Here is a 576,716-nt window from a genome sequence, read left to right on the forward strand (position 1 = left end):
GTGATTAATCACTATGTTTAAATTATGTTTGATTTGTAGCAATGAGAATACATAATGCATATCAGGTATTTACATTCCAAATCATAACTGTAGCAAAATTACAGTTATGAAGTAGCCACCAAAATTATTTTTTGGTTTGGGGTCCCGCAACATGAGGAATTGTATTGCGGGGTCACAGCATTAGAAAGGTTGAGAACCACTGGACTAGATAATGTGGGGGCTATGATTGAACCAATACTGCCACCAGATAACTCAAAATGCATGTCCATCTTGTAGATCCCCATCATAGAAGAGGAGTAGAGCATTTATTATATCTATAATTTTATCACCATGCATGTTACAGACTGCTTTTATATACGTACATCTTATGCTCTATCTGCATGTATGGCCTTATTATGTTCATAAATCTAGTGTCATCATGTTTCCTATTTTACAGATTTCCTTCAAATTAGTCAAGAAGGTTAACCAATATCACTTTGATAGTTAAGGACCAGGGTTAAGGTATTCAATTGAATTGAATTCCTAATCCATTTATCCCTCCCATTTAGCATTTTAAGGTGTTAAAAGTAATGCATGCAGCCATTCGGAAAAGGAAACTACCAGGCTTACAAAAACTTTGGAAGTTAGCGTGAGGCCATTTCTGTTTTACTATGCACACAGATAAGCAGTCAGTGGCCCATTAAAATCTAGCACTTGTCCATCGAGGGGGGCAGCAGGATCTCCCTTCTTTGTCAGATGTTTTTCTTTTGATTTTGAATGATTAGGGAAAAGAAAATGCTGAGTTGAGACATTATCTTTTAATGTCTGTGGTTGGAAATAATGGGATGGACACATGTAAAAGCATATTTTACCAAGATATTGGTTGCTTACAAAACAGCATCAGGGTTTGTTTGTCCTCCTGTAAACTGACATAGATTTGGATTAGGATAAAGTAAAATTTCCTTAGCCTGTCAAACCTCCAGGGCCCCAATCAGTCTTTCCAGCATCTTCTGCATCCTTTCTTCCAAAAGTGGCACCCACTTCTATGCCAACCACACCAGGCTGCTGCCAGTCCCTGGAAAAGGTAATCTGAGTGGTGGGTTGGTTTTCTCTTCCCATCACCACTTTTTAATGATAGATTATTACTTTTTGCTGCCGCCATTAATACTATGGCGATAACAAGTTAAAATATTTTATAAACTTTCCAGAGGATTATGTTATTTTCAAAATATGGCACTGAGAGGAAATTTTCTTTTTCTTTTTTTTAAAATTTTCCTCTGATCAAATTTTTTTCTTACTAAATGAACAATGTCACATCCATTTACTTGTAAACATAATTTGAGAAACTGCTATTTAGAGTAATTAATTTGTTTTCATGAGCCAAAATTATTCTTCCCTCACCTTTATTTTCTTTTCTTTTAAGAAAAAAAATTTTCAAGGATGCCAGACTCATAATTTAAGTAAGAGTCAAAATACGGAGTTTATTTTTATTTCTGTATTTATTTGGGTTTGGGAAATGAATAAACTAGTCCAGAGTTTATAAATAAAACACACCGTTGAGTCTGTAATGTATAATATCAATGCTCCAAACAACATTTATATTACATTAGTACCTTTATGAATTATCAATGTATCTGACTAATTTATTAGTTGAAGGAACATAAAATAATCAAAAGACTGCATCTGAGCTTCTGCAGTGCAATATTTCAGTGCACTAGACACAGTTTACTGTTTAAAACTGACAAGTGTTAAATGCTAGATTTAGAAAGGTAGATTAATATATATTTATGTCAACCCCCCCCCCCCAAACCGTGATTTTTCCTGTTTTTCTGTTTGTTTCTAGTTGGTAGCCAAGTCTCACTAGACCAGAAAGACAACTAGAGGTGGTAGGAGAGTGAGAGCAAGGCAGGGGGACAGGCCTGAAGATCTGCCCCGAGGACTCAGCCTCTCAGCCGCTGCGCTGCTCCTCTTCCCTGTCAGGCCTGCTCTCCCCCAGAGGGTGGTCTTCCTTAACTCATTCTTCCTAATACCTTCCACTTTTAATAGTTTTCTTCCAAAAGGCAAAACAGATTGACAATAGAAACTGTACAGTATATGTATGTACTGTAGATATACATACTCTGTGTGTGTGTGTGTGTGTGTGTGTGTGTATATATATATATAATGTATGTGTTTGTAGCAGTATTACATAGGTTAATGAATTAGTAATTGGTGAAGTATCTTTGTGAACTCATATGTACTAACAAATAGTAATTACTTTTTGTGCTGATAACTGTTAGATATATAGTCAACCTCAGAACTGCTCCTCCTGACATCCTCCACAACCTTATCTCCTGACCAAACTAATGATCAGGCTTGCTTCCCTAGGTAATTCTAAAGGGCTTTGATTTAAAAAAATATGTAAACAAAATTAGATTAACTATAGCCTTGGTTCTTATCATTGGTCCTATACATAGTTTATTTTTTAACTAACTACTTAGTTTTTTAAATTAATTTTATTGGGGTGACACTAGTTAAAATAATTATACAGGTTTCAGGTGACCAATTCTACAGCACATCTCTGCATTTTTTAATTAATAAAATAAACACAGGAAACCCATCATCCAATATATTGACAAAATTATCAAGTGTGACCTTCTCCATTCTATAAATCTACCTCTTCTCTTGGAGGTAATTACTATCCTGAATCTTGTATTTATACTTCATGATCTTGCCTTTTTTAAAATAAAATTTTATCTTACATATATATCCTTAAAAAACATAGTTTTTTAAATAACAAAACTGTGGACAAGGGACAAGGCCCACCGGGTGTGAGGATGTCGGAGACACAGAGACCCGACTCTGGGGACCAGGTTCAGTGATGCAGATCTGCTTTATTCAGGAAGTAAGCTAGCTTATATACACAGGTTCAGCCTATAGGGTGTTACAGCATGTTCTTCATAATCAGTGGCTGAAAAGGTCAGGGAGCTGCCTGGTTAGTGCTGAGTCACTTCCTTATAGTGGGCGAGCTCCCTCCTGGGTGTGCCTAGCAGGGCTTCTGACACTGGAATGTTCTCACAGCATTGCATCAGCCACAGCTGCTAGGAATGCGCTCTGCACTCTACCTACATTTCCCCCTTCTCTTTTAATTAGGGCCAATTGGACTTGATGAATGACAACTTGCTGTTGTAGCTTCTGAATGCTACACATTATGCAATGGAACCCTAGTGAAACTAAAACAACTATAATTAAACAATGAGGCAAGCTTCTGTAATGTTTGACTAGTTAAAAAATAGAACAGGGGTCTTAAACAGGGGATTCCTCCTAGGGGTCGGGATGTCATTTCCCTCCCATTGTGTTACAGAGACCTTCCAGGTGCTGTTAAACACAGTTCCATTTTGATTGTAAAAAATGGATGTAGGTCCATGTACACCCCCTTCCCACAAAGGTCCCAGTGTCCAAACACGGAATGGATGGCTTGCTGCGGGCTGCGTACTGCATATAGTTGCATTCCGTCTCTCAGCTTCTGATGCCAAACTCTGAGGTTGATGGTCTGCGCATCCAGGCCAGAGGCAATGCAGCAGTCTATCCAGAGAATTCCTTCTCTCGGGAGTGTTCTTAGGTGTTTATCATACAGGAACGGGCAAAGAGGTGACCCTGGGAAGGCAAGGTTAGCGGTGCGGGCCCAGCTGTTTGTAGTTAGGGGGAGGAGGGCTTGTAGGCCAAGTACTGAGCCTTGGTTGGTAGTAAACTTAAGTAGCATTGGGTCACTGAGGTTACCCCATATAGTGCCGTTCCACTGTTGGGATTCCCAGCCACTATTGTCACAATGGAGACTAAGGGAGAAGTTACTGGAATATACTGCTGAAAATTGTGAGCTATTAACTTCAACAGGCATAATTATGCCAGGGCAAGGTCTTCTTTTGGAGCTCTGGGGACCTCCTCCTCTCAGGTATAGTCAGTGTTGAGGAGGCCAGGGCTGTGGCTTTGGACAGGTGAAGACGGAACCACTTAGTGGGTGCCCAAGAAACCCTGTCAAGCAGGCTGGGGGTTCCTGGGATCCAAACTGGCTGAAAAACACAAGCATAACATCTCCCTTGTGTTAGAAGAGGATATGATCCCCACCACTGTGCCATGGCTGGGTCCTTCCAGCGTCATTTCAGAGAGAGAGGAAGAGGAGAGTGAGAGCAAGAGATACAGAAAAATAGACAAGAGAGACAGACAGACAAACGAGGGGGGAACACGTGTTGGAGTTAAAGCTGGAGAAGAAAATGGCATCTGAGAGGCTGGGGTGGGGCATTGAGCCCTGGCAGGGAATGCGGAAGTAGCAACTTTAGCTTCTTTGGGTGGCGGAGCTGATGGCAAGGTTTCTAATGTATCTAGTTTCGTTTCTGCATGCTCAGCCGTGATTTTGTCAAACTCAGAGGCTAAACTACTTTCCTCCTCAGTGGAGGGGGGAGGTAGGAAGGCAGGGGATCCCCAGAGAGAAGGGTAGCCTGTAATATTTTTGGCACCAGTGGAGGGTCCCCAGCAGGAGCACCGGTCAGGCAGGCATGTATTGCTAATAAGGCAGGAATGAGATTGAGAAAGAAGGTTTGTCCTTCATGTACTTTGGCCGAACGGACACACCAGAAAGCTCGGGCCCAAGTATCAGAGTCCCAAAGAGGCGCATGCCGGAGCCAAGGGTTGAAACCTGAGAAGATTTCCCAGTAGGTACAAAGATTCTTTTCACTAACTTTAACTTGCCTACTCTGCAATAGGGCATAGAGGACTCGAGCTTGTGGGGCTGGGGAGTGAGGAAGGTTTCCCATTGCAGATGGTCACTTATCCGTCTTTTGAGTGCTGGCTGGGTCCCTGTTCGAGGCACCAGAATGTGGACAAGGCCCACCAGGGGTGAGGACGATGGAGACACAGAGACCCGACTCAGGGGACCAGGTTCAGTGACACAGATTCGCTTTATTCAGGAAGTAAGCTAGCTTACATACACAGGTTCAGCCTATAGGGTTTTACAGCATGTTCTTCAAAGCCAATGGCTGAAAAGGTCAGGGAGCTGCCTGGTTAGCGCTGGGTCACTTCATTATAGCAGGCGAGCTCCCTCCTGGGTGTGCCTAGGAGGGTTTTTGACGCTGGAGTGTTCTCACAGCATTGCATCAGCCACAGCTGCTAGGAATGCACTCTGCGCTCTACCTACACAAAACATCATGCTTATCTTTATAACAAAAAATCATGCTTATTATGGTGCATTAACCTCATACTTTCATTTTTCACTCATATATTTCTAAGATTAATTTAAATTGTAGCTAGCTATGGTTTATTTGCTGACTTCTGCATAATATTCAATTGTGTGACTCTACTATAGGTTTTTTTTTCTATTCATTTTCCTGTGAACAGACATTTATGTCATTTCTACATTTTTTTCTTACAGTGAATATTCTTGTATATGTCTCTTTAAGTACCTGAGCAAAAGTATAATTACTGGGTTTGGGGTACATCTTTGTTTAATATTACAAGACAATATTTAAGTTTTTTGAAGTTATTATACCAATCTATACTCCCATAAACAATACAAAGGGTATTTTGAGCTATACCCTGTCAATATTTGATAATGTTAGATTTCTTAGTTTTTGCCAAATGCTTGGATGTGAAGTGATATGTACTGCTCACAAAAATTAGGGGATATTTATAGCTTCATATTCATGTGTTTTCTTTTTTGTGAAATATTTGCTCATGTCTTTTCCCTATTTTCTATAAGATTTTCTTTTTTTTTTTTTGTATTTTTTTCTGAAGCTGGAAACGGGGAGAGACAGTCAGACAGACTCCCGCATGCGCCCGACCGGGATCCACCCAGCACGCCCACCAGGGGTGACGCTCTCCCACCAGGGGGCGATGCTCTGCCCTTCTGGGGCATCGCTCTGTTGCGACCAGAGCCACTCTAGCACCTGGGGCAGAGGCCAAGGAGCCATCCCCAGTGCCCAGGCCATCTTTGCTCCAATGGAGCCTCGACTGCGGGAGGGGAAGAGAGAGACAGAGAGGAAGGAGGGGGGCGTGGAGAAGCATATGGGCACTTCTCCTGTGTGCTCTGGCCAGGAATCGAACCCGGGTCCCCTGCACACCAGGCCGATGCTCTACCGCTGAGCCAACTGGCCAGAGCCAAGATTTTCTTACTGATATGCAGGAGTTCTTGATAATTTTTTTTTAAGTGAAAAGAGAGGAGACAGAGAGACAGATTCCTTCAAGTGCTCTGCTGGGATCAACCCTGCAAGACCCCTATCAGGCAATGCTCTACCCATCTGAGGATGTTGCTTGGAAACTAAGCTATTTTTAGCAGCTGAGGTGGAGGCTCCACTGAGCCAACATCAGCTCCTGGCCATCTCACTGAAACCAATCTAGCTATGTCTGTGGGAGGAGAAGAGGGAGAGAAGGGTGAGTGGGAGGGGTGTAGAAGAAGATGGTCGCTTCTCCTATGTGCTCTGACTGGGAAGCAAACCCAGCACACCCACATGCCAAGCTGATGCTCTATCACTGAGCCAACTGGCCAGGACCTTGATAGATTCTTGATATTAATCATTTGTTGATTATATAGATTGTAGATATTTTCTCTCTTGTCTTTTTTCTTAAGGTATCTTTGCTTGATCAGATATTTTTAAATAACTTACATACAGTGGTGGGATTCATCTGGTTCACTCTGTTTTGGCAGAACCGATATCTAATTTTTTGTGGAGTTCTGTGAACTGGTTGTTAAAATGACACTTGTAATCACGGTTCTCTCAAAGGCGTGTGCCTGGGCAGCTGCCCAATGTGGAAATCACAAATTTACATTCTTTACTCTTTTTAACATTCATCTGTGCAACAGCATATTCTAAACACCTGTAGTAATGTTCATTCTGTCCATAGGTGAAATAATTTGATAGAACTGTACTTGTAATATTTTTTATTCATTTCCTAAAATTCATTATACCTTTGATGAAATACTACATTTTAATTCCTTCACACTTGTTACTTCAGTAAACAAACATATAATATAAAGAGAAAAAGTGCCAAACAACCAGGGGTTGACAAACTGTCATTGGAAATACCTTAAATAAGTTTGTTTTTTTTTGTCAGGTATTATTTAATATTTTTTATTAATATTTTAAAAGTTTCTTATAACATAATCTTGTTTTATATACCTCTTCTATTATACTCATTTTGGTATTAATTGCATGAAATAATAAATGACCTTTTGGCATATCATTTTTTTTATACTTAAAACAGTCCTTAAGGCAGAGAACTGGTTGTTAAACTATTTGAATTCCACCACTGCTTATATAAAACCTATTCATGTTTACCTGATATTATTCAATGCTGTTGTTAATGGTGTGTTCTTCTTTATTGTTGTTTTTAAATAACTTAGATGTTTTCAGTTGATGCCAGAAAAGTATTCAAAAAAATTTAATACTCATTAGTCTTAAAAACATAGAGACTGAAAAATAAGTTCAGATTTCATTGTGATAAAGAAGATCTCTAAGCAACAGTGACTTTATCCCCAATAGTGAAGCACTCCAGCAGCATTTTCCATTTCCCAAACAATGTTTGAAGATGCTATTTGATATTGTACAAAAAAGATTTTGGGACCAAATAACATCTTGAAAACACTGCTCTAAGAAGCAGCCCCTTTAATGTCTGTTCAAGAGAAGCATGCCCTTTCTTATTCAATCCAATGCCATATACTATGCCATATACTATGATAATTCAATCCAGTGCCATATACTATGATAAAGAAGTGAAACAGACTCTCACAAAAAAGACACACAATTAATATTTTAGAATAAATAAAATGGACATCTTAACTTTTCAAAGTAAACAAACTGAAAAATAATTAGAAGTGATAAAATTAGTTATGGTGGCCAGTTGCAAAATAAATATACAAACACCATCAATTTCTTATGAATCAGGGAAATCAGTTGGTTTATTTTAAGAAATGTGGTTAGAGGAATAGCACCTCTAGCAACTGTTTGTTTGGATGTCAATAAACCAGTGGCTCAGAATTCCATGAAATGTAGTGGATAGTATTGAAATGGAATAATGCAACACATTCTGGATCTTTCCTGGGGTCATGTAGAAACTATTTCTTGAGACTCAGTCTCTTATTTAGTGTTTCAATTATGGATGTGAGATTCTGGAGTCAGGAGACCTGGGTTCTGATTCTGGTTGTACCACTTACTGGCTGGGGGTTTTAAGATGAGTTACCATCTGTAAGCCAGAGTCTACTCATCTATGAAAGGGAATACCGGCACTATCCTGACAGGGTTATGCTGAACAGTCTCCAAGAATGTTTTGTAAAAATTTGCATATCATGAGTTGGAATTACAAAGACTGAAAGTCCAATCACAACACCAATCACAGACAATAAACGCAATTTGAGGGGAGGTGACCCTGAGCGTATTCTTCATGGTGGGGGAACTTCAGAACCTCAAAATTTCCCTTTAGCTTTGAGGTCCCTACCCTTTCATCCTCAAGACTGATATGTTGTGTGGGATTGAGGGTGGTGTTTTGACAATACTTGGGTAAGAGGGTCTGGTGTTGGAAGTAAATCATTGACTCCCAAGTTCTGGAGGTAGGCACCTTCTGAGAACACATTGATAGGGTAGCGGGACTCAAGCCTCTTTGTCTGACCAAGTCACACTTTGGTGTATCACAGCCACAGGTTAAAATGCTATGCATATATATATGAATGATTTGGCTGGACCAGGAGGTATTTGTGTCTTTTGTGTCTTATGCCCACTATCTAATTTTTGAATTTGCTGAAAGCTAAAGAGCCTGAAAGAACTGCTTTCAATGATTAGTTTGTCTCAGTGACTTCAGTCCTTCACAAGTAGAGGTTTCACTTCCCAGAAAATAATGTGGCACCTCCTTAGTCCCTTTTAACTTGTTACCATTTGCCTCCTTAGAAGTGTATTCTCTTCATGGGTATAGATGGTGAGGTGCCGATGGTGGTCAGGAACAGGGCAAACAGCACTCTGGCTGCTGTGCATGATGGCAGTCACACAACAGGAGGTCATTGCTCCATTGTCTAGCTTTGCCACCAGGGTCAGGCTGTGGGACTGAGGAAGACACCTTCCTGGGCTCATCCACAGTGGCCCAGCATGGTTTGGCCAGTGCCTATGCTTCTCAGTCCAGTTCTACTGGCTTTCATGTTAATGGTCAGGCCACTGGTCTTAGTTTTCAGAGTTGTTATTTTTATCTCTTCACTATCCAAAAAGTTTTTTTTTTAATGCAAATCTGATTATGTTACTCTTTGCTTTAAACAGTTTACATATACCCCATCGTTCTAAAGAGCCACTCTATTCTTTCACAGGGTTTACAAGGCTCTGTATTACTGGATTCTTTAATTCTAACAAACCTCGTTTTCCTCTATGCCCCACCACATAGTCTACAATCTAGCCAGACTGAATTTCTTTGTTTAAAAAGTATCTCCTCCATCTCTTAGAACATACCGTTTCCTTATCACTTCTGCTATTTCTTGCACCTTATTTTTCTAAATAATTCTCACTCAATTTCTGGATTTCCTCTTGCACTGAAATCTCTGCTTGCACTGCAATATCATATTGGCTTTAATTGAGGTGACATGCCCCTCCTGTGGGCCCCTGGCACCTGTTCGACCCCTATCATAAAACTTACCTATATTTGTCTCAGATGGCTTAAGTTCTCCACTAGAAGATAAAATCCTTAGAGGTAAAGACCTTATCTATCTTGCTTTCCAAGGTATTCCCAATGTCTAGTGTGGTGCCTATCATGGTATAGAGTGAAATATACAGTTTGATGACTAATGAAATGCTACTTTTTCTTTTTCTCTGTCCTCTGAGACTTAAAGTTCTTATCATTTTAAACCATGAAAAGCATGTCTATTGGAGGGGGAGGGTAGTGCAGTGTTAAAGAGTTCAGAATTCGAGCTTATAAACCTGTGTTTGAAAGGCTGTGCTGACATTTACAAGCTGTATGAGTGAGGAAGATAATAACTTCTCTGTGCCTCAGTTTATACATCTATTAAGTGGAACAAGCACATACCTCACAGGGTTTTAATGAGGATTAAATAAGTTGACCTTTGTAAAACATTTAGAAATTACATGGCACATAGTACACACATTTTTTGAGTGTTTAATTAACAACCAATAGATTCCTCCAATAGGCTTTTAAATTGAGAGCTATAAAGTAATTAAAACATTTTTTCAACTGACTTTCAAGTCCATTAGCATACCTTAAAGCATGGCTGCCAAAGCTATTACTTTTTTAAATATTGTGGTGTTTTATTCCATTGGCAATAGGAACGAGTAGCTCATAGCGCTATTTTTACTCATCATAATCAAGTGTAATATTTATGGAACATCCTTATGTTCTTCAGAAACTTACTTTATGAACTAAGCCTCTTTTAATATCTGCCAGACACCGTCATGTGAAGCTAGTGGTTGTGGTCCTTCTTTTCTCTCAGTGCTCCCTTCACTGCGAAAGTATGACTATTGCTTTGGATTATATTTTATTACCATATTTTTGGTTGATTCTTTGTGGTAACCTAATTGGGTGTACTAAGAGATGACACTGCAGAATAGTTACTTGCAGAGGACTTTAGCAGCAACTTTGCTTGTAAACATGAATTATCAGTGGCTCCCTCTCTTAGATAGGCTCACACTCTGCTGGTGTCCATTGTAGCATGGGCCAGAGCAGAGATCAAGTACTACTGGTACCATCAGGGTTCTAAGCATTCTTCACCTTTCCTACTTCTCTAAATATTAAAGTTCTCTAGAATATGTGAAGCCCTAGCACTATTCAGGGACTGTGAGTTTAAACTAAAAAAAAATCAGGAGACTCAGGAAGAATAGAGAAAATGTTTTATAGAAATCTGCATGTTTGAGATAAAGAACAGGTAAGTTTTAGAATCATGTTGAGCATTTTCATAAATCTTATTTCAATTCATTAAAAACACTGGGAAAGGATGTAAACTGGACATTGTAAAAGTACTCTAAAACTCATTAAATTGATTCATCATTATTTATTGAAGGTTTAGTTGTGATGTGTTGTAGGACTTCACAACAAAGTGTCAGTAATGGAGAATCTTGGGATCTGAGTTGACCCATTCATGAAGGTATGGTTTAAGTTTGATTTTGGAGGAATCAACTCAAATGCAGAATTTAGCTGTAGTGAGGGGAAATGGGAAGTCCAAGGCATAGGGCACAAAGAATTAGGAGGTTCAGGTTTGATTTGGCACATCTCTTAGACAAACTAGCTTCTTCATGAAGCAGGGAATACAGGTTAACATGGAGCCCACTCAGGAATAAGGCAGGACAGGTGTCTATATTATGAGATCTTTTTCAGGCTATCTCTAGTCTTATTTGGGAATATTTGGGTTTTGGGGGAAAAATCTTGCCATGTGGGTTTTATATGTCATTTTTATGCAATGAGAACAGTGATATGTTGCTGAAAATGTTTGGGCTTCAACATGCCCGAACATGAAGTAACTGCATTTAAACCCTTATTATGTCACTTACTGGTTTGGACAAATACAACAACACTCTGAACTTCCCTCTGTCATCTGTGAAACAGGGTTGTAAGAATTTAGTAAGATTATGCATGTAAAGTACCCAGCTCAAATCAAATTGTGATTGTTGTTTTGGGTTCAATTTTCCAAAGACAATTATACCAGTTGTGAGCATCCAGCATAGGTATTAAAGACAAATTATCTCAGTGACTTTCCTCCTCTTGTGATGAGATGTTACTGCGTGTTGCTGATGAAAATTACTCTGATATGTCTTTTTGCATTGTCCGGCGCACAGTCAATGAGTGTCGGGTTCACTTTCCTTACCCTTTGTAATGAAATTGACAAAGGAATTTAAATTGGGATCAAAAGATAGAGAGCATTGATACAATTTATTGGCTTCTATACCAGTCTTTGGGCAGTAGTTTCAGCTTTGAGTCTCTCTACTCTAGGATCTGGCAGCCTAATATACTTGGCTTAGAAAGATGCTTCAATACATCTGGAATGTTAGAACTCACTTCTACTATTACTAATTTCTCTCTGTATTGATTATTTCTAGTGGGTGGGTACAAGGCATTTTCACTGGTAAGTATCAACTGCAGTGTGAGGTCTGAAGCCACCAGTTCTAGAAACCTAGAACAGGCATTTCTGAACTGTCACTATAAGCACAGAAAACAGGAGTGGATCTGGGATTTTTATTTCTAGGACATTGGGTAGGCCTGGAGGAATTAGCCACATTTTCCAGGATATCTTGAGAAAATCATTGGAAGTCTCATTTCAATTTAGCTGACTTTAGTTGAGAATGGAAAGTCTCATTTCAGTTTAATATCTTAGAGGTCTATATCTTTACCTATATTTTATGATGTTTACAAGGGAATGTCCAAATTATGTTCCAGCAGTTTCTAAAATAAGCTCAAATATAATATTTAACAGATAATAGGAAATATATAATTAGCCTGACCAATTACTTATGGGCTTTAAAAATACTCAGTATATTCAACCTGCAATGAAAACTGAAAGATAAAAAAATGCAGGTTTTGGAGAGGGTTTAAAAGAAACTGGATCAAATGTCTAGGCATAGGATAAAAATTAGATGGGGATAGAGAGAATAAGAATGGCAGAGAAGATGGCAGATGGAGAAAGAGAGATAGGCAGGAGAGGAGGCTCTAGGGTGGAAGAGTTAACATATGTTTCTCTGGGATGCGGGAAGGGCCATGGAGTGGATGATGATGGGAAGAACCTTTGATTGGATCAGCTCTACCTTTTCAGTAAAGTGACAATATCACCAGGCCAGTGTGGTTGTGGGGTAAGTCTTTAATACATCTGCAGTGTGGAGGGTATAGATGATGTTAGATATCATGTCTGTAGTGAGTCCAACTGGCAAGATACTGTGGCTTTTTCTGATGTTAAGTAGCCTGGGGTTGAAACAGAAAATGATGGAACTGAGTGCCTTGTCCACTAGAATATCAATCTCACAAGTTAGAACTGGTTTTCCCAAGGAAAAAAAATCTTTCTTTTGCTACATTTGATGTTCTTTTATCATTTACCAAATCATCAGAATCCTTTTTGGAGATAAAAACCATGATGACGTGCAGTAATTGATCACTGATATCTTTTTCTTTTTGTAAGGAATTCCTCAGTATAAACTTTTTCATAAAAATAAATTTATTAATCATATTTTAAGTGTTAATGGTTGCCTAGTATATGGAACATGCCTATTCATTTTTTGTATCATTATTGTCTTATAAGACAACCTTTTCAATATATCATATGTTATTGTGATATTTCAATACATTATTTAAAAAATTCCTTCATCTTTCAGTATAATGATATTGAATAATATAGAACCTTTGGACAACATGGGGCACTGTCAATGCAATGAGGTTTTAGAACTTTGGAGACTATCAAATGACTGTATGTTAAATTCTTGGTATTGTGTTTAGTTGTAGTAGGCAAAATGTATTTTTTTTATTTCAAACAGTGATATATCCAAAGATCTGAGGTGCATTTATCTTCTTTTTCTTCTTGTACAGGCCAAAGATAATATTTTGATGAGCTTGGAAGTTTTTCGAGAAAGAGTTGGTATTAAGTATTGACCTTTCTAATATTTTGAGTTCTATTGAATTTTCTTCATTACTTTATAAAGGTTCAACACATTATAATCTTTGATACAATGCCATCAGTCATGCTGAGGAAATAACTAGCAGAGACAGGCAGAATGCTCCATTAAAATATGTAGGTTGGGGGATATTTAGGGCAATGAAAACATTTTGCATGATACTATAATGGTGAATACATGTCATTATTTTGTTAAAACTCATAGAATGTACAGTACAATGGGGGAATCCTAATGTAAACTGAGGACTTCAATTAATAGTATTGTAACAATATGGGCTCATCAATTGTAACAAATGTAACACACTAATGTGAAGTGTTAATAATAGGGGAAATTTGTCTGTGTGGAGGTGGGAGGAGTGAGGGGGTATATGGGAAACCTCTGTACTTCCTGCTCAGTTTTTCTGGAAACCTATATGGCTCTAAAAGTTTCCATTAATTAAAACACTTTGTAAGTTTACAAAGAGGAGATAAATATTTATAGCTAAAAGAAACAATCAGCATTATAAAGATTGCTATATCAAGCAAACAGAAAGGAACAGAATATGTGTAATTTAAAGGTTTATAAGTTATAAATAAGGCATTTTAATTACCTGGTTACATATGCATTTCAAACAACATGCATATAAAGGTAAATTCATATATACATCTGAACTACTATTAACTGTATACACAGAGGCGCAGGTGAGCTTGAGGACTCTTGCACTGGACCCCAGCCATGCTCACTAGTTACATTTCTAGCAATAGCATCCAATTGTGTTTTGTGGGAAGATAAGGCTGCCATCAAATTCAAGGATTCAAAATGTCTCCAAAGCTTTTTTATTTTTCCTTAACCTCATATGTGATTATGTACTGGCTTATCATAGATATCTTTGAGACTATATTTGATCCTTTTCTGAATAAGTAACACATTTCAAATACTTACACATGCTAGTCTTAGTTTTATGACTTAAAACTATTTCTTTAAAATATTCCCAGAGGTAATCCATTGTTCTAGAATTCTGGCAAATAAGCTTGTTTCACTTTATTTGAATCCCTTCTAATTTTAAAAATTAAAAAGACCTATCTCAATTCATATCTTTCCCATGATCATAGCATTATACGTTATTTTTTTTTTATTTCTTAGAAAGAGAATAGTGATATCACATGTTATTCTAAGGAGGAATATGAGACTACCTAAATCGTGTGCATTCAGGGATTCCACTAAAGATTGTTGCCAATTAACTGATAGCTGTCTGAGATTTTGCTGTTAAATACTTATTTCTTTAAAATAAATAATGTGACCACTGTTAAAATTTGATTACCCATGGAGAGACATACAGAATGAAAAGATTGAGAGTGGAGAAAATCAACTTCCTCAAACTTTGCATCTGTGCCTGGAAGAGCTAGAAATTTGTGAATGGTTTCTATCCATAGATACCCAAGAACATAAGCTGATCTACCGCAACCAGACACCGAGAGTGGTGGCTTTAGAAGCGTAGTAGCCCAGTGCTCAGCAGCTACCTTACAGTGATCCCAGATATACTAATTGGGTTGTAATTAGTTGCTTGGTGCAGTGACTGACTTTAAAATATTTTCTCTGAATTTGGAATACTTCCCCTAAAATGGTACCATTCTGGGAGGTCACATTTTATGATGTAAGAACATAAATAGGAGAGAAAGATAGATCTGAATTCCAATTCTGGACCTGCCAGTAAAATTTCTGTGACTTTAAACAAATGTCTTATTTTATCTTTTGCCTCAATCTACTTCTCTGGAAAACAGGGAGAATATACTCACAGGTTTATTTTGACTTATGAAGCAATAAAATCACAGTACAAGTTCAGTGCCTGGTACGCGGTTGGCACCCAATACATGGTAACCAACATTGTGGCCTCAAATGAAGTTTATCTGCCCCTTTTCTTGCTTTCATGATCTTCTAATTCATCCTCAGTGGCTAATTCACTGTAGGAAAAGCCAAGTTTAATCAACTAACAGAGACTTCCTCACTCTTTCTTTCTCATCATCTGGAATCTTGGAACAATAAAACTGGAAAGAACTTTTAGAGAACCTATTTCCAAAGCTTTATAATGCATACTAAAACACCTGACACCAAAGGGTTTGATCTGACTAGCTGAAGGGCCTACTCAGCTCCACTCCCTTATACATACATAGTAAGACCAAACGTGACCTTGCTATTTCTTCAATGAAGAAATAGCATGGTAATGCAGCAAACATAAAGGCACATAGTTATTTTTAATACCACCTCTGAAAAGATCAAGTATTCTTTTCAATTCTTGTTCATATATTATAAGTTGTACAGAATTATAACAATAGAATAAGTATTGTTCTAAATCTTGTTTTTTACTCTTACTACAAGCCTATTATTTTTACATACTGTTATATAATCTTTAATCTTTAATATTATATTTTTAAATGCTATGTTATATTTAACCAAGTGGAAGTATTATTTGAAAACTTTTGGCTATAATTGGAATTTCCAGTGTTATTTACTAAGCAATGAACATCAATGCAAATAGCCTTTTTCTTATTATTTCATTAGGATACATTGTGAAATTTGGGATTCCTAGGTCAAAGGAAAAAAATTTAATTTGTCTTAATTGTATTGTCAACTAACTTGGAAAAACATTGTGCTAATTTACAATATGTAGCAGCAATGTGCATTAGATTCACTGTGGCCACACCAGTACTGAGTATTGTTTTTAAGATATTGTTTGCTAATTTAGTGAGTGTAAAGTGGTACCTCATTGTTTTAATGTAAATTTGATTATTGGCATGGTTGAACATTTCTCCTTATGTTGACTTACATGTCAGGTTTTATCTTGAGTCAATTGATGCTCCTAGCCTTTGTTTATCTATAAAGATGTTAAAACAGTCACTTTCTAAGAAATGTTTCCTACAGTGTGTTTTTTTTAAGCGAGAAAGAGAGAGAGAGAGAGAGACAGAGACAGAGACAGGAAAGGAAAGATATGAAAAGCATCAAAGCATCAACTCATTGTTGTGGCACCTTAGTTGTTCATTGATTGCTTTCTCTTATGTGCCTTGACCCAGAAGCAACAGCAGAGCAAGTGACCTTGGCCTCAAGCCAGTGATCCCTTGCTCAAGCCAGTGACCTTGGGCTTCAAGCCAGTGACCTTTTGAGCTCAAGCCAGTGACCATGGGGTCATGTCTATGATCCCATGCTCAAGCCAGCAACTGTGAACTCAAGCCAGAAACCTCGGGATTTTGAACATGGGTCTCCAGCGTCCCAGGTTGATGTTCTATCCAGGCCTTGCTACAATGGTTTAAATGATTTTTAAATTTCTATTTTAAATGGAAATTCAGATAATGTGTTATAGAATTGTGCACCAAAAACTTTCATAATTTTGTTAACCAGTGTCACTCCAATAAATTTAATAAAAATAAAATATATATAAAAAAGAGAAAATACAAAACGCAAAAAAGAAAAATCCTCATTTCTGATAAAGAATGCATTGTGAAGTTCTAAGACTCTCATAATCATCTGCCAGTGTTGTCAAATAAATCAATAAAAAAAAGATACCAGAAAACCCCTTTATATGTCAAAAGTATGCCCATGCACTCTGTTCCAGCTTCTAAATGCCTGATATACAGAGACACATGAGGTAAAATTACTTTCCACTTTACTTTGCACTCAGTTTTCATGTCATGAAAAACAATGATATAACCAAAGAAACTTTCACAGATTTTGTGAAGAATTTAAGGAGTAATTTTAAAAATAAATATTAAAGGAGTACTCTAGTGTCTAAATATTTATATTATTTATATTAAAGGTATAGGAATATTATTTATATAACAATATTGTTAACTTGGGAAAAAATAAAGATCTATCTCTCTTCTCTTGGTTGCATTTCGAATTAAAAAAATTTTTTTTAATTGACCTTGAAGCAAACTCATACTTTAATAAGCAAAGGCCAGGACCTGAAGCTCCCCCAAGATTCTCCCAGCTTCACCAGATTATGGAGTCTGTGATGCAATTGCAACATGTTCAGTCAGTAAGCACTGAATATGTGCTGCTGATTTGCCTGGTACTGTGCTCTACACAGCGAGAGGTGCCAGTGAGTGAACACATGGTCCCTGTCTGAAAGGAAATGAAGCATCCTGGCCTTAGAGTCACATGTTGCTTCTCTGGAGTTCCTGGGTCAAGAGGACTCTCCAAAGCCTCACAGTATCCTGGTGCGGATATTCACAAGAAGTAATTACAATTCTTAAATATCTTTCAGTTGTCTGTTTTCTAGTCCCAGTCCATTTTTATTGGCTCCCATTCCAGGAGACATAAAGCTATATCATTCATACTTTTCTACCTGGATTTCACTTTCAAGTTGATTGATCTACCTAGAACCACAACCCAGCTTTTCTCAGTGAAGTACAGGGCAGCAAATATTTTGCACATTTCTTTCTTTCTTTTTAAATATATATATCTCTATATTTTTTCATCCCCCCCTTTCTTCCTAGCTCCTACCCTTTGGCAATCATCAGCTTGTTCTCTATATAACTATGGGTCTGTTTCTGTTTTGTTTATTCATTTATTTTCTTTAGATTCCACATGTAAGTGAGATTATACAGTATTCGTGTTTCCCTGTTCTATTTCACAGAGCATAATGTCCTCAAGGTCTATCTATGTTGTCTCAAATGTGCAAGATTTTATTCTTTTTTTTACTGCTGAATAATATTCAATTATATATTCACCTGTTGATGATGGGACATCTAGGTTACATCCATGTCTTGGTTATTACAATCAATGCTGCATTGAACATAAGGGTGCATATATCTGTTTGAATTAGTGTTTTTGTATTTTCTTCAGCTGAATACCCAGAAGTGCAATTGTTAGATTGTATGTCAATTTTATTTTTAAAAGTCTGTTTGTTTGTTTTTTTGGTATTAAATTGTATGTATTTCTTTTATATTTTGGATATTAACCACTTAATCATTGGTGAACATCTTATATCTTTCAGTAGGTTGTCTTGTGATTTTGTTGATGTTACTTTCACTGTTAAAAATTTTTAGTTTGATGCAGTCCTATTTATTTATATTTTCTTTTGTTTTTCTTGCTCAAGGAGACATACAAAAAGATATTGCTAGGAACAATGTCAGAGTTTACTCCTTATGTTTTCTTCTGGGAGTTTTAGGGATCAGGTCTAGCATTTAAGTCTTTAATATATTTCAAGTTTATTTTTGTATATGGTATAAGGAAGTGGTCCAATTTCAATATTTTTGGATATATCGGTCCAATTTTGCTAACATCACTTATTAAAGAGAATGTCTTTACCTGTTGTGTGTCCTTGTCTCCTTTTCCTCTCTGTAATAAATTGACCATATAAGCAAAGATTTATTGCTGGGCTCTCTATTCTATTCCATTTATATATCTATATATCTATAGCTACAAAATATATGATATAGATCTATATGTAAGTACCATACTGTTTTGATGTACCATACAGTTTTGATTATTGTAACTTTGTGGTATAGTTTATATCAGGGAACATAATACCTCTCACTTCTTTGTTCTTTCTTGAGATTGTCAAATTTGTTGGCATATAATTGTTCATAGTGTTCTATTGTTGAGGTGCTTATGTATTTATGTGTCAGTTTTAACCTCTCTTTAATTTATTATTTTATTTGTTTGAGCTCTATTTTTTCCTTGATGAGATTGGCTAAAGGTTTATGTATTTGTCTTTTGAAAGATTCAGCTCTTAGTTTTATTGTTGTTTTTTTAAAAATTTTATTTTGTTTATTTCTACTCTGATTTTAATTATTTCCTCCTTCTCTATAATTTGATTTTGATTGTTCTTTTTCTAGTTTCTTTAGGTTCCGAGTTAGATTGTTTGAGATTTTTCTTGTTTTTTGAACTATGCCTGTCTAGTCATGACCTTTCCTCTTAAAATTGCTTTTGCTGCATCTTATAAATTTTGAAAAGTTGTGTTTTTATTTTCATTTGTTTCAAGATAGTTTTTGATTTCTTGTTTAATTTTTTCTTTGATCCATTGGTAGCATGGTTTTTAGTCTTCATATATTTGCATTTTTTTGTTTTCTTCCCGTAGTTAATTTAGAATTTCATATCATTGTAGTTTGAAAAGACATTTGATATAATTTCAATCATTTTGGACTTATTGAAGCTTGTTTTGTGGCCTACTATGTGGTTTATCCCAGGAAGTGTGCCATATGCACTTAAAAAAATGCATTTTTTGAATATTTTGGGTGAAATGTTTTAAAAATGTCTATTGAGTTGGTCTTATCTAGTGTGACACTTAAGACAATTATTTTGTTATTAATTTTCTGTCTGGGTGATCTATTCAGTGAGTGGAATATTTAATTCTTTATACTATTATTGTATTACTGTGAATTTCTCCCTTTATGTTCATTAAAAATTGCTTTATATATAATATTTAGGTGTTCTTATATTGGGTTCATACATATTTATAATTGTTATGTCTTCTTCTTAGATTGAGCCTTTATAGTTATATAATGTCCTTTGTCTTTTTATACTTTTTTTTTTGTTTCAAGTCTATTTTGTCTGATATAACTATTGCTACTCTAATTTTCATTCCTCTTTATCTTTAATTTTTGTATTTTAAGTACAGTATGTCTTGGTACGGGTCTCATTCCTTGTATTTTAAGTACAGTATGTCTTGGTACGGATTCCTCTTGTATTGGAACTCTTAATGCTTTCTAGAATCTGGGTGTCTGTTTTTAGTTACTATGACTTCAAATAAACTTTCGGGTTCTTTCTCTCTTTATTTTCCTTCTGGATCCCTATAATGCAAATATTTGGGCACTTGATATTATCCCAGAGGTTCCTTAACTATTTTCCTTTTTTCAAAAATATTTTTATTTCTTTCTGCTCTTGTGATCTGTTGATTTCCAGGAGTCTGCCTTTTAGGTAGCTGATCCATTCTGTTAGCTAATCTGCTGTTGATTCCTTCTAATGTGTTTTTCATTTCAGTTACTGTATTTGTCAGGTCTGTTTGGTTCTTTCTTTTACTTTCTGACTCTGTTGAAATTCTCTCTAAATTCCTCTATTCAACTCCAAGTTTGTTGAGGATCCTTAGGACCCTTTCTGTAAATTCTTTATTAGGTAAATTACTTATTTTTATTTCCTCTACCACCCCCACCCCAGGCCTTTTGTTGTTGTTGTTCTTTTATTTGAGATATTCTGTCTTTTAATTTTGTTTGACTTTCTATGTTCGATTATCTGAATTAGACAAAATTGCTACCTCTTCCAGTCTTGGGATAGTGGCCTTATGTAGAGCAGGCTCTGTGCAGACTGTGTGCCTGTTGGCTTTGGCAGGCCAGTAGGAGCCCAGCAGGTGCTTAAGGCATCCGGGCACTGGCCTACTGGACAGGAGCAGATTCATGGTTGGCGGCCAGGTGAGTGCAGTAATGCCCTGTGGATCCTGCCTGCTCTCTTTGTTCAGGCTGCAAAGGGCTTGTGCAACGTGTCCAGGGACCCACAGTAGAGACTTTGCAGCAGGCCAAAGCACCTGGATAGAGGCCCTGCCCACCCTCAGGAGGCGGAGGGCCATGGAAACAATGGAGCTCATGGCCTCTTGGACCCCAGAGATTTTCCCACAGTCCCTGGAGGGCTCCTACAGCCCCTCAGTCTGTCGTTTACAGCCTCTCTGCTTTATTGTATTGAAAGTGGTCCCAAAGGGAAGAAACCTGTTCTCAGGCGTTATGCGCAGGGTAGTTTGGGGAAGCGATTACAGCAGAGCAGGCACTTAAGGCACCTGGGGCACTGGCCTGCCGGGCCTGAACAGCTGTGGGCAGGGAGGCCAGGTGTGTGTGATGAGGCCAGGTGAGGGCATAAGGCTCCATCTGCCAGGTTTAGGCTTCCGGGATGGAGCACTCTTCAGGGAGAAACCTGTTGGGTCTGGTGATGCACTGCTGTTCTTGCTTGCTCCTCTTGTTTGGAAGCAAAAGGCTCTGGGCAATGCAGGTAAACAGAAGATTTGCAGTTGAGCTCCTACCTGCTCTGAGAGGAGAGGAAGTAAACAGTGGTGCTCAGGGCTCCTCTGTCCGGAAGAGTTCTCAGAGCTCTTGGTAGGCTTCTTCGGCCTTCCAGTCTTCTCTATATTGTCTGTTTCTCTTGTTTGTTGTTAGAAGCTGTTCATTTAGTGCTTGGTTGTCTCACAGGAGTAACTGCTGCCTATACACCTGTGTATTTGCTTTTGCTTACAGAAGGGGGCGATTTCAATTTCCTTTTATGCTACCGCCATGTTGTAACCTCCCTGCACTCCCAACTTCATATGTCTGTTTTCTGGATGATTTTTTTTATTCTGATGTTAAGGAGTTAAGAAGTAGATGATTAAAAAACAAAACAAAACACAAACTGTAGGGCCCTGACCGATTGGCTCAGTGGTATAGCATCAGCTCGGCTTGTGGATGTCCCAGGTTCAATTCCTGCTCAGGGTACACAGAAGAAGCATTCATCTGCTTCTCCACCATCCTTTCCCTTCTTGCTTCTCTTTCTTTCCTCTTTTCCTCTCCTGCAGTCATGGCTCGATTAGAGTGAGTTGGCTCTGGGTGCCGAGGATGGTCCCATGGCCTCTGCCTCACTAAAAAATGGCTCCGGTTACAGAGCAAGGGCCCCAGATGGGCAGAGCATCGCCCCCTAGTGGGCTTGCTGGTGGATCCTGGTTCAGGTGCATGTGGGAGCCTTTCTCGGCCTCCCTTCTCCTCATTAAATAATAATACAAGCTTTTATTTTCTTGCCAACATATGACAAGATTTTATTTAAGTTGGCCTTTAGAAATGTAAAATTAAAAGTCATTGGTTTGTAAGGTACTATTATTGACCATCTCGTCCAATTCATCTATTTTTTCTACCACATTCCCTAAAGGTATTTTTCAGTCTCTGCTTGAACATTGCAATGACAGGGAATATACTAGTTCAGAGGCAGCCCCATATTAGAACTCTGAATGTCAAAAATTTCTTTCCCATATAGAGCTAAAAGCTGTCTTTTGTATCTTTTAGTCATTAGTTTTGGTTCTACACTGGAGATTTGTGGAACAAGTTTAATCTCTCTTCTATAAGACAGTCTTTCAAATATTGGAAGCCAGCTCAAGAACAAAAAACTATCATGCAAAGCTCAAAAGAAACGCTATAATTATGGCACAGAAATAGTGCTTCTTGAGGAGCATTGAAGTGGGTAGAGATCAAATCAATTTTGGGAATCAAGAGTTTGTGGCAATTAAGATGGACTTAGATGAGTGGATAAAATCTTAACAGGGAGATTAAGAGAGGTGAATTTCCCAAGTGGAGTGGACTGCAGAGGCAAAAACACAAAGAAACCCACAAAGTATGTCACAGGAACAGTTCAGTTTGGCTGGTGCATAGGCGAAAGGTAAACTTTTAAAAAGGAAGATGAGAAAGGTATGACACGACTTGTGTGCAAGTTATTGAAGGTTTTAGAAATAGAAGGTGTCATGTTTAGAGCTTTGGGAAAGTTAATTGAGCACAAAACTAATAGGGCTGATGGAAATGTGGAAAAATTGTATGTGAGATCAGTTAGTATTTTCTTACAAAAAGTATAGCCAGGAGCAATGAGGGCCTGCATGTGTGACAGAGTTTGGAATGAAAGGAGGTAGGTGTGGTTTAGAATGTATATAACTTTGAAACAAAAATAATGGGATGGGGAAAGCAGGAAAGGAAACAATGGAAAGGAAAGAACAAAAGATGACTCTAAGTTTTCATTTGATAAGAATGGTGGTGCCAGAAAAATGTAGAAGCAGCAAAATGAGTAATTCATTATAGGGGAAAGACATTGAATTGTGTTTGAACCAGTAACAAGGAGTTCTGTGGGCTATGTCTAGTAAGCATTTGAAAATGCCACTATGGACCTCTCTTTGGCTCTCTAAAAGGCCCAGAATCAGATCTTTGACTATTCAGGAGTTTCATGGATACCATCAGTCAAGCAGGCAAGGGTGGGAGCAGAGAAGAAACAAAGCAAGATGGAAGATTGAGGAAGGTAGCTTCAGTGTTGTGCAGAGTCAGCTGGTGCAGTAGGGCTTGAGAGCTGAGAAACACGCATGAACATTGAACAAAACATCCATGTTGGAGAGAATTTCAGTCCAGGCAGATTTACAAAGTCAGGGAGATTTGAGCAGGTTTAGGTCAGCAGGACCAGAGCCTGGGTTTGTGGCTCAGTTTCCTTATTTGTGAGACAAGTTTAGTTATATACCTGCCTCATTCATTTATTGTGAAAATAAAAGAAAAATGTATGTAAAAGTTTATTACAATATTTAAAAGAGGTAAGAATTTCATAAATACTTATTATATGATATCAGTTGGGAGATAAACTCACTTTTATACTATGTAAAATTTAAAAATATCATTCAAAATATTTCATCACTTTCAGTGTTAAAACTGCAACCTTCCCAAGCCATAATAACGAGTAAGACAAACATTAGACCAGGAGTAAGACCATCAAATCCTAGCATCAGCTGCCTGTAACCAACTCTGTAACATTACTAAAGTTCCTCGTTCCCTCTTGGCATCTCTATTTTTTTTATGAAGGGGATAGGACTTCGTGGTTTCCAGAATATCTTCTATTTGTAAATGCAGATTTTATGAGATCAATGAAGAAGACTGAAGTTTCTTGTGGCATTACTTTTCTTTGTGCTCTGGAAGCAAGAAGAAGCTGGAGCATGAGTTCTGAGTGTAAGACAGTGCCTACCCTGGAGGGAAGCGGGGCTTGGGATGGAGATGTTTGGTCCTATCAGGAATCTTACTTTCTTGGTCATTCCCCCTCTTCCCTATTCTGTCTCCTCACTACCCACCACCTTGAAAGGATCAGAACTAGTTTCACTATGGACTGCAATCCTGTTTAGATAGGTCACTCTAGGAAAATCCAGACTCTGAGGTGTCTCTCATCCCAAATTTTTCATTTCCCCCATTTGTCTGTACATCTTTTCTGACCATGTCTGTCATCTACCCCTGATTTCTGAAGCCCATCCACTGGAACTCACAGTCAGTTATTAACAACCTCTTTCACCTTTGTTATTTGATTGAACTTGGCTTTCCACAGGACACTGCTTCTTTATTAACCCTCTCAAGTTTTGGCTATTTTTTCCCCCAGTAACTGTTTACCATCTAGCACAGAGGTAAGGAGAAGATTTTCACTGCTTCTCCATGCTCCTTCTAGCCCAGGGGTCGAGAACCTATGGCTCGCGATCCAGATGTGGCTCTTTTGATGGCTGCATCTGGCTTGAGAACAAATCTTTAATAAAAAAAATAACGTTAAAAATATAAAACATTCTCATGTATTACAATCCATTCATTTCCTACCGCTCATGTTCATGGTTGTGGGTGGCTGGAGCCAATCACAGCTGTCTTCCGGGACAACACCAAATTTTTATTGGATAATGCGTAATGTACACGGGTCGTTGTATGGCTCTCATGGAATTACATTTTAAAATATGTGGCATTCATGGTTCTCAGCCAAAAAGGTTCCCGACCCTTGTTCTAGCCCATCCTTCCTCCCTCCTTCTCAGAGTCCTTCAGTTTTAAATCCCATTTCATCAAACCATCCCACACTCCTTGCCACTGTCATCTGCAAACCCTCAAGTAATTTCTTACTCACTGGAAGTGTTTAAATCTCGACTTACTGTCACTATTTTCAACACTACTTCTGTCATAACTGTTGGTCATATCAGTATCCTTGTAATGATCCTTTAAATATCCCAGTGTTTCAGTTGTTCCTTATGCTTCTTCTCTCCAATGATTTTGTCTTCCTCCACATCTCATCACTTGCATACATGGTTATGCCTGCTTCTTGCATTTGCCGACATCTGGCACACCTCCATAATATCAATTTTAAGACTTCCACTTTTCAAATATCAGCACTTATTTTTCTATGTTACCCAACTCCGGCAATTCATTGATTTAATGAGGACCCATTTCCATTGTTCCTTCTAATCCCCCCACACACACACACAATTTCTCCCTCTTCTCAGATTCCTGCTTGCTTTCTTACCCATAGTAATTTCCCATAATAATCATTAGGGTCTCTCCCTTGCATATTTCCTGAACTCCCTTCCTACTCTCTCACTCTGTATACTTGCCTGCAAGACCTTAACTCCAGTTATGTCCAAAAAGCTACCTACCCCATTCTTATATCTGCAAAACTAAATGGGCTGAAGAGGAATGAACAGTTAGTGACCACTAATATCAAATGTGATCCCAGGCCTAATTTTATTTCTTTCCCTTTATCTTCAAACCTCCAAGACATCATTCTACATTTTCACACTTAGCAGTGACTTTTCTAAATATACTGGGAAAATGGCAGCATGCAGAAGAGAATATCCACATGCTCCCTCTACCCTTATTCCCACCTACCTAATACTTGTGCTTAATATACTCAGCCTTCTAGCTTATTACTAAAAGTGAACTATTTGTCAATCTGTAACCACCCTCTCCACCTGCCTACTAGATTCCATCCTCTCTTTCCAACTCAAGTCTTTGCTCAAATGCTACTATCAGTGAGTTCTTCATTGACAAGCCTCTTTAAAATCTCAGCCACCTTGATATTCTTTATTCCCCTGCCAGGATTCATTTATCTTTTCCATATTATCTGCCACAATCTCACATAGTATACATTGTGATTATTTATTATACATATTGCCTAACTCCCCTCTATAATGCAACTCCATGGGCTCTGTGAATTTTGTCTGTTTTATTCACTGATGCATTCCCATTGTCTAAAATAGTTCCCATAACATAGTAACTGCTTAATAAATATTGTTGTATGAAAGGATGAATAAATTGAGTTTGTTTGAAGCAATGAGTTAGATACAGCCATGGTATAAACACATGGAAAATTTTAATAGAAAATTAAAAAGAGATTTTAAAGCATCTATAGATTTTGGTTTTATTTTACACAAAGCTGAGGTCACAAGAATGAATAAGTATGCAAAGAAAACAGATTAGAGCAAGTAGACGCATTTGTCAGGATGCTTACATAAAATTATGAAAACATCTGTGTCTAAAAGAAAAACTGTTCCCATTATGCTACTGTATTTTAAATGTTGTAGATTTTTTTTTTATTAAATCCTATTAGTAACAGAAGCATGGTGATTACTTTTGGACATTGAAAAACAGAAATAAAATACAATTTTAAACAGAAAGATACAACTACTTCAGGTAGCATAAGTTAAAACAAATTAATAACAAGTTTCACAGAACCAGTCAACCTCAAATCTTACAAAGTTATTTTTGGTGATGCTCTTTACAGTATAATGGTCATTTGAATCTTGACCTTTTTGAGATTAGAATGTTATTACATTAAACATATATTTAATTGCTAAAGTATTTGAATGTGTACATAGTGTATTGTAACACCTGTAGATGTGTGTGTGTATACATATGTGTGTACGTCACATATTTTAAATAAATTTCAATTATATTTTATCTCAGAGCCACTGAACCTACATATCTAGGCTCAAATTACCATAGATTCAACTGTTGTTTTGCCTTTCAGTTTAAAGTACCGATCTAATCTTTTTAGTGACATTTGGTGTAAGGTTTTTACCACACCAGTGCATTTTGTTCTTTAACATATTGCCCATTTAAAAATGCTACTTAAAAAGAAAATTTTATAGATAGCGCGACTCTGACTTGACCCCCTTGCGTACTGTCTGGGGAGTGGTGTGATGATGATAAAGCCAGACGTCTCTGTAAGAGATTCCATCACATGTGCTGAGTGACACATGGGCCAGTCCTGAGTGACATTGCCATGACTGGCCCTTCGTCAGCCAGTCTCTACTTATCTACCTTCATCATCTTAGGGAGGCATATATTTTGGGTGAGAAACAGCATCTTCTTATTTCTAACTAAACTTACATGGGGAAGCTCATGATGGAGCAAGATCTGCCTAACTGCTCTTGCACTGACTCCTTCCTTCACTGTCTTGATTCCATTTCAGTCATTAGCTTGTTTTTGAATGAGAGAAAAATCCTCAGGGTTCTTGAAGCTCCGTGCTGGCTCCTGTGAACATCCTAGGATGTAACCACATTTCATAGCTCTAAACATTTATATTTTATACTGTAAACAATAAAACAAAACAACATTTTGGTTTTCTAAAATCCAGTATGATCAGTATATTTGCTTGTGTTATGAAAATACACATTTATTTTAAATTTTAAATAAAAGAATTACTAATGATATATGTGATAAACTATAAAGTGTTTCTAGTCTAGTTTATTATTATTTTTTCCTTAATATAAAAGATCAGAAGTTCATAATATAAAACAGAATAGATTGGAATTGGAATGTCTAAAAAATTTTACAAACTATAGAAGCTATAGATTCTTGGTGACTTACATCAATCCATAAAACACAACTTTATTCAATGTTAATCAAAGCTTGTTTGCTTTTTGTTGTTAGTAAATGAAAATATCAGCTGATGTTTTTGAATACTTTGTGAAACTTAGTGGTGTTAGTATTCTGATATTTTGAGTTGGCACCACAATTTTAACTAAGTTAGGTGAATTTCTTTTAATATATTTTTATTTTAATGTTCTATTAAAATTTTTAAATTATTGTGCTAACATGGTTTCAAGTATCCTACTCAATATAACACCCTAAACACCCCATTATGTGCCCCTCACTTTACCCCTTTTGCCCCTCTCCCCTACCTCCTTCTCCTCTTTCTCTCTGGGACATGCTGCCCTCTTATCTGGATCTATGTGTTATGTATATATAATTAGCCCAATCCCTTCACCTTCCTTGATCCTTGATCTCATCCCCTCATCCCACTTCCCTCTGACAGCTGTCCTTCTGCTCCCTGTGACCCCGCCTCTGTCTCTATTCCATTCTTCAGTTCACTTTGTTCATTAGATTCCACATGTAAGTGAAATCATATGGTACTTGTCTTTCTCTGTCTGGTTTATTTCACTTAGCATAATAATCTCCAGGTTCATACATGCCATTGCAAAGGGTAAGATTTTTTTCTTTTTCATGGTTGCTTAGTATTCCATTAGGTATATGTACCACAGTTTCTTATCAACTCATCCACTGTCAGACACTTGGGCTGTTTCCAGATCATGGCTATTGTAACAATGCTGCAGTAAACATAGGGGGTGCGTATCTTCTTTTGAATCAGTGATTTAGGATTCTTATGATATTTTCCTAAAAGTAGGATAGCTGGGTCATAAGTTAGTTCCATTTTAATTTTATGAAAAAATGCCATACTGTTTTCCACAGTGGCTGCACAAGTCTATATTCCACTAGCAGTGCTGGAGGGTTCCCTTTTCTTCACACACTTGCCAGCACTTGTTTATTGATTTGTTTATGACAGCCATTCTGACAGGTGTGAGGTGGTTTTAATTTGTAATTCTCTGATGATTAGTGATGTTGAACATTTTTTTAAAATTTTTTAAATTTACTTATTTTGAGAGGAGAGAGAGAGAGACAGAGACAGAGAGAGAGAGAGAGAGAGAGAGAGAGAAAGGGGGGAGGAGCAGGAAGCTTCAACTCCCATATGTGCCTTAGGCCAGGCAAGTGTAGGGTATTAACCAGCGACCTCAGCATTCCAGGTCGATGCTTTATCCACTGCGCCACCACAGGTCAGGCTGAACATTTTTTTATGTGCCTGTTGACCATATGTATGTCCCCTTTGGAGAAGTGTCTATTAAGGTCCTTTGCCCATTTTTAAATTGGATTGTTTACCTTCTTGGTGTTGAGTTTTAGAAGTTCTTTATAAATTTTGGTTATTAACCCCTCAGACATATCAGCAAATATGTTCTCCCATTGAGTGGATTGTCTTTTTATTTTGTTAATGGTGTCTTTTGCTGTGCAAAGCCTTTTAGTTTGATGTAGTCCCATTTGTTTATTTTGTCCTTCATTTCACTTGCCTGTGGAGATATATTAAGCAAAATTATTGCTACAAGAGATATCAGAGACTTTACTGCCTATGTTTCCTTCCAAGATTTTTATGGTTTTGCAACTTACATTTATTATCCATTTTGAGGTGTGGGTCTTTTGTTTTGTTTTGTTTTGTTTTTGTGAATGGTGTAAGTTGGTGGTCTAGTTTCATTTTTTTGCAGGTAGCTGTCCAATTTTCCCAACACCATTTGTTAAAGAGACTGCTTTACTCCTTGTATGCTCTTACCTCTTTTGTCAAATATCAATTATCCATAAAGGTGTGAGTTTTGTTCTGTTCCATTGATCTATATGCCTGTTTTTATGCCAGCACCAAGCTGTTTTGAGTACAATGACCTTGTAGTATTATAACTTGGTATCAGGAAGTGTGATACCTCCCACTTTATTCTTCTTTTTCAAGATTACTGAGGCTATTCATGTTCTTTTTTGGTTCCATATAAAATTTTGGAATATTTGTTCTATATCTTTGAAGTATGTCATTAATATTTTAATTGGTATTGCATTGAATTTATACATTTCTTTGGGTAACATAGACATTTTAATGATGTTTATTCTTCCTAACCATGAACACAGTATATGCTTCCACTTGTTTGTATCTTCCTTGATTTCTTTTATCAATGTTTTATAATTTTCTGAGTACAAGTCTTTAACCTCCTTGGTTAAATTTACACCTAGCTACTTTATTTTTTGTTGTTGCAATAGCAAAGGGGATTGTTTCCTTAATTTCACTTTCTGACAGTTCATTGTTGGTGTCTAAAAATGCCTCTGATTTTTGTGTATTAATTTTATACCCTGCCACTTTGCTGAATTCATTTATCAGGTCCAGTAGTTTTTTGACTGAGACTTTAGGGTTTTCTATATACATTATCATATCATCTGCAAATAATGATACTTTTACTTCTTCTTTTCCAGTTTGGATGTCTTTTATTTCTTCTTCTTGTCTGGTTGCTGTAGCTAGGACTTCCAGTGCTATGTTGAATAAGAGTGGTGAAGGGGGCACCCCTGCCTTGTTCCTGATATTAAGGGGATTGCTTTTAATTTTTGCCTATTAATTATGATGTTGGCTGTGTGTTTGTCATAGATGGCCTTTATCATGTTGAGGTATGTTCCCTGTATTCTCACTTTGCTGAGAGTTTTGATCATAAATGGGTGCTGGATTTTATCAAATGCTTTTTCTGCATCTATTGAAATTATCATGTGGTTTTTCTCCTTCCTTTTGTTTATGTGATGAATCACATTGATTGATTTACGAATATTGTACCATCTTTGCCTCCCCAGAATAAATCCCACTTGATCATGATGTATGATTTTTTTATGTATTGCTGAATCTGGTTTGCTAATATTTTGTTGAAGATTTTAGCATCTAAATTCATCAGAGATATTGGCCTATAATTTTCCTTTTTTTGTGCGTTGTCTTTGCCTGGTTTTGGAATCAGAATCATGCTCACCTTATTATAAAAGGAGCTTGGAAGTCTTCCTTCCTCTTGAATTTTTTGAAATAGCTTGAGAAGGATAGGAGTTAGCTCTTCTTTGAATATTTGGTAGAATTCACCAGTGAACCCATCTGGCCGAGGGCTTTTGTTTGTTGGGAGTTTTTTAATAACTATTTCAATTTCATTGTTGTAATCGATCTGTTAAGGTTTTCTGATTATTCCAGATTGATTTTTGAAAGATTATATGTTCTATGGAATTTTTCCATTTAACCTACATTGTTTAGTTTTTTGGTATACAGTTCTTCATAGTATTTTCTTACAATATTTTGTATTTCTGTTTTGTCAGTTGTTATTTCTCTACTCTCATTTCTAATTTTATTTATTTAAGTCCTCTCTCTTTTTTCTAGGTGAGTCTGGTTATAGGTTCATTGATCTTGTTTACCCTTTCAAAGAACCAGCTCTTGGTTTTCTTGATCCTCTGTATTGTTTCTTTAGCCTCTATGTCATTTATTTCTGCTCTGATCTTTATTATTTCCTTCCTTCTACTACCTCTGGGTTTTACTTGCTGTTCTCTTTTAGTTCTTTTAGGTGCAGGGTTAGGTTGTTTATTTGAGTTTTCTCTAGCTTCTTAAGGTATGCCTGTAGTGCTATGAACTTCCCTCTCAAGACTGCTTTTGCTGTGTCCCATAAATTTTGAGTTGTTGTATGCTCATTATCATTCATTTCTAGAAATTTTTTTTATTTCTCTTTAATCTCATTGTTAACCCATTTGTTATTTAATATCATGCTCTTTAGTTTCCATGTGTTTGAGTATTTTTCAGTTTTTCTCTTGTGGTTGATTTCTAGTTTCATGATATTGTGATCAGAGAAAGTGCTTGATATGATATTAATCTTCTTTAATTTGTTGAGATTGCTTTTGTGCCCTAACATGTGGTCTATCCTAGAGAATGCACCATGAGCACTTGAAGGAAATGTATATTCTGCTGTTTTAGCGTGAAAGGTTCTAAAAATATCTATTAAATCTAGTTGATTAGTGTATCATTTAAGTCTGCTGTTTCTTTGTTAATTTTTTTCTTGAGTATCTATCTAGTGATGTTAGTGGGGTATTGAAATTCCCTACTATTATAGTATTGCTATTGATCTCACCCTTTATATCCATCAAAATCTGCTTTATATATTTAGGTGCTCCTATATTAGGTGCGTAGATATTTATAATGGTTATATCTTCCTGTTGGATTGCTCCCTTTATCATTATTTAGTGACCTTCTTTATCTTTTACTATAGCCTTTGTTTTAAAGTTCATTTTGTCTGATATAAGTATTGCTACCCCAGCTTTTTTTTATGTCCATTTGCTTGAAATATTTTTTTCCATCCTTTTACCTTTAGTCTATGTGTATCTTTTGTTTTGAGATGTGTCTCTTGTATACAGCATATGTATGGGTCCAGTTTTCTTATGCACGTAGCTACCTTATGTCTTTTGATTGGATCATTTAATCCATTTACATTTAAGGTTATTATTGATATGTAGTTGTTTATTGCCATTTTATTCTTTAAATCTATATTCCTCTTTTACTATATTTTTTAACACCTTTGATCTGTTTACAACAAGCCCCTTAATATTTCTTGCAGCAATGGTTTGGTTATAATGAATTCCTTGAGTTTTTTTTTTTTTTTTTGTCTGGAAGCTTTTTATTTCTCCTTCAATTTTAAATGATAGCCTTGCCGGATAAAGTAGTCTTGGTTGTAGGCTCTTGTTCTGCATTACTTTGAATATTTCTTGCCATTCCCTTCTGGCCTCAAGTGTATCTGTTGAGAAGTTGGATGTCATTCTTACGGGGGCTCCTTTGTAGGTGATAGCCTTTTTTTCTCTAGTTGCTTTTAATATTTTCTCTTTATCTCTTAGCTTTGGTATTTTAATTATGATGTGTCTTGGTGTAGAATTCTTTGGGTTTCTCTTTAATGGAATTCTCTGTGCTTCTAGAACTTTTTCCTGCATCAATTTAGGGAAATTTTCAGATATGATTTGTTTGAACAAGGTCTCTATCCCTTGTTCTTTCTCTTCTTTTTCAGGAACCCCTATGATACAGATGTTATTTCTCTTCATGTTGTCACTGAGCTCTCTTAGAGTTTCCTAGAGTTTCCTCAGACTTCTTGAGTCTCTTTTCTTTTTGCTGCCTTGCTTCTGTGCCTTTGTTTATTTTGTCCTCTAACTTGCTGATTCAATCCTCAGCTTCATCTATTCTGCTTTTAATTTCTTCTATTGTGGTCTTAATTTCTGATATTGTATTTGTCAGTTCTGACTGGTACTTCTTTATTATTTCAATGTTATTTTTGATGCTTGTTATCTCTTTATTGATGTGCTCACTGTGTCCATCCATCATTGTTCTAAGATCTTTCAGCATTCTAATAATCATTATTTTAAACTCTGCATCCAGTACTTTGCTTATTTCCATCTCACTTGGTTCATTTTCTGGGGGTTTCTCTTGTTAATTCATTTGGATAGCACTTCTCTGTCTTCCCATTGTGTTTTGGTTGCCCTGGACCTCCTGGGACAGGGCCTGGCACAGATCAGTGTGGTCACTGCCTATTACTGGTTCTGATCCACATTTTCGGAGCTACAGGTTATCCAGATCTTGTGGCTGGGTCCAGGTGTTATTGTAAATATCAGCTGCACTCCTAGGCTTGCTTTTATCCATTCTAAGCCTGGGAAAAGTTCCTTTAAAAGTTCAAGTTCCCCTAAAATCCACTTTGTGTTGCCTCTTAGTGCTGGCTACTTGTTGGGCTTAGTAGTATAATTCAGTGATTAGGTATAGTATTAGATGTGGCTTACTCCCTAACCTCTGGTGTCATTTTATCCAGACATTTTATTTTTTTATTTTATTTTCTTTTAAATTTTTATTTGTTCTTTTTCAGCACTCAGTAGGGTATAGTCACAGTTGTCCAGTGGGTGTGGCCCCTGTGCTCCTGTTGTGTGGTCTGTCTACCAGGCCACTGCTGCTGTTGCTGCCCAGGGCTTTTGGGCTCAGGTGCTACTGGTGCCAGCCCACCTCTGTGACCGCCACTGTCCTGGTTGGGCTTCCATGTGTCTGCATGCCCATTTGGACTGCTTTTGTGGCTGCCCCAGCCTCTGCTGCCTCTGAGAGCTGGTGTGTGCCTCAGTTGACTCAGACCTCAGCAGCCGCCTGGGGGAGGCACTGCATGCACCCATTTGGATCACCATTGAGGTCGTCTGTGCTTTTGCTGCCACTGAAGGTGTGCCTGCCCACACCCTGAGCAGGTTTGTGCACTTGCCTGTATCCCTGCAGCAGCCGTGGGACTTCTGCCCTTGCTGGTGGGCTTGCGGGTGCCCACACATCCCCCCTACACTGACGTTTGGGCCTCCGCCCTCGCCAAAGGCAGGCCAGTCAGTGAGCAGGACTGTGTGTGAGCCTGTATTTCAACAGCAGCAGTGGCAATTCTTGGCTCTGGGGCTGGATTGCGCGTGCTCGCTTGAACTTCTGTGCTGTGCCCTGCTGCCTCTGGCCTACCTGCCCTGGTTGAGTAGTCAGCAGTGTGTGGGGGTGGGGGTGTAGTTTAGACTTTTGCCCTTCTTATTTATGTCCCTATCATGGCGCCTGGCTCTAAGCGCCTTTGTTCTATCTTGGGTAGGGGAACCTCTGGTAGATGGGATATTTTCTTTCCTTTGCTGGTGATGCTGTTCCCAGGAAAACTGTTTACTTTAAATTTGAGGATTGACTCAGTCCAGGGGTTAGGGTGTCTGTCCTCCTGGAGCTCTGGGAAAGTGGCTGTGAGAGAGGCTCTTCGTGCAGTTTTTTTTAAAATACAGAACCTGGGTCTGAGAGTTCTGCCTCCTTCTCTCAAACTGTGTTTAGGCTTTTTTCTCAGCCAAATATAGTCCATAAACCTTTTCTAGGCTCCAGGGCTCTAGACTGTGATTCCGGTTTTGGGAATAAGGACCTACAACTCATTGGCCAGCCCTCCCTGTCTCAAGAGACCCTCCTGCTGGCTGCTTTCTCCTGGGAACAGGGCCGCCCATTCTGCATTTCCGCCTTTCCTACCAGTCTCAGTGTGGGTTCTTTGGTGGTCCTTGGCTATAGAATTCTCTTAGTTTAGTTCAAAGTTTGTCTTTCATGATGAGAGTTCTCGTATTTAAGTTGTAATCCACATTGGTTCTGGGAAGTGGGAATTGGAGCATCTGCCTACTCTGTGGCTATCTTGGAACCCCTCTCTGCTCTGGTCTTTATTATTTCCTTCTACTTCCTCTGAGCTTTATTTGTTGTTATTTTTTAATATAATGTTTTTAAACTTTAATGTTTAGAGGAATCCCTTGGGTATCTTGTTAAATTAAATATTCTGATTCTTTTTAAAAATTTTTAATTTTCTTTATTTTTTATTTAAAAAATTAAATTTAATGTGATGATATTGATCAATATGAGTACATAGGTTTCAGGTAAACATTTCTATAGTATTTGATCTGTAGACTTCTATAGTATTTGTTGTGTGCCCATCACCCAAAATCAAATCATTTTCTGTCACCGTATTTTGTACCTTTTTACTCTCCTCCTCCCTCAATCCCCTTCTCCTAGTAACAAGATTCTGGTTGTGTAGGTCTTGCAGTGGGGCCTGAGATTGTAAAAAGACTCTCCTGTAAGAAGAATGGATCAAACTTTGAGGAGTAAGGATTTAGGGAACAATTAGAATAATCTCATTTGGGTTATTCATTTTTATCATCATTTTATTAAATTAAGTTTTTTAAAGTTATTTAACAACTAATGTTATATTTCCCTGTGAAAAATGGTTTATTTCAACCAAATTATTGTTCTCTACAATGCCTCTTCATTCAGTATAACTTTTCAGTTAAATAACTTGCTTCATTCTTTTTACATCAGTTGCAGCACAATGTAAAGTAAGATTGTCATCTTTATGAGTTGATTTCATCAATTTTTCAGTGGAAAACAAGTTTAATTTCTTCAGCTAAAAACAAAAGTGGCATTGTTATTCTGACTGAGACTGTGAAGACCTGGCATAACACTTGAGTGGGCAGATCTATTAAATTTTTACATGTGAAATCCCTTTGATGGGATATCAGTGGGAAATGATTAATTAAGAAAAATTAAAAGCAATCAAAATTGAAGATTAAGATATGCAGTTGTATTTGGAAGTGCTGTGGTTGAACAGAAATATTATTTCTTGACATTATTTGTCTGTTACAAAGTTAAGGACTATTTTTAGTTGGGGAAATGTCATGGTGTTGTTTGTATCATGCTTAAAGAACGGTGTCTAATCTTGGTGGCATGCTTATTAGATTTTGTTTTTCTATGCACAATGCACTAAAGACCCAACTCAGAGGTCTCTAAAGGGAGTTACCTATCCACATAAATTACAAAATGGTGATACAGATTTACTTGAAGAAAAACCTGATGCTGTAAATGCCTGGATATGAGAAGAAAGATTTTAAGCTTATTTTATAAAAGGGTGTATTCTATGTGCACTATAGATCTTCAAAGTTATCAAATCCACATAACTTTTATCTTCTCTTGAGATTGATTTTGGTCTGATAGAAAATGTATTGGGCTACAAGATATTGTTAATTAGAACAAGAAGGTAGAGAATGTTACTGAAATGAACACCAGCTAGTAGAAGGGATGGAAAGTACTGAATGAAATAAGAATATATATAGTCAGCAAGGACTGAGATGTGAACAGTGTCAGAGTCAAAACACATAAAAAAATAAGCTGTTTTGCACACATTGAGGAGGAGGGCTTGTGAGAAACACTAGTGAATACAGTTTATTTACTTACATTTATAATTCCTTAGAACTCTAAATACATACCTACTCCAGTTAACTTATTTTGACATCCCAGAGTAACTTCTCAGAGTTATCCCAGTTGAATAGAACATGGGTTAGTTCATCTACCAAAGCTGATATGAAGTACTCATGGGGAGTATGCAACTTGACTTCATGTAGAGTCTTCTTATCTTATATGCCCCCCCTCAGAGCTTATTAAAATAGCCATTCTAGCATTTTCCTCCTCATTTTGCTCCTATGTTCTATTTTCTTATTTTTCTGTATTCTAAACATTGGTGTTTTCTTTGCTTGATACTCTGTTCTACATACAGGTTACTTATGAACATGATTTCAGTCGATGCAAACATGCAGAGGTGGTTTGGTTTCAGGGAACGTTTTCTAGAGTTGACTTTGGCACTTCAACTCTTTTCATTCTCATAGTTACATTCATTTCCTCACAGTAACATTTATATGACTTCTCAGGCATCTTTGTGCTTAGTTGGATTTATTGGGTTTGAGCGTAAGAAAAAAAACTCTTATGTATGTATACCATGATATTAATTATATTGGGGAGGAAAAATAATAGTGGGAAGAAAGGCATGAACATCTACTGACTGTCTACTTTATTTTAGTAACTCAAAATACATCATATATACTTTTCTTCATAACAACTTTTCAGATAATAATAAAAAAAGATCAGAAATTTAAAAACTTTCCCCACACTGTCCAGTCAGAAGCTAACCAAGATGAATCCAGGTCTGTCTGGCTCCCAGAGTGGCAGAATTTTAAATTAATTCAATATGTAACATCATACCACAATTTAGTTAACTTTAAAGTATATAAATTTAATTTCAAAATAAAAGAATTTTAAAAATGAACAAACTAAAAAGTACATATAGTTTTACAAAGCAATTGCCCAGTTACAGTATATGACAGAATATCAGGGGAAAAACATGATAGTTATTGTAGAAACTGAGTCAATAGAAAACCCAAATCTATACTGATATAGTTATAAACTCAGATATAATATCATATCAATATAAAGTATATGTATTTTTATTTTCAAGGAATAATGCTTTTTTTGATTTTTAGCTAAACAAATACACAAGCATTGAAATCTTTTGTTATATAATGGTTATAAAGAATAAAAACAATAACTGAATAGTGTGTCAGGTCTGGTGCATGCCCTGGCAACAAATGTGTATGTAGGGGTTTTACAAGTTGGTGAAAATTATACACATTTTTTAAAGTAAGTGATATCGCCAAAATTTAAACCTCAGTGTCTTAAAATTCATATTAACCATAGATTTTTTTTAAAGTACGTATTTTTACAAAGCACAAAATAGAGGTAAAAGATTTAAACTTTAGTTTTTGCATATTCACAGAAATTTTTTTAAAGTTTGACTAAAACTTATTCTTAGTGGTTCAATTCTAAGTTGATTCTAGGCTCAAAGTCTGAGAAAGTGCAAGTTTGAACTAGAGGTAAAAGAGAAAGAACATTGGGTTGAAATGAACTGAGATGTCAGCTCTCATTTAATCCTCAGCCTGTCAAGATTTTTTAGAAGGCTATTTTTGCTTTGGGGGCATTATGGAGGTTTAGGTTCATGGCCTGTTTTCATACTACTATTCTTTCTTAGAGAGAAAGAGACAGACAGACAGACAGAGAGGGACAGAAAAGGACAGACAGAAAGGAGAGAGATGAGAATCATCATCATACTTATGGACTATTCAGGGGTCTCAAACTCAACTCAGCATGTGGACCGTAGAACAAGATCACAGCCGTTTGGCGGGCCGCACTAGGTCTACAAAAGGCAACTGTTACGCAACACTTTCCTCACTGCAGTTGAAAACAAAAAAAAATCAGTACAACAAGCACAATTTTACATGCAGTTTACTCAGTGTCACAAAACGACCAGAAACTATAGTTCGCATCACAACTGCTGTTAACTAAGCTAATATCCAGCTAAGATGCTAGAGAAATGAAAAATACAAGTAGGCCCCTAGGCTTACTTAATTTTATCCAAAATATTTTTAACTTCGTGGATTAGTCTGCGGGCCACACAAAATTGTTCGGCGGGCCGCGAGTTTGAGACCCCTGGACTACATAGATGAACTGGTCTGGTTGCACGTGGTGGAATAATATGCAGCAATGAGGCATATAAGTGAAGGAGCTGGCATCCTCTAGTACACTTACCTATGCCATTTTGGACTGTAAAAAGCTCAAGTGTTCTGTTTGTGTTAGGCTAGGGCAGTGGTTCTCAAATGTTTTTAAGTCGGGGCACATTTAAAATCCTACAAATAATTATAGGCACACTATATACAGATTTCTGAGAAATATGTTATAATAATTAAGTCAAATATTAAAGAGAAAAAATATAAAGTCCAAGCATGCTTTTATAATTAAACAAAATCAATATGACAAAATTAAATTTATTCTGACATTAAAAAACATTTTTGTTACATTTTTTCAGTTATGCTTTTTAAAATTCTTAAAAAAAGAGGTTAAAAAATTAAAAAACAACAAAAAATTTATCTTTTTATATATATAGATACATTCCTAGTAAGATTTAGTAAATTTGGCAGGTCCCAGGGTGAATGTGTAAAATTTTTTTCATTCTTGTGTTTTGAGAAACATGAGCTTATATGTCCTAGCGATTTCTTCAATGTTTGGGCATATATTTGAAAGGCAAACTCTCATTTCCTCATCAATACATTGAAGAATTCCTCTCTTTTTACCCTTAATTGTGTGTGAGTGCAGGATACCCCCACCATACATATCATCTTAACTTTACACCAAACAAAGGATAGAAGAAACTTGCCTCGTCTCTCCAGGGAACATGGGGGATAGTATAAACAATCCAGCACCACAGCTTAACAGTCTTTTGTAAACTAATCAGGCAAGTGAGGTGGGGGTTGAGCAGACTGTCACCTTACAGCCAATTCCCCATACCTCTGTTCCCCCAAAATCTAAACTCCAAAAACCCTATTGGTTTTTTGGTCCCCAACAGGCACATATTTCTCTGGGATACCATAGGGTGTACTTGGAAATCTTCTAAGGCGCACCAGTGCACCCTGGCACACACTTGGAGAATCACTGGGCTAGGGTGTATTTCAACTTATACCAAAATTTGGGTTATGTCACTTTTGTAGGAACAGAACTGTTCATAACCTGAGGACCCCCTGTAATATTCTCTTCATGGATAAGAACCTTATAACAATATACTTTTATTTTTCTTACGTTGACTTTATGTATTTTTTACAAATATTTTACTTCTACCCATGTTATATACCGGATAATATATTGGTGCTTTATATAGTCAACTGTCTTTTACAGAACTTTTAAAAAATTAGAAGAACTGACCTTTTAAAGAAAGTTGGCGTTTAATATATTGAAATGCTAATCTTTAAAAAATATTTATTTTGGTAGATCCTAATTTTTTCTTTTTTTTTTTTAATTTAGTGAGAAGAGGAAAGGCAGAGAAAGATTTCCTCATACACCCCAACTGGGACCCACTGGCAAATCACTTACCGGATGCTGCTCTGCCCATCTTGGGCTGCTGCTCCATTGCTTGGCAACTGAAATATTTCAGCACCTAAGGTAAAGTTATGGAGCTGTCCTCACTGCCTGGGGCCAACTTGCTCAAACCATTCAAGCCATGACTGCTGGAGGGAAGTCAGAGAGAGAAGGGGGAAGGGAAAGGATGAGAAGCACATAGTCATTTCTTCTGTGTGCCCTGATCGGGACTCAAACCTGGGACTTCCACACACCAGGCCAATGCTCTACTGCTGAGCCAAACAGCCAGGGCCGCTATTTTTGTTTTTTGTATTTTTCCGAAGTGAAAAGTGGGGGGTGGCAGACAGACAGACTCCCGCATGCTCCTGACAGGATTCCACCTGCATAACCACAAGGAGTTGATGCTTGGCCCATCTGGGGCATTGCTCCACTGCAACCGGTGCCATACCAGTACCTGAGGTGGAGGCCATGGAGCCATCCCCAGTGCCGGGGCCAACTTTGCTCCAATAGAGCCTTGGCTGTGGGAGAGGAAGTGAGAGATAGAGAGAAAGGAGAGGGGGAAGGATGGAGAAGCAGATGGGTGCTTCTCCTGTGTGCCCTGGCCAGGAATCGAACCCAGGACTTGCACATGCCAGGCCAATGCTCTACTGCTGAGCCAACCAGCTAGGGCCCCTAATTTTTATCTGATATTATTTTCCTTCAATCCAAATAATTATTTTTGTTACTTATTGTAGTGCAGGCATGCTAGTTTCAAATTCTCTCAGGTTTTGATTGTCTGGAAGTATCTTTATTTCATTTCTATTTTTGTAAGTATTTTGGCTGAACATAGAAATTTAGCTTGACACATTTTCTTTTAGCACATTAAAGATGTTACTCCTAAGTCTTCTTCCTCACAATGTTTCTTGTTAAAAATTGGAACATATTCTTATCTTTGTTCTCTTCTATGCAGTGTTTAGATTTTCTCTGCTTGCTTTTAAAATTTTGTCTTTATCACTGGATTTCAAGAATTTAATTACAATGCCATTTTGTTGGTTTCTTTGTATTATTCTGATTGGAGTTTGATGAGCTTATATGAGCTTATTGTATCTGTGTTTTTAATTTTCACCAAATTTGGAAAATTTTTAGCAAATTTCTTGAGATATTTTTCTGCTTTCTTCTTTATGTATCTCTAATTACATGTATTTTAGAGTATTTGATATTGTCATACAGATCATTGAGAGTATTGTTTTAAGTTCCTGGGAATTTTTTCTAGCATATTATTGCTCTGTGCTTCATTCAAATTTGATTATTTATAATAATATGTTTTCAAATTTGCTGATCTTTTTTCTGCATTTCTATGTACCCCTCTACTAAATTTTAATTTTAGAACTTGTATTTTTCAGTTCTTAAAGTTCAACAATAGTTTTATTCCTTTCCTCATTATGCTCAGATATTTTTTTAAAATGTTAAGAATATTTATAACAGCTCTTTTTAAATTCTTGATGACTATCATCTCTGTCATTTATGGGCCTGCTTCTATTGACTGATTTGACTTCTAGCTATGGGTTAAAATATACTGCTTCTTCATATGTCTTGAGCACTATTTTTCTTTAGCAATTGTCTTGTTTTGGCAGGTAATTCATTTAATGGCAGTATAAGTTAACTCTTTTGTGAATCTAGAAAAGCCTTTATTCTAGGACTATTTCTAATGTGTGACCCTTCTCTACTGAACACTTATAGTGCATGCCTCAGGTGTTCAATGTGTTTTTTCCATTTGATTTATGGAAATTCAAATATCTCTCTGCTCTGCATGAGCTCTGGAAATTGTTTAGCTTCCTGAGTGTTATTGTTTGGTATTACAGAGTTTTATCCTGCACATGGTGCAGTTTTGTATTCATACAAGGACACAAAGACCCCTATTCAGACTTCTGGAGCTCTTTTTACATATAGGACGCTTCTCTCTGTTACCCTTTTATTCCAAGTCCAAATTCTTGAACCTACTGTGCTCAGCTTGTGTTCTTCCTTCCTCCAGACATGGTCTGTAAACTTTAAGCAGACAGCCGAGGCAATGGTAGAGATCACATTTGTTTCCCTTCTCTTAAGGATCACAATCTTATACTGCCTGTTTTGAATGTCTGAAAAGAGGTGGGTTTTTTTTTCTGAAATATTATTTCAAATTGTCTAGTCTTTTAGCATTTGTGAAAGAACAAATCAGGAGCAGAGTTTTCTCCAGCTGGTCTAGCTTTATAACAATTCTTCAAAAAAAAAATCATATTAGTACTTAACTTAGAGCCTTTGCACTTGTAATTAGAAAAGCCTTCCTACTAGGCTCTACAAGCTGCCTCCTTCTCCTTCTTTATCTACCAGAAGAAACCTTTCTTGACCATGTTATTTAAAGTCACTATTTATTATATTTTTTCTTTCTTTTATAGAATTTATTACATTGTGTGATTGTCTCAAAATTTTCTTACATATATAATGTCTCCCCTCTCCCTGCTGTATAAGTTCTATAAGGAGAGAAACCTATTGATTATATTGTCATATTTTTTGGCCTCCTGAATATGTTCTTGGCACATAGGAGGGAGCCAGCAAACATTTCTTGAAAGTGAGATTGAATAAAGATAGTATCTAGACATATACTCTGAAATTTTAAGGTAGAGAGGTGCTAAGCAACACAGTACTGAAGGCCAATACATTAGAGTAGGTTATGCTTATGTGTTTCCAAAGAATTTTTTTCTTCATACGTAGTGAAGAGAACTGAATACATTATCTTTACAAGAAAAAAAATATGACTCCAAACCAGGGGTAGTCAACCTTTATATACCTACTGCTCACTTTTGTATCTCTGTTAATAATAAAATTTTATAACCACCCATCAGTTCCACAGTAATGATGATTTATAAAGTAGAGAAATAACTTTACTTTATAAAATTTACAAAGCAGAGTTATAGTGAGTTAAAGCATATAATAATTACTTACCAAGTACTTTATGTCGGATTTTTGCTAAGTTTGGCAGAATAAATCTTTATAAAACAACTTACTATAGTTAAATCTATCTTTTTGTTTATACTTTGATTGCTCCACTACTGCTCACCATGAAAGCTGGAATGCCCACTAGTGGGCGGTAGGGACCAGGTTGACTACCACTGCTCTAAATTCTAGATTTTTAGCTATGTTTGCTATTAATCTCTACTTCTTCATATATAATCTAAATATACTGTATTGGTTGCATTATATATATAATTTGTGATAGTTCATTTGCAATAGAATTGCATAACTATTTTTTCAACATTAACCTATTTTAGCGAAATATATTGGTTTGATAGTATCTTAGTTTGGGCTGGTATAACAAAAATAACATAGACTGGGTGACTTTAACAGCAAAAATCTACATTTTATAGTTTTATGGTCTAGGAAGTCCAAGATCAAGATCAGGGTACTGGGAGATCTAATGTCTTATGAAGAGACACTATGATTTATGGACAGCCATGTTCTTATTTTTTTGCATTATTTTATGTGGGGTCAGATGATGTTTCTCATGTCTCTTCTTCGTTTAAAAAAATATTTTTTTAAGTGAGAGGATGGGAGATATTGAGGCAGACTCCTCCATGTGGCCTGATTAGGATCCACCCAACAACCCCGTCTGAGGCTGATGCTTGGGTATCGAGCTATTTTTAGTGCCTGAGGCTGAAGTGCTTGGACCAGCTGAGCTATCCTCAGTGCCTGGGGCCACACTCGAACCAATCAAGCCACTGGCTATGGGAGGTGAAGGGAGAGTAAAGAGGAAGAGAAGCAGAGGGTCATTTTTCCTGTGTGTCCTGACCGGGAATTAAACCCAAGATGTCCATATGCCAGGCTGATGCTCTATCCACTGAGCCTCTGGCCAGGGCCCTCATGTCTCTTCTTGTAAGGATATTAATACTGTCCATGAGGCCTCTATCCTCATGACCTAAATATCTTCCCAAGGCCTCACCTCCAATATTATCACAATAGGGATTAGTCTTCAATACATAACTTATTTTGGGTGGGGGGAGGGGATGACATAAACATTCAGTCCATAGCTGATGGAGAATACAATATATTGTGTACTGATACATATAAATGTTATATACTACTTTTAAATTTGGTTGACAATGAAGGGGATGGCCTCCTTCAGTATGAAATAACTATATCCATGTTACTGATTTTAATTCTGAAGTTGAGAGAAGAACAGCTGATCTAAACAGTTATGTTGTACTTAGTTTTGTATCTCTTAGGTACATGGCTTTTCTTAATAAATCGTCCACTTTACTAGTGTGGGTCTGCATTTTTCTGCATAAAAAGAAAAGAATATCCCTGTACAAGATGTTGGGATTTGATATTCTCTTAGTATTATTGGCTTACATGATGGCAAGCTAATTCTTTTCCCAGTTGGGGATTGGTATTTGGAAGCATATCAAACTTTGTGACAGCTTTTGGGCCCATACTTTGTTATAAGGACCCTCTTAGAATCTGTAGAATAGCTTTTTTGGTGTGATTTCTTTTTTTGTGCCCTGCTTTGTTATTAAGGTTATGTTTTGGATTATTTTTCTTCATCAATTAACTTTTAGTATTTCATTTAGAATCATGAATATATTTTGATACAAACTAAGACATTTCTTTAATTTTAAAAGTTATGCCTTATAATATTAATATCACTTTAATCATAAAACAACTTTATGCTATAATTCAGTATATAATTACAAACTTAAACATCAATTTAATTTACACAGTCAGGTAAACAATGATATAATTAATGGCATATATAATTTTTTTGGAAATATTACAAATATTCTAGGGAGTGTGATTTCCCTACTTAGATTATGCCAATTTAGCATGAATATTTAAAGGTAAAAAAAAAATTCCCATGATGTGGTGATGCAGGTATTTATTCAATATACCTTGCTTATAATTTTTCAGAGATGAAAGAGAAGGATCAATTTTATCTCTTCAAAATTTTCTGAGCATTATGACTTTCAAGCTCTTATATGGGTAGTGCCAAGGTGGTAATGGAGGCCACTAGTGGCTCTTAGGTGGAGTTGGGGGTGGCTTTCAGGGTCTCGTGTTATCATGGTTGAAGAGTAACTTATGTTCAAGTCTCTAATTTACTTGGCCTCACTAAGCTGTTATCATTATTCAGAATACCTGCTCTTAAGCCCACTTTTCCCAGAGTCCTAAGATATCTGATAGTAAATTAATAGCCTCAGCTTGACAGATAAGTGCTGAAAATGATTTTGTTGCCCTAAATATGGTGTCTGTTGTTGTAGCCTTTTTGCTTATTAAAGGTACCATGGGTCCCTGTCACTCCTCCCCACTCCTCACTTGACTTTCCTAATGGAGTACGATTTAGTTTGGTTGTTGAGTATTCATTGTTTGGACTAGCTCCTATTTTATTTTGAAAGAGAGAGAGAGAGAAAGAGAAATCATGCTTTACCTTCTTTTGAAGGAAAATTGAAATAAAGGGATAATACAATAAGACTATAATACCCAATTATCCTCTCCAGGTATCTGTGTATTTTTAGGATTTCTATTTTAAATTCTCTGTCATTTAACTCCAAGGTTTCCAATATCTTAAATTTTTTCTCCATAGATTTTTCCTCATCTCTCTGTGTTACCTCTCTTTCTTTTGTATCCATGATAATCGATTTTCTCTTCTTTAATGGCATCTGAGGGTGGTTTTCTTGATAGTATTAATGAGATTTTAAAAGGAATAAAAGGATAAAAAAATAAAAATAAAAATAAAAAATTGCGTGTTTTTTTTTTAAATTAATCATTAAATAAAGAAAAATAAAATAAGATAAAAATTTGAGGAAAAAAAAGGAATAATTCTTTCCCCTCCTTTTTTCCTCTCCTCTCCTCTCCCCTCTTTTTTGAGAAAATCTTGTGATGAACTGTGAATTATATTGTACTAGATAGAACAAACAATACCTGTGGCGGAGGGCCTGAATTGGGGAGAAGTAATATAGGGGTAAAGGAAAAAGACAAAAAAGAAAAAAAATAAAAGAAAAGAAAAAAATATTTATATATAAAAAAGGGGGGGGAGCAGTATAGACCCACAAAAAGCAAATTAGGAAAAAATTTGGGTCAAGAATAAAATGATTTGCTTTTAGGTGTTGGCTGACTCACAGTTATGATGAGAGGAATAAGAGGGAAACAGGAAAAAGGGGTGGAAAATTAAAAAATTACTATTGTATTTAGTGGAACAAGAACTAGATAAAATGGAGAGCCAGGGATGGGAGCACTGCTAATGTGTTAAAAAGGTGAAGTAAAAACCATCCAAAATGTCACAAACTTAAGTTTGAGTCCCAGATAAGATAATTTGTTCGTTATTGAGGTTTGAATGAGAGAAGACGTAAAGGAGAGAGGAAGAGGCTAATATAGAGGGAGAAAAGAGAGAGAGAGAGAGAGAGAGAGAGAGAGAGAGAGAGAGAAAAGATGGAACCACTTAAAGAAGAAAAAAGAAAAAGGAGGAGAGAGAAAGAGAGAGAGTTAGGGGTTTTGGAATGCAACCCTCATAGAGAGGAAGGAGAAGGAAAGAAAAGATAATGGGAGATGTAACACTTATGGGTAGTGTAGTTCAAAGAGAGGCGAGAGTAAGACTGGAAGAGAATTAAATGACCAAATTGGAATAAAAAAAAGAAATCAAGTATAAAGAAAAGAGACACAGACGAACAAATATAATAAAATGGGATAGGTTATAAAGTCTGCAGATTATTCTTGATTTTGAGAGGTTGTCGTCTTGCTTTTTCTTTTCTGTCTTTCTGGTCGGTGACTTTGTACCCCGGGTTCTGCCCCTGTGGCACGCTCTTCGGGTGTGTTGTGAAGCATCTGAAGACTCCAAGGATAGGTTTTTCTGTTTCTGGTTGAAGAACTTGTTGAGTTTATGGGGAGATTTTCGGTATCGCTTCCTACCGCGCCATCACTGTGACGTCATCCCTGAATACAATTTAGCATTCTATATAGACAGCATAGGCACAGTCTGTGGTCTGATCCATTGATGGAGAAGATGGTGGTGGCCTTTCCAGCTGCAACTTGGCCCTCCAGAAACCTTCAGCTTGAGCTCTCCTGGCTCTCTGGAAAAGAGGTTCAAACCTTCCAAGAAGGCAGAACAGGCTCTCTCCACACCAGTTCCTCATGTGATCTTATTTCCTCTAGCTCCTCTCTCCAGGTATCTGTGCCCTTCCTCATAGCTGCCTTTGATGAAGATTTGTTGAACAGATGAGTGCTTAGTGAACAAATCAATATATTACAGTATTTAAAAAATTCTTATATAAAGAAGATATGTTTTCAGATAGCCAAACCTCCCAAATTAAGAAAAATTGGACACCTAAATCTGTTCTATCATTAAGATATGCTCTAGTAAATATTTATCAGATAATGAAAACTGCTTTTTAGGACTAATGCAGTTCACCTAAACCCATCCCTGATGGCTCCACTTCGTGTTCAGTAGTCATCATCATAAGGGGAGTAGGCATGCTTTTGCTGAGGGACCTCTGTGTATCCATATACAAAGCTGTAGCATTTGTTATTTCATTCTGTAATTTGTGAACTAAAGCAGGTCAATCTGCTGTTAACATATTGCAAATAGTTTATTCAACAGTTTTTATGTTGAAACGTTTGGATAGAAATTGCTGATAATAAGGCAATTGTTCATAAGCATTACCATACTGTCTGACCTTTTTCCAAGTTATCCTACTTCAGACACCCATTTTCTTGCAAAGTTTTAAATTCCCCATTTGCTTTTTATACTTGATTTCTATTTTTCTCCACGAGTTTAAGATGCTTTTCTAAGAGGGAAAAGTTTATCAATAAGTTCTTCAGCACTGCTAAAATTATCAGTGAACATCTTGTCAGACAGTGATGTGTGAATCAGCTTTGTATGCCTTTATCCGAGGCCAGGTTTGTTGATGGAAGGAAACACTTTCCCATTTTTAAACCTGAATCCCACCCTGTGTGGAACACAATTTAGTGTAGTGCTGAGACTGTGGGAAGAATCAATATTTTAATTTTATAGCTTTCTTATTTGTTTGTATTTTTTCCTAAACTTGATATTTACAACAGTGACTACTATTTGCTCTAAATAGTCACTGGATGCCTTCAGTGACCCTTTATTTCTTTTATTCAGGAAGAATTACCCCTTAGTTCTAGGAATCTGTGAGTTAGGAGTAACACTTTCTTTATCTTCCTTCATGTCCTTTGTTGAGGTCCAGCATGCATCAGCTGTTATAGTGATTCCAGACTAATTTATTTCTCCACTAATGCCATCTATGAAGGAGGAAATAAACCAGGTTTGCATAAATGTAGGGTTCTAATGTGGCCACGAACATTAAATCGCTAATGCGACCTTCTCATTAGATTTTGCTTTCATTTAGTTGTTCTCGAACAATTAGCTTTTGTACTACCTAATCTTATTTATAGTATATACGTTCCCTGATGGGAGAAGAAGTTGCTGCTGGGAAAGCTTCATCTCAAACTTTTAATTTAGGTACTAAATTCAGATACACTACTCAGTTGGATTTTCTTCTTGGGAAATTGCTAAGCTTAATTCTCTTGATCTTGTGATTCTCTGGGCAGCATGAGCCTCTTAAGAAGAGAACTACTGAAATCTATGGGTGCTTTTAGAGATCCCAGGGAGAGAAATGCAACAGAGACCTGCTCTCTGCAAATGGCATTAAAAGTTTTCAAATTTTCAAAACATTCTCAGGAAAAAATAGCCTCACGTTTTATTATTTATTTATTTAGATTTTATTTATTGATTTTTGGAGAGAGGGGAAACAGAAAGAAAGATAGGGGGAGTGAAAAAGAGGAGGGAGAAGCATTTACTCATAGTAATTGCTTTCTGTATGTGCCTTGAATGGGCAAGCCTAAGGATTCGAACCAGTGACCTCAGCATTCCATGTAAATGCTTTATATACTGTGTCACCACAGGTCAGGCCTTTATTATTATAATTTAAAGCCATATATTCATTGGTTCTTATTCTTATGTACTGAACTGTCAGAAGTTTCTGTTGTTTTGACTTTTTTGACTTGCTTTTCCACAATAAAAACTGAGACTTGACGACCTTGATAGAGTTTTCAAAATCTGTAGTGTTTATTGCATCGATAGTCACATATTTCCCAGGTACCATATCAGATTCTCTCCAAATAAGACATAGTCTTTGCTTGCAAAGTGTTTACTATAATGTAAAGTCATACAATGCAGTAAGTACATATTTGTTCATTTGTCCAAGAAATCTGTACTGGACACCTAATATTTTCCAGAATCTGGATAGTCATAATGTAAGAACAGACAAAGTTTTTCCATTTTATTGTGTGGAGGATTGGGGTGGGAAAGTACAGATAGTAACAAAAAAACAAGTAAATAAGATAATCACAGATGATGATAAGTGTAGAGGTGTCATTTCTTGTGGGACCTGAAGGATGAGGAAGAGCTCATGATGGCAAAGCAGCCTAAGCAGAGAGAAGAACAAATGCCAAAGCCTAAGGCAGGAACAAGCTTGATCTTCTGAGGAACAAGAATGTCAGTGTGGCTGGAATACAGTGAATGAATGAGAGAGGTATAGGAGATAAGGTTGGTTTGAAGAGCGGGTCACATTATGGAGACCCAATTGGATTTTATTTTAAAGGCAGTGGGAAGTCATTGAAACATTTTCAGAAGGATAGTATCTTATTAGACTTTAAAAAGGATGTCTCTCTCTAGCTGCTGTATGGAGACTAGATTATAAAGGTAAGTGTAGAAAAAGTAAAACACATTATGGGTCTATTTCAGTGTCCTACTGTCTTAGTATCTACCTAACAGATGATGGTGGCCAGGACTAAAATGGAATCAGTAGTGATGGAGAGCAATAGATAAATTTGAGATTTGATATATTTTGATGATAGATTGGCCTTAGGGGATAAGAGAAATAGAGAAGTAAAGGATAAATTGATTTTTGGCTTGAAAAACAATGTCATTTGCTAAAAAAAATAAGAGATAATGGAAATATATAAACTGAAAGATCATAAGCAAGTCAATAGAAAGCAAACTTGTAATAAGTCAGGGAGTCATGATTGTTATTTTTGTATGTGTATGTGTTTCTGTATATGTCATATTGAATAAATATAATTATGTACAAAATTCTGTGTTAAGTGCCATATACAAGAATAGAACAGATGTATTTTGGACCAATCAATTACTTTTTAATTTTTTAAGAAATGTTTATTTTATTGATTTTAGAGAGAGAAAGGGAGGGAATGGGAGGGAGAGAGACAGGAACATAGATTTGCTTCTCCTGTATGTGCCCTGACCAGGAATCGAATCAGCAACCTCTGTGCTTCAGGATGATGCTCCAATCAACTGAGCTGTCCAGCTAGGGTAGTCAATTATTTTATATTGGGGCACTATTAAGTTCTAAACATTTTAAATCCATCATACTTTTATTCTTGCTCTTCAGGCAGAAAAATAGTGACATCTCAAAAGCACTTAAAGTATGATGTGATGATGCTGTAATGGAGGCGTATGTAAAGAATTGTGGGAACAAAGAGGAAGATGCAGTCACTGCTGAGGGCAAGGCAAAGGCGCCTTGGAACAGTAAGCATTCTGCCATTCCTACTGCAGAATGACTGGGGAAAGGCAGAGAGCCCAATGATCTTGTCCCGCTACTATGTTCCAGAAGAGTCTGAGGGTGATTGTGGGGAGCCCAAGTTCTTATGACACTGTCCCTGCCTCAGAGGCAACATCTCAAAGTTGGCCTCTCAAAGTGAGAGAGGACCTTTGCCAAGTAGAGTTGACAAAAAAAAAAAAAAAGCTTTCTAGGGAGGAGAAAAAACACAATGTCCATGGACATAGGGGAGAAATGACAAGAAACGGAGGTGGACAAGTTGAGTGGGAGCAGCTGGTGAAAACCGTGGGTGCTGATCCCAAGAGTCCTACTCTTGGCATCAAGGAGCTTCCTGTCCAGGAGAGTTGGACCACTCATTGCATGCAGCCAGACATGCCTGCCTCACATCTGACATGATAGATTGAGAGCATAATAAATTCTCAGTGAAGACTTGATGGGGAAGAGACTAATGTCTTTGCTGGGTTGTTATAGTAAGAGTGCTGGGATTGATGTGTCATATCATTCAAGAAGAAATCAGCAGCATCCTGGTAAAGCCAGGAGTGAATGACAGGGCCTAGCTGGGAGGTTCCTATGTTAACTTTTAGGATTGATTCTTTACTAAAGTTCTATTTTTTTTATTTCAACCTTTAAGGAATAAACTCACCTCTATTTCCTCTTTAAAGCTACTATCTTCTATTTTATGCCTTGGATTTCTTCTACTAGTGAAATGGCTTCCAAGTGCAGAACAATCTGCAGCTCTCAGCTTCTAGAACCCACCTGGGCATTAAAATGATTGGGAGAGAGTTTGACCCGAGTGACCAGATTTGAATTTTGACTCTGTTAACTTGTACAGGTTTCTTAAACATTAACCTTCAGTTTTCCTTTTTACTTTATAAAATGAAGATAATACTTATACTTACCTCCTAGGGTTGTTATAAAAACAAATGAAATAATGTACATGAATATAACATGATGCCTGAAGGACAACTCTAAGATCTCAACAATGGGTAGCTAGACCTCAGCAATTGAAATCAGCTCTTCTGTAGTTACTCTATAAATATTGGCTGCTATATCATTAATGCTCAAAATGATTAACAAAACCAACAATGACAAATCTTGAGTAAATTATGTAATGTGTGTTTCCAATGGCCATACCAACATAGAAGCAAGGATGGAGTCATGTTCAAATGAATAAGTTTCTCTGGGTCTACTTCCTTTTACCCTATGAAAACAATATAGGGTGGAAACCCATTCTTCCCACCTGGCTTAAGAGCACACAAACTAGCTCTTGTGTTCTAGCTTAGTTGCCTGCTCACTATGGTTATAGCTCCTCTTGCTGCTTCCCTTATAGCTGCTACCATCATTGCTCTCGATGTCTAGATCTTGTTGAAGCCTGCCATCCTTCCCAATCTAGGTAATCTGGGAGGGTCTGGCTCCCAGTTTATTCCTGGTTCCATTTTGAGCTCAGCCTTGGATCCAAATGGAGAAACAAGGCCTTCCCCCATTGTTGGGAGGCTCTGTGACATAACCTACTTTGTAGTGCTGTCTCGTGCTATTAATGTGTCATTGTGAGCTTGTGTCACACATATTTCAATGTTTACCAGATATATTTTTGCATCTAATTCTTCCCAAAATTCAGCCAAGATTCTTTGGGCATTAATTTGGAAAACATTGAGTGTGAAGGACATCATCATGGTCTTTTATTTTTTACTTTTATTATTTATTTATTATTTTGAAATTAAATATAATGGGGTGACATTGATCAATAAGGCTACATAAGTTTCCAGTGAACATTTCTATACCATTTGAACTGTTGATTGCATTGTGTGCCCATTACCCAAAGTCAAGTCATTTTCTGTCACCATATATTTGTTTTTTAAAGCAGGCTTGTTAATCTTGACTTTCTTGCTGAAATAGTTATTGAGAGCTACTTTGGACTTTTACTTTTATTCTAAAAAAAGCATAAAACAAAAAAAAAATAATCTCCTGTCCTTTCAATTATTCTTAGAAGAACATATGCTAACTGCATCTCCCTGGGAAGGTTTATTTATTTTTTATTTCTATGAAAATCTGGCTGAGCATTGGCTTGCCAGATATCAACAATGTAAGAAAAGAAGACTCTTTTCCCATCAACAAGAAAAAAAAATCTATAAGAAAACTCTGCAAGTACAGATATATGAAAAATACAAATATAAATGTTTTGTATATAACCCCAAATTTTAATTTTCTTAAAATATCAGTTAATCTTATTTTGAAGATTAGGGAAGAAATAGGAAAAAATTTAATATTTAAAAAAATGATCAGGGAAAATTGCTCTGGGGAAAAAAGAAAGATAATAAAGGTAAGATAGAAAAGCATATGCATTGAAAAAAAGAATTTTTTTGAGTACCTTTCATCTGATTAAAAGAACCCATGCCCTCTGGCTTCTCCTCTGCTTTTATTTAATAATAGTTCTTACTCTTAATTTAAGTATTATCATCTTTCATATCAAATGATAAATAGTTACAGAATCTAAATCCAGAACTATGACAGTTCCATTTTTAAAGGTTTAGAAGACATAACTTCATGATAAGGTAAAAGTAACATTAATTTTGTCTAATGGCTACTTAAAGCATAATAAATAATAAATTGTGGTAAAACTCACAAATAAATATGTTTGTCACCTCTACATTAGCAAGTAATTTGGCACCAGATGGGATTCCCTAAATAAATATTCTGGTTTACTGACTCAAAAGAATATTTGTGTTATTTCAAATAATAAACTATATAAAGTGGCCCTGTCTAGTTTGCTCAGTGGTAGAGCGTAGCCCTGGTGTGTGGATGTCCCAGGTTCAATTCACTGTCAGGGCACATAGGAGAAGAAACGATCTGCTTCTCCACCTCTCCCCTGCTCCTATTTCTCTCTCTCTCTCTCTCTCTCTCTCTCTCTCTCTCTCCCTCCCTCTCCCTCTCCATCCCTCCCTCCAGCAGCCATTGCTCAAATAATTTGAGCACATCATCCCAGATGCTGAGGATGGCTTCATGGAGCCTCCACCTCAGATGCTGAAAATAGCTTGGTTGCCAGCATGGCCCCATATGAGCAAAGAGTCAGCCTCAGGTGGGGGTTGCCAGGTGAATTCTGGTTGGGACGTTTGTAAGAATCTGTCTATCTCCCTTCCTCTCACTTGGAAAAGAAAAAAAAAACGTGTAGAAATAAAGCAAAAAGATAGGCAGAAGGAAATCTTTATTTTATGAAGACAAAGTGAAAAGTATATTACCAAGGTTGAATTTGGGGAAGAAATCTCAAGAAAGTACTGTGTAGAGTCCACACTGTTTCAGGAAGTGTAGGTGAGCCAGGAAGCAAAAATTTGAGGACACCAATGAGAAAATATGATGGATTCATTTACATTCTGTAAGTTTAGGATGGAAGTTAGAAATAATAGATAAGGGCAAAGCTTGAGGGCAGGGCCAGGGTTGTTCCACTCATCTCTGTTGTTCTTTCAAAGGTGGACCCATAACCTTGGTCCAACAACTAGCCTCACAAGCCCATGCAGTTCTCAACAGGCCCAGACTAGTCTCCCCTTAGGAATTAGGAGATGAATGAAGTTGGGTGGGGAGAAAAACTGTATTTTTATTTATGTACAAAAACCTGTTTAGCTTTACTATCTAATACTGCTATGTTCCTTTTACCTTCAAGTTGCAGAGATGGAAGTGGGTATTAATAATATCCACTTATGTTTCCTTTTGCTCTTTTCATGTGTGAATACTTCTGTTAAAACCCAGTTTTGAAAATTTTGCCGTTTTAATTACAGTAAACATTGCTATATCTTTGATTCTTTTTTTTTAATTGCTGTCATCTCTAACTTTTCTGACTTACACATTTTTCAGGAAGCCTTCTTGACCATGACTGGAGTAGTTCTTTTCTGTAGTATTAAAGTATGTCTAATTATATCTGTTAAGATATATATATATATGTTATATATATATATATCTAATTATAACTGATTATAATACCTTTTACAGTATTTTCTGGAGTCAATAAATTATTCCTACAGAGGTCAGACAGGTAACACAAATGCCCTAAGCTTCTGGGTGTAAGAATTAAGCTGCTTGTATTGCAAAAAAAGCTAAATTTATACCCTGGTTAGAGCATTAAACCCCATGGACACAGGAAGCATTCGTTTTTAGTTTACTATTGTAAACTAAAGTAAAGGCCCTGGTGCTTAGTGAGCAATCATTGAGAACCGTTGAATAATTGAATACATGAGTTGATGCAGTCTGGGCTTTCCTCTTATCACTTTGTGAAAGTGTTTCCTTTTTAGATAGTCAGTGACCCTCAGAGTAGCAAACTCCAACATTATAATATCAGACCATTACACTGTACATCTTAAACATACAACAGTGTGTATATATGTCAATTATATCTCAAAATTGGAATTAAAAGAATGCAAAATCCAACACTATTTTGTCAGACCTTTTTACTCGCCTTGTTAAAAGTTACATAATTTTACCATATAATCTTATAAGAGAGTTATCTTTTCTTGACTACCTGTTGCCGGTCTTCTTCCTACTTCTCTGGCTGCAACTATTAGGTCTCATTTTTCTATGCGCCCATCCATGCTTTTGTACCGAATGATGACATCTTTCTTCTTCTTGTTTATTCCCTTCTTTACATTATTGATTCCCATATTATGTATACTAATTACTCTTACATTAGTGTTCTGCTCATAACTTTCACTTGAATACTAAAACAAAAATTTTGAAAGAAAAATTGCCTATGGGCATTTCCACATGGTTGTTCCCACAGATGTCTTTTTTTTTTAATTATTTTTATTTATTTATTCATTTTAGAGGAGAGAGAGAGATTGAGAGAGAGAGAGAGAGAAAGGGGGAGGAGCAGGAAGCTTCAACTCCCATATGTGCCTTGAACGGGCAAGCCCAGGGTTTTGAACCGACAACCTCAGCATTCCAGGTCAACGCTTTATCCACCATGCCACCACAGGTCAGGCCCCACAGATGTCTTATACTCTTGTTTACCCCACACTCTCTGTCACTATGAAACTTTCTATGTTCCTTTCATAACCCACCACTGCATATATTTATGGGGTCCTCATAAATAATTGATACTGTGTTAAGCACTCTGAATAAAGAGTGACCACAGTAGACATACTATTTTGACAGAGACAGGTATTGGATGTATACTATTCAAAATAAGTATATCATTTCAGTTGTGGTAAGAACTATGAAGCTAACGTTGATTGTGTGATGAGAAAATGTACACTGGTAATATAATCCAATCCAGAGGCCAGAGAAAGCCTTCCTGAGTAAGTAACACTTAGACTGAGGAAATAGTATGAAGAGGTAATGAGAAATTGTTCCAAGAAAAAGGTTTAGTGGGTGTAAGACCCTGGCCTGGGCAAAAAAAAGGGTGCATTTCAAAATCAGGAACATCATGGAGGAGGCTGGTGATGTTGGCAGAAGATTTTAGGCCACACTTAGGTATTTATAATTTATTTTGTAGCAACATAAGTCACTAAAGAGTTTGCAGTGAAGCCTAACCAGGTGGTGGTGCAGTGGATAGACCATCAGATTGGGATGCAGAGGACGCAGGTTAGAAAACTTGAGGTTGCTGGCTCTGTACGGGTTCACCAGCTTGAATGTGGGGTTGCTGGCTTGAATGTGGGATCATAGACATGACCCCATGGTCGCTGGCTTGAGCCCAAAGGTCACTAGCTTGAAGCCCAAGGTCATTGGCTTGAGCCCAAAGTCACTGGATTGAGCAACAGGTCACTTGCTCTGCTGTAGCCCTCCAGTCAAGGCACATATGAGATAGCAATCAATGAGCAACTAAGGTGCTGCAACAAAGAATTGATACTTCTCATCTCTCTCCCTTCTTTTCTGTCTGTCCCTCTTACTGTCTCTCTCTGTCTCTGTCACACACACAAAAAGTTTTCAGTGGAAAAGTGACATAATCAATTTTGTATCCACAAAGATGGCACTGCCATCTACCCAGTCACCCAGACCAGTAGCATGGAAGTCCCCCTGCACTCCGCCCTTTTCTTGAACTCACACATCTGACCCATCAGCCAACTCACATCAGTCCAAGTGCTCAGGCCCCTTCCCTGCTCACATGTTGTATTCTGACCCCAGTCCCCTTCTGTTCTTTCTCCACTTGGGTCATCTCTATCTGTCCTTTGTGAGTTTGAACACCACCTCCAGAAAGTCTTCTCAAAGACTTCCTGTCCCTCTTTGACCTTGTCTTCATCTACAAATCATCTGGTTGACATTCCCTTAGTGGTCTGTATGCAGCTCACCTAAGTAGTTAAAATATTGTATTGAATTGTGGGTTTGCTTTCCTTCCTTTGCCTCTAGACTATTAGCTTTTTGAGGTCACGGAATTCTTTCATTTCTATATCTCCAGGGACTAGCACAGTACAATGGTAACTGACAGATAAATAAGTGTTAAAGGAGTATATCAATAAGCAAGATTCATCTATTATTTTAGCAGTATTGGGATATTTTTTCGAATAAAAATTAATTATGATTGTTTACTGGGTATATATAAGTATATTTAATCTACATTGGAATTCTGTGGATATACCTAAAATACAGTTTTATGGAAAGAGTCTGGACTGTACGGTCAGAGAGAGCTTGGTTTACACTTTGGCTTCTGTCACTTTCTAACCATGTCATTTGGGGGAAGTTATTTTATTTCTCTAGGTTTCAGGGTTTTTTTTATCTGCAAAATGGAGCTAATAGTGCTAAAATAGTTTTGTGTATTAAGTATAATAACTGAATCAACACAGTGCCTGATGTATGGTAGGTTTTCACTGAATGATAATTCTCTCCCTTTTCTCTTCCCTTTCTTCCCCTTACCCACACTCTCACATTGTGTACTTATTCCTGAAAATGAGCGCTCAAGGAAGCTCAGCCACAGTGTTTATGGCAATTGATAAGTCCTTTTGAGAAAGATTGTACAAAGTGATAGGGAACTGTATATCTCTGACATTTGAATGCAAAAAGGGGCCCTGGCCGATTGGCTCAGTGGTAGAGAGTTTGCCTGGCATGTGGGAGTCCTGGGTTTGATTCCCAGTCAGGGCACATGGGAGAAGTGACCATCTGCTTCTCCATTCTTCCCTCTCCCCCTTCTCTTTTCCTGCATCCATGATTCAAATTCATTGGACCCAGGCACTGAGGATGACACTGTAGACCCTCTGCCTCAGATGATAAAAAATAGCTCAGCTGAGAACATGGCCTTACATGGGCAGAGGATTGGCCCCAGATGGGGTCTCCCAGGTGGGTTCTGGTTGGGGTGCATGTAGGAGTCTGTCTCTCTCCCTCTCCTCATCTTACTTGGAAAAGAAGAAAAAAAAAGAATGCAGGAAGGAGCCCGACTATGTGAGGGTAGGAAGTGCATTCAGAAAGACTGGTGTTTAGTCAGTGTCTTTACATGTTAAAATTTATACTTCACAGAAAATAATTTATATTAAATTATTTAATGCAATTTACTTTTTCTACTATTAATGTTATTCTGTGTTTTTTCACTTAGGTCAGAACTTCTGTATTTAGTAGGGTCCAAGATATCATATGATGTAAAATTTATTGTTAACTAAGTGACATATATATATAAGCATATTACTGATAAAGAAAACCACCTGTCAAAGGTGGTTTTAAGTATGTGTACACATAAGGTGACCAACTTTTTTACAATAAAAAGGAGGAAAAAAATAAATTGAAGAAAACAATATTGTAAATAAAAGAAACATTTTATTCATTACAACAATAATACACTATAATATGATAAATGCATAATAAAAACACTTGTAATATTTCATATTGTAATTATGCTTATATGCCTATTAATTTTTAATAATAATTGCAAGAAAAAAGGTACTCATTTAGATACAAATATGTCACATCACACTCAATGGACCGACTCTGCGTTGATAGAATATAGGCATTTACAGATTAGTCTTCCAATATCAAAAAGGAGGACATGTAGGACAGTTTTTGAGGGAGGACTGAACTTACAAAAGAAGGACTGTCCTCCCTAAAGGAGGACAATTGGTCACCTTCGATGTAGGCATTTTATATATATATTTATATTTTTAAATGAAATTGTTTAAAGTAGCACTCTACTATTGATAATTTACTGTTCTTTATTTTAGGACCTGTTTCTTATTTTGTATTGCTTACAAGTCCAATAGAAAAAAAAAGCACTAAGTAATATAATTAGGAGAATTAAATAGGTTTATAAATTTAAAAAGTTAAATTAATAATTAGTGTTTTAAACTGTGGACCATACTCAGCAAACTGTCATACCTTATACTTTATTTTCAAGAACAAAGTTACACTGACATCTTTTTTTTTTTAATAATTTTATTTTTTTAATGGGGCGACATCAATAAATCAGGATACATATATTCAAAGATAACATGTCCAGGTTATCTTGTTGTTCAATTATGTTGCATATCCATCACCCAAAGTCAGATTGTCCTCTGTCACCTTCTATCTAGTTTTCTTTGTGCCCCTCCCCCTCCCTCTTTCCCTCTCCCTCTCCCCCCTCCCCCTGTAACCACCACACTCTTATCAATGTCTCTTAGTCTCACTTTTATGTCCCAATTATGTATGGAATAATGCAGTTCCTGTTTTTTTCTGATTTACTTATTTCACTTCGTATAATGTTATCAAGATCCCACCATTTTGCTGTAAATGATTCGATGTCATCATTTCTTATGGCTGAGTAGTATTCCATAGTGTATATGTGCCACTTCTTCTTTATCCAGTCATCTATTGACGGGCTTTTGGTTGTTTCCATGTCCTGGCCACTGTGAACAATGCTGCAATGAACATGGGGCTGCATGTGTCTTTACGTATCAATGTTTCTGAGTTTTGGGGGTATATACCCAGTAGAGGGATTGCTGGGTCATAAGGTAGTTCTATTTGCAGTTTTTTGAGGAACCACCATACTTTCTTCCATAATGGTTGTACTACTTAACATTCCCACCAACAATGTATGAGGGTTCCTTTTTCTCCACAGCCTCTCCAACAATTGCTATTACCAGTCTTGTTAATAATAGCTAATCTAACAGGTGTGAGTGGTATCTCATTGCAGCTTTGATTTGCATTTCTCTAATAGCTAGAGAAGATGAGCATCTTTTCATATATCTGTTGGCCATTTGTATTTCTTCCTGGGAGAAGTGTCTGTTCATATCCTCTTCCCATTTTTTTATTGGATTGTTTGTTTGTTTGTTGTTGAGTTTTATGAATTCTTTGTATATTTTGGATATTAGGCCCTTATCTGAGCTGTTGTTTGAAAATATCATTTCCCATTTAGTTGGCTTTCTGTTTATTTTGTTATCAGTTTCTCTTGCTGAGCAAAAACTTCTTAGTCTGATGTAGTCCCATTCATTAATTTTTGCCTTCACTTCTCTTGCCTTTGGAGTCAAATTCATAAAATGCTCTTTAAAACCCAGGTCCATGAGTTTAGTACCTATGTCTTCTTCTATGTACTTTATTGTTTCAGGTCTTATGTTTAGATCTTTGATCCATTTTGAGTTAATTTTAGTACAGGGGGACAAACTGTAGTCCAGTTTCATTCTTTTGCATGTGGCTTTCCAGTTTTCCCAGCACCATTTATTGAAGAGGCTTTCTTTTCTCCATTGTGTGTTCTTGGCCCCTTTATCAAAAATTATTTGACTATATATATGTGGTTTTATTTCTGGGTTTTCTATTCTGTTCCATTGGTCTGAGTGTCTATTTCTCTGCCAATACCATGCTGTTTTGATTGTCATGGCCCTATAATATAGTTTGAAGTCAGGTATTGTAATGCCCCCAGCTTCATTCTTTTTCTTTAGGATTGCTTTGGCTATTCGGGGTTTTTTATAGTTCCATATAAATCTGATGATTTTTTGCTCCATTTCTTTAAAAAATGTCATTGGAATTTTGATGGGAATTGCATTAAATTTATATATTGCTTTGGGTAATATGGCCATCTTGATTATAACTATTCTTCCTAACCAAGAACAAGGAATATTCTTCCATCTCATTATATCTTTTTCGATTTCCCTTAACAATGGTTTATAGTTTTCATTATATAAGTCCTTTACATTCTTTGTTATGTTTATTCCTAAGTATTTTATTTTTTTTTGTTTCAATTGTGAGGGGATTATTCTTTTGAGTTCGTTCTCAAATGTTTCATTGTTGGCATATAGAAAGGCTATTGACTTCTGTATGTTAATTTTGTATCCTGTGACCTTACTGTATTGGCTTATTGTTTCTAGTAGTCTTTTTGTGAATTCTTTGGGGTTTTCGATGTATAGGATCATATCATCTGCAAAAAGTGATACCTTTACTTCTTATTTTCTGATATGGATGCCTTTTATTTCTTTGTCTTGTCTGATTGCTCTGGCTAGAACCTCTAGTACCACATTAAATAAGAGTGGAGAGAGTGGACAACCCTGTCTTGTTCCTGATTTAAGGGGGAAAGCCTTCAGTTTTGTGCCATTTAATATGATGTTAGCTGATGGTTTATCATATATGGCCTTTATCATGTTGAGATATTTTCCTTCTATACCCATTTTGTTGATAGTCTTAAACATAAAATTGTGTTGTATTTTATCGAAAGCCTTTTCTGCATCTATTGATAAGATCATGTGGTTTTCGTTCTTTGTTTTGTTGATATGGTGTATTACATTAACTGTTTTATGTATGTTGAACCATCCTTGAGATTCTGCGATGAATCCCACTTGATCATGATGTATTATTTTTTTAATATGTAGTTGTATTTGATTTGCTAGTATTTTGTTTAGTATTTTAGCATATTCCTTAGAGATATTGGTCTTTAGTATCATTTTTTGTGTGTGCCATCCTTGCCCGGTTTTGGTATGAGAGTTATGTTGGTCTCATAAAATGGGTTTGGAAGTATTGCTTCTTTTTCAATTTTTTGGAAGACTTTCAGTAGAATAGGAACCAAGTCTTCTTTGAATGTTTGATAAAATTCTCTGGTATAGCCATCTAGGCCTGGACTTTTATTTTTGGGGATATTTTTAATGGTTTTTTCTATTTCTTCTCTACTAATAGGTCTGCTTAGGCTTTCTGCTTATTCTTGACTCAGTCTAGGAAGGTTGTATTGTTCTAGGAATGTATATATTTCTTCTAGATTGTTGAATTTAGTGGCATAAAGTTTTTCATAGTAACTACAATAATTCTTTGTATATCTACAGTGTCAGTGGTGATTTCTCCTCTTTCATTTTGGATTTTGTTTATATGAGTTCTTTTCTTTTTTCCTTGGTAAGTCTTGCCAAGGGTTTGTCAATTTTGTTGATCTTTTCAAAGAACCAGCTCCTTGTTCTATTAATTTTTTCTATAGTTTTCCTGTTCTCTATTTCATTTATTTCTGCTCTGATTTTTATTATCTCCTTTCTTCGGCTAGTTTTGGGTTGTCTTTGTTCTTCTATTTCTAGATCCTTAAGGTGTGAAGTTAAGTGGTTCACTTGGGCTCTCTCTTGTTTGTTCATACATGCTTGAAGTGATATGAAGTTCCTTCTTATCACTGCTTTTGCTGCATCCCATAGCTTCTGATATGTTGTATGGTCATTTTCATTTGTCTGTATATATCTTTTGAGCTCTGCACTTATTTCTTCTTTGACCCATTCATTTTTTAAAGTATGTTGTTTAGTTTGCACATTTTTGTGGGATTTTTTCCCTCTTTTTTGCAATTAAATTCTAGTTTCAAGGCTTTATGATCAGAAAATATGCTTGGTGCAACTTCGACTTTTCTGAATTTGCTGATGTTGTTTTTGTGGCCCAACATATGGTCATTTCTTGAGAATGATCCATGTACACTGGAGAAAAATGTATACTCAGTCACTTTGGAGTGAAATATCCTGTAGATGTCTATCATATCCAGGTGCTCTAGTGTTTTGTTTAAGGCCACTATATCTTTGTTGATTCTCTGTTTGGATGACTGATCTAGAGCCGTCAGCAGTGTATTGAGGTCTCCAAGTATGATTGCATTTTTGTCAGTTTTTGTTTTAAGGTCAATAAGTAGCTGTCTTATATATTTTGGTGTTCCTTGGTTTGGTGCATATATATTAAGAATTGTTATGTCTTCTTGATTCAGTGTCCCCTTAGCCATTATGAAATGGCCATTTTTGTCTCTGAGTACTTTTGCTGTCTTGTAGTCAGCATTATCAGATATGAGTATTGCTATGCCTGGTTTTTTTGGATGTTATTTGCTTGGAGTATTGTTTTCCAGCCTTTCACTTTGAATTTGTTTTTATCCTTGTTACTTAGATGAGTTTCTTGTAGACAGCATACAGTTGGATTTTCTTTTTTAATCCATTCTGCTACTCTGTGCCTTTTTATTGGTGAGTTTAATCCATTTACATTTAGTGTAATTATTGACACTTGTGAGTTCCCTATTGCCATTTTATATCTTGCTTTCTGTTAGTTTTGTGTCTTGTTTGATCCTTCTCTTTCGTTTTTCTATCTTTTGTTTTTATTTGGTTGTATTCCATACATCTTTCCTCTGTTGCTATCTTTTTTAAATCATGTGCTTCTGTGGTGGTTTTTTCAATGGTGGTTACCTTTAAGTAATGAAAAGGGTTCCTACCCTGTTCATTGTAGTGCACTATTTTGTGAGTACTTTTGCACTCCATCGTCCTTTGCTACTCTTAATCTCCATCCTCTCCCCCCCTTTCTTTTTGTTGTTGTCAGAGTTTAAATTTGTTTTTTTTTGTGTGTGTTCTTCTTGGAGCTTTTACTTGTGGTTTTGTTTGGTTTTTTTTTGTTCTTTGTATCTGATTGGAGAACCCCCTTTAGTAATTCCTGGAGAGGGGTGGTTTTCTGATGATAAATTCCCTCATCTTTTCTGTATCTGTGAATGTTTTTATTTCTCCTTCATATTTGAAGGATAGCTTTGATGGGTATAGTATTTGTGGCTGAAAGTTCCTCTCTTTCAGGATTTTAAATATTGGGGTCCACTCTCTTCTAGCTTGTAGAGTTTCTGTTGAGAAATCTGATGATAATCTAATGGGCCTTCCTTTATATGTTTTATTCTTCTTTTCCCTGGCTGCCTTGAGAATTTTTTCTTTGCCGTTGGTTTGTGCCAATTTCATTATGATGTGCCTTGGAGTAGGTTTGTTGGGGTTAAGAAAACTCGAGTTCTGTTTGCTTCTTGAATTTGAGGCTTTAGTTCTTTCCACAGGCTTGGGAAGTTCTCATCTATTATTTGTTTGAGTATGTTCTCCATTCCATTTTCTCTCTCTTCTCCCTCTGATATACCTATTATTCTTATGTTATTCTTTTTGATGGAGTCAGATAATTCCTGTAGGGCTATCTCATTTTTTTAAATTTTTGAGTCTCTTTCTTCTTCTCTCTGTTGTGCCTCAAGTTGCTTGTCTTCTATTTCACTAATCCTACCTTCTATCTGGCCTGTTCTATTAGCTAAGCTTGTTACCTCATTTTTCAACTCATGAATTGAGTTTTTCATCTCTGTTTGATTTGTTTTTATAGTTTCAATTTCCTTGTAAGTATATTCTTTGTGTTCATTGAGTTGTTTTCTGAGCTCCCTAAATTGCCTTTCTGTGTTTTCTTGTACATCTCTGAGTATTTTTAAGATTTCTATTTTAAATTCTCTGTCGTTTAACTCCAAGGTTTCCAATATATTAAATTTTTTCTCCATAGATTTTTCCTCATCTATCTGTGTTACCTCTCTTTCTTTTGTATTCATGATATTCTATTTTCTCTTCCTTAATGGCATCTGAGGGTGGTTTTGTTGATAGTATTAATGAGATTTAATGAAGAATAAAAAGTTAAAAAAATTAAAAATCAAAAAGAGGTTTTTTTTAAAAAACCTCTTTAATTATTTAATTAATAATTAAATAAAGAAAAATAAAATAAAAATTAAAAAAAAAGAAAATTATTCCCCCCCCTCCTTTTTTCCTCTCCTGTCCTCTCCCCTCTTTCTTGAGAAAATCTTGTGGTGAACTGTGAATTATATTGTACTAAATAGAACAAACAATGCCTGTAATGGAGGGCCTGAATTGGGGAGAAGTAATAAAAGGGCAAAAAAAAAAAGAAGAAAAAAAAAAGGGGGTATGGACCCACAAAAAGCAAATAAGGAAAAAATTTGGGTCAAGAATAAAATGATTTGCTTTTAGGTGTTGGTTGACTAAGAGTTATGATGAGAGGAATAAGAGGAAAACATGAAAATGAGGGGACAAATTAAAAAATTACTATTGTATTTAGTGGAACAAGAACTAGATAAAATGGAGAGCCAGGGATGGGAGCACTGCTAGTGAGTTAAAAAGGTGAAGTAAAAACCTCCCAAAATTCCACAAACATACAAACATAAGTTTGAGACCCAGATAGGATAATTTGTTCATTATTGAGGTTTGAATGAGAGGAGACATAAAGGAGAAAGGAAGAAACTAATATAGAGGGAGAAAAGAAAGAGAGAGAGAGAGAAAAAAAAGAGAGTACCACTAAAAGAAGAAAAAAAAAAGAGGAGAGAGAGAGAAAAAGTTAAGGGTTTTGGAGTGCAACCCTCATAGAGAGAAAGGAAGAGGAAAGAAAAGATAATGGGAGATGTAACACTTATGGGTAGTTTAGTTCAAGGAGAGGAGAGAGTATGACTGGCAGAGAGTTAATCGACCAAATTGGAGGAGAAAAAAAAATCAAGAATGAAGATAAGAGAAACAAACGAACAAATATAATAAAATGGGATAGGTTATAAAGTCTGCGGATTATTCTTGATTTTGAGAAGTTATCTTCTTGCTTTTTCTTTTCTCTCCCTCTTCCTGGTCAGTGACTCTGTACCCCGGGTTCTGCCCCTTTGGCACGCTCAGATAGAGGTTTGCAGTTGATAAGTCTCTATGGTGATGTCATGTATTGTGCTTTAATCTCATTGGCAGTCGAGGCTCATTAGCATTTATAGCAGGGGTCCCCAAACTTTTTACACAGGGGGCCAGTTCACTGTCCCTCAGACCATTGGAAGGCCAGACTATAAAAAAAACTATGAACAAGTCCCTATGCACACTGCACATATCTTATTTTAAAGTAAAAAAAAACAAAACAGGAACAAATACAATATTTAAAGTAAAGAACAAGTAAATTTAAATCAATAAACTGACCAGTATTTCAATGGGAACTATGGGCCTGCTTTTGGCTAATGAGATGGTCAATGTACGGTTCCATATTTGTCACTGCTAGATGTAACAAGTGATGTGATGTGCTTCCAGAGCTGTGAGGCATGCATCCCACGTCACTGGAAGTAGTACTGTATGTGAGTGATGCCATGCTTTGCGTCTCTCACTGACCACCAATGAAAGAGGTACCCCTTCCGGAAGTGCGGCAGGGGCCGGATAAATGGCCTCAGGTGGCCCACGGGCCATAGTTTGGGGACCCCTGATTTATAGGCTCTGACAGTGAGAGAGTCTGTGTTTTTGGAACCTCTCTCCTAGTCTTTCCTTCCTCAATTAATAGCCTAATAATCCAGTTATGGGGTTGCTGCTGCCTCTGCCTGGATAGTAAGAGGCTCAAAGAGCTGGCAACTCCCCACTCTATTCCCACTCAGCACAGGGCTCTGGGTAAGGCTCAGTCAGTCAGAGCTGCTAGCATAATCAGGTGGGGCTTCTGCCCACTCAAAGACCTCTGGCTCTGCCACTCTGTCCGGTAACACGGGCGGGCACCCACTCCTGGCGTGCTTGGAGGAAACTCTCGCTCACTATCTGTGCGCAGACCAGGATATCAGGCCGGCAGTCTCACACTTTGAGTGAAACCCCCGCCCGCACAGAAAAGTTCCAATGTTGGAATTGGCTCTCACTCCCTCCCCGTGTGTGGCTTTTTCAGGGCACTGGGGCAGTCCGGAGATTCTGCTTTCAGCCCACACAAAGGCCTCTGACTCTGCCTCTCTATGGGATAACATGGGCGCCCACTCCCGGGGCTTTTAAAGGAATCTCTCGCCCACTATCTGCCTGTGTAGACCAGGAGATCGGGGAAAATGGCTGTCCCACTTGTCTTTCTTTGTGTGGGTTTGGCACGAGTGCTAGCTTGTATTGACTGGGTTGCCACAGGCACAGTTTTCCTCGGCTTGCATCTCCGTGCCATAGCCTGGTTCGGCCGTTTGTGCCGCGGCCTGGATCTATTTGCCCCCTTTGCCCGCCTCAGTTTCTATACTCTCAGTTCCCAGTGAAAGCAGCCCTATTTAGGTTAGTGAGGAAGGCGAAGCATTTCTTACTCCCTATTTCCTTTGGGGTTTGATTATATATTTAACCAATTCTTCGCTCGACCATACCTTCGGGTGTATTGTGAAACATCTGGAGGCTCCAAGGATAGGCTTTTCTGTTTCTGGTTGAAGATCTTGTTAAGTTTTGGGGGAGATTTATTGATATCGCTTCCTACGCGCCATTACTCTGACGTCATCTCCACACTGACATCTTTTAAAGTTCATGAAGATGTGCTCATTTAAAAGGTTTGGGCTGGCATTTTGTGTTAAAATACATTCTCTGAATCTTGGGAATTGGATAGTTATTGGCTCCCAAATTACCTTTATTATAGAGCAAAAGAAATAGACAAAAAGTTAGGTCTTGGCAAAGTAGCAGACCTAGAAGAGTACCCATTTTGATGAAAGGAAACACTGTCTAGAAACTCTTTCACAGACATGCCCAGAAATAATGTTATTTTGTTTGCTGGTTTTGTTTTATTTGCCAGAATCTTTATTTTACTTAAAAATTTTTTTAAGACTTTATTTATTTATTTTAGAAAGGAAAGATAGATAGAGGGAGAAGAAGTGGAGGAGCAGGAAGCATCAACACCGATATGTATTTTGACCTGGCAAACCCAGAGTTTAGAACTGGCGACCTCACTGTTCTTGGTCAAGGCTTTGTCAACTGGGCCACCACAAGTTAGGCCAAAAGTAATGTTTAACCAAAATATCTGGACACCCCATGTCCAAGTCAAGTTGAGATATAAAGCTAACTGCCACATCAAGCTATAAGTTAGGCAGAGGGCCAGCATCAAACCCCACACTCAAACATCAGAACTTGGGGCCCAGGGTCTAGGTCTGAGAAGTAACCAAAGTAATTTTCTGTTTAAACTGAAAGTCTAGTTTGGTCTCAAATTAAGGGCAGACTGAATAATAAAACTATCGTAGCTGCTGGAAGAAGGAAAAGGTTTCAAGGTTGGATACATCTCAGTTAGCATGTCTCTGAATGATTCTGACTTATAAGGGAGAGGCTGAACAAGGAGGACTTGGGCATAGTTGATGTTAGCATTGACTTTCACTATGACTCACACAGTCAAGTTGAAACATGTATTCGAAGTGTCTCTCTGAAAACTGTGAATAGAGATTGAGAGTTTCCCTGGGCAGGAGTATTAGATTTCAGAGTGTCAGTGTTCTCTTGCATTCTGGACTCCTGTGCCAGACAGCCTGTGCAATGGTGTTTTTACCTAGAGTGGAGCAACTTTACACTTGGAGTTGGCAGGAAATGTGAAAAACTGGACTATCTTGAGGTAAGAATTCAAAATGAGTGAGGAGGCTGAAGACAAGGACAGCACAGATGGATAAAAAAATAACCATGTTGGCTGTGAGTATCTGGAAAGCTGTGGCCAAAGAAAGAAGCTGGTGAGTCTGGAAAGAAGAACTACTCGATTAAAAGGAGGAAAGAACCTGACCAGGTGTAGCACAGTAGATAGAGCATTGACTTGGGACTCTGAGGACCCAGGTTTAAAATCCTGAAATAACTGGCTCGAGTGTGGCCTCACCTGGCTTGAGCACAGGCTCACCAGCTTGAGTGTGGGGTTGCTGGCTTGAGCATGGGATCATAGATGTGATCCTATGGTTGCTTACTTGACCCCAAAGGTCGCTAGCTTGAAGCCCAATATCACTGGCTTAGGCCAAGGTTGCTGGTGCTGGAAAAGGATCACTGGCTCAGCTGAAGCGCTCCAGTCAAGGCACATATGAGAAGCAATCAATGAATAACTAAAGTGCCACAACTACGAATTGATACTGTTCATCTCTTTTCCTGTCTGCCTCTCACTAAAAAAGAATAAAGAAGGGGGAAAAGTATCATTGAGTAGGAGTTGAGTGACAATGAAATCTGAATTCAGAGCTGAATATTATATAGTAGTTTGAGGCTTTACAAAAAACAGTGTTATCTGAAGAGCGGTGTTCAAGAATTAGCCAAAATCACTTGGAAATAAAACCTGGACGTATAACCAGGTTTTTTAGCATTAAATGCATGACTATTATGTCAGAATGCACCACACAGCATGAATGTTTTAATAACTATCTAATCTGGTAAATATCAAACCTATAGTTCAAGATAAAAAACCAAAAACAATAAATTTTGTACATGAGAGTACAGTTGTTGTGTACTCTTTCTGGTTGACTAAAGCATGAGTGATATTGTTTCAACAATACATTTTCTAATGTAGTGAATTTTCTGACATAGAAATATGAAGTGCATATTTGTTTACAGTACATGAAATGTATTCTCTGGTTCAGTGGAATCAAATACATTCCTCTATGTATTAAGGCATTTCTTTGTCAAACTTATTTGTAACTACTACCATTTAGGTGCTGCTTATAGAGAAATAAAGATGAAATATATGCTCTCCAGACAAGTAAATGCTAAATAGCTTAGAGGTATGATAGAGGAATATCATGGAAGCTCATAAGGGAACACACAATGCAGATTGAAAAGGATGAAAAAGTCCATCTCAGTAATGATTTATTGGGAGTCAATAACCTCTGTGTGGAGTTTTGAGGCACAAAACAACTAGTCAGGAGAACACCTGAGAGCGAATAAAATGGACAAAATCATGAAACCCTATACAATAAGCTACATTTGACATATTACAAATAATTAACTACAGAATATGGGGTATAGATGTTAGACAGTTGGAAAAGGGAGGAGGTTCAGAGAAAAGTTTGAGAGGCATCTAGCAATTAGGACATGAAAGGTCATGTTTATCCTGATGTCAGTAATCATCTGAAATCTTTGAAGAGTGTTAACATGCAGATAATATTTTCAGGTTTGTCTTTTAAAGATATCATGAGAGTAGAGAAGAACATGGTAAGGAGATTAGCCTGGGGGCAAGATAAATTGCAACCGAAACAGAATGTATGAGCTTTTGAGCTATGGTGACAGCAGTGGAAATTAAGTAGAAGCAGCATATTCCAAAGATATTAAGGAGACAGATTTGGTAAGACTGTTAACAATTGGATGCATTGGGTAAGTGAGAGGCATGAGGGTAAGGAATGACTCCTACATTTTCTGTCAGAAAGAATGGATGAAAGGTGGTGTCATTTACTGAGAAAGTGAACTAAGGAAACCTGATATGGAAGGGATAGATAATGAGGTTTAATTTTTAACATGTTGTGTAGAATGTAGGTATAATATCTAAGAAGGGATATTCAGTAGGGCTTTAGGCATATGGGATGGTGGTCAGGAGCAAGGTGGGGGTGGAATTTAGATTTGGTAGCAGTCAGCACTTGAAATAATGTGAAATCAGTGCTATGGATTGAAATGTGTCCTTGAAAAATTCATATGTTGAAACCCTAGCCTCTAATGTGACTGTCTTTGGAGATAGTTCTTTTAAGGAGATAATTAGGTCAAATGATATCATAAAGATGGAGCCCTAATCCAATTAAGACTGGTGTCCTTATAAGAAGAGGAAGAGATACTGGGAGTTCATGTGCAGAGGAAAGGCCACGCAAGAACACAGTGAGAAGGCAGCCATGTACAAGTCAGAAAGAAAATCATCACCAGAAACCAGCACTGTCAGCACAGAACCTTGGTTTAGACTTCTGGTCTCTGGAACTGTGAGAAAATACATTCTTGTTGATTAAGCCACCTAGTCTGTGACATACTATTATCATAGCCCTAGCAGATTAATATAGTCAGGAAGACTACAGGGTTACAAGAAAAGACAACTAAAGACAGAACTATGGGGAATTAACATCATTTAAAGAAGAAGCCCTATTCTTGAAAAAGAGGTCTAGTGAAAAGAATAAGGACAGAGGGAGATACTGAATATGGAAAGTGAAGGAATAATAATTTGAAATTGAGGACCCCTGGAATTGAGAAATTGGATTTAGGAGGAGAGAGAGATGGAATTAAAAAGTAGTTATAGAGTTAGATAGATTATAAAGTATAGAGACAGGAAGTTAACTTTACTGTCTTTGAGTAGGGCTAGTTCCTGAAAAAGGCACTGGGAGGAAGAACGTAGGGCAGGGAACTTAAAATGCTAAGGGAACAATACACTTATTGTGGGATTCTGCTTCTTGTTAAGATAAGGTAATATAGACTGGATTTAACCTCTTGCTTAAAAAAATTTAAATCTTAACAAAATATAAGATGTAGCCTGATGAGGCAGTGGTGTAGTGGATACAGTGTCAACCTGGGTTGCTGATGACCCTGGTTCAAAACCCCGAGGTTGACTGGCTTGAGCATGGACTTTTCTGGCTTTAATGCAGGGTCACCAGCTTGAGCGTGGGATCATAGATATGATCCCATGGTTGCTGGCTTGAACTCAAAGGTCATTGGCTTGAAGTCCAAGGTCGCTGGCTTAAACCTAAGGTTGCTGGCTGGAGCAAGGAGTCACTGGCTCTGCTGGAGCTCCCCAGTTAAGGTACATTTCAGAAGCAATCAATGAACAACTGAAGTGCTGCAACTATGAGTTGCTGCTTCTCATCTCTCTCTCACCTGTGTGTCTGTCTGTCTGTCTTTGTCTCCACCCCTTTTTCCCTTTGCTAATAAACATATGAGACATATGGTTTTTACTCACTGGATATCAGGTAAAGAAGGACAGTATGTAATTTCTTTTTTGAGAGAGGGGAAAAATGAGGTGATTACTATGATTGCCCTGACTAGCTGTGTGGAGAGTTTCCAGTCACAGTGGAGGGAAGAGGAACTCATGATGCTAAACAAAGTTGTTGAATTGAAGAAACAAAACTAGGACTTCATGGAGGCCAAAATAACTAGAGTTTGTGTGGTAGACTACTAGAAGAGGGAGTGCAGGTGAAGGGGGGGGGGGAGATGGAAAGAGAGAGAGAGAGAGAGAGAGAGAGAGAGAGAGAGAAAGAGAATGAATGATAGGTGAAACAGCTCTGGAGATCTTCAGACTTTCTTTAATTCAATGGAGTACTGTCCATTGTATGCATGGGAGGGAACTCTCCAAGGCTGAGGAAAGAACTACTTAAAGGCAACAGAGGTAACAATTATTGGAATCCACCCAGAAAGAGTAGAAGGCCTCTTCTCTCTAGCCTTCATGGAAAAACTTATAACTGATGGGGCATTAGATAAAGTTATAATAAGAATATTACTAAAGTAGTGAGGCAAAATTTTCTGTAGGCTAAAGGCTACTCTGGTCTTGCTTACAAAATCAAGTTTCAAAAGGGTCAGATTGTTTCTAATGAATTTAGCTATGGCTTAGAAAAAGTCCAAGACTATTTACAGGGATGAACTATCTAGCACCCATGGATATTTATAAGAATACAAAATATTCTGTATACAACAAAGTAAAATTTATAGTGTCTGGTATTTAATTTAAAAATTGCCAGTTGTGCAAAGAGGCAGTCAAATATGACATATAAAAACAGGAATAGTCTATCAATAGAAGCAGGCCCAGAAATGACACAGATGATAGATTCACTAGACAAAAACAATAAAACAGTTATTATAAATATATTCTATATGTTCAGGAGTGCAGAGAAAGAATTGAACTTATAAAGAGACTCAAATCAAACTTTGGAAAGGAACAATACTTTCTGAAATGAAAACAACACTGGATGGGATAAGTAGCAGATTAGAAACTGCAGAAGAAAAGAGTAGTAAACTTGAATAGAAGGCGAATTAAACTATGATGATATACAGAAATAAATATGACTGAAAAATAAATTATCAAGGAGTAGTGGAACAATGTAAAGCTGCCAAGCATATGTGAAACTGACATTTCCGAACTAATGTCAGAAAAATATTATTTACAGAAATAATGGTTGGAATTTTTAAAACCCTAGGGGAGGCCCTGGCTGGTTGGCTCAGTGGTAGAGCGTCAGCCTGGTGTGCGGGAGTCCCGGGTTTGATTCCCGGCCAGGACACACAGGAGAAATGCCCATCTGATTCTCCACCCCTCCCCCTCTCCTTCCTCTCTGTCTCTCTCTTCCCCTCCCGCAGCCAAGGCTCCATTGGAGCAAGGTTGGCCCGGGCGCTGAGGATGGCTCTGTGGCCTGTGCCTCAGGTGCTAGAATGGCTCTGGTTGCAACAGAGCAATGCCCCAGATGGGCGGAGCATCGCCCCCTGGTGGGCGTGCCGGGTGGATCCCAGTCGGGTGCATGCGGTAGTCTGTCTGACTGCCTCCCCATTTCCGGCTTTGGAAAAATACAAAAAAAAACCCAAAAATCTTGGGAGAAAATATAAACCCAGAACTAGATGCTTGGAGAAAACTTCATAAAAGCACATCATAATAAAATTACTTAAAAATAGTGTTAAAGAAAAATCTTTATGGGCTGAAAAAAGAAAAAAAAAAAGAGAACATAGTAGGTACACAGGAACAAAGATAAAGAAAGAAAGCTGACTTGTTGAAAACAATGCAGTCGGGCATTCCACCACAAACCAGTGAAGCAGCATATTTAAACTATCGGAAAAAAAAATGTCGCTAAATTTTTTTTTTTTTAGTGTTAAAGTAATATAAAACCTTTTTCAGGCACATGAAGGCTAAGAGAAATAATGACCAGCTGACCTGCATGACAAGAAATGCTAATGGTCCTTCCATTTTAAGGCAGATGATACCAGACAGAAATCTCAACTTACACAGAAGAATAAAGGGCACCAAAAATGATAAATATGTGACTTAATGTAGATCTTATTTAAAATACCTCTTTAAAAGTTAATTGACTATTGAAAGCAAAATAGTGATAAAATAGTGTGAGGTTTATCAAGTATTTAAAAGTATGATGTTTGAAACAATAGCACAATGGTTGTGAAGACAGAAATACATGCATATTATTGTAAGATTATTCTACCATATAAAATTTTATAATATAAATTGAAAATAGACAGTAATTAGTTAAGAATGCATATTAGAGCCCTCGCTGGATAGCTCAGTTGGTTAGAGTGTTGTCCTTATATGCTAAGGTAGTGAGTTCAGTTCTTGATCAGAGCTCATACAAGAATTAACCAATGAATGCATAAATAACTGGAACAAAAAATTGATGTATTTTCTCTCTCTCCCACCCTTTCTCTTCCTAAAATCATTAATAAAAAATTAAAAAGAATGTACACTAAAAACCAAAAGCAATTGCCACACACACACACACACACACACACACACACACACACACTTATAGCTAATAAACCAAAAGAAATAAAGTATTATTCAGAAAAAATACTGCATTAATCCAAAATAATGCAGGAAAAAAAGTGAACAAAAAACAGATTAGACAGAAAGCCTACAGCTAGAAGGTAGATTTTATAAAACCACATCAGTAATCACATTAAATGTCAATTATTTAAGCACACACAACTAAAAGGTAGAGATTCTCAGACAGAATAAAAAAGAAAGACCCAACTATATACCATCTATATGAAACCCACCTTAAATATAAAGACATTAAGAATAAAAAGGTGAAAAATGATATACTATGCTAAGAGTAATAAAAAAAAAGCTGAGAGGAATTTAAAATGATACAAGCACTTTGAAAAACAGTGACAGTTTTTTAAAAAGCTAAATATACACTTACCATATGATCCAACATTCAAATTCGAGGTATTTATGCAAGAAAATAAAAGCATGTGTCTATAAAAAGACTTTTTCATGAATATTTATAGCAGCTATATTTGCAATAGTCAAGAACTTAAAAAAACCCAAATGTCCATCAACAGGTTAAAAAAATAAGTAAATTGTGCTTTATTCATAAAATGAAATACTCAGCAATAAAAGAAATGAAGCATTGAAACCCAGAACAGCATAATTGAATCTTATAATAATTATTCTGAGTGAAAAAAGCCAGACATAAAAAGTATATCTCATATAAAATTTGAAAATGTAAAGTTAACTATAATGAAGTAAAAGAGGTCACTGGTTGCCTGGGGATACAAAGGGGAAGAGAAGAATTACCAAGAGGTACAATGAAACTTTGGGGGGTGCTAGATATGTCCATTATCTTGATTGTGTTCATAGTTTCACATATGTTTACATATGCCAAAAGCTATGAAATTGTACACTTTAAATATGTATAATTTATTGTGGCAAATGGTCAAGAAAGTTGACTATGCATATGGAACTATTTCCAGGAAAAGTTGAGAACCCAACTGTGGTTAAAGAGTATGAATTTAGTTGTGCACAAATTTATACAATTGTGTGATTATTTTTTCATCAGTGTTAGAAGTTGAATTAGGAGAAATCTGATGAAAGCTAAATGAAATGAATGCAAACCATTTATCAGATATAGAATTCAGAAATATGGTTATAAGGATGCTTAAGGAAGTTAGTAAGAACTACAACAGCATAGAAAAAGGACTTAGAAACTATAAAAGAGAAACAAATAAAGAATACAATATCTGAAATGAAGACTAAACTAGAAATAATAAAAAAAATAGGTTGGATGAAGCACCATATCAAATCAGGGCTTTGGAAGACATAGTATTAGAAAACACCCAATGAGAGCAACAAAAATAAATTAAAAAAAATTAGAATAGTTTAAGGGACCTTTAGAACAGCATGAAGCATAAAAACATCTACATCATAAGGGTACCAGGAGGAGAAAAGAGAGAGCAAGGGGTGGAGAGCCTATTTGAGGAAATTATGACTGTAAACTTTCTTAACCTGGTGAAGGAGAAAGACATGTAAGTTCAGGAAGCACAGAAAGTTCCAAACAAGATGAACTCACAGAAGTCCACAAGATATACAATAATTAAAATGGTAAAGGTTAAAGATAAAAAGAGAATCTTAAAAGCCACACAAGAAAGTTAGTTACCTACAAGGGAGCTCCCAATAAGACTGTGGGCTGATTTTTCTAAAAAAACATTTGGGGGCCTGACCTGTGGTGGCGCAGTGGATAAAGCATCGACCTGGAAATGCTGAGGTTGCTGGTTCCAAACCCTGGGCTTGCCTGGTCAAGGCACATATGGGAGTTGATGCTTCTAGCTCCTCCCCCCTTCTCTCTCTCTGTCTCTCCTCTCTTTCTCTCTCTCTCTCTGTCTCTCCCTCTCCTCTCTAAAATGAATAAATAAAAAAAATAAAAAAAACCCCAAAACATTTGGGGCCAGCAGAGATTGGCACAGAATTTTTGTTTGTTTGTTTATTTGTTTTGTTTCTGTGTTTTGTTTTGTTTTTTAATTTTGTGAGAGGCAGGGAGAGAAGCAGGAACATTGAGCTGTTCCTATGTGTGACCTGACCAGGGATTGAACTGGCAACTTTTGCCCTTCAGAATGATGCTCCAACCAATTGAACATCCAGTCAGGGCTTTATTATTTTTTTTTTAATTTATTACTTGATTTTTAGAGAGACAGAGAGAGGAGAGAGGGAAGGGAGGTATTCAATTCTTGTTCCACTCAGTCATGCATTCATTGGTTGCTTCCCCTGTGTGCTCTGACCAGGGATCAAACCTGCAATTCTGTCATTTTGGGATGATGCTCTAACCAACTGAGCTAACTGGCTAGGGCCTGGCATAAAATATTGAAAGTGGTGAAAAGCAAGGACCTACAACCAAGATTTTACCCAGGAACACTGTTATTTAAAATTAAATGAGGAAAAAAAAAGAACTTCCTAGACAAAGAAAAACTAAAGGAGTTCATTATCGCCAAATCAGTATTATAAGAAACGTTAAAGGGTCTCCTTGAAAGAGAAGAAGAAAAAGAGGGGGGAGAGGAAAGGAGGATGAGGCTTATCTGATATCAAACTATACTACAAGCCCATAGTAATCAAAACAACATCATACTAGCATAAAAGCAGACTTATAGATCAATGAAACAGAATAGAAAGCTGGAGATAAACCCATTCCTTATGGTCAATTAATAATTGACAAAGGAAGCAAGAAGTTACAATGGGATAAAGGTAATCTATTCAATAAATGTTGCCAGGAAAATTGCACAGATATATGGCAGAAAACGAAATCAGGCTACCTTCTTACACGATACACAAAAAAACCCAAAATGGATTAAAGATTAAATTTTAGACTCCAAATCATAAAAATTCTAGAAGAAAACATTGGCAGTAAAATATCAGATATTTCTTGTAGCAATATTTTTTTTTTCTGATGTGTCCTTGGGCAAGGGCAACAAAAGAAAAAATAAAGAACTGTGGCTACATCAAACAAAAAAGTTTTTTGCATGGCAAAGGAAACTATCGATCAAATGAAAAGTCACCCCACTGAATGGGACAACATATTTGCCAATGATACATTTGATAAGGGCTTAATATTTATAAAGAACTTATACAACTCAACACCAAAAAAGCAATCCAGTTAAAAAATGGATAAAGAACCTGAAGAGACAGTTCTCCAGAGAGGATGTACAGACGGTTGCAATGCCTATGATCAATAACTCAATCAACAACGAGTGTTGGCGAGGGTGTGGAGAAAATGGAACCTTGGTGCAATGTTGGTGGGAATGCAGATTGGTGCAACCAACCACTGTGGAAAACAGTATGGTGTTACCTCAAAAACTTAAAAACGAAATTGCCTTATGACCAGCAGCTCCACTTTTGGTAATACATATGATAAAACCCAGAACACTAAATTTAAGGAATATATGCACCCCTTGTGTTCATTGCAATATTATTTACAGTAGCCAAGATTTGGAAGCAGCCTAAGTCCCATCAACACATGAATGGACAAAAAAGCAGTGATACGTTTACACAGTAGCATACAACTTGGCAGTAAAAAAAGAAGAAAAAAAGAGAGAAAATGTCATCTTTTTTTTTTTTCCAAAGTGAGAAGAGGGGGGAAACGGGGTGTGGAGGCAGACAGACAGACTCCCATGTGCGCCGGACTAGGATCCACCGGGGCATGCCCACCAGGGGCGATGATCGGCCCATTTGGGGCATTGTTCCACTGCAACTGCAGCCATTCTAGTGCCTGAGGTGGAGGCCATGGAGCCATCCTCAGCACCCAGGCAAACTTTGCTCCAATAGAGCCTTGGCTACGGGAGGGGAAGAGAGAGATAGAGAGAAAGGAGAAGGGGAAGGGTGGAGAAGCAGATGGGTGCTTCTCCTATGTACCCTGGCTGGGAATCAAACCAGGGACTTCCACATGCTGGCTGACACTCTACTGCTGAGCCAAATGGCCGGGGCCAAAAAATCTTCTCTTTTTGTGACATCAGGGATGGACCTGGAGAGTAGTTTGCTAAGTGAAATAAACCAGAGAAAGATAAATATCATATGATTTCACTTATATAGTGTGTGGAATCTATGAACCAAATAAACTAACAAAATAGAAACAGACTCATAGATACAGAGTCTGACAGCTGTCAGAGAGAAAGGTGTTGGGGGCTGGGTGAAAAAGATGAAGAGATTAAGCCAAAAAAACCATCATTCATTGACACAGAGAACAGTATGGTGGTTAGCAGAGGGAAAGGAGGGATGGGGGAGGTAGAAGAGGGCAAAGAGGGGTTACACGGTGATGAACGAGACTTGACTTGGGGTGTGGAACACATATTACAATATACAGGTGATGGATTATAGAATTGTATACCTGAAACCTAAATAATTTTATTGTCACCCCAATAAATTCAGTAAAAATTAAAAACTTTCAGAAAAAGATAAAGAACTTGGGTTATAGGAACAGGGAATGTCAGATCTTCAAGGAAACAACAGTTATTTTTTAGGAATCTCTTAGGTTGAAGACAGTTTTGTGGGGTGTATTAACTAACTCACAAGGACTGAAAATAACTCACTAAATGTGATCATGAAAGAGTTAATGTGTCAAATTTTCTACTAGTTCGCAGGCACTTGACAGAATCTCACTTAATGTACTTTAAACTATCTTGATAACATGCTGTACTTAATAAATGTTTTTAATACAATATTTGCTTTACTAGCTCATTTCATATTTCCCTTGCACTTTTTAATAAATGTGTTATAAATGAGCTGAAAAGCACTGAATAGCAATGGACAGAGAATTGTACACTTCGTACCTTCCTGGACTTGCAGCATTAGAACATAAGCTGTCAAGTAAAGATTGGGAAAAAAGATACTATTTAATTGTTCTTCATTTTGTTGTTAGCATTGTCCATGTATATAGCACCTTGCAATCTTAGTATATAGTGTTCTGCAAGGGTGGATATACTATGGCTCTGCCTGCTCCCAGCACTGCTATGATCAACTATAAGTCAAAAATACCAGATGGTGACTGTAATGAAACAGCCATGTAACACAGAAAGATTAATCCTGATTTTTTTAATATGATGTTAAGCTTTTGCAAACCTATTTCAGGTTAAGCTCAGGTGATTGATTTATGGTATCAGACATATAAAAAATACATAGAACATTGTGATGTTGAAATTGTGGGTCTAGATTTGTCAATACTTACTGTTCTGAGAAAATCATAGTGTGACCCCAAGTCATCCTTGTAATGTGTTAATATCTATTTGCATAACTAAAAAATAAGTTAACTATCCAGGGCATTTTGAACCACAATGAATGCTTTTTATTACTCCATTAATGAAGCAGAGTCAGGCTCCCTTCCCTTGTCCTATTCATACCTCATTCATAACATTACTGCACTCATTGGAATTATTTGTTTATCTTTGGCCCTTCTGTGAGCTCTTTGAGAGCAGGAGCTGTGTTTTTCTTCTTTGTGTCTCCAGCAACAAAGCACAATGCATTTGTTCAATTAATGAATAAATGAGGTTGAAATCATGGACCAAGCAATTATAATTATCCTCAAGGTCTTCACTATTAACTCGTATCATTAGTGATAACTCTAAAGAATATTTTAAAACTGCAATTTTGTTTGTATAAGAGGGACTAGTTTTCTGTTTATTTTTGTTGAACAGTGTTAAGCAGGTGGTACTCTTAAAGGCCTATGGACATGCATTTGATTACCTGGTTTCCTGGGCTAAGAGAAAATTAATAACTGGATTTTCTTTATTGTCTTTTTCCTAACAAATAGAATTGAATTTTGTGTACCAGAAGATAATTTCCCCCCTCAAAAACAAATCCCTTGCAATTTAAAGTCATTTCCAGATGAGTAGTGTGTTGTATGAGGAATACCTAGACAGCCCATCCTGCTTTCCTTGAGGCCTGTGGAAGGCCACGTGCTTGTCTGTCTGGTTCTGCAAAGACATATTCCTACTTGTCACCTATCTTCTTGCCAAAATCCTGAATGTGTTTGTTCTGTTTTCCTTCCATTGCACTCACATATTAAATAACCCCTGATTCCCTGAATTGATTTATGTATCTGCCTTTTCAGTATCTACCCCTAAACCTCTTAATATCACTGGAGAAAATAAATGTGGTAGAGTAATTCACACACTTACAGCCTCCACTTCTCCTATGCCTTTGACACCACCACGTAGCACACCTATCTTTCCCCAGTCAGTTCTTACTTTCATTCTCCACAAATGTTAATTCAAGTTTCAGCATTGTTTTAAAGTTTTGACCCCACCAAACCCTGTTTTCTCTCTTCCTTGCTATCTCTCATATCAGCAGATATGGTTCTTGTTTTTTCGAAAGATTAGAAAGAAGTTATTGAGCCTGACCAGGTGGTGGCACAGTGGATAAAGCATCTGACTGGTATGTGGAAGACCCAGGTTCGAATCCCTGAGGTCGCCAACTTGAGCATGGGCTCATCTGGTTTGAGCAAGGCTCACCAGCTTGAGCCCAAGGTCACTGGCTTGAGCAAGGGGTCACACACTATGCTGTAGCCCCCCCCCCCCAGTCAAGGCACATATGAGAAAGCAGTCAATAAACAACTAAGGTGCTGCAATGAAGAATTGATGCTCCTCCTCTTTCCCTTCCTGTCTGTCTGTCCCTCTCTCTGTTTCTCTCTTTCTCTGTCACAAGAAAAGAAAAGAAAAAAAGAAGTTATTGAGCAGGAATGCCCTCATCTCTCCCCACTCCCCCTCCTGTTACTATATAATATCTTCCCTCTTTCCCTAGGCTGGTCCTTGTGTCTTTCCTGGCCTAACCAGGAGGATCTTCTCTATATTCCTTCACTGCTATCTCCTTCCTATCAGCATTTACACAGGCTGGAATCTCTCATATATCAAAAACCTTCCCATTCTCCCAAGCATATGCTGTTCTTATCATAGCTAAACATCTTTTATGTTCTATCTGTGACTGTTATCTTTTATATCTTTATCTTTCTTTCACTCTTTAATATGCTGAATTGGTTTCCAGCTTAATTAATTCTGTTACTGAAACTCCTTCAGATAATCAGCTTTTTTTGTTGTTGTTTTTTTCTTTTTTTGTTAGGGAGAGAGAAGGACAGACAGGGACAGACAGGCAGAGAGAGAGTTGGGAAACATCAACTCAGTTGCAACACCTTAGTTGTTTATTGACTACTTTTGCATATGTGCCTTGACTGGGCGGCTCCTGCTGAGCCAATGACCCCTTGCTCCAGCCAGTGACCTTGGGTTTAAGCCAGAGACATTTGGGCTCGATCCAGCAACCATGGGATCATACTATGATCCCACTCTCAAGCCAACGACCTTGCGATCAAGCTGATGAGCTCAGAATTTCGAACCTGGGTCCTCGTTGTCCCATATTGATGCTCTATCCCAGGCATGGCCAACATTTTTTGCCCCTGGGCCAGATTAGAAAGAAAATTTTTTTTATGGCCGGACGAAATATTAAAATTAAAAAATGTTAAATACAAAAATGATTTGTTTAAGTAAACAAAATTTTATTATGTAATTTGTTTATGAATAAATGTGAGTGAAAAAATTTTAATATGCAATATTATTTTAAAAAATATATATTTTAATAAAAATATAATTATATACCGTATAAATATACAAACTGTATTGCAATCAATTGAAACAATATTTAATTAATAGAATAAGCTTGAAGGGGTTATATTGCAAATAAAACAATTATTTTGTTTTACAAACAGCCTGGACACGTTTTCAGTTATCAACTGCAGCTGTTGTCTATGCTACAATGCCACTTGATTCAGCACACTTGACCACAAAAATAACGAATTGTTTGACCTTGCGTGCGCACTGGCAAACTCCGCCTAAAATAATGTGGGTTTCACTTTGCCGCTAAATGTCAAACAGTTCATATTGAGTCAGATGAGTACAAAAGTTGTAAATCTTTATAATGGAATTTTTTTAAAAAATAAAGAAGTATCGCGGATCCAATTGACCAATTATTGGAAGTTAACCCTAAATTAGTCACATGCGAAATTCTTTTCCGCATATCACTATCTTCTTAAATATCCCAATTTCCAATAATCAAAGACGCTTCTGCTTTGGAGTAGCTGAGATTTTAAAGTAGCAGAGAATATTAAAAATTTAATCGCAGGCCGCATAAACTAATTAACGTGGGCTGGATCCAGCCCGCGGGCCATTATGTTGGCCATGCCTGTTCTATCCACTGCACCACAACCTGGTCAGGGTAATCACACTTCTTTATAGAAAATTTCTGTGGATACCTTTCAGGATTTATCTTACTAATTTCCTAGTGATATTTGGAATTGTAGATCACTTCTTGATTCTTCAGAACTTTTCTCTTGGCTTTTTGGACAGCTATCTCTCTGGACTTCCCTTTAATCTTTGGATTTTCCCTCTCAGTCTGGTTTGCAACCACCTCTTTCTCTGCCTTTCCCTCAACTATTGGGTTTTTAAAAGATCAGTCCAAGGCCCTGTCTTCTGGTCATGTTCACATGTTCCCTGGATGATCTCATTCACTCTTTGGCCTTGAATTACAATCTATTTGATTATAACTCTCAAATCTATATCCCAGGTCATTTTTCTGAATTCTTCTTGGTACCCAACTATCTTTTGGAGACCTCTACTTCAGTTTCTCATATAAACATCAAATTCTGTATGTCTCCAAAAAAGTCACTAGTTTTTCCACCCAGTGTGTCCCTTTTCCTGTGAGTGGCAGGAAAAGCAGTGAGTGGCAGCACTTAGTTGCTTAGCCTTGTATGTTTTTCTAAAACATCTCTCTCTATTCCCATGCCCATATTCAGTTAATCACCCAATGCTGTTACTATTGTCTCTAAATATCTCTAAATCATTCAAATTCTCTCCAGGCACATGATCCCTTTCCTACTTCAATCATCACTCTCTCACTGGGAATACTAATTAATCCATGTGGGTTCCCACCTCCTGACTGCTTTGCTTTAATCCTGTCTCAACACTGCAGCCAGAGTGATCTTACGCAAAGATCTAACCATGTAACGTTCACACTTAAAACTCTTTAGTGACTTCACATTAGTCTCAGAATAAGGCACAAGCTCCTTAACACGGCTTACAAATCTTTCATTACTTGTCCCTGCTTATCACCCCAATCTCATCTTTCACCAATCTGAGCTCTCTCTCTAGGCTCCAGCCTTTCAGAACTACTTCCAGCTTCTCCACATGCCAGGCTCCATCTCTGTTCCGGGACTTCACATATGCTGTTTCCTATGCCAGGAATATTTTTACCAACCCCTGTATTTGAACTCTTAGTTTTCAGTTGAAGGACTATTTACTCAAAGTCTTTCCTAATAACTTGAGTCAGTTTCAGATGTTACTCCTAATGTTTCTGTAATATTCTGTACCATCATATATTGTAGCATCTGCCAGAATTTATGTATATTTTTTATATACTCTTCACTTTATAAGGGGTGAGCCATGTCTGTTTTATAGCTATATTTGTAGCAACTGAGATATATTGGTGCTTAATTAAAGTTAACTGAATGAATGAATGTTTGGGTGAATAAGTGAATTAAACTTCTCTTTTCCATTTATATTTCCTGGTTTCATTCATTACTTTATTATGGTATTTACATGTCAGCTTGAATGACTTACCTCCTTTTTTTAAAATACTAAATTTATTGGGATGAAACTGGTTAATAAAATTATACAGGTTTCAGGTGCACAGTGCTACAATACTACAATACATGTTCTGTACACTGTGTATGTTATACCCCCACTCTGGAGTCAAATCTTGGTTCATTACCACTTATCCTTCCTATACCTTCCCTCACCACCCTCCCCACCCCGGGGCAGTCACCACACTATTGTTCATGTCCAGATCTACATAAGATTGGCTTGAGCCTAGCTACTTCTAGAAATTCAAAGCTCACCAGGAAAGTTCATCACAGTTCTGGTAGGCTTTTTCTCTCAAGAATACTGAATCCTCAGAGGCTCCAGTGACTATTATTTCTTTTCTGCATCAAGTCAGCCCAGATATGAAATGCAGGTCCTCTCACAATTTTCAAAGAGCCTGACATATAATAATTGTGAATGTGGGAAATGTACTGAAACAGGGGTGGGAGGGTGTGGATGGGCACTGAGGATTTGATACTATAGCAGTTCAGAAACATCAAGTGGGACCTACAGCCACCAGGGGTCTCTAACTTGTCCATTTCTGTGATTTTTTTTCTACCACCGTTATATGCACATTTTCGCTTATGGTTCTTTCTTAACTCTCTGGCAAAACTCAAATTCTTCTTCATCTTGTGGAAAATAATTTAGCTTTCCGATTCATGCCTTCAGCTCTCACTTTTTACCTCAAATAGCTTATTGAAATATCTTACCAATTAATGGTAGTTTCTCTCTTAAAATAATGCTTTTTAAAGCTCATTATGATTATTTTATTTATTCCTTCACTCAGCAAATATTTTCAGGTGTGTGATGTGATAGGCAGCATGTTAGAGATGGCAAACACACAAGTTAAGAGGACGGGGTCCTTTGTCTTGAAGAACTTGGTCTGGTGGGGGAGATAGATGTGCCTTGAAAAGGTATGTTTACAGATCTGAGAGCACAGGGTATGGGGACGCAAGTCTGGGGTGTAGACTGACATCAGATTGAGGGAGTTTAGGACTGACTGCACTAGAAAAAGAAGGTAGTATGTTTAAAATTATTTTTTAAAAATTTTACTTATAAAGGCAGGAAGTAGTTGTGGTGGTGGTTGAATGGAAGAAGACTGTGGATGATAACCAGCTTACTTGTTTTGTGGCCAGGTTAGAGATTTGCCAAAGAAAGCAGGTAGATAGCTGTGGATGCTGGGGTTTAAGTATATTTTTTGAGGTGGGGGTGGGGGAGTGGTTGACCTTTTAGAAGGAATTAATAATATGGTACAACAGAAATTCTACAGTGTAGATATGTCAGTTATAATCCTACCTTCCCTACTAACTAAAAGGTGATCATGTTGCAAGCTGTGTAACTTCTGGGACTCTATTTCTTTGATTTTTTAAATAAAGGGAAAGACACTTATACTTCTTTACAAGTTATTGTGAAGAACACGTGAAGTAATGTATGTATGATTTAAAGAACTATAAAGAGTACATGAATGTAAGCTATTTAGCAATAATTGCTGGTTTTGCTAGGATAAAAACTAAATATTCAGAAATTAAAAGCTGTAGGATTCATGAATAAAAAGTCCCAAGCCTTCAAAAGACGGCATGACTATGGGTAGAGTGATTCAGAAAGAAGATAAATAAATACAAAATCTTATATAGCCAAGTTCATTTTATTTTATATTTCCATGTACTTGTCAACATTTCTACACTGATGATGTAACAGAAAGAAGAGTCATAGTAAACCTGAGTCTGGTTTTTTCAACTTGAGCAGATTGAAGGTGATGAGTCTAGGATTTTTAATATTGATGGTGATTCCAAATTTTGTCCATTTAATCTCATGGTGCATTCTGTGTTTGAGAGTCTCTCTTTTCATGTGTGTTTAAAAACAAAAGGATGCTTTCAAACTGTGAGTCAATTTACAAAACTGCAAACTGTAACATCTCTGAAGGCCACACAGGAACAAAAAGGCAAACCAAGATCTATAGAAATGATTCTAAGCCATTAGCTGGCTCTGGGCTGAAATTGTTTCAGGAAATATTGCTGGAGGTACAATGTAACTTTAAAACACAAATGTCTTAAGGATAAAAAAAATGAAAAATAAAAAAAGTGTCCTGTTTGATTTAGATTGGTATATAATTCTCAAACAAAAATGTTTAGAATAATACATTGGACTTAGAAATAATTTGTGGTAAGATTCCTTCCTTAAACATAGAATAAACTATTATTTGCAATTTAACCTTTTGGGTAATAAAAAGATTAGTGTACAACAAGAAATCTAAGTTATCTCTTATCTTTTTAAAATTAAAAACTTGTAACAAAGTATTTTTAATGAGAAAAATAATAATAAATATAATTTAAATATTATTTCTTTAATGAAATGTTTTATGAAAGTCTTTTTACACTTACAAACAATTTGGGGAACAAGGGGCTTAAAACTGTGATTTATTTTGTGTCTTTTAATATGTATTAATTAAAATTCATTTATTTACCAAGTCAAAGCTTAAAATGTAATAGTTCAGTTCCAGGACAAAAATAAATGGATAAAATCAATAATGAACTTGATTCAGTCTTTTCTTTGGTACCAATTTTAAAAATAGAATATGAGACCACTCTCCTGTTTTTATTTAAAATGACTAAAGGAGGCTAAGTAAAAACTACACCTTCACTTCTACCTGAAAAACAAATATTCAATAAAATTTCAAAACTATTACAGAATAAAGCAGTAACACCTAGCATTATGTCCCTAGAATTTGATAAATTATTTGACTGATTTTAAATAATAATATGAATATTATTGAAAATTTTACTTGATCATATAAAAGTTTAGTTTCTACTATCATGTAAAGGGAAATTGAAATGTGAACTGATATATTATTTTGAATAGGTTGAATAATAACCGATCATCTGTTAGGCCAATTCCATTCAAGGTTAGTAAAATTATGAAATTATTAAGTTCTATGAATGTGGCTTTGGTTATTTGATTTAATATTGACTTGACTAAAAGTAAACAAACTGATTTGTAGAAGTTTCTCTCTTCAAAGAGATTATTCCTTGAAAAATTAAAACTTTTATATTTAAATATTTTACTTTCAACCTTTAGAAAAGAGAGAGTATACTCAAATAAGAATGACACAACAACCCTAAAGCAATAAGTATTCTCATATAAACACAGTATTCTCATGAGGTTATGAAAGGAAAGATGTCTTAAAAATTATGGTGATTTAATTTTATTTTGCCCTAGAATGACATTCTCTTGAGTATTTGTGAAAATGAAGATGAATATGCAGGGATACATTCGGTTGATTTTGTGCCAGATGGCCAGTTGCAGAGGCTGAACTAAGCTGAACTGATTGATTCATTTTTGCCATATTGTATTCTGGTGTTTACCACAGTTCACATCGTTCAAGTAGTAACATATTTGGTAGTTGTATTTTTTTTTAACCATTTCTTAAAAACTTTCTTGGAGTGATCTCTGCTTTAAAATACATTATTTTTGTTGTTATATCAAATGGTCAGTTTCACTGAACAGTTTCTTAAGTTTTACTTTAATAGAAAAAAAAATGTTTTCAATGTACTATTTTGTGCTCATAAGATAAATTATTCATATTGAGTGATAAATATTTAAAGTAAATAAAAATAATCACTTGTTTAAATTTTGAGGAAAAATTTATAGTGAATAATAATTATGATTCAAATTAATAAAGTTCATAACAACTTTAAAGGAAAATAGGAGACACATTTTCTTCCTTCAAGTGCTTGCATACTAATTGGGTGAAGACTGTTGATGCAATAAGTACGTATATGTACATATTAGACATAATTACCTAACAATCTATAGAAAAGCTAAGTGATTAAAAAGTGAAAATACAAACAACCAGGGTCCAGAGTAGGCTATTCTAGCAACAACACCTTAGTAGCCTCATGAGATATTTTGACATTTCCTCCATCATTGTGATGTTTCTCTGTTTATTCATCAATACTCATCTGAAGGGAAAGAGACATATAGAGAAATGTGATATATGCAAAATTAAGGTCTCTCCATATAGGTTGCTTCTGGATCTAGTTTGAGAAGGCATGGGATATGAGCTATTTTATAGTGACTGATGACTTAAAAGGCAAACAGTGGCAAAAGTAGTTAACAAAATCCTAAAGAAAAAAAAATCACTAAAGGACTATTGACCTGTGATGCGTGGTGAATGCAATGTATATTTCATTCGTAGGCATTAAACTCAATAGAGTAATTGTATTTTCACAACTTCAGTGTCTCCCATTTTTAATATACATCACACGGGTCACCATACAATAAGACAGGTGTTTAAATAATTTAATATTTAGCAGTCTTTTATTTTTTCAAATAATAAGATGTTCTTGTTACTAACCAAAGACAAACCTGAAAAAAAAAAATTACTAATCACAACCCAAAACAAATCACAATTTTAAATATTTTTAATTACAATGAAGAACTTTGAAACCTTTATTGGCAGAAAATTTCACAATATAAGAAAAAAATATAACCTGAAAAACACTTAAAAATTATCTCTGGGCACGAGATATTAAGCTTTGAATGATTAGTTATCCTTCCTTCACAGAAATTTTAGAACAAATCATAGAAAAATGAAAGGGGTTTTCTCAAGGTGCATAGGCCAAATTGTAATCTGTTTTAGTTGTCATTTATATGTTTATCAGGATTATGTAATATCTTCTGTGAATGATGAGTGTGAAAAATATGAAATAAAGAAACTGATTTATTGTGAAGAGAGTTAAAAATAGCATTGCCTAGAAATGAAATTTGGCCTTTATTATTTGAGTTGGGAAAGAAAAACTTGCTAAATTATTCTGAGAAATTAGTTCTTTTTTTTTTTTTCATATTCTGAAACTTGAGACTGGCTGAATATATAAATCTCTACTCTGCCAAAAATTCCCATGACATCTACGTTACCTTTAGTGATTTGGTGAGTCAAGCAGAGCAGGCAGCCCTGCAGACTATGGGATTGAAAGAGATTAAAGCGGTGAACCTACAGTACTTTATTGACCTAGGTCCCCACATTAACCTGACTGATCCTGTAATTACTATGAATAGAACAGGGCTTACAGTTCTCCTTAATAACACCCCATGCTTTTTTTATTCTGTAAAGAGATTTTCTATTCATGTTCTTTACTCCTTTTCAGATTTCCAGATTTGTAGCAAGAGAGAATGTGTGTGGCTTTGCTGACACACCAGGAGAGAAAGGTACCTAATGTTCATGGGCAGTGAGTGACATAGTTCAACATATCCTCCTTCTTTTTTTTAACTTAACTTGAATGTTTTGTCTCATATTTTCAATTATCCAAATTTCCTCCTTCACTTTAAAAACTGAGTACAAAAATTGCCTAATTATGAAGGAAGATTTGGCTTTAAATTTAGAGAATGGTTAAAATACTGCATTTCATAGCCTTCCTCTAATTTTCACTTTTAGAGTACATATATTGGAAATCATATTGAAAACTGTTACCTATTTTAACCTATTCAGAATGATATATAGTCAGAATGATCATGTATATTACTGATACACAATGGTATAATTAATAATCAGTATTTTCTTTTAATTTGAAAAACAGCTGCAGCTAGCTGATAAGATAAATTATGAGAAGAAAGTGCTACCTGACTATTAATAATTATGACTTGGGGTATCAAAAATAGTAATGTAATCATTTTTTGCTCTTAAAAATACATTAAAGTCTATAGTAATTGACTGAGTTAGGAATTAAAAGGTAAATAGCAGTCAATATTAGGAGTTGGTGATTCAGATTATCATGAAGTCTTTAAAAATATTATTAAAAAATTCCACTTCTCCATTTATAGTTTTTAACTTTTATTGCAATTGTGCAAAATTTCAAAGGCACATCTTTATAGTTCAGAAATGATAAATGTCCTTGTGAGTAAGAAAGTGAGTGAGTGAATGTGAGTCAAAACAAAATGGCTACATGAGTTTAAGTAAAAGAAATTAACATATTAGAAAACCAGCTTTTAAGGATTACCTTCAACACCTGAAGTAAAAAATATTTTGTAAGGTTCCTATGTATATTATATTTGTCAAAATAATAATCTTTCTTGTGTCAGCATGAGTTATTCTTTTCCAGAATAATAAATAAAATAAGCCCATTAAGAGAATACATTTTGTTACTTACATTTATGAACAAATATTTAAAAATCAAGTATGTCCAAGAAAAAAAAATGTGAGCTAAAAAATAGAGTAATGCTTTGACAGTTATGGGATATTGGATGGATGATATAATTTTATTTCTTTTTCAAGTTCCTGTTTAGAGCAATTAATACAACTAGAATATGGCATTTAATATCAGAACTTTGTTTTAAAATCTTTTATCATAATTTCCTCATCCTCTCAAATAGAGGGATTATTATAAGTCAATTTGATTAGTCTGTCAAAAGACTCTTTCTTTGTTGCATTTTACTAAGTGTATGAATAATCTAAATCATGCTTTTAAGGAGTAAGAATTTGAAATTAAGCAGGTTAATAGTTTGCCAAACAAATTCAGTTTGCTGGTATTCATTGTGAGAACTATATTGCTTTAAAAGTGTCGTGTGCATAGAATCTATTTAACAGTGTAATTCTTGGATACTATATTGGTATTCGAGGTTTTGGTACTGAGGGAATATAACTAATAATATTATGGAAATATTTTAGGCCAAAAAATACAAGTTAGTAACTTTAAAAAGGTGTATATATGTATTTTATACTTTGCAGTAGCATGTATTTGGTAAGAGATGTACAGTGAAATCCTATCTTTTTGGTAGCTATTTTTGCCATTAGAATGAAAAAGCATTTGGAAACAGTAGGATAGTTTTCATCTGTAAGATTAAAAAGAATCTGAACAGAAAAATGGATTTATATCATCTTCTTTTTTGGTACTAAACCTAGGGAAATACATAGCAGTTGATTTATTATAAGGGGGTTGAATTTTCTCTCCTGGTGGGCTTTTCAAACCTTTAGTTGCTGTTCTTGTCCTTGCTGTGTGAATATCATTTTTATATCACTTTTTGTTGAAAGGAATTTCCCATGAAAGCCTATAAAAGTAGCCTAGAATGTTATTATTCTCTTTCCATGGAAATTTTGATGGTTTTGGGTCAGTGTTACACTTCTGTTCACTGATTTAATTTTCACCAGTCTCTATAATAAGGAAATTGTTCATGAATAGGAATGTACATTATATCCTTAGAACCAGAGAGGTTTTCCTCTGTAAAACACAAAAGGACCAAAATGACAATAATAGGAAACTATGCTATTAGGAAAGGGTATGAGAGTTTGGTAAATTTTTAGAGTTATAGTAGATGAAAATGCAAACATTTTCCTCCCCATCTTGGAAAAATTTAGTTGAAAGAGAAGGTACAGGAGGAAAACTGTTTTTATTTAAACTTCCTAAATCCTTATTTCAGACTATTTAATATCTTTTAAAAATAATTTAAATTATCTCTGTCCAAATCTATATGTCTAACTAATAAAAGATAGAATGTGATTAGGGCCTATAAGTAGAACATTAGAATAAGCAAAGAATATATTTTTAAATGCAAGTACTATTGTGTTTTACTGCAAGAAATGTAAGGTTGTCAATAATAAATCATATTTTGTATAATCACTCACAAAGTCAATTATAATAACGTTGGGTTGGAATATACCCTGTGAGTCCTAATCAGCTTAACTCAGACCATAGAAGTGATATAAACCACAGGAGGATATTTTACAATTTTGTCTTAGAAAAAAATTGCAGCTTTTAAATGCTTACTTCTTTGCAGCTATAAGTAAACAAATATTTATTTTGATTTAGTAATCTAATATAAAACACAGTATATTTCCCCTTAAAATGAGGAAACTTTGTACTATTATAATCTTGTGCTATTATAAATTGGCTTATATTTTCCTATTGCCAAAAATCATACTAAAATTATTTAGTTTATAACATTGCACTCTTAGTGGTAACTTAAGCAACCTGACATTAAAGACTGTAAGAAAAAGCTCTCAGCTGAGCAATTTTCTTTCCAAATATAAACTAAACCTGTGAGACTCATAAGTTTATATTCAAAGAGCTAAGTCTTATAAATGATTTATATTTTTATTAAAATTTATTAAATAAGAATTTTTGAAATTTTCCATGTAAGTATACTGTACATCTTTTATTATACACTAGAAGTTTAGAGTTGATTATATAGAAATTATGAGAATGCATACAAATGCCTACAGAGAGTTTGTTTCTTCTTTTTTTATTGCTATGATTGTTTTCTTTTCTTTTTTTTTTTTTTTTTTTTTTTTTTTTTTTAGAAAACATGAGTTATACAGGTAGCACTAGGTAACTTTTGCATATCTTACCTTTTATTCATTAAAACAGGTCTGCTAGGACAGGGAAGCATTTAAAAACATTTTTCTTCTTTAATGAAAAATCTTATGATTTCCGTTTAAAAAAAGAATATTAAATCAGATTAAAAGGCAAAGCATAATACTGTCTGAATATTCTGAATAATGCAAGAAAAATAAAAGTTGGATTAAAAATGAGGATACATAACAACAATGATAAAAAAAAAGTTAACCTAATACAAGAAAGCCCTTCTTAAACATTAGTGTGGATTGTTGCTTTGCATTACTTATGGAGAATTAATGGTGGGCTTTGCTGCATTCCAGATAATTCTCCTTTTGGTTTGATCAGCGTGTAAAGAGCACAGATAATACATATGTTCTTGGGCAATATTCTTGGCTGTAGGGATATAAGCAGAGCCCTCATTTCATTGTATATTTCTTTTATGCTCATCAAGTCCGGGTATGCTAGGATTCTGAAAAACAAAGTAGATGGTTATTTTTTTTCCCCAGAGGTCAGTTGCATTCCTATATCATTGCAAAACTTTAGTTATACCAAATTTTCTCATCAGTATGTGTGTAATTATGTGTATATGTATATGTATGTGCATATACACATAATTGTGACACACCTATGTGTGTCTAAATTAGCCATAGGTTTCCAAGGAAGAGGACCTTTCTCTAAGAAAGGTTACAATACATGTATCATGTATGTTACATACTAATAATTCAAGTCCATTATTAGTAGCATAGTATATGAAATTAAAGCTATGATAATGAATTTTAAAAGATTACAAATAGTTACAACTTAGTACCTGGTCCTGGTCATGTACTTTTCACATGTTTACTCCTAAATGGTAGCTATGATTAACATCATTTTCTAAGGGAAATTGAGGCTCAGAGAGGTTAAGTGATGTGCCTAATGTAATGCCACTAGTAAATGTGAGTGTTTATCCCTGTCCGTATGAATCCACTTTGCCTCGTTAGTCTCTAGTATTTGTATAAAGATTTAAAGTTCACAAAGCATCCCGACATAAAGGATTCCAAGCTCACAAATTCTAATAAAAAAAATCTAAAATGCTTAAAAAGCAAATGAATTTGATCACATTTGGGGTATTTCCACACTTGATAGGTTGACAAGGATAAGTGCATATTATTTAACATTTTATGGAAAGGCTTTAAACAGGCTGTGAGACCCACATCTCTTATCTAATAAAAGTGGCCTATTGGGCATAAGTGTTTTAAATGTGGTCTTCTATTGGCAAATCAGAGCCAAACACTAAACACTGTATGATTGAATGGGATGAGAAAGGAGATAATAAGGATTCCTTTTGATTTCTTACTCTAAAAAAATGACAAAACTCCATTGTACATATAAATTGCCAGGCAGATTGAAAACAGGTAGATATCTTGTTTACAGTTTTTGGAATTTCTTTAATTTTTATTGAATACTATTTTTTCCTGCATTTTTTCTAATCAATGAAATATTTTGATATTAGTTTATTTAATACTATTCTAAAATTACAGATGTATTTAAAACATTTAAATGTGCTTTCTGGATTTTTTTTATTATAGCAAATAATTATTTAGTTTTTGCTCTTCTGCTAGGCATTTCAAAGATATAAGGCTGATATAATACATATAGTATATATTTAAAAATGCTGGGAGAAGAATTTATTGTTCAGCCTTGGGTGCTATAAAATATCTTATTTCTAATCTGGGTATTGTATCAGCTGCCAGGAGGTGGGATGCTGGGGGAAAAGAATTTAATCACAAGTGTTTAGGCACTCCAACTTTTCATTATAAGTCACTGAGTAAAATGGCTGAGGGATCTAGACCCAAACTATAATAATCCAAATTATTTTAAATGAATTGTAGGTTTTTAAACTTTCAGTGATAGTAGCAAATAATTGTGTTTTCCTAGTGAATCATTCAAATTAGTAATAGAAAAATGAACACACCCAGTAAAGAGGCTGGGGATAGTCCTTTATAAAAGTTAATCACTGATGGCCTGACATAACATTACTTTAGTAGTAGTTTTCTATCAAAAATGTTTTACCTAAATCTAATTAAAAATAATTAAAAGACATTTAAAGGACTGCTGACAAGGATTCTTCAAAAATTCCAATGTGTGAAAGACAAGTGCTGAAGAACTGTTCTAGATTAAAAGTGACTGAGGAGAGATATAAATGAAATAATATAGTCCACAATTCTTGATTGGATTCCACCCCACCCCCAACCAAAATAGTTATAAAGAACATTATCAAGAGAACTAGAGAAATTTTACATATGGATTTGATAATTGATAATGCTACTGTAACAATGTTACATTGATTGGGTATGATGATGGCATTGTAGTTTATGCAGCAGAATGCCCTTGCTCTTGGAGGCATATACTGAAATATTTTGGAGAGAAATGTCATGATGTAGCTTAAATTCAAATGGATCATAATAATATATGATTTAGATTGAAACATGATTTATTTCCAACAGTCAACAAGTTTTGGCCAAAAGAAAGCAAATGTGGCATAAATGTTAACAATTGTTGAATTAAGTGGATTTATTATACTATTTTAAGTTTTCTATAGCTATGAAAATTCTCAAATAAGTTGGAAAAAATTACACTTTTGTCTTATTTTAGTGAGCTATAATAATAATTTAGTTGAAACCAGTACAGTATATTTAATGTACACCTAATTCCTATTATTAAAGCCAAATAAAACCTTATTTTCAGTCACAGGGATTATACTCAAATTATCCAAATAATTGTTTCATGGATTCTTGTCACTTTTACAGAAAGTAGTTCTGATGGTTTGTTCATCAGAAAACCATTTTAAAGTGTATTTTGTGTCTTCAATCATAGGCATAGCCTTTACTGTATTAATTGAGATGTATTCTATTATTATAGAACTCAAAGACTCCAACACCTTGATTAGTTTTGCAATGGTACATTTGCTCTTACTTTTTATATTGTGCAAACTAACGTTTTTTGTTGTTGAAGTGTCTTTATTCTACAGATTGAAATGTAATATCTTCCAATTAATATAGGATGTCTTTAGCAATGATCAATATTTAAAACAATCCAATATGATTTTTATATTCTTAGTATCTGAAAGGCCTTGTTTTAAATCATGGTTGGTAAGTTCACATTTACTTGAGAGTGAATTCTTTGCCCTATATACCAGTAAAATGCAAGCTGTAATGAATAGGCCATAAGTGCCAATCTACAGAACTGCAAAAGGTGCCCTTGTTGTATGTATCAGGTTGGGGATTTGTTATGTGGTGATCACCCTTTCTGATTTGAAGATTGCATGACAAGGAACTATTAAAGTAAAGGGCAAAGAATTCAATTTCTTGATGTCGCTTTTCTTGGACAGACTTTAAAAATAGGTCATTTAATGTTATCTGGATTTGTGTATTGCAGCAGCACCTGCTAATACTGCTATGCTTAAGAGTCTATCAGTGTTTTCATTTTCAGGGTTTGTAGACTGTATCTTGAATTGCTAAACCCAAAGAAGCTTCTGTTCAAACGGTAGTGAGCGAGGTCTGCGGAAGGTGCATGTTTTTATAGTGTACTGCAATTAAAACTGAGTGTTTGCTTTAATATATGCTAAGAGGCAAAAAATGAAAACATCAAATTAACAAAGTTGCCCTAACATTAGATAACTACATTTTGGTTCTTTTGATAAAATTCTATGAATTCCACAATTAGATATCTGTTTAAAGATCCATTTAAATGGTAATTATAAGTTTCTGAAATTTGTGTGTGTGTTATATTTTAATCATGAACATATTAAAGTGTTACCTTGTAGCTATTGTTAAATTTCATCTTTTAAATGTGTCTTAGTAAAGCTCTTAAGAATGGGCAATTATACTTTATTACCATGTACTATTCCGCTAATATAAAGATAATACCACTAATACTTTATATATGTGTGTATTTTATACATACACATAGATACACACACAGAGAGTTCTTATACTACGATTTCATTTAAGAAATAACTTCTCTGATGTCTAGATATCAGCTCCTAAGTGACATAAAAAATGATTGTTTTCTATATAAATACTAAAACCAAATAACTGTCTTTAACACTTGATACCACCAATGTCTCAAAGTTAAAATGAAGGGATTTATTTTAATATAGCTCCATTTTAGAAGTTTATGTATAAGAGCAGAAATACATTTGCAAAGCTTATATTTTGTGGATTTGTGATTTTTTTAAAAAAATTAAAAAACAAAGTAAAAAGGTAATCATTCTATATTGTAAAGCAAAAATACTGTGCTGCCATTAGAGTGTAATTAAATACAATAAAACCTACTCACTGGCTTGTCTGCTAGTGAGTATTACAGCATATAAATTAGGAGGCAAAGGGTTACATTTCCCTTAAGTAAAATACTGATTATTAACAATAGTTCTTAGCTCTTAGCTTTGCATGAAGAAATATTCCATGTCCAAATAAGACATTAAATATTAGAATAAAAATAGTAAATTATTATTATTTTGGTGATGTTAAACCTATATTTGCAAATATGTTCAATTAATGCTATATTATAAATGATTTCTAAGTTTATAATATGAAGCCTGTGCATTAAGAGATCCTGTCTTTTAAGGAAAAAAAATTTTCAGATATTGTAGTATCAAAGAATCTTGCCATACCCAGCCTCACCAAGGTTAGATTAAAAATTAATTTGAAAGAAGTCTCAGTGATGATTTTCCTACTATCTCTGTTCTTCAGTTTTCTTTTCTTTTTAAGGACTTTGATACTAGATCACATGCTGCAATATTTAAGCTTGATGGGATAGGTTCAGGAGAGAAGCTTAAGATGGCTTAACTAGCATTTCTGCTTACATTTTAAAGACATGGATCAGTGTCACCTGAGGCATCCTTGTGGTCTATCCTGACACAACTAAAAATATTAGAAATACAGATAAAACTTTGGGACAGAAGCCATGCTTTGCACGTTAGGCTAGTTTATATTTTGGCCAAGTTGCTTATTTTATACAAAGGTTTCTACAAGCATTGATTTTTTTCCTGTTGACATTAAATGAGAAAGCAAAAAAAAAAAATTTTTTTTTCCAGTAAGCCCACAGTTTTCTACATAAATGGGTTCAGACTTAGTTTTAATGGGAGTGAAACATAGTCAATAGAGGCAAATTAAAACCATATAATTTTGTAATCTTAGTTTAGCTATAATTGCAGCAATAAAACAGTGGAAAGAATAATTGTGGAACATATGTTTGTGAGTGACATTATCTAGGTGACTTCCCCTTTACGGCAATGTGCTGTCCTATTTGTTTCCCCCTCCCTATGTATTGGAATGACAAACCTGCAAGCCTGGAGTTAATGCTGATTGCAGCAGCTGCTTACACATGGAGTCTCCATAGCAACTGTGAAGGTTGCCATGCAACCATATTCTTTTAGGGACAGTGAAAATGCCCAAAGGCTTACTAAAAATACATGGGGAAAAAATCTGAAATTTTCTTACTACTTTTAGTGGTTATAAAGAACTATGATACAAGTTGAAAGCACAGGTCAAGCAAATAAAAACCCAGCCCTGACCTTTCAAAAATTGCTTGCTGTTGCCTGAAATCTCAAGCTTTATTCACAGAGATGACTTTTGATCGATTGTAAAATTGGTAGCTTATGCTAGGCAGCCCTTGAAGATGGGAAGATTCAGTCTTGTGCTATTGGTATTCCTTGGGAGGTTAAAGGTCAGGAGAAAGTCATCAATGCAATATTGATTGGTGGGGCTGAAAAATGCCCGTGTTTACACCTTCGCGCTGCTTAGGGTTGCACACCAAGCCGTAAGTAGACTCGTGCAGCCTCTGAGCGTGCTCTGGAACAAACCATTCCATCAGCAAATGTGACATCACTTCAGTCAGCTCAGCTGTTTCTGCAGCTTTCTATAAATAGCTAGATAAAAAATTGAAGACTACTTGCAAAGCATTTAGCCAACCAATCTGCTTATCCGAATCAGTTAAGATGGGTTACGATTCTGGTTTTTAAAATCTTGTCACTATTTATGTCTTGCATTGTAATTTGTTATTTTAATACCAGAATCTTTTCTGGTATTCATATAAAATATGTATACATATATATATATATGCCTTTATTATATCATGGCTTTTAAAAGGTGACTCTTAAAAAATTGAATAGACATTGGTCAGCATCTAATGTGATAGGCTGTGTCCTAATATCTGATCTTACATACTCAAAAACGTATAGATTTGTTATTTAATTTACAATTTTAGGAACAAAAATTTAGTGAACAAAAAATATATCAGACAAGATGTTTATCATCAAATTATAATATTGTACGACCTTAAAATCAGCTGAGTTCGTAAAAAAAGAGGTGAATATTTGAAAAATAAAGAATTTATGTGCATTTTCTTTAAGCATATTTCACATTAATCAGTCCTATTCCAACATTTTATTGTGCAATTTTCTCAAAGTTAGTAACATTGTTATATTTTCAAATGAATCAGTTTCTGTATAAATACTCTGAAATTGCAAGTACTATTTACATTAGACTAATATTAAAAATTGCAGCATTTACATTTAAGTCATTTTTCAGTTTTCCATAGATTTTTGGACCAGTAAAAACAATAACAAGTTATCTAGGTCATAGTCTTAAAGAATTTCACTACTTCAAGTAGGCAATATTGACTTACTTCTTGGAAACCTTATAGGTAGCCTGCATCCACAGTACCAAAATATGTGGTTAGTTCATTCCATCTAGTTAGAGGATCAAAAGAACACTTTGTTTCCAAGACTTTGCATATTCAGACTGAGCTAAGAGTGAATATGTATGTATACCTAAAAGACAGATAAACTTCTATCAGTTTGAAGCATTCTTATGAACAATGAATACCCATCTAGTAAGAAAAGCTCAATCTACCCACCAGCTCATTTTACTGCTTTTAGTTTTTTCTTTGGCTTTGCTATCAGCAGTTTTTAAAATAACTTTATCACATCCTCTAGGAAAACTTAGAGTAGAAAATGTAAATTTTATCCAAACCTATTCTTTTCTTACAATAATGAACACATATCCTAGACTATTAACATGTTTTTCCTGTTTCTTGTCTCTCTTTAATTGACAATTAATACTCTATAGCAAATGTCATTAAATTAAATTAATAACAATTGAGAGCTAGATTTTTTAATAAAGATTTACTTTATTATATAAGTTGATAATACCAAGAACCAGACATAAAATTAATCTATAATATAGTGATCTGAAATGATAATTGTTTTTGAAAGATCATGATATATATAATTAAATATGTAAACACTTCAATAACAAGTATTTTTGAAATCATTCTATCTGAGCACAGCTTATACTTTTAAAATTTAAAAGTATTTAAACTGATATTATTTAAGTAAACTCAAACATGTATAAGCAAACTATGCAGTAAGTTATATAAATGATCTGTAGAGCAAAGCTGTAGACATACTCCATACTACTATTTCTTAAGCTGCATATCTTGTGATATAAATGGTAGTATGATATAGTATGCAAGCTTGAAATAAAGGAAATAAGTATTGTCACATCACTATCACCCCTTCCATTCTAGTATTTGAAAGCATGAGAGAAGAACATGCTAGTTTTAAGATTATTTATTTTTTTCTTACAGCTATTTGCTATATTCAAGTTATACTTTTTTATTTTCTTTTATTCTCATTTGGGTTTAAGCTTGAAATTTTTTTCAAAAAATTTAAAAGCAGTTTTGAATTTGCATTCAATTGCCTTGTTTATGTTCTCAAATAAATTTAAGAATATAGGTGGACCACTTTTACTTGATTTGATAGATAAGCTTCTTTCTAAATGTCTGCAAATCCCCATAATATTCTGGCATTTTAAGGTTATTATAATTTAAAATGGGTTTTCAAGGAGCCATCCTAAAATAGTGAGAAAAGTTGTATAAAGATTTATTTGAAAATTGAGTAGAATTAGAAAGTATAACTTTGGTGAGAACTCTATTTATCTAAAAATACTAATACTTGTTCATCTATGCCTATGTAAAATTAGGGCCAAGATTACACTTAATTTCTGAGCATTGGATCTGTAATGTCTCCAAAAAATTTCAAGTGAGCATGTTATAGTTTAGAATTATAACATTAATTGCAAAAAGTTAACTGTTTATTAAAATGTAATAAAATACATTTAAAAAATAATTATGGATTCAGTTTAGGTTAGTATCTCAGGGCATTATCAACATTTAAAAATATCAAAATTGAAAATATCTTTTTAGTTGTTCCATATGACAGTGAACCATTAAATCTCATGAGTAATGTAAAAAAAAAGCTGGATTGTGCATAGATTGCTCTTTACCCAGGATGCACTGTGTCTGCAAGATTCTGAATAGAGACACACCTGCTAGCTAGCTGATAACACTCTGAGGTCATTTCATTGAAGAAACTGTCAGCCAGGAGGTACTTAAAATAAAGCCACAGACAAAATCGTGACCTGCACTGTTGAGACTAAAAAGGTGTAAAAGCAGAAAGGGAATGTAGATAAATGCACATTCCTTTGTACCATAACAAAACTTTTACATGTAAATGCAACTGAATAGGAAAGAATGGGGAAGAATGTTTCCCTCTACAGTGGAAACAAATTAGATTGTTCAGCTGCACATTTGGCTCTCAGCCAAAAGAGTCGTGTGCCATGCTTGTTTGCCTACCAGTGCTGCTTAGATTGGCAAATGCCCATGCCGTTTGAAGAGGGCAGGCGGATGACTGGATGACTGCCAGGAAGTGTGTGGGACTGATGCCACTGCTGGACTCCACAGCCTGGTAGGAATGAGGAGTACAAAGGCATTCAATAATCTGAATGTCCCTTTGCTTCAAGAGAGTGGTGCCAGGCAGCATTTAATGAGAGATTGCTTTGTTACAAAGTCCTCAACATCAAGTGGGCTGGTGAGCTCATTAACCTGACTGCAGCAAATAAAAAAGGCACACTCAGAAGACTCCCATGATAGCCTACTCAATGGTGTAAGAGCCCTTTTGCTTCCTTTATGGTGATCCATTAGCAAGCAGCAGTGTAAACACCATAAAGCAGGCCAGGTTTCTGATTGTTCAACTAAAGTCTGTTTCCCCTTGGGGATTATACCACCAGTTGATATAGGATTTTTCCTCTTAAAATTTCTATCTACTATACAATGACCTTCTTGGCAATGAAGGATTTGGGGGGTTGCTTTTAAGAGCAGAGCTCCAGTTAAGGAAACATGAATAGTTCAGGTGTCTGCAAGAAGGTAATGATGTAGGACACAGAGAGAAACAAACTACAAAGTCAAGTGATCCCGAGGGGAAAGCTTACTGTGCACTTCTGAAGCCCAAAATGGTGAGCACATTACATTGCTTCCCTATGTTCCCATTTATTTTTAGCTTTCATGGGGCTTTACATTTATACAGGAGGTAGGCCACCCCTGCAGTTAGGAGACAGTTAGTTCACTGAGCATCTGTCTCTGAGTGCTACTCTGCTCTCTGGGGATTGCATTACTCAGCAAAGCCTCTCCAGCTAAGATTCATTTCTCCTCCATCTGAAACATGTTGGATGGGTGGTTGAGCAAAAATCAACTTAGAGCATCTAAGCAGAATGCTGTAGAAAAAAAATAATTTTTCCCCCAAAATGGTAAAGCTAGAAAGGCAAAGTAGAACCCAAATGAAAACACCAAACATTTCAACTTTACATCTTTAGAAATCTAAAGGCCATCTGTTACTTTGTTATGTGTTCAATTACTAATCTGGGATGTCAGACTAGAGGGACTGTATGTCTTTAGGGATTGGCTAGAGGAAAGGGAAATAAAAGGTCTGCTGCTTTCAGGTCACCAGTTCAAATCCAGGACTAGTTGCTGGTGAGTGCTGGCCGTTGTCTTTTAGCTGATATTTGATGGTTAAGATAAAATGAGTTCACTGTCTTGGTCTTGTTTTCAGGTGACATATGTGTACAGTAATCAAAATTACTACCTATATTTACAACATAATATGTACATAGAAGCCGTTATTTTTATATTCTTTGTAATCATTTTGGAAAAAGGGTCCAGTCTGTGATGGAATCATGTGTGAGACTGTTCTGGCACTTTGTTATTTTTTAAAAAATAGAATATATCAGATTAACCTGTGCATATATCAGAGTGAAATATGACTTAATGACTAGAGAATTGACTGAGAAGTAAAGAAATACTGAGAATGCTTTATATGTTAATAGCATTGAACTCCTTCATCTGACCATATAAAACAAAAGCAGCTGTGTCCCTCAGCTTCCCAATTTGTATAAACAATACATTTTAAAGGTTATAGTTTTAAGTTGATCTACATATCTATTTTTCTCTGTATATGTAGTATACACATGTAGGACAGATAGATACACCTACATATCTATGCATAGATACATGGATAGAAATGTCAAGTGAAAAATATTGATCACTAGTTTGAACTGGTGTCTTGTTCAACTTAAAATGGAAAGTGCAGAAGGAGAAAAGTACCCTTCACTGGCATATAGGAAATAGATTTTTGAAGGTATGGTTAGATCACTAAAATATAAGAAAGGCTGAATAAATATTTTAGAGGTATTTTACTGGATGGTGAGCTTCTGGAAGGGAGACACCATCATTAATTTTTGTCTTGTTTATTTTTGTTTCTCCTCACAGTGTTTTACATAAATAAATTAAACTTTTCTTTAATTTATTACAGAGAGATTTCTAAGCAGGGAGATAGAATTACATAGTAGAAAAAACAAGGGTTTGGAAGTAAGTCAACCCTGAATTATAAATCCAGCTTCTCCACTCATGAACAATGTATTCTTGGACAGGTTACTCAACTTCTCTAAGCCTCAGTTATCCTCACTTATAAAATAGACAAAAAGACCTCCCTCTTATAAAAGATTAAAGGGACTCAAATCTGAAAAGTAACTTAAGCATTGTTGTCTTATAGTAGGTAGTATCATTATGGTTATTTCACTAACATTGCTACTTTGAGCTCTGGTTCCTTTCTTTATCCTGTATTTATTGAATAGCTACCATCCCATGCTCATTTTATTAAGTGATCTCTATATGATGTTTTTCCTGCAGCTATCACCAGTGGTAACAGAGTCTTTTAGAACTGTAAAAATTATTCCCTATTTTCCACAAAGACTAACCATAACACTTAATGTAGTCTGACAAGTTGGTGGAGCAGTGGATAGAGCATCGAACTGAGATGTAGAGAACCCAGGTTGGAAACCCCAAGGTTGCCAGCTTGAGCGTGGGTTCATCTGGCTTGAGCATGGGATCATAGACATGACTCCATGCTCACTGGCTTGAGACCACAGGTTACTGGCTTAAAGTCCAAGGTCGCTGGCTTGAGCCAAGGTCACTGGCTTTAGTCCAAGGTCACTGGCTTGAGCCCAAGGTCGCTGGCTTGAGCAAGGTGTCACTTGCTCTGCTGTAACCCCCAGTCAAGGCACATATGAGAAAGCAAGCAATGAACAACCAAGGAGCCTCAGTGAAGAATTGATGCTTCTCATCTCTCTCTCTTCCTGTCCGTTTGTCCCTATCTGTCCCTCTCTCTATCTCTCTCTGTCTCTGTCACAAAAAAATTAAAAAAGATTTAATGTAGACAGCATATTGATCAACTCCCCCCTGGCAATGGTAAATAACTGAAAATTGAAGAAAAAAGTAAATCCTCTTTTAGACTCCATAGTATACTCTATAGAGGGAGCTCAATATCAATATTCCTTTTATTTTTTGAGCAGTTCAAAATAATAATTGATCTATTTGGTACTGTGAACTACAAAAGTTGGCCAAACGCTGATGTTCCACTAGGAGGCAGTACAGTCTTGTGAGAAGGCCCAGAAGTTTGAGGTCAGTGAAGACCTGGGTTCAAATCAACCTTGTCATTGACTAGCTGTGTATGACTTGACATTGGTCTTTCTACTCTCTTTTGGGTCTTTTTTTTTCATCCAGGGAGTAGGCATATGGCTTTCTTTGAAGTGTTACTGTGGGAATGTTTTAAATAGCACTGTGCAATGCAAAGCACACACAAGGCATTTTGTAATTGCTTGTTGCTTGCCTCCTAATGCAAGAGCTGCTCATGACTGGTGTTGGAACTAAAGAGCTGCTAAGCAGATCTGAAAGTAGGTAATGAAATGATGGTAGAACATGTGATTCAGCAGACTTCTGGGAATATTAGAGGGCTATGGATTGAAATAGTATGGAGTGGGGAAAAGAATTTCATTGTCTTTCTGTCTAGAGTTTGTTCATTTACTGAAAATGAACAAAGCTAATGTTTGCTTAGAACCCAAAGTTCTCAAGATCCCAGGCTCCATGAGTTTATCTATATTTTTCACTCAAATCATTCTGTTTTATAATCTCACTTTTTGTGCTTTTTTTTTTTTTTATCTAAAGCCTTTATATCTTAAACCTCCTCACAACATGAATTTCACAAGACCACATGTTACCGTATTTGCAAATGTGTTTGCTTATTGTAATGCTATTAGCTTGAGGAGCAGACTTTGTAACAAAAGTTACCAGGAGTGACACTGTGCAGCTTTTTTTTTTTTAATGAAGACCAACTTGGAGGTGTCACTTTTGTGGTTATAAGAATACAAAACCTTTCTTTTCTAGCTTACCTTACTGGTGCCTTCAAATATTTTGTGCACCAGAAATGTTCTCCTAAATGCACTATGTTAGTTACTATATTTCTACTAACATTACCCAAAATGTTGCCAATCATAAAAAAAACTCATACGATCGTATCATTACCAACCATCCATCCAAATATATGTAAGCTCAATTTAGTGTCCCAATTTGTAAGGCCATGAGATGTTATGCTATTTGTCTTTAAATCTATTTTCTAAATTTAACCTATGTGCATATTCACTCATGTATAATACAACCATTGACTTTCTGGATAAAGCTGTTTTGTGTGCAAAAGAATCTTTCAGCCAATAAGAACTAGTGTGACATTCTGTGCTAGACTTGCTCTCTCAGTCAGTCAGTGATATTGTACCATACTGCAAATACTGTCAATTTCAGTGTCTCCTTTTACATTATTATATAACTCCTGTGAATAATTTTGAATCAAGTTGGCTTCTAGAAAAGTGATTTTCTTTTTGTATCCACCCCACAAAAATTGAGGAAAGAATCTATATATTGCCAAATATAAAGATTAATTTTTGCTAGTGGCTGAAGAAGCTTAATGGAAAGGAGAGCCAAATAGAGAGGCAATTAGGGACTGGTGCGTTGACTTCATAAAGACCATCAAAAACATCAGCACAGCATGGAAGCACTGACCAACCATTATATGTATGGACGGTAGTTGCAAGCACATATGCCTGGAGGGATGCCATGATTTCAGAAAATTTGCAAAGAATGAAAGAATGACTCTATTCCCCTGTCTCTCTAGGATACTGAAAGCATGTATCTCTCTGTAATGATAGTTCAGTTATTGCTGATTCAGTCCCATATCTAAATATTCATCTAGTATGCTCAATAGGATACCCTTCATATGCCAAGTTCTTAGCCTAATGGACTTCCCTAATCCATAAAAAAAAAAATTCTTTTGCAGATCAATACTACCCACCACTTTCAATTTTCTGATGATGGACTTTGGACTAGGCATAGTTTTTCTTGTTTACCTCTCCAGATTTAGCTCTCAATTTTTTTTTTCAGAGCGTGAGAGACAGGTAGAAAGAGAGCTGAGAAGCATCAACTCGTAGTTGTGGTTCTTTAGTTGTTTATTCATTGCTTCTCATATGTGCCTTGACTTGGGGTGTTGCCCTAGCTGAGCCAGCCAACCCTTGCTCAAACCAGTGACCTTGGGCTCAAGCAACTACCTTAGGCTTCAAGCCAGCAATTTTGGGGCTCAAGCTGGCAACACCACGCTCAAATTGGTGAACCTGTGCTCAAGCCAGATAAGGCCATGCTCAATCTGGCAACCTTGGGTCCTTAGCATCCTAGATTTATGCTCTATTCACTGCACCACCACCTTGTCAGGCTTAGCTCCCAGGTTTTATCCTCACATTGTATCCTTTTGAGTGTGCCATTCCTTTTATTTAGAATGTTCTTGTCCTCTAACCTGTTTTCCTAGGGAAACATAATCCTTTGGCTCTACACCCTAGTATCTCTCTTCAAGGGAGACTTCACTGATCATTCATGAGGGCCTCCATGCAATATGCCTCCGGACAGTTAACCTTTTCTCCATGTGGTTGTCACAGTTTACAATTCTTACTTACTTATGGCACTATGTTATGATATAATCACATGAGAGAGGAGATTATGTGAATACCTTTATTTACAATCTACCCTAACACCTAACGTGGTATGCTTGGCAAACTGTAGATGTCCAATTATTTTTTGTTGAAACACTGAATGGACTCAAAGTCAATTTTCAGTTTCATTTTCCACCACCCTCCCATTTCCCTATGCTCTTTATTTTCCAGTTATCTTAATGTCAATATGATATTCCTCAAACATGTAATGTGCTTTCACATTTATCTGCTGACGTTTATCATCTCCCTTCTGTCTGAAATGCATTTGATGCATATTGAAAATATGCTCATAGCTTAAAGGCCTTGTTCTCAGATATTCATTTCCTAGTCCCCCCACTAGTCATTTGTTCTTTTGGAGCACTTTTACAGAGTTTAATTGTATCTTGAACACTTTTTTCTTTTTTCTTCTCTTACTTTAACCATTTCCATATTCATTGTCATAGTCAGTTTGAGCTACTCTAACTGAAAGTCATGGACTGAGTGGCTTCAATAACAACCATTTATTTCTGATGTTTCTGGAGGCTGAAAGTCTGAGATCAGGGTGCCAGTGTGGTCCAGCTCTTGGTGAGGGCCCTCTTTCTGGTTCATAGATGGCTGCTTTTTCACTGTACCTTTACATGACAGGAACAGAGAACTACAGGGACAGAGAACTCCTGTCTTGTTCTCTTCTTACAAGTATACTAATCTCATCACGGGGGCTGTTCCCTCATGACCTCAAGTAAACATAGTCTCCTCCCAAAGGCCCCACCTGCTAAAACCTTTCATTTGAGGGGTTAAAGTTTCAACATACCAACTTGTGGGGGACACAAACATGCAGTCTTTAATACTCTTACAGGTCCAAAATGATGCCAATATTCTTTGTTCTTCAACTGATTTTCCTAACACTTAGCCACCGACTGTGAACACAGATTACATGCAGTTTAGAAATGTTTCTTGTTTTTTGAATTAACTTGAAATGTTACAAAAAGTTTTATTTTCCAGCTCATCAGGAAGCTGGTCCTTGATAGGGAAGAGTCAGAGTATGAGACAAGGCTACATTTGTGGAGGGTTGCATTTCATAGAAGACCATGTGTGGCAGGGTGGAAGAAGAGAGAGCGGAGTCTGCAGGGAGAGGGTGTGCTTGTGAGGGCAGGGCTTATTTCTGAACAGCCTGAGGCGAGCTTTGGAGGTGGGGCTGCTGATGCACTCAGCATGTTTGGTTGGCATAGCTCAGTGCTTTCCTCTTCAGGAAAATCTACAATAAAAGTCTACATTATTCTTCGAGTTTTAGAATCGAATGGCTGGGATTTGAGGAGCAGGTGATGATGAGAAGATTCAGACCCCTAGAAAATTGGTCTTTTGTACATTATGTAATATTAAATGCTGAAAAGGAAAGAGGTGACATAGAGGTTAGGAAGGCACAGACAGGCATCACAGATGTAAGGAAGGAAAGCCTTTTAACCCTTTTTGTTAAGGAATTCTTTTTTTCCCCCTCACATCATTTTTCTATTTTATATTTCTACAATGGTCCCCAAATTATTAACTCATTAAAAAAACCTACCATAACATTTGAATCAGTCACTGGTGCATTAAAGGTCATTTATGGTTTATGTGAAATGACCAATCAAGCCCTGATTGGCTAAGGAGAAAGTATACTAATTTAGGGTTAAGGATGTATTTAGGTCAACAGATGTGAGGTGAACTCTCACAGTTTATGAAATCTAGTACTTTATTAGAGAATAAGAATAAATTGCTGATGTCTGTTGGATAGGGACATGGAAATAAAGGGAACTGACTTATTTATTCATATGTTGTAAAGTGACTGTAGCATGGTACTGCTCACATACCTCAGCACAGGACTCCAGTGTTAAAAGGCCAGAGAAATAATTTAACCCTTAATGCAGTTTGGATTTGTCAAAGTCAGTCCTGTTAACAGAGATCCTGAGGAAAGAAAATATTAACACTTTTTATGTAACCTATTTTCCAACAACCTCATTAGAAAAATTATTTTTTTATTTATAATAGGGGTTTATTATTATTCAACTATTGACTTTAATATGAAGAATTACTTGACCAATATTAGGAAACATTAAAAAGTCTTTTAATGGAAGCGTTTAGTAAATTACTTTTTGTTCTTTTAAGGAAATACCTTAGAGAAGCAAATCTATACCATCTTCTCTTGACCTCACAGGCAAATTCACCTCAGCTCTGTCCCCAGAGTTACATTTGGGAACTGAAAATGGGACAATAAGCAATGTCATACTTTTAGCCTCTATGACTATAGTTTTGTGTGCATTTTTTTTAATGCTGGTATTATGGCTATAACAGTTGAAAAATGTGTATCTTTATATACTTTCTGAGAAATATCAATTATTTAATACATATATGTTAAATTCAGTTATTCAAGTTATCTCAGGCTTTTCTTTTGCAGACTAACTAATCTGAAATTTCTAAACCTTTTTTATATAATTATATTTCAATGACTTTCTCTAACAATAATCATTCACTATAAATCTGTATGTACTATATATATGTGTATATATATAAATATATTTATATAATTTATATAAATATATTACATATATATTACATATATGTGTGTATATATATATGTTTATATATATATATATATATACTTACTGAGAACATTCTCAATGGGAATATATAGTAAATAAACAGAGAAGTTTCCTGCTTCCCTGCGATGGCTTTCCAATGGGGCCCTTACACTGTCCCAAGTCCCTGGGGGTACTAAAGAATGTATATGACATTTTTGTCCCTCCCCATGAAATTTTACTATAGCAGGAAGGGAAGGAAAACATAAAATCCATTTTTATTAATCTTATGTAGCAGGTCCTGTGCAATGTGCACAAAAGTAATGTCATTTAACTCTCAAATACCTCTTGTAGTATGTATTATTTTTTTCATTTTTATAGTGGAAGGTGAGGTTCAGTAAAATTAAGCAACTTCCCAAAGATAACACAGGTTGGTGGAGTCAGGGCTGGAATGAAGTGTTTTGGGACATCAAGGCCCTGACAATTTTTATAAAATTATGTATAAAAATCAATGCAAGACACCATTGTAATTGCTGCCTCATAGAGCTGTACTACAGCAGCGCCTTTCACACTTCAGTGTGCCCATGAATCAGCAGGATTTTAAAAAAAATTCTGGATTGTTGAGTAGATTATGGACCTCCACAATGTGAGACTAAGGATTATGAAATTAATTCTAAATGTAAAAGGAATCTCTTGTAGATTGTTGAATGGTATAGTGCTAAGAACAAGGTATTGCTTTAAGAACTTTAACTTGGCAATATTGGTAGGTAGGAGGCAAGAAAAAAGCAATGAATTATGATATTTTAAAATGATTGAGATATTAAAGGATAGAAACAAATTTGAATAGTAACAGGAAAAACCCAAAGGAATCAAGCAATATAAATATTGATTATACTTTGCAGCCACTTAATTTAATAAGAAAAAGTATGGAGTCAATAATGAATTTGAATTTACCGTCTATGTTTTTAGCAGAGTGGTGCTACCATTGACTAATTTAGGGCACAGAGAGATTAATTGGTTAGAGAAACAAATAATATTCCCACTATATTAAGTGTTCCCCTGCCTCTCATTACAGGGTCCATTCTTACAAAGACTGTCTTTGGTGCCCACCTCCAGTAAGTAAATGTTTGGCTTGATTCTAGACTGAGCTTTTATGGTAAATGTAGCAAAATAACATTTGGTGATAAATATTATTATGATGGAATGTGATGTCTATGCTAGATAGAAAAAGACATGAAACTAGAGGCTGTAAAGAATGAGAGACTGAGTAAAAAATAAAGGATCTAAATTTACTTTGTCTTAGTGAATTGAGCAGATGAAGAGGAAGTAGGAGATTGAGAAAATCAGAAGGTACAGGTTATGAACACAGTAGAATATTGCAGTAAAATACTTCATAGCTGTGCCAGACACAGCGATAAGAAAATCCAAAGTTACTATGGAAGTATATGGCTGAAGCGGGATGGTAGAAGGCTATGAACAAGGTGATGGGACTTGGAGAATTCTGATACAACTTCCTGTTTCATGTGCATGTGTTTATTTGTTTGTTTACTTAATTTTTTAGTAAGGTTTGGAGTTGAAGAAATGGCAAAAGAGGGTTTGAAGAATAACTTTATATTGGAAAGAAATCTAGTAAATAAGTGGAGACTGAGGTGGAGATGGATAGAAAGGTAGAAGATTTCACTGAGGTCAGAAAGTGAAAAATATTTGTTGTAAATAGCAGGAGTTTAGAAGCATATCCACAGGCACCAGCACAGGTGGAATAAGAGTGGGAAGAACTAGAGGAGACCTTGTACCCTACACCCTGGCACTTGGGCCCTCCCCAAAGTTGAAGCTTTTAAATCACCATGTGACAGAAACTATTATTATACTTTATCTCATTGATTTGAATAACGATCTTAGGTGGCAGAGGCCATGATTTCTGTTCTGTAAATGAGTAAAACAAAGAAGGTGAGCCAGATTTTCAGAGATGTCACGCAATTTTGAAGCTGTAAGACTGGATGTGTATCTACATTACTGCTGGAGTTGACTAGGATAATAACAAGAATTAGAGAGAATCCAACCTAGACCATTCAGCTAGTGAGTAGGAGAACTTATTATACGTGGCTCAGTATGACATGTCACTTTTGTGGTCTGTGTAGGAAATAAAAATCTGAAATTTATGAAGTAAAAGAAAAAAATGCAACAGTGAAATAAATATTGAAGTATGTCTGTAATCAGAATATTGTCATTAGAATAATTTGGAAGATTTATGAATCCTGTTATTTCAAAGATAATGGTGTGTAGGCATGGTCTACCAGGAGTCAGTAAATGTTTTCTGTACAGGGCCAGTTGTAAATAAATGCTTTGCAAGCCATATGGTTAGTAACAACAGCTTGACTCTGCTGTTTTGATGTAAAGGTAGCCAAAGACAATACAGAAATGAAAGAAAGTGACTGTATTACAATAAAATTTTATTTACTTACAAAAGAAAGATAAAGACTGGTTTCGGCCTGCAGTCTGCTGTTTGCCAACCCTTGATTTAGGCATTTCTCTTTCTAATGAATGGCCTTTTTAAATTATCTGGATATGAAGGGCCTCCACCTTTACTAGGTGTAATAAGGGAACTAACTGCTCAATGATTTCTGCATTATCCTAATCATTCAATTTATAATTTGCTAATACCATACATTAAATTCTACCACAGTTGTTACTTGCTTACTTCTAACTCATGCCCACAACTGGTTCTGTGGCACTGGGTTTGCCTTTTGAGGTTGACCTTCTCTCTCTTTTTTTTTTTTTGCCTTTTTTCTTTCATTTCTAATCTCTACAAATGTTGAGATCATTTGAAAATGATAATACTGTCTGTCCAAGTATTAGATAGTATGCACAACATGGTGCCATGAATTTAATGAACACATGTTTATTATCTGATATTTTAGAGAACTGTGAAAATATAGAAAATTAAAAGTTTCCTGAAAGATATTAGAAATATATTTCTTTTTTTTTTTTTTTCTGTATTTTTCTGAAGCCGGAAATGGGAGAGACAGTCAGACTCCCACATGCGCCCGACCGGGATCCACCCACGACGCTCTGCCCACCAGGGGGCGATGCTCTGCCCCTCCGGGGCATCACTCTGTTGCGACCAGAGCCACTCTAGCGCCTGGGGCAGAGGCCGAGGAGCCATCCCCAGCGCCCGGGCCATCTTTGCTCCAATGGAGCCTCGGCTGCGGGAGGGGAAGAGAGAGACAGAGAGGAAGGAGAGGGGGAGGGGTGAAGAAGCAGATGGGCGCTTCTCCTGTGTGCCCTGGCCGGGAATAGAACCCGAGATAGGAATGGGTGTAGAAATTACTAATATTTTCATAAACAATTTCTTTCCGATAGACGTAAATCATGTTTTCTCACAATCAAGGGTCGTGTTGATAGGATACAACAGCACATATTTAAGTGGCACTGTTCTCTGGAGAATGTGTAGCTTAATAGAATGTCTCAGATAACAACAAAGATTTACAATTTGAAGAAACTTTTTGGACAGTCCCATTATACACAATCTTAACAACATATGCCACTATAGTGGTATTAAATACCAATCTGGCATTAAACAAAATAGGCCACCAAGGCATGCTCACCAACTGAGAAATAGTTACAATAATTATGAATAACTTTTGTCAATTGTTCTCAGTTACTTAAAGTGAGCTTTGTGCCTTTGTGATACTCATAATTTTTCTTTTGCTTTTTTCCCCTATGGTGTAAAGTAATATATTGCAATGTGTATTTGAATTCCCTTTGCTACATAATGTTCATTAAGTGTAACATTTTGTTTTAATGTTCTTCTACAATTTCAGATTATGTAAATCTAGAATTAGAGCTATCATTTATTTTATTTTTTTAACTTTTTTTGTGTGTATTTCACATCATTGTTTTGATACCACCTCTAGTGTTTTTATTGTTATGTTACCATCTCATTTACCTCCTCTGTATTTCAGAACAAAGCTCCCCTCTCACCGTGAGAGGTGAGTAGCTGGTTAGAGGAACTGAGAATGATTATTTTGATTAGCTATCATAGAAACATCTACTAAGAGATATGGGGCAGGTAGATGGAAGTTATAGCTGATGTAAGGGTGGAAAAAATGGGTAGGAATAGATAATCAACCACAATGATTTATCTTCATATCTGTTACTTCATGGTATTTTGAAACCTGAGATGTGCTGTGACTAGTATATCTAATTTATTTTAGGTCGATTTGAATTATGCATATTTATGATGATGTTCTTGTTCTGTGAAGCATGCAAAAAAAATTTAGGGTGAATTTTAATTTCTCTGTAGGTTTTATTTACTTGGGGAAATGAAGTTACTTAGCTCAGGCTAATACAATTAAAGTCCAGGGTCCAATATCCCAGCATGAGTCATATAACTTTTCTTTGTTCTGTGGACACCAAGTGCATTTGTCATCCACCAAAATATATCACAAAAGTCCATCAGTGGATAAATCAGGTGCAGACATAAAGATGAGCCTATGCATGTCCATTTCAGTGGGAAACAGCAGAACTTTCATGTTTTACAGGCAGTAAGTCATTAAAGTGATCTGATTACAAAATACCTGGAACATAATAATATATCAAGACAAATAGTTTGGAAAGTGAATTTCCTATTCATTTTCTTCATTATCCTAACAAAGCAATTACTAAATAGGTATTGAATCAGATCAAACTTCTGGCTAACAGTTGAATTGAAGGAAACTTTCTAGATATGTGTTGCTATGTGTACATCTTACAGTCTTACAGACTTACAGCCTGGTTGTTTTTATTATGTTCCTCTTAAATATAAATTCTTTTTCTCATTCTGATCCCTAGCTCCACCCTCAACTTGGCTCTTAGACCTCCTTCCATTATTCTCCATCCTATTTGCAGTGCAACTGATACTCATACCATTTATTTTCTTTTGGAGGCATTCTCTTTGCTTTTCTATACAATTTAAGCTTTGGATGTCATATTCTATATTTGTTATATTTTTTTCTTCTTTTTACTTCTCCTGTGACTGGTAGTGAGCTTAAAAACATATCCAGTTGGTATAAGTTTTTATTATGTGTTTTCTGTAAATGAGACTCTGGAAATGTGCCACAAGAAAGTAAAATATATAAATAATTCCTTACATATATCCCAGATAGTACAATGTATATATAAAAAAATGCCTGTGTAATCTCTGCAAGCCTTTTTAAAACTCTTAATATTTCCTAGACACAGATCGAGGTTCTGTGACTTAAATTGTTGCATTGATTTGAAAACTGTGTATTGAAATGGGGTTTCCAATTTTGCTATAAATATTTATGAGTGCCTAAGCAGTGACTTTGTCCATTTCATTTTTCTCACCTGTAAATTGTGGGAAATGGGCTAAATTGTAGATTTTTTTACCTTATTTTAGTAAGAAAAACATATAAAGCTAAAGTATGATTTGGGATTGCAATATATAAAATATAAAAACAAAGCATCCCCTGATGAGGAGGGAAGAAAACTCACCCAGAACCCCATTGGTCCAGCCCCCTTGTTCTATCTGTCAGGGCTCTTGAGGCATTCCCTCAGACACAGCTTAAATCCCAAAGGATTATATGATTGTCAAAGTCTTTGCTGAATTTGGGTTTCTAAACATCAGATGTATTCCACCTGTCTTGGCCCCTAAAATAGAAAGTGCTTAATATGCATTGAGTAGGATTAAATGGAACTCAATAAAGCTAGCACCATCCAGTATCTCCAGTGCTTCTCTGAACCAGCTTCTATAAGAACAGAATGAAATGTTCTTTACTTTTTATGTCCACCTAGCTTCTAGAGGTTTGCAAGACTAAAAACTCAATTGCTTACGTGGTCTCATTTACATGGTTTTAAAGGAGTACATATTTGAGTCCCAGATGTTAAGTGGTTTATTGTTTATTTAGCCTTATTTATACACAAATATTTGTTCAACAGTACTTAAGAAAAGTAAACAAATGTAAGTATTAATAAAATGTGGAATTAAAAGTTAACATTTTTAAAGAATGGTCAGTGGCTTATGTAAATCAACAATGGCTCATTGGATGAACATTTTAAATTTATTTTATCAAATAATGTTTTATAAAAAATTAAATAATACCTAGGAATAAACAAAGAATGTAAAGAACCTATATAATGAAAACTACAAAGCATTGTTAAGGGAAATCGAAAAAGATACAATGAGATAGAAAAATATTTCTTGTTCATGGATAGGAATAATAAGTATAATCAAAATGGCCATATTACCCAAAGCAATCTATAAATTTAGTGCAATTCCCATCAAAATATCTATGACATTCTTTAAATAAATGGAACAAAAAATCATCAGATTTATATGGAACTATAAAAAACCCCTATTAGCCAAAGCAATCCTAAGGGAAATGAATGAAGCTGGGGGCATTACAATACCTGACTTCAAACTATACTATAGGGCCACGACAATCAAAACAGCATGGTATTGGCAGAAAAATAGACACTCAGACCAGTGGAATAAAAAGGAAAGTCCAGAAATAAAACCACATATATATGGTCAAATAATCTTTGATAAAGGGGCCAACAACACACATGGAGAAAAGAAAGCCTCTTCAACAAATGGTGCTGGGAAAACTGGAAAGCCACATGCAAAAGAATGAAACTGGACTACAGTTTGTCCCCCTGTACTAAAATTAACTCAAAATGGATCAAAGATCTAAACATAAGACCTGAAACAATAAAGTACATAGAAGAAGACATAGGTACTAAACTCATGGACCTGGGTTTTAAAGAGCATTTTATGAATTTGACTCCAAAGGCAAGAGATAAATGAATGGGACTACATCAGACTAAAAAGTTTCTGCTCAGCAAGAGAAACTGACAACAAAATAAACAGACAACCAACTAAATGGGAAATGATATTTTCAAACAACAGCTCAGATAAGGGCCTAATATCCAAAATTTACAAAGAACTCATAAAACTCAACAACAAACAAACAAACAATCCAATAAAACAATGGGAAGAGGACATGAACAGACACTTCTCCCAGGAAGAAATACAAATGGCCAACAGATATATGAAAAGATGCTCATCTTCATTAGTTATTAGAGAAATGCAAATCAAAACTACAATGAAATACCACCTCACACCTGTTAGATTAGCTATTATCAACAAGACAGGTAATAGCAAATGCTGGAGAGGCTGTGGAGAAAAAGAAACCCTCATCCACAGTTGGTGGGACTGTAAAGTAGTACAACCATTATGGAAGAAAGTATGGCGGTTCCTCAAAAAACTGAAAATAGAACTACCTTATGACCCAGCAATCCCTCTACTGGGTATATACCCCTAAAACTCAGATATATTGATACGTAAAGACACATGTAGCCCCATGTTTATTGCAGCATTGTTCACAGTGGCCAAGACATGGAAACAACCAAAAAGCCCTTCAATAGAAGACTGGATAAAGAAGATGTGGCACATATACACTATGGAATACTACTCAGCCATAAGAAATGATGACATCGGATCATTTACAACTAAATGGTGGGATCTTGATAACATTATACAGAATGAAATAAGTAAGTCAGAAAAAAACAGGAACTACATGATTCCATACATTGGTGGGACATAAAAATGAGACTAAGAGACATGGACAAGAGTGTGGTGGTTACCAGGGGTTGGGGGGAGAGGGGGTGTGGGAGGGAAAGAGGGAGAGGGGAAGGGGAGAGGGAGGGGCACAAAGAAAACTAGATGGAGGGTGATGGAGGACAATCTGACTTTGGGTGATGGGTATGCAACATAATTGAATGACAAGAAAACCTGGACATGTTTTCTTTAAATATATGTACCCTGATTTATTGATGTCACCCCATTCACATTAATAATTTATTTATAAAAAATAAATAAATAAATAAATAAATAAATAATATTTTAAGAATTATATAAGATTTCCAGAGATAAAATAGGTGCCTAAATTCTTTTTTCCCCACTCTGGGTTAAGTAAGACTTTAGTAGGTTAAATTTTTAGCAATGTAGAATAATTAAAGACCATATTTACTATATAGGAATGGAAAATTATAAGTAGAATACTGGTTTGGGGGGAATGTATTTATTTGTAGAAAAAAAATTTTTCACATTATTTTGAGTTTATAGCTGCTGGAATGCTATATTTTAAGAGAGTCTTATAAAGATTTAAAAGGTTATTACATTTTTTTGAAGTTTAAGTGCAAATATGCCTTTCTCTTCTCTTACTTCTATAGGAACAAATGGGTAATCAAACAAATGCATAAAAGTGTTTTAGTCTTTGCAACTAGCGTGGGCAATTAAATTTTACAATTAATCACCATGACTCATTTTAAGGTAAGTAATTTTAACCTCAGTTCCCATTAATATTCAGAGCTCCTAACCAATTATAAATCTGACTGGGTTTAATTTCATTTCCATTATTTCTCTTGTACACCCTCTGAAGTAGTGTCCAAATAAAAAGAGAGCAGTCTTAATAAAGTCTGTGAAAGAGAAAGAAATAAGTGATAGAGTAACTAGGGAAGGAATGATTCTTTGGGCTCAAAAGTAAAGTAGCTGAGATTGAATTGATCTTCACCTATAGTTAATTTGACTGGCTTATCCCTAAATGGATTTTTATTGATTTTTTTTTACCATGATATTCCCAGTGTATATAATCATTTCTAGGTCTTATGTCTCAGAATGGAATGCCATGTATTAATTCTAGAGTTAAAAACCTAAGAAATCTGGACTCTTCCTATTGTGGAAATCTTTTCCAAGCATTTGTTTTCCTTGACAACTAGCTATGATGGTGTGTGTCATGTAAGAATTCAGTAGTCACCATAAATATTAGGATGGTCTCCTTTTTTTTTTACAGTGGTCAGAAAAGACATTATTATTAGGACATTAGAGTGACTTCCACTGTTGTACTATTGTGAATATGTAAATATTTATTTTTAGTGATAGCATATGCTTTGAATCAATGACATAGTATCCACTTGTTTTTTGCTTTCATTTAGTCTTCACAATCTAAAAATAGAAGAGACAAAATAATGGCTGTTTGTTTTATAGCTTTGAGTATGAAGTTGATGATTTTGTCTTGAATGGTCCTGCATTTGAAATTTTGTTTTGTCTTCTTGTGCTTTAATATTAGTGCATAGAAGTGCCAAATACAGTAGAGGCGGTAATGAGGAGGTCTTTACAAACTTGAACATGAGGAAATATTAATTGACCTTTGAGAGAGCGTTCCTTCTGCTGAGAGAAGAGCTGACTTTTTAAAAATTCTATTTGAATTTATGTAATAACTCATACAAAGACCCGTATTTTTTGGAAACCATTGGTACACCTATACAAGATGCTCCTCTGAATTCAGGTGTATTCTGGAACCCGTGAACGCATGAAAAGAAGCAGACCCAAGTTAGGGAATGAGTTACCCAGACTGGTGTGGAGAAGCACCATATTTTGCATAGTAAGAAGAGGTTAATATGTATGCATATTAGCTTTACTGAATCTCTTGTTCTCTCTACATTTCCTCATTTCCAATACTGGAATCACTGCTGTTTGCTACCTACTTCTGAGTCTGTTAAAGTAATGATACTAAATAATATTAGAATGTCCATTAATTTATAATTTTTTAAAATAAAATAAGAAAGCACACATTTAGGTCTTGCTGAGATTATAGAGGGTGTGGGTAAATACCTATAAAAACATGAAATAGAGCAATATTTTGTTACAACTTAAATGGCCAAAAATTCATATTTGACCACCTCTAGGAGGATGTGGCTGAAATGATTATCCTAGAGTACAGGTAGGTATAAGAGTGGTTCTGGAAATGTGCTAGCCCTAGGAAAATGATCAGATATATGATATAAACCTTAATTATTTAAGTCCTATATTCCTTAATACAATGAGGTATGAGGTATAATGAGTGTTGAGTTCTTAACATATTTTTCCCTGTTAAATTCTCAGTAGCCAAAAAATGCCTGGCACATAGTATGTGCTTTGTAAATATTGGCTAAATTGTATATGTTTAATCTGTAACCCTGTTCCAAGTACAAGTGAGAAATTTAAATTTACTTATTGCTGGCAGTTGGATGGGGGACAAACTTTAATCATGAGACTCTTCCTGCAACTTTTCTACTTTTCCTACTTTTCTAGGCAGCATAGTTAGAAACGTAGGATCTTTCAGTACTAAGTGACCATCACTGGTATTTTTTGGAATCTTTATCTCTGTTTATTCTTAGATGGGTTTTCTTAGAAGCTTAAGTTTCAGCTTTATGGTAGATAAAAATCAAAATCATGGTTTCTATGAGATTAGAGTTGACCTTAACTTTAATACATCAAAGCTTTGGCCTCAGTGTTGATTATTGCCTGCTTATAGATATAAACCATTACCTATTATTAAACTAGTATACTTTTCTTGAAACAACATGATTGAATATAAAAATTTAAGAATCTTAAATAAATCTTATATATCTTCATTCTAATCCATCTCAAAATATAGATAATCAGTACCTTATAATTTTGAAATATTTAGGGTCATAAATTTGTTTAATGAATTAGACATCAATCATTGATATGTGTAATAAATTACCTTGGTGAGTATGGTGTACTCAGAGTTACTTGCCTTTTAGAGAGCTTTATATTGATATCTTAAGATACTATAGCTGTACCCATGTGCTTATTCATTCATTAAATATCTATCTAGAAAGGGATTTTTAGGAAGCAAACACTCTGCTAGGAGCTGGTTCTTCAAAGTCTAATAAAATACATTCTCTGCCCTGAAAAGATCTAGGTGAAGGAGTAGAGAGAGGACATTAGAATAGATGAATATTGTCATAAAAATATAACAAATGTCATAGAAGCACAGAAGAAGGGCAATAAAATAAGTCAGGGAATGGATATTTAGGAGGACTTCTTAAGTGAGCATAGTTTAGAGAAAGAATGGGAAAAGACAAATGGAGATTTGAAAGAGAATGATATTTTACAGCAAAGATTTACAGAGGATAAGGCTAACCAGATTAGTGGAAGATAGTCCATTTTGGATCTAAGATTATACTAAGACATGGTATTCTGAATGATATAGAGTGCTCCTACAGTGTTTTAAGAAAGGAAATATCATGATCAGACTTGTAGTTTTAAAAAATCACTTTGAAATCACATTGTGAAAGTCAGACTACTGGGAGGGGACTGAAGATGGCTGCCATGCTAAAGAAAATAAGGAGTAAGAAGAGAAAAAGGAGAAGGAGAAAAGTTTTGGAGGCTGAATGAAACATGAAAACTGAAAAAATTTTTAAAAGTCCATGTACAGATACAAAACTTTCATTTCTTGGGATTTTTTTTTTTTTTACCTTAAACAAATAGCCAGATACTTCTCCAGAAAAATGGATTTAGTTAGTAGCAACAAAAAAGTGCAATTTGAGACATGTGGTCTAATAGAAAATCATTTGCAAGTCCTGAGAAACAAAGGAGAGAAAAATCTTTTATAGAGAAAAGGAATTTAGGAGAGCCATCATAAACAAAGAGTTCTTCCTGTTGGGGCCCCTGCGGTCACCCGTCAACAATCAACGTAGAGTGTGAGAGCACCCACTTCTGGCCTTCCATCTTTATTTCAAATGAGGTTTCCATTTATCAATCTTTACAGCTTAAAAGAGGTTTCAAGTTTAGGGTGTGTAAAGAGTTAGAGGGAAGAGTTTATGATAAATTCAAAGTTTCTGGGATATAGGAGAGGAGATAAAAACTATGAATTTAATATATTTTTAAATAATTCTGTATTTACTGAATGTAGAGAGGAAGGGAGAGATAAGAAGAAGGAAAAGGAGAAGAAGAATAAGGAGGAGGAGAAGGAAGAGGAAGAAGAGAGGAACATGATCTGTTATTCCACTTATTTATGCATTCCTTGATTGATTCTTGTAGTATGTACCCTGACCAGGGATCAAACCTGCAACCATGGCATATCAGGTCAATGCTCTAACCAACTGAGCTATCTGGGTCAGGGCTTGAATTTGATATATTCAATTTAAGATGCCTGTGAGATAGTAAGGTGACCAATTTTTTTACAATGAAAAGGAAGACAAAAATAAATTGAAGAAAACAATATCATAAAGAAAAGAAACATTTTATTCATTATAACAATAATACACTATAATATGATAAATACATAATAAAAACATTTGTAATATTTTATATTGTAATTATGCTTACATGCCTATTAATTTTTAATAATAATTGTAAGAAAAAGTACTCATTTAGATAAAAATACGTCACATCACATGCAATGGATCGATTCTGAATCTATCGAATACGGACATTTACAGATTAGTCTTTCAATATCAAAAAGAAGGACATATAGGAAGACACTTTTCGAGAGAGGACAGAACTTACAAAAGAAGGACTGTCCTCCCTAAAGGAGGACAACTGATCACCTTAGAGAGAGTAAGATGACAATATCCAGTAGATAATTAGATGTATATATCAGGTGATCAGGTATCTAAGCATGCTAAGTTGGAAATAAAGATTTTGGAGTCATGAATTTTTTTTTAAACTAATGTGAGAGAGTACACTTACTGATAGAAGGATAGTACTAAAAATGAATTTATTAGGAGAAGCCACATTTCAGAGGAGTGTAGGGTTAGACCCTGCAAAAGAGAACAGAAAGTAGTGGCTATTGATGTAATAGGAAAACCAGGGTAGAAGATGTCACAGAAATCTAGGAGGCAAAAAATTTTATGAAGGAGCATGTGATCAGTATGCACAATGCCGCCAGAAATGTCAGGAATTGTAAAAAAATGTCCATGGGATTTGGTAAACTGGGAATTGTTGGTGACCTTGAACAATTTCAGTGAGGTCATAGGTACTCAATTAAGTTTATAATGAGGTATGGGATGAATGAAGGGGGAGTAAGTAAACAGTGTTAATATAGCCTTACTGATATTGTACTATGAGTGCCATTGACATTTTAAAAAATATCACTTATATATGGGAGTTCAGAGGAGGGACTAGTGAGCATAATTAGTAATTAGATGTTACTAGAAGAACAAGAAAGGTTTCAGAGAAATGGCAGTATTTGATTTGAGCTTTGAAATAGAGGAGTATGATTTATAGAAAGTAAAATAAAGGGGATGTTACAAGTGTAAATAATAACATACATGTAATACTGAAAACATAATCTCAAATTTTGGCATGCTTCCCAACCACCTGAGGGCTTGTTAAAATACATCCAGCATTTTTGATTCAGCAGGACTAGGGTGAGTCCCTCAAAATTTCCTTTCTAACAAGTTCCCAAGGTGATGCTGATATTGCTGGTCTGCAGAACACACTTTGAGAACCACTAACTGAGGGAATTGTTTGAGTGGAAAGGAGTTTTATGTAAAAAGAATAGTTGAAGAGTCTACCAAAAGTTTGGGCTCAGATGAGAGAAGAGCTTGATTATCTATCTAAAGACCATTTTTATTCCTTAGAAAGTGGAAATAGTTTTTAAACAATAACATGATTTGTATTTCACTTTTAGAGATTTCATTTATTAGTTCTAGGAAGGATTCATTCTTTCATAAATGTGTGAATTTATATGGTGTTCGATAAGGAGAACTTTTAGGAGGTTAATACAGTAGTTTTTCTCTAAGTCAATGGTGATGAAAACCATAGTTGTGACAATGTCTCATCTTATTGAAAAAATAAGATGAGTTCAAAAATTATTTTAAAGAAAGAAGGGATGAATCAAAGATGATTGTCACATTTAACAACTGAGCAAATGGTTATGCCATTAAGAGAAATGTGGACATCACAAGGAGGAGCTGACTTCTCAAGAGAATTTATTCTTTATTATATCCATAGAATTTCTTTCTTTCTTTTTTCTTTTTTTGTATTTTTCTGAAGCTGGAAACGGGGAGACAGACAGACTCCCGCATGCGCCCGACCGGGATCCACCTGGCACGCCCACCAGGGGGCGACGCTCTGCCCACCAGGGGGCGATGCTCTGCTCATCCGGGGCATCGCTCTGTTGCGACCAGAGCCACTCTGGCGCCTAAGGCAGAGGCCATAGAGCCATCCCCAGTGCCTGGGCCATCTTGCTCCAATGGAGCCTCGGCTGCGGGAGGGGAAGAGAGAGACAGAGAAGAAGGAGAGGGGGAGGGGTGGAGAAGCATATGGGCGCTTCTCCTATGTGCCCTGGCTGTTAATCGAACCAGGGACTTCTGCACGCCAAGCCGACGCTCTACCACTGAGCCAACCGGCCAGGGCCTATATCCATAGAATTTCACTGCTGAATTGCTAGATTTGAAGTACTTGTGGACATCCAGGTTAAAGTGTCCCCAAGATAGTAGAAGAGAAGGGAGAAATCAGGCCTTGTTCTTAGATGAATCCATAGGGATGGCAACACTCACCATGAACTTGAAGAGTTTGAATCATTGTGAGTTGTGGAGTTGTACAACAAAGCTTAAGATGAGATTTCAGGTATAATGCAGTTCCAGGTGTTGACAAACTCTAGGAGTAGCCCATGGGACAATGTGACTGAAATGGAGTAAGACAAAAAGACATTTAAAGTGAGGCAGTCAAGTAAGGAATACAACCTAGGTTTTACATAATCTGCATAGATACTTCCTTGCCATGGAAGAATGCTGAAGAGCAAGAGTGAGTGAATTGTTCAAGTTTTGGGGGAACTCTGGATGTTGACCAGGGAAATTGCCTATGAAAGCAACATGACAGAAGAGAGTATTATAAATTTATAGGAATGCAAACATCAAATGAGATACATTTTTTAAGAAGGCAGGGCTGGAGGCAACAAGAACAATTCTGACTATTCTTTCCCAGGCTATCCCTCATTCCTCAAATGCTCTGGAACACAGGGATAAAAAAGAAAATCATCCTTTATTTAAAGGGTCACTTGGAGAGCAAGATTGAGTGTCTGTGTGGATGACTATCCTAGTTATGCTAGGAAAAGAGAATTTTGTGGAAAGGCCATGGCTGGAGGTGTAGTGGGAGATTCTTTGGGACAGAGCTTCAGTGAAAGAATAGGCAAATAGGGCATGAATAAGAAGATAAATTAAGGAGGATAAATCTAGCATTTAAAGGAATGACTATAAAGGAGAGATGAGTGGAGTAGTACAATTTTTGAGGGATGACCTATTCTAACCTTTCCCAGTGATTGAGATGTGAGCATTCATTTAAACTCTTCTGTCTAAATTGTTTCTTTTTTCTGGCTCTAGAGTGGAATTTGTTTCAAATGCTCTTGTGTTTTCAAATGACACAAGGTTGTACCATATTTTAAAAGAATGCACATTTAAATTTTTAAGATTTTGATTTTTGCATAATTGCAAAATCTATGAGCATATAGTAGATTCCTTTATAATTCAAGACATTTAAATATGATCGTAGCGACATGAAATTCTCCTATAACTTGGGTGCTTACTATTTTTATTATTATTTAAAAACAGTCAGTTGGGGAGACTCCAAGATGGCAGCACAGGAGGCAGATGCTCAGACTGCCACCTCCCACAACCAAACTGGATTACAAATTAATTTAAGAACAATCATCATGAAAAACCAATTTTGGACTAAAAGAACAGGACTCAAAAACCAAGGAGCACAGAAGAATCCACACCAAGCCTGGTAGGGAGTATAGGGGTGCAGTGGGGGTGTCCCTGCTCCCAGGAGTTAGGGGAGGCTGAGACTGAAGGTCCAGAAGGAGAAAGACCCTGAGAGGCAAGGGTCCTTAGTCCCATGACTGGAGCCCCAGCCTAGAAACCCAGGGACTGGAGGGGACAGCCTGACAGCATTGAGTGGGGAGAAGAGTGAGACTTCTGTCTCTGGGAAGTGGCTGGCAAAAGAAAGTGCAGGCTTAAAGGGCCAGCACAGAAAATATTGCTCATAGACACTTGCCTGGGGCTCCAGGGGTGAGGAGGGCTGAGAAGACTGGTCTTGTATGAGGAGAGTGGGGAGATCGAGGCATGGGAAGACAGGGAGAAGAAAACCTGAGCCGAGTCATTCTCCAGTGCCAAGGTGGCCATAGCTGAGGAAGGGGTCACTCCCTCCATCCTGTAGAAGCCTAGCATAGAACCAGTTGACACATCTCCAAAAAGCTTTCCAGCTCCAATTAGCATGAAAGGTTATCCAGAAAAGAGAAAGTAAAAGGTATGGGCAGTGACTCAGGCTTCTGGGGAGACCTGAGCTACACCTCCCCCTTCATATGGAGAACACATCCACCCTCAGAGGCACTGGGCAGACCACACCCTCAGGCTCTCAGATGTCACACCTGCCACATTCTTGGATGGAGTTTCAACTGGGGCCCAAAAAAACAAGATATGCCACTTCCCCCTCCTAAACACAGAACCTCCCTACTGGGATCAGCAAACACAGAAGCTCCCTGCTGGACTCAGCAAACAAACAGCAAGGAAATTAAGACTTTTAAGTGGCTGTACTAGTTAAGGAGAATTAAAATCTGAGCAACCAGCACAGGCTGAGGGATAAGTCCTGGAGGAGAAGCCGCATTCCATAAACCAACCTCAGACCCACAACTCTAACAAACATGCAAACTACTCACAGAAAGAATGGGAAGACAAAAGAATCTAAACCATATGAATCAAGAAAACCCCCAGAAAAAGAACTGAATGAAATGGAAGTAACCAAATTACTGGATGTAGAGTTTAAAGTAATGATTGTTAGTATGCTTAAGAATCTCAGAGCTACATGGATGGACTTAATAAGAACCTAAATAAAGAAATTTCAAGCATCAAAAAGGACACTGAAATCATAAAACAAACCAATCAGAAATGGCAATTACAATATCAGAAATGAAGAAGACTATACTAGAAGGAATCAACAGCAGGCTGGATGAAGCAGAGAATTGAATCAGCAAATTAGAGGACAAGATAAATAAAAACACAGAAACTGAGCAGCAAAAAGAAAAGAAGCTCAAAAAGTCTGAGGAAACTATAAGAGAACTCTGTGACAATATGAAGGAAAATAACATTCACATCATAGGGGTTCCTGAAGGAGAAGAGAAATAACAAGAGATAGAGAACCTGTTTGAAGAAATTGTAGATTAAAATTTTCCTAAATTGATGAAGGAAAAAGTCACACAAGTTCAAGAAGCACAGAGAGTTCCAATAAAGAGAAACCCAATGAGGTTTCATAATTAAAATACAAAATCAAGAATCATAATTAAAATACAAAATTTAAGAGAAAGAAAAATACCAAAAGCAGCAAGAGAAAAGAAGTCAATTAAATACAGAGAAGCCCCCATAGGGATGAACTCTGACTTTTCAACAGAAACACTTGAAGCAAGAAGGGAATGGCAAGAAATAGTCAAAGTAATGCAAAACAAGAACCTACAACCAAGACTTCTTTATCCAGAAAGATTATCACTTTAAATAGAAGGAGAAATGAAAAGCTTCCCAGACAAAAAACAAACAAATAAACAAACAAACAAAAATCTCAAGGAATTCATTATAACCAAACCAGTACTGCAGGAAATGTTAAGGGACTTACTGTAAAAAGAGCAAAGAAATATTGAAGAAATTGAGAAAAAAAGAATTATAGATCTAAAGAATAAAATGGCAATAAACAACTACATATCAATAATAACCTTAAATGTAAATGGACTAAATGCTCCAACCAAAAGACATAGGATAGCTTCATGGATAAGAAAACAGGACACATACATATGCTGTCTACAAAAGATCCACTTTAGAACAAAATATACACATGGACTGAGAGTTAAGGGGTGGAAAAAAATATTTCACACAAATGGAAAGGAAAAAAAGCTGGGGTAGCAGTACTAATATCTGACAAAATAAACTTTAAAACAAAGGTTATAGTAAGAGATAAAGAAGTTCACTACATAATGATAAAAGGAGCATTACAATAGGCAGATATAACTATTATTAATATATATGTGCCTAATATAAGATTTTGAAGGACAAAAAGGGTGAGATCAACAACAATACTATACTAGTAAGGGATTTTAATACCCACTAACATCAATGGATAAAACCTCCAGACAGAAAATTAACAAAGAAACAACAGCCTTAAATGACATACTAGATCAACTGGATTTAATAGATATCTTTAGAACCATTTACCCTAAATCAGCAGAATATACATTCCTTTCAAGTGCTCATGGTACATTCTCTAGGAGAAACCACATGTTAAGATACAAAACAAGTGTCAATAAATTTAAGAAGATTTAAATCATATCTAGCATCTTCTCTGAACACAATAGCATGAAACTAGAAATTAACTACAATTGAAAAACTGAAAAAACATTCAAACACTTGGAGACTAAATAACATGCTATTAAATAACAAATGGGTTAACAATGAGATCAAGGAAGAAATAAAAAACTGCTGTGAAACAAATGAAAACAAACATACCTAAACTCAAAATTTATGGGACACAGCAAAAGCAGTCCTGAGAAGGATGTTCATAGCAATACAGGCATACCTTAAGAAGCAAGAAAAAGCTCAAATTAACAACTTAACCCTGCACCTAAAAGAACTAGAAAAAGAACAGCATGTAAAGCCCAAAGGAAGTAGAAGGAAGGAAATAATAAAGATCAGAGTGGAAATAAATGACATAGAGGCAAAAAAATATATAGAAGACCAATAAAACCAAGAGCTGGTTCTTTGAAAAGGCAAACAAAATTGATGAATCTTTAACCAGCTTCACTAAGAAAAAAAGAGAGAGGGCTCAAATACATAAAATTAGAAATGAGAATGGAGAAATAACAACTGATACAGCAAAAATTCAAAGGATTGTAAAAAAAATGCTATGAAGAACTGTATGCCTCAAAATGGGACAACCTAGATGAAATGGATAAATTCTTTGAAAAATATAATCATTCAAAAATCAATATGGAAGAATCAGAAAACCTAAACAGACCAATTACACAAAAAGTGATTTAACAGTTATCAAACAACTCCCAAAAAACAAAAGTCTTTGGCCTGATGTCTTCGAAGGTGAATTTTAGCAAATATTCAAAGAACTAACTCCTATCCTTCTCAAACTATTTCAAAAATTCAAGAGGAGGTTAAACTTACAAACTCCTTTTATGAAGCAAATACAATCCTCATTCCAAAACCAGGTAAAGACACTACAAAGAAAGAAAACTATAGGCCAATTTTCCTGATGAACTTATATGCTAAAATTCTCAATAAAATATTAGCAAATCGGATCCAGCAATGTAGGAAAAAAATCATACATAATGATCAAGTGGGATTTATTCTGGGGAGGCAAGGATGGCACAATGTTTGCAAATCAATCAACATGATTTATCACATAAACAAAAGGAAAGGTAAAAACCACATGATAATATCAGAAAATGCAGAAAAAGTATTTGATAAAATTCAGCACCCATTCATGATCAAAACTCTCAGCAAAGTGTGGATACAGGGAACATACATCAACATGATCAAGGCCATCTATGACAAACCCACAGCCAACATCATACTCAATGGGCAAAAATGAAAAGCAATCCCCTTAAGATCAGGAACAATGCAAGGATGCCCCCTTTCACCGCTCATATTCAACATAGTTCTGGAAGTCCTAGGCACAGCAATCAGACAAGAAGAAGAAATAAAAGGCATCCAAATTGGAAAAGAAGTAAAATTTTTATTATTTGCAGATGAATTGATACTATACATAGAAAACCCTAAAGTCTTATTCAAAAAACTGCTGGACCTGATAAATCAATTCAGGAAGGTGTCAGGATATAAAATTAATATTCAGAAATCAATGGCATTTATAGACACCAACAATGAACTGTCTGAAAGAGAAATTAAGGAAACAATCCCCTTCACTATTGTAACAACAAAAAAATAAAGTACCTAGAAGTAAATTTAACCAAAGAGGTTAAAGATCTGTTCTCAGAAAACTATAAAACATTGATAAAAGAAATCAAGAAAGATACAAACAAGTGGAAGCACATATCAATTTTTATGGATAGGAAGAATAAATATCATTAAAATGTCTACATTATCCAAAGCAATATATAAGTTCAATGCAATTCCTATTAAATTACCAATGTCATACTTCAAAGATATAGAACAAATATTCCAAAAATTTATATGGATCCAAAAAAGAACACAAATAGCCTCAGCAATCTTGAAAAGGAAGAATAAAGTGGGAGGTATCACACTTCCTGATATCAAGTTATACTACAAGGCCATTGTACTCAAAACAGCCTGGTGCTGGCATAAGAACAGGCATATAGATCAATGAAAGAGAACAGAGAACCCAGAATTAAACCCACACCTTTATGGCCAATTGATATTTGACAAAGGAGGTAAGAGCATACAATGGAGTAAAGACAGCCTCTTTAACAAATGGTGCTGGGAAAATTGGACAAAAATATGCAAAAAAAATGAAACTAGACCACCAGCTTACACCATTCATAAAAATAAACTCAAAATGGATAAAAAACTTGAATGTAAGTTGTGACTAGACCACCAACTTACACTATTCACAAAAATAAACTCAAAATGGATAAAAGACTTGAATGTAAGTTATAAAACCATGATCATCTTGAAAGAAAACATAGGCAATAAGCTCTCTGACATCTCTCGCAGCAATATATTTGCTGATTTATCTCTACAGGCAAGTGAAATAAAGTACAGGATGAACAAATGGGACTATATTAAACTAAAAAGCTATTGCACAGCTAAAGACAACATGAACAAAATAAAAAGACAACCCACACAATAGGAGAACATATTCGCCAACACATCCGATAAGGGGTTAACAACTAAAATGTATAAAGAACTTGTAAAACTCAACACCAGGAAAGTAAACAATCCAATCAAAAATTGGGCAAAAGAACTGAATAGACACTTCTCCAAAGAGGACATACAGATGGCTAATGGGCATATGAAAAAATGTTCAACATCACTAATCATTAGAGAAATGCAAATTAAAACCACAATGAGATACCACCTCACACCTGTCAGAATGGCACTCATTAACAAAACAACATATAACAAGTGCTGATGAGGGTGTGGAGAAAAGGGAACCCTCCTGTACTGCTGGTGGGAATGCAGACTGGTGCAGCCACTGTGGAAAACAGTATGGAGATTCCTCAAAAAGTTAAAAATCGAATTGCCCTTTGACCCAGCTATTCCACTTTTAGGAATGTATCCTAAGAATACCAAATCACTGATGCAAAAGAAGAACTGCACCCCCATGTTTATTGCAGCATTGTGTACAATAGTCAAGATCTGGAAACAGCCCAAGTGTCCATTATTAGACCAGTGGATTAAAAAGCTGTGGTATATATACAGAATGGAATACTACACGGTCATGAAAGAAGGAAATCTTACCCTTTGCGACAACTCGGATAGACCTGGAATCTATTACGCTAAGAAAAATAAGCCAGACAGAAAAAAAATATATCATATGACTTCACTCATATGAGGAATCCAATGAACAATGTAAACTGAGGAATGGAAGAGAGGTGGAGAAGGGGTCAAAGAGTCCAGAGAGAAAGTGGGTAGAGAGAAAGGGGATGAGAGGAGGGGATCAAAGAAAGGAAAGACATTAGTGAAAGTATATAAACATAACACAGAGAGATAGAGGGCAGAATAGTAAATCATGGAGGGAAGGGGAAGGAGAAAGGTGGTGTGGGGAGGGGGTAAAAGGGGTATCAAGGAGAGCAAGGGGGGAGGGAGGGAGATATATTCGAGGGTATACTTGTAACTATGTAAAAACAAAACAAAACAAAAAAACAGTCAGTTGGAAAAATCCTATTGGTTGACTGGCTGCACCAAAATATTTATAGAAAAAATATATCACCAACTGAAGTTATTTTATATAATTCATTGGAATGGTAGTACATGATTTAAATAGATATTATTTTCCCCTTAGTTTATCATCAATATTACTGTATGGACATTACTCTGTGTTTTAATCTCATCTCTCATACTTTTTTTTTTTTTTAGAATAGTTACAACCACAAGTTGGGTTTACAAAACTCCACTGGTTTTAAAGGTCAACATGCAAATGAACTAATTAGGTCAATGCAAATCACTATAGCACTTTCTGTTACAAACCTCACACCTTTTAAATTCTTTCTGAATTAAGTAATGAGCCATATTGTTAACAGAGCTAGCATAACATGAGAAAGATATTAAATACTTAAGATTCCTAGATAAACAGAAAACTCATTTGCAGATATTTTACAATGATAAAATAATGCATAAAATTGGAAGTATAAGACTTACACAGTACAGTATTTACAAAATGAAATGTAACCTTAGCACTGAGGAGAAGAGGAAGAAAATAACATGAAATTGAAAGAAATCAAGGAAATGGAACCAACTCTCCATTTATCTAAAAAAGAATTTCTTTCAGCTCTCAAAAAACTAATTTATTAAAACAGCAAATGAAGACAATAAACTAAACCAACGCCAAACAAGATAAAAATTTCAATTCTAAATCTCTATTTTTTAGAAATGTTGGGGTTTCATTGCATTAATTACTTTTGCTATTAGTAATTTTGCATTCCATAAAGTAGAATATATATGTATATATTGTATAATTGTATAATATATACATATATATATACATGTATGTATGCATATAGATACAGCTGAGCTATATATTAGCTTGAGGACAGATAATATAAAAAACAACACTTTAACCCTTTTGGCTGTAGTGTGGGTTACTGTTATAATCTGAGTCAGGAATTTCTAAATTAGTTAAATTCTTAGAATATTACCAAGGATGGATATTAAATTTAACTTTGTAACTTATGGGTCAATTAAAAATTAATTTTAGTATTTATCTACAAAATAAGATTTTTTTATGTTGAGAAAGTGATTGCAGTAAATAAGATACAAATACTAATTTCTATCTATTTCTGGTAGTTTAGGTAGGCTATTGAATAAATTTTATTGTTTTAGAACTAGTAGTAGGAAATCCCTTTTCTTTTACTGCTGTGAGCATTTCAAAGACACTAGATAACTCAATTCTGAAAATAATAAATACTTAAATTTAAATTTAGAACTACGAATGAATTGATCTCTAAATATATAATAAACCTAACATAATTTTCTTCATAATATCAACCAGAGTTCTCTATAAAAGTTTCATTTCTTTTGATATCTTGAGTATTTATATTTTTAAAATAAAGTGAAATTTTAAAAAGAATAACAAATGAGAGAGTAACTTGTAATATATTAATTCATGCGGCAGCAGCTGCCTCTTTTGCTATTAGAGTGTGCTTGTTCCCAGTTTGGGTGAGAGCGCTCATGTGAGCACACTTCTCTTATAAGAGGGACAGCTGCTGCTGCATGTATTAATACATTTCAAATGGCTCCAGAGTAAACAAAATGCTATAAATTATTTGAGGCCTTCTGCTGACGTCACTGACCCTGAGACTACAGGGGAGTAGTCGAGCCTCTTTTCCTTCTATGTGACATCATGGCAATAACACAGATAGGAAATGGATTTCATTGCCTTGTTGCTATTGTTTTAATTACCGTAACCTGAACAGGTTATCCAGGACAATCATTCACCTTCTTCTTAGTTGATTCACAGAAAGGATATACCTGTCTGAATTTAAAAAGTTCAGTTTGTAGATTCTAGTCTTTTCTTTTTTTCATTTATTGATACATTTCCTGGTCTTTGCTATGCGCTGGTACCAATCAGAGCTGACTTATCCTCTCAGGAACTGTGATATGGAAGGGAGAAAAATGGAAGCAATGGCGAAGTAACTGCCCCTTGGGAAGGCTTTAGGTTAAGACCCTCAACGTAAAGCTCAAGAATGCAGACTAGCTAATAAAGGCAAATATATCCTGTTGCTATGATTTCATCATCTTGCTTGTTTGTAAAGGTATGCTCTAAACTAAAGCATGGTAGATTTTTAACTATATTACTAACTTATATTTACCTTCTTTACTGTATAAAATATCCATTTTTGACAACTATATAAAATATATATTATGCAAGCATTTCATAATATTTATATTTAGAGATAAAAATCTTATTTAAGCCTTGTAAAAGAATATTTCCCATTTATGTATATAACTTTATATTGGGAACAAAGAAACATTTCTCAGACGCTTTGCATTTTTATTCTCTATTTTGATGAGGTGAAACCTCTTTTTTTCCCCTTTTATTAAATTTATTGGAGTGACACTGGTTAACAAAATTACACTTTCAGGTGCACAATTCTACAGCACATCATCTGTACACTTATGTGTTCACCACCGCAAGGCAAGTCCTTGTCTTTGTCTATCACCATTTATGCCCTCATACCCTCTCTCAAACCCCAAACCCCTTCCCCTAGCAATCACCAAACTGTTTTCCATGTCCATGAGTTTTTTCTCTTTTTGTTTTAGTTTTTTTGCACAATCCCTCTACCCTGCTTACCGAGACCCCCACCCATGAGAGTTGTAAAACCTCTTTTTTGCAGTCCTTTTCCTATAGAAATTTCAATCCATTTACTTAATAAAATAAGTAAATGTATGGTTCTGCAAAAGTAAACAATATGTTTGTTAACCTTAAGGTGTTTATAGACTAGATAAAGAAGACTGTTTATATGTGACCTCTTTCAGTTAATCAGGATTGGGAGTTCTAATTGGCTTAGAGGAAATTTTGTATCCTGGTAACCTCAGGATGCTCTAGATACACTAAAGCTTTCAGTTCAAGGAGAAACCATTATTAAAGATGAAAAGGAGTATCTGATTTGAAATAATTTTTAGACCTCTCTACCATCTGAAGATTTTTCTTTTCTTTCTTTCATTTTATTTTTTTGAAAAAGCAATGAATAAATTAGGAACAATATCTTTGTTCTAAGAGCCTAATTCTGAACACATCCTAATAGAATGTCAAAGATTGTGTGTAAGGCATTGTAATGCAGATCTTCAAATCTATATCTCACATAGGGTAGACGTGAGACTCAGCTGCTCCAGAGTAGTGCAGACCTATACCTTTAAAGCCAGGGAACTAAATAAATTGCTACCCTGATTTCCTCCAGGAAATATTTGAACTCTTCCTAAATTGCAAACGTCTTTAAGATTTTAGCATATTATCATTCAAATGTTGTAAAAGACCAGTTTAAATGTTTATATTAATTACATGTAGAGACACATTTCCTTATTCATACTGAGTTGAGGACAGATAACAAAAAGAATCATTTCTGATGCTCTGGATGAGACCTGTCTCCTAATCAGAAATAGACTTGAAACATCATTTCTTCCAATGTCCTTATTTTTCGTATGAGGAAAACAAGGGCCAGGAAGGTGAAACAATTTGATCAAAGATCAAGCTTTCCTTATTGAATATTCTATTTAATTGTAGTTTTCCTTATACTCAGAGTACTTTTTTATGAAAAAATTTTAAAAAGGTCTGATGAGCTTTATCTAATGTTAATTTAAAAAAAAGACTATCATTTTGTGTGCTGGTTGTTTTTAGTTTTGTTTTTTCATCATTACTATGCAAGGGAACCTTTAAAAAGGGAGACCACATCTACATAAATAAACAAACAGCTCTAACCCTAAAGGAGAATGCACATTATTACAAAGATATATTTAATATGTACCAATTTATTAACAAAATATTTGGCTACTAAATAATTCATGTCCAAAACCAATGATGAAATGTAACCCTCTCTCATATAAAATAAGACTGATTCACAATATTATATATTCAAATGATTTTCAGAGTGATTATATTAGAAAATAGAAAAAAAGGGCAATTATTTTCAAATCTCCATAAGTGGCCTCTCTTTTTTTTAAACTGATTATTAAATTAAAATGTTTCTCAAGAAGAAAAGTATCTGATTTGTTATAAAAACATATCCATTTATCATTTTTACTTTCTAAATGCCACATGTATCTATCTGGCAATTTTAATGGCAGGTGAAATGGAGAAAGGAACAGTGTGAAAGCAACCTATAGAACTTAGTTAGGGAAGAGCCATCTCAGTGGTCCAGGTTGTCCAAGGATCTTGGGGTGCATATGCTTCAGTGTTTAGATTGTTTTAACAAGGTGGAAGCAGAGTTCCTGGCTTCTGTTGGTGCTTAGGATAGGATAGAAAAATCTGTCCCACTAAAGATGTGGGTATTAGAAAAGAGGATTAGAAAGGATTTCACGACAAGGGTGATGTAGGGGAGGGGAGTGTCACCCTGCACAGAAAAAAAAAATCAACAAAGGGAAAGGGAGAGCCTGCCAGCTGCCCATTCCAGTTGTGAGCCTCCCCAGCTGTTCCCTGAAGGCTCCAATGAGAATTTCTAGACACTGTTTTGCTTTCATTCAAGGCCACTGGTCCCCAAGTGCTTGTTTCCCCTAAAGAGGGATAATATTTGGAATACATACATTTGGGCAAGAAGACATGCCATGTACTTTACGTGGGACTATAAATTCATCAAAGTGTTTGGGAGATTTAAATGATCAGAAAACTATTGATGTACACTCTTGGAAACTCTGTATGTTTGGAAAGTTATCTGAGTCCAAATAATTTCTCATGACTGTGCACAGTACAGCTTTACAAGAAATATGCAGATATTCTGTTTGAAATGGAACATTCTCATTGATAATCCATTTGTCTTGTCACTCAGTAGCAATGTTGATTTGTTAGTAGCTAGCCCCAAGTACAATTAACCTTACTATGTCTAATAATTTCTAGACAAAAGCATTTGGTGAATATACCCATAAAATAAACAGATAGGAGAAAAACTCCCCATAAAAGAATGGAAGGATTATAAAGTTAATTTATAAGCATAAATGTATATAAACAACTCCTCTGGGACCACCTACACGTTAGTAGTCCTTTTCTTCGTTCTGAGATTATTATTAATTCAGTTACTACAGAAACCAATATTATAAAGCGCTAAGTACATTAGAAATCGAATACTATTTACCATTATTTTTTATACCTTATGTTTAAAGTTGTTTCTATTACAGATTTTAAACTTCAAAATTGATATCTCTAGTTGTGATATAATATTTCCTCAAATAATTGCTCTTGATTAAGGAGTGATAAATATGTATTAATGTTGGTGAAGTTTTCCATTTTCTTCTTGGTAATTTAACTGTATAAAAACATCATTGTGCTTATTTGGATTAGAGGAACAAAAGCAGCTGAGACCAAAGAAGAAAGTAATATCTTGAAACAGAAAGCACCTACCTTTAAAGCAAATTTAAAAATGTTTCCCTTTTCAAGCATTTAGGTCATTTTAATCTGCTCTTTGGTGCCTTGCATTTCTCTTTATAGTTCTAACAGATATTTATAAAATTTCAAACAGAGAAGTTTTTCTAAATTGCCTAGTGAAGGTTTGAAGGTCCAAGGTTTTCATTTGGTAATTCTCATTTCATAGTTGGGAAGACTGCAGCACCCAAAAGTTAAGTGAGTTCATCTAAGACATTCAATTACTAAACATGGTACAGGAGGCCAAGTCTTTTACCTCTCTGCAGAGGTAATCTATCCTGAACCATCCTCAAGGGATTCTTTTCCTTGCTCTAGGAAGAATTGCATATATACTCTTACTGAAGTCACCTAACTGTGACTTCGTGTTGGCTTCAACTTTGGAGAATGGTGAGTAGGCTTAGAAAGTTACCCTATTATTTCTCTAACAAGCCTCATAGGTGGATTTGATGAGGAGCAGCATGGTATAGTAGAAGGACCATAGGATTCTGAGTGAGGCAGAACTGAGTTGGTTAGAATCCTGGTTGTTCTCTATGACTTGCGTCATTGAGGAAAAACCTACTGAAATCCATTGATTGTTTTCCCCATAGCCATGTCTTACTCATATCATAATGGTATATAGTTCACCTGCTATGTGAATGTTTAGTTGAAATGTTTCTTTTCTTCTCTTTTGAGCTCCTCAGTCCAACCTTAGGTATTACCTAAACGGGGAGTCATTTGGAGGTCACAAGTAAAAACATTTTACCCAAATCCCAGGGTAAATGCAATACTCTGGCCTATTTTTTTTTTTTTTTCCCGAAGCTGGAAACGAGGAGAGACAGTCAGACAGACTCCCGCATGCGCCCGACCGGGATCCACCCGGCACGCCCACCAGGGGGCAACGCTCTGCCCCTCCGGGCGTTGCTCTGTCGAGACCAGAGCCACTCTAGTGCCTGGGGCAGAGGCCAAGGAGCCATCCCCAGCGCCTGGGCCATTTTTGCTCCAATGGAGCCTCGCTGTGGGAGGGGAAGAGAGACAGAGAGGAAGGAGAGGGGGAGGGGTGGAGAAGCAGATAGGTGCTTCTCCTGTGTTCCCTGGCGGGGAATCGAACCAGGGACCCCTTGCACGCCACGCCGAGGCTCCACCACTGAGCCAACTGGCCAGGGCTAACTCTGGCCTAATTTTAAGCTTACCCAGCTAGCCTATCTGGCCTTATGAACAACACTTAAATCCCTTCCTGATGCATTAAAAATTGACATTTGGTGGTTAAAACAAAGTTTCAAGCTACCTTTCTGCTTGGACTATTTCAAGAGGACCTGTTTACAGTGCCTTAAATAGAGCAGACCAAACCCCAAACAGTAGATTATCTGCTCCATGACGTGAAGAGTAGACGGTGATACTCAGGAGAGAATTCCGAAGACAGCTTTGAGTGGTCTATAGCCATGCTAGCCTACTCTGATTGATTCACGGTTTGTCATTGTTTTTTCAAGTATATGTAGATACTGATGTGCTTAGTAAAATATAATTTATTTTAAAATACTCTAATTTTATATAGCATTTTGTCTTTGTTTTATCTTAATGCATACTAGAAGGAAAATCACCACCACATGGTGAGTGATCCATGAAACTGTTATTGTTTTGTTTATATGGTTTTGTTTTAGTTTCTTTTTATTGAAAAGGTGTGGGTTCCACTGGTGCAACAGAGAAAAGTTGGGCCTAGGAGTTAAGAGATGCTGGTTTGAGCCCTGAACCTGCCACTTATAAACCACATGACCCTCATCAACTTTCCTCCCCTTCTTGTAGTTTTTTTCTCATTAGAAGGGATAACTAAATAAAAACTTTTTATTCATTTAATTAATATCTCTAGTATATGAGGTTATTTTATAGTCTACAAGTAAATTATCAAAATGGTTTTACCCAACTATAGAAAAAAGCTTTATTTGGAACTGAAAAATTGAACAAGTTAGGTGGCTTTGAAAAATTATATGTGCATTATTCTTTAACATTTCAAAGACATTTTTAGCATGAACTAGGCAGTTAGCTTCAAAGAGTGAATTGTTACTTTAAGAAAATTCTAGTATTTTGAACATAATTATAAAATAATATTTTCAATTCTAATAGATTTTTAATGCCTGAATCAAACTTTTCCCTAGTCTTACACAGGAATTTCTTGTTATTTTCCATATGAACATGCCATACATAAATAGGCCAGACATTGTCAATGACATATCTAAACATAAATATCACTTATTTACATGTGTATGTATGCAGTAACTATGACTTTCTAATGTCTCCTTTTAAAAGTTTTCAAGGCTGAATATAAACAATGTAATCTAATAATTTCTGGTTAGAATTCATTGTGCTGGGGCAATTGGGGTAGAAATTTGAGAAAGTACTAGTCCTTTGGCATCCAGATACTGATGTCTTAAATATTGCAAATGCTCCCAGCACTTTACTGACTATATTAACTCAATTAGAACTCATGGCAACCCACATGAGGTAAGTACTACTCTTATCCCCCATCTTACAGATGAGAAAAATTGAACACAGAGAGATTAGTAACTTGGCTAAACACAGAGAGCTTCTAAGTGGTATAGTCAGGGTTTCCTCAATTTGCATGCTGAGTCTATCCTCTTAACTGCAATGTTCTTACTTATTGAATACTTATAATTGGCCAGATCCTGGGGGCTCTAGATTCATTACTGATAAAAAGCCACCACCTCTAAAGTAACCCAACTGATAAATGAAAGACCTGAGAGTCAATCAATTTCAACTTTCAATTAAGTCTCTCCGTGTGTGTTTAGTAATGGCTTTATTGAGATATCCTTCACATACCATAAAATCCACCCTTTTACAAATCTACAATTCAGTAGCTTTTTAGGATATTCACAGCTGTTCAACCATTACGCCATAGTAATTTTATAATATCTTTTATCATTCCCTAAAGAAATGTACCATTAGCCGTCACTCCTATTCTCCCTCTGTCTGTCCCCTGGAAACCACTAATCTACTTTCTGTCTGTATAGATTTGCTTATTATGAAAGTCTGGACATTTCATAGAAATAAGATTATAAAATACATGTTTTTTTTTGTGTGTGTGTGTATGTGTGACTGGCTGTATTCATTTTAGCATAACATATTGAAGGTTCATCCATATTTTAGCATGTATTAGTACTTCATTCCTTTTTATTATTGAATAATATTCCATTATATGGGTATAAAATGTGTTCATTCATTCACAACTTGATGGACACTTTGGATTGTTTCCACTTTCTGTCTTGAATAATGCTGCTTAAGCATTTTTGTGTGGACACATGTTTTCATTTCTCTTGGATATATACAGGGATGGATGAAAGTAGGTTTACAGTAGTTTGTATGGAAAATAATACAATAATTAAAAATAATAATTCAAGAATAAACTGTGTTTCGCATACTCACAACTGTAAACCTACTTTTGCCCACCCTGTATATAGGAATAGAATTTCTGTGTCATATGGTAGCTCTATGTTTAATTTCTTAAGAAATTTTCAAAAAGTGCGCAGGAGCTGCACCATGTTATATTCTCACCAGTAGTGTATAAGGATTGCAGTTTCTCTACATTCTTGTCAACATTTGTCATTATTTGTCTTTTTGATTATAGCCAAACTAGTGAGGGAATATTGCACTGTGGCGTTGTTGTGCATTTCCCTAATGACAAATGGTGTGGAGGACCTTTTCATGTGCTTATTGGCACATTATGTATCTTCTTGGGAGAAGTGTCTATTCAATCTCTAACCCATGTTTTAACTCAGTTGTTTACATTTTTATTGTTGAATCTTAGGAGTTCTTTATATATTCTGGTTAGAAGGCCATTATCAGATGTATAATTTGTAAATATTTTTTCCATTCTATGGGTTGCCTTTTTATTTTCTTAATGGTGTCCTTTGACAATCAAGGGTTTTTAATTTGATACAGTCCAATTTATCTATTTTTTGTTTGTTTGTGCTTTTGTTGTCATATCCAAGGAACCATTGCCTCACTGAAGGTCACAAAAATTACCTGTGTTTCTAAGAGCTTTATAGTTTTAACTCTTATTTTTAAAATTTGTGGTTTTTAAAAACAGTATTACGCTTTAAAACTTTCAAAAGAAGCACAGTCCTTTAAGACACTTCTATTCCCAATAATCAAGGATCAGGATATTTCTAACAATTATTTTGTTCTTTATTAGGCTTGCAGTACCTTTCTAGGTTATTTAAATGTATTTTTGAGTGGAGCTTTAAAGTTTGGTGTTGTAAGCATTGTTGCATCACTTTTTCTCTAAAAGGTAAGAAGGACAAATTTGAATCAAGGCCTAAACATCTGTTTGGTTGATAAGTTTTCCCATTGTAAGGTTCTCTTGGTTCTGCATTTCTGTTTACTCTTAAACGTTGAGTGAGGTAAACACTAGCACCTGTGCCCCTGATGCCTGGTGCTTGCCATCGACATACCTCATGATGCCTGGCTTATCAAGTGCAACTAGGGTCTCTGTGGTGTACATTAGAATACCTGTCACTGTGAATTGAAGCAGATAGAAAGGTTAACAAATTAGAGCACTAAAGATTTTCTCATATTTAAATGAAATCTTTTTGAGCATGTCATTCAGAGCTGTCCTTACCAATGATTAGTTCTATGAAAGTGTGAATATTTTAAAAGGTGTTTTTTAAGGAGTCAGAGTGATCCTGTTGATTATCTATGCAATCTCAGCCTTATTTTTTCTTTGTCAGCCTATTTTAGTCACATCTTTGAGTGTCCATTTCGTATGTGAAATTGGGAAATGGCATGGGAACTGATTGCGTACTTTGAGCACTAGTTCAGACCAAATGACTGGTAGGTATTTGGTATCCAAAATTTCCATCTATATAACATGATAATTCCTTTCTATATTTAATGACATTATATAGATAATGTATAAGTTAAATATAACTTTAATTCTAATGATATTCTTAAAGAATAGCTTTCTTCTTTAAGAAAATCTTGATATCATAGTATTATTCCATTTCTTTATGCACTAAACTCAGAAATTTCTATAAGATAGAGAGATTTATTTTTATAGTTTTTAAATGACAATACTTTGACTAAAAGTCAAAGTCTGTACCTCTAAATCAGAATACATTTAAAATCCGGAAAATAGTATTAAATTTGGATTTTTATAAAAATCAGAAATACCTCAAAATATGACAACTCGTGAATGAATGTTGTTTTATGTTCTTTCTTACAGATTATATAGCCAAAGATATGTTTAATATTTTGTTTAGCCCTAAAGAACTTTTAAAATAGTAGCCTTTTACTTTTCTAAAGTAAGCATTTTGTAGCATAATAGACGTATATGTCAGGGAATTATATCTATTAAGCCAATTATATTCCTAATCTACATAAAGTATGTATTTTTAGAAAAGTAATTTTGAAAATTTAACATATTGGGTCTGAAAATCAATGATTCATCTTAATTTCTAGAATTACTTTGGAATTCCTTAATAATTATGACTTTCTTCAGTGAAATACATAAATTAATGATAAACATAATATCAAATCAAGTACTGTTCCTCTTCATGTCATTTCAGAATAAAGATTTCTATTTTTTTTCCTATAAAGTCAGAAAATTCAAATGAAGTACATACAACTTGGTTGCCTCATAATTTGCAATGGAAAGCAGGATTATCTCAATATATTTTTAAACAGGGTGGTAGCAGACATATGAATTCCAGTCTAGAAACCTGCTGTATGTTCCACTATATTCAATCCAGAATGTATAAAAATAAGCCTTTTTCATGCACGTGTGCGCATACACACACACACTCGCACAATGGTAATTGCAATGTACATAAAACCTGTCAAAGCTCCAATTTCCAATATTCCAATGAATATCAAAAGAGTCCAGTATTTCTGACTTTGACAAATTGCAGATGAGGTTTTATTCATTAAGTGGAGCTGCTAATGTTTATTTAAATGCAATTTACTGTTGCATTATTGATTAGCTACTGCAAAATTATCTTACAAGGAGCACGTGTGGCAAGAAGATTTCAGGTTGAGAGCGGATTTATCTAGGGAAGGCCTGTAGGCTTGATTTAGGCCCCAGGACATGAGAGTTTTAATTTATCTGGAAAGAAAGGCCTGGTGGAAGGTTTGCTTTGTTTGCATTTAGACAGCAGATGAAAGGGGTTTTGATGTTGAGCTGGGAGAAAATGGCTGCCACTCTTGTTATTCACGCAGAGAATTCAGCAAAGGAAAAAAATCTATTACTAGGCAAGATAAAACAAGCCTTTTCTTACCCTCAAATCATTTTTTTGAATCAAATATGTGGCTCTTGTTATCTTCCAAAGAAGAAATAAAAATTTTTAAATGTCTGTTATCTAAAGTCTTAAATTTTTTTTCCATGTTGCATTTATTACTACACCTTCACTTCCTATTGTGGTTCTATATACTTTGGTGGTACGGTCGTTGTGTCCGAAGCCTTTTAAAATGGGAATACAACTTAATTATAGAATTAGCACCAGACTTAAAAATTTTCATAAGAAATGAATAAACAAACTTTTCATAGGCTCCCTTTGAAAAGATGTAGTAGAACCAGTATTTAGTCAGAAAGCCTGTTAGACATACAAATAATATATTATTGATTCTGCAAGGTAGACACATTTGTCCTAAGAAGTAAAGCTTTTTCATGCTGATTTATTTTAGCTTAATCGCTATGAATATATTAATGGGTAAGACAAAGCCATAAGGATTATAGTAGTAATCTTCATGTAACTAATAATAATGGGTTTGTATGCATGCATACGAAACGATCACAATTGGATCAAAAAGTTAGTTAAAATGAAAAAAATGAGTACTGAGAAAATTCATAAAGTTTATAGAGGAAAATGTTCATCTCATAGTTTGTGTATATTAAGAAAACAACATAAGCATTTTGTATTTCTTGTTTAGACAACTGATGATTTATTCCCAGTAATCAGTGGATTTCATTTATTCCACCCTCTATATACCTAGGGTGGAGCGCAAGTTTACAAAGACAATTTGGAGAGTCAAAACTTTTTTTTCTTATCACTTAAAGCTGAAAAGTACATATGAGAGCTGATGCTTAAAACTCATAACTCCTATATGCTGGAGGTTAGTTATCAGTTTGGTATTCCTAAGAAACCCATGAAAATTATTTTGAATATATGTCATCTAACCACAAGAATTTAGAAAATGTCTCAACTGATCAGTAAAATGTATGAGTTGGATTTCAATATGCAGTGATATGATACCTAAATCTAGACTCTGAAATGTTATCATTCAGAAGTTATTTCAGCTGGCTTATTATTTTGCAAAAATCAATTTTATAGGCAACGTTCTACACTGAAAAAGAAGCAGAAAAAAACTTTCTCTGTTTGATTTGGGGCCACAAATGAGAGTGACAGCAACAAGAATTATGTTTTCCTTTGGGGTTTATAGCACTGGCGACACAATGCTGATGACTGAGTATCAATTCTGACAACCTGAAGGTTAATTACTTACCCCATATTTCAGGGCTGCCAGAACAGGATTCTGCTATGCATTTATTTACCAAAGTCTGAAATGCTCACTGTGTTTTGTAGCTTTAATTCAGTAATGTAACACTAATGACTTCATATTTTTTTTCCTATGCATTTCTTAGTTTTGATTTCCTTTTTAGTTAATTTTCTCTTCTGTTGTTTTTCCAGGAGGCTCTTGCTATTTTTTTTTCTTCATCTCTAGTTCTTGGTAAATAACATAACACTTGAGAATAACACTTTGCTCAGAATAAGAGAAATTAAAAAATAAAACAAGCTAGATGTTATATGGTTCACTTCCAGATACGGTAGTCTGTAGCTCCATTGAAAGTGTTTAAAAATTGTGATTTGTCTTTTCAAGATAAAACTTGCTACAGATTTGGTCTACTCAGTTATTAAACCATTGGGAACAAGAAATCAAGCAAGAGAATTTTAAAAGAGAGACTTATTTAATAGACTATGAATTAAATATATTACATTAGTTTTATATAAAAAAAGAGAAATGTGGTGGTGGCCATGACTATACTTTTTGGATTGATATTTAATGTTTTAAGCTCTCTGAAATTTTATATACCAGTGTGCTCTAAATGAAAAAAAAAGAAAAGAAAAAAATAGTAGGAAAGATTCCTGAAGAAAAGAAGGAAGTAAACTAAATTCAGCAGCTCTTAAGAAGCATTAGTTAATGTACTCGTAGCTTAGTATAAATAAAAGGATGCTAAATAAAGACAAGCAAGTAAACCTATTAGGAAATAAAATCTATTTGCTCATTCATTCATTCAACACATATTTACCACTGCGTACCTACCATGAGTCAGGACTATTTTTCTTACAGGTCTCTACAAAAATAAACCTTCTATTCTAGGTGAGGCAATTTATCGTGAGTAGATGTCAGGTACTGGGTTGTGAATAGATAATTTGTGTAAATCCTTTCTGAACCGTCTATGATTATTTCCCCTTTGTTTCTCTTGACTTTATTTTGGCAAAAGCTCAACCACATTTGCCATATCTTCCTCTTCATTTGGACTAGGATCTCATATCTTTTAGATTGACTGATTGACTTTTATATTATTAGCATTTGAAGAAGCATTCAGAAGTATTTTATTTTATTTTTGCCTCATGAATCAAGATTTAAGATGGACATTGGGAATGAGTAAACAAATTCACATTCAATGCAGTCATCTTGTGGTCCCTGAAAAAAATAGGCTCTGAATCCAAGGTATTTACTGGGAAAGTTATGTCTTTTGAAAAAAAGTAATAAGGGTGTTTAATAAAAGGAAAAATTTACCCTTTCCTAGCCAAATAGAATTTTTATAAATATGTGATTTTTTCTTTTTTGAGAGAGAGAAAGAGAAAGGAGAGAAGAGAAGCATCAGATCGTAGCTGTGGCACTTTAGTTGTTTGTTGATTGCTTCTCATATGTGCCTTGACTGGGGGTGGGCGGTGGCTCCAGGCTCCAGCAGAGTTAGTGACCCCTTGCTCAAGCCAGTGCTCTTGGGTCACAAGCCAGTGACCATGAGATTATGTCAATGTTCCCATGCTCAAGCCAGTGACTCTGTGTGCAAGCTAGTGAGCCTGTGCCAAACTAGATGAGCCTGTATTCAAACCAGCAACCTCAGGGTTTTGAATCTGGGTCATCAGCATTCCAGTTTGATGCTGTATCTACTGTGCCACACCAGTCAGGCTAGATAGACTACATGATTTTGAAAACTGAAATATTGGTGAGATGAAGCCTAGTTTTTTGTCTTAACTCTATCCTATATTCCTTTACTTAAGGAATTACTCAGCTATATCTAGTTTCTCAGTATTTTAGATAAAATTTTTTGGAGAGTTACCTATAAGAGATGAAGAAATTTGGATTTTATGGGATGATAACATTGTGAGTAATTTATTTCATCTATTATTATTTTTTATTTTTTCTATATTTCTATTCATTTTATTTATATAGTTTCCATGTAGTTTATATCATACAAAAAGATTAAAATCAACTTTTTTATAATTCTCCATTGAAGTATCTCTTTGGTTTCTTTTTCTTTTTTCTTTTTTTTTACAGAAACAAAGAGAGATTCAGAGAGAGGGACAGATAGGGACAGACAGACAGGAACAGAGAGAGATGAGAAGCATCAATCATCAGTTTTTCATTGTGACTCCTTAGTTGTTCATTGATTGCTTTCTCATATGTGCCTTGACCATGTGGCTGCAGCAGACCAAGTAACCCCTTGCTCAATCGAGCCAGCGACCTTGGGTCCAAGCTGGTGAGTTTTGCTTAAACCAGATGAGCCTGCGCTCAAGCTGGTGACCTCAGGGTCCTGAACCTGGATCCTCCGCATCCCAGTCCGATGCTCTATCCACTGCGCCACCGCCTGGTCATCTTTGGTTTCTATAGTCAGGCCCATTGCTATCTTTGCAGGGTACAAATGGATGCCTACATAAAATATGAAATTTATAAATCAAGTGAACAAACTTTATATAAAACTTTCTATCTTATTTCCTGAGCAAATAACCTTCCTAGGAACATGGAAAACTGGGTTAAAATGTAGAATTCCCAGACTCCCTCACTGTATGCACTGAAACATGGAGAGACTGGCCCTCAGTCCCGACAGCTTGACCCCTTTTTGTTCTGATTGCATTCCCCATGCACGGATGTGTATACACCCAAGGCTGAACTTCCAAGCTCTGCCAATGCTCACTCTCTTGGCTCCCCACCAGCAGGGACTGCTTGACCATTCCTCAGGCTTATAAGTGGCATGTTTTCCTTGGTTTAGACAAACACCAGCATAGGCCATGGAAGCAGGTTTGGGGATATTGTAGACTTCCAATTCTTCAAACATGATTCAGGAGTAGAGTACATTCTTGAGGTTGGTATATTTCTTTGGTCTCATGAACTCATCTCCCCCTCTTTCAGAGTAGTGCCTTGTAAAGCCTTGATCAGATAGAATGATTACACTTGGCAGCATCATTTTCAGATTCCTAATTTTCCTACTGCTGAATGACATTATTTTCCCATTTTTAGTTATTTGATATTATAATTTGTATTGCGATGAACATTCCTGAACATGTGTCTTGATGCTCATGTGCAAGCATTTATACCTAAGAATAGAATTGCTGAGTCTTAAGGTATGAACATCTTTGATTTTATCTTGTAGTGCAAAATTATTTCCCAAAGTGGATGTACCAATTAACACCCCTACAAGTAATGCTCCTATTATGATGCAGCCTCACAAATACTCGTCAGGCTTTAATTTTGCCAAACTGATGGATGTGAAATAGAATCCGGTAATGTTTTTTTTTTCTTTTTTCTTTCCTTAATTACTAATGAGATTAAGCACTTTTCTTATGTTTATTGGCATTTTCCTGTTCTGTGAAGTTTCTGCTCATATTTTATGACTTATTTTCTATCAGGCCGTTTTGAGTTTTTTACATTGATTTATAAGAGAATTTTTGGTGTCAGCATATAATGAGCTGGTTGTATACATATGTATACAAGATTAGAGGCTCAGTTCCTATCTCTGCCTAAAATGGTGGCCTCGCCTAAGAGGCTGAAAAAGGGCATTAAAGTATGTGCATTGCTGGTATGTGTGCCCAGTATCTTAAGGAAAGCAAGAACTATGTGTGTGCACAAATTAAGAGAGAATGCAAGAATGTGGGATAGGAAACCAGGGATGAGGCAGGCCTGCTGAAGTAGTTCATGTTTATAAAACTATATACCTACATGCAATTTGAGTAACAATGTCTTTTTAAATTTATCCAAAGGTGCTGTATGGACTGCTAGGGGCAAACTGAGATTGATTATATATTTTATCTTACATTGTGGATGATGTGATGACTTTTTTTTACATTGTCTTAAAGACATAATTTCTCAATTTTAATGCCAAATTAATCAGTTATTTTGTTTATGCCTTGGGTTTTTTTTCTCTTGTTTAAGGAATTCTTTTAGTGATAGGTCATAAAGTTCTTTTTTTTTGACAGAGATGAAGAGTCAGAGAGAGGGGCAGACAGGGACAGATAGATAGGAAGGGAGAGAGATGAGAAGCATCAATCCTTCGTTGTGGCTCCATAGATGTTCACTGATTGCTTTCTCATATGTGCTTTCACCAGGGGGCCACAGTAGAGTGAGAGACCCCTTGCCCAAGCCAGCAACCTTGGGCTTTAAGCTAGCAATCTTATGGGCTCAAGCCAGCAACCATGGGGTCATGTCTATGATCCCATACTCAAACCAGTGACCCATACTCAGACTGGTGAACTCGTGCTCAAGCTGGTGACCTTGGAGTTTTGCACCTGGGTCCTCTGCATCCCAGTTGGATGCTCTATCCACTGCACCACTGCCTAGTCAGGCTCATAAAGTTATTTTTTCTTATATTGTTTTCTAAAAGTTCCATTGCTTTGTTTATTTAAATCTTTAATGTGTCTGGAATTGAAAATAGATTTTTGTGTAAGATAAGTGTTAAAGTTATATTTTAATTTAAAAAGTCAACAAAAATACTGAAAATACTGTTGAACTTACAAAGCAATTTAGAGAGAATCTTTAGATTATTGACTTTCAAAAAATGAACATGGTGTATATTTCTCTATTTAAGTCTTTTTTAATGTTTATCAAAATGTTTTTTAAAATACTCTAATAGTTTATTGCACAGATTTTTTAAAATGTCTTTATTGATACTTTATAATTTTGATACTAATGTAAATGATGCATGTAAAAATTACATTTATTAACTATATATATATGATTCTGCCATATGAAAATGCTATTGACCTTTGTGTAGTGACTTTTTTTTTAATCCAAGAAGGTTGAATTGATTACACTGGGGAACAAAGTTTTTTTTCATTTTCTGTTGCATGAGGTTTTAGAATTGTTTCTGTATATTTCTGCATCTCTAATTCCAAATCTGAAATCCGTTTTTTGGTGCATGCTCTAGTTTTAATGCAATTTTAATTTTTTTTGTTTGTCTTATTTTTTTATTTTTATTTTTATTTTTTCTGAAGTTGGAAGCAGAGAGACAGTCAGACAGACTCCCACATGTGCCCGACGGGGATCCACCCGGCACGCCCACCAGGGAGCAATGCTCTGCCCCTCCGGAGCGTAGCTCCATTGCGACCAGAGCCACTCCAGTGCCTGGGGCAGAGGCCAAGGAGCCATCCCCAGCGCCCGGGCCATCTTTGCTCCAATGGAGCCTCACTGCGGGAGGGGAAGAGAGAGACAGAGAGGAAGGAGAGGGGGAGGGGTGGAGAAGCTGATGGGCGCTTCTCCTATGTGCCCTGGCCGGGAATCGAACCCGGGACTTCTACACGCCAGGCCGACGCTCTACCACTGAGCCAACCGGCCAGGGCCTTAATTTTTTTTGTTATAGTTAATGGCATGCACTGGTTTTTAAATTAGAGTTAAAGGGCAACAACTCTTGGATTGAACATAACCACAAGGCAATTAATGTTTTACAAACATCACTTTTACATAATTGTAGTTGTTTTTAAATGTAAAAAATTATTATCTGATAAAAACACCCTCTTATTTTGTTTTAATATTGAATCACGGCTTCTTCGAATAGACGTAAATGTAAGAATAGTCCTAACACTTTCTGTTATATATGTGGCTGTTACACACTTTAACATCAAAGGTGCAATATTTCATCATTTGTGACACGTACATATATTGCCTATTTTCAAGTTCCCCTTGGCGATCAAGACCAGAATTGGGATCCTCATATTGTGTGTCATAATTGTGAGAAAATGCTTCATGACTGGACAAAAGGAAAACGCAAAGGAATGCCTTTTGGAATTCCCATGGTTTGGCATGAACCTAAGGACCACAGCAGTGACTGTTATTTTTGTCTGATCCATACAAAGGGCATCAGCAAGAAAAAAACAGCATATTATTGCATATCCTAATTAATATTCCTTCAGCAATATGACCTATCCCACATTCTGAGACACTCCCAGTTCCAGTTTTCAATAGTTTTATTTCTTCTAAGGATGAAGAAAGTGAACATGGTGATCAAGTGTATTTTGATAAGATGCAGGAGGAAATAGTTGTAGAATCTGAAGGGTCTTCTTCTGATGCCAAGCAGTCATTAATGCCTCAGCAGTTTAGCCAACCCCGAATTGAATGACTTAGTAAGAATGACATAAAAATCATCCTCGACTTTCTGAAATATGAGGAGTATAACTGGATCATTTGTGTGGATCTTATAATGGTAAATTTCCTGCTAGGACAACAGAGAGGTTTCACGGAGTATCCTTGCTTTCGGCTTTTGTGGGACAGCCGAGCTTGGGAGAAACACTGGACAAAGAAGAAGTGGCTGAAACGTGAAGCTCTGGAAGTATGGATGCAGAATATTGTGAATGAACCTGTAGTTAATTGAGATAGGATCATTTTTCCCCCACTTCACATCAAAGTTGGCTTAATGAAGCAGTTTGTTCAGGCTTTGAATAGAGAAAGTAAATGCTTTCGACCTATTATTTCTGGTTTTCCTGCCTTGTCTTTCAAGAAGATAAAAGCAGGTGTATTCGATGGACCTCAAATTTGAACCTTCATACATGACGAAGAATTTGCCAGGAAGATGCATAAGGAGGAGAAAGCAGCATGGCAGTCTTTTGTGGCAGTTACAAAGAACTTCCTTGGCAACAAAAAAGCAGAAAACTATGAACTTCTGGTTCAAAGGATGCTGTTGGCTTTCCATGACATTGAATGTAGCATGAACATTAAGATTCACTTCCTGAAGAGTCACCTTGATAAGTGTCCCGAAAATCTTGGAGCTGTTAGTGATGATCAGACTACTGCTGGAGCATCAAACAAGATTGTCCTCAACAAGTACACAAATGCAAGAGCTATAAACGCAAATTTTTGCCTGAATAGAATTTAAATAAATTTTGCGCAAATTTTATGATTAGAATAAGTGTTTTAATATATTCTATTTTGAAATTGTAGACAAATTCTGATGCAATCATATCTTTTAGTGTATTAATGTATTTATTGCATTATATAAATTATTATATTTTCAAAAAGATGATGCCCAAGAAGACATTCTACTTCATTATGTTAAACTAAATTTTTAAAATTTTTACAATAAGATGAAAACCTAAAATCTTGAATTGCAAAAAACTGTAGCTGACAGAGAAAAACTAATGTCAGATTTGAGATCAGCACACTCGAATTAGGTAAGAACAAGTGTTTTTGTGGATGCATCAAAAATTTTCTTCCCCAGTGTTATGCTTTCTAGTGAAGAACATAATCAGTATGTAACAACAAAAAGAACAGTCTTGGTTCTTACTTTCTGTTTCTTATATATTTTATTTCTTTTCTTGTCTTACTACATGCACTGTTTAGGAGTGCCAACATATTGTTGGATAGAAGTGGTAGAAGTAGGCATTTTTTTTTACCTGATTCTCATCTTCATCACTAAATTTTTACTACCAAGTATAATATTTGGTGCAAGTTTTGTGTAGATAATGTTTATCAAGCTAAGGAAGTTTTCTTTTATTCTGAAGTTTCTTTTGGAAGAATTTTTATTATGAAATGGGTGTTAAATTTTATCAAATGCTTTTTATTCATCTATTGAGGTAAGCATATAAATTATCTCCATTAAGCCATTACTATAATACATTACATCAATTGACATATCTCTGCTTTTATATTTGCTTTTTATTTTGTTATTTTTGCCCTTATCTTCATATTTCCTTTCTTCTTCATTTTTAGGTTTTATTTTACTTTTTTTTATAACTTAACTGAAATGTTTAGCTCATTAATTTTTACTTTTTTCTACAAATATTTGAAGCTATAGATAGATATGCTTTAATGTACCACTTTAACAGTATCCCACAGATTTTAATAAGATTTTTATTATTGTTTACATTAATTCATAAATTATTTATATTATTCATTCACAAATTAGAAGTGTTTCATTAATTTTCAAGCTCTTTTTATTTATTTATTTATTTATTTATTATTTTAATAATTTTATTTTTAATAGGGCGACATCAATAAATCAGGATACATATATTCAAAGATAACAACTCCAGGTTATCTTGTCCTTCACTTATGTTGCATACCCATCACCCAAAATCAGATTGTCCTCTGTCAACTTCTATCTAGTTTTCTTTGTGCCCCTCCCCCTCCCCCTTTCCCTCTCCCTCTCCTCCCTCCCCCCGTAACCACCACACTCTTATTAATGTCTCTTAGTTTCACTTTTAATGTCCCACCTACATATGGAATAATGCAGTTCCTGGTTTTTTCTGATTTACTTATTTCACTTCGTATAATGTTATCAAGATCCCACCATTTTGCTGTAAATGATCCGATGTCATCATTTCTTATGGCTGAGTAGTATTCCATAGTGTATATGTACCACATCTTCTTTATCCAGTCATCTATTGACGGGCTTTTTGGTTGTTTCCATGTCCTGGCCACTGTGAACAATGCTGCAATGAACATGGGGCTGCATGTGTCTTTATGTATCAATGTTTCTGAGTTTTTGGGGTATATACCCAGTAGAGGGATTGCTGGGTCATAAGGTAGTTCTATTTTCAGTTTTTTGAGGAACCACCATACTTTCTTCCATAATGGTTGTACTACTTTACATTCCCACCAACAGTGTATGAGGGTTCCTTTTTCTCCACAGCCTCTCCAACATTTGTTATTACCTGTCTTGTTGATAGTAGCTAATCTAACAGGTGTGAGGTGGTATCTCATTGCAGTTTTGATTTGCATTTCTCTAATAACTAACGAAGATGAGCAACTTTTCATATATCTGTTGGCCATTTGTATTTCTTCCTGGGAGAAGTGTCTGTTCATGTCCTCTTCCCATTTTTTTATTGGATTGTTTGTTTGTTTGTTGTTGAGTTTTATGAGTTCTTTGTATATTTTGGATATTAGGCCCTTATCTGAGCTGTTGTTTGAAAATATCATTTCCCATTTAGTTGGCTTTCTGTTTATTTTGTTATCAGTTTCTCTTGCTGAGCAAAAACTTCTTAGTCTGATGTAGTCCCATTCATTAATTTTTGCCTTCACTTCTCTTGCCATTGGAGTCAAATTCATAAAATGCTCTTTAAAACCCAGGTCCATGAGTTTAGTACCTATGTCTTCTTCTATGCACTTAATTGTTTCAGGTCTTATGTTTAGATCTTCGATCCATTTTGAGTTAATTTTAGTACAGGAGGACAGACTGTAGTCCAGTTTCGTTCTTTTGCATGTGGCTTTCCAGTTTTCCCAGCACCATTTATTGAAGAGGCTTTCTTTTCTCCACTGTGTGTTCTTGGCCTCTTTATCAAAAATTATTTGACTATATATATGTGGTTTTATTTCTGGATTTTTTATTCTGTTCCATTGGTCTGAGTGTCTATTTTTCTGCCAATACCATGCTGTTTTGATTGTCGTGGCCCTATAATATAGTTTGAAGTGAGGTATTGTAATGCCCCCAGCTTCATTCTTTTTCTTTAGGATTGCTTTGGCTATTCGGGGTTTTTTATAGTTCCATATAAATCTGATGATTTTTTGTTCCATTTCTTTAAAAAATGTCATTGGAATTTTGATGGGAATTGCATTAAATTTGTATATTGCTTTGGGTAATATGGCCATCTTGATTATATTTATTCTTCCTAACCAAGAACAAGGTATATTCTTCCATCTCATTATATCTTTTTCGATTTCCCTTAACAATGGTTTATAGTTTTCATTATATAATTCTTTTACATTCTTTGTTATGTTTATTCCTAAGTATTTTATTTTTTTTGTTGCAATCGAGAAGGGGATTGTTCTTTTGAGTTCGTTCTCAAATGTTTCATTGTTGGCATATAGAAAGGCTATTGACTTCTGTATGTTAATTTTGTATCCTGCGACCTTACTGTATTGGCTTATTTATTCTAGTAGTCTTTTTGTGAATTCTTTGGGGTTTTCGATGTATAGGATCATATCTTCTGCAAAAAGTGATACCTTTACTTCTTCTTTTCCGATATGGATGCCTTTTATTTCTTTGTCTTGTCTGATTGCTCTGGCTAGAACCTCTAGTACCACATTAAATAAGAGTGGAGAGAGTGGACAACCCTGTCTTGTTCCTGATTTAAGGGGGAAAGCCTTCAGTTTAGTGCCATTTAATATGATGTTAGCTGATGGTTTATCATATATGGCCTTTATCATGTTGAGATATTTTCCTTCTATACCTATTTTGTTGAGAGTCTTAAACATAAAATTGTGTTGTATTTTATCGAAAGCCTTTTCTGCATCTATTAATAAGATCATGTAGTTTTTGTTCTTTGTTTTGTTGATAGGATGTATTACGTTAACCGTTTTACATATGTTGAACCATCCTTGAGATTCTGGGATGAATCCCACTTGGTCATGATGTATTATCTTTTTAATATGTTGTTGTATTCGATTTGCTAGTATTTTGTTTAGTATTTTAGCATCTGTTTTCATTAGAGATATTGGTCTGTAGTTTTCTTTTTTTGTGCAGTCCTTACCTGGTTTTGGTATGAGGGTTATGTTGACCTCATAAAATGTGTTTGGAAGTATTGCTTCTTCTTCAATTTTTTGGAAGACTTTCAGTAGAATAGGAACCAAGTCTTCTTTGAATGTTTGATAAAATTCTCTGGTATAGCCATCAGGGCCTGGACTTTTATTTTTGGGGAGGTTTTTAATGGTTTTTTCTATTTCTTCTCTACTAATAGGCCTGTTTAGGCTTTCTGCTTCTTCTTGACTCAGTCTAGGAAGGTTATATTGTTCTAGGAATTTATCCATTTCTTCTAGGTTGTTGAATTTAGTGGCATAAAGTTTTTCATAGTATTCTACAATAATTCTTTGTATATCTACGGTGTCTGTGGTGATTTCTCCTCTTTCATTTTGGATTTTGTTTATATGAGTTCTTTCTCTTTTTTCCTTGGTAAGTCTTGCCAAGGGTTTGTCAATTTTGTTGATCTTTTCAAAGAACTAGCTCCTTGTTCTATTAATTTTTTCTATAGTTTTTCTGTTCTCTATTTCATTTATTTCTGCTCTGATTTTTATTATCTCCTTTCTTCGGCTGGTTTTGGGTTGTCTTTGTTCTTCTATTTCTAGTTCCTTAAGGTGTGAAGTTAAGTGGTTCACTTGGGCTCTCTCTTGTTTGTTCATATATACCTGAAGTGATATGAACTTCCCTCTTATCACTGCTTTTGCTGCATCCCATAGATTCTGATATGTTGTATTCTCATTTTCATTTGTCTGTATATACCTTTTGAGCTCTGCACTTATTTCTTCTTTGACCCATTCATTTTTTAAAGGTATGTTGTTTAGTTTCCACATTTTTATGGGATTTTTTCCCTCTTTTTTGCAGTTGAATACTAGTTTCAAGGTTTTATGATCAGAAAATATGCTTGGTACAACTTCAATTTTTCTGAATTGCTGATGTTGTTTTTGTGGCCCAGCATATGGTCAATTCTTGAGAATGATCCATGTACACTGGAGAAAAATGTATACTCAGTCACTTTGGGATGAAATGTCCTGTAGATGTCTATCATATCCAGGTGCTCTAGTGTTTTGTTTAAGGCCACTATGTCTTTGTTGATTCTCTGTTTGGATGACCGATCTAGAGCCGACAGCGGTGTATTGAGGTCTCCAATTATGATTGTATTTTTGTCAGTTTTTGTTTTAAGGTCAATAAGTAGCTGTCTTATATATTTTGGTGCTCCTTGGTTTGGTGCATATATATTAAGAATTCTTATGTCTTCTTGATTCAGTGTCCCCTTAGCCATTATGAAATGGCCATTTTTGTCTCTGAGTACTTTTGCTGTCTTGTAGTCAGCATTATCAGATATGAGTATTGCTACGCCTGCTTTTTTTTGGATGTTATTTGCTTGGAGTATTGTTTTCCAGCCTTTCACTTTGAATTTGTTTTTATCCTTGTTACTTAGATGAGTTTCTTGTAGGCAGCATACAGTTGGATTTTCTTTTTTAATCCATTCTGCTACTCTGTGCCTTTTTATTGGTGAGTTTAATCCATTTACATTTAGTGTAAGTATTGACACTTGTGAGTTCCCTATTGCCATTTTTTATCTTTCTTTCTGTTAGTTTTGTGTCTTGTTTGATCCTTCTCTTTTGTTTTTCTATCTTTTGTTTTTATTTGGTTGTATTCCATACATCTTTCCTCTGTTGCTATCTTTTTTATTTCATGTGCTTCTGTGGTGGTTTTTTCAATAGTGGTTACCTTTAAGTAATGAAAAAGGTTCCTACTCTGTTCATTGTAGTGAACTATTTTGTGAGTACTTTTGCACTCCATCGTCCTTTGCTACTGTTAATCTCCATCTTCTCCCCCCCTTTCTTTTTGTTGTTGTCACAGTTTAAATTTGGTTTTATTGTGTTCTTCTTGGAGCTTTTACTTGTGGCTCTGGTTTTTTTTGTTCTTTGTATCTGATTGGAGAACCCCCTTTAGTAATTCCTGGAGTGGGGGATTTCTGATGATAAATTCCTTCATCTTTTCTGTATCTGTGAATGTTTTTATTTTTCCTTCATATTTATAGGATAGCTTTGATGAGTATAATATTCATGGCTGGAAGTTCCTCTCTTTCAGGACTTTAAATATTGAGGTCCACTCTCTTCTAGCTTGTAGAGTTTCTGCTGAGAAATCTGATGATAATCTAATGGGCCTTCCTTTATACGTTGTATTCTTCTTTTCCCTGGCTGCCTTGAGAATTTTTTCTTTGCTGTTGGTTTGTGCCAATGTCATTATGATATGCCTTGGAGTAGGTTTGTTGGAGTTAAGAAAACTCGGAGTTCTGTTTGCTTCTTGAATTTGAGGCTTTAGTTCTTTCCACAGGCTTGGGAAGTTCTCATCTATTATTTGTTTGAATATGTTCTCCATTCCATTTTCTCTCTCTTCTCCCTCTGATATACCTATTATTCTTATGTTATTCTTTTTGATGGAGTCAGATAATTCCTGTAGGGCTATCTCATTTTTTTAAATTTTTGAGTCTCTTTTTTCTTCTCTCTGTTGTGCCTCAAGTTGCTTGTCTTCTATTTCACTAACTCTCTCTTCTATCTGGCCTGTTCTATTAGCTAAGCTTGTTACCTCATTTTTCAGCTCGTGAATTGAGTTTTTCATCTCTGTTTGATTTGTTTTTATAGTTTCAATTTCCTTGGAAATATATTCTTTGTGTTCATTGAGTTGTTTTTTGAGCTCCCTAAACTGCCTTTTTGTGTTTTCTTGTATATCTTGGAGGATTTTTAAGATTTCTATCTTAAATTCTCTGTCATTTAGCTCCAAGGTTTCCAATATATTAAATTTTTTCTCCATAGATTTTTTCTCATCTAGCTGTGTTACCTCTCTTTCTTTTGTATCCATGATATTCGATTTTCTCTTCCTTAATGGCATCTGAGAGTGGTTTTGTTGATAGTATTAATGAGATTTAATAAAGAATAAAAAGTTAAAAAAATAAAAAATTGAAAAGAGTTTTTTTAAAAAAATTAATAATGAAATAAAGAAAAATAAAATAAAAATTTTTTAAAAAAGGAAATTATTCCCCCCCCCCCTGTTTTTTTCTCTCCTCTCCCCTCTTTCTTGAGAAAATCTTGTGGTGAACTGTGAATTATATTGTACTAAATAGAACAAACAATGCCTGTAATGGAGGGCCTGAATTGGGGAGAAGTAATAAAGGGGCAAAAAAAGGGGGGGGGCGTATGGACCCACAAAAAGCAAATAAGAAAAAAAATTTGGTCAAGAATAAAATGATTTTCTTTTAGGTGTTGCTTGACTAAGAGTTTTGATGAGAGGAATAAGAGGGAAACAGGAAAATGGGGGGACAAGTTAAAAAATTACTATTGTATTTATTGGAACAAGAACTAGATAAAATGGAGAGCCAGGGATGGGAGCACTGCTAGTGTGTTAAAAAGGTGAAGTAAAAACCCCCCAAAATGCCACAAACATAAGTTTGAGTCTCAGATAAGATATTGTTTGTTATTGAGGTTTGAATTAGAGGAGACGTAAAGGAGAAAGGAAGAAACTAATATAGAGGGAGAAAAGAAAGAGAGAGAGAGAGAAAAAAGAGGGAACCATTAAAAGAAGAAAACAGAAAAAAGAGGAGAGAGAGAGAGAGAGAGTTAAGGGTTTTGGAGTGCAACCCTCATAGAGAGAAAGGAAGAGGAAAGAAAAGATAATGGGAGATGTAACACTTATGGGTAGTGTAGTTCAAGGAGAGGAGAGAGCAAGACCGGCAGAGAGTTAAATGACCAAATTGGAGGAGGAATAAAAAATATCAAGAAAGAAGATAAGAGAAACAAATGAACAAATATAATAAAATGGGATAGGCTATAAAGTCTGCGGATTATTCTTGATTTTGAGAGGTTATCTTCTTGCTTTTTCTTTTTTCTCCCTCTTCCTGGTCGTTGACTCTGTACCTCGGGTTCTGCCCCTTTGGCATGCTCAGGTAGAGGTGTACAGTTGATAAGTCTCTATGGCGATGTCATGTATTGTGCTTCAGTCTCGTTGGCAGTCAAGGCTCATTAGCATTTATAGGCTCCACCAGTGAGAGAGTCCGTGTTCCTGGAGCCTTTCTCCTCATCTTTCCTTCCTCAATTAGTAGCCTGATAATCCAGCTATGGGGTTGCTGCTGCCTCTGCCTGGATAGTAAGAGGCTCAAAGAGCTGGCAACTCCCCACTCTATTCCCACTCGGCACAGGGCTCTGGGTAAGGCTCAGTCAGTCAGAGCTGCTAGCATAATCAGGCAGGGCTTCCACCCAATCAAAGACCTCTGGCTTTGCCACTCTGTGGATAACACGGGCACGCACTGCTGAGGCACTTGGAGGAATCTCTCGCTCACTATCTGCGCACACAGATCAGGATATCAGGCCAATAGTCTCACACTCTGAGTGAAACCCCCACCCTCATGGAAAAGTTCCAGTGTTGGAATTGGCTCTCGCTCCATCCTGGGCGCGGCTTTTTCAAGGTGGCCCGAGATTCTGCTTTTTGGCCCACACAAAGGCCCCTGACTCTGCCCCTCTGTGGGATAACACGGGCGGGCACTGCCAAGGCACTCGGAGGAATCTCTCACTCACTATCTGTGCGAGCAGACCAGGATATCAGGCCAGCAGTCTCACCTGAGTGAAACCCCCGCCCGCATGGAAAAGTTCCGGCATTGGAATTGGCTCTCCCTCCATCCCTTGCGTGGCTTTCCCAGGGTGCTGGGGTGGCCCGGAGATTTCGCTTTCGGCCCACACAGAGGCCTCTGACTCTGCTCCTCTGTGGGGTAACACGTGCACCCACTCCTGAGGTGCTGGGAGGAATCTCTCACTCACTCTCCATGTGCAGCGACCAGGATATCAGACCAACCACCTCACCCTCTGAGTGAATCCCCCTCCTGCACAGAAAAGTTCCAGCGTTGGAATTAGTTCTCGCTCCCTCTCCGTGCGCAGCTTTCCCAGGGCGCTGGGGCGGCCCGGAGATTCCGCTTTCGGCCCACACAAAGGCCTCTGACTCTGCCTCTCTATGGGACAACACAGGCACCCACTCCCGGGGCTTTGGAAGGAATCTCTCGCCCACTATCTGCGCGTGCCGACCAGGAGATCGGGGAAAATGGCTGCCCCGCTTGTCTTTCTTTGTCTAGGTTTGGAGCGAGTGTTAGCTTGTATTGCCCGGGTTGCCACAGGGACAGTTTTTCCTCGGCCTGGATCTCTGTGCCACAGCCTGGTTCGGCCATTTGTGCCAGGGCCTGGATCTATTCACCCCCTTTGCTTGCCTCAGTTTCTATATTCTCAGTTCCCAGTGAAAGCTGCCCTGTTTAGGTTAGTGAGGAAGGCGTAGCATTTCTTACTCCCTATTTCCTTCGGGATTTGATTATATATTTAGCCAATTTTTCGCTTGACCATACCTTCGGGTGTATTGCGAAACATCTGGAGGCTCCAAGGATAGGTTTTTCTGTTTTTGGTTGAAGATCGTGTTGAGTTTGGGGGGAGATTTATCGGTATTGCTTCCTACCGCGGCATTACTCTGACGTCATCTCCAAGCTCTTTTTATAAAAGTGTTTTACAGTTATTTTTGGTTATTGATTTGTAACTTCCTTGCTCTGTAGTGGGAGAATGTGGTTTATATATTAATTTTTTGAAATATTTAAAGATTTGTTTTATGGACCAGCTTTTATAAATGTGTTGTATATCATTAAACTGTATGTTCTCTAGTTTTAGAATACTTGTTCTCTATATAGCCATTATTATTATTATTATTATTTTATTTTTATTTTTTTAGTGAGAGGAGGGGAGGCGCTTGTGCCTGGATCCACCCAGCAATCCCACTAGGGGGTGATGTTCTGCCCATCTGGGGCCCTTGCTATGTTGACACTGGAGCCATTTTTTTAACACCTGAGGCAAAGGCCATGGAGCCATCCTCAGTGCCTGGAGCCCTTTTGCTCTAATTGAGCCATGGCTTCAGGAAGGGAGGAGAAGAGAGAGAGAGAAAGGGGAGAGAGAGAGAGAGAGAGAGAGAGAGAGAGAAGTGAGAGAGGGAGGGGTGGAGAAGCAGTTGTGGAACACGGGACTTCCACACATTGGGCCGATGCTTTATCACTGAACCTGTTTCTATATGACCATTAGATAAAACATGCTAATTATTTCATTCAGAGTTTTTATATACTTTTTAGTATCTTCTCCTCTTATAAACTTGCTACTTATAAAGTTGTAGTAAAACTTTTCAGTATAATGGTGGGCTCCTCTACTTACTGAAATTATTACCATTTTTATTTTATGGTATTATTTTAAGGTTATGATAGTAGTTTATATAAGTTTTGAAGTATTACATGTTCTTATGATTTAAAATTCACTGATTTTTTAAAATATCTGGTAGCCTTACGTGCTTATTTTGAGAAGTATTATTTTATCAATAATTTACTTTCAACCTTTCTGTATCTTGATGTTTTAGATGTACATCTTGAAAATAATGTGTGGCTGAATTTTTAAAACTTAATCTTATTATCTTTGTTCTTCCTCCAAGATATTTAGTCTGTTTTCTTGGATTAATGTTTATTTGGATTTATTTTTATCATTTTTTGCTTTCCACTCGATCTTTATGTTCTTTCTTCCTCTTATTTTGGCTTCTTTTAAATTAATTACTCTTTTCTCATCCAAAATTTTTTCTGTTATTAATTCTAAATTATACAATTTATTGGTATTTTTAAGAGACTCCCCTAGAAATTTTATATTTATTTTTCAAATCAAAATTATAAAATTTCTGGCTCTTTTAGTATTGTATATCACTTTTCTAACTTACATACTGTTATAGGTTTTAATTTCATAACTTTTAATTATATTATTTTATTTTATACAGTTAATGTCGGTTTAAATATTTTTACAAACTCACCACTTTTTTAGTTCTTTATTTTCTGTGCATTTCACACTGCCCCTGGGTCCTTTTCCATCAATAGATGGGAAATATATCTTTTATAATTTATATTAGCAAGGGTTTGTTCATTAAAAACTTTTTTAGGGATATCTTTTTCTGTTTACAAATGCTTATTTGACCCTATATTTGAAATATGTATATGTATGTGTATTTGAAATAAATATATATATTTATTTTCAACAGAGAGTCTATTCAAAGTCCAGTACAGACTGACCAAACTGCCTTCCACAATGTGAACAGAAAGCCTGTGGAAAAGGCAGAGTTCTTATAAAGTAGCTTTAATTCAGTTCTCTCCAATGAGCCATCAGGTGGTCAGTAGAATATACCCCATTCCATGTTACAATACTGTGTGTAATTGTTGGTATCAAAATATACATCTGTGTCACTATAAAAAAACAACAAAAACAACAGTGTATTTGCTACCCCTCATGTTTTACAAAAGAAGTATAAAAAAATTACAAATATTTATGCCCTTGTTCCACTCCAACATGCACTCTCGGGGGCCCAGGCCTAGAGAAGAGGGGCCAGCCAACACGAAGTCTATTCATAGGGAAGCCCCTTGGACCTGGGAGTGCAGGACTTTACAAGGTACAGGAGACAGTTCAGACACGAGGGATGTTGTTCCACCTTCAGGGGTCCCAGCATTAGAGGCAAACAAAAACCAGAAAACTTTGGTCCAGAATTTTCAGAAAAATGGAAAAAAGAAATCCTGAAAGCTTAGGAGACATTTTCTTCCCGAAGGACAGTTTAGGTATAAGGAATGAAGAGGTCTCAGGCCTGGGGCTTTCTAGGAAGAACCCAGGCTCCTCAGTGGTCTCACTGCATCTGCCCTGAAAACTAGATCCTGCCCTGCAACTTAATTACAAGGAATAAGATAAAAAGTACAGTCTACAAGGTCATGCAAGGAAGAAATTTAGATTACACTGATGCCATTTTTTATCATCTTGTCATATAAAAGTTTACTCAAAACTATTTCTTTAGGTATAAATAAAGATTAGAATATTTGCTCAACTGGGAATATTGCTAGGCACAGATGTCTGCTACAGGATCAAAGCACAATACAAACACTTACAATGAAACAAAGCTCCAAGCTCAAGATGCTCAAGGAGGCACCCTCAGGGGTCTTGGCCCAGGAGAGGCACCTCAAGCCAGGGCTAGGGAGAATCACACACTTGATTACACAGAAGATTGAGATGTCAGCAGACCCTGCACCTGGCAACCTCATGTTGTGCCAGGCACATGATTCCTGCGGGAGGCTGTTCCCTTAGTCCCCAAACCCCTGTACATTTGCTAGCGCAGAAAGGCCTGCCAGAACAGTGGGTTTTAAGGCACAGCAAGCTGAGTGGAGGTTTGGGAATGCCCACCCTGCAGGCTGCAGAGAACATAGGCAGAGGACCAGGGAAGAGCAGGCATACTGTCCACGTGTCACCGAGAGCCTGAGACTGGCACCCCATCTCCCCAAGGTGAGCAAGGTGAATTAGATTTAATTTTTTAAAATACGGGTAAACTAATTTCTCTTCAAAGAAAAAAAACTCTGAACTTTTTTTTTTTTTTTTTTTTTGTATTTCTCTGAAGCTGGAAACGGGAAGAGATAGACAGGCTCCCGCATGTGCCCGACCGGGATCCACCCGGCACTCCCACCAGGGGGCGACGCTCTGCCCACCAGGGGGCGATGCTCTGCCCCTCCGGGGCGTCGCTCTGCTACGACCAGAGCCACTCTAGCACCTGGGGCACAGGCCAAAGAGCCATCCCCAGTGCCCAGGCCATCTTTGCTCCAATGGAGCCTCGCTGCGGGAGGGGAAGAGAGAGACAGAGAGGAAGGAGAGGGGAGGGGTAGAGAAGCAGATGGGCGCCTCTCCTGTGTGCCCTGGCCGGGAATCGAACCCGGGACTCCTGCACACCAGGCCAACGCTCTACCACTGAGCCAACCGGCCAGGGCTTCTCTGAACTTTTAAGGTCACTTCAAGCTGTTTTTAGAGTGGCTGCTTTCTGGAATGATGAAAGACGTCATTAGGACCACCATAAATTTTATTTTGAAATATATTTTGACAGGTGCAAAATTGACAGTGTATAGTAATTCTGTCATAGCACGTTGATTGAAGTTATCATTTGTATTAATTTTCTTTTTTTTTTTTTTTTTTTTTTTTGGTATTTTTCCAAAGCTGGAAACGAGGAGGCAGTCAGACAGACTCCCGCATGCGCCCGACCAGGATCCACCCGGCATGCCCACCAGGGGGCGATGCTCTGCTCATCTTGGGGCGTCACTCTGCTGCAATCAGAGCCATTCTAGCGCCTGAGGCAGAGGCCACAGAGCCATCCTCAGCGCCAGGGCAAATTTTGCTCAATGGAGCCTTGGCTGCGGGACAGGAAGAGAGAGACAGAGAGGAAGGAGAGGGGGAGGGGTGGAGAAGCAGATGGGCGCCTCTCCTGTGTGCCCTGGCCGGGAATCGAACCCGGGACTCCTGCACGCCAGGTCAATGCTCTACCACTGAGCCAACCGCCAGGGCCTGTATTAGTTTTCTATTGCTGCTTAACAAATTATCAAAAAACAAAGCAGTTTACAGAACAACTATTTGTTAGTTCCAGTTCTGTAGTTCAGAAGTCTGGCATGGGATGGCTGGTTGCTTTAATCAGAATGTGTAAAGCCTGAAATTAAGGTGTTGAATAATATCACTTTTCTTCTGGATGCTCTGGGGAAAGTTCTTCCAAGCTCATTCTTAGCAGAATTTAGTTCCTTGTGGTTATAGGACTGATGACCTCTGTTTCCTTCCAGGCTCTTTGCTTTTAGTGCTTAAAGGCTGCCCATGGTCCTTTCCATGTGGCCTTTTTCACCTTTAAATCAGTGAAGTCTATGGAATCTCATGCTTTAAATCTTTGACTTCCCCTGTCTTTGATCTCTAGACCAGAGTTAAAGGGTCCATTCATAAGGTAAGATAGACCTGGGTAACCTCCCTATATTAAGGGCAACTAATTTGGAATCTTAATTACATTTGCAGAAATGTAATTTATACTTCATAGCAGTGTTTGATTGATTAATTGGGAGAAGGTGTATGTCTAACAGAAGCAGGGACTATTAAAATTCAGGCTACCACATTATTACACAGACTACTAGTTTCCATTATTATTGTTAGAAGTCAGTTTTTGGTCTAATTTTTGTTCCTCTGAAAGGGATCTCTATCTTCATTCTCTATTGTTAAGATCTTATCTTTGCTTTGGTATTTTCTTTGTCTACATATGTATTTCTTATAGGTACAATTTGGAATTTGTTGTATTTTCTAGATCTGTAACTTAATAATGTCTTTCCATATATTAAAAATGCTCTGCTGTTATCTGGTCAAATATTATGTCTACTTCATTCCCTTTGTTATGTCCTTCTGGTTGTCTTTAAGACCTGTTCTCTTTATCCTTCCTATCTCTTATTCTCTTTTATATTTTCTATCTCATCATTTCCCTGTGAATACATTCTAGGTAGTATTTTCTGTTCTATATTCCAATACATATTTCACTCTTTGCCTATGTCTAATTTGTTGTTATACCTCTCCATTGAGTTTCTAATTTTAATGAACAAACTTTAATTTCTAGTTCAGTTGTTTCTTTTTATGTCTGATAACTCCAAACTAATGTATTTATACTTATAACTTTGCATTCTTTCTCTCTCTCTTTTTCTTTCTCTATCTTCTTTTTTTCTAGCCTTCTCCTTTGATGCCTTTTTCTTTATGTATTTCTAATTATAATTTTTAAAACAAAATGCTCATATTTTTAGAGATTGAGAATTCTTTGAAAGCTGGATAGACGTTCCATTCCTTCAGAGAAAGTTTACTTTTTCTTTTATGAGATATTTATGGATACTATCAACTCAGTATTGCTTTAAATGTAATCCTTAACTTGATGGTTGTTTTGTTTTGTTTTAACTCCCTAGTTATTCACAATTATCATTGCAGGACCAAGATGGTTGGCTAGTGGTTACAAATTCTTGAGGAAAATATTTCTTTTCTATACATAGAGCTGAGTTTCAGTTGTTAAGACATAATTACCTAGTGGGTGATAGTGAAATATTTCTAGGTTACCTTTATCTTGAGATTAAAACCTTTGGACGCCAACTTTATAAAGTAGGTGGAAGTGCTCTTGTTAGAATTCTTTATCTATTTATTTTATTTATTATGATTGATTTATTATACCTTATTTTCTTGCTAGCTCATCAATGCATGTAACACGTTTTAAAGATGTTTTATTTATATTTTTGTTGTTTCCAGTGGATAGGTTAAACAAAAACATTTAATCTGTAATATGCTAGAAACAAAAGTTATTCAAAATGTATGTGTGGGATATGTAAGTGTGTGTGTGTGTGTGTACTAGTAAAAAACTGAATAAAAATTTTAATGAGCTTTTACTATGTTCTAAGCACTAAAGATATGATGATGCTTAAGTAAAATAGATATGATTTTATAATTTTTGTTCTTATAGATTCACTAACTTAAAGACCTGTCCAGCAAGAAAAGACCAACTAACCAAACAAATAAGTCAATTTCCGCTCCCTACTTCTACTGGTTATTCTGATAAAGCTTCTATATCTCTTTTTGCATTACATTTACTCTTTTTTATTTTTTCTTCTATCATATGTATAGTTCTATATATTTTCAGAACTTGGAGCAAATAATGTCTCATTTTTTACCTACTCACTTCCCCAAAACAGGATAAAGTGAATTTCATGGGGACTCTGGAAATATAAAAGAAGTCCAGGACATAGTAGGTTTTGGTAGAGGGAGACTGAGTTAACCGAAGGGAGGCCCTTTTCATCCTGAGCTATTTCCTGATCTGATGCAGGGCTGGTATTCAGAAGGTATACACTGTATTCTTTCATAGCTGGTGTCCTGATTTTGGAGTGTCTGTTCTGATGGAGTAGGTGCTTGTGCTACTTTAGCTGTTGAGTATTTTGAATATCATCCTTGACAGATTATGTGAATCTGTGATCTTTTATAATGCCACCTTATATCGTACCCAGAGCCCCAAACCAGCAGGAGAGAACACAACTTACTCTTTCTTGTCCAAGAGTGGAGCCTGTTAGCATAGTCAACATTTGAGTTAATCATAGCAGCTTCTCTTCCCCTTTGGTAAAGAACAGGATTTATGTACAGGACTGCAACAGATTATGCTCAGCATCTATCCAGCTTGCTGTAGAAAACAGGGCAGAGAGCCTTATTTATGAGGTGCCCTTGTGTAAAGCCAGCTTCCCTCCAGGTTTCCAAATCTGATTTAGACTTAGTGTCAGTCTGGTCCTCTGTGTTTTAATTTTCTCTTGGGACTGACCCCAATGTTCCCAGGCCACACATCTTTAGGACCCTTTTGATTCACTACTCTCTTATTTTGGTTCTTCATGGTGACAATCACTCCCTTAGTTGTTGCTCTTCACACTTCAGAGAGTCAAAAAAATTCTGTACGTATCCTCCTATTTGAGCTTCTAGGCTCTGTTTTCATAAACAGGTGTTTGCTACACTCCCCAACTCTGTTTTAATATCTATGCTTTTATTCAGGTCATTTTTTTTCACTCTGCTCTCAGTTTAACTGCTGTGTTTATTTCTCTGTTTGTTCATATACCATGGATTAAAGAGGAAAAGTCTCCCTAAATTAACAGTATGTCTAGTTTAAAAAGCAAGTGGACAAAATTTTTTAATCAAAAATTTTATCTTTTAACTTTCTAGTCCAATGTTCTATGTACAGCATCAGTGGGCTAATGCTTCATTTATCTAAACTTCTCAAAGTTTCTAATTCTTTGATCACTGTAAGAAACAAAGGGCACAGTTTAAAAAATTCTTCCTGGACAAAGTCAAGCTTTCAGGCTGAACATTTACTATCTGTTGGTGTTTTAAACTGTCATTAAGCACACTTAAGTTGCTCATATGATTAAGAAATAAATTCAGGCATCAAGGAAAGCAATTTTTCCCAATTATGTATTTAGTAAGTGTTCATTCCTACTGATGGATATAAACTTGCATTGCTATGATTTTTTATTCTTAGGTAGTTCAGGAATGCTTTGTCTTTTTATTTTCCCTTTGAGGTATTAAAAACCAATTTTTGAAAGAAAAAACCTTTTGCAAAGTTGTAAAGAACAATGTATGAAAAGCATTCGGAATACCTCAGTGTGAGTCATGTGGAGGGAAATGTAATACACTGTCATCACATGGTGTTTGTGAAGCTGATGGAACTAATGGGTTGTATATTCCAGGAAAGCCTTCTCATATAACCCTGTATCTAAACCAGGACTTCTGTCTGTACCATCTTCATCACGTAGCTACTGACCAAGCACAGGGTTGACTGGACTGCTACTCTTAATGATGCTGCAGATTTTTAGTATTCTCCCCTATGCTAAGTCAAAATCTACCTCCTTGTAATTGTTATTTGACTAATTTTCTTCCTTCTGTTACAAAATTTGTTGAACACCAACCATATTCTAGCTTGTAGGTTCAGACATATGGATACAAAAATGAATAAAATTCAGCCTCTTTCTGGAAAATCTCACAGTCTAGGTGGAGAGACAGATATATAAACAAATAATTAGAGTAGAGAAAAAGGTGCTAATAGAGTTACTCACAATAGCATTATCTGACTAGAGTTCTTTGAGCTGTTCATCATGTGAGGTGGTTTCAAAGCTCTTTATCAACATAATAAAAGACTCTTCATGTAAAGGTTGGAGAGATCTTACAAATTACCTTCTTATGTGAGGTGACTGTTCTGAGGCATTCAGTTATAGTACATATGGCAATAATTAGGGCTCAGCTACAAGGTGGTTTTATATAGAAATAAGTTGTAAAGGATCAGTCAATCCTGGATCATCCATGCACAGACCAGACTATGTATTTCAGTGTATAAATGTAAATTGTAAACAGTAATGTGATTCATTTGTTCTCAGAAATAAGTTAATAATGATGTTTTCTACTCAATAGGAGGAATCTCTGAATTTTAATTTGTATGTATAGTAATTCATGCATTACTCATGTTCAGTGTTTTAAATTTTCAAAATGCTTTTGGTTACATTGATTCCTTTTAACTATAGTTACTTCTATTTATGCTTTGATCTATGATTTCTAGTTCAGAAGTTTACAGAGATTTATATTGTCTGTTTTATTAAATCAATCTGGAATAATCATACATAGTCCATTATTCCTTTCATGTTAAGTAGGTAGAGGTGACTTTAGTATTTGGGACCTAAACTCTGTGACTTTTAAAATGCTACTTGATTTATGGTTTAGTGTGTCTTATCTAGAAACAAAAGGAAAACAGAAAGTGCTTCCAAATTGGATAGATGATTCTCTTTTCACAGAGAGTTTTGCTTTTACAATGTTCTTAACTTGGGCTTTTTGGAAAATTCTAGGAATTTTATGTGAAGTCCTGTGTTTATGTGCATGTTTTGTGCATTTTCCTAGGAATATTGTCCAGAGAATTAATCAAACACTCAAGAGGCTTGTACCTGTAATGTTTGCAAATCCCTGTGGTAGATCCTTCTTGCTAGAAATTCATCCAATCGTCCCAAATGACAGTGTTCCTAAAGCCATGAATATATTTTGTACTTTATGTCCTTCATAATGCCTTGTCATTCTTGCCATAACTAACATTATATATGACTTTAAAAATAGATTCTCCCCAAAGATATTAGGTAATAAAAGTTGTGTTTGCATATCACTTTATTGTCTCAAAATACTTTTAAATGTAATCCATCATTTAATTCTCAAAATTTTATGAAAAAAATATTACCCCCAGTTTTACAGAAAAACAAATGGAAATGTGAATATACAAAGCTCAGAACTCACAGAACATGAACCCAGATCAGCAATTCAGATATAAATACTCTTTTTATATCAAACATTCATCAAAATATTGCTTTGGATTAGTTCCTGTATTCTTTATTTATACTGAGAGGGCCTAGGCTTTCGACTTATTCTGTATAAATAAAGGGAATTGTCTGCACGATGAACAATGAACTCCAGGAACCCACACATCCTCTTGGGCCTCAGTTTTCTTACATGTAAAAAGAGGTAAGAAACCCAAGCCACACTGAGATACCTTCCAGCTCCTACATTCCATGTATCTTTGTCAAAGTTTGGTCCAAAGCTTCCTCTGAGGAGAGCAGTTCCATTCATTATATCTGTGTGCCAGGTGAGTTGGCCTGTTCCCCACCTCTGTAGTTCCTCCACCCGCCCCAGTGTCCAGGCTGTGCGCTGGTGATTCTTAAAGGAAGAATCCTGTTGTGAGGATTCCCACTTCAGTTAATCTTATAGAAACAGTTTGCTATGGCTGGCTTTCATTTGTCCTGTTTTCACCCAGTTCTCGCATAGAGGAATTGTGTTAATCATTGCTTTAGTTCTCTTAAGTTGGCTATGTTCTAAGATATTTTAGTTTTCTTGTTATCATGTGATGCAGAGTAGATAAATTAGTGCAGAGTATGATGCATGGGTAACTTTAAGCTTTAGAACAAAAAAAAATTTTTCTATTGAAGAAACAATATCAGGAATTAACTTGATTAAAGTTTCAGGGCCATAGAAGGCTTGAGTCTGAATATTATTATTGCCAGGTCTGTTATGAAAGCTGCATATCCTGTTGAGAAGATTATTGAGCTGAACATTCCTGGTTTAGTATTGTTATTGGATAAGTCACTCATCTGAGCCTTAGCCTTGCCATTTATCAACAAGAAGTTGAACCAGATGATCTCAAAGACCCATGCCACTGGGAAGTTGCCTGCTTTTTGAACAGTTAAATTCATGAGCAATAACAAGCAATTTCCTCTATTCTTATATTTTGTAGCATAATTAAACCTCCTGATGTAGTCACCTGTGAGCTTTCAATATGACCTAGAGTTTTCTTCGATATTTAAATGCTATCAATTGTGTATAAGTGTTCCTCCTCACCTTTTCCCAACCTGACCTCCAAAAGTTTTTTTCTAGATTTGTTTGACTCTTTTGATTCTTCTATTTATTTTACCTTTTAAATTGGGTGCATAAATGGAAATGGAAGCCACAGTACAAGCCCCAAACACAGGAGGTCAATATCAGTAGTACATAGATAGGCTGGTAGTTCTCAGGTGCCAGATTGGGTATTTTCTTGATGTAGATTTCTTCATGGATTAAGTTCAGCACTCTACACCACCTGCTGCAATACCCACTCCAGAGCTGAAATTACAGGCTGGATTTTTATTATGATGGGATCACTCACTATTGAAATAGGATTTTGCTGTACCATTTGCAGCTTACCATCTGATAAATGCTAGATTATAAATCAGAATAATAAACACGAAGGTGTAGTAGTAGGCCAAAAAGCTTCCCATTGTCTAATGTTACATCTGTCTTTTTAGGAGTATTCTCAAAGGAAAACAAAATTTGAATGTGTGCCTCTATACTAACAGTTTCTGGAAATAGCACTGCCTATCCATTTTCTTTTTAAATAAAGGCTTTCTGTAAAAGGTTCACATAACCAGTTATTTGGCTTGAAATGGCCTCCCCATGAAAATGCCTGTTTTAATGTCAAGTCAGGGAATAGCAAAGCTTTGCTGGAGTTCCAGTGTCTAGTAGATATATTATAAATTTAATTTCATGGCAAAGTGAAGTCTATTACAGAAAATCAGAAAGAACTACCTTCTCAGCAAGGCCATCTCTCTTTTTTTTTATTGTCCTTTTTGTATAGCTTTTTCAAGCTTTGTCTGCACCTGCTAATAAAAAGCGGCTCTTTGTTTGAGGATAATACTGACAAATTAACGAGCAAATATTTTTTCGGTGGTGGGTGGGGGCAGAAGTTCTGGATAGGCCATAGCTGCTACCTTTTTTTTTTTTATTGTACTGTAACTGAGGAGCTCAGTCTTGTTAACAATTTTCATTCCACTCAATTTGAATAGTCTCAGTTTTCTGGTTGTCTTATATACTTGTCAATGAAGCTGGGGCATTTTTATACATTTTGCTGCTATAAGTGTAAGCCAAGGAGGGGGTGGATAATGAGGTAGATGTCAGAACCATGGTGCCCTGTTAGAATCTCGAATGTTCTTAAAGACAGGTAAAAAAACTTCCAAGCCATACCGAAAATGTTGACTGATTTTTTTTATGTGGTATAGCACATTAATTAAGGTTTCCTGGATACTCTGATAAAGAGGCAATGACTTTTAAATGGCTAACTTGGCCAGAAGTATTTTTTTTAATCATCTGTTAAGAGACTAAAGGAAATAAATCATTTTCACAATAATGTTCCACTCATTTAATTAAATTTGGGTAAAATACATATAGAAAATTTACCATTTTAATCATTTTTAGTGTACAGTTCAGTGGCATTAGTACATTCACATTGTTGTACAACCATCACCACCATCCATCTCCAAAACTTATCCTCTCAAACTGACACTCTGTATCCAGAACCCATTCTGTATCCAGAACATACAAGTGTTTATATTTTGTTTCAGTATTTTCCAAGCAACCATTTAACATGTCATTACTCAGAAATTGATAGAATTAATCCTTTTTTATTAGTTTTAATTTATTGTGTTAACATGGGTTCAAGTGTTCCACTGAATATAACACCCTCATCCCCTACCCTCTTGCCCCTATTTATACCACCTGAGCCCCTCTCCCCTTCACTCTCTCCCCCCTACCCTCTGGGATTTGCTGTCCTGTTATCTACATCTCTGTGTTATGTATATATAATTTCACTAATCCCTTCACCTTCTCTGAGCCCATCCCCTTATCCCCTTCCCTCTGACAGCTCTACCTCTGCTCCCTGTGACCCTACCTCCACCTCTATTCTGTACCTAAGTTCATCATGTTTATTAGATTCCACATATAAGTGAGATCATATGATATTGTCTTTGTCTGCCTGCTTTATTTCACTTAGCATAATATTTTCCAGGTCCATCCATGCCATCGCAAAAGGTAAGATTTCCTTCTTTCTCAGGGCTGTGTAGTATTCCATTGTGTGTATGTACCACTGCTTTTTAATCCACTCGCCCACTGATGGACACTTGGGCTGTTTCCAGATCTTCGCTATTGTAAACAATGCTGCAATAAACATGGGGGTGCATATTGCATATCTTCTTTTGAATCAGTGATTTGGTATTCTTAGTATATATTCCTAAAAGTGAGATAGATAGGTCAAAAGGCATTTTTAATTTGAGGAAACTCCATACTGTTCCCCACAGTGGCTGCAAAAGTTTGCATTCCCACCAGCAGTGCAGGAGGGTTCCTTTTTCTCCACACCCTTGCCAGCACTTACTGTGTGTTGATTTGTTCATGAGCGCCATTCTGACAGGTGTGAGGTGGTATCTCATTGTGGTTTTAATTTGCATTTTTCTAATGATTAGTGACTGAACATTTTTTCATATGCTTATTGGCGGTCTGTATGTCCTCTTTGGAGAAGAGTCTATTCAGTTCCTTTGTCTATTTTTTAATTGGATTGTTTACTGTCTTGATGTTGAGTTTTAGAAGTTCTTTATAAATTTTGGTTATTAACCCTTTATCAGATGTATTAGAGACTATGTTCTTCTATTGTGTGGGTTGTCTTTTTATTTTGCTCATGGTATCTTTTGCTGTGCAAGCTTTTTAGTGTGGTATAGTCGCATTTGTTTATTTTGTCCTTTATTTCACTTGCCCATGGAGATAAATCAGCAAAAATATTGTTACAAGAGATATCGGAGAGTTTACTGCCTATGTTTTCTTCCAAGATGCTTATGGTTTCACAATTTACATTTAAGTCTTCTACCCATTTTGAGTTTATTTTTGTGAATAGTGTAAGTTGGTGGTCTAGATTAATTTTTTGCATTTACCTGTCCAATTTTCCCAACACCATTTATTAAAGAAACAGTCTTTACTCCATTGTATGTTCTTACTTCCTTTGTCAAATGTCAATTGACTATAAAGGTATGGGTTTATTTCTGGGTTCTCTGTTCCGTTGCATTGATCTGTATTCCTGTTCTTATGCCAGTGCCAAGTTGTGTTGATTACAATGGCCTTGTAGTATAACCTGATATCAGGGAGTGTGATACCTCCCACTTTGTTCTTCCATTTAGAGATTCCTGAGGCTATTTGTGTTCTTTTTTAGTTCCATATAAATTTTTGGAATATTTGTTTTGTATCTTTGAAGTATACCATTGGTATTTTAATAGAAATTGCACTGAATTTATATTGCTTTGGGTAGTATAGCTATTTTAATGATGTTTATTCTTTCTATCCATGAACACAGTATATGCTTCCACTTGTTTGTATCTTCCTTGATTCCTTTTTTCAATGTCTTATAATTTTCTGAATACAAGTCATTTCCCTCCTTGGTTAAATTTACTCCCCCTAGGTACTTTATTTTTTTGTTGTTTTTGCAATAGTGAAGGGGATTGTTTCCTTAATTTCTCTTGCAGACAGTTAATTGTTGCTGTATAAAAATGCCACTGCTTTCTGAATATTAATTTTGTATCCTGCCACCTTGCCAAATTTATTTATCAGGTCTATCAGTTCTTTTGACTGAAAATTTAGGGTTTTCTATGTATAGTATCATGTCATTAGTAAATAATAATAGTTTTACTTCTTTTTCAATTTGGATGCCTTTTATTTTTTCTTCTTGTTTTATTGCTGTGGCTAGTACTTCCAGAACTGCACTGCTCACAAAAATTATGGGATCAAGGAATGTGAAGATATTCCAGTACTTTTAGCCTTTTGTATAGTGCATTTTCACCAATAAAATAAAAATTGGTGTTACATCTCATTTGCATAATTAAACAACTTTCTTTGACTTGTCATTTGCTTTTCTGATATTCTTGTTTAATATAAAAAAATCAAATGCTTATTTTTTTGATCACTTCATATTCATTTTGAAATATCTCCTAATTTTTGTGAGCAGTATATGCTGAGTCAGAGTGGTGAAAGGGAGCACTCTTGCCTTGTTTCTACTCTTAAGGGGATTGCTTTTAACTTTTGCCCATTGAGTATGATGTTGGCTGTGGGTTTGTCATAGGTGGCCTTTATTATGTTGAGGTATGTTCCTTATATTCCCACTTTTGCTGAGAGTTTTGATAATAAATGTTGCTGAATTTTATCCAATGCTTTTTCTGCATCTATTGATGTAATCATGTGATTTTTATAGTTCCTTTTGTTTATGTGATGAATCACATTGATTGATTTGCAAATATTGTACCAGCCTTGCCTCCTGAAATAAATCCCACTTGATCATGATGTATGATATTTTTGATGTATTGCTGGATTCAGTTTGCTAATATTTTGTTGAAAATTTTAGCATCTATGTTCATCAGGGATATTGGCCTATAGTTGTTGTTTTTCTTTTTGTAGTGTCTTTACCTGGTTTTGGAATAAGAATAATGTTTGCCTCATAAAAGGAGGTTGGAAGTCTTCCCTCCTCTGTAATTCTTTGAAATAGCTTGAGAACAGGTGTTAGTTAGTTCCTCTTTGAATGTTTGGTAAAATTCACTTATGAAGCCATCAGGTCCAGGACTATTGTTTGCTGAGGGTTTTCATAACTGTTTCACTTTCATTTTTTGTAATTGGCCTGTTTAGGTTTTCTGATTCTTGCAGATTGAGTTTTGGAAGATTGTATATTTCTAGAAATTTATCCATTTTGCCTAGATTGTCCAATTTTTTGGCCTATAAATCTTCATAGTATTCTCTTACAATCCTTTGTATTATTGAGGTGTCAGTTGTTATTTCTCCATTTTCATATCTAATTTTGTTTATTTGAATCCTCTCTCTTTTTTTCTTAATGAGTCTGGTTAAAGGTTCATCATTCTTGTTTACCTTTTCAAAGAACCAGCTTTTGGTTTTATTGATCTTTTGTATTGTTCTTTTAGCCTTTATGTCATTTAATTCTGCTCTGATCTTTATTATTTCATTCCATGTACTTCCTCTGGGCTTTATATGTTGTTCTTTTTCTAGTTCTTTTAGATGCAGGGTTATTTATTTGAGCTTTTTCTTTCTTGTTTTATTTTTAAATTTTTTATTAATTTTAATGGGGTGACATTGACAAATCAGGGTACATATGCTCAGAGAAAACATCTCTGGTTATTTTGACATTTGATTATGCTGCATTCTCATCACCCAAAGTCCAATTGTCTTCCGTCACCTTCAAACTGGTTTTCTTTGTGCCCCTACCTTCCCCAAACCCTCCCTCTCCTCCCCCCTCCCCGTAACCCACACACACTTATCCACGTCTCTGAGTCTCATTTTTATGTCACACCTATGTATGGAATCATATAGTTCTTAGTTTTTTCTGATTTACTTATTTTGCTCAGTAGAATGTTATCAAGGTCCATCCATGTTGTTGTAAAGGATCCGATGTCATCATTTCTTATGGCTGAGTAGTATTCCATAGTATATATGTACCAAAGCTTTTTAATCCACTCGTCCACTGACGGACACTTGGGCTGTTTCCAGATCCTCGCTATTGTGAACAATGCTGCCATAAACATGGGGGTGCATTTCTTCTTTTCAAACAGTGCTATGGTGTTTTGGGGGTATATTCCTAAAAGTGGTATAGCTGGGTCAAAAGGCAGTTCGATTTTTAATTTCTTGAGGAATCTCCATACTGTTTTCCATAGTGGCTGCACTAGTCTGCATTCCCACCAGCAGTGCAGAAGGGTTCCCTTTTCTCCACATAGTCGCCAGCACTTATTCTGTGTTGTTTTGTTGATGAGCGCCATTGTGACTGGTGTGAGGTGATATCTCATTGTGGTTTTAATTTGCATTTCTCTAATGATTAGTGATGTTGAGCATTTTTTCATGTGCCTATTGGCCATCTCTGTGTCCTCTTTGGAGAAGGGTCTATTAATTTCCTTCACCCATTTTTTGATTGGATTGTTTGTATCCTGGTATTGAGTTTTACAAGTTCTTTATAAATTTGGGTTATTAACCTCTTATCAGATGTATTGTCAAATATATTTTTCCATTGTGTAGTTTGTCTTTTTATTCTGTTCTTATTGTCTTTAGCTGTGCAGAAGCTTTTTAGTTTGATATAGTCCCATTTCTTTATCATTTTATTTCACTTGCCCGTGGAGATAAATTGGCAAGTATATTGCTGCGAGAGATGTCAGAGAGCTTACTGCCTATGTTTTCTTCTAAGATGCTTATGGTTTTATGACTTACATTTAAGTCTTTTATTCATTTTGAGTTTATTTTTGTGAATGGTGTAAATTGGTCGTCTAGTTTAATTTTTTTGCACGTAGGTGTCCAATATTCCCAACACCATTTGTTGAAGAGGCTGTCCTTACTCCAATGTATGCTCTTACCTCCTTTGTCAAATATCAGTTATCCATAAAAGTGTGGGTTTATTTCTTTGTTCTCAGTTCTGTTCCATTGATCTATATGCCTGTTCTTATGCCAGTACCAGGCTGTTTTGAGTACAATGGCCTTGTAGTATAACTCGATATCTGGAAGTGTGATACCTCCCACTTTATTCTTCCTTTTCCAGATGGCTGAGGCTATTCGTGTTCTCTTTTGGTTCCATATAAATTTTTGGAATATGTCTTCAATATCTTTGAAGTAAGTCATTGGTATTTTAATCAGTATTGCATTGAATTTATAAATTGCTTTGGGTAATATAGATTTCAATGATGTTTATTCTTCCTAACCATGAGCACGGTATATGCTTCCACTTGTTTGTATCTTCCCTGATTTTTTTTTATCAGTGTTTTATAATTTTTGGAGTACAAGTATTTAATCTCCCTGGTTAAATGTACTCCTAGGTACTTTATTTTTTTGGTTGTAATAGTGAAGGGAATTGTTTCCTTAATTTCTCTTTCTGACTATTCATTGTTGGTGTATAAAAATGCCTCTGATTTCTGAGTATTAATTTTATATCCTGCCACCTTGCTGAATTCATTTATCAGGTCCAGTAGCTTTTTGACTGAGACTTTAGGGTTTTCTATATACAATATCATATCATCTGCAAATAATGATAGTTTTACAGCTTCTTTTCCAATTTGTATGCCTTTTATTTTTTTTTCTTGTCTGATTGCTGTGGCTAGGATTTCGAGAACTATGTTGAATAAGAGTGGTGAATGGGGGCACCCCTGCCTTGTTCCTGATCTTAGGGGATTGCTTTTAATTTTTGCCCATTGAGTATGATGTTGGCCATGGGTTTGTGATAGATGGCCTTTATCATGTTGAGGTGTGTTCCCTGTATTCCCACTTTGCTGAGAGTTTTGATCATGAATGGGTGCTGGATTTTATCAAATGTCTTTTCTGCATCTATTGAAATTAATGTGGTTTTTTCCTTCCTTTTGTTTATATGATGAATCACATTGATTGATTTGCGAATATTGTACAAGCCTTGCCTCCCAAAAATAAATCCTACTTGATCATGGTGTATGATTTTTTTCATATATTGCTGGATTTGGTTTGTTAATATTTTGTTGAGGATTTTAGCATCTAAATGCATCAGGGATATTGGCCTATAATTTTCTTTGTTTTCTCTTTGCCTGTTTTGGAATCAGAATTATACTTGCCTCATAAAAGGAGCTTGGAAGTCTTCCTTCCTCTTGAATTTTTTGAAATAGCTTGAGAAGGATAGGAGTTAGTTCTTCTTTGAATATTTGGTAGGATTCACTTGTGAAGCAATCAGGCCCAGGACTTTTCTTTTTTGAGAGTTTTTTGATAACTGTTTCAATCTCATTTGTTGTAATTAGTCTGTTTAGGTTTTCTGATTCTTCCAGATTAATTTTTAGAAGATTATATGTTTCAATGAATTTGTTCATTTCATCTAGGTTGTCTAGTTTTTTGACGCACAGTTCTTCATAGTATTTTCTAACAATATTTGGTATTTCTGTTGTGTCAGTTGTTATTTCTCCATTCTCATTCCTAATTTTATTTATTTGAGTCCTCTCTCTTTTTTTCTTGGTGAGTCTGGTTAAAGGTTCATCGATCTTGTTTACCTTTTCAAAGAACCAGCTCCTGGTTTCATTGATCCTCTGTATTGTTTTTTTAGCCTCTATGTCATTTATTTCTGCTCTGATCTTTACTATTTCCTTCCTTCTCCCAGCTCTGGGCTTTACTTTCTGTTCTTTTTCTAGTTCTTATAGATGTAGGGTCAAGTTGTTCATTTAAGCTTTTTCTAGCACCTTGAGGTATGCCTGTGATGTTATGAACTTCCCTCTCAGGACTGCTTTTGCTGTGTCCCTTAAATTTTGAATTGATGTATACTCATTATTGTCTGTTTCTAGGAATTTTTAAATTTCTTCTTTGATCTCATTGTTAACTCATTTGTTATTTAATAATATGCTATTTAGTTTCCAAATGTTTAATTATTTTTCTGTTTTTCTGTTGTGGTTGATTTCTAGTTTTATGCCATTGTGATCAGAAAAAGTGCTCGATATGATTTTAATCTTAAATTTGTTGAGACCTCTTTTGTGCCCTAACATGTGGTCTGTCTTGGAGAATGTACCATAAGCACTTGAAAAAAATGTATATTCTGCTACTTTAGGGTGAAGGGTTCTGAAGATATCTATTAAATCGTGTTGATCTAGTATGTCCTTTAAGTCTGCTGTTTCTTTGTTAATTTTCTTTCTTGAGGATCTATCTAGTGATGTTAGTGGGACATTGAAATCCCCTACTATTATAGTATTGCTGTTAATCTCGCCCTTTAAATCCATCAAAGACTGCTTTATATTTTTAGGTGCTCATATATTAGGTGCGTAGATATTTATAATGGTTATATCTTCCTGTTGGATTGCTCCCTTTATCATTATATAGTGACCTTCTTTATCTATTACTATAGTCTTTGTTTTAATGTCCATTTTGTTTGATATAAGTATTGCTACCCCAGCTTTTTTTTTCATTTCCATGTGCGTGAAATATTATTTTTTCATCCTTTTATCTTCAGTCTATGTGCATCTTTTGTTTTAAGGTGTGTCTCTTGTAGACAGCATATGCATGTGTCCATGTATGTGTCCTGTTTTCTTATCCATGCAGCTACCCTATGTCTTTTGATTGGATCATTTAATTCATTTACATTTAAAGTTATTATTGATATGTAATTGTTTATTGCCATTTTATTCTTTAAAACTGTATTTCTCTTTTGCTGAATTCTTTTTCACCTTTGATCTGTTTACAACAGGCCCCTTAGCATTACTTGCAGCCTTGGTTTGGTTGTAGTGAATTCCTTGAGTTTTTTTTTTTTTGTCTGGAAAGCTTTTTATCTCTCCTTCAATTTTAAATGATAGCCTTGCTAGATAAAGTAGTCTTGGTTGTAGGCTCTTGTTCTACATTACTTTGAATATTTCTTGCCATTCCCTTCTGGCCTCAAGTGTTCCTGTTGAGAAGTCGGAAGTCATACTTATGGGGGCTCCTGTGTAGATGATAGTCTTTTTTTCTCTAGCAGCTTTTAATATTTTCTCTTTATCACTTAGCTTTGGTATTTTAATTATGATGTGTCTTGGTGTAGATTTCTTTGGGTTTCTCTTTAATGGAGTTCTTTGTGCTTCTAGAACTTGTCAGATGTTTTCCTGCCTTAATTGAGGGAAGTTTTCAGCTATGATATGTTTGAACAAAGTCTCTATCCCTTGTTCTTTCTCTTCTTCTTCAGGAACCCCTATGATCCAGATGTCATTTCTCTTCATGTAGTCACAGAGCTCTCTTATAGTTTCCTCAGACTTTTTGAGTCTCTTTTTTTCTTCTGCTCTGCTTCCGTGCCTCTGTGCTTCTAGAACTTGTCAGATGTTTTCCTGCCTTAATTGAGGGAAGTTTTCAGCTATGATATGTTTGAACAAAGTCTCTATCCCTTGTTCTTTCTCTTCTTCTTCAGGAACCCCTATGATCCAGATGTCATTTCTCTTCATGTAGTCACAGAGCTCTCTTATAGTTTCCTCAGACTTTTTGAGTCTCTTTTTTTCTTCTGCTCTGCTTCCGTGCCTTTATTTATCTTGTCCTCTAACTTGCTGATTCAATTCTCAGCTTCATTAATCCTGCTTTTAATTCCTTCCATTGTGTCCTTGATTTCTGATATTGTATTTGTCATTTCTGAGTGATTCTTTTTTATTATTTTAATGTTTTTTTTTATATTTGCTATCTCTTTATTTAGGTGTTTGTAATGACCATCTATTGTTGTTCTAATATCTTTCAGCATCCCAACAATCGTTATTTTAAACTCTGCATCTGGTAATTTGGTTATATCTGACTCATTCAGATTCTTTTCTGGGGATTTCTCTTGATTCATTTGTGTTGCATTTCTCTGCCTTCCCATTCTGTCTGTGTAAAAGAAGATTTTGGCCACTGGAATCCACTGGTTTTGCCTCTCTGTTCTCTAGTTGTGGTCTGCCTGCAGGCCCATCACTCTGCTGCTGCTGCCTAGGGCTTTCGGGTATTGGCGTTGCCATTGCCTGTCCACTGGGGTTGTTGCTGTGGTCTCTGCCTCTTCTTCACAGGAGTGGCTATGATCACATGCTCAGGTGTACAACCCTTGGCCTTCGCCCTGCCCCTGCGAGTGGCGTTATGCTCAGCCCTGATGGCAGGGGGAGCACCTTTGCTCAGCTGTGGGCCTTCTCCTGATTCTGGGCTTTGACCCCACCCTTGCAGGAGGAGCCTGCTCATGGGAGAGCTGCAAGCCTAGGCTACACAGGCCGGGCAGGACTGCATGCCCATGCTCAGTAGTGGGACTCCGTCTGTTCTGGGTTTTCAGCTTCATCCTCGTGGGAGGATCCGGCTCCCAAGTCAGACCACAAGCCTCAGTTCTGCCGGCAGGAAAGGGCTGTGCTCCTGCGCCCTTGCTCAGGGCGAGTCTCCACCCTTTTCAGGGCTCCTGCCCTTCCCCTTCAGGCTGGATTACAGATGGCCCGCAGCTGGGCTTGACCATTTTTGCATGCCCCCTCCTCCCCAGCCGGGTAAGACTGAGCTCACACCTGGGCCTCAGTGTTGGCCAGCAGGCTTCTGCCCTTGCCAACAGAACCGCAGATCCACATCCCACCGCTGCCTGCCCTCGTGCGAGTCCTCAGCCATGTGAGTGGGGGCACTGCAGCTCAGACCCTAAGACTCACTACTGTAGTCCTGAAGTCTCCCTCCTTCTAAGCGACTCTGCTCTGAGTGCCATGGGAGAGCTTGTTTGGCTGGTGTCCTGCTTCCCTTTGCTGGTATTGCTGTTTTCAGAATAAATATTCACTTCAGATTTGGGGAGTGACTCATCCCAGAGGTAAGGGTGGCTGTCTCTCAAAGTGTTTCTCCCTGTGCCTCCTAGATCACACTCTCTTCCTGCTGCTCCAGTTCTATCCTCTCTCCCTGTCCCCCCAGAGCCCCAGGTGAGTGGTTGTGAGTGAGGTGTTCTGCACGGTCCCTTTAAGAAGAATCTTGGGTCTGAGAAATCAGTCTCTTTCTCACAAACAGTATCCTGACTTGTTTCCAGCTAAATACTGTCCATATGCCTCTTCTAGGCTCTGGGGCTGCAGGCTGGAGCTTTGTTCCTGGGACTCAGGATCCTCCTCTCTCTGCCAAACTCACTTACTGCCACACAAGTCTCTCCCGGCTGCTGTTCACTCCAGGGATCTGGGCAGCCCTCTGCGTTTCCGCTTTCCTTACCAGTCTCAGTGTGGCTTCTTCAGTGTTCCTTGGTTGAAGAGTCCTCTTAGTTTAGTCCAAAGTTGGTTTTTCCAGATGATGGTTCTTAAAATTAGTTTGTAATCCACTTTAGTTCTGGGAGGTGGAAGTTGGTACATCCGCCTACTCCATTGTCATCTTGTCTCTCCCCTCTTGCTTCTTAATGCATGCCTATAATACTGTGAACTTCCCTCTCAGGAAATTTTGAGTTGTTGTATGTTGATTTTCATTTGTTTCAAGGATATTTTTTATTTCTAGCATGATGTAGTTGTAACCCATTTGTTATTTAATAACATGGTATTTACCTTCCAAGTGTTTGAATGTTTTTCGGTTTTTTTATTATATTTGATTTCTAGTTTTATGCCATTGTGATCAGAGAAGATGCTTGATATGATTTCAATCTTCTTAAGTTTATTGAGACTTGTTTTGTGTCCTCACATGTGGTCTCTCCTAGAGAATGTACCATGAACACTTGAAAAGAATGTATATTCTGCTGCTTTTGGGTGAAAAGTTCTGAAGATATCAATTAAATCCAGTTAATCTAGTATTTCATTTAAGGCCACTGTTTCTTTGTTAATTTTTTGTCTGGAGGATCTATCTATTGATGTTAGTTGGGTATTAAAATCTCCTACTATTTTGGTAGTGCTATTGATCTCACCCTTTATGCCCATCAAAATATGCTTTATATATTTAGGTGCTCCTATATTAGGCACATAAGTATTTGCAATGGTCATATCCTCCTGTTGGATTGCTCCCTTTATCATTATGTAGTGACCTTTTTTATTCCTTACTATAGCCTTTGTTTAAAGTCTGTTTTATCAGATATAAGTATTGCTACCCCAGCTTTTATTAATATTTTAATTTTCATTTGCATGAAATACTTTTTTCCATTCCTTCACTTTCAGTCTATGTGTATCTTTTGTTCTGAGTTGGGTCTCTTGTAGACAGCATATATATGGATCTTGTTTTCTTATCCATGCAGCTACCCTATATCTTTTGATTGGATCATTTAATCCATTTACATTTATGGTTATTATTGATATGTAGTTGTTTATTGCCATTTTATTCTTTAAATCTACAATCCTCTTTTTCTCAACTTTTTTTTCCTTTGCTCTTTTTACAGCAGGTCCCTTAACATTTCTTGCAGTACTGGTTTGGCTGTAATGAATTCCTTGAGTTTTGTTTTTTATTTTTTTTTGTCTGGGAAACTTTTTATTTCTCCTTCAATTTTAAATAATAGCCTTGCTGGATAAAGTAGTCTTGGTTTTAGGTTCTGGTAGATAATTAACTGCTTTTCTTTTGTTTTGCATCACTTAAATATTTTCTGCCAATCTCTTCTGGCCTCAAGTGTTCCTCTTGAGAAGTCAGATGTCATCCTTATGGGGGCTCCTCTGTAGATAATTACCTGCTTTTCTCTTGCAGCTTTTAGTATTCTTTCTTTGTCTCTTAACTTTGACACTACTTATGATGTGTGTTGTTGTGGCCTCCTTGGGTTCCTCTTTAATGGGATTCTTGAATTTATTTGACTTCTTCCTTCATCAACTTAGGGAAATTTTCAGGTATGATTTCTTCAAAGACGTTCTCTATCCCTTGTTCGTTCTCTTCCTCAGGAACCCCTATAATGTGGATGTTGTTTCTCTTTATGTTGTCACAGAGGTCTCTTAGAATTTCTTCAGTCTTTTTGCACCTCTTTTTGTTTTGCTGCTCTGCTTCTGTGTTTCTGTTTATTTTTTGTTCTAAGTTACTGATTCAATACTCTGCTTCATCCAGCCTGTTGTTGATTCCTTCCAGTGCAGCCTTCATTTCTGATATTGTATTTGTCATTTCTGACTGGTTTTTTTTTTTTTATAATTTCAATGTCTTTTTTGATGCTTACTATCTCTTTATTTAGGTTCTTATTTTGACCATTCATTGTTGTTCTAAGGTCCTTGAGCATCCTAAAAATTATTATTTTAAACTCTGCATCTGGTAGTTTGGTCACTTCCATTTCATTTACTTCTTTTTCTGGGGATTTTTCTTGTTGATTTGTTCAAGTTGTATTTCTTTGTCTGCCCATTTTGTCTGTGTATTAGATACTGCTGTCTGACTTTGAAATTATGTGGTGTCTTTATGAGGTAGATGGGCTCAGTGGTACTGACCTCCAGGCCACCTGTTTTTCTTGCTCTAGAAATGCTCCTTGAGGGTACTATTTTCCCTTCTGTTGTATATACATATTGAATGCAGTTGGTCCTTCCATGGGTATGGTTATCCCTTTAAGCTGACTGGCTCTAAGCTTCAACCTTGATCATGTGTAATAGACACTGTGCAATGTCTGTCCTGTTGGGTGTATTTATTCTACATAGTGTCTTTTGCCTGCTGGACTCCTTTGGGTATGCTGCTTGGGTAGCTAGCTAAGTCTAGGGTTGGTGCTGTCTGCCACCCATACCAGTTGTGTTGGTTCTAGATCTTCTTGGGTTGGCATCAGCTCTTGTTTTAACCTGCTGTGGGCTACATATCTGTGGCTACTGCTCTTTTTGTTGTTTGTGTCTGCATTTTCTGTGCTTGGGTAGTATGGGAGGAGCCAACCTGTATATAAAGATCAGCTTCCTCCTACTTAGAGATGATTGCAGCTCCATAAAAGCCCCAAACTCCAAAAGATTTTCCTCCACTTTTCAGCTGCTCCACCTCCTCTTGTAGCTGCCTGGTCTTCTCACAGAGTCTTCTGTAGAAAGACTGTAGTGTGGGCCCAGACTGGCATCACCCAACCAACCCCCCTCCCACACAGGTTACAAGCTTATTGGGTTAGGGCATATGAGGTTGGAAATACAATGTTAATGGGATCCACTACTTAAGGTGTCTCTTGGTCAGAAGCTCAGTATGGGGAATGTGGCCCTTATTCCAGAGCCTAATCCCTCAGCCACTGCTGGATACTCAAATTTTATTTCTTCCCAACAAGGTGAGCAGCAGGTTCAGATCAAGTGGGGCTGGCAGTCCCTTCTGCAGAAGTTAAAGCTGGTGAGACTGTGGTCTCAGGGAGGAAAACTGAGAGAGTCCTCACCTGAGGCTGACTGTGTTCCCCCCCAAAATGGCTAAGCCCCCCGACCAGAACCAACAATAGGCTTACAGGGACCCACACTTTAAATGTTAATGCTCCCAGCCTCTCTCCCTTCCCCCTGTGGAATCTAGACCAGCAGGGTATGATATTCAGCACCCAAGTCAGCTGACTGTGAAGCTTCACCCTATCCAATGCACATAAGCAGCTGTGCCAGTGCTGATCACAGAGAGTGGAACTCGCCTCAGCTGGGCCAGGTGTGAGGAGCTCTTCCTTAGGATACCACTATAGCAAGGGTTGTTAGGTCCCGAACCAATGCTCTCTGCAGCTGGGCACTGGGTTTCCCAGCCCTGGGCCTCCCTGGCAGGAACCTGGAACAGACCAATGGGAGACACTGCCTTTGACTGGCCCTCAGCAACCTGCTTGGAGCTACAAGCAATCCAGAGTTTGTAGCTGCATCTGCTAGGCCTGGTGCACATGGAAACACCAAATCATATTCCTAGGCTGGCTATTACCCACTCTTGGCCTTTGGGAAGGTCCACTTAAAAAGGCCAAGGTTCCGTGAGTCCCACTTCCTGCAGCCTCTGTCTGGGCTCAGCCACTAAAAAACCTCAGGTAAAGTCTAGAGCCTGCAGCAATTCAGGGATTAGGATGGGTGGTGGGTGTGGCTTTGCCCCAGGCCCCTGGTGTCAGTCTGTCCAGACTTTTTTCACTGAGCTCAGTAGGATATGGCCCCAGGAGTCTGGTGGATGTGGCCTCTGAGACCCAGATGTGTGGTCTGCCTGCAGTCTGGACAGTTTCTACTGAGTCTCCTGTAAAGCTGAATCACTAGTTTTAGACTCAGGAGTATGTGGGGAAAAGCTCTGGCCTCAAAACCAGAAAACTGAGTCACTGATGCACCCTCTGCTTCCTAGCTTCTTACACAGACCCAGTCTTTATGACTGGAGCAGGAAAGACTCCTGAGGGCAGAGCAGTTGCTTTTCCCCAGGCCAATGTCACTCAGAGGGGACTGCTGCACCAGAGAAAGATGGCAACTGCAGTATTGGAGAATGACTCAGCACAAGGGTTCCAGTGGCCACCCCCCACAGTGTCTCTCCCTGGGCTGCCAACTTTACAGTCTCCTCATGCAACAATAGTCCTCTCAATTCTCCCTCCGCTGGAGCCCTGGGGAAGTGTCTGCGAATGAGATTTTCTATACTGGACCTTTAATACAGAGCCTGTGTCTCTGAGAGCTCCATCTCTTTCTTGCAGACAGAAACTCTGGCTCTTTTCACCACCAAATGCTGTGTGGGTGCCTCTTCTAGGTTCTGGGGCTCTAGGTTGGAGCTCCTGACCTGTGGCTGAGCACCCACATCTCTCAAGGCAACCCTCCCAACAGTGAGAATTTCTCCGGACCCTCAACTGCTGCTTGCTCCTGGGAGTAGGGCAGCCCTTTCTGTGTCTCTGCCCTTCCTACAGGTCTTAGTGTGGCTTCTTCTGTGATCCTTAATTATATAATCCTCTTCATTTAGTCCAAAGTTGGTTTTTCAAGATAATCGTTCTTAAATTAATTTGTTTTCCAATTTGGTCTTGGGAGGTGGCAGTTGGAATGTCTGCCTACTCCTTCACCATCTTGGAATCTTCAGTCAAATGAATCTTCTAATAAAAAAGAGAAGAGAAGCAGTTTAGCCTTACAATGTTAATTTGTGGGTCATCTAATATATAGAATTTAATTCTCAAACTTGCATCATTAGGACCACAAACTAACCAGTTGATATAATGTGCCATAAACTGAAAATTTTGCTGATGCCAGATAATGACTGTGAGACTGCAGAGTTTAGTTTTATAAAAATAGAGAAACCGAGACCCAGAGAGCGAGAGTAACTGACCACCACTTGATAGTTGAACAGCGTGACTAAAGACCATATCTTTAACTGGAATGTAGGTCTAAAAAAATAGTGGATACAATTTACTAACAGTGTGTTAGAGACAGAACCTAGATGATTATAAACATTGGCAGGGTCTTGACAAAGTACTCATTAGTGAAACCTGGCCCACCTGTGATTTTATATATATGTGTAGAGATATAATGAGACCTTTGAGGGGACATTGTCCTGGGTGAAATGTATTCATATATGTGGTTTTGTGTTGGGAATAAATGCTATAGGATACCCACTATCCAAAAATCTGCCCTTAAAAGCCTTGCAGAGAATGGAGGTGGGTTCATGAACATTATGTCCTAGCAACAATAGCACAAGTAGCTGACACAATTAGCAAATATTTCTAACTATAGTACTTTGGAGCTGAGAGAAAATGTGATAATCATCTAGAGAAATTTCTCCAGCCAAGTATTGAGGATGTTAATATGTTATCTGAAAAACTGGGAGAAATTATGGGATAAAGTTAATATGTTTTGTTTGTTTTTGAACTACTGAGCTTCTCAGTATCTTTAACCTTAGTATGTATTTAAACATTTATAACAGGTTTATAATAAAAACATTTTTCTAAACTTATATGGCCATAAAACCTGCTTTCTTTGGGAGGATCTTTAGGAATTAATCTTCCAAGAAACACTTTGGGAAACCCTAGTTTATTCCAGTTGGTGCATCCTAACAGGAGCCATGATGAACTTATATATCAGGCAATGTGTCACTTAGTTTTATGTCTATAACTACTTAAAAACACAAATATGTTTAATCTAAAATAGGTAGAAATCATTGCTTACCTTGAGATAAAAATAAATATATTAACAGCAATTGAAATGTCCTTACTTATTAGAATTTGACAGTTTTAGAATTTGGCTTAAGTTCATAGTTCAATTAATTAGTTGGTAGGCTGATTTGGGCTCCTTATTGTAACAAAACTTCAAGGGACTTAAAAAGTAAGTATGTATTACTCTCTACATAATAAAAAAGTAGGCTGTAGACAGGCTCAGTTCTTCATTGAAGTCAGTGAAGACTCAAGCTCTTGCCATCCCTCAGGTCCACAATTCTCAGTGTGACACTGATGTTGCTACTCACAGTGGTCAATGTGGCTGCAGCAGCTCCAAGCATCAAATCCTAACAGTCATGACAAATATAGAGCTGAGCTTCTTTCAAAACTCTGCATTCTCTTTTTTATTCTCCTTACCCAATAGACTTTCCTATAGGTTCTTTGAGCCAGAATGGGTCACACACCAAGAGAGAGGCTGAGAAATTGAGTATCTAGCCTTTTAGTCTCCATTATAGGGCTATCTCTATCAGGGGAAAAAAGAGAAGGAAGGCTATTATGTTCTGCATGTGCATTTATGTTTAATTATTATTTTGCTGTGACAATGCACTGAGTTTCTATTGCCTAAAAATTCTTTGTTCAGTAATTTAAAATGAAATTAAATGGTGAACTACTTTAGAGCAACTCTGGGAATATAGATTTATTGCAGAAAATGTGAGTATTATAGAAGGAAAGATTCTTTTGATATGTCTGAATCCTTTAATTATCATTAGTTTCTTTTTCTTCTTCACTAGTTTGTTTTAAATTAAAGGCTTTCTAGCATGATTATAGACCCTAATTTCTAAGAAAGCTATTGTTTATGGGAAAAAAGTGAGGCTCCATCAAGTGATGGCTTTGCAAATGCTCTTTCTTCCCTTGCAAATGTCCTGTTCTAGTTTGCATTCCTTGTGTTCCTTCCTTTTTATATTCTTAGCTTGGCTCCTGAATTCTGTTTTACTCATGATTGTCCCAAAGTCCTGCCATCTTCTGTTCTTCCCAATAAATAACAGGAGATAAAGTGGGATAGTGAAGACTGGTCATAGGTTCCAGCAGAGAACAGACTATTTTTTGTTTGTTTGCTAGCTTTTCTTGAACCCACCTTGGAATATGTAGATAGAAAAGTTGGACATTGTAGGAAAAAAACTAGCTCTCTGGTCTCCCATTTTCAGCCTTAACCCTTTGAGTAGTATGAATGTTTATGTACATCCTCGTGCCTCCTGACCATTTAAAATATGATCAATTTATTTTAAAAATGTGTAAAGCAACATTAATAAAAGGCAAATGTATGTTCTTGTTTCCATAAATTGGTTATCATACAAACATAATTTTAGGTTAATAAAACTGTAACTAGAACTAATTTCATTTTTTTAATTTATTTTTTTATTAGAGTCAGAGAGAGGGACAGATAGGGACAGACAGACAGGAATGGAGAGAGATGAGATGCATCAATTCTTTGTTGCAGCACATTAGTTGTTCATTGATTGCTTTCTCATATGTGCCTTGACCAGGGGGCTACAGCAGACTGAGTGAGCCCTTGCTTGAGCCAGCAACTTTGGGCTCAAGCTGGTGACCTTTGCTCAAACCAGATGAGCCCATGCTCAAGCTGGCAACCTTGGAGTCTCGAACCTGGGTCCTCTGCATCCCAGTCCAATGCTCTATCCACTGTGCCACCACCTGGTCAGGCAGAAACTAATTTTATTTTTTTAAAAAAACTCACTCCCAGGAGTCCGTGAGCATGAAAAAACTCACTACTCGAAGGGGTAAATACTTTTCCTCATATGTCCTGGCAGTTAGGCCAGAGTAGAAAAGGCAGTATAGCAGGAAGACATGGTTAAGTGTAATCAGAGTACGATCAAGTTAGTTTACATCTTAATAAGATGTACAAGCCATACATATGGTGTGTGTGAAATTGCCACAGTGTAAGTGCCAGGAGAGCCAAAGATATTTGAGGTATCATTTTGAGGAGTTCTGATGGTCCCTGAAGACCTGTGACTCATTTTCAAGTATCTTCATGAGGATACACCCAAATTACTCTTAGAAAAGTAATTCTGACATTACAGAAAGTAAACTTAGGATGGAGAAGTCTGGTAGGGTTTAGGGCACTGGGCTAAGGGGAGTGATGGGGGCTAGGAAAAGAACAATGGTAATATTGATTCCATCATTTAAATTTTTTTTTATTCATTCAACAACTATTTATTCAAGACCTAGCAACTCTTCTAGATCCTGGGAATTTAACAGTGAACAAAACAAAGTTCTAGGAATCCAAGATGGTGGCAGAGTAGGTAGAAGTTATACTCACCTCCTCTCAGGACCAAACTGGAGTTAAAATTGAATTATAGGATGGTCATCCTGAATAAACAACTAAGGATTAGCTGAAGAGAAGCCTTATAGGCAAGGATTTACAGAAGAAACCACACTGAGACTGGTAGGAAGGACAGAAATATAAAAAACAAAACAAAACAACAACAAAAAAGGTGGCCCTGCTCCCATGGGAGGTGGCTGAGATTCCAGAGAAATATCTCAGTTATGGGGGCTCTTTCAAAGAAGGCTGGGATCTAAACCCTAAGCTGAGCTCCATAGCCCAGAACACCAGAGTTGGGAAGAAACACTCATATAACATTAGGCTATGAAGAACAGCAGGGTTTCTGTCTGTCAGGGGAAGACAGGAGTCTGATACAGATATAAGTGCCATCTTAAAGGGATAATGCATAAAATTTTCATTGCAGCCACCCACCCTGGGCTCTGGTGGAGGGAGATCAGAGTGGACTAGAGTTGCATGAGGAGAATCTGGGGTTTGTGGTTCTGGGGAGAGAGCTGAAGGATCAGCCACAAGGATCCCTGTGTTGTATCACTTTCCCACACCACAGATGACATCTTTCTTGGGTGGAGCATTTCCCTCCATGCAGCATAAGCCTGGGATAAAGCAATAGGCCAACTCTCTGAACATACCTTTTACCCCACCATGTGGAGCTTACACCCTGCCTGCTAAGGAGTCAATGGCCTCAACTGCCTTGGCCAAACTGCAGAGTGCTAGGCAAACTCAGATGGTACCAGTGACTAAATTGAGTAGCTTTGGAGTGAGAGCTACTCGCCCTACTTTCCTGTGAAACTGACAGACACATTTCCTTCATGGGTGTTTTACTAACAACATCTTCCATTCGTGTGTGTGTGTGTGTGTGTGTGTGTGTGTGTGTGTGTATGACAAAGACAGCAACAGATAGAGGGACAGATAGGGAGAGACAGACAGGAATGGAGATAGATGAGAAGTATCAGTTCTTTGTTGTAGTACCTTAATTGTTTATTGGTTGCTTTCTCATATGTGCCTTGATGGGGGGGAAGCTGACTGAGTGACCCCTTGCTCAAGTCAGCAACCTTGGGTTCAAGCCGGTGAGCTGTGCTCAAACCAGATGAGACCGCACTTAAACCAGTGACCTCAGGGTTTTGAACCTGGGTCTTCTGCATCCCAATTCAATGCTCTATTCAGTGCGCCACTGTCTGGTCAGGCAAAACCCTCCAGTCTTACAATGTACCACTTGTCCAACTCTTAATGGCCCCCCTGCCAAGGTAAGGGCAAAATTCAGGACAGATTGAGTTGTATGGCTCTAGCTATGGACCACACCTTCTGCCTTCCCCAAAGTCTGACCAGCATATCCCCTGCATGGGACAACAATTTATCCCCACCTAGTGTGACTTACTGTCAACCTACCTCATACAACTTGAGTACTGCAAGAGACTCTTTCAGTGGCTGAGCCTAACAAGTAGCCAGCAGAAAGAGGCAGATCTCAGAGTGCCTTAGGGCTTTTGCTGAGCAGCCCCCGGGACCAGGTGCTAGTAAAAGATGGCCATGGTGTATAGCTTGGTTCTTCCCACATGCACCAAAGCCCAGAAGAAGTAGCCACAAACTTTGGATAACTTCTAACTCTAAGCAGGTTGCTGAGGGCAAGGTACAGACAGTATCTGACATTGGCCAGCACCAGAGTCTGTCCCAAGATGCTCAGAACCAAAACACTCAGTGGCCAGATTCAGACATCAGAGGATCCAATAAGCTTCCATGTGGCATATCCAAAGAAAGATCTCAGCAGACACCAAACACTGCTGAGGAAAATTCTGCTTCATGTGTTCAGTACCTGCACAGCAGCTCACACACAGTGGGTACGGTTGAGCCTCATACTCAGTCAGCCTGAGGGTCAGTCCCACACATGAATGGACCAATCGCAATCAAGACTCAATTACAATAGGAGGGTCCAAGTAACCCAGATCTGCTAATCAAGGAAACTGCAACACTACACCTGACAGGACATAAGATCACCACACATAGACTGTGAGTTATAGCAGATCTATCTAATACATAGAAACAAACATAAAGAGAAGCCCAAATGAGGAGAAAAATATACAGACTCTAAATGAAACAATAGGAGATTTCTCCAGAAAAAAGAGCTAATTAAAATGTAGGCAACAATTAATCAGTTATAGAGTTTAAAGTACTGCTTATAATGATGCTCACAGAAATAAAAAAAAGACATAGAAACCATAAAAAAAAGGACCAGTCAAAAATGAAGAATACAATATATAAAATGAAATTAGAGATTTGAAAGACAAAGTAGAAAAAAACCACCCAATTAGAGCAGCAAAATGAAAAAAGAATTTAAAAGAATGGGTATAGTTTAAAGGATTTTCGGGACAACAAGAAGCATGACAACATCTGCATCAAAGGGGTATCAATTGGAGAATAGACAGAGTAAAGGATCAAAGATCTATTTGAAAAAACCATGGCTGAAAACTTCTCTAACCTGGTGAAGAAAAATGACACACAAGTCCAGGACACAAAAAGTCTCAATCAAAATGAATCCCAAAAGATCTACTCTAAACACATTAATTAAAATGACAAGGGTTACAATGAACAACTAAGGTGACACAACAAAGAATTTATGCTTCTCATCTCTTTCCCTTCCTGCTTGTCTGTTCCTATCTGTACCTCTCTCTCTCTCTCTCTCTCTCTCTCTTGCAAAAATAAATAAATAAATGCAAAGGTTAAAGACAAAGAAATTCTTAAAGCAGCACAAAAAAAGAGACAAGATGGCGATGAAGTAGGCGGACGAACCAACTTCCACCACCAAGAACCAAAGTGGATTACAAACTAATTTTAAGAACCATCATCTGGAAAAACCAACTTTGAACTAAACTAAGAGAACTCTTCAACCAAGGAACAATGAAGAAGCCACACTGACACTGGTAGAGAAAGCAGGAACACAGAGAGGGCTGCCCAGCTCCCCGGAGTGAATGGTAGCTGGGAGAGACTCGTGTGGCAGGAAGTGAGTTTAGCAGAGAGAGAAGGGTCCTGAGTCCCAGGAACAAAGCCCCAGCCTGCAGGCCCAGAGCCTAGAAGAGGCATATGGACAGTATTTAGCTGGAAACAAGTCAGGATACTGTTTGTGAGAAAGAGACTGATTTCTCAGACCCAGGATTCTTCATAAAGGAACCACACAGAACAACTCTCTCACAACCACTCACTTGGGGCTCCAGGGAATGGGGAGAGAGGAGAGGACCAGAGTAGTGGGAAGAGAGTGTAATCTAGGAGGCACAGGGAGAAACACTTTGAGAGACAGCCACCCTAACCTCTGGGGTGAGTCACTCCCCAAACTGAAGCAATATTTCCCCTGGAACCAGCAATACCAGCAAAGGGAAGCAGGACACCAGCCAAACAAGCTCTCCCGTGGCACTCAGAGCAGAGTCGCATAGAAGGAGGGAGCTTTTGGGACTACAGTAGTGAGTGTTACAGTCTGAGCTGCAGCACCCCCACTCACACGGCTGAGGGCTCACCGGAGGGTGGGCAGCAGCGGGACATGGAAGTGCAGTTCTGTTGGCAAGGGCAGAAGCCAGCTGGCCACAACTGAGGCCCAGGTGTGAGCTCAGTCTTCCCTGGCTGGGGAGGAGGGGTTGTGCAAAAGTGGTCAAGCCCAGCTACGGGCTGTCTGTAATCCAGCCTGCAGGGGAAGGGAAGGAGCCCTGGAAGGGTTGGAGACCTACCCTTGAGCAAGGGTGCAGGAGCACAGCCTTGTCCCACATGTGGAACCAAGGCTTGTAGCTTGACTTGGGAGCCAGCTTCTCCTGTGGGGGTGGAGCCAAAAGCCCAAAACAGGAGGAGTCCCACTACTGAGCATGGGCATGCAGTCCCACCTGGCCTGTGGAGCCAAGGCTTGCAGTCCTCCCACGAGCTGGCTCCTCCTGCAAGGGCAGGGCAAAAGCCCGGAACTAGCCAGAGACCAGCAGTTGAGCAAAGATGATCACCCCTGCCCTCAGGACCAAGCATTATGCCACCCGTGGGGTCGGGATGAAGACCAAGGCCACCAGGGCTTGTACACCCAAGCACGTGATCACAACCACTCCCGTGAAGGAGAGGCTGAGACCACAGCAACAGCCCCAGTGGACAGGAAATGACAATGCCCATACCCGAAGGCTCTAGGTGGCAGCAGCAGAGGGAGTGGCAGCCTGAAGACAGACCACACCTAGGGAACACTCAGAGGCCACACTCAGTGGACTCCAGTGGCCAAACCTTCTTTTACACAAACAGAATGAGAAGGCAGAAAAATGCAACATAAATGAATCAAGAGAAATCCTCAGAAAAGGATCTGAATGAGTCAGATATAACAAAATTACCAGATGCAGATTTAAGATAACGATTGTTAGGATACCCAAAGATATTAGAACAATAATAGATGGTCATTACGAACACCTAAATAAAGAGATAGCAAATATAAAAAAGGACATTGAAATAATAAAATAGAATCAGTCAGAAATGACAAATACAATATCAGAAATCAAGAACACAATGGAAGGAATTAAAAGCAGGATGGATGAAGCTGAGAATCAAATCAGTGAGTTAGAGGACAGCATAAATAAAGGCACAGAAGCAGAGCAGAAAAAAGAAAAGACTCAAAAAGTCTGAGGAAACTCTACGAGAGCTCTGTGACTACATGAAGAGAAATGACATCTGGATCATAGGGGTTCCTGAAGAAGAAGAGAAAGAACAAGGGATAGAGACTTTGTTCAATCATATCATAGCTGAAATCTTCCCCCAATTAAGGCAGAAAAACATCTCACAAGTTCAAGAAGCACAGAAAACTTCATTAAAGAGAAACCCAAAGAAATCTACACCAAGACACATCATAATTAAAATACCAAAGCTAAGTGATAAAGAGAAAATATTAAAAGCTGCTACAGAAAAAAAGACTATTACCTACAAAGGAGCCCCCATAAGTATGACTTCTGACTTCTCAACAGAAACACTTGAGGCCAGAAGGGAATGGCAAGAAATATTCAAAGTAATGTAGAACAAGAGCCTACAACCAAGACTACTTTATCTAGCAAGGCTATCGTTTAAAATTGAAGGAGAAATAAAAAGCTTTCCAGACAAAAAAAAACTCAAGGAATTCACTACAACCAAACCAAGGCTGCAAGAAATGCTAAGGGGCCTGTTGTAAACAGATCCAAGGTGAAAAAGAATTTAGCAAAAGAGAAATACAGTTTTAAAGAATAAAATGGCAATAAACAATTACATATCAATAATAACTTTAAATGTAAATGAATTAAATGATTCGATCAAAAGACATAGGGTACCTGCGTGGATAAGAAAACAGAACACATGCATATGCTGTCTACAAGAGACACACCTTAAAACAAAAGATACACATAGACTGAAGATAAAAGGATGGAAAATAATATTTCACACACATGGAAATGAAAAAAAAGCTGGGGTAGCAATACTTATATCAGACAAAATGGACATTAAAACAAAGACTATAGTAATAGATAAAGAAGGTTACTACATAATGATAAAAGGAGCAATCCAACAGGAAGATATAACCATTATAAATATCTATGCACCTAATATAGGAACACCTATATATATAAAGCAGACTTTGATGGATTTATAGGGTGAGATCAACAGCAATAATATAATAGTAGGGGATTTCAATGCCCCACTAACATCACTAGATAGATCCTCAAGAAAGAAAATTAACAAAGAACAGAATTAACAGCAGACTTAAAGGACATACTAGATCAACTCGATTTAATAGATATCTTCAGAACCTTTCACCTTAAAGCAGCAGAATATACATTCTTTTCAAGTGCTCATGGTACATTCTCCAGGACAGACCACATGTTAGGGCACAAAAGAGGTCTCAACAAATTTAAGAAGATTGAAATCATATCAAGCACTTTCTCTGATCACAATGGCATAAAACTAGAAATCAACCACAACAGAAAAATTGAAAAATACTCAAACACTCGGCAACTAAATAGCATGTTATTAAATAACAAATGAGTTAACAATGAGATCAAAGAAGAAATTAAAATATTCCTAGAAACGAATGATAATGAGTATATATCAATTCTAAATTTATGGTTCACAACAAAAGCAGCCCTGAGAGGGAAGTTCATAGCATTACAGGCATGCCTCAAGAAGCTAGAAAAAGCTCAAATAAATAACTTGACCCTACATCTAAATGAACTAGAAAAAGAACAGCAAGTAAAGCCCAGTGCTGGGAGAAGGAAGGAAATAATAATGATCAGAGCAGAAATAAATGACATAGAGGCTAAAGAAACAATACAGAGGATCAATGAAACCAGGAGCTTGTTCTTTGAAAAGGTAAACAAGATCGATGAACCTTTAACCAGACTCACCAAGAAAAAAAGAGAGAGGACTCAAATAAATAAAATTAGAAATGAGAATGGAGAAATAACAACTAACACAACAGAAATACCAAATATTGTAAGAAAATACTATGAAGAACTGTGCGCCAAAAAACTAGACAACCTAGATGAAATGGAAAAATTCCTTGAAACATATAATCTTCTAAAAATTAATCTGGAAGAATCAGAAAACCTAAACAGATCAATTACAACAAAAGAGATTGAAACAGTTATCAAAAAACTCTCAAAAAAGAAAAGTCCTGGGTTGGCTCAGCGGTAGAGCGTCGGCCTAGCGTGCGGAGGACCCGGGTTTGATTCCCGGCCAGGGCAAATAGGAGAAGCGCCCATTTGCTTCTCCACCCCTCCGCCGCGCTTTCCTCTCTGTCTCTCTCTTCCCCTCCCGCAGCCAAGGCTCCATTGGAGCAAAAATGGCCCGGGCGCTGGGGATGGCTCTGTGGCCTCTGCCTCAGGCACTAGAGTGGCTCTGGTCGCAACATGGCGACGCCCAGGATGGGCAGAGCATCGCCCCCTGGTGGGCAGAGCGTCGCCCCTGGTGGGCGTGCCGGGTGGATCCCGGTCGGGCGCATGCGGGAGTCTGTCTGACTGTCTCTCCCTGTTTCCAGCTTCAGAAAAATGCAAAAAAAAAAAAAATACAAAAAAGAAAAGTCCTGGGCCTGATGGCTTCACAAGTGAATTCTACCGAATATTCAAAGAAGAACTAACTCCTGTCCTTCTCAAGCTATTTCAAAAAGTTTAAGAGGAAGGAAGACTTACAAGCTCCTTTATGAAGCGAGTATAATTCTGATTCCAAAACCAGGCAAAGACAGCACAAAGAATGAAAATTATATGCCAATATCCCTGATGAATTTAGATGCTAAAATCCTCAACCAAATATTAGCAAACCAGATCCAGCAATATATGAAAAAAATCATACACCATGATCAAGTGGGATTTATTCTTGGGAGGCAAGGCTGGTACAATATTCGCAAATCAATCAATGTGATTCATCACATAAACAAAAGGAAGGAGAAAAACCACATGATAATTTCAGTAGATGCAGAAAAGACATTTGATAAAATCCAGCACCCATTCATGATTAAAACTCTCAGCAAAGTGAGAATACAGGGAACATACCTCAACATAATAAAGGCCATCTATGACAAACCCACAGGCAACATCATATTCAATGGGCAAAAATTAAAAGCAATCCCCTAAGATCAGGAACAAGGCAGGGGTGCCCACTCCACCACTGTTATTCAGCATAGTTCTGGAAGTCCTAGCCACAGCAATCAGACAAGAAAAAGAAATAAAAGGCATCCAAATTGGAAAAGAAGCTGTAAAACTATCATTATTTGTAGATGATATGATATTGTATATAGAAAACCCTAAAGTCTCAGTCAAAAAATGACTAGACCTGATAAATGAATTCAGCAAGGTGGCAGGATATAAAATCAATACTCAGAAATCAGAGGCATTTTTATACACTAACAATGAACTGTCAGAAAGTGAAATTAAGGAAGCAATCTCCTTTACCATTGCAACCAAAAAAAATAAAGTACCTAGGAGTACATTTAACCAGGGAGATTAAAGACTTGTACTCGCAAAATTATAAAACACTGATACAAAATATCAGGGAAGATACAAACAAGTGGAAGCATATACCCTGCTCATGGTTAGGAAGAATAAACATCATTAAAATGTCTATATTACCAAAAGCAATTTATAAATTCAATGCAATACCAATTAAAATACCAATGACTTACTTTAAAGATATTGAAGACATATTCCAAAAATTTATATGGAACCAAAAGAGAACACAAATAGCCTCAGCAATCTTGAAAAGGAAGAATAAAGTGGGAGGTATCACACTTCCAGATATGAAGTTATACTACAAGGCCATTGTACTCAAAACAGCCTGGTACTGGCATAAGAACAGGCATATAGATCAATGGAACAGAACTGAGGACCCAGAAATATAAACCCACACTTTTATGGACAACTGGTATTTGACAAAGAGGTAAGAGCATACATTGGAGTAAGGACAGCCTCTTCAACAAATGGTGTTAGGAATATTGGACACATATATGCAAAAAATTAAACTAGACGACCAATTTACACCATTCACAAAAATAAACTCAAAATGGATAAAAGACTTAAATGTAAGCCGTAAAACCATAAGCATCTTAGAAGAAAACATAGGCAGTAAGCTCTCTGACATCTCTTGCAGCAATATATTTGCCAATTTATCTCCACAAGCAAGTGAAATAATAGACAGGATAAACAAACGGCATTATATCAAACTAGAAAGCTTCTGCACAGTTAAAGACAATAAGAACAGAATAAAAAAACAAACTAGACAATGGAAGAATAATTTTGACAATACGTCTGATAGGGGTTAATAACCAAAATTTATAAGGAACTTGTAAAACTCAATACCAGGAAGACAAACAATCCAATCAAAAAATGGGCAAAAGAAATGAATAGACACTTTTCCAAAGAGGACATACAGATGTCCAATAGGCATATGAAAAAATGCTCAACATCATTAATCATTAGAGAAATGCAAATCAATACCACAATGAGATATCACCTCATACCAGTCAGAATGGCACTCATCAACGAAACAACACAGAATAAGTGCTGGCAAGGATGTGGAGAAAAGGGAACCCTCCTGCACTGCTGGTGGGAATGCAGACTGGGGCAACTACTGTGGAAAACAGTATGGAGATTCCTCAAGAAATTAAAAATCAGACTGCCTTTTGACCCAGCTATCCCACTTTTAGGAATATACCCCAAGAACACCATAGCACTGTTTGAAAAGAAGAAATGCACCTCCATGTTTATGGCAGCATTGTTCACAATAATGAAAATCTAGTAACAGCCCAAATATCCGTTAGTGGACGAGTGGATTAAAAGGCTTTGGTACATATATACTATGGAATGCTACTCAGCCATAAGAAATGATGACATCGGATCATTTACAATAACATGGATGAACCTTGATAACATTATACTGAGCGAAATAAGTAAATCAGAAAAAACTAAGAACTATATGATTCCATACATAGGTGTGACATAAAAATGAGACTCAGAGACATAGACAAGAGTGTGGGGGTTATGGGGAGGAGGGGTGGAGTGGCCGGGGCTTGGGGGAGGGGATGGGCACAAAGAAAACCAGTTAGAAGGTGACGGAAGACAATTGGACTTTGGGTGATGAGAATGCAGCATAATCAAATGTCAAAATAACTTAGAGATGTTTTCTCTGAACATATGTACCCTGATTTATCAATGTCACCACATTAAAATTAATTAAATAAAAAAGCAGCACAAAAGACAGTTACCTAAAAGGTAGGTCTTATAAGACTGTCAGCTTATTTCTTAACAGAAACATTGCAAGGGTAAACAGATTGTCATTGAATATTCACAGTGATAAAAATTAGAGACCTTTAACTAAGTCTACTTTACCCAGTGAGGCTATCATGACAAGAAATTATAAAGGGCCTGCTTTAAAAAGAAAAAACAAGGAAGTACAAACAAACAGAGGAACATAGTAAAAAGAATGAAATGGCAATAAATATGTACTTATCAATAACCACTTTAAATGTAAATAGTATTGCCTGACCAGGTGGCGCGGTGGCTAAAGCGTTGGACTGGGATTCAGAGGACCCAGGTTTGAGACCGTGAGATCGCCAGCTTGAGTGCGGGCTCATCTGGTTTGAGCAAAGCTCACCAGCTTGGTTGGGCCCAAAGTTGTTGACTTGAGCAAGGGGTTACTCAGTCTGCTGAAGGCCCGTAGTAAAGGCACATATGAGAAAGCAATGAATGAACAACTAAAGTGCCACAATGAAAAACTTATGATTGATGCTTCTCATCTCTCTCCATTCCTGTCTTTCTGTCCCTATCTATCCCTCTCTCTGACTCTCTCTGTCTCTGTAAAAAAAAAAAAAAAAAAAAGTAAATAACTTAAGTGCTCCAATCAAAAGACAAAGAGTAGTTGAATAAATAAGAAAATAAGATAAATATATATGCTATCTACAAGAGACCCATTACAGAACACTAAAAGTAAAGGAATGGAGAAAGATATATTATGCAAATGTAAATAATTTTTTAAAAAAGCTGGTGTAGAATACATATATCTGACAAAATAGACTTTAAAATAAGAGACAAAGAAGAAAATTACATAATGGTAAATAGAGCAATCTAACAACAGGATATATAACACTTGTAAACACTTATGCACCCAACATTAGAGCACCTGAACACATAAAGCAAATCTTAATGGATGTAAAGAGAGAGATCAACAGTAATACAGTCATAGAAGGGGGTTTTAAAACCCATTGCCAGGCCCTGGCCAGTTGGCTCAGTGGTAGAGCATCGGCCTGGCATGCAGAAGTCCAGGGTTCGATTCCTGGCCAGGGCACACAGGAGAAGCGCCCATCTGCTTCTCCACCGCTCCCCCTCTCCTTCCTCTCTGTCTCTCTCTTCCCCTCCTGCAGCGAGGCTCCATTGGAGCAAAAGATGGCCCGGGCACTGGGGATGGCTCCTTGGCCTGTGCCCCAGGTGCTAGAGTGGCTCTGGTCGCAACAGAGCGATGCCCCGGAGGGGCAGAGCATCGCCCCCTGGTGGGCAGAGCGTCGCCCCTGGTGGGCGTGCTGGGTGGATCCTGGTCGGGCGCATGCGGGAGTCTGTCTGACTGTCTCCCCCCGTTTCCAGCTTCAGAAATATCCAAAAACAAAAACAAAAACAACCCATTGCCATCAATTGATAGATCTTCCAGACAGAAAATCAATAGTATCTTTCAATAACACACTAGTTTAGATGGATTTAATAGATATCTTCAGAGCATTTCACCCCAAAGCAAAAGAGTATACATTCCTTCAAATGCACATGGAACGTTTTCTAGGGAAGACCACATGTTAGGATACAAAACAAGTCTCAAAATATTTAAAAAGTTTAAAATCATATCAAATATTTTCTCTATTCATAATAGCATAAAACTATAAATCAATCACAAGAAAAAAAATTGAAAAACAAAGTATGGAAGATAAATAGCATGTTACTAAACAATGAATGAGTTAACAATGTGATCAAGGAACAAATCAACAGTTATCTAGAAACAAATGAAAATGAGAATACAACAATCTGTGAGACACAACAAAAGCAGTCTAAAGAAGGAATCATAGTATTATAAGTCTATCTCGAGAAACAAGAAAAATCTCAAATAAACAATCCTTAAATATTAAAAAAACAATAAACAAAGCTCAACTTTAATAGAAGGAAGGAAATAGTAAGATCAGAGCAGAAATAAGTGAAATAAAGTCTTAAAGAGCAATTCAAAAGACCTATGAGAACAAGAACTAGCTCTGTGAAAGGTAGACAAGACTGACAAACTTTTATAAAATCTCATTAAGAAAAAAAGTGAGAGGATCTAAATAAATAAAATTAAAAATAAAAGAAGAAAAGTCACAACCGACACCAAAGAAATACAAAGGATTACAGGAAAATATTACAACTAAATACTAATAAATTGGAAAATCTAGATGAGGTGGATAAATTCTTAGAAACATACAATTTTCCAAAAGTGAATCAGGAAGAATTAGAAATTCTAATTAAACAAATTACACTAATGAAATTGAAGCACTAATTAAAAAACTCCCAAGAAACAAAAGTCCTAGACCAGGTGGTTTCACAGGAGAATTTACCATATATTCAAAGAATTAACACTTATCTTTCTCAAACCATTCCAAAAAAATTCAAGAGGGTGGAAACACCCAAGCTCATTTTACAAGGCCAGCATTATTCTAATTCCAAAACCAGATAAAGACACTACAAAGAAAAAATGTTATAGGCCATAATCTCTGATGAATATAAATGCTAAAAATCCACAACAAAATACTAACAAATCAGTTCCAGCAATTCATTAAAAAGATCATACACCATGATCAAGTGGGATTTATTTTGGGGATGCAAGGTTGGCACAATATAAACAAATCAGTAAACAGGATACATCACATAAACAAAAAGAATGATAAAAACCATATGACCATATTAAAAGATGCAGAAAAAGCATTTGATAAAATTCAGTACCTATTTATGGTTAAAAAATATTTTCAGCCAAGTAGGAATAGAGGGAACATCCTCAGTGTAATAAAGGCCATATATGACAAGCACACAGTCAACATTATACTCAATGGACAAAAAAATTAAAATGTTTCCTTAAGATCGGGAATAAGACAGGAACATCTGCTTTCACCACTCCTATGCAACATAGTACTGAAATTCCTAGCCGCAGCATTCAGACACAAAGAAGAAATAAAAGGCATCCAAATTGAAAAGGAAGAACTAAAACTGTTCTATTTGCAGATGACATGATACTGTATATAGAGATCCCTAAAAATTTCATAAAAAAACTACTAGAATTGATAAATGAATTTAGTAAAGTAGCAAGATACAAAATACATATCCAGAAATCCCTAGCATTTTTATACACCAATAATGAACTCTCAGAGAGGGAAACTAAGAAAACAGTCCCATTCACACTTCCTAAAAAACAAAACAAAAACCTAGGAATACATTTAACCTAACATGTTAAAGACCTATACTCAGAAAATTATAATATACTAAAGAAAGAAATTAAAGAAGGTACAAATAAGTGAAAGCATACTCAGTGTTCATGAATAGGAAGACTTAACATCATTAAAATGTCATACTGTTCAAAGAAATCTATAGATTCAATATAATTCTTAACAAGATACCAATGGTGTGTTTTACAAAACTTGAACAAATATTTCAAAAATTCATGTGGAAGCACAAGAGACCCCAAATATCCACAACAATTTTGAAAAAGAAAAACAAAGTTGGAGGGATCATGCCACCTGATATCAAACTATACTTCAAGGCCATATTAATCAAAATAATATAATACTGTCATAAAAACAGACATATAGTTCAATGGAATAGAATAGAGATCCCAGAAATAAACCCATATCTTCATGGTCAATTAATATTCAACGAAGAAGGCAAGAACATACAATGGGGGTAAAAGATAGTCTACTCAAATGTTGGGAAAATTGGACAGATATGTGCAAAAAAAAAAAATGAAACTAGACCACTTTTTAAGCCATACACAAGAATAAACTCAAAGTGGGTTAAAGACAAATGTTATACATGAAACTATAAAAATCCTTGAAGAAAACATAGGCAGTAAAATCTTGGTCATTTCTCATAGCAATATTTTATCTGATATATATCTTTTGGCAAGAAAAAAAAGGAAAAAATAAACACATGGATGTACATCAAACTAAAATTATTTTGCACAGCTAAGGAAACCATCAACAAAATGAAAAGACAATTCACTGACTGGGAGAATGTATTCACGAATGATACATTTGATAAGGGGTTAATATCCAAAATTTATAAAGAACTTATACAACTCAACATCAAAAAAGCAAACAGTCCAATCAAAAAATGGGCAAAGAATCTAAATAGACACTTCTCCAAAGAGGGCATACAGGTGGCTAATAGACATATGAAAAGATGCTCAATGTCACTAATCACTAGAGAAATGCAAATTAAAACCACAATGAGATATCTCCTCACACCTGTCCAAAAGACTATCATCAATAAATCAAGTGACAAGTGTTGTCAAAGATATGAAGAAAAGGGAACGCTCATGCCCTGTTTTTGGGAATGCAGACTGGTGTGGCCACTATGGAAAGAAGTAAAGAGTTAGCTCAAAACTTAAAAATGGAACTGCCTTATAACCCAATGTTGGCACTCCTGTGAATTTATCCAAAAAACCCTGAAATACTAGTTTGAAAAATATATGCACCCCTATGTTCATTGCAGCATTATTTACAATAGCCAAGATTTGGAAGAGGCCAAGTGCCCATCAGTAGATGAGTGGATAAAAATGCTGTGATATATTTATACAACTGAATACTACTCAGCTGTAAAAAAGGAAATCTTACCCTTTGTGACAGCACAAATGGACCAGGAGAGCATGCTTAGTGAGATAAGCCAGTCAGAGAAAGACAAGTACCATATTTCACTCATATGTTGAATTTAATAAACAAAATAAAAAATATAGGAACAAAAAAAATAAAGAAAGACTTAGAGAACAGACTGACAGCTTTCAGAGGGGAGAGTATGTGAGGTTAGGTGGAAAAGTTGAAGGGCTTAAGCCAAAAAAAAAAAAAGAACTAAAACAACTCATACACACAGACAACAGTGCGGTGATTGCTAGAGGGAGAGGGAGTGGAGGGAACTAGAAGAGGGTAAAGGGGGGATAAATGGTAATAATCAGAACCGTAACTTAGAGTGATGAACACACAATATGATATACAGATGATGTATTATACAATTGTACACCTGAAGCCTTTATAATTTTATTAACCCATTATCACCCCAATAAATTCAACAGAAAAGAAAAAAAACACATTCCTTGCCCTTTGGGAGCTTGCATTTTAATTGATGGAGTTAAAGAAATAGAAATAGTAACTATACTGTCAGGCTATGATAAATGTCAGTAAAATAATAAAGCAGGATAAGGGTGGGTATAGAAATATTGTGGCTGAAGTAGGGTGGCAGTTTGTTATTTTATAAAAGAAGACAGGAATGGCTTATAGATAAGGTGACATTTTAGTGGAGACTCAAAATAATTAGTCAAGGTGTCTAGAGAGAATGTGCCATATTAAGGGAAATAAAAGGTAAAAGCCATGATGAGACAGGAACACGCTTGGCAATTCTGAGGTATAGAAAATAGGGTACTAGAGCCAGAGAAAAGAATGATGTAGAAGGTGGTAGCAGAGGGCAGATTACATTCTCCTTTGTTGGTTGGCTATTGTAAGAACTTTGGCTTTAAGTCAGAGTGGAAACAAAAACCATTGCAGATATTTGACCAGAGAAGTCTTAAAACTTTCCTGGATGCATAATATAAATAGACTAGATTGTAGAAGCAGGGAAATTAGGAGGTCAGTGTAATCCCTGTGAAAGATGGTGGTGCCTTGAATCAGGTGGTCAGATTCTAGATCTGGTGCAATGGGATTGGATGTAAAGCAGACATACTGTTTTATTTAGTTGTGAAAAAAAAAGAAGGAAAGAAAGAAGGAAGGAAGAAGGAAGGAAGGAGGAAGAAAGGAAGGAAGGAGGAAGGAAGGAAGGAAGGAAGGAAGGAAGGAAAAGGAAGGAAGGAAAAGGAAGGAAGGAAGGAAGGAAGGAAGGAAGGAAGGAAGGAAGGAAGGAAGGAAGGAAGGAAGGAAGGAAGGAAGGAAGGAAGAAGGAAGGAAGGAAGGAAGGAAGGAAGGAAGGAAGGAAGGAAGGAAGGAAAAGGAAGGAAGAGAGGAAGGAAGGAAGAAAAGAAAAGGTAGGGTAGCTGTGCATGGTTTTTGGCCTGAGAAGTTAGAATTTCCATGAACAATGAAATTTCCTAATGGAAACCTGTGGAAGACCAAGTCTGTAGAAAAATCAAGAACTGCTTTAGATGTGGTAAGTTTGAGATGCCTATTAAATGGCTAAATGGAGATGTTAAATAAGCAGTCGGATCTAGAAGTCTGGAGGTGAGGGAGAGGTGAGGTTTGGGCTGGAAATGCAAATTTAGAAGTCTTTTGCATATAGATAATATTTTAAAACAGACTAGATGGTGTCACCTGGGCAGAGAAGCCGAAACGTTTCTAGGACACAGAGTCAGAGAAGTCAAACCTTTAGAAGTTGGAAAATAAGTAGCAGTGAGTACTGGAGATTGGGCATGGTATCTCAGAAACCAAGTGCTGGCAGTGTTTGGATGCATGATCATCTGTGACAGAGTTACAGATGGGTTAAGAAAGATTAGAAGTGAAAATTGGGCATTAGATTTAGCATCAGAGAGGTGACCTCAATGAGAACCATTTTGGTGTCATCTTTATTATATGCGGCTTAAGTGTCTGTTTGTCGCCGATAGCTTATTGGTTGCTTGCGTAACTGTACTAGCCAATGGGGTGAAGTTGCCATGGCATTCAAATAGTCCCACCTTCTGGCATGCCACCTCACAAATTGAGGTTAAAGATTGGAGCAATTATTATGCTGTTAAGAAATCTTAACACCAGAAGGGGTCTTTTCAATGGTACAAGATTAGAGGTTCTCCAATTGAAAAATAATGTCATAATAGCTAAGTCTTTGAGGAGCTAATGGCTCCTCTAAAGGTGAAATACATGTCATTCCAAGAATTGATTTGGCTCCATCTCAAACAGGGTTGCTGTTTCAATTGAGACGTAGACAATTTCCTGTAAAACTTGCCTTTGCTATGACCATCGATAAGTCTCAGGGCCAAACGCTTAAGCGTGTTGGCATTTTTTTACCTGAGCCTGCATTTGGACATGGTCAACTTTATGTTGCCTGTTCAAGAGTTTGTGAAAGAATGGACATAAAATTAAAAATAATTGATGGTCCTCTGCAAGGCGAGCTTAAAAATGATGGAAAGATCTACACAAGAAATGTTGTGTACAAAGAGATCTTTGACATGTGAATTAACATTTTATTATTTAAATCACCTTTATTTACTGAGCTAGCGGTGGCTCTTAAAAAATGTAACGCCAGTGGTTTCCTTCATTGCACTCTACTTTAAGCAATTAAGCAAGTAGAAGGGGGAAACCCCATGGGGCACTAAGCAAAGGGGCATCCTTGCCGCCTGCCCTGGGTAATTCAGTTTGAATTAGCAGACACCTTTGCACAAATCATTTTAATTACAATTTATTACACCTAGAACAGCGGTCATTTCGTATGACCGCCTGGCTTTCTAATAGTAGATAAGCGCATTAGTGTCATTTATTCAAGAGAAATTTGAAGGTTGATAGTAAAGTTGTCAATTAAAGATGACATTTGAGGATGTTTATTGTAAAGAGAGCAGAGACATGGTTTGCCAGCTGGAAGTTCAAGGGTGAGGATTTTTGTTATTTGTCTTTTTTTTTTTTTTTTTTTTTTTTTTAAAGACTGGGAATATTCATTATGGTATATCCAGTGGGGAGACAAAAGAGTGTAGTGAGATTCAGCAGTCATTTGAAAATAGATTCAATAAGATTTGGTGACTTCTTTTCATATAGAAGAGGATGTAGAAGTAATTGAAGAGTATGCCAGTATTTCTAATTTAGGAAACATATGAATAGTACCAATTTAAACTTGATATATTGAGAGAAGAATTTTTCTGATTTTTTGACAAAAATTTCTGATGGTAAGATTCAATGGGAGTTAAAGATGAAAACAATAATGAGTGGTGATAATATATTTATAGTTAACACTTACTGAGTAATTTCAGAGTGGCTTAGATCCACTATCTAACAGTGCAGTATGTGCTATCATTAACTCTGTTTTAGAGATGAGGAGACTAAAACCAGAAGGGTGAAACAACTTGCCAAAGGTGTCATAGCTTGTTAATGTCAAATCTTGGTGTACTTAAAGGAAGTGCAGTTTATGCAAGAAATTCTGTTAAGTAAAACATTTGAGATGGACAGAATTTTACTGGTTACAAAAGCAAACCCAGAACTTGGACTTTAATAGTTAGTCTAATTTTCTTCTCTCACGCTTACATCTTCATCAGACAAATGGTAATATACAAATAACTGGCACTGGTGTCATCCTAGTTCATTCACTGTCTGGTTCTAGTTTTATTTCATTTCAGCTCTTATTGGGACTGAACAAGAGATCCCTGGAATGACTTCCAGTTTATGTTGTCTTTCTGATATTTCCCTCCATGTTGCTATTGAAAAGGTATATTTGTTTCTAACTAGAACAGAAAAATAAAGTACTAATTTGAGCCTGCATTTTAAAGTACACTTGAATGTACACACGCACATATACACATGTCAACAACAACAAAAAAACCCTTCCAAATCTGCTAGAATTTTTTATGAGTTTTTTTTTTGAACCAAACTGTTGACAGCTGCCAGGAAGCAAAGTCTCAACAGATTGAGAAAGTGCTCTGAAAAATGGTGGTTTCATGACTTATTTTATATATATTAGAATCAAAGCGGCCTGACCAGGAGGTGGCGCAGTGCATAGAGCATTGGACTGGGATGCAGAAGACCTAGTTCGAGACCCTGAGGTTGTCAGCTTGAGTACAGGCTCATCTGGTTTGAGCAAAAGCTCACCAGCTTGGACCCAAGGTTGCTGGCTTAAGCAAGGGGTTACTCGGCCTCCTGAAGGCCTGCGGTCAAGGCACATATGAGAAAGCAATCAATGAACAACTAAGGTGTTGCAACAAAAAAGTGATGATTGATGCTTCTCATCTCTCTCCGTTCTGTCTGTCCCTATCTATCCCTCTCTCTGACTCTGAAAAAAAAAAAAAAAGAATCAAAGGGAAAGACGTAAGGGGGTTACATGAAATTGATTGGTGATAGATTAGGGAGGTGGGAGAAAATGGGGGGAGGGATCTCTGAGAGGGGGGTCTCTGGGAGGGGGGATCTCTGGGATTGAACAAAAGTGAAAATGTATACACTAAAACCTCTCTTACAGATGGAGACACAAGACAAGTTAATTAACATGATAATAACAACAATAATAGGGTTTATTGGTTCCTGCTTTGGTGGGATGCCTGCCCTGAGGGGGCAGAAAAAAAAGATTACCCCTAATTTCAAAGGCATATTATTAGGTACATTATTGTAGATGCAAAAGGCAATAGACAGGCTTCAAAGCAAACACTGACCCTGTTCAGATAGAGAATAGCTCCTCTGACATGACTACCCACCATAAACTGCTTTTAGTTAAAATGTTTTAATTTCAGATCATCCTGTGTGTTTACTTTAGGTCCCAGAATCTGTAAGGACATCATGCAGGCTTTCCATGAGTTTGTCAGGCTCAGCATATGGCCCCTTTTCGTCCACACACACATACACAGACTTTCCACACTCTGGAACCCTTTATGAATCATTACTGAAAATATTTTCCAGGGTGTTTAGACATCTAATTCTTTCCCAGTTCTCTCAGTGTTTAGGCTTGCCAGCTTCCCACTGCCCTCAATTTTCTCACCTCATCTCCTTCCAGAAAGGATGTGAACCCAAGTACTTTGTGGGTATTTTCATACATATTTCCCATCCCTGCTTGTACCCCTCAGCTCTGTTGCTGTTTTTAGTTACTGCACACACATGTCGACATTGAAAATTGGATAATTAGGTAGTTCTTATACTTCTCATGCATGTTTTACATGTAGATTTCTTCCCATACCTGAGTCTTTTCACCTCAGGGATGTGAGCTTGTGCAAGAACTGACAGTCGTGGTTTTAATTCTAATTCCAACACTTACTGTCTATGTGACCTTGGCCAAGTTATTTAACATTTCCTGAGTGGAAGAATAATTATGCTATTATTTTTTTTTACATGCTGAAAACTTTTGAATTAAAGTTTAAGGATAATCCACTATATTTTATCAGTTAATTATTTTTTACAGTTATTTTTAATGTGTTAATAGTATCTAAATGCACCGTAAACAGATGTGAAGGGTTCTACTCCCGTACAGCTGTCATTTCTAAGTGATAAGGCATCTGGGATGACATCTGCATGGCAGGATTTTTTTGAAGGAGAATAATAAACAGCTCTCAGTGCAAATCTAGTAGAATACGTATTTTTTTCCTCCTGCATCCATTGTGTATTTTGCTCAAGTTAACTCTTGAGACTAATTAACTTCTTAATGGACCTTTGGAATTTCCACTGCATTTAAATATTTGAAAAGGGAAGAAGGAAGAGAGCCAAGTGGGAAGTCGTGATTGGTATAACAAGGTGATCATTCCATTTGGGGGGGATGCAATTATATGGGCTCAAATAAGAGAGAAGGTGTCAGGAAATGCTAAAAGACACCTACGTTCACAGGCACATATATTCGTACTTGTTTGTAACTGTCTCATGAATATCAAAGAACATCTCCACTCTTGCAGCCTCATCTGTCCCCCAAGATACATGTTCTTTTTGTGATTCTGTTCTGCATCAAGATACTCTTGCTGTTCATTTTGATAAGATCCCATTTGTATAAAAGTTTAGCCCTTGGGGAAGGGAGGTAAGGAAAAAAGCACAGGGTATGATTTGCTTCATGTACTACTACCTCTAACAATGTCTTGGTCCACAGAAAAGAACAACCTTGACCATCTCCCATTCAATAGAAAAGAAGCCATATGCTTGAATCTTCTTGGAGGCCAGAGTGGCATAGAATAATAGCCACAGTCCTTTTGATTTTAATTTTATTTCTTTTGTAGCATCTAGTACTTTTAATCATGCTTCCTTTTGAAAGTATTTTCTCTTCAGTGATTTCCACTTTGGATCCTGCTCTTCTACTTAACTGTACATTATGAGTTATCCCCAAAGTGCTATGTCCCCTGGCCCTCTGCCTTCTTTATTTTTTATGTTCTCTCTGATGACCCTTTCAGTCTTCACTAAGATGAGCTATATATCCAGTCTAAATCTCTCAGTTCACTAAGATTTATTTACCTATAAAGAAATAAATAGTCAAAAGCTTAATATTTAAAACTTAAAATTCATCATTTTGCTCCAGAATCCTGCTTTTTCTATAATCCTTTTTGTGAATATCTCACATCAGCTACCCTGTTATTTTTTAGATTCTGCCTTCTTGATCTCTTTCCCCACCCCCAACACCCTATTTCATGCCCACAGACACTGCCTTAGATCTGGCTCTAATAATTAAGTTCTTGCCTTGGCCATACCAATATCATCCTCTGATTCATTTGTTATATTGCCACAGGAGCAGTCTTTCTAACATGCAAAACAGGATCATGTTACTCTCTGCTTAAATCCTTCATTTGATTATTAGACTATTCAGAAAAAAAAAATCAAGACATTTTGGCTTAGCACACTAGAAAATGATCTGTCTTCTGTCTACAGCCCTTTTCTTGTTTCCTTCCACCTACCCGCACCCTCCCTTCTTCCAACCTTGCCTATTTACAGGCTGTTTTCTGAATGTATCATGACACATTCTCATCTAGAAATGCTTACCCCGTCCTTCTCTACTTAACACCGGGTTATATGTAAAATTCCAGCTTGTGTCATCTGCTTTTGAAAGCTTATACTGGTTAAAAGAGTCTCTCAAAATTGGGTAGCAAATTTAGCAAAGAAGGTAAGCTTGGAAGCAGGTTCTATAATTCATCAGACCATAATAAGCACCTATTATAAAGTTCATAAATTGAGTGATATATGCTTCATGCCACCTATCAATTGACAGGCAGAGAAGGAAATTGAGAAGAGGCACTGAAGCCCAGTTGAAGAGCATGGTCTTTGGGGCAGAGAACTTAAGCTCAATAATTGCCTGTACCTCTCCTACCTGTGTGAACTTGTAAAAATCATTGAAACTCTCAGATATATTTTTTTACCTGTTTACATCAGAATAAAAATATCTACTGAGAGGGCTACTGTGGAGATTAAATGAAATGAGATTATATGTCTACCTCATAGTAAGTGCTCGCCTCGTGGTGGTGAGAGGAGGATGTTGAGGGAGACAGACGGGAGTGCCCTGGGAGGAGTTTTGCCAGAATATGCGGAAGGTGCTAATGAAAGTACCTCATTTCTGAGGTCTCAGGGAAGCTTTTGGTTACTTTAATCTCTTCATTGATAAAAATGGAGATAATAAAAAGCTAATAGAGTCGTGAGGATTAAATTAAACAATGTGTGTGAAAACGCCTTCAAAGAACCTAGAGCATTTTGTATCCTTAGTGAATATTAATTAAAATCGGAGTTTATATATTGATTTTTTCCCCCTCTTATGTTGTTAAAATAGATAACTTGCTAGGATTCTTATTGTTAATCAACTATGGTATAAGGTATCCTTTAAAATATTTATCACTCAAAATTTAGTTAGTATCCAGAAACCTTTGCCGGATATGAAATCATATGTTTCCATGTTCATAATAATTCAGTATCTACATATCTTACCCATCTCACAACCAGAGTTGTGAATTCTCTCATACAGCCAACACTTACTGGGAGCCGAAGCATCCAGCAGGTGCTGGTTGTTTGTCAGATGACAGAGGTGTCATCACAGAGAGGGATGTCTACAGAGCCTGGAAGATTAACATGTCTCTCTTTGAATCCATCACTGTGCTCTCTCACAAGAGAAACTCTGTATAAGCTCTTTAACCAAACTTTGAGAGAAGTTCCAAGTACTCTTGCATTGATGAAGTATGAATGAGCCTGTAAACTGAATAACATTACCCCAGAGATCCTGGGGAGTAACGCATAGTATCTGCGTCTCCATGTGGCACTGCAGAAATAGAGCCATCACAGAGAAAAGGCTGCCGTGGCACTCTTAGATCCCTACACATTAAAGGGATTTAACACATGAGTCTAGTCAGCCAAGGCTTGATGATGAAGAGCTCTGAATACTGTTGAGGGCTTGGGTTGTATTCATTCTCTACATGATAGGGATGTTAGGCTAGAAAAGGGCAGACTCTGGTGTTTGAGAGACCTATGGTCATGATCAGGATAGCATGGTAGAGTATGAAGTAGGGAGACTTCTTAAGAGATATGTAACCTAGATTTCACCTGGACCTTTATGCTTTAGAGTTGAACTGAAATTACCTTGTTACAAAACCCACTCCTATTTTACCACTGGTGGAAATTTAAATCCTGCCCCAAGACTTCAGGGTGGCGGGGGTTGGAGGGGAGTCTTATGTACTCCTGGACTCTTTTACCTATTTAGATTTCATGACCAATTTTTTTTTCAGGCAACTGCTTACAAGTGTTATGAGCTTAATTTGAGTTTTTTAAAAAAGGTGCAATCACTTAGTGTCTGAATTTTTTTTTTAATTTTAATTTTTTTGTGACAGAAATAGAGAGAGACAGAGAGAGGGACAAACAGGGACAAACAGACAAGAAGGGAGAGAAATGAGGAGCATCAAGTCTTCATTGCGGCACCTTAGTTGTTTAATGATTGCTACAGGAGAGCAAGCTACAGCAGAGCGAGTGATCCATTGCTCAAACCAGTGACCTTGGGCTCAAGCCAGCAACCTTGGGCTTCAAGCCAGCCACCTTTGGGATCAAATCCAGCGAACTTGGGCTTCAAGCTAGCGACCACGGAGTCATGTCATGCTCAAGTTGACAACCTTGGGGTTTCGAATCTGGGTCCTCTGCATCCCAGTCTGATGCTCTATTCCCTACGACACTACCTGGTCAGGTTAGTACCTAAATTTTAATCACTTTAACTACTCCTCTTTTCTCTCTTATTCCCCATCACTGCCCCTCAATCCTGATGTCCTAATTGTCCGATAAGTGATGCAACAATTTCTCACTCTATTATTAAAATTAAGTTAGTTCCCTTGACTTATATTCCTATCAACAAATATTTCTTGAGCTGCTCTCAGTGTTTTGTGCCTTATGATCTGTGCTGGGCAGAGGATGGTTTTACAGAGGCAGATTTAACAGCAGGTGCACAGGGTGTGTGCCCTGGGCCCCAACTTCTGAAGGGCCCCACAAAACCTCAACTTTACACTTTTTTCTAATGTAAGAGGCCCAATATTTTCTTCTGTGCCTGGGGCCTCAACAGACCTTAATCTACCTCTGAGAGAATAAAAACACCTGTCTCTGCCCTTCTGGAGTATACAGTCTGTGAAAAGAGAATTTAATCAAATAATCCCACAGATACATGGATTATTGTAAATGAAAAGCACAGCTAAGAGAAGAAGCACTGTGCTATGAAAGGGGTTGGAGGCTGTTCCCCTGGGGACATTTGGCCTGAAATCTGGGGGTGAGTAGGGCACAAAGTTGGGGTTTACAGGGTAGGAAGTATGTTTCCAGTGGGTGTAACAGCCACATCCAAGCCCTGTGGTGGAAGGATCTTACTGAAAGTGAAGAACAGAAGGCAGAACCAGCATCTATACTCAAATTGCCAAACCCCCCAATCAAGTTGTTTAGTAAAAAGGGTCTTGGTGTGCCCAGTTTTGCAGCTCTTAATGAAAGGATTAGCATTAATCTCTTGTTGCAAAGATTCCCTAGGCTTCTTAGAAGATATGGCTCATGGTCTACTTACAAATGTTGACCTGGCTAAGATACTCAAAAACATTTTTCAACTAATAAGCACTCTTTATGTCCTGAGCCATTTATTCTGGGTGCTGGGGTGTGGGAGTAAACTAAACGGGTAAAAATCCCTGCCTTCATGGAATTTACATTTTCCTCAGAAAGAAAGTAGACAAGGTAAATAGTAGAATGTACAATTTGCTAGGAGAAGAAAAGTGGAAGGAAAAGTATATGAAGATTCAAGATAAGGGTTACATATTACAAAGCATAGCCAGAAGAGGATTCTCTACAGAGGTAACTTTTGAGTAAAGACTTGGAAGAAATGTTTGCCCTGGCTGGCCACGTGGCCACCTGAGGAGAAAGACTTTAGTCAGAAGGAAGGAAGCGGGTGCCCAGACTTGGGGCAGGAGGGTAGCTGGGGTGTTTGAGGAGAAGAAAGAAACAAAAAGGAGCTGGGATGTGTTGGGGACACAAGTGAGGGAGGTAGCAGCCATCCACAGTGCCTGGTTTGTTGTGTTAGAAACTTGGCTCACCTCTGAGAGAGTTGGGGAGCTGCCAGGTCATTCAAGGCTGAGAAAAGACTTGATCTGAGTTACATTGCCAGAGGATTGCTTTTTTTGTCTCCTTCTACAAGGCCGCAACTCTACCATGTGTAACTGAGAGGTCTCTCCAAGTATACTCCAGTGGGACCTTCTATCTTCTTCTGACTGAGAACAATCAGATCCATTTTATTAAATAATCAAAAAGGGGGCTCCTGGTTGTCTTTAAAGTGTGGCAGGAAGAAGATGGCCTCTTAGAACCTCTTGAGGCAGAAGGGGTTGGGTGATTGTTGTTAAGGTAAACATTATTATTTCTCAGGGATTAACGCCAACAACACTCACTGAGACAGTTAGTGAGTGAATGAATAAATGAATGAGTAGAAAGAATGAATGAAGTTAAAGCATATGCACTGAGCAGCTTTGCTCAAAGCTAAATGATTTGCCCAAACCTGCAGTGAGGAAGATGGACAAGAAGGAACTAAGTCTCAGGTTCTTTCTCAATGACCAATCATTTCCCATCTTTGCATCTGGGCATCTTTTAATCTAGGAATATTTGCCTTGTTGTTCCTGTGATTGGCCTGGAGCAGTGAATCCTCAACACAAATTCCAGAAGTCCTCAACACTGATAGTTCCCTACTGAGCTTCCAGTTTAACTTAAAACAATCCTTTCTTTGCTTCTAAAATGGTGAAAGGGGAAATACATCCTGAGATAGTTATTATGATGGTAAAAATGCAGAAAGTCATTTAACAGAGAAAAAGGCCTGGCTCAGAGATCAGAGTCTAAGGCACAATGTGTGGGTTTACAGAGGGGCTAAAGTAAAAGACACCCTTATATTTGTGTCTGATGAATCTTGAATCATTTTAGTACAACCTACCACAGTGAACCTTCCTCTTGTGCTCTGACTCTGTCCAGTATTGAGCCTTAAAGTTTTTCATTTTTATTTTATAATATTTTGGATATACCTGAAAGCAGGGAATTTATTTGAACATGGAAGTTAGGTTGAATTTTCAACATTAGGAACCATCTCTTGAATTATGTATTATATAATGAAGTGCACTTTTGGTGTAATTAAAGTTCCTTAATTCACAGATATATGTCACTTTTCACGTCATTGAACACTCAAGGGTCTCTAAATGAACTCAAACTAGAAGGTTGTGATTTTTTTTAAAAACTGCATTTTTCAGTGGCCTTTGGGGAATGCTACTCTGAGAAGGTGTTTGAAGTACTCCGGAAAAATGTTAAAGCCTACCTATTGTTGATAAAGGAATTTCAGAAATCATACTAGGTATATCATGGGGCTAAAAAATGGAAAATCAGTACATTAAATCTATGCTTAATAAAAATTACCTGCTAATTCAGTTCATAAAACTCTTGACCTTCATTTTAGGAGAGATAACATTTTTAATTGCAGAAAGTGAATTAGTCAAAGTTTTAATACTTCATTAGTCACATAAAACATTGGTAGATACTTTCACTATCAAAATGTGTGATTTAACATCACAATTAAATGTTTATTTTTAGCTATATGGTCCATAAATCAGGTTTTTGTCCATTTAATTAATGATTGAGTGTTCTTATAGAAGCATATTTGATTTTAAAGTCATTGTGAATAATAAGGTAGTTTCATGATAAAAAATGAAGGTGCAGTATGAAGATAAGAAAAAGTAATTTATCCCAAACAGATAATTATACTTTTAAGCACAGTAATCCTTAAAAAGTGACCACTGTGGGGTCTGATAAAGATTTGGATTACCAAAATTCCAATGGATTCTTATTCAACTCTAATTTTTAAATTAGAGAGTACTGAAAAACTCTCTTGATAGTATTATCAGGTGTCAAAATAATATTATTATTTTGGCTTCCACTGAGTTCTTTTAGTGTATAGGAGTGTAGAAAAGGTTTTAAAGTATACTTTTATTCTAAAAAAAGTCCTTTTGGGAGTTCTTAAAATTATATATTTACTCATCCCAGATTTACTGAACCCCTAATACATGTCAGATGTTGACAGATGCTAGGGTCATCAGGTAAACATGACTCAGTCATTGCCCTTCAGTGAGCTCACCATCTATTGGGGAAATGGACAAAAGAAAAGTAAAAAAGGAGACATTAGGGAGGAAAGGCCAGCTCTGCCTGTGATAATGTAGGAATTCATACTCTAGAAAAAGCTTACAGATGCCTTAAGTTGATTCTTTAAGGACATATAAGAATTAACCAGGCAGTCCAGGCCAAGAAGGATCTGGGAGAGAAGAGCCTTTTGAAACAGGGCATTGGGGGTTTTTTTGTTTGTTTTGTTTTGTTTTTATTATTTTTTTAATTCTGTTTTTTTAGAGAGGAGAGAGGGAGAGAGACAGAGAGAAAGAAAGCGGGAGGAGCTGGAAGCATCAACTCCCATATGTGCCTTGAACAGGCAAGCCCAGGGTTTTGAACCGGTGACCTCAGCATTTCCAGGTTGACACTTTATCTACTGCACCACCACAGGTCAGGCCAGGGCATTGGGTTTTATACCTAGAAAAGGTTTCAAAAACATCAGATCTGTGTTCTCTAATACATAGATGAGGAAATTGTCAGAGGGAGGCAGAGTGTTTTGCTAAACTTCCTTTCTCCTGTTTCTACTGAACAACTCCTGTTCATTCTTTTAGACTCAATTGAAAGCTCACTTTGCTACAGGGACCATTTATAATTACCTCTAAGCTAAATACTGCCCCCCCCCCCCCCCCCCCGCGCACTTGTAGGGGCTGTAACACCTTTGTCCTTCTCCATCATAAGCACACATCTCCTTCACTGTACTTGGTTTTTGGTATGTCAGTCTTTCTTTTACTCTGAAAATTCTGTGAAGGCAGAAATATTGTTCAGCATTATCACTCCAGGGCTTAACCAATATTTGCCGAATTAATTCAAATCACACACCAGTCTCATTAGCTGAACCTTCATGCTCAAAATTCCTTAAGCACCCTTTTTCAACCTGTTGCTGAAATAAAACATTTGAAAAGTTGGACTTAGTCACCATCGGGCATAGTTGTGTTTTTAAATATAGTGTGAAGTAGCTATTATCATAATTTCATTAAATGTTGGGAGTAACATACATCATTTACATGTGATTCTGTGTAAGGCAATTTCTATTAACTGAATGCTAAATTTAATATTGAAGTCAGAATACTAGTGGTAAAAGAAGACTAGCTTTATAATAGATCATGCAGGTCCCTTTCCATCTCCAAGGTCCATACTCCATTGCACACTGAGTCTTAACTGTTGTGAATCAGTCCTTTTCCAATAACCCATGCGGGAGGAAAAATGAAGCAAAAAACAGAAAGAAAATAAATTCAGGATTCCTGGAGTTATGTAAATTGGAAAACTTATCTAGGACCATTTGAGGACTCATTTCTATACAAATTAAATAAAGTTCCTAAAAAATGTTTTAGACAATTAATAAAAAGTTTTATTGAAAATAAAAACAATCAGTAGTTTTTAAAATATTCTATAATAGAAATTTAATGTCATAGATAGACATTAAATAAAGTCCAAGGCACAGTCTTAAATGATGATGGTCCTGCAACAATTTTTAAATGGACAAGCTTATCTTCCTTCTTTGTCCTTGAAAGAAGAATGTTCTCTGATGCTCTATCCTTAAGCCTTCTTGAAGAAGTTTTTATTTCTGTTGGAATAATTGTTAAAAAGTATCTCTGGGCCCAATCTTCAAATTTTTCCTGGATTCCTCCCTTATACCTCAAATGCAGCAAGTTCAGAACTGAATTAAAATGCTTAATGCTTTTTTGTTAGACAGATAGTCTCCCTTGCTAACAATGTCTCCTATTGACATCTCTGTTTTGTAAACGGGATAGTTATTTTCATAATTGCCTAACTTTAAATTAATTCTAAAACATTGTCTATTTCCTCATCTCACCATATTATCAAGCTTTGTTGATTCTCCTCCTCAAATATCTCTTGATCAGTCCCTTCCTGGAAGCTTCAGCCATTATTTAAAGATTCTTGCTACCAGCACCCTGGGCTGTTGTTCAAATTTCTTACCGGGTTCCTTCTGATCCTGAACAGAAGTGCCAAATTAGTCTTCCAAAAGTGAAGTTCTGATCATGTCACTCTTTCTTTTGTACAACCTTCTACTTGCTTCTCCTTGCCTGGTGGACATAATAAAATCTCCTCAACAGCATCTTTGTAACTGTGACTGACTGACCACAATCTACTTCACAACAGCATCTGCCACTCTGCTCACATAGCTCACCAGCCAAACTAGCTTATTCACTGTTCTCAAACACACCATGACCATGGCACTAAGCTAACTTAGCTTGTTCTACTCTCTGGCCCATCATAATCCTATGCTGTTCAATTATTGTTTCCTCTAAGATGTTTTTCTTGGATGTCCTTCCTCCCATGATTAGTGCTATGAAGTGTTCAGTGCCTGCAACACTGAGTTGTTTTACAGAAATTATCTCAATTCTCACAATAATACTGTAATATAGTTATGACTTTGCTAATTTCTCTGTTGATTTAGTCTATTGGGAAACATTTTGTCTATCGGAAAACCTAACATAAAAGGCCTTCACAATGTTAGTTATTGGGAATGGAAGACCTTTGCAGTAATGGTATTTTTCCTAAATTGAAACTTAGAACGGTTGAATAAATTGGCCAAAATCAGCATTCCCCTAACTTCTTGACCTACTCTGCACCTGATTCTGATACCTTTTAAGATGTGTGTGTATTGTAAGAAGTGGATGGGAGCTGAGAGGTAGTTGGAATGGTCGGGGCAGAGTTTGTTTAAAAACTTCCCAGATGTTTCTGACATCTTATTGTCCTAGTTCACAAACACTATATTAAAAGAGCTAGAGAAAAGCTCCCACATCACTCTCTTGTAATTGGTTTATATATTCAGCTCATATTACCCTGACTATAGTTTTTTGCTTCTTTAAAGAGTAGGAAAGTCATACTGATTGAATACCAATATTTTGCTAGGCATTTATAAGCCTTATCTCCCCATTCTCATAACCGGCACCTCAAAAAGGCACTTTTATCCTGATTTAACACATAAAGAGCCAGCAACCCAGCTGGTAAGGGGCAGAGATGGAATGTGAACCCCATGTGTGTGTTCTCAGCATTCTCTTTCTACTGTAACACACAGCCTCCCTGTCTATATTAAAATACAGACTTCTTAAAGAGACACTGTTCTTTTCTCTTGTCCCCTTTAGCACTTAACACAATGCCTTACACAGACCATGCTCTCTACATATATTTGTCTAAAGAATGAAGAACCAGAGCAAACTAGGAAACATTTCTTTGTTCAGGGAAATCAAATGAGCATCAACGTATCAAGCCCTTGAAGAATAAATAAGCCATTGGAAATTATAATGTCAGATACATTATTACATTTCACAGTTTTTCACAATTTTCACATTTCTATTGATCCATGAAATAATTTAATTATATAGATTATTGCATTATGATATAGTTTGGTATTGCCATTTTCCCAGCATGTTGTTGGACGGAGATAAATTCTTTCCCAGAAAGGAAATGTATTACAGAAGAGTCTAAAATAAAGATGAAAGGACTTCCATTCAGCACTGCCATCCCCAGGGTAGTACAGATTAGTTCCCTCCAGCATCTTTTAATGATGTTTTCCAGACCTGTATTCCAAGTGAAGGAGCTTCAATCATTTCTCAAGGAGCATTATGGAGAAATTGAGATATTTTAATGGAAAACTGTTTCAGCTATTTTTTTTTTCTTTTTGAGAGGGAGAACATATCTTGACAGTTGTCCTCATTGGAACTCGGAAGGAAATCATAACCTTAAAAATGCTTTTTTAAAATATATTTTATATTCACCTTTTTGTAAATATAAATAGTAGAATTCATTTTTTTCTATTCATTCTAAGTAATTTTTTATCTTTACTGACATTTGGTCTCTTTAAGACACATACAGTTGTTATATCTCTTTACAATAAAAATATACTGATTTGTATAGTTTTATATATTTTAAAGTATTTTCATATTTAATTTTATCGTCATTTGAAGTTCATAGGGATGCTTGTCAGAGTTTTTGGTTTCAATCACAGAAACATGATCAGGTAATTTCAGCTAATGGGGTTGGTATGGATCAGTAGGGAAATGGCAAAAAAAATCTTGACAATCTTCTTGGCAGACATCAGAGAACTTAGATTCCAAAATTTATGTTGTTAATTTAATGTACTTTTGAGAATATATTTAAAGCAGGGTTTTTCTTTCTTGTTGATAGTTGTGATGGGTGTAGATAGACATCTATTTACACTTGTCTCAGGGTCTCTCTTCCACTGGATTGACTCTTTTCTGCTTTGAACTTCATAGTTCCTGTTGAACCATGATTTCTACCAATATGTATGTTTTGCTCATTACCTTCTCCCTGTGTTTCTTTTGAATTCAGTTGATCCTGTTACTTGTGTATTTCTCTGTGTCCATGAATGTTGGATCAATGCATTTATGTTGATTTTATGTCAGGCATGAATTCCTAACACAGAGACCCCAGGATAAAGAATTCATTTCCAGCTCCTTGTGCAGATGGGGTCCGTGGGTGTGTCAAGCACACAGCATTGCACTCTCCTCCTCCATTAGAACCTGGCATTATTTTGATATGACAAATATGGAAATGAAATCTCAGAAAAGTTGCATGATTAGTTTATATCCATGCAGCTACTGGAGGCAGGCTCAGAGTCAGAGCACAGTGTTACTGAATATTACATCCAGCAGTCATACAATTGCCTCACTGAGCAACACTTTCTTAATGCAAATTTTACTTGGTTTAACTTGATATTATAAGTGCTTCTAATAATTTATTCATCTTTATGATCTCCAGTTTTTTATTTGTAAAATAAGAGCCTCCTAGAATATTTGTGAGAGTAAATGAGATGAGATCTATAAAGTTGTTAGCACAATGCTATGAGGTTAATGATTTATAGCTACTGCTATTAGGCTCTGTAGTATCTCAAGTATTTGAGTATTTGCATATTGTAATTTACTTTCTTTTTGTCAAAATAGTCTACCATTCTCTCTTATTTATTTTTCTCAATTCTTTATTCTTTTTAAAAAGATTTTTATTTATTGATTTTTAGGGAGGGGAGAGAGAGAAAAGATAGGAGGAGAGAGCAGGAAGCATCAACTGGTAGTTACTTCTCATATGTACGTTGATAAGGCAAGTTAGGAATTTCATACTGGAAACCTCAGCATTCCAGGTCAGTGCTTTATCCACTGCACCACCATAGGTCAGACACAATTATTTTTTCTTTAAAAAATGTTCTTCTATTTCTAAATATTCTTTCAGATTATTCAGCAGTGATGATAAGATGAAGTTGAGGATGATCATGATAGCTAAGATTTATTGGACAGTAATCTATAAAGCACTTTGCTTATTTCAGTGAATTTATATAATAATTCTTTATAGTACATTTTTTCTTTCTAATTGAATTTGTTGGGGTGATACTGGTTAACAAAATTATACAGGTTTCAGGTGCATAATTTTAATACATATCTGTAAAGCCAGCTGGCACGGCCAGGGCCACCATCAAAGCAGCCCGGCCCATGCAGGTTCGCATTGGATTCGGACAGTCGGTAAAGAAACAACGGAGCCACAAACTGGTGGACCATAGTCTTTAATCCTAGCTTGCACCCAGCGGGCAAGTAAAAACACACACTGGGCTCCAAAACCCAATCACATTCAGTGCTCACAAAGCCACTGACTTATCCGAGTTTCCTAGTATCAAAGGTTTCTAGCTCACCAGACTTATTCTCCTCAGTTCCCCATCTCCTTCCTTGTCCCAGATACAAACTCTGCAAAAACTGGCATCTCACTCAGCACTCCGCTATCTTGGCTGCTTTTCCTGGCCTCCTCCATGTGGCCTCCTTCTGCTGCTGGCTCTACTCTCTCTGCTCTCTCATGCTAATCATTCAGGAACCAAGAGAGCACAAGCTCCCTTTCTGCCCCTATTTTATAGTGTAGATTCAAAAACCTTTAATCCAATATACAAAACAGGGAAGTCTCTAATACAAAGTCACTTCTCTGAGGCATGATTGGATTGTACCGCCCTACATCAAAAAGGGTGGGAAAGGCTTAATCCCAAAACCAAGCCCCAGGCTACAAGGATTCTGCCTGCCTTTAGCCCACCCCCAACACACATTAATATCACCTGGGTGACGGCCTCCTCGTGTCATCTTTAACAAAGTGAGCATAATACATTTTATCTGCCCAACAATATCTTTTCTACATTGTATTATGTCTTCACACCCTCCCACCCCCAGGTCAAGTCTTTGTCCATTTCCCTAATTTACAGATGAAGAATCTGAGGCCCAGAAAAGTTAAGTCACAAGACATTGTAAGACTCAGGTCTGTCTGACTTCAGACCCATAGGTTTTAACCGGAGCATTTGCAGAGATGTTATCTTTCTTCATTTTTTTTATAATGGAATTTATTCATTAGTAGTCAAAGGGTTATAATCTCCCAATCATTACTCTAGCTACAGTGATTATTCTAAGAGGTATCTATTGACCTGTGTCTGGCCAAGTGATCATTCTCTTATTTTATTTATTTATTTATTATTATGTTTTAACACAGACCTGGGAGGCAAAACTTCTTATGTCTCTGGATGCTAATAGTGAACCAAAATCTGTACATGGCTATGTTTCCAGTATTGAGGACAAGCTATTCTGAACTGACAGCTGAGGAAGTGGAGCAAAGTGAGTCCAAATGGGTTCCCATACTTGGTTTCTGTTGCTCCCAAGATAACTGCCCTCTCTTATAACTATTTAGGGTAGGATTAAATTTAGTTAGATATAACTGTAAAGCCAGGAGCCGCGGCCAGGGCCACCATCAGAGCAGCCCAGCCAGTGCAGGTTCACATTGGATTCGGACAGTCGGCAAAGAAACAGTGGAGCCAAAAACTGGTGGGCCATAGCCTTTAATCCTACCTTGCACCCGGCGGGCAAGTAAAAACATACACTGGGCTCCAAAACCCAGTCACACTCAGTGCTCACAAAGCCACTGACTTATCCGAGTTTCCTAGAATCAAAGGTTTCTAGCTCACCAGCCTTCTTCTCCTCAGTTCCCCATCTCCTTCCTTATCCCAGATACAAACTCTACACAGACTGGCATCTCACTCAGCACTCTGCCATCTTGGCTGCTTCTCCTGGCCTCCTCCACGTGGCCTCCTTTAGCTGCTGGCTCTACTCTCTCCGCTCTCTCATGCTAACCTCAGGAACCAAGGGCCCGAGTCCCGTTCTGCCTCCCTTTTATAGTGTAGAAATCCAAACCCTTAATCCAATATACATAATAGGGAAGTCTCTAATACAAAGTCACTTCTCTGAGGCATGATAGGATTGTACCACCTCACACCAAAAAGGGTGGGACAGGCTTAATCCCAAAACCAAGGCTACAAGGATTCTGCTTGCCCCTAGCCCACCCCAACACACATTAATATCACCTGGGCGACTGCCTCCTCGTGTTATCTTTAACAAAGTGAGCTTAATACATTTTATCTGCCCAACAATAACAATCACCATTTTTAAAAGCTAGTTCAACTGAGCAAAAAGACATTGCAATTAGTGATATAAAAAAATTGTGAAAATTTTTAAAAGTGTACTTTAGGAAATGATTATTAAATAATGGTGAATTTTAGTAATTAAAATGTTATAATTGAATGGCCAGTGGCCACCACTGTCATGGCCATGCGATTCTCATTGGATTTGGGCAGACGGTAAAGAAACTGTGGAGCCAAAAAATGCTGGGCCATTCCCTTTTAGTAAAGTCCGAAACAGTGGACGAACAAACAGGCAGGGAAGACCGCTTCCCTCCCATTCAAAGCTCCCAAAGCCCTGACACGTTCTCCGGTTCCATAACCTGGAAAATCTTCACTGGTTTCTCCTGGAATCAAAGGCCCCCACCAGCCTCAACAGAACTCCCTAAGCCCTTCACCTCTGGTTCTACATCTGCACTCCTTCTTCTCTTTCTGGAAAACTCAGGCTGAGGGAAAAAATCCCTTCTCCAGTAAACATTAGAAATACAATGACCCCCCACACCAAGCAGGAAGGTAATCCACAATTTGCAATCTGCTGCCCTGAGGGCAACCACTAATGCCTTTCACAGGCTACATATACCTGGAGCTGCCCAGGCCAATGAAAAATATAAGCGAGCAAACCTAAAAAAACACATTTTACAAGCTTATTTGCCCAACAATGATTTTGTAACTGAATGTGATTAATTCCATAACAAGGTTATAAATTTATTTTAAGTTGATTATGCTGATGCAAAACATTATTTATTTATGTTCATTTACTTACTCATTTTCCAGCTATTATTTATATGCCATGGCATATTTTGGCTGCCTCACTAACGGGAATATAAAAACCTATATGGCATGGTCACTGCCTTCTTGGAGTCCTGTTGGGCAGATAAAATATATTATGCTCACTTTGTTAAAGATGGTGCTACCCACATGGAAGCCTGTCATCCAGGTGATATTAATGTGTGTTGGGGATGGGCTGTGGGCAGGCAGGATCCTTGTAGCCTGGGGCTTGGTTTTGGGATTAAGCCTTTCCCACCCTTTTTGATGTGGGGTGATACAATCCCATCATGCTTCAGATAGTTGACTTTATATTAGAGACTTCCTATTTTATATAGTGGATTAAAGGTTTTGATTTCTACACTATAAAATGGAGGCAGGATGGGAGCTTGCTCTCTTAGTTCCTGAGATTAGCATTAGAAGAGACAGCAGAGAGCAGAGAGCAAAGAAAGGCCACATGGAGGAGGCTAGGAGAAGCAGCCAAGATGGCGGAGTGTTGAGTGAGAGGCCAGTTTGTGCAGAGTTTGTGCAGGGAGAAGGAAGGAGATGGGGAACATAGGTGAGTAAATCTGGTGAGTTAGAAACCTTTGATTCTAGGAAACTCAGATAAAGTCAGTAGCTTTGTGAGCACTGAATGTGAGTGGGTTTTGGAGCCCAGTGTGTGTTTTTACTTGCCCACTGGGTGCAAGCTAGGATTAAAGATGATGGTCCATCAGTTTTTGGCTCTGTTGTTTCTTTACCAACTGTTCAAATACAATGTGAACCTGCATGTGAATGGCCACGATGGTGGCTCCTGGCTTTACAAGCCCACTATCTAATGAAGGTGTTGGGCAGATAAAATGTATTATGCTCACTTTGTTAAAGACGGCCCTGCCCACGTGAGGCCGTTGCCCAGGTGATATTAATGTGTGTTGGGGATCGTTGAAGCCTGGGGCTTGGTTTTGGGATTAAGCCTTTCCCACCCTTTTTGATGTGGGGTGGTACAATCCCATCATGACTCAGAAGTGACTTTGTATTAGAGACTTCCCTATTTTGTATATTGGATTAAAGGTTGTAAAGCTACACTATAAAATGGGGGCAGAATAGGAGTTGGCTCTCTTGGTTCCTGAGATTATCATTAGAGGAGAGAGCAGAGCAGAGAGCAGAAGGAGGCCACGTGGAGTAGGCCAGGAGAAGCAGCCAAGATGGCGGAGTGTTGAGTGAGAGGCCAGTTTGTGCAGTTTGACGCTGGAGAAGGAAGGAGATGGGGAACAGAGGTGAATAAGTCTGGTGAGCTAGAAACCTTTGATTCTAGGAAGCTCGGATAAGCCAGTAGCTTTGTGAGCACTGAATGTGACTGGGTTTTGGAGCCCAGTGTATGTTTTTACTTGCCCGCTGGGTGCAAGCTAGGATTAAAGACTATGGCCCACCAGTTTGTGGCTCCGTTGTTTCTTTACCGACTGTCCGAATCCAATGCGAACCTGCATGAGCCAGGCGGCTGTGATAGTGGCCCTGGCCGTGGCTTCTGGCTTTACAGAAGGAAACAAATAATTGCAGTGTAACCTACTAGTTCTATAGAAGATAATACTGTGGGAACAACAACAAGAACCAAGTGATTCTATTGCAAATGAAAACACTATGTCAAGGAAAATCTTTGTAAGACATAAAAAATAAAAATTATAAATACAAAGAGGGTAATAAATTTGACTCTATAAAAATAACAAATAGTATATACACTCATGTATAGATAGGATTATTTGCATGAACATCAAATATGTACCCGAATGTTGTTAGTTGCCAGTTCTAAGGAGTGGTTAGTGATATAGGCAGAATGAAAAAATCTTAATTTCTACCTTAGACACAGCTACTGCATATTTTGCCCATTTTTTGAAAATGAGTATGATTCACTCACATATTGAAATACCATAAGAAATATATTTTAAATAAAAATTATTCAAAGAGGAGGCAAAATGTGATTTTCTATGAAGATGGTATTAGCAAAAAACAAAATCATTAAATAAAAAGTGGAGCTGGTCTTGCAAAGTGAATAAGAAGTTGTCTTAAGGATAAGTGAAGAGACTGTGTTGGGGCCTGGGGAGCGGCCAATGGAAGGGAGACAAAAACAGCAAGGAAACAATAGAGACTAGAAGAAAACAATCACTTTAGGTCCCAGTGCTTTGAAATTCCAGAGTGCTATTGATGGTTGAAGCCTTTATCACTTGCAAATCTCTTATGATTTGGATATATGTATTTTTTCCTAAGATCTTTCCATTTAAGACTGTTTTTATTATTTAAGCAGAAATCATCATCATCATCATCATCATCACATCATCAAATCCCCCATAGAAATTCTTCTACTTTGATTTTCTACACTACAAAATAAGATCTTTAGAATTACAGAAAGAGCCAGTTTATGAGCTCATCTAAACATTCCCTTCTTCCCTGTTCTATACCATAAGCCTGATTATTTAGTATTATTTATTTCTAAATGACTTAAATGGTCCTTTCTCTCAAACAACCAGACAATAGATCTAATTTTTTGAAAATGTTTGTGATGTCCAGCTGTTGGTCAAATAAGTGTGTAAAATATGATTTTTATATTTGCTTGCTTATAGTTTGCATTGGGGGCTGGGCAGCACCAAATATATGTGGTCTGTGAAATTGCAAATTACCTTCCTGCTTGGGAAGGGCCAGTATTTTGCTAATGCTTGCTAGAGGAGAGGTTTTCCTGCTAGAGAGTTTTGCAGAGAAAGAAGAGAAGGAGAAGAGGCAGAAAGAAGCCATGTTTGCAGAGTGAGAGCAGAGAGATGCAGAGTACTGAAGAAGAAGCCAGTTTATGCAGAGAGAGGAGAAGCCATGTTGGCAGAGAAAGAGAAGGTGTGCAGATGGGGAACCAGAGCTGAGGGGCTTTGCAAGCTCCGCTAAGACTGGTGGGGTCTTTGATTCTAGGAAAAACCAAATATTTTTCTGGTTGTGAAACCGGAGAGTATGTTCCATAGTATGGCCGGTAGTTGCGGCCTTCGTGGCCATTCACATGCAGGTTCTCATTGGATTTGGGAAGATGGTAAAGAAACAGTGGAGCCAAAAAATGGTGGGTTATTTTTTTATTAAAGTCTTGCACAGGTCGATGAGCAAACATCCAGGGAAAACACTTCTCTTTCTATTCAGGGCTCCCAAAGCCACTGACATATTCTCCAGTACCACAACTGGTAGAATCTTCTCTGGTTTCTCCTAGAATCAAAGGCCCCACCAGTCTCAGTGGAGCTCACAAAGCCCCTCAGCTCTGGTTCCCCATCTGCACACCTTCTCTCACTCTGTAAACATGGCTTCTTCTTCAGCACTCTGCATTCTCTCCTCTCTCACTCTGCAAATGTGGTTTCTTTCACTCTTCTTTCTCTCCCTTTTCAAAACTTTCTGGCAAGAAAACCTCTCCTCCAGCAAACATTGGCAAAACAATGATCCTTCCTAAGCAGGAAGATCATTTGCAATTTCAGACCACATATAGCTGGTGCTACCCAGCCCCCAATGCAAACTATGAGTGAGCAAACATAAAAATCATATTTTACAAACTTATTTGACCAACGATGTGTCAGGGCTTTGGGCGCTCTGGATGAGTGAAAGGGAAGTGTTTTCCTATGTGTTTGTTCATCTGCTGGTGCGAGACTTTAATAAAGGAATGGCCCACCCTTTTTTGGCTCCACTGTTTCTTTACCGTCTACCTGAATCCAATGAGAACCTGCATGTGAATGGCCTCCAGGGTTGCAAGTACTGGCCTTACACCAGCTAAAACACACTGGTCACTAGTGACAACCCCTGACTTCATTATATCTTTCTCCATATTGTTTGTAACTGCTCTAATCATTATTTTTCTATGTCCTTTGAATATTTTTGAATAGATATTTTATTTCCTTCTGGTGTCATCATTTCTTGATTTAACTAATGAAATATTTTTTGCTAATTGAATTGGTACTATATCATGTAAACCATGATACAGTTCTCCAGAAACATTCAATGCAAACTTAATTAATTTCATTGTGCACAACAACATCAGAAAAAAATGTTTGATTTGAAAGTGAGATTTTCAATACCTAGCATTTTTCCTAGTAATACTTTGCTTTGGATGGGGTGGTTATTGAGAAGGGAAGCATTCTCTGCCTTCTGACACTTGCTTTAAAATTCATGGCCATTTCTCATATTTTAAAAAGCATTTTGTGGACTCTATAAGGGAAAAAAGGTGGGAATGGGAGGCAGTCTCAATAGATTCTGCATTAATTCATTAAATACTAAAATGCCATTTCTATTTTACATAATTTAACATGCCAAACTATAAAAAAGGTGAAGCCAGCAACCCCTAGGCATGCGTTTTAAAACATCCTCATTTAGATGCTAATTTTGGTTCTAAGTGTATGATTGGTTTTTTTTTTTTTTTTTTTTTAAAGCCATTAACAACAGCCAGATTACTTAAAAGGGATTATTAGGCAAATATGAGAGGGTGTTCTGATACCAAGTGGCCCCTTTTATAGCCAAATACAACTACCCTAAGTACAAAGGGATAAAAGCATTTGTTTTAAAATAAAAGAGAAAAATCATACAATAGATTTGAAAACAAGGAAAACTAGATATTAATCACCCAAAACATAAATCATGCAGCTAAAAACTCGGGTTACCTTTCCTTAGTGCTAGAGAAACATGCGTTGCTGTAACATCTAAAGCCTTTAGAAATACGAGGCACATGGTGGCTGTGTGTAGTGATGAAGTGAGCCAAGAAGCATCTGATTAATAACTATTTCATACCCTGCCTTTTGTATAATAAAGTCCACTATGACAGAAAAAGTGAAACAAGGAAAATAACAAAGGGGAGAATGTGGCTCCTTCAGCTGAGAATGAACTCAAGACTGGTAAAAATGATACTAATAATGATACAGAAATGAATCCTGTCAGACCAACAAAATCTCAGTGAAAGGAGGTTTGACTGGCAGAGCTACAGTAACATTTCACCTGTAAGCTTATAGACAATTAGTCTTTTCCACTTCATAAATTGGCTCTCCTGCTTTCAGTCTCCTACAGCTAGCTCAAAGTTCTTCTTCAAGAGGTTGCCAGATTAATTTTCTTAAATGGCTTCTTTTTGTGTTATTACTGATTGTTTAATTGTTTTGTTTGGTTTTTACCACTTGCAAGAATATAAAAAGTAAAAGGCCAGAAATTGTTTCTTACTCATTTTCTCCTGGATCTTTCAGAGGAATGTACCAGTTGTTGCTTATTAAGTTCTTGCTGGCTGGCTGAATGGCTAGATGGATGGACAATTAAAAATTTTTCCTCATTGCCTACTAAATTTTAAAGTAATATTCATTCTGACATCCAAAATCCCTTTTTTCTTTCCAGTGTTCTTCTCTGTTTCTTCATTTTTCTCTAGCCAGAGTAGATGACTCACTATTTCCTAAACCCACCACTCCTTTCCCTATTCATCTGTGTGTCTTGGCCCATGCTGTGAACTCCATCTGGAATGTCCTTTCTCTTCTTCTGGGCTTTTGCCTCTCAAAATCCTACCAGCTTTCTAGTTCCATCATTAACATCAGTTTCTCCATTAAATCTTTCTCTTGATTGTCATTTTTTTTCAACTTCCATGATGCCTGTAATATTCTGTCTTGTATTATAATCTTTTCTTTAAAGTCCCAGGCTGCTTCTTTATCTCTTTGTTCTATTCTTATTGTTATTCTTTCTTTTTTGTTGTTGTTTTATTTTTGCTGTTTGACCAAAAGGTCAATAAGGGCAGGAAATGGAATATTATTTATCTTGCTACCTTTTTCATTCTTGTTTCCAAACTGCAGATTTTAACACATTAGTGGGTTTTAAAATTAAGTTAGTGATTATTTTTATTAAATAGGTCATTATAATAAATGATCAATTAAAATAGGTAGAAAATATTAGGATATACCACACACATTAAGGTTAAATATTACTTTATAAAATATTAAGTTACATAAATATATTCATAAGTGTATACTGTGTCATAATATTAAATGTTTCTTACAATCAAAATTTCCAAATCATTGTCCTACTGCATTCAGCTCAGTTATTTGTACATAATAGACAATCAATAAATATTTTTAATGAAAGACTAGAGTTCCATGAATTTCCTCATTTGCTTTTAAAGATGTAAGTTTTAACATTAGCAATGCAGTTGGATAACAGGAGAGGAAAATTTCTGCTAAAGTGAAAAGTATTATTACTTTTTAGAGGCACTTTAATGCTTAGCTTTTGAGATGTTTTAAAAAATATAAATAGGGTGGTCCATTTCTATTCATCCCTAATGCTTTTTGTTTCTTAATTCTAGTCTCATAAAAAGGCTCTAAATTAATGTAGATTTCAATTAAAAGAGGCCAGAGTGTTATTTATAATTAACCATCCTAATAGTGTGAGATTGTTTATTAGCCAAATGAAACAGAAATGGTGGCTTTTACAATAAATTTAGGGTTGGAGCTTGTTGCAGAGTGTTTGACTTTCTGTTATGCCAACACAGCTGGAGGCAGATGGTGCAAGTGGTTCCCAGCAGCCTGCCCATGAATAATGGTAGGCAAGGGGAGCTCAGCCCGGTGGGAGGGCTCTGGCTCTGCCACTTTTAGGAGAGACTTGGAAAATACCTCTTTGTGTTCAGAGTATTGTTACCTCTGAACAGGCTGGAAACCCCCTGCTAAAGAGCAGGAAATAGGGAGCAATGCAGTTTGAAATTAAAGTGATTATACTTCTCACACAAACATCCATACCCCTTAGCAGACTAGAGGGCTGTGAAGTCTGCCTTTGCTCTGGTCAGGTTCACCGGAAGCCCTAAGGCTCTTGATAGCTCTATTCCTACTATTAGTGGTGACCGGCTGCCAGCAGTGCATAGTGATTAAGAAGACAAGGATGACAATATTGTGGTTTAATGTTAATAAATTTTTCCAAGTTGGTAAGAGAGTTGACAACACTGCACGTACATTCATGGTGCTATGTCTGCTATGATTGCCCACACTTGTTTTGTAAACTTTTGTGTCTGCTGTTCCCACTTATCACTGTATTTCCTCCCTTCCTCTCAACAGTCCCTGCTCATTGGTGCAATGGGATCAGCAGGGTTCTGGTCTGAGTAACCCTCTGGTTGTCTACAACTCTGGCTCACACTGCCATATCGCTGTCACAGGCACCAGCACCCTGCTTTTTGCATGCGTCCTGTAAAGCTGGTGGAGAAAGGAAACTTCTCCTGGACCCCTCCTAAGTCCCTGGCTGGGCCTGAAAATTAAACCGACAAAGATGGATTGACAGGAGAAAAGCACTCAAACTTACTTCATATAAATTTTACATGGCAAGGGAACTTTTATAATGGAATAAATACCCAAAGAAATGGTTAAGCCTCAATATTCTTTTGCACTAGGTTTGAAAAAGAGTGGAAAGAGGCCCTGGCCGGTTGGCTCAGTGGTAGAGCATCCGCCTGGTGTGCAGGAGTCCCGGGTTTGATTCCCGGCCGGGGCACACAGGAGAGATGCCCATCTGCTTCTCCACCCCTCCTCCTCTCCTTCCTCTCTGTCTCTCTCTTTCCCTCCCGCAGCCAAGGCTCCATTGGAGCAAAGATGGCCCGGGCGCTAAGGATGGCTCTATGGCCTCTGCCTCAGGCGCTAGAATGGCTCTGGATGCAACAGAGCAAAGGCCCAGATGGGCGGAGCATCACCCCCTGGTGGGCATGCCAGGTGGATACTGGTCGGGCGCATGCAGGAGTCTGTCTGACTGCCTCCCCGTTTCCAGCTTCAGAAAAAATACAAAAAAAAAAAGAGTGGAAAGACATGGGAAAACATGATAGGACAAAGGGTATGGGCTAGAGGTAGTGAACTGGGGGAAACTTGGCAGGGCCGGTTTGTTCGGATTCCTCCCAGCATCTATCTGTCTGGGAGAGGGGGTGATGATTCTTGCTCCAGATACAGGACAGGGCGGTTCACAGCAGGGTCTATGACCAGCTTCAGGGGTGGAGGGGAAGATTAGAGAGTCTGGCCTGCACCTGCCATTTCTCAGTTCCTTCACCTTTAAATAGTCAATATTCCAAGACACCATGTTTTGGGGGAGTGTGCCCTAAACCCCATCACTGACATGATGAGAAGATAGGGCTATCCTGGCCTCTAGGAAATTTTAAAGAGGTTTAAATTATTTAGCTTGAAGGTAATTGTTTATATATATTAATTAAAGGCTAGAATTCAATACGAGTTATTTTTCAGAAAATAATATTCTATCTTCCAGTCACAAGAGAATAAAAATAATTTTGTTAAAATGTTAGCATTGTTTTGCCTTAGTCCTATTCTGAGGTATTTGTTTGGGATGAATGGAGAGTTTCTTTGGCATAGAGACATCCCTAAATGTCAGCTTGTGGCCTAGTGCCAATTTTTAAGGTAGAGCTGTTTTGTTCAATAGAGTAGTCTCTAATCACATATAGCAATTTTAATCCTAATTTAAAGAATGGTAAAAAATAAACTCAATTACTTAAGTGAACTATGTGAAGTGATCAATAGCCACATGTCCTCAGTGTCTACCTTATTGGGACAGAGCAGAGGCAGAATATTCCTATTACTGCAGAGAGTTCATGAATAGCACTGTTTAAGAGTCTTCTATCCTTAGTCTCACACTACAGGACTCCAGGATATTATATAGAATTCCAATGGCCATTTTGAAGAGTTGTATATTAGCTGAAGCTTTTTAATGTCTGTTTAACATTAACATATTTTTCATTTTTTTCTTCCTTTTTTTTAAGGAATTAGAAATACCCAAGTACATTTTGTTGAGATTATGAGTGAGTAGGGTAGAAATTGTTGTGTCTGTTGATTTCTGTGATGGAAATGCTGTCACTATGGTTGACTTTAGGTGCCAATGTGACATCATCCAGCTCCCAGAACCCTGAATCTTAATCATCAGCTTAAGCACTGGTAGAGAAAACCAAGTCGATCAGAGTGGCCCAGGACCTCACACAAGGAGTTTGGCAATGATAGTGATATGAGTCAGCAGGTTAGCATGATGCATAGCTGGGGTGACATTTCACCACGGTGCCCATGAAAGTAAAGAGAAAGCACTCGGGCTAGGCAGAGAGTGTTTGTGGTCTTAGGAAGGAACACTTTGAATTTAAGGATGTTTGGCGGAGAAAATCAGGAGCCAGTTTCTAGAAAGGATTAGGTCTTGGTCTAGAGACTAAAGATTTAAAAAAACAAGCAAACAAACAAACAAAGCAAAAAACCTCCTTCATTTATTAAGATAGAGATCTGATAGCAGAAACCCTTGCTATTTTTTCTTACTTGAGAGAGAAGGCAGATAAAAGAATAGTCACATTTTCTCTTTCTGTGAATTCATAGGAACTTCTTATATGGAAATGTGAGCTTTGTCTGACAGAGATTTAGACTATGGAAGTAAAGAAAGAAATTCACAGCTCCTTTAGCTGCTGTAACCATTTCCAGAATAAAATCTGATATATTTATATGTGTACATATAGATATAAAGACATATATATGTATGTACATATGTATATAGTTCATTACATGTAGATATCTGACAAAGCACCATTTGCTATATTGTAATCCCCTCTATGTTCATTGTCTAGTACCATGCAAGTTGCAAAGTGAATGGAAATTAGTTGTTTATGGGTACTCACCAGACACTGAAGTACACAGTTGGGTGTAGCAGCTGTTATTTTCTGGCAAAGATCAAACCATTTGGAATGCTACAGAATGAGAAGCTTTCCGTTACCTGGTGGCACTTACTCCAAGGGAGCAGAGACCTTTTGCACTGGCTTTCATCTGCAACTCCAGGAATTCATTCATTTTTTTCTTACTCAGCAATGTCTAGTTTCTACTCACAACAAGGAAAATCTATTGATAGACCGATTGTATTGCTCCTACAGTGTCTTGGGAGGCAAGTGTTTATGTAATATGGTAGCAAGACGATGGGCAGAAGTAGCTCCTTTTTAAGATTTTTCTGTAGTCTTCTGTTTAACCTGAACTGAGTCATTGTTATATAGAAAAAAATATTAGCCCATACAAGAGGAATTAGCATTTTATTCTGGGTATCTGGGAATGTGGTCACACTCCAGGGATTGCAAAAGAAAGGTAAAATTGAAAGGGAAAGCACAACTGTTTCAATTACTTTGGATCCCGCAGTGTCAAAGTTACGATACTCTTTGTTGCTCAATAGGTAGAATTGATTTTAAGCTTTTTAAACTCAAGTTCTCCTTATAAAACAGAAACAGAAAATTGCTTCTTTGTGGGACACAGAAGACTTGATAAAAGATGGTGTAGTTTCATATGAGTTTCTACTTGTCACCCTTTTACAATAGCTGTGTGTCTACCTCCACATCTTCACCTATACCAGAGCTTTTGAGACACCGGGGCCCCACCTACAAGATAATCTTAAAGGATAACATCTCATGGATTTCCATGGGTCTGTTATCTTTGGATTACTTTATTTATTCACACACACAATCACACCCACCCAATTGCCCTTGAATCAGGTGATAGTTGAATTCTGCTCTTGATTTAGTCATGAGAGTTAATGAACTCCCAGAAAATCAGTACCTAACTTTATTGTCTTTTCAAGAGTATCAGCAAAGCTGATTTCTGAATTTATTCCATTAACTATTTTGCAGAAGCTGAAGAGCTTGTCCCACCTTCTGGGTAGTCAAAAGGATGTTTGTATTTGCTCAAACTACTATGATATACTTCCTTATTTATTTAATTTTTCTCAACACAGCCACCAAAATGGAGGAAAGAACAGAAAAGCTGTCCTGTTCAGAAAATAGCACTTCATTGTCTACCACAGAACAGCTATTCCAAGAAACCCTAAAATGTAACTCAGTTCAATTACTTTTTTCTGAGTACCTACAGAGTAACCCAGTATTACACGAGATTATCAAATACCCAATGTCTAGGGCAGGGGTCCCCAATCTACGGCCCACGGGCCGCATGTGGCCCCCTGAGGCCATTTATCCTGCCCCCGCCACACTTCTGGAAGGGGCACCTCTTTCACTGGTGGTCAGTGAGAGGAGCATAGTTCCCATTGAAATACTGGTCAGTTTGTTGATTTAAATTTACTTGTTCTTTATTTTAAATATTGTATTTGTTCCCATTTTGTTTTTTTACTTTAAAATAAGATATGTGCAGTGTGCATAGGGATTTGTTCATAGTTTTTTTTATAGTCCGGTCCTCCAACGGTCTGAGGGACAGTGAACTGGCCCCCTGTGTAAAAAGTTTGGGGACCCCTGGTCTAGGGAATGTGACAAACCATTTTTGCCCTGTTTTGAGCTATTTCAGTACTTAAAGTATAAACAGGACACTCAAAAATTAATCTTTCTCTTACAAAATGTTATCATTTCTCTAGCTATATGTGGTAGTTAGATCTCTCTTCATCTGATTTATAGGTGGCTCCTTTAATGGAAATTTTGTTAGCTGCTAATTGGCAACTTTAAAAAAAGTATTCAAGGATGTTCACTTTTTCTGTATTCTTTTTTATTCTGTTTAATAACTTGAGTAGCGACTTTCAGAAATTTTTAAAGATTTTTAAGTGGCCTCATGTAATGTTATATGCAAAAAAAATCAATCAATCTATTGTCTTCATACAATATACACTAAAAATTGATAAAAATTCTTAGTTATTTGAATTCAGATGTGAATTTCACAAAGGATTTTTATTTTGTTTCTTTTTCCTTTTTTTCATTTAATTTCAGAACTTAATATTTTGGTTAAAGACCTTAACATTTTTATTTCTCTATGTAAATAATTAATTAAAAAGTATAAACAGACATAGCACTCTTGTATAAAATGTCATTCTAAATTAAAAAGGATCAGCAAAGTCAATTTTAATATAATCACTTAAATAATTGTTTTAAATCCATTAAAATTATTTCTACTCATAACAATAATAGAAGGTAGTAAAGCAAAATACATTCAATTAAGTTAATTTTTAGACAAAATCAAAAGATTGTATACTTCTGACATCCATCTTGTTTGACCCAAATAGTAAAAAAATGGGGAAAGGCCTCTAGATGGTCTTCTTTTGTTATAAAAAGAAGGTTTTGATTTGCCGTGGGGTCTAAACATAATGGGCCATATTCATACCCTATAGGCTCTTTCCCATAGCTGTATGATGGAGAGCATAAATTTGATCCTTTCAAAAAGATCCATGGCCCTGGTTGGTTGGCTCAGCAGTAGAGCATCAGCCTGGTGTGTGGAAATCCCAGGTTCAATTCCCGGCCAGAGCACATAGGAGAAGCACCCATCTGCTTCTCTACCCTTCCCCCTCTCCTTTCTCTCTATAGCTCTCTTCCCCTCCTGTAGCCAAGGCTCCATTGGAGCAAAGTTGTCCCAGACACTTAGGATGGCTCCATGGACTCTGCTTCAGGGGTTAGAATGGCTCTAGTTGCAATGCAGCAATGTCCCAGATGGGCAGAGCATCACCCCCTGGTGGGTATGCCAAGTGGATCCCTGTTGGGCACATGCAGGAGTCCGTATCTATGCCTCCTAGCTTCTCACTTCAGAAAAAAAAAAAATAGATCCATAGGAAATTTAGATTTTTTTAGTTCAAGAGCACCATGAGTTTATTTTGTTGTTTTATGTTGCATTAGTAATGTTTTGACTTTTATTTTTAGTTTGTAGTTTAGCTAAGTAAGAAAAAAGAAGGTGCCAATTTAATAAAACTTTATTTTAGTGAGTAAAACACCCCTAAATCACTTGTTTTTACAGTTTTAGGTTCTCAGTTTTTTAGAATATTTTCAAAAGATAAATAAGAGTTCACTAATAAAGTCTTTAGATTCCAAATTGTATAACTTGGAGTCAAACTGTATATATATATTGTGATCATTTAAAAAATATACATTGCTAGTCAGAATTACTCAACAGAAAACTTTTTTTCCTGTTGAAAATAACTACTTTTTAAAATATTTACATTGGACTTCCCGCATTTCATGTGAGAGAAATTAATGTCAATTGGTGAAATTTAAGAAAGTTACAAGAAAGACATGGGACTTGATATTGGCCCTCTAGGATATGCAAAACTTTGAGAAATGGACTCAATGAAGATAGTATTAAATTGTGAAGCACATTAAATGATACTTATGACATATGATTAGGTATTAATTTCAGGGCACTTAAAATAAATGCAAAACCTTGGTGGAAAAAGATATTTTGTGTTGTATAGGAGTGGAATGGGTATAATTCAACAATAGTAACTTTAAACATTTGTTTATTAGATGCCCTCTAAAAAACTGAGCACTTTTAATGCAGTATCTCATTTAATCCTTAAACTAAAATGAAAGTCTTAAAAAAGTCCAGAAATGCATAACTATTTAGCTGGACATCAGGACCTGCCTATATCCACTGTGTTCCAGAAGTATTTTACTTAGACTCACTCTTTTTTTTTTTTTTTTGTATTTTTCTGAAGCTAGAAACCGGGAGAGACAGTCAGACAGACTCCCGCATGCGCCCGACCGGGATCCACCCGGCACGCCCACCAGGGGGCATGCTCTGCCCACCAGGGGGCGATGCTCTGCCCCTCCGGGGCGTTGCTTTGCCGCGACCGGAGCCACTCTAGCGCCTGGGGCAGAGGCCAAGGAGCCATCCCCAGCGCCCGGGCCATCTTTGCTCCAATGGAGCCTCGGCTGTGGGAGGGGAAGAGAGAGACAGAGAGGAAGGAGAGGGGGAGGGGTGGAGAAGCAGATGGGCGCTTCTCCTGTGTGCCCTGGCTGGGAATCGAACCCGGGACTTTTACACGCCAGGCTGACGTTCTACCACTGAGCCAACCAGCCAGGGCAAATAGACTCACTCTTTATCAAATGACTTATATGGCCTCATATTATTTTTTTTAAGATATTTATTTATTCATTTGAGAGAGAAGAGAGACAAGGGGAAGGAGCAGAAATATCAACTCTCATATGTGCCTTGACCAGGCAAGCCCAGGGTTTTGAACCAGCGACCTCAGTGTTCCAGGTTGACACTTAATCCACTGTGCCACCACAGGTCAGGGCCTCATATCATCTTAAACTGAATTTGTGAATTGAAGAAGGAACGCTGGATGTTCAGACATCTGGTTAGACCCCACATCCTGGTTGGACCTGCTTCTAGCTAGCTATATTACAGCAACAATGTTAACTTCTTTCTTTCATCCCAGATTGAGATAAAAAGAGCCTATGAAAGTCCTAGGATGTGCCTTGGGGAGTTTCTCCAGGTTTTGCCCTCTATACTCCATTTTAGAAATGCCCCTTCTGGCCAGGTAGCTATCCCGTTTGTCTCCACAGGGATTTTTCTCTTTGTTTAACCCATTCCAATTGATAATATTCCCTCTAAACTTTTGGTGACCTTTATTTTCAAAACTCTGCCTCCCCCACTCTGTCCTGCTTCTGCTCCTGCTTCTAAGCACCTGGGACACCAGATTTCTCAACACCCATGTGCCTGGGATGTGTAATCAGACAGATGGGCATCAACCCGAGGAATGAAAAAGAGGCCATAAAATGAGAGCTGTGTTAGTGGAAAAACTACTGTTTCATATTGGTTGGAAATCATGAAATCATGATAGGTGAAAAGGCTTAGTGTGAAATAAAACCCCCAAACAGACAAAAGCCGTCACATGGAATCCTTGAAGGCTCATTTAGCTAAAAATGTCAGACTAGGTTTGTTTGTTTGTTTTTGGTAAGGAATGGGAAAGTATTTAATGTATTTAATCAACAAAGTAACATACTCTAGATTTTTCATTATGAAGGTTAATTTAGTGGTTACAAATAAAACAGATTGGCTAGTGAAGACGTTTATACATTAGTTAATGGAACTGAGTCTGGAGTTATGGAATTAGGAAGGCAAAGAGAAAGAAATATGAGAAAACAATTTTGGAAGTGAAATCAATAGGTTATTATGACTGATTAAAAGTGGAACCAAGGAAGGGGTAGCAATGATGTAATCACATCTCCAAGAAATGCTGGATAACAATAGATACCTTTGAGACTCAGTGGATGAGAGTGTCAATGATAAATATAAGAGTCAAGAGAAGGAAGTGTTTTTACACCCATGGGAGGTGATGTGGAGTGGTAGAAACTACAATTTTTGGAGTTAGAAGCTGTAAGTGGTATACCATCTTGGACAAAGTATCCTCTGTGAATTTATTTTTCTCAGATAAAACTTTTCTTACAGCCTGTACTGTGGTGGTGCAGTGGATAAGGTGTCCACTTGGAATGCTGAGATCACTGGTTTGAAACCCTGGGTTTGCCTGGTCAAGGCACATATGGGAGTTGATGCTTCCTGCTCTTCCCCTGCTCCCCTCTCTCTCTCCTCTCTAAAATGAATAAATAAAATCTAAAAAATATTTTAAAAAACCCCAAAAAACAAAACTTATCTTGCAGACTAGTTAAATGAATTATGTGTAATATTTATGGAAGTTTCTAATCCAAAGTTGGTGCTTAATACAAGTTTGTTTAGAATTGAGGCTGTGTTGAAAGGGGACTTAATCCTAGTTAACCCTAGCTCAGTCACCCTTCCAGTGTTTAAAGATATTCCCGTTTTTTTTTTTTCTTTCTTTCTTTTTTTTTTTTTTTTACAGAAACAGAGAGGGAGTCAAAGAGAGGGATAGATAGGGACAGACAGACAGGAACGAACAGAGATGAGTAGCATCAATCATTAGTTTTTCATTGTGACACCTTAGTTGTTCATTGATTGCTTTCTCATATGTGCCTTGACCATGGGCATTCAGCAGACCGAGTAACCCCTTGCTCAAGCCAGCAACCTTGGGTTCAAGCTGGTGAGCTTTGCTCAAACCAGATGAGCCTGCGCTCAAGCTGGCGACCTTGAGATCTCGAACCTGGGTCCTTCACATCCCAGTCTGACGCTCTATACACTGCGCCACCGCCTGGTCAGGCAAGATGTTCCCATTTTTCACCAAGGTCATTGTGCTCATACCTGGACCCCTCCAGATACAAGGAGCCCCTCCCTTTCTAAGATAATTCATTTTGTCTATAGACAGTCCTAAATTTAAGAAATCTTTAGTACACTGTGCAAAGTGTCTTCCTAAAGCCTCTATTTTCACAAGAACTTCTTCAGCATTTTTTGGTCCCCATGAAATTAGTATTGGATTGATTGTGGGCAGAAAAGGAATTTGTGTTTTAAAGGTTTTTCTAAGTGATTCTGATGAGGAGATTCTTTGATAAACATTACCTAAAACTTCACTCAGTTATTTTGATCACTAAGTACTATAGAGAATAAAACAATTATGCTTTAAGAAAACGCTGTTATGTTTCTAATTGCTGTCTTCTCCAAGTATAATAGGAAATTATATGGGTAAAAGTGCTTTAGAAAATTAAAGAAGCATGTAAACTAACTTTAAACCTAATCTTGAGAGAAAAGAATGTTTTCTTAAGACAGTGATGAAACTACAAATAGTAATTTTTATCATAAGAGCTAATATTATCAGATTTCTATACGCTCTTCCTATTGCATGCCTTATTCTATCTAATATTTATATTTTATTTTCCCATTGTACAATTGAAGCTTAGAAAGGTTAAGTAACTTTCCCAGAGTTATAAAGTGGCATGGCCAATTTGTTTCTTTCTTTTCATTAACAGAGAGGCAGGGAGGCAGGCAGGCAGACAGACAGACTCCCAAATGCACCCGGACGGGGATCCACTCAGCAAGCCCCATACAGGACAATGCTCTGCCCATCTAGGACCACTGTTTTGTTCCTTGGTGACTGAGCTATTTTAGCACCTGAGACAAGACCATGGGGCCATCCTCAGTGCCCTGGGCCAACTTACTCAAACCTTTCGAGCCATGACTACTGGAGAGGGAGAGAGAGAGAGAGAGAGAGAGAGAGAGAGAGAGAGAGAAGGGGGAGGGGTAGAGAAGCAGATGGTTGCTTCTCCTGTGTTTCCTGACCAGGAAATGAACCTGGGACTTCTACATTCCTGGCTGACATTCTACCACTGAGCCAAGCAGCCATGGCTGACACAGCCAATTTTAAACACCACATTTTATTTCCCTATATAAAACTTAAAAATATATATTTTCTTTTTTTAGCCAAAAAAAATGACTTCAAGGAAATTTATGGATGTGGTACCACAAGAGAGACATATCCACATTTAAAAGTAAGCACAAATATTTTATCTACTAATGTATTTTTTGTTCATTATACATCTATTAATTTGCATGTTATTGTTATCATGTTATCAGAAGTGCTTAAATAGCAACAAAATAATTGACTCCAAATAAGTAGTTATATGTGTTTGTTTTGTTTTTTCTGGAAAGTTTTCTATGACTTTAGTTCCATAGAGAAGTCTGTATGGTAAGCCAGGTATTGAAAATTCAGAGGGAATGTGAATATAGATTGAGAAAAGGGAAGAGTAGGGCATTAAGAACTCATTTTCTCTGTTACACAATTTTGTTCAGAGATTACTGTGATTGTTCTTTACATATGAGGTCTGAACCAATGCATCTGAATCTACCAAGAGTTGTTCTACATAGTGAAAATTTTATAATATATGAGTACTGGTAGTTATCTACTTATAATGGTTCTTTCTTCTCCTCCTCCTCCTAACCTCCTCCTCCTCTTCCCACCCTCCTCCTCCTCCTTCTTTTCTTCTTCTCCCTCTTCCTTTCCTTTTCCTTCCTTCCTTCCTCCCTTCCTTCCTCCCTCCCTCCCTCCCTCCCTCCCTCCCTCCCTCCCTCCCTCCCTCCTTCCCTCCCTCCCTCCCTCCCTCCCTCCCTCCTTTCTTTCTTTCTTTCTTTCTTTCTTTCTTTCTTTCTTTCTTTCTTTCTTTCTTTCTTTCTTTCTTTCTTTCTTCTTTCTTTCTAAGACTCATACAATTTAATGACCTGAGTTCTAATTTTTTCAAGACTAAAATAGTTCTTTTTTGGTAGTTCTTATCCTGGAAAAAAAAAAAAAAAAAAAAGGGAACACATAGACCTGGCTTTTCTTAACCAATGTTTCTCAGCCTTAGATGAAATATAACATCATTTGAAGAAGCCCAACTACTATTGATGCTCAGATTTTACTGTAGACCTATTATAATTATAGGATCTTTGGTGTAGAATCAGGGTGTGATGTATTGTAAAGTTTCCAAGTGATTCTAATGTGCACCAGAGTTGAGAACTGTAATTTAAGTTCATGTTTGGAATCAAGCACAAAATTGGAGCCTATACTCAGTCATTTGTGAAAAAACAAGAATAAGAACAGAAACAAAATTGAACTCTTAATATCTGTAATGATGAAGAGAACTATTGGCTATTGAAAGCTAAACTGAAATCTTTGTGTGGATCAATCTAAATTTATAAAACATATGAAAAGAAATTTTTTTTAGGAGAAATAGAAATGATTATTAGAGAAATTAAAATGATACTCAGATAAGCTTTATACTCTAAGGATAAAATTATAATTATTCAAATACCACCTGGGTAAAATCTAACTTTTTAATACCTTCAAAATAAAATATCAGAGTTAATTATAATCCTTAAAATTAAAATTTAATTCTTAAAAAGTCAAAATTGTATTTAATGTTACAATTTTTATCAATCCTCTACTTCCAAACAGAACAATTGCTTTTTATGTTTGCAAATTTCCTAGAAACTTTTACTGTGGATATTTTTACTGAAATAACAACATGGTTATTGCCCAAAGCCACATATCCTGAGAAACTGGAAAATTGAAGTGCAAACAAATAAAAAAGACATTATATTTTCGACTAATTCCTTCAGTTCATATTTTCTTTGACATGTAGAGTACTGGTCTCAACATATAATTTATTTAGCCTTAATTAAAAGGAGAATGTTTTGATTTTTCAAATACTTGATTCTTTGATAAATAATAGATTGCCTGTAGAAGTTGTTTTAGAGTCTTAGTTGAATGTTATTATATCTTTTTCACATGTCACCAAGGTTTACTTGAACAGAATATAAGTGTATGAGCTCTCAGGAAACAAAGCCTAAATCATCTTAACATGCCAGTGGTATACCTAATGACCACTGAATAGACACACAGCCTGGGGTTGCTTTGATTATAGGGGTTCCAAGGAGTACCCATGATTGACCCCCACAAGGCTAAGGGCCATCTCACTGCTGCAGGCATTTATTGTGATATACTTTGTAAGTGGTCTCAACAGGACACTGTGAAACTAAAAATTGTGTTACTTAGACATTCTTTTACCAGTAGTGATTTCTCGTTTTAGTGTTGTTATAAAAACCCTTTACTGTTCCTATTGTCTTTTTCTCACTTAAATTCTTACCTTGTGATTTACTTATTCCTCATTCTTTTTCAAGGAAACATGGTTGATGCAATTTATTTCCTAATTGTGAAACTGTTCTCTTTTTCGCATAGTTCTTTCCTTTTTCCTTTGCATTCCTTTCCTTCCTTCCTTCCTTCCTTCCTTCCTTCCTTCCTTCCTTCCTTCCTTCCTTCCTTCCTTCCTTCCTTCCTTCCTTCCTTCCTTCATTTACTTCTCCCTTCTACCTTCCCTTTCTCTCCTTTAATAATCACAATAGCTAACCATAATCAAAATATAACTTAGTCAAGAAGTATCTATTTAATGCCATAAGTCCACAGTAATAACAATTATCAGGAGTTGTTTTAAAGGACATAAATTGAGCTATTAGTTCAGAGTATTTGAGCTTCTTACTTTTATTCTGGTATCTGGCTTTTATATTTTTTTGCATCATTTTACAAGGTTTTTATAAAGTCATCCCTTTGTGGACATGTAGCACTTTGTTGCATCTTTTGGAATTTTTATTGATTTGCAGTTCCTTTATCTTGGGACACATCCTCAGTTACCTTGAATGATATATTTGGTGTGTGTTAGCATTCCTTTTATTGTTTGCTATATATGTTCTCTTTGACATTTTGATTTTTCAGTCTTCATTTGAAGGTTTTATTTTGAGTTCTCAATGCAAAAGTTTCCAACACTTATGCCTGAATACTTTTCAGTGAGGTTCAGTTTTTAAAATAAAATGATTTATAATTGGATTGTCCTTCCCTTAATTGATAATATTTGATAGTGTTTCCAAAGCATGTGACTGGCAGTGTATTTCTCTTTATATGTCTGATGATCCAGATTTGCTCCTTTCTCTAATACAGTAAACTGCCCATCTTAGCTTTGAATCTGTTCGTAAAGTCAGATGTATTTTCTATTTCACGGGTTTGTTTTAATTTAAATGGTATAATGTACGATGATATTTTGTTAACTGTAAAGCATTGTGCAAAAAGAAAAGGATTATTATAACCTGATTTTTATCTTAACTGACGTATATCTTAAAGTTAAGATTTAAAAAAATACCAGTTTAGTAATTATAGCATTCAATGAAACAAAAGAAAAGAAAGAAAACGGTCTCTAAAGAGTCAAAATAGGAGACCAGTAAATAGTACAGTGTGAGACACTATTGAGGAAAGACAAAGGCAGGGGTCCCCAAACTACGGCTCACGGCTGCATGCGGCCCCCTGAGGCCATTTATCCAGCCCCTGCCGCACTTCCGGAAGGGGCACCTCTTTCACTGGTGGTCAGTGAGAGGAGCACAGGATGCATCTGTGTCCTGTGCTCCTGGAGTACTGTATGTGGCGGTGTCGCTCACATACAGTTTCTGCTTCCCGTGACGCAGGAGGCACACATCACAGCTCCGGAAGCATATCATATCACTTGTTACGGCTAGCAGTGACAAATATGGAACCAGACATTAACCATCTCATTAGCCAAAAGCAGGCCTATAGTTCCCATTGAAATACTGGTTAGTTTGTTGATTTAAATTTACTTGTTCTTTATTTTAAATATTGTATTTTTTCCCATTTTGTTTTTTTACTTTAAAATAAGATATGTGCAGTGTGCATAGGGATTTGTTCATAGTTTTTTTATAGTCTGGCCCTCCTATGGTCTGATGGATAGTGAACTGGCCCCCTGTGTAAAAAGTTTGGGGACTCCTGGACAAAGGAATTTGAAAGTTATTCAGCGGTATAGTCTGTGATGATAAAAAATTCATCATAAAAACTGGAGAAGAAAGTAATATGTGTTGTTCAAAGGAATATTTCTTAACTAGAGAGAGAGAGATAATAGAGGATATGGAGATAGATGGAACAGAAATAAATAGAGGAGTTAGTAACAAATTGATGCTACCCCTAGACACGTATATCCATGAAAACAAATAACCTTATTCTGAAATGAAAGCTTTTACCTGAACTCTAATTTTATCTTATTAAAGTTATATCTTTAGCACATTTTTGGAGATATAGTGGGCTGGCTGGATTTTAGACTACCACAATAAATTGAATATTGCAATAAAGCAAATTATACAAATTTTTAGGTTTCCCAGTGCATATAAAAGTGATGTTTATACTGTAATCTACTAAATGTGCAATAGTATTATATCAAACAAATAAAATAAACATACCTTAATTAAAAATATTTTATTTATAAAAGATTCTCACCATTATCTGAGCCTGCAGTGAGTTGTAATCTTCTTGCTGGTGAAGGGTCCTACCTTGATGCTGATGGTTGCTGACTGACTGATCAAAGTGATGGCTGCTAAAGGTTGGGGTGGCACTCTAATAATAAGACAATAAAGTTTGCTGCATTGATTCACTCTGCCTTTCAGGGCATATTTTTCTGTAGCTTGTGATTCTACTTTATAGCATTTTACCTTCAATATACCATCTTTCAAAATTGGAGTCAGTCTCTCAAATTCTGTCACTGCTTTATCAACTAAGTTTATATAATATTCTAAATCATTTGTTGTCATTTCAACAATCTTCACAGCATCTTCACCAGGAATAGATTCCATTGCAAGGAACCACTTCCTTTGCTCATCTGTAAGAAAAATTTTTATCTGTAAAGGTTTGATCATGGGATTGTAGCAATTCAGTCACATCTTTAGGCTCCACTTCTAACTCTAGTTCTCTGGCTGTTTCCACCACATCTGAAGTTACTTCCTCAACTGAAGTCTTGAGACTTTCAGTGATGCCTACGGTTGGATTCAACTTCTTCTAAACTCCTGTTAACATCGGTATGTTGACATCTTCCATGAATCATAAATGTTCATAAAGTCATCTAGAGTAATAATTATTTCCAGAGGTTTTCAATTGGCTTTTCTCAGACCCATCAGAGGAATTATAATCTATAGCAGCTATAGCCTTATAAAATTCATTTTTTTAAATAATGAGACTTGAAAGTTGAAATTACTCCTTGATCCAAAGGCTATGGAATGGATGTTGTGTTAGCAGTCATGAAACAAACATTAATCTTATTGTCCATCTCCATCAGAGCTCTTGGGTGTCCAGGTCCATTGTCAATGGGCAGTAATATTGTTAAAGGATTTTTTTTCCTGCACAGTAAGTCTCAACAGAGGACTTAAAATATCAATGAATCATGTTTTAAACATATGTACTTTCATCCAGGCTTTGCTGTTCCATTTATAGAGCACAAGCAGAGGTGATTTAGCATAATTCTTAAGAACCCTAAGATTTTTAGAATGGCAAATGAGCACAGGTTTCAACTTACAGTCACCAGCTGCATTAGCACCTAACAAGACAGTCAACCTGTCCTTTGAAGCTTTGAAGTGTGGTATTGGTTTCTTCTTTCTAGCTATAAAAGTCCTCATCTTCTTCAAATATAACACTGTTTCATCTACATTGAAAATTTATTGTTTTGTGTAATTACCTTCATTATTTTAGGTAGATATTCTGGAAAACCTGCTACACCTTCTATATTAGCACTTGCTGCTTCACCTTGCACTGTTATGTTATAGGAACAACTTTTTCTTTAAACCTTGTGAACACACATCTGCTATTTTCAAACAATTCTTCTGCAGCTTCAGCAACTCTCTCAGCCTTCATAGAATTAAAGAGAGTTAGAGCCTTTCTCTAAATTAGTATTTAGCTTAAGGGAATGTTGTGGCTGGTTTAATTTTTTATCCAGACCACTAAAAATTTCTTAATACCAGCTATAAAGCTATTTTGTCAAAGTTTTCATTTCTTCTTTCAAGTCTATCAGTTTATGCTTTGTACCATTTAGGGCTCTGTTAGGTGAGTCATATTTACAATTGCTATATCTTCTTGATGCGTTGGCCACTTTATCATTATATAATGTCATTCTGTGTTTCATAAAATTTTTGTTGTAAAGTCTCTTTTATCTGATATTAGTTTGCCCATTCCAAGTTTTCTTGGAACTATTTGCATAAATTGTCATTTTCTGTCTTTTTATTTCAACCTATTTGTGTTTTGGGGATCTAACCTAAATTTCTTGTGGACAACATATAGTTGGATCAATTTTTAAACCTATTCTCCCAATCTTTGCCTTTCTAATGGGAAATTTTAATCCATTTACACTTAGAGTTGTTATTAATAAGGAAAAACTTATACCATTGTGGTATCTGTTTTGCCTATGTCATTTTTTGTTGTTAATTCCTCACTTCCTCTAGCACTGCCTTCTTTTGTGATTAATTGAATTTTTTCTAGTGCTTCAGTTTAATTCTCTTTAGATTAATTTATAAAAAAATCTGACTTGAGTTAAAGCCTCATTGAAATTAGGTTTGAGTATACAAAATGTTTGCTAATACAGCTCTAACTTCCTTTTTTGTTGTTATTATAACAGATTATGTCATTGTACATTATTTGTCATTGTAGATTTGTAATTATTTTATGTAGTTGTATTTAAAATCATGTAGGAAAAAATGAAGTACAAACTAAAAAATAAAACAATATTGATTTTATGTTTCCCTATATAGTTACCTTTATGATCTTTATTTCTTTTAATGAATTCAGTTTGTCTAATGTCTTTTTATTTCAACCCAAAAGAAGCACATTAGCATTTCTCTGGAAAAGTCTATTGGTGGTGAACTCTTCCAGTTTTTGTTTACTTGGGGATAGCTTAATTCTTTATTTTTTTGAAGGATAGTTTTGCTAGATATAGAATTATTGTTTAATAGTCTTTTTCTTTTCCTTTCAGGACTTTAAATATATCATCATACTGTCTCCTAGCCTCCATGGTTTTTGATTAGAAGTCAGCTGTTAATCTAATTGAGGGTCCCTTGTACATAATGCATCTTTTCTCTCTTGCTGCTTTCCAGATTCTTTCTTTGTGTTTGGCTTTGATTGATTATAGTTCATCTTGGTGTGGATGCTTTTGAGTTTCTCCTACTTGGATTCATTGACCTTATTGAATATGTAGATTTATATATTTCATCATATTTGGGAAGTTTTCAGAAATTATTCTTCAAGTAATTTTTCCTTTTGTCTTGCCCTAATATTTACAATATGCCTATGATGATATGCTTTATGAGGTCCTACCTGTCTCTTAGGTTCTGTTTATTTTTTCTCATTCTTTTATCTTTCTGTTTCTCAGACTGACTTCAAATTTACTGATTACTTCCTTTACCTGCTAAAATCTGAAGTTGAACCTTTTTAGTAAAATATTTATTTCAGTTATTGTACTTTTCAGCTTTAGGATTTCTGGTTTGATTATTTCTTATAATTTATATCTATTATATTCTTCATTTGGTGAGATAGCGTTCACCTGGTTGTCTTTAGTTCTTTGTACATCATTTCTTCTAGCTCTTGAGTACACTTAAAATACTTGATTTAAAGTTTTTATTTATTAAGTCCAAAATCTGGGCTTCCTCAGGGGCAATTTCTATTTAATTTTTTCCTGTTTATGGGACATATTTTATTTGTATGCATTGTAATATTTTGTCAAAAACTAAACATTTTAAATATTATAATGTAATCAATCTAGAGATCAGATTTTTATTTCTTCCTATATCTTTTTTGTTGCTGCTTGTTAGAGTAGTTGCTATTTGTTTGTTTAGTAATTTTTCTGAACTAATTTTTAAAATTTTGTATTTTTTGTTTTGTGTGGCTACTGACCATTTTCATTTTGTTAGCTTAATAAACAGCTAGTGATTTGACAGAATTTTTCTTTAAAACTGAAATACAGCTCTCTTGTTCTTGTTTAATCATTCACCCCATTGTTGTACTGTTGATATTTGAATCTGGAGATCTGAAAAGCAGGGGAACTGATGGTGTAAATCTTAATTCTAGGGTAAGAGAAGTTAATGTGCCATGTCCCAGCTCACCAGAGAGGCGGGAAGAAAGAGACAGATTCCTCAAATTTCTTCTTCCTCCATTTATTGTTCTATTTAGGCCCTCAGTGAATCAGAGAAAGCCATTCCATATTGGAGAGGGCAATCTTTTATTGAGTCTACTATTTCAAATGCTAATCTTATACAGTAACACCCTCACAGGCATAACCAGAAATAATGTTTCATCTGGGTACTTTGTCCATTCATTTTGACATATAAAATTAACTATTGTACATGTCCACTCTCAACATATTCTTCTTGATTTTTTACCTACTTTATCTGGTGGTATAATCTAATATCTCATGACTCAAACCAGAAACCTGGTAAACTGGTCATGTGGAGCATCTAACTCTATGTGAGAAATATTTCTTTTTCAACATTGTCTTCCTTTTTATTTCTATCATTTGCCATACTCATGGCCCTTCTTAGTTATGTTTACCTGTCCTGCTCAATTGGCCCAGCTCTCCCTGCTTCCAGTAATTTCATGTTTCTATCATTTGTCCCATCTAAAACGTGTATGTGATCATATTATTCATCTGTGTCTCTCAGTGTTTCCCTGTCCTCTTCAGTAAAAGGATTACTATTTCTTCAACATACCTATAACTAATTTCCTTCAAATTAAAACTTATTCAGAGCCTGACCAGGCAGTGGTGCAATGGATAGAATGTCAGACTGGGATGCGGAGGACCCAGATTCAAGACCCCGAGGTCGCCAGCTTGAGCGTGGGCTCATCTGGCTTGAGCAAAAAGCTTACCAGCTTGGACCCAAGGTCTCTGGCTCCAGCAAGGAGTTACTCAGTCTGCTGAAGGCCTATGGTCAAGGCACATATGAGAAAGCAATCAATGAACAACTAAAGTGTCACAACAAAAAACTGATGATTGATGCTTCTCATCTCTCTCTGTTCCTGTCTGTCTGTCTCTATCTATCCCTCTCTCTGACTCTCTCTCTGTCTCTGTAAAAAAAATAAAAATAAATAAATAAATAAATAAATAAAACTTATTCAGAAATTCAAGAAAAATTAAAAAGACATGCTAATAAAGAAAATGTATATGAGCTCCATCATGTAGTTTTTAAACATGCAACAGCTTTAAATAATGCTTTAACAAAATGAACTTTTAAAGCTTGATGGTACCTCAAATATCTGTTTTGCACCAAATGGTGTTATTATTTTTTCTTAATTTAAAGTAGACTTTTATTTTTCATTTAGTACTACAGAAAGAGAAAATGTAGATAATCCATTTTACTTCCCACACTAATCAGCCAAATGCATTACTTTCTTACTCTTCTCATTTCTTCGTTATCTTCAGAATAGTTCTTTAAAAAAATCTAATTATGATAAATCTAATTATAATAAGGTATTAAAAAATTGGTTTCTCTTAGTATTGCATCAAATATTATTAAAGACTACTGCATTCTATAGATTATTATAGACTTAATTTTTATTTATACAATTATAACTCATATAACTGATACATTAATCTAAACAAATCTAGTTTCTATTCCTGAAATTTATTGAATGATGTGATCTAAAACTGACTTTTCTTTTTTTTTCTTCTTTTCCAAATGATAGGAGAGCAGACCGAGACCCACCTGGCAATCCCTGTCAGGGACTGATGCTCTGCCCATCTGGGGCCATGCTTGTGATCAAGCTATTTTTAGTGCCTGTGGCAGAGGCTTCATGGATCCATCCTCAGTGCCTGAGCCAATGCAGTCAAAACAAACAAACAATGGCTGTAGGGTGGGAAGAGAGAGAGAAAGAAAGAGAGAGAGAAGGGAGGAGGGGTGGAGAAGCTGATGGTCTTTTCTCTTGTGTGCCCTGACCAAGAATTGAACCTGGGACATCCACATGCCAGGCTGATGCTCTATTACTGAGCCAACTGTCCAGGGCCTAAAACTGACTTTTCCACAGGACCAAAGTTTCATATGGGAATTCTGCTTTTGGAAAACTACCAGATGATTTTGCATACCATAAAATAAAAGAAATAGAGAAGAAAAGTAAAATAAAGACGGGCGAAAATAACATTTTCAAAAATAGACATCAATAATATGTCTCATAATTCCAGAACTAGATGTTTACTAAAAACAAAGCACCAACAAAACCACATGTGATTTTGGCTATTGAGTCACTAGGGAATGTTTATACTATTATCCTTAAAATTTGAACAAAAATGCTTATCTCCCACCCTTTCCATCAAATTTGTTCTTAATCTTCCTCATCATAGTAAAATACTCTATTATCCACTCAAATGTTCAAGGCAAAAGCCTACATATGATTTGTGAATCTCTCCTTTCCATCACTCCTAATATCTAATCTATCAGGAAATTCTCAGGGCTCTTTCTCCAAAAGATATCTTAAGTCCATTTATTTCTCTTCATCTCTATTGTTTCTCATAATCCATTATCTGTCATGTAGTTTCTTTTTATTTCTTCCTAAGTGTTCTTGGCACTTTCAATTTAGCCTATCAAGAATCTATTCTATATATCACAAAGAAGTACAAATGAGGTACAAATCAGATAATGTCACTCATCTGTTGAAAGCCATCCAAAGTGGTCCATCACTTCAATGAGATTCAAACTTCTTGCCACATTTTGCATGGTTCTGTATGATCTGGGTTTGACTTCTAACAATTTTATAATTTAATGTAACTTTAATTATCTTCTTAAAGATGCTGTCTTTAGGGCACTGGCCGATTGGCTCAGTGGTAGAGCGTTGGCCTGGCATGCAGGAGTTCCGGGTTCGATTTCTGGCCAGGGCACACAGGAGAAGCACCCATCTGCTTCTCCACCTGTAAAGCTAGTAGCCAGGGCCACTATCACAACCACCTGGCCCATGCAGGTTCACATTGGATTCAGACAGTCGGTAAAGAAACAACAGAGCCAAAAACTGGTGGGCCATCATCTTTAATTCTAGCTTGTACCTGGCGGGCAAGTAAAAACACACACTGGGCTCCAAAACCCACTCATTCAGTGCTCACAAAGCTACTGACTTATCCGAGTTTCCTAGAATCAAAGGTTTCTAGCTCACCAGACTTATTTACCTCTGTTCCCCATCTCCTTCCTTCTCCCTGCACAAACTCTGCACAAACTGGCTTCTCACTTAACACTCTGCCATCTTGGCTGCTTCTCCTGACCTCCTCCATGTGGCCTTTCTCTGCTCTCCTCTCTGCTCTCTTCTTAATATTAATCTCAGGAACCAAGCGAGCAAGCTCCCGCTCTGCCCCCATTTTATAGTGTAGAAATCAAAACCTTTAATCCAATATACAAAGTAAGGGAAGTCTCTAATACAAAGTCACTTCTCTGAGGCATGATGGGATTGCACCACCCCACATCAAAAAGGGTGGGAAAGGCTTAATCCTAAAACCAAGCCCCAGGCTACAAGGATCCTGCCTGCCCACAGCCCACCTTCAACACACATTAATATCACCTGGGTGACAGCTTCCACATAGGCAGCACCATTCTTAACAAAGTGAGCATAATATATTTTATCTGCCCAACACCACCTCACCCCCTCTCCTTCCTCTCTGTCTCTCTCTTCCCCTCCTGCAGCCAAGGCTCCATTGGAGCAATGTTGACCTGGGTGCTGAGGATGGCTCCATGGCCTCTGCCTCAGGCACTAGAATGGCTCTGGTTGCAACAGAGCAACGCCCCAGATGGGCAGAGCATCGCCCCCTGGTGGGCGTGCCAGGTGGATCCCGGTCAGGCACATGTGGGAGTCTGTCTGACTGCCTCCCCGTTTCCAACTTCAGAAAAATACAAAAAAAAAAAAAAAAAAAAAAAAAAAAAAAGGAAATAAAAAGATGCTGTCTTTAAAAGTTATCACATTGTAGGTTAGGACTTCAACTAATGAATTTTGAGGGAACAATTCAGTCTACAACATTGACTGCATTTGTAGATAGCATCCTTAAAGAGGTTATTCAGTTAAAAGGAGGTCAATTAGAGTAGGCCCTAATCCAATAGGCTTGGTATGTGTTGGGCAGATAAAATGTATTATGCTCACTTTGTTAAAGATAACACGAGGAGGCCGTCGCCCAGGTGATATTAATGTGTGTTGGGGTGGGCTAAAGGCAGGTAGAATCCTTGTAGCCTGAGGCTTGGTTTTGGGATTAAGCCTTTCCTACCCTTTTTGATGTAGGGCGGTACAATCCAATCATGCCTCAGAAAGTGACTTTGTATTAGAGGCTTCCCTATTATGTATATTGGATTAAGGGTTTGGATTTCTACACTATAAAATGGAGGCAGAACGGGACTTGGCGCTTGGTTCCTGAGGTTATCATTAGAGGAGAGAGCAGAGCAGAGAGCAGAAGGAGGCCACGTGGAGGAGGCCAGAAGAAGCAGCCAAGATGGCGGAGTGCTGAGTGAGATGCCAGTTTGTGTAGAGTTTGTATCTGGGATAAGGGAGGAGATGGGGAACTGAGGAGAAGAAGGCTGGTGAGCTAGAGCCCTTTGATTCTAGGAAACTCGGATAAGTCAGTGGCTTTGTGAGCACTGAGTGTCACTGGGTTTTGGAGCCCAGTGTGTATTTTTACTTGCCCGCCGGGTGCAAGGTAGGATTAAAGGCTATGGCCCATCAGCTTTTGGCTCCACTGTTTCTTTACCGACTGTCCGAATCCAATGCGAACCTGCATGGGCCGGGCGGCTGTGATGGTAGCCTTGGCCGTAACTGCTGGCTTTACAGTATGCTTACAAGAAGATAAGATTAGTATACAGTCATATACTGAGGGACGATAATGTAAAGACACTGGGAGGAAACAGTCATTTACAAGTCAAGGAGAGAAACCTTAGAAGGTATCATCACTGTCAGCACCTTAATCTGACAGATTTTGCCTTCAGAATTATGAGAAAATATATTTCTGTTCTTTATGCCACCCAACATGTTGTATTTTGTTATGATAGCTCTAGCAAATGAATAAACCTCCCTAGTGAGGCCTTTCCTTGGCTCTCAAGATAAGCAGCCTTTTGCATTCTCTTTTGTATTGTCTTGTCATTGGAAGATAACCACAAAATAGTAGGAATATTGTGTTGTTCTCTGTATATATCCAATCCTCAGGAAAGTGACTGGCCCATAATATTCTGCTCTGTTGATTGAACGAATAGGTGGATGAAGGACTGAGTGATGAATAGTTGAACAGACGACTCATCTTACAAACAACAAACCCAGAAGAATTGGGACATGGATCAAGGAAATTTTGAAGACAGGAACTTTATAGGGTCCTGCCTAGGAAAGAACAATGAGATCTAGGGAAGGGATGATCTGAGGTCAAATGGCTAGTGGGAATTTGAAAAGCCTAGTGTAGAACACATGAGAAGAGAGGTGGAGATAGAACAACTACAATAACTATGACTATATAGTTGAACAACTACAACTACAGAATTGAAAATATTATGTAGTTGTTTTCTCATGATACTAAAGCAAGTAAGGGATAGGCTTGTCACTTAGGGAACCTAGCAGGAAGAAGTGAGAGTCCACTGACATTCTGAAAAAACTAAGCCTTTAATTCTGGAAATTATGAGGGCCATATCTCCCTTTTGTTTTTATCTATTTATTTATTTTTAAGTGAGAGGAGGGGAGATAGTGAGACCAACTCCCACATGTGCCCCAACTGGGCTCCACCCAGCAACCCATGTCTGGGGCCAATGATCAAAGACTAAGCTATTTTTAGAGCCTGAGACTGACACGCTTTGACCAACTGAGTTATCCTCAGTACCTGGGGCTGTCGTTCTAACCAATTGAGACACTGACTGTAGGAGGGGAAGAGAGAGAAAAGGGAGAGAAAGGGGGAAAGAAGCAGATGGTCACTTCTAATGTGTGCTCTGACTGGATATCGAATGTGTGATGTCCATATGCCGGGCTAATGCTCTATCTACTGACTCACTAGCCAGGGCCCCAGATATCCCTTTGGAATGGAGCCTATCTGTCACATTCCAGATGCTCAGGCCCTCCTTTCTTGTTTACAAAACAGGAATACCTTTATCCTTGTTTAAATCTGACCTTTCAAGTCCACTTACCTCACGAACTTTGAACTTTGTGAATTCTATATACCTGGTAGCATTTGCTATACCTGTGTTTACATTCTCCCACTTTAACTTCTTGCTTTTTATTGGTCCTAACACCAAAGGCTGATGTTCCCTTAAAGTTATAGAGACTGTGGTCTTAGCCCAGGTGCTAAGGAAAGATCAGAGGACAAGAAAATCATAAAGTTACTAGTAGCACACTGACATCTAAGTGGAATAGCCCCAGAAATGAAAAGAAAATACATTTTAGAAAAATCAAAGCCAAAAATATATATTTGAAAAGCACCTGTTTGATATTGTATAACTATTAAAACACATTAACTCTGCATTAAGTCTATATATTTGTATTTGTAATTCAGCAAAATATTGTCCACATGAGCAAAAAGTGTTTATATGAGCTATTAGCCTGAGTCTGAAAATGAATTTGTAAAATGGAACCAAATGCTGTATCATGGTGTTATTAAAATCTGGCTGAATGTGTATAAATACACTGACTTATTTGAGAACTCAGATTATAAATGACTTTTACAAATCATTATTCAGGGATTGAAATGAGTCAAAATAACCAAGTTCAGTTTGGGGAAATTATTGTGATATAGTTATCAATGGAATAAAGTTTTCTCCAGTAGATTTTTTTTCTAAAAGTTTTCAATAAATTTTATTTTATGAATAGCAATAGTTTTAAGCATTACCTCATTAAATTTTTACAACTCCATGAGGTAGGCCCTATTGTTATTTCAATTTTGTCCATTAGAAATCTGTTTTAATATCTTGCCTGAAGTCTATAGTGGTAGTGTCAGGAATTAGATTTAGGAAGTCTGATTCCAGAAAAGGTCCCTTTAACCATTACATATTTAGATTTAGAGGAAAAAAAACTTGTTTTCTACCAATTGTATATACAATTTAAATCAGAGTTTATTTTTCTGATACTGGTAATTGTAAAGTTTGGTGGCTGTCTATAAATACATATTATAACCCATGTGCTTTGAACACAATTTTATATAAGCAAAAAAAAAAAAAAAGACATACATAGTCATTTATGTGTTATGCATTTGATTGATTGATATTTACCTCATATCTGCTTTGATTTCATGATTCAAACTTTTCTTTGGTCATGAGCTTGACAGAGATAAATTGTGAATGGCTTTGAAGTTCCTGCCTTTAATTGCTGTGTGTGTAACGAGATGTTATTTGTTTGTAGAGTTGATATTCAGACACAGTTCCATTTCTCTTTTGTTCATGTTATTCTGCTTTCCAGCGGCAGTCCAAGCCTCATAGTCATGTTTTGATTAAGGGACTAATGCTTTATTAAATTTTGAATAGAGTCTGTTATCAGTGTGGTGTTATTCTTATTGAAATAGCAACATAATATTCTTCAGCTGCTTTGTGAAAGGAGAGCAAAATGTGATTTCTATTCTTACTCAGATTCCTACTTGTTTACAGTGGTTTAAATAATGCTTTTGTGAAAGGCTCCCAATTTTTTGAGATGATATTGGGCTGTATCACTGATCCTATTATCATCAAATACAGTGGAGGTGTGGTCCACCTATTCCAATTTTATTACTTCTTGAGAGATGGAAACACATTTTATGACATACTGATTTCTACTCTAAATTCTGCTTAATGAGTCCAAGTTTTGCAGTTTATTTCTGAGGGTCAGAAGACATCTTCAAAGTTTTCCTTGTATCTTCTGTTTCTTTCAGTATTACACAGTCCTCAAAATAATAAGATGCATGAAGTCATTCTTTTTAAGCAACAATGCATGAAAATGACCACAATGTAGAATTTATGGCCCTATCAAATATACAAGCCATACATAAAGAATTCACTTTCTTAGATCTAGGTCTCAGCTACAATGTCTACAAAAGGAGAGAATAAAACTAGATAATTTTTAATCTTCTAACACATAATTTCATGTTGAATGATTTCATTATGTCTTCTATGTTGTGGTAGCCTTTATAAGTGTATCCATAACACACTCATGTATTTATTTACTACTTGTAGAATAGTAATGGTTGATTTGAGCCTCTTAGTCACTCCCTTATGGCAAGAGTTTCACATGTATGAGATACATTTATTCATTCACCAAATGCTCATTCACTAGCTATTATGTGCAAAGCATTATGCTAAGGGAACTCATGCAGGAAAAATAAAAAGTCTTAAATGATCAAGCTTGTTGGGAATTTGGAGAATAGTTTATGTCTATAGAACCTAGCAGAAATCAATGAGTAGAAATGAAATTTAAATTTGTGTTCTTAGCTTTATTATCAATGGGCTGAAATCTGTTCATGGGAATGTGATCTTTCTGGAAGTCTTAGGATAGAATCCATTTCTTGCCCCTTCCAAAGTCGAGAAGCTGCTGGCAATCCTTAGCTTGGTTTACAGCCCCATCACTCTAACCTCTCTTTCTGTCATCACATCTCCTCAGAATTTGAAATACCTGCCCCCTTCTTATAAGTATCTGGTGATTGCATTCAACCAATCCAGAAAATGCAAGATAATCTTTCTATCTCAAGCTCTTACTCACATCCTCAATGTCCTATTTCCTATTTCTCATGTTAGGTAACAGTCAAAACTTCTGAGGTTAGGATTTGGACATCTTTGGGGAGCCATTATTCTGCCTACCACACACTTTTTTGTGGAAATGTATAAATTAACAATAAAAATACATAGATAATTTTTAATCTATAAGATGTCTATATAGTAATATTATAATGAAAAAATTATACCAATAAATGTTACAGTTATGACAATGTGTCCACCATGGCTCAAACCATTTCTAAATTGTCTGCTTAGCGACTCCTACTCAAGAATAGAAGATATTCTTGACAGATCTTAATCTTCCAAAGTAAAATGTATTTATTGTAATATTTATGACATATGGAGACAAAAACTACGGCAAAAAAATATATAGTTGCTTCTAATGAACATTGTGGGTTTTAACAAAAGAAAATAAATAATTACTGCTATCAAGAAATCAGGCTGACTTTTATTATGTAATAACAATAATAATAACACATTATTATTATTATTAGGCACTTACTAAGTTCCAAGCCATGTTCTAAGTGCTTATACATATATTAATTTATTTAATTCTTTCAAAAATGAGATGATATTATTCTCTTCATTTTAAAATGAGAAAACTGAGTCACAAATTTTCAAATCACATAGCTAAGGAGATGTGGAGATGTGATTTGAACTCAGGCCCTCTAACTCCAGAATCCATGATCATTCTCTAGACCGGGGATAGTCAACCTTTTTATACCTACCGCCCACTTTTGTATCTCCATTAGTAGTAAAATTTTCTAACTGCCCACCGGTTCCATAGTAATGGTGATTTATAAAGTAGGGAAGTAACTTTACTTTATAAAATTTATAAAGCAGAGTTACAGCAAGTTAAAGCATATAATAATAATTACCAAGTACTTTATGTTGGATTTTTGCTAAATTTGGCAGAATAAATCTTTATGAAACAACTTACTATAGTTAAATCTATCTTTTTTATTTATGCTTTGGTTGCTCCACTACCACCCACCATGAAAATTGGAATGCCCACTAGTGGGCGGTAGGGACCAGGTTGACTACCACTGTTCTAGACAGATCCAAACTATATTTTAGAATGAAAGCACTCCAGAAGGATTCAAATGCATTTATTACAAATACACAGATAGAGCGATAATGGGGGCTGAAATTTTGAGGCACCTGCTGGTGCTTTTATTGTGAAATGCTCATTTTGAATTTAAAATAACTTCTCTCTGTTATTAAGCTTTATTTTGGGAACAGTTCTTGTTTTATTCTTTGGACATATTTTGATCACTAATATTCAAAAATGCTACTAATCAAATGGAAATGAGTATTGTGATTTTAATTTTCCTTTCTAGACCACACTGTTTGTAATTACACATGGCCACAAGTGCATATGCAGGATAATATGACTGACTTTTAGCAAACATGATAGTTTACCTATAAAATTAGTGCCTTTTCTGTTATTATCATTACAATTGGTTCAGAATGCCATTTAGCCTTTATCTTCTCAAATTCAATTTACTCTTTTTTTTTTAATTTATTAACAACTAAGCTTAAATCATTTTTTTTCTTTTTTTTCTGTATTTTTCTGAAGCCGGAAACGGGGAGAGACAGTCAGACAGACTCCCGCATGCGCCCAACCGGGATCCACCTGGCACGCCCACCAGGGGGCGATGCTCTGCCCCTCCCGGGCATCGCTCTGTTGCGACCAGAGCCACTCCAGCGCCTGGGGCAGAGGCTGAGGAGCCATCCCCAGCGCCCGGGCCATCTTTGCTCCAGTGGAGCCTCGACTGCGGGAGGGGAAGAGAGAGACAGAGAGAAAGGAGAGGGGGAGGGGTGGAGAAACAGATGGGCGCTTCTCCTGTGTGCCCTGGCTGGGAATCGAACCCGGGACTTCCTGCACGCCAGGCCGACGCTCTACCACTGAGCCAACTGGCCAGGGCCTCAATTTACTCTTGAAAAAAAAAATGTCTTTGCAAAAGTCAAAAACATACATCAGGAACTCAGAAAACAAATCCAGAAGAGGTCTTTCTACAATGGCTGGGGCAATGCCATAGTTCTTCAAAACAGCTCATATCCTCCTACAGTAATTACTCTGAAGACAATTCATAGAGCTTCAGGGATAATAAGCAGCATGTTGTCACACTTGGTTTGGCTATCAGGGGTGCTACTTATTTGGTACCACAGTGGACATCAAAATTTTGGCTGCTTTGGTGTATTGACAATCTTATCTAGAGAAATTTTTGTAAGTGACTCATGAGAAAAGGTTGTGAGATAGACTCCTGCATGTGCCCTGACCAGGATATACGTGGCAACCCTATCTGGGGCCAATGCTGGAATCAACTGAGCTATTTTTAGCACTTGAAACTGATGCACTTGTCCAACCCAGCTATCCTCAGCTCCCAGGGCTTATGCTGGAACCAATGAAGTCACTGGCTGTGGGAAGGAAAGAGTTAGAGAAGGGGGAGATGGAAGGGGAGAGAAGCAGTTGGTTGCCTCTCCTGTGTGCTCTGACTGGGAATCAAACACAGGACATCCATACACCAGGCCGGTGCTCTATCCACTGAGTCACCAGCCAGGACCATCTGGAGGAATTTTTATATCTAGATAGTAACAAATAATTAGGTTTGAATTAATAAATCCACAGTGTAGAATGATAACTTGGGATAGTTGATTTAAATACATATAGTGTACAACAAGGCATAAATGATACCTGAGGATTATAAGGTATATCCAATGTTCCTTCATTAGAAGTTGGTGAAAATTATTCCTTAGCTAAGGATAGCTAAAAGAACTATCCCTGTCTGGTTCAGACTTTCTTCAGTTGTTCACATCTTGTTAAAAGCATTCTGGGTGACTGTGCCTAATCATCCTGTTTTGGTCTGGTTCCTTCCTTTCATCATTGCACTTGTTCTTTTCTAATTATGAACTTCTTCAAAGCTCTTCTCAAGTACAGGATGGTGTCAATAGAATGATGTGGAGACTTTGCTTACTTCTACTCTCCAAAATGCTTGCTTCTGTGTGCTTATTATTGGGGAATGGCTTCTGTTTATGTATTTGTGTGGCCCTGGAGCTTTAATCTCTGTATCTGTTTTCATGCCTATGGGCTATGGTAGGTCTCTGAGGTGGTGATGAAAGGAATATTTTTAATCCACTTATTTCAGTAAAAAGAATAAAATACTAAATAGGATCTAAGCTGAAAATGGATTTTCCCCACTGGGAAAAATATAGCACATACTCATACATGCATGTATACATACATGTATGAAGAGCTTTAATGCCACCAAATTTCTTGCCTAGTATAACTAAGCATTCCTCCTGGCTTCCACTGCTCAGAAGTGCTTCTCTATCTAATTCATATCCAGTGTCATCCAGCTAAATCTGCATTTTAGAGACTCCCATCACTCTAATTTAGTGCTAGTGGATAATTCTTCAGTTCCCTGTTGCCTTTAAATTCATCTGAAATTACTTGGCATGGCTTAATATAAGCTAATAACTTAGGCAACAGCATATCTCTGGATATTATACTTTAGAAGTCCCTTAACATTAAGATCTGTACAGAAACCCATATATAGAGGAAAAGGATAGAGGTGGAGTAGTGGGAAGCATCTACTCATTGTGGTTGCTTCTAGAATGTGCCTTCATCAGGCAAGCCCAGGGTTTCAAAAATCTCGGCATCCCAGGTCGGCGCTTTATCCACTGAGCCACCACAGGTCAGGCTATATAGAAATTCGTATAAATCAAGAGGCAGTTAGGAAAGTTTGTCAGAAGGCTGAAGCCTGCCATGTCACCTCTTAGAAGACTTTGCTTTCTTATAGCGTGTGTAGATGAACTTTCCCATGGGGAAAAATGGCTCAGCAGCTTTCAAAACAGAAAGCGAAGAATATATTAGTATTATTTCTTGTAAAGTATTTTAAGCAAGTGCTTCCTATTTAGTGTTGTACATACAAACAGTAAAAAATATAGGCACGAAGGCTAAGAAATTTAGGTTAAAAAATAAATTATGGACCCCAAAATATTAAAAATTTTCAGGAATATGTATTTGGAAAATGTGCATGATAAAAATCTTTTATGAATTATTTATTAAATCAACAAATATCTAAATAAAATATGTTGATTTTTCAAATGTTGAGCAAAAATATCTCTGAATTATTTAATATCTTAATAATTCTTCCTTATTTGCATGCAGCTTATTTTGCAAACACCTCGACCTTTGAGTTATTAAATAAGAAATCTAATGAGAGAGCTTGGTCAATATTCATTAGAATGACCATAAATAATCATCTACTAAGACTTTGAAATATGCCAGTTTATTTATTTTAGATTAGATATTTGGCTGTCTAGAAATGCTGAATATTTTATACATGTCTAAAATATTACCTTAATTTAGTTTTAATCAATTTAAGCATCAACTCTTTATCATCATATTAATTATTTTTGTCACGTGAAATAATTACTAATGTTGGAAATGTGCCTATGCTAACAAAGAAATAAAAAAATGAATGCATGTGGAGCATCATTCTTAGATGTATTTAAGAAATGAGAAAAAGAATATGTGTTGTTAACTCAATGCCCATAGTGTAAGGCCAGCTCAAACATTTCTTATTATGATGTTAAGTATATAAGAAAATTACCTTAACAATGCACTCAACTTACATTTTCATTCTCAAAGAAATAGACCAGCAATTTCTTTGTACATTTTAAATGTAGTTAATAAATTCTCATTGGGTAGACTAAACATGTGTTGACTAGACATTAGCCGTTTGAAAGAGGTCTAACATGCTGTAATGAAAAGCTTTATAACACCTACAGCAGCAGTTTTCCCAAGGATCAAAACAATTACTTTGACATTATGTGGAGAGAATGACCAGATCAGTATAGCTGCTTCAGCAGTAAGTTTCCAGATCAAACAGCTGTTTGCAAAGGCATTGCAAAACTTTATCAGATGTTTATTTGTATTAGAGGTTAAATGAAACATCTGGCCATACCTGATAGCAAAGTTACAAATGAGCATCACAATTGACCTTATTATGTAATTAAGGCAACAGCTGGGACAGGGGAGGAGGTTTTAAAAGGTAGTATTAAGTGGCTCTAGCTTTGCCTAAGGAATTATTTCTCTTCAAAATACTGCTTCTATAGTTTGACCTGTGCTTATCTCAAACTTGGCTTATGGCAATTCTTTCCAGTATATCATAACATACTCAAAAGGTCTCAAATAAATCTACTAACTTGAATCACTGCTAGTAATCTTTTGAAGTTGCTTATATATGTATTTTCCTGGATATTAGCACATTTAAAATAGTCCTTGAAAAAATTATTGTTTGACTTAGGAAAATGCCATGAAGAATGCAAAATCGATAATTTAGCTTCAAAATGTGACTACAGATATAGAAATTTTGAGTTTTGAAAAAAAGAACTAGATAGACATTAAATCTAAGACAAAACTTGTAACTTAATAAACACTGAATAACAAAGATGGTGTCTCAGGGTCTGTTAAGGCACAATTTTTTTTGATAGTTTATACATTTAAATGTATCACTATTATTTAAAGGAAAACACAGACAGTAACAAGAGTTCTTGGTTGGTCTAACCTGTGATTTTTTTTGTTTTCTTTTGCCATCCATGACATAGAAAACTAGATGTCCATTTGCAATTGCAAGAGAAGAGCAGAAGGGAAGAAAAGTGTGGCTTACCTTGGTTTGGACAAACTTTCATAGAAAATTATGAAGGATTTTCAATTGATTTTATTTTTGTTTTGTTTTGTTTGTTTGTTTTAAATTTTAGCTTCAGTAATGTAGAACAATTTAGAGAAGATTCACAGGGTAGACATGATGTGGGGTGGCTTAACAATTCTATTCAATCTGCCTCCAAGTTCAATGCATAAACACAGCTTTTCTGCTACATCCCAGGGGTATATCCCGTGTTCCTTCCGGAGGGTCTTCCTTAGGCCTTCTCTTCTACTCCACAGCCCCTTAGCCCTTTAAATCTGTCCCACCCCAACCCTCCCCACCCCCAGTCATTCTAGGTTTCACCTAGTTTTACTGCTGAATGAGAAAGAAAAGAACTGAAAGTTCCAAGATCAAGGGTGCAGGAAGATGAGACCTCTCAACAGTCTGACTCTTGGGGGAGTATTTTAAAAATAAGCAAACTGTCATAGTTATCCTTCTGGTAATAAAGCTCCTTCCTCTACTGGATGTGGGTAACGATTCTGTCTCCCTTCTACTGTTGAGTTTTATGACATAAGACTCCCTGTGTGATGTAAGAGCTAGAAACATGTAGTATGAGTGTGTCTGTGTGTGAGTGCATGGGTGTGTGTGTGGAAATGATAGTGGTAAGGTATGAGGATGAGGAAGAAAAACTCATCCCATTGTGAAACCATATAAGATGCATTCAAAGGATAAAAATTCAAATAACCTTGCTCAATTTTGATTCATAAAAAAGTCATTGTTAGTTGCCAGATGTTTATATAAAATACTTTTGTTACCAGGAAAAGTATGGTAGACCATGATTTTTGACATAATTTGTACCTCACGTAATGAAGGCACTGATCCTTTTTAACTTAGTAATTCATGCCAAGAAAGTGTGCTTCTTAATAAACTAGGTTATATTTCCTCATCAGAATGTCATAAGCATAGTTTTATCCTTAATCAAGTACCCAGTACCAAACAAATCATAGATTTTATACATAATATAAAAGCAACTGTAAAACAACTATAAACATCAATAATAATGCAGAATCATAAAAATAAGCTGCTAGTTCTATAAAAAGGGCATAAATCTCTAGTACACATTATTTATAAATTGGGCCTCAATGTCCAATAAACTACCTCTGAGATTAGGAAAAAAGTCTAGTGCTTTATAATTTGATGCATAAATAATAATTCCAATCAAATAGATAATAAACATATTAATAAACAAGGTAACATAATATAATAACCATTTTGCTTGTTATCTTAAAATTGGGAAGACACTTTAGAAATAATTTTGAAATCTGTCAAAGGTTTTTGAATGATTCTTTGTTTTACTCTCTAATGTCTCAAAAGCTAGGGAAACATTTGAAATTATTTTAATTTTAGAATTGCCTAAAAGTAATGTAATGAGCAGGCTATAATGGATAATTTGAAGAATTTATTCCACTTAGAATATTGCATAATTAAGCAATAATAGCACCAACAATAATAACAAATGCCATTTATTTTAGGGCTTCTGTTGTGCCAGAAACTGTTACTTGTTTCTCTATTGCAATCTGCTTTTTCATTGTCTCCTGTATTTGCAAATTATTTTGTCTCTGGCCAAATAATTTTAGATCAAATCAAGACTACCAAAAATATAAGTGAAAGCTGTAAAATACTTTATTCTAAAGAATAAGAAAACGTTTCTGGTCATCAGGAGACAAGAAGTCCAAAACCGCTCATCTAATCGCAAAGGGAAGTTTAGATGACACACTAACTCCACACATGTGTGAGAAGAGTAGTCAAAGCTTTCTACTGAAGAGAAAAATATTAGTTCATTTGGAACTGAGCTGTGGCATGTTGTAAAGTGCTTCCATTCTCATACTCTCCACATGTAATAAATAATCAATCAAAACAACACTTTGTAAATGTACTACTCTATAGTAGAACCTGCTATATTACATTAAGGGGTTCATACCTTATAGAAAATATTTAGTAATGAATATAAGTATCTCTTAATTGTGTGTTAGGTAGTGAATTATTTACTTAAGCAAATACAGTCATTCTTCAGAAGAAAGTGGCCCCCAACCAATTTCACTGTTTCTACTAAAACAAATTTAGTTTACTGAATTAAAAAAATTTTTTTTTCCACTGGATTTAAAAAAAAATTATTGACTTTAGAGAGAAAGGAAGGGAGAGCAAGAGAGAGAGACAGAAACATCAGTCTGTTCCTGTGTGTGTCTTGACCAGGGATCGAACCAGCAATCTGTGTGCTTCAGGACGATACTCTAACCAACTGAGCTATCCAGTCAGGGCTATCTTCACTAGATTTTTGTATTTATCATGTTGGAATATATTCCATTAACAGTGATGATGGTGTGCTTTCCATCTGCTCATAAATAGAAGAGCTTGAAATACTCTCTTACCAGTGTACCATGCTGCTAATGGTGGTGTTTTATATAAAAATTTTTTTTTACTTTGAGACAAATTCCTTTTTCTTGTGGCGAGTCTCAAGAGTATCTTCTCTCTTAAATATTTGTGTTTGTTTCTGTCCAGATGGAGGCCACCTGGGAGTCTTAAATATTCAAACTTATAAATTGGTGAGAAATATAGATAGAAAATTAAAGCTGAGTCAACTATTCTCTGAAAATAAGTCTTTCAGATAACATGTTGGGTACTGGCTGATGGCTCAGTGGATAGAGCACTGGCCCATGATATGGATATCCCAGGTTTGATTTTTGGTCAGGGCAAACAGGAGAAGTGATCTGCTTCTACCCCCTTCCTTCTCCTCTTTCTCTCCCTCTTCTCCTCCTGCAGCCAGTGGCTTGTTGGTTCCTAGCATGACCCCAGGCACTGAGAATATCTCCCTCAGAGCACAACAGCCTCAGGTGCTAAACATTGCTTGGTTTTCGAGCATCAACCCTAGATGAGGTTGCTGGATGGAACCTGGTTGGGGTGGGTACATGTGGGAGTCTGCCTCAGTATCTCCTCTCCTCTCACCTGAAAACAAAAAGAAAGCATGTGGTATTCACCTCCATTAGGCTCTATAAATAGTATCTTAAAACAATAAAATGAAATAGGCATCTTAACTTCATTGTGTCCAGCATTACACTTGTGTTGCCTTACGGCAGTGGATCTCAAACTTTTTGAAGTCAGGGGGGGCACTTAAATTCCTACAAATAATTGTAGGCAAACAATATTTAAATTTCTGAAAAATAATGTTATAATAATTAAGTCAAATATTAAAGAAAAAAATGTAAAGTCCAAGCATGCTTTTATGGTAATTAAACAAAATAAATATGTCAAAATTAAATTTATTCTGACATTAAAAAACATATTCATGTTACATATTTTGAGTTACGCTTTGTAGAATTCATAAAAAAGAGGGGTTAAAAAATAAAAAAAGACAAAAGTTATTTTTTTATATAGATAGATACATTCTTAGTAAGATTTAGTAAATTCAGCAGGTCCTGGTGCAAATGTGTTAAGTTTTTTCATTCTTGTGTTTATGAGAAACATGAGCCTGATGTGTCCTAGTGATTTCTTCAATGTTTGGGCATATATTTGAAAGGCAAACTCTCATTTCCTCGTCAGTACATTGAAGAATTCCTCTCTTTTTATTCTTAATTGTATTGAGGGTAGAAAATCCTAATTCACATAAATAGTATGTTGAAAATTGCAGTAAAATGTTCAAAGCTTTTTTAGATATTGCCAGATATTCTTCTTTTATAGAAATCCAAAAGGCTTCAAGAGACAATTTCTTATGTTTAATCATCAGTCCATGATCAGTGGATATAGCTGCCAGTTATCTTTCTTCTGTTAATGTTAAACCAAAATCACTTGAAGCTTCCATGAATGGGTTTCTAATCCCATCGTATTGTTCAGTGTTAAGTGATGGAAAATGCTATAAATTAAATTCAGCCCATCAGCCTTTAAGTTTTATTTACACTTAACTTTTGCTGACTTCCAGAATTGGATTCTTCAATATCACACTTCTTTTTGAGAAATCTAACCATTTTATTTGGGTATATTTATCTAAAAATAATATAATGGTGTGTTAATAATAAGTATAATAATGATGTGTTAACAAAAAGAGCAGTATTTCTGTAATGAAATGGTAAAATAGAGTAACTATGTTTATTTTTATATCTGGGCACATGCCGTGAACCAGCGCAGCTAGTAATTCCAAGTCCCGAGTGGGAATGGTGTGGAATTAACAAAATATGCGGAATTAAGAAAATATGGGGTCAGGAAGGCCCTGTAATTGCTGCTGGCAAGAACAAAGTGTGCCCAAAAACCACATCTTGCTTTATTGATAGGGCAAAGTGAGGCCATTACCAAATGAATGGTCTCTGATCATGTTTCTAAGGCAACCCAAGAATTTTACCAAGTACAGAAAACCACTACCATACATGTCATCCTAACTTTATACCAAACAAAGGATAGAAGAAATTTGCCTCCAATCTTTCTGGAGAACATGGGGGGTAGTGTAAACAATCCAGCACCACAGCTTAACAGCCTTTTGCAACCTAATCAGGCAAGTGAGGTGGAGGGCCAGGCAGACTGTCAGTTTATAGCCAATTCCCCACACCTCTGCCGACACCCAAAAAATCTAAACTCCAAAAACCCTTTTGGTTTTTTGGTCCTCAACAGGCAACTATTTCTCTGGAATAACATAGAGCATGCCTGGAATTCTTCTAGGGCACACCAGTGCACCCTGGTACACACTTTGAGAACCTCTGCCTTAGGGTTTTGTTTGTTTGTTTTAAGCTACAAAGCTGAAAAATCAGTTTAGTTATTATTTTTCTTGGTCTTTTCCTTTTCAGTCTTTTTTTACCCTGTTTTAGAAGTGTATATATATATATATTTATATATATATAAATTATATATTAAAAGTATATATAAATAGTAAATATAAAGTATCATATATCATTTAAAAATATTTATGCAGTATTTTTAAATAATCTTTACAAAAATTGTTTATATATTGAATTGAGTATTGTAATGACAACTTTTTTTTTTTTGTAACAGAGACAGAGAGAGGAACAGATAGGGACAGACAGGAAGGGAGATGAGAAGCAGCAATTCTTGGTTGCAGCACATTAGCTGTTCATTGATTGCTTTCTCATATGTGCCTTGACTGGGTGGGGGTGGGAGCTACAGTAGACCGAGTGACCCCTTCTTAGACCAAGCTGGTAATTCTTGCTCAAACCAGATAAGCCTGCACTCAAGCTGGTGACTTTGAGATTTCAAACCTGGGTCCTCTGTGTCCCAGTCTGACGCTCTATCCACCATGCCACTGCCTGGTCAGGCTGCAATGACAACTTTTAGTAGTAATGGTGTTGTTGGTGTGTTTTGTATAAAGTCAGTGTGTTTACAGTTTGGTAAAGACAATGAAATATGCAGAATAGCTTACACAGAGTGTAGTGAATCAGTTAGTCAAGCTTGATGCTTTACCTTCAGAGTAAAGATCAAGGGCCAATATTCTCCAGAAGACACCATAAACAAGCACTAGATAGTACAGATATTTTATTAAGCAAATATTTATTGTAAGTTTATCTTTTTGTCTATTAATGACAAATTTTACTATATGATACAGTTAGTTGTCATCTTTTGAAATTAAGTATTAGGTATTCGTAAGTTAATAAAAACACTTGAGCTATGCCAAAGTGTTATAAGTCATGTAAAACTTTGCTGATTCAATTCTCAAGGGACACTCGTTATTAGCAATACTATCAGAATATCACATATAGAACCATTTATATAATAATTTTCATAATCAATAACACTAATGAATCATGTGTTTTGCCTTTTTTTTTTTTTTAGTGAGAGAGACAGACAGGGACAGACAGACAAGAAGGGAGAGAGATGAGAAGCATCAATTCTTCATTGTGGCATGTTAGTTGTTTGTTGATTGCTTTTTTCACATGCGCCTTGACTAGGGGCTATAGTTGAGCCAGTTCCCCAAGCCAGCGACCTTTGGCTTCAAGTCAGCGACCTTTGTCTTTAAGCCAGCAATCTTTGGACTCAAGGCAGTGACCATAGGGTCATGTCTATGATCCCATGCTCAATCCAGTGACCCTGTGCTCAAGCTGATGAGCCTGTACTCAAGCCAGTGACCTCAGGGTTTTGTACCTGGGTCCTCAGCATCCCAGGTCAATGCTCTATCTACTGTGCCACTGCCTAGTCAGGCAGTATGCTATTTTAAACACTTTACATATATTTTCTCAATCCTCTACCACGCTTATTATATTTTCATTTTGTTTATAAGAAAAGTAACATAAACTCCAGGCCACGTAACTAGGATAATAAAAATACCTTAAATTATATTATGTTAAAGAGTAAAAAAAGTTTTGATTTGTATTTTGCCTAAGAAGATTTTTATGATATCATCCTACTTCTGCATTTATGGAAACTGAGGCTCAGAAAATTTTAATGTTCTGCTCAATGTCAGTCAGTTAGAAGAAGTACAGTGAGCAAGGGCCAAATGCAGAGCACTGTTGGTGATATGCAAAAACATTTTCAAACAGCTAGAAAAAAACCATTATTGAAGGACAACTTGTAAAGCATTTGTATGTCATCCCATATTGTCTGCAAAACGATTCTGTGAGATGAACTGGTTAGTAATAGAAGTCCCATTTTTCAGGTTAGAAGACTGACACTGAAGAGATTGTGATTTGTCTCAAGTCACAGAGCCAGAGACCCATGTATTCTACATTCTAATTTGGTGCTTTTCCATTATACCAATGAGTCCTCTTTTCAGGAATTAGTAGAATAATTGATATTGTAATAAATAAGTAAATTAATCATGATAAAGTAAACTTAGTATGAATGTGTTGTTATACAGATCTTGAGAACCTGGGAGACCAATGTTGAATTAGAACAATCAATAATGTTTTCCTTGCTCCTTTGGCTTCTCAAATCATGCCAATCTTAGCATTCTTTCAGTTTTTAGAATATTTTTCCAATTTGATTTTTAGAGGTCTTATAGATTAGAGATGATCTGGACACAGTAAAGGACCTTAATGTACCTCATTAACTAGTTAGTTAGTTCTTTTTATCTTCCATGTAATAATTGAGTAGTCTAGCCTGACCAGGTAGTAGAGCAGTGGATACATGGGAATGGAATGCAAAGGAACCAGGTTCGAGATCCCAAGTTTGCCAGTTTGAGTGCGTGTTCATCTGGTTTGAGCAAAGCTCACCAGCTTGAGCCCAAGATCACTGGTTTGAGCAAGGGATTACTTGCTCTGCTGTAGTCCCACAATCAAGGCACATTTTTTTTTTTTTTAATTATAATTTTATTTTTTTAATGGGGTGACATCAATAAATCAGGTTACATATATTCAAAGATCAACAAGTCCAGGTTATCTTGTCTTTCAATTATGTTGCATACCCATCACCCAAAGTCAGATTGTCCTCTGTCACCTTCTATCTAGTTTTCTTTGTGCCCCTCCCCCTCCCCCTTTCCCTCTCCCTTTCCCCCCTCTCCCCATAACCACCACACTCTTATCAATGTCTCTTAGTTTCACTTTTATGTCCCACCTACGTATGGAATAATGCAGTTCCTGGTTTTTTCTGATTTACTTATTTCACTTCGTATAATGTTATCAAGATCCCACCATTTTGCTGTAAATGATCCGATGTCATCATTTCTTATGGCTGAGTAGTATTCCATAGTGTATATGTGCCACATCTTCTTTATCCAGTCGTCTATTGACGGGCTTTTTGGTTGTTTCCATGTCCTGGCCACTGTGAACAATGCTGCAATGAACATGGGGCTGCATGTGTCTTTACGTATCAATGTTTCTGAGTTTTTGGGGTATATACCCAGTAGAGGGATTGCTGGGTCATAAGGTAGTTCTATTTTCAGTTTTTTGAGGAACCACCATACTTTCTTCCATAATGGTTGTACTACTTTACATTCCCACCAACAGTGTATGAGGGTTCCTTTTTCTCCACAGCCTCTCCAACATTTGCTATTACCTGTCTTGTTAATAATAGCTAATCTAACAGGTGTGAGGTGGTATCTCATTGCAGCTTTGATTTGCATTTCTCTAATAACTAAAGAAGATGAGCATCTTTTCATATATCTGTTGGCCATTTGTACTTCCTCCTGGGAGAAGTGTCTGTTCATGTCCTCTTCCCATTTTTTTATTGGATTGTTTGTTTGTTTGTTGTTGAGTTTTATGAGTTCTTTGTATATTTTGGATATTAGGCCCTTATCTGAGCTGTTGTTTGAAAATATCATTTCCCATTTAGTTGGCTTTCTGTTTATTTTGTTATCAGTTTCTCTTGCTGAGCAAAAACTTCTTAGTCTGATGTAGTCCCATTCATTAATTTTTGCCTTCACTTCTCTTGCCATTGGAGTCAAATTCATAAAATGCTCTTTAAAACCCAGGTCCATGAGTTTAGTACCTATGTCTTCTTCTATGTACTTTATTGTTTCAGGTCTTATGTTTAGATCTTTGATCCATTTTGAGTTAATTTTAGTACAGGGGGACAAACTGTAGTCCAGTTTCATTCTTTTGCATGTGGCTTTCCAGTTTTCCCAGCACCATTTATTGAAGAGGCTTTCTTTTCTCCATTGTATGTTCTTGGCCCCTTTATCAAAAATTATTTGACTATATATATGTGGTTTTATTTCTGGACTTTCTATTCTGTTCCATTGGTCTGAGTGTCTATTTTTCTGCCAATACCATGCTGTTTTGATTGTTGTGGCCCTATAATAGAGTTTGAAGTCAGGTATTGTAATGCCCCCAGCTTCATTCTTTTTCTTTAGGATTGCTTTGGCTATTCGGGGTTTTTTATAGTTCCATATAAATCTGATGATTTTTTGCTCTATTTCTTTAAAAAATGTCATTGGAATTTTGATGGGAATTGCATTAAATTTGTATATTGCTTTGGGTAATATAGCCATCTTGATTATATTTATTCTTCCTAACCAAGAACAAGGAATATTCTTCCATCTCATTATATCTTTCTCAATTTCTCTTAACAATGGTTTATAGTTTTCATTATATAAGTCCTTTACATTCTTTGTTATGTTTATTCCTAAGTATTTTATTTTTTTTGTTGCAATTGTGAAGGGGATTATTCTTTTGAGTTCCTTCTCAATTGTTTCATTGTTGGCATATAGAAAGGCTATTGACTTCTGTATGTTAATTTTGTATCCTGCGACCTTACTGTATTGGCTTATTGTTTCTAGTAGTCTTTTTGTGGATTCTTTGGGGTTTTCGATGTATAGGATCATATCATCTGCAAAAAGTGATACCTTTACTTCTTCTTTTCCGATATGGATGCCTTTTATTTCTTTGTCTTGTCTGATTGCTCTGGCTAGAACCTCTAGTACCACATTAAATAAGAGTGGAGAGAGTGGACAACCCTGTCTTGTTCCTGATTTAAGGGGGAAAGCCTTCAGTTTTGTGCCATTTAATATGATGTTAGCTGATGGTTTATCATATATGGCCTTTATCATGTTGAGATATTTTCCTTCTATACCCATTTTGTTGAGAGTAATCAAGGCACATATGAGAAAGCAATCAATGAACAACTAAGGTGCTCAACAAAAAATTGATGCTTCTCATCTCTCTCCCTGTCTGTCTGTCTCTATCTATTCCTCTCTTTGACTCTCTCTCTCTGTCTCTGTCAAAAAAATAATAATAATTGAGTAGTCTATGTGACAAGGGCAGAGGATATACAGATAAAGTATAGTCTTCTTAGGGTGCACAGTCTCAAAAGAGTAATTGTAAACAAGTAATTAAAGTGTTGTTTAGAGATATAATGAGGTTAAACAGCAATAGTACAGGAACTGTATGATCAGCATATTTCAGGGGTGTCAAATGTCTCATTAAATGGAAGGACCATTGTGTGGATTATTGAGGATGAGTAGCAGTTTTTCAGGTGCTCTGGGGAAGGGAACAGTCCATGACCAGCAACCTTATGTTCTATGAATCAGCATGACAATTTAAGAGAACTGCAAGTGGTTGGGCTTGCCTTTCTAGAAATTGGCTGCTTGCCAGAGGTTGGAAAAAAATGATAAGGGGAAGCCAAGCCAGGGACCACAGTATTCTGTGTCATATCACAGGTACTCTGAATGTTATCCAGTGAACAGGATGGACATTGAAATGTTTAGAGGTCAGAGAATATTTATCTAGTTTACATTTCAGGATGGTAGACTTATCAGCATTGTGGATAGGTTATCAGAATGGTGAGATGGAAGTCAGGGAGTCTCTTTGGGAACTGCATTAGTCTGCTGGGCCTGCCAGAACAGAATACCACAGACTATGTGACTTAAACAGCATAATTTATTTTCGCATAATTCTAGAGGGTGTCAAGAGGGCTGGTTTCTTCTGAGACCTCTCTCCCTGGCTTACAGATGGCCACCTTCTCTGTGTCTTCACATGGCCTTTTCTCTGTGTGTGTACAATCATGCTGTCTCCCTCTTCTTATAAGGACACCACTTCTGTTGGATTAGAGCTCTACCCTTATGATTTCATTGATCTTGATCAGCTCCTTAAAGATCCTATCTTCAAACAGTCACATTGAGGTTAGAGGTTCAACCTATGAAGTTTGGGCAGAGAAAATTCATTTCATAACCTTACACCCTCTGGACTTTGCAAATTCATGCTCTCACATGTAAAAGAAATTTACCCTATCCCAAAGTCTTAACTCATTTCAGTACCAACCCTCGGTTCAAGGTCTTATCTAAATATCTAAATCAGGTGTCCCTGATACTTGAGGTATGATGATTCCTAAGGGAAAGTTTCTCTCCAGCTCTGAACTTGTGAAACCAATCAATTTATATTAAATGGTGGGACAAGGAAAGGATAGGCATTTCCATTGCTTAGTGGAAAATTGCAAAAAAAGGAGTTATAAGTTCCAAGTGTCTAAACCTTTCAGGGAAAATTTCCCTAGATTCTAAGGTTTGATAGTATAGTAATCTTTGGCTTGATACTCTGTTCTCATGGCCCACTGGGGCAACAGCAGTATCCCCACAGTCCTAGAAAGTGGCTCTGTTTCCTTGGCTCTGGGTGACAGCTTTGTTCCTGAGGCACTAAAACAGGAGGAGACAGCCTTACCCTTTGAAACTGAGGTGGCAGTCTTACCCCATGGGTAGTGTCACATAGTTATTCTTTCTTTTCTGGAAGGATATGACATATTTGCAATTGGATAACTCTAAAGCCCTGTCTTGTGGAATCTCAAAAGTATGAAAGCTTCTTTTATTTTGTTCCATCTCTGTCCCTTTTAGTCCAAACTGGAAGTCTCTGCTGGTATAATCCCATCTCTGTTCCTGGCTTCAGCTGCATGACTGATTAAACCCATAGGTAATCTACTTATGGAGTGCTGGTCCAGCCACACCTTGGGGATTCTCTTCAGAACACAGTTTGTCTTTTTTTTTTTTTTTTCAATATACATAGGCTAAAAATATCCCAATCTTTTGCTTAACTATTTCTTCAATCTATAAGGAAAAGGCAGACTAGACCTTTAATACTTTGCTTAGAAATTTCCTTAGCTAAATATACAAGTTTCTCACTTTTAACTTGGATCATTGTTCCTCCAGTTTCCAAAAATGTGTCCCTCATTTCTGACTAATATTTCAGCAGAATCAACTTTTTTTTTTTATTAATTTTAATGGGGTGACATTGATCAGTCAGGGTACATAGGTTTAGAGAAAACATCTCCAGATTATTTTGACATCTGATTATGCTGCATTCCCATCACCCAAAATCAAATTGTCTTCCATCACCTTCTGTCTGGTTTTCTTTGTGCCCCTCCCCTTACCCACGCCCTTCCTCTCCTCCCCCACCCCACTCCCGGTAACCACCACACACTTGTCCATGTCTCTGAGTCTCATTTTTTATGTTCCACCTATGTATGGAATCATATAGATCTTATTTTTTTCTGATTTACTTATTTCACTCAGTATAATGTTATCAAGGTCCATCCATGTTGTTGTAAATGATCCTGTCATCATTTCTTTTTTTTTTTCTTTTCTTTTTTTTTTTTTTTTGTATTTTTCTGAAGCTGGAAACGGGGAGAGACAGTCAGACAGACTCCCGCATGCACCCGACCAGGATCCACCCAGCACGCCCACCAGGGGGCGACGCTCTGCCCACCAGGGGGCGATGCTCTATTGCGACCAGAGCCACTCTGGCGCCTGTGGCAGAGGCCAAGGAGCCATCCCCAGCTCCTGGGCCATCTTTTGCTCCAATGGAGCCTCGCTGCGGGAGGGGAAGAGAGAGACAGAAAGGAAGGAAAGCGAGAGGGGTAGAGAGGCAGATGGGCGCCTCTCCTGTGTGCCCTGGCTGGGAATCAAACCCGGGACTTCTGCACGCCAGGCCGACGCTCTACCACTGAGCCAACTGGCCAGGGCCCTGTCATCATTTCTTACAGCTGAGTAGTATTCCATAGTGTATATATACCACATCTTCTTTATCCAGTCATCTATTGAAGTGCTTTTTGGTTGTTTCCATGTCTTGGCCACTGTGAAAAATGCTGCAGTGAACATGGGGCTGCATGTGTCTTTACGTACCAATGTGTTTGAGTTTTGGGGGTATATACCCAGTAGAGGAATTGCTAGGTCATATGGTAGTTCTATTTTTAATTTTTTGAGGAACCACCATACTTTCTTCCATAATGGTTGTAGTAGTTTACATTCCACCAACAGTGGATGAGGGTTTCTTTTTCTCCATAGCCTCTCAAACACTTGTTATTACCTGTCTTGTTGATAATAGCCAATATAACAGGTGTGAGGTGGTATCTCATTGTAGTTTTGATTTGCATTTTTCTAATAGCTAATGAAAATGAGCATCTTTTCATATAGCTGCTGGCCATTTGTATTTCTTCCTGGGAGAAGTGTCTGTTCATGTCCTCTTTCCATTTTTTTTATTGGATTGTTTGTTTGTTGTTGTTTTATGAGTTCTTTGTATATTTTGGATATTAGGCCCTTATCTATGCTGTTGTTTGAAAATATCAACTCCCATTTAGTTGGCTGTCTGTTATTTTGTTGTCAGTTTCTCTTGCTGAGCAAAAACTTCTTAGTCTGATGTAGTCCCATTCATTTATCTTTGCCTTCACTTCCCTTGCCTTTGGAGTCACATTTATAAAGTGCTCTTTGTAACCAAGGTCCATGAGTTTAGTACCTATGTTTTCTTCTATGTAATTTATTGTTTCAGGTCTTATATTTAGGTCTTTGATCCATTTTGAGTTAATTTTAGTACAGGGGGAGAAACTGTAGTCGAGTTTCATTCTTTTGCATGTGGTTTTCCAGTTTTCCCAGCACCATTTGTTGAAGAGGCTTTCTTTTCTCCATTGTATGTTGTTAGCCCCTTTATCAAAAATTATTTGACCATATACATGTGCTTTTATTTCTGGGCTCTCTATTCTGTTTCATTGATCTGAGTGTTTATTTTTCTGCCAATACCATGCTGTTTTGATTATTGTGGCTCTATAATATAATTTGAGTCAGGTTTGTAATGCCCCCAGCTTCATTCTTTTTCCTTAGGATTGCTTTGGCTATTTGGGTTTTTTTATAGATCCATATAAACCTCATGGTTTTTTGTTCCATTTCTTTAAAAAAATGACATTTTTGATGGGAATTGTATTAAATTTGTGTATCACTTTGGATAATATAGTCATTTTGACTATATTTATTCTTCCTATCCAAGAACAAGGAATATTTTTCCATTTCATTATATATTTTTAAATTTCCCTTAACAATGCTTTGTAGTTTTCATTATATAGGTCCTTTACATTCTTTGTTATGTTTATTTCTAGGTATTTTATTTTTTTGTTGCAACCATGAAGGGGATTATTTTTTTAGCTTATTTTCTGATGTTTCATTATTGGCTTATAGGAAGGCAGTGGACTTTTGTATATTAATTTTGTATCCTGCAACCTTGCTGTATTGGTTTATTGTTTCTAGTAGTCTTTTTATTGGAGTCTTTGGGGTTTTCGATGTATAGGATAATATCATCTGCAAAAAGTAAAACCTTTACTTTTTTCTTTCCCAATATGAATGCCTTTTATTTTTTTCTCTTGTCTAATTGCTCTGGCTAAAACTTCTAGCACTACATTGAATAAGAGTGAAGAGAGTGGACAACCTTGTCTTTTTCCTGATTTTAGGGGGAAAGTCCTCAGTTTTATGCCATTTAATATGTTAGCTGATAGTTTTTCATAGATGGCCTTTATTATGTTGAGATATTTTCCTTCTATACCAATTTTGTTGATTGTTTTAAACATAAAAAGATGTTGTATTTTATCAAATGTCTTTTCTGCATCTCTTGATAGGATCATATGGTTTTTATTCTTTGTTTTGTTGATATGGTGTATTACATTAACCATTTTACATATGTTGAACCATCCTTGTGATTCTGGGATGAATCCCACTTGATCATGATGAATTATATTTTCATGTGTTGTTGTATTCGATTTGCTAGGATTTTGTTTAGTATTTTAGCATCTATATTCATTAGAGGTATTGGTCTGTAGTTTTCTCTTTTTGTGTTGTCCTTGCCAGGTTTCAGTATGAGAGTTATGTTGGCCTCATAAAATGTGTTTGGCGGTATTGCTTCTTCAATTTTTGGGAAGACTTTGATTAGAATAGGAACCAAGTCTTCTTTGAATGTTTGATAGAATTCACTAGTATAGCTGTCTGGCCCTGGGCTTTTTTTGGGGGGGTGGGATGTTTTTGATAGTTGTTTCTATTTCCTCCCTGCTTATGGGTCTGTTTAGGCTTTCTGCTTCTTCATGACTCAGTCTAGGATGATTGTATTGTTCTAGGAATTTATCCATTTCTTCTAGATTGTTAAATTTGATGGCATACAGTTTCTCACAGTATTCTACAATAATTCCTTGTATATCTATGCTATCTGTGGTAATTTCTCCTCTTTCATTTTGGATTTTGTTTATATGAGTCCTTTCTCTTTTTTCCTTAGTGAGTCATACCAAGGGTTTGTCAATTTTGTTGATGTTTTCAAAGAACGAGCTCCTTGTTTTATTAATTTTTTCTATAGTTTTTCTGTTCCCTATTTCATTTATTTCTCCTCTGATTTTTATGATTTCCTTTCTCCTGCTGGTTTTGGGTTGTCTTTGTTCTTTTTTTTTATTTCCTTAAGATGTAAAGTTAAGTGGTTTACTTGGGCTCTCTCTTGTTTGTTTATATAAGCCTGTAGTGATATGAATTTCCCTCTTAGTACTGCTTTTGCTGTCTCCCAGAGATTCTGATATGTCATATTGTTATTTTTGTTTGTCTATATGTATCTTTTGATCTCTGCATTTATTTCTTCTTTGACCCACTCATTTTTTAGAAGTATGTTGTTTAGTTTCCACTGTTTCGTGGGTTTGTTTACCTCTTTTTGCAGCTGAATTCTAGTTTCAAGGCTTTATGATCAGAAAATATGCTTGGTATAATTTCAGTCTTTCTGAATTTGTTGATGTTATTTTTGTGGCCCAACATATGGTTGATTCTTGAGAATGTTCCATGTACACTAGAGAAAAATGTATACTCTGGCACTTTGGGATGAAATTTCCTGTAAATGTCTATCATATCCAATAGTTCTAGTATTTCATTTAAGGCCAATATTTCTTTATTGATTTTTTGTTTGGATAAATGATCTAAAGCCATTAGCGGTTTATTGAGGTCTCCAAGTATGATTATATTCATGTCAGTTTTTGTTTTTAGGTCAGTCAGTAGCTGTCTTGTATATTTTGGTGCTCTTGGTGTGGTGTATATATATTAAGAAGTGTTATATCTTCTTGATTCAATGTCCCCTTTATCATTATGAAATGACCGTTTTTGTCTCTGATTACCTTAGCTGTCTTGTAGTCATCATTGTTAGATATGAGTATTGCTACACCTGCTTTTTGGGGGGTGTTATTTGCTTGGACTATTGTTTTCCAACCTTTCACTTTGAGTTTGTTTTTATCCTTGTAGATTAGATGTGTTTCTTGTAGGCAGCATACAGTTGGATTTTCTTTTTTAATCCATTCTGTTACTCTGCGTCTTTTTATTGGTGAGTTCAATCCATTTACATTTAGTGTAATTATTGACACTTGAGGGTTTCTTATTGCCATTTTATATATTGCTTTCTAATAGTTTTGTATCTTGTTTGGTTCTTCTCTCCTTTTTTTCTATCATTTGTTTTTGTTTGGTTGTAATCTATACTTCTTTCCTCTGTTACTGCTTTTTTCAAGCCATGTGCTTCTGTGGTGGTTTTTTTTTTTCAGGGTTAAATAATGGAAAGGATACATATCATGTTCATTGTAGTACATTATCTCATGAGTGCTTCTGCACTCCATCCTCCTTTGCTACTGTTAATCTTTGTCCTCTCCCCCTTTTTTTTCTTTGTCACAAATTAATCTTGTTTTTATTGGGATCTTGATGGAGTTTTACTTGTAGTTTTGTTTTGTTTTGTTCTTTGTGTCTGGTTGGAAAATCCCCTTTAGTATTTCTTGAAGTGGGAGTTTTCTGGTAATAAATTCATCTTTTGTGTATCTGTGAATGTTTTTATTTCTCGTTCATATTTGAAGGATAGCTTTGATGGATATAGTATTCTTGGATGAAAGTTCCTCTCTTTCAGAACTTTAAATATTAGGGTCTACTCTCTTCTAGCTTGTAGAGTTTCTGCTGAGAAATCTGTTAATAATCCAATGGGCCTTCCTTTATATGTTGTCGTCTTCTTTTCCTTGGCTGCCTTGAGAATTTTTTCTTTGTCTTTGGTTTGTGCCAGTTTCATTATGATGTGCCTTGGAGGAGGTTTGTTAGGGTTAAGATAACTCGATGTTCTGTTTGCTTCTTGAATTCGAGGCTTTAGTTCTTTCCACAGACTTGGGAATTTTTTGTCTATTATTTGTTTGAATATGTTCTCCATTCCATCTTCTCTCTCTTTTCCTTCTGATTTACCCATTAGTCTTATGTTGCTCTTTCTGATGGAGTCAGACAATTCCTGTAGGGCTATCTTATCTTTTTAATTCATGAGTCTCTTTCCTCTTCTCTCTGTAGTACTTCTAGTTGCCTGTCTTCTATGTCACTAATTCTTTCCTCTATCTGGCCTGTTCTATTGGCTAAGCTTGTTACCTCATTTTTCAGTTCATGAATTGAGTTGCTCATCTCTGTTTGATTTGTTTTCATAGTTTTAATTTCCTTGGTGAAGTATTCTTTCTGTTCATTGAATTGTTTTTTGAGCTCTCAAATTGCCTTTCTGTGCTTTCTTGTATATCCCTGAGTAATTTTAGAACTTTAATTTTAAATTCTCTGTCATTTAAGTCCAAGGTTCCCAAGCTATTGAAACTTTTTTCTGTAGATTTTTTTTTCATCATTCTGAGCTATATCTCTGTCTTTTGTATCCATGATATTCAATTTCTTTTTCCTTAGTGGCATTTGAGAGTGGTATTGTTAATAACACTAATAAAAGTTGATAAAAAAGAAAAAGAATTTTTTTTTGAGAAAATGCAGAGAAAAACTGAAAATTCAATTGTGCTACATGGAACAAAAATATGTACAACAGAGGTCCTGAGTTGGGGGGAGGTGACAAAGAGGCAAAAAATGAGACAAGAACCCACAAAATGCCACAAGAAAAATATTTAGATCAAGAATAAAATAATTTGTTTGTAAATGATGGTTGAATGAGAGAAATAGTATAAGAGAAGAGAAGAAAAAAAGAAAAAGAAAAAAGAAAAGAAATACAGTGAAAAATGAAAATTTTATTGTATGGAGTGTGACAAAAACTACATAGAATGGAGAGCTGGAGTTGGGGGAAGTACTAAAGAAGTAAAAAGTGAAATAAAAAGCACACAAAATGCCACAAATGAGAAAATTTGAATCCAGAATAAAATAATTTTTTTCTGTGGGTGATATTCAAAGGAGAGAAGAAGTGAAAGAGAAAAGAAGAAACAAAAAGAGCATGAGAGAAAAAAAGAAATAAATTGAGTTGTATTTTGGAATGTAACACTCATAAAAAAATGGAAAATGTAACACCTATGGGTAGTAAGTTCAAAATGAAAAGAAAAGAATAAACAAAAAGAGGATAAAATGACCAAGGTGGAAGAGATAAAAAAAGATAAAAAATACAGAAAAAAATGGAAAAAGTTATAAAGACTATAAAGACTGTAGATTTTTCCTGGTTTTGAGAAGTTATCTTTTCCTTTTTCTTTCTTCTCTCTTTTTGGCTGGTGGAACTGTACCCCAATTTTTGCCCCGTGGCACTCTTAGGCTGAGATTTGCAGTTGACGTGTCACTATGGTGATGATATAAACTAGGCCTCGGTACCATTGGTAGGTGGGGCTTGTCAGTGTTTGCAGATTCTGACAATAGGAGAATCATTTTCCCTGTGCCTGTTCCTAAATCTCTCTTTCCTGAACCAGCAGCCTGGGGATCCAGCTGTGAAGTTGCCCCACCCACTGCCTGGAGAGCGAGAGGCTCTAAGAGCTGCCAATTCCCCCCTCTATCCTCACTCAAAGCAGGGTTCTGGGTAACCTTTGCCAGCCAGAGCCACCAGTGTAATCAGGCAGGGCTGGGAGCTGATTGCTTTTCAGGTGTCTTTCTATGAGCCTCTGGGCATGTCTAGTATGCCTCAGCGATTCGCGAGTCTACTCTTCCTAGGCTTTTTGCACTTTGTAGTCTGTATCAGCTGGCAGGAAGATGCCCCAGTCACTGTCTGCAGAGCAAGAGGTCCAAAAATCTGCCAAGTCCCTCCTCCAGGTTCGTCCAAAGCACAGCTCTGTGTATGAAAGCTTTGTCAACTAGAGCCACCAGCTCAAGCAGGTAAGGAAGTGAGCTGATTTCTGGTTCTAGTTAAATTTGCCTTAGCGCTTCATGGGTCTGCTCTCCACAGGCTTCTCCCTTGTTGGGAAGCCTATAGCCCAGCCCGCCTAACTTCTGCAGTGTTTTCTGAGGCCTGTTCCATGGGGCTGTACTTTTTAACCTGTATTGGCTGGCTGGAAGTTGCTCCAGCTATTGTCTGCCAAGCAAGAGGCCCTGAGAACTGTCGAGTCCCTCCTCTGGGTCCTCTTAAATTGCATGCCTGGGAAAGAAGGCTTTGTCAGCCAGAATCACAAGCATAAACCCATGGGGCAGCGAGCAGATTGTTGATTAGGCTTCTTTCAGCAGTCAGTGGATCTGCTCTCCAGAGGCTATTTGTGCACCCTTCCCCCCACAACTTTCGCAGTTCTCTTTCCCAGAAATGTGCTTTGTTGGCCTGTATGGCTGGTGGAGGTGCCGTGCCTGTAGGAAAGCTGGCTCTCTGCACACTTCCCACATGCTGCTGCTTGGGGCACCAGGATTATACAGAGACTTTAGTCACAGCCCACACAGAGGGCCACTGCTGAGAGTCTCCAACCCAGCCGCTCTGTTTAGGAATGCGGGAGCCCACGCCTGAGGTGCCAGGTGGATCCACTCGCACACTGCCCGTGCTCGTTGATCGGGAGACTGGGATTAAACAAGGCAACTGCTTACCCACCTCTGCCGGGGTCTGCGACTGGTGTTAGCTCTGCATGGGCTAAGCCACAGGCATACTCTCTCCTCGGCTTGAACATCTCTGCCCTAGCCCAGCTTTTTCCGCGCCCCCAGCTTTCCCTTTTGCTCAGTTCCAAGTGAAAGCAGGTCAGTGAGGAAAGCAGAATACTTCATTCTCCATCTTATTTCCTTCAGAGTGGATTATATCATATATTCAGCCACCTTTTCATCCAATCATACCTTTGTTTGATGTATGTGTATTTCAGATGCTCCTGTGATTGTTTTTCTGTCTCTAGTTGTTAAATTTGTTGAAATTTCAGGGAGAGGTTTCTGGAGCACCCCTCATGGTGCCATTTTTCTGACATCACTCCAGAATCAACTTTAAGTCCATATGCCTACCAGTGGTCTCTTCACAGCAATCTAGGCTTTTCCCAGAATGTTCCCCAAATTCTTCTAGCCTCTAACCATTACCCAATTCCAAAGCCACTTTCATATTTGTGGATATTTGTTACTGTCAGCACTTCCATTTCTTGGTACTAAAACCTTTATTAGTCAGGGTTCTCCAGAGAAACAGACCCAATAGATAGATGATAGATAGATAGATAGATGATAGATAGATAGATAGATAGATAGATAGATAGATAGATAGATAGATAATAGGTGATATATAGACAGACACACAGGTGAAATGTATTTATTAATAAGATTTGGCTTATGTGTTTATGAAAGCTGGCAAGCCTAAATTCACAGCTCAATACCCAGAGAGCTAATGGTGCTGGTGAAGTCCAAAGTACGGCAATCAGCTTTACTCAGAGTTCACTGCTTTGAATGTTACTCTAATCTAAAAACACCCTTCAAGTTGACACATAAAATTAACCATCAGCAGAGTGTATTGATTAATCTGAGTGAAAGTGCTTAGACTTTGAACTATAGCAGTGAAACAAGTGTTGGGTCAAGGATGACTTTTAGTTTTCAGAATCCATGGGCTGAGTAGTTAGTGCTATTAAAAACTAATATTGAATATGCTTTAAGAAAAACGTTTAGTGAAGAAGATGGTAAATTAAGTTTTGTTGTTAGCAGGCAACCTATAAGAGTAAGCTGAAGTAAAAAGAGGATGTTTGTTTTAAGGGTACATATGTTTCTCATGGAAGTCAAAAGATCTAGGTCAACAATGAACTGGAAGCATGTTTATTAATTAATTTGTTCATTTACTTTTATTTATTTGTTTTAATCAAGAGAGAGAACAAGAGGGAGAGAGAGAAGAAAGAGACAGGAAAAAAGAGAGAGGAGAAGCATCAACTTGTAGTTGCATCACTTTAGTTGTTCATTAATTGCTTCTCATATGTACCTTGATTGGGAGGCTCCAGCTGAGCCAGTGAACCCTTGCTCAAGCTAGTGACCTTGGGCTCAAGCCAGTGATCTTGGGATTTAAGCCAGTGACCATGAGATCATGTCTATGATCCCATGCTCAAACCTGTGATCCCTTACTGAAGCTGGTGTGCCTATGCTCAAGCCGGTAACCTTGGGGTTTTGAACCTGTGTCCTCCTCATCATTCCAGGTCAATGCTCTATCCACTGTACCACCACCAGTTAGGACATTATTTTATTTTTAAAAGATGAGAAATAAACAAGCTTTTTTATATGCAGTTAAGAAGGAGCCAGCCTGACCTGTGGTGGTGCAGTGGATAAAGCGTCGACCTGGAAATGCTGAGGTCGCCGGTTTGAAACCCTGGGCTTGCCTGGTCAAGGCACATATGGGAGTTGATGCTTCCAGCTCCTCCACACCTTCTCTCTCTCTCTCCCTCTCTGTCTCTCTTTCTCCCTTTCTCTCTCCTCTCTAAAATGAATAAAAAAAATTTTTTTTAAAAAGAAAGAAATCTTAAAAATAAAAGAAGGAGCCAGTGAAAGGGAAAAATTGAACAAGTTAGGATAATAAATAATTAATGGGAAAATATCCATGAGAAGAATGAGACATAGAATGCTATGTCTCAAACTTTAATAAACATAGAAATTACCTGGGGATCTTGTATAAAATCCAGACACTGATTCATTAGAGCAAGGGTAGGACCAGAGCTTCTATGCTTCTAATAAGCACTCAGGTATTGGTAGTGTGGTTGGTCCACAGACTGACTATAGCTTGAGCCACAAGGATTAGGGCCCTATTGCAGTACTTTAAAATCTGATTTTTATACCTCTTTCTCTAAAACATGAAGGAATTGCTCAAAATAAATTTGTACTTAAAATCTGGTCAACTTTCTTCTTATTCTCATGATTCATAGCATTCAGAGATGCTTCTAGTTGGAAAGTGAATTATTACCATTTTAAAATATATATTAATATTAAAATATTCAAACACAAAGATAAATCTGTGTGTTTATGTGCCCATCCACCAATTTCGATAATTATCAACATTTTGCAATTTGTTTCATCAGCTATTGCTGAACCATTCACTTTACCTCTACCACTGGATTATTTTGAAGACATTCTCACATACCTGTAATTTGTCCATAAATACTTCAGTGCATATCTCTAACATATAAGAATTTTAAGAAATTTCCCTGAGGTTTACTTTTTTAATTGATTTTTTTTCTTTTTTAGAGAAAGAAGAAGAGAAGAAAGAAAGAAAGGGGGAGAGAAATATTGATTTGTTGTTCCATTTATTTATGTATTGATTGGTTGATTTTTGTATGTATCCTGACTAGGAATAGAATCTACAGCCTTGGTGTATGGGCATGAGTCTCTAATCAAACGAGTTACTCAACCAAAGCTTGAACAAATAAGAATTTTTTAAAAATCACAAGGCCATTGACCAGTGGTAGTGCAATAGATAGTGTTGACCTGGGACACTGTAGCCCCAGGTTCAAAATTAAACTCTGATGTCATTCGCTTGAGCACGGGTTCATCTAGCTTGAGCATAGGGTCACCTACTTGAGTTTTGGGTTGCTGACTTGAGCATGGGATCATCATCATGATCCCAGGTTTGCTGGCTTGAAGCCCAAGGTCACTGGCTTGAGCAAGGGATCACAGGCTCAGCTGGAACCCCCCAGTCAAGGCACATCTGGGAAGCAATCAATGAACAACTAAAGAGCCACAACTATGAGTTGATGCTTCTCATCTCTCTTCTTTTCTATCTGTCTTTCTGTCTGTCTGTCTGTCTTCTGCTTTAAAAAAAATTTGACAGGGCCATGATCCTATGGTCAGAATTATTAATTGTCTAAAATATGAATTTTCACAGTGAATTCAGTTGAATCAGAAAATTACAAGATTCTTACATTGATTTTTGTTGACATATCTCTTAAGTATGTTTTAATATATGTATTAAGTTACATTTTCCCCTTTATCTTTTAAAGCATTTATTAGTTAAATAAACTAGATTATTTTATTTTCTATAATATTTCCCATATTCTGAAGATGCTCATGGACATCTTTATATGATGTTATTTAACATGCTCTACTATCCCTCATATTTCTGTAAAATGATAGTGAACCTAGAGACTCAATTCAACCTGGTAAATTATTTATTGACTAGAATGCTTCATGGATAATGTTGTGTAATTCCTTGCATCACATCATAAGGCATGTTATCTTTTGTCCCAGTTTGGTGATGTTAATATTAATAGTGGGTTCAGGTGCTGTCAGTCTCATCTATCCATTATCAAGTTCCTTATTAACTCCTATGTAATGATTTTAATAGGCATTGAGGGTTGTACTTTAGATACATTTTTTGAATGGAGGTTCCAAAACGACAATTTCTCTTATTCTGTCATTTCTTTCATATATATAATATTAGCTCTTATACTTCTATAGAGAAGAATTTTCTATGATCAAATGTTTATTGTCAGAAAGGCTAAATAATGATTTTTTTATTTAATAATTGCTTGAACCCTAGCCATTTCCAACAGTGACCACAAGGCTGCAATTTGCAAAATTCAGGCTGTAGAAAAATGTGTAGAGTAAAATTATTAATTCAACAAATAAATTAAAAGAGATAAAAAAATAGTATAGAGGAGGACGTGAGAACAAAAAGATTTCGCTACATACCTACCAAACTCGGTGTATGAGTCTTATTTAGTTCTTATTTAAATACATCTTAAATATGACATTTGAAAATCAGTTTGGACCCTGATGAGATATTTGATGATATTAATGAACTGTTGTTAATTTTAAGTGTGATATAATGTTGTGGTGATCTTTAGAGATATATATTGAAATATTTATGGCTAGAGTAATATGGTATCTGGGATTTGCTTAAAAGTAACATGGAAGAAGATATAGATAAGCAAGATTGGCGATGAGTTGGTTTTGGTAAAGCTGCTGATATAAGCATGTGAATTCATTATAGTCATTATACTATTCCTTTTTTTGTAGATATATGAAACTTTTCATAATAATAATTTCATAATAATAATGTCAGGAAAATAAAGTAGCAGTCCAATTAAAGTCAGAACTTTTTTTTTATTTGAGAACCTTAAATAAATGAATATATTACTTTGATATTCAGAAATACCTTTTATCATATACTTAGTTTTATGTCAGTTTAGTTGTTTTAGTATTAACCATTTAGCAACGAGAGGGCATAAACTATTTTTGGTTTTTGTATATATTTCAGCATCTAACAAAATATCTGTTCTATAGGGAGCTCTCCTCAAAATTTTTTTTAAATGAATGACCTTTTTAATACCTGTTATCACATTATCACAATTCCAGTAGGGGATTTGTCATTTAAAAGACCCCATGCATATAGTCAAAATGATAATCATAAAGATGAAAGCAAAAGAAAATCAAGCAATATGATAAATTCTAAAATTTAAACCTATTTAAAATTTCTGGAGCTATTGTAACCATCCCATAGTCTAACATATGAAGATATGACAGTTTCATCTGTTCTTCCATAATTTTTTTTGGAAATTTCTTGTGTGAAATTTTATGTTTACAAATTGTGATGGAAAGTGATTGTATTTTATTGTTAAGAAATCATTGGCTTCTTGCAGTAATCAGAAGTTGAGAAAGAGGACTGATTAGTTTCTCTAATGTTCAACTCATTCTATATTTGTTGGCTCTGCAATGCGACTCTCAAGGGCAGTTCGGAACTCTAATTAGGGTTCTAGTTTGCCTTTGATGTTGACGGCAACTCTTATTAGTATTAATGTATATGGAAGACAGAATAGATCTTTAAATAATTTAAAAACAGCTTTGTGTATTATGAATACAGACATATAAAAGATTTAATGATGTGACTTTTACATATTTATACTGTGGTGCACACAAACACACACTCCATGTATTGTGGATAACTGTGTCTTAGGGACTAAATGAAGCTCATAAAATCTTGCCATTAATTATGTTGACAGAGAGACTATCCTTTTGTGTTTATTCATTCATTGCTCAAAATGGCTGGAGCTTCTTTTAACAATGATTGGCCTAATTTTAAAAACTTTGTCTTTTAAAAGAGAACACTAACTTATATTTCCCTAAATTGAGGAACACATATTTTACAACTGTGGTCAGTTTCTAAAAGGGAAGCCTCAGTTTTATATGTCTTTATATGTCAGGCATATAAAAGTATACATTTCTTAGCAAAAGCGTTTCACAGTACTTGACATTTTCTCTGTGTTTTGTATGTTTCTTTTATAAATATTGTGAACCACAGCTGTAATCCTTTTCTGGGCTCAGGTGACCTACAGTGTGATTGTATTTATAAGTCATAAGTGGTGCTTGACATGACAGCAAGAATAGCTTGTCTGTGACTTCCACTGTGAGAGGCACAGGGGTTTTGCTGGTCAGGAGGTATATTTTTCCAGTTATTATGACACAGCTTCTGTATTTGAATACTTTAGTTACATTTAACCAGCGCACTCTAGTTTATATATGGATAGCTTAACACCAAAATTATGTCTTTAAGAAACTTTCCAAAGCAGAAACAAACAAAAGAAATAGAATAGTAAGTAAGTTTTCACTCAGGGATCACAGAAACAAAGCTAATAACAAACTTCTAGGGTTTGTTTTATTTGCTTAGATGTAAGACCAGAACATCTCGAATTTCCTATATGCATAAATAATTTTTTTCTTTTGAAAACCCTGCCCCTGAAAAGCAGCCACAGAAAGGTTGCAGTAAAGCTCCCTTTGAAGGACACTCAGCACAGGTCACAGGAGAAACAATGCCAAGGGGCAAGGTCTTTGTTATGCAGGAGGCCGCTGGCCATTTCAGAGCAGCTCTGGGTGTCAGGGAACCCAGTTGATGACAGATGGTGTGACTGTCCTTGCAAATTTTTCACCTTAAAATGACAGCTTATGTGGAAATATCCTGTAATCATGGAGGAAAGATATCTAAAACCTCTTGAAAATTATATAAAGGGAGTTTTTATTCCAAGTATAGTTCTGGGCTCTTGATATATAAAAAAGCTAGAATGTTTGTAATGAAGAAATAGAAAAGGAGAGTGTTTTAGTTCAAAGGGTACTTGTTCCTCTATACACAAAGCAATAAATGGCCAAAAAGAAAAAAGAAAAAGAGAAATAATGGACATTTTTTCAGATTCTGCCTTTTAAGTACATACATTGTTTGACTTAGTACACTAAGTTTGTCTACCTCTTTCGATGAAAGACAGTTCTTTTGGTAATTTAAATTGCTGCAGAAACTGGAAGAAATGATTAGGAATATTTCCCGGGTATATCCAAGGCCAGATGTATAATACAAAATTAAACAATAAATTGCTTTATGCCATTTGCTTCAAAAATTGTTGTCAATGCATGTTTGGAGGACTTAATCATATTTTTCCTTCTCCATATGTTCTTATTAAATCTATGAAAAAATATATCATGGGAGAAGAATTCTATAGCTTTGGCAACAATTTTGGATTTCCTAAGCACCTTTTTTATTTTTAATTATGATTATGTGTGTTTGTTCAAAATCATCAAGGAAATATTGCTAAAATTCTGAGTGACGATGAAGGATTTCTAGCTTATATACTCTATAGATTTCCAGTGGCTGTCCAGATCATAAAATTAAGACATATTAAAAAGTCTTGGTAAATTCTGAATACAAACATTGTTTTAGGTTGGTTTTAATGAAAAAATTGTACCTGTCATTTCTGCTTCACATTCTCCTTGTGCAATAATATGCTCATACAATACATTGTGCTCTCAAAGTATGTATCAAAGACCAGAATGAGTTCACAACAAAAGAATCAATAGTTCATTATTTTTTAAATTCAATTATTTATATGTCCCTTTTAGTAACTTTGTTAAGATTAGAAGACTAAAAATTAAAACAATATTGGGATTGATTCATTAAATTGTTGGTTATGTTTTTAAATGAGATTTTGCTTTAATTTTTGTGTATGAAGAATATTAATTATCTTTATAAAATATGAGACAGTAGCAATTACTAAGGGAGGTACATTGTTGATGGGCATGAGTGGCTTTCTCACGTATCCCAGATGCCAGTTTTATGAAGAATGTACTCCCTTTGTTTATTAGTCACATCATCATAAATCCCTAAGATAACTGAAGACTCCTGTGTTTCATTATTGGAATTAAGTTGTCTGAGGTATGGCTGGAGTTTGGTTGTGTCTTACAGTCTTATTTATATAGAATGTAAATATGACTGAGTCAATAATCTAAATTTTGGAGAATTTGCCTTTGATTGACAACTTCATTATGAAAACATAAAGAAAAATAAGGAAAAAGGAAAGGAGAAAGAAGGGAATAGGGTATGAGAGGGAAGGAAAGGGAAGAAAAAAAGATAAGAAAGAAAAATAAAGACTCCCATACATATATAGTAATTCCACTTGAATGCTTTGGCATTCTAAATTAGAATCTCCCATGATTTTCTAATGTGACCACTTGCAATATTTAAAAAAATGCCATTAAAACAACAAAAAAAATAAAAAACTGTCCCTAAAAACCTAAAAATTATTTTCAGAAATGGTCACCTCATCTTTCTTTTTTCAACATGGAGAACTGTGCTAAGGTGACAAAAAGGCATTGAGGTCTCAGAGCTCCCATAATGCTCCTTGGCCCATCTGTAATTTATTCCTTATTTTATTTGCAGTGGTCTTCTCTTTCCTGTCATCCTTCAGCCTTCTCTTTCCAAAATGTGGTGCATTGTTCCACCTGTTGTTAAACAGTTTTATTGTGTTAAAATTCTGTTCTGAAATGTGCTGATGTTGAAGTGTGCTACAGTATGTAGAATAATTTAAATGGTTTTGTTGCATACAGTACTTATCAGAGATTTTATACACTGGACTAAATTGTGAGTTTTGAAACTGAAGCTAATATATTATGCAGAATGTTTCAAACTTAATTGATCATGGTGGTGCTTCCCCCATTCTGGAAAGAGCTCACCGTATCCTGGTCCAGAGGATACATTGGGAAGAAATTCTAACGTGTATCACAGAGCCCTGAAGTTATGCAGCTGGGTCAGTAGATAATGGGGGTTAACGGAGAATGGTGGAGTTAAGCCTCATCTCAGGCCAGGTCTGGGAACATGCTCTGCCTGCATTCTCTGAAAGAACATCCTTCACACAGAAGGAATACCTTTGTCAGGTGAGAAGCACCAAATCTTTTAACACCTAATCACTTCAGTATTCTCAACTGGTAGATCAGCTAACTTTATTAGGCTTACTTTATAGGGTTATAAAAGGTAAATTATGTTTGTAAAAGCACTTTGAAAACAGCAAAACACAATACCAACATAAGAAATTATTTTTGTTGGATGCAGCCATAGAGTAAAAAAGCACAGGATCTAACTGTACAAGTTTATGATCCAGGTTTGCAATATTCCAGAGGTGTAAAATTGGGCAAGTGTGTGACCTCTGTGAGTCTCAATTTCATCATCTCTATAATGGGGATAATCATGCCTACTTCAAAAGCTGTTGAGGAAATCAAATGAAACAATATATATTATATTTCAAAGCTAGAATTATGCAAAGGTGATACACACAATTCTCTTAAGATTTCTTGCTGAAAATTATTCTCTTGGATCTGACAACTGCTGGGACACACTGAAAAAATATAGTGCCGTCCTACCCAGACCTGAGACATTATTCCCACTGCACTTATCAAAGAAAACTCAAAGAAGAAATAGTGCCAGAATGAGAAACCAAGATATTGGAAGTAGGGAGTCAGATAAAGTAGTACCAGAAATTTCAGCCATGAAAATGACTTTGACTCTCTATTAACCCATTTTGTGAAATGCTCTGAAAATGGTCACACATTTCTATCTGGGGTGACTTTAGTCTTGTTCAATTATTTGAGAGAGAAGCTCAATTGCATTCTTTCAAATTTTGCTACATTGCTTGTGTGACTTTGCCAAAAGACAAAGGAAGAAGAATAAATGTATTCTGCCTGACCTGTGGTGGCGCAGTGGATAAAGTGTCAACCTGGAAACACTGAGGTTGCCGGTTCAAAGCCCTGGGCTTGCCTGGTCAAGGCACATATGGGAAGTGATGCTTCCTGCTCCTCCCTCCTTCTCTCTCTCTCTCCCTCTCTCTCTCACTTGCTCTATAATGAATAAATAAAATCTTAAAAAAAAAAAAAAGAACCCTTTAAAAAAAAAAAAAAGAATAAATGTATTCAAATCAATCACTTACATATTATTATTCAATATTATGCAGTGCATGCTTTTATACTTAGAGTGATGGTATTTCTTTTCCATAAGCCTATAACCAAACACAAAATATACCCTTATTAGCAATATTTGTTGCAAAGTGGGTGGGGGGATGCCTCCTTTGCTGTTCCAGATTCACATCTTCCTCCACACTTCCACAGGAGTGTACCGGGAGACATGAACTTGACCCGAAGTCACTTAAAGTACACACAGGAGAGACAATATGCAACTCTTTCACAATCCCATAGAAGTGCTTTATTTTTTTTCTAAGAAGATATTTTATTTTTCAATTTAAAAATGTATACTTGCAGAGAGTTAATTAAACATTTTCCCATTGACTAAAAAGGAACTACTATTAGGCTTTCTACCTTGGAGCCTGTACCCTTGTCACCTCTCCTGCGAATATTCTTTTAGATTTTCCCCTTCTGCTTTCCCTTCCATTTGGTTAGATGTAGGCTAAGGTGTCACGGCTTCTGAGGGACTTTGCTTAACCACCCTCTTTAACCAGCTCCGTACCTCTGCCCTGCTCTAGGCTGTACTTACTGAATTCTGCCTTCATTTATTATTTGTTAATATTTTTCTTCACACTAGACCTTTTTTTTTTTTTTTTTTTTAGATTTTATTTATTCTTTTTAGAAAGAAGAGCAAGAGAGAGAGGGTGAAGGAACAGCAGGAAGCATCAACTTGTAGTTGTTTCTCATATGTGCCTTGACCAGGCAAGCCCAGGGCTTCGAACCAGTGACCTCAGCATTCTAGGTTGATGCTTTATCCACTGCGCCACCACAGGTCAGGCTTACACTAGACTTTTTTTGTTTCTACTTGAAACTTGGTAGGTATTCTGAAAGTTTAAATTAAAATAAGTAAAGATTTGGACCAAGAGACATAGATGTTGTGTGTTTATTTGCAATATGATCATTAATAATTATTGAATGTGTATTGTGTTTTATGTATTATGTTTCAGACATTGTTCTGATCCTTTTGTATATGCAATTTCATTTAATCCTAACAATAACACTATGAGGTAGATGCCACTGTCATCTCAATTTTAAAGCTGTACATAGTAAGAGCTCTAGCAGGTCAAATCAGTGGGTAATGATTTTCCCACTCAGTAGCAGTGTACTCTTGGATAGTAACTTAATTTTACTGAGTCTTTATTTCCTCATCTGGTATAGTGGGTTAATAATACTTTCCACACAGGGATTTCCTAAAGGTTCACTAGAAAAAGGCATAGGACTACATTATCAGTTACAAATCGCTGTTCAAAAAATAAACATATTCTTTCTATGTCTATATTCTTCTACTCTTCTACCAGTTCTCAAGATGTCATTGGAATTTGCTTAGTCTCCAGACAGCTCAAGCCTGGTTAATATCTTATTATAAAATCTCATTAAGATGGTAGGTAAGGTTCAGGTAAATCAGATATTTCTAAATACAAAGCACTCTAAGCACTGACCTGGAGTTGATGATTCATATGAAAAATTGGGGAGGGTGGTTCTGAGAAAAGGAGGAAGGATTCTACCAGGTGGGGATTTCCCTGAGAATAAAACCCCAGACTCTGTGCAGAGCAGGTACCATGAACTGGTAACTAGAATACACAGAAGAGCCAGCCAGAGCCAAGCATCAGAGTAGAGGAATGAGGCCCTCAAAGCCTCTTGCCTCTGATTCAGATGCCATAAGTCTTATATAAAACTACATATTGAGATTGTGGCTGTAAAATTTAGCAACTGAGCCATATTGCTAAATTTAGGTAGAAAGTTAAATTGTGAGACATTAGAGCTAAGTAGTGATAAAAGTAAATATAGTTAAATATATATGTGTATGATATGTATGTATATAAATGCATGTACATTTAAGCATACACATAGTCATACATATTTAGAAAAATAATTAATAAAAAAAATTGCCCAAGGTCATATGGTTAGTTTGTGGCAGACATGGGATTGTAATATGTTCCTATCTGACTTCAATGATTATTCTCTAATGTCATACTATTATTTGCAGTTACTAATTATACATACACATGGAGTAATAGTTACTTTTTAAGAACATTTACTAATTGTTATTCTTTATGCTCTGTGTCTCTTATGTCTCCTAAATAGTCTCTTAATCCAAGATAGATTATTTTAGGCTCACTTTACAAATGAAAAAGTGACTTCAGATAGTTTATTTAGCCCTGGCCCTTTAGCTCAGGGGCTGAGTGTTGGCCTGGTATGTGAATGTCCTGGGTTCAATTCCTGGTCAGGGCACAAAAGAGAAACGACCATCTGCTTCTCTACTCCTTTCCCCTTCTCTCTCTCTCTCTCTCTCTCTCTCTCCTTCTCTTCCCTTCCTGCAGCCATGGCTCTTTTGGTTCGAGCTCATCAGCCCAGGAGCTGATGATGGCTCCATGGAACTTCCACCTCAGGCACTAAAAATAGCTCTGTTGTGAGCATAACCCCAGATGGGCAGAGCATCAGCCCGAAACAGGGGTTGCTGGGTGGATCCCAGTAGGGGCACATGTGGAATTTTGTCTCTCTATCTCCTCTCTTCTGACTTGGAAAAGAAGAAGAAGAAAAAGAAAAAAGATAGTTTAAGTTTGCATAGCTGGCAGAAATCAGTCTCAAAGACAAAGCATGCTCGTTTACCCAAAGTCTTACCCAGTCTTTCATTTTTAATGTTTCCCTTTCACTATGCTGCTGCTGTTCACACTTTACTAAATGTATAGTAAATCTGAACTGAAAGCATATTTTTTTTCATGTTTCTTCTAGCATGATGGAGCTCATATAGTAGTGTTAATCTCTTGTGTTTTCTTTCTAACCATATAAAAGTATTTGATTTTTTAATGATATATTGGGAAAATGTTAAAAGGAAAGAAAGAACCAGAGGTGAAGCAGTTTCTATGTAAACTCCACTGACTCTTCACTATTTGCCTACTTTATAGTAAATCAAATCTATTTTCTATAATGAAGCTGTCTTTATTTTTCCATTAGTGTTGCCTTAGAAAAGAAAGAGTGTGTATGCTTCAGTTTGGGGTCATTTGTAATTATAAAAAGATGCTCAGGAAAGCCTTGCACTCCGTGTATGCCTTTAAAATCTCCTCCTTTGGTTGTTCTGCACGTTTTTACTGTTTTAGAAAGAAAGTGTTAGAAAGCTGTGTTTTTATTGCCCTGATGCCTTTAATAGTGCATACTGTGAAACTAAGCTGGATACCTGATTGATGCCATTCCTACCTGTCTGGGAAGATAATGATCAAACATCGAGGGGTCTGTTCTCCAGGTGATGTGTGCATGGAACTCCCATTAATGTTAATGGGAATCCTGCAGCTAAGCACAGTGACTGGAGACAAGAGGCTGAAGGTGTAGTAGATCCATTAATACTTATTTTTTTTCATAGTAGCTGGCTGGAATATAAGTGGGAGGCACTCTTTTTGAAGCTAACAATCTGCTATATTTAAAAAGTGCTGCTTGTGTAAGACATGGAGATACACTGGCGATAAACTCTTTGTAGAAAATATACTTATTCTAAATTGTACCATACAAAAGAATTCTTATGAAATGCTTGCTTTTGTGACTGATGTTTCCATAATACATCTTCTTAAAATGACTGGTTAGAAGTCTATAAAAATTTTGATAATTGGTAGTTAATTGAAAAATGCAGATATGAAATTTAGGAAACAAAAAAAGTAGTTAAAAAGGTTGATGACATACACTGATTAAAATCTAGATAAGAGAAAAATGTATGATATACAGAAAAGGATATTCCATGCTTAGGTAAGGTCATATTTTTAAATAATTCAGAGATAAGATATATGTTTACTATATTTAGCATATATAGATATGAGTTAATCTACTAATAAAACAACATACATATTTTAAAATAACACAGAGATAAAATACATATATACTATATGTAGTATATATATTTATAGTCACACATGAACTAATCTACTAACAAAGTAAGATATATAAATATATATTTCTTAATTTATTCTATAATATTTACTAAAGGTGAGGCATTATTTTAGACATTCAGGATGTTGCACTGACAGACTTAAGCCTTTGCTTCATAAATGTTACAATCCAGGGGAATTAAAAGGAGGAATGAAGCTTAGAAATGGTCATATTTAACCTTTATTTTCTGCGGACAGAAACTGACATTCAGATGATGTTTTGACTTGCTCATTGTTACAAAACTGAGTAAAGACAGAGCTCGTCCTTATCTCTAATAATGTATTATATGAATGTACTCTTAGCTGTGTCCTCTGCACCTAACACAATGTTTGGTATAGTGTTGGCACCCAGTAAAAATTTGCTTACAAAATAAATAAGAAAATTGTTTTAAATATTTGCTCTTCATAGCAGCTAAATATTAGAATATTTAGTACCTAAATATTCTGAATGGTGAGGTCATGGAATAATCCATCTCTGCTTTTTCTTTGTTTGTTTTTAAAGAATTGTGCAACTCTCAACACAATGAAAAGTATAACTCAATTCAACAAATGATTTTTATTTCATGACATGTATTTGTCATTTTAAAAATGTTCAAAAGGTGCTCTTGCTTCTGATTATGATGGAGGACATTGCAGTTGACCAATGATTCTACCAAAAACAATTAGAACAGTCATTCAAAATGAACAACAGAAAGAAGCCAGAATTCCATGGACTAGGTGTGCAGGGAAGTGCGCTGGCTGAGTAGATGCATCGGTAGTGTAGATACTGGACTTGTCAAGCATGAACCTCAAATAAAACTCGGATTAATTTGTAAGAGAAATAATTAACAAGATGGATAATTTTATTAGAAAATACTTATCTATAAGAAATAACCAAATGACTATTTTAAAAAATAGAAAATAATATGACTAAAAATAAGGATTCAATAGATAAATTTAAAAGTAGATCTAGAACATGGTAAAAAAAAAAGTACAATATATGTTTTATGGATCTTAGATATAAAAGAGAAAGACAATGATGTGTAAGTCATATTTGGAAAAAATAAAATCTAACAATATTCTAAAATTTATGAAGGCATCAACCCATAAATTCAGAACCTATTAAGCACCTAATCTGTAATAATACAAAACCACACTGAGGTTCTCTTCCCTATTGTGTATTTTTGTCTCCTTTGTTGTAGATTAATTGACTGTATATGTGTGGGTTTATTTTTGGGCTCTCAATTCTGTTCCTTTGATGTATGTGTCTGTTTTTATGTTAGTACTCTACTGTTTTGATTACTATGACTTGGTAGTACATTTTGATATCAGGGAGCATGACACCTCCAGCTTTGTTCTTTCTTGTCAATATTGCTAAGATTATTAAGATTTCAATATTTTCTCTTTAAATTGGAAAGTCAACAAAACTCCAATATAAATCCTAGTAGACTTTTTGAGGATATAGTAATTAACAAGTTTAATCTAAAATTTATATGAAAATTAGAAGACTAAGACTAGCCAAGATAATCTTGAAAAACAAACAAGCAAAAATATCCAGGACATGTAGTATCATATTTCAAGCGTTAACTATGAATAAATGCCTTAAAACCAAACAGAATTTACATGATTGGATTTCAAAATTTCTTGGGGACTGGTCATTTCCTTTTTTCTTCTATTTTTTCCCTTTTTGAATAGAAATGTCTATAACATATTTTCTAAGATTTCTTATGCCTGTCCTACTGTTGTATTCTGGATGGAGAAAACTTGTTTTCTAGTTTCATATGCCCAGAGATGTAGAACAATTTTGTCTATTTTTATTAAAGTATAATTGACTTACAACATTATATTTATTTCAAGTGTACAACATAGTAATTCTATATTTGTGTACATTGCAAAATGATTGCAAATTTAGTTACCTTCTGTCGCCATACAAAGTTATTACAATACTGACTATATTCTCTATTCTATCCAGTAATTCCCTGTGACTTATTTATTTTATAACTGGAAGTTTATTCCCCTTATTCACCCTCACCTATATTGTCCAACTGCTTGATCTTTTTTTCTGAATCTATGAGTCTGTTTCTGTTCTGTTTTATTTATTCATTTGTTTTGTTTTTCAGATTCCATATATAAATGAAATCATACAGTATTTGTTTTTCTCTAACTATTTTCACTTAGCATAATATACTATGTTTATTCATATAGTTGCAAATGGCAAGATTTCGTTCATTTTATGGCTGAATAATATTTAATTTATAAATAATATATATTTATTTTATTATAAAGACACATATATGTCATATCTTCTTTATTTATCTATCAGTGAACATTTAGTTTGCTATAGCTTACTCAGGCTTTTTTGTGCTCCATACAAATTCTAGGATTATTTACTTTAATTCTCTGAAAAATATCATTGGTAATTTGATAGAGCTTGCATTAAATGTGTAGATTGTTTTGGGTGGGCCAAACGTGATCATGATAGTCCATACAGGATGGATAAGAAGTGTCAGAGTGAGCGATGTGATAACAGAAGCAGAGGTTAGAATGATGTTATTGCTGGCAGGAGACCATAATCCATGGAATGCCAGGAGCTTAAACTGGAAAAGACAAGGACACAAATTCTCCTCTAGAGCCTTCAGAAGGAATGAAGCCCTGATGTCACCTTATTTTAACTCAGTTAGAACTTCTTGCATTCAAAACTGTAAGAGAATAAGTTTGTATTGTTTTAAACCACTATGTTTTTGTAATTTGTTTCAACATCAGTAAGAAATTAATATATGCCTTAATATACAGTAATAATTTTTATAATATATCATACAAAATATGATATTACAAGGACAAAAGTTATAGATGAGTAGAAGAGAATGTGGAGTTCAGAAACAGATGAAACATTTAAACAGTCTATAGATTTTTTTGACAAATATAATTGTCAATGGAATTCAATGGAAGTAATTCAGTGGAAGGAAGGAGAGTATTTCTAACAAACAGTGCTATAGAAACTGAATATCAATATGGAAAAAAATTATACCTCAAACCATTCTTATACCATGCACTAAAATTAATTTGAGATAAGTGGTAGAGCTAAACATAAATTCTAGAACCTTTCTTAAGGAAGCAGGAGAATATTTTTACAAACTTAGACTAGCAAAGTTTTTTTTTTCTGTTAAGTGAGAAGCAGGGAGACAGAGAGACAGACTCCCACATGCGCCCCGAACAGGATTCACCCAGCAAGGCTCCTACAGGGTGATGCTCTGCCCATCTGGGGCTGCTGTTCTATTACTTGGCAACTGAGCTATTTCAGCACCTGAGTCAGGCCATGGAGATATCCTCAGTACCTGGGGCCAAATTGCTCAAACCATTCAAGCTATGGCTATGGGAGAGGAGAAGAGAAAGATAAAGAAGGGGAAGAGGAGGGGTAGAGAAGCAGATGGTTGCTTTTCCTGTGTGCCCTGATTGGGAATTTCCTGTGTGCCCTGATTGGGAATTGAATCCGGTAGCAAAGTTTTAATAGGCTACCAAAAATTTTAACATAAAAATGATGTTAGAATTAATTAAAATTTAAAATCACTAGGAAAATGAATAGGAAGTAGAAGGCCAGAAAAAATATTCCCATAGCATATATCTGATGAAGGGCTTATATCCAGAATATTAGAGAACTCTGAAAATACAATAAAACAATGCCAGACAACTGAATTTTTAAAATGGACAATGGGCAAAATTTTAGTAGATACAACAAAAGAAGATGCACTAATGACCAATGAACACAGGAAAAAAGTAAGTAGTGTTTAGTTATCAGAGAAATGTAAATTACAATAGCAATGATATATCCTCTTATAGATTCTGTAACAGAAAATTTAAAAACACTAACAGAATTAAATATTGATAAAGATCTGAAGCAATTAGAACTCATAGTTGCTGGTGCGAATATAAAAGGATTCAACTCCTTCAGAATAGAGTTTGGCAATAATTTACTCCTAGGCATTTATGCAAAAGAAATAGCAACTTATATCCACAAAAATACTTGAATAAAAATGCTCATAGCAGCTTGGTTTATAATGGCAAAAAATGTGAAATAATTCAAATGTCCAGAAATAGGTGCATACATGAGAAAATTATAGTATTTTCACACAACGGAGTACTATCCACAATAAAGAGAATAAACTACCAATACACAACAATATGGATGAATCTCAAAAGCATTATTCTGAGAGGAAGAAGGCAGACACAATATATGATTCCATTTAAAAACATTCTATAAAAATTAAAACTATTGCAGAAAATAATCAGAACTGCAGTTACTGCTATATGACAGTGATTAACTGGAAGTAATACAGAGAAAATATTCTATCTTAATAGCAGTTACTCATCTAACACAAGTGGGTCTCATGTGCATGCATCAAATTGTGCACATATGATGTATATTGTTTACACAAATAATTCTCAAATAAATATAAAATAGTTTAAAAATTAAAAATATTTAATCACTTTAATTACAAGAGAAGACATTATTTGTTCTTGGTATTAAGGGGGGAAAAATAATTTGCCAGGTGAGAAAATCATTGTAAAAGATTAAGTAGCAGGATGTAATCTAAGAAGACAGTTGATCATATATTTTTCTTTCCCAAAGGCATGCTAGATACTCAATAAACATTGATTGCATAAGTGCACTTAACAGGTCTCCATATATGATAATTTTTATTATGTAAGTACAAATAAAACTTGATAAATACAGAAAATTCAGAAGAAAGGGAAAAAATCATCTACAGTTGAATTTCTACTATTTTCTTATCTAAGCTTTACTTTTACATGGATATAACTCCAGTGCATATATACTTTTAAAGTTTTTTTTTTTTTAGCATAACATTATAAACAATTAAAAAATTGTATATGCTCATTGTAAAAATCATTTTATTGGCTGTGTAATGTTACATTGAGTAAACCTCTCAAAATGTATTCTTGCTGCTTGGATTCCTACATATTTATAATTTTTATGCCTTTCAGATGGATTATTCCTGTTAGTAATAACTCTTTTAATCGCTAATTAGTTTCTTTGGCATATAAGTTTATTTTGTTTGATACGTATATATAAATATATATGAGCTTCCTTTTGGTTAGTAATTGTCAAATGTGTTGTTTTTATTCTTTTGCTCCCAAATATCTTATGACAATATGTTTTAGGCTTAGTAACATAAAACAGTATTATTAATTGTATCTGAAAATACCTTTTATAATATATTTGTTATATAACATTTGGCAAATGCAGAAGAACATATTAATATATATTTATAAGTTTATATAGATTTTTGTTTTATTTTTCTGTACTTCTAAATAAATAACAGGTGAAGAGTCCATAGTATGAAAGAGTGAGAGGGAGGGAGAGTTGAAGATCAAGTCTCAAAAGATAGTTTGACATCTGATTGTGAAAGGCATTGAATACAACACTAAGGAATATAGGTTTAATCTTAAAAGCATTCAGGTTGTAAACAGAGGCAATGTTAGATTCATGTATTTTAAGTGGTATTTTGATGGTTGTATGAGATGAATAAAATAGAACGAGACATTTAACAAAATCATTATTTTGGAAGGATTTGTGATATCTTATGTAAGAGATGCTATGGGCTTGAAAAAGTAGAAAAAAAAGAGTGAAGACAAGTGAATTTTAATTGACAAATATTTGGTGGTGGATCTACAGGCTTTGATGAAGTGTTAAATGGGTGAGGGAGATTTGAGAATTAGTATTGAGAGGAATGACATCTTATGAGTTGTCAAAATCTAGGGTATGGATGAACTATCTCAGGGAAAGCGGAGATTTGAGAACAGATGGTGAGGAAGATGGATATTTATCAGACCTACTGAGAAAGAGAAAAGGTATGTGGAAATAGGTTAGAAAAAGTTGGTATCTGGGGTTCTTTGATCATTTACTTCACATGATGAAAATATTTAATTATTATGAATCTTAAAAATCATGTTTATACTCTCTTTGTAGATAAAATTTTGTGTTTATCAAAACTTTGGGCTTTAAAGTACATGAATTTAATATAATCTGTAGTAAATTATAAAGATTACTGATGGCCATAATATGAACTATTCTATACTTATAATGCTGTTGTAAATGTTTATTTACTTGATTATTTGTCCATTTCTCGTCCCTCCTAACATAAACTCATGAGGGAAAGAACATTGTTTTGTTTACTGTTGTAATTATAAGGGTGTCTGCATGGTATCATTGGCACTTAATAAATACTAGAATGAATGGCTTGAAAATGAGAATTATTTCAACTATAAGGACAGAGATCAGATTGGTGTAAGTTTCAGGGTGACAAGGAAGTAGATGGCGACTAAATAATAGTACTCCTTGGAGAGGCACATTTGAGGGCTTTGTCTGGGTAAAATAAAAGTCACTTGGTAGTGGGTGGCAAGGAAGACTTTGTTGCTTACTGTTTAACTATAGAAGAGAAACATTAAGGAGCCAGAGTTTTCTCTTAGTAAAACCAAATGGGAATTCTCTTAAGTTTCTGAACGAAGCTGGATTTTCTACATACACAATGAACCCCATAACTTTAATACCTAATTATTGTCATTCTTCCCATTAGAACTTCTTATTAATCTCTGTTGGTCCTTGAAGGGAAGCGAGGAGGGTGCCAGTGCTTCCCTTCTCTCATAGGCCCAACGTTAAACCCACACTTATTAATTCATTGGCCCCAGCTGAGACCAGAATGGCCACTAGAGCAAAGCCGTGGCCCTTAAACTCATTTGGGGATGGAGCAAGGTCAAGGGCTTGAAACCAGAATTACTCGTGACCCACTTCTACTTTGGTGTTCCTTAATTCTCTGAGTCACAGTCCCACATGTTACAGGCTTCCTTCATACGGTTATTAAGAGATTTAAGTTTGATAACATATGTAAAATGTAAAGTTTCACCGGTTTAAATAGAAGCTTATTTTGGCATTTACATATATAGCATTCTGTGAGTGAGCATTAAATTCTGACGTAGTTTTATCATTTAGGTTTTAACTTAATACAAATTATATATTTATTTGTTATTTAAATTTTGAATTTCTTTACCCTGATTAATATGATTAACTTTGTAAACTGAAATACAATATAAATTTAAAATCAAGGTTTCTATAAAGAAGGCTTCTGAATTTAGCAGTACCAGATATTTAAGGTTTGGGGTTCATATTCTTTTTTTTTTTTAATTTATTTTTTTATTTGCTATGTTGTCTGTTAATGATGCTAACAGGTAAGCAGGATTAGGTACCAAAAGTTTAAGTAGTTAAATCAACAGAACTTAAATATAGAAAATCCTATATATCATGTAATTTACTTGTCATTTGAAAACAGAATGTGATCATTTTATGTTCTCTGTTCCAGCCAAAGCATATCAGGGCATTGTAGTAACATAGCTCAGGGGTTCTCCCTGTCCAGCATGCACCAAAGTCTCCGGGAGGGTTTGATCAAACATGCTCTTAGACCGCACTCCAGAGTTTCTGATTCCATAGGTCTGGAGTGGGCAGCACACCTTTTAACCTCTAACAACTTCCCAGGTAATGATGCTGATATTGGTTTGCGGACCGCACACAGCTTTAAAACCACTGGTCATACCAGCGGTTTTCAACTGTTGTGCCGCAAGAATTGTTAAAACATAATACCTGAAGGGCACTGACCTCTTTTGCTTTAGATTGTCAAGTAAAAAAATGACAATAGCCAGCACAATAGCCATCCAGTGTGAATAAATCAAAATCAGGCCTATCTTTTTTTTTTGTTAGATAGGCAAAAGATATATTATTTGGTGTGCTGCAGAATTTTAGTAATTAGTTTATAAGTGCCATGAGATGAAAAAGGTTGAAAATTGCCGGTCTAGACTTCTAATGGTTGTCAAACTTGGCTGCATGTTAGACTCATTCTCGAGGGTTTTATTATTGTTTATTAATACAGATTTCTTAACTGTACTTAATTAAGACTTATTAAACCATAACCTATGGGTGTGGTAAACTGGAATCTTTATATATATTATAAAACTGCCTAGATATTACTGATGGTCACTTGTGCTTGTGAGCTATGTTCTAGGACAGTGGTTCTTAAACTCGGCTACACAATGGAATTACCTGGGAAGCTTTTAGAACTGTGGAGGAGTGGATCTCACACCCAGAGTCTGATTGAATTGTTCTAGAGCAGCGGTTCTCAACCTGTGGGTCGCGACCCCCACAGTTTGAGAACCGCTGTTCTAGAGTATGTTCTGAGCAATAGGAGTTTTACAAAGGTACCCAATTCATGAGCTTTAAGTATAAGAACTATTGCTCTGGGTAATTATCTTGTTCTTTAATATTAGGCTATTTTCTTACCAGATTTCTCTGATGACCTGTACATATTTATTAAAAATCTGTGGGCAGCTTGACCAGGCAGTGATGCAGTGGATAGAAAATTGGCCTGGGATGCAGAGGACCCAGGTTCAAAATCCTGAGGTCACCAGCTTGAGTATGGACTCATGAGTTGAGCATAGAGTCACTGACTTAAATGTGGGTTCGTAGACATGACTCCATGGTTGCTGGCTTGAGCCCAAAGGTCACTGGCTTGAAACCCAAGGTTGTTGGCTTGAGCCCAAGGTTGCTGGCTTGAGCGAAGGGTCATTGGCTAGGCTGGAGCCCCCTTGTCAAAGCACATTAAAGAAGGCAATCAATGAGCAACTAAAGTGCTGCAACAAAGAACTGAGGCTTCTCATCTCTCTGCCTTCCTGTCTGTCTATCCCTATCTGTCCCTCTCTCTGTCTCTTTCTCTGTCTCTGTGTCTCATAAAAAATATCTGTGGGGGCCCTGGCTGGTTGGCTCAGTGGTAGAGCGTCAGCCTGGCGTGTGGAAGTCCTGAGTTTGATTCCCTTCCAGGGCACATAGGAGAGGCACCCATCTGCTTCTCCACCCCTTCCCTTCTCCTTCCTCTCTGTCTCTCTTTTCCCTTCCCGCAGCGAGGCTCCATTGGAGCAAAAGATGGCCTGGGCACTGGGGATGGCTCCATGGCCTCTGCCCCAGGCGCTAGAGTGGCTCTGGTTGCAACAGAGCGACGCCCTGGATGGGCAGAACATCGCCCCCTGGTGGGCGTGCCGGGTGGATCCTGGTCGGGCGCATGCGGGAGTCTGTCTGACTGCCTCCTGGTTTCCAGCTTCAGAAAAATACAAAAAAAAAAATAAATCTGTGGGAAAGTGTTATGCTGGTTGTAATATAGATTATAACGATATACATAATGTCTTTTTCCTCAAGTAGACTACAATCTAATTGAGGAAATTAAGGGATACAGACATGAAAGGTAACTAGAAATACAAAGTATCTAGGATCACTTTTGACTGGGAAAATTAAAAGAGACACATACAACACAAGTAAAATTATTGTTTCAGTCTTAGCTAACTGAAGCTTTGAGGGTATTAGATTTCTGGATTTCAAAAAGATGATGTTTAAAGTATAAGAAAGATACCAATAAGAGAAAAAGAATTGATTAGTCACTCAAATCTATTAAAATATACTAAACCAATTTCAACCATAATAGTAATTATGTTATAGTCTCTTCTTGAAATGTATAAAAAAATTATCTTTTTTCAAAGAGATTCAAAGAAATACAGGTTTTTCCCCTATAGGCACACTAAGTGATAAAGCTTGATTTGCATTTTGTTCTCTGTAAGCACCTTTTATTTCAAGTCAGATACATGACTTTTCAGAAAATTCATTTATATTTTGTCCTACAAAATGGTCAACATAACTCTTGATTTTCCTGTGTAATTTGGAGTTGAACTAGCACATTTGGTTAGAGGTCTGTGCTAATGATACCAATCTAGTTAGTTTCTTTCCTGTATAAACTAGGTAGCTTTGTTTTGTTTTATATCTCAAATTGCACTGCAGTGGCCATTTTGAAATTGTGTGACATTTTTACACAGGGCTGTCTTAACTAGGAAATGTGGATGTGTTAGTGAAATCCATAACCTTTTTTTCAAATGTAAATGTGCTATGCTTTATTGATGCTGAGTCAGTCATGTGATCTTCACATGTTAATTTTATCTCATTTACTGCTCTAGCTCTTCATGTGGCATCTCTTTGTGTGTACTTGGTGAAGGAAGCTTTTCTGGGTGATCCACAGGCCAGGCGCTAACACCTCTATGTTCTATTTAAGGCTACAGCTAAAAACCATTGTGAGAACTCTGCCTCTTGAGGAATGCCACGGCCTATTTATTTCAGAATTTGCAGCTCCTGAGTTTTATAATATGTTGGTGAATATAAAATTTAGAAAACTCATTATCCTCTAGCACTCCTTAATTTGTGTATCTAAAAGGTTTTTTAAAATGTAATTGATGTCTAATTCCTGTCTCCTAGGTAGAATATTACACTCCTCCTTTTTTTTTTTAATTGCTTCATGCTTTCACAAATTAAAGAATGGCAGTACCTTTAGTAATCTCACCATGACATAGTAACAAACCATTGTTCTCTTAAATTGGATAAAGAAGAAAATAACTTAGTTGAAACAGGAAAAAAAAGAGGGGAACCCCTTTAAAAATCACTTGTTTTAAAGGCTAATGTTGCAAATATAAAATAGGAAAGAACCAACCATTTAAAAATAACCTTCAGTCCTAAAATTTTGAAGAAAACATAGGCCTCTTGCCGTATTTTTAGTATAGCACATTTGAGCTTTTATTATTTCATGGAGACAGAAGTTTTAGATAGCAATAGTGACAGCAGTAGCATACCAAAGAGTTGATAAAGACGGGATTCATGCTGGAGCCTGAATAGACAGGAGGACAGCCAGTGAACAAGTGAGTGGATGTCAGAGCATTAGAATGATCCCCCAGGATTCTGGTTCAAGTGAGAGAATGGGTGAAGTTGCTGTTAACTGAGAGGGGGAAACTGGACAAGGAGTGGATAGGACAGTGGTAGATGATCAGAGGCTGTTTTTTATATAAGGTTCAGGTCCTGTGAGCTCTAGAGGTAGAGAATGCATTTTGGCAGTTCATTGAGAACAGAGCTGGGCTGGCTATTCACACTGAGGACTTGACAAATGGATAGTATTTTAAGCTATAGAAGTGAATGAAACAACTTAGAAAATATGTTATGGGTTGAATTGTCAAATCTACAAATTCACAAGTCTCTATACCCTCATTGCATCCTCAAAAAAAAAAAAAAGAATTATTGAAATCTAGACTTTTAATATCCTATAATGTGGACTTATTTGGAGGTAGGGTCATTAGTGAGGTAAACAAGTTAAAATTAGGTCATTAGGGTTCTAATATGACTGATGTCCTTATAAAGAGGGGACACTTTTATACAAACACATACAAAAGAAAAAAAACATGTGATGATGAAAGCAGATATTGGGGAGATGCTTCTATAAGCAGAGGAACACCAAAGATTGTAAGCCAATCACTGAGAGCTAGGAGAAAGGCAAGAAACTTTTATGGTTCTCAAAAGGCCATAAAACCTGGATCTTCTGATGACCAGAATTGTTAGACAATATGCTTCTGTTTAAAGCATCCAGTTTGTGATATTTTGTTATGACAGCCCTAGCAAACTAATATAGAATACATGCTCAGAGACAATATAAAATCAAACAAAACTCAGCCCTGCAACCCATAAATGAGGCTGAAATTTGAGAAGTCAGAGAATTAGGTAAAATCACAATGGTGTGATGAGACAGGTAGAGACAGAGACAGAAACAAGAAGGAATTAATCAACTGTCCAGCCTGTAACTGAGACTGGAACTGTGTCTTTCAGTTATATTTGGTTCTAAACGCTGTGATTCTATTTTAGGGGAGAGGTTGGTCAAGGACGAGTAAGCTCTTTTTTTTATTTTTTATGTTACACTCTCAACAGTAAGATCACAGGGTGCCTGTGGGGTCAGAGCTAATCTTATCTTCTCTACAGACCCTAAATGATGTTTTAAAAACACTTTTTAGTATATAATTTCAATTCTTAACACCAGTCTTGATGTGTGCGTGTGGGCCATTCTCCCATACCAGGTGAGAGTCCTACAATTCAACTCAATTCTGGCACTGTTTACCTGCAGATCGAGTCAGATCCCCCAGAATACTGGCTCAGCTCCAAAAGACTGCCCCCCACTTCAGATGCCGATTACAAGTCCAAGCTGTTACCTGTGCTTCTGACTGATGCTATCAATCTGAGGTTCACAAGACTCCTCTTTGTAGTCAGTTATTTGCTACAGCAGTTCACAAAACTCAGGGCTGAGTTTTGTTTGATTTTATATTGTCTCTGAGCATGTATTCTATATTAGTTTGCTAGGGCTGTCATAACAAAATATCACAAACTGGATGCTTTAAACAGAAGCATATTGTCTAACAATTCTGGTCATCAGAAGATCCAGGTTTTATGGCCTTTTGAGAACCATAAAAGTTTCTTGCCTTTCTCCTAGCTCTCAGTGATTGGCTTACAATCTTTGGTGTTCCTCTGCTTATAGAAGCATCACCCTAATATCTGCTTTCATCATCACATGTTTTTTTTCTTTTGTATGTGTTTGTATAAAAGTGTCCCCTCTTTATAAGGACATCAGTCATATTAGAACCCTAATGACCTAATTTTAACTTGTTTACCACTAGATTACCAATTTATTATAAAAGGGTATAACTCAGGAATAGTCAGATGGAAAAAATGCATAAGGCAGAATCTGGGAAAGAACACAGAGCTGTCAGAGCATGCCACTTTCCTCAAATCTCCACATGCTTACCAACCTGGAAGATCTCTGAACCCTGTCCTTTTGGGGTGTTATGCCAGCCTCATTACATAGGCAAGACTGATAAAATCATTCACCACTGGGAATTGGACTCAGTGCCCAGTCCCTGTCCCCCACCCCCAGGAGGACTAGAAAGTTCCAACCCTCCTGTCCCATGGTTGGCTCCACATGCAACCGGACCACATCCTTAGGTTACCTGGCCTTTCCTTAAGTCATCTCATTAAAGACAGCTTTTCTACTCTCATCGTTCAGGAAATTCCAAGGGTTTTAGGATCTTTGTGCCAGGAATGGAGGTGAAGACCAAATATATCTTCCTTATTATGAATCACAATTTTTGCAATAACATAGTCACATGGTTCAAAATTAAAAAATGGAAAATTCCTTTCCCTAATCATCCAATCCTCTACCCAAGATTATCTAGGTAATTATTATTTATTTGTATCCTTCTAGAGATACCTTAGGCATATACAAATATTTATAAGAAAATGTGAATATATATTTTATCCCCTTTCTAATACAAGAGGTGACATGTTATAAAAACAGCTTTGCGCCTTACTTTTCCACTTAATAATATATTTCCAGTTATTCTATAACAAAACCAAAAAACTTTCTTATTCTTTTTTATAACTTGTATTTTATTTTCTGTGTATAATATAATCACTCTTCAGTTAATGAGAACTTAGGTTGCTTCTACATTCCTAGTAGAAAATATTCTGTCATAAATATACTTGTACAATATATTATATGAATGTGACCAAGTTAATCTATAGCATAAATTTCTAGAATAACAGAATGACTAGGTTAAAGATGGTGAGCTTTTAATTTCGATGGTATTGGCAAATTGCATTTTGTATGGATTTTAGCAACTTGAACTTACATCACCAAGTAAAAGAGGATCTGTGTCTCTTCCTCCCTTATCAATGTAGTGTTATCAGATTCATAATCTTTGTCAAATTAGTAGGTTAAAAAAGAGCATCTCAAGATTGTTTGAATTTGCATTTCTGTAATTATAAGTAAAACTGAACATCTTTTCTTCTTTTGAACCATTTGCCCATTTTTTTTTATTGAGTGGTTGGGTTTTCTTATTATTTTATAAGGATTGACTTATATGTACATAGGGAAAATTGATTTTTTTTTATGACAAAAGTTATAATATTTTTCCAGCTTGTCATTATTTTGTTTATAGTCCCCCCTCCCACCCTACACAGATTCTTAATTTTTATAGGGTCAAGTTCATCAATATTTCCCTTTGTGTTCAGGCCGTGCCTTCTTGGGCACACTTTAGATTTAGTGTAAACTGATCTTAGCTTAACTCTAAGGAATATAATGACATAACTAGTTTATAGTTGGAGTAGCAAATGATTGTTAATATATGCCCTAGAAGTTATGACCCCTTAAATAATTTAAGATTACTCTAATCTTATATCAGCCTTAAAGATAGTTTGAAAAAAAGGAAGAAAATTTAAAAATTAACCTAATTTTGATATTACATAAATATACTTGAATTTAATCAGGTTTAAATAAATAAAATCTTAAAACATATTTGTTAGGCACAGCCAGCATTCCAAATGTTGACTTTTTTCTTCCCTCTGATGCATATTAAACTACAACCATTTCTTATAGGTGGTATTGTGGAAAGATAAACAAATCCTTTAGAATTAAAATTTTTAAAAGGATTTCATGAAGTAGTCATTTTAATTATCATTAATTTGTGAATTTTGATATAGAATCATAGTATATTTTGTTCATTTTCTGATTATTTAAAACATTATATTGTAAAACAAATAATATTAACAAAAGAATTGAGAGAATAGGTTAACAGTTCATCTTATTCATACAAAGTTAAGAACTTTGTTGTAACTTAGACTTCGTAGGAAAGAAAGATAATTTCAGGAAGCACATTTCTGTGACCAACACAAGAAGGGAAAGAATGACTGTAGAAGCAGACCCACATCTGTGACTGAGAACGAGAAGACAAGCAGGGTTGATATTTGGAGTGTCTGGGAGAAAAGATGTGTCTTGATGCTTAAAGGAAGAGTTTTGCAAGTGATGTTTGATACGTAAAAATTATGTAAGATACTAAACTAAACATTAGGTCTACAGGTTAGTTCATTAGGCCCCTGTGGGCCCTAGTTCACTAAAAGTTTGATCTGATCAATCTTCTCAGTTAGCTTTTCCTAAAAAAGTTATTAAAAATTTCATCTGGGCTTAGAAGCCTGGCTTGATGAGTAACACATTAAAATTATGGACGAGCATGTCCATTGACTTATGGCCTGACCTTGGCTAAGTCATTCCACTGACTAATTTTGGCCATTTGCAGAATCTACACAATGAAACCCTTCCTCCATTCTATGTATTTCAGGGAAGATTTTGCAGAACCAGACCCTTAAAATTGGGTTAAGCTAGTCTAAAATTTTTAGCACACATTTCTGGCTATATGGTCATATATCCACTGACAAAATGCATTTAATTTTGTTCATTTTGTGTTCTGTTTGCAGATGCCATGTTATTTTTATGTATTTAAATTTGTTTTTTTTTTATAATTTGATATTCAGGTTACTATGAATAAAAACTATAATTTCTTCCCCTTTAACAAAATCTCAGTGTCAAGATAAAAAGCATTCCCCTTCGTTAGAAATGATTCCATTTAAACATCACTCATTAATTTCATACACTTAATATAGTTTAACACTTTATTTCCTACACCAGCTACATTTTTATCCCATAGAGAAGCAAAAAAAAAAAAAAGAGAGAGAGAGAGAGAGAATGAATATTCACACTTAACTTTTAGCTTCAGGCTAAAATGTATTATGCACCATATTTTGGTTTTTAAAAATAATCACCTTGTCACAATTCAATGGCAAAGTGAAGTCAACTCTGTCAATAGAGACAATTTGAGGGGAAAAAACACTCTTCACCCCCTTGAGCATCATTTCATTTGAATGCTCCTGATTTTTTACCTGCTACTTTTTTTGGAATGCTCCATGGTACAATATAATGAAGTCTAAAATACCACACACTGAAAACTTATCTTTGCTGACAGCACATAGCTGACAAGTATTGATGTTCTCATACATTGTCCCCATTTGAACACTATATTTTATGTACGCAAAATGCATATCTAGAAGTTTCCTTTTAAACTCCACAAGCACAGAAGAAACCTGGCTCCCCATATGTCTAACAATGTATTGCATGAATATATTTACACCATCACAATACCAACAGCTTTTATTGTTTTGCAATAAATGGAATCATAGTAAGGATATACATCACTTAAAATGTATTTTTAAAACATAACAGAAAAAAAGCACAAGTGTTAAAATATATTTAGATAAAAAATAAAATAGCAGTTGTAGACTTTTTCTGTAATAGAATATATAGGCAATTGAATGCAGTTTTTTTTTTTTTTTTTTTTATGGAGGTGAGTGATGGAGTTGTAGAGGAGGTTTGGATTCTATTATTTTAAAACTTAACTTACTCTCAGTGAAAGACCAAAATGATTTCTACTTTTTGTGTTGATACTTTTAGATGCCAGACTTTTTAAAATTAGCCCATGTCCAATTTAGATTAAGAAAAAATTAAGATTATTCATTAAGAAAATTAAATTGTCTTTAAGGCTTGAGTGGTTCAATTTTTCTACATATTATTATTACTAATTTTACTTTAATAGGGATCAAAACCTTTAACTAAAGATTTGATACTATTCTGGCATATTTTTAGATATTGCACAATAAATATAAATAAATAACTCAGTGAATTAATGCATGGAGGCAGGTATGGAAATTCCAGAGTCCTATGAATCACAGAAAAAATGATTATTTCTCATATGAGTATAAACACAATTAATAGAAGCTTAAAAAAAATTTTTTTTGCCCTGGTCTTAGCGTCCGGTGACAATCAGTTAAGCTTTCTGAGTTTGGGATGACAATGACCACAGAACTAATACAGTGTGTCTGTAAAGTCATGGTGCACTTTTGACCAGTCACAGGAAAGCAACAAAAGATGATAGAAATGTGAAATCTGCACCAAATAAAAAGAAAATCCTTCCAGTTTCTGTAGAATGATGTGGCAGCATGTGCACATGCACAGATGATGAGGTAACACCGTGTATACAGCGGAGCAGCCCATGGCCATGCCAGTCGAGATGTGGACGGTACAGAGGAAAGTTCAGTGTGTTCTGTGGCTCGCTAAATTCGAATCCATGACCAAAGTGCAACATGAATATTGGCGCGTTTATAATGAAGCGCCACCACATAGGAATAACATTACTCGGTGGGATAAGCAGTTGAAGGAAACCGGTAGTTTGGTGGAGAAACCCTGTTCTGGTAGGCCATTAGTCAGTGATGTGTCTGTAGAGGCTATACAGGATAGCTACCTAAGGAGCCCTAAAAAATCTGTGCGTGAGCCCACATCCTACTGCACTGAATAAGTATGAAACTGGGAGAGTTTTCCTTTTATTTGGTGCAGATTTCACATTTCTATCGTCTTTTGTTGCTTTCCTGTGACCGGTCAAAAGTGCATCATGACTTTACGGACACACTGTAATGTCCAGGTCTAGCTTTTGATAGTGATAATCAGAGGCCTGGTGAAATTTACAGAGACTTTGAGATTATCAGAAGAAAAGCTTAACCTGAATTCAAGTGTTAGTCACACTCAGGACCTAAATATACTGCATCTAAGAAAATCTTTGGTTTGATACTCCCTTCTTAAATTTCAGGAGAAAAGTTAAGAACATTTGTATTATGACAGGAAGTAAAAAGCTAGCAGTAGTACAAAATGATTGATTCAAGAAAGAAATCATATTCAACTATGGTAAAGAGCAGAGCTAACCTCAGTGAAGTTTTTAAAGGTCATAGACAGCTTTGTAGACACAAGTCTCTAGTCGTCTGAGTTCTACAGCTCCCCATGAGTGTTTTTTTTTGTTGTTGTTGTTGTTGTAAAATTCTATATATGTGAACCTCCTTTTCTAGAGAATTGTAATAAAAACCATCAAAGCAAGTGTGGGCAACTATACAAATTAGTAGGTAAATCTATAGATGAATAGCTCCATAAATACACATGTGAAAGACCTATGTAGTTGGTGATCATTTTTAATTTCATTTTGCAAACCTATAAACTTTCTGGACAGAGTGAAAAAGATAAACAGATAGTATGATATTGTCAATGTGAGAAAAATTAATGAACTAAGAATATTTTTGTCATGGTTTAAAGTGGCCATCAGTCACATATCATTTGACAAAATTCATTGAGGAAGTCAATTATAGACTTTGCTCATTTCTTCACACCATGTCTTTTCTCTAAGATATTTTATTAGCAAGAGAAACACCTTATTTGAGAACAAAGGAGGTGAAAATCATATTTCATTATGTGCCTCTAGTCTCCACTCCATCCTATCCCTTCAACTTGGCTCAGGAAGCACCTTGGGTGAACCTCCATCGTGGAGCTGACAAAACTGCAATTGTGTGTTTAGCATCCTTCTCCTACAGGACAAGCATTTCTTCATTATCACTAATGCTTGTGCACAATGTTTGGGATTAAGTAATTTTTATTGACTTGAACTGGTGTTGTCCTTATGCCCAAGAGATATCACTAAGAAAGTGTTCTCAAAGGAAAGATTATGCCACTTAAGTAGCAGTTTAGGAGAGCAGGCAAGAACATTGCTTAAATTATTAGGGTAACTTTGGTCTGTATTAATAAATGCATAGAATAAGTGTAACAGTATAAGAGTGTAAGGCGATGTTGAGAGTAATGTGTCTATTTTTCATTAATACACTTTGGAAGGTTACTAGTATACAATGTAATGGGAGAAAGTTTAGAGAAAACTAGAAAACTTCAATCTGGAGAAGGCTTTGGGGGGCATAATTTTTGTTTTGATGTGTCAGTTTCCTAAGAAGTAAGATTATATTTGTTTTTATGTCTCCTAAGAGAAAAATTAAATGAGTAGCTATAGTTAGATAGAAGCACATTTAGCTGTACATAAGATAGAATTTATTATTCCTCAATGTTTTAGCCTTTTAAATAATTTAAATAGATACATAATTTCTTCTATCATTACCATTTTATAAATGTAGCTTTTTCCCCCCCAGTAAAGTAGAATAGACATAACCTCATAATAGAGAATATTCTCTTACTATGAATAAATTTAGCTTTCAGAAAAGTTTGGGGCCTTGTTCTTATTTCTCTCAATTTGTCTGGGGCCAATGAAAACATGATGGATTATCCCTGAAATAAAGACTACTTTGTGTTCCATTGGCCTTGATTACACTCCTTCTCTCCCTTGAGTCTTTAATTCCATGAATTCAATATAAGGGCAAAGGACAACTGTTGATAGTAGTTTTAAATAAAAAATTTTAGTTATTTAGAGTGCAAAAACATTTTTAACCCTTTATTAGTAGCTAAACGAAACATTAATCTCTTTAGAATTGGAAGACAAGGGATTAGAAAAAACAAAACAAAACAGTTTCACTTGCTTAAAGCCCTCAAGTGCATCCAAATACTTCTTTTCTTTGCTCCCAACCTATTTAGATTTTGATGCAAATAGGTTAATGAAATGGGCTCTTCTGATTCCCCATTTTCTCTTCATTCTTTTGATGGGCCAACTGGTTTCAAATAACAAAAACTGTAATGAAAGGCTATAAGTTGTGTATGATGGTAAACTCTCAATAAATGGTCCCGAGACCTGAAGGAGATGGTCAGCATTTCCTCCACCTTTTAAGCTTAAATGTTTTCCAGGCTTTTAAGCTTAAGAAAGAAGTGAAGCTACCCAGAGAGCTCATATCTTCTTCTGGAAGGTAGCCAATTTACTATCCAATTGTAACTAAAAGAAAATGTATTTAATTTATTATTTCAATTTACCAACTATGTCCACATCCCAGACCTTAGTGTAACTCAAAGTATATATTTTATTTTAGTAAAAAAAAAAAAAGACTAAATTGAATCAATATTTGAAGAACATGGCATTATATAGAGTTCAACAGACTTGGGATCACTGAGATGACCCAGCATATCTGTCTGTGTCACTCAATACCCCTGTTTAACCATTTTTAAAACCTGGGTTTCTGTTATGCACTGAGTTAACCCTGTTTGTGGGTACCTTTCTTCATGGTTATCACAGAAGTAGCACAATGATTCCAGCAGAGAAATTAATCAGTGCTATATAGGATCGTCCTTAAGCAACCACTCATGTGAAAATTCCTGCCAAGTTAAGCAAAAGAATATACCTTAAAGTGGGTCTTCTATAAAGAGACATTCTGAGTTCTAACTTAGGTTTATTAACTTCAAGTCAGTCCTTTACCATGGTACACTGTTTTTCTTATGTGTGTCTCTTTTCATTCCCCTTCCTTGCAGTTCTTAAAATCTACCATTTATACTTAATATTTATTTTTTCTTTGTTAGACTCTGAAACAGAATTATACTGCAGCACTCAGGAGGACCATGCAAAATATCTTATTGGTGTTCAGGAACATGATCAAAGTCATCTACACAAATGTTAGTGAAAAGCATGAGGAAGTCTGAAGGAAACTTTGCATAACTCTTTCATGGCTTGGCACTGGAGTTCTCTGATAGTCATCCATAAAAGGATTAGCAGAAATTAAAATTGTCTCCAACCAAACGGTGTAGGTACTTATTTTCACCTTTATCTTAAACTTATTAGTTTCTGATGTGTGCTGAGGTGTAGCCATGCTGTTGTTTGAAGTATCAACCAAAATAACATGCTACACCTTTACCAACTAGAAAGTCACCAAATACAATACCATCTAAAATAGAATTTTATTGCAAAGTTATTTCTAGGCATTTACTTAAAATTAAGGAATATTATAATTAAAAGTTGTTTGTTTTTTGAGATCGAGCAAGTGAGAGAGACAGGAAGAGAAGAGAGAGGGTGAGAAGTACCAACTTTTAGTTGTGGCACTTTAGTTGTGCATTGATTGCTTCTTGTATGTGCTTTGACCAGGATTCAAGGTTGCTCAAGCCATAACCTTTGGGCTCAAGCTGGTGAGCTTTGAGATCATGTGGATAATACTCCTTCTTAAGCCAGTGATCCTGTGCTGACAAGCCTGTGCTCAGAGCCAATGACCTTGGGGCTTCAAACCAGTGATCTCAGCATTCTAGGTCAATGCATTATCCACTACACCACCACTGGTTAGGCTATAATAAAAAATTCTTTAAAATATTATTTTAAATTGATATTTTCCCTTTGAGAGAACTCTCAGAATCTGGGCATTTTAGTTGACATATGTCATTTTCTCTTCAATTTAGGAAATTTTCTATAATTTGAGGCACAGTTTCTTTTAGCAAATACTCATCCATGTTTTCAAATAAGCTATTTTGGTATGTCAAGATAATTTTTAAAATTTTTAATTACTTATCTGCTAATTTGATTCTAGACACCAAATAGACTCTAGCTCTATCAATTAGCCTCAGGCCATGGAAACAAGTGGAATATTAAATCTGCAAAAAACAGAGGAATGGAGCAACTGACAATAAAGGCATGACAGATGCACTTGTCAACAGAGAAGGTAAAGAACGAAGCTATCTAGAGAAGGTGCTAAAAAACTGTTTTAGGGCTACTCTAGTATTCTAAGAGTACTTTTATAAGAAAATGAGACTTGATATAGCAGAGTCATTTGTGACCTTTACTTGAACATAAAAATTAAAATTCCAAAGGTGTTCTCCCTTATTTCTATTCTTCCTTAATTATATTCAATGTGCTAGAAGATAAGTTAAAATACAACTATTTTACCTACTTTTAACTATTTCAACTGACACAATAAATATATAACTTTTCTTTTTCCCAAAGATTATCTTTTCATATATAGAGATATTTAAGTAGATTAATTTTTTTTCTTTTATCTATAAAATGATTAGTTGTTAACCTCTTTGAAGTTGCGAATCTATTTGAGAAGCCCCATAAAGGTTGCTACCCTGCCCCAGAAAATGCTTACATCTACATACAGTTTTAGAAAAAAATTTGGGGGGCTTTTCATAATGCTTGAAATACATCCTCCATGAATGCTTAAGAAGCCCCAGATTAGAATAAGATAAGATTGTAGGTGAGGTGACAGCTTCCCATGACTGAAAGAGGTTTTATTGATGCCTAGGAAATAAAAAGTAGCTGACAAGGCATTCAATTCTGGCTGTAATCTTTCAAGATGACATAGTTTATTGCCCTATAATAAATGTTCAGAATTTTTGGAGTTATACCAACTTCAATTTTAAATTGAAACTTCTTCGTTGCTATCCTTTGCTGCATTTATTTGAGAAGTGAGAATAATTACCAGTACACTTTCCAAATGGAATCCAAGTTAATTTCTATTAGTGACAGGATGTGCAATATCATATGTAAACAAAAAGGCTACTTAATTAAAAGATTTCTGAAGGATATTCAATTTTCTAAATGTTGGTGCTCATATGAAATAATATGTCTCAATTGAGCCAGCTTATATCATTGCCAAGTTTCCGTCATGTGGAAGGTTCTTACAACATTTAAATTCAAACATTCAATGAGAGAAGCTCTGCAGAAGAGGACATTTTCCTCAATGAACAGTCTTACCTGCCATCCACATATGAAACAAACTATTGCCCCACCCCATTTATCACTAGACACCCAGTCAGTCAGTCATTAAATATCGATCAGATGCTTACTATGTGCTAAGCACTGGAGTATATGCAGTATACAATCTTTATCATAAAGAACTTTGATCTACTGGAGAGGCAAATGGGATTTAGTATAATAAATGTTATCATGGCTAATCTAGAACCAAATTTGGTCCTCCTATCTAGACTTTGAAGTTAGGAAGATTTACTGATCTCATTGATGTTCAATTTAGACATAAAGATGAGTAGAACATAGTATTAGTAAGGCAAGGGTCTTTGGAAAAATGAAGATGGGAATGGAAAAGTTACTCAGGGACCTAAGAAGAAAATAGAATAGCTACAAAGTACAGACAACTAAGGATTTCGACCCTAAAAGCAGTATAAAACTACTACCGAATGTTAAGCCGAAGAATACTGTGCACCGTTCTGAAGTTTAGAAACACTACTCTGGCTACAGAAAAAAAGTAGAAAGTTGGATGCCATTGAAAACTGTCAGAGTATTAAATGACTCTGAATTAGTAGTTGAATGAATTTGGAGAGAAAACAAAGACCAAAAAAATGATTCCCTTGTTTCTGTTTTCTGTAACTTAATAAGTGGTAGAACAATTCACAGTAACTGACACACCAGAAGAAAAGTTTTGGAAGGAAAGACAATGAGTTAAATGTGAGGTATGTTGAATTCTAGTTGAATATGGGAAATCCACATGAAGGTGCCCAGGTAGTCATTACAGACATGGACTCGACATTGTGCATTGCAATCAGATTCAAGGGATGGGGGAAAAGATGAATTTTAAATTAAAGGCTTGCAAGAAGCAGCTAGAAAGTAAGGCAGAAACCTACCTGGTTGTCCAGATGCCAAGAAGAGTGAGAGCTTCAAGAAGGCAAGAACTACCAACAGTGTTCTATCCCTATTAAAATAAGAATTAGAAAGAATCATTGGATTTCTTGACAAATGTCATGATGTGCCCAACAAACATGAGCTTTTGAGAATGATCTTAGTGAAGGTGAATGCAGAAGCCAGACTATAATGGGTTGAGCAACAGGATGTGGGGAAGGGAAAGCAGTGAAGGGAAGAACTGCTCTCTCAAGTGTTGGCTGCTAAGTGAAGGGCAGACCATATAGACCGATGTCCACTTTAAAAAAGTACCTTCTATCTGTTGCTCAAATGAGCTGTAGTTTTTCATATATGTGAAGTAAAAATTATGTATGATTTCCAAGCTAAAATAAACTGCCAAACATAGGTCTGAGATTTATTAGGTTTTGTATATTTAACTTTCCTTCTCTTGGTAGGGAAATCAGGAAGTTTACAATCACTTCATAAGCACTTTACAATTATGAAATAGTAAATACTACTTGAATTTTATTTTCATGTGTATTGTCAAGAATGGGAACAAGAGTCAGAGAAAGGAAATATGCTTGGGGAGAAGGAACCCAAGCCTATTTCTCTTGGGTTTGGAACAGCTGAATTTCTTCCTAAAGGATGGAGAATAAGCACATTAAAATGAGAGTGCTTGCTCTATTTTAATTGTCATTTCAAAATGTCAAATCACTGACTTGAAGGCCTGACTGAGCATTAGCCCTTGACTCAAAAAGCTCAGGGTAAGAAAGTGAGTTCAAGTGTAACAAAACCTTCCTGTCCTATTGGGTTCAGTGATCAGAGCCATGGTGAGTTAGGGCAGCTGTCCATGAAAAAAGTCTACAGAATCTGGACAAAGGTATATTTCTGCAGTGCACATTGCATACTAAATTTGAACAGCACAACATAAGGCATTTAATATTTGTTATTAAAATGATAGATTGAATTCTGTACCCAAAGTTGATCTCATGCTATAAGTATTAATATATAAGTAGATAAGCTAAGAAATTTATCAAATTCAGGCTAATTATTTTTCAGTTTATAACAATTCTAATTTATTGGTCACTTCATTGAGTGTACCTTAGCATGCTATGACAACAAAAAACTACTTAAGATAATTAGGAAAAAAGTATTTTTTTTGTATTTTTCTGAAGTTAAAGCAGGGAAGCAGTCAGACAGACTCCCTCATGCGCCTGACCAGGATTCACCCGGCATGCCCACTTGGGGTGATGCTCAGTCCATCTGAGGCATTGCTCTGTTGTGGCCAGAGCCATTCTAGCACCTGAGGCAGAGGCCATGGAGCCGTCCTCAGTGCCCCGGCCAACTTTGCTCCAATGGAGCCTTGACTGCGGAAGGAAAGAGAGAGAGAGAGAGAGAGGAAGGAGAGGGGGAAGGGTAGAGAAGCAGATGGGCGCTTCTCCTGTGTACCCTGACTGGGAATTGAACCTGGGACTTCCACACACTGGGCCGATGCTCTACCACTGAGCCAACTGGTCAAGGCCAGAAAAAAAAGTATTTGGTTATTTGAATTCAAATAAGGGAAGTGATCAAAAATATTTTAAAAATCATTTTCAATATAATTGATTGAATAATATCTAAATTATATTTTCTAATGATTTTTATTTAGCAAAATCATCTAACCTCATTATAATGGCATTTTCTATCTCTGTTTTTATAGCTAGAATTTTTCTGCAAATAATAGGGGATGAAGCTTGAGCATAGGGGTTAAGAGATTGGGACCTAGAATCAGAATGTCTCTTGTTTGAATTACAGTTCTACTGTTGACTAGCTGCGTAATGGTGAGTAAACTGCTGTGTTCCTCTGTGCCTCAGGATTCTCATTTATAAATAGATGATAGGAATGGTACTTACTGCCTTGAGACATTGTGAAGATTAAATGAGATAAATCAACCCTTGATATAGTAAGCATGCAAAAAGTCTTAATAAATATGCAAATTTACACAAACAAAAATAGGATCACATGAGTCATATTATCTTATAATCTATTATTTCACTGAATTATATATTATAGCAATTTTTTCTGGTGTATTGCAGGAAAAATTTATATTTTATGTCATATGTATATAGCATAATTCGAAATAGCTGCCCGCATTTATTTATCTGGTTCATTTCTACCTTTTGCTATCATAAGCAGCACTGTGATGCAAATCTGCGCCTACTAAATGTTAGTGGGCATCCTTATATTTATAATTATAACTGCAAATAAATTTCTAGATACAACATCCTGGGTAAAAAAGTAAATAATTTTTAAGGCTTTTTTTCCCTCTAGCAATGTGTGGTTCAAATTTATATTGAACTAGTAGTGAACAAGAGTATTCTTCCCTTGCAAACTTTCTAGGATGCTGTTAACTTTTGCACTCTGCCTGTCTCCTTGTACTTTTAGAAATTCTGTTAGCATATGTCTTGCAGGCTTTGATTTTGGAGTGTTTATAATGCTTCCATTTTAACTATTTTGCATTTCTGTCACTGTCATAATAATTATCCCTAGACTAAGTACTGCTTTTCTTTAAAATCTATTTTGGAAATGTTGATATCTTCATACTTACTGAACTATTCTGTGTGGTGTGTAGGAACATGGATAGGAAATAATGAGAAATGCATCATTCGTGTTACCTCTGTGGATTAATTAATTTCCCCACAGTTGTACATGTTCTCTGAGCTGAGGTGGCATGCCTGATGTTCTTCAACTTCTTTCAGCTTCCTAAAACTCAAGTCATAGGACCTGGCCAGTTGGCTCGGTGATAGGGTGTCATCCCTGTCCTGGGTTCAATTCTCAGTCAAGGCACACAGGAGAAGCACCGATATGCTTCTCCACCCCTGCCCCTCTTGTTTCTCTCTCTCTTTCTTTCTTCTCCTCCTGCAGTCATGGCTTAATTGGAGTGAGTTGGTCCCAGAAGTTGAGGATGGCTCCATAGCCTCAGCCTTAGGCACTAAGAAGAGCTCAGTTGCTGAGCAATAGAGCAACAACCCAGATGGGCAGAGCATCGCCCCCTATTGGGCTTGCCAGGTGGATCCTGGTTGGATTCATCCAGGAATCTGTCTTTCTGCCTCCTCTCCTCTCACTGAATTAAACAAACAAACAAACAAACAAACCCCCCCAAAACCAAAAACAAGTCATATATCAACAGTGAAAATACTCATTTATTTCAAAAAATGTTATTTTTGTGTCAGAAACAAACATACAACCAATAAGCCAAATATTTGGAACACTTAAATATATTGGAAAAATCTGGCTATGCTTGTGCTATGTTTTTGTTGTTGTTGTTCTAAGTATTTGATATAATCTAATATTGTTCTGAGTTTCTTATGACGAGGAAGATTAAGTTGTCAAGTTAGAATTAACATTTATAATATACTAGTTATACAGGGACATAGAGAAAGCTCAATAGATAGTATTATTTGATGTTATATGGAAAGAATATGAAGAAATACAAATTTAAGTTGTTGAATAATATCTGTAAATTTGCTTGTATCAAATAACTTGTAATTTTTGCAACTTATATAGAAAAGGATGATATGTAGTAAAAGTTAACAAAAAGGGGAAAGCCTTTAATAATAAATCAGAAGCTATAAGTTTATTGTATTTTACCATCACTAAGAAATACCCTAGGTATTAATGAATATACTAGCTCAGGGGTCCCCAAACTACAGCCCGCGGGCCGCATGTGGCCCCCTGAGGCCATTTATCCAGCCCTCACCGCACTTCCGGAAGGGGCACCTCTTTCATTGGTGGTCAGTAAGAGGCATTGCAAAGCACGGTGTTGCTCACATACAGTACTACTTCCGGTGACAGGGGATGCACGCGTCATGGCTCTGGAAGTGCGTCATATCACTTGTTACAGCTAGCAGTGACAAATATGGAACCGGACATTGACCATCTCATTAGCCAAAAGCAGGACCATAGTTCCCATTGAAATACTGGTCAGTTTGTTGATTTAAATTTACTTGTTCTTTATTTTAAATATTGTATTTGTTCTTGTTTTTGTGCAGTGTGCATAGGGATTTGTTCATAGTTTTTTTTTTATAGTCGAGCCCTCTAATGATCTGAGGGACAGTGAACTGGCCCCCTGTGTAAAAAGTTTGGGGACCTCTGTACTAGCTATTATAATTAATGATATTCTAGTAATTAATAACCAACTACCAAGTAAACTAGTAACATTTTTCTTCCAGTGAAATTGCAATCACTTCTTTGAAAATAAATTAATATTACAGTGTATGTATTAGTTTTACCTTAGATATAACTTTCTCTCAAAAAAGAATTTTTTTCTGTCCAAATCCCTAGGAAGGAATTACAAATAATAGAGGTGGAAACCCAAGTCAAACCCTGAAACAGAAATAGGCCTGCTTCACAGCCAGGAGGACCCAGCCAGTCAGGAGTGGAAAGTAGGGAAAATGCATTCTAGACAGGTTCCTCACCCTGGAGCTTGTATATCAGTGTGAATTCTGGGGAAAGGGATTTGCCATAACTTCTGAAAGAGGGGTCAGGGCAGCTTCGCACTAGCAGGGCTACAGGAGAGCACAGTCTGACTCTTTTAATCCATTAGAAGATTTAGTCTGCTCTGCCTGACACAAGGGTGATAGGTTTCTATCTCATAGTCTAATTCACACCTTTAATCTTTTTTAATGGTTAGGCATTCCGTCTTTGGTTTTGAGGCATGCTAGAAATAAAAGCTCGAGAGGCTGGAGGTTAATCTTTCCGTACTTTATTTCTTAATTTCTGCCACAGGGACTTCCTTTCCAACCTGACAACTTAGTCAGGAATCCTGATGATACGCTTTGAGTAAGAGACAACAAATAGTTGGCTTAGAACTACCATTTAAAATTACTTACATATTAAATTATAGGAGCTGTAATTAATAATTGAGAAATGAACATAGCTCTAATTCCTCATATGCCTTTTCATTATGATGCCTAAGAAATGAATCAGATTAAAGCTTTTAGAACTGATATTGAACCCAGGTAGCACCATACTTAGAATTATTCTAGTGAAATGGCAACACAAACAATTTCAGATTTAGTTCATCAAAGATGTTATAGATGAATTTTGGTTTATTAATTATAATTTGCTTCTCACTAATATGAAGAATATGGATTTCCTGTGGTATTGCTAATAAAATTTTATTACTAAAATTAACATTCAATAAATGATAGAGATGTGAATTATTATCTTAGAATTTTTAAATGTGTTAATATGTCCTATATGAGGTAAAATGCTTTGCCCATTTGTCCCAGTAGGCTTAAAATATTTTAAAATAATATTTTTCAGAATTTTGGAAAATATACTGAGATTTTATTTGTAAAAATGGACTCATTCAAAATTTTCCAATTTGGCTTTTAATCAAACTATAAACTTTGAAGTATTTTAAAATTTAAAAAACACTTTTCAATAGATTTTTACGATGAGATTTCAACTCAAACAAATACAATATCTAATATGTATCTTCAAACAGTTTTGCTTTATTGAAACAATATGTCATCTCTTCAGAATGGTAACTGAGGAACAGCTTTCAAAATGGGCTTGTTTTCTTTAAAAAAATTAAAATATTCTTAATTTGACAGAGATTATTAAGTATTACTGCATTACTTACCAGTACTTACTTACACGTGTATACACACACACACACACACACACACAGAAACATATTCTAAAAGTCTCTATCTTTATGTAGAAGAACTCAGTAGTCAACAGAATGCTAATCAAATATATAAAAATGGGAAAAATTCCACAGGAATAATACAAATATAGATAAATGATAAATTAAACATTTTTAGAATTTGTTATTATGAGGTTTTTATAATGTTTGTTAAAAATATGTGGAATACATTTGCTTAAAATACAGAGTGGGGCAAAAGTAGGTTTACAGGTGTGAGTACACCAGAGTTTATTCTTGTATTATTATTTGTTAATTATTGTATTATTTTCTATATGAACAGCTGTAAAGCTACTTTTGCCCCACCCTGTATATAATAGTCAGCTTTGTCTTTATTTCTATATAAGGTTAAAATATATTGATCCAAAAGAGATTTTTTTCTTTCCAAAATATTCTCTCCAGAGATTTATGGGAGAAAAATAATGAATAATATAACAGCAACCTAATGAATGAGTTTGAGTATTACCTGCTTTGTTTTTTTTTATATAAACCTGTTTCTAGTAGAAACAGGTGATTGTTATTTATTCTCCCTTTTCTTTATTTTTTAGAGTATACAACTTTAACGTGCTTGTCGAAGATAATCTGTTAAGTACAAAATGCATTTTGTTCTGCCCTTCCTCCTCTCCTGCCATTCCACTTACTAGTTCCACGCCCTGCACCAGAATGGACCTAGAATAACTGGTGAACTCTGTTTCTTTATCTGAAAAATGAGGATAATGTTGCTTTAAAGTGCATGTGTGAGAAAACTAATATAATATTTATTCAGTTCTTATCCCAGTGACAACACCCAACAAATGTCTTCCCATTTTAGAGATTTCCTGTCTTGCAAGTAGTTTCACGTCACCCTACCTAGTCAGGGTAGTTATACAGATCTGAAAAAAACGTGGCATCTTTTGGAAAGCCAGAAAACTCCAATTCAAATCAGTATTGCCTTTTCCAGTGAAGACTATCTTTACTTCTCTCTTCTTTCATATTTTTTCATCAGTTTTATTTTAAATCTATCAACCAAATGCTTTGTTATCTTTCCAGCTTTTTCCCTTTAATCATTGGCTTATAGAAGCAAGTTCATCTGCAGTAGAAATCACAGCAGAACCCACACACATTATGTTGTACCTCAATGCTGAGAGTGATCAGCATGGCTGAATGTGTTTTAGTGATGTGATCAATTCACACCCTTAGAATCACCCCTGAGCTCCACTCCCCAGTGTCCTGTCAGGAGCCGGAAGTCCTAGTTTCTGCTTTATTTCCCTTTGGACATCTGCTCTCAGGCAGGCCTCATGGACCTGTGACCAGTATAGTCACACACACATGCAGAAAGGTCTCACTCTTGGGGTTCAGTCCTCTGCCCTCCAGTCCTGAAATTCTTAAGAATTTCATCTGTGGATTTCTGTCATGTAAGCAAAGTTAGATGGGACAAGGAAGTGCACATTAAAGATTGGAGGCTAACCCACACGTGGATCTCTTTACTCAAGATGGGTTCATGGACCGGCCCCCAGCTTCCTGCCCTCTGCTCCCTGGAGCCCTGGGCTGTGGTCAGGATCCCCTTTCTGCTCCTGCCCCATGACTACTGATGCCCTCTGCCAGGGATGACTGTGATTTTCTCCATTGCTCTTTGGACCTCTGCTGGAGAGAAAGTTATGAAAAAAAAATAGATACTAGGTAAAAAATTTTAGACATCAGTTTGTAGGTCATGCAAGACACTAAAACTTAGATGGGCAGACATGATTAGAAATGAGACTTAAAAGATTAACAGGCAGTGCTGTTTTTAGTGACTTTGCTCTCATAGGAACTAAAGGTAAGGGATTGATTATGACATTTTTGAAACTACACAGTTGTGAAAGGACAAAAGTTTGAATTAGGATGAAAGCACTTGGATTAGACATAAAATATGGATTCACATGCTTTGAGATGGGTGGCATGGAAAATAGAGGAAGCACAAATGACTGAAATTTCAACCCTAACTGATGAGAAGAATGGAAACTTTCACAGAACCAAAAATAAATGATTAAAAAAAACCCCACAAACAACTAAAAAGGCATTTCATTGAGTCTCTCCCAACCCCCACCACCCAATGCCATTAAAAGCTGGAGCTCTCCATTTTTCCTCTTTGCTAACTCCTTGACTATGTCAACTTGAAACTTGACAATGAGTCTGACAGTCCCATTTGCCCTGAGAGGCCAAATAACATTCACTGTCATTGCAAATAACAGCATTTCCTCAGTGAAGGTTGAACTAAATTACTTTAACAAGGCTAAATTAAAAATCAAACATGTTGATGCATTTAATGTGAGGCACAGAGGACACAAAAGATCATCAAAAATGAGTGGCAATATTGATTGCCATAAACAACCTTTCATGGAGTAAAACAGGTTCAGTGCTGACCCCTGGAAATGCCTGCTGTTACCCTATTCCTGGTTTATTCACTCATAGGTTATGTAATTTAGAGGAATTTTTTTTGTCATATTTTATTTTTAATGTGTTATCTTAACCTTTCCCCCCCCACCACCACAATCTATTTTTCTCTTAAATAAAAGATAATGGTGCTATTTAAAATTCTATCCTAAAGTTTAGGAATTTATAAAAGTTTTTTATTCTTTTCTATTAAATGTATGAAGTAGATAAAACATTTAATTATACTTATTTCACAGAAAAATATTCTTTTTTTTTTTGTGAGAGGCAGGGAGGCCTAGACAGACTTCTGCATGCTCTCCTACCAGGATCCACCTGACAAGCTCCCTACTGGACAATGATCTGCCCATCTGTGCCACTGCTCCGTTGCTTGGCAACTGAGCTATTTTAGTGCCTAAAGTGAGGCCATGGAGCTGTCCTCAGCACCCGGGACCAACTTTGCTCAAACCATTCAAGCCATGGCTGCGAGAGAAGAAAGAGAGACAGGGAAAGATGGGGGTGGGGGAGGAAGCAGATGTTTGCTTCCCCTGTGTGCCCTGACCAGTAATTGAACCCAGGACTTCCACATGCCAGGTGATGCTCCACTGCTGAGTCAATTGGCCAGGGCTAGAAAAATATTCTTAAGGATTTTAAATATGTTCTGAGAGATAACTAGAATATTGTGAGGCAACAAAATTTTATTAACTCAGCTCAACTTTTACTATATTTCCTAACAGAATGATGTGCAATATTTGTGGCCTTAGTATTTTGAAAGTTTGAATTCTGTAAAATAGCACAGTATGGTTTTTTAATTTGATTATGTTATAAAATGTTGGAAAATAATATGGGATGTTCTAAAATTTGTTTAGATTTTATCTTTACAGCAGGCCTGTTTAGATTAAATTCTTAATTCATACCTGAAAAAATTTGAGATAGGGCTAAAAAATTCTGGCAGAAATACTGAGCATTAATATAATAATTGATTACTGAAAATTTGGTGATCTGTTCTTACTAATTGAGAGAAAAAGTATTTTTTAATATTTATTTTTATTTTCAAGAACACTCTCACCCACTCCTAAAATACCAAATCACTACCATACAGTCCTAAGTAGAATAATTTAAGAAAACTTTTATATAGTCAAACTATAAAAAATATTGCTGTAAGAGCCTAACTATAAACAATTACAGCTTGATTTCTATAAATTTATGATTAATCCAGCCAAATTAGGGTATTATAAAAATCTAGAAATATTTTTGGAATGAATACTTAAATCTATTATCTGTTTAATTAATACTAACTTTTTTATCTTCTATTGGTTATTAGAATTGTAGTACTGGGTAGGATGTTATCGATCTGAAGCAGATTATGAATTCTTTCTTTTTCTCCCTGTGTATCAGAATGGGAATGAGCCCTGATATAAAACATTACATGAATTATATCCCTATTCTTCAATCTAATATCTCAATAAATCCATAATTGTGTTTCCAGATATTTCTGCCTACTTTACAACAAATTACTTCATCTTTAGTTCACCCATCACCCTACCCAGGTTTTCTCTCTAACATATAGATTTGATTATGTTTTTCCTCTGTTTCAGAGCTATGTCTGCAGAATAAAACTCATTAATATGATATTCAAAGCCCTTTAAAATCTGGCTCTGGCAAACATTTCATTCCCTCAAATAATTATTAATCCCTTGTTTCGTGCTAGACCCTCTGTGTTGGCAGGGTCGCTTGGGGTGAGAGGGAGGGGAAAGACAGTCTCTGCCCTCATGTAGTTCATGGTGAGCAAACAGTTACAGCCCAGTGCGGTCAGCGCTTCATACTTGTGCATGCATAAAGATCAGCGCAGACTGAAACAGTTAGGGAGGTTTTCCCAGGGGAAGTTGTGGCTGAGACTTGTTTGATGGCTAGAAGTTCATCAGACAGAAAAGAGGTAAAAGGGTTTTCTGGAGAAGAAAAATGACTTACATTAAGCCTCAGAGGCATTACCAAATGTAAAGTGCTCTAAAGAGAGGCGAGCAGTTTCACGTGACTGCTGCCTGAGGTTCAGTGAGAACCTTGGAGCGACAGGATGCTGGAGCCAATTACAAGTAGCTTTCTGTTTAGGAGTATGCAGCCTTTATCAACCTATAAAAGGAGAAATGTTAAAGATTTTTTAAGACAATGCATGAAAGATTGCCTGTGGGGAAAGAGCACAAAGGGGACTATGCAGAATAAACTGAGAACAGGTGCAAAGGAGAACTGGTAGTTGAGCGAGAAGGCAGAGGGCCTCAAGAGGTAAAGGTACGCAGAGACCTGGCAGGTGTATAAAAGCAGGATTGTAATAATTTCATGACAAGGTGGATAGAGAAATGAGGAAAAAGGAGAAGGGCGAGATGACCTCTCTGTTTCCAGCTTAAGCAAATAGGTCAAGGTTCTTGTGACACTCCAAGAAAGAAAATGCAGGAAGAGGAGAAAATATGAGTCAAATGAGGCAGAGGAGAGATTAAAAGGTTTGTTTGTATTGAGCTTTGGGTCCCACTGGGAATCTGACTAGAACTGTCCTACAGGCAATTGGATAGAGAAGTCTGTAGTTTAGGAGCTAATTCTAAAGTTAACTGTAGCTATGGAATCATTGGGATACAGCTGATACAGAAAGTTGTAGTAGCTGAGAAGGGGCATAAAAAGTGCCATGGGATGCCAAAAGTCCACATCCAAACCAATTTTCTTGCAGTTGAGATTTATAGACAAATGGGTGCAGTCTTTTATTCTGTTCCTAATTTTCTCTTTTTATTTTTTTTTATAAAAGCCTCAATGAATTTGCTCACTTTCTTTTAGACAAATTCTCCATCAATACATATACAAATGCTGCTTTATGATATATCAATGAGGTTTCAGCTATTAGGTAAAAAAAAAAAATTATGACAAGGTATCATAGTCATTTATCTAAGTGATTGAATGTTTTTTTTCTCTTGTTTAACTAGGAATCCATCTCATGATTGCTTTTTTCATTTGAGTTGCAGTACACTTTGAAAGTATACTAATCTTACAGAATTTACCATACCTTCATATACTGTAACTCCCAATTTTTTACTACCTAAAGTGAGAAACTTACTTCTAAGGCCTATAATTATTACTTAGATGACCTGCCCAAATTATTGTAGGTATTAATTGTTACTGTAGATTTATTCTTTTTTTTTACTACCGTTAATACTCACTTCCACCATGGTTCAGTCCCTATTTGAGCCAATCCACAATTACTTTAGTTTTTTTTCTTGAATGTCCTAAGTCACCCACAATGTAGAAAGAAAAAGAAACAATTCTAAGGGATTAAGTAAAAACTGATTAAAAAATAAGTAACTATAAGTCAAATTCTAGTTAATAAAATCTGAACCTGTGAATGTAGAAAAAATTAAATATTGCTGGTATTCAATGAAGAGCAAAAAAATTAACATTTTTTTCTGAAGATAAAAAATTCTGATAATCTAATCTTTTGCAGGAAGACAGTGACATAAATAACAACATCATAAAAATAGTATCCAAATATAAGAAACAAAAACATAAAGATATATAACTGTCACTAGAGGAAACAATATTTCTTTCTTCTTTAAAACAATCAATAACAGACAAGAAAACATTTCAATGATGTTGGAATGCTGTGTCAACATTCAGCTATGAATCAAATGTTACTCCATTGCCATGCACTTAAAGTAGCTATAGTGACAAATGATATTTGCATTGGATTTTGATTCTTCACCAAGACCTGCAGAATGTCTATAGATTTTCTGTGTGGGCAACATAATTGAGAAGATCTTGGGCATCATAGAGCTTGGCTCTTACTGTGTTTGATTTGCCCATTGTAAAGATCTCTGCACCCTAACTCGCAGTTATCCAGTTTTCCATAGTGCCTAAGTTGACACTACCATGGAACTTAGAAGAAATAGCCAATTGATACCACAGAAGCAAAGCCAGAGTTTTAGTCTAAACAACAAACTAAGAGCAAAAGAATTGATAGAGAATATCTTTCTCTACAAAATGAAAGGATATCTCGATGTGAAAGATAGGACTAGACTCAAGGAAGTTGGACTAAAACAATCTATTACACTTGTAGTAAGCTCTCTATTATGTGATGATTATTTATCTTTCAAATTTTTTTTTGAATATTTATGGCAATGAAGCCATTCTGTATGATACTGTAATAGTGAATCCATGTCATTATTCATTTGTCAAAACCTACAGCAATTACAACATGGGTAGTAAAAGTAATGTAAACTATGAACTTTCATTAATAACAAGGTATAGACTCCTTCATCAATTGTAAGAAATGTACTAATTAGTGAAAAATTTTAATATTAAGGACAACTATGTGAGAGAGGAGAGGAATATACTGGAATTTCATACTTTTTGTTCAGTTTTTCTGCAAACAAACCTAAAGCTCTTTATAAAAAAAATCTATTCATTAATAAAAATAAATAAAAGTTTCTCTCTTTAAAAAAATTAATGGCAGAAAAATATAAAGAAAAAAGAAAACATCACCTCAAACCCTACAACTCAGAGATAACCACTCAGGATTTTTCGATGATCATCATTCATTCTCTGTTTCTGTCTCTCTCCCTCTTTCCCTCCTTCATTCTCTCTCTCCTTGTCTTGTATTTTATTATTTTTCAGAATTCATGTTAGAAACATAGATTGGATTTGCACTCCTCTGCCTGGATTCTAATCCTGGTTCAGCTACTAAATAAGTGTGTAAACTTAGGTTGGTTATTAGCCACATGGGCTTCCGTTTCCTCATTTGTAAAACAGGAGCAGTTGCAGTTTTTACCTGGTTGGATTGTTGAGAGGATCAAATGTAATAAAATTGTTAAGAGCTGAGCTCACTGCCTGGTGCATAATGAGCCCTCAGTAAATGCTACTTCCCTTGCTCCTCAAACTCTTTCATATTCTTATTCTTAATACAGTGTTCTTTCATGCCAGTGGATATGGAATGCATATCATCATTTTAAGGCTGCCAATCCCATCAGTTATTTTTATCAATCCCCTTTTGATGAACATTGAGTTTATTTTTGTGGTGGGGGTTAGGGGTGGCGTGGATAGCTTTTATATTATGAACCCTTATTGATTTACATGATTATCTCCTTATGATAAATTTCTATATATGGACTTGCTGGACTCCCAATTATTCTCAGAATAACTTATCTTCATGTAGTGTGTTTGGCTCTGCATGACCTTCCCTTCCCACCTCTCCAGCAGCACTGCTCCCTCTCCTACTCTACACTCTGAGCTTCCGGAGATATTTGCGCTTCTTATGCACTATGTACTTTATTTTTCTTTTCTGGGCACTTGCACACATTTCTTCTTTGACCTGCGGTGTGATCAGCATATTGCATCCTTATCATCTGTTTTCTTATTTCTGTCCCTTACTGGACCGTAAGTACCTGAAAACAAGAAAGATATGTTTTTATAGAGTGTCTAGTTGCACTTTTGATATCAACTGTAATAACATTTCTGGGTATTCTAGACTTTGTCTGCAAAAGCCCCCTGAGCCCAGTAAAGTAAATTAAAATCTTGATTTAATCATTCATATAAATAAAACTGTGAAAATTGAGCAGGCTGAATTGTATATATTTTACTTACCAGGAGCTTCCCAAGGCTCACTGAGACCCTAAAAGCAGCACATACTTTTTGGTAATAATTTTGGCCTCAAATAAGTTCTTAGATTGTGGAATCTCCATCTCACAAAAATTTATGCTACAAACCTACAGTTTATTTTTAGATTTACAAAATAAATTTCTCCTGTTCTTGAACCAAACTAAACATCAGAAAGAACCAGAGGATGAACTTCAAATTTCCTGTCCCCTTTTCCCACATATACATGCCCAGAATAATCTGCAAGACTGTGAATATGATGCATTTTATTTCTGTGATGAGCTTGTGTTTTATGGCACAGTTAGCCATAAGGAGATCATCTGTGTGAGCCTTACCTAATCACATGAGTCCCTTCAAAGCTGAGAGTTGTCTCCATCTGGTTGCTGAAAAGAAACCAGCGATTCAATGCACGAGAAGGATTTGGGACACCATTGCTGGCATAAAGATGGAGAGGCCACGTGGTGGTAAATTTTGATGGCTTCAGGAAATTGAGAGCAGCACCCCCTGAAAGCCAGCGAGAAGACATATAAACTCAGTCCTATAACTGCTAATAACAAGAATGATCTTGAAACTGGATTTTTCTTCAAGCTTCCCAATGAGAACTTGGTGTAGTCAGCACCTTGATTTTAACCTTGTGATAAGGTAAGGGAGAACTCAGTCATACTGGGCTGAACTTTGAACTAGGATTATACAGTGATAGATGGCTGTTGTTTAAGCTACTGATTTTTGATAAGTTATCATGAAGTAATAAAAAGTAATACATCGGAGTAAAGAATGGAATGGAAAAGCAGAGTTGGTATCCAGGTGCTCCTGAAAAATATTTCTGCCTCCTCTTTGAGCCTTCCTGAGAGTCAGTAGGTATTTGTTGTTGAATGACCAGGAATCATATCAGTGCAGATATAATAAAGTAGGTGCCCACTGGGAAAGAACTGTAGTCTTCTGTATGTGGTACCAAGGCTCTGCACAGCTACAGAGTCCAAGCTTCCTCTCCACTGACAATAAGTGACAAGGTTATATGCATACATCTGATCATTTAGAGTTTGAGATTTTAACCTTAATTTTAAAACTTATATTTGATGACTGTTAACTGTTTTTATTATTGACTACAAATATTTATATAACTGTGTAAAATGTGTGATTGCAAGGCAAAATAGGGAATGAGGTGTGGGAAGAATATCTCCTCTACAGTAGAGTAGATGTTTCATGTACACCAATATAAATTAATTGGAGGGAGAAGGCCTCCCAGGAATAACTGAGTCCTCACCTAGAAAAAAGGTCAAATGCAAAGACTCATTAGGCATATAGCAAAAGTGTAGACATACTTCCACATTTTAGGATATATTTATAATGCAACCACCGATTGGAAGGAAAGAAGAACTAAGGGAATAATCTGCTAGGTTTCAGACAGAGGCCTGAACTAGCTCTCTAAAAACATTATTAAATATTCAAGGATTATGTAGCCAATGGATGAACAATGTGTATTTTGCAATAATGTCTCCCCTCTGACACTTTATGAAGTTATCATTGTCATATGCCATTGCATAAATTTAGGGTGTACAACAACATGACGGTTGAAATTAGTCTCGTAAGGAGTCAGCAAACACTGTACAAGAGGGGTTTTGTTTTCGAGTCAGTTCATCAGCACAGCCCTGTTTCCACCCCACCTGCCAAGTGCTTTCTGCATGTAACTTAACATCGGATGGTCATCCTTAGGTAATACGTATGCTAATGATTTGTAGATAGCATAAATTCATTCTGAAGAAAGCTCTAGTTAGAATGAAAATCACATAGATGTGGGATTACTTGAAGGGAATTTATTGAGGATATTAGTATTCAAGTAAGCCTTGCCATGAGGAAAAGAATGGAATTCCCAGTCACGTGGAGAAGAACGATTCAACTCCAGGATAGGAAACAAGCAGAGAATTTATAGCAAGATGGACACATGGGTGTATTGGTTTCCTATCATGGTTATAACAAATTGTCACAAACTTAGTGGCTTAAAACAACACAAATGGATTATTTTACAGCACTGCACATTAAGAGAAAAAATGGTTCCCCAGGGCTGCATTCCTTCTAAAGGCTCTAGGAGGGATCCATTTCTGTGCCTCTGGCTTCTAGAGGCTGCTGAGAGTCCTTAGACTGTGGTCCACGTTGCTCTGACCTCTGCCTCCTTTGTCACAACTTGTCTCTGATGCTAACTCTCCTGCTTCCCTCTTGCACGTGGAAGGGTGCTTGTGGTTACATTGGGCCCAACTGGATTATCCTGGATAATCTCCCATCTCAAGAACTTTAATTTAATCACATCTGAACCATCTCTTTTGTCATATAAAATAACCCATTTAGAGGTTTTGAGAATTAGGGTAGGGGCATTTTTGAGAGGCTATCCTTCTGCCTAACAGTGAGTAACATAGACCAGATGATTATGGGCCTTAAAAGGCTGACTGAAGAGATTAGAGAATTATCGATATTGAACAAGGGAGTGATTTAATGAAAGTAGTATTTTAATAAAATGAATATTGGCACAGATGGCTCACTGAAACTGGAAAGTTCCTGCAGTGGATTACTTAAAGTCATCCATGTAGGAGTGGTGAGAGCATGCCCTAGGACATGGCACTGAAATACACGCAAATGCTAGGTATTGTCAGACTTTGGCATGGACGAATGTAAACCAAAATTAATTTTAGAACATTTTCATCACTCCTAAAAAAGGAGGGAAGGAAGGAAGGAGAAGGGAAGGGAAGGGAAGGGAAGGAAAAATCTGTACTTGTTAGCAATAACTCCTCATTTCTCTCCACTACCACAGCCCTAAGCAACTGATGACCTCTTTGTCTCTATAGATTTGTTTATTCTGAGCAGTTCACATACACGGGATCATACAATATGTGTTCTTTTTGTGACTGACTTCCTTTGCTTAGCAAAATGTTTTCAGTGTTCATCCATCTTGTAGCAATATTTCAGTAATTTTTATTGCCCAATAATATTTCATTATATATTATACCACATTTATTTATCCACACCTCCATTGATAGACATTTGGGTTGTTTCCACTTGTTGGCTATTGTGAATAATTGGAATGTCATGAAAATTCATGAATATATTTTGGCATGGACAGATATTTTCATTTATCTTTGTATATACCTAGGAGTTGACATGATAGGTCATATGGTAACTCCATGTTTAAGGACCATTTTGAGGAATTGCCAGCCTGTTTCCCAAAGTTGGATGCATCATACATTCTAACCAGCAGAGCACATGGGTTTCAATTTTTTATACCATTGCCAACATGTTATAATCTGTCTTTTTTTATTTTAGACATTCTATTGTGTGTAAAGTGGTATCTCAAGGTGGTCTTGATTTGTATCTGCCTAATAACTAATATGTTGACCAACTTTCATTGCGTTTACTAGTCATTTATATACCTTTTTTGTAAAAATATCTATTCAGACCCTTTATCCATTTTGAAATTGTGTTATTGTTTTCTTACTATGATTAGTAAATTTTTGGATATAAATCTTTTATCAAATGTATGGATGCAAATATATTCTGTGAATGGCCTTTCATTTTCTTAATGATATCTTTGAAACACAAAAATTTCTAATTTGAGAGAGAAGATGGCAGCGGAGTAGGCAGACGCACAGACGCCCAGCTCTCACCACCAAACTGGAATACAAATCAATTTAGGAAAAATCAGCATGAAAAACCAACTCTGAACTGCAAGAACAGCTCTCAAAAACCAAGGAGCAAAGAAGAAGCCACAATAATCCTGGTAGGGAGCGCCTGAATCTCCTCTGCTTACAGGAACGGAGGGAGGGGGTGAGGCTGAGAGCCCAGAAGGGATCTCACATAGGGAAAAGAGCACAAACTACTGCTCACAGCCACTTACCTGGCGACCAGGGAGCGAGGTGTGTTGAAAAGACCAGCTTATCTCCCAAATGGAAAGGACAGGGAGAGGGACAGACTGTGAGGGGCTAAGGAATGCAGGAAATGAACTCAAAAAGCTGACTCATCCGTGATGGAGGTGGCCATAGCTGGGGGAGGGACTGAACCTTTCACAAAACAGAGCTGAAGTTCTTCCGGATCAGAGATCTCCAGACATCTATCCAGCTCCAATCAGCGCAACAAGACACAGCTGAAAACAAGAAGTGGGGAGGAGGGGCAGTAACTCAGGTCTCCATAAAGATCTGAGATATACCTCCCCCTACTGAAGCTGAGAAAACACCTTGCCCCCAGTGAGATTAGCTGGCTAAAGAGGCCTTCAGAGTCTCAGGTTACACCCATCACATTCCTGGATACAGTTTCAAGGAAGCCCCCTGCTGAGATCAGTAAACAAGACTATCACCTGTTAAGAAAACAAACAAATCAAGACTTCAAAGCTGCCCAAATCCGAAAGTAGATTACAGATAACAGCTGATACCAACCCAAGAAGACTTAGAAATAACACAACTGAAAACTGGAGTCAGACAACACCAAGCCTAGACTCAACCAACTCTACAAATAAAACACCCAAACACAATGAGAAGACAATAAAGTGCAATCCAAATGAAACCACACGTGACATCTTCAGGAGATGAACTGAGTGATATGGAAATAATCAAACTTCCAGATGCGGAGTTCAAAATAATGATTGTAAGGATGCTTAGGGATCTTAGAACAACAATGGATGGTCACTATGAACACCTAAATAAAGAAATAGCAAGTATAAAAAAGAATCAGTCGGAGATGACAAATATAATATCAGAAATAAAGACCACAATGGAAGGAATTAAAAACAGGATAGATAGAGCAGAGGATCGAATCAGCAAGTTAGAGGACAACTGGAATGAAGGCATGAAAGCAGAGAAGAAAAGAGAAAAGAGACTCAAAAAGTCAGAGGAAACTTAGAGAGCTCTGTTGGGCAGATAAAATGTATTATGCTCACTTTGTAAAAGATAATGTTGCCCACGTGGAGGCTGTTGCCCAGGTGATATTAATGTGTGTTGGGGGCAGGCAGGATCCTTGTAGCCTGGGGCTTGGTTTTGGGATTAAGCCTTTCCTACCCTTTTTGATGTGGGGTGGTACAATCCAATCATGCCTCAGCAGAAAGTGACTTTGTATTAGAGACTTCCCTATTTTGTATATTGGATTAAGGGTTTTGAATCTACACTATAAAATAGGGGTAGAATGGGAGCTTGCGCTCTTGGTACCTGGGATGATTAGAGGAGAGAGCAGAGCAGAGAGCAGAAGGAGGCCATGTGGAGGAGGCCAGGAGAAGCAGCCAAGATGGCGGAGTGCTGAGTGAGATGCCAGTTTGTGCAGTTTGACGCTGGAGAAGGAAGGAGATGGGGAACTGAGGAGAATAAGTCTGGTGAGCTAGAAACCTCTGATTCTAGGAAACTCGGATAAGTCAGTGGCTTTGTGAGCACTGAATGTGAGTGGGTTTGGAGCCCAGTGTGTATTTTTTACTTGCCCGCCGGGTGCAAGCTAGAATTAAAGACAATGGCCCACCAGTTTGTGGCTCCGTTGTTTCTTTACCGACAGTCCAAATCCAATGTGAACCTGCATGGGCTGGGCTGCTCTGATAGTGGCCCTGGCCCTGGCTTCTGGCTTTACAAGCTCTGTGACAACATGAAGAGAAATAACATCCGCATCATAGGGGTTCCTGAAGAAGAAAAAGAACGAGGAATAGAGATGTTGTTCAATCATATCATAGCTGAAAACTTCCCTAAATTAATGCAAGAGAAACTCTCACAAGTCCAAGAAGCACAGAGGACTCCATTAAAGAGAAACCCAAAGAAACCTACACCAAGACACATCATAATTAAAATACCAAAGCTAAGCGATAAAGAGAAAATATTAAAAGCTGCAAGAGAAAATAAGTTATCACCTTCAAAGGAGCCTCCATAAGGATGACATCTGACTTCTCAACAGAAACACTTGAGGCCAGAAGGGAATGGCAAGAAATATTCAAAGTAATGCAGAACAAGAACCTACAACCAAGACTACTTTATCCAGCAAGGCTATCGTTTAAAATCGAAGGAGAAATAAAAAGCTTCCCAGACAAAAAACAACTCAAGGAATTCATTACAACCAAACCAATGCTGCAGGAAATGTTAAGGGGCCTGTTGTAAACAGATCAAAGTGGGAAAAGAATATAGCAAAAAAGGAATACACCTTTAAAGAAGAAAATGGCAATAAACAACTACATATCAATAATAACCTTAAATGTAAATGGATTAAATGATCCAATCAAAAGACATAGGGTAGCTGCGTGGATAAGAAAACAGGACCCATACATATGTTGTCTACAAGAGACACACCTTAGAACAAAAGACACACATAAATTGAAGGTAAAAGGATGGAAAAAAACATTTCATGCAAATGGAAATGAAAAAAAAGCTGGGGTAGCAATACTTATATCAGACAAATTGGACTTTAAAACAAAGGATATAGTAAGAGATAAAGAAGGCCACTACATAATGATAAAGGGAGTAATCCAACAGGAAGATATAACTATTATAAATATCTATGCACCTAATATAGGAGCACCTAAATATATAAAGCAGACTTTGATGGATTTAAAGGGCAAGATCAACAGCAATACTATAATAGTAGGGGATTTCAATACCCCACTAACATCACTAGATAGATCCTCAAGAAAGAAAATTAACAAAGAAACAGCAGACTTATTGGAAACACTAGATCAACTCGATTTGATAGATATCTTCAGAACCTTTCACCCTAAAGCAGCAGAATATACATTCTTTTCAAGTGCTCATGGTACATTCTCTAGGGTAGACCACATGTTGGGGCACAAAAGTGCTCTCAACAAATTTAATAAGACTGAAATCATATCAAGCACTTTCTCCAATCACAACGGCATGAAACTAGAAATGAATCACAACAGAAAAGCTCAAAAATTCTCAAACACATGGAAACTAAATAGCAGGGTGTTAAATAATGAATGGATTAAGAATGAGATCAAAGAAGAAATAAAAAAATTCCTAGAAACGAATGACAATGAGCATACAACAACTCAAAATTTATGGGACACAGCGAAAGCAGTGCTGAGAGGGAAGTTTATAGCACTACAGGCACACTTTCAGAAGCTAGAAAAAGCTCAAATAAACAACTTAACCCTGCATCTAAAAGAATTAGAAAAAGAACAGCAAATAAAGCCCAAATGTAGTAGAAGGAAGGAAATAATAAAGATCAGAGCAGAAATAAATGACATAGAGGCTAAAGAAACAATACAGAGGATCAATGAAACTAGGAGCTGGTTCTTTGAAAAGGTAAACAAAATTGATGAACCTTTAAGTAGACTCACCAAGAAAAAGAGAGAGAGGACTCAAATAAATAAAATTAGAAATGAGAGAGGAGAAATAACAACTGACACAACAGAAATACAAAATACTGTAAGAAAATACTATGAAGAACTGTATGCCAAAAAACTAGACAACCTAGATGAAATGGACAAATTCCTTGAAACATACAGTCTTCCAAAAATCAATCTTGAAGAATCAGAAAACCTAAACAGATTGATTACAACAAATGAGATCGAAACAGTTATCAAAAAACTCCCAACAAAGAAAAGTCCGGGGCCCGATGGCTTCACAACAGAATTCTACCAAATATTCAAAGAAGAACTAACTCCTATCCTTCTCAAACTATTTCAAAAAATTCAAGAGGAAGGAAGACTTCCAAGCTCATTTTATGAGGCGAGCATAATTCTGATTCCAAAACCAGGCAAAGACAACACAAAGAAAGAAAATTATAGGCCAATATCTCTGATGAATATAGATGCTAAAATCCTCAACAAAATATTAGCAAACCGGATCCAACAATATATGGAAAAAATCATACACCATGATCAAGTGGGATTTATTCTGGGGAGGCAAGGCTGGTACAATATTCATAAATCAATCAATGTGATTCATCACATAAACAAAAAGAAGGAGAAAAACCATATGATAATTTCAATAGATGCAGAAAAAGCATTTGATAAAATCCAGCACCCATTCATGATCAAAACTCTCAGCACAGTGGGAATACAAGGAACATACCTCAACATGATAAAGGCCATTTATCACAAACCCACAGCCAACATCATACTCAATGGGCAAAAATTAAAAGCAATACCCTTAAGATCAGGAACAAGGCAGGGGTGCCCCCTTTCACCACTCTTATTTAACATGGTCCTGGAAGTCCTAGCAACAGCAATCAGACAAGAAGAAGAAATAAAAGGCATTCAAGTTGGAAAAGAAGAAGTAAAACTATCATTATTTGCAGATGATATGATATTGTATATAGAAAACCCTAAAGTCTCAGTCAAAAAGCTACTGGACCTGATAAATGAATTCAGCAAGGTGGCAGGATATAAAATTAATACTCAGAAATCAGAGGCATTTTTATACGCCAACAATGAACAGTCAGAAAGAGAAATTAAGGAAACAATCCCCTTCACAATTACAACCAAAAAAATAAAGTACCTAGGAATAAACTTAACCAAGGAGACTAAAGACTTGTACTCGGAAAATTACAAAGCATTGATAAAAGAAATCAAGGAAGATACAAACAAGTGGGAGCATATACCATGCTCATGGTTAGGAAGAATAAACATCATTAAAATGTCTATATTACCCAAAGCAATCTATAAATTCAATGCAATACCAATTAAAATACCAATGACATACTTCAAAGATATAGAACACATATTCCAAAAATTTATATGGAACCAAAAGAGAACACAAATAGCCTCAGCAATCTTAAAAAAGAAGAATAAAGTGGGAGGTATCACACTTCCTGATATCAAGTTATACTACAAGGCCGTTGTACTCAAAACAGCCTGGTACTGGCATAAGAACAGGCATATAGATCAATGGAACAGAACAGAGAACCCAGAAATAAACCCACAGTTCTATGGACAACTGATATTTGACAAAGGAGGTAAGGAAATACAATGGAGTAAAGACAGCCTCTTTAACAAATGGTGTTGGGAAAATTGGACAGCTACCTGCAAAAAAATGAAACTAGATCACCAGCTTACACCACTCACAAAAACTCAAAATGGATAAAAGACTTAAATGTAGGCCGTGAAACCATAAGCATCTTAGAAGAAAACATAGGCAGTAAGCTCTCGGACATCTCTCGGAGCAATATATTTGCTGATTTATCTCCACGGGGAAGTGAAATAAAAGACAGGATAAACAAATGGGACTATATCAAACTAAAAAGATTTTGCACAGCTAAAGACAACAAGAACAGAATAAAAAGACAAACTACACAATGGGAGAACATATTTGACAATAGGTCTGATAAGGGGTTAATAACCAAAATTTATAAAGAACTTGTAAAACTCAACACCAGGAAGACAAACAACCCAATCAAAAAATGGGCAAAAGAGATGAATAGACACTTCTCCAAAGAGGACATACAGATGGCCAATAGGCATATGAAAAAATGCTCAACATCACTAATCATTAGAGAAATGCAAATTAAAACCACAATGAGATATCACCTCACACCAATCAGAATGGCGCTTATCAACAAAACAACACAGAATAAGTGCTGGCGAGGATGTGGAGAAAAGGGAACCCTCCTGCACTGCTGGTGGGAATGCAGACTGGTGCAGCCACTGTGGAAACAGTATGGAGATTCCTCAAAAAACTGAAAATCGAACTGCCTTTTGACCCAGCTATCCCACTTTTAGGAATATACCCCAAGGACACCATAGAACGGCTCCAAAAGGAGAAATGCACCCCCATGTTTGTGGCAGCATTGTTCACAATAGTGAAGATCTGGAAACAGCCCAAGTGTCCATCAGAGGATGAGTGGATTAAAAAGCTTTGGTACATATATACTATGGAATACTACTTAGCCATAAGAAATGATGACATCGGATCATTTACAATAACATGGATGGACCTTGATAACATTATATGGAGTGAAATAAGTAAATCAGAAAAAAAACTAAGAACTATATGAATCCATACATAGAAGGGACATAAAAATGAGTCTCAGAGACATGAACAAGAATGTGATGGCAACAGGGGTGGGGGTGGGGGGAGGGGGGATGGGGTGAAGGAGAGAGGGGTTGGGGGAGGGGAGGGGCACAAAGAAAACCAGATAGAAGGTGACAGAAGACAATTTAACTTTGGGGGAGGGGTATACAGCACACTCAAATGTCAAAATAATCTAGAGATGTTTTCTCTCAACATATGTACCCTGATTTATCAATGTCACTGCATTAAATTTAATAAATAAATTTTTTAAAAAAGTATATGGAGATAAAAAAATTCTTATAATCCTTTGATATAAAAACAGTTCATTTTTAACCCAATGTCAAATAAATAAAATGGTAAACAAAAAAAAAAATTCTCATTTGATGAAGTCTAGTTTATCTACTTTTTCTCTTAATTTTGCTTCAGTGTCATAACTAGACAGGTTCTGTCTTACCCAAGCTTATGAGTGTGCCTATATTTTCCTCTAAGAATTATATAGTTTTAACTCTTACCTTTAAGTTTATGATTCATTTTGAGTCCACATTTGTGTGTGGTGTGATAAAGTGGTTTACTAGACTGTTCTTTCTTTTTATTATTATTATTATTTTTTTGGTATGTTAAAATTTGTTATTTTTTTAGAAATAAATTTTTATTAATGTAAATGGGGTGACATCAATAAATCAGGGTACATATATTCAAAGAAAACATGTTCTTTCACAATTAAAATCTTTTGTTACCTTTGTCCAAAATCAACTGTTAGTGTAAGGGTTTGTTTCTGGAATCTCAATTTTATTCCATTAATCTTTGTGTCTGTTCTTAGTCCAGTACCACACAATCATGATAATTTGTAGCTTTGTATTCAGTGTTGAAACTTTGAATTGTGAGTCATACAACTTTATTCTTCCATTTCAAGACTTTTGCCTATTTCAGATGCCATGAATTTTTATATGAATTTTAAAGTCAACTTGTCATTTTCTGGAAAGAATCTTGGTAAGAATTTAGATAGATTGCCTTGAATTTAAATCAATTTGAGGAGTATTTGCCATTTTACCAATATTGTCTCCCAATCCATGTACTCAGGGTGTCTTTGATTTTATTTAGATCTTCTTTAGTTTCTTTCAACAATGCTTTATAGTTCTCAGCATATAAGTTTTGTCCTTATTTTAAAATTTTATTTCTAAGTATATTATTCCTTTTGATGCTAAAATAAATGTAATTATTTTTAAAATTTTATCTATAGATTATCCATTGCTAGTGAGTACAAGTATAATATTGATTTGGACTCTGCAAATATCCTGAGTTTATATAATCTAATAATTTTTTTCTTTGATTATGTAAGATCTTCTAGATACAAGACTGTGTCATCTGTAGAAATAGTTACTTTCTTACTTTCTCCTTTTTAACATTGATGTCTTTTATTTCATGTTCTTGTCTAATTCACTTGGCTAAAAATTCCAGTATGATGGTGAATAAATGTGCTGAGAGAGGACATACTTTTCTTGTTGCTAATCTTAGAAGGAGTCATTCAGTATTTTACCATTAAGTATAATGTTAGTTTTCACAGATGCCTTTTATCAGTGTGTTGAGTGTTTCTATCATGAATAAATACTGCATTTTGTCAAATGATATTTCTGTAGCTATTGTAGATATTTCTATTATATAAAAACATAATCATGTTTTTGTTCTATTTTCCATTGATACAGTGTGTCATATTAATTGATTTTTGAATGTTAACCAACTTGCATTCCTGAGATAAATCCCACTTGGTCATGTTATATAATTTTTTTATATGTTGCTAAAATCTGTTTGCTAGTACAATCAATCATCATTATTTTCAGTTGCCATATTTGTGGATTCACATACTCACACAATTGTACTTGTAATTCCCACATCAATACCTGTGACACCTTTATAGTCATTTGTAAACATGTTAGGAACAGTAAAAATTTTGAAATACCCAATATGCACGCTCCTAGCTGAAGATGATGATAATGGTAATGTCCTGCTCTCTTGTTTTAGCTCTCATATTCCAAATAAATGTCCTTTTTGTGGTCTATATTTGTAATTTTTTTACATATTTGCCTTTTGTTCATAATTTTGGTGTTTAAAATATTCCCCCAAAGGAGTTTTGAAATCCTGTACACTATAGTGTATTTAGGTGCCAAGACAGCTGTGATGTCTTAGGTAGAAAATATGTTTGTTAAATAAATTTTCTTCAAACACAAGTCACAGTTCTGTTGGCCTCAAGTGTAATATTAATGAATCAGCAATATATATTAAATAAGGTGCCTGTAAAGAGAAACACATAAAACAAAACTATAATCGATTAGTTGATGCAAATATTATGACCAGAGGTTCTTGGGAACTTAACCCTGTCTTTCTCTGTGATCAATGGTCCAGTATTCACCGATTCAATGTTCTTCATGCTTTACAGAACAAAACTTCTGTAAATAACACAACTATATTTTTATAATATTTACTAGAGAATTAGTTGGTAGTTTTCTGTTCTTATGATATATTTTTATGGTTTTTGTATCAGTGTAATGCTGGCCTTATAAATACAGAGTTGATATGTTCCCTCCTCTTTTTTTGAAAGAGTTTCTGGAAATTTGTTATTAATGCCTTTTTTTTTCATGTTTGGTAGAATTCACCTGAGGGGGGTCTTGTCTTTGCTTTGTAGAAAGTTTTACATTTTCAAATTTTGAAACAAAAAGTATAACAAGCCTAAGATACTTAGAAAGTCTAGCATACATTTGGCTGGTGTCTAGGAACTTAGATTTTGGGAGGGTTCCCACCATCCCAGAATTGATGAATGCGCCTTACCTATCTGTACAAACGATGTGGCTTATGCCTTCTGGGAGTCTAAATTTTGGTGCACACTAGGCAGAAGCTGTCTACATGACCAGCCCAGGATGATGAGACTCTCATAAGCTTTCACGCTTGGCAGCATTTCACACATGTTATCACAATTTATTGCTGGGGGAATTAAACATGGCCTGTGTGACTTCAGTGAGAGATGACTCTTGGGAAACAAGATGACTTGTTTCTCCAGGCCTTTGTCAAATGTCCCTTTTCCCCTTGCTGATAGTTCTTAGTACCCTTTGCTGTAATAAGTCATAGCCATGAATACAATTCCACACTGAGTCCTCCTAGCTAATTACCCATCCTTAAGGTGGTCTTGGGGATCCTCAACATATTAATTTAATCTCTTTACTTGCTAAAGGCTTATTCAGATTGCCTATTTCTTCTTTTTTTTTTTTTCCGAAGCTGGAAATGGGGAGGCAGCCAGACAGACTCCCGCATTGCGCCCGACCAGGATCCACCCGGCATGCCCACCAGGGGGCGCTGCTCTGCCCATCTGGGGCGTCGCTCTGTTATATTCAGAGCCATTCTAGCGCCTGAGGCAGAGGCCACAGAGCCATCCCCAGCGCCCGGGCCATCTTTGCTCCAATGGAGCCTCGGCTGCGGGAGGGGAAGAGAGAGACAGAGAGGAAGGAGAGGGGGAGGGGTGGAGAAGCAGATGGGCGCTTCTCCTGTGTGCCCCGGCCGGGAATCGAACCCAGGACTCCCGCACGCCAGGCCGATGCTCTACCACTGAGCCAACCGGCCAGGGCCGCCTATTTCTTCTTGAGTAAGTTTCAGTATTTCATTTCTTTCCAGGACTTTTTGCATTTCATCACAATTAACTAATTTGTTGGCATGTAAATATTCATAGTGTTCTTTTATAATCCTTTTATGTCTGTATGGCCAGTTGTAATGTCCCTTGTTTCATGCTTGTGTTGAGCCCAATTAAAGGTTTGTCAATTTTGTTGATCTTTCCAAAGAACTAACTTCTGATTTCATTAATTTTCTCTTCTCTATTTTATTAATTTACACTATACTCTGGACCTCTTAGGTGCAGTCATCTGGAATTTAGTTTTTGCAACATGGAGCTGGGGGAATATGAGAGGCTGTTGGCTTGCTCCTTCCAAGGAGTGAGAGTCCTGTCTTAGCCAAAGTGAGTCTCCTGTCACAGTGAGCTTAGAACAGAGGCAAGATAAGGTCAGGTCATATTTCTAGTGCCACAGACTCTGGTTTTGTTTTTATTAATTTATTTTTACCAAATCTACAAATCTCCTATTTTTTAGTAAATTTACTCGAATAAATGTTTCTTCATTTGTTGCAAGCCCCAGGACAACTTCCAGATATTTAAAACTTTTTTTTTTGTATATAATTTTCACAATTATTATTGTTTCACCAGGGAATGGGTCTCTGGAGCTTCTCTTGCCATCATTCCAGAAGTGGTCATCCCTCAGTGTGAACAAACTTGACTTGATATTACTTTGGAATGAAACAAGTACTGTATAAGAGAGCTTAAACAATAGCTAAATAAACTTGAACAAATTATTGAACCTCAGTTTGATCAACTGTAAAATGCAGATACTAATAGTTTTTACATTATAATGTTATTTCATGTATCAAAAGAAGAAAATGAATTTAGCATAGTGCTAGTCACACTCAACATACTTAAAAATGTTGTTGACAACTGAATCGAAAACATTTAGAATGGGATAGGTAGGTGTCTTCCTTAACAATTATTGCTGCTTTCAGGTCATTACTCTTTTTTCCTTCTTAATCATCATCACTATGTAATTTTTAAAATGTATTTATTGATTTTAGAAAGAGAGAGGAACAGAAAGGCAGACAGACAGAAATGTCAGTCTGTTCCTGTATGTGCCCTGACTGAAGATCAAACCTGCAAACTTTATGTATCAGGATGACACTCTAACCAACCAAGCTATCCAGCCAGAACATCACTTTGTAATTTTTACTGTTAGATCATACCAACATCACTTTTTGCAGTTCCACCACAACTCTGTTTTTTTCTCATTTCACTGAAAAAAACTGAAGCCTTCTAAAAAGAATTTTATAAATTCCCATCATTGCATCTCCCACCTATCAATATTTTTGCTCTTATAGTCCACCGTCTCTTCAGTTCATTCATGCATCTACCCAGGCTATGTCTCCATCTGTGCACAAATTGCATCATGCTTGCCTGGCATTTCTTCATAGTTTCAAAATCATCATTTTTTCTATATATATACAAATATTCCCATTAGCACAGGATCATGCTGTTAATTTGTTCATCATAAAAAACTTTTACTTGATGCCACTTCGTTCTACAGCTACCTTTCCATGTCTTTCTATCCTTTATAGCAAAACTCCTTGAGAGAGTTCTCTATCCACTGTCACAGATGTCTTTTCTTCCATTTCTATCATGTATGTATTGCAATCAGGGTTTTCTCTCAAGTCCACTGGAATTGCTTTTGTCAAGCTCACTAAAGACATTCATATTCTTAATATCAATTGCAAATTCTCATACTATTTGCACAATCTGTAACACTAAACATAATCATTACCCTTGTTGTAGAATCAGTTTTTTTCTTTTGATATCCATCATTTTTTTAACATGTCTGGCTACTTCATCTCGGTCACTTTGTTAATTCCTCTTTATTTCCATAAACTAATCATTGCACCATTTTTCTTTTCTACTTCTATTCACTCTCAAGGTAATAAAATTGTGTCATAATTTTAAATACCATTTCTGACAGCAAAATTTACATTTTGCAGCTAGGATCTTTCCTCTTAACTTTAAACCTACATATCCAACTGACTATTCAACGTACATTTGTCTGTCAGACAGCTCCAACTTAAAACTCGGCTGCTGATGTGCAGTTTCTTCTGCTCACTCACTCACCATTGCTTAATGGTGGCTACTTTCTTTCAGCTACTTAGGTCATAAACTTTGGCATTAATTTTGATCTTTTTTTTTCTCATATCTAGTCTATTAATAAACTATGTCTACTCTATCTTCAACATAGATCCAGAATTCAACCCTATATCTCTTCAATCCAGCTGCCGTAATTCCCCTCTATGTTACTATCGTCTACCTCCTGGGTTGTTGTAGTAGTTTTGAATTGGTCTCTTAAACACACCCCTGATATTGCAAATACCCCTTCTATGCTTTATTATTTTTGGCAGTCATTTTTTTAGGATATTAACATTTTTCTTTTTTTATTATGTTTGTTATTTATCTTCTTCAATAGCAGACTCAATGGGGGCAGTTATATTTTACTTTTTAATCACTACTCTATATTTAGTGCTTGTAAAAATGAATGACATGTAACTGGAAGCACAAACAGTTCTTTTTTTTGAATAAACACCTAAGGGGTACTATCATAAATTTGGGGGAATTAGACAGGAGGGAAAATAGGAGAGTAACTATCCAGAAGATGAGAATTTTTGAGTTGTCAATCTAGAGGAGATAATTAAAACATTTGAATGTATAAACTATATAAGTGTAGAGGAAAGACAGCAAAGAGACAACAAAGAGAATCACTAACTCGGGGCATACAGGGAAGGAGCAGCCTCATTAGTGACGGACACAGAGGAAACAAATCACAGACAATGTCCTGGAAACTAAACACGAGGCGATAAGCTATGTCATGTGTAGTGCAGAATTTAAGGAGGGTCAGAATAAGGAAACTCATTTCTGTTAGAAAAGATGCTTTTATTGAACAGTCTCAGGGGATTTATGGGTCTATAAATCAAATTACAGGAGTTACAGAAGTAAACTAGTGAGAGTGGTAGGGTCTGGAGGTAGGTAGCATATTTGAGTAGCTTAGCTGTGAAATAATTTTGAATAATAGGAGAGTGATTAAAATAAAGTCGTGGTTTCAAATGAAAGAAGTTTTAAGATTTTGGAAATTCAGATATATTCCAAGGAGAAATGAGAGTTAAAGAAAAATAAAACATCCTAAACTAAAAAGAATGAGCACTGCTAGTATAGGAATGTGGTCTTTTTGGAAGAACAGGTCCCATACAAAACAAACGAAGTCAAGGTTTACTCTTGTAAGAAGATGCTTGGTGTGGATGTGATTTAAAAGGAATCTGGGAAGAAAATTGCTGCATTAGAGTGAGTACAGTGAACTAATTGCCAGTAAGTACTCTTAGAAAATGGTTCAAAAATTCACTTTGGGAAAACATAATTTTAAGTATCTAATATTAAACTGTTATTGTAGATTGCCTTTCAACTTTTGTAGAGGCCCCTCTTAGAAGTTCTGTAACTCTGACTCCCAAATATGTAATGTAATTGTTTAACCGTGCAAGCATGTAGGAACGTTTAGTGGTGAGTGCACACTTAATCCAAAAACTCTGAAAGCTCTCAGACTATGAGCAGATGTTAGTCAAGGCAACCACAACCCGGCTTGGTAATACAGTGACTGGTCTCCCTCCAGGCTAGCTGCTCCAGGCAAATTCCAACTTTGACTCTGCCCCAGGCAGGCCTCAGGTGTGAGTATAACCTGGGAGACAAGGAACTGCTTGAAAACCCTGGTTCTACCACTTTCCTTTCTTTGAATTTGCCCCCTTAACCTCTTGATGTCTCACATTTTTGTAATCTCTACCTTAACTTCCTCACTGCCCACCCTAAGAGTTTAACATGTGAGTAATTTTTATAGTATTTGAAAACATAAAATTTAAGCACTGCTGATATTACAGGTTGAGACCGAGAATGACTCAGTTTATTAAAAAAATTAGATGTGCTGATTATGAAATTGGGTGCCCTGATTAACTTCCAAAAATATATTTGGTCATTTGTGAATTCTGCTATAGTAGTTATTTTCATACAAAGTTGAATGTTATTCCTGGCTGGATAGAAAAAAAAAGCTGCTCATTGAAGAGGTCAAGAGTAATATTTGGTGGTTAAGACTGACATTGGTTTAATGCTCTTAATTCATTGTTATTGCTATTGTTATGTTATGTAAATAAGACTGGCCTTTCTCTTCAATATGGTTGTGCTGTAGATTTAATTAAATTTGACATGGGTGGGGGCAAGGAGGGTTATCATTTTTAAAAAAATTAAAAACGGATTCTAAGAACTTAGCATTATAAAGCATAACAGTCTGTTTAAAGTTTTAAGGTATTAAAATAGGTACTTTAATCAGCCACTGTTGTATTAATAGATTCACTCCATTGAAAACATTCAATAGAACTATATTTCAGACATAAAATTATCACATGTCAGCATTGCTTTGTAGTATGGAATTGACCAATGAAATGCTTTTTACTTAATTGAAGGTCAAAAAATTTAGATTTTGGAGTAGGATACAGAAATAGTTTCTGGTTAGTTATATTATAGAAAATAATCTCAAGGAACATAATAGAATAATGACCATTTTGCAATTTAAAATCTTTCTATTAAAAGCATTTTGGTTTTCAACTAATTAAAATTCTTTCAATTTGGGGTGTTACTTTTTTGAGTTAAGCGTTTTACCCTCAAAGAAATGGAATTTCTGCCCAAGAGAGGATATAAATGTAGTATATTTTTTCACTTGAGTATGAGTATAGAGGCATTTGTGTTCAATATTTGGTGCTTATATATTAAATACAGTTCTTTCATTAACAGATTATTTGCCTCCCTTTCTAATTATAGAAGATTTGTGCCTAGTGAAAAGTCATTATTTATAATCTTTTGCCAATTTAGTTAGGGCATTAGTTAAATCTTTATTCTTTCATAATAGGGGGAAGTAATTACAATAGAAGAAAGAAATGCCGATTTAAAAATAGAAGCATTTTTAGCATGTTTTTAAAATATGAACAAAAGAGTTTTAAAAATAGTTTTAGTTGAATTAATTCAGACTGCAGTGTGTAGTTTACATTTGAAATCAAAATGTGGAAAATCGTGAACACTAACAGAGAAATAATGATGTCCAGTTGATTATTCAAATTTGACTTAATCAGTATTTTGTCTATTCCTATAAAACTGAAATGACAGTTGGTCATATCAGTTATGGTATAAATAATGATAAGTATCAGCACAGTACAACCAGCAAAATATATTGTTTTTATTTAAAAGGAGGTAGAGATTTTTAATAAGAGCTATTTTTCTCTTATAGTTCACTATTAACCATTTTTTAAAAAAAAAATCTGGGTTTTTTTGACAATTAAAAAAAACAATTTCAGCATTATTTAAAGTAAAAGAACAAAATCTGGGATTAAAAAAAGAGAAACAGCTGCCCATCTGTCCCATCCTCACACAAATGTTCAAATTGACAAACTAAATTCTAGGACCTTATTCCAGTAAATATGGGGCACTGCACATTTACAAATGACTAAAAGAAATTGTACTGATTTTTAGCATTTTATATTTTTTCCTTCATAGATGAAATATGGTATTCTTTTCTTTAAAAAAAATAAAAGACCTTACTATTTCACATGATTGATTGCTATAGAATTTTCTTCTAAAAGACATATCTGACAATGCAGAACAGCACATTGCATAGATGGTAGTCATATTGTTCTGCTTTATAACATAAAACTTGTTTACTGAAGTACATTTTAAGAATAGGGATTTTTGTCACGAGCAATACAGTGTTGCAGAGGCAGCTAGAAAATAGGCAATGCGCAGTTGTCTTTTGAAGAAAGCAATAATATGGATACCAGAAGATTTCTGAATATGTCTGGTATAAATTCCAGCCTCTAACCATGTGACTGAGTCTAAAATGAGCAAAGGAAAAATTCCTTCCATGTTAGCATATTTCCACTTCAAAAGACAAACTCACCTTGCTGGTGTATCTCATGTATGTGATTTTATAAACAGAGGAGAATTACAGAGTCCAAGCCCCAACTTAGAGATAAAGTGTTCAGGATATAATTCCAGTATCTTGCAGGTACATGTGCACGCCTAGCTTTTCAACATGCATATAAAATGGCCACATGAAGAAAGACATTATAACCATGGTAATTGATGACATAAATGAATACTAAATGTAAGAATTGTCACTATGACATGTTTTACACTACCTACATGTTAAAAAATCCCTTTTGCCAATAATTTGCATAACATGCTTAGACAAGCATATATTGTCCCTCAATTTCTTAAAAGAAATGACCCAAGTTAACAGTGCAGTAAAAAAAAGCATTCATATTTAATTATATTCAGTTAGTGTGGGCTATAGATTATTCTACACTAAATAAAAGAAAAAAGAAACAAGGAATTTAGGCAACTGTTGAACTGATAATTCAACAATAACAACAAATATATTTTTTTCTCTTTTGCAATTTTAGGAATTTATTTTTAAGAATATTGGTCAAAACATTTTGAATATTGACTCTGACAGTACCTAGTTGATGTTTAATCTGAAAGATTTAAATCCCCCCATCTAAATATCTGTAATGAGTACAGTTGTTTTCTAATATGCACAGTAAAACCAATTGTCAAATTTGAAGAAAGTCTAGGCTTTGGGTATTCTTGCGTATTTTTTAACAACTAATAATCAATTTATTAAAATATTTGATTTAAACATCTGCAATGGTGACTGCCACCTTGACTCCTGGCTAACTTATCTTTTATAAGTCATCTATCATGTATTTTTACTTTAAATGTCATCTTCTCAAAAACTAAGCATGTTACTTTAATAGACCTGTTTCATTAATATAAAATGTGTTGCAAAAAGAAAGGATTTCTGCATGGCAGCCCTGGCTAGCTTTGTTGTGTTGAAGCTGTAACAGTTTACAAAATCACACAGCTAACCTTACGTGCTTGAAGAATTCATGGCCAGTGGAACTGCTACACTTACCTTTTTCTTATTTTCACTGTTTACCTCAATTATAATACAAAAGTACCATTTATCAAATTTAGTTTGAATCTCTACACATCTTTAAACTGAAAAAAGGTAGCAAGTCCAAACAAAGACATCAGAACTAGGAGAATCAGAGTGATTACTTAACAGGCTAAAGTATTATGGGAATGAGAAGTTTGACCTAGATACTTTTTTTTTTTGCCAGAGATTTTCTACATAATCACCTGAGAAATAAGTAATAAAATGTAGTCTGGTGGCTTTGTGTTTTGTGATTTTTGTTCTTAGATATTTCAGTCTGGCTTCTTATCTTAACAGGCTTCCAGTCAGCATAACTTCTGAGTATTAAAATGTCAAATACTGTATATAAATTAAGTAGTTGCATAAAACACGGTAAGTTTTTTAATAAATATTAAGTTTTTTACCCTTTGCCATTGTAGATTTATTTTGAATTTTATAAGTCTAACGCCTGTAATACTTGGATTCAATTCAATAATTGTAAATTTTGTCTGAAACTCTCATGTCTTTTAATGAAGTTTCTGATTGTAAACAAAAACTCTTTGGTGAGTCACTTCTTTCCTAAATAAGAGGAGTCATCTGGGTGAAGACTACTGAGTGGTCCCTGCTCTTCCTCCTCACTTAGAAAGTGAGCAGACAATACCCCCAACTCCCCATGTCTCTCCCCACTCTACTTAGATCCCTTGTATGAATAAACTTACCTTTGGGGGGTGGGGGAGGGCAAAAGGCTGAGATGAGATGTGTGGATTAAATCAAAAGCTGGGGAAGAAAAGATCTTTCTTCAAATAGTCCGTATTGGTGTTACCCGTTTCACATCTTAGGCTATGCTCAATCCATTCTGTGCACCTGTCAAACCAAGAGATGTCATCCTTGGGAAGCACACTTGCAGTGCTACCTCCTTGGCAAGGCTGCAGATAAATCAGTGAAAGATACTTTATTCGATACTTATCATAGTACTTCATGATCAATTTTTCTCTCCTGTAATAAAGAAAAAGAAAGAAAAAGGAAAGATTCTTTATAGTATCTATGCTAGTAATTCATTTCACTTATTTTCCTTCTTTGCCTTAACAGAGATAGAAGATAGCTGGTTGGATTGAAATGATTATTTTCTCCTTAGAATGAGCTGTCCTAGGGGGGAGGGGAACCAAACACTGGTCTAAGAGTTAGGTTTCTGGGTTCTGGCTTCAGCACTTCTCTACCTACTTGTTCAAGGCAAGTTGCTCACACTTTCTGAGACTGTTGCCAGCCTAGAAAATGGGAAAAACAGTATTTTAATAAGCTTAGAATAGTGTCTGTCACATAAACTATGATAAAAGTAGAAAGTGAGATACCAACTCAACAATCTGTTCCTTTCAGTATTTCTACTATAGAAATACACATATATTGTATATATTATTTATATTTATACATATATATTCATCCACACCTACATATATTTATCTAATATTATAATGCTATAATCAACCCTTGTATTTTGTTTTACTGCCAATATATTGTGGCTATTTTTCATGACATTATAGACTTCAACTTTAGTTTTAATTTTAGTATAGTATTTTATAATAGGCATATACTATATTTAATTAATTAGCCCCATGTGGATGAGTATATAGATTTATTTAATTCTTCATTATCATAAATAATGCTGCAATAACATCACTGTGTTATCTTAGTTTTTGTTTTGTTTTGTTTTTTGTCTTTTTACCTGCCATCAGAATTTTGATGTAATTAAATGTATCTACTTTTTTTTGGTAGTTTTCAGTTTTTATGACATGGTTAGAAAGACTTTCTTTGAAACCAGTTTATAAATATTTTAAGCATCACTTTCTATGAGTAAATTTATGCTTGCAATGATGCAAAAGAAATTATTCCTATTTATACTCTTGTTATTATTGTTGTTATGTGGTAGAAATGAGGCAGAGATCTATTTTATTTTTTTCACACATGGCTAACCAGTTGTTTCAATATCATTATTGAATAATCTATTTTTTCATTAATTTAAATATTTTATTATCAGATATTATTGAATTTGTTTCTGGATTATCTGTCATATTCATTTGGCTTACTAATGTTTGCACTGGTGCCACACTTTTAAAAATACTACAGGTATTGCAAATAAAACCATTGTTTATCAATTTGCTAACATAAGGATTTGGGGCTTCATAGGGAAAATCCCTAGCTGGAAGTATAATTAGACATATTGGTTCTGTGATTAAGGGAGTTTAAGCAACATTTTGAAAAGTTAGGTGGGAACAAGAAAAAAGGTAAAGGATGAAGGATGAAGAAAAATAGAGATAAAGAGCATTAATCCAAAGGGAAACCATACGTAGACTGAGGTACTGATTTATAGTTTCCCATTCAGCCCTGTGCATATATATATTTGTATCAGAGTGAAGAAAGAATATGATTGGACTGGTTCAGCACTGGGTTTTATTTATTTTATTTTTTTATTTTTCTGAAGCTGGAAACGGGGAGAGACAGTCAGACAGACTCCCGCATGCGCCCGACCAGGATCCACCTGGCACGCCCACCAGGGGGCGATGCTCTTCCCACCAGGGGGTGATGCTCTGCCCCTCCGGGGGTGTTGCTCTGTTGTGACCAGAGCCACTCCAGCGCCTGGGGCAAAGGCCAAGGAGCCATCCCCAGCGCCCGGGCCATCCTCGCTCCAATGGAGCCTCGCTGCGGGAGGGGAAAAGAGAGACAGAGAGGAAGGAGAGGGGGAGGGGTGGAGAAGCAGATGGGCGCTTCTTCTGTGTGGCCTGGCAGGGAATCGAACCCAGAACTTCTGCACGCCAGGCCGACACTCTACCACTGAGCCAAGCGGCCAGGGCCTCAGCACTGGGTTTTAAATGGTGATAGTTGCAGAAGGCTTGAAAGAAGCTACAAAAGGCTAGAGATAAAACACATACCTGTAAGGCTGGGTGCAGAAAGACAAAAAATCAGAACACCAATAGATTGAGACAGGAAGTAAGAGTAGCCATGGCATTGTGGATGTTGATGAAATTTAAGAGCATGTTAAATGTTACTTCTAGAATAAAAGAACTGAGTGGGCAGAGTTGTCACAGACAAGGATAGTGAAGCTTAGGCGTGTGTGATAAGAATAAAGAATCCGTTGTCTTTTCCATTATGCTGCCAATTTTTGCACAAGGATCTTAGAAGGGTAAAATACTAATTGGATAAAATGAGGGAATAAAAGTTTTATAAAGCCTTGGCCAGTTGGCTGAGCAGTAGAGCATTGACCTGGCATGTAGAAGTCCTGGGATTGAATCCTGATCAGAGTACACACACAGGAGAGACAACCATCTGCTTCTCCACCTTTCCTCCTCTCCTTCTTTCTCTCTTTCTTCCCTGTCTGCAGCCGTGGCTCTAATGGTTCAAGCAAGTTGGCCCCAAACACTGAGGATGGCCCCATGGCCTCACCTCAGGTGTTAAAATAATTTGGTTGCTGAGCAACAGAAAGAGGTTTCAAACAGGCAGAGCATCACCCCTTTAGGGGCTTGCTGAGTGGATCCCCCATTGGGGCGCATGCTGTAATCTGTCCCTGCCTCCCCACCTCTCTTTAAAAAAAAAGACTTTATTGACAAAGAAATTGTAGGATTCTTCTGTTCTAACAGGGCAGGAAAAGTTTTAAACAAAAAGGAGGACAAATTATTTTTTTAAATGAACATTTATTAGGATTTGGAGTGTGCAGCAATATAGCTAATAGAAAAAGAGAAATGGCAAGCATTTTGGGAAAAAATAAAAATGGCTCTGGTCTAAAATATAGTTCAGAATTATTATGATGTGTGGCAGTAGTAGAGAGAGAAAGTGGGTATAAATATTTGAAAGGAGTTCTCCAAGTACAATTAAATGCTTAGGAAAGTCCCCAAATTAAATTAGATGCCAAGAAATCGTTGGCAAGCAAGTGTAGTAATTATGTGCCAAAGGGCTAGGAAGGAGGCCGAACCTCACCACATTATGCCGTCTCTTCACGGCCCTGTTCACCATTCTTCAATGGGAAACTTAGTAAGTGAAAGAAGCAGATCACACACAAAAAAGATAACTGAAACTAAATACTAAGGATAAACACAACTGTGGCCAGAAATGGGGACTCCAAGGGCAGCCCTGCGTTGGCCAAATGGAAATTCACACTCCTGTATAAATAATGTGCCAGGCTCCTGGGGTCCAGCCTGAATGAAGGAAGATGCTGTGTTCACAGATGAAAGAAAAGCAGACCGTAAGCTAATAAGCTGTTAGTGTTCTTCAAATAAAGATATGCATGGATTTGTAGCCTGGGTAATAACCAGAGTCTCAAGCTTTTAATATAAATTCTAGCACACAGACACTGGGCTCGTGTCGCTGCCTTGGCAGATGCTCTAAAGTACCAAGGGTACCAAGTTCCACTGGAATCTCAGATTAGAGAGTAAATATAGGAAGCTTGAAATATCTAAGAGCGCCTACCAAAGTTCCAATGTTAATTCACTATCTGTGAACTATGTAAATGTATACATACATAACTATATATAAACTATGTATATATAAACTATGCATAAAATATACAACTATTTACATAAGTTATATGTATATATATTATATGAGATATATATATATATAATTTGTTGTTCGTTCTTATTTTGATTTGGTTGTTAAAATAATGATGTTTACATTAATATAGATAATCCAAATAATTTATTTGGGTCTTCTGCATAGTTGTGTCCTCCCCATTAAACCACAGTCTAAATAGAAGGTTAAAGCAGTTTTATTTCGAAAGAGAAACTAATATGAGAAATTTCAATTTAAACAATGGAGATTAAGACTAAATATCTTTAAATCTTATTACTTTATAATCTGCTAATTTATAATTTATAACAGTTCACCCAGAAATGGTTTGAGCTTTAATGTAATATTTGTCTTAAAAAAAAAAACTTCATCTGTTAATAAAGTAAACAAAATTGTTCTGTGCCTCTAGAAAGAAATATTTGACCTTGCTTAAACATTCAGGTGGGTTTTAAGTAGCTTCATAGGATCTACTGGCTACCAATAATAATTTTCAAATCTTCTTTCCAATAATCCAAATATTTTATATGTCTGTTTCACAACACTTCATTTTCTACTGTTTTTATGTTACTGTCTGTGATCAAAAGTCATTCAAAGGTCTTTGAATTTTTTAATCATAAACTTCAAACTTTATAGTTTCCAAACTGATGTTTCTTCTAAAAACTAAGCTTTTCCATAACATGTCTCACACTAGCTCTCTCTTTTCCAGTCTTTCCTAATGGCCTCCGTTGAGGCCTTCATGATTTCTCAAGGGCATTAGTGCAAGCCCTCTGTGTCTCTGTGATTCTCTGGTACAGACACTGTGTTTCATTGGTCACTCTCCTTCTCAGTGCCCATCTGAAGTCACTGTTGCCATAAGAATCTTCAGAAATGGCATCTGTTATTTCCACCTTTAAAGTATCCTGTAAAGATTTATTACAGCCTAAGTCATAGAGTCTGATACCTTAGTCACATCATATATAAGGCTCCGTGCTTCTTCCAGTGTTCTATGTTTTTACCTCCCAGCCTGAAGCTCCACTCACAAAGCCTACCCTCAGGTTCATTTTCTTTTCCAGAACCCTTACCCCTTTATTTTTCATCCTAGTCATTCTTCTAGAAATTCCTTTCTTTACTTTACTATTTCAATCGTTTCTACATTAGGTGAGCAGCTCATGTATCCAGATATATTCAGTTTTTACCATTTCCATGTTGTCTTTCTCAACAGTTTTGAGTGCACATCTACTAAACTCTGTCAACACATTAATAAATGAAAAAAATGATAGCTACTGTTTATTGAACAGTTTTGCTAATCATTTCTATTAAAAAATCTGCCACAATTTTATAAGGATGATACATATTAGCTCTTTTCACGGACAGATCCTGAGATTTGGAGAGTTTAGGTAACTTGTCCAAGGAAATTTAGTTAATAAGTGAAGGAGCTAAAGTCAAGTCCATGCTCTGCTATCATGGCTTCCAAAGCCACTCATTTGTTTCAGGTCTATATGCCCATACTGCAAAGCATACTACAATGCCCCTTTCTATCTCCCACACCCAGTAGAGGTGTAGAAGGAATGAAATGTAAGAATATGAAAATAATCAAACAGTGATATGAACTGCTCAAAGACGTAGTGAAACCATTACTAATACAAAAGAGTATGTTCATCCTTTCTCTGTCAAAGTGGCTACCTACTCCATCTGTAAATTTCCATTTTAATAAATGCCAAACACTTTTGGTTTTCTGTCCCTCTACCATACTCTGCCTTTACCTCTTTGCTAAAAGAAGTCTGTTTTTGGCAAAGGTGTGAAGAACCACATACTACAAGAGAGGCTTAAAGAGTGGATATTAATTAGTGTAAGCCAGTGGTCCCCAACCCTCGGGCCGCGGACCGGTACCGGTCCGTGGGCCATTTGGTACCGGTCTGCAGAGAAAGAATAAACTAACTTACATTATTTCCATTTTATTTATATTTAAGTCTGAATAATGTTTTATTTTTAAAAATGACCAGATTCCCTGTGTTATATCCGCCTAAGACTCACTCTTGATGCTTGTCTCGGTCACGTGATACATTTATCCGTCCCACCCTAAAGGCCGGTCCGTGAAAATATTTTCTAACATTAAACTGGTCCGTGGCCCCAAAACAATTGGGGACCACTGGTATAAGCCAATCAGTTATTTCTATTCTGCTGACAGTTTGTTTAGGGACAAGCACACAGTACAGTTTTAGCTGACTATTTATTTAAGGACAAGCATGCGGTACAGTTTTAGCTGGAAGGGTCAGTTTCCCAGGAAGTTTCTGGGAGGGTTTATTACTCTTCAGATATAGAGAAAAGACCCTCTCTCTCTTCTGGTATTTGGAAGTGTGCAATAATTTGCTTCCTGGTGCTCCTGCAATCATCTTTGAATACAAGGGAAACAGACTATCTGCTAAATATGGGGAAAAAAAGAGAAAAAAACGTTGGAAGGACTTTGGGTTGCTTTCCTAGGAGAGACCCTAAACTAGTCAATTCTGGAACTACTCCATCTCCAGACATCTGATGATTTGTGATAGTACACTTTCTGTTCTGTATATGTCACTTACTTTTTGAAATTGTTGGGGCTTTGTGCACTTTCATTACAATGTTCCTACATGTGGTTCTCTTGGTATTTATTCTTTTGGGGATTTAACAGTAGATAAATTTGTTGTGGGTTATTCTGGTGGATTCAATTCTCCTATTTTGGCAAGTTCTTGGCTATTATCTCTTCAAATATTTTTTCTAGCCCACTTTCTTTCTTTTTGCCTTCTGCAACTCCAATTTTTCATGTGTTACAATGTTTGCTAGCTATTGTACCACAGATATCCAATGCTCTGTTCTCTATTTTTTCTTGATGTTTCTGTATGGGTTATTTCTGTTGATTTGTTTTCAAGTTCACTTATTTCTTCTATTACAATCTACTGATAAACCCATCAAATGAATCTTTTATTTCTATTATTGTGTCTTTTATTTCTGCATTTTTCTTTTGGCTCTTTATAAAAAATGTTCTAGCTAAGGATGGAATAGATGTTGAAATTATCAGACAAAGACTGTAAAGTAATTATGATGAATGCTTACATTGAAAGTGGAAGAAGTGGAAAATATAAGTAAACAGAGAAGGAATTTCATTAGGTCCATGGAAATCATATTCCTTGCTTCTTTATATGTGTCATGATCTTCTTTTATTGTAAGCAAGTAATTTGGTCTGAAAGGCAGTAGAGACTAAAGTAAATCACTGTAAAACTCAGAGGAGAGCAAGCTCATTTCTCTCTTAGGCCAGGAGAGTAGAGTGGGGGGCAGTGTCAATTTAATCTGTAGATGAACTGAGACTGTTGTTGCTTTAGTTGGATTCCATTCACTACTGCCTTCAAAGAACCGTGAAGAGCAACAGCAAGACATTCCCTTCAGCAGGGATGCAAGGCTGTGCACCCAGGAGACCCCAGATCCCTTTTTGCTTCCAAGACATGAGAGATCTCAGCAAAGTCTGCAGCATGCTGCCAGCTGATGGGTTGTCCTCTATTTGCTCTCCAGTGTTGATCCCAGCTTTCTGTGCTCTAGGAGGCTTTTTCCACCCTGCTTTTAATGTGCTCAGTTTTGGAGGGCTGAGGGGTTCATTTGGTGAAGGCCTGGAGTACCCATGAAGGGTTTTTCTTTCTTTGGTCCTGCCCCCAGCTTTGGCTGGTCCTGCACAGTTGGTCATCATGATGTGGTCTCTCAGGTCTTCTGCCCTCTGCCAGCCTGAGGGCACACTGAGTCGTGTTCTGTGGGGAATAAGATTGTGGGCCCTGCCCTCCACCTCCACCAGGCTCCGCTCTGTTGGTTCTCTGTGTGAGTCCTCAGGGAAGGACTATGGGAAAGAGCTGGTGAGGGGCTGCAGGTTCTATATGTGACCACTGCTCACTGAATCCTAACCTGGCGTGCTTGCTTACATTGAACATTTCTAAAACATTAATGATTTTTCTTTGGCCCAGTCTTTTTCTCTTATTGCTCCTCCAAGAAGGAAAATGGGTGTGGGCTCTCTTCTTTCTTCCAGGAAGAGCTGGTCACTCTAGATCGGTGGTTCCCAAACCCCAGGCCATGGACTGGTACTGGTTCGTGGGCCATTTGGTACTGGTCCACAAAGAAAGAATAAATAACTTACATTATTTCCATTTTATTTATATTTAAGTCTGAACTATGTTTTATTTTTTAAAAATGACCATTCCCTCTGTTACATTTGTCTAAGACTCACTCTTTACACTTGTCTCATCAGTTCGACAATTATATTTAAAAATACCACAGTTTTTATGCCAGTCACATAATTTTATTTTGGCATTTATCTGTCCCACCCTAAAGGCCAGTCCATGAAAATATTTTCTGACAAATAAACTGGTCCATGGCCCCAAAAAGGTTGGGGACCACTGCTCTAGATTTCAACTACTTAGGTTTCTTTACATCCTTAGATCTCTGATGATTTAAAAAAAAAAAGTTATGATTCTATAGGTTATCTGGATTTTTCTCATTGTTAGGACATAAACAGCAGTATTCTACAACTGTCTTTATTATAAGTGAAAGTAGAAGTCTTCTAAAGATACTTTTAATTGAGTTTTCTGGTACTTACAGCTGAATATACCCTAATCAGATCTACACTGAATTTAACATTTGTCTCCAGGATAAAAAAAAAACAACAACTATAGATTATTTTAATTACTTTTTTGCTGATTATAAAATTAACTTATTTTTGGTTAGAGAAAATATTAGAAATACAGAAAAATCACAAAGAGGAAAGTAAAAATGACCCATAGTCACTTTTCTAGAGATAAACACTGATATCATTTTGTTATATATCCTTTCAACTTTTTTCTGTAAAATATATGTATTTGTTGCCTGACCTGTGGTGGCACAGTGGATAAGACATCGACCTGGAATAATGAGGTCACCAGTTTGAAACCCCAGGCTTGCCTGGTCAAGGCACATTAAAAAGCATGTATCTATTTATTAATAGTTTAAAATAAAATACACAATTTTATAAACTGTTTTCTATTTATGTGACTATATCATGCATATTTTCTATACTGTTAAATATATAAAAGCATGACTTTAGTGTTTTATTTTATGACATTCAAACATTTTTATTTCATCTACCACATATTATACTATTGAACATTCTCACAATGTATCTAATTTCTCACAATGGCAAATAGCCCTGTGATGAAAACCCATATATTCTTAATGTCAAAGAGTGGTTAGTGGCTAATCCTGCTGGAGATATGAAGTCTACACCACTGGTCTTTTCTCTGTCACTGCTCTCGACTCTACCATACACTATTGTAATCGAGCAACAGCAAGTATTCAGATCAAATGAAAAAATACAATTTATGGAGTAATTATAGCAGAAATCAGAACCTAGCCTAGGAGCCCAAAGTGTATAGGGTCAGAAACTCAAGAAAATTTCAAGTTAGAGAAGTTTAGAGTTAGGCAATGTTATGATAGATCTCTTTAAATATTTCCTGGTGAGGCATAAAATGCGACTAACATGTAATCTGCTTGTACTCTTGATACTCCATAATTGATACCATTTCCTTTTTTCTTTCTTTTTCTATCTTTTTTACCCCCAATTCCTGCTATCAGTGTCTTGTTTTAGGATCTTGTCATTTCTTGATCACCACAAAAGCATCCATCTTTGGCCTGGTCTCCATCTAACTTATCTAATCATACTGTTTCCCTTGATTTAAGTCCTATAATTGTAATACCTTTTTATGGATTTCAGTAGAAATCAAACTCCTAGATTGTGAGACAAGATGCTTTCTGATCTTGTCCCTGCTTAATATTTTAGCTACATTATTTGCCAATCTCCAACAGGGACCCTTCATCCAGGGAGCTTCTAGCTTCCCAAATGTGCTTTATTTCTCTATGTTTTTTCCCATAGTATCTTGAATGCTTTGAGTATCCCTTAACACTGTCTCTCTTAACACTTGTAATTATTGTTAACTTCAACTCTTGTTAAATATATCTCCAGTGTTTCCCCTAAGTTCATCTTTGTTAGAAATACTGGACAATCTCTCAAAGTTATATAAATTCTTTACTCTCTGCAGCTAAGATATTATCTTCATACACTTGTCATCATTCAAATTATAACATATTATTAATACAATGTCTAGTTGTATTTTGTTTTTGTGGTCTTTGCATACAAAATGATTTTATTTGACATTGTATTCCCAGCACTTAGCAGCAACTGGCTCCTACCTGCTGTTTAATCTGTGTTCATTAGACTGCTATAATAATGGTAATATGTCATGGCCAATGGCTCAATGGTAGAGCATCACCTGGTGTGTGGATGTCCCAGTTTGATTCCCAGTCAGGGCACACAGGAGAAGCGACCATCTCTACCTCTTCCCCATTCTCTATCTATCTATCTATCTATCTATCTATCTATCTATCTATCATCTATCTATCTTTCTTTCTTCCCCTCTCACAGCCATGGCTTGAGTGAATTGGCCTTGGGGGTGCCAAGTATGCTCCATGGCCTCTGACTTAGATGCAAAAATAAAAAAAAAATGGCTCCCTTTCTGAGAAACGGAGCAATGGTCCCAGATGGGCAGAGCATCACCCCCTAGTGGGCTTGCCGTGTGGATCTCGGCTGGGGCACATGCAGGAGTCTGTCTCTATGCCAACCCTCCTCTCACTAAAAAAATAAATAATAATAAAAGGTAATACATTAATAGAAGAAGAAAGCAGACTTGCCTAATTAGCCAATTACTTACCCACTATTCTCTCCTCCTCTAGCCTTCTGTATATTAGTAAAAGAGTCCACTACCATTCACAAAATTGTTAGAACCAAATTTAAAAAAAATTATTCTTGATATATTTCTCTTCTTCATACTTTTGACTTATTCTTGTCAGAAAGTCCTTTTAAGCAAAATATATCCCAACTCTAACCATTTCTCACCTTTCCATCATTGCTGTTCTACATGAAGCTTATCTCATCTTTTCTCCAGTACTTCTACTGGTTTTATATGAGTCTCTCTCCTTTCCTTCTCTCTCTCACTTCCTCTCTCTCTCTCTCTAACATTTTCATATTAACCTATTCTCTGCATAGTACCTAAAGAATTCTTTTAGAAATGAAAATCTTGTGATCCTTCTCCACGCAGCTTCACTATCACACTTAGGATGAAATCCAGAGTTCTCTGCAAAGCTGACAAGTTCCCACATAACTGGCAGCTGCCCCTCTCTCCTGCCGTTTCAACCACTCTCCGCTTTCATCACTCCAGTCCACTCATGCTGACATTCTTGCAGTTCCTTAATAAATGCTAATCTTGTTTCTAACTTTAGGACTTTGCATTTGTTGTGCCTGTGACTCCATTTGTTGTGCCGTGACCATTCAGGTTCCTAATCAGATGTCACCTCTGCAGTGAGCTTCCTTGAGAAGCTGTATTTTAATAGACCCTTCCCCTGGTTTTATTCTCTACTACCCCTCTCTTCCTTTCTTCTCTTCATGGCACTTGTCTCTAAATATTGTATCACATATCCGTTTTGTTTACTTTGTTTATTTTCTAATTTTCCACTCTAATGTAAATTTTACAAGTCCACAGACTTCATCATGTTTGCTGCTGTACTAGTGACAAATATTTACTGAGCATATGAATTAAGGGTTGCATTTCATTGTCTAATCCAGGCTTCATTTTTTTCTACACTCTTTATACACTCTTTATTAGGAGATCTCCCAACTCTTATGAGCATGATTCACAGTAAGAAACATATAACATGTAACAATATATACACTCAGACAGATATACATTACTGATGAACATTTCTCATAAAACAGTACTTTACTGTGTGAAGTATATTCTCTTACATTCTATTCTATTTTTCATAAAATTAAGTTTACTCCTTTGTAATGGGTGGTAACCAGCATTGCTATTTATGTTTTCATGGGCTGTATCTCACCAAAGGGATAGCCAGATACATATAAATCTATACTCAAATAGGTGTATACATATACATATATCTTAAGGTACTTGTGAAAATTATTTTAAAAATTAAATTGAATTAGACATTTCCTGGAAATTAAGGCTTTATTTTTCTATTCAATCAGCACTTTCTTTTGAAATGTTGAAACAATATTCATTTTTTAATTGGGTTAACCATAAAAATTAGTTAAAACTAAAAATGATTAAAAATATTTTCTACATAAAGAAAACAATTTAAAAACAAAAATTGTTCGTGTTTTCTTTTTAAAATATGTGACAAAAAATTGAAAGTAAATATAATAATAAATAAAAATCATTCTCTTGAGTTGTGATGTTGGCGCTTATAGCCAGGAGGCCAACTCTAGGATTAAAGAGACGAGTATACTTTTCTCTGTGAACTTGTCTTTAGAACTGAAGTCTGGCAGAATGAATGCACTTTTAGGGGTTCTGCGAGAAAAGTGGCACTGATGAAGGAGGGTCAGAGAAGTTGGAATAAAGTCAAGGCATTATTTCTGTATCTTTTTTTTTTTAAGCCTGTAAATTTCCCTTTGATTTGTCATGTTCATTCATCTTGTTGCATTTCTCGGGCAGAACACTGGGGAACAGCAAAGAGAATTTTATTTATTTAAATTAATGTGCTAATTAGCTGCAGTCTCATAGCTCTTGGAAAATTGCCATTTTGTCTTATTGTGCATTAAAGATTGGCTGTCCCAACACTTGTATGCCTTTGGAAATAAAAAAATAACTGTACTAAAATATTTTTGCCACTCTAAGGGGAAATGTTAAATGCAATGGGTCTCATGCTCATTTTCTCAGTGTTCCTTAGTAGCCTATTCACTATTTGTCTAGAATCTGTTTTTTTGGGGGGAGTGAGTTGTTCTATAGTTTTAGCTCTTACATGTCAATTAATAATTGTGTTTATTCATAAAATATACATATATATAAATGTACATAAAATTTATATGTATTTTATGTTTTATATATATATGTATTCTGATATACACAGGAAAAGGTATAATACTAATAAATAAACATGTAAAAATGCATAAAATATGAGTCCCAAAGGCTGGAATATTTTAATTAATACATTAAATTTTTGGATGCAATTCCCTTAAAAGACAAGTTCCAGACGGTTGTAGTCTCATTTGGGATCTACCAGCATTGAGCTGAACAACTTTCATCAGCTAACTAGATTTTTTCTTCATTTTGAAAATTGCACAATGAGTAAAATATTTGCCTTAGAAAGAAGTAAAAAGTGCTCTAACATTTTTGGAATAGCTCTGAACCTTTGTAAATTCAATACTACCATGTAAGATACTGCCCCACATACACACAAAAGAGACCCAACTAAACTAATATATGTGGTTAGTTATTAACCAATGCCACACTGAATACTAAATTTATACAGATGTACTCTTTGTTTCTGTCCATCCTTCTTATATTTAAGATTTAGGACATCTGGTCTGGTCCTCTACTTTACTTTGTTTTCTTCAACTGCTACACAAAAGAAGGGTCTGCTCTTTTCTACATTTTCTTTTAGCAAGAGAAAAGGACAGACAAGAATGGACAGACATACAGGAAAGGAGAAAGATGAGAAGCATGACTCCTAGTTGTGGCACTTTAGTTGTTCATTGATTGCTTTCTCATACATGCCTTGACCGGGGGACTGCAGCTGAGCCACTGGCCTCTTGCTCAAGCTGGCAACCTTGGGCTTGCTTCAAGCTGGCAACCTGGCTTCAGCGACCATTGGGCTCTAGCCAGTGACCATGGGGTCATGTCTATGATCGGACACTCAAGCTGGTGACCCTGCGCTCAAGCTGGTGAGCCCACTCTCAAGCCAGCATCCTCGGGGTTTCAAGCCTGGGTCCTCAGAGTCCCAGGCCAATGCTCTATGCACTGTGCCACCACCTGGCTAGGCTTTTCTATATTCCTTATGACTCCTTTCTATTAAAATGGGCACAAGGCTCTTTTTTATGGATAAAGAGTTAGCCATTTGAAATTTAACCAAAAAATAGCCTAGGCCTTCTAAAAAACTCTTTCTGATTTTCTTCCTGTCAATAAATCCTAGGGACTGCTGAGAAGGATACCCTATACTCTCTACCTGCTCCATGTCTTGGAAGGTAAGGAATGTTTCTGTTTTGAAGTATCTTAAGTCCTTCTTGTGTATCACAGAACATCTTAAAAAGAACCACAACCTTTTAACAATCCTTCCTATCTTCTGTAAAATGGAAAGAACACCAAAGCAAATGTCTTAAAAAGGGTAGAGGGTGAAAGCAATGATTGTGGAACATAGAAGAATAAAGTGTTTCCATAAGGCTATAGTATTATGAGTGACACAGCAGAATGCAAAAGGGGTTGGTAGACTTCTCAGATAGCATCTTCTCATCTGTCTTCATGAAAAAAAAAAAATCCCAGGAAGAAAAAGGCAAAAGTAGTATATAGAGCACTACCCCAACCAGTATATACGTGTCCTTGGTGGTGGTCTAGGCTCTACTGCCAAAGATTTACTTCAATTCCAGCCAAAAGGTTTCATTTCCCTGGCACATTTCCTTTGACCCCTAGAGTGAGAGGCTGATTTAGTAAGTCCTCAGGCTCATTTTAGTTCCATGATTCTGTAACTTTAAAAAAAAAAAAAAAAAATTTTTTTTAGACATTATATAACCTGTTAACAAATCTCTTCACATTTGCTATTGTAAACCATTACATAAATTATGAAAAACAATATGGAAAAAATCTGCCTACAATACTAAATCAGGCAGCATTCTCTAAAAACATTATGTAATAAAAGTAGAAAGGTAAACAAGTAGCTTAGTGACTCTTAATTTTATTCTTAAATTGAAATAATTAGTTCTCACTGTTAATAGCTATGTGCAGGGTACAACCTGATTTCTTATGAATATTGTCCAGGAGAGAAAAAACGAAGGAGATCCCACAGCAATGATACATGATAAGCTAGCAGCTTTTACAAAGCTATTACATACTTTATTCTGTTTTAAGTCTTTTTTCTAGAAGCCAATCAAATGAGTACTATTTGAGAACACCAGCATTAGCTTATAAGACAATGGCATTTGCATCTTGAATTATTCTATTAGATTCTAACCTTGGCACAGTATAACCTTTTTGCTGTAATATTTATAATTGCCTAGTAACATGGGAAATAAACAATTTATTCCTATTATCTGTGTGCATGTTTTGATACAAGAAAAGCAAACTGTGAATGACTAGATACTAATAAGATCATGGAATGTCCCCAGCTTGTCATATGGCTAGTAACAAATATTTGCATCAGCCTTAGTTATCCAAATATTCCTTGTGAAAAGTGGCTGGGTGGGTTTGAGTTTCCTAACCTTGCAGAATCACTTTATTCTATTGTTTCTGTGATGGATATGTAGGATAATGCAGTCCAAAGCCTTCAGGCAATGCATGAATTGAGTATTTGCTATTTGTGGAGCATGTTGTTTCTAAAGCATCTAATTTGGGAGTGATTTAGTAAATACAATTATCAAGAATGTGGTGATGTTAGTTTTGCATAGGGGGATTCTAAAGGAGTCTCTCCCCCATCCCAATCATTTATAAGAAAAGGGGAAAACAGCATAACTTAACATTTATCCTTTAAGCAAAATATGTATATTTTTGGCAAGTAGGGTCACTGAGTTTGAAAGAAAAAAGTGGTTTCTACAATGGATTTACTTTATAAAATTACCATATTTTTATGTTAATATTTATAATACCTGACAGCAAAGCTCTCACATTATAATTATGAGAGTGCTAACACTAAATGACTTTGATTGAAAAGATCATCTTTGCAGGGGGCACACATATATTGTCATGGACATTATCTGCAAACCTAAGCCATAACATCAAAGTCAGCTTCATTGCAAGTCAGAATGGTTTTAGTTTAATGAGGTAAAATTAAAAAGATTCACATAGTATATCTCTCACCATCTTTCAGCTGGAAAGCTTTCGTTAAGGAAAATCTATGCTAATGTTAACAACATAAACAGAATTACAAATAAGAGAAAACACAATGGCCACCCTGAAAACCCTGTGGTTTCCCTTAAGGATTTACTGCTTAGCTCATCCCTGTGGTAACTGCACCCCATCACACACGCCCAGTCCCTCACTGGCATGGGTGCTGATGGGCTCCAGCCACCATCACCGGTGATAGTGAGGGCACACTAGATGCTTTGGAAAAGTTTTGTACCAGCTTCAGTTGGAGAAGATCTATTTTAAGTTGGCTTCTCAAAAGCTTGACCTATTTTAGTCTTGATTTCCTTTTAATTCCCTTGGGGAAAATGTATCTTTCCATGAACAGAGAAAAAGCAAAAACAGTTCAGATAAGAAACAGCTTTGGATCAGCTAAATACAAAGAGATCAAGAAACAGAGATTTTATTTTTCTTTCTACTATCCATGGAGTAGGGTGGTATTTCCTAAGACATGTGATTGGAAAAGTTAACACTTTACTGATACCCATAAGCCAAGTAACCTTGAGCAAGTCACCTTCTACCTTTGAGTCTTAGTTTCCTTATATACAGAATAAAAAATTAGACTAAATTAAATTATTGCTAAACCCCATCTTGCTCTGAATATAACCTATTGATCGATCATATTTTTATAACTTTCCCTGATAATGTTGCTGTTACAGAAAATGTATAGGAAATCTGAAGGATAGAGGAAGCTCTGCCTAAAATGTTCAGAAAATGCTTGAGGCCTAGATATAGGAAAGTAGTTCTTTTTTTCTCTCTTTTTTTCCAAGTGAGAGGAGAGCAGAAGAGACACAGACTCCCACATGTGCCTTGACCAGAATCCACCTGGCAACTTCAAGCTGGGGCCAATGCTTTGCCCATCTGGGACCACACTGCCAACCGAGCTATTTTTAGCACCTGAGGCGGAGGCTCCATGGAACCATCCTCAGTGCCTGGGCCAATGTGCTTGAATCAACTGAGCCATGGCTGCAGAAGGGGGAGAAAAAAGAGAAAAAGAGAGAGAGGAAAGGAGGAGGGAGAGGGATGGAGAAGCAGATGGTAGATTTTCTTGTGTGATCTGACCGGGGATTGAATTCGGGACACACACATGCCGGGCTGATGCTCTAGTGCTGAGCCAACCAGCCAGCGCCAGGAAGTAATTTTGAAGTTGGCTTTTAAACCTTAATGGTTGGGCGATGAAACAACATATTAATAACTTATGAAGAATTTTCACAGCATATTTATAAAGGTTATCCTCAAATGAAATTTATAGACTCCTTTGTTTAAGTAAAATAAAGCAAGAAGGAATTAAGAAGGACTAAAATGTTCTACTTGTTTACCTTTCAAAATACCCAAACCTATAAGAAATTGGCTCAGGAGAACATATTAATAGTTTTGATAGCTCTCTGGCCAGTGTAGTGTGTAATCCATGATTATTTAACTAATCTAAGTCAGTCATTGGATAAATGTTTATAATTATATATTGATAAATCTGATATTTTTAAATTTGGGTTTTTTTACTCCTTTCTTCAATGCATCAAAATATATTAATTCTTTTATGTTTCAAATTTCTGTGGTTAAAATAACAAATTTCTCCCAACAACAAAATGTATAATAATAACCCATTTTCCTGGAATGAGGGTTGAGAGTAAATAAAATATTGCACTGTAGAATGATTTTACTTAACTATTAAAATTATAGTATGTACTTTAATCTAGCTTTTATTCTGAATTGATTTTAATCCCTAAGACATTATTTATAGGTAAAAAGCAATCACATAACTTACAGTTATTACATTTAAACTTTATAATTGGATTTCTGAAATAAATAGATGTATAAAGATAAAATTTTATGAAAATATTATAGACACACAGATCAAAAATTGGACACTCAGAGTGCCTCAACCTTCAAATAGTCATCTTAAGCCAATGAGTGGGCATTGATCAAATATTACTACAGAGTACTTTTTTGAATTATTTTCACAATCTCTGACATGTCCTCTATGCTATAGACTGCCATCAAAGGTTGAGAACCCTTTTCCTCTGAAGATTATTTTGATTTGAGAAACAATGAGAATTTATTCAAAGCCAAGTCTAAATATATAAATTGAGTATTCTAAACCTAATAATGCCTTTTTGGGGTGTTATAATCATAATGCCAAGGTAATAGGACTGTCTTTCTTGTGTGACTGATGGAAGAAATGATCAAAAACAAAGGACTCTGATAGCAAAGCTCAATGAGGTGGAAACAAGTGCAAAAGCTGTATTTACAAATGGAAAACCTGGGAGAAAATAGTCAACTCGCTGGGACCCAAGCTACAGGGCATATTGTTGCTCCAGTTTCTAACTACACCACATCTAATTTGTTCTCTTTCAAGATATAAATGCAGGCAAAGTCATAGAAAGTATTGCTCAGTTGTCACAAAGTAGTGAGTATGTATATTTAAAGGTAGCAAATTAGAATGCATATATCCAAATGAGTATTGTCCTTCAAATGAGCCGTCTTAGAACTCACACCTCCAGTTCACCAGTACTACTATGTTTGTTCAAAATTAGTTTGAAACTCATGTTTTAGAATTTTTTTTCTGAGTTATGTTCATGAATTACACAAGAAAACCAGTCACATTATTATATGACTCAGTCTCTTATAATTTCTCTCTTTTTCATTAGCTTCTTTACCTAAAACAAGCTAGATTACCTTTCTGTTCACCCATATTGGCACTGAATGATATTACAAATCTTTTCAGAGCACAATAATAATTTGACCTCCTTACATATTTGTAAACAGATTATTCATCTAAAAGGTAATTTTAAAGAGAAAAATGTCTACACAAATGGAATTAATACAGACTCTTAAGATGATGTCCCTGAATAAAAAACTTATTTGAGAATGTAAATTTGGGGGTTTTATATTGATTGCATTACTTTATGCTAACCTCTTATGTTTTATATAATTTTGGTACCCAAATCAGGAAACAATTATATGATATATAAATGGAATCAGTGAGTGGAATTGCTTTTAACATCTTAGAAAAGAAGAACTAAGTGAAAATAAAGGGGTATTTAAGAGTTTTTTAAAACATTGACTATATTATACTAAGATATGACTTTTAATTTATACCTACATTGTTTTACAAAAACAAAGAGCATATTGACATGAAATTAGCCTCATGTGAAAATAGTAGCATTTCAAAACTTTCTCTCATATATATCATATGTGAGATAGGGGAAAATAGGGAGAAGTGAAAACATTCAGTGGAATAGTCAAAATCTATGAGTTATAGAAGGTAAGTAAATTACCCGCAAAATTAAATTTAACTTCTTGGTTCGAAATAACTAGAAAAGAACTATCTCCCTTCTCACCACCAAAGTAAACAAAAAAGAACAACCTTAGTTTTTATTTTCTTTCATATTTAGTACTGTTCCTTCAATTTGACGATTTGCTGGGAAAACATGGAAACTATTACTTTTTTCATAAATTGAAGAATGAACACTTCTATTACTTTACAAAATGAGAGTTGCAATAAAACAGAGCAGACTAGCTTAGACGTTCATTTGTGTTTGAGCTTATAATTCTTCCTCTGCTTTCCATGTTTGGAACTCACATGATCTTAAGTGTCTCCTAATTTTAAATATAATGAGTATATTACAAAGTCTTCTTACAGGCAGAGATTAGATTATTTAAAAAAATTTTCATATTAAAATATACCAACTTAACTACTGAGAGGGCATATATAAGGATATAATCATTTTTTTGTAGAATTATTTCAATCAACCCTGTTCTGTTTGCAAGCATGGGTATATCATACTATATTTTTAAATATATCCTGTGCACTTAGCTTTAAAAATAAACTACAGTGAGAAAGACCAGATTTACTACCCCATTTAGATCTTTAACATGCAAATATCATATATTTTGGCTCTTTCAAGTAATAAGGTCAGGATCATTTTATAGTTGAAACATGTGAAAAAAATTTGACATGTAATCAAGTTTTCGAAGATGACTGTGTGCACTATTTGAAACACTTTCTGCATCTGTGATCATTTCTACTTTTTCTTAGGCATACAGCTTTCCTACCCATCATTCAGTCCTTTAAAACACGTGCACATTCATGCACACATTCACATGCACACAAAATATAGTTCCCCAAACTAAATAAGAGGATCAATTAATCAAAATAGTGGTTCAATTAAATAAAAAATGCATTGAGATTTTTAAATTGATCATTACATTTATTTCAAGATATCTTTTGCCCCATCTTTAGCATCAGGTCATTTCAGTTAGAATAATCAGTGAAATAGGAGAAAAATGGCTGCCTGTATGTCTGAGATACTACCTAATAAACGTGGGATTTTGTTGGTGTTCAGCAAGATGTCCCTAAACACCTCCAAAACCCTATTGATATAAATGAGACCACTTATTTTTGGGGGGAGACTTTTGTATTGAGAAAGTGAGCAAAGAAAGGAGACCTTTATGTTACCTGATACATTGTTAAGTACTCTAAAATGGACACCTTGTTTATATACCCCATTGCACATTTTCCTCATTGTTTCATTTATGAGTTCCTGTGATTTTGATTCTTGCTAAGAACATTTTAAGGTGAATGTGCATACTTCACATGCATACATACACACACAAAGACACATATCACTGCAGCATACAAAACAACAAGGTTATCTGAAACAAATATGAAATTCATAGCTATGTGTCCTTTTTAAATGACATTTGCAAATGGTTACACTGCACATCTGTAGTTTGCTCCAAATAAATGTAAGATTAAAGTATTACCTTCTTAAACCTGCAGATTCTCCTTTCTGTTAGCTTTGGCTCCAGAAAATCTCAGCTATTCTTGTTATAGCCCTTTCTCACAAGTGAGAGAGGAACACTTGGAAGCTTTTTGGCAAGACGTGTGGTTAAAGCGGAGCTATTTTTCTGATAAACATTTTCACTAAAATGCAGTGATTTTTATTTCTATCTTTTGTTTTAAATAACTGAAATATTCTAAACTATAAAATTAAAAGGAATAAAAGGAAGTCAGGGTACTTACTATCCTCACAAAAGTATTCACCATAATATCATTTAAATAACAAATTCCCTTCTCTGTTTCCTTAAAAGTGATTTAGGTAACATTTTTATATGATTGATTATCACACCTTTACAATTTTGTTTACAAAGAGCTTGTATTGATATGAGAAAATTCTAATAACATAATTCAGAACAAAAATAAAGAATACCAAATTATGTAAAATGTATAATAAAAATTGTTATGAACAGCATAATCCTAGAAAAGAAAGACTGAAAGGAAATATTCTAAAATATTTCCAATAGGAGCCTATGTTTCTTAGAATTGTAGATTACTTATTTTCTTATTATACATATATTTTTTTTTCAGATTTCACACAATGGGTTAAAAAATTGTTACAAAGATTTTTCTTTGAATAAAAAGGACTCATATCTCTGGTATAAAGCAAGGAAGACAAATGCTTTTTTTTTAAAGATATAAAACCTTTAAAAATTATTCTGAACAGATTCAAACAATGATTTAAGTAGAGACTACTTGATTTAGGGTCTCTGAGAATAAATTCCTAATTATAAGGAAAATTCTAGTAACCAAACACTATCTAGATAGAGTGTGTTGATACTTAAGAGTCTTCTTCTTTGACAATACTAGTATTATCCTGTGATAGTTCTGTTTCTTTCCTGTGGCTTTTTGAATAGCATTTAACCAACATTTTTATTGATCTTTGCTACCAATAAAGGAAATTATATAAAGCTGAAAGTAATTTAACATTACCAAAGTCCCTTTCAAACGTATATTTTAAAAAAAATTTAGTGGCCAGCAGAATTCTCTTCTTCAAATTATATTCTACAGTTTTTTATTTTGAGGTATCATCCATATATTTGGTAAACAAATAGTTTAAGGAATTATTTCTCAAGTAGAGATTATTATAGTGTTTTGCATTTTAGCATGACTAGCAACCCAGTTGATTTTATTTTCATTAGGAAAAAAAAATCAAGGTTTTACATCAATTTACAGATACAGAAAAAAAAATCTGTTCTATACAGCCTCTTCATACATGGCTCTTGATTCTTTTACAGAGACTAAAATGGGATTTTAAAGCATATTAAGCATTGATTATATACTTCATAAGGATACATATTAATTTAAAACTCTTCCCGAATGGTATATGGAAAGTAGATGAAATGTAGGTGGAAAAAAGGCAAGTAAAACTGGTCTGGAGTAGGGTTGTACATGTGTACTCAGCAATTTTAAAATACTAATTTTGTTCAATTTAACGGTAAAGAAATATTTCTCTTTCCTTTTGCCTAAAGGTCATCTATAATTGAGGACGAGTTAGCAAGAGTCTAGAGGCTGAGAGTTGCTTTGATCTAGGTGTCCAGCCTTTCTCAGAGCAAATCATTCTGGGGAGAATGGTGGGAGTCACAACAATAAATTTGTTGCCTTACTGAAGGTTATCAGAAGCCCCTCTTTCCTCTCCCTATGTCTCCTCCCTTCCCCCACTCCTCCAGCACTTCTGCATTTCTGTAGCAATTTGACTTCATCTTGCAGAAATTGTCTTGAGGTATAATAGTAATCCTTATACCTGCTCATCTTACTTGTTCTCAGTTACCTTGATTTTTCTCTGAGATTCATGGCATATGTTTTCATCTCTAACTACCTTTTATCAATTCACTCATAGACACAGACAAATAAATATGGTAATTATCAGAAGTAAAGAAGGGTTGGGGGATAGAAGAGGGTAAAGGGGGGATAAATGGTGATAAAAGGAAACTTGACTTGGGTGGTGAACACACAATACAATATACAGATGATGTGTTACAGAATTGTATACCTGAAACTTCTAAAATTTTATTAACCAATGTCATCCCAATAAATTTAATAGAAATAAAATTAAAATTAAAAATAAAAACATATATCACACATGTTATTTGATTCTGTAAAAGCTTACTATTCTCATTCTCAGAAAAGAATTAGAATACCATTTGTTATATAAATCCTTTCATGTAATGCTTTTGTTCAAGCAGTCAGGCAATAACACTGATGTTATTGCTTTTCTTTTGAAATAAAAAGAATAGTACTAAATGCTCCAAATTAGAATAAATCCTGTGAATGTTAAACAAATACACAAAGAACCTAGGTACATTTATGGAATTCTTCAGAAATACTTTTAATATGTTTTTACTCAAAATGATTAATAAAAATAGGAAAAAAGATTAAAATCATTCTAAATAGCCTTTCACCAATTATTTAGACTGCCTTGTACAATTTGAAAACTTGGCAGTAATTTTATCAAACATCTTATAAATCATTGTCAGAGTACTGTTAAACAGTCATTTTGAATTACACTATAACCAATTATTCTTATAATCAAATACTTCATCAATTACAAAATATATTAATCTTTTATCCCATTTAGATACAAATAAGTCAGCTATTTCCAAAAGCAGTGGTTCCTATAAGTACTTTTGCACGGCCAAATTATGTTCACATAATTTTGCTCATTTTTAAAAATCAAACAAAAATTTTGTCATTTGAACCAATATAACAGTTTTAATTTTAATCCTCAATACTACTTAATCAAATAATACTTGTATTTATTTAAATACTTTAAATACTGTTCTAAACTTAAAGAGGTGATGATGATAGCTATATATCAGTTTCCTAGTAATGTCTACATAATAAGGCAATTCCTTTGGAGAGAAATAAATACTTGTGACAGTTGGTTACAGATTCTTCCATTTCTTTCTTCAGTGATTCAATCTTCTCAAGAACTTTAGTATAGATACACTAAATATTGCATTTAAAATGACTATATAATTTTTGTGTTATAGCATGAGTGTTTACTATTGCATTCTAAAATAAAACATATGCTTTTTATATTATATACCTTTCTTTTAGAACAATTTTATTTCATTTAGCATATAATTTTTCACTGTTTTAATAATGACAAACCTTAATTGCCCATGTCTGTACTAAGTATTGTATGTGGTTAAGGTAAAACAGAATTTAAGTATATGTTGAATGGATTTAGTCTATAGCATTCTAATTTTTGCACTATTTACTGCCAACTTGAATTTTTTATGTTATATTATGTACTATAAACACATTTGTGGTAGCATCACAAAACAAAACATCAAAATAAGTTTATTACCTTTAATCAGTTATGTAAAAGCAAAGCTCAAGGTACATGGGAAAAATAATTACATTTATAAATGACTCTGTACATTATTATATTTGTACAGAATTTTTGTTCTTAACATTTTGAATAATAAATTCTTTTAACTTTAATAACCTATCAGTATAAAAACATCTATATATTTCTTAATCATAGCACTACTATTTTCTTGAGCACTTTTAAAATTGAACAAAATATTGCTATCCAATCATATTAAGTTAAATAATTAAAATAAATTTTTACTTTGAAAATTTTTTAATATTTCTCTATTCTTTAATAAAAGTGTTTCATTTTTATGGCACAATTACTAATCTATTGCCCATGTAGCTTGATCATATATTATATTATATATTCTTAACACTTGCTATCTCAAAAATATACAATTCTAATGCTAACAAATAGAAAAAGGCTTTTTTATTTGACACTTGATTCTAAGAAAAATAATTCTTGGTTTTGATGAATATCATTTATAAAGCAAGAGATTTTTTTTTTTCCAAACATGTGATCAATGTGTCCATTTTCATGTCATTGTTCGCAACAGAAGCAATCTCATTTAGGAGCAAGGCCATTTTAATGTAAGTGTATCCCAGGATAAAAAAGAAGCTTGTCACACGCCTTTCTAATAGTGAAGGATTTCAGTTCCCCTTCATGCAGACATTTGCACCTAGTATTTTCCAATTCTGTAATACAAACATTCAAGGAGAGGTTAAATACAATGTTGGCTTTGCAATATATAGAGAGAGCTGCATGCATTTTGCACAGGCTTCGCTGAATTTAACCCTGGGTCAACAGATATGTTTAAATGTGGCCTTGAACATAAATGGTGTCTACCAAAAGAAAGTAAACAAGTCGGAAGTTTTTATAAAATGTTGCAATTGATATATGAACAAGATCTCAAAGAAGAAAAAAAAATAGGGAAAGATGTTCCAAAATCACTTGGTTCAACCTATATATTTTATTATTTTAATTTGGTTATTAAACCAAATCACAAACAACCAAATTGGAGTTGCAGCTATGCACTAACATTTGCTTTTCCACACTCCTGATAAGTTCTCTCACTTTCCAGCTCTTCTATTTTCAGTCAGTTGTACCACATGAAGCTGACAGCAATTGTTCTGATTCATGGTTTAGGAGGAGTAGTTGATTAATCCCATGTCAGCAGTCTTGACCCTACGTGGAAAATAGAACCTTAGACGGCCCACTCAACAATATATCAGGGAGCAGAGTTGCGTGGCTTGCCTCGCTCTTAAATGTAATGAAAGTTTAGGGCAGTGCTGAACAGTGATTTGATGCCCCCTCTACCCTTCCCTTTTAACCTATGTTTCAAAAGAACTTTCTGGTATAGGGTGGGAATGTAATGGGGAGAGGGAATGAACAATCAAATTTGATGTTTTCTAATATTTCATTTGTGTTTTCCATGAACTGCTTTAAAACATTTTTTTCTTATACATAATCACTGATTTAAAAAAGATATCTGGTCGTGCATGTTTATTTTAAACCTTAAAATTTTTAACCTTGGCATTTTTTCCTTGTTAATGACTACTGAGTGCTCTTCCATCTTTTTTGCAGGGACTCAATTGTACTTATAAAATAATTAGAAATAACTCCAATTCCAGAATCACACGTAACAGGACAGGCTTGATTTTAAAGGAAGATGTACAGAGGATATTTTAAAAATGTGAAAAGCAAGTTTTGAGGAAACCATTTAGTTCTTAAATTGGCTTTATTTTCCCACTAAAGCCCTAAACTTGGCATATATTTCTACTATGAATTGGGAGAAAAACCTCAGTACTCTGTATTATATTCTTAGAAGTTATAATTAAAATAAAGGGATAACGTGGAATTCCATCTTTTTCAGAGAGGACCATGTGCATGAAGGCTCTGATGTGTGAATTTTATTTACAACTCTAAAGCAGATTGAAACGCCAAAGCAACTTGAAAATCTGTCAAATAATGCTAAATCTTAAAGTACATGATGGTCGCAGAGTACAAGCTGGATTTCAATATTGGGAGCCATGCACAACTAGTAAAAGAAAAGAAAGAAAGAAACATACAACTACCTAGCATAACTGGATAAAGCTGAAATGTGCTAAAACCTCCCCGTGCAAACTGCATAATAGCACTTCCAATGGCCCCTTTCTGTCACCCACCGTAACCATCAAGCCTGATTCTGCTGCAGTCAGGTGCACGCTCACAGACCTCTTATGGTTGGCTGCATAGAATTCTGAGGAAAGACACATCACTGCAATTTTGCTTTGGACAGTAGTAAACAGTACTTTTTGGTTCATTTAGATTTTTTCCTAAATAAATCTGAAATGAGTTATGCATTATTTTTTCATACATCTTCCTAAAGTAAAGAGGTTTTTTTGTTTGTTTGTTTTTTGTGACCGAATTCTTCACTATGAACGTGCAGCCCTTTGATCACGTAACATTTGCATTTCTGTATGAAGTCGGGTTTTGTTTTTCTCATACATACTGTCTACTATGTGTATCGTGTTGGCTTGTGCTAGTCACCATTTAAAACACTAGGTACCAAGTGTTGCCTTGTGAACAGAATCCATATGTATAAGCAGAAGACAATAGACTAGTGAAATTAATAGGTCTTATGAAGAAAACATAGTTTGAGTGCGTGTATTTTAAATATTATATGCTCAATACAGAATGCAATATTTAGATTTTTAAATGCTGCCTATTCAGATTAGCCCCATCTCATAAATTAAAAAACAAGAAAAAAATGAAATGCTTCTGGACATTCTCTCAAGGTGGGTAGCATTAAAAAATAGTAATAAAAAAACCTGTAGGTTACATTACATTATGTTTCCCCAAGAATTGTTAAACATAAGACTCTGATTTTACAAAACCGTGTCTTTTGAGGGCTCAGTAAGGACACTGTGTTGTCTATGAAAGTAGAAAGAATTTGTAAGTCCATGTGTATGTGTGTGAAATGATCGTCATCTTCATCACAATTTTTTATTTAAGAAGGCAGTATTTTTTTTTCTTTGCTGAATGAAGAAGTGTTCTTTAACGTCTTTTCAAAAAGCTGGTAGAAAACAGTTTCTGTTTTTCTCCGTGTTTGAAGGCATCTTTTCATAAAGATATCGCCAAACCCTCTATGCTGCCTTTATCCACGAGTGGCTGTGAGAAGCGCCTGAATCTCAAAGGCATACAAACACCTTGTGGATAAAGTAGTAAATTAAACAACTGGCATTAAAAAAAAATCTTCCAGTAAATTTCCTCATTAACAGCCAACTATTTTGGGTGCTTTTGGGCTTAGAGCTGTAACAATTGGTAAAATTTAAATAAGACAAGCTTGGGGTTTATCGAAAAGTACATTATACCAGACATTGAATGAAGTCCTTCATTTCATCATTTTTAAGAAAAATAGTTTAATTTAGCATAGTTTTTTTTTGTCTTAAAATAACAATAGCTTTATTTACTAAGTTCCACACAGCACAGTATTTGTAAAAATATGATGTAAGTTTGCATTTTGAAGCACTGTGATAGCATTCATCAAAAACAAAAGCTAAGCAGAATACAAATGACGTATCTCTCAATCAGAGAGTGTTTAGGCTCTAATGTCAAGTATATATTATTGAAGGAGAGCCTTTTTGTGTCTTCACTAATCGGATGGTTCTTTCTGCATTTCCTCACCTACTGAGCGAGGCAGCATGTAGTATCTATGAAGAAGCTTGATGTTTTTTAGATAATATAGTTTGGAAGATGCTGTTTGCAAGGTTATTTGCTTCTGTGTTGTGTTCATATGCAGGAGAATATAATTCATTTCTGCATATCTTGCTAGACTGGACAAATCAAGGTGACAATCCGTGGTTAGCTCTGTCAGGCCCTTTGTCCTACTGCTGCTGTGAGTGGAAGTACAATGGAAGCAAAGTGGAATATATAACAGTCCAGCTGCCTTGTTGTGACAGCCCAGTCCCACCACTGCACTGTGTCAGCTCCTGTTTGTGTACCGGTAGCCGATCCATAAGATGACAATGCAAATTGTGTGAAAGGTCCTCTATAAGATAACAAATCATGTTGGGGGTTGAGGGATGGAGGAGAGGAAAAGGGGAGGTTGGACACATGTCTTAGGAAAATAATGACCCATAAAAGGTTATATTTTTGGTACAGTGATTACATTCAAATGCAGGCCCCTCATCCCAATTCTGGCGAGTGTCTCAACGACGCAGGTAGGCGCTTGCACTTAAATCTATCGTACCATTTCTGTGTGCAAGGTTCTGCATTAATGTTACTTTTAGGGCTGTTTATATTTCATTTACGCATGCAATTAATCATCTTTACTGTGTTGATGCTACTGGCGTCAGCAGTGTGACTTAATTAAATTTGAAATTATAGTACAGTAAATACAGGCTTCCAACTAGCCAGTCCAAATTAAATGCTGTGGTCTATTTCTTACCCATGGTGTTTTCCAATTTAAGTGTTCATTTGAAAGGTTACATTTCAGACTGAAATCAGGTTTCCTTTTATAAAACTTAACTGTTGCTAAACTAGAATGGCCCTCTTTCCTTGAGCACTCTGTGCCTGTCTGTTATCGCTATGCTCTGCGTACACATACAACGTCCTCTGCATTTATTACATTCCCTGTAATATGGATCTGATTAGATACCCCGTGTTTTTTAAGGGGCGTTTTCACCCCTGAATACCCTTCCCCCTCACACATGTCAGCCCCAGGCTGCTCTTCAAAGGTCTCGCCTCCATTTTGTTTCGGGCTAGTAATGGAGCAATTAGTCCACAAAATGGAAGGTCTTCGCTCTGCTCCCCACCCCAGCTTCCAGAGAGGTGCTTTCACCTGTCTGAAAGCTCAGGCAAACAGTGCCATGTTGATCTTATTAAGTGGGTCTCTGAAGAATGTCCTTCTGGTGCCCAATAAGTGACTTGTGCGTCGGGGAAACCTCAGGGGCTGGTGACCTGGGTGATGTCAGCACAGAGCGTCCCCCTCTGAGCAGGGCCCGTGCGCTTGCTCTGCTCAGGTGACGGAGCGAATGTGCAGACCAGGGCTGGGAAAATTCCAGTGCTGAAGTGCCCAGCTCCACATCATGGCTAACTTCATTTCTCTAAATGTGTGTATCTGATGTATGATGGCCTTCTTTAAATAGTTCATGGCATGTCTAGCAAGAAATGCAGTCACACTCCTATCGTGTACACAATGCAAAGCTTGGCTACAGGAGCTCTGTCATCCGTAAAGTGCAGCACAGGACTTGTGTGGAAAAAGCACAAGCTTTTTTTTTTTTTTTTTTTTTTTAATGCGGTGCTGCCTTGTCTGCACTTTTTGAAATTGCATATTTATCAGGTCATGAATTATTTATGAATTGGAATAGTGGGGGTGGGGGAATGCTGAGGATGAGGAAGGAGAGCATACAAAAAAATGTGTGCTTGAAATATTTGGGATGAGACATGCTTTACTGTGCATTTTGATTTTTTTTTCTTTTCTGTCAGCCGTGTTTAGATTCAGTGGTATGTATTTTGAAATGTAAAAATCGTTTTGTTGTGTTTTCTTCTTGCTTTCTGAAGAAATTAGGAAGAATGGAGAGTGTTTAGAATTAGATGCCATAGGAACTAAAATGAGCAGAGTGTTTCAAAAACTTCTAAAGTGCAGAGTATTTAATAAATTTTAATCTTTTGTCTGTCAGCCTCTATTGTTGTAAAAAAAAAAAAAGGCTGACAGATTGAGAATTAATGAAATGTTTCATAAATTAGAAATGAAACTATCAGCAGAGTGTCTAAAATAGGACTCAAACGCTGCTCACACAAGAGCTTTGGGCCAGGAGAATAGCCCATTCTTAAATCCAATCCCTTTTCAGTCTCATAGGGAAAAAATAAACCTCTGATAGGCAACCGGCTGAGAACATACTCAGCTTCTTTCACTGAAGAAATCAAGGTGTCCTACATGTTTTTGGCATGTTGATACTTTCCACTTGGAGTTCTCGAAAATAACTAAAAACCAAAAGAAAAACAAACGAGAAAAAAAATCTCAGAAGTGATTTTAGAACCGAGAAACTTAATGTTAAGAGTTTCATTAGTGATTATAAACATTTTAGCAGGTAGAATAACACTAAATATAATGTAGGAGGATAAGTCTCCTATTTCCAAAGCACTTTGTTGGAGTACATGTGTGCCAGGCTGGGGGGGGGGGGGGGAGTGAGAGGCTTATGAGACAAGAAGGGGAGACGGATTTAGGACCAGGCTGTAACTTCCTTTTATATTTCACAATATCACATTATGATGAGTCATCAAAGCACCAAAACTAACCCTCACTATTAAAGAACAATGAATGGTATAATGATAAATTATAAAAATGCTATTTTCCTAGTCCTTATTTTCATAGAATTTTTTCTATTAAGCACGCAATACAGGATACATGTTAGCCTAACATAAATAATAAGGAATGTGATGTGTTGGTCCTTGAAAATATTCTATGCTACAATTTTTTTTTTCCTGTATGTGTTATGTGACTAACCTCCCTATTTTTGGCTCAGAACATACTCATTTAGGTATTATCAGGTTAAAGTTAAAACAAGAGCTCTTTTAATTTTTCTTCTTACTGTTCTATTTATTTGGATTTAGTAACTTTTCTGCATGGTTGTTCCAAACACTCACCTGAAGTACCTTTCTTCCCATCGACCACAGATATATAATTTGAAAGTAGGTTCGGAGACTGTATAAAAATGTTTAGCCTAATCACTCCCTAATGACAGCGACTTATGTCCTTAGTGCAGTCGATTTGTTTCCTGGGTTTTAAAAGTAGATTATTTCCATGGTGCAGGCTTAGTGTAAGCTGTTGAGAAACCACAAGCACTGCACTTCAGCCCAAGTTTGGGACGTTCGCCAAGGGTAATCTGATTAAAAGGGCATTTTTTTTTTTTTTTACAACATTGTGCTGCTTTGAAAATTCTGTGCAGCCTGATAGAGTAGGGGCCAAAAAATTGCTTTTTGAAGACTAGTTTTCTTGAACAAAATTAAAAGCTTGATGATTCTCTTCATCCTATGTGTGATGGATGAACAAAAGTCCTTAGTAACACATCTGTTACCTACTGCAAGTCATTTCATGATCTATTTAATAAAGCTGTTTAGCATGTTCTGCTTTGAGTCACATGAACTTCCAACATAAGGGCACAGCTCTTTAGCCTGGTTCCACAAAGAAGAATAAAAACAATAAATTTCCAGTTCTAGTTTTGTAACTGTGGCCTGCTTTGTGGTCTGCACTGAGTACTAGTTATAGTTCTGGTTACCTGAGAAGTTTAGCAGCTCTAAGTTATTAGAAGGTAATTATCATATCTTAAATCTTGAGCATCTTTTAATGGATGGGATATAATACTAATTAATTATGTCATGTTTGCACACATCAGAATACGCTCAAAAGAACCTTTCTCGCACCATTTATTTTATTGAAGTATTTTCATATTCTTCCATGGGATCTAAGTAGTCAAATAAAGATAAATAGACACTAACTCAATCTGCTCCCATTTTCCTAACATCCTTCAAGTAGGATGAATAGTAAATTCATGTAAGAATCCATCCATTTAAACAGAATAGAGCTGTTTGCACCCGAGCATTTTTATACACTGCCTACAGATGAACATTTGGTTTCTGTTGCTTCTTCAGACTCATTCTGCTAATGGATCTTATTGGCATTTTGTCTTTGTTGGAGGGGCTTTTAGTATTTTCCTGCCATCCCTTCTACAAATAAAAGCTTTTCAACATAGTTGAAACATTGCAATGAAATGCCATGGCACAGTTCTGAAAAGAAAAATAAAATATATTTTCATTCCATGTATGATTGGTTCAGCAAATGTGGCAAGCATTATGTTAGTGCTATAGAGGAATCAACTCTTGCCCACAGCTGATCACATTCTACTGAGGGAGAGACAGTATGATGTAAGGGGGATAAGCCCTATATTTGATCCAGGAACCAATTGCTGAGGGACAAGAGAGGAGGAAACAGTATTACATCTTGAAAAAGATAAGCATTAGTGAACTATAGTTTTTTAAAAATATATTCCTTCCAATACTGGAATGTTTTATAATTCCCAAGTTCCCCTTGTCACTGTAGAAACCAAGGTCAATGGAAAGACCTAGACAATATCATTTATATACTTTACATTAGGAACTCATTGTTGTATAGCAAAAGCTTTCCTACATTTTAGTGGCATCCTAAAACATGCTGAATTCTTCTGCACTTCATGTTTCTAAATTCTGTGGTCTACATTTTCAGGGAAAAAAATCCCCGAGCATGTCATCTTCAGTAAATAGCAAAAATGTTGGCATTTCTTAAAATATACTTTCTAACTGTTGATAACTTGGAGAGAATGTGCTGAAAACAACTGAGTCAAAATAGAAACCCAGAGATACTGCAAATTGAATTAGGCCTCCCTCACCACAGCAAACAGTTATTGCATTCCTTTGTTCGAGATGACAGTTTTTCTTCTGAGCCATCTTTAACTTCCCGGGAACATTGCTATGGAATGGTTCCGAAGTGGGTGATATGGTAGAGATGGGTCAATGACAAAATATGGTGTTTCTAAAGAAACTCTTTGCCATCATTAGGTCATGTTTCAGGAGAGCAGAGCTGTCACTTCGCAGCAAAATTCCCATCTGTGCCAATGGGGTTGTCCTTATGGATTCAGGGAACATTTTATGGTCTTTCTTTCCCCTGCAGAATAGAAAGGGTAATTTGACTCAGGCACATTAATATGAATGGCTTGGAGTTATATGATTGAAGATTTTTTAATACTACCACCAATGTCAACACATAGGATAGAAACAGTGCTCCAGGGTGCCAATGAGCCAAAGTGCGTATTCCTGTGACCAGAGAGACAAAAAGAAATTATTTTATTCTGGAGAGGCACATTTAAGAGTGAAAAAGGGGTTTTCCTGCTTTTTCTGTAGTTGGCATTTTAGAAGCAGTTCTTTGAAATCCTTAGGAAAACTGGGAACGAGCTGCCATAACTCTCTCTATCTGCCGGTATAACCCTTTCTGAGTACCAGACCTGTTTGTTAACCAGTTTTATTCTTTGAAGTTCAGTGGTAGATTTTTATTTTTTATTTTTTAAATTTAGGTTTTGGCTAGCTCTTTAAGGTTTTTGAATTTTGTGCCACTTAAAATGAGAAATTCATGTCAGGGAGATGTCCTGCTGTTCTAGGAAAGGGAGGGGGACACCATTAAAAAAAAATCTTGATAATCAAGGCCACCTGTGATCCTGGGCTGCTTTCTGGAGCACAAAGACACTGAGGAAAGCTGTTCTCTGAACCAAAGTGAAATGTCTGTGATCCACAAGACACTTCAGCCTCTTCCCACTAAGAGAAAAGGAAAATCATGCTACAGCAGGATCAGCTGCTCTCTGTTCCGTCCTTACAAAAAAAAAAAAAAAAAAGAAAGAAAGAAAGAAAAAGAATCGAGGTGGCTGCTATTTAACACAAAGCCCTGTGACCTTAGTACCGTGGCTGCTTTGAAACACGGAGCTATTTAATGATGCAAATTACAAACAGAGGGAAAACATCAGAAGAGTCTGTCTGGAAATTAGCTTGTTGGACTGAAAATTAGCTAGCTTAATATAACTTGCAGGACTCAGATTTTCTCTGCAGAAACCTGGCTTGGAGCTTGGGTCCATTTGCATTCTCTCTACTCAGAAAACTTAGACATGTTGAAAATTAGAGACAGGAAAATCTATCTTCTATTTACATGGTTGAAATGACCAAATGACCTCTTGTATTTTTAGGAAGGGCCTATGTTTTCCAAAGAAAGATAGCATGAGATAGTTGCAAAAAGTCAATCTAGAAAAATTAAATATATTATGACTATATTTCAGCAATTCCTAAAATGCTGAGTCAAATTGTCCTTTTATCTTGAAGAACTAGGATGAATTATATATGTGTTGATACCTAATTACATTTTTCTTTGGTTTGAGGACATAGTAAGGTAACAACATGACCCAATTTGTGCAGCAAGAGAATTCTTGTAAACATTGATACTTGTCAATGACTTCAAAGACATCCTTAAAACATAGCACTACATTTGAGGCTTATGAATAATTTCAAAGGTCAAAAGATTGTACCATGTAGAGATAACAGCACCAGGTCACCAAGATCTATATTAAAACATCGATTCTTAATATAGAGGAAGGAGTCAAAGACTTTAATGCCATAATTTTATTTTCTAAGAGCTAAAACAAGGACTGTGGAATGATTTCTCTGAAATTTTTTCAGAAATATTTTTGTTTTCATTAACATACCTTTTGACAGATGAGACAAGTATGTTTGCTTTTTTTTTATATCAAAGGAGCAAAAGTCCAAAACCATTTGCCAAGCAGACCTTCTGCTTTATGTCCAACCTAGCATTTGAACATCTCTGTCTGACAGAGAAAAATAACATATATATAAAGGATGAAGCAGTACAGTATGTATACGTGGTAAGAATATAACTAATTGTAAAACAGCTTCATATCCTAAAAAAATAAGTGTAAACTTGAGAAATATAGTAGTTTAGAATGTAGTTGGAAACAATATAACAACAGCACAGAGACAGTGGGAAGAAATTTACTGCTACTATTTACATATCATAATAAAATAATATTGATGATTTTAGGCCAAATTCATCAAAAGGAAGTAATAAAGAATATTTTTTTTATCATTTTTTTATTTTAAAAAGCAAAATCATCATTTGTTATTTATAGGCTTTAAATTTTAATGAAAATCTCTAGTAATACTTTCTGAATTTCTATTGAGTTTACTGACAGTTCATAAATATGTCAAATTCAGATATTGGAAACATGTTGTAATTTTTAACTTTTTACAAAATGGGTAACATTATGTCTGCAACTATTGTAAAACAGCTCAGGTTATATAAAAACTTGGTTCTGAACATTTTTAAATGGAATGTTTTTCAGTGATGAAATAGCCTGTAGACATCCACAGAATCTAGTATTAATAGCACCAGGTAGTCAACTTATTAATTCTGATATTCTAATTTATCATAGCAAGAGCAATGGCAATTCTATTTTAAAGTAATTTTTCCAAAGCTAACAGTAGGTATTATTGGTTAGTATTTTGACAAGCGTTCAATAAAATTCATGTTATCATTAAATTCTTAAAATTTATATTCTATAATTGCATAAATCATTTGCAAAAAATGATGCTATCAGATTATGCTTAAGTAATACTTAAGCATGGTGTGTATAAAGTGATAGAGAAACAAGAGAGTAATGGTCCTCAAAGAAAAGAGACTGAAACTTTTATTAAGTCTCTGGATTTTTTGATGTGGACAATCTGTTTGTTGATTGCATACATCAGTGGTTCTAGTTTCCTTCTCTTACATGCTCTATTGTCACTGTGGAAATTTATTTAGGAGATGATAAAGTGTTTTCTCTTTCACTGCCATTCAGAGTAAGTTTTCATAGTGCTACTTAAATTTGGGTGTTTGGTTCTAAACAACTTTCACTTTATAAATATGAACAATTTTCTAAAAATATTTCACCTTAAAAGGAAATTACCCAAGATTCCATGTCTTCACTTTCCCCACTGCTAGCATTTGTTCTACCTCTCCCATTTTCTGAATAGGTGAATCCATTATCACCTGGCTCGCTATTTTAATGCGCTGCCCTCATCGAACTCTTCTAACATATCAGACTTAAGTTTTATCATCCCTGGGGAATAACATCCCTAAGGAGGCTGATAACGTGGAGTTCATGCCAACAGAGGGACTCAGAGCCCAGAGTCACTCTCTTCAGTCTAGAGTTCACACTGTGAAATTTGCATTTGTTAATATATTTTTGTTATTCTATATGATTGTCCTTGATTTTTCCACATTTGGTGAATAAAGTCCCCTTGCACTTCATTATTTAGTGAATTGAATATATGAGGTTTGTTCAGTGACCAAGCTAATTGTGAAACTTAATACATTTACACTATAGATTATAATAGTATCTATAAGTATACATTATGGTGTATATATGAATATATAAATATATTGTAAATATAGCAAATATAATACACATAATAATATAATTAGACTGTATTAATATATGTGTGTATATATAACTCTAGGGGGGCAAGTCAATTTATTTAGTTCATGTTGTTTCAAAGAAGGTCTGGTGTGCCTTAGAACTGCAAATGCATTATAGGCAGAGTATACATTTTTTAATGGGGGGAAAAAATCTTTCCTTAATAGACCATTATAGTGGCCAGCTTTTAACGTTCACGTTGATGACTTCCAAATGAATCATTCCCAGAAGGTGGAATGTGGAGGGGAGTGGGTCAGGACGCCCTCCAGCCCTCCCCTCTGAGCAGAGCAGCCGGCTTCCCCATGTAGGGATGTGATGCGCTGGAGAGAAACGGCCCCTCCGCAGCGTGAGCACATCCATCCTGAGCCAGGCCTGTGGACAGCTCCTCCGTGGAGAAATAGCTGAGCACTGCGCAGTTCCTCTTTCCACCTCCCCACCGCACCCCACCCCCATCCTCTGTCTACATTTGCAGCACTCCGAAGTCTGAACGTGAGCTGCCATGTCTGACATTCTCGCAGCAAAGCCTGCGGGAAGAACAATATTGGGTGCATGTGCAGGGTGGGAGGGCGCAGGAAGACGGAGGGAGGGTTGGGCGGCAGGGAGGCGCAGGCACGCAGAATGATGGGGTGCGGACAAGGCTTATCTCTTCCCACTAGTTCTCCCTTGGTCTGCAGGCCGAGAATAGAACCGCCTATTAATAAAAGCAAATCCTATTTAAACACATTGCCTTTCTCTACGGACTGGGGCTATGGATTTAGGTATCGGACTTCACTTATCATCGCCTTAGATTTCAAAGGCTAGGAGACCAACAACATTTCCTCCTTTTTATTGTAGAACTGCTTTTTCTAGAATGCCTCCATGTGTTTACTGATGCTACCACTACCACCAACCAGGTCATTTGGGTTTTTAGAATACTCTGGTCATTACATAAGCTTAAATATCATATTATTAAAAACAACGATAGGAATTTGCAATTACTTCACCCACATTAATGCCTTCCTTTCTACAGAAACAATGAAAGGTTGAGGAGTTTATATCAAAAGCGCTCCAGAAGTGTAAAACTCAGCATTATTGCGATCAGCATCCCCTTTATTTTTTAAAAAATAAGCATTTAAAAAGTAATTAGCAAAGGCGATATTATTTATGTAAAGATCGATGTCAGTTTACATTCGGTATAGTTTAAACTTTTAACTTTTATCACGCGAGGTTCCATCGTAATGACTCATTTTGCATTTTCTCAGCGGAGGCATCACTCAGACTTACTCGGTGAAGCGAATGCACGAGTGTAAGCTTACACCCTTCGTCAAAAGATGGGATGGAGGCAGCCCGCCAGAGAGTACTTCAAGGATTTGGCAAAGGCAAGGATGTATCGTAACCTATCCCGCATTCTCATTTTGAACATGTAAAATTTCAGTCACTTAAAAAAAAACAAACTTAATTATATGTAGCTCAGTACTTTCTTCACAGTACTGGTACTAGAAATAGTGTAAGAACAAACTGTTCTAGGTTTTATTTTTACTGGGTCTGTAGGTAAGACTGCCAAAACTGTCACTTTAAAAAATGTTGTTTGCAACCAGATTTTGGAGTCTCATTCCTGGTTAAGAACTTTGAAAATAGCAGCCAAATGTTTGGATTCTTTTGCAATTGTGGAGGTAAAAATTCCAGGTCAGTTCAAAGCATTCCTCACTCTAAATGGAAATAGTTGTTATCATAATAGTAAGGAGGAATAGAACGAGAAAGTCAGGAAGGAAGGTTAAAAAGTCACCTAAAGAGAAGAGCTACAAACACTGCTCTGACCTACTTTGGAACATTTCCTTTTACCAGATTATATTTGCAAAAATAAAGTCAGCTTTCTCACAGGGTAACATGATTATTTGTTCACGGCACCTTAGAATTCCCCCCTGGGGGGGGGGGCAGGGAAGACCCTCTGGGGTCACCTTAACCTCTCTTGCTGCTGCTGCAGACTTGAGTCAGGCCTCATGGATTGTGCCCTATGATGCATTACCACAGGTTCAGAAGTTAATGCAGCTCCCATGATTAGAGGGGGGAAAGATTTCTTCTATAAACTTCGTTTTGAGCTACCAGTTCCCAATTACTCAGCCACAGGCACTGGGTCTACCTTCCTCCTGTTCTCGCCTACCCCCCTTCTCCAAACAAAAGAAACAGTGCTCGGAACATTTTTTTGTTGTTCTCTGGGTTGCTCTGGTTGGGCAAAGATCATCATGCTCTGATTTAGTGTTTTCAAATAAGTGTGCCCTCTGCCACAGCACTCTATTGAGACACAGCACAGCCCAAGCGGGAGGGTTCAGCATGGCCACTAATAAAACACAAGTGCGGCTTTGTCAGGCCACGAGTGATTACTTGAACAAGTGCCAACGAAGAAACCAAACATTAGAGCTCAGCGCTTCAGACCCCAAGACAAAGGGCCAATTGACTTTCCTCATTAGTTTTTGTGCCAAACATGTAAACACAGTTTCCTCTCTATCTTTGATGCTCAAAACATGCCAGCTTGTTAACATCTTGGGTGGTACTGTGGTTTTATTAGGCTATAAAGACTGTTGTGTTGGGCTAGGTATTTTTTTTTCCCTCTTCTTATTGGAAAAGATTGGCTTATTCTAGTTAATTTTTTTTAATGAATAAAGAGTCTTTGGGGGAACTTTTCACTTATCACTAATCCCATTGATTCAAATATAATAATCCAGAAATGTAAAAAATATATAATTTAAAACAAACCCCAGAATGACACAATCCTTACTAATTCCTACAAATGCGTAAGGCAAAAAGTCAGTTACAAATGTTTCAAAAGCAAAATCTGCAATTATGTAACAGTAAGAATAAGAAGATAGATTCTAGAGGACTGATGAGAAAGAGCTAATAATCATGTAGAACAGGGGTCCCCAAACTATGGGCCCGCGGGCCACATGCGGCCCCCTGAGGCCATTTATCCGGCCCTCGCAGCACTTCCGGAAGGTGCACCTCTTTCATTGGTGGTCAGTGAGAGGAGCATAGTTCCCATTGAAACACTGTTCAGTTTGTTGATTTAAATTTACTTGTTCTTTATTTTAAATATTGTATTTGTTCCCATTTTGTTTTTTACTTTAAAATAAGATATGTGCAGTGTGCATAAGGATTTGTTCCTAGTTTTTTTTTATAGTCCGGCCCTCCAACGGTCTGAGGGACAGTGAACTGGCCCCCTGTGTAAAAAGTTTGGGGACCCCTGATGTAGAGTGAAGTCAGAGCTCTGTCTTGGGGTGACCAAGATCACACCTCCGCACCACGCTCCGTTTTAGTCAGAATCTTGTAGCTGTGTCTCAGAGGGCCTAGGTTATTCCGCTGTGACTTTTATTTCTCCTCGCTTACTGTTCTATTCTGGTTATTCTTTATACCTGTGCTTCCCTATACTTCATACACCTCTTCCTTTCACACATCTCAGGCCAGATGAAGTAGGTGGCTACAAATCTGTTGTCATTTGTGCAGTTACATAGAAAATCCTTTCCCCAGTTTGTCTCTTATAGGCTAAAAGAAATACCTGCCTGACCAGGCGGTGGCGCAGTGGATAGAGCATTGGACTGGGATGCAGAAGACCTAGGTTTGAGACCCTGAGGGTGCCAGCTTGAGTGTGGGCTCATCTGGTTTGAGCAAAGCTCACCAGCTTGGACCCAAGGTCACTAGCTTGAGTAAGGGGTTACTCGGTCTGCTGTAGCCCCATGGTCAAGGCACATATGAGAAAGTAATCAATGAACAACTAAGGTGTTACAACAAAAAACTGATGATTGATGCTTCTCATCTCTCTCCGTTCCTGTCTGTCTGTCCTTATCTATCCCTCTCTTTGACTCTCTGTCTCTGAAAAAAAAAAAAAAAAGACTGGCTAAGAGGAGAAAAAGAGCATTGGTTCATGTCAGATTGTCCAAATTGTGAATCTTGGCTCCATGACTTAGCTGTATTAAATCCGGCAATATGAAATCAATTTTTCACCTACTAAATAGGCCAACATTGAAATGTGATAACAACACATTCTCAAGGTAATGTACATCTTTACAGATTCTGTGGAGTCATTTAATCATATTTATTAATATTAAAAATACACATATCTTTTGTTCAGCAATTTTATTTCTAGGGATTTATTATATACAGATATACTCACATGTATGTATAAAGGCTGATTTATACATATAAGGCTAATACTGTATATAGAATTCTTTGTAATAACAAAAAGTTGGGAGGAAAATATCCTAAATGTTCATCACTGGGGACTGTTTAGATAGATCGTGGTATAGCCATACAATGGAAAACTACATATCCATTAAAAATAATTCTGCTACTTTGTAGGTACTGAAATAGAATTGTTCCCAATTTATATTTTTAAGTGAAAAAGCAAGTTGTATATTATGTGTCTAAAAAGCTAACATTTGTATGGAAGCAATGTATACATATATACAATATGAACACAGATCATTGATAAGAGAAGTTTACCCTAGAAAAGGGGGAACTAGATTCTTAGGATCAGATCAGGGAGGGTAACTTACATTTTACTGTTTAATTTTTTATACCTTTTGAATTTCTTGTAATTAAAATGTATTTCTTGGTCTAATGAATTAAAATACATAGTTTTAAAACATGCTTTAGAGGGAATACATTGACTAGTCTAATGGTTAATTATTTAAAAATTTTTATCTATTTATTTTAGAGGAAGAAAGAAAGAAAGAAAGAAGAAAGAAAGAAAGAAAGAAAGAAAGAAAGAAAGAAAGAAAGAAAGAAAGAAGGAGAGAGAAAGAGAGAGAAACATTGATTTGTTGTTTCACTCATTTATGCATTTATTGGTTGGTGCTCTGACCAGGGGTCGAACCTGTAATCTTAGTGCATCAGGATGATGTTCTGACCAACTAAGCTACCTGGCCAGGGCTTAATTATTAATTATTAAACCATTATTAAATAACTCACATTACTAAAACCTTAATGAAATTGTTTTGTTCCTTAACAAAAACTTGCCAGTGTAGAATTCTATGAAAATAGGACTGAATTTTGATATATTTTATCATAGAAGAGGGAGTAGTTTGGGCCCAAAAGAGAAAAAAAATGTGAAGAGGAATCCCAAGGCCTGATGGCATAGCAAAATGAACATCTAGAGGCAGTCTGAAGACTCTGGTCCTTGGATGAATTAGGTACTGAACAAAGTAGATACCGGTGAATGGTAAAGAGTTGGACAGAGAATCATTAAAAGATGAAATAAGAACTCTGAAGTCAACAGAAAGACACAGTTTGATATGGTGCTAGCCTTTGCCAGAAAACCTTAAAATGTTTAAATGTTCTATGAGATAAAGGGGTTTTGGGGGCATCCCTATGCTTGGCAGCAAGATTAGCACTAGGTGCATTAGGTCTTTTGGGCCACTAGGGTACCATTTAGAGTGGTATACTATCATTGGAGCCAATGGTCTAGAAACAAATGATTTCAAAGTAATGATACCCCAGTGGCCTGGAAAAGTTAATGTGCCTCCTAAGTGACTAATTTACCATTAGGGAGTTATTTAGCCTCTGGGGAAGATAGAATTTTTTCTCACCAAGGCAGAGTAGCTTACTAGATAACAATGAGAAATAGAACACAGGAGAGGCACCTCTATTTTGACACCTTTGCAGATTTGTTCTGCTTTCCTGATCAGCCATTTAACACCTTTTGTTCTAGCACATCTGTGAAACAAGGCCATGGTCCTTTAGTCTACTCAAATCTCAGGTGTTGCTAAAATAGCACCTCCAAAAGACTTGGGGTACATAAACTTTTAATATGGGGGTGGCAACCTGTTATAGAACCCAAACTCACATACTGAAAATCAGATGACCAGATTTTAGCCCTTAGGTGCTATTAACTGGCTAGTTGACCTTGGTTATGTTTCTTTATTTCTCTAGGGCTAAGAGTCCTTATTCATAAAATAAGGAGATCAGCACCTGTTCCAACTCTAACACACATGAATTTTAGCCAAATAACTAGAAACAATCAATCAAAAGAAAAAAGTATAAACTTTTTACCATTTCACTTTCTTCTAAGTTCCTCTATCATTAGTCGAGCAATAACGTACTTAGAAAGTAATATTTAGAGAATGTATCTTGGCCAAAGGAGATAAATATGAACAAAAAAGAGATGATGCCTCTTGTGATATTCAACTCTCTCTCTTTAAAGTTAGAACATATACTCATGAAAAAGGCAAAAGAAAGCTTGAAATAAAACATATTTAATTTCACAAATAATATAGATAATTTATATCTACATAAAAGATATACAAAATTCAGCTGTGGTTGAACCAAGAAGACTTCTTGGAAGATTTAAAGAAAAGATGATATTTAGGTTAGCAGAGTAAGGGAAAGAAGATATTACAGTGAAGGAATGATTAATATGCAAAGGCAAGAATTTAAGAATAAGTACTATACACAGAATGGTCAGCAAATTAGCAATATGATAATAAAGATTAATAAGATATTGGAGTGGGGAGGTTAAGGATCATTTTTTTTTTTTTGAGAGGGGGTCAGGGCGAGAGACAGGAACATCAAGCTGCTCCGCTATTTGCCCTGAATGAGAAATCTAAACAGCAACCTCTGCTCGACTGGATGATGCTCCAACCCACCGAGCAATTTTTGCAGGGTTTAATTTTTTATTTTTTTTTAAGAGACAGAGAGAGGAAGGGCGGGGGAGGGAAGCATTCATTTGTTGTTCCACTCAGTTATGCATTCACTGGTTGCTTTCTGAGTATGCCCTGACCAGATATTAAACCCAGAACCTTATTGTTTCAGGACTACACTCTTAACCAACTGAGCTAACTGGCCGGGGCCTAAGGATTTTATTGAGGTAGAAGTTCGTTGATGAAAAAGCTTAATAATAATTATAGAGAGGAATTTTTATATTAAAATATAAAAAATTTGCCTGACCAGGCGGTGGCGCAGTGAATAGAGCGTCGGACTGGAATGCGGAGGACCCACGTTCGAGACCCCGAGGTTGCCAGCTTGAGCGCGGGTTAATCTGGCTTAAGCAAAAAGCTCACCAGCTTGGACCCAAGGTCACTGGCTCGAGCAAGGGGTTACTCTGTCTGCTGAAGACCCACGGTCAAGGCACATGTGAGAAAGCAATCAATGAACAACTAAGGTATTGCAATGAAAAACTGATTATTGATGCGTCTCATCTCTCTCTCCGTTCCTGTCTGTCCCTATCTGTCCCTCTCTCTGACTCTCTCTCTGTCCCTGTAAAAAAAATAATAAAAATAAAAAAATAAAAAATTTAAAATGTTTAGGGGCAGAATCATGCCATGATAAAAACACAGTTTAGAAGAAAAATAAAATCCTCTAGCCTGAAAGCAAATTTAAAGATATTACCAAATGAATGCAGAATGATTCATATAATTAATAATATTTCAGTAGGTCACATTATTTTTTCTTCTTCTCTGGAATATTAACAAACAAAAACCTATCAGATAAAATAAAAACAATAAGAAATTTAAGGAGGAGAAACTTTGACCCAAATACTCCAAAACTTGATCATTTTAGAATCTAACCAATGACTAAATAAGTTGAAATTAGCATTAAAATATTTAGAAATAGAGTTTAGAAGAATTAGGTCACATTTCTCTTCTAATTAAGGATTAGACTGACTTTGCGAGGAAAAGCATAACATTTGATTTTATATATTATGTTTTATGCATTGGGATGAGCATCCTTAAAGAGATAATTCATCAAGAAGTGATTGTCTAAAATATTTATTTCAGCTTCCTTGTGAGCCTTTTGCAGATGGAAAATAACACAGATAAAATTCCTGAAAATATATCTAAATAATAACCTTCTCATTCAGCATTTTGACAGTACCTAACTTTGCAGAATACTGCAGCACAGACATCTCAAACTCAGGTGCTATGGATTATAATTGTCTTCTTGTTTCAAAATAATTCCTATATGTATCCTCATTTTTGAGATTTAAATATTCCAAATCACCATTGTTGGATAGTTGAATGAGTTGACTAAGTGCAGTAACACATACCTTCTTGGACACATGGAAAAGCACAAGTCAATGAGCAAACAGTCTCTGCAAAACCAGAACAGATGCTTGCAATTTTTATACATAAAGCATGCGGATTTCACTCATATCATGCCCTTCAGGCCTCTGCTCAGATTCTGCTTATTCTGATTTCATCCCTGATAGAGTCATTCTGGTTGTATGGACTTATTTCTATCAACTCCACAGAATAATTAGAGTAAAATTATCGGAGAAAAGGGCAATTGTTGGCAGGTACACGGTCAGGGGAGCCCTGTGAAGACTGTCACACAGGGCTGAGGAAGGGGGAAAAGTCAGAGATGAGCAGATAAAAACTGGAATAAGTGCAGGAAAGGGCTGTCCGGTGAAGGAGTTCACGATTTATTGGAACTCACTAGCTCTTTAGGGAATGACAATGTGGGCGATTATAGCTCCGTACAGTAATTGACAGAAATAACAATGAGCCTGAATTATGGAGAATAGAATAAATTATGTTAAGGACATGTTGTTGACTACCATAAAAAGTTGAAACCAAAAGTATTTTGTCTTTACAGGAATTAAAATTTGGTTATCCAGAAATTCTGCTATTTGAAAAATCTTAGTTCCTTGAAATTTAGGTTCCCAAAGTTTAAACATAATATACACCTTTTCTTCCTATTCTTTCTGAAAGCATATTCTATGAAAACATTGTTTGTGATACAAGAGAAGAATCTCTGCAGTTTGAGTTTGAATTTGGGTTTTTACTATGACCAGTTTATATATTTAGTTTTAGATTACTCAGATGTTAAATGGTACTAGTACCACAGTTCTCAAAAGGATGATATAGCAGTTAACTATATAATGACTATAAATTTAAAAAGAAAATCATACTTAGACAGTGTTTATTGTGTGCCAGTCTCTGTGCTAAGGCTTTATATATATTAAGTTAATTCTCACAACCACTCTATCAGGTAGGTCTGTTAACATCACCTCTAGATTATAGTTGATGAAACTGAGGAAAAGCACATCACTTTACTTGTTCAAAATTAATAGTTATCTAGTGACAGAGCCAGGATTCAAATTCAGCCATTTTGGCACCAACATTTATTTTTTTAATCACTGATCTAATGTGTATATATTTGGTTATAAGGGATACATATAAAAATCATAGTGCCTGTCATAAATTCACTTTCAACTAGCTGTTTCTGACTTGCCATTACCTTTCTACAAAATGATAATACCAAAACAGAGAACAATAATTTTATTTTTCTAATTGTTGCTGTCATTGATGCTAGTGGCTGTTTCTCCTACTATATCTCATTAAGCTATGTTATAACTCAACATGTATTGATTATACAAATTCTATGTGTTAGGCACCAAAGATGTAGAAATGACTTATATATGTTCTAGCCTTTGAATTGGAAGTGAGAGGGGCACTGTTTAGCACTACTGAGCTGCCCACTAAACTCTCTGCTTTCAGAGTTAGAAAAGGAATTCTGTCATTGGATTTTCGTGGTTTTATCTGACTCAGGGGATATTCAGTCAATAGAAGCAGGAAGCTCAAATTGTCATGGCAGTCATGATTTTTAGATATGTTCCTGACTAATTGCCTGCCAGTTGAACTTCACAAGAACTGTGATATTACAGTACATTATTTTAGAATAAGGAACTGCTTTGGAGAAAATTTAGGGGGAAAAGGAAGGGATGGGATATATTGTGAAAGAAAGATAAAAAAATGACTAGTTTTGGGTGGTGCCTTGGAATGTTTGCAGATATTAGAGAAAACAGAGGTGGGATACATATGACCAGATCTTGGCAGTTGGTATAATTGAATTAGTGTAGTTTTGCTACAACTCTTGACTACTTTTCAATTTTTATGAGGAGGCATTTGATTGTGAAATAAATGACACATATGAAAAGAGATATGCCATTGACAATCATATGTAAACTGTTTTCTAAAATAAAAAATAATTATATATAAATATTTATATATAGTTATTAAAAAGTTTGAACATTTGACCAAATAGAAAAAAGAGGAGAGAACAAGAGCAGAGGGAAGGAGAAAGAGTGAAAAGGAGAATTATTTCCAATTTTCACATCCTAATAAACTTTAGCAATTTGTGTGTTTTTTCTTCCAGGTTTTACTCTAAGTTCATATGTTTTACCAAGTTATATGCATGATATACAGTTTTCTGTTCTGCTCTATTAATATTTTTATATATTATAACATAATCTCATACCTGACATCCATTCAAATAGTTGTATAATATTTTATTTATAGTTTGTTTTATTTATTCTTTCTAAAAATCAAATAACAAGTATTTGCTAGGTACTATGCTATACTCTACAAATTTAAAAATTAATAAAATCAGTTCTTAATCTCAAACACCTTATAGTTTTATTTTGGAAGAAAGTAGGCATATAATCGAAGAACATTAAATTTTATGGGAACAATGGTAGATATATAGGAAGTAGTTTGGGAAAAAATAGAAATGGTCAGTCCTTTGGGGAGAAAGAGTCACAAAATGCTTCATTTATAAAAGTTGATTTTGAAGGATGGTTACAAGTCCCTGAGGTTGAAATGCTGAAAAGAACAAGAGAATTTGAACATTCAGGCAAATGAGAATGGGAACAAAGAGACTGAACATGTGGCATGATCCAGGTGCTACAATTATTCTTGCGGAAGCTTCTGGTTAACGAAAGACCTAATATAAACAGAAACACGTGGAAAAGATCTTATGAAATCACCAAAAGTTTCAAAGCTGTCACTATCACCTTTGTACTTAAGTAATGTCACCCTAGTCCAACTAGCAGATGACCAAAGAAAGGCACAACTATAGGGAAGAACAGTGGTTAGGGAACTATGGTTAGATTGGGCTACCAATGATGTCCAGTTGTGGCTGGACATACTGACCTGGAAAGAAAGTAGAGAACTATATGAGGATGCAGGTAACTGGTCTGTTATTACTGTGTTTGCAGTAAGTATTGGAGTTCAGGAGAGACAAGGACTAGAGATAAGATGTAAGAGTTATCAGAATGTCAGAAAAGTGTTAATATTGGACCTTTCATAGCTAGAATATAAACTGGGATTCAGAGATGAGAAAAGTAGGTGTTGAAGGGCTCACAGATTTCCTATAGCAAACATAGCTCCAAACTGGTTTTTACAAGTTTATTCATTAACCACTTCCAGACTACATTTATTATATAAAGACTGGACAATGTAGGACTTTTTGAAGAGAAACCCTAAGCCAAGCAGGGGGAACTTAAAGAGCTTGGCATGTGTTTTTTTCCAATAATGGCTGGTACCTGACTCTCTCCAGAAAATTATTCAACAGTAATCCTCTGGCTGGCAGGGGTGGCTGTTAGCAGCAAGGTGCGGAAGCTGCATAGGGAATGTCTGGTGTTTCTGAAGTTTGCCAATGTTCATTGATCATCTTTAAAGGACCTTCTGCCATTCCAGTACATGGGTAAACTCTTATGCTAAGTGAAATAAGTCAATCACAAGAAGACAAATAATGCATGATTCCACTTATATAAAGTAACTAGAGACAAAAGTGGTGGTTGCCAGGAACTTTAGGAATAGGAGATGGGGAGTTACTATTTAATGAAACCCCTTTCCAAAAAACAGGTGAGAACACACTATAGGTTTGAACTTCCTGGAACCAGAGGCTGAGGATAGATTTGAAATGGCTATTGGAACCAACTGAAATAACCTCATAATAGCCAATTGCTAATTCTTTAAGAAATTTTGTGAGCTAATTATTAAAAAGACCATTATTAAAAACTAATTATTTAAACTTGAGTCAATTATATTATTTGGTTTAAAGCAAATACATTTTATTAAAAACAAAGGTAATACAAACTTAAAACTTGTAGCTTTTTATTTTATTACATTTTTACTATTATGTATGTGTCTATTGTGTTTATGATGGAAATACTATAACATTCTGTATTATTTCACAGTTAGTGATATAAAGTTGATAGTTTAAAATCAGACATGATAGGAGTACATACATCCTGGAAATTAAAATTTTTCTCCCTAGATATCCAATTGTTAAACTTTCACTAACATACTAGAGAACTATATGTGAGTGATTTTCTCTAAGAGGATTAATATTTGAGCATCAGCCTTACAAATCAAATCTACTCTTGGCAGGAAGATATTGTTTGCCTCTTACCTCTCCTCCCATTCCCAGCCTATCCTCTGGCATAGAATATTTTGACATAACTTACCTATTTTCTTATACTATTATATTTAGGTGCTTTTAATGATTTGCTATTTTAAATGATGGTGCAAATGTGTTATTTTATAAATAGCTGTTTTAGTGCTTGGATTTTTTTTTTTTTTTTGTATTTTTCTGAGGCCGGAAACGGGGAGAGACAGCCAGACAGACTCCCGCATGCACCCGACCGGGATCCACCCGGCACGCCCACCAGGGGCGATGCTCTGCCCCTCCGGGGCGTCACTCTGCCGCGACCAGAGCCACTCTAGCGCCTGGGGCAGAGGCCAAGGAGCCATCCCCAGCGCCCGGGCCATCTTTGCTCTAATGGAGCCTTGGCTGCGGGAGGGGAAGAGAGAGACAGAGAGGAAGGGGGGGGCGGGGTGGAGAAGCAAATGGGCGCCTCTCCTATGTGCCCTGGCCGGGAATTGAACCCAGGTCCCCTGCACGCCAGGCCGACGCTCTACCGCTGAGCCAACCGGCCAGGGCCGTGCTTGGATTTTTTTTTTAAGGAAAATTTCTAAAAATTGCAATAGAGATTTTAAATATTTTAAAAGTTAATATTATTTTTGTAATATTCAATTACACATTTTCTTTTTTATGAAGATTAGGTGTGTATTATATATTGATTTTTTTTATCCTATGGGAAATTTATTAAAATTGGTTCATGTGTATCATGAAAACAATGAAGATTCTAGAGGGTTATGAGTGGAAAGAAAAACTTCACCTCTTGTATCTCCAATGTCCTCTTGAGAAGCCATCACTCTCAGTCCCTTTGGTGTTTTTAGTTTCTCCAGTGGCCACTACATAATTCCAAATAATATTGTTCTGATTCTATGTCTTATCTTTTCAACTTTAAAGGATTCATACTCTTTCAACTTACTGAAACCATCCGCACAATTGTCAGTTGCATGATTACTTTTTCTGTTTCCAAATTGTTTAATTCATAGTGTTAAATCACATTTAAAGCTTTCTGACTTATTTAATAAATCTAAGTTGTTACATAAAGAGTATTATTCACAGAACAAAACACCTGCTGGGTCTGCCCAGAAAGAATGCAATGCCATGTGTTTATAACTACAGTGTGTGAAAAAGAATGTGTTCCAAGCATCAAATTCAAGTGGAATCACTTTATTACTGACCACCAGTTAATCGTCATTCTGCCATATGTCCATGTACTTTGTGTTTGGACCATGACTTCATTGAACAACTTCCTACCCCCCCCCCCCCCGCATTTCTAATTTCCTTGTTTTTGTAACTGACAGAAGAAACATGTGTCTTCTTCACTATAGTTTCTTGGAGATCTTCCAGCTTTCTCTTCATACATTTTGAATGAAGTCTATTTTCTTTTTAAAGAAAACTTAACACCTCTGACATTGTACTCTGATGAATTGATTGCTTTTAAATTCTGTTGTACAGTGATATTCTGGTTGTTGTTTTCATCCTAGAGTAGCTCCAGTTTTTTTCCGGTAGGTCTTTTCTAATGGCTATGTAATAAACATGTAGCAATCTGCATAATTATAAGCTATAATTCCTTTCTGGGCCTTCTCTTATTTGTTATATCTTGGCATTCTGGATCGATAAATTCTCTTAATTTTCTAGTGTATTTTTTGTTTCTTTGTCTTTTTTATATACTCCAGTCACACATTTAGACTAGAAGGCTGGACCCAGTCTCATATCTTTTGAGGCTGTACAGATTTAAAAAATGTATGCAGTTATAAACATTTAAAACTTAAATTTCACATAAAAATCTTTATTTCTGGCTCCTCTTGAAGCAGAACAGGCTCTGTTGACCCTGAACTGCTTGATAGATAATTCACAGAGAGTTGAAAATGAATAGTTAAGTTAGATAGCACAGTAGTAGCTGTTGTGGGTTTCCTCTGCACTAGTGTCGGTAAATGGGACTTTACTCAGAAGAGCAGAGCAGAGTTTTAGGTCTGTTTATTTGCCTGGAATATGTTTGGGTGTGAAGGCAGGAGCAGATTGTGCCTTGACCATGACAGAGGCACACATCTGTTTTAGGATCTCAATACCCACAGCCAGCTAACCTCTCCCTAGGCAGGTTTCTTTAATTCTTTTGTATGATCTGGATCTCAAGTGCAAATCCTGCTACAGCCAGTCTAAATTTCAGAAGACAGGAAAGTGGGAACTGACCAGCAGTTTTAACATTGGTCCCTCTTGTCACCGGAATTACTGTCCCTTATCCAAGTCCTGTTAGTCCACTGAGGTTTAAGAGGATGGCTTTTCCCTTGTTTTGAAGTTTTGTTTTTTTAAGAGAGCTGATATTTTTGTTTGTTGTTTGATATTTATTTTTTCTTAAGTAGGGAAAAATCCATCATGAAGTACTGTTTATCCCAGTCCATTTCCTATTCATCTGGGTTCTCATTAGGCCTCTCATCATAGTGCAAGCTGGAGGGCAGGTTGCTATATTCTGCTCCTAGACCAGTTTTCAGCATCAGCAAGCAATTATCCTGTGACTCCCATAGCACTGGGGGGTAATTTTCTCCTATTTCCCTTACCTGATATCTTACTCTGACGCAATGCAGTGTATGAGAAACTACAACCCTAGGAATGTTCCGGTACTCAGGCTTCTTCTGTTGCCATTCGGCTTCTAGTGACTTATTCATTTCAGATGAGGCAACCCTGCTACGTACAGTTGCTTCATAGCAGAGCTTGCATTATGAACCCCTGCTTTGACCACTGCCCTCCACCCCAGTCATTTTGTAGGAATTAGATTCTCCAAATAGATGAGGAAAGAACATTTCTAAAAGGGATAGGGGATAATATACTGAACTCCTCAAAAAGTATTGGAGAGATGATCAGCTGAGTTTTATTACTATAAAAAGTGGATGTCTAGAGTAGGGTTGTGTTGAGCATCTCAGAAAAGGAAAAACATTGGATTTCATCATTTTTCTTTAACTGGTAAATTGATTTCTTTTGAAGTGGGATATTTTAAGTGAGACATCAAGTTTCATTGTAAAACTACATGATTATATAATTCATGGTTAATAGAAACTTTCCTAATTTTATTTCAGCAGTTATCAGTAATTCTCGGTCTCTATTTCTTATTTTGTTTGTTACCTATGTGCTTTAGTTAAGAAGGGAGAGTCTGAGCTAAGTAACATTTCTAAGAAACGTGTCTGTTGTGAACACTGTTATAAATTTTATATATAAACAAGTAGCTTTTCTATGGTCTTGCATGAGATTTCAGTTTTATAGGGTTCACAAAGAAATAATGATTATATCTACCTTCAATAATTTAATGGCTTAAAAGTATTTTACTTTTTAAAAAAATCTATTACATAAGCTTCTTATAAAATAAAGATATTAAGTTGTTTTCCCTATCTTTTCTGCAGTATGTATTTTTTCTGTAGTCTGTTTCTTTACCTTTGCCACATCAGAAGTCATTAATGTGTAAAGAGCATGGAGTTGAGAATCAGCAGGGATGAACATGAACTCTGGAATTAACTGGGTAACTTAACCTTTATGAGCATTTGTTCTCTCATTGGTAAATGGTGATAATAATCCCTTTGTCATAAAACCATGGGGTTATGGGAAAGCAGGTAGATAGATAAAGAAAAAAAGCGAAAGAAAGAGATTTGACCTAAGAATCACAGATGTATCCAGGATAACTTACAAGTATCAAAGAGAGCCACCTAGCATACTTTTGTTACCTTTTATATAGGGCAATGAAGAATGGTTAAAAGTGACTAGAGGAAATTGATATTACCTTTTCATCCTGCTGCTTTTTTAAAGTTTATTTTTATTGGTACTTGTTCAGTTTTCTAATTGAAATTACAATCTCAGCTTTCTTTTTATTAGCTGAATGACACTCCCTAGTCATATGACCTCCCTAATTCTGTGTTTTCATCTACAAGGTGGAGATTAAATAAGTCTACCTGTAGGGGTGGTTAGGTATATATATAAAAAAATACCCACAAAACCTGAGCAGTGGATATTAAGACTAAAACAAAACAACTCCATCATAGTAGTTCATGGTTTCAATTTTATTACTTGTTTTTGTGTCACTACATTAATGGGACTGAATCTCAAACCAAATGATATGAATAAACTGATACGTGAAAAAGAGGGACATAAGAAGGTTTTTTTCACCTCAATCCTTTATCTTTGGCATCTCAGTCCTTTGTTCTCTCCTCTTCCAGGCCATATCATGGCCAAATCCAAGCCCTCTCTCCTGTTAATCATTGGCAGTCCCCATTGTTCACAAGCCCTTGGAGAAAAATTGTTTCACATGCTTAGACTTATTAGTAAATAATTGGCTGGGGGATTTATTGACTGAATATCTTTCATGAACATCAAAATGATAAAAATGTGCCTAACCAACTGCTGGAATTGTCAAAGTCAGAATTTCTAGGTCTTACTCAATTCACCATCAGAGCCTCAGCCTCTGGGTTGCCTCCCTTCGATTGTTTCCACGAGTCAGAGGTCAGACTAGCCACTTCCAGTCAGCATATCAAAAGGGGCAACCGCTGAGAACCGAGTTTGTCCAATAGTTATGGTGTCCCACTTTTAACAGCATCATTTTGGTTAAAAATAACAAAACAGTAATTTTAATTTTAATTTTCATAAGCTATAATAATAAAAACCTACCTGCATAATTTATAGGGGAAGAAATAAATGAGCTAGGAACAGCTGCATTCATAACATGTTAGTGTGATGAGACATGAGTTCATCTTGTTGTTGATACTGATAGCTTTGCAGTTATTGAACAGAGCTTGGAAAGCAAGATTTTATTGAAACACTGTATTTATTGGTTACAATGAAGAAACACTAAACCCTTGAAGTGGGCACTGGCCTGTGTGAAAATAGAACTGCAAAGCCCAGGTGCTTAGCTATAGAGTTCATTGTAACTTCCAGGCTTACTTCAGACAATGTTCTTGTCATTTTAAAGTACAAGTGCTCTGATGGAAAAGACATGTCAAAGCTTCACTTCTCTCTATTTAGAAAACAATGCTTCATAGCATATTTTATAAATAGACTGGGATAGTTACCAATATGCAACAAATGCTGCTCTTCATGTGTTCATGATTTTTCTACTATAAGCTTAGAACTGAGCTAAATCAACACATTAGATGTTTTACCAACCTTGATGCTGTCTAATTTTGGGCCACTTAGTTTGAAACTCTGGTCTGTACCTATGGAAGTAATATTTCAGGGCTACTGTGACTACATTTTCTGACCCAACTGTCATTGATCATGATATGGTGAGAACTTGAGTAAATTAGAAGACAAACTAATAAATTTTTATTGATATGAACTATTCCTATAAGTGAAAATTGAATTGCCATTTTTACTCTGTCTCATCATGTGTAATCTGAAGAATATTATTCTTTATTCTCATTATCATAATGAAGTGTTTATCAAATTAACCAGTTTATTACTGCTAAGAAATGAGAAATAACATTATAGGAAAAATCATTGAAAAAAATAACTAAGAGCAAACAAACATGTAGACTTTATAATCAAAATAATATAACAATTTGAAGAAAGAACATTAAAAATTTATTGATTTAATTATTGACTAAATTGATCATGTTGAAGTATATCAGGATGTTTATATACACTGAAGATTGAATCATTGCATCATGTTGTAGCATATATTCATTTTTTGGCATTGTTATCAACAGACTTTGGAGTTTTGTTGAAAGTCATTTTCTTTCTATCAGGTATACATTGTAAACTAATACCCATCCACTACAGCAATGGTTGCTTTGTAATCTATTGAGCTGTACTGCAGAAAACATGTGGATTAAATAATAGTACATGGACATTTTTATAAGATAATGTATTTTCTAACATGTGTACACTCTATTTTTATGACTTTTGGATATTGCTGTATTACTCCACCTCCACAGAAATTTTTAAAATTTAAACACTGATATTTATTGAGTACCTACTGTGTAAGACTCAATATGCTAAATGTTCTTTCTCTATTTGATTTGAATGAACAATAGGCCATGTTTACAAGTGAAAAGACATGAACAAATGTGTCTAATTGTGCCTTTTCAATGATACAGTGGGACAGTAATATATTTGAATTCTGAACTAATCAATCACCTTAGAACATAAGGCAAATTTAGATTAGGCTTATGCTTAGAAACCTCTTTTAAAATTTGTAAGCTTTATTATATATTGGAGTTCCAAATATCATGCTGTCTTCCTACCTTTGTTCTTCTGCACTGATAGTTTTTAAAATGAAAGCCCTAATCTGTATTATATAGGATCATTAATTTCTGCATTTTACACTTGAGCAACACCACTCTGATTATCTGCTGCAATGAGAAGTACGCAGGCCTGCTTTTGCAGACTTAATTACCTACTGCAGGGCCTTTCTTCTCCCTGTTACCACAAACAGCCTGAAAATGGGGTCAAAAGCATGATTAGAAATCAAATTAGCCACTGAATCCAGAAAACAAACATGGAAACAGATCCAATAAACCACTCTGCTACAAAAGTCAGTTTCTGATCACACCTAGGTTTGTCCAGAGTGTTTTTTTTTATTAATTGAACTTTTGGGGGTGACATTAGGTAATAAAATGATATAGGTTTCAGATATACACTTCTATAATATATCATCTGTATATTGTATTGTTTATTCACCACCCCAAGTCAAGCTTCCTTAATTTCATGCTTCTTACAAGTACAAAGTCACATAACAAAGGCTGTGCAATGAGTTTTGTAGCTGAGAAAATAAAATGAACTTAAAAGGAAATAATAAAGAATCAGTATTTTGGTGGATCAGAGTCCATCTAGGTAAGAGAAACTTTTTAGGAATTTGATTTTTTGGTTATATAAATAACAAAAAAAGCACCACATAGTTTTAAAAAATTAATCTGATCTTAACTTAAAAAGTCATAAAATAAGCAGTTTTTTTAGTTTATGAACTATAGTTATAATAGTTTTAAAATAATTAGTGGCCTTGGCCAGTGGCTCAGTGGATAGAGCATTGACCTAATGTATGGACATTCCAGGTTCAATTCCCAGTCAGGGCACATAGTAGAAGCAACTGTCTGCTTCTACCCCTTTCCTTCTCCTCATTCTCTCCCTCTTCCTTTTCTGCAGGCAGTGGCTCGAGGTTTGAGCATGGTCTCAGGTGCTGAGGATAACTCAGTTGGTCTGAGTGAATCGGACTTAGGTGATAAAAATAGCTTGGTACTCAATCATCAGCCCCAGATGAGGTTGCCAGGTGAATTCTGGTCAGGGCGTATGCAGGAGTTGGCCTCACTATCTCCTTTCCTCTCACCTAAAATAAATAAATAAATAAATAAATAAATAAATAAATAAATAATAATACTAGTGTGTCTGAATTTTTTTTTATTTTTGTCCTTTAAGTGAGAATTTTATTATATTCCATTTGGTAAGTATTTTCTGAAAACCTGTCAATTGATATTGCCAGTCCTATCCATATAATGTTTTTCTTTAATCACATCCAGGTTCTAAACACAACTCTAAAGTGCCAAGAGAATTTGAAGGCATTTTCTAGCTATATGTGAAAGAAAGATGTCTGATGGAATAAGGGCTTCCATTTCAGGGAATTTAATGAACACTAATAGAATTTTATACCATAAATGAAATGCTGATCAATTTATATTAACAGGGAAAATAGTGTTTGCTTACAATATTGATAAGTACAGTAACATGATCTAATTTAGAAGATTGTTGGGCAAGACAACTGTTGTTTGAAAATATTCATAAAAAAGCAACAGAGAAACAAAGTGATAAAATATTTAAGAAACATACAGGGAAATGAGTCAATAAAAACCATAGTTAACATTAAGAATATCATTCAGTTCCACTTAAAATTTGCTTACTTGACTATATTGCACACAATTAAATGCAACTAGCCATGATAGCTAAAGCTTAAAATATAAAATTTAATCCTATTTTATTTATAGGATGAATGTTTAGAAAAGCAATAGTGTAGTAAGACATATGTATCAATAAATAATATGGCTATATGTAAAAGTCATGGCTTATGTATTTCAGGCAGCTACATTCTTATACAAACAAGAGTCCACACAGTAACTTATTGCTTTATAACAGTTATCCATAAATTCCCATGTGTGTGGAAAAAATGAGGGGAAAACATAGTTTTCCTTAGACTCTCTGGATTTAGGTCCATTTCTCTTGTATTTTTGTATAATCTTTAGATTGAATCATAACCAGAAACCAAAAAATTAATATCTTCACAATGAAGATACCTATCTCCTTAACCAAAGTAAAGATTTGGATAATTATGTAGTGAATATATGGAAAATAAGTTGAATAGACACAATAAGCTAGGTCACAAATCTTTTCCTTACTCACAGTTCTTCATTCTCTTTCTTTTGGGGTTAGGGATAGTTCTTTCAGCCTACACTGTTCAATAATGTAATGGATGCTTCCATTTTGTGACTGTAGCCTTGACTACAGAGGGGACTGAAAAGCTCACTGAATTGGTGTTGAAAAACCTTAGAGCTGGCCAACTATTTCCTGTCTTTTCAGAAGATATCAGTAAAATATAATGCCCAAGTAGGATTGAACTGAAGGCGTTTTTCAAGGAGAAAATCATCTCATTGTTACTAGTTCACTCTTCTAGAGCTATTTTCTCTCATCAAGGGACCATTGTCCAGTGAGTATAATTTTGGAGAAAAGAATCTTACAGCCCATCTATGTTGAACACACCTTTGCTACCTGCCTATTCTTATTTTGAGGAATTTTGTCACACAAATTCAACCAGTCGATCAACATTTATTGTCTGCTGAAGAAATTTGTGCTTGGACAATAAAAAAGAAGTAAAATACCTCAAAAAGCTTATAGCCAGGAGAGAAGACTTTAAAAATAACAAGATTCATAACACAAAGCACGTTCTGTACAAGTGAGCTATGGCACATTAGAAAGAGTGTATGCTTTGGAGCTAAACAGACGTGAATTAGATTCACTCTTGCTCCATACGGGGCATGAGACCTTACTCAAACAAGAAGATTTTGAGAATTAATCTTTTCATCTATAAAATGAGAATAGAATTATTCAATTATCCAAGTCAAGAGATTTTGTTAATATTAGAAGTACTTTATGAGTAGCACCTGGCATATTAACATGTGCCATGTATATAGTTGCTTGTTACAACTACAATTGTCTACTTATAGTAATCCTATATATAAGGTGGTTAGGAAAGTAAAGAGACTGAGGTAGAAAACACACAAAAACTGAAAAAACCAAATCAAGTGATGATGAGAAAATAAAATAAACATTTTGGAAATAACCAAGGAGGAGGAAAATAGACAAAGAAAGAATTGGAAAAACTTAGCAGTGAGTTGGACATAGGTCAAAAAGGATTATCACTAAAACAAGCAGCACCCAACAATCTAAAATTTACAATGTTCTTATCATTCAGTTAAAGAACACCAGGCACACAAAGAAAGTAGGAAAACAAAGCCCAACACAAGAAAAATAATCAATCAATTGAAATGTCTCCAAAATTGATATCAATTATAATTAGCAAGATTCTGGATGTCATTCAGATTAATTACATTCTTAACTACAACAAGAGATAATTAAGAAACAAAATTTAAGGAACAATATCACTTAGATATTATCAATATTTTAGATAATAGGTATAAATATAATCTAAGGTAGTATTAGGTAGTACTAAGATATACTGAAGTGTTGTGTGATGGACAATCTTTTGTTTTCTTTTGGATTTATTGGGGTAACACTGGTCAATAAAATTATATATATTTCAGATGTCCAATTTTATAATACATCATCTAAATATTGTATTTTGTGTTCACCACCCCAAGTCAAGTCTCCTTCTATCACCATTTATTCCCCTTTACCTTCTTCTACTTCCCTCCAAACTCCCTCTCTGTTCTTCTGGTAATCACTATCCTGTTGTTTTTCTATCAGTTTTATTTTTTTGCTTAATTTCTTCATCATTTTTACCCAAGCCCCAAGCTCCCCTTCCCTCTGACAGCTGTTAGTCTGTTCTCTTTATCTATGAGTCTGTTTCTATTTTGTTTGTTAGTTTATTTTGTTTAGTAGATTTTACATGTGAGTAAAATCATGTGATATTTGTCTTTCTCTGACTTACAAGGCTAATTAGACTTTCACATTGAATAAGCATTAATTGTGATCCCTATTTTATACCATATTCAAAAGTTAATTTCAGCAGGACTTTGGAGTATACATGAAAGTTAAAACAGTAAAGCTTCTTGAATGTAACACATATCACCATAATCAGGAGTAGTGAAATATTCTTAAATAGAATATTATTAATAAAGAAAAACTTGATATGTTGAATTAAAATTAACTGCTACTTACAATAACATGAAGAGATCTTGATAATATCATGCTAAGTGAAATAAGTCAGACCAAAAATTCAAGAATCGCCTGACCAAGTGGTGGCACAGTGGATAGAGCATCAGACTGGGATGCAGAGGACCCAGGTTTGAGACCCTAAGGTTGCCAGCTTGAGCGTGGGCTCATCTGGTTTGAGCAAAGCTCACAAACTTGGACCCAAAGTCGCTGGCTCGAGCAAGGGTTATTCTGTCTGCTGTAGCCCCACGGTCAAGGCACATATGAGAAAGCAATCAATGGACAACTAAGGTGTCACAACAAAAAACTAATGATTGATGCTTCTCATCTCTCTCCATTCCTGTCTGTCTTTCCCTAACTATCCCTCTCTCTCTCTGTCTCTGTAAAAAATAAATAAATAATATATACCGAGTTGATTTAAAAGAAAGTCAAGAATCATGTTATTTTTCTCATACGTAAACTATAAAAGAGAAAGCAACAAATATACTAACAAGACTAATTAACAAATAAAAACTCATAGACACAAAGAATGGTGGTTACTAAGAGAAATCAGAGTGGGAGAAGGTAGAAGGTATAGAGCAAGGGTCCCCAAACTTTTTACATAGGGGGCCAGTTTACTGTCCCTCAGACCAATGGAGGGCCAGACTATAAAAAAAACAAACAAAACTATGAACAAATCCCTATGCACACTGCACATATCTTATTTTAAAGTAAAAAAACAAAATGGGAACAAATACATATTTAAAATAAAGAAAAGGAAATTTAAATCAACAAACTGACCAGAATTTCAATGGGAACTCTGCTCCTCTCCCTGACCACTAATGAAAGAAGTGCCCCTTCTGGAAGTGCGGTGGGGCCAGATAGATGGCCTCAGGGGGCTGCATGTGGCCCGCGGGCTGTAGTTTGGGACCCCTGGTGTAGAGGGTCAAATATCTGGTGATGGCAGAAGACTTGATTTTGGGTAGTGAACACACAGTGTAATATACAGATAACATAGTACAAAATTGTGCATTTCAAACATAAATCTTAACTAGTGTCACCTCAATAAGTTTAATAAAATTTTAAAAATGTATATTTTTTAAAAAGTGAAAGAAATCACAAGTAGAAGATATTTTTACATATATAACTAATAAGAGATATACCTAAGATATATAAAAGTCCTCTTTTAGTTAATAAAAAGATTCTATAAAAGAATAACATGCTAAGGGCTTAAACTGGTACTTAACAAGAGAGGTTACCAAATGACCAATTAATATATAAAAAAGATTCAACCCCATTTGCCATCAGGGAAATATAAATTAAAACTACAATAAGATACTATACATTTACCAAAAATGCTAAAATTAGAAAGACAATACTAGAAAAAGTTGATTATGATGTAGAGCAATTGTTGCTTTTATACACTGGTAGTGGAAATATGAACTGACTCAATTACTTTGGAAGGCCTTTTGAAATGATCTATTAAAATTTAACATATGCATACCTTAGGACTCAGCAAATCCAAAAGCACATATATGTGTGTGTGTGTCTATATATATGTATATGTATATGTATATGTATATACATACATATGTGTGTGTGCAAATGTTTACCAAAAGACATATAAAAATATTCCTAGCAGTACAGTTGGAAATAGAATACTGTAAATAACCAAATGTCCTTCCATAGTAGAATAAATAAATAAATTATAGTACATTCATACAATGGGAAGGACAAAGTAGTGAAGTAGATGAACTACCACCATATGCAACAAAAAGGCTGAGTGAAAGAAGCCAGGGAGAAAAAAATAAATGTATATAATATCAATTATATGATACTTAATATAATAAGAGCAAACTATAGAGTATTCAAAGAAGTAACAATTACTCAAGGCCAGGGAAAGAACCATCTAAAAGGATTCAAGAGAATAGCACTCAAAGCTCCTAGAAGGCTGAGAATAATTCCTGTTCGCACTGGTCAAACTGGAGAATCTCATAATTCACAAAGAACTGGTAGAGTACTCACAAGGAGCACATCCAGATAGTGAGGCATAATTAGCCTTAGACTGACCACTGCTCTTGGTATAACTAGTGAATCATAAAAACCAGACCCAAGAGAATAAAACTATTTTCAAGTAACTTAACTGAATCACAGAAAAAAGTAATCTCAAGGAAAGTTATAATATGCAAAAATACCAACATGTAACAACGTAAAATTTATGTTTAGCATCCAATTAAAGCTTACCAGCTAAATATATAGTAGAAATAGACAACCAATAATAAGAATGAGCAATGAATCAAAACTGCCACATAACTGCAACAGCTGTTCAAATTAGTAGACAATTACATTAAAAGAATTATTATAACTGCATTCCATATGTTCAAAAATTTATGTAGAAAAGTATAATATATAATAAATATTTTAAATAAAACTTTCAGAGATAAAAATTATGTGTAAGATGAGAATGACACTAGCAAGAATTAACAGGAGATTGGACATTGCAGGAGAATTGATTAGTAAATGTCAAAACAGCAAGAAACTATCCAAATGACACCCAGAGAGGAAAAATAATTTTTTAATAAAAAAAGAATATCAGTGATCTGTGGGATAGCTTCAAAGAGACTAATATGTATATAGTTGGAGGCTCTAAAGAGAGAAGGACAGAAAAAAACTATTTGAGGGATTAAAGACCGAAATTATTCAAAAATTGATGTATATTATAAAGGAACTAAATGGACCTGAAGCATAGGAAGCATAAAGAAAGCTATATTATGCCACATCATAATCAAATTACTCAAAACCAATAATAAGTAGAAAATCTCAAAGTCAGCCAGACAAATAAAAAATGTTTTATACAGAGGAAAAGCAAATTTCTCCTTGGAATCAAGCAAAAAAGAACAATGTGGATCAAAATCTTTAAATACTAAAAAGTCCCTCTGTCATCCTATAAATTATACACATGTGTTTATAATACATATAGTTTTTATTAAGATAAAATTCACATAAATGCACCATTTTAGCCAAAGTGTGCAATTTTGTGGCTTTTAATATATTCACAATGTTATGTAACAATCATCATTGCCTAATTCCAAAACTTTTCCATTACTCCAAAAGAAACTCCTTCCTCCTTCTCTCAGAAACCACTAATGTACTTTCTGTTTCTATAGATTTGCCTATTCTGAATATTTTATATAAATAGAGTCATAAAGTATGTGACATTTTTGTTTGGTTTTATGCAGTTAGCAACATGTTTTCAAGGTTTATTCATCTATATTATAGCATGTACCAGTACTTTTTTCCTTTATATACCTGAATAATATTCTTTTGTATCAATATAACACATTTTGTTTATGCATTCATCAGTTGATAGACATTTTGAATATTTCTACTTTTTCACTGTTTTTAATAATGCTGTTAATATTTTTGCACAAATTTTTTGTGTGACACATATTTTCATTTTCCTGAGTATATATCTAAGTATATATCCTAACTGGAACTGCTAAGTTATGGGTTAAATCTATGCTTAAATTTTTTCAGGAACTGAAAGACTTGTCTCCAAAGCAGCTATACTATTTTATACCTTCACTAGAAATTAATAAAATTCTATCTATTTTTTTTCACAATTTACCAACATTTTCTATTTTCTTTTATGTCAATTATTGCCATCCTAGTACCTGTAAAGTGGTATCTCAATGTAGTTTTGGTTTGCATGTACCTAATGACTAATGTAGTTTAGCATCATTTTATGTTTTTTTTTTTTTTGGCCATTTGTATATATTATCTAGAGAAATGTCTATTCAAATAATAAAGACTATATATACAAATCCACAGCCACATCATACTCGGCCAAAAGCTGCAAGTGTTTCCCTTAAGATTGGTAACAAGATAAGGATTTCTGTTTTCACCACTCTTATTCAGTACAGTACTGGAAGTTCTAACCACAGCATCAGAGAAGAAAAAGAAACAAAACGTATCCAAATCAGAAAGGAAGAAGTAAAATTTTTATTATTTGCAGATGATATGAAAATAAATATAGAAAATCCTAAAGATTCCTTCAAAAAAATACTAGACCTGATAAATGAATTCAGTAAAGTACCAGGATACAAAATAAAAATACAAAAATCAGTTGCATTTTTATACACCAATAATCAACTGTCAGAATTAAAAAATAAGACAGTGATGCCATTTATAATTTTATCTAGAAAAATAAAATAAAATACATAGGAATAAATTTAACCAAGAATGTAACAGACCTGACTGGAAAAATTACAAGACACTTGTAAGGCCAGGAGCCATGGCTGTCACTATCAAAGCAGCCGCCTGGCCCATGCAGGTTCCCATTGGATTCGGGCAGATGGTAAAGAAACGGCGGAGTCGGAGGATGGTGGGCCATCCTATTTATTGGTGTCTCACCAAGACAGGCAAACCACAAAAGAAGACAAGGGAAAAGCAGAAAACCAGCTCTTCCCATGAAGGGCAAGGGATCAGGGAAGCCCCTGCAATCGTGATAGCAGGAACTGTGTGTACCAGCTCCTGGTCTGTCCCACTTTATAGTGTAGAAAACCAAAATCCCTTAATCCAATATACAAACAAGGAAGTCTCTGATACAAAGTCACTTATCCAAGGCATAATTGGATTCCTCATGAGAGTGCACCACCCAGATCATACAATCAGTCAAGGGTGTGGGGAAAAGCTTAGTCCTAAAACCAAACCTTAGGCTACAACGACCTGGCCTGCTTATAGCCTGTCCCCCACACCCAATATAAGTCACAAGCGAGCAAACATATATATCATATTTACAAACTTATTTGACCAACAACACTGAAGAAAGAAAATGAAAGAGATATAAATAAGTGGAAACATATATCATATTCATGGATAAGAAGAATTAACATCATTAAAATGTCCACACTACCTAAAGCAATCTATAGATTCAATGAAATTCCTATTGAGATCCCAATGTAATCTTTCACAGAACTAGAACAATTATCCCCAAAATTTATAAGAAACCAAAAAAGAACTCAAATAACCTCAGTAATCTTAAGAAAGAATAACATAATTTGAGGAATCACACTACCTGATATCAAACTATACTGCAAGGCCATAGTAATCAAAACAACATGTTACTTGCATAAAAGAAGACATATATGTAGATCAAGGGAACAGAATAAAGAACCCAGAAATCAACCCACGCCTTTATGGTCAATTAATATTTGACAAAGGAGACAATAACATGCAATGGTGTAAAGATAGTCTATTCAATAAATGGTTTTGGGAAAATAGGAAAGATACATACAAAAAAGTGAAACTAGACTACCTTCTTACACCGTATACAAGAATAAACTCAACATGAATTAAAGACTTGAATGTTAGATTCAAAACCATAAAAATCCTAGAAGGAAACATAGACAGTAAAATTTCAAACATTTTTTGTACCAATATTTTTTCTGATATATCACCTTGGACAAGGGCAACAACAAAAAAATAAACAAATGGGAAAACATCAAACTAAAAAGGTTTTGCACAGCCAATGAAACCATCAACAAAATGAAAAGACAACCTACTGAATGGGAGAACATATTCACCAATGCATCTGATAAGGTCTTAATATCCAAAATTTATAAAGAATTTATAAAACTCAACACCAAAAAACAATCTAATTAAAAAATGGCCAAAGGACCTGAATAGACAATTCTCCAAGGAAGACATATAGATGGCCAATAGATACATGAAAAAATGTCCAGCATCACAAATCATCAGAGAAATGCAAATTAAAACCACAATGTAATATTATCTCACACCTGTCAAAATGGTTATCATCAGTAACAATAAGTTTTAGTAAGAATGTAGTGCACTGTTGGTACCAACGCACTGCATGTTCCTTGCAGTGTTATTTACAATAGCCAAGTGTTAGAATCAGCCTAAGTGTCCATGAGGATATGAGTAGATAAAAAACTGTAGGACATTTACAAAATATAATACAACTCAGTCGTACAAATAAAGGAAATCTTACCCTTTATGACTGCATGCATAGACCTGGAAAGTATTATGCTAAGTAATATAAGTCTGAGAAAGACAAGTACAATGTGATTTTATTTATTTGTGGAATTTAAAGAACAAAATAAACAAATAAATTAGAAAGAGATTTGTCGGGGTCTGGATGAAAAATGTGAAGGGATTAAGCAAAAATACAAAACAAAAAAAACCTGAGAGAAACAGACAACAATATGGTTATTACTAGAGGGAAAGAGGAGTGGGCAGGGGTAGAAGAGGGTAAAGGAAGGATAAATGCTGATGGAAGGAGACTTGACTTGGAATAGTGAACACCCAGTGCAATATACAGATACTGTAGAATAGAATCATACACGTGAAACCTATATAATTTTATTAACCACTGTCACCCAATAAATTCAATGAAATAAAAAAAAATACCCAGCCCCTTTTCAGCCAGTGAAAAAAGTAAAGGGATTAAGTAAAGAATTTAAAAACCTCATAGACAGAGATGGCTAAGGGAGGAAGAAGACGGTAAAGGGGCGATAAATGGTGATGGAAACTTGCTGAGGTGGTGAACACAGTGCAATGTACAGATTATATTTTATAGAATTGTATACCTAAAACCTATATAGTTTCATTAATCAATGTTAACCCAATAAACCTAATTTTAAAAATATAAAACATTAATAACCCAATTTCTAAATTGTAATGTTTTTGTTTTTGTTTTTGCTGTTGAGTCTTAAGTGTTCTATAATTATTCTGGATACTAGCCCTTAATAAGATATATGATTCATAAATATATTATTCTATTCTGTGGGCTGTCTTTTCACTTGTGTGATAGTGTTCTTTGATGCACAAATTTTTTATCTTTTATGAAGTCCAATTTATTGATTTTTTCCCTTCAGTTGCTTGTGCTTCCTCATAAAATTCACTCAGTAAAAATAACTTTTACAAATAAAAAATATTTTCACACATCAAAATATTGACAGAGTTTATTACCAGTAGACCTGCCCTCTAAACATGTTAAAGGAAATCAGTTACACAGACAGAAGGAAAATGATATCAGAAGGATATCACAAATGGATCTACCAAAAGGAATAAAGAACACCAGAAATCCTCCTAGACTGTTTAAATATATAATACATTTTTCTGATAATTTAAATTCCATAAAATTAATGGGACTTTCATATATATAAATAAAACTTATGACAACAAGATAAAGAAGAGCTGGGGAAAACCAGAAGTATAATATTTATATATGAAGTGGTACAGTGTCACTGGAAGATAGACTCTGCTAAATTAAAAATGTATATTGTAATCCTAGAACTAGGTACTGTAATAACAGTGTTATAGCTGACAGGAAACCAAAGGTAATAAAATGAATTCAAAAGAAATAAACAATTTTTTAAAAATGACATAGAAAGAGGAAAGGAGAAATAGAAAAAAGATGAAACTAATAACAAATAAACAAATAGGATGATGATATACTTAATCTAGCCATATGAATAATCACATTAAATGTAAATAGTCTAAACACTACAATTAAAACCAGAGATTTTAAAACCTTGCATTGTCAGGCCCAATATTGTGTTTCTGTCTACAAGAAATGAACATCAAATATAAAGACACTTATAAGTTAAAAGTGTATTTAAGTATCCTTAAAAATACAAGGATAGTAAAAGAAGTACTATGTTAATGCTATTCAAAAGAAAGCTATACTAAAAAAAGTATACTTCAGAGCAAATAATATTGTTAAGGATATAAAAAAGTTTATATTATAGTAATAAAGGAATCATTTATCAAAAGTACAAAAAAATCCTAAATACTTACACTGCTGAGAACACAGTTTTAAAGTGCATAAAGCAGCCTGAGTTGTGGTGGCACAGTGGATAAAGTATTGACCTGGAATGCTGAGGGTCACTGGTTAGAAATCCTGGGCGTGTCTGGTCAAGGCACATATGGGAGTTGATGCTTCCTGCTCCTCCCCCCTTTCTCTCTTTCTCTCTCTCTTTCTCTCTCTCTCTCTCTTTCTTTATCTCCCCTCCCTCAAATGAATAAATAAAAAATAAATAAAATAAAATACATGAAGCAAAAATGGACAGAATTGAAAAGAGAAATCCACAATGATTGTCAGTGATTTAAATCTCTCTCTCTCAGTAATTTATAAAACAAGAGATTATTCCATATCCAATTTAAAAATTTGAACCAGTGTGTCTCAAAAAAAGAAAAACCAGACACCAAACATCACTGGAGGACAAAAGTTCTGTACAAAAATAAGCAGAACTGTCAAAATCTATTTATGAAACAATATTTCTCTCAGGTGTTATGAACTTCAGCAGCCGTGTATAACTCTTCTTGCCTCTGACCTTGAGCAGTATATTGTTTCGTTTTTCTCTGGAGAAACTGAGAAGAGGACAACGGGAAATGATACTGAGGGAAAATCTGCTAATAAAATGGCTAGATCCAGTGGTGTGAGAACCAGCTATTACTGGTTTGTGAGAAACAATTGGTAAATTTTCAGAAATTTTACAACCATTTGAAGTCAAGTTGGTAGCTTGATATCAGCCATAGTGGCAGTATTTACACCATGGAAATCAGCATACACTGCAAGCATGACTCCCCCCACCCCCCCACCGAGAAGCCACTCATTATACATTTATCAGCACACTGTTGGCTGGCTCTGTACAGTTACCCAAGAGTGAAATTAATCATCAGATAAACCACAGATATACACACAGATAATAGAGTCACACTATTAATTATGAATGTTTATTCATGGACTCCCATGCAATCTGGAAAAAAATCTCTAATAGAAAGGCAAGGAATCCAACAAATGAACAAAGAAACTCAAAGGAAATAAAGATAATACTGGAATAAAAAAGAGTTAAAAATGTATTATTAAAATTCTCAAGGAGAAAAATGAAGATATAGCTAAAAACCATAAAAATATGAAAAATATTAAAAACAGTAAGAAAGAGCTTTAAAAAATATATTAGTTAAAATAAAGTATTGTTAATAGAAGGATTGTTAGATATAAAGAAAATTCCCAGGAAGTACACTTAAGTGATGGGTAATCATTTGAGCATCTCTCCAGATATACATCTTGTGACTTATTGGAAAAATGTTAAAATATTTATAAGAAATGTTAAATTTATAAAAATGTTAAAACAATATAAGAAAACTGAACTCTGAAAATAACTTTTCATTGCAAGAGTTTGCTTTATAATAACTATGTATAGTAAGTAATTGATGATGACCAGACATATTGTAGTGATCACTTTGTAAAGTATATAATTACTATGTTGTACACCTGAAACTAATATAACACTGTATGCCAATTATAATTAAAAATAAATTAATTTTTAAAAATTATACTTTATACATTTCTGAAAAATAATAGTAAAACATCAGGGAAATAAATTTTATAAGCAATTAATGACAAATAACATGCTTATCAAGGGATTATAATAATTAAATTTAATTAACTAGGTTTTATTAGTCTTGAAAAATGAACAAACTTTTATCGTCTTTTCTTTCTTTTTGAGATTATAATACAATAAAATACATGAAAGAAATAGTTTGCCAAGTGCTTAAAACAATAAATGAAGCACAAATACTGACATACACATACTCCAAAGCAGAGCACCATTAACTTTTGGTATAACTGAACCTTAACTAAGTAAACTCTTCAAAGTTGAGGAGTACTAGAAATGGGTTATATGAAGAATGAAGGAAAGAAATGAGGTTGCAGTGTGCAGTGATGCTGTCACAACTCTAACAGAAATTTCATTTTCGTTATTCTAGACTCAGCCAAACTACTTAATGTGATGAGAGAATGGTTAGACATTTAAAATAGAAAATATCTAAAAAAAAAATGTTCTCACAAACTTTCAGGAAGCTACTAGAGCATGTGGTAAAACATGAGAGAGCAGAATATGGAAAAGGGAGATGTCAGGTCCAGGAAAGAAAGGATTCCACCCAGGAGAGATGGAAGGAAAGTCCTGGCGTGAGGTTTATGCAGACAAAACAGCTAATCCCAAATTTAAAAATGGCAGAGTGCTCCAGAGGAATAAGGTCAAAATTTATTCATCAATATATAAAGTTATAAATTACATTACTTACCGATAAAGTTATGCTATTGTAAATACCTACCTTACTTTTAAAGAATGTTATATTATTCAGGATTGTAGAGTTAAGTACCAGATGATGCAGCAAAACAGAAAAAGGTTTGCCTCTACTGTGGGAGAATGGAGAGGTGCTCATGAGAAGATGCTATTTTTCATTATAAGACTTGTATTTTATGATGTTTAAAAATGAATAAATGTATTAGTTTATATACACACACACAAAAATTAATATGAAAACTCACAGCCATTTCCAATTAATGGAACTGGTGTTCTATTAGTGGAATGTATGTTAACAGGGAAATGTCAGAGATGCAGTAACGCATTAACTGAAACTTATGCATGTCTGAATCATGTCCCTGCTTTGCTCCTCAGTTACCATGGAACTGTGCAAAATGAGTACACAGTTCCAATAAACATGAGTTTTCATTAACACAGTACAATGCAAATCAGAATACCTTCACCAATTTTAATAAATCCCATTTGGAAATTGATCCTTTAATATTATTTAGTATCCTAGAAAGATTTGCTTTCTCCTCAATCCATGTAAACAATTTTAGACATTTTATTTGAAAATAAATTCCTTCAAGAATATATAGGTCTTAGAAAAGAAACCATGTCATATATATTTTGAAAGATATTTCTAGAAGATTCCTGCCTTTTCATAAGTACATAATATCTTTCCTTGAGGAATTTTTCTGCTTATAGTTTTTAGTAAAAATAAGGTACTTGGAAGTGCATTGATGTGTAAAAATCAATTAAAATACAAGTAAAGTTTTAGGATTTTGTTTAATTTAGTTCCAGTTTTAGATGAGGGTTCCAATCAGTTCTTACTTGATCCCTATCAATTCATCCATCAGAAATTATAATTGCCTTTTTTCTAGTCCTTAATTACTTTTACCAATAATCTGTATAATATTAAAGGTGGTTTAAATTGTATTATCCAAAAGAAAATGTTTAATTCATAGTGATTAGTCTGTACAGTTGATAATTGCATTGTTCCCTACAGAGAAGGGGCATTTGTTCAGGATAAAGAGTTTTAGAGCATGCGACAGAGTAAATCCATTCTATATAATATAAAAGTGTGAAAAAAAGCTAAATCTCATTAAATAGAGTGTGTGTGTATGTGATGGTGTGTGTGTGTGTGTGTGTGTGTATACACAAAATTGATTCAGTGAAGAATTTAGATATATTTAAAAAATACATTCAGCCTGACCAGGCGGTTGCGCAGTGGATAGAGCATCGGACTGGGATGCGGAGGAGCCAGATTTGAGACCCCAAGGTCGCCAGCTTGAGCATGGGCTCATCTGAGCAAAAAGCTCACCAGCTTGGACCCAAGGTTGTTGGCTCGAGCAAGGGGTTACTTGGTCTGCTGAAGGCCCGCAGTCAAGGCACATATGAGAAAGCAATCAATGAACAACTAAGGTGTCACAACAAAAAACTGATGATTGATGCTTCTCATCTCTCTCCGTTCCTGTCTGTCTGTCCCTATCTATCCCTCTCGCTGACTCTCTTTGTCCCTGTAAAAATAAATAAATAAATAAATAAATAAATAAATAAATAAATAAATAAATACATTCATATAGAATATTATGTTTTTGTATATGCAGTTATAAGTTTTATGGTTCCTTTTTATTTTTAAATCAACATTGAGGATGTATAATTAAAGAATAGAGTTAAAAGATTTCTTATATATTATATACCTCTGTTATCACCACCACAATTGGGATATAAAATTTAAATAAATATAAATATATATGTGTGTGTGTATATATACATATACCTTTAAAATTGATCTTATAGCAGTTTGCAATCCACCACATTTGCTTCTACTTTGATCAACCAGTGTTCTATTCTCTGTCACTATTGATTAGTTTGCCTGACCTAGAATTTTATATAAGTGAAATCATACAGTATATACTCTGGATGACTTCTTTCAGCATAATGCTTTCAAGACTCATCCATATTGTCATGTATCTAAATAGTTGACTCTCTTATTACTGAGCAGTATTCCATTGTTGATGGACGTTTGTACTCTTCTGAATTTTGGTTACTATTAATAAAATCACAATGGACATCTGTGTATAAGTCTATGTGTGGAGAAATGTTACTACTTACTTTAAATACCAAGAGGTAACATTGCCGGGTCATATAAGAAGTGAAAATTTACCTTTCTAAGAAGACTGCCAATGTGTTTTCCAAAGTGTGTGCACCATTTTATACCCCACCAATAATACATGTGTTGTAGTGACTTGTCGTCTTTGCCAATACTTGTTATTGTCAGCCTTTTTAATTTTAACCTTTCTAGTGTGTTCTGTAGAAATCATTGAGGTTTTAATTTACTTTTCCTTAATAACTGCTGATGACTAATGAGATTGAACATCACTTTATGTGCTTACTTGTCATTTATATGTCCTCTCTTTGTGATGTGTCTGTTTGTCTTTTGCTCATTTTCAAAATTTTCCTACCATTAAATTTTAAGAATTCATAGATATTCTAGATAAAAGTCTTTTTCAGATATATATGTTGTGAATAATTCCTCCCTGTGAGTTCCTTTATTATTTTCATAATGCTGTCGTTTTCAATAGAAGATATTACTTTTAAAAAGTCTAATTAATCTCTTAATTATTTCTTTTTATAGTTAGTGTTTTCTATGTCCTTCTAAACTATTGAACTACCCCAAGGTAGCAAAGATATTCTCCTCCTCTTTTACCTGTAAGGTCCATAGTTTTAGTTTTTGTGTTCTTTCTTCAGCAGAAGTTTCTTTCTGGCATCTTGAAGTCTCACCCTATGCACAGGAAGCTCGGTTGTCAGCTAAAGATTCAACAAGACCTCAGTGCAGATTCTGGAGCCCTTTTACTGGGTTTCTTCATCCTGTCAGTACTTTTCTCCACAGTGTCCAGCCATCTTCAGCTTTTTGAACTTCACTCTGTCTCTTCATCTTAGCTCTGCTGGAATTTGCCCTCCTGGTGCCACAGTCTTTACGATGCCTAAAGTCAGAAAGATTAGGGCTCAACTTTTGTGGTTCTCTCCTCTTTAAGGTCACAGTCCAAAAATTGTTGTTTAGTATATTTTGTCCAGATTTTTACTTGTCCGCAGTGGGAAGTCAGGTCTGCTCACAAGAAGTTAGTTGTAGCCCCAAGTGGTCATAGCCAGGCAGGTGGGCTCATAAATAAAAATATACAAAGTATATAATAAGATAAACAAAAAATAGACAAAATCACTTGAGTTTCTCCATTTTTTACATTTCTAAATGATTACTAGCAGCTGAAGAAAACATTAAGAATACAGTGAAGATTTCGAGGTTTATTAAAAATATTGAAAGTAAGATATTTATATTTCAAGAAAGATATTGGACCATTATGTTAAAAATAATAAAGCCATAAGAATTATATGTGATGTAATACAAAGGAGCAATTTACTTATTCTCCAGAAAGTGTTAATAATATTTTTATAAACTTTCTCTCATCAGCCGAAATTGTGATAATAGATATATTAGGGCTGAGGTTGGTTCTGAGTTTTCCTCCCCATGATATAAAAAAAGCATCCTGTGGTTCTCACACGATTTAAAACTGGATGGTTGCTTCTGATTAATAGAAGTAAAAAAGTTTCAAATGCAGAGGAATATTGATGTTAATGGGAACAAAACAGAATATTGTAAGATTTTTTCCACATATGTACTTGTGGCTGTCTGCTTATTCAAGTGATTAGGATGAATCAATCAGTTTCTTTACATTTACCAGCCAATTTAATCTAACATCTGTTTTAACTACCTTTTTATCATTAAAATTTGAGTGTGAGCATCCAAGTATAATTCTTAATATTATGCAAAAACAGTTGAATGTCTTTTCAACCTTAGATAACATATAATCTATTTCTTTTCCTCATTTGCATTCCCCAATCCACTCAGATAATTTAGCCTCTTTGTAAGCATGTGAACTTTTTCACGCCATTATTATACAATGAAATACCTAACAGTGATGAAATAGTTACCAAATTCTCTTCCAAATATCGATTGTTCTATTCTATCTCAATTTAATGACACTAAAAATAATTATTATTCATTATAATGACCTGCATCAGCAAAGGACCAATATAGTGAAATAATAGGAATAACTTATCTTGAATCAAACACCTGCTTATGCTGCGTGCTTTGCCTATGTTTTCTGTCTTATGTGACTTCATTATTTCACATTTCTAGCTCAGTACCTGGAGATCAAAAAAGTTAAACAACTTATCCAAGGTCACACCGCTCATAAATGACAGAGCCAGGTTCAAACCTAGATTTATGTGGCTTTAAAATCTTTGGTTTTTTATTGTACCAAAATGATATCCATTTTATCTGAGTCCTTATGTATTTATATATAAGTTGATTCTGTTGAATTACCTTAAAGGGGGTAAGAGCTTCAAATAAAGAAAGACGTCAAATATTAATATTTTTCAGAGATTGTCTTCAAGACTTCACGTGGATGGCGTTTGGATTATAAAGATATCTCTTTGTCTTATACAGGACAGGAAAGGAGAAAGATTGTCACGCTCCACTCCAAACACTTGTCCCAGTTCTTTCCACATGATAAAGTTGGCCTTCTAAATGGCACTTCCACTCGGGATTGAATACTCCCAGTCATGTATTTAAATTGCCCAGTGATCTATCTTACAAATACAGCACTAGGAGTTTGTGTTACTTTATTAAAATATACTATTCTCCTTTCTATTAGTTGTGCCTGAGATAAAAAGATTACGTTAATGGCATTTTACAATACAAAAATAGAAGAAATATCAGAATATTAAAATTTGTTTCATTGCCAGATAGGCTACCATAATTTTGAGTAAGTCACTAAATATTGTTTCACTTCTTACATTTATATGTGAAAATAATTCTCTTACTCCAGCCAAATAATGTAGTTATGTAAATAGTGATTCAAAGGTGTAAGTATGCCTTCAACAGAGTTGTAAAAAATTCTAGGATGTAGAAGACCTGGGGCCCAGCTTATAAAAGCAATCTGAGTTTAAAAAGCTACTACAAAATTTATGGACACATGAGCACCACGGTCATTTATGGAGGAAGACTTAGAATAGTCAGTAGAGAAAAGGGACTTAGGTATTTTGTCGTCTAATCAGTGCACATGAGGATTCTTTGGCACACTGAAGCATTATTGCTCCTTATTTATTATGCACATAGTCACTGTCCTTTTCTAACTTAATATTTCCTATTTGGAGAAAAAGGCAGAAATAGTTATTATTCAAAATGCAATGTTCTTCAAACATGCTTTTATTGAAAAATGATAGATCTTGCCTCTGCAGTTTCCTGGCACCATGTGTTCAGCGCTGGTAGCACCGTTCCTTGTGACGGTTGTGCAGCCCTGAACAGGGCTGCCAGTGACTGTTCCGAAGGTTGTTACAATGATCACAGGTGTGAGGAAGTTAAAATGGTGTTTTCTCTTCTGTTTGTTTTAAATTTACCACTCAGAATTTTATAACATAAAGTTAGATCTTTTGTTTTATGTATGCCTCTTTTATACAAAATATAGCTGGCTTTTATTTTTAACTTCCTAATTCAACCATTTTTTGTCTTTCAACTAGAGCATTTAAACCACTTATATCTATAGTGGCCATTGATACATTTTAATGATTTCTATGTTATAATTTGGCAGTTTTATTTTTTATTACTTTTTCCCATTATCTTTACATTTTTGTTCTCTCCTTCTTCACACCTCTTTTGGATTGAGCTTATTTGTTTTTATCTCCATTCCATTTCTTTCTCTCTGCTAGATTGGAATGACTGTAAGTTACATGTTCTGCTTATATTTTCATGTAGCCATCATCAAAATTTCTACGGCATATTTACCTCAATAGTAATCTAAAGTTAATTACATATTGTCCTCTCCCAATAATACTAAGACTTCAGAACACTTGAACTCCAATTTATTCTTCTCCTGGCTCATCTGCCTTTATTGTCTAGAAATTCTGTTCTACATCGTTATGTGTTTGTATACACTCAATTTTTTTAAGCATGTTAAATTCTGGTGCTTTGGGGTCTGATAATGTGGGCTCTGACAGACAGAGAAGAATAAATGATAATTACACGGTTTTGGTTTGAGCCACTGGTATTGTCACAAACCAAGGTGGAGAGAAGACTGGGTGGATCGTGCATAGTGGAAAGGGTGGAAAATGATTAGGAGTTACATTTTGGGCCTGTTCTGTTGATATTTCTAGCAGGCCAAGTATAGGGAGCTTATCTACTATAAAAGGAAGGTATGACAAAATGACAAATGACACTATTAAGAAAGAAATATATTTTTCATTGCTTTTTACAATGCTGAGGTCTTGAGGTCATTGACAAGTGTGTTTGCATGGATTAGTTGGGGACAACCTTTCGAAACAAGTATAGGGGGAATTGAAAGGGTCTGTGTGTGTGTTTGTGTGTGTGTATGTGTGAGAAAGAGAGAGAGAAAAAGAGAGGGAGAGAAAGAGACTAGAATAGACTACTTGTTAGAAGATGTTTTTGCTCTAAAGGGAACAGAGAAATGGGGCAGTGTGTGACAAAGAAAATGGGGTTAGGAGACATTAGTTTTCATTTTATGTTTAAGATGAATAAATTAAATCATGTTTGTTATGCTGAATAAACTATTTTACTGCAAATGGCTAGGATTGGCTTTAGATAGGAGCCAGATTAGTTTACCTAAGGCAGAGACTATCTATCCATGCAGGTGCTGCTATTAATGTGACCCAGGTCCTTTTGATATCAGGTACTACTTGAGGGTGTGGGCAAGGTTGGTATTCTTAACCCCTCTGAAAAGAGCTGAAAGGCCTAGGTAGCCCTTACCTGATCCTTGTTGGGGAAGAGAAGAATAGCATTGTTCTTGGTCATTTTATATACCCATCTGTTTTAGTGATTTTTAAATATGAGCTCATAGTAGTTGGGGTTTTATTTATAGACATTTTTCTTTCCTTCCTTCCTTCCTTCCTTCCTTCCTTCCTTCCTTCCTTCCTTCCTGCCTGCCTGCCTTCTGCCTTCCTGCCTTCCTGCCTTCCTCCCCTGTGAGAAGAGGGGAGGCAGAGACAGACTCCCACAAGCTCCCAGACCAGGATCCATCTGGCAAGCCCACTAGGGGGTGATGCTCTGCCCATCTGGGGCCCTTACTCTGTTGCAACCAGTCTTTTTTTTTTTTTTTTAATTCCTGAGGTGGAGGCCATGGAGCCATCCTCAGTGTCTGGGGCCAACTTGCTCTAATCAGGCCATGGCTGCAGGAAGGGAGGAGAAGAGAGAGGTGTAGTACTCCATCTTGCTAGGAGCTACCAGTATTGCATGAAAAAAAACCTACTCAAGACACAAACTTATTTAAGAGAAGAGAGAGAGAAGCCTGCCAAGGTAGGCAAAGACCTCCTGAATCTCCTTTTCCCTTAGTTTTTATTATCAGAAGTAGAACAGAGGTAACAAGATTACATGGGAGGGAGATCAGGTGATAAAGGGAAAGAATGATTAATGGACTTTTTGCTGACATGGGAAAAGGGCTAATTTGGTCAGAACATTCTTTTTCTTTTGCTAACTAACAAGCACAAAGGTAGGGGCAATCTAGAACCTCTAGGCTAACTTTCTAAAGTCTGTTCACAAGCATTCCTTTGTGTCTGCACAAAGTCACTCACTCACACTTTCTTGGTGTTTGCATCCAAGAGAAATTCACTCAGGGCTTTTAACTAAAGTTCTCCAATCCAAGACATAGAGGGTTTAAGGTTAAATGGGTGATTCCCTACAGAGAGAGAGAGAGAGAGAGAAACAGAGAGACAGAGAGACAGAGAGAGAGAGAGAGAGAGAGAGAGAAGCAAGAGGGAAAGGGGTGGAGAAGCAGATGGACACTTCTCCTGTGTGCCCTAACCAGGAATCATACCCAGGACCTCCACACGCCAGGCCAATACTCTACCACTGAGCCAACAAGTCAGGGCATTTTGTGGATTTTCTTTTACTTCTAGCAGTCCCATAGTGGCACCAACAATCTGGAAGTAACATTATTAAAAACTTGGATTATGGTCATTGGGACACATATAATGAATTCCGATCACAGACTCTTACAAGTCAAGATCTGTGGTTAGGAAACCTCTAGGACTTTCCCTCTTTTTTCCTGCTATGCTAGGCCAAGCCTGAGAGTAGCAGTGAAGTGTACCCTCACTCTTTGTTGGGCAGTTTTCCCTAGAACTCCCTCGTGTGTATCCTTTCCAGAATTTCCATTTCATACAGAGACAAGCAGTCGGCCCTTGCACCCTGCTCAGGCTCTGGGCTTTCTCTCTTCTGGGTCATCTATAAGGACAGCACCTAGGCACACTCTGGCTGCACAGCTCCCTTTCCCCTCTGACTTCTTGCCTTCTTTCTGTTTCTGGTGTCTAAAGAGGTGTCTTTCTATAAATTTAATATGTAATATATGATATTATTTCTTCAGTGATTTTGTGTGCAATAGCTAAAAGTGTTGCTCTGAACAACTATTTTAGCCTGTTAGAAATATAAAGTACATCCTTTTTATTACAATAATTATTTTATACATTTTTTTTTTAAAAAATGGTATAATCAACAATAAATATTCATGGACTGTCCACACAGTTTAAAACAGGGGTTGGGAAGCTTTTTGGCTGAGAGAGCCATGAACACCACATATTTTAAAATATAATTCCATGAGAGCTATACAACGACCCATGTGCATTACACATTATCCAATAAAAATTTGTTGTTGTCCCGGATGACAGCTGTGATTGGCTCCAGCCACCCTGCAACCATGAACATGAGCAGTAAGAAATAAATGGATTATAATACATGAGAATGTTTTATATTTTTAACATTATTATTATTTTTATTAAAGATTTGTCTGCGAGCCAGATGCAGCCATCAAAAGAGCCACATCTGGCTTGCGAGCCATAGGTTCCCGACCCCTGGTTTAAAATAAGGATATAGTGCAAATAGAGATGATATTCTCTGATTCCTCTGTTTTCATTTTTTCCTACTTCTTCTTCAGAGATCATTTTTATCCTGAAGGTTGTGTAATGAATATTTTCCTGCTTTTACTCTATGTGTATGTTCCCATAAAAATATGTAAATTTTATGTTTTAAAATGTATGTAAAATTTTACATAAATGCTATATTAATCAGCCTTATACAACTCTCTCATTTCATTCAGTGTTATATGTTGTTTTTATTTTTCAATTACAGTTGACATACAATATTATATTAGTTTCACGTGTACAGCCCAGTGATTAAACATGTAACTAAGTGATCATCCTTATAAGTCTTGTACTCACCTTAGACCATATATAGTTATTAGAATAGTACTATTTTCCCTATGCTGTACTTTATACCCATCTCCATGACTATTCTGTAGCAACCAATTTATACTTCTTAATCCCTTCACCTTTTTCAACCATCACCCCTCCCATCTGGAAACCATCAAAATGTTCTCTGTATCCATGAATCTGTTTCTGTTCTGCTTGTTTGCTTGTTTTTAGATTCAATTATTGATAGATTTGTATTTATCACAATTTTATTGTTTGTATCTTTTATCTTTATTTTTTCTTCTTCTTCTTAAAGAAGACCCTTTAACATTTCATATAATACTGGTTTGGTGATGATAAACTCTTTTGCTTTATCCTTGTTTGGGGAGCTCTTTATATGTCTTTTTTTTTTAATATTTTATTTATTGATTTTTTAGAGAGAGAGAGAGAGAAGGGGGAGGAGCAGGAAGCATCAACTCCCATATGTGCCTTGACCAGGCAAGCCCAGGGTTTCGAACCGGTGACCTCAGTGTTCCAGGTTGACGCTTTATCGCACTGCGCCACCACAGGTCAGGCTTTATATGTCTTTTGATTCTAAATAGTTTTGCTGGATAGCATACTCTTGGTTGTAGGTCCTTGATTTTCATCATTTTGAATATTTCTTGCCACTTTCTCTGACCTAAAAAGTTTCTGTTGAGAAATCAACTGACGGTCTTATGGGAGCTCCCTGTAAGTAACTAATTGCTTTTTTCTGCTGCTTTTAAGATTCTCTCTTTGTCTTTAAACTTTTGCATTTTAATTATGATGTATCTTGGTATGGGCCTCACTGGGTTCATGTTGTTTGGGACTCTTTGTGCCTCTAAGACTTGTATGTCTATTTCAACATTTTTAACATTAATCTCTAGTCTTTCATTTTCAGAGGTATATAATATTTCATTGTTTATTCCATGATTTACTGATTCAGTCTTCTGTTAATAGGCACTTAAGCCATTTTTAATTTCTTGCCATTACAAATAATGTAGTACCACCACAAAGTTACAAAGTTTCTTGTATACTGACTGAATTAGTCAGGGTTCTTCAGAAAGACATATATGAAAAGTGAGATTTATTATAAGGTATTGGCTCATAAGATTATAGAGGCTGAGAAGTGCCAAGATCTTCAGTCAGAAAGCTAGAGATCCAGGAAAACCAAGAGTGTAGTTCAAGTCTGACCCCAAAGCCTAAAAACCAGGAAAGTTGATGGTGTAGGTTTCAGTGTGAAAGCCAGAAGTCTCAGATCTCAGGGAGAACCAATATTTTGGGCTGAGTCTAAAGGCAGAAAAAGACTAAATCTCCTAGCTCCCTGGTTAGCAAACTGCAGCTCGCAAGCCACATGCGGCTCTTTGGCTCCTTGAGTATGGCTGTTCCACAAAATACCACATGCGGGCGCTACCTCGATAAAGAATGTTCTTACTTATATAGTTTAAGTTTAAAAAATTTGGCTCTCAAAAGAAATTTCAATCGTTGTACTGTTGATATTTGGCTCTGTTGACTAATGAGTTTGCTGACCACTGTAGTTCATGCTGTCAGGTAGAGAGTCCCCCTACCACCCTCACAAGTGGTGGGGAGGGAGTCAGCATTTTAGTTTTATTCAGGCTTTCAGCTGATTGGATGAGGCCCACCATCAATGGGACAACAATCTGTTTTGCTCAATCTATCAAGTGAAACAATTTCATCCAAAAAATCCTCCTAAACACCCAGAATAATGTTGCACCAAATGGCTGGTTTTTCTGTGGCCCAGTCAAGTTAACACATAAAATTAAGCATCACACAGCACTTGGTAATTTTGTTCAAATTTCTCTACTATACATTAGTCCCTTGCCATATCACAGTTTACTTTTCACAGTTTCACTGTATCGCAGATTTTTAAATTGTATATATCTAATTTTGTATTGTGGATTTTGTGCTATATCACAGTATTTTGTGGTATATAGGTATTTTTATAAATTTATTATTTTAATTATTTTGTGACAAGATAAATGTGGGAAAGGTTAGTAACAGTGCAAGAAAGCTTTATAAGAGTGTGGGGAGGGTTTATAAAGCTTTAAAATATATATAAATAATAAAATAAATATAAGGTCGCTACATTATGGATTTTTGCCTACTGCAGTGGTGGTGGAGTTTTCTGTAATCTACCCCCTTACACGAGAGAAAAGAGACCACTGTATACATAAAAGTGAAAATATATGTGCATACTCACTCCTCTAGATAGAGTCAAATTTCTCTCTAACATGATTTGCCCTACTTATATTCCCAGAACTATTTCAGAAGTTTATTTGATATTCAGGCAGCCTTCCCCTCTACAAAGTGCTGTTTAATTTTTTTTTCAGTTTTCTATTGGATCGAACGAGTGTATTTTACATTTTAATAAGAATTGTCTGAATTCTTAAGGAAGGTGTAGCAATTCACATTTTGATCAGCAGTGCATGTTAGAACTGCTGCCATGCACCCTCATGAGCAATTAATACCATCCCTCCTTTTAATTTTTCCTAATCTCATGAGTATAAAGAGGTTCTCATTGTTACATTATTTTCATGTTTTTATTACTAGAGTTCATTAGATAAATTAAAATTTTTCTTTTGTGAATGACCAGTATATATATAATAGATATACATTTATCTAATTTAATGATTTGAAACACTAACACTAAAAGAATATACATTAATATATTAGGAAAAGAAACCAAACATTGTAGAAAAATGAGCTAAGAGATATAAAAAGACCAAATTAAAAATATGAAGAGTAAACCCTCTATAATTTCCATTTGATCATAATACATTATCTTTTCAAAGCATTGCTGAATTATTTTGGTTTAATACTTTTTAAATACATATTTATATAGTATATATCATTAATATATAAATATATTTATATAAGCGTATATATTATATATTAACATATAATATATATTAAATATACTAGGTGTGGCAAAAGTAGGTTTACAGTTGTGAGTATGTAAGTTTCTTCTTGTATTGTTACTTATTATTGTATTATTTTTCATACAAATAACTTATTTTTTATAAATTTTTTCCTCATTGTATATATATTATAAATTATTATACTATAAATTCCAGATTTTCAAAATTCATTGGATTTTTATTTTATAACAATAAGAATTTCAAATATCAATTTGAAATAAAATAAATATTATTAGAATAAAAATTTTTTCTTAATATTCTGAAATCTAATTATGATATATATTTAAACTGAAATTTGTAACTTTCAAGAGTTATTTGAAAAATTCCACAAAGGAGATGTTCTTAAATGTCTACATTAACACAAAGTAAAAAATATTCTCTGTCATTATTGACTTACACATTCACAGCTCTAAGAAATTAGCCCTTAAATATGGCTTAAATTGCTTTTTATTTAAATTTCAAATTTCCTAAAATATGACTTTGTTGGTGTATATAGCTATGCTTTGGTGAATATTGTTCAGTGTATCTCACTATCACTAATCAGAGATTAAAACTCATTTCTAAAGGTTAATTATAAATTTTACACCTACAGTTAAAGTGTCAAAATCTACCTTTTCCAGTTTTGAAAATGAATCTTTTCCCCAAGGGTACATTGGTCAGCTTTGTCATTACAAAGGCTGCTTTTATTTTCAAATCCTGTAATAGTTGAAGGGAAGACAAAATAGATTAAAAATTAACTGTTAAGTTTCTGTACACTTGTCTCTTATTATTTTATGGCTGCCTGTTAAAATACAGAAACTTTTATGACAACCATAGAAGAATATGTACGTTTATAGAGAAAATATACAAGAAGCTAAAATTAGTAAACACATCTAAATCTCTCATTTCAAATTTCTGCAATTCTATCTACTTATGGTAAACTGGTAGGTAATAATGAAAAGTATAATAAGCATATTTAACTTTCTGACAATGTAAAAGCTTTAGAGAAAGATAATTCATAAGTAAAAACGGGAATACATTCAAGAGAACAAAATGTTTAAATTATAATACATCCCTGGCTGGTTGCTCAGTGGTAGAGCATTAGCCTGGTATATTATTGTTCCTACTTCGATTCCTGGTCAGGGCATATAGAAATGCCCATCTGCTTCTCCACCCTCCCATACTTCTCTCTCTCTCTCACTCTCTTCTCCTCCTGCAGCCATAGTTCAATTGGAGTTAGTTAGCCCCAGGTGCTGAGAATCGCTCCATAGCCTCTGCCTCAGGTGCTAAGACAGGGGTCAGGAACCTTTTTGGCTGAGAGAGCCATGAACGCCACATATTTTAAAATGTAATTCAGTGAAAGCCATACAATATGTTTAACACTAAATACAAGTAAATATGTGCATTTTATATAGACCAACACTTTTAAAGTACAATAAGTCTCTGAATTCTTTTTAATAACATTGTTATGCTGTTGCTAACCAATGATAAATAAAGTACTTCCTACCATTAATGCGACTTCTGGTGCTGTATTGTTTTACTGATGGCTTTGTAGTCTGGTTGATAAGTGGTGAGGTTAGCTTCATGTAGGCTTTGAGACTTCCATCCGTTAAACATGATCGTAGGTTGGTCTTAATGTTCTTTAGATGTGGGAAAGACTGCTCACATGCATACATAGAGCCAAACATTGTCAGTATAGCAATACTCACATGCTGCAGTGTGTGGTATGTGACGGGAAGCGCGTTCCAAGTTTTGACAATCAGCTGGTCCGCGAGTTGAAGTTTTTTCATTTCTCCCCACTTGTGTTTGCTCAACACCTGTGCTTGCTGTCATGCAAGTCTTTCCAAATTTTCATTCAGTGACTTGAACTTATTCACCCACATGTCTGAGGCCTTCAGCTCAGCAGCATGTGCTCAAAATCTCTGACTGAGACACCGAGGATGTAACTCAGGTCAGCGCTGTCCACTGCACACTCTTGTGGATGGGTGGTGAACTTAAAAAGACGAGTGTCCTCACAAAATTGTCCAAAGCGCACTTTGAGTGACTGCAGGAGATTAGATGTGAAGCCCGCTAGCTGCTGGAGATCAAGATGTTGAGTAGTGTCACTTGCTGTGCATGCATCTTTAAACTCTCCCAGTTTTTCAAAGTGTAGTAAACGACCTGTTTCAATGTTGGCGATAAAGAGTTCCAGCTTGCTTTCAAATGCAAACACTGCTTGTTGAAAGGATAAGACTGTATTTCCAACACCTTGCATTTTCATATTGAGCTGGTTCAGATGTTCAGTCATGTCCATGAGATAGTAAAACTTCAGGAGCCACTCAGTGTTAGCTAACTCTGGATGCTCAATGTTTTTCATTTCAAGAAAAGTCCAGATTTTGCTCAGACAAGCCATGAAACGGCTGAGAACCTTCCCTCTTGACAACCAACGCACATTGCTGTGCAGAAGCAGACCAGGATAATTATTCCCAACTTCATCCAGCAGTGCTTTAAACTGGCGATCATTTAAAGCTCAGGCAACAATAAAGTTAACCACCCAAATGACCAGCGACATCACCTCACCAAGCTGCTTGCCACACATCTGAGCACAAAGTGCCTCCTAATGTAGGATGCAGTGAAAACTTAGGATGGGTCTCTTTTCATGTTCACGAAGAAGTGCTATGACTCCTCTGTTTTCCCCCACCATGCACAGAGCACCATCAGTACACACCAAAATAAGTTTATCCATCGGTAGATATTTTTCTTTAGCAAACTCAGTGAAAGACTTGAATAAATCCTCCCCTCTTATTGTCTTTTTCATTGGAAAAACAGCAAGACTTACCTCACATAGTGTGTCACAAACAGTATACCTTGCAATCACGCTGAACTGGGATAAATTGCTTACATCTGTTGACTCATCCAAAGCGAAAGAAAAGAATGGTGCTGCATTTATGTCCTTCACTTGTGTTGCCTCAATTTGATTTGCCATCATGATAGTACAATCGTGAACAGTTCTTGCCGACAGAGGCATGTCTTCTATTCATTTGATTATCTTGTCTTTATCCGAAAAGTAGAAAAAAAGTTCATTGGCAACATCAAGCATGAATGTTTGGGCATACTCCCCATCTGTGAATGGCTTTCTGTTTCTCACAATTGATAAAGTACCAGCAAAGCTAGCCAAATTCCAGTCACTTTGTTGGGTCCAAACACAGAGTTGCTACTGACTAGCTTGCACTCTGCACAGTAGGTCTTGACATGCTTTCTTCCTGCTGTCCCCACTGGATATTTCAATGCAAATGTAGTATGGCATGTGTCGAAGTACTGCTTTATATTTGACCATTTTATCGTTGCAATTTTATCATTGCATATTAGACACACTGCAGAACCTGCTCTCTTCACAAAGGTGAATTCCTCTGTCCATTCCTGCTGAAAAGTATGATACCCCTCATCTTTTTTTCTTTTAGCCATCTTCATCAGAAGGGTTTCTGCAATTAGATAGCTGACTACTTGATTAAAAGGAGGGAAGTTTACTTCCTGACCTCACAACGACCCGTGTATGTTATGCATTATCCAATAAAAATTTGGTGTTGTCCCGGAGGACAGCAGTGATTGGCTCCAGCCACCCACAACCATGAACATGAGTGGTAGGAAATGAATGAATTGTAATACATGAGAATGTTTTATATTTTTAACATTATTTTTTTTATTAAATATTTGTCTGCCAGCCAGATGCAGCCATCAAAAGAGCCACATCTGTCTCATGAGCCATAGGTTTCCGACCCCTGTGCTAAGGAGAGCTTGGTTTCTGAGAAATGGAACAATGTCCCAAGTGGGCAGAGCATTGCCCCTTAGTGGGCTTGCCGGGTGGATCCTGGTCAGGGTGCATGCAGGAGTCTGTCTCTGCCTCTCCTCCTCTCACTGAATAAAAAAATAAATAAATAAAAATAAGAAATATAAATGGTAATTCCAGCATAGAAACATTTTTAACATATCAGTTAGTTGACAGCTAAATAGATTGTAAAAAATTGACTCATTGATAGACAAAATAGTTACAATACTTTAATATATTTCCAAAAAATCTCTTAGAAAATATGCCTTTAAAATAATATTAAAAGTTATATCTAATATGATTCAGTACATAATTTTTTGAAGGTATGATTTATTTTTACCTAAGAATTATGTCAGTCCTTGGAAAAATTAATAATCTTGGAATACTGTATTTCATAGCTGTATCTATTTTTGATGCTTATTTTTATATTTTATCTTTTAAAAGTACCTTACCTAATTAAGGTATAAGCTGATATTTTTACAAGGTAAAACTGTATTACTTTAAATAATTTATATTAGGGGAATTGCAAAGATTTGTTTTCAAATTTTAGGGAAAAGTTAACAAATTATATTTATAAGTAACTTATTGCTGAGTATTAAGCTCTGAAATATTCCAATGAGAATTCTAATTCAATGGTACTGAATTTAATATTTTAAGAATAAATGGCAGAGGGAGATTCCAAGATGGCAACACAGTGGGCAAACATTCCAACTGCCACCTCCCAGGACCAAATTGGATTACAACTTAGTTAATAACAATCATCATGAAAAACCAACTTTGGACTAAACAAAGAGGACTCTATAACCAAGGGTCACAGAAGAAGCCACACCAAGCCTGGTAGGAAGTGTGGAGACATGGTGGGGGCTGACCCACTCCCAGGAGTGAGGGGTGAAGGAGTGTCCAGAGGGACTCTCACTGTAGGGAGAAGGACCCTGAGAGGTGGGGGTCCACAGCTCCAGGCCTGGAGCCCCAGCCTAGAGCCCAAGTGACTAGAAGAGGCAAAAAAAGACAACATTGAATGGTGAAAAGAGCAGGGTTTCTGGCTATGAGGAAGAGTCAGCTTTCAGAGACACAGATTCTTTCTTAAAAGTCCCACACAGAAAACCTTATTCACAGCCACTTACCTGGGGCTCCAGGTGTGGGAGAGCTGAGAGACTGGAGTTACATGAGTAGAGTGTCAAGTTGGAGGCTCAAGGAGAACCACAGTGACAGTGGCCAGAGTACCTGTGCTGAATCATTCTCCAATACTGAAGTGGCCATTTTCATGGGAGGAGCACTCCTTTTGTCCCACACCAGCCTGGGGAAAGGTAGCTGCCCCAACCTCAGAAATCTCTCTAGCTCCAACCAGGGAATAGGGTCCTTCTGAAAAGCAAGGAAGCAGGGGGCAGGTCAGTGACTCAGGTTTCCAGTGAGACCCAAGCTACACCTCCCCCTCCACTGCTGAGAATGTGCCCCATTCCCCAGAGAGCCAGTGGCCACACCACACCTCTGGATCTCAGGCCACACCCTTCACAATCCTGTGGCCACACCCTACAGAAGTTTGTAAAAAAAAAGTCTGGACAGAGTGAAAACTGGGGCCAAGGAGAAAGCCATGCCCACCATCCATTCTAATTCCTGGATTTCCCTGCTGGGTCCAGAAAACAGCCATCAGTAAGAGGCAGCAAAAAGAGGAACTCAGGAAAAATCAGAATTTTCTGCGGCTCACCTTTTTGGAGAGAAATAAAATTTGAGTATCCAGCAAAGGCTGAGGATTGGACCCTGGGGTAGGGGGGCACAATCCCTGTATTGAGCTACTGCTCAAAAGACACCTGAAGTAGAGGGTCCCACTAACATTGTATTTCCAACCTCAGCTGCCCTAACCCAACACGCTTGCAATCTGTACAGGGGTTGGTTAGGTGAGGTCAGTCTGGCCTACACTACAGTCTTTCAAAAGAAGACTCTTGAAAGACAAGGCAGCTGCAAGAGGAGGTGGAATAGCTAAAAAGTAGAAGCAAATTTTACACAGCTTGCAGCATTTATGGAGCCGCTGACACCTCTAAACAGGAGGAAGCTGATCCTTATACACAGGTTGGCCCCTTCCACACTACCTAAGTACAGAAAGTACTATCACAAACAGCAAAAAAAGAGCAGTAGCTGCTGACAAGTAGCCCACAGTGGGTTACAAACAAGAGATGATGCCAACCAAAGAAGATCTAGAACCAACACAACTGATAGCTAATGACAGACAACTTAAACCCTAGACTCAGCTAGCTATTCAAACAGCACACCCAAAGGAGGAGTCTATATACAGAAAAAAATGGGAAGACAGAGCAATGCAATCCAAATGAATCAACAAGAGAAATCCACAAAAAAAGAACTGACTGAGATGGAAGTAATTAAATGACCAGATGCAGAATTTAAAATGATTGTTAGGATACTGAAGGATCTAGAGTAACAATGGAAAACCACGAGCATCTAATTAAAAAGATAGAAAGCATCAAAAAAGACATTGAAATTATAAAAAAGAATAGGTCAGAAATGACAAATACAATATTAAAAATGAAGACTACAGTAGAAGGAATTAACAGGCTGGATGAAACAGAGGATCAAATCAGTGATTTAGAGGATAAGATAAACAAAAGCACAAAAGCAGAGCAGCAAAAAGAAAAGAGACTCAAAAAGTCTGAGGAAACTCTAAGAGAGCTCTGTGACAACATGAAGAGAAACAACATCTGCATCATAGGAGTTCCTGAACAAGAAGAGAAAGAACAAAGGACAGAGAACCTGATTGAAGGTATCATAGCTGAAAACTTCCCTAAATTGATGAAGGAAAAAATCACACAAGTTCAAGAAGTACAGAGAGTCACATTAAAGAGGAACCCAATAATTAAAATGCCAAAGTTAAGAGACAAAGAAAGAATACTAAAAGCTGCAAGAGAAAAGCAGTAAATTATCTATAGAGGAGCCCCCAAAAGGATGATATCAGACTTCTCAACAGAAACACTTGAGATGAGAAGAGTTTGGCAAGAAATATTTAAGTGATGCAAAACAAGAACCTATAACAAAGGCTACTTTAAACCCTAACTCAGGGTGAAAGGCTACTTTATCCAACAAGGCTATCATTTAAAATTGAAGGAGAAATAAAAAGCTTCCCAGACAAAAAAACAAACAAACAAACAAACTCAAGAATTCATTAGAACCAAACCAGTACTGCAAGAAATGTTAAGGGGCCTGTTGTAAACAGAGCAAAGGAAAAAAATATATAGAAAAAGAGGATTGTAGATTTAAAAAATAAAATAGCAATAAACAGCTACATATCAATAATAAGCTTAAAGGTAAATGGATTAAATGCTTCAATCAAAAGACATAGGGTAGCTGAATGGATAAGAAAACATGACCCTTTCATATGCTGCCTACAAGAGACTCACTTCAGAACAAAAAATACACATAGACTGAGAGTGAAGGGTTGGAAAAAAAAGTATACCACGCAAACAGAAAGGAAAAAAAAAAGCTGGGGTAGCATACTTATATCTGACAAAATAGACTTTAAAACAAAGGCTATAATAAGGGATAAAGAAGGTCACTACATAACAATAAAGGGAGCAATCCAACAGGAAGCTATAACCACTATAAATATCGATGTACCTAATATAGGAGCACCTAAATATATAAAGTAGATTTTGAAGGACATAAAAGGTGAGATCAACAGCAGTACTATAATAGCAGGGGATTTTAGTACTCCACTAACATCAATGGATAAACGCTTAAGACAGAAAATTAACAAAGAAACAGCAGCCTTAAAGGACACACTAGACCAACTGGATTAATAAATATCTTCAGAACCTTTCACCTAAAAGCAGCAGAATATATATTCTTTTCAAGTGCTCATGATACAGTCTCTAGGATAGACCACATGTTAGGACACTAAATGAATCACAATAAATTTAAGAAGAATAAAATTAAGAAGTAGAAGAAAGGAAATAATAAAGATCAGAGTGGAAATAAATGACATAGAGGCTAAAGAAACAATACAGAGAATCAATGAAACTAGGAGCTGGTTCTTTGAAAAGGTAAACAAGATTGATGAACCTTTAAGTAGACTCACCAAGAAAAAGAGAGAGAGGACTCAAATAAATAAAATTAGAAATGAGAGAGGAGAAATAACAACTGACACAACAGAAATACAAAATAATTTAAGAAAATACTATGAAGAACTGTATGCCAAAAAACTAGACAACCTAGATGAAATGGACAAATTCCTTGAAGCATACAATCTTCGAAAAATCAATCTTGAAGCATCAGAAAACCTAAACAAACCGATTACAACAAATAAGATTGAAACAGTTATCAAAAAACTCCCAACAAAAGTCCTGGGCCAGATGGCTTCACAAGTGAATTTTACCAAATATTCAGAGGACTAACTCCTGTCCTTCTCAAACTATTTCAAAAAATTCAAAAGGAGGAAAATCTTCCAAGCTCCTTCTATGAGGCAAGCATAATCCTCATTCTAAAACCAGGCAAAAACACTATGAAGAAAGAAAACTATAAGCCAATATCCCTGATGAACTTAGATGCTAAAATTCTCAACAAAATATTAGCATACCAGATATAGCAATACATGAAAAAAATCATACATCATGATCAAGTGGGATTTATTCTGGGGAGGCAAGGCTGGTACAATGTTCGCAAATCAATGTGATTCATCACATAAACAAAAAGAAGGAGAAAAACCATATGAAAATATCAATAGATACAGAAAAAGCATTTGATAAAATCCAGCAGCCATTTATGATAAAAACTTTCAGCAAAGTGGGAATACAGGGAACATACCTCAACATGATAAAGGCTATCTATGACAAACCCACAGCCAACATCATACTCAATGGGAAAAATTAAAAGCAATCCCTTTCCGATCAGGAACACGGCAGCAGTGCCCCCTTTCACCACTCTATTCAACCTAGTTTTGGAAGTCCTTGCCACAGCAATCAGACAAGAAGAAGAAATAAAAGAAGAAAAAATAAAAGGCATCCAAATTGGAACAAGAAGAAGTAAAACTATTGTTATTTGTTGATGACATGATACTGTACATAGAAATTCCTAAAGTCTCAGTCAAAAAACTACTGGACCTGATAAGTGAATTCAACAATGTGACAGGATATAAAATTAATAATCAGAAATCAGAGGCACCAACAATAAACTGTCAGAAAGAGAAATTAAGGAAACAATCCCCTTTATTATTGCAACAACAACAAAAATAAAATAGCTAGGAGTAAATTTAAGCAAGGAGATTAAAGACTTGTACTCAGAAAATTATAAAACATTGATAAAAGAAGTCAAACAGGTGGAAGCATATACCACGTTCATGTATAGGAAGATAAACATCATTAAAATGTTTATATTACTCAAATAAACCTAGAAATTCAATGCAATTTCTATTAAAATACCAATGGCATACTTCAAAGACTTAGAAAAAATATTTCAAAAATTTATATGGAATCAAAAAAGAACACAAATAGCCTCAGCAATCTTGAAAAAGAAGAATAAAGTAGGGGGTATCACACTTCCTGAAATCAAGTTATATTACAAGGCATTGTACTCAAAACAGCTTGGTAGTGGCATAAGAACGGGCATATAGATCAATGGGATAGAACAGAGAACCCAGAAATAAACCCACGCCTTTATGGTCAATTGATATTTGACAAAGGAAGTAAGAGCATACAATGGAGTAAAGACAGTCTCTTTAACAAATGGTGTTGGGAAAATTGGACAAAAAACTGAAACTAGACCACCAACTGACACCATTCACAAAAATAAACTCAAAATGAATAAAATACTTAAATGTAAGTCATGAAACCATAAGCATCGTGGAAGAAAACATAGGCAGTAAACTCTCTGAAATCTCTCGCAGCAATATTTTTGCTGATTTATCTCCACGGGCAAGTGAAATAAAAGACAGGATGAACAAATGGGACTATATGAAACTAAAAAGCTTTTGCACAGCAAAAGACACCATGAAAAAAATAAAAAGACACCCACACAATGGGAGAACATATTCGACAGTACGTCTGATAAGGGGTTAATAACCAAAATGTATAAAGAACTTGTAAAACTCAACACCAGGAAAGTAAACAATTCAATCAAAAAATGGGCAAAAGAACTAAATAGACACTTCTTCAAAGAGGACATACAGATGGCCAATAGGCAGATGAAAAAATGTTCAACATCACTAATCATTAGAGAAATGCAAATTAAAACCACAATGAGATACCACCTCACACCAGTCCAAATGGCACTCATTAACAAAACAACACATAATTAGGATGTGGAGAAAAGGAAACTCTCCTGCACTGCTGGTAGGAATGCAGACTGGTGCAGCCACTGTGGAAAACAGTATGGAGATCCCTCAAAAACTTAAAAATGGAACTGCCTTTTTACTCAGCCATCCCACTTTTAGGAAGATATCCTAAGAATACCAAATCACTAATTCAGAAGAACATATGCACCCCCATGTTTATTGCAGCATTGATTACAATAGCCAAGATCTGCAAACAGCCCAAGTATGCATCAGTGGATGAGTGGATTAAAAAGCAGTGGTACATATACACAATGTAATACTATGATGCCATGAAAAAGGAAATCTTATCTTTTGCCACAGCATGGATAGACCTGAAGACTATTATTCTAAGTGAAATAAGCAGGCAGAGAAAGAAAAATATCATATGACCTCATTCATATGAGGAATCTAATGAACAATGTGAATTGAGGAACAGAATAGAGGCAGGGGTGGGGTCAAAGGGACAAGAGGAAAAGTGGTCAGAGGGAAAGGGGATGAGAGAATGGGATCAGAGAAGAGAAAAAAATTTAGTGAAATTATATATATATATATAACACAGAGATATGGAGAGCAGGACAGCAAATCCTGGAGGAAATGGGGAAGGCATTGGGGGGAGGGGCAAAAGGGGATGTTGAGGGGAGCATGGGGGTGGGGGAGAAGGTGATGTATTTGGTGGGACACATGAATTTAAGTAAACACAATAAATTAAAATCAATAAAAATTAAATTAAAAAAAATAAATGGCTGAATATATATGTAAAAATATTTGAATATATTGTATATAGAAATACAGTTACTGTTAAGAAAATCATCTGTAGCAGATATTTTACACTGCTCACAAAAGTTAGGGGATATTTTATAGTTTCATATTCATTTTGAAATATACTCTAATTTTTGTGAGCAGTATATTAAAATGTAGTGTTCATTTAAAATACTGAAATCTGGTATTAATTAAAATACTAGAATCAAATTTGGTATCTTTTTTTGTTTCTTTTTTTAGCAAGAGAGACAGGGACAGAGGGAGAGGGACAAACAGGCAGGAAGGGAGAGAGATGAGAAACATCAATTCTTTGTTGTGGCACCTTAGTTGTTCATTGATTGCTTTCTCATATGTGCCTTGATGGGGGTGGGGGTTGGAGGGAGCTTTAGCAGAGTGAGTGACCCTTGCTCAAGCCAGCGACCTTAGACTTTCCAGTGACCTTTGGGCTTTAAGCCAGCGACCTTTAGGCTCAAGTCAGCGACCTTGGGCTTCAAGTCAGTGACCTTTGGGCTCAAGCCAGTGACTATGGGGTCATGTCTATGATCCCATTCTCAAGCCAGTGACCCCGCACTTAAGCTGGTGAGCTCTCGCTCAAGTCGGTGACCTTGGAGATTCAAACCTGGGTTCCATGTGTCTTAGTCCAATGGTCTATCCACTGTACCAACACTTGATCAGGCTGTTATGCTTTTTGAAAAGAACAATTGTGATATGGTTAAGAACTTAAAATTTTTCTCATTTAAGTTCATTAAGAAGTAGAAAATTTTATCAGCTTTAATTATTAACATTTTATGAGTTTAAAACATTTTAGTAAACAGAAAAAACAGGAAAGAATCTCAAACTAAAGAATACCTTGAAATATATAGAATTTGACCTGTAAAAATTTCACTTTGGGCATTTTTTTCCAATTTTAGAAGACCAGAAAGAACTTTGTCAAGAACCAACTCCAGGCCAGTGCTTGCCATTTAGCATGAGTGTTTTTTCTCCTCTAGCAATCCAAGTCTCTTCTAATGGTCCCTATTGAGACTTATGTGTTTGACAATCTCCAGGAAAGTGCTTCACCACTGCTAGTGTCCACCATCAAGGGCTTGGACCCTAGTGGAGTCAAAACTATTCATCTTGTTCCCCATAGCTGAGAATACCCTAGGGGCGCACTAAATGCATAGAGCTATTGTGCTTCTAGAGTGTATGCAGAGAGAGTTGCTGCAATTGCCTTTATTTTTTTTTAATAAATTTGTATTCATTTTAATGGGGTGACATCAATAAATCAGGGTACATATGTTCAAAGAAAACATCTCTAGGTTATCTTGCTCAATTATGTTGCATACCCATCACCCAAAGTAAGATTGTCCTCCGTCACCTTCTATCTGGTTTTCTTTGTGCCCCTTCCCCTCCCTCTTCCCCTCTCTCTCCCTCTCCCCTCCCCCCTGTAAGCACCACACTCTTGTCCATGTCTCTTAGTCTCATTTTTATGTCCCACCAATGTATGGAATCATACAGTTCTTAGTTTTTTCTGATTTACTTATTTTACTCCGTATAATGTTATCAAGATCCAACCATTTTGTTGTAAATGATCCGATGTCATCATTTCTTATGGCTGAGTAGTATTCCATAGTGTATATGTGCCACATCTTCTTTATCCAGTCATCTATTGAAGGGCTTTTTGGTTGTTTCCATGTCTTGGCTACTGTGAACAATGCTGTAGTGAACATGGGGCTACATGTGTCTACGAATCAATGTCTCTAAGTTTTGGGGGTATATACCCAGTAGAGGGATTGCTGGGTCATATGGTAGTTCTATTTTCAGTTTTTTGAGGAACCACCATACTTTCTTCCATAATGATTGCACTACTTTACAGTCCCACCAACAGTGAATGAAGGTCCCTTTTTCTCCACAGCCTCTCCAACACTTGCTATTACCTATCTTGTTGATAATAGCTAATCTAACAGGTGTGCGGTGGTATCTCATTGTAGTTTTGATTTGCATTTCTCTAATAACTAATGAAGATGAGCATCTTTTCATATATCTATTGGCCATTTGTATTTCTTCCTGGGTGAAGTGTCTGTTCATGTCCTCTTCCCATTTTTTTATTGGATTGTTTGTTTGTTTGTTGTTGAGTTTTATGAGTTCTTTGTATATTTTGGATATTAGGCCCTTATCTGAGCTGTTGTTTGAAAATATCATTTCTCATTTAGTTGGCTGTCTATTTTGTTGTCAGTTTCTCTTGCTGAGCTAAAACTTCTTAGTCTGATGTATTCCCATTCATTTATCTTTGCCTTCACTTCTTTTGCCTTTGGAGTCAAATTCATATAACACACAATGGAGAAAAGAAAGCCTCTTCAACAAATGGTGCTGGGAAAACTGGAAAGCTACATGCAAAAGAATGAAACTCGACTACAGTTTGTTTTCTTGTACTAAAATTAATTCAAAATGGGTCAAAGACCTAAATATAAGACCTGAAACAATAAAGTACATACAAGAAAGTATAGGTACTAAACTCATGGACCTTGGTTTTAAAGAGCATTTTATGAATTTGCAATTGCCTTTGAGTTTGAGCTCTGCCTGCAGAGAGCCCAGATGTATAAACTAGAGGTCAAGGTCAAGTGCCTGAGTGTTCTGTGCATCACTGTGCCCTTTCACAGGAGAGAGAAACTTTCTCCAGCCGTGTGTTGTGCTGCTGAAGGGGTCACAGCGAAGTTCTCTGAATCTCAGTTCTGAAAGTGCGAGTGTGTTTGTAAAACATTCCAATATATTTCGTTATTTTGAAGAATTTCTTTCCCTAGAACTTAGATACAATTTTTTACATTCTAGACCAGAAGACAAATGTTAGCAGCAAAAAATATCTATCCTGCCAACTGAGGCATTGCTAATTTTATTGACAATAGGTGTATTCTTCTATTATGTATCTCTTTAAAACAAGTTCCTTTCTAGAGTCTCCCTCAAATAATCCCTTGGTGTGATTACCTCAATATTTCTCCAGAAATGCATATATATATTTCTGAATGCTAACAGCCCTGATTGATTTTATCTATTAAGGCAGCTCCTACAAAAGAATGTTTGAATCAACTTCTATATGTCATTGTCAATCACTTAACTACTGTTTCACAATAGAAATTATCATTGTAAACCTTATTATTTTCTATGAAAACACTGTATATATGTGAATATTTTTCATTACTAATCCAACATCAGGGAGAATTGTAGGGATTATAAAACCCACTAAGATTTAATATGGTAGGTACTGTGGGAGAGAAGTTATTATGGGACCTCATTATAAAACACCAAATATTAGTGTTTTGTTTAAACAAAGTTTTTTTGGAAAAGTTAGGTGGTTTCCTTATTTATGGGCAACAATAATATATACTGAATTAAGAGTAAAGATTCTTTTGTTAGACAATCTCTATAGGTAAGTTTAAATACCAGCTCTATTTTTTACTGGGTAGAAATTCCAGCTCTATTATTGTATTGTATATACCTTTAAGCAAGTTACTTCATTTTACATTTCTTACCTGTAAAATGAGAAGTAAGTAACTTTAGTTCTTTCCCAACATATTTGTTATGAGGATTAAATGCCTTAGTTAGGAAAAGAAGCTGGGACAAAAATTTTAAACATAAAGTCCGCTTGTTATGGGGGTCCTACCAATCTGGTCTCAGGTTTGCAAGGAACTGTCCAGCAGGGAAACCACTGAAATAATGAAATTAGAAATGGGATCTGCTATCATATTTACTTTTCTCCTTTTGAGGGAAGAAATAAAAGTATATCAATTTCAACAGATCAGATAAACGTCCTTTTGAGTTGGTTCTCTTTTTATAAATACCCCTTATATTTTCTGACTCCTTTTTTCATCACACTTTTCATCAAGTGAACACTTGTTTTTTACATTTTCAATATAATCAACATGTTAAGATTTTAGAAAATGTGAAAAAAAAAAAAGAGTTAGGCAGAGATTTTTCATGTTTTAAAGATATATTGATTTGTCCAAATGCAAGCATGAATTATTTTTTGGTAATAAGTGGTATATTTCAAAGGTTATACTGAGCATTGATGTTTTAATAAAAACTTGAGGTTGCCCATAGAAGTAACCAATACTTAAATATCTTGGAAGGTGTCTATTAGTTTCTGGTTCAAGTTTGACTCAATATTAATGTAGGGATGTTAGTTGGTCATGGTAACATTCCTGTTTATATCCACTCACTGCTTTTTAAAAACATAATGTCTTAAAACTGTCATTATCTTCTTGGTAAGATCTCTTGGTAGGAAACTGCCAAGATTCTTTAGGACACACACATTAATTAAAATTCTAGTCCTTCATTCAATCCTTCAGTGCTTCCTTAGCGAAGGCCACAGTGTGCCCAGTTCCTATTATCCTATCCTCTCACATAGTCCTCACACATTCAATTTTATAATCTTATGCAATTGGATTCTATGTGTCACTTTTTACCTTACTAGGTCAAACTAAAAGCTACCAGGAAACATAGTTCTACTTAGACCTGAGTTACTCTGAATCCCCCAGCTTATTTGAGTTCTTATAACCACCCATCTATGCTTTTATTGGCTTTTACACTTGTGTTCTAAAAGATAAATTAATTTGGGATGTTAATACTTTATATTTTAAATATATTATTAGTCTATATGTTAATCTGTTGTCAATAAAATAGTATTTTTTAACAATATTCTATTTCACTTATACAGTCACTCTCTCAGAAATTGAGATGGTTGACTATCATTTTAAGCTACCTAAAACTTTTATTCTGATATTTTGCTGAGCTGTATGGTAGGAGATAAAGACAGAAATATTTTGACCAAAAGACCAATTAAGAATTTCATATTCTATACTCTCAGTTTCAGACCTAATGGAAAAATACTGGATTGCATTTCTCACATTAAAACTAAAACTTTCTTATGTATAAAATCTTTTAATATAATATCAATTAAAACCTCAGATTTTGGATAATTAAGAATTTATAATAATTGGGACCTGTTTAGGTGGTGCAGTAGATAGAGCATTGACCTGGGACACTGAGGACCCAGGTTCAAAATCCTGATGTTACCAGCTTGAGTGCAGGCTCACCAGCTTGAGTGCGGGGTCGCTGCTTGAGCGTGAGATTATAGACATGACCCCATGGTTACTGACTTGAGCGCTAAGGTTGCTGGCTTGAAGGCCAAGGTTGCTGGCTTGTGCAAGGGGTCACTGGCTCAGCTAGAGCACACCCTTCTCTCATTAAGGCACTTATGAGAAACAATGAACAATTAAAGTGTCACAACTACAAGTTGATGCTTCTCTCTCCCTTCCTGTCTCTCTCTCTTGCAAAATAAATAAATAAGAAGAAGAAGAAAGAAAGAAAAGAAAAATAAAGAATTTATAATAATTGGGAGTTAAAGATTTTCTGTGAGATCCATTGCCTATCCCAGTAAAAAAAAAAAAAAAGTGAAAAACAAACTAAAATTTAAAAAGCTTTTTCTTCTGTTTCTCATAGTGGTCTATTGGGGGAAATACAGAAGATTGTTTTGGAATTGCAAAGTCATAGCTACCACAGAGCAATAATTTTCATTTCACATCATCGGCCATGTTCACTTCTCATTGACATCTACCCTCCAATGGACAGAATTTTACAACAGAGAAATCAGTGGGTTTACTCTGTTCCTTCCACTCATTCTACACATGACCTTCAGGAGAACTTTTGTATTTGTTGAGTTTTGAGCATTTGGTAACTCTTTTTTTCTTTTTCTTTTTTTTCAAAATGATGGTAGTAGAACTTTCTTAGAAGCAAAGTAGGAACTGGGACTCACTAGTAAAGTACTTTCAGACTAAAGATAAAAGGCCTCCTATGAGGACAATTATCTTTTCCAAACTAGGCCATGCAGTTTATGAAAGTCTCCACAAGTTTGGGTTGATTCAGATCTAGCTAAATATAAGAGGTCATCGGAGGATAAAGGGTTTTCAGTTTTTAATTTTTTGATGGTAAGAAAAGAAATAAAAAGTTTTATTCCTTTATATACATAGCTATTCATCTCAGTATAAATTAAATGGTTTCATTGGAAGTAAATGAAAGACTAAGATTTTTATCACAACTGTTTTAAAATGAGATATTTTTGTCAGTGAAATGAGCAAAGAGATCTTAAACTCCTTGCCCTTCATGAAGAAATGTGAAGTTCCTTTTATTTCTATCAGCATTTTACTGAGCAGACTCTCTTCATTCTAAACTAGAGGTCACAACTTGTTTTAAATTTGAGCTAGAATAAGATAACAAATATTGCCTGGGGCTTTATGGGATGCCTTTTATCTCTGAATCAGATTAGACAGTCAGAAACTATTGCAAATCCTTATTATTTTGTTTTGAAGCTCTAAAAATAAAAAACAATGCATACAGGCAAAGTACATTTAAAAGTTATCATTATACCACAAGGGTTACACATATAACTTTTTCTATATTACTCATTTTATATGGGAAATGAAATCTTCTTTGTCTCCTATATTCTAATTTTTAACAATCTTAGGTTTTTGTTGTTATAGGTTATCATTTTTAGTGCAGGGTACATAGGCGGTTTAAACTTTAGTGTTATTAGAGAAAAAAGTTTTATTGTTTTTTTTCCTTTTCATTGGAAAAATTCATGTTAATTATTTCTTTGCACCTGCCTAATGGGGCTGAAGTAATTCGATTGTCATATTGTTGTAGATTGTTGCTTTGTGTAATGTATCACCCCTGCTGTTCCATTAAAAAAAATTTTATACTCTTTCATTATTCAGCAAGGCCTAATGATTATTCCAGCATTTGTACACACTGCACTGTTATTTTGTTTTTAATTGACTTCACTTTTTAATTAAGCACATTGGTTTTAACACTGTTGTTGACAAACCTGGTTTTGTCATTATCAGCATTTGCTCTCATTCCTATTGACATTTTATTTAGATTCATTATAAATAATAGAGCAATAGGTACATTGAAGTTTATTATCTACTCTAACATTTATGTCACATATTATTGATATATATTGGTATGCAGAATATATTAAAAGACCAATTATTTTGTTTAAAGTGTATTTTAAAATTTAATTATTAAATCTTTAGTTTGCCAATTTGAAATAAAGATTTGATTATTTTTAAATGTGTAATAATCTTTCAACAAAAAGTATACATTTTACCTCATTGGTTAAATATAATCTCATGTTAATAAGCACATGGTGATATAATGTTATTGTTTGTTTTTAGTGAGACATATGAAATTATAGTCTGCATAAATTTGTACAAATATAAATTTGATATGTTAACCATACATGGTGATCTTTTTTGGAGAACTATTTTATTTATTTTAAAATTTACTAAAAATAAATCCTTGAAAAATATTTATATTAACTGATTATAGATAGCGAAACCCACTGAAGTGTCTCCTGCTGAATGAAATCTCAGTCATTTATCACACCACAAGATAATAAAAAAGGGGCCATAGACAAAATAAGTCAAGCTTTGTTTAGCTGAGATGTTAGAAATTACTGAACTAAAAGAAAGAACTGAAAAGAGAATAAAATAATGGTAAATATTAAGATAAATAAATGTTTTTTAACAACTATATGATAATATTTTATAGATGTCACATCTCCTTGAACAAGAATCTGGCACAAATGTGGCTTGTAAAACTCTACAAATGTCATAGACATACCTTATTTTGGGAAAGGTTGACATGAGAACTTTTATTTCCATTTTGCCATTTTTGTTTTGTTGGTGGACATGAATGAACGACTGAATAGAAGGGTGAATGAATAGGGCACATGGGATTTGCCTGCCATTTGGTCATCTAAGGGACAGAGGACAAAGATTTCAAAGTGGGCCCTTCTGCCCTTGTTTGGTGCAGCTTCATTGCCGCAGTCCCGACTGCTGATGAGCCTGCTCACTGGGATTTATGTTCAACCCCTCCTTATGCCTCCGTGTGCCTGACCTGGCTCTATTAGCATAACTTCCATTCCCAGTGACAACATGAATAAAAGATGACTGGTGTGACCTCAGAAAGTGCCAAGATAGTATTGATGTAATGAGCCCAATATCCACTGTTTTATGCATTGCCATACAATAGCAATCTTAATAAAAGGTTAAACAGCATTATAATATATGTTTCTTTGATGTCCGTCTGACTCACCAACTTCACTTTTTCATTCACTTTTGCTTCCTTGAGGATAACCACTAATCAAAACAATGTTATTTTGGTGAGCTTAAAAGAGGATGAGACAAACAAGAAAAGTTTTGCTTTCAGAGTCTTCTCCATTTCAGAAAATAACTTTCCTTTTGGTTGGTGTTGGTTTTTGTTCAACAGCAACTATGATTGTTATTACTGCATATACTCTGACTTGAACATCCAATTTTAATCTTCAGACTCTGTACTACCATTTCATCTTTCTGGCTTTCCATGTTTTATTCTGATTGTGAACATCTATAAAGTATGTCGTATTTCTGGAAGCCCCTCAATACCAGCCTTGTGTTGTTCACTTTGATAGAGTTTAAAGATCTGTTATACATGAACCTTAGACACAAATATTCTGATTATTTTGCTCTGAAAGCTAATAAAAAAAATTTAAATATCTGCATGAAAATATTTTAAAATCCCTCTTTCTGGAACTTCTTGACCAAAAACAAGAGCAGTCAGTTAAAAGTTATCATTATTCTTTCCTTACCTGTAAAAATAGAAAGTAAAACATAAGAATATAAGATTACACTTTGCCAGGAACATCTTTTATTATATTTTTCTTTAAAAACAAAAGCACAATGCACTAATATTCACCCTTTTAACAACAAAGAGAAAAACAACAACAGCAAATCACAGGTGATCTCACATTTTTCTTGCTTTCCAGCAAGACCTGTTACCTAATGATCTGAAAATATGACACTATGTTACCAGCTCACACTCTGTACATCTTTGGGCCTTGTAGGTAAATTAAACATTATTTAGAATTAAGCAATTGCTAAAACATCCTACCACTTCAAACCTTGAATTTACTGCTTGACACATCTGTTGTGTCTTTGTGCAGTTTGAAAGGGTGATAGTGAACAACACACAGGATATAAAATTTTCAAATGTCTACTACGTTGCCTTGATCATATCATTCTTATTGGAGCATTGGACATCTGACATGACAGAGAGTGATCAGATATGATTTGACATGACATTATGCAGGCAGGCACCACTGTTAAAGATGGGGAGTGGTTGTTTGGGTATATCAAGATGTAAAGTAAATTAGACCACATTTATGGAGGCTTTGTCTTGGAAAAAAACAAACCACCTTTATATCCTCAGCCTCTCTAAGACACTTGAGTAATGAGAAAAATATGCAGTATTCCTATAGCCATCGAAGACTCAAGGGGAGATTATTTATTTATCTAAGAAAATTCTAACAATGCTACCTCATTTGTCTCTCTTCAATTTAACAGTGACTCCAACAAATGATAGTTTATGAAGTTTTTTGTATGGGGAAAAGTTGTAGAAAAAGAGAGATTCTCCTAATTATTGTTAAGGGGACATTCGAAGTTTAAAAGGAGAAGTAGAAAAAAGTCAGGACAGTACAGCCCATGGCATGCTGTGGATTGCTGCACCATTTAGAGGAGACACTTGATAAAGACTAAGTAGAGAGGAGCACAGCCCTGCAAAGCTCAACCTTGAGACTGCCAGGAAAAAAAAAACATCAAACTGGCTTCTCACAAAATTGAAGCAGATGTCAGATGTAGCAGCTGTGGCCTGAGAAATTCAACAAAATTCCAATATTCAAATTGCTTCTCTGGATAAAAACTGCTTGATAGCACAATTTCAGAGCTGATCTGGACGGCCAGAGAACCATCTGCACAGGATGCAAGTAATCTGCTGACACAGTTGGTATAGGTAGACATCAGCATCACTGGGTCAGAAAAGAACCTGCCAAGGTGTGTTCTGGAGCCTGTCAGGAAAGTATTAGAGTAATTCCTCCAATTTTTAAAATAGTGAACACCAAAATAAAGAGAGATAAAAAGTGTGTTTGTTCATTGTTTAAAGAATATCTGAAAAAATAACCCCACCAAATTCAAACCAACAATATTCACTCTAATTTTAGGTTCAAATACAATATTATGGGAGAAATGAAGAATAGGTGAAATACTGGGAAAATTACATTCCCAGCTCAGAGTAAAAAGTGATGATCAATCTATTAAATCTGACCTTGTGAAAATGATGAAACTATACAATGGGTTAACAAGCAAATTTTTAGACAAACTGTGAGCTTTAAAAATTCAGTATCCCAGGCAAAGTAATAATTCTCTAAATAGTTAGTGACTATACTTTTTGTTTTACCAGGCTATGTTTTGGATAAAATAAACATATGTAGATGCTGAAAGGTTGCTCACAAATAGGTCAGCCTGTGGCGGAAGTCTTTCATAATTCAAGATACATCAGCCTTGGCAGTAGCTGAAAACAAGAGTGAGTAATCAAAAGTGACCCAAACAATGACATCAGAATTTCCAGATGGTATAGAAAAAAAATCTGTGATTTATAATTGCTGGTGCAGTAAATAAATCTAAAACAATAGGCGTGGATGGGGAAGCAGTCACAGCTGACCAAAAGAGCAGTTGTAATGCAACCCACAGAAAGCTTGATGCCAGAAGTAATTGACATAGTCGTCAAATCAATTTCCTAGGGTGCAGACACTCAAGCACTCAATCTGATTCTGTATGCTGCACAACACTTGGATTATACAGCTGTCTCTTATTCAGATAGCCTTCGCTCAATATGAATCCAATTCAAGGAACTGTCTAGAAGTGAACAATAATTATTTAGGCTTCCTTGTGCAGGTTTAGTGTTTTCTCGTCAAATTGCTTTCATTTGGAATGATATATATTTCATATTAATTACTGAATATTTAGCTGACATTTTTTTCTCATTCCGTATGACCAAACACAATAGTATTCCTGAAATCCACACTCCTTCCTCTCAGGGCACGAACAGTATGGTGTTCTTTACATTGCTTGTTTACTTGAGTGCAAATGGGCAATGCCCATGTGGAGGAGGATGGATGAATGGATCAATTTATTTTTCTGTATTTCAATTCAATGAAATTCAAAGATAAGATTGAATAATCCTTTGATGCAAATAACTTTATTGGCATTCATTCATTTTTCATTTATCTAATGTTTATACAATGTCTGCAGCATACCAGATACTTGATTTGACACTGGGATATTGAGATAAGAGACAAAGGCTCTGCCTTCATAAACTCACAAGCTTAGTGAACTGTCGAGATAGGTAAAGAATCATGTGAGAATTATAGAGAAAGAAGAGAGGGTGGAGGGGAGGCACAGAGGAAACTCCTACCCCAGTGGTAAGTGGGCTGGGCTTGGGAGAGCAGTAAGGGAAGGATTTTGGAGATGCCAACACTGCCTTTGAAATTTGAAGAATGAGAAAAATATTGCCATGTTGAGAGAGGATTGATATTCCAGGCAAGCTCAGCACCATAAAGAACATGGCATTTTCAGGCAGTCACATACTCTTCAGTGTGGCTAAAACATAGGATTTGGATGTCAAGAAAGTGAAAGGTATTGAGAAAGAAAAGAGGGAAGCTATGGAGCAGATGGCAAGGGTGGGAAGCAATTTACTGCTTAAAAGCACTTCCGCTCATGGTCTTTCACTCAATACCTACAGCAACTTGTGAAAACATACTTGCCCCTATTTAAAAATGAGCTAGACTCAAGATTCAGAGAGCTGGGGTCATTTACTAAATTCTCACAGCTGAGAATTAGGCCCAGGTCTAGCTGCTTTGAAGACCACATTTGGAATACAGCAATCAGTACATGGCTTCTTGGTCAAGGGATTCCCTTGGTACTATACTCAGTCACTTAGGACAACTTTTTACTTTTGGAAAACAGAAAGTCGGATGTGATGGGGCTGATAGCAATATGCAAGAAGGAAAAGAAGAAAGTAAAGAAAATAGATACTAGGCTAAAAGGAGAAGAGGGAAAGAATGTGTATTAATTTCAAAATACTATAAAGACAAAACAAGCTGGCCAGCATCCTCTGGGGGATATGGAAGAAGGTAATTCCATAGGGGCTGCAGAGTCAACAGAATTTCTATTGTTGAAAAAGATCTTTGAGGGAACAGATTAAAAGATGATAAATCACATCATTAACAGGCTATTTGTTTGCTATTAATTTAACGTTCTATCTTTAGAAATAGAGAAGGCTGAGGGTCAGGGGAAAGATAAGTCAATTATGGGTGTGAACGGGCCGAGCCATCAGCCAGTGCAGAGATGGAAACAATGAATCAGTATGTGACAAGAGCTAGCAGTATGAAAGATGAAAGTCCTAGAGATAAAAAGAACAATGACAGGAGCTGGGACACACAACATATTTTGTAAAAAAAAAAAAAAAAAAAAAAAAAGAGAGAAAGAATAATAGAGAAAATAGAATAGCTCACATAAGTAAAAGGATTAAAATAAGAAACCAAAGTTAAATTGAGAGTAAATTAAAAGTGGATAAAAAGGTCAACTATAGAATTAAACCTGGATGATTTTTAAATAAAATTTATTGTATATATACTTAACAATATTGTCCATTGCCAAAAAATTAGAGAATAAAACTAGAAGAACAGAAGAAAAAATACTTCTATTTCACTTATTTAAACAATTGGTTTGTATTCTGATGTACTTCCTTGTAATCATTTTTCTCCATACATTTTTATATAATTGTGTTCATAATGTAAGAAATTGTAGCTTCCTTTTTCTTCTAGTATTTTAGAATAACTATTCACAATGCTATATACTCAATTTTTCTATTTCCTTTCCAGCATGCTTTAATGACATTAAAAATATCATAGTAATGTCTTTGAGAATAAATATTTTAATGGGTAATTTCCAGATAGATGAGATTACCTCATTTTAATTTAAGATATTTATGGCTACAGAAACAACTGTACTCTCAAAGTTAAAAAATATTTAAACATAATAACTTAAATTAGAAGTTTTAATGAATAAATGAAATAAACATCAATTGTATGCCGAGGTATTTTGTGTTTTGCTTAGTTATGCAAATAAGGAAAAAAGTCTATTTTTCTATGGTATGTGCCATTGAGTCAGCTCCAACTCTTGGCAAACCTATGAGTAAATAATGTCCACAATGTCCTGTCTGAAGCAGCCCTGCTTGGCTCCTGTAGACTCAGAGCTCTGGATTCGTTTATGGAGTCAATCCGCCTTATATGTGGTCTTCCTCTTTTCCCTCTTCCTTCCATTTTTCCCAGCATTGTTGTTTTTTCCAAAGAACTCTGCCCTCTCATGTGTCAAAAGTCTGACAACTTTGGTTTAGTCATTTTTGCCTCCAGTGATATTTTAGTCTTACTTTGCTCTAGGACCCCCTTGTTTATCTCTCTAGAAGTCCAAGTTATCCACAGAGCTCTCCTCCAATGCCACATTTTAAATAAATCATTTTTTTTTTCTTATCAGCCTTCTTCATTGTGCAACTTCTACATCCATACATAGTAATCTATTTTTCTCTTCCAATTTTATGAAGATGATTCATGGGTTCCATGGCCCATGTTATCTATACACATGGTTTATGCTTGGCATTAAGCTGCCCCCCAGGTGAAACAGGTGGGCCAAGAGGAACACGTGGCCCATTTTATTAATACAGAAATATAAGAACACACAAAGCAGATAGTCTTGAAAGCACTTACTCCACTGTTCTATCTAATAAGACATATAACTAAGATCACTATAGCTCTTTAGCATATCTCAGGGGCTATCAGATCCAAATATGATGACCTGCTAGTAGAATAGAAATTTGAAATCTATGGTAGATATACTTGATTAAATTAATTTCTCTAGTTCCAAAAGAAATATTATTTATTATAATTGTGATAAACCATTGCCAAAATTAAATAGTTTTACAGTTTCTCTTAGTTAAACTATTCCAAATTCCATTTCAGTGAAATATATCAGATTCTTCCTTATCTAGTATAATTTATCAGAGGAAGGGAATGATGACACTAGCATTTTTAAAAAGTGCGAATGAGATGATCTTCTAAAACCCCTGAAGGAGACCACTTATTAGTACAATAATAATCTATTTATGTGTTTGCATGGAAATACACTAAAAAAAATAAGGCTATTCAAATTGTAGTGGTATACTTGGGGAAACAAGTAATAGAAAAGAAATATGCAACTATTTGAACTACTTTAATCACTAGATATGAGGGTCTAGATGAGGAAACATTTAGAAAAAAGAAGTCCTTTAGAATGTACCTGTTTCTCAGTAGAATTCCATTACCACAGAATGGTTACTTCAGTGGTTCATTTTACAAAATTTGTTCCTCTTGTATGCCAACTACTGAGGAAACAGAGGGAAAAAAATGTTGCCACTGCCCTCATAGAGTTTTGATTTGGTACATTTCAATTTTTTTTCAGAATGACAAAAATAGGCAAATTCATTTTATCATACACTAAGAAAGTACACGAGCTACAACTTTCTGATCTGTGTATATGTGTGTTTGCTATGTTGATTGCAAAAGAGGACAGTTATGAAAATAATGACAAACAAGAACCCTAAACCTGAAAACATTTTGACCTTTGAAATTACATATTTAATTGCCCTGACTATATATATTTTTATTTTATTATTATTATTATTATTTTATTCAGTGAGAGGAGGGGAGGCAGAGAGACTTCTGTATGCACTCCAAATGAGATCCACCCAACAAGCCCACTAGGAGGTGATTTTCTGCCCATCTGGAGCATTGCTCTATTGTTCAGCAACTGAGCTATTCATAGCACCTGAGGGAGAGGCCATGAAGCCATCCTCAGTGCCCAGGGCCATGGCTCAAATAGAGCCCCGGCTGCAGGGTGATGGGGGGCAGGGGAAAGAAGTGAAGAGGGAGGGGTGGAGAAGCATATGGTCACTTCTTCTGTGTGCCCTGACTGGGAATAAAACCTAGGACATCTACATGCCAGGTTGATGCTCTACCACTGAACCAGCCAGCCAGGGCCATATTTTTTTATATTAAAAAGCACAGGACAATTTTTCAAGAAGGGCTTTCCTTTTGACTGATAGTATTTCATGGTTGTAGCTTATAACACTCTCCTCTTTCTAAATTTTAATATATTGAGTCAACTCATAAAACACATTTTTAAACTAAGGAACTACATAAAGGAGATGTTTGAAAACATTGTTTTATTAATTGTAACCTATGTTATTTAGGCCTCTCAAATGAATATCTTGAATCCTCAAGCCCTAAGAGCAATGAAACATCTTTGAGGTAAATGAGAATAATCTAACAATTAACCCCCAATTTTTTTCAGCACTAAATGTTAAAGCAAATCTAATCAGTGTTAACAATAAATGAAATTCCAGACCTAGTAATCCTTAAGATATCAGGTTTTTTCTCTTAGTTAAGAATGTATCAGTTATTTTTAGTTTTTCAACAGGGTTTGTTTTGAAGAAAATTTTCTTAGTTTTTTCATGAGTGATAATTATGATACTCTTAAAGCTCATTATGAGAAATGATTTCTTGTCATTTTTTTTCCTGTCCAATTGGCACGATACATTTATTTATATGAGGTACATGACCAACCTCTAACCCCCGGCCAGTATCTGGTTTCAGAGAGCATTACTCACCATGGAGTGGTTGTTAAACACTTTCTATTGATGCAGCTACTAGGTCTAATTATTAAATCACAATCCTCCTTCTGCTAATATTGTATGTTATAAAATAAGGATCTGAGAAACTTGGTGCTTCATTTATCTCACTGTCTATGCTTAGAATGAGCTACCTCAAAATCTCAGCACCATTTAATAATCCAGTTTCATTAAATGTAGAATTGACTCAACTATATGTTCAAATGTATGATTCAAGAAAACAATATTAGTCTTTCTTATGAGATAAACTTAACTGAGTCAGTGGATCTTTAAAAACATTTTTCTACCATGATCATGGTATTGACATATTGTCCAGGACCAAATACATTTTTTAATAGTTTAAGTAATATATTAGTGAACATGCTTAAATGTAGATATATAGTACATGTGCAGTGTATATGCACATGTATGGTGAGACAATTTCTTTGAAATGAGTACCCTACCATTCAGGGCCATGTTGTCTGGTCAAAGAGAAATTATACAATGAGACTAAAAGAAACCAAGGGATTAGCTGAAATAACAATTGAGTTAAAATAATTAAAATTCTCCAAGATTTATGGTTTTATTTTAAATATTATTATTATTATTATTATTATTGCTGAATGCCTATCCACAAGAAAAACATGGCAAGAACTATGAAAGGTGTTAAGGGAACTGTGGAGAAGATGTCAGTGACAAAGGTAAACATAGGGAGATTTCACCTTACTTAGAAACAGAATGAACCTTATTCATCATGTTACAGAGACTGCCTCATTCTGCTGCAGAGGGTAGGTTGTTTGCTGTCCAGAGTAACAAAAAATGTTGCTCCTGGGGCAATCTCTGGAAGATTTGCTTGGTAAAGGATTTAACATCCCCACTCAGGATTCCTGAGCTGTGATGGAATCACTGTCTGTGTGACATCTATCTGTCACCTCAGAGGGACTTGGGGGTCAAGGAGAGCCAAACCTGAAGCTCACCGCTATGATTCCATAAATTAAATAAAGTCCTAAACTCCATGAAAGTAGCAGGCTGACTTGTTAGGTACAGAGAGGATCAGATCTCTGGTCCTTCAGTCTCGACACTCCCATGTACAGGTTTTTTCCTTAAGTAAGTATAATTTTTCACTCTTTACACTGAAACAGTTCATTTATGTTATTTTAGTAATTTCAATTTCCCCCCATTTTCTTTGTCTTCCATCTTTTCATTCTCCTTCTCCTCTGCACATTCCTGATTCCTCATGTAATTGATGGCATTTTATGAACCATTCATATTACTCTCTAAGCTCTAATTAAGGCCTTTGCTGACAGCAGCATAAGACCAATGGGTGGGTTTACAATGTGTGTTCTGCCTGTGTTCTCTCCACACCAATTGTAAAGAATTCAATTGTTTAGAACAGTTTACCCTCATGAACACACACGAGAAGGCTATGTGCTCTCTGAATATGCTCTACTGGGCTCCCATCAAGAACCCAAGTGGTCTAGAAAGAATTGACTATAACTGATCAAACATGCAGAACACTGCCACAGATGGGCCAGTGTCTTTCTGAGTGCTAGCGCTACTTTCTTCCCTTTTAATATAATGACCGAAAGGAAGCAAATGTTGTGTAGAATATAAACACATGGTACCAGACTTTAGAAGGAATGTCACTTTATCATGGAATATTCCTATATAGGTTATACAGCAGACTACAAGAGCCATATGCCAAGCCATAGTTGAAAGATTTATTTCTCTAAAGTACATTAAAATATCATCCCAAGATGACTGACATAAAGTGATTATGCATTGCAAAAATATAATTTTTATGAGTTATCCTAAAACTGACTACACAAGTTCAAGAACTACATTTCAGCTCAAAAAAAAAAAAAAATCTCTGGCCCCTTCGTCATTTTGTATTCTGTACAGACTCCATAGAGTAGTTTCAAACATCATTCTTCTCAGTGTGACATGATATTACATTTAGTCAAAGTATGTAATCTCTGCAGAAAATAAGTGGGAGGGAGAATACAATTTTATTCTGCCAAACAGCTCCTCTGAGCCATGGAAACAAGCACTAGCCATGAGTCTGCATAAAACCAGCTGACACCGATCCGAACGTTCCACGGGGTAACTCTATACGTGCAGGCAATCTTCTTGGTTTTCTTCTGGCTTTACTTTCCAGAAGCTCTGTTGGCTTTCCCGTAGACAGGAGTCATCTGTACTTAGTCTTCTAGTGTTGACTGATTCAGGAAGACAAAAGGTGGGTGAAGATAACTACAGGAGAACATGGAGGCACATCAGGGCCCTCCTACAACATGGCTCTTAGAGGCCATGCCCTGATACTCCAGTAAAAAGGCCATTTAGGAGGTAACATGGTTATCTATCAAACTAATATCCATTAAGGAAGTTTTTGTTAGTTTATTTTGCATTCCATTCTTGAGCAAAATATCATCACGTTAATAAGCTCCATTATGTTTGTAAGTGGAAGCATAGTTAGTAAAATAAATAAGTAAATAAATAGATCAGAATAAAAGGAGATGTTTACAAGTTCAATCATTTTCTTAACTTTTCTTTAAAGTCAGATTTATTTAGGTCCTTTTATGAATGCATCTTCCCCTTATCTGATAAGGGATCCCCCAGTCTATGACACTAGCAGAAAAGTAAAAGATTTTGACTACTGTATAAGAGATGACTGAGGGTTCCCTCTCAATTTGGCTTGAAGACTCTGAGCCCACAGAACAGAAATGCCCTTCTAAATTAGATGGACTATATGCTGGATCTGACCCTGAAGAATTTCATATCTATAATTTTCCCTTCAAAAATGACAGTTATAATCAAGGTCATGATGTGTCCTCTTAACAGCATACAGTTGATTCCTCAGTTCTGTTTTGTTTTGAAAAATGCAGAACAGGCATTCAGGGGCTAGATATCAATACCATGAAAAATGGAAAGATGTCAGAAATAGCCATTTGCAGCTGGCCATGTGCTTGTTCAGAGAGCTGGTTACACAACTCAGCAAATACATAGCATGTACTTGTCTAGAGAAAGATGGACTGCAAATAAATTATTAAGCTTTTTTCTACTGGGGGATGGGGTATTTTCACATAGACTGTAATGCGTGTCATCACATACAAGAAAAGGATAAACAGGCATGGACCAGCTTGAAGAAAATTGATAGTGACTTGTACATCCTTATTCATAACCACTTCATTCCAGATTAAGAAAGCTTTGAACGGCAATTTTTATAATAATCTTATAGAACTCTTTACAGATCTCCAAAATCACACACAAAAAAACCACACACATACACAAAAATGCCAAAACCAAAAATACAACCACTGATTAGAAACTAAGAACTTTAATTTGCTGGCTCAGGTATTTGCTGAATAATCAAAGGAGGCTGTATTTTAAAGGTGGTGACTGAGGTAGGGCATATCATTGCCTAGAAGGTTAAAGATGAAAATTTCTTTTCTTATTGCTCTATGCAAAGAACATCTGAATGGCTCTCTTCATTCTTGTGAGCTATCCTATCCCAACTACCTCCACCCTTGAACAGAGATGGCTATCTGCGATTGACTATGTTTAGAAAAAGAGGTTATTTGAGGCACTATGTGATTGACAACTTTGATTTAGTGTATGGAAACCAGGAAAGCTGTGTAAAAAATGAAACCTAAGCAAATTTTTTTTTTCTATTTCACAGTAACAAACAGAGTAAAAACTGTGAATAGATAGGTCTAGGAGTCAAAGAAAGAAAAAGAAAAAGAAAAATCCCACTGTACTTTAGTGTGAAAATGTGTCAGGAGTTGAAAGTGGTAGACTATAAAGGAAAAAAGCATTGGGAGTTCATTCTTTTCATGCATGGCAAGGAAAGCCATAAAGAAGAAATTTTGGAGCAGCCTGAGATCAACTCAAAGCAAGACCACTGAGTTGAATTTACACCCCGCCCTCTGCATTTTCTTTTCTGTAAGGGAGCATATGAGAAAATACCTTTGCATTTGCCTATAATAGTTATCCAATAAACCTCACTCAAATCTCTATATGCATGAGAGATTCAGAAGAGTTTTTATTTTTTTAATTCTTGCCTAAAGATGAAGACCTGCTTTCAATTTTAATTGTGTAATTATATGAAGTAATGGATCCTATTAAATGGAACATCTCCAGGGATGAAAAGAGGTGCACTCTGCACCTTTCCAGTTATCTCTAGAAATATCAGATTGAAACCTAAACACTAACTGAATTTCTCAACATGACCTTTCCATGGCCGCTCACCATTAGACAAATATATTAAGATGAGAGGAACTTGTACCCAGATAACTTCCTACCCTGACTAGCAGCAGATTCTGTAGTTTTTGGGTTTTTTCCCCCCTTTGGGAGGTCAGACATAAAATACACAAAAGTATAATATCAGAAGGAGACAAGTCTAGGTGACCTGAGAGGTCCATTTCCTCTCTGCTCAGTAACTTAACCCAAAGCTCACTCAGTGGATGTGACTCTGCTCGATGGAAGAACTGCTGACAACAGAGGCTGAGCTCAGGAAACTTCCATTTCTAAAGCTGTTTCCTGGCCAGTGACATTTTCATGGTGTTCTCTGTCCCTCTGAAAGCTGGGTCCCTTCTGCTTTGATGTTTGTAGTGCATTCTATTTAGCTCTACCTGGCTCATGCATTCTGGGATTGATCGTCAGAGCTAGATGACCTTGTATGTTTTTCTGCTTCTCGGTGAATGATCGTTTTCTTCTTAAACTCTCTATTATGTTCACATCTTATAATGGTGGTGATGGTGGTCATGGTTTGTATCCAGCAAGTGCAGGACCAAGTTGGCAAATAATAAGCTGATGAATGCCTGGCTTCTTTCCCCCAGAACTTCAGTGGGTGTGGTCCTAGACACTCAGTACTGATCTTCAATCCAATCTGCCTCTGGTTCTCTTTTTCTAAACTGTCCCAGAACTCTGAGTCCAGTTGGCTCCACTTTATTACAAATACCTGCTTTGTGTTTCTCTGTATGTTTTGATCCTACCTTAATGGAAAAAAAAGTCAGTAATAAAGTGCTTTTCTATATCAGACACTCTTCTAATTGCCTTACATGTATTAATTAGTTTAGTCATCATAATAGCCTTATTGGTGAGGTTGGATTATTACTTCCATTTTAATGAGGGACATAGGCCACACAGACTTAAGAACTTTGCCCAAAGTCATCCAACCAGGAAGTGGCTGAATTTGGATTGATCTGGGTTGGTCTCAGTGGTCTGTCTTCTAATTTCCAGTTTATGGTGTTACCACTTGTTGTGCTGCTCCCAACACTAGCCTCTTCCTTCCTTAAGGAAAATAAATAAATAAACCCATGGTATAAAATTCAAATTGTAAAAATAATTCTGTGAAACAATGTTCTTTCATGGCCCTGTCTCCCAGCCTTCAAGTTCCTCCCTGAAGAAATAACCATTGCTGGTGCCTCTGTGAATATTCTTTTAGAAGTATTCTATGTAAATATGAGTAAACACAGCATACATACATTATTCCTTTTTAATGCAAATTTCAGTTTACCAAATATCTATTTTAACATCATAGGTTTTTTCCACTTAAATTCTCAGCTCATTGTATTAGTCTGTATACACTGATTCATTCTTTTTAAATGGCTGAATATTTTTCTTAAATATGGGTATAACAAATGTATTTGACCCATCTTTGATGAGATTATACAATTACGTTATAACAAGTCATTTGCCATGCATAACACTTTACATGTTCCAGTTGCACATCTGTGAGTTTTCAGTTTGATAAATGTATAGAAATGGAATCTCTGAGTTTAAAAATATCTATATTTAAAATTTTTATTGCCAAATTGCCCTTTTTAAAGAGTTGCATTAATTTGCATTCCCACCAGTACTGAGTGAACGTGTCCCCCTAACCCTTGCCGACACAGCACATCATTGGATTGTGCCAACGTCCAATTGCATCTTTGCTATACTCAGAAGTGAAAACAGTATCTCATTGTACTTTCAGTCTAAATTGTTAGCTAAGCATTTTTTCTTTTTCACGAACCATTTTCCATATATTTTGCACATTTCCTTATTGTATTGTCAGACTCATATTTATGGATTTGTAGGAAATTTTTCTATGTTAAGCACTGACACTTTGATATTCTAGAAATTATAATTATTCTTACACAGATTAGTATTTGTCTTTTGACTGTATTTATTTTGAATCATGAAAGAATTATTTTTATGTAGTTGATTTATTCAATCATTCCTTTTAACAACTTCAAGAATTTATTTTATACTTAGAAAAGTATTAGCTTTCCTGGAGTTAAAAAAATTACTTTTTCTAATAATTCAGTACTGCATTTTTATTTTTACTTATGTCTTTGATCTAACTAGAATCCATATCTGAATAAAATGTAGTTAAAATCCAGCTTTTTTGTTGTTCTTTTCCCCAAACAGCTATTCTGTTCTGTTGCTTTACCACTATTTTAAAAATAACATTGCTTTCTTGTTTTGAAATATTAATTATATCATAAATTTTTAAATGCATTTGGGTACATTTCTATTCCATTCCATTGATTTGTATATTCATATGCCAATGTAAAACTATTTATTTCTTTTTTTATTTAGACAATTATATTTAACAGGGTGACATTGTTCAATCAGAGTACATAGATTTAGATAAAACATCTCCACATCTTTTGGACAGTCGATTATGCTGTATACCCATCACCCAAAGACAAATCATCCTCTGTCACCGTATATTTTGGTTCTCTTTAAGCCCCTCCCTTCCCCCACTCCCCCCTCCCTCCTCCTTTCTCCTCACCCGGGTAACCACTGCACTTATATCTATGTCCATGAATCTCAATTTTGTGTTCCACCTATGTATGGAATCATACACTTCTTAGCTTTTTCTGATTTACTTATTTCACTCAGTATAATGTTATCAAATTCCATCCATGCCGTCGTAAATGATCCTGTGTCACCATTTCTTATGGCTGCGTAGTATTCCATTGTATATATGTATCACTTCTTTTATCCAATCCACTATTGGAGGGCATTTCGGCTGTTTTCACGTCTTGGCCACCGTGAACAATCATACGATGAACAAGGGAATGCATGTGTCTTTATGTACCCATTTTCAAATCAAGTTGTGGGGGTATATACCCAGTAGAGGAATTGCTGAGTCATATGATAGTTCTATTCTTAATTTTTGGGGGAACCACTATACTTCCTTCTATAATGGTTGTACTAATTTACATTTCCACCAACAGTGAATGTGGGTTCCTTTTTCTCCACAGCCTCTCCAACACTTGTTATTACCTGTCTTGTTGATAATAGTTAATCTAACAGGTGTGAGATGGTATCTCATTGTAGTTTTGATTTGCATTTCTCTAATAGCAGGTGAAGATGAGCATTTTTTCATATATGTGTTGGCCATTTCTATTTCTTCCTGGGAGAAGTATCTATTCATGTCCTCTTCTCATTTTTTTATTGGATTGTTTGCTTGATTGTTGCTGAATTTTGTGAGTTTTTTTAATATAATATTTTGGATATTAGCCTCTTATCTGAGCTGTTGTTTAAAAATATCATTTCCCATTTAGTTAGCTATTTGTTTTGTTGAAAGTTTCTTTTGCTGTGCAGAAGCTTCTTAGTTTGATATAGTCCAGTTCATTTATCTTTGCCTTTACTTCCCTTCCCTTTGGGGTCAAATTCATAAAATGTTCTCTACTGCTAAAGTCCATGAGTTTAGTACCTATGTTTTCTTCTATGTGATTTATTGTTTCAGATCTTATATTTAGGTCTTTGATCCATTTTGAATTAATTTTTGTGCAAGGAAACAAACTATAGTCAAGTTTCATTCTTTTGCATGTGGCTTTCCAATTTTCCCAGCACCATTTATTGAAAAGGCTTTCTTTTCTCCACTGTGTATTTTTGTCTCCTTTATCAAAGCTGATTTGACCATATATATGTGGTTTTATTTTTGGGCTTTCTAGTCTGTTCCATTGGTCTGTGTGTCTGTTTTTCTTCCAATACCACGCTGTTTTGATTATCATGGCTCTGCAGTATAGTTAGAAGTCAGGTAATGCCTCCCACTTCATTTTTTTTTCCCTTAGGATTACTTTGGTTATTCAGGGTTTTTTATGGTTCCATATAAACTGATGATTTTTTGTTCTATTTCTTTAAAAATTGACATTGGGATTTTGATGGGAATTGCATTAAATTTGTATATTGCTTTGGGTATTTTGGCCATTTTAACTATACTTATTCTTCCTATCCACAAACAAGGAATATTTTTTCATTTCATTGTGTCTTTTTCAATTTCCTTCAACAATGCTTTGTAGTTTTTAGTATTTAGATCCTTTTCATTTTTTCTTATGTTTATTTCTAGGTATTTTTGTTGTTGTTGCAACTGTAAAGGAATTATTTTTTTGAGTTTTTTTTCCCGAAGTTTCACTGTTGTCATATTAGAAAGCAATAATAGACTTCTGAATATTAATTTTGTATCCTGTGACCTTACAGTATTGATTTATAGTTTCTAATAGCCTTTCTGTGGGGTTTTGGGGATTTCTATATACAGGATCATATCATCTGCAAAAAGTGAAACCTTTACTTTTTCTTTCCCAGTATGAATGCCTTTTATTTCTTTCATTGTTTGATTGCTCTGGCTAGAACTTCCAGCACTATGTTGAATAGGTGTGAAGAGAGTGGGCAACCCTGTCTTGTTCCTGATTTCAGAGGAAAGGTTTTCAGTTTTTTACCATTTAGTATGATGTTAACTGAAGGTTTGTCATAAATGGCTTTTATTATGTTGAGATATTTTCCTTCTATATCCATTTTTTAAGTGTTTTAAACATAAAGGGATGTTGTAGTCTATCAAATGCCTTTTCTGCATCTATTGATAGGATCATATGGTTTTTCTTCTTTGTTTTGTTGATATGGTGTACTATGTTAATCATTTTACATATATTGAACAATCCTTGTGTTTCTGGGATGAATCCCACTTGATCATGATGAATTATTCTTTTACTGTGTTCTATTTGATTTGCTAGTATTTTGTTTTGTATTTTTGCATCTGTATTCAGTAGAGATATTGGTCCGTAGTTTTCTTTTTTTGTGTTGTCCTTACCAAGTTTTGGTGTGAGAGTTATGTTAACCTCATAAAATGTATTTGGAAGTATTGCTTCTTCTTCAATTCTTTGGAAGACTTTGAGAAGCATATAAACCAAATCTTTGAATGTCTGGTAGAATTCACTAGTATAGCCATCTGGCCCTAAACTTTTATTTTTGGGGAGATTTTTGATAATTGTTTCTATAATATTTCTTCCCTGTTAATCAATCTATTTAGGCTTTCTACTTCTTTGTAATTCAGTCTAGGAAGCTTGTATTATTCTAGGAGTTTATCTATTTCTTCTAGATTGCTGAATTTGGTGGCATGTAGTTTTTCATAATATTCTACGATAATTCTTTGTATATCTATAATATCTGTGGTAATTTCTCCTCTTTCATTTTGGATTTTGTTTATTTGAGTTCTTTCTCTTTTTTCTTAGTAAGTCTTGCCAGGGGGTTGTCAATTTCATTTATCTTTCTAAGAACCAGCTCTTTGTTGTATTAATTTTTTTATAGTTCTCTATTTCATTTATTTCTGCTCAAATTTTTATTATTCTGTTCTCTATTTCATTTATTTCTGCTCTAATTTTTATTATTATTTTTTTTCTGCTGGTTTTGGGTTGCCTTTGTTCTTCTTTTTCTAGTTCCTTAAGATGTAATATTAAGTTGTTTACTTGGGCTTTCTCTTGTTTTTTCAAATAAGCCTATAATCATATGAACTTTCCTCTTATTACTGTTTTGCTACATCCCAGATATTTTGATATGTCGTGTTGTCATTTTCATTTGTCTGTACATATCTTTTGATCCCTTCTTTTATTTCTTCTTTGACCCAGTCATTTTTTAGAAGTATGTTGTTGTGAGTGTGTTTACTTTTTTTTTTTGCAGTTGAATTCTAGTTTCATAGCCTTGTGGTCAGAGAATATACTTGGTATAATTTCAATCTTTCTGAATTTGTTGATGTTAGTTTTGTGGACCAGCATATAGTCTATTCTTGAGAAGGTCATTTACACTGGAGAAAAATGTATACTCTGACGTTTTGGGATGTAATGTCCTATAGATATCTATTATGTTCATTTGTTCTAGTGTTTCATTTAAGGCCAATATTTCTTTATTGATTTTCTGTTTAGATGAATGATCTAAAGCCATCAATGTTGTATTGAGGTCTCCAAGTTTGATTATATGTTTTTCAGTTTGTACTTTTAGATCAGTTAGAAGATGTCTTATATATGTTGGTGCTCCTTGGTTTGGTACAAATATATTAAGAAGTGTTATGTTTTCTTGATACAATGTTCCCTTTATCATAATGAAATGACCATCTTTGTCTCTGGTTACCTTTGTTGTCTTGTAGTCAACACTGTCAGGTATGTCTATGGCTACACTCGCTTTTCTTTGGATATTATTTGCTTGGAGAATCGTTTTCCAACCTTTCACTTTGAATCTCATTTTATCCTTGTAGCTTAAATGTGTCTCTTGAAGGCAGCATACTGTTGAGTTTTGCTTCTTGATCCAATCTGCTACTCTGTGCCTCTTTATTGGTGAGTTCAATTCATTTACATTTAGTGTAATTATTGACACTTAAGGATTTTCTATTGCCATGTTATATACTGCTTTCTGATAGCTTTTTGTCTTGTTTGGATCTTCTTTTTTGTTTTTCTGTCATTTGTTTTTGTTTTGTGGTATTCCATACTTCTATCTTCTATTTCTTCTTTTTTTAAGCTATGTGTTTCAGTATTGGCATTTTCAGGGGTGGTTACCATTAGGTTATTAAAAGAAAAATTATCATATTTATTAGAGTCCATTATTTCATGAGTGCTTCTGCACTCCATCCTCCTTTGCTACTGCTGATCTTTATATTCTCCTCTTTTATATTATTGTTGTTACAGATTATCCTTGTTTTTATTGTGGTTTTGTTTAAATTTTTACTTGTAATTTAGTTTTGTTTTGTTCTTTGTATCTGGTCAGATAACCCCCTTTAGTATTTCCTGTAGTGGGGGTTTTCTGGTGATAAATTCTCTCAGCTTCTGTATGTCTGTAAAAGTTTTCATTTCCTCTTCATATTTAAAGGATAACTTTAATGGATATAGTATTCATGGCTGGTAATTCTTTTCCTTTAGTACTTTAAATGTCAGGGTCCACTCTCTTCTGGTTTATAGAGTTTCTGCTGAGAAATCTTGTGATAGACTAATGGGCTTTCTTTTATATATGATATTATATTCTTCTTCTCCCTACCTGCCTTGAAGATTCTTTCTTTGTCACTGATTTGTAATAATTTCATTATGATGTGCCTTGGAGTAGGTCTGTTTGTGTTCAGGTAACTTGGTGTTCTGTTTGCTTCTTTGATTCAAGGCTCTCTTTCCACAGGATTGGGAAGTTCTCATCAATTATTTGTTTCAAAATATTCTCCATTCCATTTTCCCTCTCTTGTTCTTCTAATATACCCATTATTCTTGTATTGCTCTTCCTGATGGAGTCAGACAATTCTTGTAGGGCTTTCTCATTTTTTTTTAAATTCATGAGTCTCTCTCTTCTTCTCTCTGTAGTATCTCTAGTTGCCTGTCTTCAATGTCACTAATTTCTCTAACTGGCCTGTTCTATTAGCTAAGCTTGTTACCTTATATTTCAGTTCATGTATTGAGTTCTTCATCTCTGTTTGGTTCTTTTTTTATAGTTTCAGTTTCCTTAGTGAAGTACTCTTTTTGTTCATTAAGTTGTTTTTTGAGCTCACTAAATTGCCTTTCGTGTTTTCTTGTATCTTCTCAAGTATTTTTAGAACTTCAGTTTTGAATTCTCTGTCATTAAGCTCCAAGGTTTCCATGTAATTAAATTTTTTTCTTGGAGATTTTTTCATCTTCTATCTGAACTATGTCTCTGTCTTGTATATCTATATTTGATTTTTTTTTAACTGATGGCAACTGCAAATGGTATTGTTAATAACTTGAACAAGAAATAATTATTCCTTTTACTGGTAGGGGATCTGTACTATAAGATTTTGCTCTGCAAGATTCTTGGGTAGAGTGCTGCTGAGGTGTCACTGTCCTAATGATGCAGGCAGGGCCATCGCATTGGTAGGAGGGACCTGTTGTTAGGGCTTAGAAACTTTATGGCTCAGCAATGGCCAACCAGTGGTCCTCTAGGGCCCTCCCCCATGTCCTAACAGAGCAAGGAATCATGTGCCCATGCCTCTCACAAGAGAGAGCAGTCTGAAAACCTAGCTGAGGAGGGTCCACTATGCCACTGTTTTCACAGCAAGGGGAGCAATGCGGACTGGAAGGCTAGTGTGACACAGTTCAGTCCCTCCTCCCATACCACTCTAAGCACTCAAAGTGCAGCCCTGGGCAGGGCAGGGGTGCACGCCACAAGCTGGTGTCCGAGCTTCAGGAGCAGTTGCAACAGAGATCACAGATCAGGGGCTTCCTGCCCACACATGCTGAACACCACCAGGCAAGCCTGTTTCGGAACTTTGGAACAGGTGGGGCACAGACCCCAGATCAAGCACATCTAGTGTCACAAGGCTAAACTCTGCAGGCAGATCAAGAGTGCCCCAGTGCCTCGTGGGCTGATCTCTACAAGCTAATCGCAGATAGTTCTTAAGAGCATGTCACAGGCTTTGTGCACGCCCAGCACCTGTAAGCCTGTAATGCCCAGTACCTGCAGTCATGGGTGCGGCAGATGCCAGGAAATAGCCCTGCTCCTCGTTCTTGGTCGTTGCCCCTATCTCAGCTCCTTCCCCCCAGACTGTCCGCTTCTCCTGGCTCTGGCTCCAAGACAAAGCCTGCGCCAACAGTGCTCCCCTCCCTTAGGTCCGTGAGAAAAGAAAATGACTCAGTCCTCAGACATTACTTGTCTTCTGTGAGCAGCGTCTATCTTTGGCCCGCCTTCTTGAGCAATCATACCTTTATCTATCTGTTGTGTGTATTTTTCAGGTTCATCTGGATTTTTTTTTTCTATGCATAGAGTTTGTTGAAATTTCAAGGGGATAAATTAGGAGTATCTCTCAAGCCGACATTTCTCTTGAAATATATCTGTAAAACTATTTTGAATGTTATCGTTTTATGATACATTTTGATATCTATTAGGGTAAGTCAGTTCTCATAACTCTTCAGAATGCTTTATTTATTATTGCTAGTTAAAGGCTTCTATATAAATTTAAGAACTAGATTGTCTGATTTAAAAAGATGCTGAGGTTTTTTTAGTTGTCACATAAATTTGTATATTAACATAGGCAGGATTGACATCTACATGTTAATGTGAGTATGATACATGATGGTAAATATTTCAAAAAAATATGATTTCCATTTGTTTAAGCCCTGTTTGGAGTCCTATAGTAACATTTTACCAATTGTTTTTTAAGATTATGAATATTTTTTACACTCTGTCCTAAAAATTTTTTTCAGTAGTCACATATTGTGACTACTGAAATTGTTGAATTTTCTTATATCTTTCTAGTGGCTTGTTTTATATAGGAAAGTTACTGATATCTATATTAACTTTTCTTTTACTTCTTTCTTTACCTCTATTAATGAATATTTTATATTCTACTAATTGCCTTTTCTGAGTTTTCATATCTCATTTTGTACTTTTCTATTTATAAACATATTTACTCTACTAAATTTTTTTTAATTCCTGGGAAAATTTTTGATAGCAGTTTCAAATGTGTTATGGCAAAAAATTTTTTCTGTTGAATGTTCTTTGTTTGCCATTTGTTCTTCCTTCCTTGTCTCTGGTTGTGTGTGTGTGCATGTGTGTTTGTGTGTGTGTTATCTTCCTATAAATTCTGCTCCTTTTTTTATTATTGCTAGTTATTGAGAGCTAGCATTTCTTTCTGACCAGCTATTTTTAGGAGATTTGTGTCAGAGAGAACCATGGCCATATTTTAGGCAAGCAGAAATTCTTCTTATGACACAAAATGGTGGTGTAATTATTAATTTTTTTCTAGAATGCTCACAATGTGGATAATACTCAGCCCAGCCTCTTTGACAGATGACTTTGTACAAACATGACCTGTGTGATTCTTCATTAATCCTTAAGACCAAACCAAGTCCAGGTATGCTTACCAGCTCATGAAGGTAATTTTTCTTGTCATAATGAGATTTCTGGTTTTGAGTATCATCCTGAAAGAAGTATGCTGTGCTAGCAGTTTCTGTGATGTGTTTTAATAGGTGTCTTCTCTCTTTATGATCTTAAACCTTTACGTTTCACTATTTGGGAGCTCTTATTCTGATTTTATGGTTCAAAATCTTAGCTGTCTCTTAGTTTCACTGAAGATCAAAAGTACATTTCTGTTTCATATTTTCTTTATAACTTTAGGTTATTTTCCATGAGAAAAAAAACAAATTCTCACCACCAACTTCTTTTTATAGACTAGAAAGTTAGGACATTTATTATTTTTTTTTTAATTTATTTATTCATGTTTAGAGAGGAGAGAGACAGAGGAGAGAGAGAGAGAGAGAGAGAAGGGGGGAGGAGCTGGAAGCATCAACTCCCATATGTGCCTTGACCAGGCAAGCCCAGGGTTTCGAACCGGCGACCTCAGCATTTCCAGGTCGACGCTTTATCCACTGTGCCACCACAGGTCAGGCAGGACATTTCTTGAAGTGCCATAAAACCCAAACTATAACACATGTCCTATTAATTAATAAATAATATTTTATCAGAGGCTGTATTATTTTTATTATTAAATATATTGGATCTATATATGGAAATATTTACAAAAGAAAGTTGCAGTTTCTTTTTTAAACATAGTTCTTTTATTTATTCAACAAATAATGATAAAGTGTTTACTGTGTTCCAAGGACTAGAAGAGGCACAAGAAAAAAATATATATACTACTACATCACTGCTTTTCTTAAAGCACTTACAAGCTATTGACAAGACAGACAAAAACTGATGTAAGAGTACAGAAGAGGAACACTTAACTCAACCTGAACAATAAGGCAAGGTTTCCTAGAGGAGGTGAAAGTTGAACTGACTCTTGAAAGAGGACTAACAATTGACTGGGCAAACAATTGAGGGAAACAGTTTCTGTCAAAAGAAGTCTCTGAGCAAAGACATAGAAGTAAAAATCATCACAGTGTGGGGAAGTGGTTTGAAGTCTATATCAATGTAAAAATCTTGGGTGTTTGTTTTAGAAATAGCATGCTTTCTGAGTATTTCTAAAATGTATTTTCTTCTGGTGTTGACTTAAAATGTTTTCCTCATAGAGATTTCTTAATGCTACTTTGCCCTTTTCCATAATAACCAAAATAATAATAATGATAATAATAATAAGAGACTGAAGATAATGATGTAAGGAATAGTTACTATGGACTTTAATCTGAATTTAGTTCCTTTCAATAAGCCCTTATTGCAAAGCCATTATTTGCCTAATAATATGCATACTCTTTGGAGGATATAAAAATAACAAAATTCTGCTATATCCTCAAATGGTTAAAATGTTTATACTTGGAGTGAGTGTAACGAAAATAAACCTCTTTTGCTGTCATTACCAAACACCTCAGTTCATCTGCTTCTACTGTTTGTCATATTTTTATTGTTGAAGAAATAATTTGAATAAGTCCTCCTTATCTATTTATAACTCTTATGGTTCAGTTTTCAAATGGCAAGGTATATTTTGATATGAATATTAATATATATTTCTTAATGCTCTTTTATCTATGACCTAGTTTACTTTGGCATTTTACTTAATGAACATGCAAAATTAAAAAGAAACACTTCATGTACATTATTTTAATGATTATTCTGCTTACTTGTCTAAGGAAAACTAAGCAATTTTTAACCCAATCAGCAAATACTTGTTCTGAATCTCCCATTTATTCTTGACTTTTTCAGTCATTAAGAAAAATCAAAGATAACCACATCATCTTTTTATTTTTAATTTTTCTTTTAGAGTTCTGTTATTCTTCCTGCTTGGGGAAAACCATTGACAAGTATCTTTCATGGGGGAGGGAACACAATGCTGGAAAAGTTCTCAGGTTCCCTATGCTGAATTCTCAAACGAGAACCTAGAAAGCCAGAGATCCTGGAGGCTGGACCTTCAGGGTCCTGGACTGGTTTTCTGAAGAGAAGCTCAAGGGGTACTGATTCAACACAGGTAGGGGAGCTCCATATCACTACATCATTCTTAAAAGGTTTTGTCATTCAATGTAGAAAAGGAATATAAAACTATAGATTTATTTTTCTTTTACCTTGTAGCCCAAAGAAATTTATTTTAATGTGTGATTTTGCTACAAGAAAGCTTTAAAATGAAAAGTGTTCTAGAGAAAACACATATGATTTTAAGGATGTATCTGATTTCTGAGTCTGATCTTATTTTAGGAAGCTCTTTAGGAGGCTAACCTGAGACAATCACTTCTCTGCCTGACAGATGGATCAGGACCATGTTGCCTCCCTAAATATTTACCAATTTTACTTATCATGGTAACTCAGAGCAAATATTAGTATTGTAAATGCTGAATTGGGTAGCTGTATTGGGTCTGCATTGATCCAGTTTTCAAATGCAAATGAGTCCCCAAAACTATTCTGATAAGTTAAGATAATGCAATGGAAATTGGAGAGGAAAAAAAAATTTTGACCCAAAAATAGATGGTTGTTGTCCATAAATTATTCAAAAATGCCTAGTTTCCCTGGGAGGAACCAAGTTACTATGTTTTTGGTTAGCTGTCAATTTCTGAGAGTAAAAGAGTTAATTGATGCTACAACATTTTTGAACATGGGAGGCAGAAATATCAATGTTTAACAGATAGAATGTTGTGCTTTTGAGGAATTAACTAGCTATTCATTCAGTCTTCAAGCATTATTGCAACAAGAATTACATTTGAATTTTTAAAATGATTACAAAGTGGCTAAAGGCTGAGAATAAACCTACATTTCTCTACCACTGCCATGGGAAAAGGAAACCCTTAATTACAATGCTTGTCTTTGAATAATATTTCAGTTGTAACAGCACATTTCTTCCAGTTTTGCATGATAAGTGCATTAATATTTATTCATATTCTATGACCTTTACATAATTCTCTTGGGCACTATTTTCCAAACTATTATGTTTGCTCATTTTTTTGCTCTTTAATACTTATCATTTATGCACTCCTTGCTACTACATATTTTATGAAAAGGTTAGAATTATTATGGAATGAGTTGGAATGAGACACTGACTCTGGCTCTCTTTCATCACATTTATCTTATGGTGGGAGAAACACAATTTTGTATACTTGTCAAAAACCATCAAATTGAGTGACATCAACAATAATGACAGAGTAGGACATTCAAAAAGTTTATTCCTCCATGAAGAAAATTAATAAACTAACAAAAACTATCAATATCAACTTTTTAGAAACTCTGGAAATGAACCAAAAGCTTGCAGCAACCAGGAAAATAATTAAGAAAATAAAAGAAAAATATGGATCTTGGTAAGATAGCTTTATGGCATTTTAATTTAGCCTAGTCATATCCCACACATCATGGCTTGGCAGTAGCCTTGAACAACAGCCCATGGCAAGCACAGATGCTCATACCAGAGAATAGTATAATGAACCTTATTCTCAAAGAATTGTGATAGTCTGTTTTAACATAGTTGGTGGTTCGCTGGAAGACTGGGCCAAGAGTTTGCTTTATCTCACCTAATTCTGAAGTTTCCCGGTGTTAAGGTAGGGCATTTATTGAAAATATTTAAAGAAAATTGTATTTATTTCTGCTGCCTAATTCAATGGGTAAGAGAAGGAAGAAATAACTATAGAGAAATTAGATGCCTAGGAAGAAAGGGCTGGGATGAGAAGCTTAGAGGAAAAGGGATATGAAAAGCCCTGACATGATACTGGGAACCCAGAAAACTATGTGTGTACCCAGAAAACATGTGAGAAAGCCCTAAGTCTCATGGCTGGCTGAACTTTAGGCTCAGTGAGAGCAGAAACGATATAGCACAATTGTAAATTTCCTGACTGAGTGTTGAATGTGTGCCTCAACACATACACTCATTACTTCCATTCAACATTGCACAGGAAATTCTAGCAAAGACAACTAGACAAGAAAAAGAAATAAAAGACATCTTTTTGGAAAGAAAAGATTAAAGCTAACTTTATTTACAGATATCATGATCTTATATATAGAAAACCCTAAAGAATCCACATACAAACAAAACTCAATTAGACATAAAAAATTAATTCTGCAAAGTGGCTGGACACAATTTCAATACACAAAAATTAGTTCTATTTCTATGTATTAGTACAGAAAGCTTAAAATAAAATAAGAAAACCATTTCATTTACAGTAAAATAAAAAATTCTTAGAAATAAATTTAATTAAGAAAAGGTAAGGTAAGACATAGACATTAGAAACTACAAAGTATTTTTATAGTAAAATAAAAAGCTAAATAAGTGGAAAGACATCATAATTGAGAGACTTGATAGTGTCGATACTTTCCAAATTTATCTATAGAGTCAATGCAATTCATATCAGAATTCCAAATGCCATTGTGCAGAAATGGACAACCTGATTATAAAATTCATATTGCTTTGCAAGGTATCCCAAATAATTTTTAAAAATTGAAAAAAAAGAACAAACTTGAAGGACTTACATGTTCTTATTTCAAAATTTACAACAAAGCTACCATACTCAAAACAGAATGCTATTGATATAAGAATAGATATATAGATCAATGGAAGGGAATTGAATTGAGAGTTCACAAATAAATCTAAATATTTTTGGTCAGTTAACTTTTGATGGGGAATCCAAGGCCATTCGATGAGAAAAAAAAAATAGATCTTTTTGAACTAATGGTACTGGGACAATTGTATATCTACATTCAAAAGAACAAATTTGGATGCCTATCTCATAGCACATACAAAAGTTAACTCAGAAGGTATGTTACTTAAATGTAAGAGCTACAACTATAAAACTCTTGAAAGGAAACATAGGTGAAAATGCTCATGACTTCAGAATAAGAAATGATTTCTAGGAGGGGAGATAGTGAGACAGACTCCCAAATGTGCCCCAACTGGAATCCACCTGGCAGCCCGTGTCTGGGACCAATGCTTGGACCAACCAAACTATCCTCAGCACCCAGGAGAGGCACTGGACTCGGACACTACCTGCAAGAGGGGAAGAAAGAGAGGAGAAATAGAGAAGGGGAGAGAAGTAGATGATTGCTTCTCCTATGTTCCCTGACTAGTAGTCAAGTAGTCAAACCCAGTACATCCATATATTGGACCGATGCTCTATCCACTGAGCCACTGGCTAGGGCCAGGAAATGGTTTCTTAAATATGACACTAAAAGCAGCAAATGAAAAAGTAAACAAATTGGACATCAGAATTAAAAACTTACACATCAAATGATACTATCAAGAACATGAAGAAATCTGCAGACTAGGAGAAAATATGTGCAAATCTTAAATCTGATAAGGGTCTAGTATCTAGACTGGAGTATAGAAAATATCCTTAAATTTGACAACAAAAATACAAACAACCCAATTAAAAAATAAGCAAGGGATTTGAATTAACATTTACAAAAAATATATATAAATTCTGTTATACACAGGAAAGATGTTCAAAACCATTCATTGTTGGGAAATGCCAATCAAAACCATAAGATATTGCTTCACATTCACTAGGAGTATTATTCTCAACAACATGAAGAATAGCAAGAGTTGGCAAAGATGTGAAGAAATTGGAACCCTATGTATTGCCTATGGCAAACAGCTTAGTGGTTCCTCAAAAAGTTACATATAGAATTACCATATGACCCAGAAGTTCTACTCTACCTTCTATATATACCCAAGGGAAATGAAGTGAACTGTCCACAAAAAACGTGCACACAAATATTCATAGAGGCTGTTCACAACAGCCAAAAGGTAAAAATAACTCAAATTCCTATCAATTGATGAATGAATAAACAAAATATGGTATATACACATGTGAAGTATTATTTATTTATAAAAAGAAATAAAGTACTGGTTCATCCTACAGCATGAGTAAATCTAAAAAAAAAACCCCGATATAAACATCTCACATTATATGATTCTATTTATATAAAATGTCCATTATAGGAAAATTATAATGAAAAAAAACAGAGGAGTAGCTGCCAGGGACTGGTGAATGGAATGGTGAATGGGGACCAACTGCTTAATCAGTACAGAGTTTCTTATTGGATAATGAAAATGTTCTGGAATTAGATAGTGGCAATAGTTTCATTATTCCTAAAATCTAAAGAATTAGACTAATGTCAGAAAAGAAAACTATATAAAAGAATGTTAACTTTCTTTGATTTTAGTATTTTTTCTTTCTTTGTACTATATGCTTTATATGTTTGTCTTGTTAATTTCTAGTACATAACATATAAATACTAGTTATTGAAAATGTGTGCTTAGAGTTTTTCAAAACAGAATCATATTATTCTGCATAATTAGCAACATAGAGAGAACTCTGAGAAGTAAATATGCAAAGCCTGAATAAATTTACTTTAAACCTCAAACAATAATTGAAATGTTATGCTTTTATATGGAAGTAAAATTTACTATACTGTGGTATTTTATTTGGTTTTACAAGGATGTAGTAACCTCTGGAAATAGAGAAAAGTCAAGTTTCTTAGGCAATGACTGACATGAATGCAAGTTGAGTGGAATAAGATAGGGACCAAAATTCCAGAACTTGGAGAAAATACTGCTGATTGGATCATTCCTTATGTGGCACTCTCCTTGTCTACGAGTCAGTTTCCTTCAGTGGCCTTACCCTTTCTATTCATATTCCCTTATTATCCTTTCTCTTCTTTTATTGGGTGGAAAATATCTTTTTGACCTACCCACCAATAAAAAATGTGCTGAATTTCACAAGGAACTGCAAAACCTTTTTGCTTTAAGGTGATATTGATGAATACACTTCGAAATATATCACTTCCCAGAGGTATTCGCATTTTACCAGGTAGCATAAGACCTGCAAGGGTTGGGCCACTATAGTTGATATTTTAAACATTCACGTGGAGTGCTGTTAGATCTCAGGATGTCTCCAGGACCCCTCAGATTTTACCACATGGATGTGCACCTGCTCTGAACACCTGCAAGGTTAAGCCTGTGTCTATTTTGTGTCTATTTGGAGCTCAGATCTCCCCTTGCCACCTGGAATCCTCCTTCCAACAAAGCTGAGTAGTTGAATCTATTCATATTCTGTGCTTCTGCTCTTTTTCTTAGTATAAAAGGAGGATTTGGGAAGAGCTTTGATGGGGGTTGGGTTGGTATGTAATACATCGTCCTCTTTTGAAGTGTATCTTTCCACACCAGATAAATTTGTGGATGCAGGATCTGCAGGCAGATCTATTGCCACATCAGGGTTTTAGTAGCTATATGGCTGATGTCACAGGCCACTTCTACTTAGTGCCTAGAACTTGGCAGTGCCAACAGAAACACACAGAAGAGATACACTGACAGGCAAAAGAAGCCATTGTCCTTGTCACAGGTAGAAAGGGCTTGCTCTTTGTGTGGAGGAAAGCAGTGCAAGCAGGGTGGTGAGGCAGGGAAAGCTACAATGTTCTCTTTGTAGCAGTGACCTCTGGGATGCTTTATATTGAATACTTGCTCCAAAGGCTGATATGGATACAGAGTTTTTACACTCTTTAATATAACATATTCAAAACAGAATGTTTTCTTGGCCAGTATCAGGTAGTGGTGGTCTTCATGGGCCACCATTAGGGACAGATAAGAATAATTACCTACTTGGAAACAGATATAAAGGAAGAGGTCCCATTTTTAGGCTGACAGTAATGTGAAATAAGTAGCACAAATGAAAGGGTAGAAAAAATAAAAGAAAAGAGCAGTAGCTGAGCAAGGGCAGTGGAAGAATTGGTGGCATTATTTAACAAACAAGAACATAGTTGCAGTGTTGACAATTTGGGAAACTAAAGACAGAACAGACTGGCCTTGAAATTGGAAAACCAAAATTATGTCAGAGAAAAGAAACCAAATATATCTGACTGACATTTTCATTTAAATCTGAATAGTTAATCCAGTGCAAAGTCTTTCAAAGTGCAAATGAAAAGCTAGAGAATTTAGAAGAGCAGGTGGAGATAAAAAGAACAACAGAGGCAGCCTGCAAGGCTTTAAATGAAAGTTGTATTTTTCATCTTCAAATAAGTTAGTTGTGAGTTTATTAGTTCTAGTTGAAAAATGATTAGACATTGCCCTTGGGTTAGGTCATAATGGGGTAGTAATTTATTTCATTTTTAGTGCCGCCATTTTTAAATCCTGACAGATTCACCCAGGGAGGACTTTGTACCCAAAGAGGTGAATTTCTTTTTGTGCAAGAACATGGAACTTATCTAATTTTCTAATTTCCTAAGAGTATTATTTAATACCCAACACTTATTCTATAGGAAACAAAGTTTCTTTTCTTCTTCTTCTTCTTCTTTAGGTTCAATATTCCCAAGGTGGTGGAAAGATATTCAGGCAGGTTGATGCTGGCTAAATGATACCTTATATTAAGGTGACCAACTTTTTTTACAATAAAAAAAGGACAAAAACAAATTGAAGAAAACTATCGTAAATAAAATAAACATTTTATTCATTGCAGCAATAATACACTATAATATGATAAATGCATAATAAAAACATTTATAATATTTTATATTGTAATTATGCTTACATGCCTATTAATTTTTAATAATAATTGTAAGAAAAAAGTTCTCATTTAGTAAAACTAAATATCAAACAAAACCACTAATTTGGAGTGATATTCAGGTGTATTTATCATTTTCTAATTTAAAAAGTCTGTTTTATGTAACTACTTAATCAAAATGCATTATTAATAGATATGGTTTGAGGTTAGATTTCCACTTTAAAACTCAAATTTTGGGAAAAGAACTTGTAAATAAAATTATACGTATTTGGGAATTATTAAATAGAGAATGAATTAATAAAACATGAATTGTGCTTACCTGTCTATGATTGAATATTCACTGAGAAAGAAATAATCGTGAATCTACATTGTTGCATGTGCCATGTCATGTTTCAGTAAGAAGTACACAAAGCCATATGCATGCTCGGTGTATCCTGCACTCTCTCAAGGTCTCACCTGATGAATCGTCATGTCAAATGCAAATACGTCACATCACATGCAATGGATCTACTCTGCATTGATCGAATATGGACATTTATAGATTAGTCTTCAATATCAGAAAGGAGGACATGTAGGGAGACACTTTTTGAGGAAGGACGAAACTTACAAAAGAAGAACTGTGCTCCCTAAAGGAGGACGATTGGTCACCTTACTTATATTTATCTGCATATCAGGAAATCAGCCAGTTATTTCTGTTCTGGGTAATTTAGAAAAACAAAGCAGCATTTTTTTTCAAAACCAGTCCCTCTAGATAAGCCCAGATCTCAATGCTGTGTTAAAGACTCTTTCATGATGAAAAGAATCAAATTAGTATCTAACCTTGCACTGGAACTTGCACAAAAGGTTTTTGTAAAATAACAAGAAACACAGTGGAGAAAACTATACTTCCTGGGCTTCTCAAAGTCTTTTAATCATAACACAGCTGAAGTGTTACTTCCTGAGTAAAGAAGCTGTTTCAAACAATTACTAAATTTGTTTTAATGTAAGTTTGATAATAAAATATACAGGCACAAAAAAACCAATGTTGAAGATGCTCTTTGGCTGTTAATTCTTCAGGATGCCTGGATACTTTAAAACTTGCCCTGCTAAACATGGAGAGCAATAGTTTAGGACCTCTGAATGTCACAGAGCCCTAAGGTTATAGTGCTCCACCCATTTATTTTGCATCTAATTAAATTGAAGCTTAGAGATAAGAGGAACAGCTAGGGGTGTAGAGTTAGTACTGGGATGATTTAGGTCTCAAGATTATTTTCCTCTCACCATTGTCCTTATTTACTCCTTTCTTGGATTTCTTTTACATGTATCTTTTCCAAGTACTTGGTATATGATTACATAAATTTGTATTTAATTGTCTCTTTTCCACTAGGCTGAACTCTCCATGAAGGTGGGAAACAAGGTTGCTCGTTCAAATCTGTGTATCTCCAGCCCAGTCTGGCAGAAAAAGGGATCCATTAACTGCATTCAATGTATTGGAATTATATTAAAATTTATACACATATTAGTAAGGGTCCTCACTTCATTATTAATACTCTTCATTGCTTCTGTTCCCCATGATAACATATAATCTTTGTTTTCCTTGAGTTCTCTGCCTAATCTATAAACTCAGTCTAGGCAGTTATGCAGTGATATCCTACCTTCCGATATTCTTTTCTCTCACTTCAGCTCAGTCCTGACACCCTTCCTACTGCAGTCCTTTCTTCTCTTCCTCTTCCTTCTACATTCTTCCTCTTCCCCTTCTTCCTCTCCTTTCCCCTTCTTTTCTCCTTCTCCTCCTCTACCTTCTTTTCATTCACTATCTATAGAGTTACAGATGGAGTCTAATCTTATAAAGAGTGGGCAGGAGGCCAAGATTCTCTTAGTCTTTTGTCCTTGAATTTTCACTTATACATTCCTCAACACACCTCCCCAAACTCTTTCATCACAAATTTGCCCTTTGTTAATGAACTATATGTGTGTTTCTTTTTTGTTTTGTACCTGACCTTTTTTATTGGTTGTATCTTATGTAACTCAGAGCATAATGTCAGAGGAGCCAAGGTCCTGGCTTAATCTACTTCCCTGGCCCAACCCCCTTCAGCTCTAGCCTGGTTTATCCCAATAGCCTCCTTGCTGCTTTTCCTTTTGTTACAATAATATAATGTTATAGTAATTAAACATATAGAAATATAGAAAAATATAGAAGATATATAGAAATAAATTAGGATATAATGCACTGCTCACAAAAATTAAGGAATCAGGGAACGTGCAGGTACTCCAGTACTTTCAGCCTTTTGTATAGTGCATTTTCACCAATGAAATAAAAGTTGGTTTTGCATTTCATTTACATAATCACACAACTTTCTTTGACTTTTCATTTACTTTTCTGGTGTTCTTGTTTAATAAAAAAATCAGATACTTCTTTTTTTATCACTTCATATTCATTTTGAAAATCCCCTAATTTTTGTGAGTCGTATATTAAGGCAAGTGAATAAGGCTACACCCTCCAGGTGGGAGCTAATCTGGTGTGTAGGGATATGGTAGGCAGACTACGCTTTCTGCACAGGGCAGTTAGTGTGTGTGTGTGGAATTATATGTAGATGAAAAAGAGCTCCCTGTGAGGAACTCACAAAAAGTGGTTTAATGTGATTATCATATAGATTAACACCTGTTAGAAGGTATATGCCAGAAAGGGTACTAAAGGACCCCCAGCTGCAGTTAGCCATCCAGACTCCAACATTGAATGTGGGCTGTCTCCATGCCGCTCTGACCAAGGACAGCCGAGAGGAGCACACTGATGGGGCCCCATTAAGCTATCCCCAGGCACACTATAGGTTTTCTGAGTAATAAACTGCCTGTGTGATTCTTGCAACTAACTTGTGTATCAGTCATGTCTTTCCTTCAGTGCCAATAGGTCTTGGTAACAATAAGTAGAATCCTCATAGCTGCCTCAAGAGTAGTCTTAAAGAGGCTGCCCACCCTGTTGTTAAGCAAGAGTGTCCCATTGCACAGGGAAGTCAAATTGGGGACACCTGATTGACGAAGAGCTCAGGCTCTGTTGGGACACCTTTTCTCTCCCACTAGTACACAATTAATACAGAAAGAAGTGTGATCCTCCCCAAATCTGTAGGATCAGTGCTCTTCTTCACTCACAACTTTCTCACTAATAGTAAAAGTCAATGCTCTTGTAATAGCCTGCAAGACCCATCACAGTTAGCTTACTGACTTTATACCCTACTCTGGCCCTTTTCTCATCTTCTCGTCTCTACTGTGCTGACTCCATTCTCTCCACAGAGTCTTTACGCTTGCTTATTTCTCTGCCTAGATGTTCTTCATGTAGATATCTCCATCATTTGCTTATCCACCTCCTTCATGTTTTAACTCAGGTATCTCCTAGAGAGGCTTCCTTGACCACTCTATTTAAAATTGTGTACACTTCTTCCTAAAACTTCAGGTCTCTTCAGGGTCATTCCTGATAACATCACGAAAACTCTCCCTACAAAGTTGTACTGAAGATGAAATGAAATGTGTGTAACAGACCTGCACACTTTTTTGTACGCATTGAATGTCAGTTAATTCTCCCATGGCCTTCAGTGGAATCTGGTCACCACTGTGTTTTCCATCACCCTCTCTCAGAAACTTTGTCTTCAGTGCAGCAAAATAATTTGCTTTTCCTCACAGCATCATGATACCTCTTATTTTGTTCCTTTAAATATCCTTACCCCTTTCTGTAATGCTCTTTCATTCTCATACTCCAAATTCTACAAATAGTTGTAAAGTCATCCAACAAAAGACAAATATCTACTTTCTGAAAACACTTTTATTTTCTTTTGTGAAGTCACTTATCATTTTATGAATGATACTATAGTTAATTTTATAAAGATTCTCTCTTCTAGACTGGATGTTTCTTAGAGGAAAGCTGTCTCATTTCCTCTTAGACATTTTTACCTGCATCCTCTAGTTCCTAGAACAATGTCTTATATGTAATAGATATAAATGTCTGTAGATGAAGGAAACATCAGATTCTCCAGCCAAGGTAAGAAGTGAGAGCACTTCCCAGTTCTCAACATCTTTCAGAGAATTTCAATAAATTATGTTTTTCTCTTTGCTTTCCTTTTTTTCTTCTAAAATTTCAAATATTCAATGTGAATGAACAACCAAATTCTTACCTTGCTTATAACACTAAAAAGGGACACAAAAGAACCAATTGGAGTTTCAAGAATTGACTCGGTCTCACTGCTATCTGTTCTGAAGAAAATTAGAACAGGTGCGGGGTCCTATCATCAGGTGTGGGGTCCCGGTGAGCACCGGTAACTTTCCCATTCTGCTCTGTCTCTATTAATTTGTCTTCCTTAGGCTTAATTCTACAGTAAACCTGGAGTCAGTCCTGAATGCAAAGTGACTAACATCACTGAGTAAGGACCTGATGACTTTGTTGTTCAAACTACTGACTGCATTCCACATGAGAAAAGTGAAAGTTGAACAGAGCCTCTCTCTGCTAGGCCACACTGCTTGAGTTAGGCCCTCTGACCCTTCTTTGTGACAAGGCCTCAGCTTTGGCCTATGAGAGCTGCAGACTTTCAGCATAAATGATTTCATTCTGCACCCACCAACCCAAGCATGCACACACATACACACCCCACATCATCAGACACACACACACACACACACACACACACACCCCACAGAAATTCTTGACTAGCATTTCTTTTAACAACTCACAGTTTCTAACATTCCTGGCACCTCTGGTGTGATTGAGTCTTCCCTTTCAAGTTTCTGTCTGGGACAGTGGTAAATAAACTGCGGCTTGCAAGCCACATGCGGCTCTTTGACCCCTTGAGTGTGGCTCAAAGGCCAGCTTAGAAGTACCCTAATTAAATTAATAACAGTGTACCTACCTATATAGTTTAAATTTAAAAAAATTGGCTCTCAGAAGAAATTTCAATCGTTGTACATTTGATATTTGGCTCTGTTGACTAATGAGTTTGGTGACCACGGGGCCTGGGAAAACTCAAGTTGGCCAAAATAATTTAGTTTTTGAGATACGCTCAGATCTAACATCTGTTATGCCAAACAGTTCTTGGAAAAGAGCCCCCTTCCTACCTGACTTTTGTAAATTTCCATTTTCCTTACTTCTCCAAATCCTGCTTATTCCTTCTCCCTCTCCCCTCATCCTCCCTTTAAAACATCCAGTCATCCCTGCACTGATGGGAGTTGAGCTTTGTCTGTCAGTCTGTCCTACTGCAGTGGTCTGAAAGAAATTTGTCTTGCTACTTTTAAGAACTATCCAGCTCTGCTTCTCTTTGTCAAGTCTCAAGTCAGGTTGAGAAGGAGGAGAGATGAATGACTGAGTGACCTTTATCACTGACTGGCTGACTTATGCTTATGGAAATTTTTCTGAACCATAGTTTTCCAAGAATTGTGGGGTTTTTTGTTTTTACAAAACATAAAACTTTTTAAATTCCGCAATACCATTTCTTGGAAGGGCTATATGGTGATACAAACGTAAGTTGTGAAATGTTCTGTTAAATATTTTGAAAAGAAAAATATTAGGGATTAGAATTTAAGGAGACTATTTCAATGAACAAATAATATATATTTAAAAAAATTATTTGGAAAAGCACTTGTCCATTCATTTCAAACATTTGAGATTGTTGGCCTCAAGCTTTAGTTCATCAAATAAAGCTATAGGACAGGGGTCCCCAAACTACGGCCCGCGGGCCGCATGCGGCCCCCTGAGGCCATTTATCCGGCCCCGCCACACTTCCGGAAGGGGCACCTTTTCATTGGTGGTCAGTGAGAGGAGCATAGTTCCCATTGAAATACTGGTCAGTTTGTTGATTTAAATTTACTTGTTCTTTATTTTAAATATTGTATTTGTTCCCATTTTTTTTTTTTACTTTAAAATAAGATATGTGCAGTGTGCATAGGGATTTGTTCACAGTTTTTTTTATAGTCCGGCCCTCCAATGGTCTGAGGGATAGTAAACTGGCCCCCTGTGTAAAAAGTTTGGGGACCCCTGCTATAGGATATAGTGCTGTCATTTACTTCTGCTTAACAAGACTGTTTTATAATTCTTTTAATTTATCTAGATTTTCAAAGCCCTTGCTTGACATATTTTTAGATGAGCAACTAATCAGTCATTTAAGAAGGGACAGTGATGAGAGAAAAACAATGTCTAATTTAATCTTATGCTCTTTTAGCTGTTGGTTTCATTTATTTAGTTAATTTTACCAAAAGTATTAAAGAAGCGGGAAAATATTAATCACAATCTTGTAGGTTAAAATTACCCTGATATCTGACTCAGGGAAGCAGGAGAAAACTGGGATGTCTCTGGTCCCAAGAAGAGAGGAAAATATGATTGAGTGATGTTTTCCTGATTTATTTTATTCAGAATAGTTATGGATGCAGCATTACTGGTAGGGAACTTCATGCATGTGACAGGTATTTACCAAAAGATATTTTCTGTGTTATATGAATTCATGGACGTTATATCTTACTTGCATCCCACCAGAGAACATCTGTTAGAGTTGTGGTTGTAGCAAATCAGAAGCCAGAACTATGATAACGTTTTATAGAAGAGAATGATAATTTCATATTTTCTCACCTTTGAAGATTTTTGTTGTTGTTTATATTTTCATTTTTTATTTAGTTTTTATTTAGCTTTTCTAATTCTTGGTCCTCTGGCCATGGAAACATCTAAAAAGGTACCGATATATTATCTAAGATCCAGAATGATTTTTGTGCTGTTTTTACTTTGCTGCCCTTGATGGTTATAAAGGTAGGGGTTAAACTATTTGAAATAGTAGAAATAGGATTAAATTTTTATTCTTAAAGAGTAATATACAGCTCAGTAAAATTTAGTAAAAAACATCCTTACTAATAATCTTTCAATTTCTTTTTGTCTGGTTAATTCTGGCTCCAATCAACCTGTAGAATTTAAGTGTAAATATTATCAGAAATCTGCTGACAAGAAAAGTAAGGAAACCAATGTAGAGATTACTAAATGGACATAATCCAAGGTCCTGCGACTTTTCTGAAGACTGGTCTCAGACTTTGACTTGCCTCTAAATAAAGTTCTTGAAATGTTTACCCTCCAGTAGATTTTTCTCTCTGAGGTATGTTTCTCACGTACTCATAAACTAATTACTAAAGAAAAGGGGGCCCTGACCTCTTCTTCTTTAGTAACTAATTTATTTGTGCCATGAGATGAAAATGGTTGTATTTAGTCAGGGGCACTGACCTTAGTAATTAGTGTGTGTTTGTGCCATGAAAAAAAAAGTTGAAAATCACTGACCTACATGATCACATAGTCATCGGGTAAAGCGGTTTCCTCGAAAGTGCCAAGTATCTCAGAAAGACTAAATTAAGGAGAAAATTTTGTTCATTTAACAAATGTATTGAGCATCTACTGTACTCTGAAAACTGCTAAATTATGGTTGTTCACTGGTGAACAAATGAAACTTGATCTCTGTTGTCTTGGTAGTTATGGAGTAGTGATAGAAATAAGTTGTAAATAAGAAGTATGTATCTCATTTCTAATGGTGAAAATATCTATAAGTGAAAACAAAGACATTTTTTAAAGGAGACTAATATAAAACAACAAAATCATATTGGAGGTGAATGTCAGAGATGCTACTTGAGGAAGTGGCCTTTAAGTTGCAACCAGAGAAATAAAAACAAGAAATTTTAAGGATAATGGTGAGGGCCAGAGGAGGGAGAAATGGTTTTCCACACAGAAATAATAGCATATGCAGAAAACATTCAGAAAGTGTGTGAAATTAATCAGGGACTAAGAGATCAGACCTATTGAGCAAGGAAGAAAGTGAATCAAGATGAAATTAAACAGGAAATCCAGTCAAAGTATGTAGGGTCTTACTGATCCTGTTAGAGTATCTGGAATATTAGCCCTAATTTTATATTTTTAAGAATATTAACTATGTGTAAACATGGAGATAAAGTTGTATTATTTCTGTTTTAAAAAATTAGTCTGGCTATTTTTTTAAAGAATAGATTGTAGAGTGGCAGTGTAGGTGGTGGCAAGATTAGAAGCAAAGAGAATACTAAGAAATTATTGTATTAGCCTATGTAATAGGTAACTGTTGCTCAGACTACAGTGTTAGCAGTAGGGACTAACATATTTTTTATTTACCAGTATGTAGAAAAATAATTGCTTGGACTTGGTAATATGTTAGTTTAGAGACATAAGGGATAAGGCTTTGTCTAGAATAATGTGAGGTTATGGCTTATGCAACTAGATAGAGCTGTCATTTACTAAGAGGAAGAAAATCAAGAGTCATTTTGGGGATGTTTTACTTTTGTGATGTGAGACCCATGACATTTGAGTATATCTGCAAATGAGCATTTGAAGCCCAGAAAATAAATCTTTGCTGAAGATAAAAAATTTAGAAATGACATATATATTACTCAGAGTTCTCCAGAAAGACAGAACCAATAAGGTGTATATACAGAAATAGAAAAAGAGATTTAGTGTAAGGTACAGGATCACATGATTTTGGAGATTGAGAAATCCCAAAGACTGTAGTCAGCATTCTGGAGCTCCAGGAGAGCCCACAATGGAAGTTCTAGTCTGAACGATGGCAGTTTCAAGACACAAGAAGAGCACAGACTCAAGTCCAACCCTGAAGATCAGAAAAGACTGATGTTCCCGTTCCCTCAATAAGACAGGCAGAGTTCCCTCCTATTGAGCCTGTTTGTTCTATTCAGGTCCTCAGCTGAGTGGATGAAGCTCACTCACATTACAGAGGACAATCTGCTTTACTCAGTCTATTAGCTGAAATGTCAATCTCATCCAGAAAATATTCTCACAGACACACTCAGAATAATGCCTGGCCAAATGTCTGGGCACCCAATGGCCCAGTCAAGTTCACACATAAAGTTAACCATCACAACATATAAATGCTCCTGAAAGTCATGGGAAAATGAGATTACTTAGGGAAAGAGTATAATAAATAAGAGAAAAAGTTCCGAGACTTGGACAAAATGTAGCCATTATTTAGAGTTTAAGGGAGACACCAGTGCTCTGGATACTGTTGCTTTGTAACACACTACCCCAAAATTAGTGGACCAAAATAACAACAACCATTTACTGGAATTATGTCTCATGGTTCTGGGGGTTGACTGAATGTAGCAGCTGTTTCTTAGTCAGGGTCTCTGACATGGATACAGTCACACACTGAGGAGGCTGGAAACATCTGAGAAGCTCCTCCCTCCCTGAATGGTACCCAAATAAGTGGAGGCTAAAACAGCCAGGACTCCCCGGGTTTGTCTCCGTTTCTGTGTGGTCTTTCCAGCATGGCAACTTCATTACAGCCAGACTTTGCTCCAAATGTCTGTGTCCCAAGAAAAAAATAGACAGCTTTTTATAACGGCCCTTGGAAGTCACATAAGAGTTCTCACTTTTGCCTATTCTCATGTTATAAGGATCACTAAGCTCAGCCCATATTTAAGGAAAGGGATTTAGTCTCCATCTGTTGAAGAGAGAACCATCAAAGAAGTTGTAGACAAGCCTTAAAAATCCCACAATAATTTAGAGAGAGGAGAATGAAGGGTTGTGGGAGCCAAAGGAAGAAGTGATTTAAGATTTTCTTTGCAAAGCTTTTATTTTGGCCAATCTAGAAAGTCTTCACTCTCTTCTTCCTGACCTTCCCTTTTGTGGTTTTATAGAGAAATTGATCTGTACCAAATGACCTGTGTTACCTACTTTAATCCATGATTGATTATGTAAAAAGGAAGGGAATAACATTTGCTTTCAAGAAAAATCAGGCAGAGGCAGAAGTAATTCAATTTATAAATTTAATATTGCAAGCTATTGAACCAGATCAGGAAAACTCTGCTTTGAAGATTGTTTGTCCTCAACTGAATCAACTTGGTGGTGTCAATCATATTTTTTTTCGAAGCATTTTGATGAAAAGATAATGGAACCTAAGTAAAACATTTGATTATATGTCAGTGTGCGAGTGAGAACAGCAGAGCCAGTCTTCAAGAGGCACTTCATGCTCTCACTGAATTGAATGAGTCAGAAAGAATGTCAGCTCCTGAGTGGCCGAGAGTTGAAGGCAGTCAACAAACAATTATGAGGTCCCCCGTGTGCAGGCATTGGACAAAGGCACTGGGTAAACCGTCAGTCACTGTCCCTGTCCAGAGTGTCGTGCCTAGTCTCTTCCCCAGGTTCCACTTTGTCTGGTGCTTCAACCTCCACCTCTTTGTTGGCTTGTTTTGACTTTAAATACGTGCTGGAGTACTATCTATGAGAAAATTATTGACGTGACATAATAGATATGAGTCAAGAAAATGTTTGTGATTGTGCTCCATTTCTTTTCATAGTCCTCATTTACTCCTTAACCCTTCCTCCCCCCTCCCCTCATCCTGGGAGGCTAACCTTCTAGAATTCCATCAACAGTGTCTTTTAGTTTTTTATTTTGTTTTTTCTTTTTCTTTGCTTTATGACTTCAGGCCCAGGACGGGAGTTCTGAGGTGCAGAGCAGAATGGCTTTGAGGTGTGGTTTCCAACCTGCACCTCCACGCTGGGCTGAGGCTACCCACAGACACTGACTGAGTTGCAGAGCCTGTCAGACCTCCCCACGCAGCCCGCCCTGTTCCAGGTTTCAGCAACCACTCCTTTCTGTTGCTCCTTTGAGTCCAGGAATGGATCCTGGATTCTTACTATCAGATTACCTGATTTCTTAAAGCTTTATCCTCAGCTTTGTAAATCATTCTTTATTTAAATACATTTTACATAAATTTATGTAATTTGAATATGGCTGGAATGACTTCTGATTGGCTAGAGAAATGCCATGCACTAAGATGCAGGAACTCACTCAGAAGCTGGCTTTGGGTTGCATTGAGTTTGTGATGTTTGAAGCACTTGAGTAGATATGCAAATGGGAAGTTGATACCAGATGAGAAATCTGTGTTGAAGATTAATACTTCAGAAATGACATGTAGATACTATATGCCAAAACCCTGTGCCACAGAGATGGATAGCAGTGGCCCAACAGGGTAACAGGCACAGACAGGAGCAGAGCTGGTGAGGTGCTGAATGTTGCCAGTAAACTCACCAAGCACAGGAAGTGCCACGTTCCTAGTCCCTGAGCAGAGGAGAGGAACGACGCCAGCTCCAGCCCCATGAAGGCCAGCCTGAGGAGTGACCGAGGAGCTGTGGGTCAGCTCTCATGCTTCCTGGGGCGGGGAACAGGGCTTCTGCTGGGGGCCTTTACTAGGTGCAGTGTCTCAGCTGCTCCTGAGCTTTCCCTGTTTGTCGGTCACCCTCCCTGCCACCCGCCTCCAGTCTCCCAGGCTCCCCTTCTGCAAACCTTCTCATTCTCTGGTTCACTTTTCCAGATCGTCTCTGAAGTCTCAGGGAGCTCTTCCTCGTCTTGGCTTATCCCCTTCTACCTTCTTGTAGGACCCTCTTTCCCTCCTGTTATTACCTAATAGATTTTGATGAACCATTAAACCCAGAGTATAAAACATTAGTCACGGAAAAGCTCATCTTCTTTCCCAGAACCTCTCTGCAGGAAAATATTTGCTTTCCATTCTTTTTGTGCAGCAAAGAAGGAGAAAATGCACAGCCCCTGCCCCACCAAACACCTTAAAGAACTTCAAGGAAAATGAAAATTATGATCTTGTAGATTTTATAATCTATGGAAAGTGGGGCTTGAATGGGGAAATGGAAATATAAAGTGCACAATGAAGTTGGAGCCTATATCATGTATAAAAATCTACCTGAGAAATAAAATATAATCAGATATTATAACATACCAGGAAGGTTTTAAGGAGGATGAAATTTGGGATAACAGTTGAAAAGAGAAAAATGTAAATCATAAAGAAAAAAGTTATCTATGGTGAGAACATAGGAGTATTCAAATGCATAGGTGCAAACAAGAAAACTGTACTTGAAATAGCCAAGCAGATTTTTTATGAGACTGGTGGTGAGGAACAGCAGAACTAAGAAATAAAGAACATTCATTCATGAGGCTGAACATTTACATCTCCAGATCAGATTTAGGGATGGCCAACAGAATGTGCTTTTTATGATGCCATATGTAACTGTTGAGTAAATTAAACAGGGCTTTTAACTGCTCTCTGCCTCCCTGTCATGACCTGGAGATGTAGGTAACTTTTATTTATCTGATTCCTTTCTCAGGTCTGAGGGGAAGACTGCCACTCTAAGAGTGTAGATGAGGATATATGGCAGCCGTGGGTGAACCCACAGACAGAGGCATGGAATCAGGCTCACGTTCAGTCAGTAAGGAAAGAGCTCATCCTAACAGGAAAGTAGCAAGCCAGCAATGGCTTACAGAGCTTTACACATACAGAAGACACACTTATTATAGAGGGATGAGATCCAGCTGAATGAGTTCTAATTAACACTGTTCAGGATGAGGTAAGGTTTGAATTTAGGTAACCTCTCTAGTTGGGAAAATTTAATTTATTGGAAACTGAATAGAAAGTTATTTTTCCTTCAAGTCATCAATTTTTTATATAGTCACCACAATCAGATTTTAATTTTGAAATTCTGCTAAGTCTTTATAAAACATAAGCATCTGTCAAGTCAACAAGAAACCAAGGAAGAAAAATACAATTGGACAAACTGTCGATTTGAGAGAACTGACCTATGTTTGAGTGACAAGAATAATGACTGCAATCAAAGAGAAGATCTGGATGTGACCTGGAGTTGATCTAGACTCCTATGATCATGAAGAAAATATTACCGTCATTTTTAGCTTTGAAGCATGAGTTCTTATTTCTTTCCATATAAATAAGTCACCTAGCAAGTACTGTGTTATCTTTTAGCTCAGAAATAAAATTCAGCTTGAAAAAAACATTTTCCTTTGAGAATATGGTACAAATTAATTTCTGGTTTCTCTAACTATTGAATTACAGATATTAACAAAAGAGACACATATAGAAAAAATAAGCCCATCTGTCAGTGAGAGAAGAATAAAAAAATACTTAGAAAGTTTAATAAAAATTCAAAGGAAAATTTAGATACATTAAATTTAAAGTACCCTATAATACAAATACATTGAGTGACACTGTTCCTTGACTATCAGAATTAAATGTCCAAGGGTTATGTGAACTGGATCATGTCTCCCAAGTTGTGGCTATCTATAAAAAATATTAAAAATTATTTTAAAAGAAAAATTAACAATAAAATCTCTACAAACTCTGTTAACACTCAAAGTATAATTAGTTATTTCATTTTTAAAAGTAAATAAATAAGAATCTTATGGGAAGGTATGCCAAGACCCAGAAAAATAAGCTGTAATATTCTTGGTAATACCATGCTTTATAATATCAGGCATTATTTTAGTGTCCCTTCTTTAAATATTTCATTAAGAATCAGTCAAAATGATGTCCCAGATCATTGGGAATTAGAGGACAAATTGACAAGGGAGAACCTAAAAAAAATAACCCTATACATTGGAGCATCAACACAGATAGTCTTCTGTATAGATAAGAGCAGCTGCTAGCATATCTCAGTCGTGGCCTCAGTAAAGAGCATGGTTTCCCAGGTGTGAACCAAAGACGGCAAGAACCATGAAACACCACATCTAAGACTTCATAATCAAATAATTTGAGACAAATTTGATTAAACATGTAATGTAAACAATTTTATTTGTTTGTTAACTACAGATTTTCACAGTTCTTTTAATGTGCCATGGCACGTCATAATATCTACGAAGGGATGATGCCCTGAGAATTTCTTGACCATATTTAAATGAGGGTTTTTTTTCCATAAGCTTGTTATTAGTGTTCTATGGTTCTATTTTTGTTTTAAAAAACATTTCATTATCTTTCATGGGAAATACTTTGGGAAGGAACAGTGACCATCAGCAGAAGAAGCATGAGATAAATTGTATGTCAATCAAGGCGGTTCTGAAGTCTACTTTGCTGTAATTGAAGATTCTGGCCCAAATATAGAAAACTTGAGAGAGAGAAAATTCTGCCTGTGTATGCAGTGACCTTACCACTCTTTGTGAGTAGAGAAGGTGAAGACTGAAGAGGCAAAAGAAGAAGGGTAGGAGTTACAGACGGTGTGGTCAAAGGTAGCAGACCGCCACTAGCTTATTTGTGTCCTCAATTCCAGGTCCATCAAATAGTGCCTCTTTTAAATGAAAGGCTCTCTTCGTAAAAAAGAATAAAGTTTTACTATTTGTGACATCATAAATGGGTCTAGAGGGAATTATGCGAAGTGAAAGAAGTCAGTCAGAGAATATCATATGATTTCACTTATATGTATATGGAATCTAAAGAACAAAATAAGTGAACAAAGTGGAAACAGACTCATCAATACAAAGAACAAACTGATAGTTGCCAGAGGGAATGGTGGTTGTGAGTATAGGTGAAAAAAAAGTGAAGGGATTAGAAGTACTGATTGGTATTACAACAAAGGAAATATAGTCAATAACTTTGTAATTACCATGTGTGGTGCCAGGTGAATCCTAGACTTATTGGGGGATTACTTTTTAAATTATATAAATGTCTACCCCTTATGCTGTACATCTAAAACTAATATAAAATAATATTAAATGTCAACTGCAATTAAAAATAAAAATAAATAAAATGAAAGGCACTCTAATATAAAAGATACAGTTCCAGCCCCCAAGAGCTAATAATCTATTTAGGAAGAAATATAAGAAATTCAGTAAATACATCCACTGGAAAAATTTGATTAAACACAGGGTTCTCAGAAAACAATTGGAAAGAAGAGTATAACCCAGTCATAGAATAGATGAGAGTAGGAATTTTGTGCAATGAAGACTTTTCAAATAAAGAGTCATAGAGTAAGCTAAATCCTGAAGGTTTTGTATGAAGCAGTCAGAATAATTCTGGGAGAAAGGATGCTTTATACAGAAGATTTAAATAATTACACATGAAAGTATAGGCAACTTAAGAAAGGCCTAAAATTACTGAAAACCTTGTACTTTGATAAGTGGAAAAAACATTAATTATCCACACATGTTGAGTAAAGGAAAAAGAACTTTCTCAACACTTAGGCCATATATTTAGTCTTAATATAGCTGTTGACAGACACTGAGACTTAGGTCATGAAAACATTTAGAACTCTCATTTCCCTGTCTCTATATTGAGCATTAACTGTAAGACTACATGCTCTGGGAAGGTCCTTTCAACTTTAACAATAATTATTGTTAAAGAATATTAATAATTATAATATAATATATTATAATATAATTAAGTTAATTATAATATAATTAAATTAATACTTAATAAAGTTTACCAGGTACTGTAACTAACACTTTGCATATGGTAACAATGAGGACACTGAGACCAGAGGATTTAAATAACTTTCTCAACATTTAACAGCAAATAAGACAGAACAAAAATTCAAAATGAAGTGAGATGATTTCAGAATTTTTACTTCTTAAGCATTAACTGAGTTGCCTCTCAATGTAGAAAATATAGATAGCACTAAAAATTATCATATTGTTATTATGATGTTCTTTTTTGTCAAGTTTTATAAATAACATCTTTGTAGGAGAGGGAAACAACAGTAAACTCCTTCATATATACTATATTTGGTTCAAAACATTTTCCAAATGTTGAAGAACAATGAGTTTAGATAGTACCAAATAAATAGATAAATAAATATCTCAGATACATTCTAACCACATAGGGAAATGATACTATGCAGTGATCTCAGGTGTATTATTTCTGGAGTTCAAGCTACCACTCCAGGTAAGTTCCACAGAGAAGTTGCGGAATTGGTCAGAGTTCACAGGAGCTTTAAAACCAAGAGAACAAAAAGCAAATCCCAAATTAACTTTGTACTGTAAACATTAGAAATAACCTATCCCATGACCTTGTCATTATGTATCTTTGAGGTCGGCACCAAAAGACATCTTTAGAGAACCCAGCCATCACAGAACCTTTTTGTCTTCAGTGGCCAACTCTTCATGCAAGGGTTCCAAGATAATACTGTTGACCAAGAGTGTTATGGTCAAATCTCATTGTTTCTAGGGCATGTGGGTGAATACCTTAAGGCAATTTGTTCAAACGTTCCTATACATTTATTTTTGATATGAGGTTTTTATACTTTTTAATGGTTAAATATATAAACAAACAAAAAACACCAAATGGCAAAAAATGAGTAATCTATGCCCACCAGTCGTCCATGGGAATCATGGACATTAAAAAAAACACAATGTTTTTTAAAACAAATTTTTAGCAATAAGGATATTTCTTTCTTTGAAAGTGAAGACACTTTTGGGAGACTACAAAACTCCACTGTGCCTCAATTCCCTCATCTGTAAAACAGAAACAATATTTCCTATTTTGTAACATTGAAAGACTGTCTGTAAACATTAAATGTAGTCAGGATACATAAATTCTATAACATTCTGTCTGACACAGAAACAGCATTCAATAAAAATTATCATATCATTGACATTATTAACACTATTATTAGAATTCATGCCTAAATCCCAATCTACCATAAAAATCTACATTTTGGTCTTTATTAATTTAACTTAACATTTAAAATATATATTTTATAAGAAAATCAGGAACTAATTAGAAGCCAATGCAATTTATCCACTTCTGATAGTTATTCATGCTGATGGGCATTTTACGTCAGCCCACAGAATTAATTAATCCTGACTATCATTGAAGGTAAAAAAAAAAACAAAAAAAAACTTACTTACACAAAGTAGAAAAAATGGAATATGGATGTTTATGAGAGCCATTGGAGTATTTTCAGTTCCATTGGAGTATTTTCAGTTCCCCACTTGCTGTAAATATGCTATGGCTTCTTTGTTCTGGATGAAATAAATAGTCCCTGTCGAGTCATGGAATTCTGTTTCTGTCTTGAAGAAGTAATTAAGGAATAATAATGGGATCACTAAGAAACTTATGAGAGTAAAATAAGTGTCTTTACCATAATCCTAAATTATGATTAAGTAAAGAAAGTCAACAGACCCATCTCATCAAAGCCTCTTGAAAGTGTTAATGTCTTCCAAATGTCAAAACAATAGTACAATTTAGTTTAAAAATAGTCAAATTCTTTGAGTGTGTGTTAACATAAGACATGAACTATATGCTTAAAAGACTAAAGGTTTACATTTTAAACCAGTTTCTTAGGCCCTGTTATAGGAATTACAAGGTGTTGCTCCATTGTGTCCCTGGTGCCAGGGTGGCTTCCCTGCAGGAGCCCAGCGCAGCCACACGGGACACTGTGCGAAGAAAGGTTCACGCTTAGGCATTAATGTTCTGCGGTTGGCATTTTAAAATTCTTAGCAATATTATCTTGGATGTATTTGTGTTTTGTAATTCAAGTCCTATGGGATGATAGAGCATGTGACACTGCTTGGGTCCTTGGCTCACATGTGACCCTGCCTCCTTCCTCTCTGACATGGGTTATTAACTACCCAGTATCCCATCCTTGGTACTCTGGGTGCTATTGAACCTCTCCCTTGATGCCTGTATCCAACACTTTGCTGGCTCCACCCTGGTGGGTACTTGTGTTTAGGGAGAGTTGGGATCAGATGTACGACCTCCTGTGTCTTGGGGCAGAAATGGTGACAGTGGCCCTAACCACAACTAGAAATATGATGGCACATTTACAGGTGACTACCAAGTTTCTCACTGGCACCTGAATAGGTACCAAGCATACACTGTAGAAAAGCAAGGGGTACCCTGCAAGCTGTCTTGAATGCCTTGGATATAATTGTGAAAGAAAGCAAACATCTTCCAGAGCCAGCTTGGCACCCTAGGAACTATGGAGAAGGGCCTGCACAGAACCATGGTGCTGTACTTCCTATAGCAGTGGGATGCCCTGTAGCTCTGTGTGCAGAAGCAGGTGGCCAAGAATAGGCATCTGGCAGATGCCGTCTCGACTGGGCACAGACACATGGGGCGTTGCAGCTGTAGAGCCAGGCCTGGCAGGAGGCCTGGCAGGCTCTACACAGAAAACAGAAGGAACTGATGGCCTTGCTGAGGGAGTCTGAGTGAGGAGGACATGCCAGGTCCCAGAGCAGAGGTCAGTCAAGGTCGAGGGCCTCGGCAAGCTGCTTCTGAGAACAGCGGAGAGCGTGCCCAGTCCCAACACAGTGATGGAATTTGCTGAATGATGTGACGTGAGTCATCTCCACTGCCATTATACCTCCCTTGGTGTCACACACACACACACACACACACACACACACACACACACACACACACACACACTAGCTGGCCAGCTGGAGCCCTTGCAATGTTCTCCTCGCATCTAAACTTATTTCACTACCCAATGTTTTTAAAGATCCCCAATAGTGGCCTGTTAATTGTGGGCTGTAGCAGCAAATCTGTGAGAAGAGGAGCAGCCCAGGAGATGGAGTACCCCAGGAAATGGAGTATTTCATTGCCTGAGGGAGCATAACATTAAATAGCAAATACAATACACCAGGACAGGTCAAGAAAGGGAGTGCAAAAAGGGGTTGTATACAGGGGGTCCTCAGGTTACAACGGTCTTGACATACAACATTTTGCATTTATGATGCTCACTCCCATAAAAACTTTAAAAAATTGAGACGTGAGTGTTTCAGCTTACACCGTTAGTGTCATTTTTTCAGACTACGTGGGTGAACTGGTTTGGTTGCATGCAGTGGAAGAATATGCAGTATTTTTTTTTTCTGTAGCTTAATTGTGTTTTTATGTTCTAGATTATGATTTTACAATTGTGTAAGTATGGGTAAGTGACTTAGGCTAGGGTGTGTTTCGACTTAACCCAAAATTTGGGTTACATCATTGTTGTAAAAACGGCACTGTATATTAGGACTCCCTGTGTATTAGTACCTTTAATGGCCTTTTTCTGCTTTTTGAATAAGCACCTTTACACTTTCATATTTGCCTTGTACCCCTAAATTATGTAACCAGCCCTGCCTAGTTCCTATTATGCTGGGCACACAGTAGGTAATCAATATATTCTTCAATGGCTGTGGATGTATCTTTATTAAAGAAAATGCTATTGTCAATCTTGACCATTTCACTTATCAAATAGTGAGAATTAATATTTTTCCATCAAGGAGAATGTGTCCTATTACGTACAAGGAGGGGAGAATGATAGCAGCCAGTATTACATTTGGAGCTGATTGAACAACCTTCGTAGCATTCTTATTCTTGTCCTTGCACCAGCCGTAGAAAAGGCCAAGGCTGAGGACAGTGCTGTGCCTAAACCTAGCACCTCTTACTTTTGCTTTATTGCAAGAGTATTAAGAAGCCAAACTATAGAACTCAAAACATCCTTTCCTCAAATAATTCCAGCTCTTCTCTCATTCTAAGACTGGCTTTTGTATAACATTGTCTTTAAGGAAAAATGGTTGAAAATCACTATCAGAAGAGGCATGTTTAGAAAGTAAAATCTGGAGACTTCTGCTTCTGGGAAGATGAAGTAGACATAATTCTCTCTTCATTTCACTAAGTGGAGGTATAAACCCTGGGCATTATATATAAAACAAAGCATGGAGGACTCTGGAAAGTGGAGAGAAGACGGCAGACCAGCCAGGGACCTCAGGACCCGAGGATGACAAGGTAGCGAGTTCGCTGGAGTTTCTTCCTGCCTCACACTAGGAATTGGAGAAGTTGGCAACCTAGAAATGCCAACAACTACAGACACAAAAAGTTTGCAAGAAAAGCCTGCTTTCTCTAGCCAGAAGACCAGAAAAGGGGCAGCAGGTCAACACAGAAACTTAGACAAAGACTACTGGAAAAATAATCACCACAAATTGAAATAGAGTAAAAATTATAATGATAAACAAATTAGCAGAGGAACTTATTCAGCGTCATGCTATAGTCATGAAAGTGTTAATGCACATTCTAAAAGCCCCAGTCCACATGCATATGTGCTTCCCAAAGACCCTCACATTCTAGTATTCTAATATATGCCTTGGGTGTTTATTAATAGGCACTCAGGAAAATCATTCAGGCCACTGGCTTCATTCCTTTTAGTGCTGGGAAATAGTAATTTACTAAATAGCAACTCATTAATGTGAAAGAGTTAATGGAAAGACTGTGTTATGCATTTTGATAATCTACTTCAATAAATATAACCGCATGATGATGATTATTTAGAAATATAAGTAACAGCAGTAAATCTAAATAAAGGCATTATTTACAAAGTTGGGACCAGTAATATTTTGCCACCTATTGGTAGGTTGAAAATGATTTTTTTAGTCTTTTTATTCTAGATTGTTGGGAATTTAAAATTAAGAAAACAAAAGGAATTCTTTCTGGGCAAGTCCAGAGAAAAAAACTTGGACTGTAGATGATTATAGCATGTTCTTTATCCTTGAAATTGTTATGGGTATCATCAAGCAATCTATATTCCCTTTCCTTTACCTCACTTGCAAGGCTAAGCATTATAGTCTTCACAACAATAATGAGTCTCCTTTGCTATTTTTGTATAATAGGGTCCCAGTGAGAAGGAATAGGAAATGGCGCTGGGATGAGGGAGACACAACATCACCCTTCTTTTTCCTTTTATTTCCTGGAGCCAATGTGAACAAAGATCCAGAGAGAGAAGGAGGAAGAGGAGCTGCCAAAAACAGACAATGGGAAGAAAGAAGTGAGAATATGGAAACAGATACCAAAAGCAACCTGGGGTGAAAATGAGGAGAAGCTGCAGATTTGTCATTTTCACTGTTATTATTTTTTGTTATATTTTAAATCTGAGAGCTTTTATGCAGGAAGTGTATGAACTTTGATTTAATGACTGAAAGTTCAACTTTTAGATGAATACACCTGTTCCTCATTGGATTTTGAGTACATTTTCTTAGCACATAGGCAAACAAACAGAAACTCTAAGTATGATGGTGAATTCAAATTATTTTAAAATTTATTTGGTTATTATACCTATGAAATGTCTATATATTTGCATCCATATTTTTATTAAATATGTTTTCTTTAATTAAATATTCACCAGTATGCCAAATACTCTACTTTTATTTTTTAGCTTTCTGTATTTGGGGGGTCTGAAATTTTCTTCAGAGAAAAGTTCACTTCAATCTGGTAGAAGTTTACCGTTGAATCAGCCATTGAATGATTTGTCCTTGGTGATGAGCTCTTTGTCCATCTTATAAAGGGTTTATAATCTCATCAAATTCTCCTCTGATGCTCTGTGGGCTGCCCTCATCTGCTTGATCAAAATATTCCAGTCCCAGCCTAGTGATGACTAACTAGCAGCATTATTGACTATGACTAGCCCCAAGAAGGAGACTCTATTTAAATATTTTGATGATTCTTCATAGAGTGTAAATGTCTAGGGCCTGTGCTCCGCTGGCCCTTAGAATTTAAGGAAACTGGTGAAGTACTTTGCATGGAAAGAAAAAGAAACAAATTTGGTCCCCCAAAGAGTCCTAGGAGAAGGTAGAAGGGCCTGGTGGGGGTTTACAGCCCTTTAAAACCTGCTTTTGCCTCTTTCTCAAAGAGTACCTAGGACATAGTCCATGCCAGCCATCCTGCTGATCCACTCTCCCTCCTTTTGCACCTGCTCTCTGTGCCAGGAGGTGGAACCATGTGGACGGTATCAGTTGGCTCCTAACAGGCTAATAACTAGGGGACCTTGGCTAGAAAAGAAGAGAGAAAATATCAAGTCCCAGCACCATCCCACTGAGTTCCTGCTTAAGAGATTGCCTCAGGCAGATGGTGTCTCTTGACAGAAGCTCACTTCTCTCTGTGACTCCTTTCCTATGTAACTATTCTCCTGTATTTCAGTAATTCCCCCAAGCATCCTCCCTCAGGACCAGGGCTAATAACAGCCCACTATTGTTGGCCTCACTTGTCCCTTGTGGTCTCCCTTCACTCATGTGACTAGACCTTTTGAATCAGATTCTCCTTGAATTATGATAATTTATGCATATCTATTTCTTGTTGAAATCCTGGTTGATATATAGTAAATAATTAATATTTATTAAATGTTTACTGTTCTAAAAGATTTATAGGTATTGAATCATTAAATCCCCAATTGGCCATATCAGGAGGTACTATTATTATCCCCGTTTTACAATGAAGGTGAGACTAAACCATATGCCCAGAGTACACAGTGAGCAAGTAGTGGGGTGTGGTTTACCCAAGCATTCTGTGCCCAGAACCTGAGCTCTGCACAAATGCTCGTTCAAGTGAGTGAGTGCTGATAGCAACGTGTGAGGGGTGCAGTTTCCCTGCTCCTTCAAATGTCCTGGGTATAATAATTTCTACTTTTAGCTAATTTAATCTATAAGGAGTTACCTCATTTTAATTTGTACTTTATTGATTAATAAATATATATTTACTTCTGTATGTTGTTTTTAGCTCTTTCTCAACATAGATTGTCTTGTTGTAATTTTGACAATTTTTCTATGGAGATCTTTGGGTATTTCTCCAATTTTATGAGTTCTTTCTGCAATAAAAGTTTCCCAGTTTTGGAGAGGCTGTGGAGAAAAAGGAACCCTCATCCACTGTTGGTGGGAATGTAAAGTAGTACAACCATTATGGAAGAAAGTATGGTGGTTCCTCAAAAAACTGAAAATAGAACTACCTTATGACCCAGCAATACCTTTACTGGGTATGTACCCCAAAAACTCAGAAACATTGATACATAAAGACACATGCAGCCCATGTTCATTGCAGCATTGTTCACAGTGGCCAGAACATGGAAACAACCAAAAAGCCCGTCAATAGATGACTGGATAAAGAAGATGTGGCACATATACACTATGAAATACTACTCAGCCATAAGAAATGATGACATCGGATCATTTACAGCAAAATGGTGGGATCTTGATAACATTATATGATGTGAAATAAGTAAATCAGAAAAAAACAGGAACTGCATTATTCCATATGTAGGTGGGACATAAAAGTAAAACTAAGAGACATTGATAAGAGTGTGGTGGTTACGGGGGGAGGGGGAAAGGGAGAGGGAAAGGGGGAGGAGGAGGGGGAGGGGCACAAAGAAAACTAGATAGAAGATGACAGAAGACAATCTGACTTTGGGTGATGGGTATGCAACATAATTGAAAGACAAGATAACCTGGACTTGTTGATCTTTGAATATATGTATCCTGATTTATTGATGTTGCCCCATTAGAAAAATAAAATTATATAAAAAAAAAAAGTTTCCCAGTTTTATAAATTTTAATTTTTAGGTGCAAAAATTAATATATTTTTCTTTGTGACTCTATTTAGAAAAGCTGTTTCTTATTAAAGAAAGACATGGTCATTGAAGTATGTTTATTAAGCAAACAGAAGGAAAGGAAATCTAATAAAATTTCTTTAGAATCAGGCCAACACTGGAAGTCATTTTTCTCACTTTGAGCTACTTTCATGTAGGCTTTACTTAATGTTCGTAAGTGAGGTTTCATAATATATATTGTTTTATAACTTCTAAATGTAAAGCACTTTGCATATCTGCATTTCCCCATGTTTGTATATACTTTATCTGACTTTTCTCCCATGTATAAAATGTATAATGAAAATAAAATGCTTGCTCACTGTCAAATATTTAGCTAACAAAAATATTTCCATGTGTCATCACTGGTCACACTCTGCACGGGAAGATACACAAAATGGTTTGTTGTGTGATCTCAGTATCATTTTTTTTACATACATACAAATATACATGCATGCATGTATTCTATGGGCATATTGTTGGTTTAACCAACCCTCTGTTTTTCACTATATATATATTGTTTTTAGTTTCTTCCTATTATGTGTAAACCCAAGGCTTTCAATAGCTGACACACTCAAGGATATAAGGTCATTATCTTTGAGATAGAAACTGACCAAAAACTCAAACAAGCTATCATTTTTATGGAGCACTAAAGTCAAGCTACATTTGCTTCCAGAATTTCTGAATGAGAAAACAATAAAATAATAAACCACATCTTCTGCAACATATTAATAATAAATATAACAATGTTTATATATATAACAAAGGGAAAATTTCTTTTATATTAGTTATATCACATTATAAAAATGATATTTTTTTTGTAGAAAACTTAAGAACTAAGTATAAGAAGTCTAAAGAAAATAGAACTTCCCCATAATTCTCAGTACTCCCAAATAGTCACATTTCTCATTTTAATATAAATTTAGTTTTATTACTTTCTCCTTGTGAAAAGATCACACACCTTACATGTTATTATCAAACATTCAAGGTCAGGAACACATGATTGGAGTGAACAGGTTGTGACCAGGTATTGTGCCCAAAGAGAGTTTGTGTTTGCTGTGTCTTACTTCATGACAGTCTAAGAAAGTCCTCAGTCCCTTCCATTCTCCATTTGATATCAGTGCCTATTAATGATTGTGATCACCAATATCCTCCCAATAAAATCCAGAGTGGTGTCCACCACTCAATGACAAGGACTTTAAAAGGTACACTGTGAAGTGGGGATTTCCATAGTATTTTTCTAAATTACTGTTTAGCTCTCACAACACCATCTATTGAATAATTCTTTTCTCTGTCCTTGCTCACTCAAAACATTCTGTTAAATAATTAAGCCTCTTTCCAGTCCATATTCTTCCTTTAAGTTGGCTATATAGTTTTTCATCTATGGCATTTTTGTTAGGAATACCTTTATACATTGAACAAATACTTATTGAGCAGCTGCTATATGTCAGTCATAATAGTCATTAAAATGGACAAAGAAAGATAAAGACAGTGTGGTTGGGTACATTATTTTACAGTGGTCACAAAATTTCCTGATTAAGTGACAGTTGAGCAGAAAGTTAAATAAAAGGAGGGAAGGAGCTCTGTGACTATTTGAGAGAAAAGTATTTTAATCAAAAGGAAAAGCAAGTGCAAAACCTCGAGGTTCAAACAGAACTGACATGTTAGAGGAAATGCAAAAAGATCGTTATGTCTGGAGCTAAATGAACTGGACGAAGAAGCAGGAAAGGAAACAGGAGGAGGCTGGCACCCAGTGACTCCAAGCCTGTGAGACCCTGGAAGGCCTGTGGCTTTTATTATGAGGGGGATAAGAAAACTTGAGATTTTCAGCAAGGAAGTGAAATTGACTGACATTACTGGCTGTTGTTTTGAGAACAGGCCACAGAGGGCGAGGCACAGGATGGGCAGGGCCAGAGTGGAAGCTGGGCCGCAAACCCAGTGAGAGCTCTATGATGTGTCAGAAGTGAGGGATCACTCCTGGAAGGGGTAGTGAGAATTAGTTGTGACCCTTCAGAGAACTAGAGTCTTAACTTATTTGTCTTTATATTCTTGGTATCATCCAACCTGGGGCTTGATGCTACGTCCCACAAATGTTGCTTGAATGAACTTTTTCATTGAATAGCCAAAGTCACAGCCCTCTGGATATCTAGGCCAGAGTTCTTTCCTCTCTGCTACTGTCTTTCTACTTTTGGACTTTTCCTCCCTGAGAAAATGTGCCAATCAGACAGAAAAACATGTGTGACAACCTTGAGGTCTGAACAGGACTGGCACATTATTTTCTATTCTTCAGAGCTTTTCTCAAACATTCCTTCTTTCAGTATTCCTTTTCCATGGGCAGCTCTCTGCCTTTCAAACCCCGATGAATGGTGAACATCGTGTGTTTAGTTCACAGACATTTACTGAGTGCCTCATATCCTTTGGGCCCTCTTTTAGGCTTTTGTACCGTATCTGTCAATAAAACAAGCAACAGTGCTGACCTTCAGGCAGATTACATACTAGTAGGGAAAGACATACTGTAAACAACGGGCATAAAATATAAGTAAATGGGCCTGACCTGTGGTGGCGCAGTGGATAAAGCGTTGACCTGGAATGCTGAGGTCGCCAGATAAGAGACCCTGGGCTTTCCTGGTCAAGACACATATAGGAGTTGATGCTTCCTGCTCCTCCCCTCCTTCTCTATCTCTCTCTCTCTCCTCTTTCTCTAAGAAAATTAATAAATAAAATCTAAAAAATATAGTTAAATAAATGGCAGGATGAGCTTGGAAAGACGGGCACAACAAAGAGTACTCAGAGCTGGGAGCAGCAGCCCCGCATGAACTACTTGGAGGGCAGCTCAGGTTCACGTGGGCAGCAGTGAGAGTGCTTGAACTCTTAAAACAGAGCCTTTTGTGTTCCTTCCCATTATTTCTTTTCAATTCATTCCTTAGTAGCTTTCTAACACATTGTGGGAATATGTTTACTAGTTTTAAGAAGCATTACAAATACGTTCATGTCAGCTGTTTTCAACCTTTTTCATCTCATGGTACACATAAACTAATTACTAAAATTCTGTGGCACACCAAAATAAAATATTTTTTGCTGAACTGACAAAAAAAAGAGGTATAATTTTAATTTATGCACACCAGACAGCTATTGTTGTGTTGACTATCATCTTCTTTAAAATTTGACAATCCAAGGGGAAAAGCTCAGTGCCCCTAAGTAGTCAGGTATTGCATGTTTTAAAATTTTTTGTGACATACTGGTTGAAATGGCTGACTTATATTGATTTTGTAGTTCACAAAGTGTTTTTATACTTAAAAAGTAACCATTTGACTTCATATTGTTGTGTTAGAGATCATTCCCCATTTTATATATAGAGATGCTGAGACAAATGTATAAGATTTAATGCAAAAATATGACAGATGCAGAAATACAGCCCAGTTCCAAAATAAAAATAAAAAATCTTGAAAATGATATTTTATAGTAATTTTTATTATAAATGATTTTTAGGTTTGGTTTATCATTGCATCGATACATACAGCATACACATGGGGTCAGCAGACTGTGCCATTAAATATGTATTGGCGTGAATTAAAATCAAGGGAAGCAATACTCAAAAAGTTTATTATGTGTCACCAGCTATATAGACTGGATCAGAAATCTTAGGGTTTACAAGGTCTAGTTTGTAAAATAAGAGTTGCTATTTTGTTTTGTATGTACATAAATTTTTCTATCATAGCCTATTTATTGATTGACTGTGTGATCATGTTGATCTCATTATGAGATCATTTGGTATAAGAATGAGGAAAATGGTGGGAAAAGGAAGAAAGAATATTGAATGAATGGGGAATGAGAAGGAAATTGACTCAATTTTCATACAATTGAAGGAGCTGATATTGAACAGGGCCTGCTGACTGCAAGTCACCTGCACAATTGCACTTTAAGATGAACCTCTCACCCCCAAAGTCAGGTAGCTTCCTCCCAGAAAAGAAGCCAACCCCCAGAGTCTCAGGTCAATCATTATTAGGAAAGTCAATGTTAACCTAAAGCCTTCTTCACTCTGCACCATTTCTCTATTTGGCTCAAGCATTTTAAACCTGTTTCTTGATAAGCTGCTTTTCTCTTTAATATAGAACCATGTTTTCCTAAGATTGTTCAGTATGATGACATATCTTTGCTTGGTAAAGTGTATGATTGGGAACAGTGTTTCATCTAGTTCATTGTCATTGGACGATGAGGGAATAAATTAGGGAATAAATCCCTAATCCCTCACTTTTATTTTTCACAGAAAGATGGGGACAAAATTCTAAACAGGCCAGATGTAAGTAGTTTATTACATGGTGGTTGATGCAGGATCTGTTCTAGACTAACATCAAAAAGTATCAGCCACAATGTGACTAGTCCAAGAGACATCAGAAAGGTAACCTTCCTCTAACGGACTGTAGTCTCCTACACATTCCATGGCAATTGTAATGCTGGTAAATCTCTCTTTCTTTAAATTGTAATACCATCCTCATGGGTCATTTATTGGAGTAATTACCCCATCTCCTCTTTATAGGAAAATACTTAGCTTTGCAATTGTCACATTTTCTATGTTGTAGCCTATCATAATAGGAGTTAATACTCCCTTTTGGCTAGTGTTTTTAAGTTGCAAAATCACTAAGAAGAATTAGAGATCATTTTTTAATCTAAACATTCTGTGCCAAATGCCATACCAGACACAATTGAAAATGGATAGCCAAAGTCTCTGATACATGTATGGCTCTTAGCCCTGCTGATTACCCATAAATGTGCCTATCTGGTGTCTTCTATCAAATTGTGTTGCATGATCTCATATGACGGCAGAGGGAAATGACTTGGAAAATATAATACAAAGAAAAAAGTATAAAACTTAGAACAACAGCTTAAAGTGTTTAATGAACTATAAAGAGATTCCACTGTTTAAATGTCTCTGAGTAGTCCAATGACGAAGAACAGCGAAGAAGGAATAGTAAACTGTGTAGTTTATAATTACAGCTATTAGGAGTACTGAAGTGAATACAGAAAGCAACTACTAAAAGCAAGCTGCTCATCAAGCCTGATACAAAACACACACTCAAGGGTGCATCTATACTAGCCCTTTAAAGGACATTAAAGCACATTTATATCTGCTTGGTGTAGCATGTAGGCAACAAAATGCATTATACCCAAAGAATGGTTTTCATTATGTGCAATAACCTCTATATTATACATCACAATGATGGGCACTATTGTGGTGTCACTGCCATAGCTTTCAACATTAACACTATGGAAAAAGACACCCTTTCTGAGTCCCTTTAAAAATGCCTGGTGGAAAACAATGTTCACCAGTGAATTCATGTCACTCCCAAATGAATTTTATTTGTCAATAATGCATAAATATGCCTAATGTAGGTATGCGTAAGATTTTTCCCTTTTACTGATATACTTGGGAGATTTTTGAACAACTTCATTTATTATGAATGAGTTGTTTTAGGGTAATAGTGAGCCACATGGGCTGTTAATTATAGTTTAACTTAGAGTCTAAGAAGAGCCATGTGTGAAAAGGACAAGAGAGACGGTGCCAGAAACACATCATACTGTTTCTAGTGTCCATAACTCATTGTCTGTAATTAAACAAAACAAAACAAAACACAAACTAAAAAAAAACAAAGAGAAACCATTGCTCTACAAGGATTGGAACACAGTCTTTGTTCATACCCCAGTTATCTTTACTGCCTTGAATAACTTCTTCACTGTAGTCTTAGACTATAGTGTGTCTGCAAAGGCAGTGGCAAATTCAAATATGAATAAGTTCAAGAGAACTTAGATGGCTTCAGATATTGTTAAGTTCAATGAAAGTATGATGCCTATTCATTTTGATGTCAAAGATCTTTGATTGATCACAGCTGAGTTTTCTATAGCCTTTGTATTTGAAAGAGGCAGGCTTGAGTGAGGGTCTCTGAATGTTGGCCCAAATCTTGTCCTATTATTAACAAGCTGGGTGTCATTGCATGTCGACTCCACCTCTCTGAATCTTGGTTTTTTCTTTTATATGATATGGATTATGTTACCTAGTTCATAGGTGTTTAGTAGACTGAGTAGAATACATATATAAATACAAACATTATATATGTATGTAAGAAATGTGGACATCTACATAGAGGCCACAGACCCTGATAAATCAACTAAATTATGTTTAGTTTTAGCACTATTTATGAGCCATGGGAGCAATAAAAAAGAATATAAAGCAAGGTTCAAATTTTGGTGTAAAAACTGTAAACTGAAATATGATTCGCAGTCTAATCTCTAGACATATATAGATATCAGCAAAGAGTAATCCTTGAGTCACATCTTGAGGAAATAGTGGCCATGAATTGGCAAAAAGATGGTTTTTGAGATAAGTGAACTTTAACAAAGGAGAAGAGAAATAAAGTTGTTTTGGTCTCTGCTCAACATCCTTGGTGAAAATTCTAAATTTTCACTAGTTTTTTCAAGGACATTGTCATTGCCTCCATCCCAAAGTAAAGCACTAGCTCTTATTTTAGAAATAAAAAAGCAGGCCACGAGAAGGACAGTTCCTCCACTTTCCTCTCCCTAACTACCTAGATGCAATCTTTGCTCAGGCTCTTCTCATCATTAGTCCCATAGAAAAATCTCTCTTCTTTAGTTCCTGACTTCTCAAATCTAGCCCCTTCTCATCTCTTTCATACTTGCTAGAGCTGGTATATCATTTTCCCCTCTCTTCTCAATTTTTAGCCTCTCTCTCTTTACTAGATCTTTCCTAACCCTTTTCTGTACATATGAATTCCTCCACTGCCTATGCATTTCCCCCAATTCCTGTCTATTCTCTTTAAAGAATATTCCTCTGTAGATCTCCATATTTTACCTCAAGCAGCCAAACCCCATTGTTTACTGCACCGTAGAAACTTCCCTGGAAAATATCTATAAATCCAAGCCCCTCTTCATCTGTCCTCAACACCATTGACCACCCCCTCTTCTTGACATTTATCTCAATTATTTCTCAATTACTCTATTCTCTCTCAGTTCCTTCTTTTCAGTCTTCTTCACAGATTCCAATGCCTGGTCAGGTCTAAATGCTCTCTTGTGCTTTTCCTTTATGCTGCTGCCAACCTCATTCTGTACCCTTTCTCAGAACAATTCCATTTCCTCCCTGAACTTCAGCTACCCCTCAATTCTGCTGAGTCCCAGACAGGCATCTGCTGCCTCTGTCTCTTTTGAGAGCCAGCACATTGTCTCCAATGTCAACTGGCCCTCCACCTTGATGTCCAGAGGCACTTGAACCCCTCTCTCAGTGAATGGTATCAATTTCACTGAGGCAGATCTAAAAAGTAATTTTAACATTTCCCCCCTTTATTCTCTGAAGCCATTAATACAATGTGCAGGTTCTATGCATCCAGCATCTTGCACATCTGCCTTATTCACCCCCATCTCCTACCCGCTGATCCAGGCCAGTGGTTGCTCTCCCAGCTGTCACTCTTAGCCCCATCTTCCACATAGTGGTTTTCTCATAACTTCCCTACTTAAAGGTCCTTCTTATAGAAAAAAGAAAAGTTTAAAATCCTCACTGAATTAGTTTTCTGAGGCTGCGTAAAAAGTTACCATAAATTCGGTGGCTCAAAACAACAGAAATTTACTGTCGGTGTTCTGGAGCCTAGAATCTGAAATTCAAGGGTGGGGGGCATGCTCCCTCCTGAGGTTCTAGAGGGGAGCCCTTCCTCGCCTTCTCTGACTATGGAGCCCCAGGTACTTCTTGCCTTGTGGCTGCATTTGAGCAAACAAGTTTGTAACAAGTGTTCTTTAGGTTTGCTTGCTTGTATTGGGGCAGTGCCTCCTGTGTGTAGTCTATGGAAAGCTGAGGGTGCTTGCCCTTGGGGCGGCAGGTTGGAAATTGTGATTGCTGTCCTGCTTGGGAGGGGCAATTGTTTGCTATTGTTTGCTGGAGAAGGGATTTTTTCTCCCAGCCTGTTTTGCTGGAGAGTCTAGAGCAGGGGTCTCAAACTCAACTCAGTATGTGGGCCGCAGAGCAAGATCACAGCCGTGCTGTTCGGCGGGCCGCACTAGGTCTACAAAAGGCAATAGTTACGCAACACTTTTCAGTGTCACAAAACAACCAGAAACTGTAGTTCGCATCACAACTGCTGTTAACTAAGCTAATATCTAGCTAGGATGCTAGAGAAATGAAAAATACAAGTAGGCCCCTAGGCTTACTTAATTTTATCCAAAATATTTTGAACTTCGTGGATTAGTCTGCGGGCCGCACAAAATTGTTCAGTGGGCCGCATGCGGCCCGCGGGCCGTGAGTTTGAGACCCCTGGTCTAGAGAGAGGGAGTGCTGAGAGCTTTGGGGAACCCTAAGAGAGGTCTGCAGGACTTGAGAGCCCTAAATTCAGCCTGGCCTATTTTTGGCTGAGGCTGGTGGGGGTCTGTGAGTCTGGGTAAAACCAGGGAAGGAATCCGGACGGTGAGTCTGGAGAATGAGTCGGGGTTTTGGGTGCCCTGAGAGAAAGGGGGGACACCGTTTAACACACTATCCATGCTTATAAACACATTAGGACTCCTTCATGTAGCACTGTAAGCCTTTCATCTAAACCTGGTCTCTGATGGGTTGCTTAGAGAGTAGCTCAGCCATGCTAAACTAAGTGTTTGAATTCTGGTGTGTGTATTATGCCTCTATCACATGTTAATTTGAACTAGCCACATTTTAGGTGCCCAATATGCATATGTGACTAACGACTACCATCTTGGACACCAGAGATTTAGAGCTAAGGTAGAGGAGAAGGAAATGGCAAGGATGGTTAAACTGGAATGGACAGAGTGAGGGAAAAAAATAACGGAAAAATCTGATGGTGCAAGAGAAAGCATGAAATGAGGAGTTGCACGAGAAGATGTTCCATTCGTGTGGAAAGCTACTGAGACATCAAGGATGGGGTGTGCTTTGTTTCTGGCCACATAGACTTCATTATTTATCAGCACATGATACATAGTACAAAAATGGTGCCCAAGATGATTTTGAGGGGGTGAGGAAGTGGAGGAAGTAGGTAGAAAACCACTTTGAAAAACCTAGAGCTTAGGTGCAGATTGTATCTTTGAAAAGATATTAATGAATACAAATTATGAACAAAAACACCTAAAAGCATAGGGAACTGCTGAACTACTTTTGTGTGTGTGTGTGACAGAGATGGAAAGAGAGAGACAGAGAGAGGGACAGATAGGGACAGACGGACAGGAGGGGAGAGAAATGAGAAGCACCAGTTCTTCATTGCAGCTCCTCCGTTGTTCATTGATTGCTTTCTCATATATGCCCTGACTGGGGGGCTACAGCAGAGCAGAGTGACCCTTGCTCAAGCCAGTGACCATGAGATCAAGCCAGTGACCTTGGGCTTCAAACCAGCAACCTTTGGGCTCAAGCAGTGACCATGGGGTCATGTCTATAATCCCACACTCAAGACAGGGATCCTGCTCTCACGCTGGTTGAGTCCACATTCAAGCCAGCAACTTCAGAGTTTTGAACCTGGGTCCTCTGTGTCCCAGTTTGACACACCATCTACTGTGCCACTGCCTGGCCAGGCTTGCTGAGCTATTTGTAAAACCCACTAAGAAGGAATTGCTAGAGCTTTTATTTTTTTTTTCTACAACAAAATGTACCAACTTTCTATTTGCTTTCATGGGGAGGAATGTAGTCATAACACATAGCAACACAGACTGGACGCTTTTGCAACTGCAGCATGGAAAATGATAGTCAAAGTCAGCTGCATTGTAGCAGTGCTTTATTGGTAAAGAAAAAAGCTCTTTTCTTCCCTCTCAAGGTCTGGAATTACACAGTCACTCCTCCATGGTAATGGAATTGGACTGATTTTAACTCAGTAGGATGAGTGGAAGCAAGTAATTTTTAAAATGTTGCCTCTTGTTGCTGATTCTTTAGTTTATGTTATGTTTCATGTCAGTGTCTATGTATGCAAGCATATGGCACTGTGGACGCAGACAGGAAAAAATATAAGTGCACATGGCACATCTTATATATACTGTGTTGGCCAGTTTGAGTGACTGAGGCTTAATTTTGACAGCACAAGGCCTACCAGAGCCATTGATTTCCTGAGCCTGAGTAGAGCCTTAAAGCACCATCTCCTCGCCTCATTAACTGCTCTTTAAAGTTACTTCTCAATTATGTTTTCAAGTGAAGAGTCAAGTAGTTGTAGTTATGCAATCAACTCAGATTTCTGCCTTCTCCACTTAAGTGTGGGTAGAAAGATATTTCAAGGGAGAACCTATTTTTTGTTTGATAAATAATAATGCTACATGTTTACCATTTGAAGAAAGGATGAGACCAGAAATCCTTACTGTGTTCCAGAAGTAGTGATTATGAAACAAGGCATGAGAAATAGTGTAATTTTCAGAATAGATAATAACACCAAAAAAAGCTCTCTCCTAAAATGTAGGTATTGGTTTGATCATGTCTTTAACAATACAGTAGTACCCTGAGATACAAGCAGACCAACATACAAATTTTTTAAGATATGAGCTGCGACTCGTTCCATATTTTTTTTTCGAGATTCGAGCAAAATTCCGACATACGACTCGTGATTTGGGAAGCTGCTGCTAGTTGGTGCGTTGGCGCATGGGTCCAGTATCGACAGCACAACACAAGCATTTTGTTCTTTCTCATGTGTTACCTGCAGAATCAAGTCAAATTTTGTGCACTGTACTCATTCTTGCATCATTTTTGCATTTTTTACTAACTTTTTTTCTGTGCTATCATAGAGCCAAAGAAAGTGAGTGTAAAGGACAGTGGTGAGAAGAAAAAGAGAATGATGTTGATAGAAGTAAAGCAAGAAATAATAGAAAAATATGAGCTTGGTGTACAAGTAATTGAACTGGCAAGGCTGTATGACCACAATCCATCTACAATTTGTACCATCCTTAAACAAAAGGATGCCATCAAAAGCACAAATCCACTGAAAGAAACTACAATTCTGTCCTGATTAAGGACATATATCCATGAAGAAATGGAGAAGCTTCTGCTGGTGTGGGTGAAAGAGAAAGAGCTGGCAGGAGATACAGTGACAGAGACTGTCATATGAGAAAAGGCACGTATTATTTATGGCGACTTGAAGAAGAAAGAACCATCAACCTCAAAAGAGGCAGCAGAAGATATGTTTAAGGCAAGTCACGGCTGGTTTGAAAATTTCAAGAAGAGATCTGGCATCTACTCGGTGGTGAGGCATGGTGAAGCTGCAAGTACCGACGTTAAGGCTGCTGAGGAGTACATCGCACGTTTTGCTGCACTATCACAAAGGAAGGCTACATCCCCCAACAAGTGTTCACCTGTGATAAAATAGGATTGGTTTGGAAAAAAATGTCCTGGAGGACTTTCATCACCACAGAGGAGAAGAAGCTGCCAGGCCATAAACCCATGAAGAACCATCTGACCCTTGCATTGTGCGCAAATGCTAGCGGTGACTGTAAAGTAAAGCCACTACTAGTGTATCATTCCAAAAAGCCTCTAACATTTAAGACTCAGAAGATTCTTAAAAAAAACCCTGCAGGTTATGTGGTGTGCCAGTGCTAGGGCATGGATTATGCAGCAATTTTTTATTGAATGGGTAAATCTCGTCTTTGGTCCTACAGTGAAAAAATATCTTCAAGAAAATAAACTCCCAATAAAATTATTACTAATCTTGAAAATGCTCCAGCCCACCCAACTGCTCTTGAAGATGACATTCTCGATGAGTTCAAATTCATGAAAGTCCTCTACCTCCCACCCAACACAACTTCAATCTTGCAACCTATGGATCAGTAGGTCATTTCCAACTTTAAAAAGCTTTACACAAAGCACTTGTTCCACCGCTGCTTTGAGGTGACTGAGAATACAAATCTAACCCTTCGAGAGTTTAGGAAAGATCACTACAGTATGGTGATATGTTTACACATTATTGACTTGGCATGGCAAGAGGTTACAAGAAGAACCTTGAATTCAGCATGAAAAAAGTTATGGCCTGATGTTGTTGCAGACAGGGACTTCTAAGGATTTGAACCAGAGACCGAGACTGAGGTATAAGCGTTGGAGGAGATTGTGTCCCTCAGAAAGTCAATGGGTTTGGAGGTAGATCAGGGTGACGTAAACGAGCTCGTTGAGGAACATGAGGAGGAACTCTCAATTGAGGAGTTGAAGAAGCTACAGCAACATATGGAGCTTCTGCAAGAGATTAGTAGTGAGGAGGAGGTAGAGTCAGAGGAAGTGATTTCTACAAGTGAAATTAAAGACATGCTGGTAATGTGGGAGAAGCTTTCAAGTTTCATTGAAAAGAATCACCCAGAAAAAGTTTCAACTGGTCGTGCTTCAGCACCTTTTAATGACATTTGTTTGTCACATTTCCATAACATTTTAAAAGGCAGGCAAAAGCAAACCTCTTTGGATAGATTTTTATTCAAAAGTCCTACAAGTGAAAGTGCCGAAAGCGCAGCCAAAAAGGCAAAAACAGGTGATGAGTAAATGAAAAATATGTAATGTTTGGCTTAGGTTAAGTTTAAAATTAAGAAAATGCATTTTTTTTACAATTAAGTTTTTGTAGTTTCATTTTAAGTAACGAAAGTGCAGTTTTAGTTTTGTTTAAAGTAAAGAAAGTGCAGTTTTAGTTTACATGTCTACAGTGCCTGCATCCCTTCCTCCCTCCCTCCTCCTCCGCCATTCACCTCCATTAGCCACACTCGTCTGTCTCCAAGGTAAGAATACAGAATTAAATAACACTTTTTTCTTTTATTTCATATATTTTGCTATGCATTGGTAAAGTATACATGTGTGCTTCTTAATTAAAAATGTCTTTTTTCATAATTTAGGATGGTTTGGGGATGTTTTACAGAGCTGGAATGGATTAAATCTATTTCAATTATTTTAAACGGGAGAAATTTGTTTGATATACAAGTTGACTGACTTACGAGCTTGATTACAGAACGAATTAAACTCATATCTCAAGGTACCACTGTATGAGTGTTATTCTCCCATGGTGAGTAAGGAGATTTTATTCTGTGAGGAATCACACCCTGTCCCAAACTTTGTTGGAGAGAAGTGCTGAGAATTCTGCCACCAGGCAGGGGATGAGACTCTGGGCCTGTGTGAATGGCTGTCTGTGCCTCCTAACAGAATTCAATGAATGAGACTGGGGAACAGGGAAGGGCTGAAGAGGTGAGATTTCTGAGCACAGCATAAAGTCCTCCTGAAAATGTCCCCCATCTCCAATAAAAACTTTGAACCTGCTAATCCTAAGGAAATAAGAATCGGACAAGGACCTAATTTTGAATATACCAAGGTCAAAATAAAGTCAACCCATGGTGGACAGGGCTATAGTTGACATCACAAAGAAGTTAATTCATTTATACCTCACACTTCTTTTTATAATAAGATTTGGGATATGTTATGATAATGGACACAAAATTAAATGTACAATAAAAAAAGGAAGGTAAGCCATGAGAGGAGAAAATTCAATGAGTTTTTAAAATTAATGCTTATTATAACTAATTTAAAAATCTCATTAGTGCTCCAAGAAAAATAAATGTGCACCTGATTCCAAAGGACAATGTCTTCACCAAGGCATGGCAAAAAGTCACTTTAACAGAAATAGTTCTTTCATCTGACCAGAATGAAAGTTGAAGGAAAGGAAGAAAGAAAACTCAAAAAAAGAATGCCCACAGAGAGGGAAAAGGTTTTTTTAAAATGTTCTAATTTTATAGCTTCCTGGTGGTCTTATCTGACCTAATGATGAAACTTTAAAAATTGGTAATAGGGGATGCACACATTTGTCTCTGGCCCATTACCAGGTCTTCTCAAATTTTTTTTATTGTCTTTAATAGATTTGGTAATTGTTTTGGAATTTTCTATTAAAAAAAGGCAGTGGGAAGATTTATGACATACTAGAAACAGCTTTTACCTTACCAGAGGATGGTACAGTGGATAGAGCAGCAGCCTGGGATGCTGAGGACCCAGATTCAAAACCCCAGGGTCATTGGCTTGAGTATGGGCTCATCTGTCTTGAGCATAGGATCATAGACATGGCCCTATGGTCCCTGGCTTGAGCCCAAGAGTTGCTGGCTTGAAGCCCAAAGTCGTTGTCTTGAGCAAGGGGTCACTGGCTTAGCTGGGGCCCCCTGGTCAAGGCACATATTAGAAGCAATCAATAAACAACTAAAATGGCACAACAATGAATTTTGATGCTTCTTTTCTCTCTTTCTGTGTGTCTGTCCCTGTCTCTCTCACACACACGAAAGAAAAAAAGAAAGAAAGAAAGAAAGAAAGAAAGAAAGAGTTTTGTTCTTAGTTTCATGTTGAGTCCAGTTTAGAACTTACTAAGTGCATGTTCTTGCCAGATTATTCAATTTCTCTGAATTTAAATTTTATTGCTTCTCACTTATGGAGAGTTACTTTCTTATTAAATATTCCATAAAAGTTCATTATGTAAGTGTCAAGAAATAAGCAAGTGCTAAAATGTTCCCCTTTTTACCCACTTCCTTTTTCCAATGGCAAAGACAATGTCAGGAATGTGTTTCAGTACATAAAGGACTTAAGTAAAATTTATGAATATATTTTAAAAACTCTCATTGAAGAATATCCTGTAAATGTAATTATGGTAATTTGAAATCCCACAGACCCTACACTGGACCAGTCTGAGGGGAAGAGGAAGAAGGAGAGAGAAATGAACTAAACTAGAAAATTTGGACTTTAGCAGGGAAAAAGTGAAAGGGATGAGAGAAGTCAGAAGTAGGGAGGAATAAAAATTCCTAAAGATAGAGGGTAATTTGAGTCAGATGTCTGTTTGCTTGCTCTTTTAAACAACATGTAATCATGAAGGTTCTATGTTACAAGTATTTCATAGGCTAATTCTGGATGTGTCAGAAACATATGAGCATTGTTAAGTCAATTCATATTAATTGCCACATGTACATACAGCACATAACATGATGTGGTATTTGAGTAAACATAAAGGGATTGGTTTATGCCACTTGGAGAATCTTCAACACTAATATAAAGATCCACTGAACTCTGTAATGATTCCCTTGTTGTGTTGCTGACACAAATCTTGGTCCATGGTGAGGATTCTCCTGGCCTAGTATAAGCCAGTCCGTTACTTTCATCTGCTTTGGCCTCCCAGTTCTCTCTTCATTCTGAGTTTATTCAAAATGGTGTATGGTACCAACATTACTTGTGCCAGCACTCTCTTTTGTCGGGGCAGGAAAACTATCTATAATTTCTGATAGACACAACTCACTAAATGGAATATTTGTCAATAATGCTTCTCTGCAAATGCAGCATACCAACACAACACAAATAGAATCAAATGAATCTGCCTCATTCCTCTTGTAACAGGACAAAAAAGAAGGATAGGGGACAAAGAAGCCAAATAAAATTGGCTAGATTATTATAGACCGAAATATGAAGCAATTAAGGAAGCACTCAGTAGAGCAAACCCATTGTAGAGCCTGCTGAGGAGAGCCTCCTGGTGTCTTAATCCTGGAAGAAAATTCATAAAGGATGATGGAGAACAGATGGGGCAGAGAAGTCAGGGTGAGACCATTAGCAACATTTGAAGGCTTGCCAGACATAACTGAAAGTCTACTATATCATACCACACACCCACTCAAATAGTGTGCAGAGTTCATCCAGATTTTTTAAATATATGTTTGAATAAGTATCTGTGTAATTTCTCTTTTCTCATATTCTTCCAATTCTTTTGAATCACTGAATTATAATTTAGTGCACTGAAGACAAATTTCTTTTTTTTCTTTTTTTTTCCAAGTGAGAGGAGGGAAGATAGAGAGACAGACTCCCACATACGCCCTAACAGGGACCCACCCAGCAATCCCCCATCTGGAGCCATGCTTGCAACTGAGCTATTTTTAGTGCCTGAAATGGAGCTCCATGGATCCATTCTCAGCACCCAGGGCTGATGCACTAGAACCAGTTGAGCCATGGCTGCATGTAAAGCCAGTATCCACGGCCACCATCACAACTGTCTGGCCAATGCATGTTTCCATTTAATTTGGACAGATGGTAATGAAACAACGGAGCCAATAACTGGTGGGCTATCCTTCATTCCTGCTCACAACCAGCGGGCAAAAAAATACACATAGGCACCAAATCTCATTCACATGTCCTTCAGTTCCACAACCAGGAGAATCTTTCCATTTTTTTTCTAGAATCAAAGGCCCACTAGTCTCGCTCAATCCCCTCTGCACACCTCCATCTTGCTCCCTGCCTCCTCTGCAACCACGTGGCCTCTCTCTCCTGCAACAACATGGTCTCTCCTAAAATGGCCTCCTAGCTCCTCCTTTTAAAACTTTTCGGTGCAAATGCCCTCCCCCAGCACACATTAGCATAACCAAGCCCCTTCCCAAGCTGGAAGGTAATCAGCCACCCCACATGGGCAGGGCCATTTTTAATAAAAGTGAGCAAAACCAAATAACACAAATTTTACGAACTTATTTCCCCAACACTGCAAGAGAGGAAGAATGAGAGAGAGAGAGAAGGGGGAGGGGTGGAGAAGCAGATGGCTGCTTCTCTTGTGTTCCCTAACTGGGAATTGAACCCAGGACATCCACACGCCAGGCCAATGCTCTACTACTGAACCAACTGGCCAGGGCAAGACACATTTATTAAATTGATAAATGTTATGAACATCACCTGGATACTTAGAAATAGTTTACATTCTTCCGTAGTGTTTAACAGTTCTAAAATAGCCCCATACAAATGCTATAGAAGTTTATTTTGTTGCATTAATTTTTGATGTATTTTATCTTGATGCACTTTCAAGTGCAGCCATATGTGAATTAAATGAGTATTATGTATGTCATGCCACCTTGAAATTTAATGTTCATGCTCCAGTCACAAGTTTACCATCTCCTTTTGACTTTGAATTGGGTTTTTGTGCGTTCCACATGAGCAGCTAAGAGTGCGTTGGTGCATGTCAGCGGCAACAAGAAAAACAACTGAATCGAGAAAGAAAAAAAAATCACTGATTGATTTCTTCCCATAGTAATTATCAGAGCTTTTTTACTTTGTGCAATTCCTGTACAAAGTTAATCATCGTTTAACAAAAATCAAAATATTAATCTTTTGAGCACGTTATGATGTTTGCATCATATTTTAAGAAAGTCAGTTAAGCATTATGAAACTGTGTTAATATTTCTTTAGAAGCCTGCAGTTTTCTTCTCTTTAGTGTCTCCCCATTCTGGAGTGACGGGCTGCCTCAGCACTGAATTTTCACCTTTATGCCTTTGCAGCATTTAGTCACTGGCAGCCAGACCTCTAATGTTACTTTAATGTTGGGGGAGGGGGATGCTTTAATTCCAATATATTTTCATTTTAAAGTTATAATGACTAAGTACACCTGCTCACTTAAAAATTAGCACCTAGTTAGGCAGTTTTCAATAGCCTAATCATCTTTTGATTGTCTGTGCTTGGATCATAGGCAGTTCACCTGCTCTTCATCTCAACTTAAATGTTTCCTGTTTACACATCTGAAAACATGGAAAGATGATAATATTTGGAAAACAAAGAAAACTAAAACCTACATTCAAATGCATTATTTATATAATTATCCTGTAATTAAAATAATTATAGTTTGTAGAAAAACTAGAGTTTGGTGTTTTTTTTTTATCTTGATTTCTCATGGGATAAGCTGAAAACATGTAAAAAGTATACACATGTACACTCCCATACACGCGCACGTACGCGTTATCAATGATGTTATCTGCACAACAAATAAAGTATTACCTCCAGATTTAGGGGTTCAAAATCTGTTTTTCTTTCCTGAAACAAATATGCTCAAAAGCCATTCAGTTAGTTAATCCTATGGAAGGGATTACCTAGGTTGAGTTTCAGGAAATCTTTAATCCCCTACAGTTTCAACGGCAACAATAAGAAAAAGTCCCAGTTATAACTTGCTGAGCTCTATGGTGCTAGGGGTAGATGGTCATGTCTCATAAATGATGCGCTCCAGCTTTTCTTATAAGATGGGGACAGTGTCAGATAAGGCCATGAGACATGAGTGTGCTTGAGGGTGTGCAAAGGAAATGCAGAATTTTCAAAGAGGCCCCAGCAAGCACTCACAGTTGGATTTTCATTATCTTCAAGGAGAAGACATATCAGTCAGTTCTTTGCTATATCGGGCCATTCACATTACTGCTTTTTATATGATTTCAAAGTGGACAGCACAGTTTGTGTCCAGTTTTTCATTCTAAATATCCTATTCAATAGATATTCTTTTTTTCCTATACCTTTAAACAGATTTTTTTTTTTTTTAACCACAGTGAGATCACATTGTACTTTTGAGCATCAGCTTGAAAGTGAACTAATAGATCTGGCTCTTAACCATCTACAGAGGCTCCTTTAAAGACATACTTGGAATTAAATCACAAAAGTTGGGTTTCCTCTTTGTTTTTGATCAAGGTTTGTGGGAGGAAGGGAAAGGTAGTCAGAATATCTTTAGGCAGTTTTCACTGAGACAGCCTACATTCTTGTAGGTACCCCTGTAACACTTTCCAACTACCTGGTTCAATTCTGCATGCAAGCGCTCAAGTTGTCACATTTGTTGCTTTTAACTAGCTTACTGCCTTTGAAATTAAAAGGAAAGTAGATTTTTAAAAACTCTGTGTATTTGATCTTTCACTTTCAGGAGATATTAGTGACATTACCCCAGTGACACTCACCTCCTAAAAAATACTGTCCATGAGTCTCTCAACACCTTAAGCAGCTACTACTGCCATTGCTCAATTCTCGGTGTGTTCACTTCAATGGCCCCAAAACACTTGAGAAGAAGAGATGATAGAGGAGCAATCAACAATGCTACCTTCCCAAACTTCAGTATTTTCTCAGGTCATGACCCAATGCCTGAAATGTCAAGCATTCTCTGCCAGAATATCAACATTGAGATCTCTGAACATTGAGATCACTTCTCTCAGAGCACCTTCCACCTTGGACCTCTGGAATCCTGCCCCTGGAAGTCACCCCTACACACAGGCCTCTCCAACCACTCACATATATTCAGGTTGAAGTACTGAACTCACATTATCTGAAAATGATCTTTACTAGAAATCATTAATATTATAATTGCAGGAAAAGGACAAAAATGCTGAAAGGATGAAGAACTGCGGCATGTGGGAAAATGGATGAAAGGGATGGAAATATTTAAGCTGGACAAAGGAAAATTCAGGTACTGAAGATGCTGATGAAGTTGAAGTGAGAATTTATATATCAGACTGAGCTAAATGATCACTAAGGAGTTGGATTTCAAGTGTAGTATTTTTTTTTTGTGAACACCTTTTTAAGGGACACCAAGTAGCACATCATGTTTGTTACACTCAGTCTACCAGTTGGTTGCTATAACCTTGGCAAAGAAAAAAAAATTAGTAGATCATAAAATTTTTTCCCCATGAGTATAGGTTTCATATATTCTCTAACAGGAAGGAGAAAGCTAAAAGGAAGACTTGTGAATGCATATCACTAATAGAAGCAATAGATCATGGGCCTTAGAAGAGAAAATATGATATGTGATATATTATTTTCTATAATTTGGAATACAAAACTTAGAAAACAGCTATTTTGTTTTCTAACAGATATGTGTTCATTCATTCATTTATTCACATAACAAAATATATACAGTGATTCCTACACATCAGACACTGGTTATGGTGATGTCCTGGGAATAAATCATGAACAAAACAAAGTCCCTGCCCTCAAGGGACTTACACTCTAGTAAAATTACATTTACAAAATGATAAAGGGAGAAATTTTACAATTTATGTCTCAAGAAATTTAAGGAAAATGCATTTTTCCAAAAAGTTTACTTTTATAATATATTCTATATTGATACACACTTGGCTTCCTCCACAATATAAAGGAAAGAAATGAAATTTAAAAAATCAAGAAAGAATGAATCACATCCAGATATGCAGTAGTCAAAAAATATCTGTCTACATACTTAGTGAGATCAGATTTTGTAACCAATTTTTTTTACAATTTTCATAAAACCAGGGACTGTGTCAGCCTGACCCTCCACTATAGCTTCAGGGGCTGGACAATTTCTGACAGGATGGATGGACAGATGGACGAATGGATGGAAAGCATAAAATTAAACTAAAAGGTCACTTTATTTTCTAGTTCTAAGAAGATAATTAGTTAAGGGAGAAACCTGTTCTCTTTCTCGCATATAAATACAAGGAGAGTTTGGCTGATTGGGTTCTGTTCATGACAATAATGTCGCAGAAGTAGCAAATGTAGAATTATATTTAGTCAATCTAGTGAAGACCTAAGACTAAGACTGAAAAGAGACAAAGCCATAAATGTTGGCAAATATGAGACAAATTCTCAAACTATGTGGAGGTGAGGCATGCACTTCAGTCTTGGGATAGTAACAGTCCAATTTTGGTTACCAGTGAAAGCCTGGAGAGACCTTACTTAGAAAAAGTAAATTTTGGGAAAAGTTGAGTTGAAAATAGAAGCAACACTGCTTGTAAACTTGAATGTAGCAGTTGTTTCTGACTGTGGTGGATGGATTTTGAGATGGACCCCAAACAAGAAGCTAAGAGTAGATATTGGATGTCTCTGTCTAAGTTTCCTCCTAATTATGTTCCCACTCCTCCTACACAGGAGCATTCCTTTCAATTAACCCTTACTGAGGTCTTCACTGCATGAAATACTTTTACCTAAGTCCTGATTTTTGTGGGCTATTGGTTGCTCTGAAGTGTGAGAACAAAGTTATAATCCAGAAGTCTTTTATAAAATAGTTACTATTTATTGGGCACTTAGTATCTGTTAAGTGCTTGATATACATTGCCTCACTTAATTATCACAACAGGTAGGAATTATTATCTCCATTTTACAGATCAGAAAACCAAGTTTCAGAAGTTAGATAAGTTACCCAAGGTCACACAGTGAAAGTAGAGAAGTCAAGTTTCAATTTCAGGTCCAACTGACTTTGAAATCGGTGTTCCTTGTCTCCATGGCTTCTTTCCTGTCATCTGGTAGCTCAGTTCCACTTTCTTTTTTTATTGTAAATATATCATAGCATACGATAGCCACTGTTTTTATTCTAAACCATTCCTCCAAAACATATGAATTAATGTGCAACAAGAAACAAAAAAGTAAAATACTGGAAAACATCAGAGTATTTTATTGCCTAAACAAAAGTCTGACTTAGCTCCTAGGAAGAACTAAAGAGAAAAAGGGAGATTTTTCTTTCCTAGTCTATCAGAAATTCCATTACCTGGCCAAGATGAATCTGAACACTCTTTCTTTTCATATTTCATTCACATTAAAAGGATTGATTTTACATGGGACTTAGCCTGGCAATCCTACTTGAAAAAAAATATATCTAAATGAATGTCTAAATTTAAAATTTACTTGCTCTTCTCTGATTGCTTCTGCCTAACAGAAGTCAGAGCTGGTAAATTCTCCTTGCTACCTGAAATTGACATCTTTATCTCAATTTGCACACATGTGTGCATATTAATTTATCCATTTTTGCCATTTGGGGATTGCACCTAGCACACAGAGCCACAGAATTTTTTTTTCCTTAGGGGTTTGGATATGATGACAATCCTGGGTGTTGAGCCCATTCATCACATCAGTATCAATTTCATGCTGTGTGTAGGTATTTTCTAATTAGGTTTTTCAGCTCAGAAAGTACTAATTAGGGGTGTGCACTAGAACAATGATGGTCCTAAAGACAACAAATATTTCAGCACATTTCTTCCACAGTGGCTTTGGATGGAAAATTTAATGTTTTTTCTTGATTTTAAACAGCCCAGAACCATCCACTTTTCTATTCACATTTCTTAAAAATACACACAATATTCATTTCTCTCCTTCTCACCCAGCTTCTTTGTCTTTGTCAACTTATTATCTGCCTGTGATGGCTAAACACTTCTTATAGCTCCACATTTTGTCGAGCTACTTAGAAGTTAGTCTCACAGTTTATTTAATCAATCTGACAACAATTCATCAAGAAGTATTTATCAAACACTTACTCAACTGTCAATAGCACTAGACTTAGCTGTGGAGAAAATAAATAGATGCAAAATGAAAATAACATACAAAGCTTCTGTCCAACAAGGAAGTTATTGTCAGTACTTCATGTGCTTGTATATTCTAATTACAAAAACAACAACAACAACACATCAGTAATATTCAAGTGCTTTTTATCTAACAAATGAAAATTGTGTATGGTTGAAAGTAACATGTTCACATATGTATAATATAATGTACTATAATGTTAACATTTTTCAATGTAGATAATTTACAACAGGATAAAATGAAGCATTGATTTTATATACAAAAATAAGTATAAAATAGGAATTGAAGATCTTTGCTTACATTAGTCATCACATTCTTTAAAAGAAGTTAACTTCTATGGTAAACATTTTAAATCTTACTTTTCAACTACTACCCTGTTTTATTCCATTAAATCAAGTAATTGAAACAGAAAAACTTCTTAGCTATGTTAAAAAATAAAATTCAACCAAGTAAATCTGAAGATCTAATTGGCTTTATTATGCAATTCACTAATCCTGGAGCAACCCATCTAGCAACTAGAAAGGCTCTGGAAGGTTCTATAAAGAATAGAAAAAAGGATGTGTCAAGGGAACCCTTACCAAAATAAAAGAAAGGTTTATGTTTAAACCTGGTGTTGGGTAAACAAATGGTTTTTAAGTTTGCTCACTTTATTGGGGGAGCACCATGTGTGTATAGTGTATGGAAGGCTGCAGGTGCTTGCCCTCAGGGAGTCAGATTGAAAATTTTGGATTGCCTTCCTGCTTAGGAGGGGTGATTGTTTGCTGGAGAAGAGATTGGTTTTGGCTAACGAATGCAGAGAGTGTCTGGAGGGTGGAACCAGAGACAGAGTTGGGGCTTGAGGGCCCTGATTTCTGACCATCCCATTTTGCTGGGGAATGCAGAGAGAGAGAGAAAGAGAAAGAGAGAACTGAGGCTGGTTTGCACCTGTGAGTCTGGCAGAGTCCAGGGAATGAGCTGGGGCTTTGGGAGCCCTGAGTGAGAGGGAAGCAGTCTTGCCTGTTTGCTCACCCACCATTACAAGACTGTAATAAACAGTATGCCTACCATTTCCTGTCTCTAGAGTTCCTTTACCATTTGCTTGAATCAAATGGGAACCTGAATCTGCATGGCCACAGTGACAGTCCCTGGCCCTACATCTGGCATAGTTGGCAGGATTTGGATCAGATTGGTATGGAGCCACAGCCACCCTTGAAGGGTGGGGTAGAGGACCGGTCATTGCTCTCCAGTGTATGGTTCCCAATGGCTGTCCTTTTGGGAACCGTGGGCTGGCTGTTTTTTACAACCCTGCAAGAAGTCTACACAAGAGGTTGCCCAAGGTCTGCAAACTGAGCAGCAGCAACAGCGGGAGCTGGAATGGTCATGGGGGAAAGAGCTGCAGATCCTGGAACTGGAGCAAGGGCTGGAGAAGGAGGCTAGAGCAAGCACTGAAAAACAAGATGGGCTGGATTCAGGAGCTGCTGAGCACTGACAGCTCTTGCAACTGGAGTGATCTACATGTTCATGAGTTGCAGTTTGCCCTGGAAGTTGAATGTTGGCAGTGGCAGTTGTTGGAGGAACAACTGCAGGTTCAGCTTCGGGCCAAGAGCTTGCAGCTGCAGGAGCTGAAGATGGAGCTGTGCCAGTAGAGTGGCTCTGAGTCAGCTGGAGCAGGCATTTCCAGCTCTTCTTCTGAGAATGAGGAGGCTCGGGCTGAAGCTGCCATCCACACACTCAGAGTTTGGCCAGTGGTCATCCAGAAGGAAAACACCCAGCAGCAAAGAGTACCTACTGAGCACCTGGTAGGCTTGCTGTGATTGTGGGACATAGGGGTGTGTTGGGCAGATAAAATATATTATGCTCACTTTGTTAAAGATGGCACTGCCCATGTGGAAGCCATCGCCCAGGTGATATCAATGTGTATTAGGGGTGGGCTGTGGGCAGGCAGGATCCTTGTAGCCTGGGGCTTGGTTTTAGGACTAAGTCTTTCCCACCCTTTTTGATGTGGGGTGGTACAATCCCATCATGCGTCAGATAAGTGACTTTGTATTAGAGACTTTCCTATTTTGTTTATTGGATTAAAGGTTTTGATTTCTACACTATAAAATGGGGGCAGAATGGGAGCTTGCGCTCTTAGTTCCTGAGATTAGCATTAGAGAGCAGAGAGCAGAGAAAGGCCATGTGGAGGAGGCCAGGAGAAGCAGCCAAGATGGTGGAGTGCTGAGTGAGAGGCCAGTTTGTGCACAGTTTGTGCAGGGAGAAGGAAGGAGATGGAGAACATAGGTGAATAAGTCTGGTGAGCTAGAAACCTTTGATTCTAGGAAACTCTGATAAGTCAGTAGCTTTGTGAGCACTGAATGTGAGTGGGTTTTGGAGTCCAGTGTGTGTTTTTACTTGCCTTCCAGGTGCAAGCTAGGATTAAAGATGATAGCCCACCAGTTTTTGGCTCTGTTGTTTCTTTACCAACTGTCCGAATCCAATGCGAACCTGCATGGGCCAGGCAGCTGTAGTAGTGGCCCTGGCTACTGGCTTTACAGGGTGGATGCCATCATGCTTTCTGGAACGGAAATGTAAAGGTTGGCCACCACTGCCGTGCACTCCTCCTTGTGGCAGCATCTTCAGAGTTGCTGTGATGGCAGGGATAAAGAGGGAGGCCTAAGGCCCTATGTGAACCTAGTTGCCTGTAATGGACATTTACCTCGGTGATTTGCACAGACAGCTGGGCTGTCTATCATGGACTGACTCTTGGACTGCAATTGCAGGGGGACACCAGCTCCCTTGTTGAATAGACATGCTGCTTTTGGACAGTATGAGAGACCCTGAAGTGGGGTTCCCAGCTCCAGTGGAGACCCTCCTACATGGAGAGATGCACCAGGGACACTTTAAGATTTCCCTGGACGTAGCCCTGAGGCCCTCCCACCTGCTGTGGCATAGTGGGCTAGAGATGGGCCTCCAATTTGTGCCTTGGGCAGAGTACTTAGTGAGATATTGGGAAGGGAACCTTTGTGATTGTTGCAATTGTATAACTTGTGTTGTTGCTATAATTTGTTTATGTAATGTACCTCATTCCTTGCACAGGGATACCTGTGGTGTAGATTGTGAAGTGAGCAAAAGGGATGGAATGTTGGGTAAATAAATGTTTTTTAAGTTTGCTTGCTTGTTTTGGGGCAGCGCCATGTGTGTATAGTCTATGGAAGGCTGCAGGTGCTTGTTCTCAGGGTGTCAGATTGCAAATTTCGGATTGCCTTCCTGTTTGGGAGAGGCAATTGTTTGGTATTGCTTGATGGAGAAGGGGGTTTTTCCCCAGCCAGTTTTGGCTAGAGCAGTGGTCAGCAAACTGCGGCTTGCAAGCCACATGAGGCTTTTTGGTCCCTTGAGTGTGGCTCTTCCACAAAATACCACGTGCAGGCGCTACCTCAATAAGAAATGTACCTGCCTATATAGTTTAAGTTTAAAAAATTTGTCTTTCAAAAGAAATTTCAATTGTTGCACTGTTGATATAAGGCTCTGTTGATTAATGAGTTTGTCGACCACTGGGCTAGAGAGTGCAGAGAGAAAGTTCGGAGGGTGGAACTGGAGACAGAGTTGGGGTTTGAGAACCCTGATTTTTGCCCAGCCTGTTTTGCTGGGGAATGCAGACAGAGAGAGAGAAAGAGAGAGAGAGAGAGAGAGAGAGAGAGAGAGAGCTGAGGCTGGTGGGGGCCTGTGAGTCCAGAAGAGTCCAGAGAATGAGTTGGGGCTTTGGGAACCCTGAGTGAGAGGGAAGCGATCTTCCCTGCCTATTTGCTCTTCTGTGTTATGAGACTCTAATAAATGGATTGAGCCACCATTTTATGTCTCTAGAGTTCCTTTACCACCTGCCCTAATCAAATGGGAACCTGCATCTGCATGGCCATGGCAATGGCCCCTGGCCCTATACCAGGACACACATTTTTGGAGAGGAAAGAACAGCAAGAGTTTTAATCATGCAGGTTGCCTCTTTTTGTTGTTTTTGGGAGGCAGGGATGAAGAGGGCCCAAGTGACAGATTACTTTAATGGTACTTGACCAGAAAATTCCAGCCTGGTTGATCAAGATTATATTTCCAAGAAAATTTCAAACAACGATGAGATCAGATATTTAAATGTCCCTGAAAGAATGTCAGCCAAAAAGAAAGTCTTATAAGAGTTTCTGTGAGCCAAACTGATGACAATTGCTGGGAAGCAAAATCTCAGCAGATGAGAAAATGCTCTGGAGAATGGCAGTTTTATAGCTTATTTTATACAGTACACTCAAAGGAGGAGATGTAAGAAGTGCAGGTTTACATGAAAATCATTGGTAATAGATTAGGGAGGCAGAAGACAGTAAGAGAGGAAAATCTCTGACATTAGATACAAAGTAAAACCGAGTTACCCATCTTTTACAATAGTGGGTACAGGATAATGTTTATAGTACATTTGGGCAATAAGATAACAAAGAGGGGTTCTGTTGTCTCTCTTCTAGGGGGGGGAAGGTTGTGCTCTGAGCAGTCTGGAAAAAAAGATTACTGTGAGATTTCATAGATACGTTATCTTAGATGCAAAAAAACAATATGCCAGCTTAAGGTAAAGATTGACCTTTGTCAAGGAAGCTACTGGCCTAAGACGTGACTGCCACTGTGACATAGATTTAGTTAGGGTTTTTTTGTTTGTTTGTTTTCTTAATGTTCACAGCATCCTATGTGGTTTTGGTCTCTGAGTTTGTAAGGCCATCATGCAGGCCTCCCCTGAAATTGTCAGGTTTAGTATGTGGCCTCATTTTGTCCACACAACCTAGGTTTGGCATCACAGACTTTAACAAAAGTGACACCATTTTGGGCTGGTGGTTCTCTCTTTAATAATTCCTGGACTTCAAAAATGTAATGTTGGTCAAATAAGTTTGTGAAATACAATTTTTTTGTTTGCTCGCTTATAGTTTATACTGGGGGCTGAGCAGCAGCGCCAGGTATATGTGGTTTGTGAAATTACAAATTACTTTCCTGCTTGGGAAGGGCCATTGTTTTGCTAATGTTTGCTGGAGGAGAGGTTTCTGGGCCAGAAAGTTTTGAAAAGAGAGAACAGAAGGAGAAGGATAAAGAAGCCATATTTGCACAATGAGAAGGAGAGAGAAGCCATGTTGACAGGAAATGAGAAGGTGAGCAAATGGGGAACCAAAGGTGAGGGCTTTGCAAGCTCCAGTGAGATGGGTGAGGCCTTTGATTTTAGGAGAAACCGGAGAAGATTCTCCTGGTTGTGGAACCGAGGACGTGTCAGTTTTGGGGAGCCCTGAGTGGAAGGGAAGTGTTTTCCCTGCCTGTTTGCTCGTCGGCCGGTGCAAGACTTTAATAAAGGAATGGCCCATCATTTTTTGGCTCCATGGTTTTTTTACCATCTGCCCGAATCCAATGTGAACTTGCATGTGCATGGCCATGATGGCAGTGGCCTCTGGCCATACATGTAACCATAGGGACAAACTGAGTCCTAATGTCAGCACACATCCATAGATATTAAAACATAGTTTTAGAAGTTCATGTTGCAGTCAGTAAATAAATATTGTAATTTGAAGGAAATCTCCCCAACATTTATTGACCATGTCCAAATTATTGATTTTTATTAGAAATTAGATTATACTAAATAGTTGAGGATAGTAATGTCTACTTATGTTTCTAGTGTTCATGAGACCATACTAATAAACAGCTTCCTAAAATTGCTCCCAGATACTTTCTTTCACTATTGGGTCACAATTGCCTGGCCTGAGGCTAACAGACTATTTCTCTGGGCTTGCACATTGAAAAGTTGATGGCCCATCTGTTTTCTTGTTTTACAGAGCTCTTTGTCTGATTAAACCCATTGTTAAACAAAACAGCCCAGTGTGGCAACTCAGAATGGCAGTTGTGTCAGATCGCAATTTACACCTTTAGAAAGGGATTTAGGAGAACAATATTGTTTTGACACATTCTTTTCACTTTTAAGTCTTCAGATTTATGGCTCTGCTCCTTTGTTTTAATCTTGACAATCTGGAGGAGTTTTAAACTGAACAACAAAGAAAAAACGTTTAATGCTCATTTGCTGCTTTAAAAAGTAGCTAAAATTTCAATGACCTAAGTGACTGCATACAAACTGAGGTAGAGACTTGTTGGGACCCTGGCCCAAAAGTACACAGCCAGAGGGTGGCAGAGGCAAGATCCTTGACCCAGGGACCTATAATTGCTCTGTCCTAACTTAACACAGAAAGCATTATTCTAGTTTCAATGACACTGAGCTAACATTTTAGGAAACAAATCACAGGACTTGTAGGTTCAACTTCTTTACTTTTATAAATTCTTTATTTGATTGAAGTATTTTATTACTGGCGTTTAGATGTCTCATAAAAGACTGTACTACTTTATGGTTTTCTCAGCATATTAATGCTAGTAAAATATTACAAATTATGACAAATTTAAGTCCATATATTATGTCTTTAGTCACTCATGCTGAATTTGAAGAAACTTAAATGGCATATGGAAGACTTTCCATAACTTATGTTTCAGCTAAATATGTTAATTTTTTTCTCCACAAGGAAGTTGTAGAAAGTTCTTTTCCCATATGTCATTTAAACTGAGTAAACCATAGGTCCCTTCCAGCCTAAAGGAAAGAAAATGAAACAGTTGATTTTAGGTAGAGTGAAACTCCTTGTATTTATAGAACTAGGCTTGTCCAAAATAATGCTTGTGTTGATGAATGGTTTTGGTTTATGGATGTTGAATTCCAGCTCACTTTAATTTAGTCCAATAAGCAGCTACTTTATATACACAGCAGGATTAAGCCCCCCAAAAAACAACATTTCACCAGCTTCAGTTCTTTGCTAGTTCTTTACCATGCATTGAACTCCTTCAGTGCCAAAACCTTTGTCTCCTCTGCTCCTTCCTCTTAGAGCTCTCCGCCATGGTGCTTGTGCCAAATCCTACTCACTTTTCAAGGTGGATCTGGAGTGTCGCTTTTCCCTTAAAGTTTTACTTAATATTTGACTTTTCCTAAAATAATCTTATCTTGGTCTAAATTCTATCAATATAACAAATGTTTAAACCTGTAAGAATTTTTATGAATTTATTTGAATCAAGGAGACAACATTTGCTGGGAAACAAAATCTCAATGGATTAAGAAAATGCTTCAGAGGATGGCTGTTTTGAATCATATTTTATACATTCAATCAAAGGAGGGAGGTGTAAGGGGGTTACATGAAATTTGCAGATAATAGATTAGGGAGGCAGGAGAAAGCAACATGGGAAAATCTCTGGGATTAGATAAAAAGTAAAAATAATAGGCAGACTTCTTTTACATGGATGGGTTTAGGATAATTAAGAGTTAACAATTACCATGATAATAATAACAGTGAGGGGATTTATGGTCTCTGCTCTGCTCTGGTGGTGGATTTATTTTGAGGGGGTCCAGAAAAAAAGAAATTACTTTAATATTCCAAAGGTATGTTATCATGGATGCAAAAAAAAAAAAAAAAGACAACAGATGGGCTCAGTCTCCCTGTCAGGGAAGAATGCTGGCCTAGGACAGGACTATCTGCCATGACCTGATTTTAGTAAGCAACTTTTCATTTCAGACCATCCTGTATGGTAACTTTAGGTCTCTGAGTTTTTAAAGCCTCCATTTAAGCCTTCCCTGAGATTCTCAGGTTTAGTATTGCCCCCTTTTTTGTCCACAATACAGATTGGAAAATGAATAAACAAAGCCACTTCAAAATGAAATCACAGCCGAGGACCTCAGGTACAGGTCTTACTCCTCAAACCTTTGGAATGTTAAAACCGGGCAAAATAAGCTTTGCACTGGGCCTAAAGCTACACTGTGTTCCAAACAACTGTTTGAACAGCTAAGAGAAAAGCAGACATTATGACCACAAGACTGAAAATTAAAGACATTCTTTGGAATTAGTGTTATTCAGTAAAGTGACTGAGTCCAGGAAATTCTAATGTTTCCCAGGTGATAATATCCCTCAAAATAGTTGTTTTCTGCTTAAACATCTTTAGGGATAGAGAAAACTCCCTGCTACTTTTAACTTTAACTTCTTTTTTTATGCCTCAGTATCTTCATTTAAAACAGTACTTACTTATCGTAGCATAAAAGTACAAAAATAATTAAACATCAAGTAAAAACAATTTATTCAGGAATGAATTAGCTGATTCTGTATAAACAGGAAGAAAATATATATTTAGGGCACTCTAGGAAAAGTGAGAATTCAGTTAAAAGAGTTTATTCTATTAGTGCCTTTAGCTGTAGCAGATGCATCTCCTAAAACTGAAAATATTTGATTCATCAGTGTTTACTGGATTGATGGTAGTTGGTAAGAATCGTCTTTATATAGTAGAGTTATAGCCATTGTAAAATAATTCAGGGAGTAAATTGTACTCTGAAATTACTTTTCCAAAAAAGTCACAAAATCCTCCTGCAGCATGATAACTACTTTTTTTCCCTTCCCTATAGCAAACCTTTTAATGTTACATGTCACCTCAGTAGTTCAAAGCTACCTTCCATAAATTCACACATCATCATCAACTGGATTTATTTAGAAACACCATTTAACTTTGTAATGAGCAGTGAAATAAAAATACTTTTATCTTTTCATTTAAAAGAGAACTGTACAAATTGTAGTTTCAGTCTCAAAATTAGGCATATTCATGGAACAAAATACTCAATAATTTTAATTGGCTTTAAATTTGCAGGGTACTTAACCTGTCATTCTTTATCAGCTCTGAAGATGTTACCAATTTATTGAGTGCTTATTTTGAATCAAGTTACCCAATTTCTTGAGTGTTATTGATAGAACCAAAATAATACTGATTGTTTCACCTCTAACATGCTTACCCTTTGCAAGTTATGCAGAGAACTGCATGTTTTTTATTTCTGAGATTATCGAAGCCTTTAAATTCTTTACCACATTTCTGTTACTAGTAGATATTATAGTTATTTCTCAGAAATATTTAGATGTTCTGTAGTAGCTTCAATTTTCTATATTTTGGCTCAACTTGTACCAATGCTACAGTGAAAGAACTTTTCAAAGACAAGTCTCTTTGTCTTATTCTCTGTGTATTTCCAGGGTCTAGCAAAAATTTCAATCTTTTTGAGAGAAGAATGACTGAGTGACTTAGAGAAGGAGTGTGTTAAGCAGAATACTGCCAGGCTTTAGTGATAGTTTTAATTTTGCAAAATGTCCTTGGTCCCTTGTGTGTTTTTTCTTTGGTAAACTTTGGGGTATACCTGAATAGTATATTTGTCCCTAGAATAAAGAGAAGAGGTATCTTGTGGGTGACCCACTTCTGGTGCAACACAAAGATAACCTTTCATTGTGTCTCCCCTGATATGCAGAGATATTTTAATCTCTACTGTCATCTCCAACAACAAACACATTGCCTGAAATTTAAATAATAACAGTACCAACAATAATTTCTGAGATCTGTATGCTGTTAATAAATCAAATGTTCCTTCTTTTCCATTGTAAGGCCAGTAGCCGTGGCCACCATCACAGCCACCAGGCTCATGCAGATTCCCATTTAATTTGGACAGCTGGTAATGAATCAACGAAGCAAAGAAATGATGTGCCATTTTCCTTTATTCTAGACTCGTACTGGCCAACGAATAAAAAAAAACACACAGGGCACCAAAACCCACTCACATGTTCTCTTGTTTCACAACCAGGATAATCTTTCTGGTTTTTTCTAGAATCAAAGGCCCACTAGTTTCAGCCACCTCCTTTTCCCCATCTGCACATCTCCATCTTACTGGCTTCTCTCTCTGCAACCACATGGCCTCTCTGCCCTGCAACAAGGTGGTCTCTTCTCCCCAAATGGCCTCCTAGCTCCTCCTTTTAAAACTTTTTGGTGGGGCACCCCCTCCTCCAGCACATATTAGCATAACAAGCCCCTTCCCAAGCATGAGGGTAATCAGCTGCCCCACGCGGGCAGTGCCATTTTTAATAAAAGTGAGCAAAACCAAATAACATAAATTCTACAAACTTATTTGCCCAACATCCATCCATTTCATTGTGCTACTTGCCATAGCAACTAGAAATTTCCATGCATTAACTAAGAAAGAAAATCAAATCTTCTCCCTTTCAAAAAAGATGAGGAAAAATGATGTTGCCAACTAGAATGGAAGAGTAGGCCAGTTCTCTGACAGTTCTCTACTGATAGCAAGTGCTCAAAAGCAGTCACAAAACCACACTGTTTGCATCGACTTCATTTAAGAGTTTCCTGGATAAAAATAAATACATTAAAAAAAGTGTACATTGTTTTTACAGAAGGGATAAATTTCTTACTGTAATCCTTGGTAGAACATTGGAGCATCCCATAAAAAGTTCTTTAAAGTTAACAGAATTGTGTTAGTACTATGTACTACTTGAATATGTACCACAGAATAAAATAAGCTTAAGCCTATGTGAGACTCATAAAGATAAAATTTTAAGACAACCAAATAGTTGAAAAGATGATTAAAAAGTAAAGGGATTATAAGCAGGAATTATTCATAACAATAAAGGAAAGCTAAAGATTTCAAATATCATAAAATATTCTTCACTAAACTTGTGTCTCTCAAATAGAAAACATAATTGTTGCTACTGCATATATATTTTATTTGGCAAAAGGCATTTGCAAGAGAATTATTTTCCTTCTTTATATCTACAATAGCTTGTTCAGAAGTTTTTTAAAAAAAAATCAGAAGTTTTATTTTTGAAGCATCTAAAGTTAATTTTTATGTAATTTTTTGACCTACAAATAAACTTTTTGGCTATTATATAATTTTCTTTATTTCATAAAAATTGCAAATTATTCAGAAGGAATAATCTATATATTAAAAATTTAGGATTATAAAAAGTTTTTAAGAGTCACAAAGAATCTATGTTCTAGGTATCTTATGAAAAATAACATCATAAACATTTCTACCCTGAGAAATAATCCCATTTTGTACCTTATATAAACAGCATGGTAAACAGATTGCTGCTTATTCTAGTCAAAGGGGATTTGAGTATAAGAAACAGATCAATTTCAAATTAGTTCAAGAAAATGGTGTGTATATATGTATGGGGTGTGTACATACACGTGTGCGTCCGTGTGTGTGTGCATGTGTGCGTGAGCATTCCTGGTGGTGGTGGTGGTAGAGTATGAGGGAGGGAGATGGGAAGAGACTGTCAAAGTCTCAGAGTTTAGACAGCATCCAAGAACAGCAACCACAGAACAAATGGGTCTCTTAGCATTCAAAAGCTACCACTAACCTAAGCCATACTACTTTTACTTACAGGCTGTGTGAGCCCTGATTTTCCTTCTGTGCACGGTATTCATTCTTTTCTCTGTGTTTCTCTGCTCTTCCGTTCCTCTACCAAACACCTTTTTTTGCTTCCTCATTAGTGTATCCAGGTCCAAAATTATCCATTCCATCTCCTAAAATAAAAAGGCTATCTGATTCTAGAATATACCACCAACTCAATTAAATTTAAATTTTGGCCTCAATTTTAAACTCCCAAAGAAGGAAACCAATTGGCTTTTTAAAATTTGTTTAAACTAGGTCTTACTAGGTTATTAATACACTGTCTACGTCTTGCCCAAACAAACTCCTAAAGGAGAGTTCCTTATTTCCAAAAGGCCCATGGTGGAGAAGCAATAACTCCCCTCTTCAGCACAGCCTCTTTAAAGGAAACTCTTTAAAAATTAAACATGGGATCCATGTATGGGCTTGAGGAAAACATAGTATTTACACTATAAGCTGTAATAAACCTGTGAACCTTGGAGAAAGCCATTGCTATCATCAGATTCTTAAAGTGCACCATTTGTTGCCCTGACCCAAATGAATAATCATATTGTTAAAACAATTTTTAGGTTTATTCCCAGAACCCCTCCCCCCATTACACTTTTAATTATTGGTATCATAAGGATCATGGAACAAGTTACTAATTAGATCATTATCTGGTAACACAGATATTGTTGTCATTTTTGTTACATTGTTCTGTTTTTTGTTTTTTAAATGTATTCATTTCCTGTATAATTACTTTATGTATCTACTTGTACACTAGCTATATTGTTGATAGTCATGATATGAAATAAAAATCTTCCCCAAAGAGCTTTGGTGAATTAATCAAAGAACATACATTGACTACCTATAATATACTCAGAACTGTGCTAGAAGCTATAGGGCACTTCAGGAAAAGAGTCCTAGTTTATGCTCCTGGAAATCTTACAGTCTAATTAGAGAAACAGAGCATCCATACGTGAAATTGCTGCTGAGCAAGAAATATGAAAATGCTGTTATTTGTGCAAGATGAATTGTACAAGGGTTAGAACTTGAAGGTCCTCTCAAGCTTCTCCTCATTTTAGGTGTCAGGACTGAAGATAGTAAGAGGTATCACATTACCTTGTCAATTACCTTAGAAATGGACGAGTATGAAAGTCCAAGTCAGAGCTGTTTCTACTACCAAGATAGGCGTTAATCACTGCACAAGTACTTAGAGAACCAAGATATTGATATAGGCAGAAAATGAGGAAAGGAATGAACTGGACTTTTAGAAACAGGTGGCCCATAGAGATTAGCAATGGCTGGAAGTAAAGGTAAGTATGAATTGGATTGACAGATATGTTGTAGTGGAGGAGGAGAGAGAGTGCAGTGCAGAAAACTGCTCAGAGACATGAAGTTCAGGGGGCAGAGGTAGGGTGTGATATGACTATTTATCTACTTTGACATTTATGGCCAAAGGCCATCATCGTCATCATGCATGGTATTATTTTGTTTTACTTTTAGAGTGCATGCAATCACATATGTGCACCTATGTTGAGATGAATGCAGAGAAACTACTCAGTATCTGAAGGATATGTAGCTTTCCCCATTTTGGCGTGTTCACATGTGAATTTGGTGAAACTAATTCAATTGGTGGCACCATATGTTAAATAGACAAATCTCATTCTCCTCAATTGTATGGTTTTCCAGTATTATTTCATATAACACTGAAATTTTCTTCACACACCCTGTATTTTAATTCATTTATTTGCTTTTAAAAACAAAATTTCAAAACACATCTTTAAAATAGTATCACTATGTATTTTATAACAAGACAGCTAACTCAAAAGCATTAAAATTTTTCAAGAAATCTGTCTCTTGGAATTGAAGCTATATTTTTAACCAGGAAGTAAATTAAAGAATTGCAATTGATAAATAAACTAAATGCCTCAGTGGATAAAGTGTCAACCTGGAATGCAGAGGTTGCCGGTTCGAAACACTGGGCTTGCCTAGTCAAGGCACATATGGGAGTGGGTGCTTCCTACTCCTTCCCCTTCTCTCTCGATCTCATCCTGAAAATGAATAAATAAATAAAAGTTTAAAAAAAGAGATTGAAACAGGGAGCCTTTCCTGGGAGTAAATTTTGCAATAAAACTAAACAAAAAAGTCATAGTTATTAAAATCCCCATAGAAAACATCTATTCTAGCAATATCACACAAAAAATACATATTATTAAAACTTTAAAAGTAAAATTTTCTGTTCATTTATATTCTAGTATAGACATTATATATTTTTTTCTTTCAAGGAGGCTATTCATTAGTCCACAGAACAAAAATACAATGGGTTACATATTGGGTATTCAAGACAGTACCCATCTCTGACCTCTCTCCAATTCCACTGAAATTAGAGACTGTATGAGAAATAAATTTGCTGAGGTTTTTTCTGGCTACTTTATGGAAAAGGAACATATCGAGATCAAATATCTAAAATCTTTGATTATTATTCCTTCACATATATACTTTCTGTTACCTCAGAGGCAACTGGCTGAAATGTAATTATTATTCATCATCTATACTGAAAATTTTAAACAGAAGGGGCAAGAGGTTTTGCCCTTACCCGTTCCTCCCAGCACAAATTACTGCCTGATTCTAATTACAATTTTAACCACTAGCTGCTGATTCTTTCATGGGTGGTGAGGTAATTCAATCAGGTGGACTGGAGCTCATGCTAACCCACCACACATAGAAATTAAAGTATGACCGATGGGCTTAAAAGCTGTTAATCAATATGTAGAGATAGCTAATTCAATTCCTTTGTGTTTCCCTCTTCTAAATCATTGCCCAAATCTTATTCGTCATTTTCATTCTCCAATGTAAGGAAATATAGATGTCAGGCTAACTTTTACCACTTTTCCGACTTTTCCAACTGCAAGTTGGCTGAATTAGTTCTGCCTAAATTGACTGTTTTCTATTTATTTTTAAGTCAGAGGCTTTGAGGTAATCGTATATTCACAGGTCATGGCAGTCCGGGTTTCATTAATGTGCAGGTCTACAAGACAGTCAATCTGCATCCATAATACAGTCACTCTGAAATACACTAGGCTTATTTCTTGAAGTACCTTTTTAACTGGTACATTTAGAAGCATGCAAATAACCAATTATCTTTACTTGGAAGGCCATTAAGAGTCCACCTGCATCAGGGACAGGCAAGAATGGCTAACCCATGACTATAAATTGGAGATGACTCAGAGTATGAATGCTGAGGCTGGTATGAGACACATAAACAATTAAAAACATTCCCAAAATATAAAATATGTTTTCCTTTGAGAAATGATCTTGGTTTTGCCTGGTGCTATGTATGGTTTTCCGCCACACATTCTCTTGTGGTACACAGAAGCAAGCCACCTATCATAGAGACATCTTAACAAAGATCTAGCAGAAACAGATGGGTTTTTATTTTTTGATCAACACACTCTCGTTTTTTGTTTTTTTTTTTTCTTTTTAGTAATAAAAATTAATGAGGATTGAAGGAGATATGGTCCAGGTGGCTTTTGATATCTGTAAGAAATGCTTTGGTTATAGTGTTATTTACTTTGTGATAAAATATTGATGTTTTCAAAGATTTGGAGTGAGATGAAAACCTTACAATGAAAAAAAATTGCCATTTAAGCAATGATTAGTTTTTCTTCTAAGTTTAGAGCATCAATTTTGGTCCAATGGGTTTGGTTAGAATCTAGACTCTGTCATATTATAGTAATGTCTAATTTCAGAAAAGTCATGAGATTTCCCACAATTTCTTTAAAAAAAAAAAGTAAGCTTAATTATACTAACTTAAAATACAATTTTATTCAATTAATGCTCAGTGACTTGTAATTTAAGTGTATGGTCATAAAATTCTTTATTTGTAATCATGAGTTCATGCTCATAAACTAAAGTTTCAGTCTTTTTGTTTGCTCTCTATCTCTTGCTTGTTTGGATGAAACATAAACTTATACCATTGCCCGGATTTGTAGACTCCTCACTGCTCCACTGCTCCACTGTTCTGTCCTTTCTGGACCTACAGACCCAACACCATCCTTGATCTTGAACATTTTATGTGTCTATTGTTGGCTCCAACGTTCACTTCGGACCTTAACTCCTTTATTAGGAATTATAAAAATCAGATAATTTTGCACTTGAGATTGAGTGTAACACCCAAATTCTGACATAGACCTGCCTGGCCTATGGTGTCCACAACCTGGTATGGACAGATTTAAAGAGGGTTATAGTTGCTGTATCTATAATTTTATGAGATATTACAATATGTTGCTTATAAGATCATGTAAGACATAACACATGGCAGAAGATAAAAATATTTCGCAGATGAAAGGGGTAAAGAAGAACTGCTTTAAAACCTAGGTCTGACATTTAGTGTTAGCAGTGGCTTCAAATTCTCTCCCATAAAATGAGAGTTTTACAAACTTATAATAACTACTATTTATTCAGTTCTTACTATGTGCATTGGTTTTGCTCATTTTTTCCTAAAGACAAGTCTTTAAGTATGTACCATTTTGCAAATAAGGAAAATGAAGCTTGGCAAGTAAGCTACAGACCCAATCCCTGGCCTCATGTGCATTCTTGAACAATGTACCAGACACCTTCTTAATCACTTCCTATCCAAAAGGACTCTGTGATAAATCTACCCTTCAGTACAGATTCTAATATAAAAAAGAAAGGCCTTAAGTGGGAAGAAAGGCAAGATCTATCTGTACATAAACTGTCTTTTTTCTGATCTTTCTTCCTAGAGTGTGTGCTTCTGGAGCGCTGGCACTTTCTTGTATACACAACTCTTAATTTTATCACAGTGTCTAAACACAATGATTTGCATATTGTAGAAATAATAATAGATAATTATTGATAAGTCGCAATTAGATGGGAAAAACTGTACTAGACTTAACTGAAGGTGAGAATATTGCAGATAAACACTAAACTTTGAAATGTGAAATGAACATTTGATTGCCTATAGAATCAAACCTTGGGATAAAAAGAAATACTGGCCCTGGCCGGTTGGCTCAGTGGTAGAGCGTCGGCCTGGCGTGCAGGAGTCCCGGGTTCAATTCCCGGACAGGGCACACAGGAGAGGCGCCTATCTGCTTCTCCACCTCTCCCCCTCTCCTTCCTCTCTATCTCTCTCTTCCCCTCCCGCAGCCGAGGTTCCATTGGAGCAGAGATTGCCCGGGCCCTGAGGTTGGCTCTGTGGCCTCTGCCTCAGGCACTAGAATGGCTCTGATTGCAGCAGAGCAACGCCCCAGATGGGCAGAGCATCGCCCCCTGGTGGGCATGCCGGGTGGATCCCAGTCGGGCGCATGCGGGAGTCTGTCTGACTGCCTCCCCGTTTCCAATCTCAGAAAAATACAAAAAAAAAAAACACCAAAAAACTTATGAATATGTAAATATAGAAATATATAATAATAGCCATTAATTAGGATGTTTCGATGGCATGTAGTGGCAATTCTGATTTAAACTGAGGTAAACAACAAAGGAACTTTGGGGAATTGCGGGAATCATGCAGTTAAAGGTCCAGAAATCAAGTTAACTTTAGAAACTGATTGATCAAAAAGTTTTCAAGAATTGAGTTTCTGTCCATCTCCCCACTCTGTTTATTGTTTGGCCTCATTCTAGTCCATATTTCCTCATCTCATAGGCTGCCTGCTTTTTGTTCATGGTTAGTAAAAACAAGACACATTTACAGACTTTCAATAATGTACTAATATTCTCTCAAGCTGATTTGCCTTAAGTCTCATGCCTACCACACCAATTAGTTCTTCTAGAATCTTCTGTTTGGCTTAGCATAGGTTACCTGTTTCACTTGGAGCAGAAATGGAAACATCTCTGAATCACATGGATTACCAAAAGGAATTAGTGATTATTGGAACAAAGGTAAATACAACCTTGTAGTAATCCAAAAATATTTGTTAAAAAACCTTTTTGACCAATTCATTTTTTTAAATCTTTTTTTTTTTTAGTTTTTTTTCTAAATTATTTATTCATTTTAGAGAAGGGGGAGAGAGAGAAAGAGAGAGAGAGAGAGAGAGAGAAGGCAGGAGAAGCAGGAAGCATCAACTCCCCTATGTACCTTGACCAGACAAGCCCAGGGTTTTTAACTGGTAACCTCAACATTCCAAGTCGTCATTTTATCCACTGCGCTACCACAGGTCAGGCCCAACCAATTCTTCTTGAAGGGTAAGAATTCTTTCTTTGTGATAGTTGTTCAGGACTCCAACAGACCTTGCATAGGTATCATTGTTTGCTATGATGGTCTGTTGATGTTATAGTTGGTTGTGTGTCCTTCATATAAAAATTGGACTAATTCATTTACTAGTTGCATTATCTTCCTATGTGTGAAATATTTTAGGATATATAATTCCTCCATACATAAAATATAATCATTGTGATTGTATCATCACCATCTTTTAAATCTTTTCTTAGTATGATGATTTCAAACTTAAATACTCTAGACAGGGAGAAAAATTTTAATCTATTTTGAGAAAATTTAAGGATTTTTCATAAGGTCCACATCTTAAAAAATACAAAGGAAAAGAGACATAATCTGTGTTAAATGTCTCAAGGCATGCACAATTTCTAAACATTATCCTAGATGATATTTCTTATGTACCCAACTTTTCCTATCCATTTTCTATTAGGCTTTCTTACTTAAAACAAATGTATATTTATAGTGATATTAACCCACTTACTATATTTCTAAAGAACATATATGAAGTAGAAAGCTAAAGATTTCTAGTCTTTGAGGAACCAAAGATTATATGCAAATATTTGTACCTGTGGGTTTTGTATTAGTCTTCTAGGGCTAGCATAATAATATGCCACAGAAGACTGGGTAGTTTAAACAACAGAAGTTTATTTCCTCACAGTTCTCTGAAGACCAGGATCAAGGTGCTAGAAGGTCTGGTTTCTCCTAAGGCCTCTCTCCTTGGCTTGTAGATACCCACCTCCTCCCTGTGTCTTCTGATGGCCTTTCCTCTGTGTGAATATATCCCTGCTATTTCCCATTTTTTGTAAGAACTATCTTTTTGGATTAGGGTTCCATCCTTATTATCTCATTTAATCTTAACTACCTCTTTAAAAGACCTATCTCCAAATATAGTCAATTAAAAATTGGGGCTTCAACATATAAATTGAGAGGCACAATTTAGTTCATAACATGTTTATTTAGATTTTCCAGAATGAGATTTTATACCATCAGTAAATTCTGAATGATCTGTGACCACCAATAGTTTAAGAACTATTGACTCGGCCCAAATATCTCATTTTTATATTAAAAAAAAATCTAAAACCCAGAGAGGTGAAATGCCCCATTCTACATCATACAGCAACTTCCTACATAGCTGAGATGAGCACCAGGTCTACTTAATACTTTGTCTAGTGAATGTCCTCTGTGGGTCTCTGTTCGCAAGGCTCACAATAACTCAAAGCTAATTTAGTATAAATTCACGAAGCCAAATAATACTTGTGGTGGGGTAACTTAACTGGACTTCAGCTGAGATCACTGAGTTATAATAGGAGCTAAAGAAAAGGAAGCAGTATGTAACACTTAGGGCAAATTTAAGGAGATTATGAAAAAGTGGAGAAGTTTTTATTGAGGAAAATGGTTCTTTACCAGTCTGGTAGACCATCTCTAAGCTTCTACATAGAGCAAAAGGGCTAGCTTCAAACAAACGATGAAAGGCTCATTTGGATGAGAAATCTTGTTGAAGCTTGTGGGATGATACAATCACAATGATCGCTTGTGGATGCAAGCAATAAAGTTTCAGAGCTCCAGTGACTAGTGGAAGATGCAATTCTCTTCATTTGTCTATGGAATTCAGTAGCATCTTGTGGAGAATCAGCACATAGCTTCTCCCAGGAGAACAGCAAGCTGAGGGAAACCAGTGACAGCAGGCCAGTAAGGAGGTGTTTTTTCAAAGGACTTCTATTCCGTGGGCTTCAGTGAGGACATCTGATGAAAGAATAAGATCAAGCATTTCTGAGTACACGTGACCAACCCTGGGTATCAGAAATAACAGCTGTGACTTTAGTAGGAGTGCTGTGTGCTATAGTCATGTTGATGAGGCCATAAGCAAGCCAAATTCAGGCTAATATGACCGTCCTGATACTCAAGCTGGAAATGGGATAGCCTCTGTTCTCTCTTTCTCTCTCAAAATATGTGTGTGTGAGTATATATACATATATTATTTCCTCTAATCATACTTTTTAAATGTGGGTGAAATTCCTAATGCAATGCAAATTCCAATACAAATGAATACCACTCCATTGCACTGAGAGAAATGTTATAAACCCAAACACTTTATTAATTTCTATTGAATGGCGATAATGCATACCCATTAAGTGATTCTTTTTTAAGATCAAATAATTTCCTTCAGGTGACCTAATTTTGTTCTCTTATTATAAATGATTCACAAGAAAAATTAAAGATGCTAAATAAGGTCCCCAATGTTGCCTAGTCCCTAGGATAATAAACGCTCTAGCACTGAAGTTAAGACAGCACACGAAGGATTCAGTCCTCCTAGTACAGAAAGTAACTCTTCTTTGAACTATTAAGTGGTCCATAGCAGGGCTAAGAAATATTGTTCAATTTCCTAAAGTATCTGATCTATTAGAGAGGGGGCAAAGGCTAATGCATCTGTATGGATACAGGACCTCCTTGTCCTTTCAGCCCTCTATTTCCGCCCCGCAGAGCCAGGCTGGCACAGTGGCAGCCAACTTCTTCCTCCAGCTCCACCTCTAACCTGACATCGGGAACTCATACAGAATGACAGACAACCTCTCCCTTAAGATCAGAGATTCTTCCCGTGTTTCCCTTTGGTTTAGCTGTAAGGGTTATGATAGCTACCATAGTCTGAGGAGATACATGTTACAGCAGGTCTGGCATTTATCATGTATAAGCTTATTTAATCCTCTTTTAATCATGGAATGGAGGTATATGTAATCTTATTCTGTAAATGATAAAGTTCTTTTTCTTCCTACAATTTGATTCAATAAATTCATACAACACTGTCTTTCTAATTACTCTAGCAATTCTTGTTTGTTAATTCATACTTCATTCGAAGCTATAAAATATCCCCTAATTATTTTGAGCAGTATATAAATGTTTAAATTTCAAGTCTGGGGGAGGAGTTTGGTGATCACACAATTTTCTCCTTAAACCACAACAGTTACTGCCAGTGTGGTCAACGATAAGATCAGCTAGCATGCATGACAGAACTAAAGACATGTTTATGGGCCTCCATCCCTGACCTCTTTTATGAGGGATGGGTGAGTGGAGGCCTAGAACAGTGGTCCCCAAACCCCAGGCCACAGACCGGTACCAGTCCATGGGCCATTTGGTACCATTCTACAGAGAAAGAATAAATAACATTATTTCTGTCTTATTTATATTTAAATCTGAACGATATTTTATTTTTAAAAAATGACCAGATTCCCTCTGTTACATCTGTCTAAGACTCACTCTCGATGCTTCTCTCAGTCACATGACACATTTATCCATCCCACCCTAAAGGCCGGTCCATGAAAATATTTTCTGACATTAAACCTGTCCGTGGCCCAAACAAGGTTGGGGACCACTGGCCTAGAAGATAACTGGATGGTTGTATGAACATCTCGGGTTAAAATAGGACTGAAATTCTTTTAGGAGATATAACCCAAGGGACTAAGTCTGTGTTTGAAGGAGGGGGCAAGAAGAGCTTATGCTGTTCAGTCCTTCCACTGCCTCAGAGTTGTTTCCTTTACTTCTCTCACCTTGTCACTCAAGGCTTAGCTGCAGCTTTTTTAGTTTCTCTTTCTTCTGCAACAAAGTACAGAGACATTTCAAAGCATGGGAGTGGGATCCACTGTCTCTTAGGCAGATTTGGGAGAATAAGTGAGGAGGGCAAGTGCTCAAAACCTCCACTGTGAGAGGAATTCTACCCATCATCCCTTGTTCTCCAACTACAGATGTCTTGGTCCCACAGTGAGTGTTATCTATAACTGCTCTAACAAATAAGGGGGAAACCTATTTTAGAACAAAAGTAGCATTCCAGGTTTTGGGCTCTTGATTTTTTTTTAATATGAATTCCTCTTGAGTTATTCATTGCTTTCAAATTGAATTGAAATTATTTTCAACCTGCCTAATAATCCACAGCATAAATCATGCCCATTGCATATTTCCTTCCCGAAGTTTAGTTTTGAGACTTTGAGAAGATTTTGGGAGGCTAATGAGAAAGAGGCCAGATTGGCTGGCTGAGCCATAGATAAAACCTGTCAGCTGTTTTGCTAGTCCAGAAACTGGAAGTAGTTGACTGATATGTAACTTTTAGGTAAGAAAACAATTCTATCACATAAGACTAAATGCCAGGACAGGGACTGTGCAATGCTCCTTTCCACTGGAACAATTACGGGAGATGGGTGTGCTCAGATGACCAGCGATGACAATGATGAATTTGCGATTGGTAGAAAGACAGCTACTGAACGGCCTGAAGCCAAATGTAATGAATGTCATTATAGATGTGCCAATGCTACACACAGAAAGAAAAGCTATGGCTACAACCCAAAGATTTATCACTACTGGAACTTTAAACAAACTTTAGGGAATAATAGCTACTACCAGTAATAAAAGTTTCAAGGATATTATACTTGACACTCTTCTGACATTGACCCTTTTCATGAATAAGCACAGTCTTTGCCTCAGAGGTACCCAATTTTTATTGAAAAGGTAAATAAATTTCTCCCTTATTATTTTGTAAGTAAATTGAAAAGAATAATGCTTCAAAAGGTACTTAGAAAATTTTTCCATAAGTGACTTTTATTGTGTATAAAATTAAAGGGAAGATATATTGAACTTTAAAAACAAGTTCTCTGAAGACAAATACTATATGATTTTAATTATATGTGGAATCTGAAAAAGAAAATAAATGAGTGAACAAAATTGAGACAGACTCATAGACAGAGAGAACAGAGTGATGGTTGCCAGAGGGGAAGAATGTTGAGGGACTGGATGGAAAAAGTGAAGGGATTATGGAGTACTAATTGGCAGTTACAACATAGTCATGGGGATGTGGAGTACAACATAGAGAATAAAAGCAAAAATATTGTAATAACTATGTCTAATGCTAGGTGGGTACTGGAAATATCAAGAGCATCACTGTGTAAAATATATAATTGTATAGTCACTATGCTGTACATCTGAAATTAATACAAAATAGAGTTAAATGTAAACTGTTATTGAAAATTAAAACTAAGACAACAGAACAAAAAATAAGTTCTCTGTAGTAGTAGAAAACTTCCAATGTGAGCTGAAATTCTTTCAACCAGTGTCAAAATTCAGTAAGATAAGCCAGTATCTCAGGACTATATGCCCCTGGTAGATCTGTGGATATTTTTATAGGACATTTATTTATAAAATGTGTGGTTTATATTTTATTATAAGTCTCATTTTTAAACTTTTAATATAAAGTCTGATTTTACTTTTATTTTTACTGTTACATTTTTATTATAAAAGTATTAAAATCATAGGTGTTTCCTTTATTCCTAAAAACTATCAGAACCATCTATTAATAATTTAAAATAATAGTTCATACATTTACAATATTACACAAAAGTTATGACCTAGACATTTAATAGAAAGTATTTATGTTGCTGAAGAGCCATACTCCTATATACACAGTTTGATAATTTGAATTCTTTTTTATAATTATAATGTTTGGTGATAAGTAACATCCACAAAAATTACAAAGTTTAGTAGTCAACTTCAATATTCCAATGTAGCAGAGAATAACACACTGATCTTTCAATGGGCTAGTTAATGGATTGGAAGGAATGCATTTTCAAAACGTCCTCCAAAAACCTCAATATCTTTAAATAATAAATGTTGAAAATACCTTGAGTCCATAAAAGAAAGTTAAAATCACCTATAATCTTACTAGCAAGAAGTAACCATTGATATTAAAGATTATCTGTCTTTCCTGGCCGGGTAGCTCAGTTGGTTGGAGAATCATCTTGAATGTCAATGTCTCATGTTTAACCAGTGGTCGGGGCACATACAAGAATCAGTCAATGAATGTATAAATGAGTGGAACAACAAAAGGATATCTCTCTCTCTCTCTCTTTTCTCTCTAAAAAAATCAATCAGTAAGTAAAATTTATTAAAAATGAAAAAGAATACCTGTCTTGGATGTCTTTCATTCTAATTGTGTATGAATATGTGTTGCCTTATAGTATTGCCACCAAGTTTTTATAATTTTCCAAAGGCACTCAATTTGAGACAGAGCAAATATTATCCAACTTTAATGTATATTTATTTGAGAACCAGAGAGAAAAGATATTTTTAAGACTTTATTTACTTATTATTTAGAAGGGGGTATCAACTTTCATATGTGCCTTGACCAGACAAGCCCAGGGTTCCGAACCGGTGACCTCAGCGTTCCAGATTGTTGCATTGGCCACTGCAACACCACCACAAGCCAGGCAAGAGAAAGGGTATTTTTTTTTTTAATTTTTATTATTAACCAGTTTGATTTCTTCACTTGTGTGGTACTCTGACCAATGTCCTTACTAATATGTCCATGTCCTAGTCCCCAGATCCTGCAAATGTTGTTTACATAGCAAAGGATTTTTATTCTGTGCCCTATCAACCTGCAAGTGGAATATTAGCATGTTCTTCAGTTTCTGGAAGACATCCTCCCACTGCCCCTCATTCCTCTTCCCCACCACCACCATCCCATCACACATACAGAGAATGCATTTGTCTTTGAGACAAATTTGACTGAAAGTTTGATAAACAACATTGCAAAAACACAAACAACTTTTATTAGATAGTAGAACTAGAAATACTAATTTGAAAGTTTAATATCCACCCTCAGTTCTTGCTCTTATTTCCACTTCTGCCACTCTCAATTTCCTATTAATTTCTAATGCAGAATCACATGATTATAGTGGGTTTTTGTGCGTATGTGTGTGTGTCTGTCTGTCTCTGTGTATTTATACCTTTACTTTTACTGTGGTGACTTATAGAATATCTTCTGGTATTTACTATTAAGAATATCTATCTTTCTGATATTCTTATTAACAGAAGGATTAATGTTAAAATCTGTACTTTCATTTGACTCTGGAATAAAGCTCCCAATTTCCAGTAAAGTGTTCATCTATTTAAATACCTTTAAGGCCAGGTGGGTCATGCAAGTATGTTCAGTTGTAGGTATATAATTTAATAGGTTGTGTGGGTCACTGTGGAGAACTAAAGAGGAATTCCTTGCATTAATAGTCAAAGGTACTGAAGTGAAATTGATTTAAAAGTCTATACTCAACACCAACTTATGTCCCCTTTGCTGTAACTTTTATTTGTTTCCTACACCTTTAAATATAACACTAGAAATGGTTCTTGTTGATAGTAAGAGAATATGAAACTGTTGAGAACGAGGATGATACTTGGCTGAATGATGACCAGAAGACAAGGTTTCTAGGACTAATGTAAAATGGTCTTTAAGTATACCTAGGAAAACTTCTGGGTAGTTATGTTTCCTGGAAACACAGTGTTAATGGAAGGAGGCCCAGGTCCTTGCAGACTTACAGAGTCTCAGGAAAATTGGACTATGGGAGTAACAGTGGGGGAGAAGGTCATGTTAATTTCCAGTCCTACTCTAATCAATGTCATACAACAGTTTATATAGATGAGGCCTATCATCCTGAATGTGTAATGTGTTATAATGCTTTTCCAGCTCCTATATTAAGAATTATTTTTAGTGAGATACCGAATGAATGAACCTGAAATTTTGACCTTTGATTTCTAATTTGAGGATGGTTCTCAAGAGCATTCACCAAATAATCTTACCATCTTTTGATAAACTTTTGAATTTATCACCCACCTGCTAGCACAGAGAGATCTCTAGTTGCATTTGGGACCACTCAATATCTTGTCACCGAAGTTAAATCATGTTTAGATCCCTCTAAAATGTAGCATCAGAATCAAACCAAATACTCGCTTAGGGATAACCTGGGTGTCCTTAGCTGTGTGTTTAAGTGTAGGTCCTAATAGAAATCCAGAAAACAGGCCCTGGCCGGTTGGCTCAGTGGTAGAGTGTCGGCCTGGCGTGCAGAAGTCCCGGTTTCGATTCCCGGCCAGGGCACACAGGAGAAGCGCCCATCTGCTTCTCTACCCCTCCCCCTCTCCTTCCTCTCTGTCTCTCTCCTCCCCTCCCGCAGCCAAGGCTCCATTGGAGCAAAGATGGCCCGGGCACTGGGGATGGCTGCATGGCCTCTGCCTCAGACGCTAGAGTGGCTCTGGTCATAACAGAGCGACACCCCGGAGGGGCAGAGCATTGCCCCCCCCCTGGTGGGCATGCCGGGTGGATCACGGTCAGGCGCTTGAGGGAATCTGTCTGACTGCTTCCCTGTTTCCAGCTTCAGAAAAATACAAAAAAAGAAAGAAATACAGAAAACAAAAGAACAAATCATCTATAAGCCATTTTCCCTGCATCCAAGGTGAGACAGTCTTAAGGAGCATTGGTATCTAAGGGGTCAGCAGAACACCTTTGCTCTTTGTGGGCACCAGTGCCTGGGGACCCCAGAAATGCACCTTGCCTGAACTATTGAGGTCTGGAGTGATGTAAGGGAAACTGTGGAAACTGAGGCTACTAAAACAGGTCCAGGTCAGAACCTGGAGCACCAAGAATGCCAGACTGAGTCAATGATGAGCTATTGTGAGTTTTTGAACTTGGAATATTCATGACTAAAGCTGTGCTGTAAAAAAAAAAAAAAAAAAAAAAAAGATAATATAGAATGGATGTTATGATATTCTGGCATTTATTTCACATTGACAAAATTCTCAAACTAATTATTTAACTTTTGACTGTGAAGCTATTGCCTAATTGTATTTTATATAGAGTTGAATCTTAACTTTTCAAATTATTCCAAAATGAATCAGAGTAAAAGTGTGATTGAAAGACTAAGAAAAATTTATTTTCAATTTTTTTCTTAAACAAAAATAATATCACCTATGCTCATAGTTTTGGAACATTTGGATGTATAAAATTCTTTTGGAAACTTTATCACAAATATGTCACTGATGACAATTTTCTTAGCTTATCTGTAAAAAATCTGTGAAATTCTAAGCTAACTACTTACCAATTTAAATATACTCTACCTACTTCTGAAAAGGATGTAAGGTGCCTTAAATTGGAATATAACTTTAGCAAAATAACAAGTAAAATATGGTTTCTTCGTTTGTGGCTCATGAGATATGCTCACAATATTTAAATATGAGAACCATAGAAAAATCAATCTAGATATAAAGTAGGTCAAAGAAAACATGCTTTATGTTTTAGTTTCAGCTTAGATTTTATTTTTTAAGAAACTGGGAATCAAAACCATGTATGACATATCTGGGACGAACACACACATACAAACAATGATTTTATTATACTGCATCATTTCCCCAGGAATAGTCACAGAGCATCTTACATATCTTTAAAAGAATGGAGCTATTCAAAATTGATCTCTTCAGGTTAATATGGATTGGCATAGAATGTCAGCACAAATCCTATCATTTGGGGAAATCTCAAGATAATAAAATAATCTAACTGCTTGTTCTGTAAAATCTAAAATGTCATTTTCCCAATCTTTCAGCATTGTGCTTTTTCCAAGTCTTTGTCTCCACCCCTCAATCTCTAGCTATCACTTTCTCTTATTTTCAATCCATCCCTTCTTCCCTTCCTCCCTCCCTCTTTGCAATCATTTTTGTCATTAGTTCTTTGAAATGAGATTGGAAAGCAGAGGCAGCCAGAAGAAAATACATGGTTCATTTTCTTCTAAATATACTCAAATTTCTATGCAAAATAATAGCTTTCTTCCATAATTGTTTTAGAAGCAGTAAGCTGACTTACAAACCACAGCTAATAACAAAAGCAACTCAATTTAGTCTCTTCTGGTAACCGCCTAAGGCACTGGCTAATGGTGAGAGAAAGCCACAAAGAATGTTCCAAAGGGGGAAAAACAGCTACATTAAATAGCTTTTGTTAAACCAATATACTACAATTAAAAGTGGGCCATATACTACAATTAAAAGTGGGCCAAAGTTGGCAAGAGTTTAGAGCAGAAAGAATAGAAAAGGTCATGCCTTTCCTCACACCTAAACTGAAAGGAGTGCTGATTTGAACTGCTTAAAGCTGAGAAGACTGATAGGGTCATTGTTACTGAGGATAGAGCAGTCAAAGGAGTTCAACTATTAACAGTATTTGCTTGTAACTTCATAAACTGTATCTAGGACACATAAAACTGATAACCCCAGGAAACAAAACTGGGGTTCTTGGAAAGATTTTAACTTATTTTTGTATTTTGTAACATATAAATGTTACATGACTTTAAAGCCAATGTAACTTTAAAGATATGTCTACAAGCCTGACTGGGTGGTAGCGCAGTGGATAAAGTTCAAAACCCCAAGGTCACTGGCTTGAGTGTAGGCTCATCTGGTGTAAGTGCAGGCTCATAGACATGACCCCATGGTCTCTGGTTTGAAGCCCAAAATCATTGGCTTGAGCCCAAGGTTGATGGCTTGAGCAAGGGCTAACTGGCTTGGCTGGAGTCCCCCAGTCAAGGCACATATGGGAAAGCAATCAAAGGACAACTAAGGTGCCACAGCTATGAGTTGATGTTTCTCATCTCTCTCTTTCTTCCTGTCCATCTTGGACTGACTGTCTGTCTGTTGGTCTATCTCTCTCTCTTTTGCTAAAATAAACAAACAAACAAACAAACACATAAATAAAAAGATATGTCTACAAGTTCTTTGATACTCCTCTCCTACAGAGGCAGTGCTTAACTCACCTTTCTATAAGTGTGGACTGGACTTAGTTATTTGTTTTCATCATTAACCAAATGATAGAAGAGGTCCTGGCCAGGTAGCTCAGTTGCTTAAATCATCATTCTGATACACCAAGGTTGCAGGTTCAATTCGGGGTCAGGCCACATGCAAAAGTCAACCAATACATTCATAAAATGAGTGAAACAGCCAAATCAATGTTTTTCTTTTTTTCTCTCTCTCTCCCCTCATCTCTCTGTCTAAAAAAAAAGAAAAAAAAAGATTAGCAAAACAATATCACAGAAAAATAGGGTGTCACTTCTGGTATTTGGTTATGAAAGACCTGCCACTTCTCCTGCGTCCAGCTCTCTTTCTCTTTTTGGAATCACTCACTGTGGAGTAAGCCAGATGCTGTGAAGTCCGAGCAGGATGATAAGAGGTCCACACAGGACCACCAGAAGAGTTTTTGCTCTACAACCTCAGAGTGATCTGAGCTCAACAGCCTAAGCAGAATTAAGGGCTCAATTGCCTTACTTTACTCTCTGTGCATATAACTCGATCGTGGTTTTTACCAAAGCTTAGTTGACCCAAGAAGGATGCATGTCAATGGCTGAATTCTGTTTTTTTGTTTTGTTTTGTTTTTGTTTTTTTACAGGGACAGAGAGAGAGTCAGAGAGAGGGATAGATAGGGACAGACAGACAGGAACAGAGAGAGAGATGAGAAGCATCAATCATCAGCTTTTCATTACAACATCTTAGTTGATCATTGATTGCTTTCTCATATGTGCCTTGACTGCAGGCCTTCAGCAGACCGAATAACCCCTTGCTCTAGCCAGCGACCTTCGGTCCAAGCTGGTGAGCTTTTTGCTCAAGCCAAATGAGCCCATGCTCAAGCAGGTGACCTCGGGGTCTCAAACCTGGGTCCTCCACATCCCAGTCCAACACTCTATCCACTGCACCACCACCTGGTCAGGCAATGGCTGAATTCTTACTCGTTCTCCTTTGCTCTTGTTAACAGATCCATTACATATCAGGGCAATGGTATATCCAGCCAAATTAAGATTACATTTTTCATATTTGCACAGATAACTTAGTCAGTGACATACAAGGAGAAATCGTTGGGTGGGGTTTCTAAGGCAATTGAGACACAGCTTTTCCCTCCCTTTCTCTTTCCTACTGGAATCCAAGAGGCCATCTAGTGAATATAATGTGACTTTGAGACTAGAGCTCACCCTTGAAATACGGTGGAGACTTCTCTCGTGGAAAAGAAAACAAATTTCCATTTAGCTAAAGATATAATTATTTAAGATCATTCTTATTATCAATAGAACCTAATCCTAATTCGTAGATAAACTATTTATTATTTTCTGACCAACTGCCATCTCTGTATGCTAACTCATTAACTGCACCCCATTGACCTCAAAGGCTACTGTAGTCAATGTCACCCATTTCAAAAAGACAGTTTACATAAAGCAAAAACAATATAGAAATATTTGACATTGTGAACACTCTATATTAGAGAGTGGTTAGTAGTCACGGTATAAAAATTTTTATATCCCAAAGGGATTTACTTTAGCATTTTATTAAGTAAAGTCTATGTATTTCAATTTAGTTTATATATCTTTAAATTCATGACAAACACAGTTGTTGAGGAAAGGGAGAGGAAGCCCATCAGAGAATCTTACACCTAAATTTTTAGAAGTTTTTCCCATTGAAGGAAAGTGGGAAAGGAAAATGAAGGGCTGCTCATGATAGGCCCAAAGCAAGGCTGTGATCGCCACAACATAAGCTCATGAACTTCACACTAGTCTGTACTAGTTTGTTAGATATTTAAAGACTATATTTTTCACAAACCTGCTATAGAGTCTTCTAGTTGTCTGTCAAAATCTGTCTTTCCTTCTCCCTTTTGTCCATAGTAATAGAGTTAAAACATAGAGATGGTGATCCAGGTAGAAACTACTTTTTCTAGCCTTTCTTGCAGCTCAGGTTGGCCTGTAATTAATTGATCAGCTTCATTTCCTTAGGAAAAAAAATAGCTTTTACTAAACTTTCCTTTTTCCTTTTTCTGCAAGTGGAAAGGGGAAGGTGACGCCACACGAGAGGACTTGGATCTCTAAATGACTGATTGACAGGCTGCCCCATGAGCCTAGAGCTCACCTCACAGCTCTACATAAAAATCATTTCTGTCTTTCAAGCCACTGCACTCGGAAGCCTCTTTGTTTAACAGCTTTTTACCCTTTTCTTAAATGATGAGCCTAATAATAGTATGACTTTGCTTATTACTCTGGAATTATTTAAAAGATGCATGACAGTTTGTGTACACGTATGTGAGTCTAGTCTAAGGTGCTTTCAGGACCCTTAAGAACCACAGACTCAGCAACCTTCTATGTATTTTCCACAGCACAGTTATAATATACCTTAGGAATCCAAATTAGATTAAAACAATAAAACCATAAGAATACATTCAATATCCTTACCATAAACAATATTCTTCCTTTACTTAACATTGTTTTAATCTGCAAAGATATAGTTTGTTATGAATTTCTTTCTGTGTTGAACAAGTGCAGGATTTCTCAAAATGGAATTCAAAAACATCTTGAATAAGAATCATCTTATTTGAGAACCATAATCCCAGTGGATAGTACAGTACCATGGTCCTATTTCAGTGACAGTCAACAAGGGTGAAGTGGCATTTTCTGTAACATTGATGGTTTTATGCTAATCTCTGTGAGGGGAAAAGTTACACATCAAAAAAAGATTGGCTCTGGAGTGGTGATTCTCAATCTTACCAAATCAAAGAATTTCTTGCAACAAGTTTTCATCCCTGCTAACAAATTATAGAACCTTTTACAGCGAATTCAGAGAACTATTTTGGGGACCATTAAGGCAGAAATCACCCTGAGCATAAGTGAATTGAACTATGCTCATACTCTTCGTACAACATCAGGGTACTTAACTCTTTCATGGAGCAGCACAAAGTTTCTGGCAGGCCAGTCTGCAGAGAACCAGTTGAAAAACACTAGTAATGTTGGGCTGTGGTAAAAGTGTTGACTACTCTCAGCTTCAGTCACCATGGTAAAGACACATTGTCCCATCCCAAGTTTTAGTCATGCCAGAATAATAACCTTTGGTAATATTAATGGTCTTCTGTTTCCTCCTCTGTGAAATACATGTACAATCTTTTGGGTTGTTTTTTTCTCTCTCCTTTGTGTTTTTTTGTTTGATTTTTGCTTCTGATTTGTAAGACTTACATAAATAGCTTAGATAAATCATTTGCTGAGTTATGTATTGGCAAATACCTTTTTCAACATGAGCCTTGTTTTTGTTTTTTTTTACTTTTTGGTAAACTATTCTTTTCAGTTCTATATAGCTTTATTAAGCGACCTCTGCATTCTTTTTTAACTTTATGTATCCACATTTCTCTCCTTGATATTATTTTGTACTTGTTTCAGGCACACAGCACAAGTGGTAACATAATTATATGCTTTATAAAGTATTCTCCCCAACGTTTCCTGTACCCCCTGACACCACGCGTATTTATTGCAGTATCACTGACTATATCCACATCCTCACATTATTCTGTTACTACCAATCTGTACTTCTCAACCCTTTTGCCTTTCACCAGTCTCCCAAGCCCTATGAGTCTGTTTCAATTATGTTTATTTATTTTGTTTTTTGGATTCCACATATAAGTAAAATCATATAGTACTTCTCTTTCTCTGACTTGTTTTACTGAGGTAAGTCCATTCACTATTTTTAATTAAAGAAGAGCATGCCTATCCAAAGGTGAATCACAATGCTCACCTTGAAGTATGATGATTATTTAAAGTGAACACTTTAGTGCAACTCCACCAAAATATCACCACACTCCAATTTCTCCTGACAGGCCCCAAATCATTATTCTAGGGAAAAGGTAACCAACCAATATTCTGACTTCTCTAACAATAATTGAGTTTGGCCTGCTACTTTTACGCAAATGGAATAATTCAATATGGATTCTTTTGTATCTGGAGTCTTGACAAAAAAATAACAGTGCTCTAATTCATTAATGTTGTTGCATGTATTAAGAGTTTTGTTATTTTTCAGTACTGAATAATTCATTGTATAACATACTATAATTTAGTTAGCTATTATTAAAGAGCATTTGAATTCATTTCTATTTAGGGTTATTGAAACTAATGCCATGGAATTGTCATTCATGTCTGATACACACAGTATATATTGCTATTGAATATATACTTAGAGAAAGGGAATATATAGATTATTGAGAGTACTTATACCCACAACTTTAGTAGTTATTGCTAAATAGATTTTTCAGTTGTGAAATCAATTTTTACTCCCACCAGTAATGCTCAGTCATTCTTGTTCTATATTCTCCAACCCACTGCTATTGACAGTTTTTTAATTTCAGTCATTTTGGTGGATTTATACTAATTTTGTGGAGTATCACATTTTGGAATTAACCAGCATTTTCCTGACAACTAAATGTGATTAAGCACCTTTATATTTCATCATTTTGCTATGACTTTTCTGAAGTGACTGTTCAAGTTTTTTTCCCCTATTTTATTTATTAGAACATTAGTTATTTCTTATTAATTTATAGGATTATTTTCTGGATAAGAGATCTTTGGTTAGTGGATATATGCTTTTCAAACATATTTCTCACTATGTGGTTTGCATTTTCAGTTCTTTCGTTTTTTGTTTTGTTTTTTTGATGAACAAAAGTTCTAAATTATATCAGAGTAGAATTTTTCAATCTATTTTTCATGGGCAAGTGTGTTTTTTGTTTATTAAAAACTTTTGCCCATGCATGCCATAAGTATTCTCTTATCTCCTATAAATTTGTTGTTTTAGATTTTATATTTAGGTACATAATTCATGTGGAATTTATTTTTCCAAAGGGGTAAGGTAAGGTCAAAGTTCTATTTCCTCATACATAGCCAAATTTTCCAGCACCATTTATTGAAATGACAATTCTTTCTTCATGGCACTACTCTACACTATTAGAGTATTATTCTGTTCTGTAGACCCCTCTGCCTGCCCAGTGTGATTACCAAACTGTCTGAATTACAATTGCATTTTTAGTAAGTTTGATAATGAATAATGTAAGCCCTCTTTTATCCACTTTATTTTTTTCAAAGTGAGAGGAGGGAAGGTAGTGAGACAGACTCCTGGCATGAGTCCTGACTGGGATCCACCCAGCAACCCCTGTTTTTGACTGATGCTCAACCACCCAAGCTATTTTTAGCACCTGAGGCAGACACGCTCAGACCAACCAAGCAATCCTCAGTGTCTGGTTCCAACGCTCCAACCAATCAAGCTACTGGCTGTGAAAGAAGAAGAGGGAGAGAAGCAGAAGGTCACTTTTCATATGTGCTCTGACCAGGGATTGAACCTAGAACATCCATATGCCAAGTGGCCACTCCATCCACTGAGCCAATCAGCCAGAGCCTGCCCTTTTATTCAGTTTTTAAAATATTTTTAAATTTTTTCATTTTCATATTTTGAATCAGCTTTTATTTTATAACCAAAATATCTCCTTGAATTTTGATTGGAATCACTGTGTATACTTAGATTTATTTGGAAGAAATTTGCATTTTTACATTTTCAAAATTTTACACTACAAAAATATGGTATGTCTGTATTTGTTTAGGTTTTTGTAATTTTTTTCAATAATGATTTGTAGGTTTCAGTGCAGAGAATATTTTTCTTAGTGTTTTCCTAAGTATCATTTTTAAATTCCATGATTATTATTGCTTATTGCTAGTATATAGAAAAACTTTAAATTTTTATATATTAAACTTGCATCTAGTGGATTTGCTAACTTCACTTATTAATTCCAATAGTTTATCTGTAGAGTTTTTAGATTTTCTTCATACATTATTCTGTTGTTCTGAATGATGACATGTTGACACCTTTTTTATCTTTCCAGCCCTGTATGTGTTATTTCATTGTCTTATCTTATTGCAATTGTTAAGATAGACCATAAGACCATAAAGAATAAAGTGGTTTAAAGAATACTTCAACATGCACATGGAACACCTGGAGACCTTCTTAAAATGCAAATTCTAATTGAGTAAATCTGGAATGGGGCCTGGAATTCTGCATTTCTAAAAAGCTCTCAGGTGATGCAGCTGTTGTCAAGCTACAAACCTTACTTTAAGTAGTGAGGCTATGGTTAATATCCTTGTGTAATTCTCAATGCCAGCAATAAAGTGTATAGCATTTCAACTCTAATTACAGAGTGTTAGAGGTTTTATCTGTTCATTTGTTTTGCAGATAACATGTATCAGATCAAGAAATTTTTATTTCTACTTTATTTGCTAAAATATTAACAAGTATTGGATTTTCTAAAATTATTTTGCTTTAATGCAATCATCACATGATTTTCCTGCAGTAGTCTGTTGATGTGAATTACACTGATTGATTTTCAAACTTAATCAAACTTACATTCCTGAAATTAGCTCAAGTAGGTCATGATACATTATTGGATTTATATTTTGCTGGATTTAGTTCAGTAATATGTTAGTTAGAATTTTTATGGTTTGTTTGAAAGTGAAATTGAAATGTAATTTTTATTTCTTTTAATATCCCTGTCAAGTTATGGTATTATGATCGCACTGATCTCGTAATTCAATTTGGGAATTGTCCCTCTATTTTTATACTCTGATAGAATTTATGTAAGAATGGTTTACTTCTTCCTTAAATGTTTGAAACAATTTACTGGTAAAACCATCTAAAACTGACCTTTTCTTTCAATAAAGGTTCTTAATTAGGGATTTAATTGATTAAATTAAAAGTTTTCACAAAACAATCAACAGTTCAAATCAGTGTCACCCCATTAAATTAAAAAAATAAATTCACTAATTAGGAGTTTTCAATTTGTTTTATTTTTTTTTCTTGTACCAACTTGGTAAAGTGTTGTTTTTCTAGGACTATTTTCTTTTATTTAAAATTTTGAGTGTACTGACCGGGCGGTGGCACAGTGGATAGAGTGTTGGACTGGGATGCGGAAATCCAGGTTCGAGACCTCGAGGTTGCCAGCTTGAGTATGTGTTCATCTCATGTGAGCAAAGCTCACCACCTTAGACCCAAGGTTGCTGGCTCGAGCAAGGGGTTACTTGGTCTGCTGAAGGCCCACGGTCAAGGCACAAATGAGAAAGCAATCAATGAACAACTAAGGTGTCACAACGAAAAACTAATGATTGATGCTTCTCATCTCTCTTTGTTCCTGTCTGTCTGTCCCTATCTATCCCTCTCTCTGACTCTCTCTCTGTCTCTGTTAAAAAAAATTAATATTTTGAATGTATTGACATAAAGTTTTTCATAATATATTCTTACAATCTGAAGAATGTGTAGTGATTATTTTCTTAACCCCCAGATTAGGAGTTTGTAACATTTGTTTTCTTAATACATCTAGTCAGATGTTTATCAAATTACACTGTTCTTTTAAAGTAACTGATTTATGGTATGGTTGTTTCTCTCCATTTATTTCTATTTTATTTCACTGATGTCTGTATTGTTTTATTTCTTTCTTTCTATTTTCTGTGGGTCTCTTTTGCTGCCCTTTTCCTATCCTTTTGAGAAAATATTTTGAAGATTGGTTTTTCATCATTTCAATTTTTTAATTATTATATATTTAAAACTATACATTTTATTCTAATTACCAGTTTAGCTGTATCTCACAAGTTTGACATATCTACTTTATTATTATACAAATATATTTCTATTATCTACTCATAATTCTTTTTTTTATACTTTGGTCAATTGCTATGTTTAATTTTTTTAATCTCTAACATGTGGGTGTTTTTAGGTTAGTATTTTGCTATTACTTTCAAGATTGATCCTTCAATATCAGAAAATATGTTTTAAATGATTTTCATTTTTTTTCAAAGTTTCTGGCTTTTTTTTTTTTTTACAGAGACAGAGAGAGAGTCAGAGAGAGGGATAGACAAGGACAAACAGACAAGAATGGAGAGATGAGAAGCATCAATCATTAGTTTTTCACTGCACATTGCGACACCTTAGTTGTTCATTGATTGTTTTCTCATATGTGCCTTGACCGCAGGCCTTCAGCAGACTGAGTAACTCCTTGCTCGAGCCAGCAACCTTGGGTCCAAGCTGGTGAGCTTTTGCTCAAACCAGATGAGCCCACGCTCAAGCTAGCGACCTCAGGGTCTTGAACCTGGGTCCTCGGCATCCCAGTCCGACACTCTATCCACTGCGCCACTGCCTGGTCAGGCTCTGGCATTATTTTTAAGCTTAGAAAATGGTTATGTTTTGACAAAAGGTTCATATGCATGTTTATCTCTTTGTTATCATGACTCTTAATTCTACATTGATTTTAGGGTTTAAACACTGAACCTCTTTTTGTTTAATCAATATGCATTTACTTTTACCCACATATTTACCTTTTAGTTATTTCTTTATTACTTCTATAGTTTTGTCTAGAATAATTTTCTGGTGCCTAAAAATTTCTTCATTTTTTTCCCTTTTATTCAGATTTACTGGCAATAAATTAAATTATGTCAGTGTTTGCTTTCCTGGAAATTTATATATTTTACTGGCACTACTGAAAAATAATTTTCAAGGGTATAAAATTTAGGTTGTCTTCTATTTTTTCTGCTCTCTAAAATTGGCATGCTGTTACCAGTTGGCATTTACTATTTTTATAAAATATTAACTCTATTTCCTATTGTTGCTTTCCTGATGTCTTTTATTTCCTTCTGTTTTCTTTAAATTTTAGATTTATCATTTTTTTAAATTTTGTTATGGCTTGTCCAGGAATAGTTTGTGTTTTTCCTACTTAACATTCATGTTTCTACTTGAATTTTTGGCTTAATGTATTTTCCTCAGTTTGGGAAATATGTTTTTTCCACTATCGTATCAAGTGTTGCCTCTATCATATTTTCTCTTTCCTGACTTTCTGAAACTTTAGTTACATGTATATACTAGACCTTTTCACATTTCCAATTTTCAATATTTTTTATACCCTTTCACAAAATTTTTATTCTTTTGACTTTATGTTTGAGTATGAATAGTTTCCACTATCCCATCTCTAAGTTTACAAAACCACTGTTGTGCTGTATCTGGTCTGTGGCAAACCCATTTACTGGTTTTTAATTTTCATAATTGCATTTTGTGATTTTTATAATTTTCACTTGATTCTTTTTATGGATTTCAGTTTTCCAATGAAATATTTTAATTTGTCACATATATTCTTAAAGATGATAATTACAGTTATATTGAGTCATCTGAAAAATTTGCATCAGGTAATTTTGCTTTGAACTTTTGTAATACCTATAATATTTTTTGTTATTATTGACTGTCATTTTATAAGAAAAATAAGGAAGGCTCTGGAGGATACATACCTTATCTTTTGATAAGGAACCTGAATTGGGCCAGATCACCTTAATCTAAACAAGGAATAAACCAACTGAATTAAAGTTTTACAAGTCTTTTTCTACCACAGGTTCTCTCCTGCTTCCAGGCTTGACTCTTCTGCATCCTAATAAATTGTCTAGGATTCTTCTATGACAAGTTCTGAACTTTAGTTCATATATCCTCAGCACTAGAAGAGTACTGAAATCTCAACATCTGTGTAGTAACTTTTGCTTGGTTTTCTTGTCTATCATCTTGTATAATGTTAGAATTTGTCAAATGCTTCTAAGGGGAACTGAGAGTATCTTGGACTCCTTTTTCTATACATTCTTTATTTCCAGGATCTCTCCCTTATGCTTCAGGACTCATTAAAAATGAATTGTCAAATATTAATAATGTTTAGAAATGCAGACTGTATGTTGAAAAATAAGAAGACAGCTTTTAATTTATTTTGTCACAGGGAAACTTGTAAGTGCTTTAGTTTAATTTTTTGTTTTTATAGGAGTTCATTTTGTTTAGTTTAAAAAAAATTATGCCTGACTTGTGGTGGTACAGTAGATAAAGCATTATTCTGGAATGCTGAAGTTGTCATTTTGAAAACCTGGACTTGCCCGGTCAAGGCACATACAAGAAGCAACTATAGCTGATGCTTCTTGCTTCTTTCTTTTGCCTTTCTTTCTTTCTCTTCTCTCTAAAAATCAATAAATAAAATCTCTTTAAAACTTTTTATTCATTTTCTTGTTTGTTGTATATATTTGTTTTTATTTTATTGTTCTCATTGGCTTTATTGGGGTGACATCGATTTACAAATAACACAGGTTTCAAGTGTACAACTCAACAAAATATCATCAGCACCCCACATCATGTGCCTGTCACCCTAAGTAGTCTCCTTCCATTTCCATTTTCCCTTCTTTTGCCCACATCCACCAATCTCTCAATTCCCTTTCCCTCTGGCTAACATCACACGGTTGTCTGTGTCAATGAGTAATATACATGTTTTTAAAAAATTTATGAGGATGACACTAGTTAACATAATTATATTGATTTTAGGTGCCCAATTCTACAACACATTTCTGTATACCATAGTTACTGATTTTTAGAGATAGAGGAAAAGAGAGAGAGAGAGAGAGAGAGAGAGAGAGAGAAAGATCGATCTGTTTCTGTATGTGTCCTGCCAAGAGATTGAACCGGCAACCCTGTGCATTGGGATGATGCTCTAACCAACCAAGCTATTCAGCCAGAGCCAGTATAGGAATATGTTCATATGTTGTCATAAAAATACACATTTCTGTCTATCAACAAATAGGCAGAGTTTTAAGTAATATCTAACACTAAACTTAATTACATCTAGGATGTGTATAATTGACAATACTTCTTAGTCAGACATAAATAGAAACCAAATGGCCAGGCAATAATGAAACTCAAAATGAAAAATGAGCACACTAAGAAAGAGCCACTGCACTACACCATACACAATAGCACACAGAGTTTCAAAATGGCTGAGTATGACTCACTGACAGAGAGCATTTTTTAAGTTGGTTGTTTTTATTAGCAGGAGAGTGAAGTTGGCATCCTGTTAAGATGAGTTTCAGTGAGGTTTATGGTTGTTCTTTCCATTTCTGGGCTCTTGTCCTATGAGATATTATCCATTTCAAAAAGGTGTGCTATTTCAGCAATTTCTTGTTCAACGTTGACAGTTGCCATTTCGCAAATATTAGAGAGATTGAAAAGGCCTATAAGATCATTAAATCCATCCCCCTGGCACTGTAGGCGAAGTAAGTGAAGCACAACTATTTTTGTGTGTGTGTGTGTATGTGTGTGTTATATTTGGTATGGTCGTTTCTAGTAACAATAATATTGAGTGAAATGGGTGAGGGTGCTTAGACAAGTGAAATGTTTCTGGCAGGAATTTTCATTGTGTCTTTTCTCTCTCATCAGTCTGAATATTTTTAAGCATTAGGTGCCTATTTTATATCCTGAATGCATATTTTAAAACAATGTCATTAATTTCAGCACTGATCAGATCATTTGGAACTGAGTGGAATCCCACAGCTAATAGTCTTGAAAATCTATTACATCAATATTAAAATGATGAAAAATATATAGATTGCATGACCTTTAATTTAATTATAATAATTTCATATATGTCTGTATATTTTATAATGTTTATTTTTGTAACCCGGGAAAAGATCAAAATTTGAAGTACAGTTTCTACAGAATACATGTCACTTTGGCACCATTGTAAAGGTGAGAAATCTTCAGTTGGACCATCGTAAGCAGGGGGACCGTCTGTATGTAACAACCCTACTGTTACCAGATGTGCTCCAATGTGGAGCAGGTGAGGTGATAGAGAAGTTGAATAAAGAAGCTTTGTGTTTACCTATTTCTCAGATTAATATTGGAGAAATGCCTCTGACTAAACTTATTAAAATGTGTCTGGCATGGAATTGTATTTTTCTCCACTTAGTAGGCAAGTTAGACCTGCCATAGGCTTTATGACTGAGAAATCAAATACAGAAGTGTTTAACCCTCACCCAGCAAAAATTTCCTTATATGCTAAGGAGTTGTATCACTAAGTACTCACTTGTTCTCTCCTTCTGGTCACTCAGACAAAAGTCACCAAGCATTTGGTTCTTCAGTTTTTGGAATAATTAATTTTTAAAGCCATTTGAAATTGTTGAAATTTTAAAAGTCCATGGACTGAGATTACTGCACTTTAGGCAGACCTCTGTGAAGAACAGAGGAAAATGGGATATATTTACTGGTGTCTTTAGGCTCAGCAGTATCCTTTGCACTGCTTGTTTGTTGGTTTAATATTTTATAACTTGTAAAGGTCATAAACGTGTTCTGGTTAATACTACACACTTGAATATTTTTGAATTTAATCAAATTTACTCTGTCATATTAGTATTTCATGTGAAATATAGTAAGGTAGCATCCATGGGTAGTTATTCAAATATAAGTGATATATATTCATTACATTTAATTAAAATCAAAATTTAAAGGTTTAAGCATCTCATAAATACATCTACTTAATCCTTAGGTATCAGTGGACCAATCTCTTAAATATAAAAATATATCTAAAATATTAAATACCATATTTAAACACAAGAAAGGTTCCTTTTCGTCATGTAATCACCAAAATACTTTCTGCTTCTGCTTGTTATTTAATGCTATTTAATTAAGTCATCAAAATTATTTTATAGTATTAGATTTGTGATACATATAAATGAATAACTGTGTCCCTTAGGCAATATCACAACATCACCTCTTATGAATAAATTACAAGAAGAAATAGCAACAAAATAAAGGCAATTATATATCAACTATTACACAATCATTAATAGCAGTAAATTCTAAAAGTTTTGGCTTCTAATCTCTTGAACCAGAGAATAAAACAACTAAAGCCATTTCTTTTAAGCCTTACTACATCATGTATTTAATATTTGATTATATTGTTTGGAAAGCACAAAGAATCAAACATTTTGTAAAAATTCTTTACCAGTTCCCAAAATGTTACAGAATAAATTATAGAGCCTACCATCACATGCTTGGTGATAGACATATTTTAAAATGTCAATGAGCTTCTGGTATAAATTAATTTAATATTATACCACCATAAACTTCAATCACATTCAGCAAGCAAGAATTGTAGGCAATCTCAACCCTAAGGAGGACTTACTTTAACAGTGTGAATAAAGTTGAAAGTCAGGCATAGGTTGTGGCTGCTCTCATTTCAGTACCAAATAATGAAATGCCACTTGCAAGATTCTGCTCCTCTCACCCTGCTTTGAACATGAAACCCAGTACGTTATTTCAATAATTGAACAGATCTTCATTAGTAAAAGTGAAGTTCTCCTGGCTAACATTTAAAGAATATGTATGAAAAGATTTTCATAGGTACAGAGTCCTTCTGTTGTAAGAGTAATTATGTAAATCTTCATGTGATATTATGTTATGTTCATATTAATACTTTATCTCTAGAGATTTTAACAAGATAGAAACTTTTGGCAGGAGACAAAGACAAATTAATAGGTGAGTAAAGCTTAAGGTAAACCCATTGGGTCAAAGGAAGGCACTCTTAAAGGATAAATAAGTAAAACCTTTCCTAATTAAGCATTGTACAAATATTTCACCCTATGTAAGGAACACTGGATTCCACATTTCTACTTCCTAAGTCCTGTAAAACAGAAGATGAAATACTCTTCTTTCAGTTAGTCTCAAAAGCATGAATTTTTCTCATGATGTGAGCATCTTACTAACTGAATGTGATTGTACTTTAAATGCCTTAGGACACTTTTTAACATATTATTGCCCCTAAATGCAAACATCTTTTTTAAGTGATGTTCACCAGCTGCTAAACTACCACCCAAATGTAGTCTGCTTCAGAAAAAAAAACTGGTAGTGCCAGATTCTTAAGAAAATCCATGTTGATTTCCAACTGGTGCTCTTCTAAAGAATGTCTAAGTGTGAATTTGATCATACACCAATGTCATCTTCACTACCTTCTGCACTTCCTTCACCTGTACACCTCACCTGCTTCTTCAACTTCCTCATCCTTTACTTCAGTAGTGTCCTTGCTATAATTATGTTAGAATCTTACATTTTTAGGACTTTGTGGATAATCTAATCTTATTCTCTCATTTAAGGAGAATCAAGACCCAGGGAGGACAGTTGATTTGCCCAAGTTGTCTTAGGTCACAGTAAAGCTGTCACTAGATACAAAGTAGATTTGACTCCCAAGTCAATGTTGGTCCCTGTGGCTTTGGGTTTTTGATGAAGGATTATGCCTTCTCAAGGATTGGCATTTCCCCTTCCAAAGTAATTGTCAACGGTTACTCTTGCTCAGAGACAACATGTACCTCTTTGCCTTCGTGTGGCTATCCAGTTATATGTAATGCTGCAACAAATTCTAGGGTTCCTACTTTGGAAAGAACATAAAAAAATAAGATATAAATTAAACATCATTTGCAGAGATTCAGGATAATGTTGCTAACTTTGGTGTATAAACTCAGGAGACCTTTATTCTGAATGTCAGAAGGCTGGATTAAGAATCAAGATTCTAGTTTTGGGTTTGCTTCAAAGTATCTTTGAAATTTTGGGTAAATTTCTTAATCCCTTTGGTTCTTATTTGCCTTATCTGGAATTTAAGAGGATTGTACTAGATGATTTTTAAGGCCCCTTCCAGCTAGAAATTTCTGTGTTTCTTTATCATGCAAAGTGAAGAACTGAGATAACCACATAGCTGTATCAAAGGGTAAACAAGGCTCCATACTTTGCTTTCCTCGTCTGCATATTTCAGATAAAAAGTATTTTTTCATTCTAACTCACCAGTAAAATTGCTTCTGCTTTTACTTGACTATGTTTGCCGATATAGCCGGAACTCTGTGCTGCACTCATACGAGTATAGAAGAACGAGTTAAACAGAAGGCTACGTTGAGCTTTGTGAAACTGACATACACTCTACTTATATTAAAATGGATGCACATTCTGTGTGGCAGAATCAGAAAAGCAGTGCACACAAATATAAACAAATGGAAAACTTCAAGCCTTGTTTACATAACTACCGTACATTCTAGTACACATATGTAAAGATGTTGCAATTAGGAAAACTTTGCTTGTCAAAACTGGTCATTTAAAATTTGTTCTCACTTCCTTTCCCTGTGATATTTTTTTAGCAGTGATTTTTAATCACCTTCACCAAAAATAAGTTTAAGTGTCTCTTCAATTCATTTGCACTTTTACTTTCCCAGCTTTTCCTGACAGCTTTTCCTTACATGTAGCATTAAATAGTTCTGCTCTGGTTCCCCTGTAGAGCCCTGGGGCTGAATTCTGCTTTTACATGAACACACCAACACATTGGCAATAACAACAAGCTTTTATTAGGACAGAGCATGCATCTAAACAATAATTTGTCCACTATTTTCTGTTTAGCAAAAATTTTTTCATGAGAATACCCAATTTTAAAAAACTCCACTATTAAATTCCCTATTTCCCAATGAGACTAAAATGGAAATAACTTCCCAATTAAATGTTTCCCTTTACTGTATCTGCTATCCCCAAATGTAGTCTCTTTCATTTTCTGTTCAGTCCAGCAGTGGACACTATATTCAAGATAAGAATCCAGTAAATGCCTTACAAAGGTGAGCAGCACTCTCTCTACTCATCTCCTTCCTCTTTGATGAGATAACCTAGTAAAGCCAGGTTGCTTTTCCTAACGCAGTTGTGTTCTATGCTGATGGTTTTGCAGATTTTCCCACAATATCCTTCAAATCCCTTTCTGGGTGTATGTTCTGCATAATTGGCTCCTTGATCCTGTACTTATTAGTTTGTATCTTTATACCTGAACTGCATTTGGCATCCTCTGCCTTAATCACCCACAATTCAAATCCTCTTCAATCTGATAATATTGCACCTTATTATTTGCAAAGACTTCAATTTTAGTATCACCAGCAAATTCAATGATCTCTTCTCCACACATGTTCCCAAATACGTATGCCTTATTCCCAGAGCTCTAGAAAGCATCTTACTTCTAACCCCCTTTGAAGCTGAGTTTGCCATCTATGACTGCCTTTTGTCTACTACTCAAATTAGTTTTCTGCTGCAATATGCTATTTTACCTTCCATTCCCTGGGTCTGCTTTAGATATAAATCTTCGATGTGAAATCTTGTCAAATACTTTTTGAAAACAATTTTTTTTCTTATCTATTGAGGCAGTGGTGTTGGCCAAGAGCTCTGGAAAATTAGAGAAATATGGCCTCCCATGCATGAGGCTATCTTGACTGTCTTGAGACAATCTTGTTAAGATTCTCTGTTTACATTCAGAGAAATTCAAGGGATCTCTTAAAGTAGACAGATAAAACATGGATTAGCATTTTTTTGTTTTCCTGCTTGTTTAGGGACAGGAGACTAGAGCCCAATTTTCTGTGCCCTTTCTGGAAAGCATTAGGTGTTCTAATATGTTATCACAAAAATGCTCAAATTTGGGGCAGAGTGCAAGTATGTGCAGTGTAGTTCTGTTTTGATTGGGTGTGGCCTGGCAAGACAGTTTGCGCAGACCGAAGCTACAGTGACACTGGAGACGACTGTCTATAATTTGTCAAACATTTTCTATATTCCAGGACCTGTTCTAAGCCACTTACATTGTCTTTTAACATAAGTAAGTCCATTATTTTGAAACAAATATGGACGTGCAAAAAAATTATTAAAATGATACAGATTATTACTGTATACCTTTCACCTAGCTTTACTAGCGTTATTACCTTGCATAATATAAACTAATCATTGAGACTTAAAAATTAACATGGGTATAATACTGTTAACTGATCTACAGATTATTAAAATGTATACACTTTATCCTCTGATATCCTTTATTCTGCACTGAATTGTTGTATCTCCTTAGTCTTTTTAAATCTCTGACTATTCCTTGTCTCTCTTGGTTTGGTCTGTGACAGTCTCTTCTTGTTTCTCATGACTTGACATATTTGAAGAGTACCAGTCAAGTATTTTGTAGAATGTCTATTAATTAGTTTTGTCATATTTTCCCTGATGTTTTCTAATGATTATCTAAAGAGTATGCTTTTTTTTTCTTTTTCGCAATAACACCATAGAAATGAGGTGCCTTTCTCAGTGGATCACATCAGGGAATGATGCTAATCTTAATTATTTGATAAGAAGAGGTCTGCCAGGTTTCTCTACAGCAAAGTTACTGTTTTTCCTTTTGTGATGGATAAATATTAGGAGAGAGAGGCTTTGAGACAATGCAAATACCATGTTGATTCACAAATCTCTGCCTGCTAATTTAAGTATCCTTTGATGTAGCTTATCCATAACAATTATTACTTTAGTGGTTGCACACTGGTAATTCTCAACTTCCATAATTTCTCCCACATTTATTAATTGGAATTCTTCTGTAAGAAATAGCTTTTTTTCTCTCCCTATTTATTCAATCATGTATCTCTATCAATATAAACTCATGGATATGTATTTCATCTTAAGGGTGATATGTAAGAGGGACTCCAGAGAATTTACCAATATAAAAAATATTGCTAATTATGAGTGAAAACATTGGCAATGTCTATGTAAGAAAAATAAAATCTAGAAAAATGTGCTTTGGCAGGCACTCACCATAAATAGGATTGTCTGATGGATAAAAGTAGCTTATCAGGACTGCCCCCAGTGACCACCAGATTTGCCTCATTGCATTTAAAATAAAAGAATATCATCATTCCTATATCTTATTTCTTAAAATGTAAGGTTGGAGAGAGCTAAAACAGAAATGTATAGATTCATATTTATAAATGATTGAGTAGTTGATAATTCTAATAATTCAGAAACAGATCAGGTAGGAGGGTGTGATAACAGAAAGAAAGAAAACAATTGCCTGCAAGCTGTCTATGAAGGAAGTCAAGTCTGGAAAGTGGGATGTTCTGGCATATAGCAGAGGAAATTGAAACTGATAGGAGGGATGATGAAATAACCTTGCCAAATGTGCCTTGCTCACCCAAGGCTGTTATTAATAAGTTGCTGACACAGTCCCAGAACTTATTCCTAATGCACCAGACCTTAGTAATCAACACAACTGAATCCCAGGAGTGTAAGACAGAGGGTACTGATATAATTCCTGTCCCTATTAGACCTAGCTCAGAACTGGTATAGACCTGGGCCTATAGATATGTCTGCCAACATATTCAGTTGCAGGGAGTAGACAAAGATAGGAGAGATGAAGCTGATGACAGTGATGCTTATATCAAGCAGAAAATCAAAGTTTTACAGCAATACATTTGTTGACAGCATCAACCCATCATTATTCTACATACCCCTTTATTTATTCAATAAATATTTATGGACTAGATACTATATTCCAAGCATTATACTAAGCTCTGAGAGAACAAACATAAAAGGGAATGATCCCTACTCTCAAGAGGTGTTTATAATCTTTAAGTTCCTCCTAAGCCCCTGTTTGAGAGTTGCTGTCTCCAATTTATTCATTCGTCAATTTAAAAAATATGTAATGAAGACCGATAATGATTCCTGCACTATGCTACATCATGGAGCTATGCAGATAAAAGTCTGTGCACTTGTTCTAACAAAGCTTATAGATAGACCTGATAAATCCAATTGTGATTTGGTGTGACA

The 576,716-nt window shown here is 36.1% G+C and overlaps 1 long non-coding RNA gene and 1 pseudogene across 2 annotated transcripts; one reads left to right on the forward strand and one right to left on the reverse strand.

Moving 5' to 3' along the window:
- Window positions 1-88,912: 88,912 nt before the first annotated feature.
- LOC136398008 (uncharacterized) lies at window positions 88,913-476,401 on the forward strand. Of its 2 annotated transcripts, XR_010749962.1 has the most exons (4): window positions 88,913-88,965; window positions 241,670-241,737; window positions 368,892-368,943; window positions 476,299-476,401. It is a non-coding gene; the product is annotated as an uncharacterized lncRNA (long non-coding RNA). The 2 variants fall into 2 exon arrangements; XR_010749961.1 differs by lacking the exon at window positions 368,892-368,943.
- On the reverse strand, window positions 246,037-250,186 carry LOC136397470 (tigger transposable element-derived protein 1-like; annotated as a pseudogene).
- Window positions 476,402-576,716: the final 100,315 nt, after the last annotated feature.

This window comes from Saccopteryx leptura, chromosome 3, assembly GCF_036850995.1.
Source record: "Saccopteryx leptura isolate mSacLep1 chromosome 3, mSacLep1_pri_phased_curated, whole genome shotgun sequence".
In the NCBI taxonomy this organism is placed as follows: domain Eukaryota; kingdom Metazoa; phylum Chordata; class Mammalia; order Chiroptera; family Emballonuridae; genus Saccopteryx; species Saccopteryx leptura.